At 54.1% G+C, this 526010-nt stretch overlaps 29 protein-coding genes and 1 long non-coding RNA gene across 81 annotated transcripts; 21 read left to right on the forward strand and 9 right to left on the reverse strand.

Moving 5' to 3' along the window:
• Positions 1-3010: 3010 nt before the first annotated feature.
• Positions 3011-20861, reverse strand: SBK1 (SH3 domain binding kinase 1). Of its 6 annotated transcripts, none has more exons than XM_030001418.2 (5): positions 14114-14223; positions 12184-12607; positions 6785-6987; positions 6466-6668; positions 3011-5763 (listed from the first exon to the last, which is right to left on the reverse strand). In XM_030001418.2, the coding sequence occupies exons 3-5, from the start codon at positions 6978-6980 to the stop codon at positions 4981-4983; spliced, it is 1182 nt and encodes a 393-aa protein (XP_029857278.1). In that variant the 5' UTR covers positions 6981-6987; positions 12184-12607; positions 14114-14223; the 3' UTR covers positions 3011-4980. The 6 variants fall into 6 exon arrangements, with proteins under 6 accessions (XP_029857278.1, XP_029857277.1, XP_029857274.1 ...); XM_030001417.2 differs by lacking the exon at positions 14114-14223 and adding an exon at positions 13141-13285; XM_030001414.2 differs by lacking the exons at positions 12184-12607; positions 14114-14223 and adding an exon at positions 20148-20861.
• A 7348-nt stretch (positions 20862-28209) lies between these two features.
• XPO6 (exportin 6) lies at positions 28210-84094 on the forward strand. 7 transcript variants are annotated; one of them, XM_030001730.2, is made up of 26 exons: positions 28210-28645; positions 44937-45027; positions 46411-46523; positions 49657-49854; positions 52493-52652; positions 53065-53142; positions 58630-59083; positions 59194-59223; positions 62555-62681; positions 63503-63612; positions 65957-66065; positions 66864-66956; positions 69214-69283; positions 71024-71183; positions 71879-71971; positions 73412-73556; positions 74030-74176; positions 74976-75165; positions 75332-75428; positions 76342-76457; positions 77845-77959; positions 78459-78630; positions 79079-79240; positions 81381-81479; positions 82147-82377; positions 83372-84094. In XM_030001730.2, exons 1-26 carry the CDS (start codon positions 28643-28645, stop codon positions 83471-83473), a joined length of 3465 nt encoding a protein of 1154 aa, XP_029857590.1. In that variant the 5' UTR covers positions 28210-28642; the 3' UTR covers positions 83474-84094. The 7 variants fall into 7 exon arrangements, with proteins under 7 accessions (XP_029857590.1, XP_040976101.1, XP_040976102.1 ...); XM_041120167.1 differs by lacking the exon at positions 28210-28645 and adding an exon at positions 36852-37071; XM_041120168.1 differs by lacking the exon at positions 28210-28645 and adding an exon at positions 36852-37071 and having other exon boundaries at positions 66867-66956.
• A 3726-nt stretch (positions 84095-87820) lies between these two features.
• Positions 87821-90296, forward strand: LOC115335732 (nucleoside diphosphate kinase, mitochondrial). Of its 2 annotated transcripts, none has more exons than XM_030001847.2 (5): positions 87821-87959; positions 89468-89598; positions 89738-89839; positions 89916-90028; positions 90103-90296. In XM_030001847.2, the coding sequence occupies exons 1-5, from the start codon at positions 87869-87871 to the stop codon at positions 90221-90223; spliced, it is 558 nt and encodes a 185-aa protein (XP_029857707.1). In that variant the 5' UTR covers positions 87821-87868; the 3' UTR covers positions 90224-90296. The 2 variants fall into 2 exon arrangements, with proteins under 2 accessions (XP_029857707.1, XP_040976264.1); XM_041120330.1 differs by lacking the exon at positions 87821-87959 and adding an exon at positions 89163-89293.
• A 516-nt stretch (positions 90297-90812) lies between these two features.
• DECR2 (2,4-dienoyl-CoA reductase 2) lies at positions 90813-98544 on the forward strand. Of its 4 annotated transcripts, none has more exons than XR_003921515.2 (9): positions 90813-91191; positions 91350-91418; positions 93511-93646; positions 94047-94171; positions 95344-95437; positions 95718-95822; positions 96432-96620; positions 97450-97667; positions 98290-98544. XR_003921515.2 is itself a non-coding variant. In XM_030001837.2 (9 exons), exons 1-8 carry the CDS (start codon positions 91094-91096, stop codon positions 96647-96649), a joined length of 897 nt encoding a protein of 298 aa, XP_029857697.1. In that variant the 5' UTR covers positions 91047-91093; the 3' UTR covers positions 97450-98544. The 4 variants fall into 4 exon arrangements, 3 of the variants coding, with proteins under 3 accessions (XP_029857695.2, XP_029857697.1, XP_029857696.1); XM_030001837.2 differs by adding an exon at positions 91859-91910 and having other exon boundaries at positions 91047-91191; positions 96432-96649; positions 97450-98544; XM_030001836.2 differs by adding an exon at positions 91859-91910 and having other exon boundaries at positions 91047-91191; positions 97450-98544.
• A 2581-nt stretch (positions 98545-101125) lies between these two features.
• RAB11FIP3 (RAB11 family interacting protein 3) lies at positions 101126-182104 on the forward strand. Of its 5 annotated transcripts, XM_030001807.2 has the most exons (15): positions 101126-101606; positions 123137-123230; positions 141392-141483; positions 155620-155807; positions 159001-159174; positions 163288-163422; positions 166733-166768; positions 169556-169649; positions 171429-171532; positions 173578-173718; positions 174741-174822; positions 176850-176987; positions 177874-178029; positions 178459-178599; positions 179418-182104. In XM_030001807.2, exons 1-15 carry the CDS (start codon positions 101289-101291, stop codon positions 179529-179531), a joined length of 2007 nt encoding a protein of 668 aa, XP_029857667.1. In that variant the 5' UTR covers positions 101126-101288; the 3' UTR covers positions 179532-182104. The 5 variants fall into 5 exon arrangements, with proteins under 5 accessions (XP_029857667.1, XP_029857668.1, XP_029857669.1 ...); XM_030001808.2 differs by lacking the exon at positions 163288-163422; XM_030001809.2 differs by lacking the exons at positions 101126-101606; positions 123137-123230 and adding an exon at positions 140940-141279.
• A 3544-nt stretch (positions 182105-185648) lies between these two features.
• Positions 185649-196464, forward strand: LOC115335713 (septin-9-like). The gene is given in 12 exon segments (XM_030001801.2): positions 185649-185814; positions 188399-188757; positions 188759-189494; positions 193954-194148; positions 194518-194646; positions 194768-194849; positions 194945-195082; positions 195192-195309; positions 195389-195484; positions 195603-195699; positions 195953-196004; positions 196097-196464. Coding segments are annotated over 12 exon segments (2202 nt in total). The 5' UTR covers positions 185649-185759; the 3' UTR covers positions 196242-196464.
• An 813-nt stretch (positions 196465-197277) lies between these two features.
• Positions 197278-198558, forward strand: LOC115335730 (myeloid-associated differentiation marker-like). The gene has a single exon (XM_030001845.1). It carries the CDS (start codon positions 197408-197410, stop codon positions 198272-198274), a length of 867 nt encoding a protein of 288 aa, XP_029857705.1. The 5' UTR covers positions 197278-197407; the 3' UTR covers positions 198275-198558.
• Positions 198559-200513: 1955 nt separating this feature from the next.
• LOC115335726 (cytoplasmic phosphatidylinositol transfer protein 1-like) lies at positions 200514-208067 on the forward strand. Of its 3 annotated transcripts, none has more exons than XM_030001838.1 (10): positions 200514-200595; positions 201978-202099; positions 203390-203538; positions 204912-205000; positions 205197-205204; positions 205495-205566; positions 205668-205763; positions 205873-206028; positions 206115-206178; positions 207142-208067. In XM_030001838.1, the coding sequence occupies exons 2-10, from the start codon at positions 202052-202054 to the stop codon at positions 207405-207407; spliced, it is 948 nt and encodes a 315-aa protein (XP_029857698.1). In that variant the 5' UTR covers positions 200514-200595; positions 201978-202051; the 3' UTR covers positions 207408-208067. The 3 variants fall into 3 exon arrangements, with proteins under 3 accessions (XP_029857698.1, XP_029857699.1, XP_029857702.1); XM_030001839.2 differs by lacking the exon at positions 200514-200595 and adding an exon at positions 200975-201399; XM_030001842.2 differs by lacking the exons at positions 200514-200595; positions 207142-208067 and adding an exon at positions 206643-207138 and having other exon boundaries at positions 201429-202099.
• On the reverse strand, positions 208068-211433 carry MSS51 (MSS51 mitochondrial translational activator). The gene is made up of 6 exons (XM_030001821.2): positions 210860-211433; positions 210360-210515; positions 210002-210126; positions 209215-209778; positions 208619-208712; positions 208068-208540 (listed from the first exon to the last, which is right to left on the reverse strand). The coding sequence occupies exons 1-6, from the start codon at positions 211150-211152 to the stop codon at positions 208264-208266; spliced, it is 1509 nt and encodes a 502-aa protein (XP_029857681.1). The 5' UTR covers positions 211153-211433; the 3' UTR covers positions 208068-208263.
• Positions 211434-211903: 470 nt separating this feature from the next.
• CFAP70 (cilia and flagella associated protein 70) lies at positions 211904-235808 on the forward strand. The gene is given in 29 exon segments (XM_030001797.2): positions 211904-211934; positions 212668-212803; positions 214849-215035; positions 215359-215454; positions 215697-215776; positions 216825-217001; positions 217392-217574; positions 218043-218134; positions 219229-219328; positions 220289-220423; positions 222031-222198; positions 222436-222516; positions 223006-223097; positions 225296-225356; positions 226419-226610; positions 227260-227391; positions 228022-228147; positions 228715-228765; positions 228767-228849; positions 228948-229063; positions 229218-229409; positions 230381-230488; positions 231231-231319; positions 232034-232186; positions 232887-233048; positions 233509-233598; positions 234667-234768; positions 235059-235106; positions 235470-235808. Coding segments are annotated over 28 exon segments (3384 nt in total). The 5' UTR covers positions 211904-211934; positions 212668-212671; the 3' UTR covers positions 235626-235808.
• Positions 235809-235883: 75 nt separating this feature from the next.
• WDR90 (WD repeat domain 90) lies at positions 235884-267942 on the forward strand. Its single transcript, XM_030002395.2, has 43 exons — positions 235884-236082; positions 236359-236546; positions 236653-236829; positions 237112-237250; positions 237749-237919; positions 238894-239017; positions 239793-239860; positions 239955-240064; positions 241816-242046; positions 242294-242356; positions 242667-242735; positions 243382-243492; positions 243603-243748; positions 244055-244112; positions 245689-245807; positions 246030-246191; positions 246977-247107; positions 248251-248367; positions 248903-249138; positions 249603-249742; positions 250310-250440; positions 251672-251802; positions 252295-252456; positions 252741-252869; positions 253424-253557; positions 253655-253692; positions 254168-254287; positions 255302-255481; positions 256343-256443; positions 257373-257475; positions 257890-258011; positions 258384-258543; positions 260015-260205; positions 260480-260648; positions 261003-261114; positions 261682-261853; positions 262617-262739; positions 262938-263118; positions 263585-263715; positions 264737-264880; positions 266049-266168; positions 266699-266783; positions 267546-267942. The coding sequence occupies exons 1-43, from the start codon at positions 235884-235886 to the stop codon at positions 267776-267778; spliced, it is 5931 nt and encodes a 1976-aa protein (XP_029858255.1). The 3' UTR covers positions 267779-267942.
• A 126-nt stretch (positions 267943-268068) lies between these two features.
• Positions 268069-281791, forward strand: RHOT2 (ras homolog family member T2). Of its 4 annotated transcripts, none has more exons than XM_030001804.2 (19): positions 268069-268135; positions 268636-268694; positions 269864-269945; positions 270070-270113; positions 271419-271472; positions 271907-271959; positions 272513-272621; positions 273098-273199; positions 273653-273751; positions 274204-274312; positions 274596-274716; positions 275587-275671; positions 276793-276938; positions 277027-277127; positions 277200-277330; positions 277792-277872; positions 278081-278203; positions 278309-278511; positions 279901-281791. In XM_030001804.2, exons 1-19 carry the CDS (start codon positions 268099-268101, stop codon positions 280016-280018), a joined length of 1857 nt encoding a protein of 618 aa, XP_029857664.1. In that variant the 5' UTR covers positions 268069-268098; the 3' UTR covers positions 280019-281791. The 4 variants fall into 4 exon arrangements, with proteins under 4 accessions (XP_029857664.1, XP_029857662.1, XP_029857665.1 ...); XM_030001802.2 differs by having other exon boundaries at positions 268084-268135; positions 269846-269945; XM_030001805.2 differs by having other exon boundaries at positions 268089-268135; positions 268641-268694.
• A 2208-nt stretch (positions 281792-283999) lies between these two features.
• On the forward strand, positions 284000-289462 carry RHBDL1 (rhomboid like 1). 2 transcript variants are annotated; one of them, XM_030001827.2, is made up of 8 exons: positions 284000-284230; positions 286469-286627; positions 286874-287098; positions 287468-287616; positions 287710-287822; positions 288073-288173; positions 288537-288597; positions 288700-289462. In XM_030001827.2, exons 1-8 carry the CDS (start codon positions 284192-284194, stop codon positions 288969-288971), a joined length of 1119 nt encoding a protein of 372 aa, XP_029857687.1. In that variant the 5' UTR covers positions 284000-284191; the 3' UTR covers positions 288972-289462. The 2 variants fall into 2 exon arrangements, with proteins under 2 accessions (XP_029857687.1, XP_029857688.1); XM_030001828.2 differs by having other exon boundaries at positions 286469-286600.
• A 1136-nt stretch (positions 289463-290598) lies between these two features.
• STUB1 (STIP1 homology and U-box containing protein 1) lies at positions 290599-294600 on the forward strand. The gene is made up of 7 exons (XM_030001843.2): positions 290599-290799; positions 291578-291776; positions 291885-292050; positions 292242-292332; positions 292953-293009; positions 293205-293321; positions 293765-294600. The coding sequence occupies exons 1-7, from the start codon at positions 290614-290616 to the stop codon at positions 293888-293890; spliced, it is 942 nt and encodes a 313-aa protein (XP_029857703.1). The 5' UTR covers positions 290599-290613; the 3' UTR covers positions 293891-294600.
• Positions 294563-297113, reverse strand: JMJD8 (jumonji domain containing 8). 2 transcript variants are annotated; one of them, XM_030001825.2, is made up of 9 exons: positions 296950-297113; positions 296783-296866; positions 296473-296521; positions 296269-296365; positions 296086-296154; positions 295878-295997; positions 295704-295771; positions 295408-295558; positions 294563-295316 (listed from the first exon to the last, which is right to left on the reverse strand). In XM_030001825.2, exons 1-9 carry the CDS (start codon positions 297042-297044, stop codon positions 294883-294885), a joined length of 1167 nt encoding a protein of 388 aa, XP_029857685.1. In that variant the 5' UTR covers positions 297045-297113; the 3' UTR covers positions 294563-294882. The 2 variants fall into 2 exon arrangements, with proteins under 2 accessions (XP_029857685.1, XP_029857686.1); XM_030001826.2 differs by having other exon boundaries at positions 294945-295249; positions 295424-295558; positions 296950-297106.
• A 443-nt stretch (positions 297114-297556) lies between these two features.
• Positions 297557-307277, reverse strand: WDR24 (WD repeat domain 24). Of its 2 annotated transcripts, none has more exons than XM_030001800.2 (10): positions 306051-307277; positions 303073-304052; positions 302576-302753; positions 301059-301734; positions 300651-300766; positions 299408-299529; positions 298965-299069; positions 298527-298864; positions 297902-298086; positions 297557-297731 (listed from the first exon to the last, which is right to left on the reverse strand). In XM_030001800.2, exons 2-10 carry the CDS (start codon positions 303551-303553, stop codon positions 297563-297565), a joined length of 2370 nt encoding a protein of 789 aa, XP_029857660.1. In that variant the 5' UTR covers positions 303554-304052; positions 306051-307277; the 3' UTR covers positions 297557-297562. The 2 variants fall into 2 exon arrangements, with proteins under 2 accessions (XP_029857660.1, XP_029857659.1); XM_030001799.1 differs by lacking the exon at positions 306051-307277 and adding an exon at positions 304608-304706.
• FBXL16 (F-box and leucine rich repeat protein 16) lies at positions 306005-320046 on the reverse strand. Of its 2 annotated transcripts, none has more exons than XM_030001820.1 (6): positions 319926-320046; positions 310085-310795; positions 308732-309240; positions 308340-308424; positions 307905-307968; positions 306005-307439 (listed from the first exon to the last, which is right to left on the reverse strand). In XM_030001820.1, the coding sequence occupies exons 2-6, from the start codon at positions 310778-310780 to the stop codon at positions 307291-307293; spliced, it is 1503 nt and encodes a 500-aa protein (XP_029857680.1). In that variant the 5' UTR covers positions 310781-310795; positions 319926-320046; the 3' UTR covers positions 306005-307290. The 2 variants fall into 2 exon arrangements, with proteins under 2 accessions (XP_029857680.1, XP_029857679.1); XM_030001819.1 differs by lacking the exon at positions 319926-320046 and adding an exon at positions 312599-312737.
• A 7288-nt stretch (positions 320047-327334) lies between these two features.
• Positions 327335-330828, forward strand: METRN (meteorin, glial cell differentiation regulator). The gene is given in 5 exon segments (XM_030001844.2): positions 327335-327480; positions 328557-328673; positions 328675-328979; positions 329171-329230; positions 329548-330828. Coding segments are annotated over 5 exon segments (885 nt in total). The 5' UTR covers positions 327335-327394; the 3' UTR covers positions 329865-330828.
• A 6522-nt stretch (positions 330829-337350) lies between these two features.
• Positions 337351-340086, forward strand: ANTKMT (adenine nucleotide translocase lysine methyltransferase; the record flags this gene model as incomplete). The annotated part of the gene is made up of 5 exons (XM_030002399.1): positions 337351-337617; positions 337707-337811; positions 338209-338349; positions 338907-338957; positions 339580-340086. Coding segments are annotated over 5 exons (753 nt in total), but the record flags the coding sequence as incomplete, so codon positions are not given.
• A 389-nt stretch (positions 340087-340475) lies between these two features.
• CCDC78 (coiled-coil domain containing 78) lies at positions 340476-365337 on the reverse strand. Of its 5 annotated transcripts, none has more exons than XM_030001816.1 (16): positions 364454-365337; positions 354398-354629; positions 353992-354120; positions 353696-353782; positions 353257-353436; positions 349936-350103; positions 349802-349852; positions 349036-349124; positions 348354-348432; positions 347736-347861; positions 346451-346662; positions 345646-345817; positions 344902-344945; positions 343158-343224; positions 341643-341743; positions 340476-340909 (listed from the first exon to the last, which is right to left on the reverse strand). In XM_030001816.1, the coding sequence occupies exons 2-16, from the start codon at positions 354428-354430 to the stop codon at positions 340783-340785; spliced, it is 1665 nt and encodes a 554-aa protein (XP_029857676.1). In that variant the 5' UTR covers positions 354431-354629; positions 364454-365337; the 3' UTR covers positions 340476-340782. The 5 variants fall into 5 exon arrangements, 4 of the variants coding, with proteins under 4 accessions (XP_029857676.1, XP_029857675.1, XP_029857677.1 ...); XM_030001815.2 differs by lacking the exon at positions 364454-365337 and adding an exon at positions 355576-359574; XR_003921514.2 differs by lacking the exons at positions 343158-343224; positions 364454-365337 and adding an exon at positions 355576-359574.
• On the forward strand, positions 361378-364497 carry IGFALS (insulin like growth factor binding protein acid labile subunit). Of its 2 annotated transcripts, none has more exons than XM_030001814.1 (2): positions 361378-361459; positions 362076-364497. In XM_030001814.1, the coding sequence occupies exons 1-2, from the start codon at positions 361444-361446 to the stop codon at positions 363884-363886; spliced, it is 1827 nt and encodes a 608-aa protein (XP_029857674.1). In that variant the 5' UTR covers positions 361378-361443; the 3' UTR covers positions 363887-364497. The 2 variants fall into 2 exon arrangements, with proteins under 2 accessions (XP_029857674.1, XP_029857672.1); XM_030001812.1 differs by having other exon boundaries at positions 361399-361459; positions 362073-364497.
• Positions 365338-365441: 104 nt separating the features above from the next.
• Positions 365442-370585, reverse strand: NUBP2 (nucleotide binding protein 2). Of its 2 annotated transcripts, XM_030001846.2 has the most exons (7): positions 370486-370584; positions 369139-369257; positions 368223-368421; positions 367733-367887; positions 367407-367517; positions 367022-367091; positions 366042-366409 (listed from the first exon to the last, which is right to left on the reverse strand). In XM_030001846.2, exons 1-7 carry the CDS (start codon positions 370502-370504, stop codon positions 366264-366266), a joined length of 819 nt encoding a protein of 272 aa, XP_029857706.1. In that variant the 5' UTR covers positions 370505-370584; the 3' UTR covers positions 366042-366263. The 2 variants fall into 2 exon arrangements, with proteins under 2 accessions (XP_040976262.1, XP_029857706.1); XM_041120328.1 differs by lacking the exon at positions 367022-367091 and having other exon boundaries at positions 365442-366409; positions 370486-370585.
• Positions 370586-370738: 153 nt separating this feature from the next.
• On the forward strand, positions 370739-380102 carry SPSB3 (splA/ryanodine receptor domain and SOCS box containing 3). Of its 6 annotated transcripts, none has more exons than XM_041120329.1 (7): positions 370739-370912; positions 372945-373093; positions 375033-375210; positions 375987-376174; positions 378079-378181; positions 378643-378768; positions 379079-380102. In XM_041120329.1, exons 1-7 carry the CDS (start codon positions 370891-370893, stop codon positions 379420-379422), a joined length of 1110 nt encoding a protein of 369 aa, XP_040976263.1. In that variant the 5' UTR covers positions 370739-370890; the 3' UTR covers positions 379423-380102. The 6 variants fall into 6 exon arrangements, with proteins under 6 accessions (XP_040976263.1, XP_029857692.1, XP_029857694.1 ...); XM_030001832.2 differs by having other exon boundaries at positions 370774-370908; XM_030001834.2 differs by having other exon boundaries at positions 370893-370944.
• A 1659-nt stretch (positions 380103-381761) lies between these two features.
• Positions 381762-391182, reverse strand: EME2 (essential meiotic structure-specific endonuclease subunit 2). Its single transcript, XM_030001824.2, is given in 10 exon segments — positions 381762-382100; positions 383253-383442; positions 383881-383996; positions 384821-384926; positions 385846-385970; positions 386753-386845; positions 387825-387961; positions 390843-390914; positions 390917-391000; positions 391003-391182. Coding segments are annotated over 10 exon segments (1239 nt in total). The 5' UTR covers positions 391148-391182; the 3' UTR covers positions 381762-381929.
• Positions 391183-391262: 80 nt separating this feature from the next.
• Positions 391263-395417, forward strand: NME3 (NME/NM23 nucleoside diphosphate kinase 3). Of its 2 annotated transcripts, none has more exons than XM_030001849.2 (5): positions 391263-391392; positions 391499-391629; positions 392166-392267; positions 392595-392707; positions 393656-395417. In XM_030001849.2, the coding sequence occupies exons 1-5, from the start codon at positions 391347-391349 to the stop codon at positions 393771-393773; spliced, it is 510 nt and encodes a 169-aa protein (XP_029857709.1). In that variant the 5' UTR covers positions 391263-391346; the 3' UTR covers positions 393774-395417. The 2 variants fall into 2 exon arrangements, with proteins under 2 accessions (XP_029857709.1, XP_029857710.1); XM_030001850.1 differs by lacking the exon at positions 393656-395417 and adding an exon at positions 392999-393649.
• A 4194-nt stretch (positions 395418-399611) lies between these two features.
• On the forward strand, positions 399612-405920 carry LOC115335720 (ubinuclein-1-like). The gene is made up of 8 exons (XM_041120331.1): positions 399612-399632; positions 400246-400355; positions 402758-402887; positions 403113-403231; positions 403726-403854; positions 404780-404923; positions 405371-405562; positions 405818-405920. The coding sequence occupies exons 1-7, from the start codon at positions 399627-399629 to the stop codon at positions 405375-405377; spliced, it is 645 nt and encodes a 214-aa protein (XP_040976265.1). The 5' UTR covers positions 399612-399626; the 3' UTR covers positions 405378-405562; positions 405818-405920.
• Positions 405921-411368: 5448 nt separating this feature from the next.
• Positions 411369-436226, forward strand: LOC115335710 (ubinuclein-1-like). 6 transcript variants are annotated; one of them, XM_030001792.2, is made up of 17 exons: positions 411369-411677; positions 413507-413593; positions 414555-414650; positions 414935-415069; positions 415744-415847; positions 416561-416999; positions 419775-419845; positions 421119-421248; positions 421474-421592; positions 422087-422215; positions 423140-423283; positions 426328-426378; positions 427554-427596; positions 427927-429153; positions 430550-430802; positions 431126-431215; positions 433803-436226. In XM_030001792.2, the coding sequence occupies exons 1-17, from the start codon at positions 411438-411440 to the stop codon at positions 433853-433855; spliced, it is 3411 nt and encodes a 1136-aa protein (XP_029857652.1). In that variant the 5' UTR covers positions 411369-411437; the 3' UTR covers positions 433856-436226. The 6 variants fall into 6 exon arrangements, with proteins under 6 accessions (XP_029857652.1, XP_029857655.1, XP_029857654.1 ...); XM_030001795.2 differs by lacking the exon at positions 431126-431215; XM_030001794.2 differs by lacking the exon at positions 426328-426378.
• Positions 436227-436880: 654 nt separating this feature from the next.
• Positions 436881-464920, reverse strand: PPL (periplakin). Its single transcript, XM_030001791.2, has 22 exons — positions 464733-464920; positions 454697-454796; positions 453984-454138; positions 453345-453465; positions 452285-452410; positions 451954-451995; positions 451681-451842; positions 451112-451219; positions 450479-450574; positions 449317-449439; positions 448251-448397; positions 447238-447389; positions 446569-446666; positions 446120-446277; positions 445001-445179; positions 444771-444909; positions 443760-443953; positions 443239-443389; positions 442855-442938; positions 441771-441887; positions 440987-441079; positions 436881-440485 (listed from the first exon to the last, which is right to left on the reverse strand). Exons 1-22 carry the CDS (start codon positions 464792-464794, stop codon positions 437801-437803), a joined length of 5292 nt encoding a protein of 1763 aa, XP_029857651.1. The 5' UTR covers positions 464795-464920; the 3' UTR covers positions 436881-437800.
• Positions 441798-442916, forward strand: LOC121232625. Its single transcript, XR_005931456.1, has 3 exons — positions 441798-441914; positions 441997-442063; positions 442840-442916. It is a non-coding gene; the product is annotated as an uncharacterized LOC121232625 (long non-coding RNA).
• An 892-nt stretch (positions 464921-465812) lies between the features above and the next one.
• On the forward strand, positions 465813-520062 carry LOC115335787 (syntaxin-binding protein 4-like). Of its 7 annotated transcripts, none has more exons than XM_030001992.2 (22): positions 465813-465907; positions 484545-484618; positions 490174-490269; positions 491074-491143; positions 492179-492253; positions 499340-499425; positions 500227-500347; positions 503545-503686; positions 503882-503988; positions 504422-504575; positions 506040-506112; positions 508940-509037; positions 511459-511555; positions 512737-512864; positions 513426-513518; positions 514070-514135; positions 514232-514420; positions 514716-514832; positions 516042-516091; positions 516956-517086; positions 518345-518402; positions 519193-520062. In XM_030001992.2, exons 2-22 carry the CDS (start codon positions 484552-484554, stop codon positions 519287-519289), a joined length of 2115 nt encoding a protein of 704 aa, XP_029857852.1. In that variant the 5' UTR covers positions 465813-465907; positions 484545-484551; the 3' UTR covers positions 519290-520062. The 7 variants fall into 7 exon arrangements, 6 of the variants coding, with proteins under 6 accessions (XP_029857852.1, XP_029857849.1, XP_029857851.1 ...); XM_030001989.2 differs by lacking the exon at positions 465813-465907 and adding an exon at positions 472439-472652; XM_030001991.2 differs by lacking the exon at positions 465813-465907 and adding an exon at positions 473240-473441.
• Positions 520063-526010: the final 5948 nt, after the last annotated feature.

Below are 526010 nucleotides of genomic sequence, written 5' to 3' on the forward strand. Positions count from 1 at the left end.
AGCTGGGATGCTGCAGTTGTCATGGCAACGTGGGAGGCCTGACGAGCCGGAGCCGTAACCCAACCATATGGGTGGCGGGGGGGTTGTGCAGGGCTGGGTGTGCTCCCCGGCACCTCCTCGCACCCCAAAATTGTGGCCAACCCCTCCCCCCAAAGCTGACAAACCCACCCGTTTTCCAGCAAAAAGACCCTGCTGAAAACCACTGGGTTTTCCAGGGGAAGAAACGCCTTTGGGTGAAAAAAACGTGTCCAAACCCGTTGCGGGGGGCACGCAGCCAAGTCGGAGACGCCGGCAGCCTCCTGCCTTCCTCTAGCCCGTGCCGAAATCCTCCCAGCCGGCTGAGGGTGGAGTAAAGGCAGCGGGCACCTGGCAGAGTTTGGCCCAGAGCCGTTCCCTACGGGATGCTCACAGGGCTGTTTCCACTGAGCATGGACCTGCCTGGGAGATGGGCTATGAGGGGATGGGGATGGAGGTGCAGCCAGTTCTGCTCTCCCTTGATCCAAAGGTGGCTGGATCTGTCACACAAGGTCACCTTTCCCTTCTCCCACCAGCTGTGGCCCTGCTGAACCATCCCATGTGGCACGGGGCTGGATTCTTCCCCACCTCAGGACAGCTTTTGCTGCCTGGCTCCGGCAGCTTGTCCTCGGCAGCCACCAGGTTTTGACTGACAGCTGTCCGTCATCTCCCCAGCAGCTGGAAACGCAGACAGCGGAGGGACCCTGCGGAAAGGACAGGTGGGGGACGAGCCCAAGCCGCATCCCCTCCGTAGACAGCTCTGCAGCCACCAGAAAGGGCATCGGGATGCCCTCGTGCGTCCTCCTGCAGACCCCGTTCTCGGCAGCGTCCCTGAGCAGCGGCTCTCGCTCAGGTGGCTCATTTTGTGTGGTGGCCTCGAGCTCCTCCGATTTTGCTTGGGCGCTGGGTAGCACATGAGTCACATTTCCTTCCAACGCCCATCTCGGCTCGGTGCTGTCACTATTTTTGGAAACTCTTGAAAGCGGATCAGCCCTAAGAAGCACATTTAATGAAAACTCTTGCCACGCCGGGCTCGCATCCCCCCCGACGTCTCCATGCGGCGGCTGGGGAAGCTACCGGCAGCCCAGACCCTGCGCTCCCCTCCCGGCTCGGGATGCGTGGGAAGACCTGCCGTGGGCCTCATCCTGCAGCCCCTCCTGAATCATCGGGGAACTGAAGCAGCGTCTTGGTGGCAAAATATTACCTTTTAAAGGGCTTGTTTGGGGTTGGTTGGGGGTTTTTTTGTTGGGTTTTTTGTTTTTTTTGTTTTTTTTTTTTTTGCAATGCTGGCTTGGCATTGATCATTTGCACTCCAAACGAGCGGAGCATTCACAGTTATTTTTACTCTCAACCTCCAGTATTTTAGCTGGGGCTGCAGTGGCTCACTTAACATCTCTAAGCAAAAACGGGCAAAATTCAGCTCCAGAAATCAAGGGCTGGATGAAATTAGAGGTGGGCAGGCTTTGCTGAGTATCACAGCCAGGAGGACCTCCTGGCCTTGCCAGCTTAGGAAGGATCTGATTTTACGGGACGCTGGTGGGGCTGGATCTGCCGCACCTGTCCCGCATCCAGCCCCACTGCCGCTTTCACGCCTGGCACCCTGTGCCTCTTCCCTCTGGCCGGCTCAAGGGTCTGTACAAATCTATTAGTTATTTTCTTTTGGAGCAGCGCCTGCACTGCTCGTCCATCGCTCGGGGACTGCCCAAGGTCAGTGGCCGCGGCACTGGGGCGGCCGCCTTCCCGGCCGAACCCGGGAGCAAACTCAGAGCGGGGACGGGCAGGCGATGGCTTTGCCAGGCAGGCAGCAGCTTTGCCGGGCAAGCCATGGCTTTGCCGAAGCGCCGCTTTCACCACTGGTTTTGGGTCTGAAGGTTTCACCTGGAGACGAGCAGCCCCCGCCCTCCCAGCACTGACGGGCTCTCAGCATCCCCGACCTTGCTGGGATAAAATTAGCCATTTCACTTTGAATTAAAGACAGTTCAGCTGAAAGCAACCCGAGTGGTTCATTTCAAAGACGTCAAATGGCAGCGTTTCCTTTTTTGTCTGCGATCGGGGAGGGTCCTTCCAGCCAGCGCCTGGTGACAATGACACTGATTTCCTAGACCTTTTGGCGTGGCCAAATCTGTATTTTTAGCTGGGGAAGAGAAAAAAATAAATCACGTGTCAAAGAAACGGGAAGGGAAAGGAGATGAAAGCCTTCGCTGCTGAAGTCGGCGGGTGACCAGGGCTCGCTGCCCGCTGCCCTCGTCGCCGGAGCGGGGCTGGAGATGCACCTGAGAAGCCGCAGCCGCATCTTCCCGGGGTCCATCCCGGGCGCTGCCCCCCCCCCCCCCCAGCCCCCTCGCCTCCGGGCTGGGGACCCTGAGCCCCCCCGCGATGGGGGTCCCGTGGCAGGGAGCGGGCAGGGCCCCCGCTCCCAAGGGATCCCATCCCATCCCCTCGGTATCCCCTGCAGCCATTTATCTTCCGGGGTGGGCGCTGCCTTCATCTTTCCTTCCCTACCTCCTCCTCCTCTCTCTCCCCCACCCTGTTCTCATTTCCCCAAGAAGACTTTAATGAAATCTGCCCTTAATTAAATCCACATTCATTTGCATAATTACCAGGAAATTGAAATTAGCCTGCGGACGTGGCTGGAATACATTTGGCGTCAGGCAGCCCTGCCTGTTTGGAGGGGGCTGCACCGAGGGTGGCTGGGTTCCCCCCCCCACCCACGGGTGCCACCACCCTGCCCCACGGCCCCGCTGTGCTGCTCCCCGGTCCCCTTCCCTCCCGCCCTGGGGTGCCCACGGCAGCCGGGCATGGGGGGAGACAGGGTGAAAGTGGGGGGACGGTGAGCCCCGAGGCCACGGCGGGGCGAAGGCGGGCAGCGCTCCCCGACCGCCTGCAGCTGCACAAGCAGCGTCACGTTGGTTTTACTTAAAAAAAAAAGTCTTCACCGCCATTGAGAATTTTTTTTTTGCTTTTATAACTATGTATTTTGTCATTTTTTATGGTTTTAGTTGTTTTTTTTGTTTGTTTTTTTTTTTTTAATCCTTTTCAACAGTGACAAACTGAGGTAACGTCTGTGACACTACAGCCTCTCCTACGGGAAGAAGGTCCGAAACCCGACAGCCGAGGGAATTGGAAATAAAAACCCGACAACCTACCGACACAGCGACCTCGACGGGAACAGAAATCACACCCGGGCCCCCCGCCGTGGGACAGACCGCCCGGGGAGGTACAACCGAGCCCTCCCAGGGACGGCCGGGATCCCTTATCTACATTATTGCACGAAAGATCGAGGACATCGAGGGACCTAAGGCAAAAAGGAGAAAAAACCGCGCCTAGCGTCTCTACATCGGGGCAATGCTACTTCTAAAACCGGCCCTCGGCCCTGGCACCGCGGGCGGGCGGCGGGCAGGGGTGGGTGCTGCGGGGACGGGGAGGGGGGGGGGCAGCGGCGGTGGCGGGGGGGGCCGGCCGGGCACCCGCCTGCTGTGTAAACTGCTGCTGCTGCTGAATAGCGTTATAGCCCTTTGTGCGGGAATTGGGGGGCCGGAGGGGCCGGGGGACTGGGGGTCCCCACGGCGCCCACCCGATGGGAGGGAAGCCCGAAATGTGCCAGGGCTTGGGTGCAGCCACCTTAGGGTGCCCCCCCAGCCTCCCCACCCCAGCAGCGGGGTGAGCCCCCCGCCGCCCTGGGTGCCCAAAACCAGGAGGGGAGTTGTGACCCCCCCCACACACCCCCCCCCCCCCGTGACATTGTCACTAAGGGGCCACCAGCGGCTCCTGCCACCGCCACCCTGCCTCGCCGCAGCCGGCCCCGGGTGGGATTTACCCCGCTGCCTCCTCCCTGCCAGCCTCAGGGGAGGGGAACCGGGGTTTGGGGAAGGGGTGACAGCAAGGAGGGGTGACGGGGACAGCACAGGGAACCACGCGGAGCTTCGGGAGGCCGCTCGAAGCCCCCATCCCCTGCTCCCCAGGTTGCGCAGACCAGCCTGGAGATGCACCGCCGCCACCTTTTCCAGTCCCTGGGTACAAAAAGTCTGCAGAGGGGACAAGGGGACAACGCCACGGCAGAGCCAGCCCGGCCCCGAGCATCCGACCTGCCGGATAGCCGGCACCGCGGCCACCGGCCGAAGCCCGGAGCGCAGCTCCCGCCTGCGAGGGGACCGTGGCCGCCCGGCGGGACAGGGCAGGGGGGACAGGGGCTGCCAGCGGCTGCGGCTGGGACGCACGACGACACACAGACAGGGACGCTTTGCTACATCGATGGCTGCCAGCACCTCCCGTGGCAGGGAGGCAGCCGGGGCTGCCGGGGGTCCCGGGCTGCCGGTGACCCCCCCCCCCCCCAGCCCCAGCTGCCCATCACCGGCCACGGCGCCCACCTCCCCATCCCCTCCTGGTCCCCACCGGTGGGGCAGGGACCCGTGGAAGGGGGCAAATCACCACCCACCCAAACCTCCCCAGAGGCCTCCTCCACCGTGCGGGGGTCATCGGCCTTCCCTCGCCCCGGCCGGGGGCCGAGCACGGGGTGAGGGAGAGCCGGGGGGGTGCTGGCTGCCCCGCAGCCCCCAGCCCTGGGTGGTGGCCCCCACCCACGCAACCCCCCCCCCCCCCGAGCTCTTCCTCCCCGTATTGGGAGACTCCTCCTCGTGCCACCCTGGGGGGGACCCTTGGAGGGGGCGGCACGGCCACGGCAGGAGCCAGGGGCACCGACGTCCTCCCCGGTAGCGAGCGGTGCCCTCGGCTGGGCTCCCGCTGCCGGCATCACCCAGGCAGGGCGGGGGGGATCAGCATCCTCGGCGCTACAGAGCGCAACCGGTTTTGTCCTTTTCCTCTTCGTTTTTGTTTCTTTTCTTTTTTTTGCTTTGGGAGATCCGGAGCCCGGTCCCGGCTCGTGCCACCACCACGAGCAACACCCCCCATCCCCGAGGCCGGGGGACGGGACGGGACGGGCGGCCGCCGCGTGCCGCCCCGGCGCCGTCAGACGCAGATCTCTATTGCTGTGGCCAGGACCATCTGCCCTTTGCCTTTGTCCTGCCGTCCGTCTGTCCTGCTCGCCGTCCCCGGGGGGGCCGCGCTCGGCTCGGAGCCGCGCGGTCCGCTCCCTTCGGTCAGGACGGTCCTCTTGAGCGGAGCCGGGGTGCAGGAGCCGGCCGCCTCGTGGCGATGGGGACCGGCGGGGAGCTTGTCCCCGGCGTGCTTGCGGGAGCGGTAGGAGGGTCGGCGCCGCACCTCGGCCATCAGGTCGCACTTGATGAAGTAGAAGACCTCCTTGACGGGACAGCGCTTCTCGGGGTCGAGGGCCAGCAGGCGCTGGAACATGCGCAGGGCGCTGTCTGTGAAGCGTCGCCACTGCGAGGGCAGCCCCCCCAGCCGCCCCTTCTGCCACCGCACAAACTCCTCGAAGAAGGCGTCGGAAGCCGCCGCCGCCTCCCAGGGGAAGTTACCGGTGAGGACGCAGAAGATGAGCACCCCGAAAGCCCAGACGTCGATGCTGGTGTCCACGGCGAAGCCCTCCGCCCGCCCGGCTTGGCAAACCTCGGGCGCCGTGTAGGGGATGGTGCCGCTGATGCGCTTGACCCGGCAGCCCACCTTGCGGGTCATGCCGAAGTCGGCCAGTTTGATGCGGCGGCAGTCGCGGTCGAAGAGCAGGACGTTCTCCGGTTTGATGTCCCGGTGCACCAGGCTCTTGCTGTGCATGTAGTCGAGGGCCAGGCCCAGCTGCTGCACGCAGCGCTTCACCAGCTCCTCGGGGAGCCCCACCTGCGGGCGCGGGGACACGGCGTCAGCCACCCGCCACCGAACCCTGTGGTGATCCCACCCAGCTCGGGGACCGCCGCATCTGTATGTCGTTACACATCTGACACGGTCGCGGCTGCTTTTATCTGGGGTGCTCTCTGCGGCGGGGAGACGGGTGGTGGGTCCCGGGCCACCCTACGGATGGGGGATGGGTGTCAGAACCTCCAGGGGATGGGTGATGGGTCCGAGGCCACCCAAAGCATGGGTGTTGGGTCCCAGCCCACCCTAGGGATGGGTGATGAATCCCAGACCACTCTAGGGACAGGCAATGGGTCCCAGGCCACCCTACGGATGGGTGATGGGTGTCAGGACCTCCAGGAGATGGGTGATGGGTCCCAGGCTCCCCAGGGGAAGGGTGATGGGTCCCAGGCTCCCCAGGGGAAGGGTGATGGGTCTCAGGCCACCCTAGGGATGCGTGATGAGTCCCAGACCACGCTAGGGACAGGCAGTGGGTCCCAGGCGATGGGTGATGGGTCCCAGCTCACCCTAGGGATGGATGATGGATCTCTGGCCACCCAGGGCACAGGTGACGGGTCCCAGACTCGCTCGTAGGTGCTTGTGGTTGGGGCTGACCCACACAGGGATGCCCGGTCCCCGCGCATGGGGCCCCCTCCCAGATGGCCACCGCCCCAAAAAGGCTCCCACGGGAGGGGCGGGGGCTCCCACCTGTGGTGGGATGATGTCGAAGAGGTCCCCGCCGGGGGCGTACTCCTGAGCGAAGACGTAGCAGTCCTCGGTCTCGAAGACCACATCGAAGACCTTGATGATGAAGGGGCTGGAGGAGAGCGTGTTGGTGATGCTGAACTCCCGCAGGAAGTTCTTCAGCTTCGTCTTGCTCTTGTTGACGAACTTCAGGGCCATCTTGGTGCCTGCAGTGGGCAGGGGATGGGGATGAGCCCGGGGCACGGTCGGGACGTGCTGGACACCCTGCTCCCAACGTGGCCACGTCCCCCGCGCCCCCCCCCCCCCCCCCCGCTCCCCTCACCTGTGCTTTTGTGGGACACCAGGTCCACCTTGCCGTAGGTGCCCTTGCCGAGCTCGCGGATGAGGTCGTAGTGCTTGCTGATGTCGGTGCCCGAGAGGGTGCGGATGGCCAGGGACTGCATGTCCTCGGTGATGAGGGGCACCCCGCAGCAGGCCAGCTTGCGCGACGGCTCTTGCTCAATCGAACCCGCGCTCATGGCTGCGCTGCAAGGCAGAGGCGCGTCACCGCTTTCGGTGGGCGCTGCAAAGCCACCGCGCCCCGTCCCGTCCCCGGGGCTGGGAGCCACGGCACCTTGCAAAGGGACGCCGGGCTGCTCGGGCCGGTGCTGAGCAGCACCCGCTGGGTGCCACCCCTCTGTCCCCAGCGGACACCAACCCAATGGCTCTGGAGAGGATGCTCCAGCCTCCGCAGGGGCTGCAGCCGTGCGGGGCAGGGCCGGGGCGTGCAGTGGCCCCTGCGCCTCCAACTCGGGGGGGATGTCTGGGGGCAAAGTGAGGGCTCGGGGCATGGCAGAGCCAGGAGGGCAGGGGCACGGACAGACGGACAGACACACACACACACATTTCCTCGGCCCTGGTGAGTTCACAGCCACCGCGCGGGATGGGAGCTGAGGCCCTTTGGGGCTCCCCACTGCTGCCGCAGTCCCCAGTGGGGACCCCAGGAGCCAGCCCTGTCCCCTCCACCCTCCCACCTTCGCAAAGCACCAGAGCCCCCTCCAGAGCCAAGCCCGCCTGCGAGCCAGCGACGCTCCGGAGCAGGGCCAGGGCCACGCCGCAGGCATCGAGCGGCGACACGATGGCTCTGCAGCAAATCACTCCGCCATGTACCTCTGACCATCCCTCAGCACCGACTCTCGGCTTTCCCCAACCAAGGTGCTGGACGCTCTTGGTGCAGAGCCCGGTCAGCGGCGCGCGGACAACAGCACCGACGTTCCTCACTCCCGACAAACCGGCAGCAGTTTTTCCTCACTCTGGCCATCCCCGCAACGAGACCCGAGCTTGGACTCACCCGCCACGCCGCCACCGCGGCAAAACCACCCCGGGATCTCCTCTGTCTTCGGGGCGCTGCATCGCCCTCCATCATCCCCAAGAGCACAAACCCAATGCCCTGCCAAGCCACCCCACGCTGGAAGCACGCACGAGAGCGCAGCACGACCGCCCTGCGCGGAGCGAGTCCTGAGCAGAGACACGGGCCCCCCCGGGGCCGGTGGGTACCACAGCAGATAAATCCGGCTACTTTTGATTTTGTAGCAGATTGACAAAAATCATGGGACAGCAGCCGAGCGGGCGCCGGTTTATATTTAGATTTTTAATGCGGCGTCTCACCGGGGGGAAAAAATCCCACTCTTAAAATGAATCCTGCTTGCTGCCGGGAATAACGGCATCCGGGGGTCCGATCGGCGGGCAGCCGGGGATGCGGCATGGGTGCTCGGCGGCTACAGCCGTGGGCTTGCCGCCCGCGAAACACCCATACGGTGTTTTGCGGGTGGTGAGCCCACGGCCGCGAAAGATGGAGGCTAAGAGCAGCCATGCCGGAGGGCGCGCACAAGCCGCCCCACCACAGGAGGGGGCCCAGGCAATGCCCGCGGGCCAAGCCCCACGCCACGGCCATGACGGGGCTGGGACAGCCACCCCAAACAGTGCTGGATGCCCCACGGGCACCCACGAAGCACCCGCAGCACCCCGGGGTCAGGGTCCTGCCCGATGCATGAGGATCCTCCCAGCCTTTTCCCAGCAAGGCTGAGCCTGATGTCCAACCTCTCCTTTCTTTCCACCACGGTGCTGCCTCTTATCCCAAAGCAGAGCTCAGCTTCTTAATTTTTTTTTTTATTTTTTTTCCTGGGAAGTTGGGCGAAAAATAGAAAAGGAACTTCAACATCATGATGTTCCAAAAATGTAACGGCTTGACTCATAAGATCTCCAAAGCAGCTCATCTCCATAGTGTTTTATTGGCCTCCTGGAAGAGGAGCACCATTTCAGCGTCTGGGTGCTGGAGGTGGAGGTGGATCAGCACAGCAGCTCGATGGATGCATGACTAAAAACAGCTCCCAGCATCCTGCAAGAAGAATTCTGTCTACACTTGAATTTACAATCATCAGGCTCGTCAATGTCTCTTAATTAACCGGTGTTGAAATGCGATTATTCAAGTCGGCAAAGTTGGGGTTTGAGAAAAAAAACCTGCTGGTGGGATGGGAGAGAGGAGGTGAAGGACTGACGGCTGCTTAGAAGAGCTCTCCAAGACAATGGCTATTTGCTTTTTCCCTTGGCTAAACCTGTTGGGTTTTCCAGGTGGCTCCTTCCCAACCGGCGACCGAGAAACGCCCATCAGAAACTGGTGTCCCACCACGCCAAGTCCCCTGCCTGCTGCCTGCCAGGCTATCGCAGCCACCCAAGGGCTGCGGCTGCTGTGTTTGCGGTGCTTTAGGGAGCAGGCAAACCTGCTGTGGTGCGGGTCGCAGGGCAGGCACGGGGCCGTGCTGCCAGGGACGCTGCCAGGGACGCAGGCGCTGCCGGGATCCTGCCACGGTGCCTCCGTCACGGCCGGCTCGGTGCAACGCACCCCGCTTTGTCAAGGCTAACAGGAACGCAGAGCCAACACCAATCCCGGGGAAAACCAAACAGCGATGGTGGGCAAAATACCAATGCACTGAGGCCAAAAAAAGTGTAAGCGCAGAAGTTTTCATTAAAAATTGAAATACTTTTGAAAACATGTTGGGTTTGACGTAAGCAGCAAAGTGGGGCAGCAGCGGGGAGAGGGAGCGAGGGCTCATTTCCAGCCGGTTCTGCACGCTCACGGGGATGGCAGGGAACGGGGCGCCGGTGCCAACGTGGTGAGAGATGCTGCCAGCCTGGCACGGCTGGGGTTGAGGTCCTGCATCCTCAGCCTACACCAGTCATGCCAACGCAACCGCCCATGCGGCCACGTGCCAAATCGGGTCAAATCAGAGCAGAAATGGGGCCTTTTCCTGGCACACCAGCTCCTCTCCCGCCTCCACGGCACAGCCCCGAAGCACCGGGGGAGAGAAGCCAGCGCCGCACCCGAAGGAAGCCAAAACCACCCTCCCGGCGCGTGGTCCCCCAGCTCAGTTGTTTCAGGTGTTCTTGAAGAATGAGCTTTTAAAAGCAGAGAGGAACGATGTGCATCCCAGCTGAGTCCTGGAGAAGGCCCCCCCAGCACGGGACCCCGGGGAACGGCAAAGGGGCAGCGAAGATGCTGCCAAGCAGCACCAGGACCCCGCCGCTCATCGCAGGCGGTTTGTGCCGTCATCTCCGCGTCCTGAACCATTTCTCCTACTATTCAGACTAAAATTGTTCTGTGTTTAAGCTTCAGAACCATTTATCTCATTGAGTGAGGAGGATAATCCACCCACCTCTTCCTCGCTCCCTGGCAGGTATTTATAGGCAGCCACTTGTCTCCCGTCAGCAGCTGCCGCTGCTCTCCCCAAACCTCCCCGGCTCCATCCCCAACACCACGGAGCACCTCCCAGGAGGATGGCATCCCGTATCCGGAGCCCGGCATCCCAGCAGGTACCAGGGTCAGAGCTGCCAACCCGCTCCCACCCCGATGCCACTCCCTGCGAGAGGATGCTTTCCCCTGCTCCGCATCCCGCTCCGCTGCACGCCCAGCCCTGGGCTCATCGGCTCTGCCAATAAGTAATTGCAAACTCATTAAGAGCTCATTGAGAGGAGCAGAGGCCGCCCGGGAGAGCTGCCCCAGGCACCCGGCAGAGGAGGCTGCTGGAGCAGCGGCTGCTTGGAAATTAAGAGGGGAAGGGGGAAAAAAATACCCTGTGGCCACATCAGACACCGACAGGTCAGAAAAACAACCCGGTTACTGAGCGGGGTCAAAGGAAAAAGGTTTTGGGCTGAGCCTGATACAGGGGTCTCTACGGCGAGAAGGCATACTGGAAGCCCGGCAAGGGGCCAGGACTCGCGCCTTGGGCTGCTCTGGGGCAAGAATTGGGAAGACAAAGGGAAAAAAACCACGCAGGGCCAGGTTAGAGTCTCTACAAGACCCAGATTTCTCTTTAGAGAGGGGAGAAATGAGAAATACCCGGCAGCGGAGCAGGCGTAGGCACACGCTGCTCTGCCCCTGCGGGTGCCCCGGCCGCACCACGTGTATTTTGCAGAGCTTTGATTTCTCCCCATCCCCAAACCCTCCCGCTGCCGTGACGCTCACTACGACAGCAGCGTGCTCATTAATTATGGTGTAATTGGTATTAGTTATTAGTGGGTAACACTGACCCCCCCGCCCCCCAGCCCGGCAGGCTGGAGGCCGGGTGCTGCCGGGGCGAGGGGCGCAGGCGGTGCCGTGGCCGTGCCGTGCGCCGAGCCGTTGCCTCCCAGCACCCTGCTCCATTTCCAGCCTCCGCCGCCTCCGTTCCTGCCTGACCCCGTTCCGGGGACATCCTCTCATCTCCTCTGCGCCGCTGGGACCAGCGTGCCGGCATGAGGCGTTATTAGCCGCGCTTTCCGGGGGCAGCGGCAGGCCGGCACCCAGGGAGGGCTCGCAAAGGCACCTTCGCCTAACGAGGCCGTCTCCACGGGCATGGGGAGGGGAGTGGAACAGGCATCTCATGGGGGCTCGGAGCCACGGGTACCCGCCACGTCCGAACAATCGGGGCTGCCTGCAGGCAGCGCTGCCCACTGCCCAGAACGGCTGCTGCCTCCCACCCCACCAAAAGCAGCAAAACACACATGGGGAGAGGGTCCCTCCACCCGCACGCCGCCCCGGCGCCGTCCAAAGCTGCTTAAGACAAGCCGAGCGTGTCCGGGAAGCGGCTGGTCACAACACGGCACAGGGAAATTGGCCAGCGGCTGCAGGCGGGCAGCATTTTGGGAAGAGCCCCTCTGCCCGCATCCCATGACGCAGGAGGAGCAGCCACCCCCTGCAAAGAGGCGATGGATGGGGCACGTCTCCACGTCCTCTCGCCGGCTCCATGGTGGTGGGAAGGCGCCGGGAAACACTCGAGTGCCGCTCGCACCACGAGCCTGAACCAGCACCAAACCTCCGCCGAAGCACCCGCGGCAACGGTGACTTCCCAGCGCTCCCAGTTTGGGACACTTCTCCACGCAATGGTGCTGAATTCCCAGTTATCTGGAGTTTCTCATACTAGCTCCTTGCCCGGACCAGAGCAGAAAGCCCGGCGCCAGGATCGGCTTCGGCAAAGCCGACGAACACCCAGAAACGCGCGGGATCCCAGGCGGAGGGAGCTGCTCTCCCAGTGGGGATGTCTCAGCTGTGGGGCAGGGTCAGGCCCCGTCACACCCATCCGTAGCATCCCCCGTAGCACGAACCGTCTCCCATCCCGGCCATGAGCCTGTGACAAGCTTCTTCAGCCTTTGGTCCCAGGATTCAGGTTTCGCCGGTGAATTTGGGAAGAGCAGATAAAGCAGTACCCGGGCCCTCTCCTCCGATGGCTCTCGTCATCCTGCCAAGGGACGGGTGGCAGCCGCTCCGCGGGGAGCCACTGCTCTCCCCTCCCGCCACCATCCTCCGTGCCCTCCACACTGCTCTCCTGGAGCTGCCAGCAGGATTTTCCCTGCCCTCATCTGCACCGTGCCATCTCCGTCCATCGGCCCCCGACGGCAGGACCTCGGCCGCCTTTCAGCGCTTGGGCCTCCCAGGATTTTTCCTGACGAGCGGGATGGCTTCATTAGGACCTCAGCTACTCCAGCCTCCGGCTCCTCCCGCCTTTGCCGCGCCTCGCCGCCAGCACCGGGGATTTATGATTACTTCATTGTTTGATTGGTTTCATCAGCCTGTCATCATCTCCCTCCCAAAACTCTTCCACCAGCGCCGGCAGCGTCGCACGTTTGGGATCTGCAAAGACAAACGCCCCGAGCGGCACCTGCCCATCGCCCGCCCGGTCCCCGCGGACAGGGCCAGCCGGCCCCTCGGCCCCTCTCGCTCTCGGGGGCGACGGGGCACGTCACGCTGCCGCGAAAACCAGCCCCACCTCCGCTCCAAGGGGCTTCACGGCCTTTACACGCGGCGGGGTCGCGTCCCGCCCCGCGCGGGACCCTCGTGGCCGGAGCTGCTGTAACCCCGCAGCCCGGGCATCGCCCCGGCGGCCCCCGCCTCGGCCCCGGCTCCCACTGAGGGGGGTGCTCCCACCTCTCCCCTTCCTCGCCTTCGCTCCCCAGGCAACGTCCTCCCGCAGCATCCCGGGCGGGGGACGGTAACACCCCGCTCGCGGCCACGCCGCGGCGACGCCGCGAGCCAGGCGGGTCGGGGTTTGGCACGCGGGGCGCCCAGCTCCGAGGTTTCGCCTCCCGCCAGGCGACACCCCGACGCCAGATCCGGCGCGGTGGGGGTGCCGAAACCGAACCGCCGCGCTCCCCCGTGCCGCTCACCCGTCTCTCCGAGCTGCGGCAGGACTCCCGGCCGGCGTCGCCCGCCCGCGGCCACAGCGCCAGCGAGGCCGGACCTGGAGGAAAGTGGGTCACGCTCCCCCTGCCCGAGCCGCAGCCGGCGAGAGGCTGGTGCGGGCTGGAGGCCGGCTTCCGCACCCACACCGCGAGGGGAGACGACGAGGGGAGGTGACAAGGGGACATGACAAGGGGAGACGAGGGGACATGATGATGAGGGGAGATGATGACGAGGGGAGATGGCCTCAGCTGCCCCCCAGGCCACCTCTCGCCCGCTCTGCCCTCCCCGCTCCCTTTCCCCAACCTCCGGCCGCTTTCCATCGCGGTGCATCCTTCCAGAGCCCCCCCCAATTCACCGGGACCCCTCGGAAACCGGCCCCGCGGCCAGCGCAGGGCTGCGAGGGCACAGCCCCCCCCCTCCCCGCCGCCGCCCCCCCCCCCGGCTCCATCCCCGCTCCGCCACAAACTCCTTTCAAGTGTGACTCACGCCGCTTCCGTCTCCGGCCCCGACTTTGTCCCCGCGGCCGCAGGGCCCGGGGCCGGCCCGGGGCGCAGGTGGCACCGGCCGGAGGAGGGACCGGGTCCGTCCCCCCCACCCCGGGAGGCGGCCGCCGGCGGGACCCCGCGCTCCCGCCGGGGAGGCGGCCGAGCCCCCCCGGGGGCAGCAGCCGCATCGCCCGGTGCCTCAACCCCCCCCCCCCCCCCCCCGCCTTCCCCGGGCTCTGCGGGGAGCGGCGGGAGGCAACCCCCCCGTTCATCCCGGAGCCCCGGTTATGCCGTGATGGTTTTTTTTTTTTTTTTTTTTTTGCCTGGCGGGGCCCCACCGCGGTCCCACGCCCGCCCTCCTCCCAGACAAAGGGCGGCCCCGCCGCGCCCGCCACAAAGGCGCGGGCCGGTACCGGAGCGGGCGGTGTCCCCCGGTGCCCCCTCCCCACCGCCGCCGCCGCCGCCGCCTTACCGGTGGGGCGAGCCGCCGCGCCCCGTCCTCGGCGGGAGAGGAGCCGCCGCCGCCGCCGCCGCCGCCCGCCCCCCGCGCGGGGCCGCGCCGCGCCGCTCGCCTCCCGCACCGCCGGGCTCATGCCGCGGCCCCGCCGCCGCCGCCGCCGCCGCCACCGGAGGAGCGGAGGGAGCGGAGCGCGGAGAGCGGCGCCCCCCGCCCGCCGCCCCCCCGCGCCGCCCCGCCCCGCGCTCCGCCCGGCACCGGCGCCGCCCCGCAGCCCCCGGGGAGTTGCCGGGGGGCGGGGGGGGGGGGGGGGGGGGCTCCGCCGCCGCGTCCCCGGGCGCCGGTGGGGATGCGGGGCGCTCCCCATCCGCGCCCCTCGGCCACCACCACCACCACCACCACCCCCCCCCCCCCCCCCGAGCACCGGCAGCCCTCCGGCCCGTGGGCTCAGGCCCACGCGGGGGTTGCGGGTGGGTTTAGCCCCCGGGGGTGCTCGGTGCGGGGAGCAGCGGTGCGTCCCGGGGTGGGAGCCGGGGGGGGCCGCAGCTGAGCCGGCCTTCGGAGCCCCGAGCGGCACGGGGTTCAGCCCCGAGGAACCACCCCACCGGCGGGACGTGCTGGTGAGCGGGGGCTGGGACAGGTACCTCCGCAGTTACCCACGCGGGGATCGGGCCCCTCACCCCTTCCCCACCCCGCTCGTCATTGCACTCGGCGAAAAAAAGACTCCGATAGTCCAAGCCTGGAGCATCTGGCGTTCACCGCCATCAGCACCGTGCGTCGGAAATGTCCTTACCCAGGACCACATCCCGCTGTCGGCAGGTTCCCCGTCCCCTGCTCTCCCTGCGCCTTCCAAGACTTTGGATTTCTTCTCCTTCAGCGTGGGTGATGCCCACCGTGGCATGGGCAGCGCCCGGCTCGCCCCTCCAAAGTGTCACTCCTGAACACGTGCACGACACGTGGCTTTCCCCCCATGCACTCAGGAATGGCGGGACCATTCGGACCGAGCCAGGGAAAGCCGGCCGAGGCAGACGCGCCACGCGGGCTTCTCTTCAGCCTCGTTAAAGTTTGGCAACACGTTCAGCAAGAGATGCCAGTGGCGGGCACCGGGAGCTCCCGGGCACCTCCAGCCTGGGGGACAGCGGCAGGAAGGCAAAGGGTAGGCACCGCGCTCCTCCTCGGAGCATCCCTGGGCACATCCAGTCTTTGCAGATTTCGGATTTTGCCAGGGCTGAGCAGGGACGTTTTAACGCAGGCCACGATTCGCTTTGCAGCTTCCTTGGCTCTTAGATGGGCACCAGGTCCCTTCACTCCCACGCAGCCGCTTTGAGCCAACCCACAGCCGTGGGGCTGCCCCACACTCCCAAGGGGTGTCGGTGGGTTGTTCCCACAGCGCGGTGGGCCGTACGAGCTGGTTGTGCCCGCTCCGCCGGGACCGGAGCTGTCCTGCTGCCACCCGAGCCCCCCCGCCACCGGGGAGGGCAGGGGAGCCATTGCCACTGACTCACTGGCGGCTCTAATCCACTTCCAGTTTAGCACACAGAGCAATTAGTCTTTTTATGAATGACTCTAAGGCAAGAGGCTGAATTACATTCTGACACTTCTCTTTAATTCGGTGCCAGGCGCTGCTGTGACATTGCCACCCTTCTCCCGTCCGGCAGCCACCCGGGGCACGGCCGGCCTCAGGTCTGGGCAAGCGGGAGAGGCGGCTGTGGCTCACGAGTGCTTGCCGGTCTCCTCGATCCCCCCGCTCCGCTCGCCGGTCCCTGCCACAGCTCCCGGCACCCGTGGCTCAGATGCTCCGAGCATGCACGATCCCCACCAGGATGGGGGCATCTGCGTGGCATGAGGGCAGAAATGCCGTCCCCTGCGTCACCGGAGCCCAGCGACCCAGCAAGCCAGAGGCAGGCTGGATGGGTGCTCAGGCCAGCCGCTGTGGGGCTGGGAAAGGGGTGGCACAGGGCAGGACAGCCTCTTAGGGCGCCGGGAACGGGCACGGCACGGGAGATGGGGCAGAGTTGGGATGCTCCCTGTGCTGCCGCCTAAGCAGGACACGGGCTGGTAAAAGCCACCAGAGCCTTCCTCGCACACCCCCTCCATCGCTGCTGGGGATGGAGTGGGTCCAGCCTCGTCCCTTCCCATAGCACCCGCACGAGGCACCCGTCCCCCCGTGTCCCCTGCCTGTCCTTGTCACACCGTCCCCCGGCTGCCACTCCCCGGCTCCCGCAGCCTCCTGCTCACGGCGTTTCAAGCTGCGCCTCTGAGCTCTCCTTTGGCTCGCCCTATTTATAGCTCGGGGCTGTTTCTAGGTCAGGCTTGAGGCACCGGTGCCCGGGGAGCCTGCGTGGGGACCGCGGGGGGCTGCAGGGACAGCATCGCATACCCCGCATGCGGCTCGGGTCCCGGTGTCACCGCCCCGGTGTTGGAAGACGGAACTGTGCCGTGCCCCAGGTACACGGAGGCTGAGCTGTTGGTGAAGGACCAGCCGGGCTGCGGCAGGGCTCCGTGGGGCTCGGCAGGGCTCTGTGGGGCTCCGTGGGGCTCAGTGGCTCATTTTGCGGCTGTCAGGCTGCAGACCGGCATGTCGCCAGCACGTGGGTCACACACAGATTGAATAATAGTAACACCAATAGCTCCAGTTAGTGTTTGCATCGAGCTCATGGTCTTCAAAGCACTTAGAGAATATTAATAACTAATTAAGATTAGCAAGATGAAAGAGAGCTGGATCAAACATGTTTATCACCTAGCTCGATCCCAAACCATGCGATGAGCCCACAGCTCCCCAAGGGACCACAAATGCCCCCGGGGATTTCTGTTCGGAAAGGAAATATCCTGGCTTGTGCCACAGGGGATGTGCTCAGACAGGGTGGGTGGCGGGGAAATGACCTGAAAAGCCCAAAATATTTCTAGCAAGCCCAATCGCCTCCAAATTCAGCGAGAAGGTCGCTCGTCCCTTCGCCATCACTTGCTCCTCCCCGGCAGAGTGGGAGCCAAGGGGCCGTGCCCCGCATAGCATGTGGGTCGGGGTGCCACGGCCACCCGCAGCCTGTCACGCTCCGGTGACATGAGCTAAAACCTGCCTTAAGATGCTGGCAGGGATGCTGGGAAGGAGCAGGCGGGGAGGGAAGGAGGGAGGGCGACGCGGGAGCGGAGCACGCCGGGAGCCGCAGCGCCAGCTTGGGGAGTTGCCGGCAGCGTCTCCCAGATGCTTTTGGATGTTTCCCCCCCGCCCTCCACCCCGTAGCATCCACCGAGCCCCGAAACCTCCTGCCCTGCCCCTGCGGTTAGGCCAGCCTCCCCACGCGGTGCAGGCACCGGCGCGACCTTCGCTGCCCGCTGTCCGTCCCGTGCGGCCAGGGCTGCTCGCCCGGCTCCCCTCCGCATTGCCAGCCTGGGGTGCATGACCCATGTTGGGGGGGTGACGGATGCCCCCTCGGTCCCTGGGGACAGCACCCAGCCAAGGGGATTTCAAGGAGAAAGGGGGCTGGTGGGAGCTGGTTCCTGGAGCACTGGGGCGGGGGGCTAAGTGCCCCCCACCTCCGTGGTCCCCCTGAGCGGCGTGCTGCCGTCCTCTGCCGTGGCTGCCGGGATGAGATTCCCAGCGGCTGCTCTCAAGGTCAGGGAGGAGACGCAGCCCAGGCGCCGTGGGGCACAATCTGCAGCTCAGTTGCCTAGTGGGGATGCGCCGGCCGCTGCCAGTGGCCTTCAAGGTGTTGCCTCCCCTCCCGCAGCCCCCCAAGCCCCATCCCGTGCTCCTGGGGGGCATAGGATGGTCCCCAGCCAGCCGGGCAGGGGGCACAGCGTCCTGTGTGCTGTCCCCCCCCCCAGCACTGGCTGGGTCAGGACCTGCAGCACCATCTGCCTGCAGCCACTTGTGGGGAGCTTGGATGAGGTGTTGGCTCTGGAGCATAATGATGACTATTCAACTACTGGGTCGAAAGGAAACAGCATGGTTTTACTTTTGAATGGGTTTCTTCTGAAAAGAAGCAGAACAGGTTTCTTCATGGGGGAGGTGAGGTTTGGGGGTGTAACGGGGTCACGGCACCGTCCCACCCCCCATCTGGGTCTGAAGCCGCAAACGCCGGCCGACTCGCTGCCTGGGGCCACGGCACAGCTGTGCCCACAGCTCCCGCTTACAGCATTTCCCGTCCCATCACCAACCGGGGCCAAAGCAGCAAGAGGGACTGAACTGGGAGCACAGGGAGAGCCACGGGGCCTGCCCCGGCACCCTGGCACCCTGGCCAGCCCGGCACCGTCCGGCACCGCACGCCCGCCGGCCGCCTCCGCTCGCAGCCCGTTCTCCTGGCACCATCTAGCGAGGCTGCGGGGACAGGCACGCTGCCTCCGGCACCCACGTGCGTGGGCCCACGCTCCCCCTCCGGCTCAGGGTGACATGCCCAAGGCCAGGCCGGTGGGTCGGTGGCGGAGCAGGGAGCACCCGGTGGGTCCCGCTGCCGGCACGACCGCCACCACGCACCCCCGCCGCCGGCCCGCGGGGAGCCGATCCCGGTAGCTGCTGTACCGGCGGTGGCAGGCGACGACAGCCCTGTCCTCACAGTCTGGAGGCAGGCCCAAGGAAAGGCTGGTGGGGACAGGCTGGTGACAACTAGGGGAGGGTTTGGGGACGGGGAGCCCCACCCAGCGCAGCCCACCTCGAAGCGGGGCAGGACGGGAGAAGTGGCTGGGAACGAGCCACGGGTGACCATCCCTCGCCATCCCCCCGCGCAGGGAAGGTTGGTCCCCGTAGCCACCACGCAGGACCTCGGGACACCACACTGCCACTCTGGGTGCCCCCCCCGCCCCGGCTGAGAACGCCAAACTCGTGCCGCTTGTGGCCCAGTACAGACAGGCTGGATGCAGCCGATCAGCTCCAATCCCGGGTCAGGCTACGAGATAGGAGCCCCGGGGATGCTCTGCGTCCCTCTCCAGCCAGCAGCACCCACACCCCAAAGGCCCCTCTCCCATCCCTGCTCCCCCAGCTCCCCCTCCCAGCACCTTCCCAGCTAGCACTGAGCTCGTGGGCAGCGACCCGTGGGAATCGAGACTCCAAAAAACGTGATTTACACCAAAACAAACCCTACAGCTTCTTCCATACCAGGAGGAAGGACAAACTGCCTGGACTGGCACGCACCCACGGCCCAGCCAATAGCCCTGCCTGGCCGCCAGCCCAGCACCGCCGTCCTCCCCGGACCTCACCATGGGCAGCCAGTGCTTGTGGGGGGGTCCCGGCTGCGGCGGGGTGGGAGCTTTGCTCTGGGTATTGTGGCATGGGACAGGAGCCGGCAGTGGCTCAGTGCCACAGAGGAGCAGTTGGGCACAACATGTGCCGGCGTTCACACCTCGCATCCCTGCTGGCTGCCTGGCTAATTCCGGCATCGGCACATTCGCCTTGGCTGCTGCTCAGCAGCGCGGATGGGAGAGGAGCTTCTAGGGAGGGGGGGAGGTGAGTGCTGGTGCTGCTGCCGAGAGAGCCAGGCCTTGGGGAGCCTCGTGGCCCTCCTTGGGGACCCCCCAACTGCCCTGGCCCCCCGACCCCCCGGTCAGCCCCTGCCCCAGGGGCAGCAGCAAGGCCCTGGGAGCAGAGTCCGGCCCGGGACCCCCGTTCAGGTGAGCAGGAGTGGGCGGAATGGCTCCGGGATGCTGTGGGTTCGCACACCGCTGCCAACAGCCCCACTCCCATGGGCACACCGGCACTACACGGCATGGCACAGCACAGCGCGGGACACCCACCCCGTGCCCTGGAGAGCTGCTGCCAGGGAAGCACATGCTGGATGCACACACGTGCTGTGCACACAGCCTCTCCCCGGCATGGCGCGGTATGGCGCGGTGCGGCATGGCGTGGCGTGGCACGGCACAGCACTGGGCCATGATCTCCTCCGGCCAGGAGAGGATGCGCCCGCTCCAAGGGAAACTTTGGCACAGCCAAGGCAGGCGGCTCTCATGCCAGGCATCATCCCCCAGCCCGGCTCGGTGCCATGTTCCCATGCCCCTCATGGGCTCGCAGCGTGCCCCGCCAGCGGCATGCCACCTGGCCGGGCACCGCGGCACTGACCTGTGCAGGTGCAGGGGCTGCAGCTCCTCTTTCTGGAAGCAGACAAAGCAGAAGGAATCCATTGCTCCGCTGTGGCGGCCGCCGCGCCCGGGTGAGGGGGACCACAGGCCAGGCAGCGCCGAAGAGGTGTTGGCATCTTCCTCCCCCTCGCCAGTGCCGCCGGCGGACGGAGGCTTACGCTCGCCTGCCCGGGGCCATGGTGTCGGAGAGCCCTTCACGCGGCCACGCTGAGTGCCAGGACTGGCTGCTCACCGCGCATGGAGGTAGCGCCGGGTTGTGCCGTGTTCCGCATCGCCCTTGCTCCGGGGCCGGCGATGCCCAACGCCAGCCCGGCACCCATCGTGCAGCCTGGTCGGAGGCAGCACCGGTCCTCAGGGGGTGTGGACAGGGACCTGGGGTGGCATCGCCCTGGCCGAGGGGTCCGGCCAAGCCCTGTGGTACTTTAGAGGCCGGGGAAAGCGGCTGCCCCTCTCCGGCACCCAGCGCCCATGTGGCACTGGATGGTGGCGGGCGCAGAGGACGGTGCCCGCAGCGCTGCCAGGGAAAGTGTTCCCTGCGCAGGGGCTTGCAGCAGGTGGGGTCTGGCAGGATCCAGCAGGATCTGGCAGGGTCTGGCAGGCAGGCGGCCAGGCCGGGAGCACCGCGCGCTCGCGGAGGAAAGTTGTGTCGTCGGCGAGCTGCGGCTCCGCGGGGCTCGTCTCACCGGCAGAGCAGCCGCTCGCTCTGACAGCTAAACCAGTGTGCGAGTATTAATAGCTCCAGATTCATGCAGCGAGGCTGGGAAGTTAACTCCTCCGCTGCCGCTGCCGGCCCTGCCCTGGCTCCAGCCGCCCTCTCCCGGCTCTGGACTGCTGCCTTGGGGCTCGCCAGCGCCGCAGCTGAGACCTGGCAAACTCAGCCCGCCCGCCAGGTGCACCGGGTGTCACCGAGAAACCCATTGCTCTGTCCCCCTGAGCCCTATCTTACTTCCCCAGGTTCTGCCCTGGCCAGCCCTTGGCGTGGGGGACATGGCACAACCCAGGGGGGATTTCTTTTAGCCTGGGTGCCCTGTGCCCTGCCGATAGTGGAGAAGGTGCCCTGGGAGCCATTCCTGGGGGGCTGCTCCCCGCTGCACGGCCGGGCATGGCGGGGCATAGCACGCCGGTCCCAGCCAGGTACGGCAAGACCATCATGGTGCCATGTGAGTGTCTCTGCCCCACAACATGTGTCCTTGTTCTGCCAGGGGTGTCCCTGCCCCAAAAGTCGCATCTTTGCCCTATGATGGGTGTCCCGGCCCCAAAAAGGGGTGGCTGTGTACCATCAGTGCAAGCCAGGGCAGCCATGCCAGCAATGTCTGGCTACTCCCAGAGGACAAGCTGGGCCACCTCGGGGGCAGCACGCTGGGTCAGGAGCCCCCTCGCCCACGTGGCCTCATGCCCTCGCTGGGCAGCTCTAGTCTCTTGCCATTCCCTGTCTGTTGGGACCAGCTCAGGGACCAGCACATGCCCCCCAGGTCCAAGACCGAGAGCGGTGCCCGTCCCTCACCCCAGCCCGCATCCAACGCCCTGGGGCAGAAGCAAAGGCCACGTCCTTGGGAGGCGGCAGTGGGAGGACATGGAGAGGCTTCCCCAGCGCAGCCATGGGCTTCGTCATCTCTCGCCGTGAATTATTCAGTGCGTGGCTCTGCTTGCAGCGCATCTGCTGCAGCCACACCCCCTCTAATGGCAAAAATCGATGGCTTTTTAATTTCTCATGGCCAGAAAGCTCCCGGCCGTGCTGCTCACGGGTCCTGTCCTCGCTGCACAGCTGCCCCAAGGGAGAGGGGGACCCAACCTGGAGGATGGTTTAGCCCAAACTCATTTCCATTACATTTTTCTATGCATCTAGAAGGGTGCTGGGCTAGATGGTCCCCCACGTGAGGCTGCGAGGTGCCCGCACTTCGCAGCTTTGATGGGGCTCAGCCACCCCACGCTGGTCCCGATCTGGGGTGCGGGGTCGGGGCTCAGCGGAGACCCCAGCCCCATGGCCAAGTCCTCAGAGCTGCCTCCGGCTGCCATGGTGCAGACATGTCCCCTGGGGTTGCGTGGGGAGGAAGCCTGGCTGCCTGTGCTCTCTTTCCACGGCTGTAGGTGTGCTTACGCAGGGGGTAGCCGGAGTCGGCGTGTGTGTGTGTGCACGGCCGGGATCAGCACATGCCTGTGTACACGGCTGCGCTCAGCATATATGCACGTGCACGGCCGAGCTCAGCGTACACGCGTGTGCACAGCCGAGCTGGGCAAGCGCACGTTGCCCAAGGCCAGGAGCAGTGGAAGCTTTGTGATTCAGAGCAGGGCTCGTCCTCAAGCCATCCACTTCCATCAGCTATTTCAAGCCTGAGCATTTCTCCTGCCATTAAGCCAAGTGCGTTACTCCGAGGCGCTTCAAGGACTTGTGTTCTCCTTGGGCCTGCCCATGGCGAGCAGAGCTCACCCTGCAGGGTGGTCGCCGGAGACCCACAGCAAAGAGGGGCTGGGGGACAGTTTGTGCTGCGGAGTGGGGAGAGCAGGTCCCTTTTGCACGCTCCTTGGGGTAGTTTGCACCAAGGGAGCTGTGGGGCAGCAAAAACCCCCTCGAGAGCAGCAGCCGTGGGCTGTGCCTGCAAGCAGAGCTTGCCCTTTACTGGTTTCCTATGTACGCTGGGCGTTTCGCAAGGGCTGGGGGCATTGGCAGGGGCAGGGGGTGAAGCTGGTGGGCGGTCAGCGTCGGAGACCGCTCCCGCAGGGCATGGGGAGTTGCAGGGCTGGGCAACAGGATGGGTGCCCATCTCCCAGAGGTGACGTGTGAGCAGGCAGGGCTGCAGGCAGCGTTGCCTGTGGGCTGGCCGTGCTGCAGGCGCTGGCCTGGCTGCCCTTGCTGGCTGGGCTGATGGGGGGGTTGGTGCCGCCTTGTCACCCCCTGCCAATGTGGGGAGCTGGCAGGGACATCTGTCCAGGACAACAGGGCTGTGCAGTGGGTTTGCAGCAATGCTGCTGCTGCCATACTGGTCCTTGGGAGCTGGGAGGAGCAGCAGCATCCCGCAGGTGTCCGGCACCGGGGGAGCCCCTCTCCTGCCCGTGGGTTGCAGGCGGGTACCCACAGCCACAGCCAGACTCCCACGGTCCCCCAGGCCCCCTGGGTATGGCGCCAGGGCCCTGGCACCCACCCAGGCACCCACTCACCAGGAATGCTCTGCAAGGAGCAACAAAAAATGTTAAAATTTAATGCCTCGGCTAATGGGCCGAGCGGAGAGGAGCAGAAACCCAGAGAAAAAGGGCTGCTCTCCCACGGAATGGAAGAGGCGAGCGTGCCCAGCCCCGGGGAGCCCCTAATGGCTTCTGGCTTCGCAGCCCCCTCCACCCCACGCTTCCTGGAAAAAGGGGAGACCTTGCCGGTCATCGGCGCCCAGCTGATGGGACCCTGCTCCCCCCCTCGCCGCACCCAGCTCAATAAAAACCCATTAGCTGCCTTGCAGCGCCCACCGAAGCGTGGGACCGAGAGGCCGGTCACGAATCCACGTGGCTCCTGGCGGATGCCCCACAGGAGCTCATGGTGGGTGACAGACCCCTCAGGGTGGGACCTTGCCCATGGGAGCCCAAGCTCCACCGTCCTTCTCTGCCGCCACCTGCACCTCTGCTGGTGCCCTCCCAAAGTCATGGGAGGCTGAGAACAGGGAGAGGTGCAGAAGGGCAGGTGGGGACATCTTGTTGCATTGCCTGGGTGGTTTTTTTGAGGTCTAGGAAGAAGGTAGAGACAGAGACTCTGAACTTTGTGTAGGTTTAAAAAAAGCCACAGGCTGAAACGAGTCCTTTCTCCCTTGCTGTAACTTGCTGCCTCTCTCCCACCCTGCTCCTCCGGGTCTGAGGCTGTTGGAAGGGGTGATTTGGACAGCGGGATGAATTTCCAGGCCTCCCTTTCAAATACACACGAAACACTGGACCTGCAAGGCCTGCCTGAAGCATGGTCTTGCCTGCGCTCCCCTGCCATGCCTGCTTATGTGGGGACCTCCTGTCATGTCTCAGTGCCCTGGCCCCATGGGCTTGTTTTGTTCCAGCCTAGAAGCAGCTGCCCTTCAGTGGGAATTGGCAAGGCATGCCCAGCGATACAATCAGTGTGCCGAAAACACAGCACCCGAGAACCCAAATAGTCCCAGATGAATCCCAACGGGGTACGGAGCAGAGCAGGAGCGGAGGCAGGAGAACCTGGCCAGGAGCCGCAGTGGCCACAGAAGACCCTTGCCCACCACAGCCACCCCGGCCAGGACGGACAGTCCCGACCGGGCTGCCCAGCACGGGGATGCGGGACGGTGCGGGATGACAGCCCCGGCTGATCGCCCTCCTCCCCTGGGATGCCAGGCTATGGGTGCTCGCACCCGGCACCGAGTGATGGCAGGCGGAGGAGGAAGGACACCCATCGTGGGGAGAGGCATTTCGGGAGCACCCCTTCCCCAGAGCAGTGGGCTGTGGTCTTTGTTTAAAGTTAATTACGCGTATCTGTACTTTCCACAGGGATTTGTACTCAGGGCCTTTACTTGCTGTATTTTTTATAGCTTGCTAAATAAGCAAACTTATTGCCAAGCCACTTGCGAGACACAGGGGGTGCTTGGGGCTTGCAGCACAAAACTTTCCCTCGCATTTCAAAGTTTCTTTATTGTACTTATAAAATACGGTTTAACCCTTTTCATCAAATTATTTTATGTTATGTGGCAGGGCAGTAAGATGCTCATTTGCACATCGCATTCGGAATGACTTACAGCTCAATTTGTGGTAGGAACAATAAAAGGAGATAGAAACAGATACGCGGCTGGATGTGAAGTGAAGCGTAGCCAGCTGCTGGGTTGGCATTAGGCTCAGACTCACCCTGAAGGCAAAACCCAAACTCTGCAAAACTGGAAGAAAGCAATTAAATGTGGTGAATATTTGAATGTGTGATTAAACGGGCTGGAATCAAGGCTGGAGCTGTGCAGGAGGCTTTGAAAAGAAGGCTTCAAATCACGTTCCAGTGCATTTCTGTGCATGTTTACAATAAAAACTGAGGGATAAACCATGCAGTAACAAATTATTTTCACAAATTCTGTTCCCTTGGTGTCCCAATACAGCCATTTGGCTCCATGGTATTTCCCTTCCTTCTGTTTTTTTAAAACATAAAGTTACAAAAAAAAAAAAAAGGTTGATGGCTTCTCCCATCTTGGGGCTGATTCAGGCACAGTCTGAGCCTTGCTGCCACCCTCTTTAGGAAACAGGTGGAGGAACCCCAAATTAAAACATAAGGGCTGTAGACAGTCAGTGATTAGGGTGACTATTTATTTTCTTTACTAAATGGCCCTTCCAGCAATGGGCAGAGCCCCAAAAAATGGGATAAAGGAGGCCCGGCGTCTGGCACTGCAGCATTCCCGGGACACGCTCCTCATGCTCCAGTAGTGCTGGTGGCGGCCGTGGTCCTCGCACCTGGTTTTCTCCCGGATCAACAACAACACGAGGTCCCAGACGGGACTGTGTGAGACCTGTTACTCCATGTGCGAGGCACAAGGAGACCTTCCTTTGCCTTGGGGCAGATGCTTCTAAAGCAGGGATGAAGGCTTGCAAAGCTCAGAGCTCACTGTCAGCCCCAAATCCCATGCTAAAAAGTGTTCCACCGCCTTGGGTTTTGCAGGGGAAATGGGAATAGAGGAGAAAAGCTCCCTGTAAGGATCCAGCAGTTTGGTGGAAGGTTTCTCTTCTTTCTTCTGGTCTCCACCAGCTTGCTCTGTGCCTGCAGCACGCTAGACCCCTCCCAGCCCAGGGAGCTGGAGCTGCTTCTGTTTTGGAGAGCCAAAAAAAAATCAAAACCCACCCCAAAACACAAAGCGGTGGAAGAAATGCTTCTCCATGGCTTCGGAGGCAAGGCGTGCATGGCTCAGCAGGTCTGTGTCCAGCAGCTGGTTTTCCCCGGCCGGCAATGCGCACCTCAGAGCACGTGTCAACAAAGAATCCCTTCGGAATAACAAATGGCGATAATAAGATTATCCTTTTAATGGTCACCATGGTAACCTGCCCTCTGCTAGCACAGCTGAAATATCTTGATGTAACCATTGCTGAGGTGGCATCTCAAGGCACTTCCAGCCTCTGTTAAACACACGGGTGGGCACGGCACGTAGCTCGGCTCGGCCTAGAGTTTTGGGGGTGTCGGAGGGGTTTTGGAGGTGTCAGGGAGGTTTTGGAGATGTTGGGGAGATTTTGGAGGTGTTGGATGGGTTTTGGAGATGTTGGAGGAGTTCTGGAGGTGTTGGAAATGTTGGAGAGGTTTTGGAGATGTTGGAGAGGTTTTGGAGATGTTGGAGGGGTTTTGGAGGTGTTGGAGAGGTTCTGGAGAGGCTGGAGAGAGGTTGGAGAGGTTCTGGAGAGGTTGGAGAGGTTTTGGAGATGTTGGAGAGGTTTTGGAGGTGTTGGAGAGGTTCTGGAGAGGCTGGAGAGAGGTTGGAGAGGTTCTGGAGAGGTTGGAGAGGTTTTGGTGGTGTTGGAGAGGTTCTGGAGAGGTTGGAGAGGTGTTGGAGAGGTTTTGGAGATGTTGGAGGGGTTTTGGAGGTGTTGGAGAGGTTCTGGAGAGGCTGGAGAGAGGTTGGAGAGGTTCTGGAGAGGTTGGAGAGGTTTTGGTGGTGGTGGAGAGGTTCTGGAGAGGTTGGAGAGGTGTTGGAGAGGTTTTGGAGGTGTTGGAGAGGTAGGTTTCGGGGACGGTGCTCTGCCTGGGGGTGCATATGGTAATTCATCGACACGTCGCAGCAAATGGACATTATCTCCTGTGTGGCCAGGCGGCGTCTGCTCAGCTGCAAGCTGCACGTCTCCTTCTTGGTGAGTTTTTATCAGCCTGCATGGCTCACGAACAGCGTTTCCACCCAGAGGGAAAGGCTGATCGGGGTGAGCAGGACAGGGGCCCGTGGGGTCAGCACTCTGCTGAAAGCATGGAAGTGAAAGAAAATCTGCCATGGAAAAGACACGGGACTGCTCAACCATAATCTTCTTGTTGAGCCCCGTGGTTAGTTACACCCCCATGGAGGGTTTATTTTCCTCCCTCTCTTGTTTTAATCCTCTAATGTAAGTGCAAGCTTTTGCAATATCCCCATATGTATATTGTCCCCTCTAAAGCCTATTAAGCCGCCAGTTTCAGCAGTCTCTCGTAACTGTTAATGCCACAGGAGAGTTTGGGAACCATAAGAAGTATTTTGATCTGTATTAACTCTATCGGTTTGGGGCTCTGGTTGGTCCTGGCTCCTTGATTTTGGCAGGCAGCAGTTAGGGGCTGAATTTCCATTTTTTAAATTCACCCGCTGTTCTGGATCTCTCCGTTAACGTCTTCTCTCCTGGCCACGTCAGGCATTGGAGAACTGAGGGCCACAAAGAGCCCCAGGTTGAGTCAAAACTGGGGGGGTGGGACTAGGTGTTCACGAAGGGGTTTCTAGGCCATGTAGTTTCTTTATTGTTGCTGACGAGGACTTACAGGGTTGGGGGTTGCCCCCTCCCCGAGTTCATTTTACTTATTTAATTCGTTACGCGGGCACAAAGCCGATGCAGACTGTAACTCTCCGGGGAGGCGGGCAGGAGCCGGGAGGCCGCACAGCCGCCCCCGAGGCTCGGGGTAGGGGCCCAGGCCCGGGCCCACGGCTGCCCCGCCGCGTTGCCAGGCAACGCGTGCCCCTCGCCCGTGGCCGGCGGCTGGCAACTGGGTGCGGCCGAAGCCCCGCCTTCAGGGGGCGTGGTCAAGCATAACCCCGCCCCTCCGGGGGGCGTTTCCCCCCGCTCCTCTGACACGCGCGGGCAAAGGGCGGGCACGCACACCAGCCCCGCCGCTGCTTCCTGCCGGGCGGGAAGGGCCTCTCGCGCATGCGCAGCTGCGCTGGGGCGGGGCGAGGCGCACCTCCGGGCGTGGACCTTCCCTCCCTGCCCCCCCCCGCCCCGCCCCGCCCCGCCCCGCCCCGCGCCCTTGTCCAAGATGGCGGCCGGCGGCGTGCCGCGGAGACGTGCGCATGCGCCGGCACCACCGCCTCGCCCGCGATTGGCCGCAGGGGTCCGGCGACCGCTTCCGGCGGCAGGGCGGGGCGGGGCCGGCAGAGCCGCCTCCCCGGTGCGCGGCAGGATGCGCCTGGCGTAGCCACCGGCCGCACCGACAGCCGCCGCGCCGGGCTGGGCCGCGTTCCCTTCCCTTCCCTTCCCCTCCCCTCCCCTCCCGTCCCTTCCGCCGGCGACCGGCGCGCCCTCCCGGGCCAGCCCTCCGGCGGCCCTTCCCAGCGCCCCGGGGCTCCCCGTCCCCGCCGGCCGGGGGAGGCCCGGGGGCTGGGAGGCGGCGGCGGCGGCGGCGGCTCCTCTCCGGGCGGGGGGGGGGCCCGCCTGCGGTGCCTGGGGCTCTGCGGCCGGCGGGGGCTCGCCGGTGCATGGGCGGGGAGGCCCCGCCACCGGCCGCCGCCGGCCATGACATGAGCGGAGCGCGGTGCCCTGCCTAGAGCCGCCCCGCGGGAGCCGCCGGCAGCCATGGTGAGTGCGGGCGGGGAGCGGGGCCGCCGCGGAGCTCCCCCAGGGCGGGGAGGTGCGGGGGGGAGGTTCTCCGGCTGGGCCTGCGGCCTGTCCCGGGCCCGCCAGTCCTCAGGGCCTGCCCCCCGTACGGGGACCGGGCGGCCCGGGGCCTGCTGCGGGGAGCTGCCCGGGCAGCGTCCCGGCCGGGGGCTGCGGGTGTTAAGGGAGGCCTTCACCCCCGGGGCCGCCGTGGTAACGAATTTAAAAAAGCTGTGAAGGCAGAAGTTCTTCCTGGGAGCGTTTGTGCCAGAGGGCGTTGAGAGTTACAGGTTTTCTGCAGTGCCAGCCGTGGATTTGCCCTGTTCGCCTCCAATTTAGCCTTGGATAAGCTGCAGAAATGACCTGGATTCCTTTCTGCGCAGAGTGTATTTTAATTCTGCTGTAGGTACTGGTGTTCAGCTGCCTTCCAGCAGCAGCAGTCTTAGCTGCAGTCCTACCAAGAGATACAGAGCTGAGATACGGCATGCTTTGATTTGCACAATCTTTTTTTCTCTTGATAAGATGTGAGAGAAGACATCTTTAATCCATTGGGTGCACGCACAGTCAGGCTCGCAGGGCTGGTAGGTGGAAATCTGTCTTCAGGGGATCGCGATGCTGCTCACTATTGCCATACCAAGCACTGGCAGTGATATGCTTAGTAACAACTGCTATTCTTATTTTTCCCTTGTTCTACCTGCAGGGAAACCTTATATCCCAAAATTTATTGCGTTGACAAAGGGAAGCCACAAACGCGTACTTTGCAGTTGATCAGTAAGTAGAGAGATGTGTTCTGCAGCCCTGGATCTGTTCATGGAAACCTGCCTGTAGTCCAACCCAGAGAGTCCCACTGGGCAAAGGCAGTAGTTACTGATCTAGTTTTCAACCACTTTCTAGCTTAAGCTGTCTTAGATAATGTTGGCTCAGGCCTTATACCCCCTTTCTTCAGGAAGATGGGATCTTGGTTTGCAGCTGTGAATTTCTTCAACCAGGAGGCGAAATAATCACATCTGCACATGGTTTGGTGTGCTTCTGGTACACTATTGCTAGTTTATTGAAACCTTGCTCTCTGTAGCCTGTTTCAGTTGAATTTCATTAGTCCCTTTGAGAGGCTTTGCTACCCCATACAGTGTCTGTTGGAGTGGGTTATGGTCCCCTGAATAATTACAAGTAGCAGCCTGCTATTACTTGGTGTGCGTGCATGCTTGATCAGTCGGAGGGATGTACCTGCCTGCTCAGGATGGACTGTCTGCCAAATGTCCAAGTTCTTCCTGAATTTAGCTTTGGCCAAAGCTAGAACAAAGGGCAGTGTTGCTGAGGTGGATTCTTTTTCGTGATTAGCCCAGGTTCAAGAAGATGAATAAATACTGTGGTTGAGTTCGGAGAATATGGTGGACCAGTTGTATGTAACAAATTGTAGCTCTGTTTGTGGAAAGAGGTTATCAAGTTTTGTGCACTAATCATTGCAGGTGGTGAAAGGACTTCTTAGTTCTTCCCTTGCCTTCATACAGATATGCACGTTTAGCCTGCTGAATTACATCTTGTTTTCATTTCTTTTCCTTGAACATCCGTTATTTGGTTCAGCTACAAGCTGAGTACTGGCTTTGGAAGTTGAAAAGCAGTCATTGGGCTATACTGCAGAATTTACTGTTGTAACTCTTCATGTGACTACTGTGCAAGATTTTCCTTATGTTCCCATTTCCTTGGAGCTTACAGATGGGCATGTTCTGCTGGTAGTGTACCCTCCTTCCTGGAAACAGTTGGAAAAGTGTGAAGATGAGATGTTGTAAGGCATACTGGGAACAAATAAAACATAATTAATCTCTGCTGTTAAAAATACAGACTTGTGGAAGCAGATTTTATTAGTTGAAGTTGAATTGAGTGGATCCTGAAGGGTGTAAGCAATAGGAGCAGTAATGAGTTAGAGCTTGATTAGCTGGGAAGGAGTGACAAGAACACACTGTTAAGTTAAAAAGAAGAGGGGGAAACCAGTGATGCGCAATGTGCTCAGAAGCTACGTGTGTCGTAGGACAGGTGCCAGTTCAGTGTGCTTGGATGCCACTAATGGCTCAGAAATCTTACGCCATCATTAAAAAGCTATTTAGTTTCACAGGAAGCTTGAATCATTCTTTTGCTTCTGAGATATTTGTAAAGAGCAGCCCTGCTGTGTCAAGCTTTCTGGTTGTTGTAATAATCGCCACGCACGGTACATGCTGGTGGCATGTCAGACTACTAATGCACATTGCATGTCTGCTAAATAGTTCCTGTACAGCATCCAGTTTGTGGCTTTCTGTGAAAAAGGTGTGTCAGTGTTGATGATGTCATGGTATGTTTGTAGAGAAGATAGAGAATTGTAAAATACAGGCTTCTCAAGTGGATTTCTGTGGAGTCAAGTTAACCTCTAAACACAGAGTAACTAGCTCCAATTGACGCGCTCGGGTGGCACTCTTCAAGCTTTTCTCTTCTTTAATAGACCACAAAGTATTAATATGGTTTCCTAGTCAACTTTTAGGATCCTTCTAGATGATTTTAGCTAACAGCTTTGAAATAAATATTGTTCATGGAACTACTCCTTGAATGCATTCGTGTTTTGCATCCAAATAAGCTATGCGTTTGTCTTCTCACTCATTCTTCCACCTTTCTTCTGCTTCCACTAGCAAAGATGAACCATCTCTGAAACCATCAGGGCTCAGTTATGATCTCCTGAGCATACTAGTCACCTGGCAAGTGTATTCGTAACTCCCATGTGAGGTTGGAAGTCAGGTGATTACCTCCTAGCAAATGTATTCTTCAATTATGCGGGATTTGTATCCTGCCAGCAACTAGATGAACAGCTTAGGAAAAGGGACTTCTTCCAGGAAATGCTACTGTGTTAGGTATCAGATTTAAAGATGTCATATGAAGTCAACCCTTCAGTCAAGAGAACTGCAAACAGGCTTCTCAAACATGTTGGCTTTAGTTACAAAACAAGTCGCGCTTCTTTCAGGTTATCACTAGGCCTCATAAATGTGTAGTGAAGTGGGAAGCAGACAATAGAAGTAGCAGCAGCAGATCCAAAGAAGCTTGTGTCTCTGTTCTGCATGAAGCAAATATAGCTTGCAAAAATGGAAGTAGGCAGTGGGCGTGTGTAGCTTGAATCTTTCTAAATTTTCCCCAGCAGCATCCTAGCTTTTATTTTATAGCCCCTATTATCACCTTCCAATTTTTTTTTTTAGCAGTAAGTGCTGTCATTTTCTTAGACTTAAAGCTTCCTTTGGAGACCTGACGATGGTTTAAGCCTTCCGTTTGCTAAGGAATAAAGTATGTCTGGATTGCAGCATATCTAGCCAGGTAATGCTGGTGAGCCATAGGTTGTTCTGGCACTCTTGGTTGCCAGGGAGCTTGCTGCTGAATTACCAAAATAGCTCACGTTTATTATGTATGTCATTGTAGCTGAGCTGGTGGCCCTAAGGCTGGAACGGGTCTGTGGGCTGTGAACCAGTCCTGTGTTTTTGGGACCACTCCCGATGTCTACTGTGCAGGTGGCTGAGGACATTGTTGTGGCAGGAGCAGCAGCAGCAGCAGCTTCTTGCTTTTGCAAGAACCCTCTGCCTGGCTGTCCCATTGCGCTAGGGATGCTTAAATTGCGTTTGGGCTGCTGCCACCTGGTCCTGAAGCAGGTGAGCTGTAGGGATGTCTTCCCATACCAAGAGATGGAGAAGATGGTAAGGTTGAGCGTGCTGCCTGTGCTGGGGCAGGCAGGAAGCACTTTGCTTGATGGGGAGGTTTTTGAGACCAAGAGGGAGCTGGAGCGTGTTGTCCCCTCCCCCTGGCAGCGCCTGCTCCGACATTGCTGGCTGATGTGCAGCATCAAAACTAGACCGCTGTGGTGTAGTAGTCTGAAGTTCTGTCAGCTTTCTGTATATCCCCTTAAAGTACGCAGTTTAAAAATAAAAGTAAACCCTTTTTGAAACCATTCTGACTCACTCTACTGAGCAGAGAAACAAGAGAATAGGAACTTTGAAGTTCTAGCCTCAGCTCCAACATCTGGCTTCCTTTTTTGGCCTTCAAGTCACGTCATAACTTTCTGTGCCCCGTTATTATCCCCGCTTTATTAAATCTTTAAATGGGAGCTGAGACTTAATGCTGGTGAACTGTTTCACATATTTATTAGTTCTGTAGCAAAGCCACCGGCTGGGTGGGCAGCTCTATCTGCTGTGACGCCCTCGGCGGCAGCATCTGCCTGCGGTGGCCCTGGGTGAAGGCTGAACCTGCGTGTCCCTTTTGGCAGAGTTAGAAGAAAGGGGAATCAGAACTGAGTTTGTAGCAGGAAAGCTGGTCTCAAGCGTGGCTGTGAAGGATGAAAGCTTTTTCTTTGAAGAAAATAGCTAATTTAGTGGAATGGTTATACATAATACCTTTCAGGATCTATAACTACAGTACATACACTGTATTTCAAAGACTTGGGTAGCTAAATGTCGGCTGCACTGTCTCCAGATGGGCTAAAAGGTATTAAGGCAAAATTATTGAGCCTCAAGGTCTACTAAACTAGCTCAAAAAGCCTCTTTCTGCTAGGTGATGATCATGGCAATCCGCTGATAGATGAGTGTTGGTTGTTGGGATTATTTTAGTAGAGAAGCATAAAAACCTGGCCTGTACTACTAAGCTCATGCAGTGGGGTTCAGTGCTGCAAAGAGATCGCTCAGTGTGCAGATGCCTAAAAGCTCCAAGGAATTTGTGTTCTGTTTGGTTATTTTAATGTACACTGTTAGGTGTTGCCATTTAGATCAGGGAGAAGGAGCTGCTATTACTGTTGTTATATTTCTTAATGGGCATTAGTATATGCAAAGTAGAAAAAAATGTAGCTTTTACGTGTATAGGCTGATACCCGTCTGATAGAATGTGTCCTAAGATCCTTCCAAATCAATATCCTTTATCAGTCAGCAGTATTTCCTGTTAGTAACTATAAATGTATTTGGGTCGCTGCTGCCTTGGCCTTCTCTGCATCCCATGTGTTAACATGGCAATCTTCTACTTTTGGAGAAAAAAAATAAGGTGTTTGCCAGCTTTGTTTTCTCAAAATAAGATGCTTAGAATACCATTTATAAAGGTAAAGTGTGTAGCATGTGGTTGTTCTCTTGTGAATGTCTGGTTGCTCCAACAAAAGTGTAAATATTTAAGTTTGGTAGAGGAGAAGTAATTGGCTTTTTCCGCTACTGATTATGATGTTCAAGAAGTTGCTTACTCATCCAGGCAGCCCCTGGGTTTTATTTCTGTGCTCAGAAATGGTGTGGGTCAACTGGTGAGAGCCTCTGTCCTCTGGCAGGTTGGGAATGGTGCAGCTTCTCTGAGCCTGGGTTCAGGAGCACCTACAGTTTATGAAAGGTGTTTCTGTGGTGAAGCAACTTTTTTCCAATCTTACCTTCCTCCCCCCACATGTTTTATTCCTTTCTTTATCCACGTTTGTTTTTTATTTACAATTGGCATAGGAAGCTTTCACTCTACCTGAAGTGTTTCAGGCTCTTCTAGCAACATAACAAATTTCTTAATCCCCCCCCCCCAAATCTTCCCTCATCCCTCTCCTTTGGGGATCGTGCCCAGAATTACATTTCTTTTACCATTTCCCAGTACTTTGCATTCACGTTCCAAATTATCTTTTTTGTTTCAGCATCTCCAAGTTTGTGGCTGGGTTTGCAAGTCTATGTGTATTTTTAGTGGTTTGACTTAGTTAAAGCCGTAATAAAATATCGCAGCGTGAATTTCTTCCTAAGAGGGAGTGTCGTGATTTCTTTTCGTCCCCCCTTTTGAGAAAGGAGCGTACTCATCTGTTTTGTATACTGGCTTGTCAGAATGCCAAAGTCGGCATTAAATCCAGGGGACGCAGTCTTCTAGAAGAAAGAGTGTTTTGGTTTGGTTTTTTTTTTTTTTTCCTTATGAGAGATAATTTTGTCTGAAAAATCTGCATTGTGCTTGGTTGATTCTCTCCTGCCTCCATGGGTAAAACCAACAGATTTCTTCTGCATTGCAATACCACTAGTCCTTTCCTTTGGGATTGAGGGCAGTTTCTTCCACTGAAGTTTGTCTTAGTGGTTGTTTTCCTGGAGTAGTAGCTGGTGTCAAAGAACAGCGTGTTTAAAATCGAGGTCTGGAAGGGATACAGTAGAGAGCAACTCTGTAGTGGTTAGATTTGTTCCTTTGCTTAGGGGGGATAAGACTGAATTTTCTACAATTCCTTGGCTTTCTTTTTGCAAGTATGGAGATAAAAAAAAAAAGAGGAGGATGATGTGATCCATGGCCTATAACCTCTGACATGCAAGTATAAGGTAGGTGCTGAGGAGCAAGGCTATTCCTGCTTCCGTCCATGGCGGAGGGCTGCACCAGCCGCTCCTCTGATCCTGCCAGCAGCACAGGAGAAGCAGTTTTTGTGATGGGGGAAAAGCGAAGGAGGAAAAAGGCTGCTTTGCAGCAGCTTGCAGCAAAGTTTCAGCTGCTTTTTCTTGTTTCCTGCTGGCGCTTGAAGAAGTGGGTTGGGTCATGTTGACCAAAGTCTAGTTGTGTGTCGGTCTGTCGGAGCCCCCCAGTCCCGGGGCAGATAGCTGTGTCGGCCCGGAGCTGCAGGAGATGCAAGGGTGAGAAGCAGACTGCTGTTGTGAAATACCCCAAAGTGCAGAAGCATTACAGATATCAAGATCTTGTTTTTCTTTAAGTGGACTAGATGTTCTTCCTGCATGTGCTGTCCTTTGGAAACGTTTAAAATTAAAAAAAAAAAAAAAGCCTTGCAGAGTTATTCCCATGGTGTTATCCACGATAGTTTCATTATATGCTCTTAAATGCCCAACACAAGTTTTAAAGCTCTTGCCAGGAATTAAACTTGCAATATCACAGGCTTTTTTTCTTCTCTTTGTCAGAGGGCTGAGGGTTTTATAAAATACCGTGCGGTGTAATCATACCTCCTTGGAAATCGGGTCTGGCTGGTGTAATATATTGGGTAAGGTATAATCCTTCTCCCAGGTTTACCATAAACCTTGCACTGATGTCACTTTGCGTAGTCTGGTGTTGGGAGAATTTTTTCCCCAAGGTAATGGGCTTAATCCTGCCAGGCAGAAGTGGATGTTGGAGAACTACGTGGAAAATGAGCAGCTCGGATGTGTCAGTGCAGGTAAAATCTCAGCGGGGGTTTGCCTTTCTGTAGATGGAGCTGCATTTGAATAGAAGGACCACTTTAAGAAATATGCTGAATAATTGTTTTCTTCTTACGTTTGCTTTCTTTTTTGCTTGTCCTAGTGCTTTCCATTTCCAACTCTGCATATGTGCATGGTGTCGGAGACTCCTTAAGTTACGATTGCAATTCAGATTGTTTGTGAGTTGTCTGTAGGTTGAGATAAATAAGGGCTTATTTGTGGCTTTGCAGACAGTAAAGTATTTGAGAAGTGTTTTTAAAAATCTGTTAATGCATCTTGGACGGCTTACTGCTGATATGCAAGCATGCCAGGTTCACAACTCCTATCACTTATGTACCTTTCTTCTAGTCTCCTCTCTGGTCAAAGTTGCTGCCACATTTGAACAAGTGGTGAGGAGCAAGCTTTTTAGCATTTTTAAGTGTCAAATATCCATCTGTAAGAGCAAGAATAGTGTTCTTTGTAGGAAGACTCGCTTAAAACTTGAAGATAGGTGTGTGTTTTAAAACTAACTTCAACTAAAAAGACCATTCTTTATACTTTTTGTAAGTTCATTTTACATGCCGCTGCTCATCTATTGATTGTTGTGGACCATTTGAGTAAGAAGATGCAAGTGTTTTTCTTACCACCTTTTTATTTTTATAAATAATTTTTATAAAGAGTTTTTTATTCCTTCCACAATTACCATCCCCCTGACATACCTGTGTCCAAAATAGTATGGCCTTGGGATCTTTTTCCCACCTGCCTTTTTAAAACTCAGGTTACTTCACCTAAAATGGCAGGGGAAGTGTTATCTCAATGAATTAAGTTGCATGTATTTGTTTGGGCTAGCCCTGTGGTCCTGTTTGTGCAAGCTTAGATTTGCTTATGCAGAGAAAAGGGAAGTGATTTGTACCCTGTGACCGTGGTCCCGCAGCTCCTGCCTGAGCTTCGCCTTACAGGAAAGGATGGGATCTCCCTCCGAGGTGTGGCAGGCTGGTTTGAAGTGTGGCACATCCCGGGGAACCCGGCACAGGGAGAGTGTGAGGTGAAAGGACGGACCCAAATACAGATTGCGGGGTGGGGATGGGGGGGAAATTTCCTTCAGAGATGTGAGTTTCTAGACTTCACTGGAAGAGTTTAAGTTATTTCTGTACTCTGGGAGAGAACCAGAGTCACCTTGCAGTATTTTATCATCCAGAAAGTGGCTTGTGCCCAGCTGACCACTCTTGGCTGATGATCAACCTTGTGCGGTGTCCATCTGAAGAGCATACTGTGAGTTTATGGCTTGTTTTTTCTGATAACGCCCAAACTGAAAATTTGTTGTCAGTGGTGGCGGCTTAAAAAGTGGTGGACAGCAGCTGAGAGCTGTCTGAACCGAGTGTCTTGCTGAGGAAAGTCTAATGACTGTACCTGGATTGTCAAAGTTAAGTCATAAGCCCAAAAAGTGACCCTAGTACCACCTGTACCCACCTGGGACGCCTGTACTATGGTGATAGGCGGTAGTATGATGCCAAATATGGATCTGGAGTAGTCTGCTTTGGATACTTCTGCACTTCTCATCTGTGTATCATTGTTTTAGCAGCTACTTGTTTGGGGAAATAATGTGTTGCTAAGTCTTTTCCAGCAGCTAAACTGCAGTAAATCAATGGGCAAGTCATTGTCTCTTGACCAGGCCCGCCTTCCCCGGGCAGCAGGGGCCCATAAATTGCTCTTGTGCTTGTCCTCAGCAAGAGCATGGCTTGTAATGGTGCTGTGTCTAAATCTTACTTTGCTTATGCCAGCTTGCTATGATTATTTTATTCCTTCGGTGGGTTTCTAAGAGAATTTCTAGGTGTTGAATTTTAATGCTCTATGCTTGCTGCTTTTCCATGTAATGAGCATCTTTTGTAAACAGCAAAGCAAATGTGGAATGCTTGGTGGAGGACACACTGGCTACTGGACTTGATTATGTGGATTAAGAGTTAGCAGTTTAGAAAGAATCAGACTTGGACACTTGAGCCTGTTAGTCAAAGTTCAGCCTTAAAACCTGAAGCCTGGTTAACTGAACCGGCCTGTACAAGAAGATTTAAGAAATAAGATCCCTTAGGTATTCAAAAAGGTGCCTGATTACTTGTGTAGCCGGCAGTGTTTACAGGTAAGATGATCTCTTTATCCTGTTCAAGATATCAGATTATCACTGCTGGCTCTCCATAGCCTGTTCCACGCAGTAGTGTTCAGCCTGTGGTCATTCTTAGTCCTTAGCTGATGGTTAAATAAAACACATTGATTCCTGAATTGCAGTGTGGGATTTCTGAAGTGACGAGTTGTACAGGCAGAAGGGCCTTGAGCAGCTCTGATGCTGGACGTCAGCTTCATCACAGCGGGGAGATTGAGAGTAACGTAGTGCCTTTATTCCTCCGCCAATCACCTTGAGGAAGAGCAGTAATTCATTACTTTTATAGTAGATTTTTTTGCTTGAATTGTGGTATAACAGAAATGAATTTGCAAAATCTACATCTCATTAGTGAGCTGCCGAAGTTGTGGCCCTTGAAACGAATGAACCAGATACGCAGGTTGTATTCTGCAGCCAGGAGATCTCTTGAAATGGCACCAGGAGCCTGAACTGTTCTCAAAGCACAGAGTGAAGCTGAGTCTAGTTTCGGTTCATCAAACCACAAAAACATCTCTGAAATGCAACAAGGAAACTGAGAATAAAGACTGAGCTGTGTCTTGATACCATCAGCAGTGTACTGCCAGGGAGCACGTATGTTGCAGGGTCTGCATTCTGTCTCCTAATTTAAGACCTCTGTGAGTTATACTGATAAGGAGACCTTGGGAATAAGTGTGAAAGCCCAGACTTCTAAAATCGTTAGTTGGAAACAATTAAACGTAGTAAGTAACACTGCCTTTGAGCTGCACAGCTCTGGCTCTTGGTAGTGTGCATTCATCCTTTCTAGAGGATGTGTTGGGTGTCGTACGACTTTTTTTAAAACACCATAATTCTGCTTTTGTTGCTAAAAATAATGCTGTGCTTTTCATGAACTTCACTGCATCGAGTGACCGACCCAAGGCTGTTCCAGAGGTTCACTGAAGTGGTGATAATAATCTGTGCTTTGCTGATAGCTGCAAAAGACGGGCTTTTGTGACCCACACAAGCAGGCTTGAAATGACCCACAATCTTTCTGAGAGTGTAATTACTAATTTACATGTTCATTATCACGTTATGTTAAGGCTCGGGCAGGGAGGGGCTCTGAAAGACATCCTGGTAATTCTTAAATGAGTAAATTACTACCTTGGCACATATGCATGTAAGGTATGTGTATTATTAAATTAGTCTTGACTGAGTTTCCTTAAAAATTATCTACAACAGTAAAAAAAATACAATGGAAGAAAATTCAGCAGCTGAAGTGTAGTGGTTTGTATTCATATGTGTATACCTGTACTATTAAGTAACTGCACAAAATTGGAAGCAGAAGGCTCTGAGGTGGAAGAGGATGGGACAGTGTAATTTAGCAAAGGCAGGGTGATGATGAGTTATTTTATACTAGCAGCTGCCATTGTGGTGTGTGCATGATTTTTCTTTTCTCTTTTCTTAATCCTATGCACTGTCAGTGGCATTATAGTAATTCCTGCTGGGAACGCTTCAAACAACAGGGTTTCGCATTGTGTGCTCTCCTGCAGTCCCTTCTCTCCTGGAAGAGTTGCCCATTACAAGCACAAGCTGGTAGATGTAGCTGATACTCATTTTAGCAGAGCTGGGTAAAATGTGATAAGATCCAAACCTTGATAACCAGGAGGACTGGTGATGGTAAGAGGCATGGTGGGTAGGAAGGTGATGTAGAAGCAGGCTCCAAAAAATTAGGAAGCCAGGGCTGTGCTGGAAAAATATCTTCATTTGCTACCAATATATGGTGTAGGGAGGCTTTATGGGCTGGTGGGTGTTAGATACAGTGTGAAAAGTGCTTCAGCAGTGCAGGTATTGAAGGGAGGGATGGAACAAGAGTGGGCGTCTGAATTAAAAACGTGATGGGGTGCAAAGGGGTAAATAACTCCCTAACAGAAAGAGATCCCGTCCTCTTTTAAATAAAGAGTAGAGGCGTTACAGGGGGGCAGTGAGGGCTTCTGGGGTTCAGTGGTGCAAGTGTTTTTCCTACCTGCCACCGAAGGAGGTGTTTTTAAGGTTCCACTTGTGTGGTGTAAAACCCATTTTTCCATGGCAGAGGAAGGTGTTCTGGTGCTGCCTGAAGGATTGTTGAAGTCACATTGGTAATGTTGCAGCTGCAATTAACATCTTACTGAAAAAAGCTTTGTGGAGGGATTACCTTAATCTTGTCTTGGAGTGAGATCCATTTCCAAACACATTAGAAAAAAAATCAACAGACATAACCCTCCTCTTACAGTTGTCATCAGCCTGAGTTGCCGTATTTAGAGTATCATTTGTATGATCGATATTCTACCGAGCTGTTAATAGCAAACATTAAAAGGTTAACAGCTTGTGTTTTTATGGCAAAGCATTAGAGAAGAGCTTTCCTCTAAAAGAAACAATCGCTGTAGAGAACATAATATGAAGTAAAAAGATAGAAAGTGAACTCTAAATGAAAGCACTTCTGGAGAAAATTGAAATAGCTTTATAAAGCACTTTCATATCTTCCAGAACGATCAGGTATTATGCAAACTAAAATTAGTGTTGTATCTTCTATTAAAGTAAATGTGCAATGTCTAAATTGCAATCCAAAAGTCATTCCTCTGTTATTCGCCAGAGTTGGATGAGTAACTCATCCTACCGGAATGCTTTAGTCATAGGCTACAGGCTAAACTGAACTTGTTATGGTGTCCTGGTTTAAGCAGCAAGGTACAAAGATTTTGCTCCTTTAGAGCCTTACTGAGGTGCAGTGAACTGGAGTTTGAACAGCCTAAAATGCAGTAAGTTAGCAGCTATTAGTATTCTTTTCCTTAATCAACAGAAATCAGTTAATGGCTCATACATCTTAAAATGTAATTGAATGGTAGCCCTGAAATCAGCTGGTAGATCCAGGTTTTATAGATAATTTTTGTTCTTTGGTGAATGGAGAATGTGCAGGTTCTTGGTAGCAAATCTTGTAATTTCTGTCAAAATAGGAAGCTGTAGTCTCAGCTGTGAATCTGTCATTTTGCTGGTTGTATGAGACTGCTATTAAAGGTTGGAGTTCATAGGTAAATGGTATGAGTAAGCAGCTAGTTTGATAACTAGTTCTAGTTTGATAACTGTTAATGAAACACCTTTAGCAAACTTAATGAGGCAAAAATGGGGATGATAAGGACGTAGACTGACAGTGGCTCTCTCCCACCCTGATCCGTATCAAGTCATGCTCAGATCAGACTTGGGACAGACCTGACGCTTGCCCATGCAGCACAGACCCAACGTAGCACAGCAGCAGACGACAGCACCTGTTTTGGGGAGAATCGGCTATGACACATGTCTCCGAGATGCTGTCTTGGAAACAATTTCTAGGTCAAAGTATGGATGTCCTACTGGAACACAGGTATCTGTAGCTGTTGGTGTACCAGCATTTAGACCTGCTTGCTTAGTTTCATGTATCACTAACTTCACCTAACCAAGCTGTGACTGAGGACATCATCTTTGGCTGGAGGGTCTGCTGAATCTGGCAGCTGAGATCCTCCCTGCAAGAGCCTGCAGGTCTGAGCTCAACCATAGCATTTGGGCAATCGGAAGCAGTGGAGCCTGTGTGGATGGTGGCATGTCAAATCTTACCGTGACTGTTTTTAGTGAATTGCAAAGGTTTTTATGGTAAAAAGCTGACATTACCTGCTCTGCAAATGGGATTCATAGACTTGAATATTTTTTTCCTAAATGGATGACAGAAGAGAGCAAACAGCATTTCCTGGCAGTTTGATCCAGCCCTGAGTAGCCTGAGACATTGGGGGTGGAGGGGTCAGATTTTACCACTTGTGAAAATCAGTAAGAAGTATTTCTGGTTTAATAGTTGACTATTCTGTGATGCCTCGTGAAGGTGAGGGAAACTGCCAGCCCTTACCCAGAAAGTCTGCACTAAATTCTGCTAATGATAGTCCAGACTTCATGACTTTCCTTAAAAACCTTTAAACATGAAATTTGCATATGACCCAAATGGCTGAATTTCAGACCAGACAGAAAGTGAAGTGAGTGCTGCTGGTTCTGGCTGCCTGTGGGGTTTGATCTTGTCCTGACTGTGCAGGACTGAGGCAGTCATTAATGTCCATGCATTGCTGCTCAGTATCAGGGTTCATCGGCATGTCTCTTCGCAGACCCTGGTGATACTTTCCTGTTCTTTTCTTCAGTGCAGAGTAAACGCTGAGCCCCAGAAGAAAGCAAACTACATATTAATGTGAGTGATAATACTGAGGTGCAGCTGGAAATATTACAGACAGGTACAGCCACAGGTCCTACAAACAGCTCTACTTTTATTATAGCCTCACTAGATAATCTGCTTTCTGGGGTGTCTGGATATAGGTACAGTAAATTTCCTCTGCAGCTCTCCAACAGCATGTGTCCTCTTTATCTCAATGACCTATTTATCAGAGCCTTTGCTTGAAAGGTGGGTGGTTACCGCATGCTCCAGGAATGGTTAACTTGAGGAATACCCAAAGGCATTAGCAAATACAGAACGCTGCTCCCTACCTTTTTAAGTCCTGCCAATAGCTAGAAGGGGGTGCGCTTGGTGTGGCCATCAGATAGCATCTGGGGAAGACCTGGGAGGCTCTCCTGTTTGCAGAGGGTCCTGGGCTGGGTTTTGATTACTTCAGACAATTTGTGCTACTCCACCTTCCTTTGGCCAAACGTCCGGAACAGCCAGGAGAAGTCAAATAGGAGAATAAAATAATCTTGGAGGTCATTCTGTTTCTTTCTGCCAGGTTGGCCTTGGATTCTGGCCAGCCTGGGCTTTTTACATAAAGTGCTTGCTTTGTGCTCTGTTTTCTTTTTTGATTTTGATGCGTTGAACATTGTGAAGCTGGTGTTTTTATTTATTATTTTATTAAGTGTGTTCCTAGGAGTAGGCTCTGTCATCTTCAAAATCTCAGTTTGAAGCCAGTGGAGGACATGTCAGATGTTCGAGATTTATAAGAACTCTGCAATTTATTTCCAAAAGTAGGAAATAACTCTTGAATCTTGGAAAAAATTGACTTAACTACTCTTTCTAAAGAAGGATTGAATTAACTATCCAAAAACGATTGAGCCCTGCCATTCCTGTGTGAAGAGCTAACACTTCTCTGTGAATTGAAGTGATCTTGATCTTGGCTGGTGGAGGGGTGGAGTGGGAGAGCAGTGCTTCTTACAGAGGAATTTGCATCATATTGATCTGCCTAGCGTTTGGAAACTCCTCTTTGGGGGGGATTGGCATCAGAAACTGCTGGTGAGGCTTACTCCGTGTTGAGCATTAGAGAAGTAAACTACAGGGATTTACAAAAATGTTGGATATGTACGTCTGGATCTAGTTGGGAGGAATTTGCAACAATGTGCAATGTCCCAGAACGAAATGCATAGAAATGGCAGTGCGGCTATATCCTAATGTCATTAAGGACTCCATCAAATATTTTTTTTTTTAAATGAGTCTCTTATCTGCAATGCTGCTGTTACGTGGGAAATGGTGACTGGCAGGAGGAGGAGACTGGTGGCTGAAGGGCTGGCCGGCTTCAAGGGGAAGTTTACAGTGCAAGGGATTGTTTGCAGAGACCATGTATAAATGTGTTAAAGAGGTGATAACGGGTGCTTGATCTTGCTTAAGCTGGCAAAGTGGCTTTGATTTAATTGTAGGTTATTTTAAGCCAATTTCCCACTAGCAATGTTTCTTGCTAAAATAGTCCTTGCTTTCTAGAGCAGGTCTTTAAAAAGAAAAAAAAAAAGCGGGAGGGGGCAGGGAGGAAGAGGAAAGGTAGGATGAAATTCAGTATTCCTTTGTGAAGTAATTGAAAATGCATGGTATCCTACAGAGCATCAATGTTTGGAGAGCAGAGCTGAATTTGTCTTCCCACGCTGTTGTGTTGAGTTGTCAGTTCTCCTGGGGGGTTAATCCAACCCCAGGCTGTTTGAGGAGGGTCTCATGCTGCTTGGCCCTGTGGTGGTCCTTGGGGAAACTGCTGTACGTGGAAATGGGAACCAGCAGAAGCCTGTAGTGTTTCTGCATGTTGTCTCACTTGCTCATCTCTTTGCAGAAGACTGCCGGTCATGGTTTTTGTTTCTGTTTTTATTGTTTTGAGGCAGAACTTTAAGTTTTCTTTAATGGCTTACTTTGGTTCTGTGCAGAGGAAGACTGGGGCTTGAATCTTGATGCATTTATTATTGATAGCATGTGTTGAAAACATTAGAGGAATGACTAATGGCATGGTCTGTACTGTAGCAGTACTGTTGTCTAAGGCTATCCATTATCAGGCTTAGACCATAAGGGAAGTGTGGCACAGCTAGAGAGGCTAAGCTCGGTGGTGAGCTGTTATTAGAATAAAATCATCCCAGCTCCAGAGACTTGCAAAACTATAGTGACCTTGCAATGGCTGTATGCTAATTCTGATAATTTATTTTAGGACTTAAACCCACTGATATATAACCAATGAATTCTATAATAAAAGCTAAATTTGGAGATGGGGTGACGTTTTTCTTGAATCAAATAGCTGAATACTTGTATATTGCTTTTCAAAGTGCTGGAAATTTCTTAATCTTTCAAGCTGCCACTTCCTGAGCACCTTTGGCGCAGGTGGCAGTGTGGCACAGTGCGGCACTGAGGCAAAGACAGGAATAGGTGTCAGGAGTCCTCTCAAAATTCGTGCTTCCTGTGCTATCGCTGTATTTATTATCTGTAAACATCTGAAAGTATCTTCACTTGAACTTGCTGTCTTTGTGAGAATTATTTGACAAGGATGAGCTAACTTGAAATTACTAAATGCCACAAAAAAAACCAAAAAGGAAACTTCTTGTATTTTCATTAGTTAACGCAGCTGAGCAAATGGTCCTTCATGTCCAAAGCTTTCACTTGCAGTGGACAAATCTTGTTGCTACTTGACACCAATGAGTAGTTTAAATTCCAGATTATTTTGCCCTCCACCTGGACTTTGTGCTCTTGTTGGTTTTTGGGTGCATCTGTGACATGAATGATATTTTAACTCTTTCCTTTAAATGTCGTTCCCAGGCATCTGAAGAGGCCTCACTACGGGCTTTGGAGAGTCTAATGACAGAGTTTTTCCACAATTGCACAACGAATGAGCGGAAACGCGAGATAGGTGAGTTCATGCCCCTTCTAAAGGATGGTCCCCTTTGCTTTCTGCTGCCTGCAGACCTTGGCAGATGTGACTTGGTTATGTTAAATATAGCACATGAAAGTGCTCTATCTGATACCAAACTCGCATCTTAGCCTCTCCTGCTTATGTATGAACTTGAAGTAAAGGCTTACGTAGTTTGGGTTTCAGATATACCATGGCAGGTCCTATAGATAATTAATATGTTGGTAACTGTCTACTGCTGTGAGCATGGAGATGTAGTTTTTTATCAAGGGTAGTAAGTTGGTTAGGGTAGGAGAAGGATGTTACCTTTTTTCTGCCTGTACATTGTTGGACTGCATGTCCTGGAAAACCTCTACCTTCTGCCTAGAGATGGGGCATGGACTTCAGATTTCTTCAGCATTAAGAAGGGAAAGCAGAAGACTGTCCTAGTTAATGTGAAATGACAAGTAGGAATAAACAGTGAGGTTTCATTTTGGCTGGTGTTATTAAATATGTCGTTGTGAAAACCAGCAGAGATCTTAGACGTGCTCTAGATTAACTTCTTGAATCAGTGGTTAATGGCTGTAAATAGGCAGTTTGCTTTTATACTCAAACTTCTGCCATCTCTAACTTCAGTGCCAAAAGTATGATCAGCATGAAAGACTTCTCCCAGAAATCTGGTAAAATAAAGAATAAGCAACTAGGCAAGGTGTTTTGTTTGGTTTTTTTTTTCCCCTATTGTGGAGATCTGCTGTGAAAAAGGTGAAAGCCTTCAGCCTCCCCTCTTTTCCTGCTTAAGTTGCAGGAAAGAAACAAATTGATTAAGGCTTAAATTTGATTAGCCTGTAAAACAGCCCTTGTAGCTTTTCCTTTTGCCGCATTTGGTATGTAGTCCCTTGATGTGAGATGACCAAATCCTGTACCTGAGTGTTCAGAGAGGTTTTTGATGTGCTGCACTACAACAAAGTCAATGGCTCTTGGAGCAATTGCATTAAAACAAGGGTGTTTTATAATGCTGTGTGTTATCTGAAGTACTTCTAGTCTTTCACAGTGACCTGGCATCCCGACATTTGGCTTTTATAGATAAAATGGTAATGCTTGTAATATAATTTTTGTGTGACCTGTTTTAATATTCAGCTATTAGTCTGGTGTAGTATTTATGTCAAAATTGTATTCTAAAATGACATACCTATTTTGTTTTCATTAAAGCCTATTGTTAGATTGCTTTTAATACTTTGGAGTGTGGTGGTTTTTTTTTTCCCTCTTCCAGGTGGTTCAAGTCATTCCCTGAACATGGGGTTTCGTCCATGCTCAGTGTGATGTTGTGTGATCAGTATACATTGTTATGGATTTGTTTACAGCTTAAGAATTTTAATGTCATTTTTTAATACTTTATTTTTTCAGAGGAGCTTTTAAATAACTTTGCCCAGCAGATAGGAGCCTGGAGATTCTGCCTCTATTTCCTGTCAAGTACAAGAAATGACTATGTAATGATGTACAGTTTGACTGTGTTTGAGGTAAGATGTGTACTGTTGCCTGCTTAGTGCATTTTCTGTCTGGTGCAGTTTTATATGGCAATCGATTTTATTTGAAAATGTTTGTCTAAAATGGCAGTCCTAATAAGTATGGTGATAAAGGATGCTTTTATTGCTCTCTCCTAGAGAGGTTGCTTAATGGCAGGCTAAGAGTAGGAGAATATGAATCTTTGTACACAAATTGAAGAATTAATTTCCTGGCATCTCTAAGTACAAATTACCTACAGTTTCAGAGGCTGCTTGAGTTGTCTGCACAATGCTTTTAAGAGTTTTATTGCTTTTATACTCTTTTTATGGTCAGAAATATGTGCATGATTACCTGCTACTAGCTACTGCAAACTTAAATGCTAAGAGGGAAGACAAAGTTGCTTTTGTTTTTCTGACATGTTGTGGTTGATGCTCTTGAACTACATCCCACAAGCTTATGTGCTAGTTGTAGAGGCAAGGTCTCTTTTAGGAGACCACATCCCAATCTTCACCTATTTATAAAAGAACAAAGTTATGGTTAAAAGCCTAAATACTGATCTGTATATCTACTGGAAGAAACAAAAGTATTCTGTGAGCAGCTGTGTTTGATCAACCATTTTTCAGTGACCAGTGCAGTGTCTTTCCCTAACGATATTCTGGGGCTTGGTCAATGTCACATCTCACCCTGGTCTGTTTGTGGCCTCTGCATTGTGGTCTTGGCTGCATTGGCAGTCTGAGCTGTGCTCCTAAATCAGAGGGGTTTTATATCCTTTGCAATGGGCCGCTTTTTAGATAGATCAGACAATGCTGTTCTTAAAAGTTGTGTTGTTTTGACGAATTATCTGTGGTGGTGTTGACTTCTTCACTTTAAAATGTTCACTTTATTTATCTGGGGTTGCATTGGGAGTCTGGACTCAATCTGCAAACTGAATCTGGTTTGCCTTCCTCTCAAAAAGGGGTAATCTTGACAAACAGTATGGGAGTGTTTCCCTGCACTGGGGATGGATGTCACACAGCAGCTGCCTGCAATAATTAAATTAATTTTCATGAAGAGGAAAGCAGCTTTGATTCCTGAGCCTCTGCTTCTCGGGGTGGGGTAAGGTGGGAAAGTAGTACTGAAAAAATAGTTGGGACCAGAACTAAGCTGAACAAAGAAATCACTGTCCTAGTGTAAAGCGAGGGACATGAGTCCACAGTTCAGCTGAGAGATTAGGATCTTTCCATTGAGGAGCTTGAATTTCTCAAGTTAACTACTGTAGCACTGTGCATTCCACTGGTCCTCGTAGCTGTAGGCTGTTGTAGTCTGCAACTTCATCAGTCTTCAACTGTGTGAGTACTGAATGTCAGTAAAAGCGTGTATATAAACACAAGGATCGTTCCCAAAACTTCCTGAGAATGCTGCATTTCCTAGAATGTCAAGGAAGTTAACAGTGGATCTGGAATAAAAATTCTCATGGGGCCTCCTTCCAGATGAACCATTTTCTCTTCTTGCTTTTGGAAGAGAGAACATCTTCCCAAAAACATTTCACAGGTGGAGAAAGGTTGCACTTTCAGGTCCAATGAGTAGGATAAAACTCAGTGGGCATTAAAGCATGAATATTAAAGCTGAAAGCATCTTCCAGTTTTATTGGGGCTTCTGAAACTCTCATTCTGGACTTGCATCAAGGAACTCTCCATTTGGTTGGGTCGTTGTTGTTAAGCAATACTTCTGGATCTTCTCTGCAAGAAACCCCAAAAAGCAACCTCTTTGAGGAACTTAATGTATAAATACACCGCTGTACCTCTACACTGAACTGGCACCTCTGTACAGTATGTCTGTACTGTGAATTGGATTTGCTTTGATCATAAATAATCTTCCATTTTCTGCAGCAAACCCCTTTGCAGTATCTCCTGCTTTTGGGTTCTCCAAGCTATATGCCCGCAGATGGGCACAGACATTGCCTCTGTAGCAGGCCTCCTCAGTAAGTTATCCTGAGAGGCTCAGCTAGCTCCTAGTGCTCCAGAGCCCCTAAATGGGATTGTAGCGTGGCAGGAAAGCAATTTGCAACTCTGCCTTCTTATGGATTTTGTCCGGCTTTAAGTGGACTAAAAGCTTTCTGTTAAAGTGGTGCTCTGTCACTGCAAGGCAGTCACTCCGACGGTGACCTTCCAGCTTGGCTTCAGGAGACCCAGGTGGCATCAGAGTCATCTAAAACCAAACTTGCTTCCCCTCTTTTTTTTTCTGCTTCATATGAAGCTGTGCTTCCCCCTTTAAAGGGGAAAATCTAGGTGTCCAGGGTTAAAAGATAGTGGAAATACTTGATATGTAGGCCAACTAGTTCTGCTTGACCCAAAACCAGTTAAAATGGTAATGTGCTGGTTGCTGTCACTTGTCAGTTAATAGAAATGATGGTGTATTCAAAGAGATATTGTTAGCAATTTCTGGGGCACTGAAACCCATCTTTTGTGAAACTTCAGTGTTGGAGGGCTTCTACAAATCTGATACGCTTGGGGGGGTTGGGATTTTTGTTAGAGCTCATCCCTATACATTCTGTGGCTTGTAAGAGATGAGCTCAGTGAGTTTTGTTCCGCAGCTTGAGCCATCACTGTCTTTAGTTGCCTGAGTACCCGTTAGGTAGCAAAGTTTATTCCAAGTTAGTGGTGCAGGGTTTGCCCTTTATTAAGCTGCTCTTGTTCTGCCTGGCTTAGTTTGCACACACTCACCTCTACGTATTGTTAAAGATGTTAGGGTTGGTACAGGACTGCTGAGCAGTTAAAGCATCTTAAATTTCAGCTCTTTGCTCAGCGAGCCTGTGTCAGAGCTCTAACAAAAGAGAAACATCTTTTGTTTAACCTGCTAATACCTGCTTGTTTCCTTATCTACAGGTCTGCCCATGGCAGCAGAGAAGGTTGAACTACGTCAGCTATAGGTGCCTAAGTTTTTAACTGACCAGGCTTGGTCAGTGAGAGGCCTGGATAGATTTGAAAGCTGTAGCCTTTTCCCTGCCTGTGCATTGTGGCAGGCACTGGCGATCCGGGGGCATAAGATGCAGCAGCTCTGCCTGGTGCTCTGTACCTGCATTACACATGTGTCCACATTCTCTTGCTGTTTAACTTCAGTGAAGCATGTCTAAGATGAGCTCATTTGGGAGGTCTATTTCTTTTTCAGAACCTAATCAATAAGATGTGGCTTGGGGTCCCATCTCAAGACAAAATGGAGATCCGCAGCTGCCTGCCCAAGCTCCTTCTAGCTCACCATAAAACTCTGCCTTACTTCATCAGGAACAAACTCTGCAAAGTCATTGTGGATATTGGCCGGCAAGACTGGCCAATGTTCTACCATGACTTTTTTACTAACATCTTGCAGGTAAGAAGTTTCTAAAGGGAAAACTTGGTTTCATTCACAGAGGCACTATTTTGTTTTCTTGAGTAGTGACTTCCCTTCATGAAGATAAAATAATTACGTAAAAACCAAAGTTGCTTCTTAAATTCCTTTTTCTTTTTAATTTTGGAAATAACCCTTAGCTTCCTACATGTTACATTTCTTTCTATTTTTGACAAAGGTACAATCGTATCAACTGTGCTTTGAAGTTTAAATATTTAGGAGTAGTTGTTGAAAATGCAGGGGTTGTGGGTTCTTTAAAGAAAAAAGTCAGTAAAACTATGGATGCATCACTGGATGATTCTCAAAAGTGAAGTTTCTGAATGTGGCTATTGGAGATTTTTCACCTAATAGCCAAAGATACCCTAAAACCTTTGGCACCTTGTCATGTAAAGTCACTAATGGAATGTTGTTGGGGTGTTGAAGAGGGCTCTTGCGGGAAGGCTAGAGTACGTATTTGAGGATCCTGCCTGAGACAATGCCATTGGTTTGAATGTTGGTTGTAATTCAGTATCTCTACGGTGAAGCCTGAGCCAGGCTAACAGCTCGTTGCAGCTGGAGCCGAACTAGGCTAGTGCAAACCTCCTCTTTTGGTTCGAGTACTTTGTTTCCAGTTCTCTTTAAATTGTTCATAATTGGCTTAAAGAAGCTGAGTGTAAACTGAAGTGCTGCACAGTCTTTTTCTGCTGACATAATTACATGATTTGAGTGCAGCTATGCCCACAGATAAGCCACAAGGCAGTCATTTAAAAAAAAAAAAAAAATCCCTGAGGGTCAGGAGTTTATTTGTTAAGACAAATGGATCTAGTATTAATTGTAAAGTTAAAAAAAAAAATGCTAACTTGGCATACAGAGCTTGTTACTAACTGTTGTAATCTCTTTTCAAATAGCTTTCTGTAATCATGTAGTGTGACATGCTGCAATTTTTTCCTGAATTGTCAATTTGACAATAAGTACTCTGAGACGACTATCTACACTTACAGTTTTGGCTTTCGTTTCACCTGGATCTGCAGTTGAGTTTCTGAGCCTCTACTTGCTTTTCGAGCACTTTGGAAGTTATCTTAAGTGATTGCAGAGCCCACTTTGGGTATCTATTTTTCCTTAAGCCTTTTCTGTGAACTCAGCTTCAGAGGGAAATGTTCCCATAAATTAATTTCTATAGCAGACACTTTCTGAAAATGTTCAGAGAAAGTGGAAGAAAAACACTAATACTGAACTTCAAGACCTCAAAATAAAGAAGAGGAGCACAGGAGCAGGATGACTTGCTTCTAGAGTTGCAGATGAGTCCTCTCTCAAGACTTTCTTGTGAGATAATTTGAAGCAACTGTTTGATTCTTTAACTTGTATCCCAGGACTCTAAGTAGTCTCTAAAACTTTTACTGAACCATTGGAGGGGTGGAGGAGAAAAGTAACTTGGACTATTGTATTGTCATTATGCAAAACCAATAATTTTACATAGAAAGTGCTACTTTAGAGGTGTGAAATTTGTTTAACATTACTGAAGTGCCAGTGCATGGTATTGCTAAACTTCCCTGTATTGTCAGAAAATATTCTGAGAGGAGATGTTAAGTCTCTTTGCAGCTTACAAGTTGTGTATTTCATTTAATTTTCTTGTTTAGCTGTCGGCTCCTGTCCCATCGTGCTTCCTTTCTGAAAGCCGACTTACATCTAGACTAAGAGCTTTTAGAATGGCTTTTTCTCCCACGTATTTCACCAAACTGTGTGGCCTTAGCAGTGTTAACTCAGCGTGTCTCCAGTTTGGTGGGTCAAGGAGATTAGGACCAAGGTCAGCCTGTGTTAGAGAATTTATGACTTCAAGCATTACTTGTGGTAATTGTGCTTGGCTTTAGGCTTTTTCTCCCAGAGGGAGTAGAGCATAAATTGCATTGGATGTTCCAGGTCAACAGAGAAGAGTAGCATTGAATTTCAGCTGAAAATAAAACTTTGTCCCACTTGAATGTGTCTTTAATATCCCAGTGGCTAATGAAGGCAAAAATAATTGATTTCTCTGGTTCCTGCACATTCTGTCTGTGGTGGAAGTCACTTTTTTTAGGGTAAATGTGATTTCCAGTTTCAGAGGCAATACAGGTACAAGGAGAGGTCGCATCCCTTAACTGTGTTCCTGTGCCATCCGATGTTGGCTGCAGCTCTTTGTATGGGAAGGGATGGGCTTTTTAATGGGAAACTGCTCAGCTGATGGTGCAGGTTCCCAACCTGAGCGTGGCTGCAGTGGCAGCCCTGTTACGTGGTGAAACCACTGGTGCTGAGGCAATTCTGAGAAGTGATGATGTCAGCAGAAGACAGTAAACAGGAGGAACAAACTGTTACTGGTAAACATGCTGGAACAGAGAACGTGTGCAATGACATTATGAAAGCTCTCTTGAAACCCCAAGGATTCCCATGGTACTTGAACTGTTGCAACATCGTAGATTAATGTCTCAGGAAATCGAATATTTGCAGTTCTCTGCCCTCAACATGCGGAGTTCCAAACTGTGGGAACTGATACTCCCTCAGTCTTGAAGCACTTGTAAACTGCTAACAGTGTTACTAACCCCCTGTTTGTCAGCTGATAGCTTTGCAGAATGTTGTCATCACATGTTGCACTCATGTGTTTTCCTCTCAGTTAATTCAGTCTCCTGTGACCACTCCTCTGGGACTGATCATGTTGAAAACTACTTCAGAAGAACTGGCATGTCCACGGGAAGATCTTAGTGTAGCCCGGAAAGAAGAGCTACGCAAGCTGCTCCTAGACCAGGTGCAAACAGTGCTTGGGCTCCTCACAGGTACGAGTTACTGCACTTGCAGCATTGAAACAAATGTCCTCCTTCACCATCCCTAAGATGCTAGCAAGCTTGCACATTCTGGGTTCAGTGAAGCAACGTGTGGGGGACATAGTGGCTACTCCTGCAGTTTAAACACTCAACTCTACCCTTAGGCATTTGGGTCAGCTTACTATGAAACAAGCTTGTATAGCAGACCAGCTGTACAGCTATGTATGTCCCCCTTTTTATGAAGAAGGATTGAGATTGTGTGTTTAAGGACTTAGTAATTTCTTTGGGCTCACTAAGAGAAGACAATGCTCCTTGTCAAAGCACTGAAGGTGTGTTCTGCTGAAGTTCTCTTGCAGTCTCCAGTATGGTTGTTAGATCAATCTGTGTTTTAGCAGGCTGTTCTGAAAAATATTTCTTTGGCCAGGTATTTTGGAGAGCATCTGGGACAAACACAGTGTTACTGCTGCCACTCCACCACCATCCCCAACTTCAGGAGAAAGTGGTAAGGATGGCTAAAGCTACAAGATGATATTTCCATGTACTTAAGCTTGCAATAACAGACATAGATTCCTTCCTTCTATAGATTACTTCCTTCCTAACCTCTTGTAATAAGCCTTTCCTAGATCTTTTCATAAGCCAACAAATTTCTGGTCAGAAAGATAAACCTTACACGAAGAAGCAAGTTCCACTGCAGGGGATGCCCCACTGAAAATGCCACCTTATTGAAAAGTGCACATATAGCTGCTTGTTGTCCTCAGATGGCAAAAAGCTTTCTGAAATGTCAATGCAAAATGCTCTTAATGTCTGTGAGTTGGCATTGTCCTCTATGAATTTCAGCTGTAAGCACATCAAAAGCCAGAGTGGAGTAGAGCAAAACTGAAGCCCTAACTGAAGAAAAAAAAAAAAAAAAAAAGAAAAGGTGGCTAGGACTTTGTCTATATGTAGTGAAACTTTTTCTACCTATTCCTGTTAGTCTATTGTGGGGGTGTTTATCTGATCTAAACTAATTTACATATCTATTTCTTAGTTACCTTCAAAATAGAGAATATATTTCTATGTCCTTGTACTTGGCACACATTTCACTTACCCTGTTAAGGCTAAATAGGGATAGATGTATAGGGTCACCCCAGACATAACACTGATCTTGATGGCTACCGGTTTTTCTTGTGCCTTGCTGTAACATGGGTTGTTGTTATACTCAGCTCACCCAAGCATTTGTGGTGTCTTTGTTCCTGCTTCTTGGAAAACAAAGCAAGAAGAAATACCATGATGCAGTGAAATCAATATGTTGTCTGATCTTGGCTCTGTCTGCTTTTAACAAGGAAAAAGAAGGGCTTATGGGCTGGAAACCTCTAATACCCAGTTGTGCATAGGGAGAAGATGAAACACTTGTGGATCTGATATTTCTTTCTCCAGGGTCATACTGATAGCGAGTTGTGTTTGGTGCAGTGTGTTCTGTAAGTTAACACAGTTCTATCAGGTACCTTTGTCTCATTTGTCTTTGGGACCTCAAACAGTTAACTGAGTTGCAGATTACTTCCTTGTGGGCAGATTGCACTAGTCAGTTTAAGACAGCTGCCCTTGATAAGCTTTTGTTAATGTTTTGGTTAGTGGTAAAACTTTCACATTTAAGTTTGAGCAGAATTTCAAGTGCTGCTTTCCTGTAGAAGAGCTTAAGACAATTTTATATTTATATACAAAACAAACTTAAATGGGAAGAAATATTGCCTTGGGTTGGGGGGTGTGTGGATTTTGCTGTAGCTAGCAAAAGTTTGGAGAAAAAAAATATTACCAGAAAAGAACAAAACTTGTAGTATCACTTGGCAAGAGTGAACGTGCTGCTTGGAGAGGGCAGGAGTGCCAGCTTCACCCACCGTGGCAGCAAGAGCCTCAGTACTTTGATGTGACATTGAGTAAGACTGGAGTCTTCCATGGTAAAAAGCTTATTTATGTTAGTATCAGCTGTTGGTGGCAAGTGCCTCAGTGGCCAAAAATGATGCTGTATTTGTACAAAACAGCTTGAATTGCTCAGTGAGCCCAGGTGAATGCTAGTAGGTGATGGTTAATGCAGGCACGTCCAAGGCCATGTCTGCAGGAGAGGGTACTGCACTGCGAACAGCAGGTTCCAGAATTATCTTGGGGAAAAACTAACACTGGTTTGTTCTGAGGTGCTAGTAACTTAAATTAATGCAACCCAGAAAATCTGTCTTGTTGTCGAGAGTTGTAATAAAAAAAATAACCAGTGGAACAAATTCTGGGCTGATTGTCAGTGGAAGCCTGTTTGAGATGTCCTCTCAGTTGCTTGGTGAATCACTGGGAGGTGCTTGTGCTGAGGCAGCTTTTCATCCACCTGTGCATTCACCTTGTGACTTGAGATCGTATTTCTCAAAGTGAAAGTACACTGCAATTCTGTTCTGGGTCTTTCCTTTCTCCCCTTTCAGGGAAAACAAACAAACTAACTTCTTACACAGCATATTTTCAAGATAATTGCTTGTAATTAAGACTACACTGACAGTTCTTTCAGAAGTTCAGGCTTAATTTCATTTGGTCCTGCCTGTACAAACTTGTTTATTTGAAACTTTCTCGGTGGTTTTTTTTTCTGTCCTCTGCCTTAACTACTCTCTCCATGTTAAAACTGACTGTGCTTCAAGTTCTTCAAGTCCAAAAGGAAGAGCACCGAGTGCTTCCCTCTTGTCCACTGCTTGCTCACTTTCTGTGTTTTGTGAAGGACTCTTTTCTTTTTCTTCACTTTCTTTATTAGCCAAATGTCCCTTGGGTCCCTATTTGGTGATATGATCAGTCAAAAGATTCACAGAATGGAATAAGAGCACCGATGGGGTTGCGAACACGGAGAACCTATGGGGCTTAAAGCCGGACACACAAGTCAGTAGTAGTGAGTGACAGTTGTGGCATTGCACATCTACTGGTCTTTATTTGCAGGCACTGATCTCTGGGTTTAGTGAAACTCTGCCATTAAATTCTGCACTGGGGATGTTAATTGTTTCTCTGTCCTTAAAGTTTGTGAAATCTGTAAGCTGACCAAATCTTTTTACCCACATATTGTTATATTTGAGTCTCATTCATGCAGCAAAGTATTCCTGTTTACTGGTGGCACTTAAACTTTTTTGTTGCTTAGTTGAGGCCACCACCTTTTTCTCTTTACATTCAAGTGACATTAAAGGTGTTCCAAAAGGCAAAATAAGCTTCAGAGTCCCTATAAATGTTTAATATCTTCCGTCAGAGCCAAAATCTCTTTAGGAACTTGGAAAACCTATGCTTCCTTTTTTGCACAGGGAAGCAGAGTGAAATGGTTACTTGCAAGTCTTGCATAGTTTTTAAATAGCACTTGAAGACAATGTTAAACTCATTTCTCATACCACTTAAGCAAAGGGACTCTGATAATGTCCTCTCTTGGGAAACATTTGAGTTATTGCACCACTATAGAATTTACTCAGCAATAATCTCTCAGCCTCCAAATGTTGTCTTTGCATGATTTATAGCTCTTTACTTGATGAATCCCTTCCTTAGGCATATTCACTCATGTATGGTAAACAAATGAGCAACAGAAATGTTTGCTGTTGCTTACTTCTGCAGAACTAGCCTGATCCCAGCCCCTCCCCGAGAGTTTTCTCCTTGTGCATGAATGCAGCTGGTCCTGTAAATTTATCACCTGTTTGCACAGATGCAAAATCTAACTTCAAATCCCTTAAACTCTGAGCTTCAGTAATTTAACTGGGTGCAAGGCACTCGGACCAAATGCTGTGAGTTATAGGGACCTAATTTACAGTTTCTGGTGTTGATGGATTAAAAGATGAGAATCTTTGATTCTCGTTGATTTTTGTGGAGTTTGTTGGACTGGACATTTGAAAGCAACATGTCCGCTTCTGTAAAAGCGCAACGCAAGCAGCTCTTGCGCTGCAGCATATGTATAGTTGTGAAAGTTAACCATGGGGGCTGCTTTAATGTTAAGAGTAAGTGCAGGGTTATCAAATTCAGGTGAAGTAGCATGATGCCTTAAATTTCTGCAGCTGAGGAGAAAGAAGCAACAATAAGGTATGGCAGGGAGTTATGAATTTTGTGATGTAAGACATGGATCTTGATGAAAAATGGAGTCATAAGAGGAATCTGTTCATCATGCATACTTTTGAGTACTTTGGAAATAGCTCAGTAAATCATACCTGTTATTTTTGTGCTGCTAGTGTGTTGGATCATTTCACTTTCAAAAAAAAAAAAATTACTCAGATTTTCTGGGGAGAACTTTTAAATTCTGTAACGTAGCAAGTGCCTGTGGATTTCTAAAGGTGAAGAGATTATTTGTATTTAGGGGAGAGAAGTGTATTGAATAACCTGGGGAAGGTGAATAGGTTTTCAGCATGTGGTCTGTGGAAGCCTGCGAGTTAGTGGGCAGCTTCTGTGGGAAGGGCAGCCTAGCTGGTAGTGTCTGCTTGGATTTCCATAAAACTTTCAACAAGGCTTCTCACTAAAAGCTTTTGAGAAAGCAAAGGCCATCAGGGATAAGGGAGTCTCTGGATTGTTGATTAATTGGTTAGAAGGTAGGATATAAAAGGTAAGCAGAAATGGTCCCCTCTTGCCATGAGGGGGAAGGTCACCTGTGGAATACTGCTTGGGACTGTGCTCATGGACATACTTGTTAGAGACCTGGGAAAAGGGCTCAGTAAAGAGACAAGGAGGGTTGCTGGCTGCACCAAGACTGTCAGAATGGTGAGAAAGAAGGTATGACTGAAGACCTGCAGGAAGATCTTGCATGCCTCTGGGCAAATGGCAGACGAAACAGTAATGCGGATAAGTAGAACCTGCATTTGGACAGGGAGAGCAGTACTCATCTCATGCCAAATCATGGGCTCCAAACTCACCTTCAGTATGCAGGATTAACTTCTGAGAATTACACCAGATCATTCTACAAAAATTTCAGATTGGTAGGAGTCAAAAATGGATATCTGCTATGGTGCTATATGGAATTTAAGGTTCATCCACACCTTCAACAGTGGCTGCTGTTCTGGTCTTCCTATATCAATAGGTGTAGAGTAGAAATGAAAGCTTTGTAGAAGGGCAGTGAAGATGATTGAGGGTATTGAATGACTTCCATGTAAGTAACAAGAAAAGTAGAACTCTTCATTCTCTCAAAGAAATTGAGAGTGAGGAGCTGCAATAGAAACCTGTTCAGTGACATGTAGAAGGTGAATGGAGAGAGATAATTTCTTTTCCCTGTTTGGGTACAGGAGGTAGGAAATGAAACTAACAGCTGACATGCCCCAAACAAAAACCATCTTTACACAATGTATAGTTAAGCTGTGGAACTCTGTCACAGGATGTTGCAAATATTAAGTTTATGTGGCTTCAGCTGGAGACCGGATGAAGTCATGGAAGATAAAGCCTGAGGTTGTGCAGAATTCTTCAGACCCCACCTGGCTCTGGACACCTTTGTAATGTGAGTGGTTGGAGGCTGGGGAATGTGATCTGTGCCTGCTGTGGGCTTTTGGTCACTGAGAAAAGGTACTGCACTAAGTAGGCTTTTTGGTCTGACTCAGAACATCTGCTCTTAAGTCATCCACAAACTCACGTGCAAGCAGAAGCAACTCTGCCAAGGTTCAGTGTAACGTGGATGTGCCAGAACTTGTGCAAGCTTACATCAAGGATGCTCGACCTTGTGAGGGGAGTGAATTTTATAATAAATTCCTAAAATATACCTCATGGCATTGCTATTTTCCAAAACACTGTGTGAGTGTGCTTCCCAGTAAGGCTAGAAGGGCTGTGTGAAGCTGCTGCTTAAACTTTCGCTTGATCTGACAAAACTTCAGAAAATTCCCGAATACAAAAATTGCTAGTTCATCCTGGACAAATCTTTGTATGCTAACTTGCTGAACGCCAGAGGCTCTGATGGCTTTTCCTTTATAGGTAGGGCTGGCAGTTGTACCATTTGAAGGTAGTTGTCCTGATTTATAATGCAGATGTGTGCTTTGTTTCCTAGGTGACCTGTTAAGTAGCCTGTTGCAGAGTCCCAGTGCAGCCAAATTATTGAACCAGCCAATTCCCATCCTTGATACAGAAAGTGAATATATATGTTCCCTGGCACTGGAGTGCCTGGCACACCTCTTCAGCTGGATCCCTTTGTCTACTAGTATCACCCCATCACTCCTCACCACCATTTTCCACTTTGCTCGCTTTGGCTGCGACACCCGTGTTCGGAAGATGTGTTCTGTCAATGGCAGCAGCCAGAACTCGGTATTGGGACAGGAGCGTGGCCGACTTGGCGTCTTGGCTATGTCTTGCATCAATGAACTGATGTCTAAGAACTGCGTGCCTATGGAGTTCGAAGAGTATTTGCTACGGATGTTCCAGCAGACTTTCTACCTCCTGCAGAAGATTACCAAGGAGAATAACGCCCATACAGTGAAGAGCCGGCTAGAGGAACTGGATGAAAGGTAAGAACAACCAAACAGCTAAGTAGCTGTGCTAGGGCCTCTTGCTTTCTAAAGGACTGTCTGTATTGTTTTGCGGTCATGCATGGTGTGTCTAATCGCCTTTTTTTCAGAGTACTGTGCTGGGGGAGACAGGCAGAAAGGTAGGTGGCCACAGGTAAGGTTCTGATAAGGGGCTGAGTGCTAAGGGACTGTGGTGGCACAGGTTTGTATTCTTTCCTGCCCTCTTCCTCCCCTTTCCCCCGTTCGTTACTGTTTGACTGCAGGTCTGAGGTGGCACAAGAGCTGAACCTGCCCTTCATTCAGTTGTAACAGAAAACAGAAGAGGCTCAGTGAGGTAAAGGCATTGCAGTATTCCCTTTCCTGGTTGGTATCTGCCTTCTCTGCTTAAACTCAAACATACAAAGAGTGGGTAGATATTCTGCAAGTCACGACTTGAAAGAAAATAAAGTAGTTTCCTGCCCTTCATGGAGATGTGATGATTTCTTATTGCTTTTTTTATTTTTACTGTTTTAAACACCACTAAAAGACAGCTTGGGGAACTCCATTCACAGCAGCGGTGAATGGCTCCACCACAGAGGCTCTCTGGCATGCTTGACTGGAGGCAGCAGGGAAGTGGCAGCATCTTGGGAGGCTGCGTATTGTCATTTTCCGGAAAGTTACTACCATCCTTGTTGCCTAAGACAGCTCAATTATTTCATATCGGATATTCCTACTTGTAGGAGAGAAAGCGATACTTGACTTGCTGTTGAATGGTTGAATCCATGTGTTGGCAGGGTGGTGGAAGAGGTGATGACTTGATGCTGCCTCTCGTTGCAGGCCTGCTGCCGTGGGAAGGCTGGCAGACTATGTTGGCAAATAGGTTGCAACTGTGCGAATCTGCTCAGTATCTTGCTACAGATACATGATGGTGGAAATAAATTTCTGGTGCTGCTGTATAAAATTTCTGTTCCCAGGTGCAGCAGCAAGGCTTTTGACCTTTTTGGGGGTGGGGGGGGGGGGGGGGGGGTTGTTTTTTATATCCACTTAAGAGAAAAAAAGAAATTTAGGAAAAAAACTGTGGGTCCATTTGTAGAGATAACTTGCATGTTTCTTCTATAAAATTCCCTTTTTCCATACCTTTAGATACACATATAACTTTGGGATGGTAAATCTAGATTAATCATGACTTCTGTTTAACAGTGAATTCTACTTGCTCATTTTTTTACTAACTTGCTCTGACTTCAGTATCACTCACTTCCTAGAAATAAGACGTGTAGAAATCTGCCACCTTTGCATACAAGATATGGGCACAGAGAGCCAGGAGTTACACTCTGGATTTCAGAAAAGCTCTCCTGGAAACCCACAATCCCTTGTTTAACTTTGTTCGTTCTTTTATGGAAAACATCAGCAAGCAGCCTTCACTGGCAAGGCTGTGGAAGGTCTGTAGCTGTGTTGGCCTTCACAGAGATGGTGTTGCCATATTGTTACGTTCTGCTGCTTACACGTTAGCCACAGAGATTGTTGGTGCCTGTAATTGTGAGACCCCTCTTTATTCATTGCTAAGGTCTGAAATACGGACGTAACTAAGATAGTCTGGAGACTGGAAAAGTCTAGCTGGCTTCTGGAGGAGTGGAGCTTTCTCAGAGCTGACTCTGTCCTCTCTGTGGAAAAGGATGTGAGGATTTTCCTTTTGTCACTTAAGGGCATAGCTATACTTTTATATCCAAAACTAAATGCATGAAAGTGTCATCTTGGCTTGGACTAAAAAAAATCCTGAACAAAATTGGCACTGAAGAAACTAACTTCTGTAGATTGCTGTCTTCACACACTGCCTGCCCTAGGTCTGTTCATTCCCTTCCTCTCGTGGTGCTGGTTAATTTTTTTTCTGTTACAAAATCAGTGTGGTTGTGAACAGTTGGTACTGCCAAATTAGTCCAGAAAAAGAGAAAGCTTGAACTGTCTTTTGCTTTATTTGTGTTTGGCTTTAGCTTGAAGATCCCAAAATATGGGAAATGGCTAGTAAGGTTCTGAGCAATGGCTCAGTGGTTGCAGAAGGGGCTTTGGGGCTGGCAGAGCTAGGGGCCAAGTAAGAATTTGACTGGTCTCGGATCAGAGCCCCTTTTGAAAATAAAAATTAAAAGAATGAAGGAGGTGTTTGGGTCTGGACTCTTTATTTTTTTGCTAGCTTTACTTTTGAAGTGTTTGATCCATGATGAGGTATGTTTAGAGATCTCTTGTCAAGTAGGTGGTGCCAAATAAAAAGGAAATTTAATCTTTTTGCATATTCAAATTATTGTGTGGTTTTGTAGGCTTATAATAACCAACAGTGCTGCAGCTCTTTGTTAGCTGGCAATGCTTCTGGTCTTGAGTGAATTTTCATTAGAAAGAGTGAGGTTCCTCCCCCTCCCCGCCCCCCCCCCCCCAACCCCAAACCGCCAGTTTGCAGAAGAGAAGAGCAAGGCAGTACAGTAAAACCAGACCGTTCATGCATGTCTGAAACTCTGCTAAGCCTAACCTTTTATTTAAAAGAAAAACTTGAAGTGAGCTCTTGCAATGTAGGAAGGATGGACTTCTCTGCACACAGCCTTGCCATTGGATTGCTGGAGCTCTTCCTGTTTGTGTATGATGCTGCAATGCATTGGTCCTGTGACCTGATGGAGTATTTAACTCTTCTGTATAGATAGATATGAAGATGATTTCTAACCTTGATGAAGCTCATGTTGTGCAGGGCATGTTCTTATTCCCCAATAAAAGTTTACCCCACTGTGGTCTTTGTAATTTCTCCCCAGCTGCGTACTCGAGACCCCCAGGGCTTGCACTGAGGTCATGCTCTTGCTGGACTCCCTGAAATTTTGGTAGCAGGCTTCTTCTTGGACCTTCACTTTGTACAGTCCCAAGCATTGAGTAGTCCCATGCTTTGGCGGAAGACTTATCTTTATAGTCTAATTCAGTTGCAAAAGCCTGGGCTCAGTTCAGAAACTTTTGGATAGTTGATCTGCACTGCAGAAGAAACTGTCCTTTCCAGCTCTCAACTCCATGGCTCTCCCACTCTCTCGTGTAAATTTAACACGTGTATTGCTAACTCCTGCATTAACTTCTTGCTTCCAGCTGAATTCCACAGTGGTACAGTTTATTTCACTAATCTTATCTACATCAGTAAGATGACCCTTGCTATTAAATTATTTCTCTAGGGTGGGGGAGGATCGTGCTTATTTACAGGCCTGGTTGAACTCAATTATATTTATCTGAGTATTAAAGTTGCTTTTGACTAGACTGTCTTTTCTGCTGTTTCAGGTATTAATGGAATGAAGGGTTGCCCGTCCTGTAGGTAATTGTTGCAGGGCTTTATATTTTAATTGTTCTACTGGCTGTTAATGTAACTTTCTTTTTAATGAAAGGATTTTGAGTGAATTTTATCACTATTTCGATGAAATTGCTTTCCCTTGTGGCATCTTTCATGTTTTCTCAGTTGTTTTCTCCTTTCCCTTGTAGCTACATTGAGAAGTTTACGGATTTTCTCCGTCTCTTTGTGAGCGTCCACCTACGAAGAATTGAATCCTACTCCCAGTTCCCTGTGGTTGAATTTCTGGCATTGTTGTTCAAATACACTTTTCATCAGGTACAGCCCTGTGACATTGTTTTTCCTCTGTCTGTTCTCTGTTCTGTTGTCTTGTATGGCAGGGCTAGCTTGTTTTCCCCAGCGAAGTTGATACTTAAAGTTAGCCCACAAAAAAGCAGTTAACTTGTCTTACTGGCACTTCCCCAGTAGTGCTGAGGACTTGGAAATGGCTTAATGTGCTCTTGGATTTAGTTGGAGACAGGGGTCACATGTAGTTACCTTGCAAGAAGAACTTGTCTGGTGTTTAACTTTGCTTCTGCTTTTATTTTTTTGCTAGTCCTTGGAATGGACAATGTTATCTGGAAAAATCTCTCTAGCTTGGTTGTTTTGTGTTTGGGGATGCTTTTCTTTCTCCTCAGCCTGCTGCTTTTACTGTATCTGAGGCTTTCCTTGTAACTTTTAGTTTTAGCATTAAAAAAAAAAAACAAAACAAAAAAAAAAACCCAACAAAAAACCAAACCAAAAACCAAAACAAAACCCTGCTGTAGAAGCTGTCACAATGCAACTCAGCCCTATTTACCCCCACATGTGAATAATGACAAGGAAGCAGATCTATAAAATGCTAGAAGGTGATGCAGCAAGCCACATGAGATGGGTTAATGCTGAGACCAGCCTTGTAATTCCTGGCTTCCCGCCCTTGCGCAAAAGCTCTTGCTCATCTTTTGACAGCTATAAATCTCTCCAGTGACCTCCTAGAAATTTTTCAATAAAGCAAGAAGTTCTTCCCATGGATTGAAGTGGATGCTAACTTGTATTTTCATTGTGTGAAATCAGCCTTGCCATAGCTTGCGATATTAATTGTGAATTTTGGTGTATTTCAGCCTACCCATGAAGGTTACTTTTCTTGCTTAGACATCTGGACGCTCTTCTTGGACTATCTGACTAGCAAAATTAAAAGTCGTCTTGCAGACAAAGAAGCAGTACTCAACAGGTAAGCAGTTGGGAAGCTGTCAGGATGTGACAGCTGCAAAGAGACTTCATGGTCACCATGGAAGGACTGTGAGAAATAAGCTATTGCTTACTTCAACTTCACATGTGGTCGAGTCCTTTCTTCTTCTGAAATAGTAAAGTATAAACAGTGTAAACTTCAATGTTTCACAGTCATTCAAAAGAATTCAAACTGAGCAAGTTAAGGTAGAAAAACTGTCGCTTACATATGTTGGTGTGAACTCAGCAGCCAGAGGAAGAAAGCTTTGCAGTCTAAAATAAATTTGCTAAAATGTGTTATGGTTCTTAGAGCACATTTTAGCACATATTAGGGGAGGAGACCACGGAGTAAGTTGCCTAGTAAGTGTTCACACAGCTCATACAACTAATTAATGAATTAAGGAAAAATTTTTTATTTAATTAGGATTTTAAAATTCCTGTGTAAATGGAGGATGTGTTTCTGAGAAATATTGATGAGACTGTGTTTGGAAGTTAAAGTTCCACTTGCTTACCTCTGATGCTAATTGGGTGTATCAATTGCAACAGTTGTTGGCAGCTCTTCCTTTGTAGGTGCTGTATCCTGAAATGGGTGGCCCTCTTTTGATAAAAATCCCTTTGCTGCCACTTTAAAAATCTGGTGAATATACTGGTATCTTGTTCAAGTTTTGGAGGCTTAAAAGTGCCACAGCTTGTGCCATATCATGTTCTATTAAATGCAGAAAGAAGCTTCTTTCCCTTAAGCACACCAAATGTAAGTGGTTGGTTTTTGAAAGACAGCATGGCATCATAACCACAAAGAACAAACATGGAACTAGCTTACACCAGACAGCTGTCTTCCTTTCAGCATGGGAACTGTGGTTTTTTAATTTCTCAAGTAGTAGGTATTTGCATTTGAACTTCGTCATAATTTGTTCCTAATTTGCTGCTCTCTGCCTAATGCTGTTGAACTCTGCCTTGGCATTATGCTCCTCTTCATCTGGCTAACGTGCATGTAATGTGTGTTATCTTCGTGTCAAATAGTTTGTTATGGAGAAAATTGAAACAAACAATAGCTATCTCTAGGAGATATGTCAGACTATAAAATAAAAAAAGCATATAAGTGGCTGAAGCTTGTACTATTTTGTCAGAACTACCTGTCCTTAGTGACAACTTCGACAGCTACAGCTTCCTGCGCACTCTCAGATGTGTGAATGCTGCAGTTTGACAGTCTGGGAGTGGTTACACCACAGGAGCACAAATGAAATTTCCTGTTCTGTGGTTTCTAAACTTTGCATTTTATACACATAACAACTTTTACTAGTGGATAAATTGCTGAATCCAGAGTTATGTCATCTGATTATGGAAAAGATGGTGATTCAGCCACCTTGCAGAGAGAGCTTTCAGCTGCTTAGCTAGTGACACAGCTGACTAGTCTGACACTTAGATTGCATCATGCTCTGAATATCTGTTAGTATATGCTAATGCCTAATTTTCCAACCTGATCTCACCTAGCAAAGAGCATGACTTCTTGCATCAGACCCCAGCTGCTTTGAGAAAGGAGGTTTTTAAAACAATCAAACCAAACCCCCTCGAAATCCCCAAACTTTGGTGTTGTGTCACCAGGAATGATTGCATGCTCAGGTGGCTCTGTGCTAATTTTGCAACTTGGCATTTTTCTTAGGTGATCAGTGAGGAGGGTCTTCTGTGCTCTGTACCAGCTTCATAGCTCTGAGAGGTGAAAAGATACCTTTCAGTCACATGCATTTAGTGTTACAGTACAAGTGGAAAAAGTGCTGGCTTTGTTTCAGAGGACAGGGGCCTGAATTCTTTTGCCAACAGTGTAGGGAAAGAGGATAGCAGCACAAATAGCCTCAGGGGAGGCCCCCTTTTCAGGTAGGCAGCAGTAACTCTGCCCTGTTTCATCTGTTCCTCATTCACTGTCCAAAAAGCAACACCAGACAGGCTGCTGAGGAGCAGCTTAAGCAACTTGGCCCTTGGTGCCTCCTGTTCATGTACATCTGCTATTATTCCTGGCAAGCCACTCCTACCTTTCCTGTTTTGAACTCTTGGGCAGCTTCTGTTGCTAACAGTTCTCCCTTTCCCTTTCAGAGGTAGAGGAATATCAGGTATTACCAAAGTTCTTTCCTTGCAGGTACCTTTTTACCTGAAATTACATTATATTCTTAAGCCCAGGGTCTGCTTGGTGTTTCCTCAACAAACCTGTAAAGCTGTGCTGCAGGCTCTTTGCGGTGGCCCACTTTAAACTGTCATCTGCTTTACATATCTCCTTTGCTGAAAGGGCTGTGGACACAGCAATCTCTGCAGAATTGTTTTATCAAACTCTTGCTCTGTCTTCTTCATGGTCATAGGTACGAAGACGCCTTGGTTCTGTTGCTGACAGAGGTGTTGAATCGAATCCAGTTCAGGTATAACCAGGCACAGCTGGAGGAGCTGGATGATGAGACACTGGATGATGATGTAAGGAGCAGTGTTAAACAAGGACAGCTGCAGGTCCAGATATTAACTCTTGCACTGGTAACACCTGGAATGTCTTTCCAAGAGCTTGTACTTCGGAGTACAAGCTAGACAGCTGCTTCTTCATTCCATTCGGTGTGGGGTTTGAGGTTTAAAGCAGTATGAAATGCTTTTGACAAAAATGTACTTAAAGTCACTGTGAAAAGATATGACTTTTTTTCAGCTTGGTTCTTATGGGGAGGGGGGAATATAGATGCTTATGTTTTGATTATCAGAGGCATTAGGTGTCCATGTGTGGTTGCTTTGGAACGTAAATGCTGAAATATCTCCGAGACAAAAGCTTTAAGCTGTATGTGTTATTGGTGCTTTCGTTTAAGCTTATTTCTCCTAAGTTGGTATTGGTAAACATCATCTCAATACTGATTAATGTAAAAGTGGAGTAAGTGGCCAAAATGGATGAGGCCAGAGCACTGGAAGGGCAGGTTGTTCTGCATAACGGATGCTTGTTATCTGAGCAGTAATTGTGCTTTAGGAGTGAATGTTTGTGCCTTATCACTCCAGGGAAGCATATGCATGCACGCACGCCCAAAGCATGGGTTGGCAGAATTATCCTCCATCAGATGTCTAGCAGCATATGAGAATCATAAGAGCAGTATCTCTTCGGTATCTGGGTGTCTGCAAAAGCCAAGCTCTGGAAAGGAGCTAGCTAGTCCCAAACATCAATTAAGACCTACTAGTCTACAAAAAGCCATCTGTTTCCCTCTGGAAGTGCTGTGCTTACCTTAGTGTTTCTTCCCATAGCAGCAGACCGAGTGGCAGCGGTACTTGCGCCAGAGCTTGGAAGTGGTTGCAAAAGTCATGGAGCTCTTGCCAACTCATGCCTTCTCCACACTAGTAAGTAGTTATCCAGACCAAAAGTGCAATGTGAAATGAGCACCAACTGCTGGAGTTTGTTGCAAGCTGTTTGATAGAGGCCACAGTGCCAAAAAAGTAGGGAGATTTGGTTTTGGATGCAAAACCTTGGCAAGGGGAGACCAGAAATTGAAGGAAAAAAAAGTTGTTTTTTTTGGCTTTGCCAGATTTCGTGGTGTGTTTTGAAGAGAGTACTTCAGTGAGCATCCGAGTCCTACTTGCTGGACACTAAGCTCTTTAGAAATTCCCTTCTCTCAAAGTGTAAATATTTGGCAGCAATCAATCCTTCATTGATGTTTATTTTGGCCTTTATATTAGGAGGCAGTGCTGTGAATTGGGCAGATGAGAGTGTCATTACTGGGGTTTTAAGGAGAGTGAAATCTTTGTTTAAATGAAAGGCTAGATATAAATGCTGAAGAGAGTGCCTCGGACAACTGGGAATTATATCTGATAAACATGGATAAGTGCTTCTCTCCAGCTAGTGCCAGTGCTGTTGCTAGAATCGGTGGTGTAAAAGTTGTCTGGGTTTGTAGCATTATAATGGTTTTTGAGGAGGAGATCTCGAGGCTGTAAGCCAGTGGAGTCCAAAATTCAGAGTAGTTAGTGCCTTTTTGCTGGGTGAGAAGAAAGGCAAGTAATGGTAGTGGGATCTCAAAGCAAGTCTGTTAATTCTGCTGGAGACACTGCAGACCTAGACCTCTGAACCATATTCCCAAGCAGCAGAGAAAATTGAGCTGCTGCAGAGGCAGAAGATGCCTGACCTGAACTGCTTTTTTAATTTATATTTTTATTTAAAAAAGATTCTGGCTGAGCTAAGCACTAGAAGCCTATTACCAGAAACTCTGAAGTAGTGAACAAAATAGTCCTTATACAAAAGTAGAAGTTGCTCTGCAGTGTGGTGGCACAGCATGAGTCAGCAAGAGGCAAACAAATGGAGCAGCTGTTTCAGTGAGCACAGTGAGCATATGGGTCATATGGTGAAGAGCATGTGGCTTCCTTAAGGTAACACATTAACATGAGGAAGACTATCTGGGTTTTTTTTTTAAATAGTTCTCCTGCAGTTATACAAAGACACTCAACTGTTTATTAGGCACAGCATGTTAGCAACTTGATAGTGAGTGCTTTCTTGAGCCCTGCATTAGTTCATTTTTGTTTACTGGATAATCTGGGAGATGCTCAAGGAGTTTCACGTGCTTTTCACAGTAGTCTGCAGTGCTGTTGAACGCAGTGGCTAGTCTATCAGTAGCAAATAATGGTGGACAATGAAAGGCTGCAGTTCCTTCTGCTGATGGATGAGTGAACTTTGATAAAACCAACCACCTCAAATGTGGTGACTTTTGCCAATAGAAATTAAGTAGAACTATGCCAGACTGAAAGGGTTGGAAAATACTCTTTCTGATGGGATGCCTACAAGGAAAAGGTTAGTGTGCAATTTTGTCCTGTATGTGTACAAATGCATTCAGGTGCAGCACAAATAATTTCTTAATACAGATCACTGAAGTACCTTGGCTGGCTGAAAGCTGCTTAGAAGGCTTCCTAGTCTGTGTGCACAATACACTCCCCCATGGTAGTGTAACCTGTTGCTCAGCTGAAGTATCACCAGGATCAGGCATGTTTGCTGTCAGTCCTGAATGATGGAGTTAGGCTAACGCTTTGTTCCCAGACCAGGATGCATGACAACTGTGGTGTTTGCTCCCTTGGCTGTTTTCCCCATGGGGCTTCAGCTCACCAGCAAAGCACTGCAGTACTTCCCTTCTGTACTCTGTTACAGAGGCACTGAACTCAAATTCTTTGAATAATATTTTGGTAGCTGCATTTTGAGACACTGGTAGTTATGGGTGAGGTGGATGCCACGCAGGCTTCCTGTGCTCCAGGCTCTGCCTTTCCTCTGCTCTGTTTGGTCTGGGTTATACATCCATCTGTATATTCAGAGGTGGCATGCTGTGCCATCACTTCTACTTGTCAGCCATTATCTTACTAGGCTGATTGCTGGTATTTGTGGGAAAGGGGAGCTACGACACCAGAGTGGTGATCTTTGTTGTTTTCCTGACAGCTGTCAAGACATGAGAAGCTGTGGCATGCAGGATCAGCCCAGAACAAGCAACTTGCCTTTTCTCCAAATGTCTTTTTGAAGGTGCTAGGGAGAAAGAAGAAAACTGTGCTCTAACAGAGTGATCAGTAGTAGGCTGTTAACTGTCTGCCAAGCCCCAAAATCATGCTTGTTTCTTGTCTCTTCTAGTTTCCAGTTCTGCAGGATAACTTGGAAGTGTATCTGGGACTCCAGCAGTTTGTGGTCACTTCAGGGACAGGTAACAACCACAGCCCAGCACTGCGGTCCTCACTCTTTGAATAGCTGATTGCAAAAACACTCTAGACCTGCTTTGGTGTTGCTGTTTCCGTATTCTCTTGAGGATCTGAATACTTGTGGTGTCTAATGGCTCAGTAGTTAAACTCCAATAGCAGACAAAAATCTAATAATGTGATTTATTTTTTTTATTGGGATGGTTCTTCCCTTGTTCTAGCACTTGAAATGAAGATACTGTATGTGTTAAGAACAGGCATGCAGCATCAAATACTACACTAACATGGATGGATAATGGTTACTTTTTTCCTCCCACTAAAATTTATTTCAAGAAAAGGTTGCACTCCTGTTTGCTTTGGGCTCAAATCTGGTGTGAAGTTGTCCACTATAGGAGCATTTTTATTTAGGCTTGAATTAAAACCATTGTGAATCAATGAGAAGATGAAGTATTTAGGATGTAGTAACAGTTTCTGAAGCCTTATCCAGCTGGCTTTTCAGGAGCCTTCATGTATAAAGTAGTTTACAAAGATACCGGTGCTCTCAACTGAATAAAAAGCATGAGCGTAGCTTTGTTGCTCCTTGCTGAGAAATAAGGAAAGTAGTAGTAGTGAGATCTGTATGGGGGAAGGTTGTGGCTGAGGTTATATTCAAGTTTTTTTGTATGACCAGTACAGGAATCTGTTACATATTCAATACTGCTATACATGGCAGAATGGTGATTGTTGTGTAGACAGTTCAGGAAAAAGTACTTCCAATTTTAGGATCATTTCAGACCTAGGATATGCAATGTGTAAGTTTTTAATGCTGTAGCAACGATCTGTATTAGAAGCTATTATGTGGGCTGGCTGTTTAGCTGACGGGTCAGAAGTAGCTCAGATGCAGCTGGGAATTCAGAACTGGATGATAGTATGCTGGTGCCAGTGGTACAAAATGGCAAGCTTGTTGCTGAAAACTTAATCCGAGATTAAATACAGGCAGTGGAAAGAAAAACAGATTTTCTTTGAAATGTGGTGTTGTAGAACGTGTTTGCTTTTTTAGTAAAAGGTCTGGAGTGCTGGAGACCAGGTATATGCAACCGAGTGGTAGGACGATTACATAGGTGGTAAGACTGGCAGATCTACTTATCGGTATGTTTCTTATAGCTGAGAAATAAGAAAGTGAATAACCATGCTTCACATCAGAAGCAAATACACTCTTGTTCCAAATCAGCAGCAGCATGAATGCTAATTGCACTCTAGCCAGCAGAGGGAGTCCGGGTAGTGACCTTCTCTGCAGAGCTGGGATTGCTTTTTAATGTCAATAGATAACCAAAAAGGCTCCTTTTTACATAGTTATTAGTACCAATTAGAAGAAAAGAAGTGTGTAAAAGGATGAAACAGTTGGTAACATCCATTTCAGCCTTTAAAGAGGAATATGAAGTGTGGCAGCCGGAAGAGTTGAACTTGTCTTACTCAGTTTGAGTATTTCAGTCACTTGGAGATGAACTATGACCCACTGCCGAGCTAATTTAAGAAGAATGCTTGTAATGTAATTAGAATAAACTTTGCATTTCCTGTAGCTTTGTAATTAGGTTTCCCATCCCAAAGAGCTGTATTTATTAGTCACAAGGTTACGTGTGTTTTTCTGGCACAAGGTTTTTAAAGTATGAGTTTTCAGACTGCTAGGCTCGTAGTGGATGTTAGCACAAGTGATTATTTACACTTTGGTCTTTTGGCTTCATTGCTAATGAACCACAATGTCATTTCAGGTCACAGGCTGAACATCACTGCAGAGAATGACTGCCGCCGTTTGCACTGCTCCTTGAGGGACCTGAGCTCCTTGCTGCAGGCCGTTGGTCGTTTAGCAGAATACTTCATTGGTGATGTGTTTGCTGCCAGGTTCAATGATGCTCTTACAGTGGTGGAGAGGTAGGTATGGGAGGGGGAGTTTGCTGTCCCTTCACCAGTACAAGGAGCAATTGTCACCACTGCAGTGAGTGTGAAAACCAAGGTTTCTTTCTGCCTCCCCTTATTCTCATTAAATTGAGATACGAAGAACTCAATGGCCAGTTACATTTAATTCATCAGTGCTAAGTTTCCCAGATGGCTTTCTAAATCCTTAACCAAAGAAATAACTAATAGGAGGGATTGAGTAAAATCAGTCACTTGGAAAGTTTGAGGTACCTGTTTTCCAGCATCTGCATTTGTGATGCAATGAAATGACATGTAGAGTTTGACTACTTCGAAGTTGTATCTCGAAGTTAAATCACCAAAATCTTTGACCTGTGAAAACTGAAAGGCAGATGTCATTAGGTTCTTCCCCTCCAAGAAACTTAATTAGCACATAGTTGCAAATTACAGAATTGCAGGGCTTTACACCGCTGCCTTGGTTCTGTTTTTTCACTCCCAGGCAGGAACATCATACTTGTTCCATCTTATCACAAACAGTGAAATAGGCTCTAAATTATTTTCAACTAAATGGTCTAAATCTTGTCTATGTATTAACTAAATATTGACACAGAGTTGTGAAGAGCTGCATTCAGATGAGATGTTCAAGCGGATTTGTACATGTGTATATCCATGTTACAGTCCCTTTACACTACCACATATGTATTCACTTCCAGGTTGGTAAAAGTAACGCTATATGGATCCCAGATTAAACTGTACAACATCGAAACTGCAGTACCATCTGTATTGAAACCTGACCTTATCGATGTGTGAGTATGAGATAGACACTGCAAATGATTGTATCCAAATTTGGTACCTACATGGGGTGGGTGAGGCATTAGATCTCCTCGGTCTGGTGTTCTAACCGCTTGCTTGGCAAATGTTCTGAAAAGCGCATCTCTCCAGTGATTGCTAGCTAACCAGGAAAGCACCTTCTTTTAACTGATGAAGGTCAAGGCTGCTGCCAGTATTTTGGACCATTGTTTCTTTAAATTGATGTACTCAGGTTATTTAAAGAAAAATATATTCATGATGAGAAGTAAAAATGCCCATTATTATTAGCTCTAAAAGCAAGCTGTTATTCTGGCCTGTACTAATGGCTGTAAAAGCTTAGTTCTTCTGCAGTGTAATTAAATGATGATGTAAGCGTTACAATAGTGGTATTCTAAGAAATGGATTCACTGTCAGTATGTAGTTCCAGTTTATGGATTTTTTTGCTACCAAAGTCAGATCTATGGCTCAGGTAAAAGATGTTTTTCCTAGTATAGGGTTTCAAGTCCTTTGCTTCAAAGACAAACATATGCCTTCCAGCTCTGTGAGCCATTTCTGAAACAAATGAATGACTTCGATCCAGAAGTTGACATTAAGTGTAAAATCTTGATGCTGCTAGTAATAGAACACCACTCTGACAGCCTTTTAGAGACCTTTCATTCCTAAGGCTGTGTAGTACAAACCTGTTTCCTGCCAGCTGGTGTCTTGTGAGCAAAATTTAAGGTTGTTCTTTTGAGCACGTTAAGTACTTGTTCTAGTTTGCAATTGCATGTATAGCAGCTCCTTGAAAACCCCCACTTGACTCCATCATATAGTTCCCTGGATTTCTCCTAATAATCCCAAGTTACTAGCACTGAGTTTTGTGCAGATGATGTTCTTTTAATGGTCTCTTTCCTTTTCTGGTTTAAAATAATTTGGGAGGTTTTTTCCATGATCCGTTAGTGAGCGGTTTTCATCCTTTTCTCTGTCCAATGTCCCTGAAGAAACCTATGATCCATTTTCTAATGCTAGCCTAACAAAGGTACATTGCCAGACACTTGGAGGACACCTGTCTGCGTGGTCCCAAAGAAATGTCCTGACTCAAATATCTTAATATGGTGCTGTGCCAAAAATTGTAAAGTATGGTTGTAGTCAACCTACCAGTTGATTATGATTTGACCCGTATCAATTTATACCTTTGGCTTAATGCTGTTGCTCAGTGGGTGAGTCCAGTTACAGCACACTTTTAAACATGCCTTGAATGTACAGGGTCCAGGACAAAAAAAATTAGTAGTGAACAATTTTTAAAGAAAAAGCTGCCAGCTTTGAGAATACCAATATTCTTTCCCAGTATCTGTCAAAACTACCCACCACGCTGAGGACTTGTGCCCTTCTGCAGCTGTCCTGCTTGTGTACCTTTTATCCCACATATATCTTACCCTTGCTCTGCTCCTCCACAGCCACGCTCAGTCCCTGGCAGCGCTGCAAGCCTATGCACACTGGCTTGCACAGTTCTACAGCGAAGTTCACCGGCAGAACCCGGAGCAGTTCATCTCTCTGGTCTCTACCGCTCTGGAGGCTATCACACCTCTCATCAGCTCTAAGGTACCTTTCTCAGTGCTGGGCTGAGGCTAGGCTTCCACCTAAAGCAGGAGACCCTCACGTGGCAGTGCTGTTGTCTTCAGGTGTTTAACAGTCTGCTCTGGACCACACTGTGGCTCCTGATGTGAAACAGTCTGAGAGCTGGATGTCCATCTTCCAGAGCCACAGCAAATGTCCCATGTAGGGTGAGACCAAGAGCAATTCTAAACAGCACTGTAGGTCAAGCTAATATGAGAGTAAGCAACTTAAAGGCATACAAACTCAGTCTAATGATTTTACAGTTTGAAAGCGGGGAAATCTCTCTTCCACAGTATTAAGGGAACTGACCTGTGCTCTGATGGGCAAATAAATACTATAAACTGTCTTGCTTGCAAAAAACTGGTAATGGCAGCTCACTGTGCTGTCTGATGCCAGTGTTGCATTATATGGTTCTGTGTGGTGGTGTTACTGGGCAGCCTGACCACCCTCTCTTTCAGGTGCAGGAGAAGCTACTGCTGTCTGCATGCCACCTGCTAGTTTCTTTAGCCACCACAGTGCGACCAGTGTTCTTGATCAGCATCCCAGCAGTACAGAAGGTGTTCAACAGGATCACAGACACTTCTGCTCAGCGGCTTCCTGATAAGGTGATTTGTCTCAAACATGAAGAATGTACATTGGGTGTTCTTGGGAAGGTGTACCTCATTTCTTACTGCAGTGAGGTATAACCTCATTAAAAAAAAAAAAAAAAAAGGCGGGGGGCAGGGGCAGCAGTTATCTCTGTACTGTGGATATCCAGGAATCACAGTGATACAGTTTGTCCGTAATGATCTATTTCAGGCAGCAGCATAAGGAAAAAACACAATTGCACCTCTTAGATCTTATTCCTTTCTCACTTGCTGACACAGTCCCTGATTCTGCATCATCTTTACAGTACAGGCATGTTGATTCTAACATACAGGAAGTTTTCTGTGAAACTTATGTTAGCATTCCACATACCTCACTCCAAGTTAGTATTTCTATTGCAGAAGTACTGAAAAGCCACAGTGAAGGCTGGGATATGGTTGTATTGTGTGCTGGCATGGAGGCATAAAGTGCTGTACAAGTGTAAGCGTGCAAACCAGACAAGGAGTAATGAAAGTGGTATCATCTTTGTTTTATGAATATGAAGAACAGGGACTTACCATTGCAGGGAAGGGCTGACAGAGCTGGGAGCTGATTCCAGCTCTTAAGTCATGGAGCTTTGCTTCTCTCTTACCTTGCAGAGCTACTAGTTTTCACTTGGGCTTACCTTCTGCTATTGAACTCTTTCCTCAAACTGTGAGCACTGCTGATGTTTTGGACAGACATAAAATGTCACTTCACTCTAGGGTTGTGCTCTAGCGAAAACCGAACTGCAAACATGGTAAAACTTTGTCTCTTTGCTTAATGTCTTGTTGCTTCTAGGCCCAGGTGTTGGTGTGCAGAGCACTGTCGAATGTATTGTTGCTGCCCTGGCCAAATCTTCCAGAGAGTGAACAGCAGTGGGCGGTTCGCTCCACCAACCATGCCAGCCTAATCTCTGCCCTCACGAGAGAATACCGCCAATTAAAATCCAATGCCATCTTGCCACAGAGGAAAGTGCAGCTGGAGGACAGTAAGTACCGAGTTTCTTGGTGTGTGCTGTCTTCTGACAGCTGCAGTGCAAACTGCTAATAGGTGTCATCAAGCTGATTTTCCAATAATTATTTTGGCTGAGAAACTGTATTTAGTGTATGGGGAGGACAGGAAAGGAGCAATTTGTATTTTCTTTCTTTTTTTAGAAATCCTTCTTCTGTGGGTGTGTAAAGGGCACTTTCACCCCAGGTTGCCTGTAAGCTCTTCCATCAAAGTACTGTCTTCCTCAGTCGTGCAGGGAAGGTGGGATCAAGTTTGTGATAAAACTTTGAATAGCAGTGATTGCATTAGGAATACTTGACAGCCTAATGCTGGGACACTATAGTATTAGAAACATTGGCCTGGAGGCAGCATTAATGAAGATTATGGTTATAAAAACTTAAGGGGGAAAATAAGAATTTTTTCTGGACTTGAGGAGTACTGTAGAGGATTTATATATGTAGGAGAGCCCTGAACTGATGGGGTCCAGGGACCTTTGGAATTTTTTGTGTATGTTTTGGGACTGCTTTTGGCTGGGGGTGGGGGGGGGGGTGGGTGGGTGTGTCTTTTTTTTTTTTTTTGAGCATTGCTTTAAAAAGTAGGCAGTGCCACAGCTTCTGACTAACCTGACAATGATAGTCAGCTGTGCACAGGGAGGGAGCATGGGAGAGGGTGGTTTGCTCCTCATGAGAAGAATATCAGCAGACTGCTCACATGGGTAGAACTGAGCCAGTTAAGTTTTCCCAGCATTTGGGTTAGCTTATATAGGGATTGTGTATTGCTCCAGTTGTTACTTTCAGAAATAGAAATCTGCAGTGTATTTTGCTGTCATAATGTCCTGCTTTTTTCTTGGCTAGTGTTTCTTTAGCATGTTGTGAATAATATTGTTTACAGCTCCCCTCAGCGTTTGCACCTGAGTAGTTGAGCAGTGGGTGCATCTGTAGGGCAGTAAACCTGTATAATTTAAGAAAGTGAGTAGCCACAGTGACCTAATTGAACCTGTTTAGATGTTTAAAATGTGAACACCAACTTGGGAACGTTTTTGACTCCAACCTGGGTTTGGTGTATATGCTGCCTTGTAGGTTGTAGTTACTGTGTGTGAACTTGACTTCTCTTCATTTCTTTCCTCTGAGTAGTTTTGACACATGCAGGAAGTATCATCTCTCTTATTTTGCAGCCAAAGTGATCATCCATCAGACACTCAGCGTTTTAGAAGATATTGTAGAAAGTATCTCTGGAGAATCTACCAAGTCTCGACAGATCTGTTATCAGTCGCTGCAAGAATCCGTGCAGGTCTCACTAGCCCTCTTCCCAGCTTTCATTCATCAGTCAGGTATAACCATAGGACAGGCTTTAATGCTGTGAGTAGCTTTATGACTTACTGGTAATATCCAAAGTCCATCAGCATAGCATCATGGTGGTGTTCATGTGAAGTGTGTGGACTTGCTGTGCCTGAAGTGTAATGTGAGTCTGTACTTCTGGGTGGGCTGGGCTGAATCAGGACAGGAAAGTGAGATCTCCTCTGCTGTCTAGGATACAGGCATGAAGGTTTGTCACACTTCCAGAAGATGGAGATGCCCTGTGCTGTGTTCAGCAGTGAAACAAAATGGAGCTGATTCTAAGCACAAATTAAAAAAAAAAAAAAAAAAAAAAGCTTTAAAATACCCTGTCTGGGTATGTTTGCCATTTACATTCTCTCCAAAAGCTTGAAGGCAAAGAGGAGTAGATCTCATCAGATGAGGTCAAATGATGTGGGGGTTTTTTCCCCTATAAAGGAAAGGCTCCTCAGATGTAACCAGGACTGTTGCTTGGCAATCTTCTGGCTAGCGACTTACATTTTGTATCACATCAGGGTAGCTCAAATGCCTAGGACTACAGCAGCTTCTCTCATGAAGAGCAAGGCATTCCGGGAAAGCTTTTGGAGTTTGGTGGGATTTTTCTTGGCGAAGCAGGCATGGGGGAGGCAAAACAAAGTTGAAGTGTAGAGAGGATCCAAGATGGCAAGCTGATGCTGTGACTGCAATGAACTGTTGTCTTCAGAACAGGCTAGCAGCCTCATACAATTGCTATTTATTGGCTATAAAAGGCTGTATGAAGGAGTTGAGCAGCTTCAGCTTACTGTGGTTATTCAATAAAGCGTGTTGGGACTGATGAAGAATTAGCTGCAGTGCTGATTAGCTAACTGCATAACCACAGGCTGAAGATGACTTCTGAAGTTAGAAGGGTCTTTTCAGTTCCTGCCAAAAAAAAAAAAGTAGTTGGATTCTGTCTCCTAAGCCACCCCAAGCTGTGTAGCTGTTTTGGATTTCCTTGTATTTCCTGTTAACCCTGTACAAGCAGTGAGCAACTGGAGATCGGCCCAGACCATTGCCAGAGCTTTCTCCAAGAACTCTGTGTAGGCCAACCAGACTAAGAGTCTTGCTGATAGTATCGTTTTGTTCTGAGTTGCTTGATGCTGCCTGTACTTGTCATCCCTCGCAGTTTTCAGAAATGGATGAACAGTTTTTAAGCCCTATAGTACTGGCTGTTGGTTTCAGTTTCTAATGGCAACCCTGCTGCTAAATTTCCAAGAGTAAATGAGGTTCCCTGTACAGGAGGAGCAAATCTTATATGTAAGACTTATTGATGCACTTGAATGTTGCCTTAAAGTGTTCTTTTTGCTTTCCTGTTCTTATCTTAGATGTGACAGATGAGATGCTGAGCTTCTTCCTCACTCTGTTTCAAGGACTGAGGGTGCAGATGGGAGTGCCTTTCACTGAGCAGATCATACAGACCTTCCTAAACATGTTCACCAGGTATTGTCCCATGTTCGTCACTTCTTTCTTATCCCTCAGGATGATTTATCTCAGTAAGCTGCTCACACAACAGGTCTCTGCCCCTAAAGAGTATAGTGTTTCCAACCCCTTTGTTTCCAGACTTTTGTCATGTCCCAGGACTAAATCTGAGGAAAATGCTTCCAAGTCTGAAGTGACCCAGCCCATGCACATCAATCGTACATGCCATCATGCAATTTCAGCTCTCCCACGGGCTTTCTGGAAGTGTGTGATATTGAACTGGACTCTCGCATTGCCTGTTGGCTCCTACCCAAGATCTGAGGGTCCCCCAACTATCACTCAAGCTTTTGTTGGGGAGGGGGGGTCTATCAATCCTCAGTCAAAACCCAGCTCCCTTTGGCTTAATGTACTTGGCCTGTATTAATTGAGCAAGTTGAGGCACTACCTGCTTTCCTGTAAATTAAGTAAGCATGCAGATCACTGGGAAGGTTCCTATGCAATGACTCTTTTTTTGTCATAGGGAGCAGTTGGCAGAGAGCATCCTCCATGAGGGCAGCACTGGCTGTCGGGTGGTGGAGAAGTTTCTGAAAATACTGCAAGTGGTGGTACAAGAGCCGGGCCAAGTATTCAAGCCTTTTCTACCCAGCGTCATCTCACTGTGCATGGAGCAGGTCTACCCCATCATTGCAGAGGTAGGGCTGTTCCTACATGAGGTGTAGGAAGGGGGAGATGGGAAGGGAAGGTATTGCTGGGGTTGTGGGAGCAATTAAGCTTTTTGCTTTCCAAGAGCTGTAAATGTCAGTCCCTCTGCAGGGAAAACTGGGTGACTAGTCAGTGGGAATTGGAAGCAGTGCAGGTGGAGGATTTTGTCAGGAATTGTCAGGAGAGGCTAAAATTACGGATGTGCTCAAAGCAGGAGGTAAAACTCAAAACTCGGTGATGTGTTCTTAGCATGATCCAACAGCTGCTGAGTTTGATGCCTTCCTTAGGAGGAAATGCTTTGATGCTCTGGTATCTTGGCTGTGAAGTACTGCCCTGGGTGGCCACCTGACAGGGTGCTGCTAGCAGTGGGATCCAGGGGCTGAGTGGGATTCCAGCACAGGAACCTGCTTTGAGTTGTTTGTTCTCTTCTCCTCCTAGCGCTCATCTCCTGATGTGAAAGCAGAGTTATTTGAGCTGCTTTTCCGGGTCCTCCACCACAATTGGCGGTACTTCTTCAAATCTAGTGTATTGGCTAGTGTCCAAAGAGGAGTAGCAGAAGAGCAGATGGAGAACGAAGCACAGTTCAGTGCCATTATGCAGGTAACTCAAGCTATTCCCACAGTTGTCCAGAACCCTTTCTGCAATGGAGCATATGCTACTTGTGGCAGTGCATTAAACATGTGGGTGATGGGGGCTAGACCATGTCTTGAGTGAGGTCTTGCCTTCAGGAACTGCTGAAAATCAAAGTACTTGCAGAGTGGTCTTGCTGATGTGCTCATAAGGCATGGTGCCTCACTGCGCAGGGAAGCAAGCAGTGAGGAAGGAATGTTAATTTCTTTCCATGCCTCATCCTGCATCTTGACCTAAAAATACATTACTGACGCTGACCCATTTACTTCTTTTACAAGTCTTGTGGTTAGCACTAGGACAAATTGTCAGTGCAGGAAAGTTGTTTTTTGTTTTTTTTCTGGGTTTTTTTTGTTGTTGTTGGTTTTGGTTTGGTTTTTTTTTTTTCTCCTGAGACCAAGATGTCTTTTGGTTTAAATGGACTTGTTCTATGCTGTACCATTGGATCTGGTAGAGAAGGGTCAGTGGGGTAATATCCTATGGGCTTTGGCCTGTGGAATAGAGAAGGCATAGGCAGTGTGCCAGCATGTACACAGAGCCAGCACCTCAGGTTGGGGAATTTGAATTTTTAAGAATAACAGACTGTATTCCACATGTTACTTAGGTCAGAGCTGGCCAAATGAGTTCCTGTGCAGTTCCTAGATGTAAGAACTGTCCCCACAACAGGTAGTGCAACTTAAAGTAAAATCAGGAAAAAATCACCCTCCTAATCTGCTATCAGAGTACCTGGTGTGAGGCCCTTCACCTCCATCCCACGTCAGTGTAAACAGAAGTATGCTTGCACCATGCTCTGCAACCTCAAGAGTAGGGCTTGCTCCTCCGAGAGGAGTGAATGCCAGAGTGGAGGGCCATGTGCTTAGACTTCAGGTGAGAGGACTCTTTGTGGAGCCGCCCCATCATGGAGTGCTTCTGGAGACTGGGTCCCTTCTGATACATGAGTGAAGAAGGAGCTCTTGCACTGATATAAACTGTATTGGTGTTTCTCTCTGGCCTTTGCTTACCTTGGCATCTTTTGATGTGAATGACGCCCAAGCTGGTCCCTATACAGGGCTGTCCAAGCATCTCTCTTTCACCTGTAGCAGTGTAACACTTCCAAACTCACCTGAGTGCCTTGTTTTGGAAGATATTTTCATGGTAATCTCAGTATTAACTTCAGGCTGGTTGACAATACTGAACTACTTGTTTTACTACTTGGCTCCTGTTGTTTTCATACAAAACTCTAATGTTCTGTAAATGTTCTCCACACAGCCAGTGTTTTGTGTTGAGAATATTAATAGTTTCTGTGCTGGCTTTTACCAGAGATCTGAGTCCAGAACTGGCTCAGTCTTGAAGGGACTTGGGCCATTTTTGTCCATTTAACAGTAAATGGCTGGTCTGGAGGAATAAACTCTTCTGTTTGTGATGCCTTGAAGCAGGAACTGGTAAAATTCTGCTTCCTATCTCTGTACAGAGCTTACCTCATCTGCCTATATCACCTGTACAGTGTGTCAGAGGCATTCAGGGTGTAAAAGATGTCTTATCACAGTCTGTGCAGGCCTACCAGACTAGTTCAGCAGGATCCAGCAAATTTTGTTCCTAAGCTCTTTACTGCTTCTGTAATGCCCAGGTCAGCCTCCCAGCTCCCATCTCTCTTCTTTCTAATTTAGTGCAGTAACATGCATCTGCCAGTCACCTTGGTCTTTTGACTTGGATTGAGAACAAAACCTGTGTGTGTGTTCTGGTTTTGTTCATGCTTGCTGCGCTACCTTAGGTAGCATCCATGAGAAACAGCCAAATCCTTCACGAGCAAACTGGCTGCCAAGGGAGCTGTGCTCAGCATCTGTGTTCCTCCTCAGTGCAACCTTGGCCCACCTGTTCCCAACGGACCCAGCTTAGCAACTGTTCTGCAAAGATATGACCGTGTTTCCACTAAAATTTCTTCATTCCCGTTGGTCTGGCAGCAGTACAGTTGACTTAAACAACTGCCTGTCTTGTTACTTTGCTGCACTGAGAAGCAGCAGAGGCTCCCAGGGGTTTGTTCTGGTGTCAGGGTGAAAATGATGTTGTTCCGCCTGACAGGTCTGATATTCATTGTAATGTCAGTCCCCTTCCTTCAATTCTGCTTTGTTCGTAGGCATTTGGCCAGTCCTTCCTGCAACCTGACATTCACCTGTTCAAGCAGAATCTCTTCTACTTGGAGACACTGAACACCAAGCAGAAGCTGTACCACAAGGTGGGTCAGTTGACCAGTGTACACTCTGTGTGTGGTAATAGGCAGGTGCTGTTCTGAGACTTGGTTTAAACCACTCAGAAACTGAAGGTCAGGTTTTGGAGGCTTTTATGCCACAGCCTTTGGTTGGTTGCTGTGATCCCGATGGATATGTTGCTGGTCAGATTGACATGGTGGAGTCCCTCCAGCATTCTCATCTGGGTCAGCAGCGGGGTATCTAGAATTTGCAGTCAAGTCACTGCCAGGTGGTTGTCTCCATTGCTGTCATGAAGGATTAAAGTTGGAATCCAAGGTCTTGCCCTTCTGGTTAGCATGTGAAAGCAGGGCTTTCAGGTTCACATCTGTGGTCACAAGTGAAGGACAGCCCATCATGTTAACAGCTGCCTGTTGCGGACTTCCAGGCAGCTAGCCAGATTCCCTGGCTTTCAGGAGCACTGTGCAGGGTTAAACTGGCTGGAATTTGAATGGGACTCGATGCTGTTTGCTTAAATGCCAATGCTTAAAACTTGGGTCAGATGCATGAGGTAAGTGTGGCCAAATTCCTTGTTGACTTTAAAGCTGATATTAATCTAGCTTTCTGTAGCCATTTGTGATCTTGGCTTGGAAAATTACCTCTGTGCTCGCAAGAGCTTTGGAAGACTTCTAACTGTGTGCTTCTCTCACTGTGCAGAAGATCTTCCGCACAACCATGCTGTTCCAGTTTGTGAATGTGCTACTTCAGGTGCTTGTCCACAAGTCGCATGACCTGTTGCAGGAGGAGATCGGCATTGCCACCTACAATATGGCCTCAGTGGACTTTGATGGCTTCTACTCAGCCTTTCTCCCCGAGTTCCTGGCCAGTTGTGATGGTGTGGACTCGAACCAGAAAAATGTGCTGGGAAGGAATTTCAAAATGGACAGGGTAAGAAGGGGAAACACTGCAGCAGAGTGCCAGTATTCCCAGGATGCGCAGAGTTTTTCTCCCAGAACACACTTGCAGGCAGCTGTGAGCTTCTCAGGGCAGTGTTTTGCGGTAGTACCTTTTGTTCCAAATGCTTCCATACTCAGCAATGCCTAGCCAAGGATTTTTTCGCTGTAGGTAACAGAACTGCCATCTCATCTCTCAGACTGCTGAATGCTGTGAGAGTTAGGGAATATGTTTCCTGGAGGAAGTTTTTTTCATAGGGGTAGACTGACATTTTTTTGAGTGGGACGCTCAGATCCTTGCCAAAATCTCGCTCTAGCTGCTGGCCAGATGTTTGAGGGTTACAACGAAGACAGCAGAGTAGCTGCAATAGCTCACAATTCTTTCAAACCCCTCGTATGCATGTGAAGCAAATGGGGGGTCTGTAACCTCCCTATGGAACGTCATGGCAGTGCAGCAGGCTGTGGCTTCCATCTGCTGAAGGTTGCTTGTCTGTTGAGTGCTTCCTCTCCCGTGGGAGATGATGGGGTTTTGAGACCAAGGGTGAGGGTAGGAAAGGAGCCTTGAGAGAATCACTGGATTCCAGATGGCAATTGCTCTTCAGGAAGGTTAGCCCTTGTTATGGGGTACGTGGCACCCGGGAGCCTCGGCGGGAATGCAGTGAGCAGTTGCTGCTGCAGATGGCCATGTCGTGACCATTCGTGTAGTGCCTGACTGCACACCGAGAAGCCGGTGCCGTGAACAGAGCCCACATCTCTGCAGTCAGCTCTCTGCATGGAGCAGCTCTGGAGCCATCTCTGCTCCCTGTACGTGGGCTGCAGAAACTCGGGTTTCCTGGGCTCAGACTCTGGAGGAAGAAGTCTGTTGTTCTCCTGTGTGAAAATACATGTGGGTGTTTGGCCCTGTCGGTTCATTTCTGTTCTCTGCTGTAAGACAGTGCTTGTAGGTGTCATTCTGTTTGCAGTACAATGTGTTGTTTGATCTTTTCCAGGATCTGCCATCGTTTACCCAGAATGTGCACAGACTGGTGAATGACCTGCGTTACTACAGACTGTGCAATGACAGTTTGCCCCCTGGAACTGTGAAACTATAGTTACTGCACTGGACTCGTGTTTTGATCACTGTAGGGAACGGATCCATGTTTTGTTTTGCCACCACCTTCTCTCCTCCCTGGTTTTGTCAGGACTGCAGGACGCGGTGTCTTGCACATGGGCACATCTTCTTGGATTCACGCACCACGCTTCCTTTTTTCTCTCCCAACCCAAAGGCCCCCAGCTGGAGTCAGCACTGTCTGCAGGATGTGTCTTAACGCCCAACCGCAGGGCATCTCAACTGTACGGAAAGTCCTCTCGCTGGGGTTTTGTCCTACTAACGTAGCACTTTGTTGCGTCCAGAGATTTCTGTGGAGTTGTCTTGAGAGATCATGTACGTATCAAACGTGAGGCAGAAGCGCCAAAGACTACTTCAGACATTCGTACCTTCGTGTCATTCCACCTTCCTGCCCCTGCCCAGCTCTCGGAGGAGGAGTCTCGTGATGTTGGGACTGTTTTGGCACTTCTGTCACTCCCTTTGTTTTTAAATTGCCTTGAAAACCTCCCTGCTGTTTGTGGGGATTAGAGACTTTTTGGTTTTTTTAAAAGTTTTCTCATCATTCCATTGTGATACTAAAACAACATGCTTAATGGAAATAAAGTGCTTACTTTGTTGTTTTAAATAACTCGTAACTTGTTTTAGATTCCTTGTAGGCCTGTCTGTCACCAAGCCATTCTACTAGATGAAAATGCATTTTGCGATGCAGGCAGCAATCTGCAGCCTTTCCCCATGATCAGGCAAGAGGACCGGCAGCAGGTGCCTGCATTGCCCGTACCATGCCGAGTGCAGAAATGCCCCGTGCAGGCTGCCAGCAAGTCCAACAGCTCCTGAAAGGTGCTGTACTGAACTGGTGCGGAGCTGTGTTGCCTTCTTTCTGCACTCTCCCCTCATTGTTTACCACCTGTGTTCCCTGATGTTTTCTGTTACCATTGTGGTGATCTGTTTATTCCCTCCAGCAGACTGTTGTCTGAATTGATCAAGAGCTGCCTGCAGGAAGAAATGTCTTAATGTTCATGGTGTTGCATCATCAGAGACCTGAGCTTGAAGACTCAGAATGACCTGATAGTGGCATCTGAGCACAAGGTTAAAATTCCAGTCCCCAGTCAGACAGGACCAGATTTTGTGGGGCTTGTGGTCATACAGCTGGGAAGGATTTATTTTTTTTCCTCCTGAAGTCTCTAGTCAGGTAGCTATTATAGAGCATTTTATCAGTCTGAATTCTCTGTGGTTACAAGGGCAGCTGCAGTAGGGGCTGCATGGTGGGAACAGCACTTGTCATTGTGAAGTGAGCAAGCCTGGAGGAGCTGTTCTCCCCGAAATGTTTGTAGATGTGGACTTGAGTGAAGTGGCTGCATGTGGACAGCTGGGAGGTATCAAAGGTGAGTTAGAGTGTAGGAGCACTTGCTCCACAATTCCTTTAGTTACAGTTTTGTGAAAAACAGCCTGTGATGTGCATGTTTGCTGTTTGGAGATAATGTACGCTGTTTGGATAACCTGTGTACAGACAGCGCCTTGCATCCAGGCTGTCCAAATTGGGACCAGTTTGAAGTTTGGGCTTCATACCCTGCAATGAGCAGCTTGAGTTGGAAGTTGCACATGAACCAGAGTCATGCCTCACCAGGTACAGTCCTTGCAACTGTGGGCTGTGAACCTGGGTGTCTGAAGACCAGTGTGAAAGTGGGTGATGATCTGCCCCCAGACTGCAGAGCTCTGACCTTCCCTGAGAGTGGAAGGCACTGAGCTCCTTGCCAGCCAGAACCTGAACCAGAGTTAACTGCTGGAGTTAACTCAGTGTCACTGTCTGCACTTAAAGAAACTTTGAGTCCTTGCTTTTCCTGGTGGTAATTAGGTGTATGAAAATGCGATGCAGGGTCCAAACCTGCCCACAGAGCCTCCCCTTCTTCCTGAGCTGCCACCCTGGTCACTCACAGCAGTTCTGCTCTGCTCCAAGCTGCAGTGGAGGATGGTGGTAGCTGTCTGCCACCTCCTTCACCAAGCACCCTGGCTGTGGCTTCCTTCAGAGATGTGCTAAGGCGATTTCATCTGCTACTGGCACAGCTCCCCTCCCAGCATGGCGCTCTGGGCTGGTGGTGCTTCTGTTTCTTGCAAAACTGTTTGGTTGACGGAGGGTGAAAGTACATGTTCTTCCCTCGATCAAGGGCAGCAGCTGGAAGGTGGCCAAAGCCCAGGCTGCAGCCTGCCACCCCTTGCACTAAAAGCTGTTTCTCCTTTGCCAGCCATCACCTGAAGTGCAGGGTTGGCTGCAGCACCCCAGCCCTCTGGGTGAGCAGGGCTGCTTGCTGGATAAATACCGAAGGGCACCTGGCTTCTGTGTATCTGGCTGCGTTAATCTTCCCTGAAGAAACCCCTTCCTCTGTAACTGTCACCCCTGGCTCAGCAGACACTGAAGAGGGGCTTTTTCCCATCCTGAATGCCCTGTTTGGGTGGGCGTCACCAGCTTTCGGCCAGCAAAAAGTCTATTTTGCAAGAGCTGTTGCTTGATCTCTTTGCCTGGATGTTTTTGCAGCTGTGCTGAGCACAGTGGGACCTGGGAGCCCCCATGTCCGTCCGTCCCCCATCCCCTTCCCCAGGCTGTGGCTGGTGCTGGGCCTCCCCCCTCCACTCCCCCCACTTTGGTGAGGCAGGAAGGAAAGAAGAAAGGAGATGGGGATGAGAAGCTAAATGCAGGTTGGAGCCAGGCTTGAGTCCAGCCTCCCCAGGCCCCCCTGCCCTCACGGCCCATTAATTGCTTTGTATGCAATTCCTTGATTCGTTTAAATTATCGCAGGTTTAGGAAACAGGCTCAAAGTGACCAGGATTTTCCATGAATTTGCAGATATTTTAATAGCAATGTTTGCGTCAAGCTGCTTTCCCAAGAGCTGTCTCGGGAGTTTGGGATGTATGGGAAGCTCCCTCAAGAGTGATTTCCCAGCGTGGGCGCTGGGATGAGGCTGTCTGTACAAACCAGATGCTGGAGAACCGAGCCCCCCCCCACACACCTGCCTGCAGGGCTGCCCCTGCCCTTCGGGAGTAGGCAGAGCTCCCTCACCAACTTAATTCAACCCTAAGAAAAACTCGAATCTGAGCTGGAGCGATGCTGCGAAGAGGAGCATCCCCGTCTCCTGCGCGCAGGGCTGTGCCTGTCGCTGCTTCGTAAACTCCCTGTGATATCTCCCTGCCTCCTTCGGCGCAGGCTGGGGCGAAGGAAGGAGCCCTGGTCCCTCTGTCCCTGTCACTGCTGTGTGTGCAGGGCTTGTCCCCCTCCCTGCTTCCCGCAGCCTTCAGTGATGCTTTAAAGCAGAGGGGCTCCCACCCGGGCAGTGCTGCAGGTGAGCAGGGTAAGAGCAGCCTCTGCACCCCTCCCAGGGCCTTGCACCCCTTTTCCAGCACCCACTACATGTCCCAGGGGGAGGGCACCGGCCTGGGTGCTCCCACCGGGGCTGGGGGATCCCCACAACACCAGCCTCCCTTGCACCCCAGCTCAGGCTGGTGTGGGCTAAGCCGGAGCGTCTCCTCGCCTGGACCATCAGGGCCCAAAGCATGAAGTAGGTCTGATTTTTGGCAGGGTCTGGCCCCTCTCCCATGCCCCTGGTTCACCCGCGGGATGGGTGCAGACTGTGCTCCAGCCGCGGCAGGGCTTGGGGCTCAGCCCAGCCGAGGGAAAGGCTCAGCTCCGTGCCGTGCCGGGGGCTGCTCCGGACCGGGGGGTGCTCCGGACCGGCACGTCCCATACTCGGATACTCTGTACCGGGGTGCTCCGGACCGGGGAGATACTCCGGGCTGAGGATGCTCCGTAGCAGGGATGCTCCGGATCGGGATGCTCCAGCCCGGGAGGATGCTCCGTACTAGGGATGCTCCGGATCGGGATGCTCCAGCCCGGGAGGATGCTCCGTACTAGGGATGCTCCGGATCGGGATGCTCCAGCCCGGGGGGATGCTCCGTACTAGGGATGTTCCGGATCGGGATGCTCCAGCCCGGGGGGATGCTCCGTAGCAGGGATGCTCCGGATCGGGATGCTCCAGCCCGGGAGGATGCTCCGTACTAGGGATGCTCCGGATCGGGATGCTCCAGCCCGGGAGGATGTTCCGGATCGGGATGCTCCAGCCCGGGGGGATGCTCCGTACTAGGGATGCTCCGGATCGGGATGCTCCAGCCCGGGGGGATGCTCCGTACTAGGGATGCTCCGGATCGGGATGCTCCAGCCCGGGGGGATGCTCCGTACTAGGGATGCTCCGGCCCGGGATGCTCCGTGCAGGCGCGGCGGCCGCCCGGTCCCGGCGGCTGCTTTAAGGGGAGGGACGGAAGCCTGACCCGTCCCCGGGCTCGGCCGGGCCCTTAAAGGCTCCGCGGGGCGGCCGAGCCCCGCCGCGGCCAGGTCCGACCCTCCGGCCCCGCCATGGGCTCCCTGGGGCGCTGCCTGGCCCGGAGCCTGCTGCGGGGGTACCCGGGCCCGAGCCGCCCCCCCGGGCCCCGCTGCTACGGCTCCGGTGAGACACGGCCCCCGTCCTGCCCCCGGCCCCTTCCTGCCCCGGGACCCTGGCCCCATCCTTGTCCTGCCCCTGGGGACCCTGTTCCCATCCCTGAGCTGTCCTCGGCCCCTTCCCTATCCCGCCCCTGGGGACCCCGTCCCCATCCTCATCCTGCCCTGGGGACCTGGTCCCCAGCCCTGTGCTGCCCTCAGCCGCTTCCCTATCCCGCCCCTGGGGACCCACTCCCCATCCCTGTCCTGCTTCTGGGCACCCTGTCCCCATCCTCGTCCTGGCCCCGAGGACCAAGTCCCCAGCCCCATCCTGTCCCCAGTCCCCTGCCTGTCCTGCCCCTCGGGGCTCCAGTCCCCATCCCACCCCTATGGTGCCCTCTGTCCCATCCCGTCCTGGTGCCCCCAGTCCCCCAGCACCCTGTCCCTCTGTCCCAGGAGCAGCCCCCCAGGCAGGGTGTCCGGCTCATGGGGTCCTTCACTTCTTTGTGGTATGAGTCCTGTGTGCCAGGACGGGGCAGAGGCCAGACTGGTGGCTCCCCCCAGCACCACCCTGAAGGTCCCAAGGGGTTTGGTGTCCCCAGGGCCACAATGGGGACACCCCCATCCTGTCCTGGGGCGACAACGGGGTGGGAGCCTGGCAAAGCTGGACCATGTCCAGCAATGCCCAGAGAAGCGGGTGAACTCGTGCGGTCACTTATCCCGCTCTGTCCCTGCCGGCACCGGGGCCGGCCCACCCTCACAGCCCAGGACAGGACGCCGAAGTCTAGGGCTGGCAGCGAAATGCCCTGGCTTGGCGTCCTCTCTCCCTCTCCCTTCCTCTCCTTCCTGTTCCTTCTGCTCCTCCGGCAGACGGGATGCACTGTCCCTTGGGGAACTTGCGTCCCCTCGTGCCAGCGTGGCTCCGGCAGGGCCAGCGGTGGGGTGAGGGGGGAGGCAGTGATGCAAGACCCTGCCGTCCACGGTGCCATGGATGGCAGCGATGCCAGACCCTGCTATCCCACAGTGCTCCATTTTGCTCTGCACCGGTGGAGGGCTGTGACCTGCTTTGCGCCAGGGCTGGTGTCCGACTGCCTCCGGGCACGGGGAAGGACCCGAGGCCAGGCAGGAGAGATGGCACGCTGTGGGTGGCACCCACAGCCCCAGCAATGGGACACGGCGGGGTAGTGCGCTTGGCTGAAACCAGAGCCAGCCCGTCCCACGCTGGGTTAAAGGGTGTTTCCCAGTCGTGTACCCCAGCACCTGTCAGGCTTTCCAGCTTGTCCCTTGGGTCCCTGCTGGGACCCTACTTGTCTGCAAGGCACAGCCTGGACAGGGAGACGCGGCCCCGGCATGGGGACACAGGTGGGGACAGGGTCACCCCGTGGCAGCTGCTGCCCACTGGGACCGAGCAACAACCCGTGGTGCCCCAGGAGCAGCTTGGGGTCCTGCTGCCGCAACCCGCGCCCGTGTCCCACGTCTGGTGGCGACCTGTGTCCCGTGCCCGGTGGTGACGCTGGCCCCTGCATCCCTGCGCAGCCCCCCCGGAGCTGCAGGAGAAGACGCTGGTGCTGGTGAAGCCGGACGCGGTGCAGCGGCGGCTGGTGGGGAACGTCATCCAGCGCTTCGAGCGGCGCGGCTTCAAGCTGGTGGCCATGAAGTTGCTCCAGGTACCCATCCCCACCGAGCTGCCACCCGTCCCCCCAGGGGACCCTGCTCCCCACAGCCGGCTCACGGGGGTGCCAGGAGGGGGGTGTCAGTGAGGGACACCGTCTGGGTGTCCCCGCCGTCACCCCGCGCTGCCGTCAGGCCGACCAGGGTCTCCTGGACAAGCACTACCAGCAGCTGCGGCAGAAGCCCTTCTACCCCGCGCTCCTCGCCTACATGACCTCGGGGCCGTTGGTGGCCATGGTGAGGGGCCGGGATGGAGGGTTCGGGGGTCCTGGGGGGGGTCCGGTGGGGGGCTCAGGTGTCCCCTGTCCCGCAGGTGTGGGAGGGCTACAACGTGGTGAGGTCCACGCGGGCCATGGTGGGGGACACCGACTCGGCGACGGCGGCGGCGGGCACCATCCGGGGGGACTTCAGCATGCACGTCAGCAGGTAGGGGCGCGGGGCGGGCGGCGGGGCCGGCGGCGGGACCCCACGGCCACGGCACCGGCCCCATCTCTGCGCAGGAACGTGGTCCACGCCAGCGATTCGGTGGAGACGGCCCAGCGGGAGATCGGCTTCTGGTTCCAGCAGGACGAGCTGGTGGCCTGGGAGAGCGGAGACCAGGACTACACCTACGGGCCCTAGGGCGGCCCCGGCCCGAACGGACCCTCGGCCGTGGGGGGAACCCCCGGCCCCACAATAAACCCCACTGCCTCCAGCCGTGGCTCCGGCCTCCTGCCTCGGATGCCACCAGCAAGTGCTGGGGGGGGGGCACTGGGATGTCCCCAGGGGGTCCTGGGAAGCACTGGAGGCACTGGCATGTCCCTGGATGATACTGGGGCGGTACTGGGATGTCACTGTGAAGTGCTGGAATGTCCCTGGGGGACACCAGTGTGGTACTGGGAAGTTCTGGGATGCACCGAGATTTCCCAAGGGGGCGCTGGGGCAGTACTGGGAAGCTCTGGGAGGCACTGGGATGTCCCCAGGGACACTGGGATGGTACTGGGAAGCTCTGGGATATCACTGGGGAGCACTGAGGTTATACAGGGAAGCTCTGGGAAACACCAGCATATCCTTGGGGCGGTACTGGGAAGCTCTGGGAGGCACTGGGCTGTCCCTCGGGGGCACTGGGGCGGTACTGGGAAGCGCTGGGAAGCGCTGGGCTCTCCTTGGGGGTAGCAGGAGTCTCTGCAGGTCCCTGGAAGGGACCGGGGGGGCGGGTCTGGGCTGGTAACGGGGCGGGGGGAGCTCCGGGGGACACCGGGATGCCACTGGGAGGGACGGGGGTGTCGCTGGGATGCCACCGGCACACCAGTATGTCACTGGGGACACTGGGCGGCGCTGTGGGACGCCGCGCCAGCCCCGCGCCGTCGCCAGGCGACAACTGCCGACGCCTGCGCATGCGCGGGGCGGGCGGAGGCCCGGCGAGGACTACATCTCCCGGCAGGCTGTGCGGGGCGCGCCGTCCCGGCGTGCTTTGCGGCGCGGCCCCCGTTGCCGGCGGATCGCGCCGCCATGGCGGAGGCCGCAGCAGCCTCCCGGCCGCCGCCGGACGTGGACACCGACGACTGCCTCCGCGAGTACCGCCACCTCTTCAGCCCCGACATCCTGGCGTGAGTGCCGGGGCGCCGAGGGCTCCGGCCCGCCGGGTGAAGGGCCGCGGCCTGGAGGGCGCGGCCTCCCCCGCCCGCGGCCTGCGCGCTGAGGGGGGGCCGCCTCGGCCGGGGGCTGTGCCTGGCGCTTGGCTCTGACCGTCCCTTTGTCCCCCCAGGGGCCAGGTGGCATTCATCACCGGTGGCGGCTCGGGCATCGGCTTCCGCATCGCCGAGATCTTCATGAGGTGCGGGAGGCCGGCGGGGGTGGCGGCAGCGCCCGGGGAGGGCTCCCCCAGCCCCCTCGGGCGCCGGTGGGGACGGACGGCATAAAAGCTTCCCTTCCCTTGCGGCGGCTGTGGTAACGGGGCCTAGAAGAGGTGGTGTGTGAAGCCGGGGGCAAGGGAGCCTTTGTGAGAGCTGTGGGCAGCCCTGCCTGCTGCAGGCTCTGGTGGTTCGTGGGGGTGTGGGAGGTAGGGGCTGGCCTCGTCACAGGGCTGGGATAGGTCTCTAGTGCGCTGTGACTCTCCCCCGCCTTGAGTCCTGCGGGCTTCGGGGAGCGGCAGTTCCTCCAAGGATGTTGTGTCACGTCCCACCGCTCCCTGACCAAACTCCTGGTAACCCCAGAGGTCCGAGACTGTGAGGAGCTGGCGCTGTGTGGTCCTTCTCACCAGCCCCTTCTTTGTAGGCACGGCTGCCGGACGGTCATTGCAAGCCGGAACCTGCAGCGAGTGTCAGAGGTGAGTCTGTGGGCTCCAGCGGGACAGGCAGGCAGAAGGGAGAGCTGTGAACGCCTGGAAATCCTTCTGCACTCTCCTTTGGGTGGAGCTGGGAGTAGTGCAACAGGAGAAATGGCTTACCAGTGCTGCCCTGTATTCTCTCGGCTCCAAGTGCTTAAGCATCAGCAGGCAGCAGTGATGGGCAGGACAGTCTGGGTTTAGGGTGGGCTGCACCCACCGCACCTCGTGGTGGAGCTCAGTTAATCATGGAACTTGCTACCTTCCCCCACCAGCTTTGGGAGTATCTGTTCCAGATATCACATTGCCTTTTCGTTGAGGAGGCAGAAAGAAACAAACTGTGGTGAAAGTTTGTCAGCAGGGAAGTGGCAGAGACCAAAGTCAAGCTTAAATCTCAGCTTCGAGTAGGACAAGACCCCCTTGTCCAAGGGTTATGTGAGTTGAGGTGGGTACGCTGAGCCCCAAAATCTCAGTTATCTTGTGTTTTGAGATGGAGGGGAGGATTGCGGTCTGGAAAGCAGTGACTGAAAAAGCTCTATTAGACTAGCTACCCTGTGGATGGCTGGGCAGAACAAACACCCACCCCTCTGTGTCTGACCCCAGGCTGGAGTTTGGCTGGTCACAATTTCCGTTCCTCACAGTGGCTTGGTGCTGCGGTCTCGGGCTGAAAGTGGCTGTGAGGGAGCTTTGTGGTAGCTGTGTGTGGACTTCACTGAAATATAACAAAGATCAAAACCAGCACTTGGGAGTGAGCTGGCATGACCCAGCTGCCTCCCGGAGGTGGTTAAGGCTGTCATTTTGCATTCCCTCATGCTCATGTGCCAGAAAACAAGCTGCAAAGCTCAGCAGCTTTTTAGTCCTTAGGGGCTGGAGTCTTCTGAGTACACAGGGACTGCTTGGCCAGGCTCTTGCTTGGCGCTGGGAGTATGTGTGCTAGATGGGGCTCAAAGCTTCTCACAGAAGAGCCCGATGAGCCTAAGCAGGAACATGGAGCGCTGCTGGGTGTTGTGCAGGGTTGCTGCTGAGTTTGTGTGTCCCCTGTGCTTAATTTGCTGGGGGGAGTCATGTTCTTAATGAGCGCCTCAGGGGTGGTTTGTGGCAGACGCTGAGCTGCAGAGCTGGGCCACTCTGCCTCGCAGGTGGAGACCCTGGCAACTGTTGGTCTGCATTTGGCCTTTTGCCTACTGACGTTTTTTGGATCTAAAGGTTAATTATGTCTGGGCTCATGCCAAAAATGCCTTGTTGGGGTTCAACCTTTGTACTTGCCCTGCAGAGATGTTGCTTGGGATGTGCTGTGTCGATGACAGGCCACAGAGATAACTGGGCTTAGCAGGTTGTGGCCTCAGGGCCAGCCTGGCATTTGGTTGGGACATGACATGCAGGAGCTTTCTCTGGTTACCCCAGGGCTTTAGCTGCAGAGTGCTGCCGGGTTGAAGCCGGCCGTGTTTAGGCAGGTCTCCCCTGCCCACAGTGTTCGCTGTGTGCTGGCAGGGACGTGGCTCCTCTCTGACTTCTTGCTTACCTGTTGCGAGGTCTGGGTCTAACCCTTGCTGAAGGAGAGAGTCCCAGAAAGAATTTTTTTTTTTTTTTTTTTTTTTCCCAGGCCTCAAAAAAGCTGGTGGCAGCCACAGGCCAGCAGTGCTTGCCTCTGTCCATAGATGTCAGGCAGCCCCAAACCATTGTGGCAGCGGTGGATGAGGCACTGAAAGAGTTCAAGCAGATTGACATCCTCATCAATGGTGAGCTGCTGAAGTGGACAGAGGGAAGATTTGGCACAGACTCACTGCTAGGAAGGGCATTTTCCTGCATGGGGGTTTTGTTTGCCTAGTTGTCTGGCTTATGCTGCTTTGGCCTGGGAGCATCTGGGCAGCCCCTGGGAGTGCAGAGGGGATGGGCTCAGAGGAAGCAAAGACCTGTTCTTAATACATGGCCATCCGATCATCCCTGCTGTCACTGGACCAGCACCCTCCTGCCCTCAGGCTGGCCGTGCTGCTGGGCACCCAGAGCCACAGGTTGTTTATCCCCTTACCAGGGCTGTTTTCAGTCTACCCAGACAGTATTGCTCACCATTCCTCTCGCAGAAGTGCCCTGAACCTGCCTGATCTCTCCTGACTGTGCCCCCGGCTGCTTGTTCTTCAGGTGCTGCAGGAAACTTCCTGTGCCCAGCCAGCGCCCTGTCCTTCAATGCCTTCAAGACAGTGATAGATATCGACACCATTGGCACCTTCAACACCTCCAAAGTCCTCTTTGAGAAATATTTCCGGGTAAGTGGAACCAGAGCCAGAGGACTTGGTGGAGAGGCTCCTGGTAGGCAGGGGATAGTGTCAAACAAATCACACTTTGCCCCTGAGAAATTCAGGGAAGTGTGGAGGGCAGAAGGTAGCACAGAACCCGTGTACCCGGGGCTGTGCTGCCAGGCCTCTGCCACCCACCCTGCTCAGATCCAGTCTGTTCCCTCCCAGGGAGGGCAGCCCCTGTGCAGGAAGAGGGAATCCTGCCTGTCCCTAGCCCTGGGGCTTTTGACTGTTGTGGCACCTTTCCGCGCTCTGCCACCTGCTGGGGAAGAAGCTGTGATCTGCTGCTCCTCTTCCAGCTCCTCTGCTTTCCCTTGGCCTTTGCTTGTGCCCTGCATCTCCCACCTTGTTGTGGTTTAACCTCAGCTGCCAACCAAGCACCACGCAGCTGCCCACTCACCTCACAGTGGGATGGGGGAGAGAATCAGAAGGGTAAAAATGAGAAAACTCGTGGGCTGGGATAAAGACAGTATAATAGGTAAAGCGAAAGCCGCACACACAAGCAAAGCAAAACAAGGAATTCATTCGCTACTTCCCATGGGCAGGCAGGTGTTCAGTCATCTGCAGGAAAGCAGGGCTCCATCACGCCTAACAGTGACTTGGGAAGACAAATGCCATCACTCCAAGCGCGCCCCCCCCTTCCTTCTTCCCCCAGCTTTATATGCTGAGCATGATGTCCTATGGTCTGGAATATCCCTCGGGTCAGTTGGGGTCAGCTGTCCTGGCTGTGTCCCCTCCCAGCTTCTTGTGCCCCCCCAGCCTACTCGCTGGTGGGGTGGGGTGAGAAGCAGAAAAGGCCTTGACTCTGTGTAAGCACTGTTCAGCAATAATGAAAACATCCCTGTGTTATCAACACTGTTTTCAGCACAAATCCAAAACATAGCCCCTTACCAGCTACTACGAAGAAAATTAACTCTATCCCAGCCAAAACCAGCACATGCCTCTCTGGAAGAGCCCCGCTGGCTGCCCCGGCTCAGTGAGGCCGGGTGGGCAGTGCTGCCCTGGTGATGGGTTAGCAATGCAGAGGTGGCAGTGCTCACGGGTGACTGTCCCTCCTAGCCCAGCTGTCTTGTCCCACCACTCCCTTATGTGACCCCTTGTGCTGCTCCCTCCCTAATGCCATGTCTCCTTTCCTTCCCCAGGACCATGGTGGGGTCATTGTTAACATCACGGCAACCCTGAGCTACCGAGGGCAGGCCCTCCAGGTGCATGCTGGTACTGCTAAGGCTGCCATAGGTACCTAAACGCTTCTTGCTGGGGCTCTGTGAGCTGTGTGAGGCCAGTAAGGAAGCCGGTTCTTCCCGAATACTGGGATGGGAAGATGTCCTTGGGAGAAGTGAATATGAATCGGTGTGGGTACTATGTGCCTGGGTTTGGGATGAGGCTGTTCTCTCCCCCAGGGCTCTTCTAAGGCCCTTTGCTCTTGGCCAGAGTCTCCTGTGGCTTTTTGCGCCCCCCCAAGTTACTGGAACAGCTCTGCTCTCCGTTTCTCATTTATGTTGTAATCCCTTCCCAGATGCCATGACCCGTCACCTTGCTGTGGAGTGGGGACCCAACAACATCCGAGTGAACAGCTTGGCGCCTGGCCCCATTACAGGCACCGAGGGCTACCGGCGGCTGGGTAAGGCAGCCTGGGGCTCCTGTCTCTGCTTCGGTGGTGGCTTGCTGGTGTCTGTCTGGGAGGGGACTGTAATGGACCACCAGCGCCATGCAGCTCGTGGGGCCTGTGATGCAGCCAGGGCCATTGCTGCTGGGCATGGCTGTCCCGTGATTAGGCTGGCCATCTCTTTGGGGGGGCAGCCCTTCCCGCATCCTCAGTACCTCCCAGGGCACTGATTTTTCTCTGTCGAGTGGCAGCTTTTTGTGCTCTCTCATGCCATGATGTAACATGCTCCCCCAAAGCTCAGCCTGGCCACCCACCTTGCCTGATGGTTTAGCTCTTGCAGTCCATCAGCGGAGTGCTGGTTCAGCCCTGGAGGCTGGGAAAGCTCTCTGAGATCCTGTCTTGAGCTCACTGTTGCAGTACAAAACCCACTGCTGGGCTTGAGTTCTCCTCGTTTAACTCAATTCTCAGGCCTTTGTCCCTGGGCTGCCCCGGGTGCCAGGATCTCATCGGTTCCCTGGGGCTCTCGGCAAGCCCCATGCAAGCAGTGCTGCAGTGTCTGGCAGGCAGCAGTGGTGGGCGGGCGGTCCCACGGTCCTAGCTGACTCTTTCTTCTACCACTCTCAGGTGGGAGATTTGCTGAGGAAGGAAGTCAGTTTGATGTGATCCCCCTCCAGCGTGCAGGGAACAAGACGGAGATCGCCCACAGCACGCTGTACCTGGCGAGCCCCCTCTCCTCCTACGTGACGGGCACCACCCTGGTCGTGGATGGCGGGAGCTGGCTGACCTCTGCCAACAACTTTTCTGCCTTGCTGGGTATTGCTTCATCCTCTGCTAAACTCTAGGTGACGTGCATTTCCCCCTCCGTGGGATTAGAGCAGGGCTCGTGTCAGAAACCCAGTTGTCCCGTGGTATAGGGGCATGGCTGCCGTAGCAGTGGGTATTTCTTCAAGTGCCTTGGTCACCTTGTACCAGTACCAGGCTCTGCCCCTCCTGAGGCAGCTGAGGGGCACATACCGTGTTGGGGAAGAGGAGGCAGATGCTGGGTGTCAGCGTCTCCAGGGTGAGGGCAACCAGCCCAGGTCTCGACTTGGCAGCACTTGTTCTCAAACCTTCCTCTGCTTTTGGGAAGGTGGAGCAGGGTCACCTCCATGACGTTGTCAGAGCAGGTGCAAAACAACATGGGGAACATCTCTGAGTCCTTGTGGACCGTCCTAGGGATGACTTGGGAAGGGCAGGAGGACTTGCTGGGTTTTTCCTCTGAGCCTGCAGTTGACATCGTATCTCTTGTCGTTCCTGCTGTGGAGGATCCTTGTCTGGACACCTCTGAGTGTCTCCTGAAGCATCGTGATGCCCCTTTTGTGTGCCATACCAGCAGGATTGGGCACAGAGAGTCCTGACAGCCTCTGCCTCCCCTTTCTTCCTTGCACGAGTTACTGCGGTCTTGTGTTGTGGTTGAATTGCACGCAGGACTCATGTTGTCTGTGTGTGTCTGCAGAGGTGGGAAGGGAGCTGGCACCTGGTGCTTTCTGGGAGAGGGGTCTCCTTTCTTCCCCTCATCCCCTGCCTGGGTCCTGCCTGGCAGTCTCCGTGAGCAGGGCAGGCCCAGGGAGGACTGTGTGCCCATTTCCGTGCTGTCTTGCAGATTTCTGGGCTGCAGGAGCAAACAAAAATCAATGATGGACAGCCTGGGATTGACCAATGGACAGAAACGTGACCGAACACACTGCTGCTCTGGGACATCTCGGGGTGACGTCTCCCAGAGTCGGAGCCGATAGCTGCCGCCTCTGATCAGCGACTGGTGGTGCTGGTGACGCTGCCGATCCTGCGTCCGCCTGGGGGAGGGAGCGCCAGGGGTGCTGGGTAGGGAGCGAGCCCACCCCCGTCCTGTGCCGTTACTTTCTGCTGAGCTGACATGTCTGAGGGCGCAGGGACAGTGCGGGGTGTGCGGGTTGTGATGTTCACTGTCCATTTGTGTCTCCCTCCAAGTTGCTCTCCTGGCCTTTCCCGAGTCCCGGGCAGTGCTGCCCATGGCTAGCTGTCCTCTTCCTCCCCTCTCCCCCATCTCAGCCTGAGAGCTGCCCAAGACCCCCAGCAGCAGCTCCTTTTTGGAAGCGGGGGCGTAGTTCAGCCCATCTGGGGTTGAGATCCGCCTTCATGCTGGGGCCAGCTCTGGCTTGGCAGCAGTAGCTGGCAGCTCTTGAAGAGGAAACAAGGACCAAGCTGGCCCCTGGCAGCGGGAAATGGCCCCATCCCCTCGGGGCGGGGGGATGTTCCTGGATGGGCCAGGAGGCTGACGCAGATGCAGCTGGGATGTCCATCTCCCAGGAGCAGAAGTGGTGTGAGGTTCAGTCCCACCAGAGCTGGCTCTGTACTGCTGTGGACTGTAGCACCGTATCTGTTGGGAGCCTGAGATGTCCAGTTGGCTGTCTGGCACCCATCTGTCTGTCACGCTAGTCTCATGCTATCTCCTTTCTTTGTACAGACACTACAGCTGAGGGTAAATGAAGCTGCAGGGGCCGCACCGGGTCTGGACTGGGCTGCTGGAGCCAAATGCGTCCCCGGTGCCATGCCTCACGCTGCTCGTGTGCAACAGCCTCCTGCTGCTGATGGCAATTTTTAAGTTTATCCTGAATTCTGTGAAGCTTGTTTTCCTACTTGATTGCATTTCCTACTTAATTGTAGACTTGCCAGGTTTTGCTCCTTCCTCCAGGCCATGAATAAAGAACTTTCACCCTGAGCCGCAACGCTTCTCATCTGTTTGTCTGTGCAGGCGGTTGATCCTGCAGCCTCTGACTGCTGGGAGCTCGGGAAGGTTTCCTTGTGCTCCTTGTCCGCTTGTGAGCTGGCAGTGGTAGGAGCTTTAGGGGGCTAAGTCACGTCTTTGGTCAGAGCATCGCTCGCTGCTGCAGGAGCAAAGCCAGCTGCTGTGCTGACCGATCCTGGTGGTCCGAATTGGGCCCTGAGGGAGGATGGAAAACCACTGGTCCCACTAGCAGAGTCCTTGGCGGCTGTTGTGTCCCAGCGCTCCAGGCCAGCGGTGCTTGGGGACCTGCCATCTCCTTGGCCCCAGCTGGCTCTGGGGACATGGTTCCAGCAGCCGTTGGGTCCATCAGCAGAGGTGATGGGGAGGTCCTGAGGGACGCGGTGAGAAACACGCTGACCCCTTCAGAGGGGATGGGGATGTGGTGCCTGGACTGGGGTCTGGGCATTGTCCTTTTCCTGAATCTCTCCTGGGATTTGCCTCCAGCTGCAAAATCCCTCTTCCCAGATAATGGGACAAGTATTTTCTCCTGGAGAAGGTACTTGTGTGATGTTTGTTGGTCCCAGCTGCAGTCTTCTGCTCTCTGACCTGCATCCCTTGTTCTGGGAAGGTCCACATATTTAACTGCTTCTTGTTTAACCACGATGGGGAGCAAGGTGAGGTTTCCACCCTCCCCACAGTGGGAAGAGACGCACAAAGGAGAGGGGAGAGGTGCTGCAGGAGAGGCAGCCCTGGAGCTGCTGCCAAGTCCAGGCTGTGCCACGGGCTCGGTGCTGAGCTGGGCTCCTGGCCCAGCTGGCGTGGGTGCCACCCCACATGATGAGGATGGAGCCAGGCAGAGCTGCCTGCATTGCCTGACCGTGCGTGGAAACCTCCGTGGTGGTCACAGCCTGAGCAGAGCCTGGGGGTGTCAGAAGCAGGGAGAGCTCCCGCACAGGGGCTCGGGGCTCTCCTGGCTCCGTGGCCACCGAGGGAAGGGGGAACACTGCAGGGCGGCAGCCTGGCCGTGCGCCTCCAGCACCAGGGGAAGGAGCTCTGAGCCCGGCCTCCGTCGTGTCCTGGAGCTGCAGAAACCCACGGAGGGGTGCAAAGCCGCAGCTCACAGTGTCAGGCTTGCCCCTCCAGCCCTGCAGGTGCATTATCCCCCGGCCCGTCCCAGGCGGCAGCGGGCACAGGCAGGAAACCTGCTCGCTTGAGCTGTCTGGGAACTGGGGGGATTATAATGCCGAGGGGATTTTGTAGGGGACAGTTCAGGCAGTTGTCCGGGGAGGGGAGGCAGTGCAGCCCTGGGCTTTCCTCCTGTGGGACTGACAAGGGAGCCCCCTCCAGCCCCCGTGAGCTGCTGAACTCCGGCTTTTGGGGCCGAATGTGCTGGGGGTCCCCAGCTTTGGGAAAACCGTGCTGGGGGACACACTGTGCCCCAACCAGGCTCGTCCTGAGATGTCACAGGCAGCTGTCACCTGGGCGGCCTGGCAATGAGGGGCCCTGGGCAGCATCACTGCAGCCAGGGATGCTCTCGCTCGTCAAGTTTGCTGCTAATTATACCTGCACAGGAGATGGAGGTGCAAACGCTGACGGGGCCCCACCAACGTGTGCGTGCAGAAATTGCCGGGGCAAGGAGTCTGCAGGCTGTAAGCCCCTGAACTTGTTAATTCATTCCTTCAAAGGACAGCAGTGAGGCAGCCCCGGCGGGGTGGGGGGGGGGGGGGTGCACCACGGACCCTCGCCGGCGACCGACAACCGAAACCCTCGGCCTGCTCTTTCCTTGTGCCACCGTGCCCGTTTCCACACGGCAGACGCTGGCGGCGGCCGGTCATGCCGCAGCGGCCGGTGGGGGGGGGGGGGGGGGAACACGCGAGGGCCACGAGGGGGTCTGGCGGGGCGCGCAGGGCCTGGTGCACGGTGACCCCCCCCCCCCCCGGTGGGGTGCATGAGGCCCGGTTTACCGTGGTCCCCCGGGGCACGGTTACCCCTCGGTGGGGTGCACGGCCCTGGCGCATGGTTTCCCGCCCCGCCGGAGGGGTGTGCAGACCCCGGTACACGGTGACACCCCCCCCCCCCCCCCCCCCCCAGCCCCGGAGGGGGGCGCGGGCGGCACGTGCTCGCGCGCCGCGTGGCCCTTCCCCGCCCGCCCCGCCCCGCGCCGCGCCGCGCACGAGCCGGGGCGGGGAAAGGGGCGGGGCCTCCGCTCGGCCTCGCGCCGCGTCGAGGTGGGGCCGCACTGGCAGACGAGTGACGTCACCGCCCCAGCTACTGCGGCGGCTACCGGGTTGGATCTGGCGGTTCGCCGCGGGCTGCCCCCGGAGCGGCGGCGCGGGCGGGCGGCGGGCTTGTTTCTCGGCGCCGCCGTCTTCCTTTCCGCCCGCCCCGCCGACCGCGGCGGGTGAACCGCGTCCCCGTCCCGTCCCCCCCCCCCCCGCCCCGGCGCTCGGAGCCGCCGCTGCCGGGCGGGCGGGTCGGGTCGGCGGGGCCGCCCCCGGCGGCGGCGCGGCGGGCGGGCGGGCGGGGCCGGCGCCGCCTCACACAAAGCCGTGTGGCCGGGAGCGGGCGGAGCTACCGCTGGGACCGCACCGGCACCGGCATCTCCGCACCGGTTACCGGCACGGGCACGGCGCCGCCCCGCCGGGCGGCCGCGATGTGAGGGGGGCGATGGCCGCGGGGCATGGCCGCCGGGCAGCGGCGGGGCGGGCGGCGGCGGGCGCTGAGCGCCGCCGGTGAAAATGGAGCCGCATCCGCCGGCGGCCGTGCCCGGGCCCCCGCTCCCCCGGGGGCCGCGGCGGGACGGGACGGGGCCGGAGCCGGAGCCGGAGCCGGGCCTCTGGGCACCTGAGGCCGCCGAGCCAGCCCCGGGGCCGCCGCCGTGGTCCCCGCCGGAGCAGAGGGACTGTCCGGCCCTGGGGGGCCCCGCCGAGCCCCCGGCCCGGCCGGAGGAGGAGCCGCGCCTCCGCCCCGTCTTCGACGCCCTGGACCGCGACGGCGACGGCTTCGTGCGTGTGGAGGAGTTCGTCCAGTTCGCTACGGCCTACGGCGCCGAGCAGGTGAGGCCGGCGGCTCCCCCCCCGAGCACCGGGGGCCTGCCCCGGGCCTGGGCCCTGCCCGGCCCCCCCCCCGGGGTCCTGCCAGGCCGGGGCCTCCCCTCGCACACCTGCCCGCCGCCGGTGTCCGTGGGGCCGGGTGCCGCCTCAGGGAAGGACCCGCCGGGCCCGGGCGTGAGGCGAGGCGACGGCTCAGCGCCGCAGTTGGTGTAACCCGGCGGGGAGCCTCCGTGCCGGGCCTTCGGTGGTCCCCTGTCTGCTGGAGGGGTGACGAGCGAAGGCGGCCGGTGTCGTCGTCGTCCGCAGCCCTCGGAAGAGCCTTTAATGTGAGCGAGGGCAGCGTCTGCATCACCGGCCTCCGGGTCGTCCCGGGTGAAGGGCGTGCGTGGGCTTAAATGGATGCAGGAGGTACGGACGGAGCCCGGTGAGGCTGGAACTCGCCTTTCCCGGGTCCCGATCTGCTGGGAACAGAGCATCTCGGCAGTGCCGCTGGAAGCCCGCATCCCCTCTCTTTGTTCTCCATCAATATAACACGTTGAGGTTTGTCCGAACAGCTCCCGTGCATAAGGGACCAGCAGCGAGATCGTGGGATCTCAAGCTGCTCCTTGCCCCGCTCGCCGCTGAGGGTCCCTGCGTGGGCTTGCTGGCACTGCGCCGAGGATGGAGTACCTCACTCAGCACGGGTTTGACAATCCTGAATGCCCTTTTTTTTTCTCCTTTCCACTGCTTTGTACCATGGTGAGCTTGTGTTTCCTTGCAGCAGATCAGATGCGATGTAATTTGAAGCTGCCTGGTATGACCCAAAATGGAGAGAGCTCTAGCAGGGGATGGAAATTAATTTGTTGACGTTTTGTACATTGGCCTGTGCTGGCGTTGCTACAAGAAAAAAGATTTATTTTTTAAGGCGTGTAGGTATTGTTAGGAAGTTTCTATGTGCTTACCCAGGAGATCTGCTTTAATTCTCTAGCTGTAGCTGCTGTGCGTGTATTAAAGTGGCATGACAAAGCAAATCATCATGTGTGAAGGAGTGTTTTGGTGGAGGAGGGTTTTTTTTTTTAATCTCTGTCCTCATGGTAAAAGCACCTCTTAAAGATAAAATAGAGGCATTTCTTTTAGAAAATACCCCTGTAAAGTGGAGATACGCAACTTCTTTGTCAGATGGTTGCTGGTGAGGGGCACAGTGCATGCAGGCGGCATTGCTTAGTGCCTCATTGAGTGATTAACCAGGTAGCGTCATGGCACCGGGAGGGAGTCACAAGATCATCTCGGCAACATGCTCCTGCACCCACCGGGTGAGAGAAGCTTTATTCAGCATAAAGCCTCAGACTTTCATCTTCCTGCTGTGGTCCGGGTGCTTTGTGCCACTGTGCGTCGTGTGTCCCCCCCCCCCGCCCCGTTGCTGTTGCTGGCAGAGAAAGCAGAAGCAGACGGTCTGTTCGCATCAGCGTGCGAGTCGCTCTGTGGAGGCTCACAGACCCTGTACGCGATGCCCATCGCTTCGGGGCACGGTGGGAGCTTACCAGGGGACTGTTCACCTTAGCATGCCTCTCCCTGCGCATTTGGTATGGAGCAGCCCAAGTACACGGGAAATAAGGGCAGGCAGACCGTGTGTGTGTGGCAGGGGACATGGCAGGCGGGTCCGGCATTTGTTTGTGCCGGCAGCGTGTGCGGCTCAGCCGAGACCTGCTGCTCCAGCCCTGTGCAGCACCTTGTGCCTTGATTCTGACATGGGAATTGTGCCAGAGCTTCAAAGGTGCGACAATAAGCCTGTTGAAGTGCTTTGAGATCTTTGCCTGAGGAGTGGTTGCAAACTGTTAAGGTCTCTCTTAAATTGAAGCAGGACATCCAGGGAGGTTTTGTGCTACTAAAAGCTGTCTGTTTGTATGGACGCAGCTTAGAAGCCTGCAGGTTGTCTGCAGGCTTCTTGCCTTGGCTGTCCCTTTAAAGTCGCTTGTTCCTTCCCACTGAGCACAGCTACCAGTAATGCTGTCCATGCTGAAATTCATTATGCTTTTTAGATACATCTATCTTCAGCAAGATACTTGTATAGCTCGCTCTTGGCGTGCAGAACAGCTGTCACTTGGTGCAGCAAGCGCTGAACACCCTGGTGAGGTTGATGTGACAATGGCTCAGCCAATGGGTAACGGGCACTCCAGGGAATGCACCCTGGTACCTTTTGCAGAGGCAACCCAGAAGAGAATTAGTAATGTTTGTGATGCCTCTGTGTGCAAGAGGACTTATTACGAGCCTGCGGCTTAGAAATGCAAGAGGGCACACTGAGTGTGAAGGAGAAGGGGTTGGTGATGGGGTCTGTAAGCTCCCAGCAGATGTGCAGAGTAATAAAGGGAAGAGTTCTGGGGAAGCTTCTTGACCTGTTTTTTTTTTTTTTAAGCAGATGTAACTTGGGCCAAAAAGGGGTCTTTTGAAAAACAGAAATCCAGCTCAGGTGAAAGTTAAAGGATAGGAACGTCACCGGGTGGGTAAAATGGTGTTAAGATGACTAAAAGGAAACTTCAAGATGTAAACAAAGGTTGTACTACAACTGGAACTGGGAAGCTTGCAAGAGAGATTCCAGGATGTGATGGCTCATGAAGGTATGGGGTAGAAATCGGCAGGGAGTTAACGAGGAGCAAATTCCAGTCCTCTTACTGTCCCTCTTGCCCAGCAAGAGGAGGATGTACTTGCTTCCTTTTCTTCTCCCCCTCCTTCCTCCTGGCTTCTGCCCACATGGGTGGATGCATGGAAGATATGCATGGGGTGGTGGTGGAGCAAACAGCTAAATTTAAGCACAGTAAGTCATTGCAGCCAGCTGATTCATCTGAGGGTTCAGAGAGGGTTGAAGGGTTAAGGAAAGTGTGTGTGTGTGTATAACCACATGTATCGGGGAGCTGGAGAGCAGCAAGTGTTGTCTTTAGCGTTCAGTAAAACACCAGAGGCATTTATGGGCTACTGAGCTCAGTGCTGTCAGATTATTTGGCTGAAATGATTATTAGCTAAATGTCAAAGAAAAGAGACCAACTGGCATTTATTCCATAAAAATGGCATGATTGTGAATGTGTTAGGATTTTTTTTTTTCTCTGCATGATGAAAACCATGGGTAGAAAAATTGGGGGAGGGTTGGTTTGGTTTTTTGCTTAAGTAGCTTTGTTTGTCAAAAGACTGCCTTAAAAAGAGCTTCATGGTTGTAGTATTGGCAGTGAAGTGCTGGTATGAACTAGAAGAGATCAAGGCATGGAAATCTAAAGACAGTTTGTTCTTCTCTGAAATGATAACAGTTGATAGGGATTGAGGCTATTGCCAGTACCTTCATATTAAAAGGTATGGAAAGGATGATGCTGAGGTCCCATCAGCTGGGGATGACACTCCCTAGATAGGGGTAGCCTTGAGCAGAGAAGATACAGCCATGTGACGCTCCTCCAGCAATCTGTAACGGGTGGATGTTTGTCAAACACGGACTATTGTGCCACTTGAAAAGCCTGCTAGGACCCGCTATATGCTCCGTGGACTTGTAAACAAGATGCAGGGCAGAAGGGTCTTGAGGGCGACTTGACTTTTCATGCAAAACCTCTGGACCACTCACTAGTAGCATGTGAGGCGGTTTATAACAGTGGTGTATTTTTATTGTCTGCTTTCTCTCTCCTTTATCACTACGCTTCACCAAGGATCTGATGCTCCCTTGGAGCTTCTGTGCATGCCGTAGCAGCCAAAGGTGTTCCCGCTGGCTGGTACCAAAGACTGGAGTAAGGTTGGTTTAGACAGCGAGTTGGGAGGTAGAGGCACACTTGACAACTTTTATGTCACCCTGTAAAGCGAGAAGGGTTGTGTCTTGCAGTTCTGTGGGTTATACAGAATCTAAGGCCATTGTGCAACATTTTTAAAACGGCAAACACATAATTTGTCTTGCTGCTTGTACAGTTGCACTGTGTCTGTCCGATTGTGGTGACAAAGGCCAAGCCTTTTCTCACTACATTTGTTACTAGCTAGAAGTGCAGGGTCGCGTCGGGGTGGAGGAGAACCGAGTGTTTGTAAGGCATGAGGAGAAGCTATCCTGCTGGCATCTTGGAGGGTTTTTTTTCCTTTTTTTGTTTTGATCTAGAAGACAGTTGGAGGTGGAAGAGCCTCTTGCACCACATGATCTCGCTGCTTCTGCTCAATTAGGAGAAGTCCCAGAGTTTGTCTAACCTGTTTTCAAACGCTCCAAGCTCTGTGGCATCTCTGCCCTCTGTGCTCTGACAGAGATCTTCAGCTTTTTTTTTTTTTTTTGCTCCTGATGATCAGTTCAAGCTTCATTTCAATGTGCTTTGTTTCACTTTCTTTAACATTTACATCCTTCAAGTATCTGTGCTTGACTACCAGCCTTCCTCTGCCCCCACATCAGCTAATCCTCAGCTGAGATCTCCATATTGAGCTTTAAACTTTGCCTTGCATGATGGTTTCTGAAGCTTTTTATCAAGTTTGTTGTGCTTTTCTGACCTCCCACCACCTTTTCAGCTTCTTGTAATGAGGTGCCTAGCCTGAGCTGAGTTCTGCAGAAGAAATCGCATTTTGGGGGTAGCAGATGTCACTCCAGACAGTGGCTGCAGAGAACCGTGGGGTTTATTTTTGTTTTTAAATAGAACAATCCACAAGATTTGGCAATTACTTTCTGGAATGAAGTCTGGATAGTGTCAAACTACAGCTTTTTAGTGCCCCCCCCCTGCCCCGTGAATCCAGGCTTGCTTTTCCTGCTCACCTCTAGATCCCTTGGGAATTGCACACAGACCCTGGATCGAATGCTTCTTACCTCCAGCATAGTCCTCTCTTGGAGTTGCTGACATTGCATCTGATCTTGGACGTCCTCCCTATTCCCCTTAGTCTTTTCCTGCTTCCCTCTGAAATCTAATAGTTTGGATCACTGTTGTGAAGAAACCTCAATTACTTTTTTTTTTTTAAATTTTTTGAGAGTTCTTACACCCTTTGAGCAGAGGAAATACAGGCTTTGCTTATAAAGAGATTTCTAAAATTATTTTGCATGGGTTTGCAGGCCATGTAAATGTGAGTGAAGCTTAAATTGCCCCCGTGTTGCTGCTGCTGTGCCTTTCGGAGGCTTTAATTGCTGTTTAACTTTGGTGTCTGCTATTGAGAGTGGAGCTGGGATGGCAGTGAGGGTGATACTGTGGGTGTATAATAGGTTTGAGCATGCCTGTGGACACGCATGTGTATTTTGGAAGAGGAACGAATCTGAAATATTTTGCTTGCTTTGACCAAGGGCCCAGTTTTTCACCATAAAAATTCATGGCAAAGCTCCCGTTCATTTTGCTGGTTCAGGCGTGAGCCCTTCCTCACCTCAAATAGCAGGCTGGCTTTGCTGGGCGCAGACCACAGGGCTCAGTCTGCCCCTGCCCGCCTCCCTCTTCAAAGGATGTTTTATCATCATTAATAACACATCTGTATTCTGTGGGAGCTTGAAGATGGGAGTTTTTCTTTCTCCCTCTGAGACGAAAACACTTCCAAGCCAACATATTTCATGTAATGTATTTGGGTGAGGTGGTTGCTGGTTAGCTGAAAATGGAATTTGCAAAGAAGTTTATTCATTTTTAAATGTCCCAAAGACTCCAATAAAGAGATTATTTCTGTGCTCCTGAGTTTTTGCTTCTCCTGCTAAGTTTTGGCTTTAAGCTTCTTGAAGGTGTCCATTCTCGGAGTGGCTGGGAAGGGTTATGAAGCGTATCATACCATAAACAGATTTTTTTGATGATATGTTTCATACTTATGTTTGCGGCCGTAATCAGATTGATGGCTTATCCGGGCTGGATCAAGTCTGGCAGGAGCATGAATACTCAAAGGCATGGTTTGTCTGCATGGGCTGTGAGGAGGGTGGCGATGGTAATTTTATCCCAGGTACCAGTTTATTTAAGAAACCTTTTTATTCTTCCTTTCTCCTTCAGACTGAGAATACAGCTATTGCTAAGTGGGGTGTTGATTTATTTTAATTACAGATTTTGATAAAAGTTAGATGTGTTCCTCTGGAATTTGAGATCATTTCTGCAAATAAAGAAACGTTCTCCCCACTGCTTCCCAGAACAAAGAAGCAGCATCAGTTCCACCTTTGTACAGTTGGCAAATGCTGTGGGCAAGGAGGCAAACACAGGATCTCTAGGGAAGTGGGGTGTAGATGCAGCACCCAGTAATCCCCAGCTGTGACGCCAGTTTGTACTGGGTGAGCACTGCCAAGGCTGGGTCAGGAGCCCTAGCAGGAGAAAAGGACCCCATCTAAAGGTTTTCAGTGTTGTGATTTTTTTTTTTTTTTTAATTATTTGTTAAAAATGCTTGAAAGGCTTTTTCTTGGGGTGGTTTGTTTGGGTTTTTTTTTTTTTTTTTATGCAATAAAAATTCTTCCAAAGTTTTGCTTAACGTTTGCCACATGGGGTGGGGCAGGTCTCTCTAAGATAGAGGTGGATTCATGAGATGCTTTCTCCCTTCTCAGGAGCAGGATATTTTCTAAGGCTGTGACTAATAAAAACTGGATTGGGGTCATCATAATTAACTGACTGGAATATGATACTGCACCACAACATTGGCTCTTTCAGAGTCATTTCGACCTGGTATTGCTTATAACTGAACGCTCTCAAAGCATTTCAGAGTTGCTTATATCATTATGTAACTCAATACAGCCAGTAATTGATAGTCATTACAACAATTGCCTACATAATTTCCCTCAATTTTATTCTTGTTTTGACTTTTGTTTGCCGCTTGTTGTCAGATGAGATCTGCTTTGAACTCAGACTTTTTTTTTTTTTCTTTCTGGCTTTTGATTTTGCAAAACAAATGACTTCCCATTAGCTGCAGCCTACAGCTCTGCTTGGGCAGGGTGATCTGCTTCTGCTGGGCCACCCTCAGCTTCCCCTCTGCCCTGGGACCATCGGGTTCCCAGCACTAGAAAGCTGCTGGTATGGTCCCTGTGAGAGCTGGCAACGGCAGGGGGGTGGACCACGGCTTGCTTTTCCCTATTTCTCCTGCCTGGCTCCATCCTTCCAAAATCCTGCTTGGGTTTCTGGTGTAGGGCATAGGACTGGTTCCCCCACGTGAGCCTGGAGTGAGCAACGCCAGCCTTTCCCTCCGCTTGTTTGCTTAAATTCAAACATCCGTGGAAAATGTGGGTACAATGCTGCCAGACTAGTTTTGGTGAGCTGCTTAGAAGCAGCCGTGCTTCTCTGGTGGCACGTTTTACCTGGCGTGCTGCGGTCAGGGGAGCATGGTGCCGATTAGGGGTGCGGCAGAAAGCGAGCTCCAACAACTTGAAGCTTAAAATGCCATCTGACTCATCAGGTTTGAGCCAGTGGTTTGGCAGGAAGGCGCGTTCACGGGGATGAATAGGATTAGGTAGTGATTTGAGATCTTGCTACTGTGTTCACATTGTGAAATGTGCCTGCTGACACAGATAGTGAATTTGTCCTTGGGGAATTCTGCATTTTGTACTTTTAATGACTCTCGTACTCCCACATGCCAAAAGCATTTCCACCTCCTGTCCGACTATAATGCATGTTCTCGGTGCTGCATTAAGCTGCCTGGAGCCGCTCTCCTGACGGTGCTTTTTTGTGACATCTGCAGTACAGCTGTTTGCTGAACTAGTCAAACCAAGTCTGCAAGACAGTCATGCTTCTTTAGCTGTTCAAGTCCGGCAGACCGCTCCCCCCCAGCCCAAAGCCCCTCTCAGCCTTCATTTTCCACTTCAAAAGCATTGCATCTTTCATTCCCCTTTCAAATTGATCTTTAAGAGGATGCTTCTGCCTAGAGGAGGTCCGTGCTGCGCTGTAGCATTGCTGGGGGCAGCAGGGCTGTGATGGCCTGTGCATCGCTGGTGACGCAGGTGGAGGCAGGTCCACGTGTGGCTGGGTTGTGTGACGATGGCAGAGCGCGTGTGGGATGCTGCTGAAGGCTGATGCTTGCCACTGGTGCTGCTGAGCTATAGCTCCAGGTCTGAGGCTTCCCAGCAGAGACAGGACTTTATCTGAACACAGCGGGAGAGAGACGTCACGGATTTCATAAGGCATAAAAATCACTGTTTCTTAATATCCTTGTGTCTTTCTGTTTAGTAGCAGGAAGATACTGGAATACCTAGAGGCCCAAAGGGAGCTCATCCTCCGTATGCATAGTGGAGGGGTCACAGTTCATATCAGTGGTGCCTGGCTTCCCTGGTTTTGGGAACCCAAAGCATCCAAGCCCAAGGAATAGCCCTGAAGATGTAATGGGGCAGCGCAAATGCCAGCTTGGGCTTTCTGCATTGCTCAGAGTTGGACAGAAATTGTCTCTTCTTCCTAAACCTTGATTCGTGATGATATTTCCCCTTGTCTGTAGAGTCTCTGCTGGAGTTGGCACAGGTCAGAGAGTAAGTTATTAACAGCCTTGTGGGTTGGGGGGGAGGAGGGAAGGGAAGAGGAGGAAACATGACTGAAGGCAACCTTAGGGACAGCTTCCTCCCAAACTGCTGCTACCGCCAAGCTCGAGTGGATGGTGTTTGCTCCGCAGGGGAAGAGCAGGCTGAAAGTGAGTTTAAGCAGAACTCAAAGAAAATCAATGCCACGTAAGTGGTGTAGGTGCTTCCGCAGTACGCTGCTGTTGTGGTTTTGGGGCTGGGCTGGGGTTTTTCTCAATGGAGGTGAGGAAGCGAGAGTCCCGGCAGGCAGCCACGCAGCAGGAGCACTGCCAGCCCCTCACCTCCCAGCTGTGGGTCTGGGATGGGGCTCTGCTGCTGCTGGAGTGAGGCTTCCTTGCAGCTGTGAACACCCTAGGGTTGATGCCTGCTTTAGTCCTGGTTTTGGTCAGGGTCTTTCCCCTCTCTAGGGAGAAAACTGCTCTTAAAGCAGAGACGTGCGGAGGCTGCTTGGGAGAAGGGGTTCAGGCTGCCTGGTGCTCGGAATGCTCCGAGCACTGCTTCTCCCTGGCCAGCTCCTCATATTGTAACAGTAAAACCCCCTTTTAATAGAAGGAAATACCAGTGATACCAAGCTGATGAATTTGCTTGCTGAGTCTTGTTGTCTTATTTGAGGTGACTAATTAAGCTGAAGCAAGCAATTGGGTGGCAGTGGTATTTGATGCAAGTTTGAGTGCTTGCTTAAATGACACCAATTCTGGTGTTGCCTGCATGGATCCTGGCTCTGGTATGTCCCCAGCACTGCAGAGGCCACTGGGGTCCTGGCATGGGACAATGACAGCTCTGGGGATGTCCTGTGGTGCTGTACGGGAAGAGCAGTGCTGCCGTCCGTGTTACAAGGGTTGGGTACAGCTGGTGGCCAGGCTTTGTTTGCAGGCTCAATGTCCCTCTGTTAGGTTATGTTGTGAGCAGCCTGGTAGTCTCCTGATTTTTTTATTTTTTTTTTTTTTTTAATAATACATTGTAGCTCTTCAGAAAAAAGAGCTACTGTTCCCTGTGTTATAGTATCCCTTGGTGAAATACCAGTAGAATACACTTGAGTTTGAGTCACTGCTGTTTCTGGAAGGGGTTTTCAGCTTGCAAACTGCTGGGCTGTTCCTGCTTACTCCTGTCCCCCGAGAAGGAGTAAAACCGAAGGGAGAGGACCTGGTCCTGGGAGCTGTGTAATCTGGCAAGACTCAGCGGAGCCGACTGCCGACAGCCCTGTGGAAAAACCATTTGCCAGAGTCCAATAGGAAACTGGGCTCAAGCAAAATGTGCAGGAGGTAAAAGGAGCCCAAACCAACAGTTTTTAGAGAACAGAAGCTGTCAAGGGCAGGAAACAAATGGGGAGCATTTGCTGTGGCGGGGCGCAGGGTACGGCGCAGGACCAGGATCCATGCAGCTGCTCTGTGGTTCTGTGGTCCTGAGCAAATGTGGCATGAAAAGGGGGGCTGCTTGAGGGGCCCTTCTGCTTGGGGAGGGTATAGCTGTGTTGAAAGTGAAACTCTTCTAATGGGAAAATAATGTTCAGTTCCACTTTGGCTTTAAAAGCTGATCAGGACCTTGTGGCTTTTGCTGCTGCCTTTGGCTGCGGAGGGATTAAAAGGCATCTGTTGCCTCCCTTTTGCATGGCCACATTCCTTATTTTTTCCAGGGCTGTGGCACTTCTTCGCCCCGCTCACTGTGTGTGCATGAGGAGACTACAGCTGGGGGAAAAAAAGTAAAATTTGGATATCATTGTGGAATTTTTTTTCCTATGCCTGCTAAATCAACGCAGCAACTAGCTAATCCTCTCCTGACTACTTGGAGCTCTGGGACTACTGTGCTGGCAGGAGCACAGCAGAAGGATGCAAAGAGCAGAAGCAAGGCTTGTGGAAGTCTACTTGCCCTGAAAAGTCCAAGGGAGATGCTGGAGACCTTGGTGTGCGACAGGGAACTCGCTCTTGGGCTTTGTGCTGCATCTCTTCAGGCTTTGTGGAGCATCCATCCCTTGGTGGCATCATGGCTGCAGGCTGACAGCATGGGTGGCGTGGCAGAGATGTAGCGGATGATGGAGGGATGCTGGTGGGAGAAGTAGGACTGAAAGCCCAGAGTGCAGAGGCAGGTCCCTTGTGAAGGGTGGGCGATGGCTGCCAGCCTGGCAGAGACCTGCAAAGCCGTGGTGGAGCATGGGGAGGAGAATCCAGACCTCTTGCTGCTCCTCTGCTTGGAGGAGCTGATAGGTGCTAGGCATGTGGTGGGTGCTGGAGAAGCATTAATGTTGTCATGGTGGGTTTTTTTGTTGTTGTGATGAGGCTTGTATGCCCGGTGCTTACAATCCCACCCTGAAGTCCTGGGCTTCCCAAGCTATGCATGGCACCTCAGCCTCTTTTCCCTTCTTCTGAGAATCTACCTCTGAGCCTAGAAACTGTTCTGGGCTTTTTTTTTCTGCCCTCCGGCACATCTGCTTTGTGTACTTGCCTTTGCACAAACAGTCCTTTCTGAAGGCTGCGTGAAGGGTTGCCAAAAGGAGGGAAATAATTTGAAGCAGTTCTAAAAAAGAAATCAGTCTTTATGCTTTGCTGGTCTCTGAATCACACTTGTTTGTATTGTGATAAACTTAGTTTTGACAGTGTGGCAGGCTCAGTCTGGCTGGGAAAGGCAAGTTAGTTCTCTTGTGCTGGCCTCTCTAATATTTACCTGCCTGGTCGGGGACGGGCTTGTGTCTTGCACTCACCTGGGCTTCACCTCTGCAGCCCGAGAAGCTTCTTGTGCTCACCAGATTCCCAGGGTTTGCAAGTTGAGAGATGCAACTCTGGCTCCTGCTTTCATGGCTTGCTTGTTTGTGTGTTGGCAGTAATGGATTTCTCCTGTTTCTGGTTATTATGATCTTGTTTTAGAGATTATAGCATGTAAATCCTATTTTGGAGAGGGTGAGTCAGTAAAAGCAAGTCCTGAGCTAGCGAGAGGATTTATTCTGGGATATGCCATGGGATTTTTTGCACTGCTTTCTAACCTGGTTGGGAGGAAACAGAAGCAAAAGCTGCAGTCCTGGATTTATAAGCCCAGACAGTCTGTTCTGTAACCAAACAGCCCCGGTCACAGAAATATCTGGGTTTGTTGCAGGGGACTTGACATAAAACGATACCAGGCACTGCAAAATGTGCAGTGTCTTAAAATGCCTAGTCCTCAGTGTGTGACCTCCTGGCATGTTTTATTGAGTTACTTCTTGTCAGTTCAGGTCAGCTCTGAAATCCTGTGTAGGCTTTCTGCCCCAGTTTTGTGCTCCGGCAGGATGCCGTGGTCCCGCCTTGAGCCTGGGGTGACTTCAGTTGTGGCGTTTGGTTCTTCCCCCAAGGGTGGCTCCAGCCTACATTAATGCATCTATTTTATGTAAGAAGTAACCTAGCACTAAACTTTTTATTTTGATCCAGTCTTGTGCCTCTGAGCTGTGTGTTTGGAAGGGTGAGAACAGGTTTCCCATGTCATTAGAGGAACAAAAGCTAAAAACAAAGCCTTCCATGTTTTGGAGGGTGGAGGAAGAAAACTTTTCAAGTTTCATTAAACAAATGAATATGTTTATAGTAGAGTGTCGCTGCTGAAGCCTTTGAGCACTTAGGTAGTGACAGGAAATCTGGAACAGTTGAGACAAACGCAATTAAATTTGGATAAAACCATTTCAGTTAACCTATGTTCCTGTTAGTGTTTTCAAACCATCCTTGAATTTTTTTCTTTAAATATGTTTTTACGGTTCAGTGACGACAATTGATGGACAATTTGGAAATAGTCATACTTTAAGTTTGAGAACACACTTAAAAATAGGACAAAGCAAGGCTCCTGAAGCTGCGGTGAGTATAGAGGTATTAAGGCTGCCTCCAGATAAGCCTTGGAGCTGGTAGGGTTACTCCAAAAAGGTCCTGTACTCATGCCTGTTACGTAGTACAGACCAGAGGAATTTCTACCAGCAGGTGAAAAAACCAAAACTGCTGAATATGGGTAATCTGGGCTGGTGAAGACATCCTGCAGTTCAGCTCTGTGCTATGTGCCAAGGGTCTGGCTGGATGCACTGATTTGTTCTAGTTTCTTGTGAGGGTGGGCAGGAAGGGTCTGGGTCCTCAGGCTTTTTTGGCTGCCAGCTCTTTAAAACATATTCTGGCTTTTCTTCTTCCTGTTGAATTTTGAGCGTTGGAAGGAAAGTCTTTTCCTTTGCATACTCCCAATGCAGATGGCATTCAGTGGCTTTGGGAGGGAAAGGCAGGAGCAAGTCTCCTCTGCATCAACTTTGGGCTTGTTCTTAGTTTATGGTTGACTTGGAGACTTCTTCCTTCCCCTTCCAAAAAGGGAAAGTCATAGTTTGCTGGGGAGGGAATTCTCTCCTGATCATTACGTATTTGCATCTCTCTCCTCCGGTATTTCCTGTGCCTGCAGAAAGAGCCCGCTGACCCTGGGAGAGGCTGGCAAGTCGCATCGTGCCTTGGGGTTCAGGGCCAAAGCTGGCTGGGTGCAAGGTAGGTGTAGAAACTGCCCCGAGGAGGTGACATGCATCAAAAGTCGATGACGTGCTGAGCAACTTTTGTCTTGGATAAATAGGACGAAGGAGGATTTGTTAGGCAAGTGGATGTGCTCAATGGTGAGGATACAGTCTTCCTAGGCAGGTAGGAAAGGAGGGGAGCTTGTTCCCATTGGGCAACTTGCTCAGTTTGTTTCAAGGAAACAGCTGAGCTGCTGGGGCGGTTTCTCTCCCTTGGTTTGTGGGTGATCACTTTCTTGTTCCAGTTCTTTAAATACTTGCAGGCTGATGGAGAACCACTGGAGGCTTATTCCCCTTTTGCCTTAAATAGTAGGTTTGATTATTTCTTCTGTAGCAGGAAGAGATGCGAATAAACCAGGCTGAATCTTTTTCTTTGTCTCCTTCTCAGAAAGATGTCTTGATTCTTGGTTTCAAGTACCAGACTGATTGCAGAGGGCCCTGCAGTTCCTGAAGTCTCTGGGACTGAAGTGACAGCAAGGACAGGTGAACTGATGTGGGAGGGATGTTGCAGAAAGCGTCTTCACTGAGTATTGGTTGTGGTGGACCTTTAAACAGAGACTTGACCAGACACAGTCTGCCTGCTCATCTCCTCTGGAGCTCCTGAAAAGGCTCAGAGAGCAACATGCTCACAGCAGCCCTGGATAAGTGCCTCCACTTGCGAAATAAATAATGCAGCTCTTGCACTGCTTACTGACAATTGACCGTTGCTTCTCCCTGTAATGAGGTCTGCCCCCTTGAGGGTATTTTAAAGGTTAGTTAATTAGGTGTAATTGCAGCAGAATAGAAACCTGCTCTGAGGTTCTGCCTGCTTTCTGTAGTGCCAGATCCTTTAACAAATTACTGAGTCAGTTCCTATAAACATTGCTGGAGCCAGTGTAATGCTGAGTTATCAGCCTTCCACTCAGCCTGCTTGTTTACGTTGATGAAGCCTCAGAAGTGAAGTGCTGGAAAGGGTGTTCCTGGCTTTAGGATCAGTGCGGCCGTGCTTCAGATCACAGCAGCGTTCTGGGAAATATATTGCATGAAGCAACGTTAAGTTATGCTCACGCTGTCGGCATGTCAATGCTTTCTCAGCACCCAGCACAGGGGGATAGATGTGGTCTTAGCCCAGACAAATGCTGCATTAACAGGGATCAATTCATTTCAGCTGATCACGTTGCAACCCATTGATTTAGTGACTGTGTGATCTAAAGAGAACGGCTGTATAGGGACAGCTATGTCTTTGGCAAGTTGCACAGCTGCTCCGGTATTCGGCTGCAGGAGGTTCAGCAGTTCCAGCACGTTTGCACATTTCCCAAACACTGAAAAATACAACTACTCTGACTTCTATAATTAGTATTTAAATTTTTTTTTTTTTTGCTTGAAAGTGTAGGTTTAGCCTTGAGACACAAGGTGGGTTTTTACAAACAAATGAGTATGTTGGCTCATACCCTTCTGTTAAATGCAGAGGGTAGAGATGCTGCAGCCACCTTTGCATAACCATGAGAGATTTTTACATTGCGTGTGCTTGCTCGCTTAAATTCCTCTGTACCACTTCAGGCCAAAGATCTGGCTAAACACAAAGAGGAGAGCATCTGGCGTGAGCCTGCTCCTGCGCTTTAGAGTATTGCTAGCTAAAAATCCCCTCTATTTGACAGTTATGCCAGTGTGGCACTCAGCTTTCTGTCTGCTTGAGTTCAGGGATTGTGTGACTTACAATACTGTTTTTCCCGCAAAGATAAAACATGTTCAGAGCAGATTTGGGCTTCTTGCAGACAGAAGAAGGTAGTCAGAGTTATGTGAGAGATGCCTGGATTTTCATGTCCTGTCTCAGTCGAGCAGGCCTTGTGGGCCTCTGTACACCCAGAATTGGTCTGGACCTGCTTATTCAATTAAATGGGTTTCCTGTGTTTAAAGCTCCGAGATCCACTGGATTTTAGGACATTTTTGGTCCTCTGTTTTGCTTGAAACTCCCCAAGCTGTAAATTGGCAGAGAGTGTGTTGGCACATGCGGTGGCTGCTGGCTGGCAGGGGTCTGCTCCTGCCGTCCCTTTGTTCTCCCTTCTTGAGACCCTTCTTACTGGCAGTATGAAGTAGGCAAACCTGGTACTGCTGGACACAGCAGGCTGTCTGCAAACAGGGCCTTGTAGAACAGACTCTGCTACAGTCCAAAGACTTCAGATGAGGAGAGTTAGTCTGAGCAGCCTTTTTTAAGGCCAAACAGAAGATGAAGTCTGGCTTTGGGCATGTTTAACATAGCGTGGAGCCTTGCACCAAGCTGGGCAGAGATCCAAGCAGCAGAACGTGCGGGCAAAGGGGAGTGCGGTCCAACTGGTGAAAATGGAAAGCAGGGGCTGATAGAAAAAGCTCACATTGGATTAAAAGTGAAGTTTTATTTTCTGTTTGTACTACTTCGGAATCTGTGTTCAAGCTGAATGTACAGATGCATGGGGAACAATGTCTGCATGTGCTGTGCTTGATTGTGCAAAGCTGATTAAACAGCTACATAAATGTTTGGAAACCTTGCTGGCCTGTTAACAGTGATGGTGAAAAGCTGCAGTTACTCGCTTCCCCTCGAGCATACCTGGGGTCCTTGCCCACTGAAGGGGTGGCTGCTTTCTTTCCATAGACTTTCCTCAAAGGCACTGGGTGAAAACTGGCCCTTTGGAAGCTGATGCTGAAGCTGCAGCTTGTCTAGCATGGATCCTGCTTCCTTGCCTGGTCCTGCCTCGCTCTGTGTTTAAATTTGACCATGAAGGCTCCCATTTCTTCTGGAGGGCAAGAGACGAGGGTAAGGTCCTTAAACCTGTTAGTCTCCTGTAATATTCCATTCAGGAGAGAAAAAATTCCCATTGATAGTTTGGGAAGAGGTGGTGGTCAGAAGTGCATGGGACAGTTGTGGGTTTGTAGGAGGGGGCTGTGTAGGTGTCAGGCGCCCAAGGCATTTGTTCTCATTTCATCCCTCTGTAGTGGAGCTCTGCTCCTTTTGAGCCTTGCAGTGGGATGGTCTTTCCCTGCCCCGGTCCCTGCCTTGCAGCCTGCTGACAACTACATGTTCATGTTGAGGGGGCTTCTGTGCGCAGCCCAGCTTGCCGAGCCCAGCAGTCAGCGGCAGAGGGGCCGGGAGCTGGAGCCAGCCAGGATGTACACGTGAAACCACGTATTCTCTCTGCCCACCACAACCTCGTTGTTGGAATGCTTGCCTGAGGTGGGGGTACCCAACCCGCCCTGTGCTGAGCAGTTGCTTTCAAAGCTCTGGTTTGAGTGCCTCAATACTCACTTTTTAGGCTAAACCTTTGCCTTTCTATAGAAATAGTTTTTAATAAGTGAAATGCAAATGTGTTTTGAACTGCTTGCAGGTAGCTGCTGTTCTTTACAACAGTCCCCAGCCAGTGCTGGCTGCTGTCATCAGGTCAAAGTATGGCAACAAGTTCCCTGGTGAAGGTCTTCCTCTGGTGGTTGTGTTAGCAGTTCATCTGATGTTGCAGGCTAAAATCAAGGCCCAGCCAGCAATAAGCACGCTGTGTCACCCAGTCAGAATCTGGACTGGGCTTACTGGTTTGGTGGACTTTTTCCTGGATGGGCTGGTCTGTCCCTGTTGATTGCTCAAGCGGCCAAAACACACCAAGCCAGATGCTCGGTTCAACCAGAGTCTTGGTAAGTCTCTGGCATGTTGTTCCTTATCTGGACAGGTCTCTTGGTGTCTTTCTAACAGCTCTCTGGGTTCTCTAGGTCTCTAACATCTCTCTAGGTTCTTTTTGCACATAATCCACGTGGTTGGTCCCTTTGGGGGCCTGAGCGTAGAAGTCATCTGTTAAGCAGACCAGATCTTGACTCTCGCTCAGTTTCCCATGACTTACCTTGGCGCTTGTCCTATTACTCAGAAGACTGAGACCACACGTTAAATCCTTTCCAAGGAAAGGAGGGAGCAACTTCAAGGCAAAAGCATCTGTCTTCGCTTATTGCGGCATATGCGAGACTGCAGGTGCACAAGTTCTTGGTGGGAACTGCAGCCTGCTTGCTGGCCTGCCTTGAGTATTTGGGGATATTTATCAGGAATATGTCAGCATTGATTCTTCTTTGTCTCCTTTGGATTTGCTTCCAGAGTATGTGTACAGTAAAGCAGGACTGAAATGCTGACTTATCACTCCCACTATGGTATCATCAAATAACTAGCTTGTGGTGTGAAGGGCAAGACGTGGCCCCGGTTGTGGCTAGGCTAGAAGCATCATCTGTGTGAGATACCTTACGACTGTAGGAGCTGAGCTCTGCTGGCTCTTCCTTGTGGGGTGCCTGACTGCTGTGGCCACTAGAAATCTCCCAACCTCATTTCACCCCTCAAAAGAATTTCTTTTTGGAAGCTGATTCACCCTCAGTCTCTGCCAGAATATGAAGGAAAACTTCTGGCAGGCTCAGGGGTTACAAGGAGGGTGTTGCCTGGCCAGCACAGCCCTCGCTTCCTTCGGACATCAATGCTTAACACAAGCACAGTGGATATTTTGTTCTGCTGAATCCATCTGCTATGTGGTGGAGACATGGAGCATCCATAAGGATAAGGAGAAAAGGCCTGGAGCTTCCTTTTCCTCCCACCTGCTTAACAGGTCTACTCACAGCTGGGGAATCCTTCACCTCCTGGAAAACCTCCTGGTGTGGTTGCCAAGCCTTTGTGTTAATTTGAATTTGGAGTTGTCACTGTTGGCTTAGCTGAGGCTCGAAATCACTTACTGAACTGATTTCACTGCATCGAAGCAAGGAAGCTCTTTTTCTGCCCCACACAGTGGGGAAGCTGTTAACAGCTGGTCCAGCAGTGCGGTGTGGTGCTGGCATACGTGCTCAGAAGTGGCTTGGTCGGAGGGGGTTGTTGGAGGTGGGTGTTGGTTGGCAGCAAATCTTGTTGGTTTTGGAAGGTGAAATGCCCTGCCAGTGTGCAGAGCTCTTTAATACAGAAGAAGATGTGGTAGTGTGGTTGGTCAATGAGTAGTTCTTGTTCTGTTGTTGAGTTGCCAGGTGACCTCCCTCCTCCTCCCCAGTCTGCTTCCCTCTCTGGGTCCCTTACCAGGAGAAATCCCTAATGGACTCGTGCCAGGAGCTTGTTCTGCCTTTGGTCTGGGCTGTGCCTCGTCCCCAGCACAGGGGTGAGCAGAGCCCCTTCAGCAGTTCTTGCCATCATCGGTTCTGGTTCTGCAGGCTTGTGTCCGTGTTCGGCTTAAGGTAGATTGATTGCGAGTAGTTTAAACCTCTCGCTTTCCACCAGGATTTAAATCGGCTATTTAACCCACATTGTCCTCTTTGACTCTTTAATGCTTTGTGTTTCTAGCTGCTCTTTCTTCAAGAAGAGTTTGTAACCAGCTACGAACACACACATTAAGTAAAACCTTTATTTTGAATATTTCTTGCTGGCCAAAAAGCAGGAACCTCACTGTGACTGTGGCTTATATCTGCCTGTTTTTAGCTTAACATTGCAGTTTAGTAGTGTTAACTTTTGTGCTAATAGGAGTGCGGTGTTAACTACTCCACTCTTGCAGATTAGTCTTCAGCTAAAAACAACAAATCTGTGACTTCAGAACTGCTAAGATTTGCTTATCTAAAACAGTTTGAGCCATAATGCTTGGAGTTTTTCCCAACTGTCCTAATAAGGTAGGGTTTTTTAGCCTAGTCATCAAAAGACATGACATCTCCATGAAGACATGGAGAAAACAGGCAGTTACAACCCAGGAGCGAGATGCTGGAGCTGGTGTTGGCTATTCTCAATGCGGGTGGCTCAGTGCCATGACAGCTCAGGTGTGAACGAGACAGTGGGCCATGGGAGGGGGGGTATCAGAGTAACGCCAAGGACCTCTGTTTGGCATTGTTCAAGATCTTGATGTACCCTGTCTTGAATAGTGTATGCAGTTCTGGCCTTCATCTTCCGAAAGGATGGGGGGGCTGGAGAGGGAGCAGGAAACATGATTAAAATGGCCGAGGGCCTGCAGCAGCTGCCTTGCAAGGGGAGGGTGGGCAGGCTGGGATCCCTCGGGGAGGAGAATATGGTCCAGGGGGATCACAGTTGCACCTCACCCTGTCTTTTGGTGATAGAACTGGGAGGCAGTTGATGAAATAGTAGAAAATACGTGCAGAAGAGTTAGAAGGTGGCACTCCTGTGAGCAGGTAGTAAGCTTCTGGAGCTTGTGGCCCCAGAGGTGGTGGAGGCAGGTTCAGATGCTCATGGGCAGTAAAGGCCCCCCCCTGCCCCAGCATCCCTGGCTCCATCACTGTGGGTGCTGGGAGATGCTGGGTGCTGGCCTGCAGGACACAGCCTCTGCTCTCCCCAGGCAGCTTCTCGTAGGGGCTGTGGGGACCAGGCAGGCACTGCTGGTGTTCTTTGTTTTCTGCATGTTTTGAGCTCTTCCGAGTGTCAGTCGCCACTCACACTCAGTCTGGCGATGTTGCCTCAATCAGTAATGGTCAGAGTTCTTTTTAAGCTTGGAGAACAAATACAGGCATGTTTGGATCAGCACGGACACACTACCGTGGGCTTGAGCATCATCAGTTGTGTGGCTTTTGTTTGCATCTGTAATGTCAGGGTTGTGAAGTTCTAAGAAGCATTTCCCCCTGCCCACAGCTTTATTTAAATACATAGGTGGCTCTTTTCCATAAACAAAATACTTGCCTGACTGCTCTATCTCTTTTGCACAAGCAGCGGTGTGGGAGAGGTGCCTTGCTGGGGTATTGGCACAAGGGCTTGAAACCCTCCTTAGTCCTGAGAAGCTGCCCGCACTGCAGCAGTGTTGTGAGCAGCCCTGCCTCACGTGTCCCATGTGTCGTCATGGCTGGATCTTTACAGAAACTATACTTTAGAGTGTGTCATGATAATCACTTATAGGCTTATCAAGTCTGATTAAATGTCACTTGCACTTCTGTTATCTATATACACAGATAACAAATTAAGCTACGGTTTCTGAACTCAAGCTGCCAGATGCATTAACTGGAACCAACACATTCCTAAGAGTTGTTTTTATTAGTCTAAAATACCTTTGTTTAACATACAAGAAGCCTGACTCACCCCAAGTCAATGTGTGCCATGTGAGTTCAGCAGTTTTGTTATCTGCCTACCAAAAAAGTTCCCCAGAAAACTGGAAAAGTTGCTTGTGTTGTCTTCTCCCTGTTCATGATGGAGTAAGCCAGCAGGCGGGCAAGCCTGTGCCATGCTGGGGCTTGGGGTTTCTCTCGTGGCAACCCCCTAGAAGCACAGTTGAGTGTTTTTTATGGTCTCAGCCCTGTGGTTTCCTCCGTGCCGGCAGGGTGCTCACCGCTGCTGCGGGGAGGTGGGATGTCTGAAGCAGAGACATCTCCTGCCGCCCCGCAGTGTGTTCGAAACCACGTGGACATGCAGGTGAACAGCTCTGAGTGTGTTGCAGATGTTATTTCTCCTGTATAAACACATACCTGGGTTTAAGAAAAACAAAACAAAAAGAAGGCAAACCCTGCTGATGCGTAATGAGTTAAGCAGCTCTGAGCACCATGGTTGGGCTTAGTTGTCCTCCTCGCCCTTAGACGTTAAGTCTCTTTGATGCAAGGTTTCCTTCCCTGGAAGGAGAGGTTTGGTGATTCACCATCTTTTTCCCCAAACCAAAACGGAGAGATTGCCCGAGTGAGTCAAAAGGCAACTGGTTGTGCTCATGGGAGCTGAACAAATCTAGCACTGCAGATCGCCTGAAGACTTCCTCCTGTGTGTCAGCTCCACAGGAGGAGAGGTCGATGTGTTTGGCAGGGCAAGGGCAGCTATTGAGTATGGAGCTAATTGTGCAATTCCTTTTCTCATGTCTTAGACCCTGCTTCCTCCTGGGCTTGTTTCTCAGCTGAAGAGTGTGGCTCTAAAATAGACAAAGGTGCCTCAATATCTCTTAAAATGATGGTCTGCATTTTTTTTTAAGGCAGGAAAAAATACCTGATTTTCTCAGCTTGACAAGCATCAGTGGTGTAAAGGGTTTTCTGAGGGGCAGGCTTGTGGCAGCCTGGAAGGAAGGAGCCAAATGCACCTTTTCAAAGATTTTGTTTGGACCATGAGGAATGACTGTGGTTTTGCCCTCAAACAGAAGCCTGTTCTGTTTGAAGAGCCCACATCATCCTCACCAGGTGTCACAAGTGTCCCTTGCTCCATGTGTGTGCCTGCTCTGGCACCCACATCCTAATCCTCACTAGCTGACATGATTCCTTCCCCCTTGGGCATTGTGTAATTGTGAAAATGTTTCAGTTATATGGCCTAAATTTGTAACGTGGAGCAGTTCATTATCACTGAATCCTCTTAACTGGGCTCTCCTACTGGGCAGTCTATTATTGAGTTTTCCCAATTAAGATAGGACCTCTTTAAAAAACATAAAAATAAACAAATCCCTGGTGGAGAAGGACCATGTTGCAAGAAATACTGCCCTAACCTACGTTTCAAGACTAAGCAATAGTTCTAGCACCAGCCAAGTACTAATTAACCCTTCTGTACTGATTACTTATGTTCCCTTCAAGGAGAACAGCCACAGTTTGATGTCAGTTTAAGAAATTCACTGCCCAAATCTTTTTCTTGTAAGGAGCTAAAAACAAGGTGCTTCTCTGATGGAAGATACTGTCTTGTCTACCCAAAGGGCTCTATGGGTAACACTGCTTTTGTGGTTACAGGTAAAGGACCTAACGAAGTACCTCGATCCGAGCGGACTTGGAGTCATCAGCTTCGAAGATTTCCATCGGGGGATCAGAGCTATCAAAAATGGAGGTGAGTTTGCTGCTGTTCTTCAAGGGAAGAGAGGGAGACACCAAATTTAACGCCACAGGGGTTAACCGAGCTGAGAAGTCGCTTGATGAAAGCAAACTGTGTTTGGTTTTCTACTCCGTGTTGGGCAGAGAGGAAGGCAGAGAGGTTGGGTGCATTTAATAATAGAATTGAAAAAGGTAGTACAGCATCTGTGGTGGTGGTTGCATGTTTTCCTGTTTATCAGGAAATTACCTTCCTAAATGTATGTTGGAAATGGAAAAGCCATTGAGGGAAAAATCCCTTCTGGTTTGGTGTATGCTCTCACCTATGGTTTTGTGGGGGTTTGCTGCTCTAATGGAGGATCAACTCTTGGCTGACACGCTGCTGGAGATGTCTGTCTGCTGCAAAGCGTAACATCTTCTGGACGCTGGGCACTAATGCATTTGCCTTCACTCCAACTGTTTGGAGGATCAACGTGCTTAGATGATTTCTTGCAAGAAGCACATTAAACAAGAGCTTTGAACTCACTGACTGGTAGATAATCTTTAAACATGCCCCCAAAACAGGCCTGTAACAATCCCCATGTTGCTCTTGATGGGCTTGTTGCAAATACTTCCAGAGTAATAGCTTGGTGAAATGTGAACTATCTTTCTGGCTGGTTGGCATTTGAACTTCTTTGCTGAAGAAGAGATGTTGTTTTTTCAGTTTGGGGTTCATCTCTAATATGAGTGTTAGAGGGTCATTTTGGGGCAAGTGTGTTGTTAAGGGCAGGGTGTGAAAAATATTGGAAGCCTCCTGCTGAGCTGATATAACTTTAAATGTACAAATATGAATTACCATACTAGGACATTAATCAATTCTGTTCACAGCAATGCTTATTTTAAACTTCAGCATTGCTTTCATGCAACAATGAACATGCACTGGGTTGTCAGCCCTACACACTGAGCATGCTTTTGAACGCTGATACAAGCAAAGATGTGAAAAGACTGATTATTCCTACACAAACAATGTTGTTTCATGAGTAGAAAATCCTCAAAGCAGAAGTGATTTCTGTTTTTCTGTTGGTTGTCCATCCCTCCTTCTGCTCCCCCTTCCCACCCCCAGCTTATTTGTGCTCAGGGTTGTAGCGGTTTATGGCAGCTCCCAAATTTTCATGGCTGGTGTAGTTTCACAATGCAGCTGATTCCCAGTTCTTGATGTAGGAGGAAATGCAGCATGCTATTAATTTGTAATAAATTGCTATTGGAGTAGAGTGTGTTTGTGAAAGCTCTGGCTTGTATTTCTCTTCAATAATTCATTGCCCTGGTATTGTATTATATTAATTGAATGGAAAAAGCAGATCCAGACAAAGCTTTTAGGATCTCTATTTATTAAACTTGAAAGCAATTGATATGTTTTTATTACAGTGGCTAAGAAAGGCAGATCTCTCTCTAACACTGCAGGGCATTAAACAGTTATAAAAGAAACCCAGGATAGGGTACTGAGAGAGTTTCTTTGCATCTCACCAGCTGAGCAGTTGCTCACATTGAAGTGGTTTTGAGGATTTGCTGCTGCTATTGAGACAGACAATATTGATCATCCCTTTGTAAAGAAGAAGAGGTTATGCTTGCTGCTGGGTGTCCATTTTAACAAGGTTTTGTTAATTAGCTGGGCCTATTTTTAGCCAGAGATAGTTCTGTTGCATTTCCTGGTACTCTGTAGTTCTTTGGTCAGTCACTGAAGTGAGACCTGATGTAAGCTTGTACCTTGCAGTGTCTGTCTTAATGTAGGTAAGGGTTTATTTCTGAAGATGCTCCACTTTTCTTTCCCTCTACCCCCTCTCTTGGAGACTCTCCGTAGAATAGCTGTGATTTTACTTGAGCTTTTCCGGTCTAGCTTGGCAAACTGAAGGTACAGTTACAAAACTAGCAAAACTTGCACAGTCAGCTGCTGCGCTTATAAGTGCTTTCGTGTTCAGTTGGCCTTTACATCCAGGGAGGATACTAAACTCCTTGGTCCTATTCCTGTGCCAGCTGTTTGAGGTAGGTTCCCACTGGCTGAGGAACATGCTGATCTAGGTCTCCTTGAACTTGCCTCTGCCTTCAGTGTGGAGCAAAGCACCATTTAACTACTTGGACAGCACTGAAAGCCACAATGCCACCTCTCCGCTGCCATGAAACTATTCTTATCTCTTTGCTGGTGTAATCTTTGTCTGGCCAGGTAATGTTGATCATGGAGGGGAAAGAGCAAAGTGACTTGCATGCTACAGAAGCTGGGTTTGAGACTTCAATGATAGTCTTTAGCCTGTTGTGGTTGCCTTATCTTCTACTTTTCCCAAAGAGAAGACTTAATAGGAAAATGTGGTCCTCATATATGTATCAATGCCTGCTGCATGTATATATGATTGTCATTAGAGTGCTTTGGGTGGTGGAGTCTGGAGGGCCCCCAGGGTCTCCCTTCTGCAGGAGGTGGTGAGCCCATGGCTCTCGGGTGGTTGGGCTCAGTTCTTGGGTCCGTTTCTGAGCCGTTTATCAGGAGCAGGCTGGCTTGGGGACCATGGGGGGGCTGCCTGGGCACAGGGAGGCAGGCTCAGAGATGCTGCTAGGACAGATTCATCTCCTTGCAACCTGCTGTGTCCCAGCCCTTCTTGCTCATGGGGTGGTGTGGCTGCTGGGACACCCTTGTCCTCCCTCTGCTCCACAAAGCGTGCAGTTTGCCTGCTTTTAAAGTTTGTGTTAATGGTGCCTGGACGACTGGCCAGTCCTGCAATGTGTAAAGAGCAAAGCAGAGGGGGAAACTGTGGAACAGACGGCAAGTCAGAGATGATAAATAACTCTGAAAAGTGGAATTTTACGGCCTTGTGTTGTAAAACTTGAGAAGCTGATAATGTAGTGGAGGCAGTAATTATATTGATTTGGAGGAGAGTATGTTATAGAGCATGCTTAAAGAAGCCAGATAAGGTGTGTAATGCCTGGGTAATCCGTAGCCAGAGGAAAACCTGGTGCACCTGGCTACTGTCAGTGGGATCCAATGGGACATCTTTCAAGTCTGCAGGGGAAAAGAAATGGGGAGGGAGCCAGCGTGACTGCTGCATTCATCATGCTTAGAAGTTACAGCTCCTGGGGGATCTCTGTGAGAAAGAAGTATGAGGGACTGTATGCAAGCCACTTAGAAAACTTGGACTGGGAGTAAGGTCTCTGTCTATTGGTATGGCAAGGGCTGACCATGGGACAAGGGGCAGTGAGATGGTGTCTGTAATTTGAACCAAGGTGCCTGGACCAAGGAGCAACTCTAGTCTGCTGCATGTTGGATGCAGGAACTGCTGGAGAGGAGTTAGTCAGCAAACACAAAGTATGGGTAGTATCAGCCACAGCTGGATGCAAACAAAAAACAGGGGTTGTGCTCAGAGGCAGATTTCTTTCTTTGTCAGGACATTTAAAAACTTTTTAAGCCTCAGACACCTGTTTTTTCTAGAGAGGCCCCTCAGCATCCAGTAGGACATGTTTCCTGTCTCATCTTTGTAGCAGACCAGTGCTCTTACTCGAACTCAAAAGCACTAATGAACAAGTCGTGTAATTCACGCACATGCTCTGAGCTGAAACATCTGTAACATCTGTCTTCCAAAGAAAAGCCCACTGGGAGTGGGCTCTTTGCAGGTACCCCCCTGGATGTGGGGGGATTGCTGTTGGCATCAGTTCAAATCACTGCTGTGTCAGGCACGGGAAGGTGCATTCCTGGAGCTCGTGGCCTTGTCCATACCTTCTGCATTGGCTTCTGATCCCTGAACAAAGGGGCCCCTGTGCATCGAGAGCAAGACAGTGCATCCACTGAGAAATAGATGTGTTCATGAGCTCAGGGGAGGGCCTGAGGATGGAAATAGTCAAATCTTATTTCAAATGCTTCAACTGAAAGCTCTTTGGATTTGGGAAGATGGAAAATCCAGCTCCAGAGCCAACACCCAAACCTGGAAGCTCTAACAGAGTTCCTGTTTGCAGGGACGGCAGGCTGCTGGCAGGAGCGAGCCGGGGGCAAGACTGGGGGAGACCCCTGGCAGTGCCAACTTCGGGGGGCTGGTTCAGGAGTCGGCCGCCGTGACGAACGAGCTGCAGCTCAGTGGGGTTGAGTAAGAGGTAACTTACTGAATAAGTTTTGTAAGAGGCAACCCCTGTGGGGTTGAATAAGAGGCATTTAGCAGGAAGAGTGTGTTCAGCTAACCAAAGGCATTTGATAGGTTTCCAAATGACAGGCTGAAGGGAAAAGCGTGGAGCTGCGGAGCAAGGCAGGGCTGGGGCGGGTGCAGGGCAGGGTGCTGAACAGCAAATAAAGGGCTGGCCTGTGGTCAGGGCTTTGGCTGGGCTGGCAGGCTTGCTTTGGCAGTACGCGGGCAGGCTGCTGCAAAGAGCCTGTGTAAAAGCGCTGTGCCGTTGCTAATTGGAACTGGCAGCAGCGTGAACTCGAGTTGGTCAGAGTCTTTGTGGGGCTGCATCACTCAGTTCCTGAGAGCAGCCCTGGGAGGATTTCAATGGGTGTATCCTCAGAGCAGAGGCTGCAGTTTCTGCAGCTGGCATTTCATGTCCCAAAATGGTTGGTGTGCTCCTGATAGCTGAACACCAGTTTGGGAATTTCCTGAAAGAAAAGCACATACACAGCCCTCCCCCTGGATGAAGGCTGGGAGCGTTACGTCTTAAAAGCTTACAGCCAAGAGAGGGAACTGCACATCAAGTCTCAAAACCAGATCAGAGTAATTATCCCTGCATTGCTCGCACGATGTGCAGGTTGTGCTCTGTAGCCTTGCTGCAAGGGAGCAGCAATGTTCCCCACTCCTGCAGCTGCACTGCTTACTTGCTGACCTGGCGACTCGGAGACGCCTCTGGATCTGATAGTGCTTAGACAACATCTCTGAGATCACGGCTCTGGGTGCCCGTGAACCACTTAGTGCTTATATGAGTCTGCTAGACAGCACGTGGTGGCTCTGAATTAATTTCTGGAGAGCCAGGCTGGCTGCTGCCCTGGTGACACGGATCTGCTTTGGCTCTGCAGAGCGTTTGAAGGTGTGGAGCGTGTTGGATATCTGGCTCTGTCTGGTAACGTAAACCACTGTTTGGTTTGTGTATGTTTTTTTTTTTCCCTCTGTAGGATCTGCATTGCAGATGGCTTTTGCTATGCAAAATGAAAGCTTTCCTTGCACGGGGATAATTCCAGAAGCCAAATCTTACATTCCCTTACACACTCCCAATCTAGTAATTATTTCTGAGGCTGTGTTTGTGTGCATCTTCAGTGGTCTCTCTTCCAGACTGATGTTGGAAATATGGTAGTGTTTGCAACAGGCTACTGCTGTCATCTAAGCACACTTTCTCAGTGGGGGTACCCAGGCCCAATTTAATATTCAAAGTGTTTGCTTTTTAAAAGGAAAGTCTTCACTGAAGCTTAGCAGATGGAAGGAGAGCTTGTGTGCATGTTTGACTAAACTCGGTGAGTATCTGGCACTGGTATGAGCACTTCCTACGTTCCCATCAGATCTGCTGATCTCTTTATTCATGCAGCATTGCTGCAGTGAAGACTTTCCCGCTGATCTTGCCTGTTCCTAACCCTGGCTAAACCATCACCGATTAGGGAGACAGCTCATTTGATGGCTGAAGGTAGGACAGATGCCTCTTTGTGTACAGCTGTCATTCAGGGAACAGGGGCTGCCATGAATGGGAAATCAAGATTGATTCATGAGCAAGAATAAAATCAAAATTGCTCTGATTATGTCTTCTGCATTTTTTTGCATTGCATCTTGCTCTGCACTGGCATTTGTATATGTATGTACTGGCATATATATATGTATGTACTATATGTATTGCTTGTTGGGATAAGAAGTTTATGAAGATGAGTGTTAATTCTGCTGCTGAAAGGAGTGAAGACTTAAATGTCGTTTTAAAATTTATGTGTGTACTTGGGACAAAAAAAAATTCCCCCCGCTGTTCTTTGTAGTGCTGTTCTTTGTAGATCAGAGTTCTCCTCATCCCTGTGGTGCAGAGGGATGCTTGTAGCACCGTTATTATGCTTGTTAAGTTTGGAGTCCACATGCTTGTCATCTGTGACCCCTTCCACTAGGGACAGAAGCAGCCAAGCCTTTCCTGGAAGTACTGAACTTGTTTTTTTCTTGAAATAGTGGTGCTTAAACACTTATCTTGGAAACTGCTGGGCCTGCCCATGAAAGTGTATGAGGGTTGACTATTGAGTCAGTGTAACTCCCCCTGCTCTCAGAGGATGGGGGAAATTAGGAGTGTATGCGCTAGTCTGTGATGGAGGCAAGCTGCTTTGGTGGTACCCTGTGGTCAAAATGGCCTGAGGTCTCTCTCCATCTCTCGCCTGCAGAGGCATCTCTAACAGGAGCGGGTCAGGTGTATATGGGGGTGCAGAGGCACTCTCCTGTGAAAGGCTGGTGCTCAGGGCATGAGGGGAATAAGGGTGGGATGGAGGTCCTCTGCATGAAGGCACAAACAGATGGAGAACTGAGAACTTTCAGCCCTAGAGGCTGTTCCTAGGTAAAGGGAGGACACAGGAGAAAGAAAGCCTCCGGGCAGGTGGCACTGGGGTGTTTGCTCTCTTCCTCCAGCCCACATTATGCTATGTCTTTGGAGAAGAAAAGTCAGCCTTCTGCTCTCAGGAGCCCCAAAATGCTGCACAGTGTGTGCAGCTGCTAGCCCAGCCTCAAAGACGCTGCCTCCTCAGATGCCTGTTGCCAAATCCTTTGTTATCACACCTCTTGAAAAAAGGGGACAGCTGTACCACTTGGACACCTACCTTTGCAAATGTAGCTTGGTTCTCCACGCTTGTTTTTAATAGCCACTTGTAGCCCCACCGTGGCTCCTGCATTGCTGCTGCTGAGCAAACTACAGGCTGCGTGGCTGGAGGGTGAGGAGCGGAGAGATAGGAGGTCAGTGCATGGCACTCCCGAGGCACACGCCTATCCTCTGTTTTGGAAAACTTTCACACTGGAAAGGATAACTCCAAACTGGCTCAGCTGGAAGGAAGGATATTTACTTCTTAAAAGCAAAACCAGGAACAAAAACACCGCCTGCAAAACTATTTATCTCCAGCCATGCAGCTGCCAGGATTCAGCAAGGTTAACTCTGGCTACAAACTTTCCCTGCCTTAGCGTAAGCAGGGAGATTTGGATGAGCGGCGGTAACCGCTTGCTCCCCTTCAAAGCGGGAGCAGTGGTTGGAGTGGCGGGGAGTGAGGAGATGCTCCTCAGCTGTGAAACCTGTCCTGCTGCCGAGCTTTGGAGCAGCGGTGAGCAGAACTGCACAGCCCACGTCACCCTCAAGCTCTTTCAAGTCCCTATTTATTTCTGCTGTAATATGCTAGGGAAAGGACTTGGATACTGATGGGGGGGGCAATTCTGGCTCATCATGGCTTTTTTTGGTTTGCATTTCTCTTTTAATTTACGTAAACAATTGGGTTTATTCATTTTTGTAACTTTGGCAGCTGGGTGAAGGGTTACATCAGGGACGAGGCTGGCCTGCTCCATGTGCGCCATGCCTGAGCAGGGAGTGCGGCTTCCCAAAAGCAGCCTGGCAGATGACATACTGCATTGACCTACTTTCGGGAGAAGCGCAGAAGTGTTGGAGAAACTGTGTCCGTAGGCCTCCTCGCAGCTCTGGGAATGAGAACAGCGGGGAATTACTCAAATGCGCTGCCGTAAAACTGCTGCTAAGGCTCAGCAGCCCTCAGGGGCATGGGGAATGGGAGATTGGCACAAGCATCTCTCCCATTTTGAGAATTCTTTCTTTATGACTATTTTGAGGTATGTGCCAGAGAAATCTTGCTGCGTCTGGTCACCGTCATGGAGTGTAACAGGCTGCAGGTCCAAAATACACATGCAGTCCGAGGGAAATGTAGTTCATAGCACTGCAAAGCTGCCCCTCGCTTACTGTGGCAAGCAGCTGACCTGTGATTAAATGCCCAGAGTATCACCATTTGTACACAATTCCTTGTGAGGGGAAAGCATTACTGTGTAGCCAGATCTCTTGCAAATCAGAGTGGAAGGACTTCCATGTGTCCTGGTGAAGTAAAGTAAAGGAAACTTGTGGTGGCTGCTTAGACCCTCAGACCATAACCCAAGCCTGATAAAGGCAAGCTGGGGTGAGTTTAAATTGCAAATGAAAGGCCCAAGTTTGATGCCCGAAAGAAAACTAATTTCTCTGGCAAAGGAGAAATAAAAACACTGCAGGGACTACCTGTTTTGTTGGGGACATGGTCAATATAGAGAGCAGTGTTTTATTAGAGCCTTGGAGCAATTCTTCGCACACTCTCTTCTACAGAGATTATGACTAAAAAGAAAACAAAGGCAACGTCTGTTAGAAAATAGGCTTTTCTCATCATCCATCTGCTGCCTCAGTATTTCTCCATCATATGTTTTATTTTCTGTGTTGGGAGTATGCTGTTTTGTTCCACATCTGTTGCTGCTAGGACTTCTGGGAGACTGGGCTAGCCTGTGGTTTGGGGAGTGCGTGGGCGGAGGCTGGGCTGGTGGCTCCAGATGGGTGGTGGTGGAGGTTTCGGTCCTGCCTGTTTTGATTTCTCAGGTTTGGATGTTAGCTCCAGAGTAGGGGATTATTAATGCTCAGCTCAACCCAGGAAGCTGGGGAATGTCTCCTTCATCCTCACCAGAAATGTCTGGCCAGAGATCAGGTAGGCTTGGCTTCCCAAGCTTAGGTAAAGGAAAGCAGCCCATCGTCCTGCCTCTGCACCAGCAGTCAAGCCAGAGCTGTCAGACCATTTCTCGTTAGGAATCCAGTCAATCTGGTGTTATTAATGAAGGGATAATTACTCACCTATGACTTTTGCTTCTCCAAGAGCCCTGCTCAGCTCTGTTGTGGCCTGGAGGCTTGTGACTGCGGTGAGTGTACCCTTGTGACGCCTTGACAGATTGATGTGGCAAAAGCTTGTTTCTTCTGAGTGTTTCCTGGTCTCGCTCTTAGACAGGAGAGGCTGTGTGTGATGTGGCTTTGCTGAGAAATTGGTCCTAATTGCAGAGCCACTGGGTTGGGCTGTGATGGGTAGGGACAGCAGATGGGCTGGCTCTGGTGGACAGCCCCCACATTGAGAGAAACCTTTCCCCAGTGTTCTGTCTAACCACAGCTCACTTCTTCATCTCGATCCTGTTCTGCCTGTACCAAGCCACATCTCCTCCTGGGGTGGTGCATGTGTCCCTCAGATGTCTTTCTCCTTGATGATCATCTTTTCCAAGTGCATCCAGTCTGACTGCTCCTATAAATCTGTCTAGCCACTAGGCAGCTTATTTCTCCTTCTGATAGGAAAGACTCCTGCTAACGAGGTGACCAGTGCAGAATTCACTGATTAGAGAGTCACAGGATGGCACGAAGGACTTCAGTCACCTGTTGCAGCTCAATGCATGCACAGAAGGGTGGCTTTGCTCCCGTGCTGCTCTTGCAACTTTGAGAGCAGAGCTGTACCGAGTCAGCGACTCGCATTCTCCCATTGCTTCTCCACTTGCTTGTTTTTGAAGCCTGTTTTGTTTTGCAGGTAGTTTTATTAATGCAGTCAACAGTTACAAAGAGGTCAGCAGAGGTAATGTGGCAACTTCTAATAAAAATGCTCTTGTTGAGGTGGTAGGAACTGGGCAACATCATGTTTGTAACCTCTCAGCCCCTTGGTTCCCTTCTCAGAGATCTCATGCTCCAGACTGAAGAGGTCTAATGCTTCTGATACAGTCATGTTCCTCGGCTGTCCTCCTACCATCTGCAAGAGAGTGGTCAGGCACTAATAATGGCAGTGGATTCTCTTCTAGCCAATAAAATGTTACCAAAACCTTTGAAAACTGTCCAAGTGAGTTTTATTAAATGTTTGTATTCCTAGTAATTAAGTCAGCTTTGAATGAAGCGCTGATGATCCCTGCTGGTGCCTGCATTGCGTAGTTTGTGGTCTTGGAGTGCTGCATTAAGGCACTCATTTATTTGCGTTGTCTCAATAACGGCAGGAAGGAAGGGCTGTCAACCTGTGTGATGTCTCTGACACTGTCCTCCTCGCTTTGGGGAATCTTATGCTGGAAAAAGGATTAAAACCCAATCTTACGGGATCCTCCTCCATTACTTTGTTTTTCTTCAGGCAATTCTTCTACAGAAGCCAGTTGGAGCAAAAGCACTTTAAAAAGTACAGCTCCCCTCTCGCTTCAGTGATGCGTGGGACACAATTTGGCTCATTTTAGAAGGGATTTTTTGGCAGTGTTGAGAGTTAAGAGGAGAAACAGGGAAGGATATTCAATCATGTGAGCCTTCAGGAGCATTTTCCTGTTAATCTGCATAGCTTTCAAGGGACTTTGGAGGACAGGGACTCCAAAGTGCTCTACTGTGGCCAGCATCAGGAAGGCGAACTGGCTGCTTGACACTCACTGTAACAGACAGGACATTTTTGAGCAACACAACCATCACTTCTAAGAGATGGCTCAGAACTGTGAAATGACACATTGGGAAGAATTCTTCCTGCACGTGTAGTTTAATGTCTCCTCTTGAGTATTTTCTTTTCCCAATTTCCTTCCAAACTCAGGCCGAGTTCTGGTTGGGACCTAGCCTCTGATCTCAGACTTGCCCACTTTATAAATAACTGTATTTAGTTTTTACTAGTGGTTTTGCAACTTACCTTTTGAAGTCAGAGCCTTGGCTGGAGTAGAAGGTGTCTGTACATTTGTTGGCCGGCCTTGCAGTTCACCCATAGATCATGTGGCAGGTAGATCAAAGGCAGGTGGGTGGTTCTGATCCAAATCACTTGCCAGGGCTCAGTGATTGCTTTGAAAAGGCTTTTAGCATCAGCTTTGTATTAGTTGTCCTCAGCTTGTAGTGCGGCTAGCAGGGGGACAGAAATGGCAAGTAAGACCCGCAAATGCTAAATGACAAATACTAATGTCTGCATGTTACGATTTGCAAGTGCTGTATGTGTTGAAAGGGCTTGTTTTAATGCTTGCATCCAGTCCGTGGGTTCTTCTGCAGGCAAGCTGTGCCTAGATTCACACAGGCATTGCATCAATAATGATATTTAGCTATGCTTGAAGGTAAGTACATTGCAAGCATTTCGCAGGCACAGGATTGGAAGCTATGAGCTGGGGAGGATTGAACTGGTTTTAACTGCTATCTTGATTTCTCTGTGTGGGAGCTTTGGGCTGGAGCCGGTGTGGAAAGCTGAAATGCTTTGTGGTGGGATGGTGCCATCCAGGCAGTGCCCCAGCTGATGTGAGTGGCCTGTAATGAGCAGGCTGAGAAGCTGCTTTGTTTCTGCCTGTGTTATCTGGTACGTCAAAAGCTCTGGTGCATCCAGGCTCCTGAGCTAGGGTTCTCGTTAATTTTATTTTGCTTGTGGGGCCATCTTATCTAGGAGGTGCCACTTGTCTTCTGTGTGCTCCTGCCCGAATCAGGCTGATGTGGAGCATCTAGAAGAGTTTCTACTTCAGTGTACTCAAATGCTTGACAAGAGACTGGCCGCTGGATGTCCTGAAGGTTGCATCTACATTGAGTGTGCTCTGGGAAGTTAAGTTAGGATGTTCTGTTGTTTGCACAGTTGCATGCACTTTTTCAAGAGGTCCTGCCTCAGTCTCTTCACAGAACAGGGAATAAAGCTGTTGGCTGCAAAATCCAGCTTTGTTGCCTGAAATACAGAGTTGCTGAAAGTAGAAGCTAGAGTGAAGGAGACGGAGGACATCAGGAGGTCTCCTCACCAGGGCAGCTTGTGCTATTTTGGAGTCTCAGTCTCTCTGCCTTTTCTGCTGGTACGTCACGAAGTAGCTCTGAACCACTTGCTGGTGGCCACAAGCCTGCTCCTCATTTTCCACACCACCAGCAGTGAGCCTTTGTTCCAGGCTGACACAAGTCTGGAGAAATTTGAGCTGCTCTTGATGACTAGCACACACTGAAAAGACAGCTCAAATTGCTGAGAATTAAAAACAAGGGCCCATCTGTTAAACTTGATACCAAATCCCACGTGTGTTAGTGGTGGCTTCCTGTCTCTGGTCCGTCACTGCAGTGGAGGCAGCAATGCTCACCTGGTCTCTGAGACAAGCAAATGCAGCTAGATTTACGCTTCCAAAGTGCTCGGATACCATAAAGTTAATTCTTTTTATTATGTGTTTAGACAGTATGTCTAAACAAAGCTTGAGGGCCTGCACTGTATGAAGAGGATCAAAAGGAATATGTGATAAGTACCAATCCATGAGCAATGATACTCAGGAAATGAAGGACTGCTGAAGCACATTAGCTGAGAGGGACTTGGATGAGGGTTGTGTAAGCAACCTTAATTCTGACACCACCTCCCTGGGAGCCTGAGCTTGCCACTCAGTTATTCTGTTGTGTAATTTTTGGTTGTAAAATTATAGTCTTCAGTAAGTGCTCCTGGCCCGTTGTCTCTGGAGGAGTCAGCAGGTTGAGCTACAGGAAAAGCAGATAGCAGAGAGGTGCTCTTTCCAGCTCTGATCAGTGCTACCACTTTGTGTGTGAATATCAGATTATAAATGTACTCCTGGATCACTTATGGAAAGCAAAAGGGTGGATGGTTGGACTGGTGCTAGCTTTACCCTGCAGGAACTAACAACACATGGGTGCTTGATCTTCAGTGAAAGCACAAGACCCTGAGGTGTTTCTGGAAATACTGGACAGTGGCTTCCTCTCTGTCTCTTTGCTCTGGATGCAAAATCCTTCTAAATGCCCGTAACTCTTTAATACTTGGCTATGTGTCTTTTTTGCCACCTTGTTTCCAAGCAGCGTGCCCAGTAAGGGAGTTCCATTTATATCAGTTGTCCTCTCTTAAGCCAACCATAACTTCGTCTTGCCTTTTGTTGGGGTCTGTTTTGTTTTGTGCCATTCATGCAGGTTCCTAGCCTTATTCCTGCATTGAATAATTCAGGTCTGTTAGCTGCACATAATCCATACTGTTGGAATCAGTTCGAGTTTGTGGCTCTGTGGCTTGCAGCAGTATGTACAGTGTGTGTTGGCAGATGACTTAAATACTTCTGAAAGGCTCTGTTTTTCTAGGTCATTCCTATATGAAGCCGATAAAACTGGCTCTGTTTCTGACCTGTGTGTCACTACTGTACCCACAGCTCTTTGCTCAAGGTGCCTTTTCACTGAAATCCTGTCTTCTGAAAGCAGTTTTTAGAATCTATTTCAGGAGCCTTCTGTACCCCGGGACTTCTGTTTCTGTAGCTCTATGCTCTGTTGCGTTTCTTGAAAAACCCAAGTTACTATTGCATGTCCAAGTCCTTTTGAAGCATAGCGATTCTCCTGTCTGCACAACAGGACGGCGGAAGGTGCATCTCAGAGCTCAGCATGCATTCACCCCCATGAAGAGTCCAGGACCTGTTCTGCTTGTCCTCTAGCTGCATGTATGCTGTACGTCCAGGAGAAATCTCTGTGCAGCTGGCTGGGTCTCTGCTGTTGGCAGTGCTGCTCTTTGGAGTTGGCCAGTGGCTCTAGAGGCTTGATAGATACCAGAGGGAGGTTGCCCTTGGCTTGCAGTCTGCATAAGACAAGAGCAAATACTCTTGAGCACATCTCTGTTTGGACAGAGATGGTCCTTGTCAGAAGCTTTACATAGCAGTGTTTGGACAATGATTTTTTTTTTTTTTTTTTTTTTTTTTTGAAACAATGGGAGGAATCAGGACATCGTAAGAATAGAAGGAGGTGCAGGATTTAGTGCATAGCCATAAGCCAGCGAGAAGCAGGGCAGCACTGGGGAAAGCAGAAAATCAAATGGCGGGGGGGGGGGGGGGGGGGGGGGAGAAGAAAGTGCTGTGGCTGATGGACTTGCAGTAGAGCTTGTATGAAGGCAAATCTCCCATCTCCCAAGTGGTGTGGTCAGTGCAATGAGCTTAGAAGACGGTCTTCTCAGTGGGGTTTGAATGAGCACGTGCTGGGCAACAGGAAGCTTCAAGGCAGGGATAGGAAAAGGTGTCAAAGGGATGTTGCAGGTGTCTCATAGTAGACTTAATCTGCTTTTTATATTTTTTTTCTTTTTTTCCAAAACCACCTTAGCTTCACTGGATGATATAGTACATGTGCCTGGTCTTACTGGTTACAATTACTTGTGTAAATTCTACATCAGCCACATTACCCTGGTAAAACAGTGCTGCTGCAATAATTCAACTGAAGCTTTATCCAGATGCCTGGTACCCAGCCCATGTATTCTGGTCAAATAAATTAGTGCAATTAATTTGGGAAAAAGACCTAGCATATAACTTATAGCCTCTTTGCAGGGAGATTGTTGGGCAGTAAGACTCCCTGTAGGGTCCCTTGGAGCCTGATTTTTAGCTTTGAGATTTTTGGCTGAGTGTGGTTGTAATGGGACTAGCAGTAGGAATGATGGATAGAGCTGAAACCACAGGAGAAGCTGGTTGTGGACACCCAGGTGCAAGGAATGAGTGCAGTCAGGCCTGCCTTGGGAAGGGACAGCAATCCCTAATGACATCTGCACCTCTGGGCAAAAGCTGTGATTTTGAGCAGTGTAGGAAAGAGGTGACTCCCAAGTGTGCTGACCACATCAGCCATCAAAGAGGAGAAGGAAGATGTCAGGTGAAATCAGGGATGGGTGTAAGAGATGAAAGTATGCTTTATGGTGAAAGGAGCTTGGGAAAAGGGATGTGAAGGAGAGTAGGGCGTCAACTGGAATTTGGCTTTGAGGTCCAAGGTGGAGAGCAGAGGCAATTTGAGCATTTGTGCTCACTGTGTGCTGCTGAAGCAGGGTTGTACAGTGCTACTGCTGATGGTGTGCTGTTAATGGTGCGGGGGGGGGGGGGAAAGCTAGCAGAGCCCTCTGGCTCTCACCACTTGTCTCTTTCTGCACCTTGGGGTATGGTGCTCTTCACATGGGGAGTGCCAGTTTGGGCACAAAGGTCTCTTGGGTTTTTTGGCTCTTTTGGACTGGAATTTGAAAGCTTAATGCAGCCTATTGTGCTGGAAGACTTGCAGGCAAGCTCTCCATGGCAACTCTCCCTAAACACAAAGCACCATATGGCTTTTTCAGAGGGGGAGGGAATGAATCGAGCAGAAAAAGTCAACCTTTGTTTGTGGTGGTGTTTGTCTTCACTCTCTGATGTGGAGCATGGGGAGGTGGAAGCATGGAGTGCTGTCTCCTAGGCACGGCTTCTGCTGGCCATGCCACCAGCAAGGGTGCAGGTGACTTCTCAGATGGTCTTTCCTTGCTTTCTACAGAGGAGCTTGCTCTAAAAATAAACCCTGCCTGCACAGAGACCTCCCTCTTTGGGCTGGGTGCTCTGCAGGCAGATGGAACAACCAGTCTCGCGTTCGCCCCTACACCAAGAAACGCCCGAAGGGCTGGGAAGGCTCCAGGAGCACTCGGTTTGGGCATGAGCTGTACAGGAGGCAGCTGATGTTGGGGAGCTGTTTGTGCATTGTCTGCCCGTGCTTTATACCCCTGCTTCCGAAGGGAACTGGAAGCCTTCACTTGACTGTAAATCCTCCCTTTTCAAGTCCCTTTGGAAGAAATGAGTGGAATAAATATCTTTATCTGCGTCTGTAGAAAAGCAGGAAGCCTTTGTGTGTCTCCTTGGAGGGGGAGGAAAAGAAATAAAAAGGGAATAAGCAGAAGGCAGCAGCCTGTGCTTGGCTCCGCTGCCTTCGGGGTGCTCTGCAGTTCCCGGGGCTGCCGTGGGGTGCCACCAGCAGCACTGGAGATGGCCTTGCAGGGCGGGCACCGGTGAGGCTGGCTGAGTTGCCTGGCCTTGCCGGGCAGGGGTGCAAGATCAGGCAGCTGGAAGCACTGGCAGCTGCCCAGCACCCAGCTGTTTGGCTGGAGTCTTGCCGCTGTCGGCTGAGGGATTCAGACGTGCTGCAGATGAAGCATTTACGCTGTGCCCGCGCACGCTCGGAGGCTGCGGAGAGCAGAGCTGTCACCAGACCTCGTGCTGGGTGGAACATGCCGCAGGGCAGAGCCCTGGCCAGGCACAGGACCACGGTACTGTGCCTGCAGCCTGTGTCCCGGTGAGCTGATCTGGCTCTTTGGATGCTCCCATGCCCATCACAGCCCCCTCTCTGGAGGTGGCCATTGCCTGCCTGCTGCGGTCTGTAGTTGGCAAGAGACATGGCTGGCTGTCCCCTCTGTTTCGATGGTGTGACATGGGTTGCCTTTCAGGAGCACTGTTTGATTTTCCCAGAAGTGGGCAGAGGCTCCTCTTGCTGAGACCCGCTCTCAGGTGCTCCCATGGCTTTGCAGCAAGCAGGTTGCTGTCCCCATCCCCTCGGTCCTCCCTGCTGTCAGCAAGAAGGTTCTCAAATCCTGGAGTAGCGACAGGGATAACTAATGGGAAAAATCCTCCTGACTGTAGGCTCAGACCCGTGGGTGGAGCTGTGCAGGTGGGATTAGGGTAACATTTGAGGAGAGGGAGAATACCATCTTAAGACACTTCAGTGCTAAACCCATTAGTTAGAGTAGAAGGTGGCCTGAGGCTGCCTTGCCTTGAGGAACATGCTCGGGCAGCAGTATTTTTGTGTGCATATCGCTGCCTTGCTCGGGGTTACACGCAGGAGCCCCGGCAGCTGGAAGCACAGCTCACAGCAGCACCGCTGCCTGGTGCCACAAGCGGGGAGAGCAGCGGGGATATTGAAGTCATAAATTGTGAACAAGAGAACCTTTCATCCGCTGAAGCCATGACCCTGCTGTGTGCTTACTGTAGAGCACAGCATTGTATGCTGGTTTCTGGAAAAGCAATTTGGCTTATTCCTGGTTTTGATTTACAGTCTAACTCCTGGGAGCCCCAGACCCAGGTTAGGGGAGGTCTCGTTTCTCGGTGCAATGTACTCAGCTTCTCCCACCCCCATGAGCTGCCAGTACCCATTGGGTTGGTGGCTCCAGTATCTTCTGGGGCCCTGACTGTGTTTGAATTTAATGGTCAGCTGAAAGAGCACTGGGGAGGATGTTTGGGTGGGAGGGGTATTGCTGCAAGCCCGACTCCTTACTCTGTCCTGTGTCTTAATCCCTTGACTTTGTATGAGATGTATAGATCCCTTAATGAAGAATGGCCTTTCTTGATATCTGGAGATGGACCCAAAGCAGGAGCCCTGGCTGTGACTGTATAGGGAATATAACCTTTGAGGGAGGCTGCGTACGATCCTGTCTGGGTGGCTGTGCTGCTCGGCTGCAGCAAAACATCATGCGACTTATGTGCCCCTTCGGTTTGGACTCGAGCCTGGGAGCTGTTTGAATTGGCTGCACTGCCAGTCTGCTGGGAAGCCACCAGCCTGAAGGACGCAGAAGGCAGACCCTGCTTTGTAGCTCTGCTCTCGTTGTCTGCCTTGAGCAGCCGTAAAAGGAAAGCCTGTCCCTCCCCAAATCCAGGCGATTGCCGAGCTTTCCTAGGAGCGCTGGCATAATGACTCCTTCTGCCTGGCCAAGTTTATCGACATCAGACAAACCTAGTGCTGCAACGTTTGCAGCTCCAAGGCATGTGGTTTTGAGCCTGCTATTTATTTTGGGACTGCAGCATCTGATCTTGATTTGGTGTTTCCAGCCTGTGATCTAGGTCGTGTGCTGGATCAGGCATTAGCTGTTGCTTGAGGGAGCATGGGCAATTTACACTCCCTTCTTTGGTTGAAGGGCTCAGAGAAATGCTGCTCTGCTGCAGATGGGTGTTTGGGGGTGGGAGGAGTAATTTTTTTTTTTTTTTTTTTTTTTTTAAGAAATCTCCTTGAAAACCTCCCATTTTCCTGTCCTTGTGTGAGGATGGCTCCTGATGTGGCTGGCCACGGGAGGAGCAGTAGATGATAAAAGCTTCGGTGCAGCCTGCTTTCTCTGCGGTTCCCATGGTAGTTGGCTGTCACACATAGATCTAATGTATTCCCTGCCCACAGCAGGATTAAAGCCTTCTGGGAGAAGAATAAGAGGATGCAGGAAACGGAGATAGAGAAGAAACTGGGAAAGGGAATGGAGACCATGGCGGGGTAGGGATGAATCCAGGTGCTATCCCCATCAGAGGCCTTGTAGGACCTCTGCTAGGGAGCAGCTATCCCAGTTGCCTTTCACCTGAGGTGGTGATGGGATGCCTGGAAGCAGAGGTCCTTTCTGAAAGCTGAAGGCACTGGTGCGTGCAAGAGGAAGTTCCTGTTCTTCTGCTGTCGTGTCTCCCAAAGCTGTCCTTCGTTTGAGGGTGCGTGTTTCCTTTTGGTGATTCTCTCTTTTATTTTTCTTTGCAGATCCTGACAGCCAGTTGTATGATATGGGTTATACCCCTGAGGAGGAAGCCCCGGCCTGTCCTGATGAGTTTGATGACTTTGTCACGTTTGAGGCAAGTATGAGCGCTGTTAACTGCCACAAATGTCAGCTGTATACAGTGTGAGATTTGAGTACAGAGGGTTTGGCTGGGGGAGAAGACCATTTGGTGTGATAGGGCTCAGGGATGCTTAACAAGTAGTAAAGGTGAATCCTTTAATCTGTGGGTGACTTGCCCAGAGAATTTGCACCAAGCGTTTGGTGCTGTTTAAGTTAAAATTGGTGTTCAAGCAAAAACCCACAGCTAGTGCCGTCTTAGCGTGCAGAATTGCGAGAGTATGGTGCCCTGGGTGAAAGAGGGAGACCCTTTTTGCGGTGAAACACTAACAGTGCGGGAAGGGTGTCTGCTGCTGTTGTGTTTGTCTTATTGCTGGAGTTTCTGAGGCTGGAGAACCTGAGCCTGATTTTGAGATGTACCGGCCAGGAGCCTACCTGAGATGCACAGCGGAGCAGTCGGACGTTGGCACTTGGTGCTGTTTGGCCAGTAAAAGGCAGAGCAGAAGGCAAAAATGTAGATTTTTCTCTCTAATCTTGGGCTTGATCAAGGATGCTTATCTGACGTGTTTTTTTTCTTTTTGTTAAAGTTACAGCCTCCATCCTGTAGTTCCCTTCTGTATTCCTTAGCACAGGAGCGTATTGCAGTGATGTCCTGTATCTACTCTCCCCAGCTAGAAAGGAGGCTGCTGCTACAGTGACCTGTTGTCTGTGTTTATGGGCTTTGGGGTTTTGCTTGGTAGGCTTCCTCCGTTCCTGCTCCGTGCCTTCCAGCCTGGAGCAGAAGGCGCTGCAGGTGCCTTCAGAGCAAAGGGCTGGCTGGCTCCCTAGTCCCATATGGGGACTGAAAGGAAAAGCTTCTGTCTGCTTTTCCTTTTCCAAACTTTCCTCTTCAGGTTTTTGACTCTTGTGTTTTGGTACCCTGGATGTTTTTATCACACAAATTTTTACTTCCAAAGGGACTTCCAGCCTCCTTTATATCTGCATGCAAATACACGTCTTTGCTTTGTATAGCCTGTAATATGTTATTTTGGCTTTGTGACTTCTTGATAAAAGGCTCAAGCTATTCTTTTGAGTTTCGTAATGATAAACTGGGCGTTGAGCAACTGGTCTTCCCCATGTTAGTGAGAAGCACAGGTCCATCACTTAAGATGGCTAGAAGCTCTCACTTTGATGACTTATGCTTGACAGTCAACCAGGTCATCGTCCCGTTTCCCAGCCAGGTGCGGGTTTTCTCTTGAGTTGGTTTGCTGGCTCCTGTTCTCGATCAAGTGAATGGACTTGCACTGTCACCCTGAGCAAGTCACTTATTCCCTTAGGACTGCTCAGATGAACACAGCCTTAAGAGCACATGATCCTGGGTTCCTCCCCCAGAATACTTTCAAGGACGTGTTGAATATTAGATTATTTTTCCTTTTTGAAAGATAGTTACAAAAGCCAGTGATAGCTGGGTAGAAGTGGGCAGGAAGGGAGATGGGTTTTCATATTCTTTCTCTATCTGGTACAAGGTCACAAATGTGCTTTTCAACCTGTGCGGTTTAGAGGCTGTGATAGTGTGCGTCGCAGTGATCATGGAGGCAAGGGCTTTTGCTTTTTGCTCCTCAGACCTGCGTCACGGGACAGTCTTCTGAGATTCAGAGCAGGGATGTTTTCTAAGGGCTAATTTAACATAGATGAGCTCTGTCAGTGCTGCAAGCTATTCTGAGCAGGAATACCAACAAGCCGGGTGTGTGCCCCGCTGGGATGAAATACTTCTGCTGCTGGGCCATCGTTTCCTTGAAACGACAAGGTGACCCAAAGCAAAAAGGTGATGAGTCCTGAAATCTCCTTTTCAGAAAGATGTAGATGGATTCTTATACTGAATTCAGGGTAATCGTCTAAAGATCAGAGCTCTGTCGGTGTCTACATTTAATATGCTGGGGAAGAGTTACCCTTGTTGTCTTGGATACATGATTCGAAATAATTTCCAGCCTGCAAGGATTTTGTAGAGGTTCAGCAAATGAGAACATGATCGAGAAATACCGCTCAGCATTGCGAGTGTAAAAATAAATTGGTGTCTTGGCGTGCATGGTTTTTTTCTCGTTCTCGTTCAGCTGAGCGGTGAGCTCCCAACGTGCATTTTATTTCACATGTCCTGTAGTGCTGTACCTTGGAAAGCTTGAGCTGTTTCAGGGAGGGGGGGTATGAGAGAAGCCATCGTACAAAGCAACCTGCTGGGAGCAGCAAATGAGTATTTTTTTACCAGAGCACCGTGCTGCCCTGCCTGGCAGAGCTGTCTGCTGCTGGGGAGGCTCCAGCAGGTCCTTCTTCATTAGGTGCAGGAGGCAGCTGACCTGGAAATCGTTAAGACAGAAAACAGAATAAATGGCCTTTCCTTATATATGTATTCCACCTTGCTTGGATTCACCTGGAAGAGAGGAGGGGGAAAAAGCACTCTTCCTAAACTGAAGGTGTTGCCTTTCCTCCAGGTAGACCTCCCACACCACAAAAAAGCAGTTCATATTCTCAAATGTCCCTGTTTCGGACCTGGGAAGGCAGCGCACAGCAAACACACAGGCGTTAAACTTGCTGCTACATGGGACCACCAGGCAGCTAAACACGACAGCTTCTTTCTCAACTCCCAAAATGCAGCTGGCAGACTTCAGACACCAGGTGAGGCCCTCCTGCTTTGGTGGGGCCACGGGGTGAAGGAGCACAGCTAACTTTCCTCCTCTCATGTCACATCAGAGGACATTTGAAAAGTGAGCTGAAGGAGGGGTGCTGCATTTGCTGTGCCATGGTACTGAGAGTAATTGTGGTTACTGGATTTGGACTGTCGGCCGTGGTCCCCCTTCAACAGCACAAAATCGCAGTGGCTTGAGTGCTTGGCTCTTACAAGTGTTGGGGCCTTGACAGAGAGCTTTTCTCCTAAATGTTTGTTCAAACAAGTGCTTTAAGCAGTCTAAATGAAAATGTCTTCTCTTTGTTAATAAGGTTGCTCTTGGTGACTCATCCCTTCTTCTGGTGGCTGTCATCAGAGAGTGAAAAACCCTGAGTACCCAGTATTGGTGTCTTTCAGTGAGTGTTTGCTCTACAGAGAGAAGAACCAACACTGCATCTTCCAGTAAGGGTGTAAAAGCCTCTCAAAGGGGCAAGGTCTGAACTTCGACACTTCACACAGGGACCTTTGTAATGTCAGATACTTCCACAATTCAGCCACTGGTGTGGCTCCTGATGTGGTACGGAGCTTCTGGCTCTTGTTGCAACTTGCCAGGTCTGTTCAGCAGACAGATCTGTCTGTTAAACTGTTTTGAAAGAGGATTTCTGTTGCATGGCTCTGCTGAGACAGTGGCTCGCAGGGGATTGGAAGCGAAGGACCCTTGGGTCCCTGCAGCCGCGTGGCTTCTTGTGCATCCAGCTGTGCTTGCGGGAGGCTCATTGCAATCCCTAGCGCTCCACTGTCACGCATGCAAGAGGAATCTCATCCCCTGTACATCCACTCTGGAGCAGAGAGCATCACCTTGCTGGGGTTACCTGCCTGCAGCCCTAGATAGTGTGTTTCTCCCTGACTGACCTGGAAGTGTGGTGGTTCCAAGGCAGCTGGATGACAAGCTTACTGCTTTCTACCTCTGCAGGGAAATGTTATCAAAAAATAATGACAGCTTTTTTGGCTACCCTGCTTTGTAAAAGCTATGTAAAGGGAGCTTGGAGTCTGTCCGTCCAGACACCCGAGTCCTCAGCTGTTTACCCCCAGGCTGGGCTAGTGCAGCTTTGCTGCTGACTAACTGGAAGGTAGGAGTTATCCTTGCCTCCCTTGCAAGCTACCATGAAGCTCGTGACTCAGTTCTGGGTGCACGGACTCATTTGCAATGCTCTGGAGGGGGGAAAGGTGAATTTAGTGTTACCTTTCTTGATACCCACTGTGCCTTGCCCTGGGACAAGGGCTCTCTGCCCTGACTTCTGGGGGCAGATGAGCTCACTTGAGCAATGCAGAGCGGGAAGGCTGACTGTCCCAAAAGGAAAACAAGCCGCAAAAATTCAGTGTGCTGGCAGAGTTACGCTGGGATTGGGCATGGATATGCGTAACCTTAGGTGGGCTGAAGGAGAGGCAGAGCCAGTGCAAGGCTGTGCTCTGCAAAGGCTGACTGGGAGCACAATAAATAGCACAAATGCTGATTTTAGCCATGGGAACTCATGCTTTGGACCAGCAAGGTCACAGGAAGGCTCTTTTTGAGATCTGTGAAATAAGGCAGCTGAAACTGCTGTGGGTGAGAGGTGTGGGGACAGTGGGGCAGGCGGTGCGGTGCTGTGCGGTGCTGTGCACCTCGCGCGGGGCTGTTGCCATCTGCTGGGCGGCCGCTGTGGATCCTCTCGGTAGCAGCCAGGAAAATGCATCGCACTGAGCCATGCACAGCCGCGAGAGGGGAATTTTGCTTTCCCAGAACAGCAACGCTAACCAGATGTGTAGCAACACTAACTAGGCATGCATGTGGGCACCCTGCAAGCCTTATACCCCCCCAGGCATGTCCCCTCTGGCTAAATCTTCAGTAGCAAGTCCTACAGCACAGTAGGAGTGGATCTGGGGAGTAAAATGGTTGTTGGTGAGGTCTCACAGCTAGTTTTGTGCATTTTGGGAGGAGGGGATACTCCTGGCTCTCTCCAGCCTGCCTCTCCGCAGGCACAGCTGGCGGCTGCTGAAAGAACTGTTGCCTCTGTTAAAGCTGGAATTTCTTTTCATGTGGAGCAATTGCATTTAATGCTTCTTGAAGGGCAAAAATCAGAACGAGGCAATTTAAATCCACGTTGCTGGATTTCTCCAACTGCTCAGAGTTTCTACAAAGGGGACCAAAGACTTGCAGGATTCCAGCTGTGTGCTGGTAACACAGAAGCTGTTGCTGAGAGCGCGCGGTATACCATAACTTGGGTGCGCAGGAGCTGTTCCCCAGAGGCATCAGCTATCATTCCTCGTGGCTTGTGTTTTGCAACGAGCCCACGTGAGGTGGTTGTACGAGTCTGCTCTCTCCTCCTGATAGCCCAGTGGACCTTCTGAGCTCTCCTTTCTTATTACAGACTCCCTGGGAAGATATTTGCCTTTCCCTAAGGCAGAGAGCTGTGCCTGGTGAGCACAGGCTATTTGGAGTATGTGTTTTCTGCCTTGGTGGTGGACCTGCTTTGCAATCCTCAGCAGTTTACGTGAGGTTTTTCCTCCTCTGCCTCTCCATACCACAGTTACCAGCGGATGCACGTCTGGTAGAGGCCAGCCACTCTGAAAAGACAGGATTAAGCTTTGCAGCCTTCAAAGGCAACCTGCCTCCAAGCTGCCCGAGAGGGCTTGCAGCACCAGGGCAGACCTGGGGTTCAGCTTGCCAGCTCTGCCAGGGACTCTGTGGGCTGTTCCCCGACTACCCTAACGCAGGTATGAAGGTCTGTGGTCCTTTGCCACTCCGGCACTGCTGTACCACCATAGCAGTGGTGGGGATGGGAAGATGCAGATGAGATCACAGTGTGTGAAGACTGCAGCTCTTTGCCCCTTGGCTCAGGTTTTCTTTACCAGTGCTGTTCCTGTGTCTGGAAGGAATGACTTCAATGGGCTTCTGGTCACAGGGCTGACCCAAAAGCATCGTTGTGTCTGAGTGAAAGAAAATCACAAATCCCTCTCTAAGTTGGCTGCTGGAATTGGTGTTGATTTTGTCAAAAACAGCTGCTGCACCTGAAGTCTTGTAGGTGGCCGGAACTGCAGGGCTGTGCAATGTGGCAGATGCAGTTTGATGTCTGTTCATCTGCCTGTCTCTTGGAGAAGCATGCACAGCCCTGAGCAATGTCCCCACTGTCCCCAAAGCTTTTCTGTTCCCCTGCACAGAGAGGCAAAGGGAGCTGCCCATTCAGTTCACACGTGCAGAGAACACTTCTGCAGCAAACAAGTGAACAGTCTGTGTTATCTTTGTATTGACTAGGCACAAGAAAATACAGTAATCAGGTTACTAAAACTGCTGGACTGAATGCCAAAATCAGTCCGTGATGATACCTTGGTAACAAAAAGCCTGAAAATACCAAGTAAATTCATATATTCTATAGACTCAGTACTGCTTAGAGGAAAGGATGGGAGCGTAAATTGGGCATGAATGCCCCTGAAGCTCAGGGTTATGGTGAGAAATTGTTTTGCTGATCGGAAAAGATTCTAGTTGGTGTGTTTGCCTTGCACAAAATAGATTGGAAGGAGTTTGGAAAACAAAGACCTTCAAGTCTTATCTTGAACTGTGAGCGCAGTGCGTGGGACTGAGAAATGTGGGAGCTGGGCTGCAGCACACCAGGCAGGCTGGGGCATAGGGAAACGGCAGCATCAGTAGGCTGTGAGCGGGTGTCCTAGTTTAAGCTGGGATAGAGGTAACTGTCTTCCTAGTAGCTGGTACGGTGCTATGTTTTGAGTTCAGTATGTGAAGAATGTTGATAACACCGATGTTTTCAGTTGTTGCTAGTAGCGTTTAGACTAATGTCAAGGATTTTTCAGCTTCTCATGCCCAGCCAGCGAGAAAGCTGGAGGGGCACAAGAAGTTGGCACAGGACACAGCCAGGGCACCTGACCCAAACTGGCCAACGGGGTATTCCATACCATGGGACGTCCCATTTAGTATAGGAACTGGGAAGTGGGGCGGGGAATCACCACTCGGGGACTAGCTGGGTGCCGGTCGGTGAGTGGTGAGCAATTGCACTGCGCATCATTTGTACATTCCAATCCTTTCATTATTGCTGTTGTCATTTTATTAGTGTTATCATTATCCTTATTAGTTTCTTCTTTTCTGTTCTATTAAACTGTTCTTATCTCAACCTGTGGGTTTTGCTTCTTTTTCCCGATTTACTCCCCCATCCCACTGGGTCGGGGGGGGGGAGTGAGTGAGCGGCTGCGTGGTGCTTAGTTGCTGGCTGGGGTTAAACCACGACAGCGGGCCAAGCAATGTTGGAAGCAAAGGTGTCTCAATAAGGGTTTGAAAAGTAAAACTGGCAGTGGTTTGTGTTTCCTAATTCACTTTACTGTAGGGGTGTCTGACTTTGGGCTCCTTGCAGTGGTGCTAGACCTTCCCTGAGGTCTTGCAGCACACACAGAGGAGCTGGGAGAGAGCAATAGGGCTGTGTCCTGCTCGGTTGAGTAGCAGATCCAGACAGAGCAAGGAGGAGAGCTCAGGTTAAAGCATAACTCCCCTGCTGCTGTGCTCGTTACCAGGAGTCTTTGCTTTTTTTGGACTTAGCACAGAAGGTCAACTGGTTATCAAGGTGCAAGATGCTTCCAGTCAGTGTTGCTGAGTAGTAGGTCCTGCTCGGGGCACTGTGCTTCAGGAAGGATGTGGCCCAGAGGAGAGCAAGGATAACCCAAAAAAATGAGAAAAAGTGATTTGTGAAGGTAATGGAAAGAAGTAAGTGTGTTTATGCTAGACAGGCATGTCTAAGGGAGTCCGAGGTTTGAAGTATGTGAGGTTTCTCTAGAGAGGAAACAGAAAAGCAGACAAAACCCTCAAAACTTGTGAGTTTGAGCAGTTCATTGCAAACTGGGCACTGTCGAGGACTTTGTCTCTGTACGCCAACGGCTGCCGTGGGGAAGGGAGGATCCTGTGGGTCAGGTCACCCAGTGGCGCTGGCTCTGACGAGACTCCTGTGTTTGCAGAAAGCAGCTGCTTGGTTGAGAGCAATGCAGAACTAGGGCAGCGGTGGGGTTGGTGTGTTTGTAAACTCAGTTAGCACCCATGACTGAAGCACCAGCCTTTCTTTGTGGTCAATATTGTCATTGCATATCATAGATTGTCATTTGAGTCATCCCAATAGTGATTGTGATTGCTTATCAGTAGCAAAGTGCTCCTGATCTTCCCCTAGTGAGCAAGGCAAGCTTTATTCATTTCTGTGATTGTGGCTATAAGGAAGGAATTTGTCATTTAGTGCTTAAATATTCACCAGAAATATCAGGAAGGATGAGATAAGCCCTGGAAGCCTCTCTACATCTTCTTCAAAATTAACCCTTTTAATTGGTGATGGTTTCATGAGAAAAGAAAGAGTGCGCACCTGGAGCAGGGCTGGCCGTTGCGTGGGGCTTCGAAGGCGTGCTTTTATTTTGGTATTCATGTAACCAGGAGGGCTGCAGTCACACAGCAGGGAAGTGTACATTAGCTCGCCTCTCCTTATCGCGGAGGCCGGGAGGTCGGGAACAAAAGGCACTCTGTTCGGGACCAGTGCTGAGTCGGTAAGCCTTGCGCCCGGCATCTCCTGGACTTTGCTTCCCTCCTGCCTTGCAGAAGCAGCCGGCAGCTCCTGGCGGTGCGCGCTCCTGGAGCTGGATTTGACTTGGGCGAGAAGGCGATGTGTCCACAGGTGGGTTTTGAGTGCTAACACGAAATGAGGAAGGATTGGGTTTCTACAGGGAGGCAGGTCTCTGGCCCCAGGGACCGCTCTCAGCCCTGGAGGTGCTGGGAAGAGGCAGGCTGGGCGTCCACCCAACTCAGCCGCTTGTTGTTTTCTTACCGAGTATGTTCGAGCGTGCAACATTTAGGAATGATCTTTCCTCTCTATAGTCTGTGGGGTGTGTGCATGTGATGGTATCTTCATAGTCCTCTCTGCTTGCGTCTTCTTGGGGGAGTTGGACCGGGAGGGACGGTGGCTGCAGGCTTTCGGGGTGCTGAGGACAGTCTGGAAGATCTGGTGTCTTGCGAGTTGTTTTTCGGTTTGGGGGGTTTTTTGGGGGTGCGTGTTTTCAATTTGGCCTGACAGATGCAGTGCAGTTCTCTTGCCCGGCCTTGAGGGGTGTTATCGAGCGCAGCAGTCTCAAAACCCAACTTCAGGGGCTGTGTTGTAAAAGTTGCCTTCAGCCTAGGCTCAGTGCAGGCTCCCAAGCTTCTCTGAGAAGCGGACACTGCCCAAATACGTGGGAAGAGGCAGATATTGTGGCCAAGAGGTCGGTGCCTTGCTGCCGGTGGCAGCCTCCGATGTGGGATCACTCAGTGGCATGATGAGTTTCTGGCTGCCGGCACTTGGAGACTGAGCTGCCATGGGGTGTTTCAGGGCTTTGGGGGTGGTTGTATTAATGTTAGACTCAGGTGGGATTACAAACATAACTTACTTCCCTTCTCCCTGGCTTTACATTGGTTTAAAGCCAATTTAAGCACAGGTTGCCTGCTGCAAGACTTGGCAGGCGCGTGTCCCCGGCAGGCTGATGCCGCAGCACTGTTAGCTGTGCCGGGCTGCCTCTGCGGTGTAGGATGCTGCACCGAGTAGGTGGGATGCTCTTCAGCTCTTCTCCTTTCAGATGGAGCCTGTCCCGCAGCTGCGGTGTGCTGGTCTCCGGACATTCGCAGGGCTGGCGTTGGCTCGGCTCTGGACAAGGCAGCGTTCCCAGCCTGGTGCTGGCACTGGCGCCCTGGCCACAGTCAGCAGACGATGGTGTCCCTGGAGGGTGGTTTTCCTAGCTGGTCTGTCTCCCCTGTCTGTCCTGTGTGCAGTTAGAGTTGGTGTTCATCAAAAATAGGCTCATGCTTGCTGGGAAAACAGAGTTGTTTTTCCTTTTCTTCTCCCCTCACTTCCTTTACTGAGCTTCTGAGTGTTTGTGGCCAAGGACAGCAGAGCTTCGGGATGCCAGGACGGCTCTGGGCACAAGTGGGGGACCAGCGCTGCAGAAAATGCCTGGGAGGAACCTCCCTGGGAGCCAGACTTTGCTCTTCTCTCCAAGGCAACGCCTTGCTAAAGCTTCTGTCCGTCACAGATCAAAGCTTAACTTGTCCCTGCCTAGACCTTGCAACTGACTCCCAATAGCCTTGTTTCTTCTCCTCATACTCAAGCAGCTTTTTTAAATCAAGGTCATTTTTATAGCACTTTACAACATTTAATCAAATGGTCTTTACACCAATGTGTAATCAAATGCCTGGAATAGATGAACTGCTGCTGGAAAAGTCTCGTAAAGGTGCTTCATCATCTCACCTGCTTTCTCAGGGCACATTAATTACATGACCCTGATGCTGATTTCATCCATTTATGTCCTTTTAGAAGCAGGAGGGCTCACTGCTGGGCTTTCAAATCCCTGGTGTTTTGCCAAACACCTTTGAACAGGCAGAGATGTGCTCAGGTGGCCGATGTTGTGCTCAGCCAGGGTAAACAGGTCTGGCACCGGGGGAGATAGCTCGTGGAGGAGTTGGAGTCAGGGATGGGAACTTCAGTCAAACCATGATCCTGTTTCAGTTCAGGGGGGTGTGTGCATGTGTCCCAGTTTTGAGGTCTGAGGTTTACCTGAAATGTCTAAGGGTGTGTTTTATTTGATAAAAATTTAAAATACACTGATACTGGTGACACCAACCCCATTCTGAACATGGTGGGGATGTTCCTGGCAAGTCCCCTAGGACACTTGTAGCCTAGCCTGGCTGTTCCAAGCCCACGGATGTCTTTAAGTGTATTGTGGGGTTTTTTAATCTGGAAACAGTGTTTACTTTCTGCCTGCTCACAGAAAGGCAAACTTGGCTGAAGGAGAGATGTGGCAGGGGGGTTTAAAGGGTCAGAGCACAAACCAGCTGCTCGTGAGGCCATTAAAAAGAGCTTTCTGTGACCTGCAGCTGCACCTTTGCCCAGGGCACAGGGACTTGGTTTTGCTTTGCTTTATCAGGCATTTGGTAATACCTTACTGAAGTCCCTTGTTTTGCCTATCTCCTCCTTGCATCTTTTCTTGAGGTTTAGTTACTTAATCTGTGATGAAATGTAAAGCAAAGTTCTCCATGCTCGTGCTCAGGACTTTGTTTACAGTTTCAACTGCCTCTTAACTCATTGACCATGTAGGTTTAATTTTAATAGGGCTCTTGCATTTGATTCTTATCTAGGCTAGTTATTACAAGAGAAAAAAATTTCTCCTCTGCTAAACACAAAAAAGTTTGCAACTTGTGTTACAGGTCTTTTTTTTTTTTTTTTTTTTTTTTAATAAATAAATGGCTGCACATCCTTGGTGTTGGCTGAAGGAGGATGGTTAATGTACTGTTCTGGTGGCTACTTCTAGCTCTAAAGGGTTGCTCCCTCGTTCAGCCTGTCCATACTGGTATTTCCCATCAATAAAATGCTTTGTAACAATTTGATAGATAAGTCATCTAACTAAGGGGACTGATGCCCTGAGCTGTTCAGCTCCTGGTTATGCTTCATGTTGAGAGGGTGTTTTTTAATCAAATTACTTGTGGGTTGGAGTGTTTTGGTTTGGGGTTTTTTTGGTTTCTTTGCAATAGTTGTCTTTACTTTGTGCTCATTATAATACTTCAATGTATACTTAAATTTAAGCTTTTCCAGTGGGAAGAGGCTTTTGTATTTAAAAAAACCCAACAGAGCAGCATTTACTTTGGAGTCTGCAAACAAAGTTATTTCCAGCTTGGCATTAAATCTTCTTCAAACAGGCAAAAAGTATCCCTTTGAAGCATGCAGGGAAATCCGCAGATGTGGATGGCTGCTGTCTTCTCTTGGGCCCTCTCTGCTGCATCGGGTCCCCGCTGGTTCCTACCTGGTAGAGCCATGCCAGTCCAGCATGAAGCATCATCGCTGCGCAAGCACTGGGGACATGCAGCGTGGGCTGGAAATGTTTTTTTTTTTCCCAAAGCCAAACATAACCAGTGTTGCAATACAGCATTGTCTGATATGCTGAAGCCTGGCCTCTCCTAAACTTGGTGTGCACTGCAAATAGCTTGGAAAAGCACTTGAATTGCCTGAGCGTGCCTTCCTCTGAAGGCTGGGGAGCTGCCGGTCTCGGCTTGGGGATGGTGCAATGTCCTCGCATGTCCGTGAGCGAGCCGGCAGAACAAGCCTCTGCTTCCAAATCTCCCTCGTCCTCCTTCTGCTCAAGCATTAAGAGCCTGAACGGTGTTTCTAAGAAGTGCAGCATAAATCCAGTAAAGCACTTAAGCAAGTCCCTGGCTTTAGGTGTATAAGTAGTCTTGCTGGATTTATGCTTTTTAAAGTGGGTGGGGGTTTTAGGAGGCTTTGTTTTTATCTCGAAGGCTAGTGAAAGCCACCTTCTCCCATGCTAGGGATGACATTTGCCACAGCAGCCTATCCTCTGTTTGAATCAAGTTCACTTGAACAGCCCTGTCTTCTCATGATGCTTACTTTAGACTCTGGTTCTGTGAAGGTTTATGTCATGTTTAACTTTAGAGTGGTGTCCTAGAGAAATGCTGGTGTCCATAAGTCAGCGTGGGTCCGTGAAAGCTGAGCCAAGTTTCTAAGAGGAGCTCCTGTCTGTCTGTCTCCATCCATCACCCAGCTGAGTGTGCTTAGTTGGCACAGGGGCTGATGAGAGCGCTCAGCAGGGAGCAAAGCCAGGGTGTTCACTAGGTCGCTTTGCTCTGCTCCCCAGTGTCCATGTGGAATAGGAACTGCTGTCGAGCAGTTCCCTCTCCATCCCTTCGAGGTTTTCAAAGCACCTGTACAAGCTCTTGCTATCCCTTTTTGGCCTCACATGTGTTGAGGCAGCCTGGGAATTTGTGGATGAAACAAAATGAGGTGTTGGTTGTGTCTTGAACTGCTTTGCACCAGTGAAAGCTGCAGAAGTTCTTTGGGCTGTGGAGTGTTTACCCAAAAGAGGATAATCAGGCTGGTGAGAGCAGCGTTTGCGAAGTCTAGGCAACAAAGGCAGCAGGAGGTTTGTCTGTCTTGGTGTGGTGCTCTCCTGCCGTACAAATATGGCATGTGCCCTAAAAGCTGCTCTTCTACCAGAGGGCAACGTCTGCAGCAATGAGCAGGGCTCTTCCATCCTGCCATATACATACCCTGCTTTGAATGAACAGCTCTAACGTAATTTTTCACTCTGCTGTTGCAAGGACAGTATGTCTGTGCATTTTCTTTCCAGCTGCTGTAATACAGGGCTTTAAGAAATCTTGTTTTCTTGAAAATCCTTGGAAAAAGCACTGAAAGCTGTTCTGTGCGCTCTCTGGCAGAGGAAGAACGGCTTGCTTCAGTTTGTGCCTGCGTTCAAAATGCTGCTGCTTTGTCCTGCTGCTGTGCTGGAGGGGGTACAGCCAGCAGCTGAGCAAGTTTGATCCCATTGGGTGAATTTCAGGTGGAGCAAATGGCTTTTCATGAGCATCTTTTTCTCTTGAGGTCAGACAGGAGGGCTCCCGTCCCTCGACACCTCCGGTGACAGGGGATCAGCTGGAGCTCAGTGCCAGCACTGACAGATCCCACCACGACTGAGATCCCAGAGCCAAAAATGATTTGATTTGTTCTGAGGTGCTCTGCGGAAATCCCGTAAATGCTGGAGCTGGCACTTTGATGGGTAATAAGAGCTTTTGCTTTAGGAGGGTGTTTCTTCTAGTGTTCCCACGGCTCTCCTCTGAACATGGGGATGGTTCTAGGCTCAGCACCATGTGTCTCCAGGCAGGACCATCCCTGCCCACATGTATGAGCATGTGGGCAGGACCAAAGATGAATACTTGCCTGAGGGGCAGAACTGGGAGGACAACCCAGTTCTCTGTGCTCATAGTGTGGTGTCTTAAAAACCAAATTGTGCTGCTTTCCTAGAGCTTGCTGCAGGTAATGGATGTGGTGAAGTAGTGCAAAATACTTGAGACGCTGTTCCAGCTGAAGTGTAGAGATCTGAGTGTCCTGCTGATGCAGTCCCTGCAAATTAAATGCTGTAATGAAGATTTATAAACCAGCTTATTTTCTGTTGAGGGATGGAAGGTGCCCTCATATTACTAGGCAGGGGGGAAAAAGTGCTTTAAGGGCTAACTGGTAGTTTTGAATGGGGATTTTTGCAGAGAATTCAGATTAATAGTGTGTCCTCTTAAAATGGAGTGGGTGAAAGCAACAGTGATCGGAACTGCTGAGTAAGCAGTGTGTAATCCCTCCTGGACTCGACAAATCCATACTCGCTTACAACAAAATCTCCCTCCAACTCTTATTCAGTGTATATTTCTGTAATCTGCTTTCCAAACACTGCTGTTGCAAAGAATGCATGGCCCAAAGGCAGTGGTGCACCGCGGGGCAGCACTCGGTCTTTGGACCTGGAGGCAGAGCAGCACCTGGACGTGGGGTATGGCTCACGCTGGTTTTAGGAGGTCAGATTTCTGTGCTTAGAAATGCAATACAGCAGTAATTAGCTGCCCCATACGTGTTTTGTTCTGCTCTGCAATGAAGCCGCATAGCTATAGTATCTTATTTTTTCCCCTCTTGTGTTTAACAGGCAAATGAGGTGACTGACAGTGCTTACATGGGCTCAGAGAGCACGTACAGCGAGTGCGAAACCTTCACGGATGAAGACACCAGCACACTAGTACATCACGAGATGCACGACGAAGTAGAAACGGACAGTGCCATCGACTCCACCGTGCACTCAGAGTTCACGGATCCCATTGAGGAGCCGGAGCATGGGTGAGTGGGAAGAGCCAGGAGCAAAACTCACCGTGCGGGGCAGGAAACTGGCAAACTGGGAGCACACGAGGACCGAGGGAGACAGAGCCTGAGGACTTAAAATAAAGTGGGCTGAGTCTGTCTTGCTGAAACTGGTTGGTTTGTTCTTTGTATTTGTAACTTCATGCAAGACCAAAATAGCTCTTCTTTAAGAATCATGATAATAATTAGACTGCACCATGTGTAGGCTGTTTTGGAGCTCGGCCTGGCAGTCTCTTTGAGTTAATCGTTGCTTGCCTTGGGAGAACTTCTGTACCCTCATTAGCATCTTTAACCTCTAAAATAAGTTCTTAGATGATCCAAACACCTGAAATACTTGCAGTTTTTAATCTATCACTTAAGCCAGAAACGCAACATATAATTTTCAAGTCAGGAGGGGAACTCATTGTATTCTTGTTTTAGCTAAACATGCGTGTGCCCTTTGATGTGCAACCACCTCCTGTAATAACTAGTTTTAAACTTGTGCCTGAAGCACAAAAGTGTGAGCTAAGATCATCTTCCCGAGGTCTGAACCGCTGCTGGCGAAACTGCTCCTGGGCCCGCCTCATTTCCTAGATTTTGCAGGAAAAGTGGTTTTTGGGGTGAAACTGGGATGCTGGCAGGCGGGAGGGGTGGGAATAACTCCTTTAATAGTGACCCAAGAGCACCAGTTCTGCACTGAAACCTCTGGAACCATCTTCGCTTAAGGTCTGCTAACGCACAGAATTTTTTTTGGCCAAAAACACATCACCCAGGCTTGGTGCTCTGGTGAGTACTTACAGTTCCCATTGCTTTTAGAAAGCACTGGGCTTCCCTCCCACCCCAGAATCACATCTGGGGATGTCAGAGATGTGGTGAGTGGTCAGTGCTGCTGGGCACTCCGTGCTGGGGCTGAAAGGGTGCTGTGGATTAGGGAAGAAATGAGATTAGCTGGCTAGGCTCTCCTCGCCTGAGCATGTTCAGCTCAGTGACAGTTAAATTGGGATATAATCGGTTGCTGAGCTCGCTGACTACCAAGTGGAGGGTCTCTGGAGGGGCCATGGCAGCCTGCGTACGCTCTCATCTTCTGGGGAAAATGACGTGCCTCAGATTCACCTGCCTGTAGGTACAAAATACTTTGCTTGGGAACTTTTTTAGATTAGGTTGTTCTTGAGGCTTCCCTGCTGCTCCCAGTGTGGGCTTGGGAAGGTCAGGTGTCCTTTGGGTGCTCTGTCCAAACGCAGTGGTACCTGTTGCCAGGTGTGTTAAAAGTGTGCAAATTCCAGGTAGCCAAAAAAAAAAAATCAAGGAAAAAAATTCATTTGGCTTAAAGATGTGGAATGCTTGAAACAGAAACCTCTGGAATTCTATTCCCAGGTTGTTGAGGGCTGGTTTTGGTGCCATCAAACCCCAGGCAGGACAACTGTTTTATACCTCTAGTGCCCGGAGCTCTTCCAGGGGACAGTCAGTAAGTGCAGTCCGGCCAGCACAGCTGGTGGACTGAATCAAAGCTTCAACACTGCTTCTCGGTAGCTGTTAAAGCTCAACATACCTTAGGTGGTTTGAGCTTAAGTGGTTATTTAGGCTGTGCGTAGTAAAGATTAGTTGGATTCTGGATCTTGAAACTGCTAGAGCCCCAATACGTGCATATGAAATAGTTGTACTATTTATTGCCCAAAGCATCCCTGGCTGAGGGTTTCCAGGTGCCTGATCAGATCTACTTCTGTACGGTGCTTGTCAAACCGCAGCCCCGAATTTAGAGATTTGGGGTTGGGTTTTGCTTGTGAGTTAAAAATTCCACCCCCTGCCTTCTATTCCTGGAGAGATTTCCGATGCTTTCGGCAATGGTCTGCTGGGTGCAGCGTCTGACTCACCGCTGGGGAGGATGGGTTTCTGACGGATCCTGCTGCGGGAATAACGGTGCTTCTCAAGTGCACAAGGAGGATGTGCAGATGCCCACAAGCTGGACTGGACTTGTCTGCAGTTAAATAGAGATCTGCTGTGGTTTTGGCTGGAGGGTTGACATGCTTTTATTAGTGGGATAAGGGCAAATCCTTCAGATGGTGCACGTTTTTGTCATAAATGGCTTATCTGTAATCTTTTTTCTTTCTGATTTAGTACAGCAATCTAGTCATACCCCCATTTTCCCTCTCCTAGCAAGTGGATGAAGATGGGGGGCATAGCCTGAAATATCAGCTTTTATAATAATGCAATCTTTTTTTTTAGCATTGAAGTTTGGAGAGGAGAGTGATGCTAGTCCCCCCAAAACACATACCTGTTGTTCGTAGACATGTGGGCGGCTTTCACGGCCTGGTTCTTACAAATCCCCCCTGCCTTTTTCCCCCAGCTTAATTTTAAAACCTCTGCAGTCCTGGGCAGGAAAGTCCTCTGAGAGTGGGTGCATACTGCCATGGTGGCTTGACTTCATACAACACTGCGCACGTGAAAAGACGCTTACAGAAACGATGACTTCTGTGCCGAGCTGTGTCCCCTCCAAAGCAAGGGACGTCCCAGGACCTGTGCTGGGTGTGTTCAGGGTTTAGGCTGAGGCTTAACACACTACAGCCTTCTGGATCCGGTGTTAAAAACACATGAAACAGCATTCTCCCCTCCAAGATTGTCATGAGCGTGTACAGTGTTTTCCCAGCAGGAGCAGGGAAAGGGCTCTTTTGTCTTGCCAGGGGGTCTGTCACTGCTGGGTTTGGCAGCTGCCTGTAAACTGCTGGGATTTGTGTCATGGAGGGGGGGTTACAGTGTTAAACCCCGGTGCTGGGCTCTTGATAGGATTATACAGCAGTAAGCGAGTGTGAGCCCGGCACACAGGCTGACGATGTAACCCAAAACATATTTAGGGTGTGTTTGGGACATGCCGAGCTTTTTCTCTGCCGTGCTTTTGCTTGCGCCTCGTGCTGTACAAGGGCTTGCCACCAAGCCCCGGTACCGTCTTGCAAGTCTGACTACCCCCAAATCCTGTGTTGCAGCTGCCAGGGGAGCTTGTGTGAAAAAGTATTGGTTTGTTGTGAAAAAAATTGCTGCAAACTTCCCAGTGGTGCCTGGGCTGCCCCTCGCACTGTAAGGAAGAGCTAGCCTGGTCTGCTGAAATGGGGGATGTGACTTGGAAAGTGGGTGTATTGGATGCAATTGGAAAGGCTGCTGCAGTGGCCACCCTCTAATGTCTTCCTCTCTGTTCCCACAGATCCCATCCGCACGACCTGCCCCTGGGCTCGGACCTCAGCCACTCCATCGTTACGGTCATTAGCGGAGAGGAACATTTTGAGGATTACGGAGAAGGGAATGAAGCAGATTTGTTCTCGGACAGCTTGTGTAATGGGGAAAGCAGCTTTAATAGCTCCTCGTTCCTCTCTCCCAGGTAACGCTCAGCACAGCGCTGGCAATGTCTTAACCAGTTTCACTTGCTTAGTGTGTTTGCCGATGCTTTGTGTGTGAGAGAGTTGTTTCCTTTGGGTTTGCACACTAATCGGCCTGCAAGAGGGGGTTCCTGGGAAACTTTGGATACAGTGGGATAATCGGCTCAGAAGTGGAAGAGGAGTTGCCTCCCTCAGTCTTCTCTTTGCCTGAACAGTGCCATCCTCCCATCCAGACACACAAATGCCTGGCAGCAGGTGGAAGAGCAGTCTGCATTTCACATGCGTCCAGGACAACATCATGTTCCCACTCCTATTAGGGATGTGGCTCCTCGTAGAACCTTCCGGTAGAGAAAAACACCATGCAGCTTTACCCCTGGTCCTGTTGGATGACATTTTTTTTTTTTCTTTCTCTCTCATGCTTGTGTTTTTGGCTTTGATGTGATGCTTGGTTGGATTTGCAGAAGCTGCGGCAGACTTCCTTCTCTAGGCAGCCGAAGGGTTATGCGGAGCAAGAAGCAGGCTGTAGCGTTTTCCAGCACTCTTTGCATTAGGGTCTGAAACCAGGCAAATGTTGGTTTTCCAGCCTGTGCAGGGTGGACTGAGGAGCTGGTGTGACAGTACAAAACCCGTCAATACTTACTTTCTAAGGAAAAAAAGTAAAATCTGCAACAATCATCATCCACTGCTGCAGCCCACAAAATCTCTGTGACGACAGATAACACCAGGGACACATTCTTCCATTGGGCAGTGCATCTTTGTGCAAGGCAGGAGTGGTCCCTGCCAGCCGCACGGTTGTGTTGAAGACAAGAACGTACTTTTTTCCTTTGGGATGATACACGTTTGTGACTTTCTGCAGCAGTACAAACTTGTCATAACTTTTTTTTTTTGCTGTCTGCCTGTTTTCTACTAGCTTCCTAAAGCTTTGTAGAGTTTGGGCAATTCTGGTTGCACAGGGCTGACAGGGAAGAACTGCTGTCAAATCTCCACACATGTGCTTTGCTGCAGGTCAGGGCTGACTTTCTTTTTTTGCTGGTGCAGCAGGAATTTTGAGGGTGTTAACAAAACCTGCAACAGGAGAGTGTTGCTGTAAAACATGCCTAACCCATTACTTCAGGAAACCAGTGCTCCAGCGCTTGATGTGATGGGATACGCTACAGTGGAACATACGCGTCATTCATCCACGCTTGTCCTTTGATGGCACTGTGCAGAAGTGCCGAGTATGGCTGTCTGTACTGGTGCTGCAGCATACAAAGTGCTCTCGGATAACACCCAGCCTTGGTGTTTGTTTTGAGTTTCTCCTTGAGGTTGGGCATCCAACCTAGTCCAGAAGGCTCCTGGCAAGAAAATACTCAGCTAAAGGAGCTTTGCAATCAGTTAAACTTTTTCTTTATCAGTCTGGAGCTCCCAAGTTGCCTACGCTCCCAGTGTTCAAATCTTGTTCCGTCAGGGCGCCGCCTCCCCACTGCTGCTCTGTCTCTTTGGATCTTATCCACAAGATCATGCTCTGCAGCATCTTTCCTCTGCTGGGAGGGCCTCACTCGGCATGTGGCCACACAGCTCGTGGTGGTTATGCTGGAGACTCACTGCTGGGGCTTGCTAGGGAGGCAGGCTGCAGATAAATCCTGCAAAACCTCTAGAGTTAAGAACAGGCTTCTGTTTGAAACAGAGGATTTCCTCATGCCTTTCAGGTCTAGCCCTTACCTTGGATTATCTTTGCATGCATGAAGGTTCTCTGAGATTGTGCTGTTTTTTCTGAACATAGACCTGCCTCCCCAGAGCGTTTAAATATTAGTGAAACCTTAAAGAACTACAGGATATCTCTGGTTCAGGCTGAACTTTTGGTTTTTTGGCTGAGGTTTGAATATGAGGAGCAGTATCGCTTGTGAACGGTCACATCACCACGCACCCTTTCCATGTTACTAGAGTCTCTAAACAGGAATAACACTGACAAATTTTCCTGCCACAGCTCCAGATCTTCACCAGAGGACTAATACAAAACCCAAGAGCCTTCAGGGAAGACCATGGGGTATTGCGTTTTCCTGCTTAGTCCTTGTGTGTGTGTTGTGATCCTTCCTCTTGGGTTGCTACCTCTTCCCTGGCACGTCCATCCGGTAGGAGAAGTCTCTCTGCAACGCTTGGTGGGAAATGAATGGCAACTGAAAGGAAAAACTCCTTGCACGCACCCATTACGGCTGCCAATGTGCTGTGTCAGTAAGTGCCGATGACCTGTGGAAGACGAACATTACTCCACGAGATGGAGGGAGGAGGCAGGAAGGCTGCATATGGTGCAGAGCGTGGCGGCTTGCCACGAGGGGTAGGTGGGGACACCCCGCGGTGCAGTGCGGTTGAGCTCTCACCCACTCAACGGGCAAACAACCAACACAGCCAGAGGCCAAGTATATCTACACGCACCCGAAGAGTTGCCAGGCTGGCCTGTGGGTTCTCTACGCTTCTTTTCCCATTTTGATTAATGCTTGTTAAGATTCGGGTTCACACCTCACCCAGGGATGCGCCCAGCCGGGTGAGCTGTTTCTGCCTCCCGGCAGGGGCGAGGAAGACTCACTGAACAGGGCTCGTGCAGCCAGGCACGCGGGCAGAGCCCAGCAAAGGGCACATCACTTCTTCCAGGTGCCATAAAGCTTCTGTCAGCTCTTACCCTGCGCAAAGCCTGAGCAGTTGAACTGACTGCTGGTGGATAATGATTATCCTGGGTCCAAACCTGCCCTAGAGGGTAGGGGGAATGTTTTTCAATATTTTTTTTTTTTCCAGGAATGGGAAGAGATGAGCAATTCAGCATTTACTGTTGTCCAGTTGCCTGTTTTAAAGGGGCTCGGAAATACTGTACAGACGGCACAAACTCAGAGGCCTGACCCTGGGGGTGGCTGGGCTGCTGACATCCCACTGCCACCAAAAATGTCAGTGAGGGGTTATGCAGAAGTGCTGAGCCAGGGGACCCCTCCCTGGGTGTCCCACGCACTCAGCATCTCCCGGGCCAGGACTTGCCAGTGTGTGTCTGTATCACGGGGTTGACTAGCCCTTTCAGATGCCTTTTGGTTTTAAGCTTGCTTGTGTTTGCTCACACCTTTACCTGTCTTTCTTATTGAACTACTTTGTTTTTTCACTATTAACCTTTCTTTGATTAAAGTCTGTGGCTTCCAGAAGCACATTTTCCCACAGAAAGGATTTATGGCATTTATTTGGCCTCAGAGTAACACAGAATCCCTTGACCAAACTCTGTCCTGCCCAAGTCGTGTCAGATGGGGGAAACGGCTCCCTGGTTTGCCAAGTGTCGGTGAATGCCTCGGCAGCATGCTTTCCACGTCAGTAGCTGAAAAGGAAAAGCTGATCGGACCCATTAGCTTCCCAAGCTGTTAAAGTCCTGTAGACCCCCATGTCCCCTTGCCAAATGATGTTCCCTACAGTAAGGCAACACTGCTGCTTAGTTTCTCTGTGTTTCACTTTGTAGGAGAGAGCAGTTGAATTGCAACCACCTTTTTAAGCTCAGCTTGAAAGCTCTTTGCAATGAAAGTCTGATTGTTTGCATTACTAACAGAGGGTCCACAGCAGCACAGCTGCTCTATTTTTAAAGCATCCCGTTGAAAAACAGTGTGACCAACCAAAGGATTTGGCTCTCGCTCACGGCACCCAATCCAGTGGTGTGTGAGTTCGGTCTGCATTTACCAAGGCAAACCAGAACCATTGCTAGAGCCTCCTGAGACAGGTTGCTTGGAAAATCATGTTGGAAAATAAACCTTGTAGTTGTGTAGGTTTGTGGAAAGCATGCACCTCACCTTCCCTGGGCACTCAGGGGGTCCTCCACAAGAGCTGGCTGGCACAAGGGTTTGGAAACATGGGCTGAGCTCAGCTGCTAAAAGTCTCTGGGAGGAAGGTGATGGAAGTCCTGCTAATTTATAGCAACTCCATATTGACTGTGATTTGGCTTCTAAAATCGAGAGGGGAGGTGACCCAATCTGCCCTGAAGTTTTTAATTGCAAGTCTTGTATCTCACACCAAAAGTTCCCCTGCCCAAATGTACGCTCAGCTTGTGGAAGCCACAGACAAAAATCAGCCCTGTCTGTTCTGTCCTGTTAAAATGACCCTTGTGATTTCTCTAGCACCAATCCGCTCGCTGCGAAACTGCACAGCATTATCGCAGATGAAGCATTTGAGTTTTACTGTAGCCAGTGCCACAAACAAATCAACCGCCTCGAGGATCTTTCTGCTCGCCTGAATGATCTTGAAATGAATAGGTAATTGAGCTTGTGTGTGGCCATTTCAGTGTTGGGAATGATGTTCTAGAGGGGAAGACTCTCCTTGTCTCGCACAGCTTTCCTTTGCTGGTGCGTTGCTTGATTCATGGTTGTGAAAGGGGATGAATTTCACCAAATGAGGTGAGCCTCTCCAGGTGGTAAAGGTTGTAATAATGTTACGGAGGGTGAGCAGAAGTTTCCTTTAATCTGAGTCACGGAGGCTGGCAGACAATGAGAGTCTTCCTTCTGCTCTGGGCAGCCTCTTTGCATGTCCTGCTGAGTGGTGGGTGCTTCTCCACGCTCCGAGCAATGCAGCCCTTGCATCGGGACTTGAAGCCATAAGCTGATCATGTACAGTATTTCTGTCACCAAGGAAAAGACTGCCAGGTCTTCTGGCCAATAATGCCCAGTGTGGAGGCATGCTCGAGTTGCTGGTTCAACCTGGAAGGGTAGGTACAGCCTGTCCTCCCACTGCAGCAGTAATCTGGAAACATCAGCTTGCTCTCTGTGACTTGGGACCTCTCCTGTAGACGCTCTCGCTTTGCAGCAGTAAAATCTTGTTTCACCCAGCTTCGCCAGCTGCCTGCCCACCTATGTGCCACCACTAGCTGGGTAGACGTGATAGACACCGGGGCCTTTGGGTAGGAACTTCACGAGTTTTTGAATGTAACGTTTGAGGTCTACCAGCCAGCGGCTGGACTTGCTGATTTGACAAGTGGGGAGGGATTCTATTTGTTTATTTTTTCAGACCTGTTTGCAGTCTGTGGAAGGATGGTGGCATTAATGATAATCATTCTTCTCACATCTGGTGTGCTTTTTGGTCATGCTTTTGGTCTCTATCTGTCCTCTACAGGGACAGTGTGACATGGGAACTCTCCTGGGCTATATAGCTATGGGAAGACAACTGGAAAACAAATATGAGCTTGACCTTAAATTTTTTAATGGAAAAAGTATTCCTCTTCCTTTCTCTTTCTTGGGTAAATAGTTGCCTTTGCTGTTGGAGGCCTTGAGGCTCAGTGATGGGTCTCAGGTTATGTAGTTAAGGGGAACGCTCGACTACCCTGGATACACCAGTAGCCCCACTCCATTTCAGGCTTTCTCCACCAAATTTACCTGCAAAGCTGAACTAACACCTCAGAGCCTTCTATGATGGATGGGATTTCCAGAGGAAGCTTCCCCGACCCATGGTGTCATGGTGGGAATTCCGTAGATTTTGATTTAACGCGTGCCCTTTGGGCTCAGGGCGAGTAGGTGTGGTTCCTCCATCTGTGTTCAGGGTTTCCTATGCACAAATTTGCTGGAACTTTGTTCCAAGTGCCCCTGCGCACTGACCCGATGGGGGGGGGGCATTACCCACCCTTTCTGCAGTGAGGACATGAGAGGTGTCCCCATGTAGGATGTGGCAGGACCTGTTTACTCCCAGCATCACCAGCAATGTGAAGCCCTCAGTGCAAGGGGACAAGTCCTAGACTGCAAGCAAAGAGAGCAGCAGAAACTGGACCAAAATCTGGGCCAAGCAGACTCGCACCGTGCCTGGGAGGCAAAGCCTGAAGACACCCACTCCAGAGGATGCTAGCAGCTGGGGTGAAGCCCAAGCCGCCATGTAACAGCCTCAGTCTTAAAGGCTGTGGGCGTATATACAGTGTTTTATACTTGGAATAAGGTGGGGAGCCTGGTCCCAGCATGGGGGCACTGCTGCCCGAGCCCACGGCACAGGAAGGCAGGGAAGAAATCCTCAAGGAGCTTGGGATGAGCCCGTTTTGTGAAAGTATATTTTGTTTTGGTGTCCTTGAAGCAGAGGTTGTGTGTCTCATCCCCTCCAGAGACACCCGCAGGTGCCGGCACTGCTTTCTGATAAGCTGTTTGCAGAGAAAAATATTTTTTCTCTCTCCGGTGCTGGGACATACGTGACTCGTTACAATTGCTGGCAAACACGAGGGCCTGACCTCCTCCCCTCAGGCGGGTGCCGAGCGTCCTTGAAGCCTGGCCAGCAGTGGCTTTTGCACTCCTTGGAAAACTGGGGTTTGAGGATGCACTTTTGACATGAGGGCTGGTAACCCTGACAACAGCCCCTGGTTGGTCACTGGTTTTTTTTTTAAAAGAAAATTGTCCTCAGCTATTTTTAATTCCTCCTTCTAAGAACTAATGTAATTGTTGCAGCTCTAGGCAGGAATGGACTCCCAGATTATTTTTATTTTTATTTTTTCTTTAAACTGAGCTAAGCACCAGGGAATGCAATTGCTGCTTCTCTGCTCGGGCTAGAGCTGTGTTTACTGCCATCGTTCAGTGATGATTTGGTATCAGTGATGTGTCCCAGTGGCATCTGTTTGACAACAGTGTGTGTTTGGGTGGAAGATGAGGAGTGAGATCCAAGCCCCGCTTGCTTCACTAGCGTGCAGCTGTATCAGTCACGACTGAAGGACTGGAAGAAGCATCTTAGCAAGTAGCTGTTTCTGAAAAAGGCTTTTTTTTCTCAGTGGGGAGAGCCTGCAGCCCCATCCCGAGGGGCAGGGGCAGGGGCAGGGTAACGTGGACCTTGGCTGTTAGTACTGTGGGTCACGTTGAGCATTAGCTAAACCCTGACCGCTGTGGTATGGTGGCAGCTGGTTCAGGCATATACGGAGCCGGGGTGTGTGATCTCCGTCAGTTATCTGTGCAAAGGAGAGCTCGTACCCCTCCCCAGCGATTATAACAGTGCCCATGCTTAAAATCCAGAAAGGGAAATGATCAACAGCTTCTAAAATCTCTGAGCTGCAAGTAGGCAGCAATTCTCTGGCGATCCAGAGCCTAATAGTGAGAATAATCTTTGTGAGAAGTGCAAACCAGCATGCAGAAGGATGGAAGTGCCCGTTTGGAGGCAGGAGCTGTGTCCTGTTCCCCAGCTGCTGGGCAGGGAGCTCCTGGGGGGGGGTAGCAGGGGAAAGGAGGGCTGGGATAATGTGGGGTGCAGGAGACGTAGCTTGGTCTGCCGTCGGCACCAGGCTGAAGCCCACCAAACTCACCGCTATTATTAGCACTTTCCTCGGGGATCAGCTTTCAGGACAGGGATCAGCCGGTGAGAGGATACCGTTGCTGGAGGTGGTGAGGTTTTCTGTGGCGTTATTCCATTTGGTTTGTTATCGCTGCATTGTTAAATATGTGAGCGGTTTCCTCGCCTGCCTTTTACTGGGGGTGGCCGGGCTGTGCATGCCGTGTGGGCGCTCCCCTGCCATAGCAAAGGATGTGCCCCAGAGTACTTGCAGTTTCCTGTTTCTCTTGCTCTCCACTGTCAGCTATCCTAACTCTTTCCTGTTTTTTCTTCATTTTGCAGTCCAAATAAAAGGCTCTCAAGCAAGAAGGTGGCAAGGTAAGCTTATACTCCTATTACTTCTTGGTGAGAGGGGTGTCTGTACTAGCTGCCGGGCCTGCAGAAGGAAGACTGTCAAAATAAGCTTGCAGTATTGTACTTCTGGGTGTGTTGCATAGCGCTGGGGAAAAGCGGGTTTAATTCTGGTATAGTTTGCAATAGCTGTTTTTCTGAAATGGGGTTTTCTCACTCATGCATGCAGCTGGAGACTGGTGTCAACCTGATTTCTTCCAGAACAAAAGTAGGGGTGCTTTTCCCCCTCCATCCTGCCAGTGCCCCAGCAGGGGGGGCATGTGGAGTGGGGAAGGAGTCTCTAGAAGGGCATGTCCCTCTGGACTGCTTGGCTGGGCTGTCTCCTCCCCAGTGTCACCATGGTGGGTCTCTAGAAGACCGGACCAGTCAGTACACCCACTTGGAGGGACTTCTGCAGCACCCGAAAAAAGCCAGCCACCTTAGACAAGTCTCTTGGTTCTGTTTTCCTTTGCTCAGTGTAATCCTCAGCACTTGACTTTGCAGGAGCAGCCTTCCCTGCTCGGTCAGGGGCTTTGGGGAGTTCCTGGGGGCTGGCTGCAGGTATCCCCGTCCTGGGGTTTAATGCTGCGCTGCTTCTGTCCTGCGCGACCATCTCGTGTGATGCCAGTCGCCCTTTCTTTGTGGGCATTTTTATCCCTGACTGCACAGGAAAAGCTGCAGAGTTTGCTCTGAATTGCTGGGGCAGAGGGTCCATCCCTTCTCGATGGCACCTGGTGCTCATCTTTCCTTCCCCACCTTTACCATCCCTCCTGTTCCCATGTCATCGTGCTTTTAAGAATATATTAAGGCTCACCTTAGCTGTCCTGCCTGCCTCTGCCCTGCTTGGGGGTGAGGGAGATTGCCCTCTGCATTTGTTGGTTTTCTCTTTGCTTGTTTCTGAGCAGAGCAAGGATGCTGCAAAGGAATAGACAGCTCAATTTGAGTGATGCTCATACCCCCGTGCCCTGGCACACAGTCTGCTCCCTGCGCTGACCCAAGCAGCATCTGTATGCCTCTCCCTCCCGTGTGCTCTCACACCTTTCCCTTCTCCAATTTTCCTGTGGTCAGCAAGTTTCCCCTGGCACGATTTCCAATCCTGGCAAGGAAGCAGGTCCTTAATATTACATTTCCTAGTTCCGGTCATCTTAGTTTCTAGATCTTTGTTAAAAACACTGGCAGGAAAGAAGGTTGAAGGGAGCAGCCTGTCCCCAGGTTTCCTGTTTTAGGACTAGTTTTTGTCCCATGTCTGGCAGAGCAAATTTAGGGAGGATTTGAGTTAAACTTCTGGGAATGGAGATGCCCTGTCTTATGGGGGATTGAGCCTTCCTGGCCCTTTGCATTTGCAAGATGCTTTTCTGACACTGGGAGTTGTGGGCTTAGGTAAATATTGGTTAATTCAAGAGCAGTCGAGTTAGTTTGTGATAACAAGAGAGATAACAAGGGTTTGCTGCAGAGTAGAGCCAGATCCTTAAGATCAGCCCAAAGAAAGCCCTTTGTTGCAAATACTGTAATTACTGAATAATACCAAAACATTTGCTTTTAGGAAATTGATTTTATTGTGGTAAGGGCTCTTTCCTGATTTTCGTTACCGGGTTCTGGTTGTGCCAAGAAATCTCAGCTGCTTAAGCCCTGTTGTGCTTGGCATGATTTAAATGACAAATGTGCCTGAGACTTCAGAATCTAAATATATACTCAGGGTGAGGCTGCAAAATAAGACTGGTACTCAGCTGTGGTCTCTTTGGTAAATGCCAGTTAAGCTTCATGAATACTTGCATGAGCATATTGCGTAGCAGGGTGAATTTGAGAGCCCACATTACAAATCCTTAGGAAAAACTGAGGTTCAAAGAGACCTCTGTGGTTTTCTCATTCACCTCCTGCTCAAAGCAGCGCTGGCTTCAAAGGTAGATCAGGCTGCTCATCGTTTGAGTTACAGTGGAAGGCAGAGTGGTTTTCTCCAGGCAGCATCTGCCTGAGGTTCACAGAGCTGGAATACAACCACCCCTCCCCGTGGCAATAGCGGTTTCTTGTGCCAGGAGATGATGGAGCTGATCTACAGTGATACCACAAGGATTAAGCACAGGTCAGCCCCTCCACGGGATGTCCTTTAGATAGCCACGAAGCTGTGGACACCAATGTCGCAAGGCCTTGCTAATGATTAGCTCACTCTCAGCTGTCGTGGCTGGTGCAGGGAGGTGGGCTGGGGTGTTTCACAACAGGTTTGGAGTTTTTTTTCTCTCCTCCCTCCCCTTACACCCGCTGCCCCCCACTTCTTATTAACCTTATCAGTGGCTAGAGTGGAGTACTCTGTCCTTTGCTGGATAATACACAGCCTTGGTACATTCATAAAGAAAGAAAGTGAAAAGAGTGAGCTCTTATCTCTTCCCATTCCAAAGAGCAAGAACAAATGATCATGGTATGAAGTCCCAGCAGCATGTGTCCACGTCTGCGCTTCCCTGGCAGGGCACGTTCATTGAGCTGGTAAGCAGCCACCCGCTCAGTCCTGTTTTCTGGGCGCACTGGGGCGGTGAGCTTCATTGCCCGTTGGAGCTTGTGGTGGTGAGAAGGACCTGGCCCACGCCATCTTTTGCTGCAAATCCTGCAGCCCAAGAAGGAGCAGTGCTATTAAATCCCCTTGGAAAGGGGGGTGGCAGCTCAGGAGGGGAGAGAGAGGACCGTATCCTGCAAGAGCAGTTGTCATCTGAAATTGCCATGTCCTGCGACATTCGCTCTAATGTTCGTGTTGCTGTGGGTTGGGGTGGTTTGTCTCTGTTATAGACAGTTGCATCAGACGAGCACACTGTCCGTGGGGGTGATGGAGGAGTCTTACCGGGATACGCTGGAGTGTACAGAAGAGGATATCACAGACAAGGTAAGAGTGATGCTGTCTACGCTATCCTGGAGCATGTAGTGGCTTGCAATGCTCCGAGATCCCCAGGCAGGAGTTAGGCTGAAGCTTCTCTTACTGCGCAGCTGGCACTGGGTAGCTCAGTGCAGGTGGGACATACGAAGCCCTCCACATCGAGGGGATGGAGAATGAGAGCGCTCTGAGTTGAGTTGCAGAGGTCCTGTGTTGAGTCAGGAGGTGGCACTGGTGCCTTCTCCTGGGGGGTGGAGGTGTGCTGCCATGCTGACAGCTGTTTGCAGGCTGTATTTTCACTTCTGCTTCATGTAATAAGATGTTCTCAAATTCTGCTTTTCGGAGATGAGCAGTCGCGTGATGTGAAACAAGGACTTCCGTTCCTTGGCACGCTCTTGCTGCTGCTGCTCATGCCGTCAGGATATAAAGCTGATTTTGTGCTGGTCCTGTTGGGTTTTGCTGGGGTGTTACTAGAAAAGGATTATAGGACAAAATGGGAGCTTGGCAGGAGCACAAGAAAGCTTTTGTTTGAGCATCCCCAGCTAAAATAACTAAGGGAAAGAAGGAAAGTTAGACAGGTGAGTTGTGGCTTGTGCAAATGTCTGCTGCAGTCCTGAAACTCCTTGAAAATGACTTTTTAATTCTGGAATCACGAATAGAGAGCTGCATGGAGCAGCATGTGGAAGAGAAATACATATGTGTGTGGCTGCACTCGGATATAATTATAATGCATAGAAGACCTTTAAAAAAAGAATGAAAAATCAACATTTTTCCAAGTCTGAAAGTTGAATAAAACACTTGCATTCCTTAAGGCATCTGGCTTGGGAAACCATGTGTGTACTTCTGGAAAAGGCCTTGTGTCTCTGCATGTTTCTTTTTTTAATACACTTGCATGTCGCTTGCCCTTCTCCCCAGAGCAATGATTCTGGTTTTGCAGACATGCTCCTAATTGCCTAGTCTTTCGTGATTGTTCTTGTATGGGTATAAATGGGATTTTTGGGACCATGAACTCTGTCCTCCTGCGGTTCCCCACCCGCCCACACTCCTACTTGGGTGGGAAGCAGAGGGGCACTCCCGGCCCCCTTTGCTCTTCAGAGTTGTGCACTATTTAGGAAAACTGAATGAAAATGCAAATACAGCTGAAATGAGCCCCTTATAGGTACAGGGAGAAAATACTTATCTCTGATCCTTTCCCACCAGCTAGCATTGTTTCCTCTTATGTGACTTTATTTACATATAGCTGTGAACTCAAGGTCTTTCAGTCCTGTTTCAGGCAGCAGGTGCTTATCCCCAGCCTCAGGTCTGCACTTGGATGCAGCAGAGCTCTGGTGATCCAACTGGGGTCTTTCCCTCTGGACCTCCATGTAGGACATCATCATGAAGGGTATGAGGAAAGGAAAGAGTGAAGCATTTGGCTCCGTATTGGTACATGGGAGACATCAAAACCAGGGTGTAAAAGGATGTTTTAAAAGGATGCTTTAAATCGAGGCATGGCTACCTGATTCCAGTGGCAACCATCTATTTTTAAGTAGCTCACCCAGGAGCAAGCCCTAGTGATGGCTCCTGCAGCTCAGGCTGCCTTGTGCGGTGAAGAGCAGGACACAGGTAATGCCAGGAGCTGCACCAGGGTGACCGGCTCTGAATCAGTGCAACAAACTGAGGCAGCCTCAAAGCGAGCAGGGAGCACCTGCATGGTATGCTGGAGGTGGTGGGAGTTGCTCTGGCACTTGGTGCCACTTTGCCAGCGGGTTTAAGCACGGGCAGCTGATCCTCCCCTCTCGTGTTGCACAGGTGGTCTTTCTGGAGAAGCGGGTGACGGAGCTGGAGAAGGACACAGCTGCTAACGGCGAGCAGCACAGCCGCCTCAAGCAGGAAAACCTGCAGCTCGTGCACAGGTAAGGGAGCCGGGCTTGTGCCATGGCCAAAATGAAGCTTAGCATCGCCTGTGGTGCCTTTTCCCCCTCCATGTACTGCAGCAGCCCGTGCCTTCCCCGCGGCCCAGCTGCCAGAGCATGTGGGGAAAGGAGACAGCAGGAGAGGAGGGAGACAGAAAATAGCAGGAAAGCTTCACAGCTCTGCACTTGACGATCCAATCCCGCCCTGGCAGAGGGCAGCTGTGGTTAAATCTAGCTGGGATTCAGGCTGCCTTCTCTGAATGAGGGCCATGTGTGGGATCACAGCATCCTGCACACACTTTTCTGGGTCTCTGGCAAATTCCCAGGAGTGCAGGAAATGGCTTGCAGCTCAGCCAGGACAAATGGCAAATGCCTCCTTCGCCACGTTCTGCTCAGATATAGCAGAAGTAGCAGAAGTAGCTATAATGCTGCTTTTCAGATCTTTTTTTAATATTTTTTTTTATGTGCTTCCCTGCCCCACGTGTCCATCTTGAAAGGTCTCTGTGGAGCTCTGGAGCTCCAGGGGTTGGCTCAGAGGGCTGCAGGAGGGTCATGCTTCTTGGAAAGCTTCCCATTCAGGGAGGATATATGCTTCATACTTGCTCTGTATGGACTCTTTCTGGCCCTTATTTCACCCATTAGGTCTGGGTGGAAGGTACAGTAGGGTCCCTACTACCCATGTCTACCCTCCCCACAGCCAGCCTTGATCCTGTTGCTTTTGGATCCTGGCTGGGGTGTAGCCCTTTGGATCTCATTTGATGTAATCACTGTCTTTACTAATCTGGCAGGCTTCTCTCTTCCAGCAGTGTATTTACCCTCAGCAGATAAACCCAGCAGGAGTTTATCTATAGGGCTGTAAGACTGTTAAGTAACAATCGTGTCAGGGAACCGAGCGATTCAAACAAAGGTTTCTCTAAGCCCTGATAAACTTTGCAGCGAGGGAAATGTTTTCACTTTAGCGCCTTGGCCCAGAAGTGTCAGTCAGCTTTCAATCAAGTAAAGCCCCGAGTGTACTTGTTGCTGGTTGAAGAATAGGTTCATCTGGCAAAAGCCTTCCCCACCTGCCTATGCAAAGCTATTGCATAAACTCCAGCACACCAGCCTCCTAGCAAACCTCGGCTCTTGGACCGCTGCTGGGGTTGGGTGATTTACTGCAGTGCAGCGACATGGGCTACCTCTGACTGCTCCAGAGGGCAGGTAGGCGTGCTGGCAAATACCTCTGCCCTGCCTGAGCAAACACGGCCACTGCCTGCACTGTCACAGTCTCAGGACCACGTGTAAATTGCTGTTATGCTGGCACACGGAGAAAGTTGACCTGCAGATCCCATTTTTTTTTGCTGGGGACATGAGAGAGTGAAAAGGAGGAGGATTGGGGCTGTTGTCTCATTGCCCAGAGAAGAGAAGACTACTTCAGGGCAGAGTAAAGGAGCCCAAAATGCCAGAAACGGCTGAAGGAGAATTTCTCTGCCATGGCCGCTGCAGGTGAAACCACAACCCTGGGATTTACAGTTGGATTTGATGATCTTAAAGGTCTCATCCAGCCTAAATGATTCGATGATTCTATGAGATTCTGATTAAGTAGCTTGTTCTGAGTGATGTTGTGACTGTGACCCACAGGCCAGGGGTTAGAACATGATTACTGTCCTTTCACCCTCACCTCACCCCCTTGTTGGCCTCCTCCTTAAAAAGGGTTTTGATGCAGCCTGGAGACTTAAAACTAGACAGAGACCATACCAACATGTACCACCTGGCTTATTTTATTTGACTGTCATGTGGGTCAGCAGTAGTGTCGTTGGGGGTTTCAGGGACCGTGTTGCTTTCCCACTGCATCTGCTGGGACGAAGTGAAGCCCTCATACACCTGCTGCTTGAGATGGCGATAAGTGTACTTTCCCGGAAAGCTCGCTCCATTTTACAGTCTGCTTCTCCCAGCTCTCCTGTGGAGTGGGAGGAAGGCTGGGAAGAGGGTCTGATCCATCCCTTGGGATGGCAGCGTGCCGGGGGTGAGCCATCAGGAAGGGTTAATCCTCTCTCTCCTCTCTGCAGAGCAAATGCTCTTGAGGAACAGCTGAAGGAGCAGGAGCTGAGAGCTGACCAAACACTCCTGGAGGAGATCAAGAAGCAGAGGGAGCTGCTGAGCAAAATGGAGAGGGAGAAGAGCATTGAGATTGAGAACCTGCAGGCCAGGTGGGGCTGGGGCAGGGCTGGGTGGTGGCAGGTCTCCTGGACCCACATGTACACACTGGAATATGTGTACAGGTTGCCACTTTGCAACTGCAGCCTTTGGGGAGACAAAGTGCAGTAGACAGCAAGTTTAACTTGGTTGAAGGTGTAACTAAAGTCATTATAAACCCTGAGTTTTGGCTACTTCTCCTGCTGTTGTTCCAAAATCAAGCTCCTCCATAAACGTAGCCTCAGACTCTTTATTTGAATTTCCCTGATGCAGTTTAAATTTAGCTCACATTCTCTATCCATGCGCCTGCCCCACAGTGTGTGAATGAAGAGGTGGTTTGTTCGTGCTTGTTCCCATGAATGACCCATGGAAGTATGTTTGATGCTAAGATGTTTTCCACCTTCAAGGAAACAAGCAAATATGTGGGAAGGAAGAGTTTTCCAAAAGGCGATGTCCCGGATGGGATGCTTCATGCCACCTTGTTGGCTTCCAAAGAAAAAAGTGGTGTGGGAGAAGTTTCATTTATTTGACAGGGGTTTTTCTGCTTTTCCAGAATGCATTTTGCTATTGTTCAACCCTTGCAGCAAATGAAAGATGAAGGCAGTGGGGTTTTTTACCGGGCTTGTGGTAGGACAGTTACCATGACAAATGGATGTTACTTTGCCTGGAGGATGCAAAGCTAAAGCCCTCTCTGAACCCCTGCTCTGACTCTGCCCAGGCAATGTGTCTGCTTTTTGGTGCCTAATGTTGAGGCTTGCCCATGGACTGATGAAGCCCTTGGCCTAAAGAATAGTGTTGGAGCTGGTTGAGAAGGGCATGGCACCGGACAGCAGACTTGCCAGAAATCATGTGGATGCCTCACTTTTTCCCCTGGGAGTAGAAATAATGGAAGTCTCAGGGTTTGCTTTGAAAAGATATATCCCTGCTGGCTTGCCCTCAGCAGGTCCTGGTTTAATATTCCTAGTGATGTTTCAACTAAGTCTCCTACACTTGGGATGCTTGGGTGAGTTTCTTACACATCTCTTTACTTTTGCAGGCTGCAGCAACTGGATGATGAGAACAGCGAGCTGAGATCCTGTGTCCCCTGTTTAAAAGCTAACATTGAAAGACTTGAGGAGGTGAGGACCGTGTGTGCTTGGGGTGCCCAAGCCGGAGTTGTGTTTCTGGGTTCCCATGTGCTGCCTTACATGGCTGAGGCTGAAATTCTCATTTACACGAAAGGTCTATGTAAGATCCGTTTAATGTAACGAACAAATCAGCTGCTTCTGCCTTCCAGTCCCCGCAGACCTCGCCTCGGACCAGAACTATCCCGTACCGCGCTCTGTGCAGGTTCCCAGTGTTTGGCTTGGAAGCTGGGATTAACAAACCCCTAATAAATCTCTCTGTGACAGTGCAGCCTGCGTGGAGCGTGCAGCGGTGGCAGCCCTGTCCTGGCTGCTTAGGAGGGGACTCGTGCCCTCTTGTGGAAGCTTGTCCCCATCCCTGCGGCCGCAGCCCGCAGCGGGACAGTCTGCTGCAAGGGAGGAAGAGGAGCAGGCATGCTTCATCCCTGCATCCTGCCCGGGCAGATACACCCTCGCTGGGATTTGCGAGTTGAGTCTTCACAATGCTGTGTTATCTCCCAGACAGCCCTTCTCGCCCTGCTCAGGATTCAAGGCCGTGCAGTTGCTGACAGGGCCGGGGTGGGAGGCTCGTCGAGGCGCCACAGTCTCCATGGGATGGACAAGATCCTCATTTTTTTGAGAGAATGTGGGTTACAGATGTAATATCTGGTACAAAGGCTGTGTTTTGTTTCTGTTCGAGCTTGTGGCAGATGTAAGATGAAAATTTAAGTGAAATCAAACCTCTCTGCCTAGCTGAAGGCCCTCAACTGTTTCGTCCACTTGCAGTCTTTGGGCCTGCAGGAGAGCACTGCAGCTCTATCTTTTCCTGATGTGGCCACGATGAACTGGTCTTTGTCTGCCAGGACCTTGTAAGCACAGTGCATTGAAGCTGGGGATAGGAAAACCACTGTGGGTCTGAGGATAAATTTCCTGCCTAGGTGTGTTCAGCCACACAAAGTTGGTTTTGATCCTTAATCTCTCTGCAGAGCAGTGCTGCTTTTCTCCACAGTTAACGGGATTAAGGAGGAGTGAGAGGTGCAATTGCTGCCCCTCCCTGCTGAGGAGAGAAGCCCTGCTGATGAACTGCTGTCTCGTCTGTTGTCTGAAATCAGGACTTTGTTGTCAGCATTGCGTTTCCTGCTGGTGTGGTGCTTTTGGTGCTCTGCTCCACAGAGCAGGACACCCCAGACCCAGCAGCTGGAGCTTCCCCTCAGAGCTGCTCCTTACCTCTTCATGGCATGGGCCATCCAGCACCAGCATTGGCTGGGGTCTTGTGGCTTTTTTGGGTTTCTGAAAGCCAAAACCTTCCTCACGGTAAGAGCCAGGCTGGAAGCTCTGAGCCTGGGGAGGAGGTGAAGTGGTCATAGGCAGAAGGGTGCTGCTGTACAGGGAAGTGTCCTGCACAGGGCTGTTGTCACCAAGTGACAAGCTTTACCTGCTATCTCAAATGTTCCGCCAAAGCTTTGAGTACAGGAAGAGGACAAAGCAGGAGAGCTGGGCTGTATGTTTCACATCCTGGCTTGAACTGGTAATATTCCTTCTTGGGTCAGTCCTCAGTTAAATTCTTTCATATCTGAAACCGAGAATGAGCATCCCTAGAGTGGCTTAAGATCTTGGATTCATGGCTTTTCTGAAATTCAGACCTAAGGAGCCTTATGATTTAATGTCTATTCTTGACCTGTAGTCCCTGTGCTGGCCCCAGTCCCACCCAAGCCATGTCCCATGCCAGGATCATGCTGCCCAGAAAGCTGCACAAATGTGGGTATTTGCCTGTGTGCATTTATTCTTGAGTTATCTCTTATTACCTCTCTCTTAGCAGTGCTATTTTGGTGTGTGGCTCTTCTTGCTGCTGCCAAAGCACTCGGGCTCTGAAGCCCTCAGACAGCAATGAAATCCCAGCAGGCAGAGCATCCGAATGCGTCAGCGAGAAGAGCCTTCCCCGCGGTGCTCAGCATGCGCCGTGTCCTTGAGCGAGTGGGAAGAGCCCTGGCAGCACTGAAAGAAGACAGGCCCTGTGACTCTCCCCTTTCGTGTCGTTACAGGAGAAGCAGAAGCTGCTGGATGAGATTGAAGACCTCACTGTGCAGCTCACAGAGGAGCAGGAGAAAAAGAGGAAGATGGGGGACAGGCTGAGTCAGGAGAGGCACCAGTTTCAGAAGGAGAAGGAGTCGACGCAGGAGGTAAGTAGAGCCGGGGCTGCCTGCCACAGCCCTGTCCTGCTAGTCCCCAAAATTAGGGCTATGTGGGGAAGCTGGCCTTGGCAGCCTCTCCAGAAATAGGTATAACTGGAGCATTTGGTCCTGCCTGGGCAGAGAAAGGTAGTACAGCAGCTTAACTATGTAACATCTGTTGCTTTTTGCCTGCATCTGCAAACCCAGGGGGGTTGTGCCACCCTGGCCCATTCCCGTGGGGCCCGTTTCTCTTCCGCATCAAAGGAGCGGTGGCAGAAGCACTGTGACGATGGCACGTGGTGTCAGCAGGCGTTAGCATGCAGGAGGAGAGGGGTGCGAGGCTGCTTGAATGAGAGCTGCCAGCTTCTGCGTGCTTGGGGGCAGAAACACGGTCTCTCTCTGGCCCCTTCCAGGTGTCTGTGGTTGGTAATTCCAGCTGGAGGCTCAAGCTGGGCTTGCTGTTGTGGTAGGAAAGGAGCTTTGGGCCTCAAAGAGGAAATTATTGTCATTGTGGTGATTCTGAGAACACTCGGGTGAGACAGGGGTTCATGGTGCTGTGGCAGGAGGGAGCTGCCCAAGCAGGTGCCTGCATTGCTGCGGGGGGGCTGTTTGCTATTGCAGACCCAGAGCCAGCGTCTTTGGTGCTCCAACAAAGTCCTTCCAGGGCTGCTCTCATGTATTTAAGTAGCTCCCCCTCTCCTGTCTGCTAGAGGCATGGGGGAGGAAGGGGAAGCTGTGTGCCCCCCAAGAAAGGATCTGTTAATCCTGCTGCAGCAATTGATGGGGTTGCTCCCAGGTGGGGGACAGCCCATCTGTCACACCAGCCATGACCAGTGCGAGCTACCGGACTTGCAGGGGATGCGGCGCTCAGTTGCGCTCTTCCCTTGTGCTGTAGCTCATTGAGGACCTCAGGAAACAGCTCGAGCACTTGCAACTCTTCAAACTGGAAGCTGAGCAGCGAAGAGGCAGGAGCAGCAGCATGGGGCTCCAGGAGTACAATAGCAGGACGCGAGAGACGGAGCTGGAGCAAGAGATCAAGCAGCTCAAGCAGGTATGCAGGGCTGGGCAGGGAGGGAAGCGTCTTGGCTGCTCAGTCTGCAAAAGGATGTCGATTCCCTGACACCGTGGAGTGGTCAGTGGAGGCCCGGGGGCTGCCTCCTGAGGAGCTGACCGTGGATCTGGCAGCCCACTGCTTTCTTGCTCTCCTGTCCTGGGATGGGAGAAGTTGGCTCCTTCTTCTGAAGGACGGCATGTGTACACTCAAGAGCCCTCTTCTCTGATGTGTCCCCTGGATCTCCCCAGCATATCCCATGTTTCCAGAGGTTCTCCAGGCTCTGCCGAGACTGAGGCAGGAGACCATGCGCTGTTCCCCGCACTGTGTGAGCCGCTGGTTAGGAAAAAAGCCCCTGCCTTCCCCAGCCGGATCTGCTTTGAGGGCACCATGTGCTTCAGCAGCATCTGGTTTGTCTGTTGTGAACAGGATAACAGGAACCTGAAGGAGCAGAACGATGAACTGAACGGACAGATCATTAACTTGAGCATCCAGGGAGCCAAGAACCTCTTCTCAGCCTCCTTCTCTGAATCCCTGGCAGCGGAGATCAGCTCAGTCTCCAGAGACGAGGTATGTACCACGGGGTACTGCTTACCTCAAACTGCATCTTCCCGGGGTGGCTGGTACGTCTCTCCTCTCAGCCAACCGAGGGCTTGGGAGGAACTGATGTGGCCCTGTCTGTGTGTTTTGGGTTTGTGTGGTAGGGCTTAAACCATGACACTGTGGTACAGCTCGCTCCCAAAACTCACTTGAAAGCTGTTATGAGCAAAGAAATACCCATGCAACTATTTGAAGAGCTTGCAGGACTTACCCTGCCCGCCAGCCCTCCTTCCTGGGAATAGGGGGAGCTGCTCCCTTCCAATTTGCTGATACCGGCAGCTCCGCTTTTCCGGCCCTGTGACAGCCTTCCTCTTCCTGGGACAGACCAGCCAACATGGGGTGTGTCTGTCTGTAGCTGTCTTAAAACCCCAGGGAGCTGGGACACCTATCTACCCTGGAGATCTTGGTTTCTCTGGCACATCTTCTCCCCGCTCCATGGCTGTACCCGAGATACTGGTGTGCAAGCCCACGTAAGCATCAGAATTAAACCTCTCGGACCCAAAGAAGTGGGGAAACACACCTGGATGTTTTGGGGGCCAGAGGGAGATGTGATGCTCCCTGCTTTCTCCAGGGCCCCATCTGGCTGAGAACTTGAGGAAGGACAGGAGTGAGCAGATGCAGCAGCTGAGGGCATTTTCCCTGGCCGCTTACACGTGGCCAGGAATATCCCAGACCAGAGTGAAGAAGGGGGAAACCTCTGTGGGTGCACAGAGCCATGAGAAGCCCTGCTTCTGTCCCTGGGCAGCGGCAGGCAGTGACCGCCCACTCACTTTTTCCCTCCCTTGCAGCTCATGGAAGCAATTCAAAAGCAAGAGGAGATCAACTTCCGCCTGCAGGATTACATCGACAGGATTATTGTGGCCATCATGGAGACGAACCCCTCCATCCTGGAAGTTAAGTAAGGGCGGCCGAGAGCCGCCGGCTGTGCGCTCGTCGATGGGTGTGGATTTGGTGCTCTGAGAGGATAAAGAGGGACCGGAAACGTCTTTGCTCTTGATGAAGGCACAAGGAAGCATCGCGTCAGGTCGGTGGGTGAATTAGCCAGCGGACCAGGGGAAAAGAAAACCAGCAGCGAGGCTTTATTGTCTGACTCCGTTATTTTGAAACCCTTCTGGTTTTGAGGGGTGAAAGGGAACCTGGAAAAGAAACACAGGCAACGGACAGCTGGAGGAAGCTACCCGTGAAGCTGGGAACTGTCCTGACAGCGGCGAACAGGAGCTTGCCACCGCGAGGGCTGTAAGGAGAGGGTTTCTCTGAACTGCGGGATAATGGGATGGAGAAGGAAGCAGTGGCGCTGATGTTTTCCCTTGCTGCCCTGTCCAGCCCAAGTATCTGCTTTGCCAAAGTGTCCCTGACACACTCACTCACTGAGGCAGATCTGGGAAAGAGGGAAACATGTCCCGGACTTGTAGAGGTTGGTTTGGGTTTTGTTTTTGTTTTGTTTTGTTTTTTTTAATTAACTTAATGCAAATGTCCTCATTCAGCTGGCGCAGTTAATCCTTGCCCTGCCGCTTCTGCTCGGGAAGGGGTTGCGTGCAAAGCGCTAGCCGGCTCCTCTCTCGCTCGCCGGTGGCAGAAAAAAGGCAGGGGAGCAGCCGTTTTCGGGACAGGGCGTAAGCGCACTTTGTCACCTGCCTCCTTATTTATTTTTGCTGTCCGTGGCTCACTACCGTCGGCATGCCTTGGCGTTCACGGCTCTGCTGCCCTCCTCCCTGCTCCCAGCTCTTCTGCCGGCTGCCACGGGGTCTGCGGGTACCTGTTGAGCCGGGCTGGCTCTGGGAGGAGAGGTCCCCTTGGCCCCAGCTGCAGACACATGGGTGCTGTCTGTCCAGCCTGCAGGGACTCGGGGAAAAGCTGTGACTCTTCAACTTGCACTGGAGGCTGGTCCTGGCCGCCTCTCCCTGTCCCGGCTTGGCTCGCCTGGCCCGGCGCGGGGACACGCAGCGGCCGAGGGCGGTTGGGGAGCTGCAGCGGAGAGGGCTGAGCTCTCTGCGTTGCCTCCCGAGGTCCCTGGCCTGGGGACAGTGGCCTGTGCCATTCCCACCCGGAGCAGTGCTCTGCTGGTGATAGCTGCAGTCCTGGAGGGAGAGCCTGCTCCAGCCCGCCTTTCCCTGCTGTTTCCCTGCGCTGTGGCAGGGTATGGGGCAGCTGCTCTCATTTCTCAGCCCCTGGCATCAGCCTGGGCTGAAATCTCTATGCCGTTGGTGAGAGGAGACCAGAGAATACAACAGCAGCTCCCTGGGAAACAAAAGCCATGTTTACATCAGACAGCTTTTGGCTTGCTGGCACAAGCGGCCGTGGCGTAGCGTGACCCCAGGGAGCAGCCACTTTAACCGACCTGCTCCTCTCCGGCTCCCGGTAGGAGACAGCCAGTGGACTCCCAAGGATCCGGCTTCATTTAGTACATCGGGCCCCAAAAAGCGGTTCTTTTTCCTGCTTGTCAGGTTTTAGAAATGCCCGAGCGGCCTGAAAACAGAAGCCACAGCGATCACTTGGCCACCGGCGAGGGGGTGCCTGCTCCTCCCAAAACGCTTCCACGCACACGGCACATCTCTCTTCCCACGCTGGTGCGTGGCAGAGCAGCCCGCTCTCCGTTTGTTTGTCCCCGGAGGGTGCTGCTGGCCAGGAGAGGTGGCAGCTGCCGCAGCCTTAGTCCCTGCTGGGGGGTCCCCGGTGGCTTGCGGGTCCCCTGCGCTGCCGGCCCTGGGGCCGATACCCGGAGCCAGCCGAGCTGCCGCTGCCATGACCCTCCCTCTTCCACCCTCTCTTCCACATCGCCTCGGGGTGCTCGACTCCCCCCGCCGTGGCCTTGTGCGAGGCGCAGCGGGGTGGGGGCGAGCCCCAAAAACCTTGGGCGAGGGGGGCACCCAGCGGTCCCGCACCCCCTCCCGTACACCCGGCCCTCCCCGGCATCCACTCCCCTCCCTGCCCCGAGTCCGCGGGAAGAAGCCACGTAATGTACATTTCCAGAGAAGCTTTGGGTGTAAATCAGTGTATACTTGGAGAGGGAAAATTTTTCTATCTTGTAGAGTAGGTATTTTTATAGAATGAAGGTTGATCATTTTTTTAATACTTTAAAGAAGAGAGAAATGTATCTGTGTATACACAAAAGCATATATATATATATGTATAAATATATAAATATCGGAGATCTGCCTTTCTCGACTTGGGATCACGGATCCTCAGTTCAAACAATCGTCTTTTTTCCTGTCGCTCACAAAGAGGTACTGTAACTGTAAATAAGCACCGGGAAAAAGTTTTAAGCAAACAAAGCACTGACTTGCACATTCACCATGCTTTAAAGTCCCTATGGAAAAACAAACAAACAAACAAAAAAAAACAAACAAAAACTGTACTTCCCAAAAATGTTCCTCTTTCCCTACCGGTATGTGAAGGAAGTCCCCAAAACAGAGGCAAAAACAGTATTGTCTTAAATGATGTATCAATTCTTGTCAGATTAAAAGCTGTTACTATTCCTGCCTGGAGACCTTCTTTCCACAGGGGTGGCTCCGAGCATCGGAGCATCCTGAGCATCCGAGAGCTGGCTCCCCAGCGGGGCTGGATGGGAGTGGAAATGCCCCTGCCCCGAAGAGTGCTCTGATTTTGGGGGGAATGAGGATGGGGGAGGCTGGACCCTGCTGGCTCCGGAAGGGCTGAAGTCAGAGGGACCCAAAACTTCCCAGTCAGCTGAGCTGTGCAGGTGGGAACTGGTCGGGCGGGTGGGATTCACCCTTCATTTTCCTGGTGGGGTCCAGGTGGGGTGAGGTACCTTCGGAGCTGGCCCTGTTGTCCCCCCCCCAGGGTGTCCTGCTGCTCTGGAGGGTTTGGGGAGGCTGAGACAGGGCCAGGCTGTAGCTCGGCACCGGCAGGGACTCGCTTGGGTCTGCTCCAGGTGAGGACACAGAGGCTTTCCCTTCCCTTTCTTATGCTGTGCTGAACCCCTCTGAGCACTCGGCTGCTCTGAACCACTCTAAAAATCCCTTAAAGGCTGTAAACCACCCTGCTAAGCTGCTCCACACCCCTCTAAGCTTCCCTCCACCTCCTCCCAGCCCCTGTAAGCTGCCCCAAAGGGCTCTAACGTGCAAAATACCCTCTCAGCTCCTGGAGTGCCTCTGGATGACTCCGGACTGCTGCTCTGAACTCCTCTGAGCAGCCCTGGAGCACCCGGAGCTGTTGCAAAGAGCTCTGAGTGCCTCTGCATGCTGGGAAATGCCTCTAACACACTCTGAGCTCTCTCAAACACCCCAAATTATTTCAAACTGCTTCAAGTGCTCTGATCTGCTCTAAAACATCCCTGAGCTGCTCTAAAATGTCCCTGAGTATCTCTAAAACGCCTCTGTAGCACTCCAAACTGCTCTAGTGTGCACCAAGATGTCTCTAAACACCTCTAAAAAAATCCTTTAAAAATTCCTCTGAAAAGCTCAACCTCCAACAGCTTGAAGCTGCTCTAGAAATCGGGTAAATAAATGGCTCTGAGGGTGCTGGTGTGGTGCTGGGTCACTTCAAGGAGCTGTAAACTGCCTCTGAACATCTTGGAGCTCTGGAAGGACGGACCTCTGGGCAGCGCTGAAGCACTTGAATTGCTCAAATAGCTCTCAGGCTCCTCAAACCAACCCTAAAAAGCACCAAGATGCTAAAACTGCCTGGAGCGGCTCGAAGTAGCTCTTAAAGTCCTCTAAACTCTTCTAAAACTCCTTGAAATAGCTCAAAATGGATCATAAAAAAGGATCTTGTAGCAGCTCTGAAGCACTGTAAGCCTCCTCTGCGTGGCTGTGAAATGCCTCAAGTGCTGTAACACCCTCCTGAAACTCCTCCAGACTTTTCTAATGTACCTCTCAACAGCATTAAAACTTTTCAGTAATGTCTCTAAAACTTCTCCAAACAGTTTGAACTGTTCTCTGAACAGTCTGAAACCACCCTAAACCCCCTCCGAATGACAGCAAAGAGGCATCAGCAACCCTAAAACAGCATGCTGCTCCAAAGCTGCTCTAAAACTCATCAAAAAATACTTGTAGCTGCTCGGAAGCACTCAAGCTCTGCTGCACGCCATCTGAAAAGGTCTCATAAACGTCTTGAAACCTCTCCTGCCTCTTCAAAGCTGCTCCAGAAACGCCCTGAAGATCTCCACGTCCTTCAGAACAGCTCCAGAACTGATGCAAACAACCCAAGCTCCTCTGGAGCTGTTCCAAACCACTCTTCCACCGTGCTGCTGTGTCTTGGCCCCATGCTAGTGAGCCTCTGAGCAGCTGCAGGCAGCTCTGAGTTATTATTGATTATAAAAAATTAAATGCATTTAAATAAATATATTTGCAGTAGGGTTAGAGATTTGTGGAGCTTTCGTAGCTCCAAAACTCCTCGGGGAAGTTGAGCCGCTTCTGAAACGCTGCTTTAAATGCCGCTGAAGAGCTCCGGTTTCTCCCTTCGTTACGGTGGGATGCTCTGGCCGCACACGGGGGAAACCAGCAGGCACCGAGCGAGTGTTGGACCCTGGTTGCGGTGCCAGGGGTTCCAGCCACCCCGTGTCGGGTCCCAGTGCCTCCCCGCTGCTCTCGGCCTCGGCGGCAGGAACGCGGTGCTCGGCGGTCGGAGCCCCAGGGTGGGCACGGGGTGCCCTGCCGGTGCAGGCGGGGGGTGGGAACCAGCCGCCGGCCCCTGCCACCCAGTTCGGCGGGCTTGTCACTGCGCCGGCACGAGCCGCGAAAGGACGAAGCCACCGGGAAAGCAAAGCCGCTGAATCCGGCCCTCACCCAGTGTGACCCCCAGGGCAGCGGCGCTCTCCTGCCCCGGCCCCCCCCTGCACCCAAAAAGCCGCAGGGCAGCTGGTGAGAGCCCATGCAGCCCCTTCCCCAGGGAGCCAGCGGGCACCTCCGCACGCCCTCAAAACCTGGCCGTGACCACGGCCGTCGCGGCCACGGCCCGCATCCCGTGGCGAGGACGCCGCAGCGGGGCCGCATCCGGCAGGACCCCGCGGGGCTGGGGCCCGGCTCGCAGCACCCCCGGCCCGGGCCCAGCGCAGGAATGTGCTCCAGCCGGCGGGTGTTTACTCGTGGCCGGGCGGCTGGAGGGTGAGCGAAGAGCGGAGCTTGCGCTGCGGGACCCCTGTTTGGAGAAGGGATTTCCAGCTCCTTCTCCTTCCACATCTGCTGCCGATCCTGGGATGGGGCTGGGATGGGGTTAACCCTTGGCAGCCGGGGTGGGAGGGAGAGGGATGATGCCCCCCCACCCTGAGCATCCTGTAGGGCTAAGAGGGGGGCAGCCCCGGTGCAAAGCTTCGTCCTGGGGTGCTGCCTGCATCACCCCGGGGGACTTGCCGTGGGCAGGAGCACCCGGGATGCTCCCGGGGAGCGCGGTCCCCTGCAGCTGGTCCCCAGGGATGCTCCGGGCATGGGGGACAACCGCTGGCAGGGACAGCCGCACCAGAGGACAATAACGCCCCGGCAAACACCCCACACACCCAGCCGGGAGGCAACCACAGGCAGCCCTGCCTGCACCAGCGCGTTTTTCTCCTCTCACCCCAAGCTGGAAATCCCTGGGGCCTGCGGTGTACAACCTGGCCAGAGCCCCCCAGCCTCCCTGGGACACCCCCCAGCCAGGCTGGGGGGGGCACAAGCAGCACCCACAGCGAGCAGGATCATAGGCGACTTTGGGGGGGGGGGGGGGGAGAAGCAGGCGAGCCCCTTCCCTTGCCCTGCGCAGGAGCGTGGGGTCCCCAGCTCCGGCCATCGGTGCCAGCCTCCCCCCGGGAGCCCGGGGCGGGAGGGGGGGGGGGCTGGCGGCGGGGCCGGCGGAGCTCCGGGGGCCGGGCCCGGGGGAGCCGGGGCGGGGGGGGGGGGGGGGGGGGGGTCCGGCCGGGGCGGGGGCGCGGGCAGCACCTCCCCCCTTCCATCCCCTTCCCTTCGCTTCCCCTCCCCCCGAGCCGGTCCCCTCCTCCTTCCCCTCCCCGCCGAGGGCAGCCGGCGCCGTCCCGTCCCGGCCCGGGGCTCGGGGGGGTTGAGCCGCGGCTCCGCTCCGCTCCGCTCCCCCCCGCACACACCCCCCCCCCCCCCCCCCCCACCGCCCCGGCGCTGCCGCCGCCTGCCCATGCGGGTGTCCCGGGTGGGCGGCAGCCGCCGGCCCCCCCCCGCCCCGGCATGGCCCGGCTCTCCGTCAAGGAGCACTTGGACGGGATCCTCTCCGACTTCGAAGGTGCGGCCGGGGCTACGAGAAACCCCCCCCCCCCGCCGTGGGTGACCCCCCCCCACACACCCCGGGGACTGCGAGACCCCCACTCGGGGCTGGGTATTTGGGGGGGGGGCGGGATGCCCCCCCGAGGGGCTGGGTATGGGGGTGGGGGGATGGGAGCTGAGCATCGGGGGGGGCTGCCCTCCTCCCCCCCCCCGGGGGCTGGGTAGCGGGGGGGGGGGAGATGCCCCCCCAGGGGCTGCGCGTCGGAGGGAGACGGGATGCCCCCCCCCCCCCCTTCCCCGCGGACTGGGCATCGTGGGGGGCTGAGCTCCCCCCCCCGGGGGGGGGGCTGCGCATGGGGGGGGGGGAGCGCACCCTCGGGGGGAGCCTGGCGGGGGGTGGGGGGCGTGGGTGCTCTCGGGGGGGGGGGGGGATGCGCCCGTGGGGTGGGCACGGGGGGGAGCTGCAGTGTATGCACTGCACCCCCCCCGTGTCCGCGTGTGCATGCATGCAGCCGGCCGGGGGCTGCGGGGGGGGGGGGGGGGGGAGCCGCCTTCAGCCGCGCTCCCCCCGCGCCGGCCGGGCCGCAGGAGGCAGCGGGACGACGGGGTTTGGCTTTCTCCCGCCCGCCGGTATCCGCGGCCGCTTCCCGGGGGCCGCGGCGGGAGGGGCCGGGGCCGGGGGCAGCGGGGGGGGGGGGGCGGCGAAACCCGACCCCGGGGCTGCTGCTGCCCTCGCCGGGGAGGAATGTGTGCACCTACCCCGGGCACCTTAACCCCGCCGCTGCCGGGCCGCCCCCACCCCCTGCACCCCCCCCACCCCGATCCCTGCCATCCCCCCACACCCCATACCCCCACCCCTCCTAAACCCCCCGCCACCTCCCCACCATCCCCCCCAAACCCCCTGCCACCCTCCCACCCCCCAACCCCCTGCCCCCCCCCCCCCCCCTGCCACACCACCCCTCCTAAGCCCCCTCCCCCTCCCCCCCCCCCCCCCTCCCCCCACACCCCCTGCCACCCTCCCGTCTTGCCCTGCATCCCACCCCCCCTTCCACTGCTGCTACCCCCCCTCTGCCCCTCACTTCAGACACGGTCTGGGGTCTGGGTGAGGATGGGTCAAGGGCCAGGAGCAGGTTTGGGGTGAAAGGAGGCATTTTGGCGTGCTCCCGGCGGTGCCGAAGCAGCGGGATGGATGCGGGGAGGGGGACGCCGGCCCCGTGGCCCCCCCCCGGCAGCCTGGCCGGCCGATCAGGACAGGACCGGCCAGAGAAATACCTGCCCCGGGGAGAGCTGTTATTAGCAGCGCCCGCGCCCCAACCCCTGACCCCCGCCCAGCCCCGGGCACAGAGGTGAGCCGGGAAGGGGACAGGGACGGGCCCCCCCCCACCGCCCCGCTGCCCCCGGCACTGCTGGCACCACGGCCAAGCCAGGGCGGCAGCCATAAGGCCACTGAAGAGGAGGGCGAGGGCGGCCTCGTGCCGGCGGGTGCCATGCTGGGGCACGCTGGTGCACATGCTGGCGCGGCAGGGATGAAGGGGTGCAGCGTGGGCCCACCCCCCCCCCCCCCCCAGCCTCCCCGCCGGAGGCAGCCACCCGCCGCTTGGCAGCGGGGGTGAGGAAGGCTGCCCGGTGGGGGCTTGGGCCCCCCCCGCACACTCCGGGGGCCGGGAAATCGGCTGGCGGCACCAAACGGTGCCGCTTCGGCGGAGCTGGCAGGAGCACGGCTTCTGGGGGGGGCCTCGCACCGCGGCGGGAGGGAAGGAGGGGGCGGCTGCATGGCAAAGGCGCTTCCTTCCCGCGGGGGCTTCGCGGGGGTCCCAGCTGCTCAGACCTGCCACGGCGGTGCCCGGCCGGGCCAAGGTACCCAGAGGGAGAGGGCCCCCCACCGCTGCCAAGCGCCCGGCGGCTGCTCCCCCAGGAGGCTTTGCACCGGAGCCAGGCACTGTGATACCCACGGGGTGGCGGGGCGGTCCGTGGGGGGGGCACGTTCACACCACCAGCGGCCCCGGGGCTGCGGCGTGGGCTCCTGGTTGCTGTCACTGCTGCGAAGCCGCATGGGAGGCCTGGCTGCAGCCTCCGGCATGGACTGTAATGTTACTGCTGCGTGTAGAGATAGCTTTGGCCTGCCTCACCATCAGTAGGCTTCAGGGTTAATGTCCTGTTAAGGGGGCAGGAATCCTTCCCAGCATGTCTGTTTGGATGGATGCAGGGGGAGAAGAGGGTCAGGCGGGGATCCGGTTACTCGGGGCCGGATCCCTTACAGGGGGAATAAAGCGGGCAGTGTGCTGCGCAGGGAGCCGGCGGCACCGGCTGGCCGGGCGCAGATAAACCGCGGGGAACAATGATAAAAACCGCAGTGAACAATGCGGCAGGGCGAGGAGGCCGCCAGTGCCGAGCTGGTTTCCCATGTGGGATGGGTTCACAAACGGCTCTTTGCCCCCCTGGCTGTGCGGGGGGCACCTCCGGGTGCTGGCACGGCACGGCTGGGGTCCGTGCGTGGGGCTGGCCACGGGGTCGGCTGGGGAGGGGGCAGAGCCCGGCTGGTGCCCGACCACGGGTGCCATCGGGTGCCACTCTCATGCCACCATTTCTCTCTCTATCCCCAGCGCTCAAGAAGTCGTTTGAGGTGGAGGATGGGGACGAGGCGCCCGGCTCCCCACCGGTGTCCCTGCTGCCCTCGGGCACCGGCGACAGTCACCGGCCACTGCAGCCCAGCCACCCGCCCTGCTCGGGCACCGCCGCCAGCCCCAGCCCGGCTCCCAGCCCCGTGCTGCGCAGCCGGCTCGGCACCAGCCTCTCCGCCGGCCGAGCCAACGGCGCTGCTGGCACCGGCATCGCCCGCGTCGCCTCCTTCCAGACCCGCCAGGGCTTCGCTGCGGGGCCGGGCAGCGACGGCGAGAGCCTCCGCAGCTCATCCTCCAGCCTGGAGAGCCCCGCGCCCACCGGGCCCCCCCAGCCACCGGGCACCCCCCCCGGCCACCGGCCCCGGCCTGAAGAAGGTCCCGTCCCACAGCAGCGTCTTCCCGGCGGAGGTGGAGCATCCCCTCCGTGGGGCCGCCGCCAGCCACGGCTCGCTGCCGGCGCTGGACCTGCACATTGCCGAGGAGCCGGGGATGGGGACCCCCCCGCCGGACCCCTCGCCGTGGGGCCCCCGGAGCCCTGCGACCCAGCCTCGAGCTCGCCAGCCTTCCTCCTTCTCCTCCTCCTCCTCCTCCCCAGCCCCGTACGATGGCACCGAGGCAGCCCCGGGGCTGCCCGCGCTCCCCGAGGGGCCGGGGGGGCGGCTGCCGGGGGGGTGGGACGCTGCCCTCCGCGCGCTGCCCCGGCCGCAGCTGAGGGTCAGCCTCGGTGCCAGCCCTGGCCTGGCCCACCGGCCCCCGCCGCTGCCCCGGGGCCAGGGGGAGGCAGCCCCGGCCCCCGCCGCCCCTTCCCCGGGGAGGGCTGAGGGGCCGCCGCCGCCGGCCCCCCAAGCCGCTCCCTTCAAGCTGGTGTCCCAGCCGCAGACGGTGCAAGTGAGCTCCCAGCCTGCCTTCCTCGGGGGGCTGGTGCTGGTGCCGGCCCTGGGGACCCCGGCACCGACCGGTGGAGTCGGGGCGAACACCCCCAGCGCCGGGCTGGCGGGGCCGCGGGGACCCTGCACGGTGGCAGCGGTTCCTGGCGAGGCTGCAGACGGCGGCTGGGCTGCGGTGACGCCGGAGCACGGTAGGACTCGCTCCTGTCCCCTCTCCTCTCTTCCCACGGGGACCCCCTTGCTGGGTGCGGTGTTGCCAAACCCCCCCGGTGAGCCCCGCTGCCTCCAGCCGCCCCGGCGCTGCCGATGCCGGGGACAGCGTTGATGCAGGGCGATGGTGATGCTGGGGACAGAACGAGCTGCGCCGGCCTGCTACTCCCCACCGGTGCCGGCGGCCACGGGGCGCGTTTTATGCCGCATGGCACGGTGCGGTGCGTGGCGCGTAGCGGAGGGGGGGCCGTACGGCGCGGAGCCGAGCGCGGCGCTGGCAGCGCTCCCGGCCCGCCCGGCCCCAGGGTGCCTGGCGAGCTTCCCACGCCGCCCCGGCGCTAATCTTTTTCCTCGGCGTGGGGAGACAGGTCGGGACACATGTGCCCCATCGGCGGCAGCGCCGAGCGCCGGGGCCCTGCGCGTGCCGGCTATCGCCGCGATCTTGTCCCGCATCCAGCGCTTTCTTCCCCCTCTCATCCCCTCTTGCCTTGGCACGGGGACGGATCCTGTTCCTCCCTTCCCGTGGGGGCGGAGGAGGTGGCGGGGGGCCAAGATGCGCTCGGGCGTGCTCAGCGCGTGCCTCGTGCCGGCGGGAAGGACGCGGGGCTCCCCGGCACAGCCGTGCCTTCGGCTCCCACCGCGCCGGCACGGGCACCGCCGAGCCCGTGCCCGTCCCTAAGCACGGGGCGGGGGACCCCCGGCGTCCCCCTTCCCGGCGGCTGCTCCGAGGAAGGCTGGAGGGCGCCGGGGTGGCCGGGAGACGGCCGCCGCTGCCGGTGCTCCCTGTTTAGTTGCTTGGGGCTCATTGCCCGTCTCGCTGGGGTGTCATGAGAGCCGCCGTCGCCGGGCTCTAAGTACTGACGCCGGCGAAGGCATCCATACATCTGCTGCGGGCTGGGGTGAATCATCCCCCAGCGATGCCTGTGGCCGCGCTGCCCAGCCAGCCCAGCTGCCCGGCCGACCCGTCGCTGCCCGCGGCATCTGGCCGGGGTGGAGGGGACGGTGCTGAAGGCCGAGGCGGGGTGATGGGGACACGGGGGGACGGCGCTGGGCGATGAGCCAGGGTGACGGCGGGGCTAACCGAGCGTGGCGTGCCCAGGCTGCGGAGCAGGGCGCGAGCCGGCGGGCAGCGCGTGGGCACCGGTTGCCCTGCAGATGGGTCGGGACTGGCAGGCGCTGCTCGGGCACAGCGGTTTGTCTGCCAGGAAGGGGTGGGGACGCGCCGTTTCCTTTCCCGGGAGGCCACCGCGGCCCCCAGCCGGTGGCACCCATGGGTGGCCGTGGGGCAGCCATGGCACCCTCGGTCCCACGCCCCGTGGGAGGAAGCGCCGAGCAAGCCGGCGACCGCCGTGTTTCACTTCCATGCCGAGCGAGCACCCCGGGTCGCCCACGCAGGGCCCCGGGCGAAGAGGAGGAGGAGGAGGAGGAGGAGGAGCAGCGGAGGAGGAGCCGTGGGCTGCAGCCGTCCTCCTCGCCTTGCACCCCAGGAGCCATTTGGCCCCGGTGACCAGCTCTCGGCGGCGGGAGCAGTCCCAGCTCCGGCCAGCTCGCCCAGGTAGGGATGGCCGCGGGTAGGGGAGCGTGTGGGCAGGGGGGTGCTGCCGTCGGGGCAGGGTGAGCCCCTCGGTCCCTGGTGCCTGCGGGCAGGCACAGGGTTTCGCCCGCCGGCTCACTTCTGCTTCTGCTCAGCGCCGGCACGCAGTGGCCCCCAGTCCCGTGCCATGGCTCCCGCCCGTGTCACAGCCAGCCAGGCAGGATGGCTCCGGGTCCGGCCACGGATGGGGATTGTCACTGCTGTCCCCCTGGGTCGCGTTCGGTGCCGGGAGAGGTGCCGGCATTTCTGGGTCACGCTCGGCCAGGCAGGTAGAGCTGTGGAGAGCTCCTCGCCAGCATGATGGGCATGTCTCCCTCTGCATCCCCCAAATCCTCCATCCCTTTGCCGGAGGGGTCAGCTCCCTCTTGCCCACCCGATCCGGAGCCACGCTCTCCCCACCCGATGGCCGGTTCGGCGCGACGGCGAGTGGCCAGGCTGGGAGCTCCTGTCCCAGCTCATCCTCTCCCGGCACCCTCCACCCTGGGAGCCTTATTACAGGCTTCCCCAGGGAACTGGCCAATTAGCCCCGCATCAGTAATTAAATCCGTGGAGGAGACCACGGACCCGGGATTACTCGTCCCTGCCTGGAAAATAAGAGCATCTTTAATGAGTCCTCGAACAGGTCTGGCTGCAGGAGCCATTAGCCCGGGAGCTGTGTGGTGATGCCGAAGAGCTTCCACGTGGCCGCCCGGCTGCCGGCCATCGCCAAAGGGTCTTTTCGGCAGCGAGGGCAGGGACGTGGGGGGGGCTCCGGCCCCACAGTGGATGTGGTTGTGGGTGCAGCACCCAGTGCAGCCGCGCGCGCCCCACGGCCCCGTCCGCTGCTCTCTCCGGCTCTTTGTGTGTGCTCGGTGCTGCACGAGGTGGTGGGTGACAGCCGAGCCCCTGTGTGGGTGCTGCGCCCCAGGAGCACCCCGGGGAGCTGGGGGGGGGGGGGAGCGGTGCAAGCACCACATCCTTCCTGCACCCGGCCTGCGGTGACCGGCCACCCTGGGTGGCTCCAGGCAGCTGCTGCATCACTTGGTTCTGGATCTGTCCCACTGCCGGGGGCCGGCAGGGACCGGGGTGGGGGTGCAGGGGGGCCAGTGTCCCCCCGGGGAGCGGTGGCGTGCCCAGGTGAGCATCGGGGGGGGGGGGGTCCCACCTCCCTGCCTGCATGTGGAGCACCCCGGTGGGGGGGGTCCCGGCAGGAGCAGGCACCCTGCGTCCCCTCGGCCCCCCCGGCTGGGTGTCACTGCTGTCACCAGGAAATCCCCAGCTGTTTCGCCACTTCCGAGGAACACCCCGACCCGCGGGAGCAGTTTGCACCCACCAGTGGGCACAGGGTGCTGGGTGCTCCCCCCCCCCCCCCGCACCAGGATGCTGTTGCCGTGGCAACGGGTTTGTTCGGCTCCATCACCTCCTGGTACCCCCAGGCTGGCTCAGGCCAAATCCTGCCTGCGTGTCCCTCGTCCCCAGGCTGCGTGGCACACGGCCGCGGCCTCGGCGGGGTGGCCCGGCAGCCTCGGCCGTCGGCAAGCTGCCGCTCGAGCGTCACCGACGCCAAGAACTGGCTGGCACGTATGTGGCAGGTGGGGAGGCTGCGGTGCGGGGGGGACGCAGGCGCCGTGGGGCACTGCGGCAGCGGGGTGGGCGGCAGGGCCGCCACCCTTCACCTCGCCGTGGCGTGCCCGTGCTGCGGCTGGGCACGGGTGCTGCTCGGGATGGGGGGGGCACGGTGCAGGGTGGTCCCCGGTGCCACAGAGCCGGTGGGTGCCAGCGGGGATGATGCCCACAGCCGAACGCTCCCGCTCCCCTTTGGTACCACCGCAGCTCCCCATGGGGGTGATGGGTGCCATGGTGGAGGGGGGGGGGGGGCATCCCTGTGCTGGGGTCCCCGTCTGCGCCGGCCTGGCTGGAGGCCGAGCGGTGCCGGGTGGGCACAGCCGGGTGGGCGCCTTCCCCACCCCACCGGGCAACCGGCAAACTTGGCGCAGGGGCTTGGCTGTGGCGGGGAGGGGGTTGATGGGGGAAGGGGGGAGGGATATTGCCATGCTGGTCATGTGTGGGAGCAGCAGCCTCGCCGGCGCTGGGTTCGGTGCCAGCCGGGGGCTGGCGGAGGAGAGGGGGCCGGGCTGCGGCGCTGATGGGGACGGGGATGTCGATGGCGCCCAGGGGACCCCCCCCCGACTGTAGCGGGGTGCTGAGCGAGGCCACCGCGCCGCTGAGGTAGGACCTGAACAATGGCCGTGCCGGGCGGCAGCAGGAGGAGGAGGAGGAGGAGGAAGAAGAAAGGGCTCGGGGCCCCCCCCCCAGGCTGCCGCACAAAGGGTTGGGGTGGGTGTGGGGCTCCGGTGGCCCCCAAGCTGGGGCACGCTCCGGGCACCGTCCCCCGGCCAAACCCTGCGCGTCCCCGGGGCCGGGGGGTCGTGCCGGTGCTCGGGCTGCCCCTCCGCGGCACCCCCCCCCCGCCCAGGGCCGCAGGCGGGTGCCCCTCGCCCCGGCAGGGTACGAGGTGGGGTGCGCCGGTGCCGGAGCGGGCGCTGCGGGAGGTGGCCTTGGCGTGGGCTGGCGGTGGCCGGTGCGACCATCTCGCAGAGCAGCCGGTGGCATCGCAGGGGACGGGCAGGGCTGCCCGGTGGCACGGCCGCCCCGAGGATGCCGCTCTGGCACGTTCTCCTCCGCCCGCGGGGTGCCGGGGGTGGGGGGGGGGCGGCGTGCCCCGTTGCCACGCCGAGCTTCGCCGGCTGCCAGGAATGTGCCGGGGCTGCGTGGCCGCCGGGGTGGCTGCTGCTGGGGCAACGGTGCCGGCGGAGGGGTGGGCACCGTGGGGGTCCGGGCTCACCCGCCTTTGCCCATCCGTGCAGGGAGCAGCCTGGAGCCTGAGGAGCACAGCATGGAGCCATCGGCCGTGCCGGAGGAGGAGGAGGAGATGCCCCTCACCGCGGCGTCCGGCCCGGCGGGTTGCCAGCTCTTCGGTTACGTGGGAATCGAAGCTGTGCTCGATCAGATGAAAATCAAAACCATGAAGACGGGCTTCGAGTTCAACATCATGGTTGTGGGTGAGCACCGGGCGCGGGGTTTGGTCCTGGTTGGGGCAGGAATCCCGTCTGCGATGCTGCCGTGCCGGGGGAAATCGTGCTTTGAAGGGATTTGAAGGGATTTAAGCAGCAATAAATTGGAGAGGAGCAACATCCTGTACCCATAACATAGCGATGCTGATGGGTGAGCTCATCTCAACCTCCGGGATGCTCCCAAGTGGGTACCGAGGGGTTATCGCCTTGGGGGAATAAATTTATTGGGGGGATAAACTGGAGCTATCCCAGCCTCTGGGATGCTCCCAAATGGATACCGAGTTGTTATCGCCCTGGGGGAATTAGTCTATCCGGGGGGGGGGGGGACACAAACTGGAGCTGCTGGCGTCCCCGCAGGGCAGAGTGGGCTGGGGAAGTCGACGATGGTGAACACCCTCTTCAAGTCCAAGGTGAGCCGCAAAGCCTCACAGCCCGGCCAGGAGGAACGCATCCCCAAGACGGTGCAGGTGCAGTCCATCACCCACGGTAAGGTCACCACCATGGGGTTGTGTCCCACCAGCCCTACGGATGCGGCCTCAGACCCCTCCCCGGTCCCCTGCTTCTCCCCGATGCTTGGTCCCCGCTGACCCACATCTCTGCCCCGTAGTCATCGAGGAGAAGGGCGTGAAGATGAAGCTGACGGTGACGGACACGCCAGGGTTTGGGGACCAGATCAACAATGAGAACTGGTAGGACACAACGGGGTGCAGCATCCCAGCTTGGTGGGTGGCAATTTGGGGTGGGGATTGAGCTCAGATGCTGTCCCCCAACTCCTCATCCTCAGCTGGGACCCCATCATCAAATACATCAACGAGCAGTACGAGAGGTACCTGCGCGAGGAGGTCCTCATCACCCGCAAGAGGAAGATCCCGGACACCCGGGTCCACGGATGTGTCTACTTTGTCCCCCCCACGGGTCACTGGTGAGTCCCCACTCACAGCACCCGTGGGTGCTCCCTGCTTGGTGGTGGGGTCACCCTGGGGGGATGATGGTGGTGCGGGTCACCCCGGGATGATGGTGGTCCCTGGCAGGCTGCGCCCACTGGACCTGGAGTTCATGCAGCGGCTCAGTAAGATCGTCAACGTGGTGCCGGTGATCGCCAAAGCCGACACGCTCACCCTGGAGGAACGGGCAGAGTTCAAGCAACGGGTGAGGGCAGGTGCCCGAGGGGCTCCCGGGGTGCCCCGTGTCCCCCCCGCAACCCCAGCTCAAGCCCCGTATCCCACAGATCCAGGAGGACCTGAAGACCCACGCCATCAGCGTGTACCCACAGGAGGACTTCGACCAGGACCCAGATGACCGGCTGCTGAACGACAGGATTCGGGTGAGTGTCGGGATGCCGGGATTGGGAATGCCGGCCCCTGGGGACCACGGTTGGGGAGAGGCGGCCCTTGGGGGAGCCCGGCAGCACCCCGGGTGAGCACGCTCCTCTGTGCCGGCAGGAGAAGATCCCCTTCGCCGTGGTGGGGGCCGACCAGGAGCACCAGGTGAACGGCAAGCGGGTGCTGGGCCGCAAGACCAAGTGGGGCATCATTGAAGGTGAGCGGAGCCCCTTGCACCCCCAGCCCTCCCCAGCTATGGAGGGGGCCGACAGGGGTGTGGGGAGCAGCACCCATGGGCACATCCCTGCCTGAGTGGGTGCTGGGGGGGTGCAGATGGTGGCATGGAGCCGTGCCAGCGCTCCGGTGGTACCCGGAGCCTGCCGGGATGCGCTTCCCAGGCATCCCTCCGCCGCCCTGCCCTCCTGCCTGCACCCTGCCAGCCCCGCTGCCCGCTCTGCCTTGCTTTGCAGTGGAGAATCCGGCACACTGTGAGTTCCCCCTCCTGCGGGACCTGCTGATCCGGTGAGAGGGAGATGGGGTGGGGGGTGCTGGCAGGGGGGGACGGATGGCAGGGTCTGGGGGGCAGCGATATGACACCCTTCCTCCCCGGGCAGGTCTCACCTGCAGGACCTGAAGGACATCACCCACAACGTCCATTACGAGAGCTACCGCGTGCGGCGGCTGAACGAGAGCAACCGGCCAGCGCTGAGCCCCCTCAACGGGCTGCCCGGCAAGGGCGAGGGCAGCAGCAACCTCTGAGCCACCGTGTCCCCGTGTCCCCCCCTCCCCAGAGTCACCGCTGGACCCCTGTGGCAGTGCCTGTCCCCTGCCCACCAGTGGCTGTGCCTGGAGCCTGCCTGGGGTGAGGAGCCTCCTGAGAGTGCCAGGCTGCCCCAGGTTGAGTTCCCCGAGCCCTCGTCCCCAAGCTCCGCCATGGGCACAGACCCCCTGGACTCTGCACAGCATTAAAGATCGACCCAGAGCCTTCAGCCTTCGCCATCATCATCCTTCTGCTGGACCCCCCGCTTCTGACATGCCACCAGCCTCCTGTGCTGCTCCAGCCGCTGGGGCCGTGGGGTGAGATCACCCCCCCCCCCCCCAGTGCTGCCAGGATGCCCGGTGCCAGCACCGGCCGGGCACCCCGGGGAAGTGGCGGTGGTGCCGGCAGGGTGCTGGTGGTGCCATGGGTGGCCGGGGCAGGAAGGGTGCGGGTCCGCTCCCCACGGTCCGTCCCGTCCCCCCCCCCACGCCCCGCCTGGTGACGGCAGCTGGTACAGCTGGACTTTGAGCTGCTTATCAGGTGGCGGAGGTGCCGGGAGGGGTGCGGATGTGCCGCCCGCAAGGGTGTGGGGGGGGGGCTACACCTGACCGCTCCCTGCTGTGGCACCCCCCTGTCAGGGGCACCCAGCACTGGGTGCAGTCCCCCAAACCCCTTGGGCAGACCCCACGGGTGCTGGCTGCTGGCCCCGGCACGGTGTGGGGATGGAGGTGCTGGGGCAGCCCCCCCAGTGCTCCGGGGGTGCATGAAAGGCCCCTTTGTGCCTCCTGCCGCAGGCAGGGCTGGGGTGCAGTGGCCAGGATGGTGGCACACGGTGCCTCCCTGCCCCCCCCCCGCCACCTCGCCCCGGCCCTGCCGCAGGGCTCGGCGTCACCGCGAGCGCCGGCACCCTTCGCCCGGCCCCACGTTAATGATCCACCTCCCCGCGCCACTGCCGCCTCGAGCCCCCAGCAGCCGCCCCGGCGAGCCGTGCCCGGCAGTGGTGGCGGTGGCGGCAGAGCCGGGGGTCCTCGGCACGGGCGGCTCGGGGGGGCCGGCAGCTCCCTGCCCCGCGCCCCACCCCTCCGTCTCAGCACCCAGATAAGAGCGGCTGCCGGCAGCACCCATTTCCCGGTGCGCGGCGTGGGTGGGAGAGCTGGCCGGGACCATGGCCGTGGCGACGGTGAACCTCCGCGCCGTGACCTCCTGGGTGGGCATCGCCCGGCTCTTTGCCATCGTGCTGTCCTGCATCGCCTTCAGCTTGGTGGCCTCCACCAGGGACTTCATGGGTCCCTACGGGACGTGGTGCATGTTCACCTGGTGCTTCTGCTTCGCCGTGACGCTGCTGGTGCTGGTGCTGGAGCTGCTGGAGCTCTACCCCAAGCTGCCGCTCTCCTGGGACGACTTCACCTCGGCTTTCTCCATGCTGGCAGCGTTGATGGTCTTCACCACCTCGGTGGTCTTCCCCTCAACCTTCATCAGCAGCCCCTGCAGCAGCAGCAAGTGTGCCCGGCAGGCCGTGGCCACCACCGCCTCCTGCCTCTGCTTCCTTGCCTACGCCCTCGAGGTGGGGCTCACCCGCGCCAAGCCAGGGGACATCAGCAGCTTCCTCTCCACCGTGCCGGGGCTCCTCAAGGTCTTTGAGGCGTACGTGGCTTGTCTCATCTTCTCCCTGCTGGATACCTACAGTTCGGAAGCCGGCCTGCAGTGGTGCGTGGCCGTCTACTCCCTCTGCTTCATCGTCACCCTCCTCATCATCATCTTCACCATCGGCCGGTGCCTCACCTACATGCCTTGCCCGCTGGAGAAGATGCTGGTGGGCTACAATGCCGTGGCCCTGGTGATGTACATCACCGCCACCGTCCTCTGGCCCCTCTACAGCTTCAGGGGGAGGAACCGCCCTGACCCCTGCGGCAGGAACTGCTGGTGGGACAAGCACCTGGGGGTCACCTTCCTCACCATCTTCAACCTCATCGCCTACTTGGTGGACCTGATCTACTCTACCAGGATGGTCTTCGTCAGGGCACCTCCCTAAGGGCTCCGGGTGACCCCGGTGGGGCGAGCGGTGGTGGGACGCGGTTGGGTGCTGGCGCGGGGCTGCCGGCGGAGCTGAGGAAGAGGCCAGACGCCTCGGAAAGCTCCTTCTCCCCACGCTGGAGCAGAGAGCCGTGGGGTGCTCCTGGGGGTGTGCTCAGCCTGGTGCCCCACGGGCTGCCTGGCTGGGGGGACCAGGGGGCCCGGGAGGAGCACACCAGCGTGCTCCTGAAACCCTGGAGCTGGGGGGGCTTTGGGATATTAAATTGGGTCATTTTTCACTTGCTTCTGCCTCCTTTCTTTCCCTTCCCGGCTTTCCGTGGGATCCTCCCCGGTGGCACGGGGGGCTTGGGGGTGAGAAACCGGGGGGGACACCGGCATTGGCGAGGGGGCACTGGCAGCCGCATGGGGACGCTGGCAGTGGCACGGGGTGGGGTATCGGGCTTCAGCAAATCCTCTTTTCTCCTCCTTGTTGACTCGGCACCGGAGTGAAGCAGGGCATGACCAGGAAAAACCCAACCCGGATGCCTTTGCCTTGGCAGCGGCACAGGACCCTGCCGAACGGGTTCAGGAGGAATGTGGCTGCTGGCGGGGCAGGGGGGCGGCGCTGAGAACCCACCAGGTCCTCGTCACCACCACTGTGACCCCAGCAAGAGCCCAGCTGGGTTTGGTCCGAGCCATGCTGGCAGGAGCCCTGTGCCTGCTGCTTTATCCTTTGGGGGCTGCCAGGGAGTCCCCTGCCTGGGGGGGACACAGGGCGGGGGGGTGGCTGTCACCCAGTGCCACCAGAGTTGGGGGTGCTGAGGCACGTCGTCGGGAGAACGGTGGCACCGCAGGCTGGTATGCCAGGAAGAAGGCAGCAGAGCGGTACAGGCAGACAGGGACCGGTGCAGGCAGGGGAAGGTGTGCCCAGCAGGCAGAGCTCCTGGCACGGTGCTCCCAGATGTGGGATGGGTGCCCCGCAGGGCACGCCGGCGGGTTTTGGGGGCCACTGTCCCCAGCCCGCGCTGCTCCCTCCACCGCTGCTTGCCCTGGCCCTAGCTACAGCCTGGGGCCATCCCTGCTGCCTCGGGGCTCCCTGGGGGCTACGGAGCGGGGTCCCCGGCACCACAAGATGGCACAGACTGGCTGCCATGGCGGCTGCAATGGGGGAAGGCGGTGAAAGAGCCCGGACCCATCCTTGGACACTGCACGGCACCCATGGGTGCCATGGTGCCCGGGTGAGTGCAACCTCCGTGCCCTGTGCCAGGGCCACTGCAGTGGGGGGGGGGTCCCAGCACCGCCGGTGATGGCGGTGCCACAGGCTGCAGGGTGGCTTGGTGGGTGTCCCCTTCGTCCAGTCCGTGTCCCCGCGGTGGCCATCACCCCGGGACCATGGCACCCTGGCACCGGATGGGCTGCTCCCCAGCACCCCGGGCAGCGAGGCCGGAGCGTGCCGTGGTGCCACAATCACATCAAGCGGCACGGCTCGGCCTTTGCGCTCCCGGCAGTGCCGTGGGAGGCACTCACAGCCTCCAAGGCAGAATTTTTTGGAGCAAATAAAGAGAAAACCACACCGGCCGGGTGCAGCCCTGCCCAGCGCCCAAGCGTGGCTATTTTTAGTGTCCGGGTTGATTGAAATTCACGGAGGAAAGAGGCAGGGGAAGCGCAGTGACGGCGGCGGCTGTCGCCGGTTATGAGTTGTGGCGCTGCGTGCTGGTAACGTGTTTGGCTCTGGATGGCATGCGGGCGGTGCTGGCACATGGAGTACGGTGAGGCTGGGGTGCAGGGGCCTGGGCGGGCAGTGGGGTGCAGGTGAGTGGGTGGAGGAGTAGGGGTGCAGGAGGAAGTTTGGGGGGTTTCAGCCGGGGGGGAACAGCCCAGCCCGGGAGAGCCCAGCCTGGGAGCCCCGCCGGGGCTCTGATCCTGGGGGTAACCCCGGGGCATCCCCCAGCCGGGGCACACGGTGGCTGCTGAGGGTCTCCGGGAGCAGCCGGGACCCCGGTGCCGTGCCGTGCCGTGCCGTGCAGAGGGACTCCCAGTGCCATGCCGTGCTGGGGAGCACCGGTGCCGGTGCGGTGCACCGATGGCAGTGCCGGTGCGGAGCCGGTGCCGGTGCCGGTGCTAAGTGCGGTGCCGCTGTCGGTGCAGTGCGATGCCGGTGCCGGTCCCGGTGCGGTGCAATGCCGGTGCCGGTGCGGTCCCGGTGCCGGTGCATTCCTCCCCCTAGGGGTCGGTGTGCCGCGGCGCGGGAGGCGGTGCGGGAGGCGGTGCGCTCCTGCGCACGGCCCGGGGCGGCCGGGGCACGGCGGCGGCGGGGAACGGGCACCGCCGCGGCTCCGGGTGAGTGCGGCCGGGGCGGGGGGCGGCGGGAGCCCCGGCCCCGCGGGGGGATGCGGCGGAGCTGGGCCGGGCGGGAGGGGAGCGGTGGGGAGGGGGGCGGCGGAGCCCGGGCCGGGCCGGGCCGGGCCGGGCGCCGGGGGGGGAGCGGTGCCGGTGCCGCCGGTGCCGGCCCCGCCGTGCCCGGAGTCCGCCGCCGCCCGGGCATCGCCCGCTCGTCCCGGCAGCACGGCCGGCCGGAGTCCCCGGGCAGCCCCCGAGCCCACCCCCGCCCCGGACGGGACGTCCGCCACCCGCCCCGGGACAGCCCCGGACCCCCCCGGGCCGGTCTGAGCTCCCCCCCGTGCCGGGCTGGGGCAGAGGACCCGGTGGCCCTGGAGTGCCCCGCGCTCCCCGGTCCCGGGGTCCCCGGGGTGTCCCCTCCCTCACCACGCCCTGCCGTATGCCGGGGCCGCCTCTGCCCCCCGGCCCGGGACAGCGGGGTCCCGGGGCTGGGCGAGGAGCACCCCGGGGGGGCTTATGGCTTCCCGCAGCCCGGCACCGGCACCCAGTCCTCTCCCTTGTCAGTAGGGTGCCCCTGTGCCCCCCAGGGACGCCCCCGTGTCCCCAGCTGGACAAGCTGCCCCCCAGACAAGACCCCCTGCGACCCCCCATCTGCCCCCTCCAAGGCCTGATCCCTCATTCAGGGTGACTGCCTGGGGGGGTCACATCCCCTCCCTGCCCTGCGGCGCTGGGGGCCACGGCCAGGAGCCCCCTGAGCTGCTCCGTTACCCATCCTGAGCATCCCCAGCCCCGGCCGGAGCGAGGGTGAGTGGGGCAGCCTGGCAGTGCCGCTGGCTGGGACGGGTGCTGGGGTCAGCCCCGGGGTGGGGGCTCCAGCTCCTGCCGGGGGAAGGGATGTCCCACACCAGGGACATGACCTGGGTGCTCCCCAGAAGCAGGTCCCCGGGGCAGGCCAGAGCGTGGGAGCCCACGGGGGGGTCCCTGCGAGCATCGGCAGGTCTGATCCCATCCCGGCGTCCCTGCAACCCTCTCGCTGCGCCGGCTACCTCGGTCGGGTGTGGATGTGGCATCTCGAAAGGATGGCACCGTATTTTGCGGGGACACACGTGCTCCAAGGCGGCTGCCTAAGGGGAGTGGGTGACTGCCTGGCAGGGAAGAGGTTAACGCCAGGGGGGTTTCAGGGTGCTGGGGAGTCCCCAGCCGGGTACACCCAGGCTGCTTCTCACACCGGTGACCTCACGCCACTGCCATGGCAACGGCTCATGAAGTCACCGGTGCCGAGAGCAGGGCGGCCGCCTCGAGCGTGGGGTGATGGGATGGGAGCGTGGGAGGCTGCCGAGCGCCGTCCCCCCGCTCTCACCGCACCCTCCGGGTCCCCCCAGAATGAGCTGTGCCCCCGCCAACGCCTCCGCCTGACCCCCACCCTGCCTGCCCTGCCCGCCCTGCCCGTGCCACCATGCTCATCAAGGAGTACCGCATCTGCATGCCGCTCACCACCGAGGAGGTGAGTGGGGGGCAGTGGGGGGGCCAGGGCTGCCTGTACCCCCGGGGCCAGGCAGGAAAGGGGGGTGTCGGTTGGGAAGAGGGGTGCAGAGGCGGGGGGAGCACTGAGCCCCCAGCCATGGGTGCCAGGGACAACTCGGCTGCAGGGACCCACCGATGGAGGGGGCTGCGGGTGGGGGTCCTGTACCCACAGCAGTGGGGTGCCAGGGGATTGGGTCCCTGCCCGGCAAGGGGCTGGGGGACACGGCGGCCCCCTTTGCCATCCACTCGTGACACTGTTTGTGGCAGGGAACATCTGCCTTGGCTGAGCTGCCAAGGTGTGCTTTGGCCACGGCCATTGGGCTCGGGATGCTTTGTGCCGGGTGCTGAGATGTGTTTTGGGGTGCAGACAGGGGGGATGTCCCATCCCTGGGCAGGGTGACCTTGGGGCATGGAGCCCAATGGCAGCACTGGGGGCTGCTCGGGGGCAGCCCAGTCGCAGGACCATGGGATGAGCTGGCAGGCGAACGGCACCAGGGGTTTGAGTGCCCCTGGCACCGCAGCACTCGGGGCGGCTACTCTGATGGGGAGCGCAGGCTCAATCCCAGCTCCAGCAGGGAGCCTGAATCCCTGTCGGCAAACAGCGGCGATAGCCGGCAGCCGGTGGCATCCCCGGCCAAAGGTCGCTCCTGAGCGCCTGGTGCCGACGGGGCCGTTTCAGGGAGCGGGGAGCCGCGGTGGTGGTGCCCACGCTGGGCAGCACCAGCACTCCCCAGGCACCGGTTTTGTGTTCACACCTGGGGAAGGTTTTCAATTAGGCAGAGAGGGGCAATAAGATCCCGCTGGCAGTTAGGGTGATGGATGGGATCTTCAGCGGAACAATAAAACACTTATTGCGTGGCTGCGTCATCAAATACACATGCACACACATATATATTCATATACATATCTCTCTCTCTCTATATATATAGTTTTCTCTGGCTCCTAGGTAACTTGCTGAGCAGAAAGCCTCCAGGCACTCTGCAAGGCACTCAGACACTGGGGAAGAGCCAGGAGGGCAGCATCTGGCCCTCGCCCAGGTGCTGGAGCAGCCCAGGGGCAGGGGGGTTCAAACAGGGTGCCCTGGGAGACCCCTGCCCACTGCACAGCTGGGGGTCTGTCACCCCTTTGCTCCGTGCCTCAGTTTCCCCTCTCAGTGGTGCAGCTGGAAACCCGTTAGCCCGGCAAAGAGGAGCCCATCCCGGCACCGGCTCTGCCGGGAGGGTGCCGGGGCAGGGGATGGCAGCGCTGAGGCCGGGCGCTGTGGTTGCAGTACCGCGTAGGGCAGCTCTACACCATCAGCAAGCACAGTCACCAGGAGAGCGAGAAGGGCGAGGGCGTGGAGGTGGTGAAGAACGAGCCCCACGAGGACCCCATCCACGGCCCCGGCCAGTTCACCGAGAAGCGCGTCCACCTCTCCAGGTGAGGCTGCAGCTCCAGCAAGGGGTGCTGGGTGGGGAGGGGGCCCCGGTGCGCCGGCTCTGTGCGGCAGCACCGCGGTGGGGAGCATAGGGAGGCATCGGGGTGGCTCCATCCCTCCCTCCAAAATTCCCGGGGAACATCCTTTCTGGGTCCGTGACACCCTGCAGTGTGGCTGCACCCGTCTCCCAGGGTTGCATCCATCTTCAGGGACTGCCCCTGTCTCCCAGGGGTGTACCCAAATCCTGGAGTGCACCCGTCTTTGGGGGCTGCGCCCAACTTTGGGGGCTGCACCTATCTCTCAGGGTGTACCCATCTCCTGGGGTGCGCTTATCTTGAGGAGCTGTACCCATCTTCAGGGGCTGCACCCATCTGTGGGGGCTATCTCCCAGGGTGCACCCATCTTCCATGGGGTGCAACCCTCTCTGGGGGCCACACTGATCTCCTGGGGTGCACCCATCTTCAGGGCATGCACCCATCTTGCATCTCCCGGTGGGCACCCATCTCCGGGTATCAGAGCTGCGGCGTGGGGCTCGGAGGGGATGCCCAGGCTGCTGCTCAGCCCGTCCCTGGGGGTGTCCCCATGCGCAGCCCTGGGTGCCCGTTGGGCAGCCGCTGGCACCCAGTGCTGCTGTCCCCGTGTCCCCGCCACCGGCTGCGGCACACCGCGGTGCGGGCATCGGCTGCTCCCCCGCCCAGGGAGTCGCTGGCGTGAGACGGGCTATTTTTAGCCATAGCACTCACGATTCCCCTCTCGGGGACGGTATTTATAACGCCTGCAAATTAATCAAAACTCACCTCCCGGCTCCCCTGGGGGCCTGATCCTGCCCTGGGAGCGTGGGCAGCCGTGGGGTGCTGGGCAGGGTGGACAGGGGTGCCTGGGGGCAATGGGGGCATCCTGGGGTCCTGGTCCTGGGAAGGTGGAAGCGGTCCTGGGGAAGGGGTGGGGGTGCCTGGGGAGGTGGTAAGGGTGCCTGGCGAGGGGGTGGGGGTCCTGGGGAGAGGATGGGGGCACTGGTGTAGAGGTAAGGGTCCTGGAGAGGTGGCAGGGGTCCCTGGCAGGGGGGGTGCTGGGGTGCAGATGAGGGTCCTGGGGAGGCAGCAGGTGTCCCTGGGGAGTGATGGGGTGCAGGTGAGGGTCCCTGGGGGGATCCTGGATGTGGAGGTGAGGGTGCAGAGGGGTGCTGGGGTGGAGGTGAGGGTCCTGGGGAGCAGGTGGGGTCCCTGGGGAGAATATGGGGGTCCCAGAGCTGGGGCCGTGCTGTGGGGGCTGCATTCAGCGGAGCGGGGCCGGGTGGCACTGGGCAGGGCTGTGCCCGCCAGCCGTATCCTGCCCTGAGCGGAGTCCCCCCCCCGCCGCTCTGGTCCCCCCGCAGTAAACTGCCGAGCTGGGCACGGGCGGTGACCCCCCGCATCTTCTACATCACGGAGAAGGCCTGGAACTACTACCCCTACACCATCACTGGTGAGCCCCGGGCAGGGCGTGGGGGACGGGCACCCGGGCACCACCGGGCACCCTGCCCCTCTCCGGCGGTGACGGCGGTGGGCTGCCGGGAGAGCCCGGCCGTGGCCGCTTCCCGGTCTCACCGCTCCCTCTCTCCCCTGTGACGCCACCCGGCGATGCCACCCCACGGTGCTGCTGTGCCACGGTGTCCCTGCAGAGTACACGGTAAGGAGATGGTATGGGGGGACCCGGCCCCTTCCCCAGCACCTGGCATGGCTGGGGAGGGGGCACTGGGGTGGGTGTCCCTTGGGGCTTGGTGTCCCTCGGGGTGGGCGTCCCTCGGGGTGGGCATCCCTGGGGGTGGGCATCCCTCAGAGTGGGTGTCCTTGGGGACGGACGTCCCTTGGGGATCAGCATCCTTGGGGCTGGGTGTCCTTTGGGGGTGGGCACCCCTGGGGCGGGCATCCCTCGGGACAGGCATCCCTCAGGGGCCAGCTGACGGTCGCTCCCTGCAGTGCTCCTTCCTGCCCAAGTTCTCCATCTACATCGAGACCAAGTACGAGGACAACTGCGGCGACAGCGAGAACGTGAGTCGGTGCCGCAGCTGAGACCTGGCAAACTCATTGCAGGGTGGGGGGACACACACGTACGCGTGGCCAGCGCCTCTCACCCTCCCTCCCCTCCCCAGATCTTCCGCAGCGATAAAATCCTGGGCGACCACGAGGTCTCCTTCCTGGACATCGCCTTCGACGAGATCCCCGAGCGTTACTACCGCAGCTTGGAGGTAGCACGCGTGGGGACGGAGGGGAGTTCCCCGGGGCCATCCCCTTGTCCCCCCCATCTCCGGGTGGGGGCTTCACAGCCCCATTCTGCCCCCCCCCCCCTCCCCGCAGGACCCCCGTTTCTTTAGCTCGGCCAAGACGGGCCGGGGGCCGCTGCGGGAGGGCTGGCGTCAGCACACCAAGCCCATCATGTGCTCCTACAAGCTGGTGAGCGTCAAGTTCGAGGTGTGGGGGCTGCAGACGCGGGTGGAGCAGTTTGTGCACAAGGTGAGGGGGCTGGGGGGCCGAGGCCGGGGTAGGGGGGACATCGGGGGGGACGGTGACAGGATCCTGACCCCCGTGGTGCGTCACAGGTGATCCGGGACATCCTGCTGATCGGACACCGGCAGGCTTTCGCCTGGGTGGACGAGTGGTGCGGTGAGTCCGCGGGGCTGCCCCGGCGCTGCGGGTGAGGGTGGGGGACACGGTCCCCGGGGTGACCCCGAACCCCCAGGGTGGGAGGGGGCTGCGGGTTTAACCGCCGATGCCACTAACCCCACGGGCAGCTCCCGCTCTTCCTCCCCGGCAAACCTGCTGCCTGCCATCGCTTGCTCTGCTCCGCTCCCGCTGCCCTCGCGCCTGCCTGCACCCTCGCACGCTGCCTGCTCCGCCGCACGCCTGGGGAAGGCTTGGCTGAAGCAGGGGGTGGGGAGAGGAGCCCCAGCATCGCTGCCTGCGCTGCCTGCACCCCCGGTCTGGCAGGGAGACACGCTGCAGGCAGCTGCCACGTGCGGACACGGGGACGGGAGCCCCGGGTTTGGCGATGGCCGGCAGCGGGTGCTGGCAGCAGGGGCCGGCAGCGGGCGCGGGGTCGTCCCGGCGAGCGGCTCTCTGCCTTCCAGACATGTCCCTGGAAGAGGTCCGGGCCTTCGAGACTCAGATGCAAGTGGCCACAAACCAAAAGCTGGGGAGTCAGCACCCCTAAACCCCGCCGCGCGGGCAGCCCTGCCGCACGCTGCCTGCAGGGGACGGAGACCCCAGACCCTGCTGCGCTGCCCGCAGGCGGGTGCAGGCAGGGGGGCTTGTGCACGGTGCACACCGAGCCCCCCCTGCACCCCGTGGCGGAGGGTTCCCCCCCGCCTGGCTGTCCTCCCCACGCATCCCCTGCCTGCGCCGTCTGTCCATCCCTTCCCCGCTGCTGGCTGGGCTGGTGCCGGAGCCGGGGGCTGGCTGCACTGCCCAGCGTCCCCCTCCCTGCCCGTCTGCCTCTCCCCAGCCCTTGCCCCTTTGCCGGCACCCAGCTTCGGGGGGAGCCGGTGCGTGGGGTGCAGGCCGCCCCAGGATGACGGGGTGCAGGATGCGGCCGTGCTGAGCGGCCCCAAGCCCGGCTGTGCTCGGCAGGGATGACAATGGAGGAGGTGCGGCGCTACGAGCGGGAGACGCAGGAGGCCACCAACGAGCTCATCGGCCTGGTGGCACCCGCCATCTCGGTCAGCGAGGTGGGGCAGCCCACGGCCACGCACTCGGCCCCCGCCAGCGCCCCCTCCACCCCCCTCAGCGACGAGGCCCCCGATTTCCTCGCTCCCCCCAAGACTCGCCCGCGCAAGAAGTCGGCGCCGGAGACCCTGACGTTGCCTGCGCTGCGGGAACGCGCCAGTGCCGAGTGATGCTGGCGGTGCCGCGCCGTGCCACCTCCCTGGCCAGACTGCCACGGCCCCTCCGACGGGCGCCGACCCCAGAGAGGGACCCGCTGTCGGGGCGTGGGGAGCCCCAGGGGGATACCAGCCTCCCCGAGCCATCGTGGGTGCCCGTGTGGGACATTGCCACCACCGCTGGGCCGGGCCCGCTGGCTGCACAGGGAGGGGACGCCAGGCCAGCGTGGGTCCCCGGCAGCGTCAGGCGATGCTGCAGGGACTGGTTCGCTCAGCGCCGCCCGCCCTGGTTTCCTCAGGGGCCACCGAGGCTGACGAGCAGCAGGGCTGCGGCAGCCGGTACCCGTGTGCCGTGGCCGGGCTGGGTGCTGGTGCCAGGCTGAGCAGCTGCGGGGCTTGGCGAGCGATGCTGGAGCACCACCCTGCAGGATAGGCACCGGCACAGGGGCACAGCACGTGTGACAGTGATGGTGACAGCCGGGTGCTGGGCTGGGGCTCCCTGCGGGACCCCGGGGGTTGCACAGCCCCGTGGATGGCAGGTCCCACAGTCGGGGTCCCCTTTGTTATCCCTCCAGAGGCCGTGGCCACCCGAGTGGGGGGGCTGGGACAGGCTCAGCCCTCTGTTTTCTTTGGGAAAACAAAGGCCTTTTTGGAAATAAAGCTCAAGACACGGCAGCCGGCTGCCGGTGGTGGTTTATTCAGTGCCACGGAGGGGTGCCATGCCTGTGCCAGCATGCTGCGTCCCCCGGGACTGGACGTGTGCAGTGAAGGATGGCTGGATCGCTGATCCGTGTATGGGGAGACGGTTTCCTGGGATGGGGCCACGAGGGGCTGGGGGTCGGGTAGGCAGGGCAACACTGGCTGCATGGGGTCAGCCCAGCCCTGGGGCGATGCTCCCAGCTGCACCGGCAGCACTGGGCTCCCCTCCCTGCCAGCCATCACCGTCCTCCAGCTCCTCAGCACCCGGCACAGCCGATGCCACCGGCCCCAGCAGGGTGATGTAGTAGGAGCTGCAGTAGACGGGTGCCTTGTTGGGACTGGAGTAGACCTGCTCTGGCCGGAGTGAGGCGAAGGGGTTGGTGGCATAGCCCATGATGTGCGTCTCGAGCTCCACCAGGATCTGCAGGGAGGACTTCAGCTCCTGCTCGCTGCCGGGAGAGGGGGAGGATGGGCCCCGTTACTGGCCAGCTGTGCCAGTATGCTGGGAGCAGCGGGGCCATGCTCACCTGTAAACGGTGAAGAGGACGGGCAGGCGGTAGTCCCGCAGCAGCAGCAGGGTGGGCAGCCAGCCCGCCAGCAAGTCTGGACAGGCATGGAAACCTGTGGGGGACACAGCAGTGAGGGTCCCACCTCTCTCCTGACCCACCCTGGCCCTGGGGAAAGGCAGCTCTAACAGCACCCGCTCCGTCCTGGAGACCCCCGGGGTGAGTGGGTGATGCTGGCAATAGGGTTTGGCAGCAAGGTGGGTCCCATCTCCCCACCACCATGGGGGCATTCCCGACTCTGGGTCCTGGGCTGAGCCACCACACCAAGACCTGAAGGCAGAGACCCCTTTGAGTGCTGCTTGTACCTGCTGACTGGCAGGTGGGTGACGCAGGCAGGACGCTGAGTGCGTGGTGGGACGAGGCAGCCAAGCCCCATGGGGGTCACCCTGGCTGCTCCGGCTGCCTGTTGCGGCTTGGTGCAAAGCCCTGGCATGACCCAAGCCACCAGCAGGCTCAGCCCCAGGTGCTGCCAGGGTGCTCAGGGACTACCCTGCCAGGGACGTTCTGCTCTAGGCAGTGGGGTGGCGAGGGGCTGGGTGGCCAGCTTGGTCACTCACCCGGGTGAAAGCCCACCACCAAATCAGGGCGGGCGGCCAGCTTGGTCTCCACGTGGCTCTCCCAGAAGTCGTGGTAGAGTCCCTTGTAGCTGCTGAGATAGACCCTTCCCTGGGGCGCCGGCGTGGCCAGGGGTGGCCTCATGATGGGTCCATCGACCACGTCCACCCCCACCATCACCACCTCCATGCCCCGGTGCCCCGGGAACATGCGCGTCAGCTCGTCATAGTCTGTCAGCCGGGCGTTGAGGGTCTCGACGTGGGATGCCCCCACCACATGCACAGTGAGGGCCTTGGCGAGGGGGTCGATGCCGAAAAGCCGCAGCCCCAATCCGATGGTGAGCGGTCGTGAGTGGAAGTCAGTGACCAGCCGCCGGACAGATTCGCGCAGCTCCCCATCCTCTGGCCGGGGCTTCCCAGCGTTGGCCCAGAGGAGGGTCATGTACCGCCCGGCCAGGATGGCGCCCAGCTTCTCCTCCAGCTGCCCCTGCATGGAGAACCAGTCCTCCCAGCCCTCCACGTCCTGGGCAGGTTTTGTCCAGGTCTCCGTGGGGAAGGGGATGTCTCCTGGGGGGGATAGGGAGAAGTGTTGGAGGTCGCAGTGGTGGCCCCACAGCCCAGGCTGCCTGTCCCACGTGGGCTGTGAGGGTGCTGGACCCAGCCACAGGGGCTGGAGCCAGGAGGAGGGACCCCACCTCCCTTCACGGGACCTATGCAGCCTGGGGCAGGGCAGGGATCAGGCAAGTTGGAGGGAGGACACAGAGCGTGGGAGCAGCATCCCCTGCCCTACCTGTGAAGACGAGCCACTCCACCAGCCGATCTAGGGCCACCAGCTTCAGCTTCTTGCAGAACTTCTTGTGCAGCGGCCAGTTGGCACGCTGGCATGCCACGCCGCAGTAGTACACGTTTTGGCACCTGGGGAGAGAGGCAGCGTGCCCAGCTCGGGGAGGGGGGGGGCCAGGATCCGGCCTGCTGAGCCTGGCTCCCTGCCACCCCCTCCCAGGGCTGCGTTGCTGTTTTGGGGGTGCTCTGTGGCTGGAGGTTGGGCATCGGGGCCAGACACCCCCAGTTTCACCCTGGCCACTGGGCTGGAAGCGAGGGGATGGATGCAGCCCCATGCCATCAGACCACCTCCCCCTGCCCCATACCTCTTGCATCGTCGGAGGCTTTTGGGGTCAGGGAGGGCATTGGGGAGCTTCTTGCACTCGGCGCAAAACTTGAAGGTGTCCTCCATCTTCTGGAACATGTCGAAGTAAGTCCGGATGCCGAAATCGCTGCCACTCTTCCTCCCATCCATGGCAGACCTGCAGATGTCATGGGGGCTGATGAGCAGGATCCAGCCCACACTGCTCTGTCATCATGGCGGGGCTGATGTCCTCCCTCCAAGGCTGCCAGGATTTTTAGCTCCAGCCAAGAGCATCCTGGCCCGGACTGGGTGGGGATGGGGAGCTGGGCTCCCTGAAGGGAGCTGGGGAATGGGCTGGCGGAGGGGTGCACCCAGGAGCTCTGTCAGAGCACCCTGCATGCGGGCTGAGCTGGGAGACTGGGATGAGCCAGGGGAGATGCTCCAGCTATGGCGGGGGGACACATGGGATGCTTGGGGGGGGGGAGGGGAGGAACACGCACCCATGGGTGCTCACTCACTCACTTGTAGTCCTCGTAGCTCTTCATGTTGAGCTTCTGGAGGATGACGTGGGACAGCCCTGGCACGTTGCGGTCCATGGCCTGGAAGCCCAGTGAGTCCACATCGGGTGCCCTCGCCACCGGCTCCTCCACGGGCTTCTTGGGGCGGCCGGTTTTGGGGGCAGTGCCTCCGTTTTGCTGGGCCATGGTGGCTGCGGGAGAGAGGGATGCGGGCGAGGGGGTCGGTTCTTGGTTCTCCGGGTGCTGCCGGGGTCCCCCCCGCCGCCCGCCGCCCCCGCGCCGCCTCCCGCCCGCCATCCCGCTGCTCGTCCCCGGCTGTGGCGGCGGGGAGGACGGAGGAGCCGGTTGATGCCGGGCAGCTCTGGTGCACGTCCCACTGCCAACGAGGGAGGGCTGGGCTCAAATGTCAGCCCCAAAAAGATAGCAGTGGAGGAGAGCGGCCGCGGCCCCTCTGGCAGGAATCGGATAGCGGAGCTATTCTGGTCATCCCCTCCCAGGGAACGGGCCAACCCGCTCCGGGGGTCCGGCACCCGCCCCGAAAGCCGCCGGTGGCGGCGGTGGGGTCCCCCGAAACCCCTTCTTCCCTGGAGCTACACCTTCACTGCACCCCTGGGGGGAGCTGGGGTGGCTGCCCCAGCCCCTGGGACCATTCCCCTCTGTCCCCATGGGGCCTGCCAGCCCCCCGCCGTGAGGCCCCTACCCCATCCCGGCCTGTGGGGACCCCCCCCCCTCTCCCTCAGGGCCCTCAGTGGGGCGTGAGCGAGCGGCTGGGTGGGCACTGCGGCCTCTGCCAGGAGTGGGGCTGGGGCACCAGCTGGGCTCCCCAGGGGCACGCCAGGCCGCAGGGAGGGCACGGTGCCCCTGCAGCACCCCCCCTACCCAGCCGCTACGGGTGGGGTCGGGGGGACCCCGGCCCCACGGGGAGCCCCACAGGTAAGGGCTGCCCACACCCATCATGGCGGCGGCAGGGGCTTCACGGACACGCCCCCCCCAGGGGCTGGGGTCTCGCGAGGCTTCGAGGCCTCGCGGGAGCAGCCGCGTCGCCATGGTTACGCGACGCGGGCCCTCCCCTCAGGCAGGTAGGTGGCGGGTTCGCGCCCCGCCGCCGCCGCCCCGCGTCCCCGGCGGCTTCCTGGGGCCGGTGCGGGGCTGCAGGCCGCACCCCGAGGCGTGAGGGCCCCCGGGGCCGTCGGTCGCGGCGGAGAGGCAGCGCCGAGGGGGCTGCCAGCCTCAGGGCAGAGCACCGATACCCCACGCCCCGGCTGGGGTAGCTGGAGCTGAGGGAGCGCGAGGCAACCGGGGTGTCCTCGGCCCAGCCGTGTCCCCGGAGGAATTTCACGCCCGCCGGGGCGGAGGGTCCGCAGAGAAACCTGTGGTGAGGGATGGAGCCAGGTCCCCTGGGCGTGCATGGGAGCCGCTTGGGGATGGGCTGGCAGCCACAGGCCTTCGACCCCGCAGGCCCTCGTTTAAGTTAAACAAGAAGCAAAAGAGAGCCCAGGGCCATACCCTGTGGTGGGGAGAGCCCTGCTGAGAGCAGCCTGTCACACCGAACCCTTCCCATGCGCACGGAGGAGCCGAGAGCTGCAGCTGGGTTAAATTTACAGAGCCGGATAATTTTCACATTATGTTTCTCCCTGTCCTCCCCCTGCTCCTCGTGAGAGATTCGTCACTGACAAAGCCGTGTGCTTTCAACGGTGTTTTGACAGCCAAGCCCTGAATAATGCTAGCAACCACGGCTGCTGTGTCCTGCAGATGTTTCTGGGAGATGAATAGAGCAGTTTCAGGTTTCTTTCCCTGTTCTTTTTCCTGCAGAGCCATGGAGGTCCCGGCAGGGTTGTCTGCTGGAAAGGAGTCCTCTGCCTTGCCTGCTGCTGCAGCTCTTCCCAACGAGTCACAACCAACACCAGCAACACCAGTACAGATCACAGTACTGAAAGCGCAGGACCTGGTAAACTTCTTCTGAAAATGTCTCTACTGGTTTAATAAACAAGGCCAGAACGATTCTGTGTGCTGTGATCCCATTCGAGACCAGGTGTGAGGTGATAAGGCTGTAGGAAGGAGTGGTGAGAATATTGGAAATTCAGTGATGCCACGCTGTGGCTTCTTCCTCCCCGCTGAGGGCTTGTTTGCACAGAGTAAAGGCTTGTCATTCAGGTAGATTGGGGAATGCACCTCCTCAGCAGCAGTCCAGAGATGCTGTGTTGAAATGTATCTCTCTGCCTTCTCTGCCTAACTATGTAAATGGCAGCTTTTTAAAGCAAAACACAGTGAAAACATGTATCAGTGAGACAAATACTTCTAAAAAAGATCTCACCTCAGATAAAAAGTCAGATTTTCATCCTGGCTACAGTGGTTTAAATTGTATTGAAACCAATAGGGTGGCTCTAGTTTTTTAAAAAGGCAATGGCTCCAGTGCAGTCACAGCGCAAGACTATGAGCTGGTTCCAATCAAACCATGACTACTGTGATTTCCACGTGCTGCGTGATACACCCAGCTGTCCTTAAAGTCTTCTAGAGGAACTGGCATTTAGGAGGGAATGCGGAGGAGAAGCTCAGCTACTGCTGCAGGCAGAAAAATGTAAATCCCTGCTTCTGCTCTAGCAGCAGACAAAAAAAAGCAAAACAAAAGCACCTGCCTGTTTTTTTCAGGTTTTTACATTGTAGTATTTGAATACCTCTCACACCGATAGATTCAGCAAACAGCGTCATCTTAGGCGAGAAGTAGAAGGTAAGAGAAGGGAAAACAGTGCTGAAAATAATAGACCAGTGGACTGATTGCATCCGGAATGTTGCTTTGTGGTTCTGATTGCTCCATCTTAGAAAAGGCTATGGCAAAAGGAGAGAGGGTTACAAAAGTGCAATAATGAGAACAACAATATGAAAAAAATTCCAGCTATAAGAGTGTGGAATCTGCTTAATTAGAGGTAATGTAGAGAAGGATGAGAGAAGAGTCTAGGATAATTAATGGTACAGAGAAAGGTTAATTGGATTCTTCTGTTTAGCCATTCATAGAATATATGCTCAAGGAGACGGAAGGACTGAAAATTAAAACCAAGTGAATGAAATCTCTTTTTGTGTAAGAGCCAATATGGAACTAATTACCCCCGTGACATGGAGAGAGGGAGCTGAGGGAGGGGCCTGTGGAGGTTAGGCATCCCTGTGGCTCAGGACTAAAGCCAAGCTGGGTTTGGGTGCAACGGTCCCTGTGGTCAGGGCGGCAGCCGCTCTTCCCTGGATAAAGTAAACCGTGTTTCTCCTGCAGGGAGGCTCTTCGGTAACTGTCTCAGCACTTCTTGTGCTGCTGTGGAGGTGTCTGGTGCTGCCCGCTTGGCCAGGGCTGCCCGGGTGTGCGGATCCCCGCTGCCATGTGCCGTGCTCTCACCATCCCTGGTCACCCATGTTTAAGCCGCTCTGCAGAGACATTTTAAAATTCGAACCTCCTCATCTCTGCTTAAAGCAAGTGATATGAAGGTGGTGTAACAACAAATTGCAGAGCTCCCCAAATAGCTTGCTGGAGCCCTTCTTTGATTTCAGGGCATTCTGCAGCCACACGATATACACAAGTGTCCTGTGAGCTCAGCTATGTAGCTCAGGAGCTACTTTCTTAGGAGGCGACAAAAGTCTCAAGCTTCCTGGAAGCACAAAAATATCATTGGAGTATTTTTGGATTAGCTTTAGATGTGTCTTTAGTTGCCTTTCCTGGGGTGAAGCCTGGACCTCTCCATCTCCCCTGCCCTGCCAGCAGCTGGTCTTGATAATCACTGGGGCATCACAGCATAGCGGAGCAGGAAATTTCCCTCCTAAAGACAGGAAAGGGTGAGGTCTCAGCACAGCCAAGCTCTGCTCCTCTTCCCCATTCCTGTGGTAAAACAGCTAAAGACCTGACCAGTGAACCCTGTCCTGGGCGCTGAACTGAGCTGCCTGCCAGAGGCAACTTTGATCCTGGGCCTGTTGCTGCAGAGCCAACTGCATAATGCGCTGTTTGTTTGACAGAAAACTATCAAAAGCGATGTGTCAGTTACTTTGGTGCGTGCAGAGTACAATGGAGTGATCTTGGGAGACTCCTCCAAGACTGATGTCTTGCCAGATGGGACAGCGAACTATAATTTCATGACCAGCTTTGAGTGTAGCCCTGATGGGCCCAACTCCTTGGATGACATTGCGCAAAAACCTGTGCTCTGTAAGTACCTGACGCTGAATCTCTCTCCTTGGAGGTGGGTGCTGTCAGCTGCTCCGCTCTGCCTGCCTGCCGCAGGAGTCACTTGTTCAAGAATAGCACTTCAGCAGCAGCAGTGGGGGGGTCTCAGCACTTCTGTTCCATCTCTGCCCGCTGGAAGAATCCCCTTTCATGTTGGCCTGTGCTCCTCGGCTTGGCTGCTCTTGTCAGCCTTGTGAGATGAAGTAGGAGCATGTGCCAGAGCTGACACAGACCCTTTGCAGCCCCTGAACTGCTGGTCTGAAGCTGTCTGAGAAACTCTGCCAGCTCTCTTTTTATCTCTCTAGTGACAGTGATAGAAGTGTTGCAAAGGGAGCAGAGACAGAAGGAGAAGACTGTGCCTCTTGGCCAAGCTGTGGTGGACCTTCTACCTCTGCTGCAAGGTACAACATTGACTTCCACAGCCTCCATAACCACTTCTTACTCCCTGGCACTTTTTGATCTTTGCTTATGGACCCCCATTATAACTTAACCTGCTTTTGACAAAATGCACTTCATAGCATCTGTAGAAAGCTGGGTCCAGGGGAAGAGGGGGTGACATCAGTAGCTCAGCGTTAGGAGTTAGACCATGATTTCTCTATAGAGGGTCTCACCTTATGCTGTTCTCATTCCTGTTTCTTCCCAGGACAGTGTTCATTTAAGGTCTCGGCTCCTTTGTATGCAGTGCCTACCTCTCCATTAGAGAGCCTTCACCCAGAGGCCAAGGTATGTGGAATTTGGAACTGTTCCTTCGCTCATTCTGCTCTCTGCTGCTTTTTAATGGGAAGGCGAGCATGACTCAGCCACATAGCTCATCACGGATATGTTATGGCCCTATATGTTACAAGCTTGGAGGCCTTTCCTACTATTGACGTCTGTCCCTAGTCGCCTATGATAGGTGAGATCATGCTAGGAAATGTTAATGTGTGCAGGTACCAAATTGCTCTGGAAAAAATATTCAAGATGGAAAGCATAGTGCTGAAAAACCAGAAAAAGACAAAGGCAGGATTACCTGCCCAACTTTATTAGTCTTCCTTTCTGTGCATAAAATGTCCGAGGCCATTATTGTAGAAGCTTTGACTGCCTTTCCTGCAAGGTCCTTATTAATTCAGCCGGTTGAGAAGTACCCAGTGAATAAAGCAGGGAATGAAGTATGAGACTGGGAAAATGTGTCTCATTTTGCTCCTGAGTCTGCCTGCAGTTAGCACTGGGAGTGAATTGGAGGGGCGGATATTGCATTAACTTTTCTGTGTTTAAGAGGTGTTACATAGTAAGCAAGGCAGGGGGGCACTCATTAGGGAGGAGATTTAATAAATGCTGACCAGCTTGTTTTTCATTGCACACCATCCATCCAGGGTTGGGACAGGTAATTAAAGGCTGCACACAGAGCATGGAGATAGGGCAGAGTCAAAGTGTGGCCCTAGCTTGGCATGCTCTGAATCACCAGAGGAAAAGAATTATTTTCCATCCCCGATGTACTTTCTCCATGGCTCGTTTTATGAGACCCTGACTCTTTCTCCCTGGCTTGTTTTATGAGACCCTTGGGGCATATGCCATGCCCCGAGCAGGCTTTGATTTAAACAAACAAGTATCACAATTCAGACAAATTGATCATGAAATTCCTTTCCTATGCTGGTCTGTTTTCTTTTACGTCTGAGGTGAGGAATAAGATAACATTATACATTCTGGCCTAGCGTTTCTGCTTGCTTCTCCCTCAAGTGCAGGAGAGTTAGAATTGTCTAGTTACTGGCTCTATTTTATCCTTTTCTCACAGGGTGGCCTTGAGGTGACAGTGTGCACCAAAGAGCCCCTGCTTTCTGCAGCGCAGCTTTCAAATGGTAACCTCCTGAGTGTCACGCTGGAGGCAGCTTATTCTGTCCCTGAAGCGTTTGCTGCCACTGGACCCCTGCAAAACTACATGGCTTGCTTGCAAGTACCAGCAGCTGGGGAGGTGAGGATTGGTCCAGGCATGGTGAGATGGGTTTTGGCTGCTACAAAATGGATTGTTCTCCCGCACTATGCACCGTGGAACAAATGTCCAGGCCTGTGGGGTGTACAGCTCCTGTGCTTGTGTAACAGCAGCCTTTGTTGCGAGTGCTCAGGGTCTCTGTGGCATGACATATTTCTTTAACACAAATGAAGGTCTGGATTGAAACTGGCAGGGGTTTTTGCACATGGCTATTTATTTTTTCTCCATTCTTTGTATGCTTGTGGTGAAGTGCGTTTTCCAAGCCAGGCCCCTGCACTGATGCTTTGCTTTGTTAGACCCAGCTCGGAGAAGCTGGCACTTGCTCCTGCTCATGTTGGAAATGCAAGTCCTTTCATTCCCATGTCTGTCCAGAAGGAATTCCCCTTGCTCTTCAAGAATGGCATCCTGAAGCTTGCTGGTGAAAAAGAGCCATTACCCCGGCCCAAAAAATGGCCCCTTGCTAACATCATGGCCCCTGGCGCTCTGAGCATACCCAACTCCTTCATTGTTGGTGGTCCCTATGAGGATGAGGATGGAGAGCTCAACAAAAGAGAGGTGAGGAAGGACTGACAGTGTCATGGCCGGAAGAGAACCAGCAGGTCTCACTGAAGGGACTGAGAAAGACTTGCAGAGACTTGTTACAGGAGGAAGGCGGGTGGTCAGTCCTCTGCGCAGTGTCCAGACACAGAGATGGTTCCCCTGGGACAGTGGGGGTGCTAACTCACCGCAGGAGAGTTCCCTAGGGTGCATGTGGCAGGTCCCGACCCCAGAAAGCTACCCACTCCTGAGCTGCTGGGCTGGGAGTTGTATTATCTCCTTGTGAGCCAGGCTCAATACTAATGGGCTCTGGTGTCTGCAGGGAGGGCTGCTAACTTACTCTGCTGGGATGGCCTGGGTATGGTGAGTTGGACACCTCTGTCTGACTCCCATTCTCTTCCAGGGAACATTTTGGGGGATGATTTGGGCATGATGCAGGCTGTGGAGATTGCTGTCCTGGCTCTGACCATGCGCTATTTCTCACAGGACAGGGAATTTAGGATCCAAGCAGAAAGCACGAAGAGAATTGTATGGGACATGGAAAGGCGTTGTTACCTGGATCCTGCTGCAGTAGTCATGTAAGGGACCTGAGAACCTCCCTTCCAGCACAGAGTAGTGGGAAGAAACCACCCCAGAATGCACTCAGCTGAGTGACCTAAGGCAGGGAGCAGCAACATGCAGGTGCTCTCAGACCTCTTACGTGGTCAAACTGTGGCTCTGCCTCACCTCCCTGGCTCCTATGGCTGGCTGTTGGCCAAAGGTGTTCACATAAGCAAGGGAGCAGCTAACTGCCTTTAATTGCTGGCAGCAGCTTAGTTCTGCTGTGGTGGGAGAAGGTGAATTGGCTGTAGCTGCTGTCTCCAGGCCATAAATGCTCGCTCATGCTGCCAGCAACTGGAGCTGGTGGCTGTTGCCTCCACAGTTTGAAGGAAGGGGCAGCAGAGTTATGGTGAGCAGACATGGAGTGGAGTGGCCCACACAGCTCTCCTCTGAGCTGCTAATTAAGTTTTGCTGAATTCCCAATACATTAAAATCCTTTCACTCCATGTGGGCACTCTTCATTTGCTTTTTTATTGGATAAACATTACCTTTAATGCCTCCAGATATGCTCAAGATCTGGATGAGTATCCCATTTCTCTTCAAATCCTGCTACGTTCTTGGCCTCAGCTGCGTCATGGCTGTGAGTTTCACAGCCAAATTGCTCTGTGTGTGGAAATACTCCCTTCTATCTGGTTTGATTTTGAAATTTCCCACACACACACACTTTCATCAGCCTGCCTGCTGTTTTCAGAGTTACCAGGCACATTGAATGGGAGCTCAGGGTCCACTCGCTCTGTGCAATTCAGGATTTATACCAAAGTTAATAATGTTCCTTCTTATTCATTTCATTTCTGAAGTAACCAGGAAAGAGAGAAAACCTAGTGTGTTGCTCTCACAATTGTTTTATAGCTGGTTGTGCCATAAATGCACACAGAGGAAGATGGAGAAAATGTACCAAGCCTGCCCCAAAGCACACGTGTTCCAGTGGCCTGAGGGTGCTTGCTGTGTCTCACGGGAGTGGATCAGAGCAAACCCAAGGGGGGATGTTTTGGGGCTGCTGGAGCAGAAAGGAGGGCGGTGTGGCTCTCCAGCTTGGTTTCTGCATCTTCTCAGTGCTCTCCTTTTTGTTCAGCCTGCAGAAGCGCATTGCGGAGTGCCGGTACTGGCCCGTGGAGGTCTGTGGGATGTCTGTGGCCTCATCCAGCAAAGGGAAAACTAGCAAAGCCGACAAGGTAAAAGTGGGGAGGGATATGTTGTTCTGGCTTGTGGAGCAGCATTGCGTTATCGAGCATTTTCCTTTCAATGCCTTTGTAATACCGAACCCAGCCTTGAACCAGCCAAAGCGAGTCAGAGAGCTAGAAGCTTTGTAAAGGGATTAATCAGTCTTATAGAGCTGTTAAATAGACAAAGGAAAATATTTTTTCCTTCTGGCATACAGAGCTCTCGCTGACAGTCTGTGGTAGCTTGGTGGAAAGGGGTGAGGGAGAGGGTGTTTTTTGAGAATTAAGGTAATTCACTGAGCTTATCTTCGGCTAGTGGGGTTTTGGAACATCTTGAAGAAATTCATGCCTTCTTTCTCAGAGTGTAAATAAGTTATGCTTTTGCACATAAACTGGGGTGGTTTAACAAAGAAACAGCTCCATAGCTAATGGTTCTGTTCCTGGCAGCTGGTCGTGTAAGAGCTCCTAATCTGTTCCAGGGCAAAGTCATATAAGTTGGTATAAATTCCTTTCAGCACTCACTGGTGCCAGGATTTTGCAGCTCTGATGGAGATCCTTATCCCTTACTCTCACCAGTCTGCTGCTAGCCCAGACTCTCAGACCTCCTTAGCTACCTGATTTCTGTCAAACCCGAGATGCACAGCTCTGATAGGGTCACTTGGATTTCTAACCACACAGTTGATAATTTTGCAACTGTATCTCAAAAAGACCATCCTGAGGAATGGCACAATGTGGGCATTAGAGAGAAAAGCTGCCCTGCAGGGATTGGGATAAAATTGATATTCTACGTATCGAATGACTCCAGTGTATTCGTCCAGGTTGTCTTGGCTGTGTGCCAGTGACAGAGAGCCCCTGGCTCATCAAGTGCATCAGTTTTCTGTGTGGCCTCTTCTTAATGGGATCGGTGACCTTGTTTCCTTAAAGAGAATAACAGTCCGTTCAGTATCTCAGTCCCTTGGTCTGTGTTTCCAGGGAGATGAGGACAAGCAGATTTTCTTCCATGGCGTGGCATATGTCAACATGGTGCCTTTGCTGTGTCCTGGTGTGAAGCAGATCCGAGGCGCTTTTCGTGTCTTTACTTACCAAGACAGCGAGGTATTCGAGAAGGTGAGAGCAGACCAGACAGCCAGGCTCCGCTCCAGTTCTGCAGCTGTGTTTGCACAGAGCGGGGTTGGGAGCAGGCAGCATGGGCAGCGTGGTATTTGGGAGCAGGCAGCATGGGCAGTGTGGTGTTTGGGAGCAGGCAGCATGGGCAGTGTAGTACTCGGAGGCTGGCTCTGAAACTTCAGCGCCCTTCTGGTGATGGAGAAAAATAATGAGACAAGCTTTTAGATGCAGTCTTCTCAAAGGCAGGGGATTTTTGAGCATGCGGGAGCAGGTTTGGGGGCTGAGAGAGGCTCTGAATCTCACTCCACTCCCTTCTCTGCCAGCAGCTGAGCAGGGAGAGCTGTGAGAACGCTCCTCTCTCCCCAGTCTGGAACATGGGCAAATGAACTGCATTGCTGGGAAGAGCAAACAGTAGCTCTAAAAGGATAGCGTTACCCCAGGCAACAACCAAAAAAGCTGTCACTGGAGCTCTTTCAGCTGTAGCTCATGGAGGTTTATTTGTCTTTGAGTTTCTCCCCCCTCTGTTACTAAGAGTGACAGTTACATCTCCATTTTCCCACAGTACTCCCAGAACAGACCTGAGCTTGTTTCAGGAGGGCAGATGCACAGCCTGGTTTTTCTGCCCACGGCCCCCATAGTGCTGCTGTCCAGGCCGCAGGAGCCAGGTGAATTACAGCCCTTCTCCTTGCCTCCATGCTCCTGCTGGCTGTTGCAAAGCAGGGCTAGGCACACAGCTGTTTGCTGGTCTCTGCTTCGTCACCATGATTAACGGCCTCTTGGCTGCATGGTACTTCTTGTCCTGTAGCATTTATCTGTTGCAAGTGAAGTGACACATGCTCTCTCTGTTGTTCTCATTCTCTGATTTTGTAGATGCTTTGGGCTGCTCCTTGGCCTTGGTCTAGACAGTCTCAGTAGAGCTGCTCCATCCTCTCCCCAGGATCCCTTCAGTTCTTGCTAGTCCAACTTGTATAACAGTGATGGCTGGGAGGGAACCACCTGTCTAGGTGGTCAAATGGTGTCTAAACAGACAATGTGAAAAACCTGTTCCTTGCAATTCACTGATGTGTGCCAGAGAAGCTGCTCCACACCAGAAGGTGAGCCAGGAGCTGCAAGTCATTGCAGGACAGGAGGGGGCACCCAAGAAATTGCAGAGCAGACCTGGTGAGGGTAGCCAGATTCACCTAATGGTCCACATCACCGGGCAAGTCCATAGCCGGGAGGCAGGTCCAGGATCAAGCCAGGAATTCAGGCCAGCAGGTCAGGATCAGCACGGGGCTGGGTTCCAGCATATCTACCACATAGCTCAGGCAAGAATCAAGGGCCAGTCCCTCAGTAAAAATGCAGCTCTTGAGAGGAGACAGGGAGACCCTACTGAGGCTTTCTCAGGCAGCTCTTTTCATAGTCTAACCTGAGACTTCACAGCTATACAGTACCACAGCTGGCCTTGAGCACTGGCAGCTAAACTCCTAGGAGGGGAGGATGAGCTTGCATAGCTTCTTAATGCATTTAGGACCCTGACAATGTGTTTTGCGATGTGGGAAGTTAAGGCAAACGGGTGGGGAAGCCTAGTTTGTCCCTTCATTCCCTCTGTTACCTCTTTTTTTCAGACCAAATGTCAGCACAGTGTTTTCCGGGATCTCAGGACGCAGCTCAGTCTGACTAAGGAAGGGTCATGGACCCCAGGAATCAGTACTCCCCTTTCCAGAGCTGTTCCCAGCAAGACGCGGAAGGAAGACAAAGAGAAAATCACCAAAGATAAGGATTCCAACAGAAGGGTAAGGTCTAGAGAGGCATATTGCAACACGGTTGCTCCATTTCTACATCAGAGGTAGTTGGGGCATGCAGAAACCGGGGACTGATGCTGTGTTGCCTCAGCCAACTGAGAGATACTAATTATCTTGACATTTTAGTACAAGCTGCCTGAAAAAATGTACAACTCACATCCTGAACTTGCGAAGGTGTGAGGTTTATTGAATCTGAAACAAGAGACGTCTTTCCTTTTTCTTCAATAGATGTCCAACGCACCCAAAATCCAGTTGTCAGATGCCACTGTAGAAGCTGAAAATGTCACATATCTCAGCCTTGATGGACAGGTAATTATGTATCTCCAAAGAGAAGGAAAGACTGCTAGACCATCACTGCGCCACTGTCTCACACCTTTCACGCAATTAAATTCTTCAAGAGTGATTTGGACAAGGGATGTTTTACGTAGGTGCTGTCCTGGAGTTCTTCCAGTGACGTCCAGCTGGAGGGCAGTCTAGCGTTGAGCTAGAAGGTCTCTGTGAATAATCAGGCATTTATTTAAAAGGGTTCCTTCATACTTGGCTTCTTCCTTAAAACGTCCAGAATGCATATTCATTCTGCAAGCAGATTGATTATCTGGGCTTTCTCCTTTTTCCTAGACTGGTTTCTTGAGCTGAATTTTGCTGCTGTAAATCATTCTGAGGGCAGGTTATAAACAAGCTGTATCTGCAGTTTGAAGCGGATTTGCTGATGATCTATAGCTATATGCTCAGTCTTTCATCATGCCAGTAAGGGCTCTAGACAGCACAACACTGAGAGAGCAATGTTTATCTTCACAGCAATACATTGAAGCAGGAACATTCCTGGTGATGGATATAAAGCTGGACAAGGCCTTGGTACCAAAGCGATTGCAAGAGGAGCTCACCAGACGGTGCGTAAAGACGTGCTGTAATTCTGGAGCTGACGGCTCATTTCTGCAGGATAGAAACAGGGCTGTACAGCGAGCCACCCCTTTGGAGTGCTCTGTAAGGACCAGCTGAGGGCCTGAGCCGAAGCCCACTGGAATCAGGAGGAGGATTTGGCCAGACTGCTTAAGAGCTAGCATCTGGTGTGTTGGGAAAACACTTGCATTCATCCGAGCTGGCATCTCCCTGCCATTCCTCTCAAAAAGAGAGACACTGGAGCAGCACAACAGTGTCTGCGTTCCCGTCCAGGCTTTGTTTCCCATTAATCCCCCTGGGCTTGCCTCTTGCATGTGATGTTCAGTTGCTTGGTCAGGACTGGCCACCAGTGTGGACTGCCCTGGGTAGCACTGCTGTAACTTCACCATAGCATTCTGTCACTTTTTTCCTTTTCGGAAGTTTTCTCACTATCTTCTACCTATTCCTCAGCTCTTACATTAGTTTTCACATCTTTCCACTGTAGAGCTGCTCTCTCATCTCTGCTGCTTCGAGTCTTCCACTGTCTGTTTGACTTGAGGCAGTTTCTTCTTGTCCAGTGGTAGCCCTGCTGTGTCACAGTCTAAGAAAGGCCTAGCATGTATAATTTATTGAATAAAAAAGAGAAAATGCAGCAAACGAATAAAGTATAACAAGTGCAGGTGGTATGTCTCTCTCAAACAGAAATATAAGCAGCAGCCATTCTTTGAAGGGAAAGTATGTGTGTTATCTTCTGTGCTGCCTGCTGTATTCTAGGAAGAACAGGTTGAGGAAGGTGAACTCCCCTTTAGAATGGACCTTCTCCTGGCCCTTTTTATACCATTTCTACTCGACTGCAACTTGCGTGAATTCGGTGTAAATCCTCCTTGTTCACCTGCCATGCATACCTGCAGATATCAGACCTGAAAAATCAGCCCTCCTGAGTCATGAGAAAGGCTCTGTTTTGGGGAGCTCCAGCTGATGACACGTGTCCTGGCAGATGAGATCAACAGTGAGGTTCTTTTTCTGGAAGGATGTTTAAATACGTATTTTAGTAGCAAACCATAGCTCTCTTTCTTGGGTTCCATCCAAAATCCTCTGTCAGCCTCTGCTTGGCCCCCTTCGCTCGCTCACTTTCCCCAGGTTCTTGATGGTTTTCTTTTTCTCATCTGAAAGTGAAGCAGTTTGGTTTTCATCTGTACCACTGGCGGAGGTAACACGTCAGTGACGGGTGCTGTTCTGAGGCTGGGTGAGGGTAGGACTGTGAGCGTGGGAGCTGTGCTGCCCACTTGTTCAGGTTTTTTGGCTTCCCAAGCAGCAGTGACGGGTCTCTGCAGAGCAAGGGGACCACTCAGAGCCAATGACACTAGACCACACAGCAGAGAGTGCAAGAGGGCTTTGTGTGGGAGAAGCAGCCAGGGCTTGGGACCTGGAGAAGGTAGCTGGTCAGGGGCTCTGTAAGCTGGCAGAACAGCTACAGGAGTGGTTTACATGTGGTGGGGAATAAGCAATTTGCTAATTGGGTAGGAGCCATCACAGGGATGTGACACATTTGCTTGGTGGGCCGGATTGTGTTCTAAGGACTGAAGGTGTTTTGGTACCAGCAAGCAGGAAATCTTGATAAAAATCTCAATGAATTAAGGCTGTTTTGACACCAAGGATTTTAATAAAATCTTAGAAAAAATTACGGTAATCCTAAGGGCTTTTGATCCATATTTGAAAGGTCATTGTAACCCTAGTAGTGGTACAAACAGGGTTGGTATGGTGTCTAGCGGTCAATGCATGGCCGAGAGATGAGGTGCCACAGCTGCACTGTGCGATGTTGGGAACTGATGGATCACGTGGCCTGGGGTTTACAGTGATAAAATTCTTCAGAGCTTTCCTCAGGTTTGTTCCTTTCTTACAGCTCTTCTGGCAGACCCAGGAGGCTGTGAGTTAAAGGAGATCTGCTTCTCTAGGAGAGTGTTTTTGATTGCTAGCAATATCATATGTTAACCCTATTATGATGAGCTACAAGCATTGAATGTAGGTGCCTGGTCTTTACAGTTCATCCTTGGTCTGCAACTTCATTTTTCCCTGCCGGGTCCCTGTGAGGTGTCTCAGGGATACGATGACAGGCTGGAGCCCTCGCGTTACAGGCTGCCTGCACCCAAGACAAGCCAACGTTGCTGGCAGTGTATCTGGGTGATCTCTTCTGTCCTCTTGTTGACAGGGTCAAGCAGATGATTCCTCCTCGCCCTCCATTGCCTCCCCGGACTGCAGGAGCCAAGAAGGTACGTGCAACAGCCTGCGGCCTTCCACCACTCTGCCACCTCACCCTGCCCTCATCCCTCTCACACGAGAATTTCATTCTCAATCTCAGCCACGCAGCAACACGTAGATGAGGTTTGAAGCAGAAATACACAGAAAAGAAAACTTCTGGATGTGTTATCTTCGCAGTAGTATGCCTTGGGAAATCATTCCTGGGCAGCGTCACTCATGTTCGCAGCCCGTACGAAGGGGAGAGATGTAGCAAAGGCGGGGAAGGCAGCAGTGTGGGGGTGTTTGGAGGGAAATGGAGCGCTGGGGAAGGAGGTTGACAGAACCTTATGTTTACTCTGGGCAGTCCCAACAGTTTCTTGTCTCAGACTAGCCCATGTGCCTCATCAGACCCAGACAAACGTGGACAGAATCAGCCCTGACCACTCTCAGGTCACCCAGAATTTTTGAGGACTTTTGTGTGTGTGACGTCCTCATAAAATGGTCTGAGAGTGCTGGCTCGTCTTCTGTGGGTACAGAGCAGCCGTCAAAGAAGAATGTCCTCAGATGGCCCCTGGCTAATGGTAAATTCAAAGCAACAGTGGGGAAGAAGCAGCACTTCAATAACTGACCCCAGTGTTGCTGCAGAATTGATTTGTGCTGGACTGTCTGGAGTGCACAAAGTGATACATTTTGATTATCACAGTGCATGGAAGCTTCTGCCACTGAGATTATGGAGATTACAGACTCTGCTGAAGAGGGCTGGCCCATGGGTTTAAAGGGTCCCAGCAAATGAGTTATATTTTAGTCACAGCCAATTATACTGCTGTAGAAAAGACAATGATGACTGAAATTTTGGGTTCTGATTGAAAAATATAGCAGGAGCAATATCTAATTATGAAGGAACTCTTTTGTATTTACTTGTCAATATTTTTGTAGCCCTTGGGTGTGGTCAGGAAAGGATGCCTGACAGACTAATTGAGACTTGAGTCAGGTGGAGTTTATGGGAGGTGTGGGCTCTGGCAAATAAAATACGTTTCAAGGTTGATGGCATAAGTGACTTGTGAAGTTTCAGTATTTATTTATTTATTTCCTAGGCCGTAGAAGATTATCACAACCATGTCACGAGCATTGCCGTTGCCATCCTAAGTGAATACCATGAGCTCTTTGGGAAGCAGCTGCCTGACCAGGGAGCAATAGACCACCAAACCCTGGAGGAACAGAAGCGTCAGCTCAACTTTGAGCTCAATAGCTCTGGGAAATATTTTGCTTTTAAGGAACAGCTAAAGGTAAAGAGACCATTTGTGCTTTTCATTTCCCTACTTGTTTTGTCTTGGCAATTTCTCAGTGAGGAACTGCTGCTCCATGGTGGTAACTTAGGATCATGTTACTCCAGAATCCCTTCCTGCAACCCAGGGCTGTCACAGCGGGCATGTGGGGGGACAGGTTTTCCCTCTTAATGGACCAGACACCAAGCTGCTTTCATTACACACCAGGAGAACTTTTCCTGTCAATTGGGGAGAAACTCCAAAGCTGGTCACATCCATTTGCCCCATGCTTATAGCCTGAGGAGGGCACAGCCAACCGCTCTTGCACACTCACAGTCCACCCTGGCAGAAAAAGGGGGTTCCCCTCTCTCAGCTGGTTGGCCTTGGCCATGCTCTGCCCGGAGACCCCCTCTCTGTGCCGAGGGGATGAGCCTTCCCACATGTTGACCCTAAAGGGGCACCAGTGTCAGGGAGAGCCAGAGCTGGGAGGTGGGAAAGGAATTCACCCCTGCTTACTTTTTTTACTTTTATCAGTGCTGGGCTGGATTTCTTCCTCACAACCAAGTTGGAGCTTCAGGCAAAATCAGTGTGTTCTGGCTCTGTGTGATTACGGAGCTGGTGGGGGGTGCAGGGGGGACCTGCCTTGTCCAACAGTCGCATGTCTCCACAGTATGCTGTAGTGAAGATTGTGAGGGAGAAATACCTGAAGACCACGGCATTTGAGACCCAAGAGCAGTTCCAGTCATTTCTCAGTGAGCTGTACGTGTACCTCATGGACGAGATGCACATTGCCCTGAACCAGGTAGGGAGAAACCTCGGTGACTTGGGACATGACTTCACTGTGGATCCAGGGCTAGACACAGCACCTAGTGAAGGCAGGGGGACTTTTGCCTTCAAGACAGAAGGAGGCTTATGCTTTCATTTGCTGCAGTTATCACATGTGGGCCCCAAGCCACACTCAGAGGCAGAGTCCAGCGCATCTGTATCCTGCTGCTACAAAATCCTGATGGTGGGATATGTGCGAGATGCCACTAGTAAAAGCTGCTGTAACTGGTTCGTGGTGTGAAGGTGACTGGGTCTGTGCCATCTGCCCGTCACCCGGGCAGAGCACAGACCTTCCAGAATGAGCTGGGGTCCCCAGTAAGTGACACCAAAGAAGTTTGACGTGGTCTTGATCTAGGGGATGCTTTTACTTGTCACAACTGCAAATAATGGATATTGCCCTGTCCCTGTTTGGCAGAGGTATCTGGGATGACAGGAATGTGTCCCACCACAAACAGGAGTGGAACAGCTTGCCTTTCCAACCCACACAGCCCCAGCCATACCAGGCTGTACTTGGCCCAGTGCTGGACTGGGGACTGCTGCTGTACTGGGATCGTGTGAACCGTTCTTACCCTCCCCAGGGCTAACACTCTGTCTCACTCCCTACCAGCTACTGTCTGAGGAAGCTGCTTCTCCTGCCCCTCCGTCCCGCACGACTGAAGAGCAACTCTGGCTCTTTGCTCGCGAAGCTGAAGTCAACAAGGACTACAAGCTGGCATCTCTCTACCACCAGCAGGTAAAAGAGCCCCTGTTCTTTCCTGCCCGTCTCCCGTGTGTCTGGGCTGGCAGCCAGCACGCCATCGCGGCGGCATGGGGCCTGTCTTGCTGACAGCTCAGCCAGCCCTGACTGTTGTGTAGGGAGGAAGGAGATGAACGTGACCAGGATACTCAGGCTGAATGTATGAGGGATTTTCTAGGGAGATGCTGCTCTCTGGAGGATGTGAGACAGAGCCTGGCCAGGTCACTGAGGACTTCAGCCTCAAGGCCAGGGGAAATGGGATGAGCTGGTCCAAAAGGCGTGCTGGGTCAGCACTGGGGACACTGGGCCCTCTAACAGGAGGCTAGGAGGAGGTCAGCTGAAGCTGGAGGACGTGTGTTAGGTGACGGAGGCTTAGAGGAAGCCCAGCACGATCCCAGTTAAGGGAAACCTTAACAAGGTTAGACAAGGGCTTGATTGTTGCTAAACTGGGCTGGGGTGGCCAGAAGAAAACTGTGGTTATTCCAGAGTTGTCTTCCCAGTCTGTTGTATGTGCTGAGCATGATTGCAGCAGTCCTCACTCCAGCGATGATCTCTTTTGTCTAGAGGGTAGCTCAGGACCAGCGCAACATCCAGCACTGGCTGGACTATGGGGCGTTTCTGCCTCCTGCTCGAGGAAACAACCAAAGCCCAGGAGTGCTTCCAGCAGGCTCTTTCTCTGGACCCCCATCACACCCAAAGGTGCTGTGTGCTCCTGCTGGGTGGGTGGGAGGGTAGGGGGTGTCCCCCACACCGCTGCCTGGGGCCTGCAAGGCTAACTTGTCCAACACTGTCCCCAGCTTGCTGCTGTGCGGGATTGTGGCTGTCATGCTGGAGCACTATGAAGAGGCAGAGATTTTCTTTGAGGACGCCTGCTGCTTGGAGCCATCCAGCATTGTAGCCTGGACGCTTTCAGGTACAAAAGCAAGCCAGCCTGTGTGCTCAAGGAGTTCCTGACAAGCATTGCTTCTGCCCCTGATCCTCTTCTCCCTGCTCTAATCTGAGGGCTAAGGGAAGGACTTTGCTAAGGGTCGGATGTCTGCTTATGCTGCTCTTTCTGTCTCCCATAGGTTTGTTTTATGAGCTGCAGAATAATAATATTCAGGCAGAAATGGCCTTCCGTGAGGCTAAGAAGCTACTGCAAGCACAGCTCGCCAAGGAGAGGAGCATCCCTGAGGCTGCTGAGGGAGAAGAAGGGAAAAAGCACATTTCTGCTGGATGTGTGAGGTCTCCCAGCCCAGGCCCAGGAGAGCGCTTGCCAGGTAACACAGGCAAAACCAGGAGGTGCCCTAGCACCAGCAAGGAGGGGGCACGGAGCAGTGTGGGAGATGGTGAACAGTGGAAGGAGAGGAGAAATTTCTGAGTATTTCTAAGAGGAGAAATACAAAGGGTAAAGGAAGGACATGTGGACTGTGAGCTAGAATAGACTGACCACAAACTACACCAGTGAGACACAACAGCAGCAAGTGTGCTGCTTTAAATGATGAAGCTTTCTGAAAGCAGCACAGCCGATGCCTCGTCTTACCCGCAGCCTAGCGATGGACCAGTCTTTGCATTTATTTTTCTGCCCCAGGCCAGTGCCGCTGATATGCCGATGTGTGGGCAGTGGCCAGGGTGGCTGGAGGAAGCGAGCATGCTTTTTGAGGCTTTGGGAGGGCAGAGCTGCCCCTGTGACAGTCACACATTAGGGTCATCCAGGTTTAGCTTTCATAAAAGCTGTTGCTGTGACTTCCCAACACAGCTTGGAAAGCACTGCCTCACCAATTCAAAGGGCAAAACAGCTGCTCGGTGGTGACCCTGAACTGAAGGCTTCCTTTGGAGCCTCACTGATACCAGCCTCACCCTGAGCCAAGACTTTCTGTCCTGACTCCCAAATATTTGGCCAAGCTGTGGGAAATGTTGGCTGGCTTTATTTTTAACGTTATCACCACTCCATGCAAAGTGCCTCAGGCAGTCAGGCCTCGTGTCAGGAGCCTTTTTTTGCTCCTTCTGATTATAAGGGAAGGGATATTGCCTCATTTATACCTGTTTCTAGCTTCACATGGTAATCTTGTACTCAAAACAGCAGACCCAGGTATTGCCTCCTGCAAAGAAATTTCTTGCCAGTTCTGAAAATCTGATAGATATTTTATATTTTCTCTCTTCCCCATTTCTGTGGAATCATGCTCCGAACTGGACAGTTTATGGCAAACTCTTTGTTTGCACCTAATGGTTCTTGGGGTTTTCATTCCAGAGAGGGTTCCAGATGGCTCAGCTGACAAACTGTCAGAGGTGGTGGAGCCTGCCCTGGTCTGTGTGGCACCCGAGGAAGAGGTTACTGCACTGGAGGCAGCCCTGAAAGGTTAGGGGATGGAGGCCTGGTGTGTAAGGGAGAGCCCAGTGCTGGGAGATGGCCTCCTGTGATCAGTGGGGAGGGGAGTAACTTGGGAGCACTGAGCCGTGGCCACCCTGATGCCAAGGCAAGGCATCAAGGCTTGTTCTCTCTCCCTAGCTGGGGAATCTCCAGGCAAAGCAGGTTCATCCCGATTCTCAGAGCAGCACATCTCAGGATGGACAGCAGGCGGGTGAATGCAGCTCTCTCCCTATGTGTCACTGCACCCAGCAGCCTTCGTCCGGCTGCTCGGATGTCTCTCTCCTGAGATGCCAGCTCTTAAACTGTCCCTACGGATCTCCTCTGGTCATGTGTTGTGTGATCTGCCTCCTCTACAGCTCCACTCTCCAATGGGTGGCAGAGATGGCAGTGCTGGGTGCTTCAGGCCCTGCTGGGTTGATTTTGGGAGGCAGGGGCCTCACTGTAGTTAACGCTGACAAGCGTCAATCATAAATTCCTACCTTTTCTTCCTCTGAGTTTGGACTGGAAAATTTGTGGGTCAAGAGCATCATTTCTTTTTACATCTCTTACAAAACTTAAGCCCTTCAGAAAGAAATGTTGAGTTAATCTCTACTTCAGCCTCCCCTGCCACCTCCTGGGTTTTACACCGTGTTGCTGGGATTCCTCTGTCCCTGCCAGGGTCTCAGTCCCTGCTCTTGCTTCAGGAATAAAAAGCTCACTTTGGGACTGATGGAGACACATTTTCTTGCAGCACCATCCCCTGTTTCAGGACTTAGCCAACCTCCCTGCACAATCTTCATGAAGGCAGTGGAATTCCTGATGAAAGTCAATGCCGTCCAGGTCAGCTCAATGTGGAGTGGAGGTGTGGGAAGGGAGGTTTGGTCTCCTTCCCTGGGTTATTACCAGAGAGCTGGTGGCAAGCTTCAGCAAGCCCCCTTCTTGGGCTCAAAGAACAAGCTGTGGCTACCCCAGATGCCGAGCGCAAGAGGGAGCAAAACCACCACTGCCCAGAAATACAAAACTGTGGCCAGGCAGAGTATTCAGACCAAAATGCTGGTTGGGGACACAGTCATCTCAGGCAGGCGAGGTTCTCGGGGTGCCTCAGCTCAGTACTGCCTGCTGTGGAGGGAACAGCCAAGTCAGAAATGGTGCAGATGTGCTCTTCTCTGTATGTTCGGAGATGAGATGCATTATTGTGATGCTTCCACGGCACCAGTACTCCTTTCTTGTTTCAGACACTTGTGTATGTCAGAGTAATTTTTGTGTTACCTGTGAAATGTCCCTGTCCCACACAGTCGTCTCTGAGGAATCTCTCTGACTGCCACATTATGCTGCCTGCCTTAATTTTACATGGCAGAAAGAGTTGCTTAAAGCAAAACAGAACTAGAAGTAATGGAGGTAAACATTCAAAGGAGGGGAAAAAAAAAAATCTTCTGTCTGTTTTCTGTTCATGGAAGTCAAATAGGTGCGAGTCAGTCCTCCTGCCTTGTCCTTCTGGCGCTGCCCATGGTTTGCCTGCTCTCCTAACTGCGCTGGTGTGCCGTTCCTCCACAGTTTGTTCACAGGGCGCTTGCCCATGAGCTGCTGAGCCTTCAGGGAGGTCCCTCCTGTGCATACTACCTGGCGCTGGCCCAGACTTACTTGCTGAAGGAAGATCTCTCCAAATGCGAAGAATGTCTCTGCGAGGCCATTAGGATTGACTACATGGTAATTCTGTGTGTGTTCCTGGGGTGTAGCATGGTGCCTTCAAGCAGGACAAACGCCACAGCAGACCCTGCCTGTGTTGTTGCTGTGTGTGAACCTAGAGCCCATGCTTTGTTTCCACTTGAGCAATTCTAACGCGAGGACAGTCATAGCTGATGAACCACATCAGGCTGTGGCTGCAGCACTGCCCTCCTCATTACCCCACTTATTACTTGCCTTCTGTCATCTCCTGCACAGACAGGCAGCATTTGTGAGTGAGGACTCTCTGCAGCGTCTGCCTTTCTTTTCCCTCTGAACGTGTATATCCTGATCCTCTTTCCCTCTGTTGGTGAGTCAGGCTCGGTTTCATGAGAAACAAGCTTGCTATTCAGCAGAGAGGGAAGGCGGCTTTGGAGAGTCAGGTTGAATGGAAGGCAGAGAGGGCAGTGAAGCTGACATCTCAAAATGCTGTTTGCATACTCACCTGGGGAGCCTTGCATGAGCCAGGACACCATGCAGCGAAAGGCTGGAGGGGCCTCCCATTGCTGGTGTTATGCAGGCAGCCCTTGACTTGATTTTAATTCTGTACATAAAATCTGCCCTGCTATAATCAAACACTGGCCAGCTCTTCCTTTCTGCTGACTACAGGGGTCCCTGCCTCTCTCCCAGGTCTCTCTCCCTCCCATCTCCCAGCCATGTCTCACTCCTGGTTTTGTGTGCACAGAATCCAAATGTCTGGGCTCAGAAAGGGCACCTTTGCTACCTGAAGAGGGACTTTGGTGAGGCAAAGGAGTGCTACGAGCGAACCATCAGTTTTGTGGAGGATGCTGCAGATATGCACTTCGTCTATCTGCGCCTGGGCTCCATCTACCTGGAAGAGAAAGAGGTGAGGAGCCAGCAGGAGTGGTGGAAGGGAATTTGCCACAAAGCAAATAGCAGGAGATTCTAGACCCCAGGTACAAGACGTGATTTTCTCTAGCTATAGCCAAGACCTCACAACACAGCAAACCCTTCTGGAGTGCTCAACTCCTCGGAGCATGGATCTGCCCTGTTCCTTTGTGTCAGTCCCAAGTCCCAGTTGCAATGTCTCAGGGTGCTGCTGAGCCATTTCTCATCACTCTAGCAATGAGGGTGACTTTTACATCACTGCATTAGTACCTGCCAGCACAGAGCCACCGTGTCGGGGGCAGTGGGCAGGCTCTCAGCCCCTGCAGCAGTGGTGGGCATGGTGGGTGTCTGAGCCCTACTGGAGATGGAGTGTTTGGCAAATTCCTGAGGAGGGGGGGACCATCTGTGGAGCGATGCGTTTGATGCAGAGAGAAACATGATCGTCTCTCTCCTGGCAGTATGGCCGGGCAAAGCAGACCTACCTGCTCGCCTGCAAGAACTCTGCATCCTGTCTCACCTGGCTGGGGGTGGGAATCGCCTGCTACAGGGTAAGTGCAATTACCTTCAAGTCATCTGTGCTTTAATTGGCTCTGTGGCATGGGATGCAGGACTTGCTTTTGCATGATCCCCTTTAATAAAGTAAAGCTTGGCTGCCTGTGAAAGCAATGCTCCTGAAGGCTATCATGTGCCATGTGCTGTCACAGTCCCAGCGTGCCACCCTGGGCTGCTCGTACGGGAGATGTCAGAGGCCGGTCACCCTCAGCAGCTGCTCTGGGAGCAGCAATCCTTCCCCCCCTCATCCCACTGCCAGGGCCTGCCAGCACCTCCTTCCCCAGGCTGTCATGGCAAGCACGTAATCTCGGTCCGGGCTTTGCTCCGAGTGCCTGCCTGCACATGACCTGCATGTCACCACGAAGGAATTGAGCAGAATGTCAGCAGAGAGGAATCTCGGTGCTTTCCCTGCCCAAAGGAATCCAGCATCTCTGAAGGGCTGCCAAGGACACCCAGCCACCAGCAGCGCGGTATCTCCCAGAGGTACACCTCACGAGGTTCCTCCAAGGGAGTTTGGCTGAGGGATGCAGACAGGGAAGGAACTTGAACTCCTGTTTCCCCCTTGGCCAAACATACACCTCCTGGCAGGCTGCGGACTCGAGCCGGGGAGGTGAATGGTGGCCTGGGAGCTGGCTGCAGCCCACCGGGCACCAGCCAGCCCTCCTGCCTCCCGGGAGCCACTGTGCAGCGGGAATAGGGATCAGGACCGGAGTCATGTTTCCTCGTTGAGCTGGACCACTCGGTTCCCAGAGGCGGAGGTGAAGGCATTTGTGCTGCTTTCCTTACAGCTGGGGACTGATTTGTAAATAAAGTGTGTGCTCCCATAGGGGTCAGGAGGCAGCGGTGAGAGGCTGCCCTCCAGACCAGAGAGCTGGGTGCTGGCACTGAGGATAACTGGTTGTCTCTGCCCTAAATCCTGTCCCTGCATCCCTATCAGGGAAACCCTGCTAGACACTTTTGTTGCGCTGATTTCTTTGGCTGTTAGAGCAGATGCCCGTTTGGTTCTGAAGACCTTTCTGCCTGCTATTTGCCTTTTGTCCACACCTCTCCTCCTCTCTCTCAAGCTGGAAGAGATGGTGGAAGCCGAGGATGCTCTCTCTGAAGCAAATGCCCTAAGTAACACCAACGCTGAAGTGTGGGGATATCTTGCCCTCATCTGCCTGCAAGTGAGTGCCCAGCCAGCAACTCCTGCTGCCAGCCTGATAGAGCAGGGGGGTTTGCTTTATTGGCATCTGTTTGCGAGCCTGAAGAACATGGTGTAGATCTCGGTGGTAAAAATAGTTTGGGGGCTGTGCTCAGATGGCAAAAGCAGCGCCCTTCCTCGCTGCCTGTCATTGCCTGATGCGCATATTCCCCTGGGGCACATCCTTCGTGCTGAGCTTTCTTATGATACATTATTTCGCTGAGAACCTGCGGGATGATTTCCTCACCGGTTGCTCGTGTGTCCTTTCTCCAGGGAGGACGGCAGCTGGAGGCAGAGCAGTGCTACAAATACACCGTCAAGGTTTGTGTCTCTGCACTGCTGTGGGGCAGGCAGGGCAGGCAGCGCGTGGGCTGCCGGTGAGCGGGAAGGAAGCCGGCCCGGAGCGTTCCCTTTCAACCTGCAAGTTTAGTTTGACGACGTGGGGTAGCAGATCTGACATCAGAAGACGTGGCACTGGAAAAGCTGCCCTTTAGGAGCTCTTGCCCTCCGCTGCTCCCCTCCGCATGGTGTCCCGGCTCACGGCCGATACCGGCAGAGTGCGGAATGGCCCTTTCTGTTTCCCGGGGAGCCCCGGGGGGGGGGATCGGTGGGGTGCAGCCCCCAGGGGTGTGTGGGCGCCCTTGGACTTGCCTGACACCCCCTCCCCCCTCCTTTTTCCTCCAGCTGGGCCTGAGGAACGACGCGTTGCTGCGGGAGATCCGCGCCGCCCAGCAGCGGCTCGGCTTCGGCAACCCGGGCCCCCTGAGCACCCCCTCCGGGAAGGGGCCGCCCCGCCGCTCCCGGCCCACCCCCGCCCGCCGGGACCCCCGTTCTACATAAACTCCCCGCGACCCGAGGGCTCCTTTCCGCCTCTACCGCGATCGCCCCGCGGTCCGGGAGCGGGGGCACCGCCGTCCGTCCGTCCGCCCGCCCGCCCGCCCCAGCGGCCGCGGAGGGGACGGGGACGGAGACGGAGGACGGACGCCATTTCCCGCGCGTCCGAGGGGGCGGGGCCACGTGACGCGCCTCCGGCGCTGCCCTCCGCGGGGCGGGGCGGCGGGCGGCGCGCGCGGGACGGTTGAGCCGGCGGCGCGCGCCATGGCGGCAGGTAGCGGCGGGGCGGGGGCGGCGTTCTCGGGGCACGGAGGTACCGGGGCCGTCACCGGGGGCGGCGGGGCTCGGGACACGGAGATAACGGAGGCGTCGCCGGGCTCGGGGGCGATACTGGATCTGGGGGGAGTCGGAGCACGGCGATACCGGAGGCGTCACGGGGGCTGGGGGGACTCGGAGCATGGGGGTAAGGGGGGCGTCACCGGGGCGGGAGGACTCGGAGCACGGGGTTACCGGGGCCGTCACCGGGCCGGGGGCGTAGGGGCGACACCGGGGCTGGCGGGACTCGGGGTGCGGAGGTAACGGGGGCGTCACCGAGGCTGGGGGAGGGCTCGGGTCACGGAGGTAATGGGCCCGTCACCGGGGCTGGTGGGGGGGCTCGGAGCACGGATGTACCGGCGGCATCACCAGGCTTGGGGCACGAGGGCGATACCGGGGCTGGGGGGACTCGGGACACGGAGATAACGGGGCGTCAACAGGGCAGGGGTCCCCGGTACAGGGGGTAACAGGAGGCGTCCGGGCGGGGGTACCGTTCCCCCGCCGATCTCGGTACCGGCAGCCTGGCAGCGTCCCTACCTGAACATCTTCAAGCATTTCCGCGTGGAGGAGTGGAAGCGCTCCGCCAGGGAGGGGGACGTGGCCGCCCTCACGGTAACGGGGGCACCGGCACCGCGGGATAGGGGGGGGACCGGTTGCAGGTGGGCAGCGCTGACACCCCCCCCCCCCCCCCAATCACCCCTTTCCGCGGTTTCGGAAGGATGCGAGGCTGAAGGGAACCGTCTACCGGATCCGGGGCTCCGTCCCCACCAGCAGCTACCTGCAGCTGCCCCGGACGGGGACGCAGTCGCTGGGGCTGGCAGGGCGCTACCTCTACCTGCTCTTCAAGCCCATGCCCCGCAAGCACTTCGTCGTCCACCTGGACGTCGCCACCGAGGTACGTGACGCGTGGCGGCCTCGTTAAATCACCGTCGTTAGCGTGGTGGCCCGATTGGAGGACCAGGGTGGGTGGCAGCGGTGGTCTTCTGTGCTTGGGGAGTGCAGAACTCGGTTGGTCTTTGTTGCTGCTGGTGGGTTACCCCAGGCTGGAGATGGTTTCCATCCTCATGGCATCTCTAGTGGGGACAGGGGACGTGGCCAGGCGCCTTCTCCTCTGCAGCATTTCCCTGCCGAAGCCACCAGGGTGACTAAAGCTCTGCGTGTGTGTCTGTCTTCTCAGGAAAACCAGGTGGTTCGCATCTCTTTCTCCAACCTCTTTAAGGAGTTCAAATCCACAGCCACCTGGCTGCAGTTCCCCTTCATCTGTGGAGCAGCCAAGGGCTCGGTGTACGACTGCACGGCCAGGGCGTCCAGGCGGGGTGAGGAGCGTGCGTGGCGCGGGCGCTGCTGCTTGCGGCACAGTTGGGACCAGGCTGGCACGTCACTACCGAAATAAATTGTTAGGAAATAAATTGAGTTCAGAAGTTGACTTGATGCGTTTGAGGAAGGTGAAGAGCGGTGGTCCTGAGCAGGAGAACCTCAGCAGCTGGAAGGTCGGAGCGGTAGCTCCCAGGAGGGATGTCCCCCATCCCCATTCTCCCAAGCAGTGGGGTGCACTGTCAGGCCGGGCGCAGGTCCACGGAGGCGGTGGGGCTGCTTGCCTGTCCTTCCCCACCCCTGCGCCACAGTAGCGAGCTATGAGGCGTGTTTTCCCATCTTGGCACAGACAAGCCAACCCTGCTGGGAGTCTTGCCTGGTAAATACTTTTTACTTAACCATGTTAAATCTTGCGTCTCCCGTTCCGCAAGGTCCGCGGTCCAAGGTCTGTAGCATCTTTTGCCATCTTCCCTTTTGCCACCTGCCGCTCTCCTCCCCAGATCTCGTGGGATCAGCCCCTGCTGATGTGCGCTGGACCTGCCTGGTGCTTGACCTCCACTCCATCCTCTCCCTCTACCTCAACCGCCGTTACAGCCACCTGAAGAGCATCAAGCTCTGCTCCAACCTGCTGGTGAAAAACCTCTGCACGAGCGACTTGGTGTTCGATCCAGGTGAGGAGCTGAGACCTCAGGGTGGCCTCCAGTTTCTCCTGTGACTCCAGCCCAGCCTGGATGGAACCCGTGGGGGTTTAAAGCTGTTTTTGCAGGTGTGGTGCCAGCAGGGGCGTTAGCCCTGGCAGAGCGCTAGGCTGCCGTTACTGGAGCAGTACGATATGAAGCAGAAAGGGCAAAATACTTGGTATGATGTTAAGTTTCCATGTGCGCTGGTGAATACAATCTCCCGACCTCTAGAGGAAAGCGTCCTCTCATTTTCCAGCTGTAAAAGTGAATGAGAAAAGCAAAGTTAAATATCTTACCAAGGTTAGAATTTTTTTTCAGGGGAAAAAATTAAAGGTGTTACCAACCCTCGCTTTTCCAAGGCCTGTGCTTTTATCTGCAGGAAGGGCCTGTGGCTTTTTCTGTCTCAGAAATCTTCCAACCTACTTTTTTTATCCACCTGCTCAGTGTGGCAGAGGCGCTTCAGTCAAAACCTTTGTTTCTGCCTTTCTTTTTTTGTGCTGGAAATCTGCCCAAACCAACTGGCCTGCTGGAAAGCATCGAGGCCTGCTGGAGGAGGAAGTTATAGATGCTGCTTTCTGATTCCTGAAGTTTCTTATATCTTGAAGACTTCCATGAAGTTACAAACACATGAAGGAAATAAGACAGGAAAATGAGAACAGAGCCTTACACAAACCACATGAAACTGCTGAATCACTGAATAGAAAACTAAGTGGATCTTGGGCCTGGGGGGTTTATAACTCGATACCAAGGGTTTACGCTCTGGAGTCTTCTTTGGAGGTTGATATTTTCAGGAATACTCCTGTGCAAAGGTGTGTTAGTTTATAATAGACCTCAGGGTTGTAATTTTTGTTTTTCAGGTGTTCTCAACGAGGGAAGTGGTTTGTGCCCATGTCCCACAGGAAACATGATTTCAGTTAGCTCCACGGGCCTTGGAGAATTCACTCTCTTTATCTCTGTACTGCCAGGTGTGACCTTCTCCGAGGCCCGGCAAGCCGACCTGGCCTGCCGCGGGGTCGCTCCCATGCCGCGGGAAATGGCTTTCCCTGTCCCGAAGGGAGAGAAGTGGCATGACCTCTACGACTACATCAGGTATGGCTGCTCCCAGCTGCACTTGAACCCACTGCGGCTCTGAGACCTCCCTGTTCCCCGGGAGAAGGCAGGACAGGTAACGCCGCTTAAGGAATGACAGGTCCAGACAAACCTGGGGCTCGAGTGGAAACATTTTGGTCACCACAACTCCAGCATTTAGTTGTCGTTAACACATCTACCCTCGTCAGCTTATTTGCCGATCGGTGATGTTTTGGGGCAGGAAAAAGGCTGTAGAGCACTCCCGTGCCTGGCGTTAACACCAGTCCTCTCTCTCAACGGTCTCTTGTTGGGATTGCTCCTGTAGCTAACTTAGCATAATGCAAGCATTTCTTCTGTGTGTTCTGTTCCTAGGGAGCACTTCAGCCTCTTGCTAAGTTAAAGGGTAGTCTGACAGGGGCTGCTGAGCTGTCATCGGCTGTAATGCCTCTTCAGGGGGCAGTTGTAAGTGTACTTTCCTCAGCTTCGGTGCTGGGCTCCCATCCGTGTTGAGGTTTTTGCCAGAGAACCATGTCGGTCATAAATTGCAGCTCATTGCGGTCATCGGTGTAGCGGAGTTGCCTGAAGTGTGCAGTGCCAAGTTAACCTCTGGAAAGTAATGGTGTAGATCAGACCTGGGAGAGGCTTTAGTATCCCTGTATTTGGGGGAGGATGGGGCAAAAGGGGGAATCTTACAGGAGACAGTGAAGAGGCTTGATAACAGTGAGTTATCAAGTGGGATTCCTAGGTGCCAGTGCAATATCCCCATTACACAGCGCTTTCCTCTGATTTTGCTCAGGTTCCCATCCGAAGGGTCCAAGCTGCCGTACGACTCCATCCAGAAGAGCTGTGCTGGTCATGTGGCAGGTGGGAAGGCTGGGGACAGCAGCCCAGGCTGTGCCGCCCTGGGTGGATGCCTTGGGTTTCCAAAAGAGCCCAACCCACTCCTCATGTTACCCAGGTGGCCAAGTCTCAGGGGACCCTCTCTGCCAGCTGCCCCAGCCGGTGACACTCACCAAAGCAGTCCGTGACCGACTGTCCCTCATCCATCAGATAACCAGTCCCAAAGCTGTAAGTGCACTGTGGAAGAGCCTGCAACTTCTTCCTTTCTGCCTCCCATGGAGTTTTCCCCACATCTTGTCTTTGAGTTCCTTTATTTAAGACATAGAAGCTGCTTGTTGTCATTTGCAGCTGATCTGGGTATGGTCTGTTGACTGCAGTCCTGCAGTTAATGACTGGGTGGTTCAGTCTGGCGTAGCACAGAGCAGAGACAAGATAAATGCCGAGTACCTCATAATCTCCAGACATCTATCCTCCCTGTCTCAGCTGAGGCAGCGAATAGTTATGTCTTCAAATTATAGATAGGAAATGAGGACTGGAGACTAAAGAACTTGATCAGGTGCCCTCAGGGAGCAGAGCAGTGTGGAGTCTGGATTGCAGGCAGCTGCCCTCACCGCTGATTTCTCCTTCCCTTCTGGTGGTGATGTGGGAGCTGGTGCTCGGACTGGCTTACCAGACAGCGTGGTGATGGGCTTTTGGAGAGGGACTGGGGGATGCCATCCTTCTCACACTGTGGAGGGGGAGAAAACGAGGAGTGCGACCACTTTGCTGTTCTGAACTGGGATGTGCTGAGCCAGCTGGCCAGGTGCTTTTAGGCTCCTCTGCTCACTGGAGAGAGGGCAGCTCTTGTAGAGACTGTTCAAGGCTGGATCTTTCCTGGGGCTCTGGTTTGCTGTCTGGAGGAGGTGAACTGTGCACGGACAACACTGGGAGTGTAGGGAGGGACGACACCAAGTTGGGAGGCAGGGTCGATCTGCTTGAGTGTAGGGAGGCTCTACAGAGAGATGTGAACAAGCTGGATCGATGGGCCGAGGCTAACTGTATGAGGTTCAACAAGGCCGAGTGCCGGGTCCTGCACGTCGGTCACGGCAACCCCGTGCAGCGCTACAGGCTTGGGGAAGAGTGGCTGGAAAGCTGCCCGGCAGAGAAAGACCTGGGGGTGCTGGTCGACAGCCGGCTGAGTATGAGCCAGCAGTGTGCCCAGGTGGCCAAGGCAGCCAACAGCACCCTGGCCTGTATCAGAAATCGTGTGGCCAGCAGGAGCAGGGAGGTGATCGTCCCCTGTACTCGGCCCTGGTGAGGCCGCACCTCGAGTCCTGTGTTCAGTTTTGGGCCCCTCGCTACAGGAAAGACATGGAGGTGCTAGAGCGTGTCCAGAGAAGGGCAACAAAGCTGGTGAGGGGCCTGGAGCACAAGTCCTATGAGGAGCGGCTGAGGGAACTGGGGTTGTTTAGCCTGGAGAAAAGGAGGCTGAGGGGAGACCTCATCGCTCTCTACAGCTACCTAAAGGGGGGTTGTAATGAGGTGGGTGCTGGTCTCTTCTGTCAGGTGGCTGGAGATAGGACAAGAGGAAATGGCCTCAAGTTGCGGCAAGGGAGATTTAGGTTAGATATTAGGAAAAATTTTTTTACTGAGAGGGTTGTCAGACATTGGAATAGGCTGCCCAGGGAAGTGGTTGAGTCACCATCCCTGGAGGTATTCAAAAAGCACGTAGACGGAGTACTTCAGGACATGGTTTAGTGGGCATGGTTGATGGTTGGACTCGATGATCTTGAAGGTCTTTTCCAACCTAAATGATTCTATGAGAGTGGCTGATTAACATACCTGGCCACAGACTCACCCTCCATGTTGCTCCATCCTTGTTTGTATCGCTGTGAAGAGTCACTCGGGAGAGACGCGGGTGTCTCCCTGCCTCTGCCTTTGCGGTTGGTGGAAAGTGCTGGGAGGAGGGCTGATCTGTCTGAGGCTTTGCTCTTTCTCAGATGCCGCGCCGGTGTCCTGTAATTACAAAAAGCATCCCTGAGGTTAACTTGACAGCCCCGGGGCTTCCAAGAGCCGTGCCTGCTGCAGACCAGGAACTAGAGAAGAACCAGAGACCTCACAGTGCGGGGGACACTGGGCAGTCACCGGTAGTCAGTGATGGTGGCATCCATGTGTACGCTCACCACAGGAGCAAACAAACCATCCGAGCTGTCCACACCAGCTCAGAGGAGGTGGGTGAAGCGCTGAGGAGTCACAGCAGCGCAAGGGTGGCTTTGGGACGCTTACAGCTGATGCTTGTGAACCCAGCAATGCAAGCTTCAGGCTGGAGTTTCAGTTAATCCTATGGAGTCCTTTTGCTGGCATTTTTCTGACTAGCAGTTCTCCTTTCCACTAGTATCTTACTTGTCTTGAAAGAGGGACCCTGTGTTCAAATGAACTGACCTTAAGCCAATAATATATGTTTACTAATTTGCCCAGAGCGTGTACAGGAAGGGCCCTGGACCAGGCGTGCCGTCCGGCAGGAGAGCCTCTGCCTACAGGGTAAGAGGACAGCCTTTCCCACAGCAGCCGTTGGCTCTCTGGGCATCCCCAGGGCACTGGGAAGGGCTGGTTGTAACCTCCCAGCCTGGGTGGGAGAGCTGCTTAACACTGGGAAATCCCAGCTCCTCCTTCCCGCCAGATTTGACTTCTGCCAGGTTAAATACTTTAAAGCCATTCCCTCTACCGCGAGAGAACCCAAAGCTGCCTCTGTGCTTTAGGGAGAAACTAGCAATGGGGACAGAGGGGCCCCATGGGTGGAGGACTTCAGTCCAGCTCTTAAGTGTGACAGTGCTGTCTGTTTTTTTTCCAGAGGCTCTTACCAGATCCCATCCTGAAGCTGAGAATGATTATTGGCTTTGGAGGCTACAGCACCAAATGGGTCAGTAGCTTAAACAGTTTCAGGAGTTGATCTGTAATCATGTGGCCAGGGTATTGATTTTTTGGAGGCATGAAAGGCAGCTGAGTGCCACCCTTCCTGCACTTCTTGATGGGGAAAATGACCCCAAAGCAGATGGGCATGAGCTTATGTTTGTGCATGGGTCTTCCATTGTTACAATGATGAATTAGAAATTATGGGGGCCTTTTAGATCTCACGGTTACTGTGTTTTAACATGTTAAAATTAGAGCTGCTCTGTAGGAGTCTGGAAAGGAAGGGCTGTGTTTTGGATTGTTTCCATGAGGCACTGTGCCTTGCAGGAGCCCAGCTTGCGGTCTGTGTTAGGGTAAAGAAAGGGTCGTTTTGGTTCAGCCAGTTCAAGGTTCTGCCAACAACATCATTTTCCTTGTATCTGCTGTTCATGTAGTAGACCTGATTGGTATGAGAATCCACTGAATTAAGTAGGATGTTGACTGGGCTCGTAGTTTTCCTTTGTGAGTTAGAAGAGTACTTGTTGTATGGGAGAGCAGGCTCTCACCTGCACACGTGCAGCAGATCTCCTGTTGCAGAAATCTCTGTGGGCCCAGCCTAGGACCTGAGGCACCTCTGGAGGATCTGCAGCCCTCTCATTCCTGTCTCGGTGCTGCAGGCGCTGTGGACTCAGAACAACGCTGCAGTGGTCTACCCCTGCCATGCTGTTATAGTGACCCTGCAGATCCAGACCGGAGAGCAGAGGTTCTTCACTGGACACACGGATAAGGTGAGCGTAACTCTCCTTACCAAGCCCTACGGCAGCGCTATCCTTGTTACCCCAGATGTACCCCTGATCCCAGCTCTCCTTGAGAGCTTCTAAACTGGTGCTTCCCACAGGTGTCGGCGCTGGCCTTCAATGGGAACAGCACCTTGCTGGCTTCCGCGCAGGCGGGTTCCCTGAGTGTGGTGCGCCTCTGGGACTTCCCGACAGGCAGCTGCCTCTCAGTGTTTAAAACCCACGTCCACTCCCTCTCGTCCCTGAGGTGGGTTTCAGCCTGGGCACAGGGATGTGTTCAGGTGGGTTAAGCGTTGCTGCATGGCAGCTTTTCTGTGCTATTTGTGTGTGATAAACCAGGGGTGAATTATAGCTCTCCTTCAGCTGCCTCTGTTTATCACTGAGACCTGCTGGCAGCTGGCCCGGAACAGCTGATACCCTGCCAGTTGCCTCCTGAGCTTATCCCTCAGGTCTTGCTGTCTCCCCATACCCTGAACTTGTCCCTTTTTATTCCTCACTGAGATGCACTCGGGGTACAAGGAGCTCCATTTCAGCAGGTGGCCTCTTCTTGCAGCTTTTCCTACAGCGGAGCTGTTCTGTGTGGCGTCGGAAAGGATGGGCACGGCAAAACGGTGAGAACTGAAACTTGGTTTTGGAGGTTTCCCTGTCCTGTGAACAAGTGACGTGAGATGGCTATTCTCCCAGATTATGTACTTATTTTGCAGACAGACCTCTGCTCTGGGCTTTCCTAGACATGTTCTTCATTGTAGTCAGAGAGAGATCCCTTTCTCATTAGCTGCTTAGAAAATACTTTCCTTCTACCTGATGCTTATTAGTGTTTGTATGCACGTTCCTCAGCTGCAAGCAAACAAATCCTTTCGGAAGCAGCCCGAGAGACCTGCTCGGGTTGAGCTTTGGGGCTGTTTCTGTCCCTGGTGTGGTCCCAGCTCTAAGCCCAGGCGGGGTGATGAAGGTGGCTGTGTGATTCTGCCTGCACCCTACGGGGATCGCTGCAGGCTCGGGAGCAGCAGTGCTGCCTGCCTGCCTCCGCAGCCGTTCTGGCCCACCGGGCTGAGGGTGACGCGTCTTTGTGTGGCATTTCAAGCTGGAAGGCTTGCAAGCACGTAGTGAAGGAATGGGATTTGAAATGGGAGGTTCAGCACTGACTGGAGCCCCAACCCCCCCCTTTTTTTATAGCATTTAGGGCAAGATGCAAGGTTTAATCTTTCAGTTCTGAGCATTGCAGGCATCGCTGCTGGAAGGGATGCTGGGCACTGAAGCTACCGCCCACCAGTGTAGCTAGGGGATGACGCAGATCCCATGTGTAGCAGTCAAAAATAAAATTGTTTCATGGGACTGGGGGTTTTGCTTTATCCGTGGAACTGTTTTCATCCACTGATTCCTTATTGACGACCACCAGCAATTAGCTGTGCCATCGCTAACTGCGTACTGCCTGCAGGAAAAAACAAACAGTGCTCTGTTTTTTTCCCAGCACGCAGCAGCAGTCTGTGATCCGGGTGGGAGCTAGGGAGCTGAAACTGGGAAGGGGGGATCAATAGGGCGAAAGCAGAATGGGAGAACGGGGCAGGCTGGGGGGCTGGCCAGGAGCACCTCTCTCTGGGTGATGCCTCAGCCCATCCCAGCCTCTGAGGTGATTCTGTGTCTGTTTTTAATACTGTTCTGAAATGCAGAGCATCAAATCACCTGCATTTCTTCACCCATCTCCCCCTTTCCTTTGGGGAAAGCGTTTGACTCTCTTGCCCCTCGTGATGGCCACTGCCAGCACTCAAACCTGCATTGGAGCAAAGTGCTGCGAGAGCCAGTGCAGCCGGACGCGTGCTACCTCCAGCTCTTGCAGACCAGCTCAGCCCTGGTACGGCTCTTATATCTCAGCAGGCAGGGTTCCCACTCCTCTGTGGATTTTCTTTCCAAGTCTGAGCCCCGTTGCCAGGCAGCCCTGGGGTTTAGAACCTATAATTATGGATGCCAGACAAGTATATTGCCATGAAGCTTTGCAAGGCTGTTGGACTGTCCTAAACACTCTGTGCGAGAGGGTTTTTTTCCCCTGCTTCGACTGTTATCGATACTTTGTGCCCAGCTCCAAAGCACGCTCCCATATGTGCAGCTGGTCAGCTGCTGTGATGAAAAGCTCTTGCTGCCAAGGTTTCCATGTTTGAGGAGCTCTGCCATCACGTTTTCTTGCTTCAGATGGTGGTGGTGTGGAACACTGCTCAGGTGACCCGTGGCAGAGAGGTGGCTGTGCTGGCCAAAGCGCACACTGATGTGGACATCCAGGCCTTGAAGATTGCTTTTTTTGATGATACCAGGTAGCATGCAAAGAAAATAAATCAAAAGCATTGGTTCTGGCATGGCTGCGGGGGGAATTGTGCTGCTGCAGCCGTCCAGGCTTGCAGGAGTAGGGTGCTGTGGTTACCATTCCTGTTCTCAGTCCTTGCTGTCAGGTGGTGGACCTTGGGGCACTGACCTTTCACCAGGGGCTTGGAGAGTAGAGTCCTGCCCTGGTCCTCACACAGTCTCTCCCGGGACAGGATGGTATCGTGTGGCCGGGACAACGTCAGGCTGTGGCGAGTGCGGAGCGGAGCGTTGCGCTCGTGTCCCATCAATCTGGGCGAGTACCATTCCCTGGAGTTCACAGACCTGGCCTTCGAGGAGGGGCACACGGCGGAGCGGGAGCCGGAGGACCGCACACTGTAAGGGGCTGCTGGGCTCCACTGTCATCCATCCGCAGGGCAGCCTGCCAGGAGGGAGCTCTACGGCTCTCGGCTGCCTTTAGCACCCTCCTTCCCCCTCCTCTGCAGGAGCATGGCATTTTGTTTGGGTTTTCCCTGCAAAATACAGGTGCTTCCTGGAGCTGGGAGAGCCTCTCCCATCCTCAGCATGCTTCACTTCCCAAAAGAGGTTCAGCTGCTTGCAGAACAGCCCAAGAAATGGGTCTTTCCTCTTACTGTACTGGTGTTTTGCTGTATTTAGTGAATCTCTCCCCAACCTGAGCCTTGTGGTTAGCTTGCTTTTGGCAGCGGGAGGAGTGTGGTGCATATCCTCTCACATATAGATAGATACACACTTTTATTTGTTGTTTTATTTTAATTGTCAAAGCCAGACCTTTGTTGCTACCGCATACTGTTCCATAAAGGCAGAGCTGTCGGCTCAGCTGGCCCTGCATTCCCCCGGGCTGTGTCCTGTGGCAGAGAGGTTCCTTTCTGAAGTCTATGCCAAGCTTTTAGCTCTTTTGCTAATTAATGTTTCAAAGGGACAAGACATAAAATAAGAAGCTCTGACTTGGTTGTAGATTTGTAGGGTAGTGCATGGAAAGGTGCTTTTGGACACCTTGTTGACCTGTTAGGTTACTGTGAACCAGAATTGCTTTCCATCAGGCAAACAGTTTAATGTGTAAACCAAGGGTTTTTACTAAATCACACCAGCACAGCCCCTCTTAACCCTGGCGTGCCAGAGCAAGGCTCTCTTTCCTTTACAGCTTTGTCTGCAGCAAGAGCGGCCACGTCCTGGAGGTGGACTACAAGAATGTCTGCATGAAGAGCGTACGGCGGCTCCTGCCCGCACAGCCCCAGGGCTGCCAGTGGCAGGACAAGGCAAGCAGCGGCACAGGTAGGAGTATCTGCAGGCAGGGAGGAGGGGGCTGGCAGGGGAGTACCTCAGCCTTTGTCAGGGGCAGAAATGAACTCAAACAAATCTCTGGTAAAATAAACCAGCTATTTACCTACTGCTAAGGATTATTTTGGGTTGATTAGATCATTGCTAGCTATTTGCCTCAAGTACTGCAAATAATCTTAGTACAGCAAAGTATCATTTTAAGAAAGAATTTTAGCATTTTAAATGCTGATTGCACTTTCAGAGAAACACTACTTTTAGAAACATGAAAAAAGGTCTTAATTTGCTGATGGGAGTCTTAATGTAGAGATGGAAAGAGAGCTAAGCAGACCAACGAAAAAGATGAATTCGGGGCTTTTGTCATTATTCAGCCTGTGCAGAGTGTTTGGGAAATCTTTGTTGCTGTATACTAAGTAGTACAGCTTTCAGCTCTTCCATTAATTTTAACAGTGGGAAGAATTCACTTTCAAGTGTGATTGCTCTGATATCTTAAAACTTAGTGCATAGTTTACTTTGGCAAATTGAGCTAATTAATCTAGAGCATGCCCCTTTGAGAGGTATGTAACTCTGGTTCTCGCTTCACGGGCGAGAAAATACCCAAGAGGAGATGAAACGATGTCCTTGGGTGTCCTCCTGGTAGCAGTGCTGGCTCTCAGGATGGACTTTATATCTGAATCAAAATGGACTTTACACCTGAATCAAAAAATCCCAGTTTCCGTAGATCTGTATGCTCTCTCCCTTCTCACTACACTGCAGAGAGGATGTGAGACATGGAAATGAAAGGGGTTTGTATCTCAGGCAGTTATCTAGGACATCCCTTGCTACAAGATCCTGTTCAAGGCAAAAATATGGCAGGGTTTAATGAGTGATAAGAATTTTCTGTGCCTGGCGAGAGTTGCACAGTGGTAAAGAGGAGTGCTGGAAAGGGACAGGGACTGAACATGTTTTGAGTCCTGAGAAGGGCTAGCTGAGACTCTTCAGCCTATACTGTCAGTCACCGTGGGATTCCTGGCTGCTGCTTCTGAGACTTCAGCCACTGGTGTGGGTGGACCACTGGACTCGGCTCTTGGATGAGGGAACCCTCAGTTTGAGTTTTCTTGTTTCAACTGTACAAGGTAGTGTCATTTTTTGGTTTTTCAGGCCCTGGGATCGCTATAAACAGTATTAGCATCTCCTCAACCTTCTGTGCCACGGGTTCAGAAGATGGCTACCTGCGGCTGTGGCCACTGGACTTCTCAGCTGTTGTCTTAGAGGCAGGTGAGTAGAGCTGGGAGCGGCCCTTCTGAGCGCCACATCTCCATCAGCCTCTTGCTGTGAAGCCAGAGCTCCACTGCCACGTCTCCTAAAGCAGTTCTCATGAACAAGGGCATCTTTTATGCTTGCTGTCTCTAGGGATGACTGACTTGGAAGTCTTCTACTTCAACGACAATTATTCATGTTCATTCTTGTAGGAGAAAAGCAGGATCTCCTGGGTGAGAGCAGGCACTCCATCTTGATTTCTGTGCCCTTGTATCCATGGCTGATCTGTCCATGAAAAATTAGGGGAGAAGCTGAGCAGTTTTTCACTCTTTTTGAAACAATCACCATAACAGCAGAGCCTGGGGACTTCTAGAAAGGGCAGAGACTAATTTGTCACTAAACTCAAACCTGCAAGCGTTCAATCTTCAGGTCGTGGGATGCTCTTTCCTTATGTGCATTACTTTCCTAAATGTGAATCTGGTTCGGTAGCTGTGTTCCAGCTGCTGCTGCTCCTTTTCCGGGGGAGTTTGCTGATTCCTGTGTCTTCCCCCAGAGCACGAGGCTCCAGTGAGTTCTGTCTGCATCAGCCCGGACAGCCACAAAGTCCTGTGCACAACCGCTGCTGGGAATCTGGGCTACCTGGATATCCAGTCCCGGGACTATAACACCCTCATGCGCTCTCACGAGGACTCTGTTTTGGCATTCTCAGTGGAGGGCATTTGGAAGCAGATGGCAACGGTGTCTCAGGACAATACCATCCGAGTCTGGGACCTTGTCTCCATGCAGCAGGTAGGTGAGACGAGAGTCAGTAGGTGTCTCGCATTTATTAATAGTCTGCCTAGTCTCTGTTCGGACTGGTTGTCAAAGCTCCACAGTTCAAGGGCCATTAAATATCCTCCCTGAAGCATAGGGGGGTACCATGGGCAAGAAATTCTTTGGAAGTATGGAGGTCTGAGCATTTTAGCCTAATGCATAATTTGGCCTTAGCTTCTAAAGGTATTGTTAAACAGAAATATTTTCTTTTCCTCCATCTTTTGAATATTGCTTTTTAACACAAAACATAATATCCAAGGGCTTTATCTAAACGCCCAAAGACCCAGGATTTCACTGGGCTTTAGATCCATTGAGGCAAGATCAGATTTCTGTTGGGGGCCACGCTCGCGGTGGAGGTCTGAGGCTGTTTTGTTGTTAGGTATGGCTGCCAGGTAGAGCTTTATCCAGCTTTGTGCCTGAAGTGTGTCTCTTCCCCGCAGCTGTATGACTTCACAGCTGCAGACGAAATGCCGTGTGCTGTGGCCTTTCACCCTACCCAGCAGATCCTGGCCTGTGGCTTTGACAGCGGGATGGTGCGGACCTTCAGCCTGGCCGCCTCCGATCTCCTGGTAGAGCACAAGTAAGCACTTGGACCAGGGCAGGTATGGGTCTAACTGGGTGTTCTGGCAAGTGCCACAGTGATAAACATGGAGGTGAGAAAAGTGCTTTTCTTGAGCTCAACAATCCTCATGTCCCAGCTGAGTGGTTTGCAGGCAGAGAAAGCCTGCTGTGCCAAGGCTCTGGGTAGGAAAAGTCCAAAGTGCGAAGGCTGTGAGGGCTTTCTGTATGACTTCCCGGTGCACAGTTGACCAACAGTAGGAAAGAGCTTGTCCTAGAGAGCAGCTGAACAGGGAGCCCTTGTGAGCCTCGGCATGGGAAGCAGAAGATGCTCCAAAAGGAGAGGGAGCATGTCCCATCCAGGGACAGCTGGAGTGCTGCGCTTGCTGCTCAGTTTTCCAAAAAGTTGGAGTGTCGATTGTCCTGGGCTGCTGCAGGTGTGAGCATGGTGGGGTCCTCCGCCTGTCCCTGATTATTTTGTTTTCCTGGGTTCTTCACTGTGTTGCACTCAATGTTGCTACTGCTTTCTGGAGGTTTGTTTGTTTGGGTTTTTTTTCTCCTCTTTTTCATGTCTTCTGCGTTCTTTCAGGCAGCACCGCACTGCGATAACTGGACTGACCTTCTCACCAGATGGCAATTTCATGTTCAGCTCCTGTTTGCAGGGAACTCTGGCTCTTTACAGCTGTATGGTGCAGAAAAGCCATGTCCTGAGAGTCCTGGGTAAGACTCTGGGGTTCTGGGTTGCCTTTTTTCTTTTTTTATTAGCACAGACATCCTAGCACCAAAGCCAAACCAGACTCAGCCTACTCAGAGATATTTTCTGACGAACCTTCTGAGCTGTGTCATTTGTGTTTATACGGTATGTGTGAGCAAACCCTAGTGACTGCCAACCCTTCCCTACCCATCCTGGTTCAAATGCTCTCACCTTGCTTGGTGTTATGATTTCATGAATGGGCTGGAATTGCAGAGACTTATTTATGCCCAAGCCCCGACTCTTTCTATTCTGTGGATGTGGAGTTTAATTTGTTTAAACTGGATCGTTTCCCTAATCCTGCCTGCAGCACAGCTGCGCAAAGAGCTGTGCTGGTGAATGGAGAAGGTGGAGAGCCGCAGGCAGGGGAAGCAGTGCAGGGGCAAGGCAGCTTGAAAACGTCGGTGTCGCATTTAATGTATGCTTTTGAAATGAGCTGTGGCAGCACAAGCTTGGGCAGGGAAAGGGAGCTCCGTTATGCAATACAGTACAAAGAGGAGGATCTTGCCCCAAGAAATGTGCAGTTGAAGTAGGTGGAGAAAGAATAGGGACTCAGAGAGATCAGGGAATTTGTCCAAAATCACCCAAGTTTGGTGTCAGTGCTGCAGCTGGACCTTCCCATTTTGACTCTGCTCTGAACCTGTGTTCATTGCCTGGCCATGCTCCACGGGCAGAACAGTGGAATTTTGGTAGTGGAATAAATACAAAGAATTGCTGTGATTTCTGTGATTTTTAGACCTTTGGGTCTATCTGCCTACCAGACTGACATCAGTGTGGTGGCGTTCGGCACTGACTTCATTCTGTGCAGGGTTCTGACACCCAGGCTGCAGCTGAGATCTCACATTCGTAGCTCCTTGTCACAGCTTCTCATAATGTTAAAAAATAAACACTAAGATCAATTTTATTCCCTTGACTTTGTTCTGCTCTCCTTGAAAACACCGCACGTTCAGTCAGGCCATGAGCCATGTATGTAGACCTTGTCTTTGAGGTGGTTCCCTGCATGCTTTAGGTGTTGCAGATAAAATTTGTAGCATCTTCTATGACAGAGGTTGCTTCTTTCTCAGGCCAGAATGTTAGCCCAAGGCTGATTCGAAGGCAGGAGAAGCTGCAGCTACCAGTCAGCAGCACCATCACAGAGTGAGCTGGCTGCAGCGTGGACTTTTCTCCTCTCTTCACTCTCTCTCTTGCTGTGGCCCTCAGGCAACGTGGTGGCCCGGGATGCCGGGAGTGGCCCGGATGCTTTGGTGGTCAGTGGGGACAGCTGTCTCTTGGCCTTCGTGGGTCCCTCCAAGTACATTGTGACTGTGATGGAGGCCTGCTCTCTAGATGAGGTACCCAGCAGGCTCCCCTTGTTCCTGGGGGAGGGTGGGGAGGGGAGGGATCATGGGCTGCAGGGTGCCGTGGGCTGGAGGGGAAACTCCCGTAGGCTGCATCAGATGTGAGAGATCAAGGGCGTTGAGCACCAGCAGTGTTGGAGAGGGCCCTTCCCTGCACAGCAGACGCTTGCTCAGGGTGCTTACAATGAGGTTCGTTTTCCATTCTGTGAGATAGGAACAACAAAGTCAAGGTTTCTTCTTCTTCAGCTTCATTCCCCTCTAGAAAGATAATTTGGAGAAGTGTAGACTGTCAGCTCTGACGTCTCTTTGTGAGCTGCTCTCCTAGGCGGTAGGGAACATTGCCTGGACCCTGCAGCCCCTCATTAGTTGGGAAGGGAAGAGTCTGGGGGGCTCCGTAGCCTTGTGTTAGGAGAACCACAAGAGCAATCCTGAGGCTTCTGCAGTATTTGTTCCAGGACGTTTGTTCAGTAGCTCCTTGTTTCACAGCTGCTGAGGGTGGACATCAGCATCCTCGATTTGAACAGCACGGCCTTGGACTCTGCAGTGAAAGTCTGCTTTGCTCCTGTGCCTCAAGGCGAGCTCCTGGTATCTACTTCTTCCAATAAAATCCTTGTGCTTGCTGCAAAAACAGGACGACTGGTGCGAGAGGTAGGACACTATGAAATTCATGCACTGACGTCTTGTGTCATGTGGGGCTTGGGCACCTCATGTCACTGTAGGAGGCTAAATGAGAGAAGAGCTCATCCTGGAGTTCACAGCCTTCAAAGAAACACAAGCGGCAAGCCTGTAGCTATCCTGGTGTGGTCGTGCTCAGGGTGAGCCTGAGCTCGTCTCTGTTTTCCGTGCTGTCACACTCGTGTCCTCTTGCTGAAGCATAAGTAAGGATGTGAACTAGCTCGGTTAATGCTGCTGGTGCCATTTCTTGTCCTCAGGTGTCTCCCGTGCACAAGCTGTCCTGTTCTTCCTTGGCGCTGAGCAAGGATGGCAGGTACCTGCTCACTGCTGGCGACAAAGTTATCAAAGTGTGGGACTATCAGATGCGCTTTGAGATCAACTTCCAGGTACTGCCCACAAAGGGAGGGAAGGAGGTTGGTGTTGCCCTGATCAAGCATTTCTGAATCCCTGTAGAAGAGAGCAGCAAATGCCCTCTGTGTGACTTGGCGCAGGGTCCCCAGTCCCAGTCTGCCCAGCAGCTGAGAAATGCAGCCCTATTCCCACATTGTAATAATGCCATGCGCTGAGCATGGGCTGAGGCTGCCAAAGCACCACGCATAGTGAGACCCTCTGTGAAGGACAGAGGTAGGTATTGCCTCTGTGCTAGGGACAGAGCCACCCAGAGAAGAAAATGGCTCGCCCAGAGTTTCAGAGGTGTTGAGAGCTAGGATAATACCTTGGGGGTTTTCAGCTTCTGCTTTCTTCTCCAGATCAGTGTGGTGAAGGTCAACCCTAGGTTGATCAACCCTAGGTCTGAGCATTGTAGGTGTGGTGCTGGCCTCCGAGAGGATCTTCTGCTGAGGCGTGTAGACACTGGCTATGCTGGGCAGGGAGTGGAGTAACCACCGTCCTGATCGGACAGGCATGGTGGTGGAGAAGTTCAAGGCATGCTTTCTCCCAGGTGTACATCGGCCACTCGGAGCCAGTGCGCCAGGTGGCCTTCACCCCAGACCAACGGCACGTCATCAGCGTGGGAGATGCCATCTTCCTCTGGGATTTCCTGGCTCTGCCTGCAGAGAGGTCACTCCCAGCTGGGTAAGTGCACGGTGCTGGGCAGTGCCTTCCCCTGCTTCCCCTTACCTTCCCTGCCCCATCCCCTCCTGGTGTAACGCTGGTCTCCTTGCCTTTCCAGGGCTCATTCCTCTGAGTCTGCTCTGCTGCTGGGAGCAGGTGGGTTTGCCTCTCCTGTGAGTTGCGCTGGCCAGCAGGCTGGCAGCTTTTCCACCTCTGCTCTTCAGGGCAGGGGTTGGGGGTTTTTGGTTCCTTCCCTGAGGGAGTCGCATAGCGAGGGGCTAACCAGCTAATTAGCCCCAAAGGACAGTCTCCAATTAACTAGCACCTCTCAGTGGGAGTCTGCCAGGGAGGGGATGTTCTGAGCAGATCCACTCTGGGTTTTCTGGTAGGTCTTTCAGCTTTTGCCTTCTGTCTTTCCCTGCTTCCATCTCTTCTGTCTTCTTTTTCCCTGCCTGCACTGTCCCTCTCTCCATCTGTCCTTCCTTGTCTTGAAGGACAGAAGAGAAGTGGCTTCTCCTGTGTAGGAGGAAGCTGGAGAAATGAGCTTGGAGGTATTACCATCAATCGACCCAGGAGGATGAGAGGATTTTAAGGGATGAAGGAAGTTACACAAACCATTTTCTTTTCACAGAAGGGAGCTCTGAGAAGCTAAAGGATGCCTCTGAGACACCTCGGCAGACAGTGCCTCTTCCATTGTTGTCCTCGCCACCATGTTTGGATGTCAGCTCTGTCCACCAAGCGGGATGTCAAAGTAAGAGGAACTGCTTGTAGGAAAGGGGAAAATGAATCTTGTTTTAGGGAAAACTCCTTGCCTACTTCAGCGGCATCCTTGGAGCCGTCCCTGCCTGTAATCCCCTTCCCGCAGACTGATAGACCAGTCTGCACTTTCCTTCCCCTAACCTGGACAAAGCCAGCCAGAGGTGTTGGGGTTCAGCACCACTTTATCCTCTGCCCTCCTGTGTAGACTAAGCTGCTGGCACAGCTGCTCTGAGGGATATGGTAAATACCTTGCTGGACATACCCAGGTGTTGTGGTTTAACCCCAGCCAGCAACTAAGCCCCACACAGCTGCTCGCTCACTCCTCCCCAGTGGGATGGGGGAGAGAATCAGAAGGGTAAAAGTGAGAAAACTCGTGGGCTGAGATAAAGACAGTTTAATAGGTAAAGCAAAAGCTGCGCACGCAAGCAAAGCAAAACAAGGAATTCATTCAACAATTCCCATGGGCGGGCAGGTGTTCAGCCATCTCCAGGAAAGCAGGGCTCCATCATGCATAACAGTTACTTGGGAAGACAAATGCCACCACTCTGAATGTACCCCCCTTCTTTCTTCTTCCCCCAGCTTTATATGCTGAGTATGATGTCAGATGGTCTGGAATATCCCCTGGGTCAGCTGGGGTCAGTTGTGTCCCCTCCCAACTTCTTGTGCTCCCCCAGCCTACTCGCTGGTGGGGTGGGGTGAGAAGCAGAAAAGGCCTTGACTCTGAGTGAGCCCTGCTCAGCAATAATGAAAACATCCTTGTGTTATCAACACTGTTTTCAGCACAAATCCAAAACATAGCCCCTTACCAGCTACTACGAAGAAAATTAACTCTATCCCAGCCAAAACCAGCACACCAGGAGGAAATACCTGCTTTGCCCTCCACCTAACAGATGGGGTGTTACACAGAGGAGGAGAATGACACTGCCAGAATCAAAGGGTTGGTCACACATGAAGCAGTCCTGAAGGACACGGATGGCTCTGTCCTCCCACTAATTTTTCTCTTCAGGTATTTTCTCCGAGTCGGACAAAGAGGAGGAAGCAGGCCTGCCAGGCAGTGGCAGGATGGTGGCGAACGGAGACGAAGATGCCTCGGTCCTTGTGGTGGAGTCAGTCAGAAACGAAGAGCTTGTTGTGAGGCCCAAAGTAAGGCAGGAGAGCTCAAGGTCTTCTGGAGAATCAGCAAATGGTAAATCAGGAGTATTCCCTTCTTGTACAGAGCTTGGCTCCTTTGGAGCATGATGTGTGCAGGCCTGCATGGCAGCTTGGTCTACCCCTGAAAAATAAAGATCATTATTAATATGGTACAGATAGATGTGGACATGTGCTCTGAGTTGCAAGACGAAGGGCAGCAATGTGTTCCTTGGGGCTCTTCCCTTGGTTGTGATTTACCAAGGGAAGTCAGTATTGAGGTAAACTCACGTTGGTCCCCAAGACTGCTTGTTTTTCTGGCTCTTTCCCTGCTGCTGCTTTTAGGCACACCAGAAGCCCCTCTTCAGCTTGGAGCCAATATCATCTCCAAGTGGCACGTTCTATTAAACCCGGCTGAAATTAAAGCTCCCAATGTCTCTATTAATAGATGCACAGCCTCAAAGCTGCAGCAGTTTGTGGCGAGCTGCCAGAAGCAGGCAGCTGCCAGCACTCAGCCCCAGGCAGGACTTGTTGGAAAGCTTCAACATAAAACTGTGCCTCCGCCGCTCTCGTTAAAGACCTCTTTCTAGCTGTGTGGCTTATGCTTTCGCAGGGATGCCCAGGGCACGCAGCATGGATGCCCTTAGGCTGTTTGCGGTGTGGTGTGGCTGAGCGGGATGATGGGAGGAGGTGGATGTTCCTCCTTTGCTCCTGAGAAGCTGATGGTTTTCCTATGGCCAGTTGTGTAGGAGCACATGTGATGCTGCAGTCTGATTTTTGCCGTGTGTGTGTGTGCGTGTGTATGCATGCACATATGTGGCATCTGAAGAGACAGCAAGCCACAGCCTAGCTGCTGCCGCTCCCAAACTGTTCCCAGGAGCAGCATCCCATAGGTACTCTTTTCTTCTTTGTATGGCAGAACCCAGAAAGGAGACCCAAAGTCCCAAGTCCCAATACTCCGTCCGCCCAGATTCCTACCGCCATTTCACTCCTCGCTTTAAGGCATCGGTGCTCCCCCAGGTGAGAGTTGTGCCAGGGCTGATTACCTGGGCAGGTGGCAAACGGGCATTTTGGGGCTGGGGTAGGTGGATTTTCCAAATTGTTTCCATTTTGTTCTCTGTTTGAAAGCAATTTGTGAAATATAGCCCTGGGCCTGATGTTCATTTAGAAACTCCTAACATTAGTTCCCCTTTCTCCTCTACATGCAGCTCTTTCCAGACTAGTAAAAAGTGAGTTGTGATCAACTCTTTTTCTGTTCAGCAAATCTGCATACATTTTTATTCAAAAGAAATGGAAATGGCATGTGCTGTTGAAAGTGAAAGACGAGTGAGCAATGGAGTGATTCATTGTGCACCCATATTTGTGAGCAGATGCGTTGGCAGAGCAGCTGGGGAAGGCAATCCATCGAGCATAGTGAAGATAGTCAAGGCACAGCCTTCGCTCTGTTAACAAACAGAGCAATAATAAAACAGAAACTTAACTCAACATTTTCCTAAGCTCTGCTGTTCGCGGTGCTGGGAGAAAAGCTACATTCAGCTTGCATCCTCAATTCTCTCCTCTGTCCCTCCACCTGGTAGAATTTTCCCCCCACAGTGTCTTTCCTATTGAAACATCTACAAAGTCAGCAAAACCCATTGAACTCTCTCCCAGCAGGATTAGCAGCTGCTCATCGGCTGGGCAGTTGCTGCCAGCCTGTTTTGTGCCCCATCTGAAAGCATCTGTGCCTGGTTTTGCTGGTGCAGTTTCTCTTCTGTGTGTATAAGTGTGTGCTTTGGTATTCATCTGTTGATGTGTTGAACTGGAATTGTGTGAGTATTGGCATGTATTTGTGTGTTGTGTGTGTGAGGATGTGCGTGTGCTTGCACGCACGCTTCTTACGTGGGCATTGAATGTACCTGACTGGGCCATCCTTCTAGGGCTTATTTTAAGCCAGTGTCTATTTCTTGCAGAGTTTCTTATGTCCTCCAGCTGGCAGTGAGGTCTTGAAGCTGAAAGCAGTGATCGGCTACAATGGGAATGGCAGAGGGAATATGGTGTGGAACCCAGACACAGGTACACCGGGAAGGCTCTGGAGGGGCGGGAGGTGTGCGTACGGAGCGGGTTCTTTGCATTGGTAAAATCCAGTGACGGTTCTTTGCTATTGGCAAACATTACCTGATATGGGCGGACTCGGGCTTCAGCTGAGTGGATAGAGCAGAAGGGAAAGCTCTCACAAAGGCCATCTTGCCTCCTTTTTCCAGGCTGGAGTGGTGCCCAACAGCTTTGCTTTGCTCAGGTTAAGGGAAGCGAGATTTTACTCCACTCTCAACCTGATGGGAAGGATGCTGACAAGCTGTGTAGAAGAGTCCGTTTTTACATATTACTGAAAAAAAGAACTTTCCTGAATTGTAGGAGTTGTAGGTAGGTAGGGGGTGCAGTATGTGAAGCCTTTACATGAAAACATCCCGTCTCCTCCTTTTCTGCTAGGCTTCTTTGCCTACACCTGTGGCTGCGTCATTGTGGTTGAAGACCTGCACTCGGGATCACAGAATCACTGGCTTGGCCATGCAGAGGAGATCTCTACACTTGCTGTCAGCTATGATGCCCAGGTGGGAGAGACTTCTGCTGCTCCGGGCTGGGTTTTGTCTGTGTCACTTTGGGCTAAAGGAATATCACAGACTAAAATCCCAATTGTCTGTTCCTTCTTCTGCCTGCTGCATGGAGACCTGGGGTTAGGGAAATACGATAAATGGTTTTGGAGCCTAGCTATCCGTTGTGCTGGTTCAGTGTGACAGTAAAGGCTGCTCCCTTCCTCTGGGTGGTGCTACCATTCCCTCCTGCTGTCAGCTGATGGTTCTCTCAGAATTTTCCATTTGCCAACCACATCACTTTAATTTGAGACTAATAGTTGCTAAGACTAACTAACTAGTGAAATGTTCTCTACTTACCAAGGTATCAGTGACAACACATTGTTCTGTTAGGTTCTTGCCTCTGCCTCGGGAAAGAAGAATGGAGACTCCTGTTGTCAGATCTGCATCTGGAACGTCCAGGATGGGGTTTGCACAGCAAGTCTCTTCCATCACAAGACACAAGTACAAGCCATGGCATTCTCTCGGGATGATAGATTCCTTGTTACCCTAGGTGAGTACACCCGTAACACCAGGTGTGGGTGCAGGAGTACACCCTAGAGTAGGCAGCTCATGGGAAGAAGATGTGTAATACCTGTGAGATACGTACCAGGCTTGTGGGTATGAAGCTGTTGCTTGGTAGCTTTGGGACAATGGATAATGCAGCGTGTAAAACTGCAAGTGATCTCGGGTCCTCCTGGGAGTGACCGCCTGCAGAGGTACCCTTTGCAGCTAAGCATACTTCTAGGGCGCTGTTGGCAGCATTTCGAGGGGAAGCACGCACCCTATACAGCTGAGCATGTTTCCAGGGCGCTGTTGGCAGGGTTTCGAGGGGAAGCATGCACCCTGTGCATCTCAGGCACAGGCATGAACGCTGGGCTCCCCCCAGCTCCCTTTCAGTTCTTTCTCATTGCCCCAGCTAGCTTGTTTATCTTGAAGTTACAGCTTGCTTCTCCTGGCTCACTAGTGCTTGTTAAGCCCATCTAAATAGTTTGCAGTTACTATATATAGTGTCCAAAGGGAAAAGCCTTCTTCTGGACTTCTTATTGCTGCTTAGGTGGAATTGCATAGAAGTAGCCAGGCTTCAAACTGTGAGCCTCCTGCCAGGCAGCGATGCCAGCACAAGACGGATGCTCAAGCTGTCTGTTTTGTTTAGGCAGGGGACATTTAAAGGACAAATATGCAATTAGTAAGTTCTTGTTTTGCATGAGAGAGGACCTGTGGAGCAGGCGATACACTCTCTCTGGGCTGGTGAGTCTGCCCTTGGAAAAAAGCAAGCTTTGCTGGAGAGAAAGAGAGCTTTGTGCTCTCCATCGAGCAGCGTGGGAGAGAAGCCCTCCTCCTTCAGCTCCGGTCTGGGCTGCAGAGAAGAGAGAAGCTGAAAGTCTCCACTGAGCTTTTGGAGCCTAGGAAAGGCAGCAGGACAGCACTGTCCTCCGGAGCCGTCTGGGAGCTGGGGATGTTTGCCATCACCAAGGCCAGTGCCTTCTGCTGCCACCCAGATATGGTGGCTTCCATTAATGTCAGCTCCCATCTCAGCTTTGACCTCAACAGAGGTAACATCCCTTCCTTATTCGAGTGCACAGTATCACTGGAGGGCTTGTGTGGGGCATGAGTTGAGGTGTGCAGTAGCACCTAAGGATGTAGAAACAGCAGAAAACCTGCTCTGCCTGCGGAAATCCCTACCGTGCCAGCCATTGGCTGGTCCAAACACTGGCTGCAGACCCCGCTGTAGGGCCAGATTTGCTACAACCTCTAGCATGAAGCTTTGGGCCACTTATATCAACTCAGATGAGGACCCATCGTGTGCAGCTTTTGCTGAGCATGCAAGGAGCCATGTCCGTGCCTGGGATGGTGTTCACCGCAGTTGTCTCCAAACAACTGGACAAGGGAGTGATACAGTTGATGTATGTGTGCAGTGTGTATGCTTGCAAGCATCCTGAGGCTGCAGGATTTCCTCCTGCTGTCTTTCATGTTCTACCTAGGGGACTACAGCGATCAAACCATTGCTCTGTGGAATACCTACACTTACGAACTCATGTCATCGACTTGTATCTCGGAGCCAGTCCATGACGTGGCTTTTAGTCCTCTTTCTCACAGAGAACTGGCCTGTGTGGGGAAGGGAGCCACGATGTTTTGGCTGTTGGAGCAGCAGGGATCTGATGTCAACCTCAAGGTAAACCTCAGTTTTACCTTCTTTTAAAATTTCTGTTCAGCATCTCTGACTTCTTTTCCAAGCCCCTGGTGAGTGCGATGGAGGCTCTGCCCCTGCAGGTCTGTAAGAGCTGATGATTTCTGTTGGTGAGATGATGTTGGCTGGCTGTGAGTGGCTTTCAGTTGTATTTGAGGCATTAACTGCATGAATTGAGGGTAGGAGGAGGGTTTTTTTTTTTCCAAGGTAGGTAAGCACCGTATTCTCTTTGACAATTCTGTTTTATGTGCTCCAGCAGGTTCATCGGGCCCCTGCCCCGGACATGTTAGGGCCGGTGGAGCTGACCTCTCTCTGTTATGGTGCCGACACTCTTCTTTATAGTGGCACCAACTCAGGCCAGATCTGTGTGTGGGACACCGAGACTAATTGCTGCTTCATGACGTGGGAGGCTGACGAGGGCGAGATTGGTAGGTGCAGATGCCCTGAGTGTTTGTCAGGGCTGTAACAGGGAACTTATTAGGAAAGACGAGCAATGAGCTTGCAGACCTCTGATTTCAGCTGTGCTCAGAAAACCAGTTTGCTATGTCAGATGCAAGATGCATGGGGTGGCAATGGATCTGTGACCTGGGTTTCCTTGGTGTCCTAGGTTTCCTGGGGCATTTACCTCTAGTCTGTAAAAATGCTGGGTACGGGGCTGTAGAAGAACCCGACTGCCCTGCCCAAATGAATCAGTGGCCTGGCTGTCAGGAGCACGCCTTGGGTGATGGCTGAGAGCGGTGGATATTCATGGGTGCCCTTCGTGTTCCCCTGTGGCCTCCCAGGTGTGCTGGTGTGTCGGCGCAACAGGCTGGTGAGCGGCAGCAACACGAAACGCATCCGCCTGTGGGCGGTGGCCGCCGTGCAGGAGCTGAGGCTGAAAGGTCCTGATGCCAGGTAGGAGGTCGTGGCCCCAGTGTCCCCGCTGTGCTCGCGCCCATCTCACCATGCTCTTGAGATGCTCTTCCCCTCATCTGGCAGCTCCCAGGACCTGTTGAGAGGTGGCTTTTCATGGACAGACATCGGCTGTGCCTGCAACCACGCTGCTCCTGTTGCTCTTCACCCTTAGCTTTCCTCTCCATCCTGTGACTACTGATTCTTTCTGTCTGGATCTTTTTACTGAATTTTTGCCACAGGTAGCTGAACCCTCTTAATACTGGAAATGAGTGGAGTTTATCATGCCTGAAGCTTGCGTCAGTGATTTGTAGGAACTCCTTTAAGAGAATTGGGGAAAATACATTGCTTTTGTTTCTTGCGCTATTGCATCCCGTTTTCTTTCTTTCCTATAAAAAGATGGTTTCAGTGCAAATGCAATGGTAGTCACTGTTCAATGTACAGGAGCCCCTCGTTGTACCATTTAGCTGCAAATACATGACTGGGTTCATTAGAAAATTACATTTAAAGGAGACGGAGTGGCTGTTCCAACAGTTGAGCCAGTCCTTCTCACATCCTCCTTTCCTCCAGGTCTAGCTCAGTCCTGCTAGAATATGAGATCACCCTTGACGGGACAATAGTCAGTGCAGCCTTCGATGACTCTCTAGAAATGGGAATTGTGGGCACCACGGCAGGAACCCTGTGGTACATCAACTGGACAGAGAGCACAAGCATCCGACTAATCAGCGGCCACAAGAACAAGGTTAGAGGGGCTGGGCTGGAGTGGTTTGTCCCACAGAGCAGCGAGCACTGTGTGTGCTGTCCATGCCCTGGGAAACGTGTGGCTGCAGAAGCATTCCCTGGTCTGGCCATGGGAGAGGTCAGGGAGCTGCAGGCCTCGCTAGTGCTGACGGGACGACATGGAGGAGTGTAGAGAGAAACATGCACACTGAGGAGTCCAACATCAAGAAGTCTGAGCTCATCCACCCTAGCATTAGGTGTTTAAGAGCCTCAGTTTGGGAGCAGCTGTGGGCCTTTCTGCTGGAGCAGAAGAATGTAGTTTGCAATCGCTAAGGCTTCATTCCTGAGTGCTGCGACTTCTGCCTGCCTTCCATTTGCTAGCTGGGCATTCATATTAGATAATGTTTTCTTTGCCTAAAAAAAAAACAAACAAACAGGTGAAGAATGACTGTTTCGAATTTTGCTGTTGCTTTGGGGTATCTTTATGCTACAGAAAAAAGATTTCAAATGGTACAAGAGAAGGTATTTTACTTACACCTACATTGCGTAGTGCCGGGTTCCTAGCTTTGGGGTGAGGTTTACTGGTTTCCATTACAAACAAGCCTAGTTGTCAGCCCAAGATTTAAGGACAAAACCAAAGCACCCCACCTTCCTTTACATCTGGGGCTTCTTGTCTGGTGTCTCCCATAAGAGGGGTCCTGTGGGATGAGAAGGCAGAGGAGCTGATATCCTCTAGGCTGTGGCATTTGTAGGGCCCCTGTTCCCCATCTCCGTTCTTGGTGCAGGTGACCGAAGTGTGCTTCAGTCCTGACGAGACTCACTGCGCAACATGCGGGGAAGATGGCAGTGTGAGGATTTGGTCTCTGGGCAGCATGGAGCTGGTGGTACAGTTCCAGGTGCTCAACCAGGTAATTGTTTGTAGTACGTCAATCTCTTCCTCTTGGCAGAGGGCACAGTCCGCTGCTTGGGATTGCAAGGACTGCTGTGTCCTCGCAGAGTAGACTAAAGCTGGAGAAATACTTGCAGGTGGAACTTTTAGTGCACTCGATTGCACAATCCTGCTCTCTTCACTGTGTCATTTGGTCTCTGCCCTGGTTCCTTCGCAGAGCTGCCAGTGCCTGGCCTGGAAGCCTTGTCCCATCGTTGTGTGGGGAGCTGAGAGCCAGCATGTAGTGGCAGGGTACAGCGATGGCACCATCCGCGTGTTCAGCATTTCCAGGACAGAGATGGAGCTGAAAATGCACCCCCATGCCGTTGCACTGACGGCAATTGCCTACTCCACAGACGGTGAGGCTGCCTGTTATAACAGTGTGGAGGCATTTCCTCAGGGAGCATGGCTTGGTTGTGCCTGGGTTACCCTGACCTCCAGCCACACTCCGTATTGGCGACCTGCCCGAAAACCTGGGGCCAGGGAGAGCCAGAGAACTCGTATTGATGAGCTTTGGTAGCTCTGCCAGCTGAGCATGTGGTAAATGGGACACGGGAAGTATATTGGCAATGGTATAGCAAAAGGGTTCAGGTACAAGCATCATTCCTTTGTGTCCTCCTGCTTACAATCTGCAGTGCCTGTTCTTCAGTGTGGTGTTTTAGTGGGTGTCTAAGATGTCTCATCTCACCCAGCCCTTGACTGAGATGGTCCCAGCCTTTCAGGGTGTTTTGGGACACTGGTATCCCATGATCTTGGACCTTTCTTTTATGGGCTTTTTCTTCTCCTAGAAGAAGTGTCCCATTCTTTTCTCTACTCTGCCCACAGGAGAAATGATCTTATCGGGAGGCAAGGATGGGCTCGTTGCTGTCAGCAGCCCTCGAACTGGAATGACTATCCGCATCCTCACTGACCACAAAGGCTCCCCCATCACTGTTCTCCAGTGCACCAGGAAGCAGGTGAGGTCTCACCCTCTGTCCTGGTGCTGTGCAGGAGCGAGTCCCCCATGTGTCACTGCACAGCTGTGGGAAGCAGCATGCCTGGGTCACTCAGTGAGTTTGCTTCCATGTCCCTTGCTTTTCCTCTTCGGGCCCCCATCCCCTCCAGTAACTTCTGTTCAGTTTTTCTAGGGATGTCTTTAGTGGGGTAAAGCCGCAGGCATTGCAGGTGCAACCCTGAGCAAGGCTGTGCCTGCAGGCGGCGGGACCTTTGGTGGCTGTTGTAGACACACTGCACACAGATGTGATGTATGCCTGTGCTGCAGGCTCTCGGAGAGCAGCATCCCTTGAGAGCAGCCCAGGCTTTGAGCTTTCAGTCCCTGTGACCCTGAGAAAGGGCTCAGTGTGCTTTCCCCGCTTTGGTCCTTGGCGACCTGGCCTCCTGTGTATCTGGCTCTTTGTACAGTTCCTCTGTGGAGCTAGGAAGACTTGGTTGTGCAGCAGTGTGATGGTTTTAGCATCTCCTTTGTCCTTCTCTTCATGGAGAGTCTTTTTCCTTTGCGCAGCAGAAATAAGAATAATTTTGCCAAAGTTCTCGGGCTTTGAAATCATCCACGCTGCAAGGCTATGTTCCCTGGTAATTCTAGAATTAGGAGATTCTCCTTGGTTTTAGGTGAAGGACATCGTTAGGGGACACATGGTATCTGCAAGCACTCCCCTAGGAGATGTACAGATCCAGAGGGCGGCCGGGGAAGAGATCTGTGTCACTCAGGCTAGGCACTCACCCCTCCCCCAGCAGCCTCTTCCACCGAGGCTTTCAGCCTGGAGCGTGCCACTGGTTCCGGTACCACGGCTTCCTTGTCCTATTTTGTTGTGATAAGTGACTTTAAGCACTGTCCAAATGGAGGTTAATCCTGGCGTCGATCCCCTATGGCATAAGGCCTGTGTTCCCATGAGCTCCTGCCCCACGCTAGCTCTAGTGGCAGCTTTCTCTAAAGCTTTTGTACTGCCAGAGTCACAGCGTTGCATTTATCTTCCATAGTACCGCGACTTTGGGGTGGAAGGAGGCGAGCTCTGGCTGGCCACCAGCTCGGACCGGCGGGTCAGCGTCTGGGCCTCCGACTGGCTGAAGGACAAGTGCGAACTCCTCGACTGGCTCAGCTTCCCGGCTCCCGCTGGCCCCAAGGTGAGCATGGTACCTGCCAGCCCCTGCCTGCTCGTGGCATGGGTCTCTGCACTAGCTGAGCTGGAGGAGGATGCCTCAAGGCTCTGAGTGGGACGGGGCCAAAGACAAAGTCTGTGCTTAGGAAAGTCATCGTCGTTAGTTCTGCTGTGTGTAGAGTATCTTGTTAATGCACCTTCTTGCATGTTGAAAGGCAGCGGGAATCATAGCGATGCCTTACTGCCGGGAAGCACTGACTTTGTAAGTGTGAGGAGTCAAAAACTGCATCTGCAAAGAGCTGACACCCCTGTGCTATGCAAAACAGAGCACAGGCAGCAGTGAGCACAGTACACGGAAGAGAGGCCTAATTATGAGCATGCTGCTAACTTTGACACTCCCAAAGAGCATGAATATTCAGAGCCAGGAGCCCAGTGACGGGTTCATAGAGCCAAGTACTCTAGCCCTGTGTGTCTGTGATGCTTTGCAAAACTCTTTGGCTCCAACCCAGGTGTGAAATTTGGGCAGCAGGACATCTGCTAGAAAGGGAGGAGGGTCTGTATCGGAGAGGACATGGAGATGGTCCCCAGTACACATGACAATGGCATGCAGAAGGGAGCTGGGTCTTTTGGGGGGGCAAGCGGTGGTGCCTCAGCCTGCCACCCTCAGGGCCAAGCACCATCCAGGCCCATACAGCAGCTGGGTTCTGTCAGCGGTTCTTCTGTTTGTTTCCAAAATGATGGATTTCCTCTCCATGAAGAAAACTCACTACAGGTCTCCCCACAGTGAAGAGGGGAAGGACTGATCTTGCATTCACTACTAAAGATCTATCTTCTGGGCCCTATTTTCTTGTGTTAAGCCAGTCCATAACCCAATCCCACCTTCAGGCCCACGTAGCAATAATGCCTCCATGGAAATTCAGCCTGTTGAACCCTCGTGTGTTGTGCTCCTATGACAGCAAACAATTTGCTTCAGGTTTCCATGGCAGTGTGTGGTTGCTCCTTCCTCTTCCATGAGCATGTCTGAGATGGCAATGCAAGAGGGAGGAAACAGCCTCCATCATACTAATTTGCCACTGCTCTGACACCTGCAGCCTAAGGGCTGGTGTCCCTCCATGCTGTCCTTTTGTCCCTCACTGTTGGGTCGAGCTGGAGAAGCTAGCCTCAATTTTGTCCCCTTTGGTTTCCCTCACCAGGGTCTCGGCAGCCTCCCGCCCAGCCTGGCTGCCTTCTGCCCTTGGGAACACGGTACCCTCGTCTACATTGGCTTTGGGATGCAGAAAGAAGCCTTGTTTTACAGTCTGCGCAAGAAACAGGTATCCACCTGTGCCCTGCCAGGGCAGCGCGAACCCTCCTCTGCCTCTGCAGGGCTGTGGCCACATCCAAGAAGGTGCAGTGGAGGGGAGGCAGTGCTGCCCTGTGTGTAAAGCCAAGTCTGAAGGTTTGGGGTGGGCTTAGGCAAGCAGCTGCTCAGGGCAACAGCTTTTCATCTCAGAAACTCCAGAGTCTGGCCCAGGTAACTGGTAAGCGGCAGGGCCCTGCCCCTGCCTCTGGCTGTGTCTGGGCAGGCTGCCAGTCCCTTCTGCTGCCCTGCTGCCTTTCCATCCGACTGGAAGGGAAGGCGTTTGCTTTCAGGAGCACTAACGGTCTCTAAATCATTGAGTCGAGTCTCCTCTGGAAACTCAATGCCTTTGGCAGGTTTCCGAGCTCTGAGAGGCGTGCTGTGCATGTTAGCCTCCCCTTTGAGAGGAGCCCTTTAGCCTCCTAACAACTGTCACTGCAGCAGCTCTGGTCTTCCACCTTCTCATTTCTGAGGTGTTGGTGTGTATCTCTTGCTGGAGCATAGGTAGTTGAGAAGATCTCCTTGCCGTACTTTGCCACATCGCTCAGCCTGTCTCCGGCAGCGCGCTTCATGGCTGTCGGCTTCGGCGGTGAGTACTGAAGGGTGCTGTGGGCTCTGTTGCCCAGGCTTCCTTGTCTCCAGGTCACCTTTGGTTGGGAGGGATCTCCCCTTCTTCCTGCTAGTGGGGGGGGGAAACCAAGTGTACTTTTTCCTTTAATGTGCACACACACCAGCCCCTATCCTCGGACCCTGGGAGCTGTGGTTCTGGGACTGCGGGCAGGTTATGTGTCAGGCAAGGAGAAAGCTCCAGGAGACTCATAGGTCAGAAATGAGATGCATGAGCTCAATCCTGTTTGTCAATGAGCAGGATTTGTCACTCGAATGACTTCCTGGGGTTATGGGCTGTCTTCATCTCTGTGGCTGTGTGAGCTACAGCCTGAGAGGCAGAAGGGACCTTCCCACAGCAGGGGGACAATCAGCGCCCTTCTCCGGTCAAGGGCACCTTGCTCCTGTAGCTGTTTGTGTCTGCCTGGGGAGGCAGCACTTATGTCCATCCCGCTCTGACAGCGGCTCTCGAGAGCGGGGTGAGCTCCACACCTGCCCCAGAGCTGTGGGGCACCTGCTGAGCCCAGGACCAGGTGCTTTGGGTGGGTGTGAGACAGCAGAGCTGCTGTTAATTGCCCGCTTGCTTTGGCAAGAAGCTGTCCGCTGTTGCTCAGCTCGTTGACTCGCAGCTCAGCAGGAGTGAGAGGGCCCAGGGGCGCAACTGGGAATTGGTGCTCCTGGCAGGGACAAGCCCCATGGCCGTGGAGCCTCCTTTCCCTGGCACTGAGCTGCCTCCTTTCCACAGAACGGCTCCTCAGGCTGCTGCGCTGCCCCGCCAGCGATGCACAGGACTACGCTGGCCATGACGACACAGTCCACCTCTGCCGCTTCTCCCCCTCCGGCCACCGACTCCTCACGGCCTCCCACAGCGCCGTCCTCGTCTGGGAGCTCGCAGGCCCCCATGGACCAGCAGCACTTCTCCAGCGCGGGAGGAAGGCTGGGGCCAGGCCCCAGCTCCTAGGCGAGGCCCCGGCTTAGGCCTCAACCAGGCCCCAGCCGCGGGTTGCTGGGGTGGGATGCGGCGGCGGGCCCGCAGGCCAGGCCCGGGCGGTCGCGGGATGCGTTTGGTTTTTTTTTTTTTTTTCCTTTGGTTTGTTTTTTTTTTGTTTATGTTTCTTGTTAATAAAACATCGAAAGCGGAAGGCAGGAGGTGTGGGAGTGCTGCGCGCCGCCCCCGCTCGGCAGGGGGCGCTACTCTGCCCGCGCCGCTCTGCGCCGCCGCTCGCTGGTGTGGCCGGAAGTGGTGGGGGGGCGGCGGTGGCGGCGGCGGCCCCGGGAGCGGCGGCGGCGGCGCCGCCATGAAGCGGGACGTTCGCATCCTCTTGCTGGGGGAGGGTAAGGCGGGCGGGGGGGTGGGCTCCCGGGGCCCTCCGGGCGGCCCGGAGCCCGTAGGGTGCCACCCGGCACCGGGAGGGCTTCGCCTGCGGGGGAGGCCGGGGGGGAACGGCCGGGCCTGCCCGTGGCCCCGGCCCCCGGGGTGGGGGGGAGCTGGCGGCGCGGGAGACGCGTCCCCCACTGTGGACGGTGGCAGTGCCTTCCGGCCGCCGTTGCCAGCCCCGCGGGCTCCCGTTTCTGGCGGCTCCTGCGGGCGAGGCTCTTGCCGTGGGCTCCCTCCAGCAGCCCCGGGCTCCTCGCCGTGGGCGAGTCGGGCTGAAGCGCCGCACCGCTTTACCGGCCTCCGCCCCGAGGTCTCCCGCAGGGCAAGGACACCGACGTCCCCTTCACCGTCGGACCGAGCCGCCCCGGGTCCCGCAGGTGTGATTGAGGCCGGCCACTGCCCGCGGCCCACTCAGGCTCTGCCGAGCCGGTGCCAACGTCTTCCCTTACTTTCCTAGCCCAGGTGGGGAAGACATCTCTGATCATGGCTCTGGTGGGCGAGGAATTTCCTGAAGAGGTGAGTGTGAGGGGGACGATGATACCCCTGGGCCCCCTCTCTGGGTGCCCAGCCAGGCATCTGTGGGACGGCTCTGTCCCGAGTGGCATTACCCGGAGGCGAGGTGTCTGGGAGGTGCACACAGCTCCCTGGGTGCTGGTGACAGCCACGGGGCTGGTTTGTGTGATTTTAAGCCTGTGAGGACCATGTGGAACTTCTGCTGAAATGGTGTTTTCTCCAGTTTGGGCTTTGATCCCTGAGTTGGGGCCCTATCTGCCCTGGCAAGGGGTGTAGGTACCTCCCAGGGCCCTGCTCTCTGCAGCCGCAGCCAGCACGCTGCAGTTGGGGGTCTCTGTGTCCACCAGGATAGTGGGCCTTGGGGCCCAGCCTTGCCTCGTGCGGCAAGGCCGTTTGCTCTCCAGCTCTGGCCTCACTACGGTGGCATTGGCACAGAGCCCTTGGAAGGGGTTGAGCCAAGTTCCCTGCCCTTCTGTGCCCATCTGGAGATGGGCTTGGTGCTTTGAGCTGGGCTATCTGTGAGGAGCAGCATCCAGCCTGCCTGCCCGTGCCCTTTGGAGCTTCCATCTCAGTGGCTCGCAGTCCCATCATAGTTTGGATAGGGAAACGGGATCGGTCTGGCTGGGCATGTTTGCCCTGTGCTGTCAGGTGGCTTCTCCCGCTGCCCATGAGCAGATGGTGCCCTCTGTGACGTTTGCACTGGGAAGCATCAGCTCTGGGCGCCTGGGGGAGGATCGGCTCCGCACACCTTCCCGTGCTCTCACAGCAAAGCCCGGACAATCAGCTTAGTGCTTCTCCCAGCTGCCAAGAGGTCAGGCCAGAGAGCTGGGGGAGTGCTGAGGGCTTATCTCCAGAGCTGTAGCAGGGCCAGCAGCGCTGACTTGTCTGAAAGATGGCTACCCCGGCAGGACTCGGTGCCATCAAGAGCTGTGTCTCGAGGAGGGGCTTGGGGCTGGGAGGTGGCTGGAGGTTTCACCACGGGGACGCTGTGGTGAGCCACAGCAGCGGCTGCAGCCCAGTGGGCCAAGAGCGATCTGTGGTCTGGAGCTCATCCCACCCTGGCAGGGGAGGGCGCCGGGTAGTGGTCATGCTGGGATCTGAAGTCCCTTGTCACCCAGCCTCTCGGTTGCGTTTGGCACGGCTGGCTGGACCAGAGTCTGCTGGCTTTGCAGGTGCCCCCTCGAGCGGAGGAGATCACGATCCCGGCTGACGTCACCCCTGAGAAGGTCCCCACACACATAGTGGACTACTCAGGTAGGGCCCTGTCCCTCCTCGCTCCCTGCCGGCCTCGTTTTTCCCCTTCTCTCCCCAGCTGAGGGGAGTGGGAAGGGGTCCCCGCTGCCGGGGACGGTTGGTGACGGCTGTCTTCTCCATCCAGAGTCAGAGCAGACGGAGGATGAGCTGCAGGAGGAGATCGCTAAGGTGAGTGGGGCTGGACGGGGGTGTTGCGGGACAGGAGGCTATGGTGCCTGTAGCCCTGCAGCTGGTGAGTGACGCGTGGCTTGTTGCACTCCCTGTTAGCTGCCTGGAGATGTGCAGGCAGTTGGTTATCTGTGGATTAGTGGTATCGGTTTGTTTAGAGGTTTGTTTAATCCTTCTCTGTCTTGTAAGCTGTTGTATGTGGCTTGTCCTGGCCCTCCGGGGAGCCTCCAGAAGGAGAGCAGTGGGGGGCAGCTCGCTGCCCACCAGGAGGTGGAGTAGGCTGCTGAGCAGATGATATGCTGTTAGCCTCGGGATGTTCCCAACAAGCTCAGAAGAGGGGAGAAGCAGTTGCTGAGCTTGGGCAAGACCCCCCTGCTCCCTACATTAGGTCCCTGTGGCTGCCTGATGAAGCAGTGGCACAGAGGAGTTGGTTTGGAAGCTGGAGTGCTGGGCAGGGAGGGATGAGGGCTCCCACGTCCCTCGGAGCAGCCATGGAGGAATAATCCAGCTGTCCGGCTGTGGTGGGCCCAGCTGCTCTTCTCTGCCGTGGGATTAACCTCGGCTCTGCGCAGAGGAGGACCTCTTGATAGTGGATAATAAAACTGTCTCTTCTCTGTGCATCTCATGGGAGCAAAGCTATTCAATCTCTCCACCTCGGTGGCTAAGGGCCAAGGAGGTGGGCTGGTGGGCACAGGGGTCCTGCTCCCTCCACCCAGACAGTAAGAGTATACAGAAGCTTAAAATGGCTCCAGGAAATCCTGCCTAAACCCTTGTGTGTCGTCAGGATTAGCACTAAACTCTCTCCTGAAAGGGCCAGTGATCCCTCCTGTCTGCTTCAAATAAAGCATTGGTGTCAGCGCTGTCTGCACGGGGTCAGGGAGGGGAGGAGGGCAGCGGCCGCCGGCCCAGCACAGGGCACGGGCAGAGCCATCGCGAGGGGGACAGTGAGGTGTGGGAGCAGGGAACCGGGGAGTCAGGCATGGAGGCAGATGTGCTCGTGGCAGCTCCCGAAGCAGAGGAGCCAGTCTTTGCTTCAAGCAGCCCGTTGTAGAGCTCGTGTTGAGAGCAGGCGAGTCGTTGCTGTCGGAGGGCTGTGTGTACGTGTGCACGCTCACGCGCGCTCAACCGCTACTGACGGCATTCAGTGCAAGCATGACAGCGGCACGTGGGGCTGGAGCTGCCTGGCCGCGGGGCCGGCCTGATGGCTGTGGCAGGGCTGTGCCTCAGGCTCAGGCTGCCTCCCCGCTGCGGTGGGTGCACCACAGGGACCCTCGCTCACCAACCTCTGCCGCTTCTCTCTTGCAGGCTAATGTGGTCTGCGTGGTTTACGATGTCACCAAGGAGGCCACGATCGAGAAGGTAATGGGTCCCTCACCGGAGCACTGAGCAGCTCCGCTCCGGCAGAGCAGCACCAGAGGGGAAGGGGTTCCCAGCGCTGGGTCCTAACCGGCTGCCTGGGCTTTTTGGCGTGGGCAAGTACTGATGCCCCCCAACCCTGCAGAGGATTTGAGGTTCCAGACCCCTGCAAGCAGAGGCAGGCTGAGCGCAGTCCAAGCTTGCTGCCACGTCGGCTGTTGTCGTCACGTGCTGGGGGGCAGCAGGCTTGTCACATCTTTCTGCTGGCATCCAGCATCCCTGGGTCTGCTCTGCCTGCTGGTGCGGGGGAATGCCGGGGAGCAGATGGCTGCAGGGCCCTGCTGACTGCTGCGGCGCCTGCGCTGGGAGCTGTGCTGGGAGCTGCCTCTCCCTCCCCAGGCTGCGCTGACAGGCCTTTTCCTGTGCTTGCCTTTCAGATTCGCACAAAGTGGATCCCCATGGTGAACGGGGGAGTTGAAAAGGGCTCCAGGTACCGTGTGCGGCGTGGTCCGTGGATGCAGAATTGGGGGATTTGGGAGGCTGCAGGGTGCCCACCACCCGTGCCTCCTCCTGAGGTTACTGAGATCAAACCAACTTTGTGGCTTGTGCCTAGACCACTTGTAGCAGAAGAACATGGGGACTTTTCTCCCTCGCAGATCTAGCCGAGGCAGAGGGCCACGGGAGAGGGTTCATTCCTCCCTTGTACACTTCTCAGCCAGGCAGGGAGAGGAAGCTGCCCAGGGAATACGGGAGCACAGAAGCCATAATCTGTGTGTGCATCACTTAGGCAGAAGGCTGCTGTGCTGGATTAAAGGCTCGTGAACGTACTGTTGCTGGGTGAAAGCGTAAGCGGGATCAGGCAGTCTGTTTCTCCAGATGGATGCTCCCAGCCGTGGGAGGCAGGAAAGCTGCTGTGGACCTTGTGGAGGAGGGTGGGGAGGCTCCCCGGCCTGCTGCCTCGGAGCATGTGTGGCTGGGGCAGTGCTGAGCTCGAGAGAGGGGTGGCTTCACTTGTGCTCTCTGACACTGTCTTTCTTCCCCAGGATCCCCATTATTTTAGTGGGAAACAAGTCTGACCTGCAGGTGGGCAGCTCCATGGATGTCATCCTGCCCATCATGAACCAGTTCTCAGAGATCGAGACCTGTGTGGAGGTGAGGGGACTGGAGGGTTTCTGCAAAGCCTTCCTGAGGGGTAGGAGTGCTTGTCTGGTGTAAGCCAGGGAGCCTTCGTGCTTGTGGAGAGCTGCCCTGCTAATGGCATTCTGCAGAAGAACCCCTGTCTGGGTCTTGAAGGCCTGTGCTTTAGGCTTTCTGTCCTTTGCGTTCCTTGCAGGGAGTGGGTTTCAGTGTCTGCCCACTCCGGCTCTCTAGCTGTAACTGGTCTTGGAGCTACGTGCAGCCATTGTTGGGTCAGGGGCTATGGAACAGGCACAGCAAAGCCAGAGCATGAGCAGGAGGTTTCCGTTTTGTTTTTTCCTAATGGTGGACAGACATTGCTCTGTGCTTTGATGAGCAACTTGTCTGACTCAGGGAGCTCATATCGTCTTCCTTCTGCCCCTTGTCACAAGACCATTGCCTGTCCCCGCTCACAGGGCTTTGATCCCAGGTCTCTTCCTTTAAATTCCTAGTGCTCTGCCAAGAACCTCAAGAACATCTCTGAGCTCTTCTACTATGCCCAGAAAGCTGTGCTGCACCCCACCGCTCCCCTCTACGACCCAGAGGAGAAGCAGGTAGGAAGCACTGCTCACAGCCCCTGGAGGAGTCTCCTTCCCCTCACAGCGCTCTGGTCTCTTGCTGTGCTTTTGCCCCTGGGTAGGAGGGTGGAGAGTTTGGGCCGATGCAGCCAGAACAAGGGGAAAGCACACATCTCCTGTGCTCAGAGCAGCCAGCGAGCGTATCCAGGCCAGAGAGATCTGCAAGGACTGGGGCGTGTTGGGGCAGAAGCCCTCATGCTCCAGACCATGTGTTAGCCATGGTGGGAAGGGTCCAGGAGAAAACTTCTCTGTGGGCTGTCCTGCTTCTGACGCCCACCTCCAAGGTGGCTGTGGTACTGGCCTAGCTGGACCGTGTTCCCAGCCAGTGCAGGAAGGGAACCCCTCTGCGCATGGGGTTTCAGGAGGCAGGAGGAAGAGCCAGGCTGAAGGTGATGCCCTGTTTTTGTCACCGTGGTTGGTCCCTTGCAGCTGAAACCTGCGTGTGCACGAGCGCTGACCCGGATTTTCAACCTCTCGGACCAGGATAACAACCAGATCCTTAGTGATGATGAACTCAACTACTTCCAGGTAGGGCTGGCTGCGGAGCTAAGTATCCCCAGTCCCTTGTGGAAAGCCCCTGGGGTCCCTTTTCCTTCCAGTACCAGGCAGAAAGGCTGCCCTGTCCTGACACAGCTGTCCTGTTTGCATTCAGTACATCTGCTGTTGCACAGCTGAAGCACCATAGAGTGCATCTCTGAGCATGTGGGGATCCACAGGTCTTCCATTTTCACTAAGCTTGGGCCGAGTTTGCTCTGCTGTAGGAAGAGGAGGAGGCTCTGGAGATGTTGAGAGTCATACTTCATTGGGATGCTGAGGAACATGAGTTTGGTCAGGGTCTAAGGAAGTGATCCCTGAGCTGGGTGGATTTTCTCTCCTAGAAACGCTGTCTCCTTGCCAGGGGAGAGGGATGCTGGCAGAGACAGAGGGTTGTGCTGTCTGTATGCTTTGCTGACAATGACATTCTTTCTCTTGGGAGGTAGAAGTCCTGCTTTGGAAACCCACTGGCTCCCCAAGCCCTGGAGGACGTAAAGATGGTTGTGTGGAAGAACACCACAGACGGGGTGCAGGACAACGGCCTGACATTGAATGGTAATGGTACAAGGGCTCCATGCTCCATCCCAGCAAGGGATGGAGGGACCCATCTCCTTCAGCACATTGTGAGGGGCCCTGTCCTTGGGCAGAGGCTTTCGGCTCTCGTTCGAAGCCTAATTAGTCCCTCTTGTCAAAGCAAGCCTGAGCCTGCTGTGGCTACTAGAGCTCCCTGTCCAAGCAGCCTGTTTTCCCAGGGAAAGCGTGGTCCCGAGGAGTGGATCCCTGAGGCTGAGTGCTTGGTTGGCCCCACTGTGTCTGAGCCGCCTGATCTCTCCTGCAGGCTTCCTCTTCCTCAACACACTCTTCATCCAGAGGGGCCGGCACGAGACCACCTGGACCATCCTTCGCCGTTTCGGCTACGATGATGAGCTGGCACTGACAGATGACTATCTCTACCCACAGTGCGTAGCCTGCCATGGAGTGGGGCGGGCAAGGTGTGATATCCCTGTGGTGTGCAGCTTGGGCTCCCCAGCACCTTTGCTGGCTCCTTTCTGCACCCTGGGGTCTACTGCGTTCCTCAGCTGAGGCTGAATCCTCACCCTTAGCTCATGGTCAGGTTTGTGCTCCTCATCTTCGCCTGTGGGCAGGAGCTAACATGTGGGGTTGGCGATGAATACAATGGGCCTTGGAGCTGCTGTCTGTGCTGCTGGCTCTGATGTAGGCAGGCAAAGAGGTGGGGAATGAAGGACTGTCCCTGATTTCCCTTGACATCAGCAAGGGGTTTTTGAAGGCTGTTCTGTCTCTGCCTGAGCTGAGGCAGAATGACTCTGTTGGGAGCAACGAGCTGTCAGCATAGCCCTCCCGGCTGATTCTGCAGCTGCTGTCTCTTCTCTCCTCCCTGCCACCCCGGAGGTGGTGATCTGGCAGTAATGAAAGGGTTTGGCTTGTGAGCTGCCTCGTCCTCTCCCCAGGCAGCAAGCAGGCTGCGCGGGGAGGCGACAGGACCCGTGCTGGTGGAAAGCACCCCGGGGGTAGCGCTGTGCCCTACTGAAGCCCTGGGCACGAGACAGAGCAAGGGCTACATCATCTCCCTGGCTGCTTGGGCAGTGTGGATGTACCGAGGAGAGGCCACTGTGCATCCTTGAGGGCTTCTCCCCAAAACAAGGGGGCTGTGTCAAGGAATAGCCAGGCCTGCAGACAACCGCTGGCCTTGAGCAGGGAGGGAGTGGGGAGCTGTGTCCTCTGGGCGAGATCTGGGTTGGCCAAAGACCCACTCACACACTGCCCTTTGTTCGGGGCTTCAGGAGGCTCACTTGGGTCTCTTCCGACAGGTTCCGCCTTCCCCCTGGCTGCTCCACAGAGCTCAACCACTTGGGCTACCAGTTCCTGCAGCGGCTGTTTGAGAAGCATGACAAGGTGGGCAGTGCGTGGTGGAGCTGCCTGGGGAGGGGACGCTTTCTGCTAGGCCTGCATGCTTGGGCGTAGCTGCTCTCCTGTCCACCCCTCTGTTCCAGGGAGCGCTCCTTTTGCAGCTTCTTGCCGAGGCTTTGGGAGCAGGAGGTGGTCACAGCGAGCTGTAGGTGGTCTGATGGCAACAGGGTGTCGAGGGCATGGGGTTGTGGTCACTACCCTTAACCAAAGGGCAGCCAATAAGTTTGGGCCTTCAGGGGATGGGTCTGAGTTAACATCAAACCGGCATAGCCCCTCGTAGTGCCTGGCTGCAGCATGCAGGATGGCAGGGAAAGCGGGCACAGCTGCTGGCCTGGAGCCACGACCAAGCACAAGCATCCGCACGGCTGCCAGCCCTGTGGAGGGGGTGCCAGGCTGGAGAGAGGGAGAGAAAGCAACTGATTAGTGCCGTACTCTGGCTCTTTGGAGAGTGGGAGAAGAGAATGTATTGGATCAGCATGCACCTGCTCGGACTAGTTATTCAGATGTTGGTGTGCACATGGGATACGGCAGCTCTGTGGCCACAGGGAATGACAGCACAGAGTCGATGCCCATCCCTGTGTGTCTGGGTGCTGGCAGATCCTTTGTGGCATGGCCCTGCGGCACACTAGCCTGAAGATGCTGCCTTGGCATGTTGCTAGCTGGCGGCCAGTGGCCCAGCGGCCGCACACAGACCTTGGGTTAGTTACCCTGCAGTGTGGAAGGCCAGGCTGGATCGATGCAGGCTGGTGCGGGGTGGCTGGCCCCAGGGAACCTCAGGGCTGCAGGGCGAGTGTGGACAGGACCTGCCTGGTAGCAGGGCTGGCACTGGTTCCAGCTGCAATTGTAGAGCAGGATTGGCCTGTCTCTTGTGCAGTGATGGGAGTCCCTGGGGCACAGGCTCTCTGCACGCTCATGCAGCTCTGGGCTTGCTCGCAATTGATTTCTGCCATTGAAAGCATCCCTGTGTCATTCTGCAGCAGCAAGCAGGGTGGCTTGTGTGCCGGGGACCGTCTCTGGACCCCGACGCTTGGTATGACTGCAGAGAGCTACTGCTGCATCACGGGCTGTGTCCTGCCTCATCTTCTGACTCCCCTTTGTTTTGGCAGGACCAGGACGGAGCCCTGTCACCCATAGAGCTGCAGAACTTCTTCAGTGTCTTCCCCTGTGTGCCCTGGGGCCCCGAGCTCTACAACACGGTATGCACCACTGATAAAGGCCTGCTTTCCCTGCATGGATTCCTCTGCCAGTGGACGTAAGCTCAGTCCCTCTCCCTCGCCTTTAGTCACATTGCTTAGCCCTTGCTGACCTTTTCGGCTTCCCGGTGCGCTCTGTCTCTCCAGGCTCGTGGCTTACCTGGATGTGCGGCACTGCCTGGAGTGCCTGGGCTACCTGGGCTACCCCATTCTCTCGGAGCAGGACTCCCAGACACAAGCCCTCACAGGTACGGCCATGCCCTCCCCTCCTGTCACGGCTCAGGTCCCTCCTCTCGCTCACCCAGCCTCTCTCCTGCCAGTGACCCGGGAGAAGAGGATCGACCTGGAGAAAGGCCAGACCCAGAGAAACGTCTTCCTCTGCAAGGTGCTGGGAGCCAGGGGCGCAGGCAAGTCTGCCTTCCTGCAGGCCTTCCTCGGCAGGAGCCTCGCGGTGAGTCGCTGCTCCCCTCTCCGGCCACGCTGCAGCAGGGTGTCCTGGCGGAGCAGGAGGCAGAGCCGTGAGGCCGTTGAGTGATCTGCCGTGTGATGGCACCTCCCTGCCCACGGCCAGGCCCCAGTGTCCCGGCAAAGGGCTTCACACCCCACTCCATGCCAGTGGTGCCGGTTGCTGTGGCACTTGCATCCTTAATTTTGCCTAAGGCAGCGTGCCCACTCCCTCTGCTTGTCCCGAGGATCTGGAGGGGCTATGCCTTTCCTGGGCAGCTGTATCTCCCCGAGGTGATGCTGGCTTTCCCTGCTTGTTACGAACAGCCCCGCATCTCATGGCAGGCGCCAGCTGGCCTTCAGGTGGCTGTTACGCCACAGGGCCTCGGGGCAGTGTGACATGCTCTCCCTCCCCCAAGCACTGCTCTCACTCCCTGCTGTCTGAGACGGTGTTTTCTTCGGTGGCAGGCCCAGAGGGAGAACCCAGGAGAGCCATCCCTCTACGTGATCAACACGGTGCAGGTCAACGGCCAGGAAAAGTACCTTATAGTAAGTCAGGGAGAGGAGGGAATCACTGCTGTGTCTGGCTGGCAGCAGGGCAGGGCTGCGTCCCCCCATATTGCTGCAGTGCCATCCCGTCACCCCTGGGCTGGGCTGTGGCTCCAGTCACGCCGGCACAGTCTGTGTGCTAGTGTGAGAAACAGCCGATCTCCTTGAGACAGTGCTGTGCCACGCATCCTTTCCCCTCCCGCCCCAGCTGTATGAGGTCAGCGCTGACACGAAGTTCGTGAAGCCGTCGGACACAGCCTGCGATGTCGCCTGCTTCATCTATGACCTGAGCGACCCCAGATCCTTCAGCTACTGTGCCGGTATTTATAAGGTAGCTGGCAGGGGCCCTATGGGACTTCAGCCTTTGCGTGGCAGCCCCGCATCTCCCAGCGGCTGGTTGCTTACCCCTTGCTGGGACTTCTCCCTGTCTCTGCAGCAACACTATATGGACAGCCAGATCCCCTGCGTCTTCGTGGCCTCCAAGACAGACCTGCCAGAAGCAAGTCAGCAGCCTGGGCTCTCCCCTGCTGAGTTCTGCTACAAGCACTGCCTCCCGCCGCCCTTCCTCTTCTCCTGCCACAGCCAGGGTCCACCCAGCACCACCGTCTACACCAAGCTGGCCACCGCTGCCACCTTCCCGTTAGTATCCTTCCCGCGGAGGGGGCTCTTGGCTGGGAGCAGAGCTTGGGGAGGGGGGCTGTGTCCGAGCTGTGCCTCTGCCACATTGCTTTTGGTTTGGTTTCTCTCTAGCTCTTGGTGTCATCTGTTCATGCAAGTAATTGAAACAAAAAGGCCACTTCTTCCCCTGCTTGGAGAGGGTGGAGGCTCTCTTCTGCCTTGTGTGTGTCTCTGGCAGATTTATTAGATCTTGCCACAGGAGTTTTTATTTTTGAAGCCTAAGATAAAAAAATGCTGAAGGGGAGTAGCCAGCCTAGTTTGCCGAGGCCTGCAGAGACGGGGTGGCAGCTATTTTCTCCTGATGAGATGGATCAGACTGAAAAAGAGGTCAGTGAAGCAAGACCTCTGTTCGCACAGCCTCCCTTTGGGAAGGAACCGCACCTGAAAGGGGCTGGGTAACAGGGCAGAGAGGCAGCCAGGCTGGTCATGGGCAGTGAGGGGACATCTGGGAAGGAGAACATGTCTGCGTGTGGCATCGCTCTGCTTGAGGGGCGGAGGGGGCTGAAAGCTGAGGGTTGGTGCAACGCTGGGGGCAGAGCCCTCCCGGGGAGAACGTGTGGGTGCGCTGGAAGACAGGATGGGATTACTAGTGAGTGGTTTTCCCTCTAGCTTCTTTTCAATAAACAACTTTATTTTTAGAGCTGACACTTTTTTTTTTTTCTCTTCTGCAGTATTAAAATTTAAATATTCTTAATATATCTTAGGGTATGTGGTATAAATAAATAACAGCGTAATGGAGGGCCAGGGATTGGCTGTTCTCCCCTGATTTAGTGGAGAATGAATAATGGATATGTCTTTCTTCCTCAGAGAGGAGCACGTTGATGCAGGACAGCGTGTGTTTAGGAAGGGAATGTGTACGCTCGGGCAGCACTGGTCCCCTTCCCTTGCTGCCCTTAGGTCGGTGTCCCTGGCTGTGCCAGCGTCTCCACCCACATCCGCTTCTGGGTCTCAGTGCACTTTGAGTTGTAAAAGCAGCTTGACCTAGAAAGGAAGATACATACCTCCTTGCTCGTACTAATTATTTAGGTGTTGGTGTGCTATTTCCAGACCATAGGAGGGTAGAGCCACATCCGTCCCACCAGCAGGGCAGGGAGCCTTCGTTTGGCTTGATGATGATGCTGGGCAGCGGGTGCTCTGGCTTGCAGGGCCAGGGAGCCTCTTGGGGCTCTCTGCCTTCAGCTGGGCTGTATCCCCCAGCCTGGAGCTGTGCTGTGGACACCATCCATCCCCCCAGGGACACCCCAACCTCCCTGCTTGGGGTGGAATCGCTCTGGGCTGTGGGGGAGCTTGACGTTTGTACAGCCATCTCTGTGCACCTCACTCACTGGCCTCTTCTCTCTTTCCTTGCAGCCACTTGAACGCCGTGGAGCTGGGAGCCGCGTCCTTCTGGCTCCGGGTGGCTCTGGGGGCCACGGTGACTGCTCTGGTAGGGTTCACGCTGTACCGCGTGCTAGCCAAGAACAAATGAGAGTCGCTCTCCTCCCCGTCCTCCCTGTGACACCAGCCTCCCCGTCCCGAATGACGACCGGTGGGGGGCCCTGCCTCAAGCTGGTCCCTGGTGGGAAATCCTCCTTTCCCCCCAGCCTGGATTGCAGGACCAGTGAAACCAGACTTCCCAGCACCAGCAGGATAGATCCCCCGGCACCGGCCAGCCTAACCCTGCCGGCCTCTACAGCCTCCTCACCCACATGGCTCCTGCCCAGCCGTGGCAGCAGGGGCCAGGCAGCTCTGCCTGGGGGCTCCGCCTCACCGGCAGCTGGAGGATCACCCTCATCTTTTATTCTGTTAAATTTTTTTAACGTTTGTTTTTAAGCTCAAACATTGAGTGTTTCAGTATCTGTTGGGCCGGGCACATCCCTTCCCCGGAGGGCTGTGCTGGTGCCCTCAATTCTGGGGGGCAGCACTCCCACAGCCCCTTGTGCCTCCAGCAGCAGCAGAGCTGTCGAATGGGCTCGTGGCTTCACCCCCTGGGGCACACCTCCATCCCCTGTCCCTATTTCCCTCAGCCAGAGCTGGGAAAGGCAGCTGTGGAGGGCCAGGCGCTTAGACCCCCCAAAGCCCCTGTGTTTTTGGAGTCACTCCTGGCCCCTCCTGCTGGGACACTGTGGCTGCAGCCCCCAGTCCCGGGCTGCAAGGGGAGGGAGTGATACCAGGGTCTTGTCCCAGGCTCCTTCTCTCTCTTGTTTCTGCATAAAAATACTCGGAGTCCTGCAGTGTGCTAGGCTCTCGGCCCATCTGCCCTCCTCCCCTGCCTGGCTGTGTGGCCTGTCCCCTCCCTGTGCCACCAGTATTCATGGCCGCCAGTATTCTCAGGGCCCCAGGAGCCCTGGTAAGCTGGAGAGGGCTGCGAGGGTGTCAGGCTGCAGTCCTTTCCTGGCAGTGCCATCCCTGAGCTGGTGCCACGCTGTGCCATGCGCCGGCATAAGCCCCTTGTCCTGCTGTCCCCTCCACAGCACCCTGGCCGTGCTGAGGCTCTCCCAGAGTGCGAGGCTCTGGGTGTTGCATCTCCTGGTACGACTGGAAGCTCTTTCCTCCCCTGTCCCCTGCCCCGAGCCGGCATTAGCTGCCGGGCAGCTGCTGTGACTTCAGCTCAGCACAAATCTGGGGCCAGAGTCCCACCACGTCCCTGTCTCCGAGTCCCAAAGAGCAAGGCCAGCCTGTGCTGGCCCCCACACAGCTCACACCCATCCCTGGGCTCCCATCCTTCCAGGGGGGAGCCCGGGTCAGGTCCTGGCTCAGTAACACTAGCTCTTAGGCTTTTTGAGCACACTCAGGGTAGGTTTCTTTGCAGGCAGCTGGTGGGGCAGCACTGAGGTAACAGCTGGAGCTGCTTTTCTGTATGTTTTGTCTATTTAAACTTTTTATCGTGGCCTGGAGCCAGTGAGGGGGTTGAGAAGTTGCTGGGCAGCAGCCAGCATCTTACGGGGGCAGTCCCAGGGTGGTGCCCTTATCCTGCCGGTGCCTGGTCCCCAGCACTGGCTGGATGGGGGGGGAGGGGGGTCCCTGCCTGTGCTGGAGCCGCTCTGCCACCCGCTGCTGGCCCGTGGTTTATGGCACTGCCAGGGCCACATCTCTGGTGTTCCCGTATCCCTTCTCTGTGCCCAAGCCCACCACGCGTGGCTCTGCTAGCCAGGCCCGTGTCTGGTGGTCTTACCCCGCTCCCGACACCAGTCCATGTCTGGCAAAGCCATACCGTTTTAGGAGGTTTGTTCTCTACATCAAAATAAATTTTTACACACCTTCTGCTTGCACACCGTCTCCTGCGTCTCCTGGGGAGCGGGACCCCTTGCCCCTGCCGGGGCTGTGCAAAGCCTGGGGCCTCCCTTGGCTGCGTTGTGAGCGAGGAGAACCCAAGGGCCCGGGCTGCCCATCCCGTTTGTGGGCAGTTACAGGGATTTTGGACAGGAGCTGAAGCCTGGTCCTGGGGGCCAAGGCTCAGGACTGGCCCAGGGCTCCTTGGTGCTTGGGGACACGGATGCCTCTGCAACAAGTGCCAGCCAGCGGGGAGAGGCAGGGAAGGAGGTGGTGGGTCCCTGTGTCGCTCTGGCAGGATCTCACAGGCAGTTGGAAGTGGAAGATTTGGCTGCCTCTGTGCCCCTGGGGAGCTGTGGCTCTGCGTACCCATCCCCATGCGGGGCTAGGGGGTCCCCGCTTCCCTGCAGCTGCCTTCCCCCTGCTGTACGCCTGCAGCTCCCGGGGCTGTGCCGCCTCCCCTGCCTGCTCCTGTTTACCCATGGCAGCTTTTCCCTCGGCTATTTCTGTCTCTGCAGGCTCAGCCGCGGGCACTGGGCACTGGGAACACAGGCGCAGCTGGGGAAAAGGCTTTTCCCAGCACCTCTCCAGGGCCTCTGCTTTGAGGCTGGATGGGACCAGACTGCTCCCCTGTGTGTGAGGGGGTCCCTCCGGGGTGGGAGAAGAGATCTTTCCCACTATGGCAAACCGGGGCATTCAGGGGTGCTGGGGCAGGGACCGGGAGGGAGCACGGCCGGTGCCGCCGTGCAGGGTGGAGGAGGTGATGCCAAGGTGGGACGGGATGCAGGGTGCTCCCTGGTGAGTTCAAGCCAGGTGCCGTGGTGCATATTAATGGTGCCGGAGCTGTACCAGGGCAGGTGTGGGGCAGGCGATGCACATGGCAGGGCTGTGGGAGGTCACCCACGGCCGCAAGCAATCCCTGAGGAAGGAGCCCGGGCATTACCCCGCTGCCGGGCATCTCTGCCTGCCCCGTGCCAGCTGGCATCACCGCGGCATCGCCGGCCTGCACAGCGCCCTGCCTGCTGCCTCCCAGCTCCTCTGCCCCGGTTTGGGGACAGCCCCATGCCACGGCAGGGCGAAGCCCAGAGCTCCCCTGGCCCTCAGAGTGGGGCTGAGCTGTGGCCCAGGGGAGTGGGGACCGTGGCAGGGCTGGGCCCTGGGGACACCCCACGCTGTGGGACAGAGCGCCTGGCCCGAGTGCCGCTGTGCACGTCACGTAAAGGGTGCCAGTTCAAGGTAAGCGGTGCCAGTGCAAGGTAAGCATGTGCTCTGTGCTGGGGCAGGTGCCAGTGCTGGAGGGACTGGGGACCCGTGGGGGATGCGCCCAGAGCTGTGCTGGCCTGTGGGTGCCAGGGTTGGGATGGAGGTAAAGTTTGCCATCGCCAGTGCCAGATTCAGCAGGTACCTGGTGCTGGTATGCTGCTATCCATACTGGGATGCAGGTACCATACCAGGATACAGATTCCTGTAGCAGGAGGCAGGTACCATGCTGTGATGCAGAAACATGTACCGGGATGCAGGTACTGTACTGGGATGTGGGTACCAGTACTGGGATGAAAGTACCCGTGCTGGGATGCAGGTACTGTAAACTGAATGTGAGTTCCAGTACTGGGATGCAGTTACTGTACTGAGATGTGGGTACCAGTACTGGGATGTAGGTACTATACTGGGATGCAGGTATCCATACTGGGATGCCCATACCGTACCAGGATGCAGGTATTGTACCAGGATGTGGTTACCCTATTGGGATGTGGGTACCAGTACTGGGATGCTCGTACCATACTGGGATGCAGATACCCATACTGGGATGCAAGTACCGTACCAGGATGTACGTACCAGTACTGGGATGCAGGTACCATACTGGGATGTGGGTACCAGTACCGGGATGCGTGTACGATACTAGGATATGAGTACCAGTACCGGGATGCAGCTTCCCATACCGGGATGCAGGTAGCTGTACTGGGATGCAGGTCCCGTCCCGGGCTGCCGGTGCCCGGTACCGGTTCCCTTCCCGTGCCGCGTCTCGGGGCCGGGGCTGCCGGTGGGGCGGAGCGGGGCGGATCCCGGTTCCCCGTGCGGCGGCGGGAGCGGGGAAGGAGGCGGGGGGGGGGGACGGGAGGGGGGGGAAGCGCTGCGCCGTGCGCTGCGGCGGGGGCGGCTCCGCTCGGCTCCGCTCCCGCCCCCGCCGCCGCCGCCGCCGCCGCCGCCGCCCCGCTGCCATCGGCGGCTCCCGGCGCCGCCGCTCGCAGCTCGCTCCCGGGCCCGCCGCAACGCGGGGCTGGAGGGGAGAGCCGCCCCCCCCGCCGCCCCCGCCGCCCGCGCCGCTCCCCTGCCCGGTTCGCCGGCCCCGGGCGCGGGGGAGCGGCGGAGCCCGCCGCCCGCCGGGTGCATGGACAGGAGCTCCCTGCTCCAGCTCATCCAGGAGCAGGTGAGAACCCGGGGGGGGGGGGGGGGCGGAGGTGGGGGGCGAACGGGGGACACCGCCGGGCACCGGGCAGCGCTACCGGAGGTGGGGGGGGGGGGGGGGGGGGGAGATGCTCGCACGCACCGGGCACGGCTGCCGCGCAGCGGGCAGGGCTGCCCGCGGGTCTGGCAGGCACCGGGCAGCGCTGCCTTGCCCAGGGCGGCTACCGCCCCCGCTGCCCCCGCGCTTGAGCATCCCCCAGTACCCCCCATCACTGCCCCGGGGGACCCGGGCCCCCCTTGCGCCGCTGAGACCCCGCAACTCAGCTCACTTGTGGCCTCCTCCTCGTCCCAGCGCTCTCCGCCCCGTCCGCCCCGGGTTGGATCCTGCCGGGTGCGCCCTCAAGGACGAGGGGTGCTGGGCAGCCGAACCCCAATGCCTGGGGTGGTGCCGAGCCCCAGCGCTGGGTGCAGGATGGGGACCCGGGGCTGTCGTGGGGTTCGGCCACCCCGGCGAGGCTCTCACCTTCATTGGGGGGCTGCATCCAGCCTCGTGACCCGATTGCAGGATCAGGCCGTGGAGCATTAACGCTGCGTAGCGTTGGGCTCCGCTCCGTTGGCAGGATCAGGCCCCGATGCGTTAGCACCCGCTGCACCCCGGCCCTGCCCGGTGCCCGGCCCCAGGCAGCTCCCCTTGCGCTCGGCCGCCTCGTCCCTCCATCCCCACCCGCCCTGGGCCCAGCTGGCGGCTCTCCCCTGGGGATGGGGAGGGAATTTATTGGGGGTCAGGAATATTAACGGTCCCCCCTCGCCCCCCGGGTGGCTCTGTGACCTTGGCCGAGTCCCCCAGCCTCCCCTGCCCGGGAGCTGCGGTGCCGTCCCCCATGTCACCCCACCCTCGGGCGCGGGGGCTCCGTGCGCCTCCGAGCCCTTCGGGGACGAGCAGCATCTTCTCCGGGAGAGAGCGGGACTTGTGAGAGTCCAGCAGGGCTGAGGGGCTGGGGGTGCTGGCATTGGGCCCCCCCGGGGGGCTGTAGGGGGCCAGTGGGGTTGGGGTGCGGGGAGATGCACCCCAAAAGCAGAGAAGGGCTTGCCGCCTGCTGCCGCGGCTCTCTGGGGGCCGGTGAGCTCGGCGTGCGCCAGCGCGTGGGGACGGCGTGTGCCAGGTCCCGGCGTGGCACACGCACGTGGGGCAGCGTGTGGGGGGCATGGGGGACGGATAGCGCCGGATGGCTGGGGCTGCTCCCATGGGCTGGTGGCTGCTGTGAGGATGGAAGGACTGCCTGCACCCCGCATCAGCACCCTGCACCCCACACCCTGCATCCCACCCTGCAGCCCACCCTGCTCCCCAACCTGCACCCATGCCTGCCTCAGGCAGAGGCTCCGGGCAGCCAGACCCCCCCTTGGAAAAGCAGCTCTAGCTGTTCCCTGCCAGGGCTGGAGGGACCGGGTGCACGCCGGAGTTGAGGTACGATCCCATGCCCCCAGTACTCCCTCTCCTGCCCGGCCCATGAGGACGAGTTTCCTCTCCTGCATTTCATTCCCTGCCCAAGAAAGGAACAAACCCAACACCATTTGCAGGGTGATTCTCCGGGGTGCAGGGTCCTGGCCACCCGCAGCAGGGCTCGAGCTGTGCTCCAGCCATCGGTCCCCTCTCCCCATCTCCATCCTCCTTGTGCCACCCCAGGCTCCTCGTCTCCGCAAGCAGGACCATGTCGGGAACCCCATGGTGCTGGGTGCCCGATGGTGCTGGGTGCTCCATGGTGTACGGTGCCTGGAGGGCTCAGGGTGCCTGGTCAGTGCTGGGAGCCCCGGGGATGGCGCAGGGTGCCCAGCGTGGTGGAGCTCAGCACCCGACGGCGAGGGTGTGCGGGAGGAGTGGGAGGAGGAGGAGGAGGAAGAGGAGGAGGAGGAGGAGGAGGCTGGTGCCAGGGCTGCGCGTGTGTTTAGCTTCGTGGCTTCCTGGCTGGCAGGCTGCTGGCGGCAAGAAATAACTGAGTGGGAGAGTGTTGGCTGCGCCGCAGGGAGACGGGGACGCCGGCACGGCACGGGGCACCCGCACGGCACAGGGCACCCACACAGTGCAGGGTACTGGGTGGCTGTGGGTTGTCGCCTCCGCCACAGAGGCAGAGGCTCTTGTCATGGAGCAGCACATGATACCGCCAGGCTTGAGGCCACGGTGAGGGGCATCGGAAGGTCTCCCCGGGCCATCAGGGAGCCACAGCCCCGGCATCCAGGTGACGTTCCGTGCCGTGCCCTGCAGCTCGACCCCGAAAACACCGGCTTCATCGGGGTGGAGACGTTCGCCAGCCTTGTGCACAGTCATGAGCTGCCCCTGGACCCCGCCAAGCTGGACATGCTGGTGGCCCTGGCGCAGGGCAACGACGAGGGGCAGGTCTGCTATCAGGAGCTGGTAGACCTGGTCAGTGCCGGGGGGGCCGCGGGGACGGGGGCGAGCGGCCGGGTGCCAGCCCGGGGCGGGCACTGGGCACCTCCCTGTGACCCTGGGGAGGGGGGCAGACACTGGTGGTCCCCTTGGGGTGGCTTGTCCAGCCCGTCCCAGCCCATGGGCTGCGGCACGGGGTGACGGCGATGGGCAGGGGGTGGCCGCAAGCCCACCGGCCCGAGCTGCCCCTGCGGCCCCCGTGGGCACGGCCTCTCTCCGCAGATCAGCAGCAAGCGCTCGAGCAGCTTCAAGCGCGCCATCGCCAACGGGCAGCGAGCCCTGCCCCGAGACGTGCTGCTGGACGAGACCGGCCTGGGCTTCTACAAGCGCTTCGTCCGCTACGTGGCCTACGAGATCCTGCCCTGTGAGATGGACCGGCGCTGGTACTTCTACCAGCACCGCACGTGTCCGCCTCCTGTCTTCATGGCAGCCGTCACCCTCACCCAGGTACGGGGCAGGGGCATGCGGCTGGCCGCTGCCCAGGCTGATCCTGGCTGAAGCGTCTCGGTGCCCCTGGGGGGGCTCAGCCCTGGGGTGGACAGGGTGGGTGACCCTGGTTGTGATGTCCTGGCGCCCACAGCGGGGCTCAGATCTGTGGTGGAGGGATGGGTGACCCCAGTTGTGATGTCCCAGTGCCCATGGGGAGGGCTCAGACCCAGGGCAGAGGGGACGGATGGCTCCAGCTGTGATGTGCTGGTGGCCACGGGGGGCTCAGACCTGGGGTGGAGGGGCCGGGTGACCCTGCCCCTGGACAGAAGGACGCAGGGGGGGCGGTCTCGGCGGTGCCGGGGATGTCGGCCATGGATTTTGGCGCAGATCATCGTGTTCCTCTGCTACGGGGCCCGGCTGAACAAGTGGGTGCTGCAGACCTACCACCCCGAGTACATGAAGAGCCCGCTGGTCTACCACCCCGGGCACCGGGCACGCGCCTGGCGCTTCCTCACCTACATGTTCATGCACGTGGGGTAGGTCCCTGCTGGGGAGGGGGGGATGCCACAAAGGGGGGGGGCTGCCCCGGCCTGAGCCACCGCATGTCCCCCTCCTGTTTCCCCGGGCAGGTTGGAGCAGCTGGGGTTCAATGCCCTCCTGCAGCTGATGATCGGGGTGCCCCTGGAGATGGTGCACGGCATCCTGCGCATCAGCTTCCTCTACCTGGCCGGTGTCCTGGCAGGTGGGTGCGTGCCCGGGGTGGTGGGGGGGTCCCCGTCGGTCCCCATCACCAGCCCCGGGGAGGGCACGGGGAGATGCATTCTGAGTTTGATGGGGATGTGGGGCTTCGCTCACTGCCCGCTGGGTACCACCCTGCACTGCCAGCATCACTTGCCCTGGGGGGCAATGCAGCCTGTAATTAATTAATGTGGACAGTAATTAATTAATGGGGGGGGGCGAGGCCCCACACTGAGCCCTGCCTGTGCCCGCAGGCTCCCTCACCGTCTCCATCACGGACATGCGAGCCCCCCTGGTCGGGGGCTCGGGGGGGGTCTACGCGCTCTGCTCGGCACACCTCGCCAACGTCGTCATGGTCAGCGGCGCCGGCATCGGGGGGGGGGGGGGGGGGGCGCTGGGGGGGTGGGCAGCATGGTGTGACATCGGGTGGGGGATGCCATGGGGTGGGTGGCGTTGTAGGGTGGGCAGCATGGCGTGATATTGGGGGGGGGGGAATGTTGTGGGGTGGCATCATGGGGTGGGCACCTTGGGTGGCATCATGGGGTGGGCACTGTCGGGGAGGGGGGAGCACCTTGGGTGGCATCATGGGGTGGAGCAGGGACCTGGTGGGGCTCCACGGGGCCAGGGCACAGCTCCGCTGGGGCACGCTGGGGGCCCTGGCACCAGCCCCCTCCCCGGTGCCGGCGCATCGTCCATCCGTCCGTCCGTCCGCCCGCAGAACTGGGCCGGGATGCGCTGTCCCTACAAGCTGCTGCGGATGGTGCTGGCGCTGGTGTGCAGTGAGTACCCGGCCGTGCCCCCCCACCCCGGGGGTGCCTCTTTTGGGGGTGGCCAAGGGGAAGGTGGGGGCCAGCTGAGCACCTCCCGACGCTCTCTTACAGTGAGCTCGGAGGTGGGTCGCGCCGTCTGGCTCCGCTTCTCCCCTCCATTACCGGCTTCGGGCCCCCAGCCCAGTTTCATGGCCCACCTGGCAGGGGCCATCGTGGGCATCAGCATGGGGCTGACCATCCTGCGCAGCTACGAGGAGAGCCTGCAGGACCAGTGCGGCTGGTGGGTCCTGCTCCTCTCCTACGGCACCTTCCTCCTCTTCGCCGTCTTCTGGAACATCTTTGCCTACGACCTGCTGGGGGCACAGGTCCCCCCCCCGCCATAACCTACCCCCTCCACCTCACCAACACCCCCCCAGCCTTTTTTTTTTTTTTTTTTTTTTTTCTATCGCTGGCCAAGCCCGGTGGAGGGGGGGGGGGGGGGGTCCCCGCGCGTGACATAGGGACAGGCAACCCCCCCTGCCCCCTTGGTGCTAGCGAGCGCGCCGCCCCCCCCCCCATGGGCTGTTCCCCCCCCCCCGAATGTACCCTGGCAACCCCCCCCGTGCTGTGCCCCCCCCCCAAAGGATGCTTCAGCCCTGCCCCGGCATCGCCAACCCCCCCGGGGTATCCACAGGGCTCGGGATGTGCCCCCTGGGAAGGAGCCATGGAGGGGGGGACGACCCCCCCCCCCCCCGCTTGCTTCTGTACCCCCTTTCCGGGGTGGGGGCCGACTGGTTGCCCCCCCAGGACCTGCACTTTCACACGAAGGACTAGTGCCAAAATAGGAGCGATTTATTTTTCTATGCCAAAATAAATATAAATAAAAGAAAGAGAGAAAAAAGAATAGTATGGGGAGAGCCCAGCAGGAAAGCGAATCAGCTGAGACCGGCACAACTCGTTTCAGCAGTGCCCTCGGTGGCGTAGCCCCCCCCCCCCAGCCCCCCCCCCCCCCCGCGCCCCGGCCCCCCGCTTTGCTGCCAGCCGCCCTCCCCGCGGCGGGGGGGCTCACCCCGGGATGGGGGCGAGGGGGGGGGAACCCCGCTCTGACCCCCCCCCCCCCACCCTCCCCGACCTTTTTGGAGTATAAATAAATATTTTGCACACTGCCGGGGCCTGCGTCTGTGTGGAAGGGGTGGGGGGGGATTTTTGGGGGTGCCCCCCCCCCCCCAAACCGTCCCTGCTGATTGAATGGGGGCGCCGGGGCTGGCTGGCCCCCGAGCGAGGGGGAGGGGGGGGGGGCACAGCCGGGGACGGGACTTACTGGAGCAGAAAACTCTGGGACGAGTGAAACGGCACCCGGCTCAGCCCCGGGGTGCTGGCTGCCCGGGGGGGGGCGCGGGGGGCAAGGGGGGGCGATGGGTGTGCGAGGCTGTGGGTTCTGAAGCCCCCTCCTCTCCGTTCACCAACCCCCCCCCCCGCCAATCCAGCCCCATATGCTCCAGTGCACCCACTTCTCGCCCCACGCATCCCAACACCCCTCCCAGCACCCCCTTCTTTCTGCACCCCGCCCCCATCCAGCCCCCCCACCCCTCTGCACCCCCTTTCCCCATCCCCCCCCCCCCCGTACCCCCCCTTCAGGCCCACCCCCCCCATACCCCTCCATCCAGCCCACATGCAGCCTTACAAACCTCACCCACGCCCCGCCCACCCACCCCTAGCTCCGCCCACCCACCCCTAGCTCCGCCCACCCTTCCCTAGCTCCGCCCACCCTTCCCCGGCTCCGCCCACCTCCTCGGCCCCCACCCCTCTCCCCCGACCCCGCCCACCTCTTCCCCGGCCCCGCCTCTCCTCTCGCCGGTCCCGCCCCCCGCTCCCCCGCCCCCGCCCCGCCCCTGGCCCCGCCCCCGCGGCGGTCCGGCCCCGGAAGCGGCGGCGGCGGCGGCGGGGGGCGGCGGTGGCGGCTGTCGCAGTGCGCGGCCGGAGCCAGCGGAGCCGCCGGCCCCAGCGGGCCGGGCCGGGCCGGGCCGGGCGGTGCCGGGCGGCGCCATGAAGGGGAAGGAGGAGCGGGAGGGCGGCGCGGGGGGGCCCGGGGCGGCGGGGCCGGGTACGGGGGGCGCGGGGGGCGGCAGCCCCGAGAAGAGCCACAGCGCGCAGGAGCACAAGGAACAGGGAAACCGGCTCTTCGGCGGCCGCAAGTACCCCGAGGCCGCCGCCTGCTACGGCCGCGCCATCGTGAGTCCCAACGGCACCCCCACCCCGGGCTGGGAAGGACCCCCGGGACGGCACCCCCACCCCGGGCCTGGCCTGGACACCTCCGGAACGGGACCCCCCTGGCCTGGACACCCCCCCCCCCCCACCCCTGCCCCGGCCCGGACACCTGCCTCTGGGTCTGGCCTGGCCACCCCCGAGACAGGACCCCCCTGGCCTCGACCACCACCCGCGGGCCTGGCCCCCCCCCCCCCCCCGGGCCTGGACCCCTCTCTGGGCCCGGATCCCCACCCTGGGCCTGCCCCCCCCCCCCCTCCTTTGGCCTGGACTACTCCCCCCAGGCCTGGCCTAGCGCACCCCCCCACCCCCGGCTCTGGACACCCCCCCAGCCAGGCCTGTCCCACCACCAGGCTCTGAGCTGGACCCTCCTGTGTCCACCCCCACCAGGGTGCCCCCCCGTCTGGGCCTGTCCTCCCTCCACCCCACCACATCCCCCGGCTGGGTTTGGTAGGGCAGACCCACCCTGGGGTGGAGGGCTCCAGCCAGCACCTGGTGCCGGGGGGACTGTCCCCTGTCCCCCCCCCCAGGCGTGGGACACAGGCTGCCCCACGGAAACCGGCCCCAGCTTGTCCCCCATCCATCCCAGTGACTCCCCCCAGGGTACAAGCCCAAGCCGACACTCACGGCTCTCACCAGGGTGACGGCGTTGCGCAGCCGGCTCACCAAGTCACCCTGCTGTCACTGCGTCTCGCCCCTGCCAGCGCTTGCCGTCACCCGCCATAACGTGGGTCTCGCCTTGCAGAACCGCAACCCCTTGGTGGCCGTCTACTACACCAACCGAGCCCTCTGCTACCTGAAGATGCAGCAGCACGACAAGGCACTGGCGGACTGCAAGCGAGCCCTGGAGCTGGACGGTCAGTCGGTGAAGGCTCACTTCTTCCTGGGCCAGTGCCAGATGGAGATGGAGAATTACGACGAGGCTATCGCCAACCTACAGAGAGGTGAGCGGGCACAGTGCCGGTGTTCCCCCCCGCCGTCAACCAGAAAAGGGCCAGGGATGGCGAGAGGGAAGCCCATGCCGGCTCTGAGATGCTCTTTTCCCTCCCCAGCCTACAACCTCGCCAAGGAACAGCGGCTGAATTTCGGGGACGACATCCCCAGCGCGCTGCGCATTGCCAAGAAGAAACGCTGGAACAGCATCGAGGAGAAGCGGATCAACCAGGAGAACGAGCTGCACTCCTACCTGACCAAGCTGATCATGGCGGAGAAGGAGAGGTAACGTGGCACGGGGCAGCGGTGGCACCAGTAAAACCTTTTTTAGTGCCACAAAGCTGTCACAGCTCTGTGCGCGGTGCCTCTGCCTTCCTGGAGGTGCAGGCAGAGCCCCGCAGCTAGGGCGGCGGCAGCAGCAGGAAAGGGAGCGATAGGGTCCCTCCATCGCTTCTGATCTCCCTGCTCTGTCCTAGGGAGCTGGCTGAGTGCCGAAAGACTCAGCAGGAAGAAAATGCGGACGAGAGCCGGAGCCGGGTTCAGCTGGCCAGCATCGAGGCCAAACACGTGAGCCAGGGGGGTCGGGGCTGCTCACGGAGGCTGGGAGTCAAGCCAGGCCTTCCTCGTCCCATCCTCATCCCCATGCTCTGCTGTGGCCAAGGAAGCCGCAGGGCTGCAGCTGTGCAGGCAAAAGCCAGGAGACCCCAGGGCAGAGCACGGCTTCTCAGCCTTCATTTTGTGGCTCGAGCTGCTGTTGCAGGGCTTTCGTGTCCCCTCATGATGGCTGCCCATGCTCTGTCACTCTCTTGTCCCAGCCCGGGGCAGGCTGGCAGCAGTGATGCCTGTTTGTGCTCCCCCAGCTGCTGTACCTGTTGTTCTCCGAGGGCCGTGCAACGCGAGCAGCTCTCGGCCGCGTGTGGGTCTGGGTGCTGGCCCAGCGCGGGGGACTAATCCCGAGATAAAAATAGCCCCACAAAGGAAGGTTATTTTTAAGCTGGATCACTCCTGCCTGGAGTCGTGCGAACACCAGCCGGGGGCTGTGAAGGCACGGGGGCCACCGAGGACCTGGCACCTTTTCTCTGCCTGCCACAGCACCCATGGGGTGGGAGCCTTCGGGGCTCTCTTCCTGGAGACCCGTAGACCCCGTACACCGGGGTTTCCTCATCCTCAAGGCCCTCTTCTTTCAGGACAAATACCTGGCGGACATGGACGAGCTCTTCTCTCAAGTGGATGAGAGGAGGAAGGTGAGTGTGCCCCAGCGTGCACTCCTGCCTCTCCCCATCTGGAGCTGCTTGCCGTAAACCTGTTTTAGTCCATGCTATCACCACTGCTGTCTTCCCTGCTTCCCACTCAGAGCTGGTACCACCTCCCAGCCCTCTTTTTTTTGCTGCTGGGCTCACCTAGCCCCTCCTGACCCAGCTCTGCTTCTCTCGAGCCAGAAGCGGGACATCCCTGACTATCTGTGTGGGAAGATCAGTTTTGAGCTGATGAGAGAGCCCTGCATCACTCCCAGCGGGATCACCTACGACAGGAAGGACATTGAGGAACATCTCCAGGTACCGCCGGGCCGGGGGCAGTGGGGGCTTCCCAGGATCTTGCCTGCAGTCCTCTGCCCATCTCCTGCCTGGGTATGAAGGCAGCTGCCTGCCCAACTAAGGGCTCAAAAGCCTCCTTGGGTTTGGTCCCAGGTACCTGCCTGGGCAGCTCCCTGTGGAGGTGCCGGGGCAGGCAGGAAGGCAGCGGGCGCTGCCAGGCCCTGCCCAAAGCGGAGGCGGCTCTTGGCAGGCGTCTTGTGCCTTGACCCGCTCTCAGCCTGCTGGGAGGCACTTTCAGAGGGGGGCTCTCCCTCTGCCCCGCTCTTTCTTCCCCCTGGCAGGCGTATGGATGCCTGGGTGTTGTACCGGATCCCGGCACAGCGCTGGCCTCGGGACTACCTGTGCCCCAGGGCCGAGGCTAGGCGCGTGGAGTAACCGGTTCGCGGCCGTCTCCTCCCTTGCAGCGCGTGGGTCATTTTGATCCAGTGACGCGGAGTCCCCTGACCCAGGACCAGCTGATCCCCAACCTCGCCATGAAGGAGGTGATAGATGCGTTCATCTCGGAGAACGGCTGGGTGGAGGATTACTGAGAGGCCGAGGGGCCAGCACTGGCCCCCCTGGGCCCCCCCTGGCCTCGGCAGCACAGATGGCTCTCGCTGGGCTGGCACCGGCACCATGCCTTACTCGCTCTCTGGCTATTCCCCCTCTGCTCCGGGTGCCCAGAGACCCAGCGACAGCGCTGGGTGAGGGCACGTTGCCATCTCCCCTTCCTGAGGAGCCGCAGGGGCTGGGCGTGCACGAAGGCTCCCCGGGCTCCCCTCTCCACCAGCTCCTTGCGGACCACAGCACTTGGAGGAAGACCTGCCCAGCGGTTTAAGATGGGCTTGTTGCAGTGACCTGGAAGGTCTCGCCAGCGTCTTCATTGCCCAGAGAGCAGCTGACAATCCCCAAAGATCATGTCCTGCTCTGGGGAGGTGCCGTGAGGAGCTTGCCGGGATGAGCGCCTGGTGCTGGTCTGGCCTGGTCCCCTCCCCGTGTACATAGTTGGTTCCTCCTCCTTCCACCTCCTGCCTGGCCAGGGTCGTGTCCTCCTCTTCCCTGTAAATAGCCACTTGTTGGGGTGGGAGACCAAGGATCCTGCTGCGGACACCAACTTGTCCTCTGGCTTTTCCTGGGAAACAACTACCCCGGGGCTGGAAGGGGCTGGCTCGCGTGTCCCCTCGCCTGCTGGAACTGTGGTTCCCTGCGAACAACCTCCCAGGTTGAAGTTGTTCTTCCTTTTATTGAAATCCCTTTAAAAGAAAAAAACCACACCAAAACCAACAAATCTGCGTTCGACTGAGACTCCAGCGTTTTGGTCGGCTGACAGCCTGCCTGGCTTTTGAGCGCCCTCTGGAAGTTTGCCAATGTCAATTAAAAAAAAAAAAATATATTAAAAAAAAAAAAAAATTCAGCAATAAATGTGGAAAAAAGAGCTGGAGTGGTTGACGGTGGCAATCTCTGCACCGGGCAGGCACTGTCCTGGCTTGGGAACCAGTGCCACCCACGAGGAGTGGGTTTGCCTGCCCCTGTGGGCTGGGGCTCACTGCTGCCTGTCCTGCCTGCACTCTGGTAGCAGTGGGGAAGTAGCAATACGCAATGAGCTATGGCAAAAAAAAACTTTAATCCAAGGGGGAGGGAAAAGACCAGTAAAAACCAGAATTTCTTCAGGCACTTGGTCCCAACACCAGTAGTTGAGTGGGTGGCTGCTAGCTCTGCCCTTCCCTGGTGGTGGCAGGAGCCGGAGCTGCCGCCCCGGCACGCTCTCACCGCAGCCAGGACAGCGGCGCAGCCAGGACGACGGTGGCACATCCTCGGCCTTGCCGGCTCTACCCCAGGAAGGTGGAGATGAAGACGCTGGTGTCCAGGTTGAGCGTGGCGTGCCACCAGCGGTCAGGAAAGTACAGGACCTACCGGGAGAGAGCGGCGGGGGATCCCACGGGCTCCTGGGTCTACTCCCTGCCTCCTCCCACAGCCCTGGGGGTGCTGGCTGGGCTGCGTGGGTGTCATCCCTTCCCTGCTCCCCACAGGAGTGGGGACCTGGGGTGACGCGCGGGCTGGCCGGGGCCAGGGGTCGGACTCACCTCCCCGGGGCGGAGGGTGCACTCCAGCGGCCGCTCAGCTAGCGGCAGCGCAGGGTACGTGCGGTGGAGCCAGGCCAGCGTCGTCTCGTTGGGGTGGAAGTGGGGTGTTTTATCCGGCGGGTACAGAAACCAGCGCTGGAAGACACCGGCGAGGGGACACCCCCCCCTCCCATTTCCCCTCCAGCACCTTGGGCTCAGCCCCAGGGGGGTTTCCCCATGTTTGGGGGATATCCATTGGGGTCTTTTTTCTCTCCCCACCACCCCAGGGCTCAATTCTCACCTTCCTGCCAAAGATCACCTCGGAGTAACCGGGGCCATGCCAGTGAAAGGGAACACCGGAGCCGGAGCCTACAGCAGGAGGTGTGTGTGGGGGGGGGGGGGGGGGGGGGAATTGGTGCTGGGGAGACACCCCCCCACCCCAGTCGTGCCCGTGCCCACCTCTGCCAGCACCCACCTGCAATCCCAAAGCTGTAGGCAGGGCTGGTGCCCGGGATGCCGAAGGCGGGGGGCACGTACTGCTGGAAGAGGGGGCCCCACTCGGTGAAGTTGTTGTCCCCAAAGAAGTAGAGGGTGTCTGGGGGTGGGGGAGGAAAGACAGGGAGGATGAAGCCGGTAAGAAGCGGGGGGCTGCTGGCTGCAGAGAGGGGAACGGAGCTACCCACCGCTGCCCAGCCTGGCCGGATCCTGCGGCTTCAGCAGCTGCTCCACGTACTCCTGGAAGGGCACATCCACTGCGGGCAGGGGAGAGCTGGGGGGGGGGGGGGCAATGCGGGCACCCCCCCGGGAAGGCCCTGCCCGCCGGTGGGGGGGCGGGGGGCGCTGTGGGGGGCAGCCCCTGCTCTCACCTTTGCGGTAGGAGTAGGTGTTGGCCGTGCTGAGCCGCACCGGGCGGGCCCCGAAGGCCGCCAGCAGCTTCTCCCGGGTGCAGAGGGCACGGAAGGCCTGGGGGGGGGGGGGGGAACGGAGGGACACAGCGGGGCCGGGATGATGCTGCTGCCGCCACTGCTCCCGGGGCACCGGTGTGTGCTCCCCCCCCTTCCCGCACTCACCGAGTTGTCCGTGACCCCACGGAGGATAACCGGCCGGGAAAAGGCGAACCTGGGGGAGAGCACGGCAGCGGGGCTTCCGCACGGGCGACCGCACCGGCGCCGGTCCCAACCCACCCCCGGGGCACCGGAGCCGGCCCCAGCCATCTTCCTCGGGGCCCACCCCTCCCTAATCCCCCAGGGCCATTCCCCGGTAGTCCGCCTCGGTCACCGGGGGCTGTCCCCGGCCCTCCCTACCGGCTCTGCCCCTACCCCCGCCCCAGGACCCCCTCTCGGGTCGGCGGCCGCCCGGGCCCGGTCGGGTCGCCCGTACCGCTGCAGGAAGAGGGAGTAGGTGAGGGAAGCGTCGGCCCGCTCCACGGTACACCGTTCCTCCTCCGGCACCGTGCCCGCCAGCCTGCAACGGGATGCTCCGCTCAGCACCGGGCCCGGCGCCGGGCCAGCCAGCCCCCCCCACCCCGCCCCAGCCCCAGCCCTTACCAGCCGCCGCCCGGCGGGTCGGTGCAGCCCGCGGGCCGGGTCCAAGCCAGCGGCAGCAGCAGCAGCGAGAGCAGCCGCCGCGCTGCCGCCGCCATTCGGGAGCGGGACCGGCGCCGGCACCGGGGTCGCCGGCGGACTACGCTTCCCGGCAGGCACCGCGGCCAGCGGTGACGCCGCGCACCGCCATTGGCTGGCCGCGTCGCTACGATTCCCGGCAGGGGCCATGGCTTAAAGGGGCCACGCCTTAAAGGGGCAACAGGAGACGTGGGGCCCACAGCCTCCCGGGGCACCGCGGCGCACGGACCCCCGGCCGGGGAGCGGGACCGGGGCCGAGCTCCCCCCGCCCCCGGGGCTGCCCCGGCGGCCGCCGCAGGCAGGTTAAGCAAAGACAAGAGGCATGGCTCAGTTCAGCTGCTCTGTTTGGTTTTAATCCAGTACAAAAGGGCCGGGCAGGGGGCTGGGGGGGGGGGGCCACACGCAGCCCCTATTTACACAAAAATAAATACAGGGAGGGAGGCGCGGGGAGGGCAGGCAGGCAGGCAGGAGGCCCTGCCTGCCCTGCCCACGGCTGCCTGCCCCACCTGGCTGCCTTCTCCCCCCACCGGCGAGGGGCTCAGGTGTACTCGCAGAGGTGGCCGCAGCCTGCGGGGCAGTGGGAGCTGGTCTCCAGCCACTTCATGATGTGCTGGAGATGGCCGCCGTGGCTGCAGCCCTGGCACCAGACGAAGAGCCCCTTCACCACGTGGTGACAGACGGCACACATGCTGGCACACTGTCGACACCTGCGCCGGAGAGAAGGGGGCGAGCGTGGGCAAAGAGAACCCTCGGGGAGGGCAACGAGGGGGAAAGAGGGGGTACCAACCCCATCCTCCTGCCCCTGCAGCCCCTCTGGGACTCCCCTTGGTGACCAGAGAGCGGTCCCCCACCTCCCTGCCCGCAGCGCTGCCCTCACCTGTCGCAGATCCAGCCCCTGTTGCTCATGGGCCGTTTGCAGTTGCTGCAGTTGACGTGCAGGGTGGTGGAAGCCTGATTGAGGCAGTTGATGGCGCGGCACGTGCTCAGCTTGATCACCTCGTTGGAGATGTTCCAGAGCTGGAAGCGCTGCAGCAGGTCGATGTAGGATGTGTACCAGTGCTCCTGGGGACAGCCGCAGACAGCTGAGCCTCGATGCCCCCCAAAACCCCCTCGGGATCCCAGTCCTGCGTCCCAAAGGCAAGATTCCTGCAGCGGGGGAACTGCTCTGCAGGGCTGGGGAAGACGCATCCTTCCCTAAATCAACAGGCCAAGGCCACTTCCCCACCCTGGCCCTGTGGACACCACCTCGGTTCCCTGCCAGGACTGGTGGTAGGGTGGCCAACTGGGTCCCGGGGGTCCTGGAGCTGCCCACCCCGGGTTAGAGCGGGCCTGGCTGGAGGAGAAGGGAAGTGCCCAGAGCCCAGGCAGGATCCCATGGCATTGGGATACACCACCTCTGGGTCCCACCAAGTTGTCCTACTCCATCTCGTGGGGTTGCTGCACCAGCCCTGAAGGGAGGGTTCAGTTCCTACGCAGCCAGGAAGGGGCTTCCTGGGGTCTACCTGGGTCTGCTCATCAATCTCCTTGCGGATGCGGTCTCCCAGCACGATGAGGACGGACACGGCCGTCTGCACGTCTCCCTGCTCAGCATAGAAGAGGAGCGTGTCCCGCACAATGGGATTGAAGAAGTCGGAGGGCAGGCGGTTCTCGTAGAGCGAGTGGGAGATGGAGATGAGGGAGAAGGACTCCACGGGTGTCAGTGACACCGTCTCAGCCTCGTTGCCGCTGACGTGAGGAGAGTCAGCCTTGTCTTGCAGGTGGTCCAAGGCTGACGGGTTGTCCACGATTTCGTGGCGCAGGGGGAAGGCTTCTTGGGGAAGGCTGTATTCCTGCTCTTCAGCTGCGAGGAGAGAGATCTGATCAGGAATGAGGAGGGAAGGCCAGGAGAAAAATCAAGCTGTGTGTCTGGCACAGGCAACACCAGCTGAGCGAGCACTCACCATGTGGGTTCTCATGGTCCATCATGTACAGGTCATCCTCATCTGCTTCCACATCTCCCAGCAGATAGTCTGCAGGGACATCACTACCCTCCGTCTCCTCGTTGTCTGCGAGCCCAGGGAGAGAGAAATCAGCTCAACCCCCTGAGGAACATGGTTGGATCCACATCCCCCATGTCCTGCCCCAGTGTGCCAGGCTGTGTCCGAGCCAGATGGCTCAGCTCCCCACTGCAGTCGTGCTCCTGGCACCCAGAGCCACCACTGTGGGGGTCACTCACGGGGGTAAATTGTCCTTCTGCAACACCCTGGGGCTCGGCATGCTTCACCTGGGGGCTGCAGCAGGTCCAATCACCCCAATTTACAGGATAAATTTACCAGTTTGTTCCATATCAGGGCTATCTACAGCTGAGGAGGGAAAAGCCGCAGGACCACCCCAGAAATGTTACCCTCATTGTTGATCAGGGTGGAGGAGGAATCCATGAGGATGTTTTCCGTGCGGCTTTCTCCTTTGCTGCGGTCCAGTCTCGACTCGCTGCCCAGCCCAGAGGGGATGTCCTTCAGGTTAAAGCTGGGAGAGAAGCCAAATTTAATAGTCACAGAAGTTTACAGCTTCCGTTCTAGGCAGCAAACAGCCTGGAAATAGGTCTCCAGTTGAGACTTGAATGGTGAAACACAAGATATGATGATTTCCCTGAGAGCACAGAAGTCAGCTGTCCCCACTTGGTAACTTAAAAGATACACTGCAATTGTTAACACAGCCCTTTCTCCAAGCCTGGCATCTCTGCACCTGCACTGCAAAGGTGCCTGCAGAGGTCTTCCTAAAGGATTTCTGAACTGAGCACAGGCTCTCGACTCCATCTCTTAAATATTTATCTTCACCTCAGAGGTAGGTAAACAGGAGCTGCCTTGCTACAAGGTGCTTGGCTGTTTGTTATGCATCACCACTCTCAGGCTTCACCGAGACGGAAAGCGAAGGGAATGGGGTTGAAGCAGAGCCAAGCTCTTCAGCTTGCTGCCTGCGGTTTAAGTCAGTGACAGACAGTGACCCGTCTGGATGCAGAGCTTGGTCAAGGAGAGTGTTTTCTTTGATGTTATTCGAGGATTTGCCACTCACCCTGGGAACCCAGCCCTGCAAGGTCTGACAGCTAATTTGGAGTCCTCACGCCTCACTTTTATATGTCATTGAGAAGAGGAAAAACAAGTTTTCCTGCTTCATCAGCCCACGATGGCGCTTTCCACACCAGCCAGTGAGTTACTTGCAGAGCTGGACTATCCTCTCCCTTTGAAAGGCAGAAGAGAACCTCTCCACACCAGTAGCTCTAGCTCCAGCGGCGAGACAGAGGTTCTCCAACCCCCACCCTCAGTCACAGTCACTAATTAAGTAACTGCAAAGTTGGTACCAGCCCCATGCCCCACCACAGCTTCAATCTTTGATTCAAAGAGGGAAGGGAGTAGCGTACGAGGCTGCATGGCTCGAGGCCAGGCTGGCCACTCACTTCTCACACCCACACAGAAAATGGCAGTGTTCAGACAACGCCAACCTGCAAACCAGCGTGGCCTGAGGCTGGGGGAGAGCTGTCCCTGCTCCCACCCCGCAACTCCAGCCCAGCTGAGGAGCTGTCTCCGCTCTCCCGCTCACAGAGCTGCCCCAGCCATCACGTCATTTGCTGCAGCTCCAGCACCCCTTACCTGTTCATGAGCGGAAGGGCGGTGCTGCCTTTCCCCATGCTGTGGTTGAGGTTGGTGGATGACACGGTGCCAAGGCTGGAATAAATAATTCGCAGCATCGTCCACGTTTGAGCCACCTGCGCGAGAGACAGCTGCGGTCAGACCTTGCCAGGCTAAAAACCAGGCCCCGTGCAGCCATGTGCTTGACTGCAAATTCCCATCATCAGCTGATCTAGAGAGCTGGGCAGGCTCTCAGGGGAGTCAAGTTTCTGGGTAGTGATCTGTGCTTGTTGTAGGCAACAGCAGTACGGGTTTGGTGCCAGGCAGAGGTACACCTTCTGGGGACAGCCAGAGGCCACAACCAGATGGAAAGCTGCCATCCAGCAAAGGTGGCGGGCCTCATCCTGACAGCACCAGCCTAGGTCTCACCTGGTTGCGGTCCAAGCCCTTGGCCACCTTGGCGTTGTGGTCACAGAGCTCGGCCAGGGGCCTGCCAGCCAGCGCATACTGCTTGGCAGTATGCACGAACCAGTCCATGCTGCCACTCTCCACATCCGTCTCGAAGACGCTGAGGGCACTGGAGGAGGAGATGTACTCAAATTGCTCCGTGGGGTCCAGCTTGCGCTTGAAGAAGATGGGGTGACGCCGGTCCCCGATGTAGGGCTTGCGGTTGGAGTCGGAGGAGATGAGGCTCTCTTTGGCGGCGAAGGCCAGGTCTCCGTAGAGGCTGTAGCACAGTCCCTCAGGGTTAGCCCGGTCGATGGGCTGGCTGGCGTCCTTGAAGATGTGCTGGTAGAGGGTGCTGTCCTTAGAGCCCGACAGGAGGAAATAGGGGTCATGGAGATGACGCCACACGATGCCCGTGGTGACATCCTTGTGCTCCTCAAACATGGCAGAGGGGATGAAGGGACGCCGCACATCCCAGACATAGATGTTGTGGTCCACCATCATGGAGCATGTGGCGATGTGGTGTTTGCACTCTGGGCGCCACTTCACCCGGGCCACAGAGGCGATGGTCTGCACGCAGTAGATCTCCTTTGCCCGCGTGGTGTTCATGTCCCATACCTTCACCATCTTATCCCGGCCGCCTGTTGCCAGCCAGCCCCTGGAAGAAGGATGGAGAAAGACGGTGAGATGCCAGCTTGGGCCAGGATCTGTGCCCATGCACCTCTCCTTTCCTGCCCCTGCACAGAAATGCTCACAACACACTTGTGACCACATCCGCACCAAGGGGAGGCAGCCAGGCTGCAATCACATTCTCCCACATGCTACCCTAATGCCTCCGCTCTCCAATAACCAGGTCAGGCAACACCCCTCCTTCCTGCTCCCATTTAAGGCCCTGAGCCACACTCATCTGAAGGGCTCCCAGCCAGACCAGTTTCCCCCAACTCTGGTTTCCACTTGCCCAGGACAGCAGAGAGGAAAACAGCCAGTTTGAACATATTTCAGTGCCTCTCTAAGCTTGTGAGGAGTCGCAGTGCTGCCTGGCAGGGAGCGAGGAGGGACCCGCACACCACAACAGCTGTTTCCAGATGCACCCCAACTGCCCCCGGGGAAAGGCAAGAGGGAAATGTGATCAAACACAAGCTAGCCATGTCCCAGAGCAGCCATGCAGCACCCTCTCTGAGCTGAGCACTGGAGCGAGAGGCTGCCCTGACATGGGGGGCCAAGACAGCAGCTTGCTATACTTGACCATTAGCAATCCAGTGCCTCAGAAAGCCCCAATTTCTCAAAAAACAAAACAAAAACACCCTAACACACCCCCAAATCCTCAAAGCAATAATTGCTCCCATCTTCCAGCAATGGCTCAGCCCCTGACACAAGGGGCCACAGTATCAGAGACCCTGCTTTCCCCCCCCTATTCTGAAACGTCCCAACTCTGTTTTTAGGGCCTCCCTCATCTCTGCCGAGGCCGGGCGGCTGGCAGGGTCTGGCCCCACACACACCTGTCCTCCGGGTGCCAGTCGCAGCAGAAGACAGGCCCGTTGTGGGCCGTGAACATCCTCTCGTAGCGGTCCGGCCGGCGGATGTCCCACAGCTGCACGTTCCCGTTCTCAAAAGTGGCAGCGAAGGTGAAGTAGTCCCGGATGCTGAACTGGACATCACGCACGCTCTCTGACTGGCCTGAGTGGGGACAGAAGTTGAGATCCAGTGAGACAGAGCTCCAGCAAAGCTAAAAACCCCACCGGAAGAGCCATTGGGGTTCCCAGCCCAGAGAGAAGGGGAAGCAGGGAGCAATGCAGCCACCTTCCACCTCCCGTGCAGGCCCAGCCCACTGCCAAGTGGCAAAAAAAAAGCACCAAAATGCCTCTCAGCTCTCTCCCTGCCTGCTCCAGACATCATGCCCTGAGCAAACCCTCCTCCCGAGCATGGGGAAAGGGCAAAGCCCCCAACTTCTACCTCTCACCACCATAAGGGGGCAAGCGACAGCCCGCATTCGTACCCGAGAAGGTGCTGACAGAGTCCTTCTTGCGCAGGTCGAAGCATTTCATGTAGCCATCCTGGGAGCCGCTGAGGAGCATGTAGACCTCGGTGGGGTGGAAGCAGACCTTGTTGACGGTGCGCTTGTGCTCGGTGAAGAGCTGGTCCTGCTTGTTGCGGGATGGCTTGCCCAGGTTCCAGGTGACAACCACACCATTGGTGGCAGCGGTGGCCAGCAGGTTTTCGTCCATCTGGTGCCATACTACATCCGCGCAGCTGAAGTTCAAGGAGGGTTTACGGCCAACGCGGAGGTTCAGCTTCTCTACAAACTGGTCCTCCTCAATGGAGTAGATCTTGAAGATGTTGCGGCCGGCCACCACCACCTGGGCAGCATCGCGGCACACACTGATGGCATTGGCAGGGGCATCCAGGTGGCAGAACATGGTCCGTCCCGTGAGGGCGTTGCCCCCCAGGGCGGTGGTGACCCTGGCCATTTTCTCCATGGCCGTCCTCGGGGCGCACTCCCCTCTCCAGGAGCAGGCTCGGAGGCTTGCGTCCCCACAGGCTGCATTCACGCTCACGCGGCCGCCCTGCTCCACTTCAGCCAGAGCTGGGAAGGAACAGGCTCAGCTCCCGCAGCTCCTGGCAGGCCCAGGTGGCTTCAACCGCAGCTTTTTGTGGCCACATCAACAGGCTGCAGAGGTGAGAGGCTACAGCCCGGTTGCCACTTGCGGGGAGAGAGATACAGCCCCAGGCCGGGCTTCTCCTCCTGCTGCCTTCTGTAAATCCTTCTCAGGGAGTTCTTGAAAAACCTTTTCTGGGTTCCTTGTTCCCTCCTCAGTTCAACCCCCCGAGATGCTCCGCTGATGAGAGTGGCTGTTGCTGGCGCTACGGGAGGTCAACTACAGCAACGTGGACTGAGGCGAGCAGCTTCTCCAGCAAGAGGTTGGGCGAAACGAGGCCGCAGTCATCTCCGCGGGGCGCTCCCTGCACCCCAAACCCCTGCAAGCACCACAAGCTGGGGTTTACCCTGCTTGTCTAGCAGAGGGGGACCTGCAGCTCCCCCCACCAGGCACAGGAGCAGGCCAGGGTGCCAGGGGCTGCCAGCTACTCTGGGGCTGCCCTGGGGCCAGCAAGGCTGCTTGGGGACCATAGGGTCTCTGCTGCAACCCACAGGCCATCGCCCCCAGAGCCAGGCCGAGCTCCTACCCCAGCACTGCCCCCCCGCCAGCCCCTAGGCCCTTCCCTCGCCAGGCCCCCCAGCCTCCTCATACCCCACATCCCCCCTCCTCAGGGCCCGCTCCCGACCCACAGCCCCTCAGAGCCTCCTCAGTGCCCGCTCCCACTCCTCAGGGCCCCGAGAACCCCCTCCCGCCCCTCAGGGCCCCCTCCTGGCCTAAGGCCTCCTCAGGGCCCCCTCCTGCCCTTCAGAGCCCCTTCAGGGCCCCCTCAGACCCCAAGGCCTCCTCAGGGCCCCCTCCCGCCCCTCAGAGCCTCCTCAGGGCCCGCTGCCGGCCAGGCCCTCCCTCTCCGCAGACCGCGGTGCCGGTGCCGTACCCGGTGCCGGTGCAGCTCCGCCGGCAGCTCGGGCCGAGCAGGCCCCGCGGCCACCACGGAAACGACCGTCAAGACCCGCCCCTCTTCCGCCCCGCCCCGCCCCCTTCCGCCGTCGATGCCCGTCCGCCCCGCCCACGCCCCTCCCCACCTCAGATTACGGCCCGCCCCCCGCCCCGGGATTAAGCCCCGCCCCCGAGTCAGACCCCGCCCCCGGACGGAGCGGGAAGGCGGGGGCGTGGGGGTCGGGGGGGGGAAATGGGGGTGTCGGGGGGGGGGATATGGGGTGAATTAGGGTGACAATGCCAGGGGGACGTGGGGTGCAGCGTGGGGGGGTGCGATGGGGAAAATAGGGGTGTCAGGGGGATACGGGGTGCATTGGGGGTGAGGGTGTGGGGGGGAAATGGGGGTGTCGGGGGAATATGGGGCGCATCGGGGGTGTAGGGGTGCACTGGGGGGATATGGGGGTGCGCCGGGGTGTAGGGATGCACTGGGGGGATATAGGGGTGCACTGGGGGGATATGGGGGTGTGCTGGGGTGTAGGGGTGCACTGGGGGGATATGGGGGTGCACTGGGGGGATATGGGGGTGTGCTGGGGTGTAGGGGTGCACTGGGGGGATATAGGGGTGCACTGGGGGGATATGGGGTTGTACTGGGGGGATATGGGGGTGTGCTGGGGTGTAGGGGTGCACTGGGGGGATATGGGGGTGTACTGGGGGGATATGGGGGTGTGCTGGGGTGTAGGGGTGCACTGGGGGGATATGGGGGTGCACTGGGGGGGTGGGGCTGCTTGGGGGGTTTGGAGGTGCCCTGGAGCGTGGGGCTACCCTGGGGTTTAGGGGTACAAGGGGGGGTGGCTGTACAGGGAGATACAGGGCTACACTGGGGGATGGGTGTACAGGGGGTGGGGGTCTATGGGCAAGTGGGGGTGCACCGGGGGGTATGGGGTTGCCCTGGGGACTATGGGGGTGCACTGCCATGGGGGGGTGCAGAGGGGAGTATGGGGACACCCCAGTCCCGGGCCTGTGGCTGTGCTGGGGCTGCCCGTGTGACATGGGACCGGGGGGGTGCGCAGGGCTGATGGGACCCCCCCAACTGCTGCTGCCACCTGCAGGGGTGGGGGGACCCTCCATGTGCCGCTGCCCCGCTTGTCCCCAGACCCTGGCACCCCTGTCCTGGCCCTCATGTCCCACGGGCACCGGTGGGTTTGGGGGTGCAGGCAGCCCCCCACCCTGGCTGCCGCCATGCTGGGGTGCTCCGTGCCCCGGCAGTGCCACCCTGTCCCACGGCCCCGGTGGCTCCCGGCGCACCTCAAACCCCCTTCCAGGGCCACGAGGGTCCTTGCGCCATTTTGAGGCCAGAAAGGGGTGTTTTGGACAAAGGAGGGAGCGGAGGCAGCAGGTGGTGCAGCAGTTCCTTCCCGCCCGGTACAAAGGCAAAACAAACCGAAAGCGTGTCCGTGTCCGTGTCCGTGCCCGTGTCCGTGTCCGTGCCCACGCTCCTCCGGGGGCCGTGCAGGCAGCCAGGGTGGCAGTGGGCGATGCCCCGGGGATGGCCACCGAGCCCCCTCCTACGCCGGGTCCCCGCGGGCACCCCAGCCCCATGCCCGGCTCGGCTCAGGCCAGGGGTCCCCCCAGCCCCCCGCTTGCTGCTGGCATCGGGATGATGGCTTTCCAGCTGGAAAAGTGGTGGCAGTGGCAGCGTGTCCTAGGTACCACCTCCCGCCTTCGCTCTCTGCCGCCGGTGTCCCCGCGACGGCTCAGACCTGGCCCCGGTCCCCCGGGACACCCCATCCCAGCCGGACGGGTCGCTCCTCGACGTCGGCATCCCGCGGGGAGCAGCATCGCCCCACCGAGCCCATGTAAACCGGGGTGCAGCGGGGTCCCCAGGGCGAGGGGGGATGCTTGCTGGGAGAGTCCGGCTCCCGGGGCACAATCCAGCCGGGGCGAAGGCTTATGGAGGGGCCAAGTGGGGGCTGTCACTTGTCACCGTCCCCCCCCGGGTACCCCGGAGCCTGCCGTACCACGAGACTGAAGCAAGCGAGCATGCGAGGGTGGTGGGTGGGTGGGCGGAGAAAAACATCCTATTCACCAGGAGAAAGCGCCGGGCACCCCAAGGGCAGGGCCGGGGGCTTGGGGGTACACGCAGCACGGGGGGGGGTGGCTCGGTGACCCACTCCGGGGGTGCGAGAGGACCCATCCAGCCTCTGCTGCCACCCACGAGTGCCAAAAATAAGCATCCTCCTCTCGCCCATCCCCAGGAGCATCCTTTGGTCCCCAGGAGCACCCTTGGCAGTGGGGCCACATGCCGTCTTGGCACCGGGGTGGGGGCAGGATGTGGCCGGGAGGGGTCACACCGCCGTCGCCTTCCCACTTTGGGTTTCCATGATGTCCGTTCGTCCGTCTGGAAGGGATTGGCAGGACACCGGGAGGAGGACGGGCAATGGCAGCGGCGTGGGGGGAATTTACAGGGTACCCAGGGGGGCTCCGGTGAGGGGTGATGCCGTCCCCCATCTCCCTCCGGAGTCCCGTGTCCCTCGGGGGCGTCGATGCGGGGGGGTGTCCGGGGTTGGTTGTAATCAACTGGTGTCTTTTGCATCCCCCAGCAGACGGAAAGAAATAGGATGGGCGATGTCAGACCAGGCGGTGGCGGGGTGGGCGCGGGAGCGGGGCGGCCGGATCCGGTGCTACTCGATCACCATGCAGCACGGGAGGTGCTGGGAGAAGTACTTGAAGAGCTCTGGGGTGGCCCCGGGGCAGTTGGTGAGCTCCAGCTCCTCCAGCTCCTGCAGCTGCACCAGCCCCGATAGCCCCGTGGTGGTCAGCAAGGGGCAGCCTGCAAGAGGACAAGGCACACCATCACCCCAAAATACCAGCACCCCAAAATACCAGCACCCAAAAAAACCCCCAGTGCCCCAAAACCCAGCACCACAAAAACACCAGCACCTCAAAACCCCAGCACTCCCCCAAAAAGCAGCCCAAAACAACAGCACCCCCAAAACCACTACCCCAAACACACTAGCACCCCAAAAAATCAGCATCCAAAAAACCAGCACCCCAAAAACCCCAGCACTACAAGAGCGCAGCCATGGACCCCATCCCCGGAGAGCTGGGCTGGGTGCGGGTACCCTGGCAGTTTGAGGGGATGCAGGAGCCGTGCCATGCTGGGGAGTGGGGATGCTGGCTGTCCCCCGGGCTGTCCCCAGGACTGTCCCCAGGACTGTCCCCAGGACTGTCCCTGTCCCCACACCCCGTGGGGACCCAGCCACCCCATCCCGGGGGAGCAAGGCGGGCGTCTCACCGGCCAGCGAGAGGAGGCGCAGGCTGCCCATGCTCAGGAGATGCTTCAGGCCAAAATCCTGCACCTGGAAAAGAAAATGGAGTGGGAGCGGGGCGGGGGACAAGGGGGGGTTCCGTGCGGGGCAGCCACCATGGCACCAGGGGCTCGGGATCGCTGGGGCAGGGTGCCAGGGCAGGGAGCTGGGTGCAGGGGTAGGGAGCTGGATGCTAGGGCAGGGTGCTGGGGCAGGGTGCTGGGGCAGGGTGCAGTGGCTGAGTCCTGCTGAGCTCACAAGAGGACCCCATCCCTTCCCTGCTTCGCAGCACAAGTCGTGGGGGCTCCAGCCAGCCTGGGGTGCCCACCCTGAGCTCGAGGCCCGTCCCCAGGGCGGTGCCAGGCACTCTGCCCTCCCCGCCGTGCCAGCCGGGGTGGGCACGGCTGTGTCCCCCCACCTACCTGGCAGCACCAGCGCAGGTAGAGGCTCCGCAGAGATGACATGGTGGACAGGTAGCTGAGGCCAGTGTCGGTGATCCGCACGCACCTGCCGGGGACACAGGGTGTCAGGGCCGGCTGGGAGTGGGGCACCCACGGGTGTCCCCAGACTGTGGCCCCCATGCGGCACCCACTGCTTCCAGCACGGCTCAGCATGGCATGGCATGGTGCGGCATGGCTCGGCATGGCATGGCATGGCATGGCTCAACTTGGCATGGCACGGCATGGCATGGCATGGCTCGGCATGATGCAGCATGGCTCGGCATGGCATGGCATGGCTCGGCATGATGCAGCATGGCTCGGCGCGGTTTGGCATGGCACAGCGTGGCTCAGCACAGCTCGGCACGGCCCCGTACCTGTCGAGCACCAGCTCCTCCAGCTTGTGCAGGTCACAGGCGATGTACTCCAGGGCCATGTCGGTGATGCGAGGGCACCAGGAGAGGTCAAGGCTGCGCAGCTTCCGCAGGTTCTCAGCCACCAGCTCCACACCGTCATCCGTCACCTTGGAGCAGCCCGAGAGGCTGAGGACGCTCAGGTTGGGCAGGCTGTGGACCATGTTGACCACGCCGTGGTTGGTGATCTCCCAGCAGGAGTTGAGGCGGAGGGTGTGGGTGGTGTAGCCTTGCTTGGCGGTGAAGTAGGCGAGCGCCGTGTCCGTCACGTGGTAGGCTTGCAGGTTGAGCTCGGTGAGGTTGGGCAGGAGCTGCGAGATGGCGGCGATGGCGTCGTCGGCCACGTTGATGCAGTCGCTGACGCTCAGCGCCGTGATGCGGGCGTTGAGGCTGGACCACAGCCCGGCCTCCGTGAAGTCGTTGCAGCCCGACAGCTCCAGCCGCACCACGCCCTGCATCTGCTCCAACATCACCTGCCGAGGGGCAGGGGGTTAGGGCATGGTGGGCACCACCACCCGCCCTGCGCAGCCCCGTGCCCCGGCCTCAGCCCCCTCTGAGCCCCCTGGGACTCTTCCTGCTGCCCCCAGCCCTGCGTGGGTCCAGCCTTCTCCCTGCCCCCCATCCCGGTGTTGGAGCAGCACCCTGCTCTAGGACATGCCAGCATCCACAGGGACAGGAAGGGACAGGCAGGGACCCCTGGTTGCAGCCCCAGCTCTGTATCTGGTGCTCTTGGCAAGGGCAGGATTAATGCCCACTCCCAGCCTGGGCACTGCTCGGGTAGCGTGTGGCCACGGAGCAGCTGGTGCTGTGTTTGGCCGTGGCGTGGGGCAGGGGACCTCGGTGGGGACCTTGCCTGGCACCGTGCAGGACCATGAGTTGCTCCATCTCCATCTGACCCGCAGCCCCCTGCCCAGGCAAGCCCCCTTGCTGGGGAGCAGCCAGCCAACCAGGGATGTCCCCGTCCCCTGAGCCCTGCTCATCACCCACCACTGCATCTACCACCCAGCGGCACGACCACCTCCCCTGGCTTTGCCTTCCCGGCAGCATCTGCAGGCAGCATCCGCAGGCAGCAGGGATGAACCCCCCCCCCAACAGCATCCTCACCCCCTGCCTGGGAGGGCGGCTCAGGCTGCAGCCCATCCCACTGCCCGGACCACAGGCAGGGGCTCCTGATGCTGCCTGCACTCGTGGGATGGCCATGCCGCTTGCCTGCGGCCGGTGAAAACTCTGCCCACGCGTGTGTCCCCACGGCCACTGGGAAGGACCTGCCGTTGCCACATTGTCAGCTACCCCAGTCACCTCGCTGGGGTCACCTACCTCCAACCCTGCGTCCGTGATGGTCGACCTCTTAAGGCTCATGGACTTGACCCCCTTCTTGGAGAGGGGGTAGTTGTCAATGAACTCACAAATGTCCAGGTCGGAGACGCCCACGAGGCAGAAGCCGTCGAAGCCACGGACGGCAAAGCCCTGCAGGCTGACGAACTCCTTCTCGCCACCAGGCAGGATGTTGTAGAGCTCTTTGGTGTGCAGGACGGGCGTCAAGCCTACCCAGAACTTGGGTTGGTAGAGCACCCGCCGCCACGCCTTGCACACCTGCGCCAGCACGCACTTCTCGCATGCCGAAAAGTACCAGAACAAGCGGTTGAGGATCTTCTCGTCCACCGCCAGCTGCCTTTCTGAGGGCGAGCCGGGCAGCCGCTCTGGTGAGGGCTGCTCCGAGCCTTCGCTCGTGTTCAGTCCCACCAAGGAAGCGCCAGGAGGGGAGGAGACGCCGGCCAGCGCGGCCAAGGAGAGAGGGGAGGCCAGGCTGGGGATGGGCAGGTCGCTGCGATGGGCTAAGGCTGGGCTGAGGATGGCAGGCACGGAGGAAGGCTGGCACAGGCGGTTTTTCACGGCGGGGGTGCCTTTGGTGATGCTGGCGGAGCCAAGGCCGTTGGGTTGTGTGGGGATCTTCACCAGTCCATTGCGGGGCAAACATGGGGGCTTGGTGTCGCCGTTTCTCGGGTTCGACATCTTCCACGGGTCTCTCTGCAACATAGGGATGTTGGCTGAGGGGCTGCTGGTCCAACGGGGAGAGCAGGCAGGGATAGTGGGCAGGGAAGGCAGGCAGGGTTGGAGGATGTTGTGGCACCGGCAGGGAGGGAGATCCTGGGGGTCCCTGTGCAGGGAGCAGGATGGCACAGGGGAGCGGGCGCTGCAGGGCTGCTGGGCACAGCAGAAGAGCGGTCATGCCCGGGGCACAGAGTGGGGTCCTCCGAGGGGCTGTGTGGCCCTGGCATCCCCTGTGATGGGGAATGAATGGGGATTTGTCCCCGGACATTCACATCCTTCTCTCCGCCCAGGATCCAGCCACCAATGGGAGATGGAGCAGGTTCATAGAATCATAGGCTGGTTTGGGTGGGAAGAGACCTTTAAGGTCATCTAGTCCAACCCCCTGCAATGAGCAGGGACATCTTCAACTAGATCAGGTTGCTCAGAGCCCCGTCCAACCTGATCTTGAATGTTCCCAGGGATGGGGCATTGACCACCTCTCTGGGTAACCTGTGCCAGTGTTTCACCACCCTCAGCGTAAAAAATTTCTTCCTTATATCTAGTCTGAATCTGCTCTCTTTCAGTTTAAAACCATTACCCCTTGTCCTGTCACTACAGGCCCTGCTAAAAAGTTTGTCCCCATCTCTCTAATAAGCCCCCTTGAAGTGTTGAAAGGCTGCAATAAGGTCTCCCCAGAGCCTTCTCTTCTCCAGGCTGAATAACACCAACTCTCCTAGCCTGTCCTCATAGGAGAGGGGTTCCAGCCCCCCGATCATTCTTGTAGAGGGGAGAAGAGGCAGCAGTGGCAGAGCAGAGCTGCCCGCACTCTCTGTGCCAGCGAGGTGCTCGGCAGCGAGCCTGTGCCGGCCAGGAGCCTCGCCGAGCCTTGCTGAGCCTCACAGCAGCCGGGCAGCACCCCAGCAAACCAGGCCAATAAATATTTCAGCAGCAGCGAGGCCGGCTTTCCAACGGCCCCGCCGCACCCAGCCATCCATTATTCAACACGTTTCCCTCTATAAATACGGAGGTGAATAATTGATGGGGGCTCGGCCCCCCCCCCCCCCCGCCCCAGCCGGTGCCTGGCGCAGGGCCCTGCCGGTGCGCTGCCTGTCCTGCCCACACCCTGTTTGCTGGTGCCGTGCCAAACCCTGCCAAAGAGCCGGGTCTGAGGCTGGAGGGTGCTGGGTTCCTGGCAGCCCCTGGGGACACGGTGAGGAGCTGGGGCCCAGGGGAGCGGGGGACAGGGACATGGTCCCTGAGCCCCGAGGGATGGCTGGCATGTCCATCTGGCAGTGGTTGATGGGACCTGAGGACTCTCTCCATCACCAGCTCCCCCCAGACCCAAGATAAAAGTGAGGCAAATATTTTAGCTGCCTGATTTGGGATGGAGATGGCCAGGCCCTGACAGAGGGGCACCGAGGGAGCAGCATCCTGGCCGGTGATGCTCATGGCCCAGGTCTGCGGGCTCTGAGGATGCTCCATGCAGCCTGGGGGGGATGGCTGCCAAGCAGGGTGCAGCCTAGATCCCCCGCTGCCCCCAGCCCATCATTTTCACCCTCACAGCATCCCTGGGCCTCATCCAGCCCTCCTGGAGCAGCCAGGGAGGGGAGCAGCCACCCAAAATGCACCATGGAAGAGCCCAGGAACGCAGACAGCTGCCTGCGGCACAGCTGGCAAACCCCATGGGGTGCACGGCGTCTCCTGGGGACACCCTGCCCGGCACAGCAGGGCGGCAGGACGGGGCTGGTGGGAGCTGCTGAAGCCTCTCCCACGGTGCAAGTGGCAGCGGTGTGGAGGTGCCTGCAGCCAGCCAGGCCCGGTGGCAGCGGCAGCACGCGAGCCCAGCCTCCGGGGACGAGCCCAGCCCTGTGCAGACAGTCTGGCGCCGTTCCCCACTCGGATGCAGCTTCTGCTGCCTCTGTTCATGCTGCCCAACAGAGGAGCTGGGCCTCTGATGCTTGGACATGTGTTAAATTCACTTGAAAGCAGGAGAAGAGGAGGGGAAAGAAGGAAGAAACTTAAAACCAGCAGCTTGGTGTTTGGCAGCAATTAGGGAAGCAAACAGAACATGCACCAGGGTGTCTAACAGCCATACAGCACAAATCCAAACAGATAACTACCAGGCGGCATGGAAAGGCTGTCACTCCAGCATGGACCCCACAGCCAGAGCTGTGCAGCATGCTGGATGCCCCCAGGGAGAGGGCAGGTGGTGGCAGAGGGGCAGCCTGGGGCCTCAGTAGCCCAAGGGGACAGTCACAGGAGGAGACAGATGCTGACAAGTCGCCGGACTGAAATGCAGCCAGCGGGAGGTGTTGGCAATGGTTACAACCAGCTCAGACCTCGGCTGGTCCCCGAGGCCGGGCTCGGGGGGGCTGAGTGGATTCAGCAGCTTTCCCAGTCCTGCCTTGGAAAGCTGAGCCAGGTCCCCCCTGCCCCAGGCGCTGAGGCTGCCTGGCTGGCTCACAGAAATCCCAAACTGTGAATGAGCTGGGAAGTCACTTCAAATAGAAAGACAGCCAGAGATTCAGGCCTTCTGGGCACAGGCAGGCTCCAGGCAGCGGCAGCGGGGAGGCCGGGCAGGCAGACTGGCTGTACCCAGCTGCATCTCTCCAGGGAAATGGGCAGACAAGAATCTGGGGATTCCTACCACCCCAAAAGGAGCAGGACTGCTTGGGGGGAGGATGCCAGCCTGGAGAGGGTGATCTGGGGGCACAGACTGGAGAGGGGAGTGGGTCCAATAGCTCTTTTCTCCTCTGTCTCTGGCACCACGGAGCAGCGCTGGGATATGCCCTGCACTGCTGCGGGAAAGCCGCTGCCTGCAGCCAAGCAGCCCCCCACGTTCCTGCACCCCAGGGTTGAGGCTACATTGCTCCGATGTACAAAGTGCAAGTACCGCATCCTGCAGAGATCAGAGCTGCTGTGTGCTGGGATGCCCAGCACACATCCTGCCCTGTCCCAGGCCCTCCCTCCAACCCACTGAGACAGCGGAGGGACAGAGAGATACAAAGCCATCAGCCTTGGAGGTGTCAGTACAGAGCCCCTCTGATGTTGCAGCAGCTCCATGAGCACCTCCATATGCTTTTTGGTCACCCCAAAGCAGCAGGAGAGCAGAGATTTGGCCTTTCCTCCTCTCCCATCATCTCACTCTTTGCAGATTGCATGACTGGGCCAACCACAACATCATCATCAGGAGAGTTCAGCACTTGATACAACCATCCTTACTCTGGGATCCCACAGGAAAGGCCCAGCTTCACAACCCCCCTATAGCACTCCCGCTCCGCTCTTCCAGGCCACAGCTCATGGGGGAAGCATCTGCCAGCAGTGGAGTGCCAGCTCCCAATCCACAGTGGGAGGAAACCTGACAAAAGCAAAGGGCAAAGTCTTTTAGTCTCCCAAATTCACTCCAGGGTGCACATTTCACAGGAAACATCATTGCCAGAGAAGTCACTCCATTCATGAGGGTTTTGTCATACACAGTGAGCGATGATGCAGTGGTGGGGGGTGGATTTGACGCAGGAAGAGAGAAGGAAGAAGGGGGTCTAAGAGCCTGTCACTACAAACATTACACAGATGATGAAGATGCTGGGAAGAATAGGACAAAAGCTGCCAGGAAGACAGAGCTTGTCCAAGCCATTGGGAGAGTTTACCATCTCCATGTGGTAGTGAAGAGGGACGAGGGCCTCAAGAGATGGGCAGGATGATCCGTCCCCCTGTTAGGGCCACCCCTGCGTGGGTGTTTGCTGGAAGACCTCAGGCTGTGGCAGATGAGACCCGCTGGATCAGGCAGTCATCCTACCGCAGCCAGGCTTGAGGGTGAGCTCTGGACCGGCCGGGCTTGAAGCCTACCGAGGGCTCTGGGTCAGCCGGGCTCGGAGGCCACTGGAGACCCGGGTCTGGCCAGGCGTGGGAGCCAGCGGGCCCCGTTCCTGCTGGCCGGGCGGGCCCCGTTCAGCACCGCGGACAGCGGCCCCGTTCAGCACCGCGGACAGCGGCCCGGCCCCGCGTTCTCCTTGCGTCACCCTACAAGGGCACCCCGCAGACGTGCCCCTGCGGGACCCCCCGCCTCAGCGGCCCCCTGCCAGGATCCACTATCGCCCTGCCAGGTCCCTGCGAGGATCCACTATTGCCCCGCCAGGTCCTTGTAAGAGATCCTACTATTGCCCTGCCAGCTCCTTGTAAGAAGTCCTACTATTGCCCCGCCAGGTCCGTGTGAGGATCCACTATGGCCCCACCAGGTCCTTGTAAGAGATCCTACTATTGCCCCACCAGGTCCCTGCGAGGATCCACTATTGCCCCACGAGGTCCTAGTATTGCCCTGCCAGGTCCCTGCCAGGATCCACTATTGCCCTGCCAGGTCCTTGTAAGAGATCTTGCTATTGCCCCACCAGGTCCATGTGAGGATCCACTATTGCCCCACCAGGTCCCTGCAGTCTCCCCTCCTGCCCTGCCAGCTCGCCGTGAAGCCCTGTTATTGCCCTACCAGAATCCAAGGCTGCTGCAAAATTATTTCTGTGGAGCCACTGCTTCAGTGACAGGGCTGCTCGGCAGCTAGCAGCCATCACTCACGGCTTCCTGCACACACACACGCAGATATATATATATAGATATATATATATATGCATACACAGACACACAGGGGCACACACACAACCACCCCGACAGAGCCCCAGGAGCTGGTGGATGCACCTTACACGAGTCTTGGCATTCAGCTGCACATATACATGCACACATACACACACAAACAGAGATAAGCGCATGCACGCGCACACACACACACACACAGAGAGTTGCATCAGCTGAATTCATTAGCCCATCTATTTTTACTAATGCAGCAAATCAAGTTGCTCTACAGGCGGAGAAAACACACCCGAGACATAGTGCTGTGGCAGAGCACAGAGCCAAGGCTTTTGTCCAGCACTCCTGAGGGTAACGGCTCCCTGGGACTGCCTCAACTCTACACAACATCCCCAACCAGCAGCGATGCCAGGCAGGCTTTGGGGGGGCTGAACCTGCCAACCAAAGCACATGGTAGTAATAAAGACATCCCACTACAAAGATCGCCTTCCCTGGCAGCGCTTAGTGGTGTGTGAACTGCCTCCTGCTCTGATCCTATCAGGTCAGACAGCTGCCCGTGCCGTGAGTAGAGGGTGTACAACCATCGGCCTCCGAGGCTGGGTCCCCTTGGAGGGCTTGGATGACCCCGGCAATGCAGAGGAGCCGCAGAAGGCCCTGAAGGAGTCACTGGCTCCCCCGGAGATGGAGGGACAGTGGGTGTGTTTGAGTGGGGAGAAGCTGTACTTGTGCACACGTGTGTGTGTACAGGCAGATCTGCACTCCTGGGCTCAGCACTCACACAAGTCAGCTGGGAGAGAGGCTCAGAGCACAGCTCCAAACTCAGCACTACCTAGTCCCCCGCTGCACAAGCGAGGAATTCGTGGTGGGGAAGGGCCTTGCCGCTCTGCCTGACCCCGGAGACCTGCCATTTGTGTGATGGGAGCCGGGAAACTCCTTCCTGAGATTACCCTGAGAGCCCCTTGGGAGACCGGAGGGCTGAGAACAGCTCTCCTGCTCCCTTGTTGGCTCCCAACGATGCCAAAGAGCTCGTCCCACCTTGCAGCGGACAAAGAGGCTCAGGAGGGGCTGGGAATACAACTGGTACGAGTCCCATTCCTGCCGGCTGCTGCTCTCAGTGCTGGGCTGGCTGGTGAATCTGTCGCTGGGTCTCAGGCAGCTCATGGCCAGGCAGCGGAGCCATCATGATAGGTACTCCCCAGGACCGCTATCCCCCAGGTCCCACAGCCTTTCTGAATGGCAAGACCTGGGGCCAGGCTCTGTGGGGCCAGCCCCATGCCCAGGGAGCTGGGGAAATTCTGGCTAAGGTGCCAAAGCCAAGCTCTGCTCACGTCCCCACCACTTTCTGCTTAGCTGAGAGAACAGCTCATGTCCAGCAGCACTGGGAGGTGCAACTCCTGTCCTCCCCAGCCCTCAGCATGGGGGAATTGTAGGGAGGAGGCAAAGCTCCAGCCCCCCAGGCCTAGCCAGGTAAAACTTCCTCGCAACAGGCAGCGGGGTCCCCTCCAGCTGCCGCAAGCCCTTCCTACAGGAGCATTTGTCCTCTCTGTTAAGACCCATATCTCCCAAAGACATCAAGCCCTGACCTCCCTCCCTACCCCAGGCAGCCCCATGTCCCCTGGAGGGGACCCCACACCCAAGAGGAACATGGGATGCACAGACCAGAGCAGAGCTGGACCTCAATGTGCTGCCCTGGGCCCATCTCCCTCAGCCTCCTCCAGAGGTCCTGGCCCTCACTGCCATGGGAGGATGCTCATGCTTCAGCCAAGCTTTGCCCTGCTCCCCACTGACTGAGGCGAGGGGAAGAAGGAACAGCTCCTCTTGTGCTGGCTCCTGTCTGGCCTGGCCTCTCCTCAGTGCAAGCCCAGCCAGAGCCAGAGCATCCAGCATGTTACAGTCCTTCTCTTTGCCCCTCCTGGGCCCCAGAAGGGGTGAATAAAATGCAAGAGTCCACGAGAAGAGAGGAGCCAGGGGACCATGGCCCATGGCTGTCCCCCAGCCCCTTGTCCCCAGGACACGGATGTGCTCCTCAGGTACCGCTGAGACTTGAGCTTCTTCTTCAAACCCCTTCATCCCTCCAGACATGGCAATGGCCAAGCAAACAGCGATGACCCTTTGCCCCTGGGCTCAGGGGTCTGGCCTGGACTGGGATCAGGGTGAGATGGCTGAATGCCTGTCCAACATGGGAGCCATCGGCACGAGGCTTGTAGGATGCCAGGGCAGGCAGGCAGCATTCAGCCACGGGACTCCTCGCTGCAGGGGGTTAGGGCGGACTAAATGCCGACACAGGCTCCAAAAAGCCATTAGATGCATCCTGGAAGCAAAGGTGCTGGCCTGATCCTGATCCTGATCCTAGGGCAGCCCCGCAGCCTCCCGCTTCCCCCAGGCAGGAGCTGGGCACGGGTCACACCTGCAGCAGAGAAACCCTGGAGAAACAGCTTCTCCTGACCTGCCCTCTCCCCAAACACTCTCCTCTTCAGCCCCGGCCCCCTTCTCTGCACTGCTGGCCCTGGAGCACCCAGCAAACATGGCAGGTCCCTATAGCAGGTGGGCAGAGGTTGGGCGGGGGTGGGATGCTGCCAAAGGAGCCCGGCTCACCCACGCACCCTATCCTGCTCCCTCCCACGCCGTCAGCACCCACTCGCCTCCCTAATCCCCTTTCCCCTCTCTGGGTGCTGTTCCATCCACACAGGCACTGGTGAGGAGCAATGGGCCATGGTTTGGAGATGGGGAAACTGAGGTACAGACAGAGCGATGTGGCTTTGCCACGGAGCTGCCAGAGTCCGAGCCAGGCACAGCTTAAATCTGCAGAGTGTGAAGGCAGGATCCGGCCCCCAAACTCAAAGTGCTCCTGCTCCAGCCACCCTTCCCCTGGCTGAAGCATGGCCATGTCCCCATGGGATGGTCAACATGGAGGTCACCCCTCCGGAGGGGACAAGGGGACCCTTTCCCCCTCCCACCTTCCTGCATGTGCTGTTCCGGCTCAAGCAAGGGTCCCTCCGTCCCCAGGAGCAGGATCTGGGGAGGTGCGAGGTTGCCAGTGCTGGGGATGCTCGTCCCGCTGCTCCCTGCCACCGTGGAGCTGCTGGCATGGGGAGAAGAGCAGGCCTGGCGGATGGCAAAGAGATCGATGTGGGGGAAGCCAGCTCGGGGAAAAATAGATATCTAGCTCATTAAAAATGGATGCTCGAGCGAGTCCTCCCCACTCCAAAGCCACCTCCCTCCCTCTTCCTGGTAGCCAGAGTGAAATCAGCACCCAGCTTTCAGAGGAGGGGAGATGCCAGCATGGCACAGCGCTCGCTCTGCACCTGCTGCTCCCACCCTGCTGCGTGCTGAGACCCCCTGGGTGCTATGGAGGGGGCCCGAGACCCCCTGTACCCCAGATGAGGGTGGTCGTGGAGCAGGATCTCTGCCAGGAGCATCCCCACTGCAGGGACTGCCACGCTCCGGCCTTCGCTGCCCAGGCACTGCCACGTCCCACCAGTGCCGGCGGATGCCCAAGAGCCAGAGCCGCCCTGGCCCGGTGCCCTGTGGCACCCCTGGACCCCCACCCAGCCGAGGTCATGGCGGTCTCTGCCTGGATGCTGCCACAACCCCGTGCCTCAGTTTCCCCTATCCTGCCCCAGCCCTTCCATGGGGCTCAGCCTGCCCGCCCAGCCCCCGGTGCCAGTCAGCCTCATACAGGGACCCCTCCACCCGTCCCCATTCCCCGCCCTGCTGAAACAACCTGACCCTGGCCCCTCGCCCCCCCTTCCTGGGCTGCTTGGGGTCCCCGGCCCCATGCTGGGCTCTGCAGGACCCCACTGTGGGTCTCAGCCCCCTCGGCCCCATCCCAGCTGGGGCCTTCCCCTTCCTCCATCCCCTGGACCCCAGGATGGGGGGTGGCTGCCCCTGTGTGTTCCCCCCAGCCTGTGTCACCCTGCACCCAAGGAAAGCCTCACTGAGGTGATGGGGTGTCAGGGTGCTGGGGTGTCAGGGGGTTGGGGTGCAGAACCGGGGGTGCCAACGGTCCCAGTGGTGCCACCGAGGAGGACGAGGGGCAGTTTGAGGGCCGACAGCAGAACCGGGGTGGGGGGAGCAAGCAGCAGCCCTACACCCCGGTGACCCTGTCCCCACCGTGATGTTGTCCTACACCCCCATCCCAAAGCATCTCCCCGTACCCACCCGACACCCCCCACCCCCGTTACCCACCCGGTGATGCCTGGCCATGCTGGGGGGGGGGGGCCACCACCTTCCCCCCCCTGCCCCGGTCGCCAAACCGGGGATGGGGAGCCAGCATCACTTGGCGACGGGGGGGGGGGGGGGGGAGAGTCACACCGACCACCATCCTCTGTTCAGCTACCGGGCGAGGGGAAACGGGGGGGGGGGGGGGGGGCGGGCGCCACCGGACCGGGAGCCCCGGGGCCGGGCAGGCTCCGCCGCCGTTATATAACGCGGCTCCATGATGCGGGATGCGGCGGGGGGCGGTTGCGGTGCCGGTGCCGGAGCCGGTGAAACCGACACCGGCACCGGCACCGGCTTTGTGTTGTAAAGGGTTTTCCCGAGCGGCTCTTACCTCCAGCACCGTCTCCCGAAGCTCATGCCATGCCTTGTGCCCGTCCTCTTTTGGTTGCAGGAAAAAAAAAAAAAACAAACCACACCGGGAAGATAAACCGGGACCCCCCCCCCCCCCCAGCCCCTCCAAAAAATAAAAATAAAATAAAATTAAAAAATCCCCGTTGGAAAAGGGGCCGGATCCTGCCCGGCCCCCGCCCCAACCCCGCTAAACAACAGGAAAAATAAGCGGGGAGTAAGGGGAGGGGGGGGGGAAATAGGGCCGGATCCGGATCCGGGGTGGGGGGGATGGAGAAGGGGGGTCTCTCCTGCCAGCCAGCCCAGGGAGCCGGGAGCTGCTCCCACACGCACACGCGCGTTTGCACACCCGCACACGCGTGTCAGCAGCAGAGGCTGTTAAAGAGACACGGTCGCCGGTAGCGATAATGGATGGTGGCGGGATGGTACCGGCACAGGGACCGGCACCGGGAGGGAGCGGTGAGGTGAGGCTGCGGGACACGGAGGGAGAGATGCGGGTGGGGGGGGGTGTGTGGGGGGGTGCGGGCAGGGTTGGGCTGGCAGCTGGGTGTGCAGGCAGGGGGAGAGAGGGGTGGGTGGGTGGGTGAATGCAGGGGTGGAAGGATGGGGGGATGGAGGGAGGGAGGGATGGAGGGATAGAGGGAGAGATGGAGGGATGGAGGGATGAATGGAGGGGTGGAGGCATGGAGGGAGAGATGGAGGGATGGAGAAATGGAGGAAGAATGGAGAAATGGAAGGATGGAAGGATGGAGGGTGAGATGGAGGGATGGAGGGATGGAGGGAAGGCTGGACGGACAGATGGATGCTTGCTCTGGCTTTCTCCCCACCAGGGTGCTGGCAGGCCGGACATCCCTGTGCAGACCCCTCTCACCCCGGTAGCTGGCTCAGGCCCTGCTGACAGCCCCTGGGGTGCAGCGGGGATGGTCGCTCCAGCTCCAGCACCCCGGGGTGCTGCACGTGCCCAGGGAAGGCTGCGGCCCCCAGGTGCCGGGGGGGTTCACCTGCCCAGGCCATGGCTGGCGGCGGGACCTGCAGCTGGGGGATGCCCCATTGCTGCCCCCCCCATTTCCCATCGCCCCCAGCTCAGCATCCACCCAGCACACCCAGTCTGGTGCCCAGATTCACCACTGCTCCCCAAAATGGAGGGAACTGGTTAGGTGCCACATTCAACCCCGTTCCCTCTGCCTTCCCCTCGCACAGCCCCATGTGAGCAGTGGCACCAGCTCGGCCGGTTGCCCCCAGCTGGGCCCTGGGGAGGCTGATGGAGCTGCCTGGATCCGGCCGCCTGGCTCCAGCCTCCATTATTTATAAGGCAGGTCGGGTTTCGCACTGGCAGCCGGGAGGGAGTTTGGGGGAGGAGACTGTGCACACACTCACACTTGCACTCGCACTCACACTCACCCCCTCATCCCACCCTGCTCAGTGGGTGACAAATGCAGGAAAAGTGGCCGGAGGGGCCGGTGACTGCAGAGACATGCGGGTCAGTGGCCTCATCCAGGTGACACATCTTTTCCCCATCGCCTGAGGAACTGGGGGTCCTTCCCCCCATGATCCTTTGTCCCCCCAGCAATGGCCGGTCCCCTTGTGATACCTCATTCCCATGGGGGTGTCCCAGGGGAATTCTCACCCAGCAGCAGCCTGGGAGCAGCGGGTGGTGGTCCAGCCCTCCAGGGACACGCTCTGCTCCCAGAGCAAGCCCAGTGCCAGCAGGACTGGCAAGCACAGGGAGGCAGTCGGGCCCCGGATGGTCCCTGTTGTCCCCTTGATCCTGGCACAGCCCCATTGTCACTAACCCCTGCCAGCTCCGGGCCCCAGAGGGGACACTTTGGGGCGGCCCCGTGTCCTGGAGACATTTTCATGCCAAGAAGGATCACAACTCCTCCACATGCTGGAGGAGTCCCTGGGCAGGGGATGTCTCCGTGCACATGTCCCCAGTGGAGGGAACACAGCTGGGGTGGACCCCCAGGGCTGGGTACCCACACCCTGAGGTGCCCGGCTGCCCCAGCTCACACCACAGCCGCGGGCAACCCCGGCTTGTCAACCTGTGCTTTGGCAGGCCAGGGTCCCTGAACTTCCCTGGTCCACGGGGACCGTCCCTCCCGGGTGCCAGGAGAGTGGTGGCCACCGTCCCCACGCTCAGACCAGGGCAGCAACCAAGAGCCAAGCGACACCGCTCCTTCACGCCTCATCTTTATGCGAACTGCCAGAACCCCATTGGCCTCCGTTGCCCTCCCATCCCCACCGCCCTGGGGATGCTGAAGGGTCTCACCCCACGCACCCAGCCCACCCCATGCCGATGGCACCCCGGGGCCAAGCATCACCTGTCCAGCCGGACCACCGGTGCCAAAGCTGGACCGCAGTGCGCCGGGTGCCGTCGCCGCGGCAACCGCCGTCGCCTAGCGCCGGCTGTCTCCCGGTAACCCGTCGCCTAGCAATGGGGGATTTTTCACAGCTCGGGATGAAGAGTTGAAAGTTATTTTTAGCCCGGGCTGCGAATCAATAGGCAGCTCCATTCGCCGCCCCGCAGGATGCACGCGCGGGGCCTTGCTGCGGTGGCGGAGTTGGGGCGGGGTGGGGGGGCTGCCCAGGGGAGTGGGGTGGCCTGGCCGGCCTGGGGTCATCACCCCGGCACAGCCCCCAGGGACATCCCCCCCCTGCCCCCAGGGCTCAGCCCCCTTTGTGCTGACCCCAGGGCTCAGCCCCTCTGGCCCCCCTCAGTGCCCTCCATAGGGCTCAGACCCTCCGGCCCCCCCCCCCCCCCCCGAGGCTCAGACACCCCCCAGGGCTCCCTCCCCCCCTCCAGGCCACACACAGGTGGGGGTGGGTGAGGGCACGGCCCAGCCATGGGGGTCTCTCGGGCTTCTGCGGGGACCCTCACATGGCCATGGGGATGATCACGCCACTGCGGGGACCACTAGCTTTCTGTGGGGACCCTCATCTCACTGTGGGGACCCTCATCCAGCTGCTGGGAGCCTCATCCAGCTGCTGGGAGCCTCATCCTGCCATGCGGACTGTCTTCCACTAGTGTGGACCCCCACCTTACCATGGGAACCCTTGCTCTGCCATGGGGACGCCCACCTTGCCATGGGGACCCCCACCTTGTGTTGAGGCCCCCCACCTTGCTATGGAGAACCCCCCTTTGCCATGGGGAACCCCACCTTGCCATGGGGGCCCTTGCCTTGCCATGGAGACCTCTGCCCTGCCATGGAGACCTCTGCCCTGCCATGGAACACCCCTGCCTTGAGATAGGGACCACCACCTTGCCATGGCAACCCTTGCCTTGTCATGGGGACCCTCGCCCTGTGGTTCCTCTCCTGAGAGCCTCCCTGAGCTCCTCCAGCCTCTCTAGGGCTCGTGCCTGCCCTCAGGGGCACCAGACTGGGGGCCCAGATGCTCAGGGGCACCGGGAGGGGACGGAGCCTGTTTGGCACCCAGATTCCATGGGGAAGGGCTGGGGGTATCCCCGCATGGCCCTGGGGCTGGGCCAGGAGTTGAGGCGAGGCTCCTCAGCTATTTTTTAAAGATTAGGTGGGTGCCTACCACAGCCGCATCTCCTGCGGGTGCTCGGGTGGGTGGGAGAGCTCCCCACACAGCCCTGGGGGGCGGAGCAGCGGGATGGAGAGAGACTGGGGACCCCCAGCCTCTGAGCAGCCCTCCAAGGTTCCAGACCCCCCGAGTTCCCCTTTTCCCTTTCCAGGAGGGTTTCTGCCTCCGGGCACAGCCCAGTCTGGAGCATCTGTGCCCTTGCCATCACTCACCCACGGCGCAGGGTGGAGAGTGCTCAGATCCACCCCACGGAGACCCTTTTGTGGGCATGGGGGATGCCCCAGCTCCGTGGGGAAGCCCAAAGACCTGCTTGGTGGAGGCGACTGCCCAGGAAAGGAGAAAGCTCTGCTGAAGCTGGGGGATCTGGAAGGGATATGGAAGATCATCAAAAAGCACGAAGGAAAGAACCAGGGTCCCTCCTGCTGTGGGGGGGGACATGGAGCCCCAAAGCCCTGGGTGCCCCATAGGTGGCAGATGGGTTGAGGGCGCCTCAGCCACCTGCGCTGGCACAGCTTGAGACCCCCCCGGAGCACACATCCACCTCGGGTCCCAGCACAAGGCAGAGCTGGACCTGTTCAGAGGGGGTCCAGAGGGGACCACGGAAATGGCCAGGGGGCTAGAAGAACCTCTCCTGTGGAGAAAGGCCGGGAGAGGTGGGGTTGTTCAGCCTGGAGAAGACCTTCCTGCAGCCCGTCAACGCCTAAGGGGGCTCAGAAGAGCGACGGAGAGAGGCTTTTCACCAGGACCTGTAGTGACAGGAGAAGGGGTGATGGGTTTAAACTGGCAGAGGGTGGATTTAGCTTGGCTCTGAGGAAGAAATGTGTTGCGATGAGGGCGGTGAGAGGCTGGAGGACGTTACCCAGAGGAGCTGCGGATGCCCCATCCCTGGGGGGCCTCAAGGCCCTGGACGGGGCTGGAGCAGGCTGACCCCGGGGGGGGGGTGTCCCTGACCCCGCGGGGAATGTCCCTGCCCAGGGCAGGGGTCGGACCGGGTGATCTTTGAAGGTCCCATTCCATGAGTCGATGCTGTGCTCCGCTGCAGGACGTGGCTTCCCCCCACCCACCCCCTCCCCGTAGACCCTCGGGGTCCCCCAGCCCCGGGACGGTGGCGGGGGGGGGGGGGGGGGGGGAGCGGGCGGAGCAGCCGCCGTGCCCGCGGTCACAAGAGGGCACTGCGAGCCCGAGCATCCCGGGGCCCCGCTGACCGGAGCGGGGCGGGGGGGGGAAAGCCCGGGGCCAAGCCGGGAACCCGGAGCGACCCGGGACCCTCTTGCAGGGCCCGGCGGTTTCCCCTGCCCCCCTGGTCGGGCAGCTCCCGGGCGGCTACCGGCCCCCAGCCCCATGGGGTGCCACCCTCCCTGCGGCAACCGGGAACAACGGGGACAAGGCCAGGGGACACAGCGGGGATGCCGGGTAGGGCCAGGGAACGCGACCACCGCGCAGAGCCCCCGGGCACGGCCGGCAGCCCCGGGGACGCGGCGTTTCGGCCGGTGGCAGCTCCGACGATAAAGCCCAGAGCTGCTTTGCCCCACCGGCTGGTCCAGAAGGTTGAGCGAACTGGTGGGTGCTTGGGGTGGGTGGGCTTTGCCCGGTCCTGGGTCAGTCCCAGCTCCGGTGGCCGCTCCGAAGGGGCTGATGCCCCCCCCTCGATGGCCGTGCCCCGAAAGCAGGGGTGCCCCCGGCCCGGTGGCGCGGGGGAGGAAAGCCAGGGCTGGCCACGGTGGGTTTGTCCGGCTGGTGCTGAGGTTTCTGCCCGAGCACCCGGTTAAGGTGGCTCAGGGCGCTGCACACCCGGGCTGTGGCAGGGGGCCGGGGGTGCCAGCTCACCCCGGGGTGCTGGGGTGGGGTTAGGGCAGACTCACCGCCATGTACCCACGGGGATGGTGACACCGGGCTCCAGCCTGCAAAGAGCCACGTCCCACCAACCCACACCCTGGGGTGTCCCAAGGGAAAGTCCCCTGAGGGTGCTGAGCACCCCACCAGGAGGGGAATCGGTGGGGTGAGGTCCCTGCCTGGGGACAACAGCACCCGGTGGCACCAGTGCCACCCCACCTCTGGTGCCACCTCGCCTCTGGTGTCACCTCACCTCTGGGGACCTGGCAGAGGCTGTTTGTGGGCTCCCTGGCTGGCCCTCCCCACCCTGAGCTCTGATCCCAACTGGCCCCGCTTCCCCATGGTGGCACAGGGTCCGGTCCCCAGACCATGGCCCCCATGTCACTGTGATCCGGCTTCACCGTAGCAGCCAGGCCCTTGAGCCCAGCCACCCTCCGACAAACCCCATGCGGCGGCTGGTGGTCTCTGCACGAAGGCCAGCAGGCACAGAGGCCCCCACCCTGACACCCGCACCCTGACACCCCAACACCCTGACCCCACCCCCCAACCGGCTCCACCGTAACCCGCAGCCCCTCCGGCCCCTCATTTTTCCACGGATTCCAGCAGCTTGACTTCTTTCAGCATCATTTCATGGCCAGAGAGCTGCGAATTCCCCTCTCCCCCTCCTGCCCCCCCCCCCCCGCCCCCAGCCCCCTCCCCTTTCCCCCTTCCCCTCTTTCTTTCCACCATCCAAATTTACAATCCCTCATTTCCATTCCGCTCCACCCTCTCTCCGGGGACTTTGTTCCCGGCCTGTATCATCCCATCCCAATTGTTCGGTGTTTATTTCAAACATTTTGGCGGGCTGTCACTGGATGGAAACTTAATTAATTGTGGGGTTTGTGGTGCCGGCACAATAGCGGCTGAAAAGGGGGGAGAGGCGGGGGTGTTAAAATCCCGAGGGGCAGGTTTGGAGGGGGGGGGAAAGTGGGGGTTCGGGTGTGCGTGACCCCCGTGCCAGGCCCTCTGCCACGCGCCTCTGCTTAGCCCTGGTGAAGAAAATGTCCCCGTGGGGAGGGGGGTGCTGCTGGCGGGGGGGGTAGTTTATATGGAGGGTGGGGTGTGCGTAACTCTTGGGGTACACAGTGGGGGGGGCTGTAAACCAGGGGGGCTATAGCCTGGGATCTGCATAGACTGGGGTGTGTATAGCTTGGGGTGTGCATGGCCTGGGGTGGGCATAGTTTGGGGTGTCTGTAGCCTGGGGTGTGCTTAACTTGGGGTGTGCACAGCCTGGGGTGCCGATAGCCTGGGGTGGGCATAGTTTGGGGAGTCTGTAGCCTGGGGTGGGCATAACTCGGGGTGTCCATAGCCTGGGGTGTCTATAGCTTGGGCTGTGCATAACTTGGGGTGTAGGTAGCCCGGGGTGTGCGTAACTCGGGGTGTCCATAGCCTGGGGTGTCTATAGCTTGGGCTGTGCATAACTTGGGGTGTAGGTAGCCCGGGGTGGGCATAACTCGGGGTGTCCATAGCCTGGGGTGTCTATAGCTTGGGCTGTGCATAACTTGGGGTGTAGGTAGCCCGGGGTGTGCGTAACTGGGGCGCGCGTAGCCTTGCCTGTGCACAGTTGGGGTGTACCCAGCCTGGGGTGCCTGTAGCCCGGGCTGTGCGCAGCCACGGCTGTACGGAACTCGGGATGCACACAACCGGGGGTGTCTGTAGCCTGGGGTGCACCGGCCGTGCCCCACCCCCGGTATCCGTCCCCCCCCCCTCACCCCGGGCCGCTGGCAGCCGGCCCGGCCTGTATCCCCCCCACCCCGGGGAGCCCCGGCGCTGCGGCCCCCGGTCTTTGGGGGGGGGGGGGGGGGTGGTCCCGGGGACGCTCCCCGGGGATGCCCGGGGCGGGCGCTGCCGGTGCCGGAGAAGGGGGGGGTGCCGGGGGGCGGCCCCGCCCCGCCGCCGCCATTGGCGGAAAGTTTGGGGCGCGGCGCGGGGTGGCGGCCCCGCTCCCCCCCCCCCCCGCCGGTGCGGGCAGCGGTGCGGGCAGGGCCGGGCAGGGCCGGGCCGGGCCGCCCCGGGGCCGCCGCGGGCGCGGCCATGTGGGCGCTGCGGGCGCTGTGCCTGGCCGGGCTGGGCGCGGCGCTCGGCGGTGCCTCGGCGGACCAGTGCAGCTGGAGGGGAAGGTAGGCACCGGTACCGGTACCGGCACCGGGGGCGGGGGGCACACACGCGGGTGTCCCCCCCCCCCCCCCGGGGAGTTCCCGCCGCTCGGGCAGGGCAGGCTCGGGGCGGGGGGGGGGGTGTGTGGGGAGGGTGGCTGTCGTGTGTGTCGTCCCCCCCCCGCCGGACAGGCAGCGGGGAAGGGCTGCCACCAGCTCCTGCATCCGCGGGGCAGGGTCACGCGGGGGGGGGATGCTGGGACCTGCGCCTGCCTCAGTTTCCCCACTCGTGGGTGCGGCTGCCCCCCCCCTCCGCCCCCGGAGGGATGCTGGTCCCCGGGGTGCAGGGGCCACAGGGCTCCCCGCCTCTCCGGGAACCCCTTCCCGAGCTCCCCCCCCCGTGAAACGCAGCTCTGCGGCCGGCGGGGCCCCCCAGCCCCTCGCCAGGGCCCGACACGCCGCTGCCCGCGGTGGGGAAGGCGCCGAGCTCCGGAACAAAGAGCCGGGGCTCGCCAGGAGGGGCTGCCGCCAGCCCCACGCGGGGGGCGTGGGGGGCCACGGGGACCACGAGCAGCGTGGCCGGGACAAAGCAGCCCCACGGCTGCCTCCGCTCCCCCCAGCCTGGCTTTCCCGCTTGTCCTCCCCCTCCGCCCCCCCGCTAAAAACGTGGCTCCGGGCACCATTTACATGCGAGTCCGAATTCTGCGGGGGGGGGGGGTGTGTGTGTGTGTAACCCTCCCAGCACCCACTGGGGATCCCCCAAAGCAAGGGAATACACAACCCCAAGGCCACGGGCAGCCTGGCAGTGTGGCCTACCCTGGGTGTGAGTGGAGGGCCTGTGCTGCCGCGGCCCCCCCCCCCCTCAGCTCCCCTGGGAAGGTGCTGGGAAACACGAGCACCCCCCAAATGATGCACTTGCACCCCGAGTCTGAGGCATGGAGGGTTTGGTGCTATTCCTCCCCGTGTTCATCCCGCACGCCTCCGCAGAGGTGCTGCTCGAGAGCGGTTGGGTGCTGCCACACCGGGGGGGGATATGGGCTGGGGGGGGGGTCCCCGTCTCCTGGAGGGTCCCAGCTGATGGGAGCCACTGTGCCTCGCAGCGGGCTGTCGCAGGAGGCAGGCAGCGTGGAGCAGCTCTCCCTGCACTGCGCCGAGGGCTCGCTGGAATGGCTGTACCCCACGGGGGCCCTTCGCCTCCGCCTGGCCCCCCGCCTGCCCCCCCCCTACCGCCGCCGTCAAGGGCAGGAGCCCCCAGCATGTCACCGCCTGCGTCAAACCCTCCGGCACCTTCCGGGGGGCTCAGCTCTACCTGGAGAGGGAGGGAGTGCTGGAGCTGCTGCTGCCGGAGGCCCCCCGCCCTCGCGTCCGCTGCTTCAGCTGGCTGCCCCGGGAGAAGGTGGCTCTTTTCCTGCAGGCCACCCCGCACCGCGACATCAGCCGCCGCATCGCCGCCTTCCGCTACGAGCTGCGGGGGGACTGGCTGGCCCGCCCGGCGCTGCCCGCCGCCAGCTTCACCGGAGAAGGTGAGCGCCGAGCGTCCCGGGTCAGCCTGCCTCAGTTTCCCCGGGGCTGCCTCCGCCTCCCTTGCCGGGGTGTCCCTGGTCTGCGCGGAGGCGAGGGGATGGAGGGGCCGGATCCGGGGTGGTCCCCCCGAGGCCGGTCACCAGCAGCCACCGCGTGATGGGTGGTGACGGCCTGTGCTTGGCCATTGCAGGGGCGTGCCGGCCGTGCAACGACACCGAGATCCTGATGGCCATTTGCACTAGTGACTTTGGTAAGTGCAGCCCCCATGGGTGCTGGGAGGGTCCTGGGACCCCAGGGGAGGGAAGGAAACTCAAACTGGGGGGGCAACAGCTCCGCAGGCAGCCCTAGTCTCCCCCTCCTGGGCTGGCCTGGCTTGGGCTGTGGCCATCAGTGTCACAGAAGATGCTGCGGGATGGGGATGGGGACGGGGATGGGGACAGAGATGGGAATGGAGATGGGGATGGGGACAAGGATGGGAAAGGAGATGGGGATGGGAATGGGGATGGGGAGAGGGATGGGGCCAGGGCCAGGGACACACTGATACCCCTCCCTGCATTCCCCCTGCAGTGATCCGTGGCAGCATCCGGAGCGTCTCCAATGACGTGGAGCTGCAGGAATCCGTCATCGGGGTGAGCGCCGCCCGCATCCACCGCCAAAAGTTCCCCCTTTTCCAGGCGGGGGGACGGCCGGGGCGGCCGGCGGGCAGCATCCGCACCCCGCTGCGCTGCGGCGTCAAGCCAGGCCCTGGCACCTTCCTTTTCACGGGGTGGCTGCATTTTGGCGAAGCCTGGCTGAGCTGCGCACCCCGCTATAGGGACTTCCAGCGCATCTACGAGGGGGCACGGCGCACGCGCCAGAACCCCTGTGAGTTCCCCGTGGACTGAGGGGCTCGGGGAGGGCAGCCCGGCCCTGCGGGTGCTGGGGGCCTGGGGTCCCACAGGCAGCGAGAGCATCCCCGGGGGGATGCAGGGGCAGCGTGCCAGCAGGGATGGTGCCCAGAGGGAGCGCGGCACTTCGGTCCTCGCTGGGTAGTCAGGCCCCAGCAGCACCCGCCACTGGGCTGGGGGGGGGGTCCCGGGAAAATCCTGCCGGAAGGGAAGGGATTTTCCCAGGGCGCACTTGCCAGTGGTCCCCAAGGGACCTGCCCGGGTATGGGGTGCAGCGGCATGGGGCAATGGGTTAGGGGCTCCCAGGGGACTGGGGTGCTGCAGGCTCGGGGTGCTGCATGCTCAGGGGATGCTGCGGGCTCGGGGATGCTCTGGGGCACAGTGGGTCCAGCACGATGGGGGCAGCTGTCCCCCCCCCGGGGAGGGCTCGGTGGCGGGTGGCCATGGCAGTGGGTGGCCGTGGTGATAGGACTGGGGACACGGTGTGGATGCGGAAGGGCCAGGAGGTGGATCTGCAATGTCGGGGGTGGAAAGGAGAGCAGGATGGCGGTGAGCCTTGCCCTGGCCCTGCCTGCAATGTGGGGCTCGGGCAGGAGCCGTGGGGTGGATGCCGAGGAAGAGGAGCGAGGCCGAAGGGAGCGAGGGGGATGGCAAGGTGGGAGGAAGGCTGGCGCGGGGACCAGAGGTGTGCCTGGCACAGCCGGGGCAGGACCAAAGCGCCGATGCAGGAAGGTGCCAGAGGAGCCGGGAGAGGTCGGGCAGTGCCACCCATCACCGCCAGCCCGGGGCCGTGGCCTCGCGGCGGCTGCCAGGTCCCCCTGTGCCGGGTCGCCAGTGGCAGGGCACGCCGTGCCAGCCGGGGGGAATTTTTGACCGTGGGGGTGGGGGGCATCGTATGTGCACTAAAGTTATAATGATACCAAATTTGTGACTTTTTTTTATAAACTAAGCTGTATTTGTAGCGTGCGCGTTGTGCGTCTCGTTTTTTAAAAAAGCTGAGCGGGATGTTCACCAACAGGCGCCGCGGGTGAGTGCCGGTGCCGGTGCGTGCCAGGGTGCGAAGCCCTGCCTCCCCTGTGCCAGCTCCAACCACTGACCCTACCTCCTGGGGGGCTGGAAAGAGCCCTACTCTTTATGTATCTGTATGTAGAGAGAGATATATTGCTATTTCTAAATGCTGCCTCCCTGGTGTCCTCTGGAGTGGGTCGCTTTAGGGTTTCTCGCCCTGGGTATCACCGAGCGAGTGGGGCCGGGGCTGGGGGCGGGTGGCCCCGTGCCGGGTGGGTGACCCCGCCGGCGGAGCCGCTGTCAGGGCCGATTCTCGTCAGAGCCACCGGCCACAAGGCCTCATTGTGCCGGGCTGCGCAGTGCCGGCTTCCCAGCCCTGCTCGCTCCCGCCCCGCCGCTGTCCCCCTCCACGGGGGCTCCAGTCCCCGGCCTCGGGGTCCCACTCCTCCGGGCTGTGCAGGCATCCCCGGACAGTGGTGAGGGGGATGGCACCCTGGCTGGGGACGGGGCACGGGACCCCCAGACGGGGATGGGACATGGAACCCCCAGCCAGAGATGGGGCACGAGACCCCCGGACAGAGATGGGGCAGGGGACCTCCCAGCCATTGATGGGACACAGGACCCCCAGCCAGGGACATTGCCCCCCTTTGATGATGCTCGCAGGGGCTCAGTGCTGGAAAAGCTCAGCCCCTGAGCCCCCCTCCAAGTCCTCCAAATCACCCAAGCTGGGGTCATGGCACAGGTCAGCTTGTGCTTTAATACCTTTTCAATATTATTTCAGTAACACCTTTTCAAATACCACTAGCCAGGCTGAACCGCCAGGTATTTGGTGCCCCGCTGACCATAATGTGCTTTTCCTTGCCAAGAAACCATTTCCAAATGGTGCTGCAGGCTTCAGAGTTTAATTAAATATATATATCTCTCTGTATGTGTGTATAAAATGATCTGGTTGTGATAAGATCCTGCCTGTGAGCTCACGGCTGCAAGTCTGCCCGGTGGGTTTGATACGCAACACATGTTTTCCCTTGAGAAGAGTTTGATGCTTATTTTATGCTTTACTGCCAAAGGGCTGGTGCTCATTTTGGCGCTGGGCTGGGCCCGAGAGCAGGATCCGGCCCTGGAGGACACCGATGCTCCACACGGGGCTCTCGAGGATGCCAACAACCCCCTGGGATTTTGGCAGTGGGCAGGACCCGAACGAGGCAGGGGGAAGGGGGAAGGAGTGGGAAACCCAGCGGAGGAGGAAAAATGAAGCTGGAAAAGCAATAAATGAGGTGCAAAGGGAATTGCACTGCCCACGGCATCCTCCGTACGCCCCGGGGATAGAGCACGGCTGCTCCAACCCCGCAGCGATCCAGCACATTCCTCTCGGATAAATTACAGCATTTAACGTGCCGAACATCCGGTGGCTTTCTGTCCAGCAGCAGAATCTCTTGTTTTTCTTCAAATCTGTTTATTTGGCCAAACCAGCTCATTCTGCTGCGGCGGAAAGGGCTGTTATTCTGCTTGTTCTCCGCAGCAGAGTTTTTTGTGCTGTTTTCGGTGCCCTCTGCCCTGTGTCAGGTTGGGTCGGCCGCCCTCGCTTCCCGCGGCTGCTGGCTCCTGCGGCGGCTGGGCCCCAGCCAGGGTGCAAATTCTTCCTACGGGAGCACCCCACGGGGGGGACCAGGCAGCCGGTGCCTCAGTTTCCCCATCCTACCTGTAGGATGGGAATAACAGACTTTCTCTGCTGCTCGGGGCTGCTGTGGCACCAGGTAGCATCCCGCATCCCCACCTCCCTGGGGCCGGTCACCCGAGCATTTCCCCAAAAGCAGAATCTGGCCTCGGCCAAGGCAAATTCCTGCCTGGCCTCTTGGCACAGATTATGGCCACAGAGGGTAAAAACACAATGAGACAAACTCCATCCTGGTTAATATTTCCTTCGCGGGACGGAAAATGTGGTGGGAGGCAGTGTGGCGGCGGCAGGGGGAGAGAGCAGGCTGGGGGCCACAGTGTGCCGGGAGTTGCTTTGGGCAGACCAGATGGGAGCTGGGGGGTCTCTGGAGGAGCAGTCGGAGCCCAGCTGGGCTCAGAGAGAAGGGTGCAGCGGCACCCTGCGAGCCCAGGGAAGGGTGTGTGTCCCCCCCACAGGCACCGCGATGCCCACCCGGCACGGCTGTCTGCAGCAAACCTGGGGATGGTCCAGCCAGACCCGCTCCAAAAGCCCCCTCACCCATCCATCCCCCTGCCCCCCCCACCCGCTGTGAAGGTGGGTTTGGGGACACGATGGAGAACAGCGCCCCAAAACCAGCTCCCTCGGTAGAAATGTTCCCAGGGAGGTGCCCGGGGCTCCTCGTCCTGTGGGATCAGCCCCACCGTGGACTCAGGCGTCTGGGCAGGGGGGGGACACACACATCCCAGCCCAGGGAACCCTCCGGGAACCGCGGAGCCCTTTGGTCACGCTGCCGATGGGTGTCCACACTGGGACGGCAAAACGCAGAGCAGTGGCACTTGCGGGGTGTCCCCCGGTCCCTGTCCCCATCCCTGTCACACAAAGGGAGCCGTCGTTTCCCGCCATTTCCCCCCGCCCCGGCCCTTCTCCCCCCCCTCTCCTGTCCCCTTCGCCCTCCTCCTTCCCGGCTGCCGGATAAAAGCCCAAACATGTGAATCGCGGGGCACAAAGGGGAGGCACAAAGGCAGCCGGTCCCCCTCAGCCCTCCCTGCGGCCTCCGGCCCCAAGCGGGGACCTGCAGGCCTCACGGCCGCCTCGGGGATGTCCAGGCAGCCTGCCCTGCCCTGCCCACAGCACCCTAGAGCCCAGGAGCTGCGGTGGGGCAGGGGGATGCCCCTAGGACCAGGGGGTCCCCCATAGGGTGAGGATGAGGCTTCTGGGGCTAGGGGATGCCCCATAGAGTCAGGATGATGTCCCTGGGGTTAGGGGATACCCCATAAGGTCAGGATGATGCCCTTGGGGTTCACAGATACCCCGTAGGGTTGGATGATGTCCCTGGGACCGGGGGGTGCCCCATAGAGTCAGGATGATGCCCCTGGGGCCAGGGGATGCCCGGCAGCAGGTAGGATGGGGCAGTTTGCACGTCCGCATTGGGCAGCAGAGAAGGGACCGGGGGGCACAGCCCAAGCCCCGGGCATGACAGAGCGAGCTCTGCCCCACAGCCCTCGCTGAGATGAGAAGTGAGAGACTGGTAACCGCTGAGGACAACGACACCCCCCCCCCAACTCTGCCATCCCTTCGGGAGCTGCACCCCAAAGCCTGGCACGAGGGTCTGCTTCGAGCCCCCTGCTTTGGCCAAGCCAAAGCCAAGCCAGCATCATCCCTGTGCCGGGGAGGGATGCTCAGGGCCGGGGCAGGACCCTGGCCCGCAGCGGGGCCCCCACGGCCCCTCACCCCAGCTCTCCCCCATCCAAGGGGCCTGCGCCCGGCAGGCCGGGCTGCCGACAGCTGGTGGGAAGGAGCTTTCCCAGCGCATAGTGACAAATTCCTGGCGGTCAGGGCTGCTTTGCAACCGCCGCGGCCCCGGCGGGGGGAAGCTGCCCTGGAAAGAGGCGGATTAAAAGCTCTTTGGCTCCGGCGGCGCATCCCAACTGGTCCCCTCGCACGGCCACCTGCTTGGCCCCGGCACCGTGAGATGTTGCCCAGCACCCCCGGGGTTGGGGCAGAAGGGGATGCTGCCACTCCCTCCGCCAAGTCCCAGGGGCCCAGCAAGGAAGGCTCAGCCCCGCCTGGGAATTGCTTCATTAATTAATTTGCTCTGCAGCATCACAGGGGACCTTGGGCTGTCCCAGGGGCCAGCTTGTCCCCAGGGACCATCCTCCTCCTCTGCAGCAGCAGCCCCCCGGCCCCACTCTTCCCCCAGCTCCTATTTCCCCTGATTTTCTGCTCACTCTCAGCCTTAACTGGCTCCACCTGCCAGCGAACACCAGAAAATCGGAGCAATCCCCGTGGCCCCTGATTTGGCTGCAGCCACGCTGGACCCTTTGGCAGGGTAGGGAGGGGAAACGGCACTGGGCAATATTTCTGGGCTCTACGCAGTGCGTAGGGACGGCTTTTCCTCCCCAGTGGAGTCCCATCGCTGCTTAGGGGCACGTGTTAAACGGGGTCTGGATGTCATTAAGCACCCCGAGCCGCACGCCTTGGTTTGAGGGTAGAGCACGCGTGTGGGTGCGTGTGCATCCTCATTCCAAGGGCGGAATATTTGGTTCCCACAAATAAGGGGGAGACTGGATCAGAAACATGAGCTCGCCTTTGGCAGCTCCTCCCTTGGCTGCTGCCTGCGTTGGATCATCGGCAAAGGGGGTCCCCAATCCTGCTCCCCTGCACCCTGAAGCCGTTCCCAGGCTGGGGCTGCCCACAGGGTTTCCTCCTCGTCACACCCGCCATCACATGTAGGTGACATCCCCTGGGAGCCCCAGGCACGCGAGGAGGCCCGTCGCCCCATGGCAAGGGCACGGGGTGCCGCTGGGTGTTCCACGGACCCCCAGGGCTGTCTCTGAGCTCTTGGGGGTCACCCCGATATGGTGCTGGAGGGGGAGCCCCGGGAAGCCCTGCAAATATTGACCCAAAGTCCAAGGGGGGAGCAGGGGAGGAAGGCGACGGCCGTGAAATCCCCAGCGAGATGATGATGTGGCAGCAAGCGCCAGCGCGGGCAGGGAAGCTGCCTGCCCTTTGTGCGCCCGCTCCCCTAATTGAGCCATTGTTGTTCCCGGGTTTGGTTTGGTTTGTGGGGTTTTTTATTAATTGTGGGTGGGCAGAGGCTGCGGGAGCCTGGCTGCCCCCCCCGCGCCCCCGGCCCCAGCAGTTCCCCCCTCCCCGCTTCCCACACACTGGAATTTTCCCACAGTCGTCACTCCCTCGCAGCAGGAAACCCACCGCCCGCGCGTCTGCTGCACGCACAGCCGCGAACAACTGTGCACAGCCGCGCACAAGCGTGAACAACTGTGCACGGCCACACACAACTGTACAGCTGCACAAAACGGTGCACAACCATACACGGCCATGCACAGCTACACACAAGCATGCACAGGTGTGCCCAGCTGTTCACAACTACACACAACCATACACAGCTACGCAGAACCACACACAACCGCGTACAACTGCACATGACCGTGCACAGCCACGCACAGCCCTGCACAGCCACACACACAACTGTCCACAACTGCACACAACTTCACACAGCCGTGCTCCTCCGTGCACAACTGTACACAGCCGCGCACAGCTGCGCAAAGCCATGCACAGCTGCATACAGCCATGCACAACCACACACAACCGTGCACCGCCACACACAGCCGTCCACAACTGCGAACGACCACACACAACCGTGCACGGCCACACACAGCCGTCCACAACTGCAAACGACCACACACAACCGTGCACCGCCACACACAGCCGTCCACAACTGCGAACGACCACGCACAACCGTGCACGGCCACACACAACCGTGCACAACCACACACAGCCGTGCACAACTGCGAACGACCATGCACAACCACACACAACTGTGCACGGCCACACACAGCCGTCCACAACTGCAAACAACCATGCACAGCCACACACAACCGTGCACAACCACACACAGCCGTGCACGGCCACACACAGCCGTCCACAACTGCGAACAACCATGCACAACCGTGCACGGCCACACACAGCCGTCCACAACTGCAAACGACCATACACAACCGTGCACAGCCACACACAGCCGTGCACAACCACACACAGCCGTGCACAACTGCGAACGACCATGCACAACCGTGCACAGCCATGCACAGCCGTCCACAACTGCAAACGACCACGCACAACCGTGCACAGCCACACACAACCGTGCACGGCCACACACAGCCGTCCACAACTGCAAACGACCACGCACAACCGTGCACAGCCACGCACAGCCGTCCACAACTGCAAACGACCATGCACAACCGTGCACAGCCACACACAACCGTGCACGGCCACACACAACCGTCCACAACTGCAAATGACCATGCACAACCGTGCACAGCCACACACAACCGTGCACAACCGCAAACGACCATGCACAACCACACACAACCGTGCACAACTGCGAACGACCATGCACAACCGTGCACGGCCACACACAACCGTCCACAACTGCAAACGACCATGCACAACCACGCACAACCACACACAACCGTGCACAACTGCGAACGACCATGCACAACCGTGCACGGCCACACACAGCCGTGCAAAACTGCGAACGACCATACACAACCGTGCACGGCCACACACAACCGTGCACAACCACACACAGCCGTGCACAACTGCGAACGACCATGCACAACCACACACAGCCGTGCACAACTGCGAACGACCATGCACAACCGTGCACAGCCGTGCACAACTGCGAACGACCACGCCGAGCCGTGCACAAGGGCAGCAGGCGGTGCCGCTCCCTCCAGCCCCGCACACAAAGCCCCGCTGGAGGCGGGGGGGGGGGGAGCAGCCCCAGCCCCGCCCCCCGGTGCAGGCAGCCCCCGGGGCCGGTCCCCGGCCGGTGGCGGGGCGGGGAGCGGCGGCGGCGGAAGGCGGGCGGTGGGGCCACCCCTTCCGGCGGCCATGGAGCCGGAGGAACCGGAGGAACCGGGGGAGGCGGCGTGGGGGCGGCGAGATGGGGGGGAGCTGGGCGGGCGGGGGCTGCTGGAGCTGGCGGTGGCCAGCGGGGTGGTCGCCTGGGCCACCTGGGCCGTCCTGTTGATGCCCGGCTTCCGCCGGGTCCCCCTGCGGCTCCAGGTACCGCCGCTGCCCCCCCCCCCCCCCGCCCCGTGCCCCCTCCCCGGCCCGCTGGGACCCCCGGCCCTGACGGCCCCCCTCTCCCCCAGGTACCCTACCAGCCCTCCGGCCCCCAGCAAGTGGCGAACGCCTTGGAGCTGCTGCGAGGGCGCACGGGGAAGACGGTGGATCTGGGATCGGGAGATGGACGGCTTGTAAGGGGGGGGGGAAAGGGGGAGCAGAGGGGTGCTGGGGGGGGGGGCTTGGGGCTGCCCTGCAATGGGTGAAGGGCAGGGAGGGGGCCTGCGCTTACCAGGAGGGTGGATGGGAGCCCCCCCACCCGGCTGCTGCCCTGCTCCTGGCTGCGGTCCTGGACCATCCTAGGTGGTCCTAGATGGTCCTAGAAGACATCACACGCAGTGAGCAGGGTGGGAATGACCATTCCAGGAGGAAAGAGCCTTTGCACCTAGAAGGTGCCGAGGACCGAGGTCACCCTGCCCGCGAGCCAGCAGGAGGGAGCGAGTGGAGCTGGGCAACAGCCCCTGCCCCCAAATTGTCCCCCAAAATCATCACCAAGGTTTGTTTTAGTTGCAACTCTCTCTCTCTCTCCAGGTGGTAGAGGCTTATAAGCAAGGTCTCAGACCAGCTGTTGGCTATGAACTCAATCCCTGGCTGCTGTGTCTCTCCAACTACCGGGCCTGGAAGGCTGGGTACCGCGGGAAGGTTTCCTTCCTGAAGAAAGATCTGTGGAAGGTAACAGCGTCCCAAGGGTCTGGCCATGCTCCGTGCTGGCCGTAGCTAGGGCAGGGCCAGGCCTTGGTCTGCATCTCCAGACAGGCTTTGCTGATGGTTGCTTGCTCCCTCCCCAGCGCACGCTGCTCCCAGGAGGCAGAAGAACCATCCTTCTTTTCAGGGGAACGCCAGCCTGGGCAGCCCAGCTGGCTGCTGGTTTTGCAGGCAGCAGTGCTCCTTCTTACAGCAGCTCTGAGAAGAGGTCTTGGGTGCTGCTGACACATGGTGGCCTTCAGAGACATGCTGCTAAAGCTGGCATCAGGTAGCCTGACCAGAGAAAACCCAGCAGGGAACGTGGTTCTGGGATGATGCTGGAGGCAGGTGTTTTGCAAGAGATGCTGCTTTCACACCCAGCTCCCAGTCACGCCAACACATCCCCGTCACTCACGTTGTGGGGTATCTTTGCTTCCTCTGAGGTTCAGAAGATCGCCCGTAAGGCATTCGGCCACTTGAACGGTTCCCCTCTGTTCCCTCTCTGCTTGTTGCTTCTTTCATTCCCCTTTTCCTTCTCTTTTAAGGTGAATCTTTCTGATTGCTACAACGTGATCGTGTTCCTGGCCCCCAGTGTGGTAAGTCAGTCCCTTGCACCCTGACTTGTTCTGAGTGAGCTCAAGAGAGTTTTCTTAGAAAAGAGAGATAATCTGGGACAGTGGCAAAGACTCTTAAAAAAATAAGGCCAAGCGGGCATTGCTGCAAGTGAGCGGTTTGGTGCTCAGCACCACTTGAATTTATAGAATCATAGAATCATTGAGGTTGCAAAAGACCCTTAGATCATCAAGTCCAACTGTTAACCTAGCACTGCCAAGTCCACCACTAGACCATGTCCGTAAGCACCATGTCTACACGTCTTTTAAATCCCTGCAGGGATGGTGACTCAACCACTTCCCTGGGCAGCCTGTTCTAATGCTTTACAACCCTTTCAGTGAAGAAATTTTTCTTAATATCCAATCTAAACCCTCTCTGGCACAACTTGAGGCTGTTTCCTCTTGTCCTATCACTTGTTACTTGGTCCTAGTCCCAACCATACACAGGGGTAGTACCAGCCCTACATTTTGGAAGGGTCTTTGGTTGATGCTGCCTGCTTGGGACCCATCAGCCATGCCGAGAAGCTGCCCTGCGGTCCTTGGTGGCACTGCCACTACATGACTGTTTCCTAAGGCCACCTGGCCGTGGCTGTCTCTCTCTCCCCAGAAACCTCCCCTAGCCACCAAGCTCCTTGCAGAACTCCCTGACGAAGCCCGGGTGGTGGCTGGACGCTTCCCCTTCCCCTCCTGGACCCCCACCAGCACCCTTGGGCAGGGGCTGGAGCAAGTCTGGGCCTATGACATGAAGGAGGTGCGGCGAGCAGCGCAGAGCCACGCAGAGGGAAGCCCGGTCTAACAGCAGCCTCATTAAGCCTGGCATTAAGGGTCAGCAGCGGTAGGGGTCAGAGCCTCTCCAGCCCTTGGGCTCAGCTCAGGACAGCAGCGAGAGGGCTGCTTGGCCAGGCTTCTTCCCAGAGACTTGCAGGGTGGCAGTCCCTCTGTTTTCCAAAGAGTGGGCAGTCTGGGGGAAGCAAGGGAGGGGAAAATCAGACCTAGAAATCCTGGAATTACCACAGGATTTAAGGGCTAAACCTCCAGTGCCTCTTTCTGTACGTTTGCTACTTTATTTCTAGTTAATTTTTCAAAATAAACATTTGGTCCATTCTTCCCTTGAGAATACTGCTTTGCCTTTGAGCTGCAGGGTGTTCCTGGAGCCAGAGCAGCTGCTGCTCCCAGCCTCAGGCTTTGCTCTGCCATCCCTTTGAAGGCAGCTCACGAGGGAGTTTGTCCAGCTCACCTCCTGCTGAAAGATCAGTTTGGTCCTGCTCACCTTATATAACATTCCCTTTCCCACTCAAACACAGAGAAAAAAAAGGTTTTCCCACCATAAAAGAGCAGCTCATCCTCTTTGACTAACTTCTTAGACCAAAGTCTAGCTTGAACCAGCCCTGGCCCTATCTCTTAGAAGCTGAGAGGGGCGCAAAGGCAGGAGCAGAGTTAGCCCTTGGACTCCGGTCTAGGTCTGACACAGGAGAAATTTTATCGCAGGAACGGGAACCTGTCCCTGCAGCCTCACAGTAAAAAGCTGCCTGGGAACCTGACCCCATGTCCCGAGGCGTGATGTGCTCAGGGAACAGCAGAATTCCTACAGCTGAGGGGTCAGAAGATAGACGAGACGCAGTTGTCTTGTCTCATTTTAGTACTGTGAATTTGAGACCGAGAACACCCATGTGGTTTCCCTTGCTGTGCCTCCCAGCTCTCAGCCAGGGAAGGATACTTGCTCCAGCCAGTCCACACAACAGAAAGCTCCTTGCTTTTACATCCTGCTCTTTCCTACAATCGCACTGCTCCTCAGAGCCGTGGTGGAGAGCTACGGTTTGTGGCTGACAGTCCTTCTGGCTCTGGGCAGCGAGTGAGTATCGGCCGCCCCAGCGCTGAGCGTGCGTGGTACCTCGCTGCCAGCAAGCTTCGTCAGCCGGAGGATCTCCTGCTTGTACCTGCAATGGGGAAGCAGCGCTGTCATTGCCTCTGTAGTCACAATCCTGAGCGATCCATTTAAACGTACACTGTGCCTTGTGTTTGCTGTGTGCTAAGGACACGCAGTGTCAGTTAATGCAGAGCAGCCAGCCCAGGCACCGAGCCATGCTGGGAACTGAGCTCCGGTAGGTAGAAAACCACAGCCTTTTCCCAAGCAAGAGGTGTTTGTCGGCTCTGCCAGGTAATGGTACCAGCAACAAGCCTGCGAGTCTGACCCGAGTTCACAGCCGAGCTCACTGGGGAGTTATGGCAGGCGCAGTTGGACCATTGCTCTGACAGACGTGCCCTGCTTGTTCTCACCCTTCCTTGTCTGAGCAGCTGTTCTCCCTGCTTTGGGGCGTGATGAATCAGGGAGAGAGGACCGTAGATCAGGGGCTGCTGGAAGGCTTTAGATTTTAGGCAACCACTTTCTTAGCTTCCTCCAAAGGATGGGTGAGCACACAGGGAAGGAGATGTGCGGCTGGACAGGCCAGACACTGTCCCCCTGCCCTGCAGAATAAGGGATGGTGGCAGCTGCCCGCACAGCTGGACGTGCTGCAGGACATCAGCCATGCTGGCAGCACTGTGGGAAGGCAGGGGCGAGGTCAGGCGCTGACAGCGTGGCGGGCATGGCGATGTCGCCGGCAATTAGCCTGGGAGATAAACTTGGAGCACAAAGCAGAGAACACGTCGAGGGGCATCCTACCATCTCACCTTGCAAGATGCTTATCTATGTATTCCTGCAGCTCCGACACCTGCTCTTCTGCCACAATTGCCCGAGTCAGCAGCTGGCTTCTCTCATGCTCCAAATCCTCCTGGGGGGGCAAAGAAACATGGAGAAAACAGTGAGCTCTGCGAGATGGGAGTGAAGTTGCTCAGTCCCTCTCTGCCAGGCAAGACTGACCACTTCCCCATCACTCAGCTCCAGCGCCACTTGGCATTAGGCTACAGAAGCAACTGAAAACTGATGCGCTCGGGGAAAGGAGCCTGGTGATGATAGTGCAGCTTTCTGCAGGCACCACCGCTCCAGGGCATCGGCTGGATGGATCAGGCAGCCTTCCCTGACCAGAGCACAGGCATGGCGGCCAGGGCCACCCCAGGACAGGTAGTAACCCCTGCCTGCCAAGCCATGATTTACTCCCCCAGAAGCTTCAGAGACAACCGGCAGAGCGGTTGCTAGATTTGACACTCGGACACAGCTCTCACACCTTTCTACCAGTAGTTTTTTGCAAAGGGAAGTGACCTTCCCTTTTAGATAAAAAAACATTTGTTTTTTGCACAGTGTCTCTGGACAGTAGATCACCAGCTTACCCAAGTTAACTGCACAGTCCCTGTGTCGCCAGGAGGATCTGAGGTGCTTGACTGAGCTCACCCGAGATGCACAGCAGAGCCAGGAGCAGGACCTGCTCCCAGTGCAGTGCTCCAGCCTCTAAGCCACGGCATCTCCCTTCTTTTGGCCATAAAGATACACACAATTTAGGTGTTTGGCTTTACGTGACCAGAGAACAGTGAAGCACTTCTTAGGTCGCTGTGGACAGAGGAAGGCACGACATGGCAGCAGGCTGGTAGCACATCTATAGCCTTGTCTACCACAGAAAACCCAACCTCTGCTTGGTTTCCAAAACCCTTTTCCCTGCGTGTGACAGTCAGCATGGCAGGGATCCCAGCACCAGCCGTTCTTCTCACTGCTGCCATCACTGCTGGACAGCAAACCCCACCTCAGCCAAGCCTGTTCTCAGCAAGCATCACCACAGTTTCGTGGGTGCTGTAGGGCAGCATTGCAAATGGAGAGAGATCTCTTTCCTGCTCTGGGCCACCCCATTGCCAAGTGCAGTGCAAATATCCTTGCACCCAGACCAGGATGCTGATTCAGATTCAGACTAGACTTGAACCAGGTCAAATACAGACCCAATTTGTTATACAGATGCCTAGATGCTTGTGCTGAAACATGGGAGGGAGCAATATAGTCCAGCAATGAGCAGCCATAAGGGCTGCTCTCCTCCTTTTGGTAGTAGGGACAGTACAGCCTTGATACATCACCAGCCGGGGACCTGCTAGTGTCACTTGGCGGGCTGAGGCCAAAGCCACAGCAAGGCTGCATGGAAAGCTTCCCTGCTCTAGCCTGGAGCAGCACACTGACGCCAGGGCAGCAGCCGGCTGGGGCAGCACATCTTTGACATGTGGGTAAGGGATAAGCTTTTATTCAGATGGGCTGTTCCAGACCTTTACCTGGGTGGTGTGTGCAAACTCCTGGAGCTGCTTCCTGACCTCTGCCCAGCCCTCCTCATCCAGCTGCCTTGGAGAGAAAAGCAGATTCTGATCGTGCTCAAATGTTCAAATCCAGCCCATCCACAGGTCACCCAGCTCTGTTCAGGGGCTGCACACAACTCGTGCCCATCCAACCATAAACGTCAGCGCTCTGAACCTTTTCTCTCCCGATGCCCCAAACTTTTTCAGGGCATGGGGCACCATCCCTGTGCCCAGGCATGAGAGTCACAGCCCTTTTGCCAACCTGGGATTCCCCACTGCGATGGCTGGGTTTGTGCCAAGTTCACATCAACACTTATACATCAGAGGACTCCGTGCAGAAAGAGTCCTTAACCTGACACTGCAGGACTGAATGTGGTGGAAATAGAGAGTGATCAATGCCAAATGCTGGTGCTTTTCATGTTTCGGAGCACAAACCCGCCCATTCTGGTCACCGAGTGCGATAGGTGAGCTGTCTGTGCAGCCCAGCCGTGGGAAAGTTCTTCCTATTCTGTCCCAGTCTGAATAAGCAAAATACAGGTCACATCTGATGCTCGGGGAATTTGGGTTGTATGAAGGGAGGAATGCATTGTGCTCAAGAGCGGCTCTGCTGCGACTGCCAGAGTTCCCTCTGGTGGCTGCAGCCTCCCAGACCAGGCACACGGGAAATCATGGCTAAGATTTCATGGGAGCAGAAGCAAAGGGAACAATAAACAGTGAAGCCACACAGTTGATAAAGATGAGAAGCAGCAGGAATTATAGCTGAAGTGCTGTGGTAACACTGGGCTTCATGTCTCTAGTGAGAGGAACAAGGTAACAGCATGGATAAATCCATCAGCACACAGAAAACAAGTATTTGAAGTGTGTAGATTCTCTTGGCAGCTAAAAAAAACCAAACCATAACAACAACATGCATCACTAAAATTCAGGTTGTTTTTTCCATGTCTTGCTCCTCTGGTGAGTCTGCCAAAATTAATGCATCTGTTCAAGGACTAGTACTACTTTTCAGTGTAGAAAACATGGTAGAGCCTGGTTAAGGCTCAAGCTTTTCTCTGAGACACTCCTCCAGAGCCCAGTAGCTCAGGCACTGGCCAACTCCTCAGTGCTGGCATCCAGTTAATGAAATGCCTGACATGTTTTCTAGGCTACCACATAAATATAAAAGGCTGAAAAATCCCAGCTCAGATTTCTCCTACACTTTGTTCCACCTCTCCACAGCTATAGTTGATAGAGTTTCAATGAAATAACGAAGCAGGAGGAAGAGACCCATCAAAAATGAGCAAATAAAGGGCATATCAAGAAGCCAGGGAGGTGTCAGTACAGGGTCACCTGAGGGTTCCAGCCCAGCTTCTGCATTGGGAGGGAGGAGAAAAAAGACCATCCCAAACTGGTGGTGTTTCACTTGCCTTTCTCAGGTTGTGATCTACCAGAGCACTCAGGCGTATGCTTAACTTCGTCTTCTAAAGAGATCAGTGGGACTAAAAACATAATTAAATCAAACATGTGCTTAAGAGCTTTCTTGGATCAAGGCCCAAATGACCAACTCATTTCACCGCAGGAAACGCTGCACTGAGATGACAGCTGGCTTTTCTTCTCGGATGAGTCCCTATCAGCTCACTGTCTCCCTATTTATTACTGTCTCCAAGTAAAGCAGAAAAGACTCCTCAATCCATACAGCAAGGAAAATTCAGAATTACAAACATCCCGAGAAACAAACAGCACTTACTGCTCAGGAGACAGCAGAAAGGCAGAGGTTTCTTTCAGTCTTTTCTGAAGGCAAAGGAAGAACAGTATGCCTGTTAAGCATTAAACCATTGCAATCTCACCATAGACGCTGCCACTTTGAAGTGGCACAACATATCCTAGCACTCTAACAACCACCAGTGCCCTGGCAAGGAAGTGATGTCCAGTACAATCTTAAGGTTTAGGTCTCCTATCCTCTGAATTTTTAAATAAATGCATCTCACGCAAATCAAGAGACACGTCTCTGCCCAGGCAGAACCAGTGGGAAGACATGGAGCTGACTGGCGTGTTTCTGACTGCGATCTCCTGCTCAGTTAGCTGTTCACACTGAGGCAAAGGCATTCAAGAACGGAAAGCCCCATTCTATCCTCCCTTACTCACCTCTTCTTTTAGCAGTGAGTGAGTCTGCTGGCCTGGCAGTTCTCCCATAACATCTGCTACTCCTCAGCCCTCCCAGAGCTCAGCGACCCCAATCTATGGGGCTGCCCAGCCCCCTGGATCTAACTGTAACTCACCCCTATGCAGCAGGGTTGAAGCAACGAGGGGACTGCTTGGACAACCCACCTCTTCCCAAAATGAGAAAGCAAGCAAGCACTACCCCTGCCTGTGCCACAGGCACAGCAAACTCTCAGGGAATGCCCAAGGAAGGGGCTGAATCTATCGCTTGTGGGACTCTCCCCACCACCTCCATTTCACCGCCGCAGAAAGCCAGCAGCCCAGCCACCACCTTCTGCAGTTCATGTAGCTGCATCTCCAGTTTTGCTTTATCTTCCCGCAGCCGGTTTAGCTCCCGGGTTGTGTTTGTCAGCAGCTCTGGATCTGTGATGGAAAAGTGGAGCTCGGCAGGGCCACAATCCATAGCGCTGCTGCCCAAGGACCGGATCTGTTCTCGCTGGAGCCTGTAACATGTCAGAGGGGTTAGTCCCTGGTAGTTTTGGTTAGGTAACAACACTGAGCATTTCTGCTGCTGGTGGAGGTACCATTCGCTCGGGACCTGCTGGCTTCTGGCCACCGAGAGCTAGCCCACCTGCAAAGGATAAGTGGGAGAGCCCAGCAGTATGCACAATATTCCTGGGAGTGTTTCTGAGGGGAGCTTGTCCTAGAGCTATTTGTGGCTTTTATACCACAAGAATTTCTGCTGCTTCCCACAGCCCAAGCTGCTGAGAGAGCTGTGGAGCAGAGCTGAGAGCGCTGCAGGGACAGGCTGGGAGGCAGGAGTTATTTGTGGTACCTCTGCATTTCCACACCATCCAACGTTGAATCAATCTCTCACCCTAAATTTTACACAGGAGAAACTTAAGTGCAAAGCAGCTCCAGGGTGTCAGGAGCACCCTGAGGTGCAACTGGAGACATGTTGCTCCTGGCTTGTCAAGAGCAGGGAGATAAACATGCACTCCAGATCCTCTGCTCCACCTAGGAGCCCTGTTTGGCTCCCTTTCGGCCAGGGGTCTGGGTGCTACGGGGCACTTCCACTCAGTCCCTAGCAATAAGCTGAAGAGACAGAGGTAGCCCAGACCCTGGCTTAGCCCTACCCGTAAGCAATCAGCAGGTTCTCATGCTTCTTGACCAAGTTTTTCATGCGTTTCTTGTAGCCACGTGCTGCTCTAGCTAGCTGCTCTTCCCGAGACTTGTAGGAAGCCCTGATGTCCTTCAGCATGCTGTCCACAAAGCGTTTCATAGGAGCACGATCAGCTGGGGCTTTGCTAGGCCCCATTACGTTGCTGGATTTGCTGTCCATGTAGTCCTTTAAATATACAGAGAAAGAAATCGAGGTGGTCAAGTTGTTCCCTAAGGCTTGTAGCCCATTTCCCATAGAGAAGGGCCAGGCATATTTGTGCTAACAGCACAGAGAGTAATGCGTATCTTCCATTTTCGAAGAGCAGGAAAGACTAATTAATTTCCACCATGGCCCTTCAAGACAGAGAAGGCATCTGTACTGTATCAGTGACCCAACTAGGGAAACACGAGTTGGCATCAGGAGTTGCCATTTCTAGTCCTGTATTCTTTCCACTGTGTCCTGCTCTCTCTGCTAGCTAGGAGATGCTTCAACATTGCTCTGTTAGAAATTAGACTATTCTTAACAGTAAAAATTCCTTTGCTTAGTCTCCTGATCCATCACCACACCGTGTTCTTTGGTACCAGCCTTCTCCCAGCACAGAAGCTCTTGCTTACTGCTACCTAGGGGGGCAGAAAGAAATTTCTTCCCAGTCTCACTGCTCAATATAATCAGATATCCATGCCTGAACCTGCCTGAAACACCTGCCTTGTGCTGAGTCCTCACCATGCTCTCTGAGCCCTACTTTACATCAAAGGTGCTTGTTCTCAGAGCGGGTCCCAGGCACTGGCATTACACAGCTCTGTAGCCAACCACGGAGGCTTGCAGAGCTCCCTGTGGGGACAGCAGCAGAGTCACCATGGACACAGCGACAAAGCCAGAAGTGGCATCGCCTGGCCTGCCCAGGGAAGTCGTCAGGGCAATGGAAATTAGAAGCCAACTGGAAGGCAGGCATAGTAAATAGGAGGATCTTTCAATCCAAGTAATTTGACCAAGAAAACTCCCAGCAGGAACTCACAGACCATTTTGTGTGGCCATACAGGAAATCTGGGTGAGGAGGGGGGGCTGGCATCTCCTCCCCCAGGCCAAGCCAAGGGCACAGAGCCCCCTTCCAGCTGCAAGCATGGTTCCCCAAGCCCCACTGCCTGCTCTGCTCCACAGCCCAGCGAGGAAGGGAAACAGCAGCAGCCTGCAAAAAGTAGGCAGCCAGCATGGAGAGACCTCCCCAGGCCTGGAAAGCCCCTGGGGCTGGGGGTACCCACCGCCACATCCTTGATGTACTGTGTGAGCCGCGAGCGGTATTCCTCGTTCAGCTCCTTCAGCCGGAGCTGCAGCAGGGAGTTCTCTGCCTCCACCTCTTGGAGCTGGCTCTGGGAGGTGAGCAGCACCTAGGCACAGCAAACACGCTCATTGCTGCCCTTGTCCTCCAGCCAAGCAAGGGGCACTAAGAAGCTCCAGAAGAGATGGGGGGCTTAATTTCCAGATATTCAGCTTCACTAGAGCTGGGAAGGTCCTGGGTTTTCACAGGAGCCCAGTAGAAATGTTTATAGTCTCTATTCCCCTGCTACCTTCTGTCATTTGCAATCCCCCCCGCCGGTGATTTCACCAACTCTTTCTAAATATCAGTGAACAAAATTCCTCCCACCACCTGTGGCAAGCAGCACCTTCCACCACGTGCATCCCTAGAGAAGGAAACTGTGCAGGGAGGAGCACCTTGGTATGACAAACTCCCTGGAGAGGGAGACGTGTCAGAGTACCTCAATACAAGACATCCACCCCCTGCTAGCTCCAGGAGAAGCACATGGCACCCAGGAGGAGTGGATGAGCAGGGGCAGTCCCGGAGCCTGGGTGCTGAGGGCTGGAAGGAAGCCTGCCCTTACCGCTGACTGCTCCGCCAGCTTGTGCTGGGTGTCTCCAATTGCTCCCTTTGCCTCCTGCAGCTCCTTCCCCATCGCGATCCTGGGCACACAGGAAGAAGTTGTGTTTATTTTAAACCCCCAAACTTCTCTGTAGGTCCAATACAGCCACCTTTGAGAAGGAAATCACTACCAGATGACAGAAATCTCTCTGCAGCTGCTAGTCCCCAGTTGCATGCCAACCAGCGGCCACAGAGCTCTCACAACCAAAAGTGAATGTCCTCCCCAGTCAGAGGGTCTAGTTCTGCAGCGTCCTTGCTGTGGCAGCCTTTGCCAGGACACCGAGCCCATCCCAGCTTGTCGGTGGAAGAACCACTGTGGGGTTAAGGGCTAGGGCTGGATTCATCTCTGGGCTGTCACACATTTGCTGTGTGTGTCACAGAAGGTGGATTTTCAAAGGTGCATAGGCCAGTTGGGTGCCTAAACACCACCGACTTTTAAGCAGACAGTTAATCCTCTTAAGAGCCTTGAAAACATCAGGTTTTGCTTCCAGGCCTCACTTCTTCCAAGGGTGAATCATCATTTCCCCCCCCTGTACCCCACCAAAGGCAGGCTGCCTCCTCTCCTGCTCCCAAGGATCAAATTCAGCTGCAATGAGCTGCATAAATGCCCAGCCAAACAGAAGCACGTGCCCTCAAACACTTACACTCTCTCTTCCAGCTTCTGCTGCTGCAAATCATAGGTTTTCTTCAGTTTTTCAAGCTCCACTTTTATGTGAGCCTGGTTTCCAGGCAACTGAGGGACAAACGAAGAGGAAGATGAGATAGGGGCTCAGCTAAGAGAGGGATTTGTGAACAGGGAAGAAGTGAGGAGAGCCTCCAGCTGAGCACAAGTCCAGCTGAGCAGTGACATACTGGGGAAAGGACAGGTTTAACTGGGAGTGACCAGTGCTCTGTGGAACACCAGAAGCAGTGTCTGATCTGGAGACAGGGCACATGGAGGTGCACACGTGTCACTCTCCCAAGGGAAATTCTCATACTCGAATTCCCAGCAGGAGCTGGTGGTGGAGCCCAAGCTGGTTTTGCATGGGCTGCAGATGGGAAGGAGGCAGGAAGCATTTCTGTGCTCTCAGTTTTGGGTGCTTTGTCACCCCATCTTTCTCAAGTATCATCAAGAAGAAAATAAGTAAGTATCCTCTGCACTTCTTGGCTTTTAAACTCCTGCCTCTGTTCACTCAGGGGTACTGACCAAGGGAATCACAGCTGTCCTCTCTCAGCTTTTGCCTGCACAAGATCTGCAGTTATTCTAGTCTCATTTTTCAACTGCACAGCTTAAAAAAAATTTTAAAAATAAATCAAGGGATCAGCTCATCCACAAAATGCAAGTTAGCACCAGGGGGTGCCAGCCAAGGTTGGAATAAATTCCCCCTCTGCTTCCCCAAGGATCCAGCAGCAGACCCCCACCACACTCACGTTTCTCTCTAGCTTTTGCTGCTCACATTCAGAGGCAACTGCATCTTCTGGCTGTTTTTTGTAAGAGACAGAAGAAGGTGCCTGTTAGATCCCTGTTCTTCAAGGAGCTGGCAAGAGGGCAGAGAGGTCCTTACCTTCACCTTCCGAGCAGAGAGACGATGCACCATTGCTCTCACTTTTTCCAGCTCAGCAGAGGATTCATTGGCCACGGCGGGGGAGCGGTTGCTCTCTGTGTGGGGAAGGGTGCTCCTGGCATTGGCCAGGTTGAGCAGCTCTTGGCTGAGCTCTTCATTCTTCATGACCTGCCAGGTCAAACAAGAAGGAAGGAGCTTCTGAAATCCTGCCTCTCCAGCTCCACATGCTGTCTATTCAGCACATACCCACTGCTCTTGGTGCATACACAAGGCAGGCACTCACATCCCCTCCTGAAAGCAAGTTTTAGTTTTAGTTCTCTCTCATATGTCCAAAGATATCAGTGATTTGCTAATTCTCATGGAAATGCAGGGTATCATCACCAGGCATCAGGATTATTCACATGTAACCTTACTCCCTCTGCCCATCTCGGTCTCGCATTCAGATACAGATCCTGGTGCCAGCCCAGCCCTGGGCACAGCTCTGCTACCACCTCTCCATCCTGATCTCCAGCCTCCCTCCTCACTCTAACCCTGTACCCTCCACACTACTTCCCAACACTTCAGGCATGTCTTTCCCCATACAAGGGCTCTGAACAGTGCTGGACTCCATAATATAAGAGAAGGGCCAAATCTCCATCCATCTAGGCTGACGCCACCCAGCTAATTCCAGTTTTGTTTGAATGCATCCCTCCAACAGCAGCCAGCCCACAGCACCGTGTAGGCAGTGAGATTCAAAGCGATGCTGGTGTGAAGTGACACATTTCCAAAAGATAAAGAGGATCTGAATGAGAAAGGCTCTGTTACAGGTGATCTGGAAGGAACACTGGGGGAATTCATGTCTCACGGGAGGGTTTCTATGTAGATAACAAAGCTTTGATGGGGTTTATGACTGGGGACAAGCTTGAGTAATTGTTACCATGGCAGTGAATTGGGAGGATGGGAGGCAGAGGTCATCTGAGTCATCCGTGGAGAGAATAGCTTATCAAAAGATAGCACAGGGTGGGCTGAGGGAGAGAGGAGAGGAGAAAAGAGGCTGACAAAGAGGTGAGATATACAGCTGTGAAAACTGACAGCTACGCAGAGACAGGCTGCTTGTTCCCCAACCGAAAACGATCCATCTGCAGCTGTCAGCCCTGACAATTTGATCAGAGGGGGTCACACAAGCGCAGAAGTACCAGCTTAGTGAAAGAAAGAGGCAGTCCCAGGTTTGCGATGGGCTTCGCTGCCTCCCCTATGCTCCCAGGCCTGGCCTGGCTCCAGGGAAAACCCCGGCATGGAACCAGTTCACAGCCATTTGGGTTCCCTCTGACAGCCTCACTTTGTGCCGCCGCTGCAGACGGCGTAAGCCGGCCGAACAAAAGAGGAGGAGGAAATGGAGAGTCGAGAAAAGGTCAGAGTCTTGAAAAGGAAGAATTTACAGTGAGTTAGAAAACAGGCACAAAGTGCCTAACTGGCATCTTCTGGAAGGCACTTCCCCAGGGACAGTCAAGGCCAGCTCCGCCGCGCTCCTTTGCCTGGGACAGACACAGGGCGATGTGTGAATCGAGCCGTACAATGGGAGCCGCGACAATTCAGAGGCTGTAACTGTTCCCGTACAAGGGACTGTGAATGAGCTCGCCGAGCTGCTTCTGCGCCAAGCAGCCATGACAACATATTGGCAAGGTCACAAGTAGCACTTGTAATTGGGAATGTGTAAATGGTTCATTGTCTCCTCAGAAGAGCGCCAGAGAAGGGGAGGGGGCAGAACCGCAGGCTGCTTTTCCCATTTCCTTTGGGAAAGTCCACACTGGGAAAATAATGAGCAAGAGGCCCATGCCACGACAAGTCCCAGCCTGCCAAGTTGGAGCCTCTTTCGCTTCAGGCAGGGACATTTGGTAGTCGGAGCCAAGAAACTGGGGTAAAACCCTCAGCCTACCAATTACAACCAAGGAGTTCATCTTTGGCTTCTGGACCCTGCTCCACCACTTCCTCAGGATACTATCCGGACACATAACTGAATCCATGTCCTTTGACTCTCTGAAACATTCCAGGATCCATGTGAAAACAGTGTGTTATTACTGCTAACCTGCTAAACCCATCATTTAGAGATGTCAGCCACCTGAAAATCCAATTTTTGACAAACATATTGCACCCCCTTGGGGACAAGAAGCAACCAAGATTGCTGAACGTTGAGCAATCCTCTGCAAGCCTGGCAGTACTGTGTCTCAGCAGCGTGCTGCCTTGCTGGCAGTCAGCTGCATGTGCTCTGCCTTGTGCTCCGGCAGGACGACAGGGCAGGTTCACACCCCTGCAAGCAGCTGAGCTTGCCTCCTCGTAAGAAATTTCCATTTCTCAGCTTACGGGAGACAAATGATAGCTTCACAAGGGTCACTAACTTACTTATTTGCAATGGGATGATCATGATCTCGTATCCTTGTCTACCAGAGCTCTGCAGACCAATGCTCACCACAAAGACAGACTGGGCACTGCCAAAACCAGCATGCCTGGTCCCAGCCCCACATCTTCCCATCACAGCTCTGCACAGGGCCAGCACGGTAAACCAGGTCATTTGGCTGAACCAGCTAAACTATCTGCTGGGGGAGGGAGGCAGGAGGGTGTCAGTCATTCAACCCAATTCAAAAAGGAGAAGCAGGAGGGGGAGAGGGTGGGAAGAGGGGAAGGTCTATTGAAGTAGCTATTCTTGCCAAAGAAATACACAAATCTGGGTCCAAAATACTTTAGTTAATAATTGCTAAGCTAACAGTCACCAGGAAATCTACTATATTTTAGGGAACAATCAGAAACTTGCTTACATTCAGCGTTTTTATAAACTTGCCAACCTCAAAAACTTCCAGGCCCCTTCCTGCCGTCATACGAAATGAGAGCGACTACAATCAGTTCACGTGCAGCCTGCGCAAGCCATGCAGAAAAAAGGGAAACAAAGCATGCTGGCAGTCAGAGGGACCTGCGACGTGCACTCAGACCAGCCCCGCAGTGACCTCCTCGTTACTGCAAGTGACGGGGATCTGGGATGGCGTGAAAAGAGAAAGACTCTGACAGCAGGGTGCCCAGAAGAGCACATGGGTCAGCGTGGGCTCAGCACTGTCCCTGCTGAGCAGGACAGGTTCTGCAAGCCCTGCTAGAAGGTGACCATGTTACATGAAATCCCTGGGTCCTGAAAACAAAATCATGCCCAAGCTATGCTGTCTCACAGCTGACAAACCTTACTGGATTTGAGCTGTGACATGGATACGCAACCCAAAGCCTACCAAGCTGTCTGTAGATCAGGTAATTGTGAGATGGAGTCGAGAACACCAGAATGAACACTGCAGCCTGTCTCACCTCCTGGTCCAGTTCTTTGCCTAGGGCCAGGTAATTGCTTTTCAAAATGATGTACTCATCCGCCAGCTCCTTCCGACTGGTCTCCAGAGCATGCAGGTGTTCCCGTAAGGCATCTCGCTCCCCAGTGACTTTCTCACTGCAGAGCTCCAGCTCCAGCACACGGTTCTCCAGGGCCAGGATCTGCAGGGAGGAGACAGCAGAATTAGACTGTGGCAGAGACCAGCAGTGATCACAGGGCATTTATCTGGCATGCTATGACTTAAAGAGAGATGAGCTTCATGTGAGTTTCATGGTATCTGGGGTGTCGAGGGGGAATCCATTGCTCTAGCTAAAGCCAGGAGAATATGCCAGGCAAAGTAAAGATGGATGTGTAATGAACTGCAGGTCTGGATAAAGGTATTGTCAGAGCTGAAACCAGCTACTTCAAACTTTTGGATACCATATTTTTCAGTTCAAAGTTCTCTGTCTCATACTGCTCCTTCATTTTGTTTGTCTCAATCTGGAGATCAACGAGGTCTTTGGAAATCTAGGAGAGAGAAAGGACATTATAAAGGCCATGGACTGGTTCTGAGGCCAACATACTGTTTCAACAGGTTGAGCTGGGGGATTTGAGCACAACACACCCCCCCTAGAAAGAGGCCCCAACAATTCCCACCAGATTTTCCACTCCCCATCAGCTGGCCTCATATGGCTTCACAGCTCAGTTCTCTCCAATTCCCAAAGTATTTGTTTTACCTTCAGTTTTTCCTCCTCACTGAAGACCATTCTGGCTGACAAATCTGTTTTGGAGCCAGCCAGCTTCCCCATTCTCTCCTGCAGGTCTCCGAGCCGGTACGACCTCTCATTCCTACCCTGCAGCTGCACCTAGAGACACACAACAGCTTTGACAGCTGGTGCCAGCCAGCAGAGCCCACCTCTCCCCCATGCTATTCTCCCACTGCAGTGCTGGTGGAAGAGCACAGCACATCCAGCTTTTCAGAGCTTGAACAGATTGCAGATGGGATTTTCAGCTGCCATTTTCCTCCTGCAATTATCATTTCCTTTGTACAGTGCTGGTTCCATGACCCAGGAAGGGGCTGCAGACCTTCATACTTTTATTTTCCTTAGCAAGATGCAGCATGTGCTCTGTCAGACTACTTACATTCTCGTTCTCTGCAACACTTCCAGAATCCATGTGCTTGGAGGCCAGGATCTTTGCAAGGTATCAGGCAGGCAGTGACTGAAGAGCAAAGGAAGGATCTAAGGATCTCTACAGCAGCAACTCTTCCCTTGAGGTCCAGCACAAGCGATGTTGCTATCAACTTTGGTTACTAGAGGGTGCGGCATCCACCTTGATTTTAAGGTGGAGCCAATTCTTACAGCCACCCCAGGAGCTGTCAGAGGAAAAGAAATAATGCTTGTCAGGAGGTTTCCATATTCCCAAGACAGCACACAGCAGATACTGAAACAAGCTTAGCAGACACCACAGTGAAGCAATATTGCCAGCTAGAAAGTACCACTGCGTTTCTATTATGGACTGTTCCCAAAACCCAGCTGTAGGGATGGCCTCCATCTCTATTGCAGGGATATTTAGAGAATTTAAGATCTGATTAAACCATTCATTAATCCATTAATCCAACCATCTGCTCCAAGACCATCCAGTAGCATCTAACAACATCTTGCTTCCAGGAAATTTTCTCTTGATCTCTACAGTCCTGGTATCTCCTGTGTCAATGAGCCATCCAAAGGGTACCAGGATCTTTGAGCTCTGACCAAGCTACAGCTGGTGACAGGAAAGACCTTCCTCAATTTATCACTTGGCATTAGAGACTTTATGTGGAAAAATAGAAGTTTCAAAGGAAAGCATGCACTGAAGCAAACTCTGATTAGCCCAGACAGTGCTAAATCTGGATTGTGCTGGTCTACACACTGCCACTGACTCCAAACTGCGACCACCCAGGCCCAAAGAGGACAACTCCCAAGTGTGTGCAAAGCTAAAAGTACTTAAACAGAGTCTCTGACGTAAAAGCAAGGGTAATAGAGAGTGTAAGACATGGTGGATAATGCTGGAAGCCCTTGGTGAACAGCAGCCATGGGGTAAAACGAATCCCGGTTCTTAATCTCCTCATTTGGGGCTTATTATCACTGCTATTTCTGTAGAGTGGGCGAGTTTAGGTAAGAACTTGTCTCTTACAGAAGAAAAGCTTTAACAATATAACGTTCAAAAAGACCATAGCTCTGAAAAACTCCTTAGTATCTGTCAAAGCTAAGAGGATGAAAGAAGGAGAGGGACCATCCTATTAGAAGCTCCATGCTAAGCAGAGTTTACCAGCTCCTCACCTGGTCCTGGCTCCTGGAGAAGATCCCTTAGCTTCTTGATGTGGATTTCACAAATGGCCATGGAAGTGAGACCCAGGGGATGAGCTCTTTTGGGGCTCAGGGGAAGGAGAAGCTAATGCAACATGCAATTATGTCTTATTTTTCTGCAAAAGAACTTAACAGACCTGAAATGATTTTATTAAGATAACGAAAGTGCTGATGAGAATTCACAGTCTCTTCACACCCACTGCTGAGCAGAAAGCCAAATTCACACACCGCCCACAGCGCTGGGGTGGGGTGGGGGGGCTTGGAAGTCTACGGCGGGTGCTCCAGCACGCAAAGAAGCTGAGCTGCAGGTCTGCTCCCCAGGCGCATGCTGTCTCCCGCTGGCCCTCAGCCCCGCATGGGCCCCCCAGGGACAGGCACTCCCAGCCCATGCCGGTCCAGGGATGGCTCATGCCGCTGCCCCAGACAGCTACGGCCCCGGCAGTGGCGCGCCCAGACCCCGAGATGCCCGATTCAGGAGGGCAAACAGCCCATCCCATCATGCTGGCAAAGCCGGCTGCTCCCTGAGCCATGGGGGTGCCCGTTTACCTGACAGATGGCAATATAAGAGTAATTAACACGCACATACACAGTATCGTTTATGCTCCTGCAGCGCCTGGGAGACCCAGGCAAAACCACCTTTGTGGCAGGTGCTGTACGAGCACCAGAAACGACAGTGACCTCTTTTCCTGTGGTTTGGAAATATGAAGCAAATATTGTCCTGGCTGACACCACAAATAGCAAAATTGGGCAGAGGAATGAAGTTTTAGTGTGTCATTGTAGTCCAAAATCTCCATCACCGCTCCAGAGCAAAACCAAACAAAAAGTATATGTTCTGTTAACGCCACTAAGAGCTGAAATGCCAACTCTGTGCTGAGTTTTTCTTTCACTCTTCTTGTCAAGGACACTTTTAACACGGCTGACGTGGTGGCTGGACCGCCAGCGAGCTCTGACGTACAAAACTCTCACCCGGGATGCAGGTCTAAGATGTGAAAACCCTCCCCAAATCCACAGCAGCTCAAGAGGAAACTGGTTGAAGATTTCGAGCACAAAGCCCACCAGACCGATGCCTGCTGTTTATTTTCACCTCTCCTCCAGCACCAGCCAGACTTGCCAGCCCTTGGCAGAGACGCCCACCTCACGCTGCCAGGGCCCTGGCCCTCAAGGTGAGCCCGGAGCGGAGGGAACAGCCGCCCGCCCTCACGCCTTCTGGGGAGGCTTCGGCAGGGCTCAGCCCAGCGTTAACACAGCGACTGGCTCCATCTGGCTTCCAGCACCTGCAAAGCGACTTTGCATCCGCTCCTGGATCTAGCGGACACCCCCTGGGCGGCCAGCGGAGCACCCCGGTGGGCCCACACGCCCGGGGACTCGGTGCGGAGGCCGCAGCGGGTGCGGGGACCTGTCACGGGCCGAGGCCTGCGCGGCCCCTCCTGGGGCGGCGCCTCTGCGGTAAAGCCCGGCCGCCGGGGGAGCGAAGGGGCCGGGGAGCGGAGCCGGGACGGCGAGGCTTTCCCCCGCACCGCTGCGAAGAAGGCGGCCGGTGCCCCGGGCCGGGCCTAGTCAAAGTACCGCCATGTCCCGTTTCCAGGGCAACGGGCTCGGGAGCTTCCGGGGGAGAGCGGTGGGGCGGCGGCGCCCCCTGGCGGCGGGAGGCCGCGCCGTGCCCGGTGGTGGGTTCCCGGGGGTGAGTCGGGCTGCTCCGGCCCCGGCCCCGGCCTTGAGCCCCCCGGGGACCGGGCAGCCGCAGCTCCTCCGGGCAACCTCCTCCGGGCTCTCACCGCAACACATTTCGTCCTCAGAGCCGGGCTAAATCCGCCCTCTGCCGGTTTAAACCTATCACCCCTTCTCCTGTCACTACAGGTCCTGGTGAAAAGCCTCTCTCCGTCGCTCTTCTGAGCCCCCTTAGGCGTTGACGGGCTGCAGGAAGGTCTTCTCCAGGCTGAACAACCCCACCTCTCCCGGCCTTTCTCCACAGGAGAGGTTCTTCCAGCCCCCTGGCCATTTCCGTGGTCCCCTCTGGACCCTCTCTGAACAGGTCCAGCTCTGCCTTGTGCTGGGACCCCGGAGCTGGATGTGTGCTCCGGGGGGGGTCTCACAAGAGTCGAGGGGGACAATCACCTCCCTTGACCTGCCAGCCATGCTGCTTGTGATGCAGCCCAGGGGACGATGGGTTTGCTGGGCTGCGAGCGGCCGCTGCCGCTCATGCCAGCTCATGTCACCCATTTGTCACCCTCCGGCATCTCCAGGTGCTTCCCTGCAGGGCTGAGAAGGAGGGCTGGGACGGGGCAGGCGGGGAGAGCCTGGCAGCAGGCAGTGGGGGCGGTCATGGCCGTGCAGCCTCAGGCAGGGGGAAGGCATGCGGCTCCTCGGCCATGCTCCTGCCCCATCCCACCGGCCGGGTACCCCGAGGACCGGGCTGCAACCTCCATTGCCCATCACTGGGACATGCTCTCCCGCCTTTCCCTGTCCCTGTGCGCCTCTGACCCCCCGCTCCCAGGGACTCCCCTTTCCCCCCAAAACTCAGGGTTTGGGAAATTTCCCGTCTGTGCCTCCAGCAATGGCCCTGGCCACCCTGAGTCATGGCTCAGGGACGTCCTCACTTCCCCCAGTCCAACCAGCCCAGCCAGTCTGGTGCTGGTGACACAGTTTCACGGGGCCACATGGGCCACCAGCATGATAATTAGCATCCCCAAGGGCCACCAGCGCATCAGCCGCATTTCCCAACTCCCTGCACGAGCCTGCTGCAGATGTGGCAGGGCATGACCTGACACTCAGAAATGCCAATGGAGACCTTTGCCAGCAGCTGCCAAAACCTTTTGCCACCACTACCAGGTCCCCATCTCCAGTAACGTGGGACTTTTTGAGTGAAAAAATGATGCAGCACAATAGGTGGGGACTAGGAGGACCAGAAACGTGGGCAGCCAGTGAGCACCAGGCAAAGCCTGACTCTGCTGGGAGGGTGTCTCCAGGAGGGAGCTTGGTCCCTGCAGGTGTCCCCAAGAGAGTGACACAAGCTCTGTGATGCTGGTGTCCCATGTCCTGGCTCTCTTGGGCAGCAGCATCAGGGCTCACACATTTTTGGTTCGGGATGAGGAGCAGCAGCACCGGTTGCCCTGGCAACGCGAGATGCTCTTCTCCAGATGGGGACAATATTTGGCAAGATTTGCTAAAAATACTTCCTAACTCAGCTGTGACAACACCACCCATGTTGCATCCTTGCTGTCCCCAGGGCTCAAGCCGGGTTGGTGCTGTCCCTGCTGGTACCCAGAGCTGGCCCTGGACCACTCGCCCGGGGTGGGTGGGCATGGACCAGGGAGCTCCCCATGTCCCACCAGCCTCCCCAGCTCCGGCTGACCTGGCAGGGCCACCAGTACCAGTCCCTCCTGGGCTCAGCCAGCCCATGCGGTTGGGGACAGAACAGGGAGCCAGGGACAGCTGGTGGCATTTACCCCCAGGAACGGATGGGGGGAGCTCCCTGAGGAGGGACCTGCAGGCATGGGAGGGCTGCCGGGGAAGGTAATGATTCCTTAGAGTTTAAATAGGTTTAAAAGCTATTTTTTTTTATGATTTTGCTGCTTGTCCTAATACCATTACAGCCTTCTCCATGGCAACCAGGTGGGGCAGCTCAGACTTTGGTCCCGGCCAGGGAGATTAGCTGCCAGAGCTGAAATGATGGGGGGGTCAGCTGGGGAGGTTCACACTGGCTGGGGCTGCGGTGGGAGGAGGACATCCATAGTGAGGACCCAAAATGAGGTCCCCACAGCCAGCCACGGTACACCGGGCAGGCGCAAGGTCCCAGTGAGCAGGGCAGGCTCATGGTGATGCTGGAGGGACCAACTGTGCCGCAGGGTTGAGCATCCCCTGCTGCAGGCAGTGGGACATGTCTAGAGGAGATGCCCTCAAGGAGCTTTAAAGGTGGAGCTGGGTCTAGCTCCTCCCTGCACTACGACCGTGTTGGGAAGGGATTTGCTTGTTTACCCTATTTATTTTCCCTTCCCTTCACAGCTCATTTGATATTTTCCCTGAAAGAAGGCTGTTGGAGGCAGGGATAAACCCACTCCCAGCCACAGGTAGGGCTCATTTAAACTTCCCAAAGAGGTTTTGTGGGTTTTGGCTGCCTGGCCTGTGCTGGTTCAGCTCTTTTTAGCTTCCAGATTGATTACACGTTGTGTCAATATGTGCTTAGTGCCTATTAGTGGGTGCATGTATCTCCATCTCTCATTTCTCCCTTCTGATCTATAATTTCCCAGAAGAGAGTATTAAAATAGAGGGGGAGGAGAGAGCTGCTTGGGGCCAAAAAGAAAGGGACAAAACAGTGCTTGTGGGAAAGTTCGTTGCAAGGCTGGAGCCTGGCTGTCTCTCTCCAACACCTTTTCCCATGGGCACAGTCCTGCTTTGGCCAGTGAGAAGGTTGCTTAAAAATGCCTGAGTTAAGTGGTGAAGAACTGAGATGTGCCCTGTGGAACTGGAGGAGATGTCAGGCTCCCATGGGGATGGGTGAGGTGGGAGCATGGTGGGGACACACATGGCACGGAACTGGTGGTGGAGAGCATCCCTGCACCATCTCTACCTTGGGGACTGGCACAGGGGGAACCAGGGCTGGGAAGAGCTTCAGCACCGGTGGGAGAGGCCTGTTCCCAGAGGCATGGATGTGAATGGTGCCAGCCCCATCCTGGTGCATCTTCAAGGAGGAACAGGGCTACCAGGAGGTCAGGAAGGATTGGCCGTGGCTTTTCCAGCTGGCAGCCACTGGCCCACAGGGCTACTCTCACTGGGGCAGAAGTGGCTTTTTATTTATTTTTTTTTTTCTCTTTCCTGGAAACTGGTAAAAGATTCTGTAGAAGCTGTGTTGGACACCAGTGGGGAAATGACCTGGGACACAGAACGAGGTCACCAGCCTCCCCAGGGTGGTTTTGATGAGCTGCCAGGCAGAGAGCACGATATGCCAGCCCCGGAGCATCATCCACCATCATCCCACCGCACACAGGGCTGGCAAAGGAGCTGAGAGACCCTCACAGCTGTCGCCTTGCAAGTGGGACCCGGGCTTTGCTCTCTGCTTCCCCGTGGCACAAAAGTGCTGAGCCAAGTGGCACGCAGTGCTCCCAGCACTGTCTCCACCCACAAGGCAAGATATACCTGCAGGAGCAGTCTGTGGGTTCAGCCCTGAGGCTTTTACTGTCACACAGAGAAGAGCTTTGTCCCATTTTTCAACTCATCTCCCACACATATCACCATAAAACCTCAGGCATTTCAGCCCATCTCCCTATAAGGATAATCCCCACATCTCTAAGACCCTGTGCTATGTGGATGCTGCAAGCCCCAGCATGTGTTTTTGGGGTCCCGATGCAGCGTGAGAACCTGCTGCCAGGGCTCAGCCCAGGGCAGCCCTGGCAGGGCAGGGCAGGCACCCAGGGAAGGGTCAGTGCTGCTGCTCAGGGATCTCCAGGAGCCCAGGGCAGAGCCGTGGGGCATCCTGCAAGGCTGCTCCATCCAGCCCTCCATGCTCACTGCCCACACAAATCCCATCTCCAGCAGGACCGCCCTCCCCCAGGACCACCCTCCCTGCCACAGCCTGTCCTCCTGGGCATCCCCTTTCATCTCCCCCTCCCCAAGCTGCCATAAAAGCAGTTACAGACCAGGGGAGAGAAGCAAGAAGCCTGTCCCAGGTGACGCTCACCCCGGCCACACTGTCCCTGGGGCTCAGCCCACCTCCGGTCCCAGCAGCGGTGGGGTTAAGCCTGGCCGGGCAGGCGGCTGGACAGGCGTCAAGGTGGTTGCTCCATCCATCCCTGCGCAGTTAGTGGGGCCGGACAGCGGAGAGGGAGCACTGCCCTGCCCGCCACCATGAGCGCAGGCAAAGGTAAGGCAGGGTAACCTGCCCGCTCACCCAGCTCGGGAGGGACAGGCAGGGCAGGGGGTTGGAAGGGGAGACGCTAAAACTCTGCTGGGGCTTTGCACTCAAGTCACCCTTAGCTTTTCTCCCCCCTCCACTGCTAACGAGACATTTTGGGAGCCCCTGTGCTGCCTGGGGTGCTTGCAGGCACCGTTGGGCAGAGCCCAAACCTGGATGGGGGCTGCAGGGATGGGCAGGGGCCGCAGCACCGAGACCCCTCAGCTGCAAGGAAGAGCAAGTTAATGTGGGGAGGGCTCGGGAGGAAGGAGGAGAGGGGACTGGGGGCCTTTCCCCATGAAAGGGAAAAGCTGCTGCTGCAAAGGCAAGAGAAATTTTGGGGGTCCATGCACCTGAGGGGTCTGAGCTGTGGCAGGATCGGGGGGGGGCGATCCTGCACCCTCTCCCAAGGGCAGATCCAGCCTCCAAAACCTCCTGCAGCTGCCCAGTGTGCGCAATGGGCTGGGACTGACCCCTCTACTCCCCGCCCCCGGCAGTGCAGGCACCCAGCTAGGGGGTCCCAGGGGGGTCCCCTAGAGCAGCCATGGCCCCACACTGACAGTGTCCCCTTTCCACCGCACAGCAGGCGTCACTCTCCTGCTCCCCCTGGCCCTGCTGCTGGCCACCGCCTCCCAGCCACCGGGGGGGGACGCCCCAAAGGACCAGGGGGACACAGACCCCCCACGCTGCCCCAGCCCTTGTGCCTGCAGCTTGGACGACTACAGTGAGGAGCTCAACGTCTTCTGCAGCACCCGCAACCTGACGCGCCTGCCCGAGGACGTGCCCCCCAACGTTAAAGCCCTTTGGCTGGACGGCAATAATTTCACCCTGCTGCCGGCTGCTGCCTTCAGGAACCTCTCGGCCCTGGACTTTCTGGACCTGCAGAGCAGTCAGCTGGCCACCGTGGAGCAGCACGCCTTCCACGGGCTGCGGAGCCTCTACCATCTCCACCTCGAACGCAACCGCCTGAAGCACTTGGCTCCCCACACCTTCCTGCACACCCAGAACCTCGTCTCCCTCAGCCTCAACAACAACTACTTCAGTAAGGTGGAGGAAGGGTTGTTTGCCGGGCTCTCCAACCTCTGGTATCTGAACCTGGGCTGGAACTCGCTTGTGGTCCTGCCTGACAAGGTCTTCCATGACTTGCCCAACTTGAGGGAGCTGATCTTGGCTGGGAACAAGCTCCCCTACCTCCAGCACCAGCTCTTCTGCAGCCTTACTGAGCTGAAGGAGCTGGACCTGAGCGGGAACGCACTCAAAGGCATCAAGATCAACATCTTTGTCAAGCTGCAGAAGCTACAGAAGCTGTACCTGAATCACAACCAGATCAATGCCATTGCACCCCGTGCTTTCATGGGCATGAAGTCCCTGCGGTGGCTGGATCTCTCCCACAACCGGCTTGTCTCACTGTTCGAGGACACATTTCTGGGCCTCCTGAGCCTGCACGTCCTACGTTTGTCCACCAACTCCATCACCAGCCTGAGGCCCAGGACTTTCAAAGACCTCCAGTTCCTTGAGGAGCTGCAGCTGGGGCACAACAGGATCCGGAGCCTGGCGGAAAGGACCTTTGACGGGCTGGGCCAGCTGGAGGTCCTCAGCCTCAACAACAACCAGCTACAAGACATCAGGGTTGGGGCATTTCTGGGGCTGTACAATGTGGCAGTGATGCACTTGTCTGCGAACTGCATCAAGGTCCTCCCCGACTATGTCTTCAAGGGGGTCACCAAGTTGCACAGCCTCCACCTGGAGCACAGCTGCCTTGGCAGGATCCGGGCAAACACCTTCTCCAGCCTCTCCAGCCTGCGGCGGCTCTTCTTGCAGCACAACGCCATCTCCATCATCGAAGACCAAAGCTTCAGCGAACTGCACGAGCTCCTGGAGCTCGACCTGAAGCACAACAGGCTGAGCCACCTCTCACCCCAGCTCTTTGTGGGTCTGAGCAACCTGGAGTACCTCTTCCTCTCCTCCAACCAGCTCCTGGAGATCTCCCAGGACACCTTCAGCCCCCTCCAGAGACTCTTCTGGCTCGACCTCTCCCATAACCAGCTGGAAACATTGGACAACACCATCATCTCCCCCCTGGCCAACCTGCGGTACCTCAGCCTGAGGAATAACTCACTGGAGACCTTCTCGGTGGGCTTCCTGTGCACTTCCTTTGCCCTGGAGCAGCTGTGGCTGGGGGGCAACAACTGGCACTGCAACTGCTCCCTGAAGGGCTTGCGGGACTTCTCCCTGCAGCACCCCGTGGTGGTCCCGCGCTTTGTGCAGTCTGTGGCCGAAGGGGACGATGCCCACGTCCCCATCTACACCTACAACAACCTCACCTGCCTCCATCCCCCAGCTGTGGCAGGCCTGGACCTCCGTGACACCACCGAGGACAGCTTTGCTCACTGCTGAGGTGCGCTGGCCCCTCCCAGGGGACACACGGCTTCCCAGTCGTGGACCCTCACTTGCCACCTCCCTGGCCCTGTCCCAGGCTCCCCGGGGCAGCAGCAGGAGCTCTGGCTCTGCGGCCACCCCAGATTAGTCCAGCTTTGCCACCACCTCCAGCTGCCCATCCTGGTGCTGCCGCAGCAAGGAGAGCCGTGCCTGGGCGATGCTGGATGGGCACTGGCTCCCCAGGCTTCAAACTGAAATATTTCAGTCCTCTAATATTTAAATAGCAGCCCCCGAGTCAGCACGGTCACTCCCAGCTCCCATCGGCAGCATGAACATCTCTCAGCCTCTGGGATGGGGAAAAGCTGCACCCCCAGCCTGGAGCCCTCCCCACAGCAAGGGGCATCCCTGCCAGGGCCAGGACTCATCAGTGGGACAAAAAGCATCTTCCTGCCACGGAGTAGTCAAGAAATCCTAAAAGCCCCCAGAGCTCCCCAGTAAGTTTAGGGAAGGGGGCAGATGACTTGCTTTAATCATTCCTTGCACTAGCAAGTGTAGGCAGGGTACAGAAAGCCACACGTCACTTACCTGATAAATCATAGCAGACAAATAAACCTTTGGAGCTATCGCAACCCATCTTGTAAGTATGTTTTTTCCAAAGCACGTGCTGCACCTGGCCAGGGTTTCTTATCAGAGCCCCTCGGCTTGCAGACACAGGGCAAGGAGTGCAGGCTCCCCAGGGTGCTGGAGGAGTTCACAGCAAGTTTTCTGCAAGCCCCCCGGGTGGGTGGCATGTGCCCACGGAGGGAGCAAGAGGTGCCCGGCCATCCTGCAGAAGCCAACAGTCCGGTCAGACTCCAGCGCCACTGCCTGGCTCTCCAAATCCCAGATAAGTGACCAAAGGTCAGACAAAATTTTCCTGGAAAGTTGCACATGGGGGAAACCTGGTCAGGTGCGAATCCTTGCTGCAGGCGCAGCAGGAGCAGGGACAGATGTTCCTCCTGCTCTCCTCCAAACAATGGCTGCTGGCTATCATCCAGTTTGGTTAGTGGAAATCCGAGATTTCCCCATCTCCCTGAAACAGCACTGCAAGGGTGAGTCCCAAGCATGGAGAGGGCATACAGGCAGGAGGGGCTCAGAGTCCAGGAGGAAAGGAGATAAGATGCAAGGACACCACCTTCATTTGCTTCCCCAGCTTAAGTCAAGTCTGCAAGAACAGGGCAGGTCCCACGGAAGCAGCAGCTCTGGGGCCATGGAAGGAGGTCCAAGGGAACAGGACACTCAGAGCAATGAGGCAGGAACCACCCGTGGACACGGGGGAGCCCCACGTGTGGCAGGGGTGTGGAGAACAGCTGTGGCAAAGCATCCCACAAAGGACTGCCAGGGCCAGCTTTCAGCAAGATAAGGGACTGGCTGGATCTTGAAGCTGGTATGGAAGGAGGAAAGATTTAGCCAAACCCCAGCAAGGAAACAAGGGAAAAGCAGGAAATACCTAGATGTACATGAAGTGCTCGTAATACCAAGACTCACAGCTACAATGAGGCCTGAAGCCATGGAAAAGCAGAAGTCACAGACCTGGATTTTAAGAAAAGTGTTTACTGCTTGGAACCTTTAAAAATATTCCTGAGTCACAATAACCCCCAGCAGACCAAAAAGGTCTTGTTTCCAGCACAGCGGGATGCAGACCTCAGACAGGTGGTAGATCTCCTGAAGACATTTTCTGATGCGAAGCACATGCCGTGCCCTCATTGGCCCATCAGGAACCGGTGATCTGAGATTTCAGAGCAAGGTGGCCTGGCTTGAGTCCACATCAGAGCATCCAGCCACTCAAACTCACCAGCCACTGAACCAAGTGCCATACAATCCATGATGCAAGGAAAGCAGCAGGAGAAGGCAGCAGCGCATGGATCCAGATGATCGGTGCTGTTTGGATTCATTGAGGGAAGAACAGTCGATGGCGTTTGCCACTGTAGCTGCACCAGGTGATCACCAGAAGCACCGCAGCGTACAAGACACCATGGACACAAGCTAGAGCTCCCCAAGCACCCACACAATGGCTGGCTGCAGAGGAAAGGGCTGCATGGGTAGGGCTAGGAACAACTGTACCGTCTGGGCAGAGCACTGCCACATTGAGAAGGCTAGAAGCAGGCTGTGCTGTGCAGGCAGGAACGAACACCCGTGCAGGGTTTCTTCGGATCGGGGGGGGTGGAGCAGTACTTCCCTTTTTGGATCACTGTGAGTGGCACCGATGCTGTGCTCCCCCCTCCCTCCCTCACCTCCCACTGAGACAGTTTTATAGTTAAACAGCTTCTGCATCCTCCTTCCCCACCGGCATGGGCGGCTGGTGGTGCTGCTAGGCCAGGGGCTCAGCCGGCAAGAGTCCAGCTCCACACCCTCCTCAGGAGCTCCGCTGCAACGTACCATCCAAGATCTGCTGGGTGATGTGAGCCAAGGCAGGGAAGGCAGAGCTCTTGGGAAACTCTTGGATGAAGTCTCTGCCTTCTTCCAAGCTCTGGCTGAGTTGGGGGTCCAGGGGAACACAGCCTGTGGGATAGGAGAAATGGGGAGAGTGACTGCTTGCTCATTGTAAGGCAAAGGCTGGAGTCAGGATTAAAAAAATACCCTGCCAGAGTCATCTCCAGGAGACGCAGTAGGAAAGGCGGCAACCACTACCCTCACTGAGCTCTCCAGGAGCTACTTCTCACTTGCAACCACTTCCTCTGGGTCCAAGACCCCACCCCACCACAGCGCTTTGGGAGAGACGCTCTTCCCTCCCGATCCCCCAGCCCTGTCCGGAGGGCAGGGTTCAGCCCTCAGCCCCCCATTTCTCAGGGAGGCTCCAGGGCATTTCAGGTTGGTTCTTGTGCAGCTTCAGGCTTGCTCACTCTGTCACCACAATGTCAGCAGCCAGACCGGGCTGCTGACCATCACCACCTCTGCCCCAGCAGGGGCCAGATGTCCACTCTGAGCAGTTTGGATGGCAAAGAAGCAAAACAAGAACGACACCTCACCTCTGACCAGGTAACGGGGGCTCACAGGGACTGGAATCCAGCCTGCCTGCCCCTGTGACTCTGCATCTCTCCACTCAAGCACTCCCACAGTACCATGCAGACATCACCTCTAACCACACAGAGCTCTGCTCAAGAGGCCACTCACCTAGGAAGGGGACCCCCGCATGCTTGGCCAGCTCCTCACCTCCCCCTTTGGAAAAGATGTTTGTGCACTCCTGAAGGAGGAAGAGCAAAAGCAGCAAGTCATAAACCCGAGCCCTGTGTGACAGGGCAGGCGCTGCCTGCACATGAGTAGAGCCAGCTCCCCTCCACCTTCCTAGCCTCAGGGCACTGCCTTTGCCCCTGCCCTCCCCCAGCTCTCTTCAGGAAAGCAGAGCCAGTGCCTTCTTCCAAAGCTGACACACAGCAACTGGCAGCTTCTAGTCTCCCTGGCTCACAGAATCACCCTCGTGGCACTTGCTGATTTTCCACCCGAGGCACCGCATCACAAACAAGAACCTGCAATAGCCGAGAAGTGACAATAAACTCACCGAGCAGTGCGGACAGATGAAGCCGCTCATGTTCTCCACGATACCGAGAACTCGTAAGCCCGTCTTCTTACAGAATGTCAGCTCTCTCCTCACATCTCCCACAGACACAGCCTGCAGGGGAGAACAGCAGAGGTTAGGGATGTCTATCCAGACTGACCATGGGTCCGCAGCAGGCATGCATCAAATGAGGCGGATGTGTAGAACAAGCAGCCACAGACAGGCCTGTGCAAACACCCACCTGGGGTGCATATTTCCGCCCCCCAACCCATGTTCAGAGGCAGAAGCCTGCCCAGGAGCTCCAGTTCAGCCCCAGCCAGCTGCCCTACCTGGGGTGTTGTGACCAGGATTGCTCCAAGCGGCTTGTAGGGCCGCAGGGCCTCCACCGTGGAGATGTGCTCGTCGGATGTGCCCGGCGGCGTGTCCACGATGAGGAAGTCCAAGTCCCCCCAGGCCACATCAGCAACAAATTGTTTGATCAAAGCTACAGAAATAAAAGGGGCATTAAAAAAAAAAAGGCAACAGGTTTCACCAGGTGCCCTGGGAGCTGTAGGCCAGGCAGGGCAGGGGTCAGGAGGCACCCTGGGTGACGAGGGCCCAGGGAGAGACAGCAGGGCTATCTGTCAGCACAACACATGCTGCACTCTCCCCATCTGAGTGATCTGAACCTACTCCTGCAGAACAGGAGCCTTGTTCCTCTAAGGAATGACCTGCCCAGAAAAACCTGGCCCCCAGCAGGAGCCAGCACCACCTCCAGGAGGGTTCACAGAAGGTTCCCAGCACTGGAAGGTGGCCACCAACAGCAAAACCCAACCGTACCATTTTTCTTGGGTCCTCTCCATACCACGGCATCATCTGGCTTCTCCAGCAGGAAGCCGATGGACATGAGCGAGATGCTTTTATCTTGGTCCACAAAGACAGGGACCCAGCCGCTGTCACACTGGTGCACGTCGTTGTCCTGCGCCCTGAACATGCGGGGTATGCTGGGGCCACACAGGTCCACATCCAGGATCCCCACCTGCAGGCGATGAGGCAGAGCCCTTCAGGCAGGGCTGAGCACAGTTGCAGCACCCAGCTACGCTCCTTCCCTGGGTGAGGGGAGGCAGAATCCAAATTTCAGCTGCTTGCAGCACTTTACAGAATGGACTCTGTAGCTCAGCAGCCAGATTTGAAACACAGTTTCAAAGAACTGCTTTAAAGTCTGACTGCCCTCCTGGCCTCCTTCCCTCTGAGGAGGATCTCCTGGGTATTTCCAGGCACTTTGGGGAGATCTTTATGCCAGACAGCTGTCAGGATCCAAGTGGCATTGGCTGCACAGAGCCTTTAAAAAAAATCCTCAGGGAATTCAGCCTGTCTCATGCCCACACAGTTCCCCTTTGTCCCCATTGGGACGCTGTCCTTCAGCTCACCCACTTCACTCCACAAAGGGAGTGTGTGTTACACCACAAACCAGCAAAGTCATTTCTCAGTGCCTCAGTATCAAAACCAGCAACAAGTCTGGGTTGATTTTAGTCTCTTGGATGAAGGGGAAAAGAGTGGCAGTTACCCACACTGGATCACACAAACACAGAAAAAAAAATCCCTTGAACTGCTATCACAAACAGCATTTTCACACAGAGAATCCACACGCTGCCCACACAGGACACACACATACATAAAGGATGAGCAAAACCCAGCCCAACTGCAGGTCAGGAAGGAGAAGACAGAGCTCAGCATCCCACAGACCCTCCCTCACCTTCTTCCCGGAGTGCCGCAGTGACAGAGCCAGCTCGGTGGCGATTGTGCTCTTCCCCACACCGCCCTTCCCGGAGAGCACCAGCAGGATGTGCCGCACCCCAGCCAGGTTGCTTCTCTCTGGAAGGAATGATAACAAGGCATCAGAGTCTCTTCTGATGCAAGACAGCAGCACCTGACAGGTCAGCACAGAGACACGGGGCTCTGCTGAGAGCGATGGTGGTTGTCACTGCTCCAACAAGTCTGGTTTAAGCATAAGGGAGAGTGAAAGAAGAGGTGGATGCGCCACAGCCCTTTTGCCATCAGAAAAGGAACAATAAGAGCAATGGCACTAAAGAGTCTGTGGGGAGTAAAGGCTTTGTCCTGATGACCTAAGCGGCAATTGGGCAGCAAAGCAATAAACACCCACAGGGCCTTGTAATGCTGGGCCTACGCCAGGTTCAGCCTGAGCCCTCTCGGGGAATGGCTGGGAGGCTGTCAGTGAGGTCAGGCCCTTGGCGTTTCCTTCCTCCACGCCACATCAGTCACCTCCCCGCCGTCCCAGGCTCCTCTCCAGCCTCCATGCTGTCTCTTGCTGTGTTGTCAGTGCCGCTCGGGTCTCTGCTCCGGGTTCAGCCGCTGCATCCCATCAACGCAGAGCCGAGAGCGGGGAATGCTCGGGGCCGGTTTCCCCGGCCTGCGGCTGCACGGGCAGCAGAGGGTCAGACCTGGCACTTGGGCAGCAGCCGAGCAAACGCCACCCACCCACCCGGGCCCGCGTTCCCGGGCACGCCGTCACCACCGGCCACTGACTCACCGCGCCTGGCCTGGCCCGCCCCCGCGTCCCTCCCGCATCACAGCGGCACCGGGACCGGCACCGGCGGCATGGAGCCCGCACGCACCATGGCAGACCTCATCCGCACTTCCACCGACGGTAACGGCGCTCGGCCCCAATAACGGAGAAGGGGAGAAGAAGGGGGGGCGGGGAGAGGGGGACGGAGCCCCGCTGTGAGATGCTCCCGGGATACCGGCCCGGTGACACCGGCAGCCCCGCACCAGGCCCGGTTACTCGGCGCTCCCCCCCGCAGCGGGAGCCAGAGCCGGGTCTCCGGCAAGGCCCAGCGCCGCTCCCCGGTAACCGGGCCCCGGCCCGGCCCGAGGACTGCGGAGCTCCCCTCACCAGCAGCCAGGCCCCATCACCACGGCACCCGGCCAGGCCCCGTCACTCCGGGGGGGACGTCCCCCGCGAGGTGCGCTGGGGCCCCCGCCAGGCCCCGTCACCCCAGGATCCCCCATCCCCACGGAAGGCCGGCTCCAGCCCGGCAGCCCCGGGAGAAACTGTCCGGCCGCGGACCCCACCACCGCTCACCCCCTGCCGCCTCCTCCATGCTGATACCGGGGACCACCCGCTTCCGCCTTCCGCCGGGTTAAAGCCCCGCCTCCGCGGACTGACAGGCGCCGTCCCCAATCGCGAGCCGCACGCTCATCGGGAACCCGGCCCCCCCAGGCTCTGCAACCAATCCAATCCTCTGGTCCCCTTCGGCCAGCCAATAGCCTTAGTGCTTTTCGTCCGCGACGCGCGCTCGCCCTTCGAATGGCGCGGCTTGCCGAGGATTGACGCACGGCGCAGCCAGTGGCGCCGTGCTCCCTTCAGCCACCTCCCACTCCCTCCTCCTTCAGCTGTGAGCGACGGGGAGCTCAGCCAACGGCGAAGGGGCGCGGCGCAGACGCAGCCAATGGGCGCCTGAGGGGCGGTGTCGAGAGAGGATTGTTTATGTCCCGGGAGGGGAAAGTAGGTCAGACCGCGGCGGCGGGGCCGGGCCGCGGGGTAACGCCGGGCCGGGACCGGGACCGGGACCGGGACGCGGTTGGGATCCGGGATCTGGGGGCCGAGGCCGAGGCCGAGGCCTGGGCCGGGCCGGGCTGGGCTGGGCTAGGTTGTGCGGCCCAAGCGCGGCGGCCTGGCCTGGTCCGGCCGCGCCTCAGCTGCGCGGGACAGCCGGGGCTCCGGTGCCCGCCCTCCGGCGGAGCCGCCTGCCGCTGAGGTCAGGCCGGGGGCTGTCAGGGAGAGGGGACCGGGCCGCGGCTGCCCGCGGTGCGGAGCCCCTTGGATGGCCGGTCGCCCCCGGCCCCGCCACCGTCTGCGCTGCTGGGTGCCTGGGGAAGCGCTGCCCCGGCGAGTGGGGCTGGGGGGGTTCCGTCCAGGGCGCGGCCTCCGGGCCCGGAGGGCTGTCACCGCGGAGGGAAGCCCTGCAGCGGCTCCCCGGACTGCCCGTCGGGCTCAGCCCTTGGGCCAAAGCGTGGAGGAGCAGCCAGGACCCGGCTGGCAGGGAGCTGCAGCCAGGGCGGTGGGCACCGTGCGGTTCAGGGCCTGCAGCCATCTGTCTCCTCGGACCCACGAAAAGGCCTCAACAGCCCTAGGTTCCCCTCTGGGGTGAGAGACTGGCTTTGCCCTTGGTGCTGGATCACATACTGGGGCAAATGCCGTGCTATGCCAGCTCTACCCCCTCAGCCCTGGCCTTAGCGAGGTGCTGGGAGAGCAGAGCTGTTGCGTTTGGCTGCTGTGGGTTCTCTTCAAAGCCGGAGAAGGGGAACTCTGGTGTGGTTTTAGGTGCTTTCCCAGCATGACTGTGTTTGGCAGAGGTGAGAGCCCACTGGTTTCAGCGGGTGGGATGCCCAGAGGCCATCAGAGCATCTGTGGGCACCTGCACAACCGGCCGTGGCTCGGCCTGTCCTGCTTTTCCAGGACCTGCTGGCCCATTGGGGACTGAGGTGCAGGAGGAACAGGGATGGGTGCCGTATAGCAGGCACAGGATTCGCGTGCACTCAGGGCCCACCTGCTGCACATCAGGGAAGGACTGGAGCAGGTGTGGGCATGCAGAGCGGCTGTCTGTGGCAGGGAGGCCGCCACAGAGGCTGAGCAGAGGGAGCAGGTTCAAGGGATGGGAAAGGGGGTTACAGCCCTGCAGGTGCCTCTTGGTGGGGAGTTATTTTCTGCAAAGATAAACTTCAGGGAAAATGAGATTGGGCATTGAGGTTCCCTTGTTGCATCCAGTGCAATGCTCCCGTGCGGTGGCTGGGAGCTGGTGTTGTCTGTCAGGCTGTACGCAGGGAAGGAGCCTGTGGAAATCTGTCTCTGAATAACACCCCTGCTTGAGTCAGGAGACAGGCAACTGCTTCGCTTCTGTCTGTTGCCCTTGAGGCAAGTCGGGACAGGTCCGTGAAAAGGCCGGTTTCCCATCAGCGAGCAAGAAAGTGGTCTCTCCCCCACCCCAAACGCTGAGAGCAAAGTCTTCTCTCAGTGGGCAGTGGCTCAGAGGTGAACAGTCTTCCCCGCAGTCAGACACATGCAGCTCAGCTGCGCAGGGGCCAGGGTGGTGCAGGTGGCCAAGCAGCACGGCTGGAGCCCAGGCAGCTGCCGGAGGGTGACCAGGCACCCGTGAGGCCGTGCCTTGGTGGCTGATGATCCTGATGCTCCCCAGGCCAGCGGTGAGAGGTGGACGCTGGATCTGCGTGCTGTGGAGGGGGCAGCTGCTGCTGGGTCTTTGGGAGCATTTCTGGGGGCCAGTTCAACACGTGGGCTCGGGGAGAAGTTGACCCTGGGTGGTGAAAGAGGTTGAAGTTTGCAGAGGCTCGTGATGTGGGAGGAACTTACTTTGCGTCAGTTTATCCATTGATGCGGCCTGTGCAGATGTGGTTCGTGCTGATCTGTTCCCAGCGGGGCTATGGTGACCTGGGAAAGGTTGCTTCAGAGGGCAGAGCCCGGTGGGTGGCAGGTGGAAGCAGAACATGGCTGCTGTGTGTAACCTCCTCTCCCTTGCCCCCCAGCTTACCTCTCTCAGAACACCATGGCACGACGCACGCGGAGCAGCAGGGCCTGGCACTTCGTCCTGAGTGGCGTGCGGCGCGAAGCAGACACCCGGGCGGTTGCCTTGGCCACCGGTGCACGTGGCTGGGGCTACGACTCTGATGGGCAGGTAGGCTGGCGCTCGCGTGGCTCTGAAGCGACACGAAGGAAAGCTTTCCTCTCCCCCGACAGCAGGCACTTACTCAGGGTCTGTGTAACTGAGCAGCTAGTACTTCAGCAGGCAGAACTGGCCAAAGTCAGAAAAGACTTAACATACAGGCTGTCTGATGAGCCTCCTCCAAGCTCTAATGTGGGGTGTGGGGCTCCCAGCACATCTTCTCAAGGCAGGGAAGGCTAAGCTGCCCATAGTCTGCTCCCCAGTTGTGCACCACAGCTCTGTCGTTAGCTGAGCCAGGGAGCTGATCGCTACTAAGCCAAATGCTTTTTTAAGCATATAATGTGTGTGTGTCTTGTATAAAGTACATACAGTATTTTTTAAATATTCTTTTTTAAGTAGTGATCTAAATATGTGTTTAAACTGGATCAGTTCTTGAATCTGGCTTGCTATACGGCTGTACTAACTTCTGGTCTTTGTGTGGCTGGTAGGTGGTCGTGGAGGGAGTGGGGCTGCTTCAGTCTGTGAAGTTACATTCTCAGATATCTTCAAACTGAAATTCTCTCACGTTTCCTGCTCTGTAACGTGCACATCACTTCTGAACCTGGCCCGGGCATGCAGGTGTGCTGGAAGATGGCAACACAGCAGGAAAAGCAGTCAGTAAAACAGTGCAAGGAGTGACTTAGATTCACCTCTGCCATACCTCACTCTTTTCCCCAGTTCTTGAGCATGTGAGTTCAGTTCCCTGTGCAGTGGTGGGGACGCAAGGAACTGCTCCTGGAGCTTCAAAGCTAGGCTAAAGCCTTACGAGGCCACTCTCAGAGCGTGGTGTCCAAACCCAGGCACTGTGCTCCCAGAAAATGAGCCTTTTCTCTGCAGTTGGAGTTGCTTTGTGTTTCTGCAGTAATGGGAATGCCTGGATTTCTAGATAGCTGTAGTTAGGAAGGGCCAATGAATGACAGAAATCAAGCTTTTTAATGTGCACGCTGGAGAAGGAGGGGTGGGCAGTACATAAGTAAGCCCGAGTCATTTCACACAGCTACAAGAACATGAGTTTAAAGGATTTTTGTCTTTAAGTACTGCTTACAAAGTCTGCCATGGGGGTGAATACGAGCAGGTACACCTGACCAGCATGTAAACCCAGAGTAACTCGCTGTAGTCTGTGGTAAGAGACTCCATTAGGTGATGCCAAGCCTCCCATAACATAGGGAGCGAGACGGGGCTTTGACTCTTACAGCGTCCAGTGCAGGGGCACTTTGGTCTCTTGGCACTGGGGAACAGTAAATCAAGTTTTTGTGTTCATGCATGAAAGTAAACAAAAGCCTTTTAATCCTTCCGTAGGTTCCCTGTGGGCCTGTCTGCAGTGCTGGCGTGAGGAGCTGCAGCCGTACTGCTGAACTGGTTCCCCTTTGTTCTGCCCTCTCCTCTGCCTAGCCTCCTGTCCCTTTTCCTCCTCATCTTGTTTGCCTCTCTCTCTCTCCCCTCCATCAGCTCCCAGGCTTTCTAGAGCAGTGGTTGTCAGCTGTGTGCTCTGCTTTTGTGGTGCCTTGGCTGGGGTCTCCAAATGGCTGTAACCTGCCCATTGAAAACCATAGCTTTAGCACAAGAGTTTTCTTAAAAAATGCATGTTAAAGACTTGGACTGTCACATTGCTTGCCTGCTGTGACAGCTCCTTGCCCCTGGAAGGCACAAAGAACATACCCGCATTGTAGAATGCCCGGTGCCGAGAGGTCTCTGCAGCTCAGACAGATGCTAGCCAGGTCCCAAAGCAGGGCAATTCAACTGGCACAGCCCCTTGCCTCCCTGGATGCTGGGCCAGGCTGGGGCATGATGCAGCCATGCCGCCACCAGCGCTGGATAACCTCCCCGCACCAGACCTCGCAGGCCTCTGCCAGCCCAGCTCCCTGAGCCTGAGGGTGTTCAGTAGTGACCATTCCTCTGCTCTCCCTGGCAGCACAGCGACTCGGATTCGGAGCCGGAGTTTTCCTCCCTCTCGCCTTCCATCCCAAGCGCCATCCCTGTGACTGGGGAGTCCTACTGCAACTGCGAGAACCAGAGCGAAGCGCCCTACTGCTCCAGCCTGCACGCCCTCCACCGCGTCAAGGACTGCCAGTGTGGCGAGGAGGATGAGTGTAAGGAAGGGGCTCCCCAACAGCCCGCCGTAGTCCTTTGGGGTTTGAGGTGGGTGCAGTCCTGGCCTGGCGGCATGGACTGCACCCCTGCACGGATCCTTTGCTTTCCACGGGGGCCTTTATCTCTGTCCCAGTGTGCGGTGCTCCCTTGTTTACATCTCAAGGCTGCATAGACTGTAGGAAGATTACAAGCACGTGCCTCCTGTGAAGTTTCAAGGGCTAAGTGCTGAACTTGTTAACGCATCACAGTTCACCTCTGGGGACCTGCTTTCAAATCCAGCTTAGGCCACCAGTGAAACTGGCCCTTGTGGTTACAGCCCTCTTGCAGCTGATCCCTGGTATCGCTGGCAGGGTGCCTGGCTGCATGACAGGGCATGCTCAGAGCAGAGGAGAGAGGTAGGCAGAGGGTGGGCTTGGGCTGGCCGAGAAAGCCTGTGGTGTAGCGGAGCTACCTCTTGAGCCTATGAGAAGTGTAGGAAGAAAGGAGGCTCTGCCTGGATCTGCGGAGCCTTGTGTTAACCAAAATGAGAACTGGTGAATGCTGACAGCTTTAGGATCAGAGCACTGAACAGTCCCTGGTGAGACACTGCAGAATAGTTCAGGCCTCACACGACTCTCCAGTGTGCACAGCTTAGGATTTACCCTCTTAAATGGTAAAAAAAATGAAATAAAAACCCTGACAGGCCTTCAAAACAAATGTCCGCTTGTGCTTTGGATTGGGGATTGCTCCCTGAGGGCCTTTGCCCATCCTTGTCTCCTCTGTGCTTCCTGAACAGATTTTGACTGGGTGTGGGATGACCTGAATAAGTCGACAGCCACCCTGCTGACCTGCGACAACCGCAAGGTGAACTTCCACATGGAGTACAGCTGTGGCACTGCCGCTATCCGGGGGAACAAAGAGCTGGCAGATGGGCAGCACTTCTGGGAGATCAAGATGACGTCCCCAGTCTATGGCACAGACATGGTACGTGGGGCAGAGTCACTTACAGGCACACAGAAATGTCCAGTATTCTTTGAACAGGGACTGGGAGAATGAAGAACCACCCACCGTAGCAGAAGATCAGGTTTGAGGCCATCTAAGGAACCTGAATGTGCACAAGTCCATGGGACCTGATTAGATGCATCTGTGGGGCCTGAGGGAACTGGCAGATGAAGTGCCTAAGCCACTATCCATCATATTTGAGAAGTTGTGGCAGTCCAGGGAGGTTCCCACTGGAAAAGGGGAAACATAATCCCCATTTTTAAAAAGGGGAAAAAAGGAAGACCCAGGGAACTATAGGCCAGCCAGTCTCACCTCTGTGCCTGGCAAGATCATGGAGTAGATCCTCCTGGAAAGTATGCTAGGGCATATGGAAAATAAGGAGGTGATTGGTGACAGTCAGCATGGCTTCACTAAGGGCAAACTGTGCCTGACAAATTTGGTGGCCTTCTACGATGGTGTTACAGCGTTGGTGGATAAGGGAAGAGCAACTGACATCATCTACCTGGACTTGCACAAAGCATTTGACACTGTCCCACGTGACATCCTTGTCTCTAAAATGGAGAGACATGGATTTGACAGATGGACCACTTGGTCGATGAGGAATTGGCTGGATGGTCACTCAAAGAGTTGCGGTCAACAGCTCAATGTCTGAGTGGAGACCAGTGATGAGTGGTGTTCCTCGGGGGTCAGTATTGGGACCAGTGCTGTTGAACATCTTTGTTGGTAACATGGCCAGTGGGATTGAGTGCACCCTCAGCAAGTTTGCCAATGACACCAAGCTGTGTGGTGCAGTCGATGTGCTGGAGGGAAGGGATGCCATCCAGAGGGACCTTGACAGGCTTGAGAGGTGGGCCCATGCGAAACTCATGAAGTTCAACAAGGCCAAGGGCAAGGTCCTGCACATGGGACGGGGCAATCCCAAGCACAAATACAGCCTGGGTGATGAGTGGATTGAGAGCAGCCCTGCGGAGGACTTGGGGGTGCTGGTGGATGAAAAACTGAATATGAGCCGGCAGTGCGCACTCGCAGCCCAGAAAGCCAACCATATCCTGGGCTGCATCAGAAGCAGTGTGACCAGCAGGTCGAGGGAGGTGATTCTCCCCCTCTGCCCACTCTGGCGAGACCCCCCCCCCGGAGTATTGTGCTCAGCTCTGAGGCCCCCAACATAAGAAGGAGATGGACCTGTTGGAGCGAGTCCAGAGGAGGGTCATGAAGATAATCGGATGGCTGGAGCACCTCTCCTATGAAGACAGGCTGAGAGAGTTGGGGTTGTTCAGCCTGGAGAAGAGAAGGCTCCAGGGAGACCTTATATCAGCCTTCCAGTAATTAAAGGGGGCCTACAGGAAGGGTGGGGAGGAACTCCTCATCAGGGAGTGTAGTGATAGGATGAGGGGTAATGGTTTTAAACTGAAAGAGGGTAGATTTAGATTAGATATGAGGAAGAAATTCCTTACTGTGAGGGTGGTGAGGCACTGGAACAGGTTGCCCAGAGAGGTTGTGGATGCCCCATCCCTGGAAGTATTCAAGGTCAGGTTGGATGGGGCTTTGAGCAACCTATTGTAGTGGGAGGTGTCTCTGCCCATGGCAGGGGGGTTGGAACTAGATGATCTTTAAGGTCCCTTCCAACCCAAACCATTCTATGATTCTATGAACAGGACAGCAACCTTCTCCAGCAGTTCGGCTGGGCTGCCTCACTTAGGTAAGGAAACTGGAGCTGGGAGCCTTCAAGTCCATCCTGAAACCTCTGACGTGGCTTCACCAAAACCTCTGGGTGTTTTGGACTGTGCCAAGAAACGGAGGGGAGAGCCAGAGGTGGAGTCTCGGTTGTGTTTTGTTGCTCGAAAAGACACTAAGCTTGTGTTCTTCTTCCTGGCCTTGCCTCCCAGATGGTGGGAATTGGGACGTCGGATGTGAATCTGGACAAGTACCGCCACACCTTCTGCAGCCTGCTGGGCAAGGACGAGGACAGCTGGGGACTGTCCTACACAGGTAACGCAGGCAGGGCAGTGGCAGAGGGCAGGAGGGCGGGAAGGGCAGCAGCGGGCATAAGCGTTGTCCAGAGGGGTTGAGAAGTAAATGATCTGAATGGGATCGAGGCCAAAAAGGCCACCAGGCCTGCAAGTTAATGACAACAGGAGTGGCTGCCTGCAGCCCTTAGCTCTTGGAGCATCTCACCTCGCCTGCGTTTTGCAGACCCCTTAGGACTGGTGCGTGAACCTCCAGGGCACCTGGACTGCCGGTTGCACGTCACTGGTTGGGGGTTTCAGTGCCGCTGCCTGTGCTCTGGTATTGCAAAACCTCAAGTTTCCCCTTTTCATTGCCTGCTCTGGGGTGGGAGGGCAGGGATCGGGCAACAGAGGGATTTTTTAGGTACTTACGGGAGTTGGGATGAAGTCATGGAGCTCAGGCTTTTCACTGAATGCCATTTTTCTTTTTTTTCTTGTTTTAAGGACTCCTGCATCACAAAGGAGACAAAACCAACTTCTCTTCGAGGTTTGGCCAAGGCTCCATCATTGGTGTGCATTTGGACACGTGGCACGGGACACTCACATTCTTCAAAAACCGCAAGTGCATAGGTAAGAGCAAGGGCAGCCGCAGTGGCTGGCAGGCAGAGGGACTGGGAGCGGGGAGCAGCGCAGCTTTGGCTGAACTCAGAGTCTGGCTCCAGTGGGTCTGCAGGAGAAAACGCTGGCATAGTAGAAGACCAAGGCATGAAGCGAGTGGGAGGAAGGTTACGTTTGCTATTTAACATGTTGGGATTTCAAAAGGCTGTTTTCCAAGTGTTTTCCAACAGCTCTGTAGTTAATAGGTTCGGGGTAGCTGGGGAGGAGTGAGATCACCTCATCAAAACTAATGCGAAGCCTCCCTGATGCTGTCCCCTGGCAGGGGTTGCAGCCACGAAGCTGCAGAACAAGAAGTTTTACCCCATGGTGTGCTCGACGGCAGCCAAGAGCAGCATGAAGGTGATCCGCTCCTGCGCCAGCTGCACGTCCCTCCAGTATCTCTGTTGTTACCGCCTGCGCCAGCTCCTGCCTGACTATGTGGACACGCTGGAGGTGCTGCCATTGCCACCAGGACTCAAGCAAGTGCTACACAACAAACTTGGGTGGGTCTTGAGCATGAACTATAGCACGTTGAAGCCTTCCTCCTCCTCATCGGGAAGCGACTCAGATAGCTCCTGTAGCTCAGATGCAGAGGCCTGCCAAAGGAAGAGATGCAGGAGGACGTAATGTCTCTGCAGACGAACTGCTGTGAGGGAGTCGGGTGGGGTTTTGTTCTGCCATTTATGAGGGCCGGCCAGGCCTGGTGCACCTCTTTCTTCATGGGGACATCCATTTCTAATCATTTGGAAAGATTGCTCTTACGCTGTTGGAAATCTTTAGCCTAAACATCCATCACATGCATTGAAAAGACCTGTTGACTCCAAGAGGTCCCAGCTCTGTGCAGCAGGTAAACTGCAGCTAAAGAGCTGAGCTTCATCTCCTGACTTGCTCTCAAAGCCATTGCCTCTTCCTGAAGGATCCATCCCTCTTCTCACTGTCAGCAGAGACAAGATTTAAGGTGGCCTCCTGGTTTCAGAGCATACTAGACTCTAGTCAAATCATGGACTTGACTCATCAAAAGACAAAATCAAAGACCAGCCCCCTCCTCCTAATTGTCATGTGTTGGTTTGGTATCTGCCATGAACTCCTCACACTCTGGGACACGATCAGGCAGCAGCATGTAGGGAAACGGGCTCCTAGAGATGCATCTGCATCACTGTTGTGAAAGAGCAGTTACTTACACGAGTTGAGCTGTTGGTGATCTTTCTCGAGTCCCCAGTGACTTTAATTGCTTTGCATGTTGGCTCCTGCTGTTTCTCCTGTATCAAAGGCTGTATTAAACTGTAATAATAAAAGTAGAAACTGTCTTTCGTTCCTCTTCTGGCCCTTGAAGGCAGGAATCTGAAGGCACTTGTCAAAAATAGCCACGCTAGCACAGCTACCAGCCTGGAGGGGATGTTTTCAATGCAACACTTGTGTGTCAGATCTAGAGGAGGTAAAGGCAGTGGAGATAGATTACCTTGCCTCTGCCCCAGGAGGGAGGGTTCTTGTGCTTCCTGCTGAAACACCGGTCTGGCTGGGATGGATCTTCAGCAGAGCCAGACTGATGCCACAGCACCACGTGCTTGTGGCAGCCCGGCAGCAGAACCAGGTAGGGTCTGCCACTCCTGCAGGACTGGATGCCAACGCCATTCCAGTCCCTGCAGTTTCTGACTGCTTTCCGCAGGGCCTGCGGTCAGCCTGTGGGGCTTTTCCCCGGCCTTTGACCTCTCCTCCAGTGAGCAGCGCATTTGTGGATGATTAGGTCTGAGCTGGCACCATCAGACAAGTGCAAAAGGTATTGGAAAGTGGAAGAGGGTTGAAATAAATAGGATGGGAAATCGCTTTTACCCTGTCCTCTCCATGGGTTTCCTCCCATCATGGTCACTGGGAACACAAAGCTTCAGCTGCTGCCTTTTCCCCTGCTCTCAGTACAGACCTGCAAAGGCTCCGGTAAAGCTTTTTGCACCACGTACATTTATTCCCTGTCAAGCCACAAGACTCCATGCTTTTCCTTCCCACATCACAAATCTTTAAGCGAAGATGGCTCTCGCTTCTCTGGTGACAGGGTTTGAATGAAAACCTTAATGAAGTAGGACAGGCTCTCTGTCAATCCATCTGTATCAGTGCTGCAGCCAGAAAAAACAGCCTTGCTGGATTGTTCCTCCCCAGGAACTAATTCAAGTATTAGCAGATGGAGGCAGAAGAATCCCTGGCAAGGAGGAATTTTGTTCAGAGGATGCCATCCCACTTCTGCAGCACCAGTTGGCATTGCTTTGAGCCAGCAAGCTGCAGTTCATGGAAAGAAGTTCAGGGGTTTCTGTGTCATTGTGGAAGGCCCCAATTAGCAATACCAAAACCTCAGGCATTGGGGGGCGGTCCCTGACCCCTGCTGTCCTGGCTGCAGCTATTTCTGAGGAAAAAACTGAGTGTTTGCTTTGGGAAAAGAGAATCCTATCCTAACCACCATTCGCATGGAGTTTTCTGGAGCCTATCTGGCATTTCCTCATGTTGGGAGTTAAGCCAACAAACTCCCCTCCCCTGCCCTGAGGTCTATGTTACCTTAAGGATGTTGTTCCTCTCTGGCCAGCTGTTTTTGACAGTTGGCAAACGTTGTCCAAGGTAACTCCAGCAAGACTGGCCTGCCCAAGGAAGCCACAAGCAGGACCTACAGTAACAGGTCCTGTCTCACCAAAGAGCCAGTGGGGGGCAGGACATTAAAAGTCAGGACACGTTGCAGAAAATACATGGCTCATTCAACAACTCACCTGAAAGGTAGTGCAGGACAGACTCCCCAGGCGGCTGTCTCAGCGGAGGAGCTGATCCTGTGCTGCTCAGGGACAGCTTGCTAACATGCTAACACTTTAACATGCAGCCCCTGTTCCAACCATTCCTTAGCTCTCTTAGGAGACAGCCAGCTTTCCAGCCAGGGGGATAGAAAGCTGGGGCAGCTAAAAGAGGAAAGGAGAGCCAAGAGGCTGAAGAAAGCATCTGTAACAAGACATTTATTGATGTGCAAGTCTCTGTTCTGAAACAGAATCACCTGCTTCCCTTGGCCGGGCTCCCAGCAGCACTGCCATGCCAGCAGCAGCTCAGCCACTGCCGAGTCTTGGCAGATAAAACAAGGAGGCTGACCGACACAGCCCACAGTCCCTCTATGTGCTCAGGTCCAGCACAAGGTCGGGGTCAGTGGATACCGTGAAGAGGTAGATGCGGCGGGATAAGTCTGGCCCAACACGGCGGTCTTTGCTGCTGACATCCAATTTCACTGGGATGTCACTCAGCAGGAGTCGTTTTTCATCTTCTGTGCTGCACTCTTCGTAGGCCTTTGAGCACACAGGAGAAGGAAGCAGTTAACACAGATGCTCTAAGAGAAGACTTCAATCTCCCCTGCAAGGCTCAATCCCATCACTACAGTGAGGATCTGTGACTGAGCCTTCATCCAAACATACCAGGATGAGGGGATAAAACTCAGAAGAAACAAGATCTCACTTGCAAACAGACCTCACACACACTCAGAGCTGTGTGTTGCCCCTCCAGCATATAGGAGAGAGCTGTAAAGCCTCTTCTTCTGAAGCAGCTAAGCTAGGGACAGAGATCAAAACTCCAGGGGAAGAAAAAGTAGAGGTGAGTGACTACATGAGACTTTTTTTAAAAAATTCTGTCACAGTTCCTGATCAAATGGAAAGAGTTTATGTGATTAATGCTCACATAAACAAGCACTTGCTGATAAAAATGTGTCTTCATAAATTGGCTAAGCTGCTGTCAGAAGGGTCAGACAGCATCCTAGTCTAATCCTGCTCCCCCAACACCTCGCTGAGCCAGTCTAGCTCAGGAAACAGCAGAAGGCTAAGGGGAGTAGGGAGAGGGAGAATTTAGTGAGCTAAATCAGCTCCCTGAAGGATCAGACAACAGAAAAGCAAGGAAAGCATGGGGTATGCCGCTGGTGACAGCAAGCAGTAGGAGAGCTCGGGTATCCTGTGGAAATCCCTCACAGTCCGCAGGGGCGATACATGTTTTCTGCTTGCGGGTGATGTAGAGCTGTTGGACTGTAACAGCAGCCACCTGAGACATCACCCATTTCAAATAAAGACAAGCAAAGCTGATGGACAGACCATGTTGCACAAGGGCAGTGGGATGCATCCAACAGACCCTCAGCTGCACCAGCTGGGGTAGGCAACCAAACGTTATTGCCAAGCAAAAATGCAAAGATGCTTTGAGCGGGTCCTGTGAGGTGAGATCAAGGCAGGGAGACGCCTGGAAGAGCGAACAGTAAGTAGCTACTGCTGAAACAAAGCTATGGTTTAAGTAAGTCAAACACTCATCTGGAGACAAGCGCCTTTCTTGGAGAACCAATTTCACACTCGAGGCTTGTTTGCTCCATCAACAAAGACCTTTAAGCAAGGAAGCATGTGGCACTCCTTCCTGCCTTCATCCTTCAAGCTTTTAAGAGGACGCAGAGGGGTTTGAGGGCTTACCTGTAACAAGAGGCTTGGGGAGGGATATGCTTCCGCTATAGCTGCTGCTGTTGCAGGGCTGACCCTGTTAAACTGCTGGATTTGTCTCTTCCACACCTGCCAGAGTCCTGTGCCGTCCTTCTCCACTCACACCCTGCTGGCCCAGGCCCCGGCAGTGCAGAAAGGCAGCTCCTTTGACTGCAGCTGCCTCCTGTGGAAAGACAGATTGCTGGGGCTGGTGTGTGCACTGAGCACAGGCCTGCAGACCCCAGACGCTGCAGCCTTCCCGTAACATTAAGCAGTGAGCTTCCTTCTAAAACCTCTTTCTGCCCAGGGCTAATATTCCCCCCGCCCCCAATTTTCTTTCCTTCCCTGGAAAGCTCCACAACACCAGGGTGAAAAGATTTTCCTAAGGCTGTGATTTTCCCTCCTTTCCTAGTGCTGAATCACCACTGCGTTCACCTCAAGAAGAGAGGATTTTCATCAGCACAGAGACTGAAAATGATCTTAAGACACATCTAGTCTGGGCCCTTACACTGACGTCATCCAGGACAGGCTGGCAGCCACAGATATATGTTCCTGTAACTTCCACTGAGGTTTCCCAAAGCTCTGGGCTTGGGATGTGACTGAGTCCAGCAACATGACTCACTTGTACGGGCGTTTTGCTATTGCCTTCGTCAGTGCAGAGACATGCTGGCCGAATTCCTGCCACGTGTCTAGGAACAGCACTTCGATGTTACCCCACAGCTGCAGCACCACCAGCACCTGGAGGAGAAGCGACAGAGATGAAACATGTAACACGCTGACCAACAGGACAAAGAACAGGCTCGGGTGGGCCAGCCGTGAGCCGGGACAGCCCAAGGCCCTCACCCTCCTCGACCCTCAGCCAGTAGTGCTGGTGTCAGCCCTCGCCACCAACAGCACCCAGTGAGAGCAGCAAGGAAAGCACGCAGGTAGGACATGTCCTGTGGCAGGATGAAGCTGGCCTGGGACTGGAAGGGGAGGGAGGCTGGGCTGCCTCCATTAGCTCTGTTTACACAGCGCTGCAGTAAAGCCTGCTCATCCTTCTTAGCTCCCAGTAAGCCAGCGAGTCATGACCCCTTTGGGGCATACTCAGGCAGGGCAGGAATTTAGTTCAAGGGATATCAAGCAAGGGTTTAGATAGTATTTGACCTAGTTTATGACTGTTGCAGCATCACAAGGAGCACTCCTGCTCTGCTGTGGGGGACACGTTCTGCAAGGCAGAGTCCTGAGCAAGGACCAACAGGTCCTTTCAAAGCTAACTGGGCAGTTCTTGGTGGGGTTACAGGAGGAGGAAAATCACACATGTGAGGGGAGGCTAGATCAGCTCTGAACCAGAGTCTTTAAGAACAAGAGGCTCCAAACTGTGCCTCGAAGTCTGCAGTCCCTCTTCAATCCCATTGCTAGCCAGGGTGAAGGAGGGTGCATGCGGATGCAACCTGATCCAAGCCAGCCACCACCTCCCCTGGCAAAGCATTCTTTACACACAAGACCTCACCAGTGAGAGCCTTTTCCATACAGCTCAACCCCAAGTAACATAAAACTTCAAGGACTCTAAGAATTTTTACCTCCAGTATCTCCTCCTGAGTCATACACAGCTCTGGGCCAGGCTGGGAGCTAGGACTCTGTTTTCCAGGGCTCAGTGCCTGCTGCCTGCCGTGCTCCTGGTTACACCTATAAGCAAGATACACCACTCATGCACAAGCTCGACATATTCACACCTCAGGGCTGCTGTCTGATAAAGAAGAAAAGGCCAGACCTAACCCACCCACATCTGCCACCTCCCAGTCTGACTTGGAAGCTGGAGACAAAGGTGTCGAGTTTGGTCCAGGCCACCTGCCCCGCCCCGGGTGATGGCAGCTCCCCTGCAAGGGAGAGGAGACCCAAAACCAGAGTGAGAGCCACTCTTCCTCTGGTGGCAGAACTCAACAGGCCACAGCTGATTTTTTTTATACATAACACTCTTGGTAAAATGTATCCTCACAGGCTTAAGTGAGAAAGAGCCCAGGAGGTGGTGAGACAAGAGCTCTCCCTGGGAAATACTGCAGACAGGACAGGACAGACCAAGCTACTGTAGCTGCATCTATGCGGGGAACTCTGGAAGCGATCACACCATCACCACAGAGGAGACTGCTCTGCTGTGCACATACATACACAGGAAGGACTTAGAGACTGGGAGCAGCACATGAATGAGACATTTAGGGAACAAGAAAAGGGCTCCAGGCATTGAACATCTCTTGCTACTTCGTGAGCTGCACACAGTGCTGGGAACAGAAGGGCAATTCAGCGAGAGCAGTTCCCTCAGCTCCTCTGTGTCACTGAGGCCCTCCGCCTGGGGTGCGGAGAGAAGCCTTATCTGTGAACCCCTTCTGGCTACAAGATCCTCAGAGGCTGCTATAAACGCATGTGCAAAGTACACCCTCAAGACTGCAAAACCCAAGTCCTGGCCCCCATGAGCATGGGCTTTGTGATTTACAGCCACCACACTATCACCAAGCATCAGCAGCTCAGCCCCAAATGTGTCACCCCTGCAGACAGGCTGATCTTCACCCGCCATGAACTTCCCCAGCACTGCCACTTGCCTGGAACGTACCGCCTGTAGGCATCCAGCCCGATGACGGCCAGGCTGTAGGTTTTGGTGGAGGAACCCTCCAGATCGGCCAAAGGCAACACCTGGTTCAGGTCAGGCTGACTCGCTGATGGGGCATTGACAAAACTCTGAAGCAAGACAAATCACACCCACATCTATAGCAGCCTACCCCTCTGAAACATCCCCTCCCCATCTCCAGCAGGACAGCGGGGCCTGCCAAGGTGCCTCTCATCGGTGGGAACAGGCAGGAGCCAGCCTCAGACTGCAGCTGAGAGCATTGCCTTCGGGCACACACCACATGCCACATCTGCCAACATTCCGCTGCTGCTTCTGGCTCACCTTTTTCCCCCAGAGTGTTAGCACTGATCTCCACACAGACACTGCCTATTCTAGCCTGTCATTCTCTAGTCTTGGACGGGGCTGGATGGACTGGGAACTTCTCAGGGCAGAAGCACAGGCTGCCTAGACAGGTATAAATAAAATGTTGTAGGACTGCACACAAATGAGAACTAACACAAATCTCTCTGCTTCAAAATGCAAGTGTTTCCAAGGGCCGTGTACTCTGAACGTTTCTTTCAAGCGAGTCTTTTATGGACTCCATGAGAATGGAAAAGCTAAATGCAAGGAAAGGCAAGTCTGGCCTGCCCAGTTCCCCTCTGAGGAAAGCAGCACCCTGTCCGAGGGTTAAAGACAGGTGCCTGCATATATCCCTAAAGACCTGCTGCTGTACTCAGATATGGCTTCTCCCACAAGTTCTCTCCTTGCAAACCACTGCCCTCTGTAACACAGCTTTGTTTCAGGGTGGAGCAATGGCAGTTTTGAATGAACCCTCCCTCCCCTTTCGTGTTCACTTGGCAAAGTGACTGCTGTAGAGCACTTTGTGTAGGTCTGGCTCCGAGATCTGTATCACCTGGGTTAGGGAAAAGAGGCGCTTAAGAAAATCTTCCGGCTCTACCAACACCAACACCTCTTTCTCCTCTTCAGTCTTCACCATGGGGCCATCCTAAAGAAGACAAAATAATTTCCAACACAAGCAGAGGTCCAGCACGAAAGCAGACAGCAAGTCTCCACCTGTGCAGAGCCCACACTGTAAGAGGCACTAACACTCACTATGTTAATACTATGCTGGTGAAAGACCACAGCTGAACTGAAAGGTAAAAATCCTCCCTGAACAAGCAAGTCACTGAAAGTGCAAAAATAGCCTGGCGAGGAAGGCAGTGACAACTGCAGAAGTTGCTAACCAAGATGAAAGGACGCAAAATGGCTTTGTCTGCACTGCACACACTTAGATGACCACGTTATCTGCACCTACTTTATCTGTAGTCTATTATATGACCACAATATCTGCAATGTTTTATCCAGTAAGAGCAAAAATAGAGTTCTGCCCCCACCTGAAATTCCTGTAGTGGGGGTGAGCACGAGAACAGCCTACCTCAGCCTCCACTGCCATGTGGTTACCATTTGACACAGAACCTTCCAAAACCAAATTGCAATGGGAACCGTATTTGGTACCAGAAGGTACCTGCCCTTTCAGGTTCCCAGTGAGGGGGTTCAAGAAGCAATCATTGGGCTTTCCAAATGAGGGGCCCTGCAGCACATTTGCTCAGCCTCTTCCAGACATGCAGCTGTTGCCCGTGGCAGCGTGCCATGCGCAGCATCTGGACTGGAAATGCTGCTGAGTACCCAAGCAAAACCTCTGTATGAACGACTTGTAGTGGTCTCATTCTTGCTTACTACAGGTTCCCTGGGCTCACCCTAGATGCACACCTGCCTAAAATATGAGATGTAGATCTTTAAAAGACATTGGCTTTGGAATAATCTGCATGAGAATCAGACCCAGCTCCATTCCCCAAGCTAACTGGTCACCAGTAATCAGCATTTCTGAGGCTCCAGTGCCCAGCCTAGAGAGGCAAGTCAAAACTTTCTCCCCACAGCACATCTGTTGCTGGTTTACATATACAGAGAAGACGGGAAGTACTTACTGGAGCGGACAGAGTGTTTGGCATGTGTCTTCTCCAGGTTATGCTGCAGGGAATTGCCTGAGGCTCAAAAGAATATTTACAGTCCAAGGAACTTAAAACCTTCACCCAAGCATCTGAGCCAGGATCTTTGAGGAGACCTGTGGAGAAGGGCAGAACACCCTGATGTGAGGACAAAGAGGTATTTCATCAGCATTACTAAACAACAACAAAAACACAAGTGCAAGACAAGGAATTCTGCAAGCGTAGGAAGTCTGGCTTCCTACAGTGCATGCACTTGCTGGCTGGATTGCTAACTGAATTATTGACTTTGACCATCTCTGCAGGCACCTATAAAATTGTCCTTCTTCAGCCAAGTACCTGGACAGTGACAGGCAATTTGCCACAATGACTGTAAAAATCCGCTCGTGCATTCTAGGTTACTAAAGGCAAACTTTCAAAGCCAGCTCTTCTATTCCCCCAAGAACAGATTTTATTAAATTTGTAGAAACTTAATTATTTTTTTAATCTCTCTCTCTCTCTGTGAAAGAAGACTGAAATTAGCCAACTGGCTGAACAATTAGTCACTAGGAAGCCAGGTTCCACCACCCGTGCGCAGCCCCAACACCTCCCTGGATGCTCACTTCAGCCCTGTTTCCATCCCCTCCATTGCACGCTGCTACTCCAGCAGCCAGGCTGGGCACACATGTGGATGTCACTGGGGAGCCCACGGAGAATGTGCTCTTAATTACTGGCTCTGCAAGTACTGTCAATTGTAGCTAACGTGAGTTGACACCATCCATTAGGCACCTTCCTTACAGCTGTCTGCAGCCTTGTCAAACCACGTGTTTGGACTGTTTTCTTTGACACATACCTGCTCTAGGCTGAATTTGTTTGAGATATTTCAACAAAATAGCACAGCTATTTCTAAGAATGCAAGGGGAGAGTTGAGAACATGCTGTTTGTCCACCCTAAAAATATCAACACCTTGTTTTACGAGGAGCTTTGCCAGCGGGACTGCCCAGCCCAGCCCCAAGCTGCTCCCTGGGGCAGGACGGACCTCAGGGTACAGGGCTGGGTGCTGCAGGCACAGGACAGGCTCCTTCGTGCTGCCTGCGCTCCCTCTGCCGGCACCCGAGCACCTGGGAAGAGGAGGAGAAAAGCTTCTGGCTGGTGCAGTGAGGTAAGGGGTGGAGAGGAGGGTTGGGAAGGCAGGAGCAGGGTTGAGACCTAGGCAGGAATGGGGGCAGAAGAGATAAGCAAGAACTAAACCGATTAGCACCAGGGCAGAGGGGAATGTGAAACCCAGGGACAGAGAGAAACTCTGAGGACTCAGTGGGTGCTGATATAATCACCACGGTGGAGTTTTTAGAGTGAGAAATCACACAGCATTTTCTTTGGCAGGCTGTGCGTTATACCAGCCAGCCTGCCTCACCAGGCTGACCCTGCTCAAATGGGATCCCTCACCTGGAGAAAAGCTGTTCAAACACACTTCTGGAACCTCCACCACCTCCCAAGCACCGGCTGTACCCACAACTTCGCAGCAAATTCCACAACAGAACAGATGACAGTATTTATCCCACAAAGACTTTTCTACTGACAGAATAATAAGCACAACAACAGGCCTGTGTTGGAGCAAACAGGGAGAATCTTCCTCAGGCAAAGCCATGCTATGCACCCCCAGAATATGACATCTAATTATTTTATTGGTGCAAACGTGGTAATAATTTACTCAAAACCGTGTCGGATAAAGCAGCTGATCGCTGCCATCCAGACAACCAACAGAACCTGACCAAGACCTGCATGGAGGAGAGCAAGCAGACCAACAAGTCTCTAAACAGAATGTTTAAGGATACAAAACACATGTCCTTAAAAAACATGTTTAGTTAAACAAATCTTGCTGCTAGTAATTAGCGGAGTGAACGTGTAGCATAAGGATAACGTAACTAGCAAAAAGTGGTGCATGACAGATGCTAACAAACAGAGCAATTCAAGATACAGTTCTTATGGATCTAATTACACATGCACAGGGATGAGCTGCAGCTTGGATTCAAGCCGTTGGGGACCGGCATGCAGTGTCACACCCACCACTCTGCCCCCAGTAGGGAAACCCACCCACCCAGCGACCCCGGGCTGCCCAGGCAAGCTGCAGGGCGAGAAATGGGCCAGCAGCCCTGCTCCCTCAGGGACAGGGGATTAGAAATACGGTCCGGGCAGTCAGATGTGTCAGGGGATCAACAGTGGCACTTGCAAGTGCCACGAAAGGGCCAGGATCTCAGGGACACCCTGGCGGCCAGCACTGTAGAATAAGCCACCTCATTTTCTGCCAGAAAACCTCTGTGCTGTGACCTATGGGGTGCTGATGCCCTGAATGTCCTCCCTGACCAGGCAGGGCAGCTCTGGAGGCAGACTCAGCCCTCTGGCAGGTACCTGGAGAACATATTTCAGGCACTGGTATTTCCAGAGGCTTATCTTGGAGCTGAATGAAGAGGCGAGTTCCAGGTAGCAGGTAACATCGTCCAGCCTGAGCAGGCGGTTGAGCTCTGGACTGCAAGTCTTCTTATCTCTTCCTAATGACCCTTGAGGACATGAGCAAATTAACAGCCAGGAGCTTGCTGCCTCAGAAGTAGATCAGAAACATGTGGTCTATAAAGGCGAGCTCCCAGAGCCCTCTGGGGCTGAAGCGCTACCCTTCTGCTTCTGCAACAAGGCCCGGAGAAGTTAAGAGGTCATTTTCCAGAGGCGCCAGCCTGGCCTGTCAGCCCCAGAGCTGGAGGAACTGGTCATCTCTCCATGTGGCTCAGGAACAAGGCAGGGACCACAGCAGCTGCCCACTGCAATCTAACCACATCTAGTCTGCAGTCACGACAGCGACGACAGAGATAACGAAGCCAAAAGAGCCTAATAAATACCCAGGGGGCTGCGTGGACCCCACGCCAACGGCCCGGGAGCCGTTCAGAGGTGACAGCCAGGAGGCCTCGAGTGTCCCAGCCGCCCCCCCTCCCCTCCAGGCTCGGCCTGCCCGGAGCCCCCGCCGCCCACCCGGGTCGGCGCACACCTCCATCAACCGCAGGCACCGCTCCGGCCGCAGGAGCCGCCACGCCGCCGCCGCCGCCGCTTCTCCAGCGCCTCCTGCTCCTTCCGCCGCTCCCGCCTCCTGGCTGCGGCCTCCCCGGGGACCCTCCGCCGCCTCGGCCGGCCGGGCCCGCCGCGGGAGGGGAGCCGGCCGGGCCCGCCGCACCGGGGTCGCGGGGCTCGGGCTCGCTCTCAGGCTCCGACTCGGAGACCGCCCAGGCGGCCGCTCGCCGGGCCGCACACCCCGGGCCGAGCCGCTCGCTCCCGGCCATAGCCGAGCCGCCGGCAACCGGGAGGCGCTAGGCCCCGCCCGTTGCCACGGGAACGGGGGGCAGCGCACCCCTCTATCGGCCCCGCCGCTCCTCGGCCCCGGCACGATAGTTCCGCCCGAGGCGGGTGTCGGGGCGGGCGCAGGGGCGCTGAGAGCGCGGGGCGGGGCGGGGGCGCGGCCCCTTTAAGAGCGGCGCCGCCATGATCTGCTTGGTGCTGGGGCTCTTCGCCGGCCTCTTCCAGAGCGGTGCGGGCTGGGCCGGGACCCCGCTTCCCCTGTGCCCCCCGCGGCTGAGGAGCCCGGGTCGGTCTCCTTCTCCCTCTCCTCTCACGCCTCCGCCCTCTCCTTGCAGCCTGCGGCGGGGCCAACGAGCGCACCTTCGTGGCCATCAAACCGGACGGGGTCCAGCGGCACCTGGTCGGGGAGATCATCCGGCGGTTCGAGAGGAAGGGCCTGCAGCTGGTGGGGCTGAAGCTCCTGCAGGTGAGCGGCCCGGCCCGGCCCGGCCGGTACCGGCGCCACCAGGGCGGGTTGGGGTCCCTGGTGCCGGGGGGCCCAGGCTGAAGTGAGGCCCGTGAGGCCCCACAGGCCCCGGCTCTGCTGGTAACTGCCGGGGGGGTTCTGCCTGCCTTCCAGCTTGTATAGGCTGCTGTTGTCATTCGGGCACCAAATCCCTCACAGGTCGGGGGGGGGGTTGGCACCCAGGTGCCTAAACTGATTCTGGAGGAGTGATACCAGTTGTGGGGAGCGTGCCTGCCATTTGCTGTGTCCATGCTCCAGGGCTCTCCTACAGGGCTGTTGTAAGCTGGCAGGTGTTGCTCCTCTGACCTAGAAACTTCTCCCCTCTGTGTGTCAGGCTTCAGGAAAGCCAAGCCATTTCACTCCTGGAAGTGAGCATCTGTGCAGGAGCTCAATTGTAACGTGGCACTATCCAGCTTTTCCTGCATCTCTCAGGTGTAGGCCTTGCCCAAATAGCCACCTGCTCAGAGCAGACTAACATTTGTGCTCTTCGTGCTCAGGCCTCAGAGGAGCTGCTGAAAGAGCACTACATCGCCCTTCGTGATCGTCCCTTCTACAGCCGGCTGGTGAAGTACATGAGCTCTGGGCCCGTGGTGGCCATGGTGAGTGCTGGCCAGGTTCTCTAGAACCAAGGAGCAGAAAGTAAGTGCAATGTTTAAGCAGTATTGGCTTGTGGTCCAATGGAAACAAGGTAGCCTCTCTCTTCAGAGGGCCTCTTGAAGCTGTACTGAACTGCAGGGACGTTTTCTGTGGTAAATTAAATCCACAGACAATTCTGATTATTTTCCAAAATCAACTTTTGAAGACTGTTTACAGAGAGACCCTTTCCTGGCTCTCACCCAGGTGGATCAGATGGGGAATTTAGAGGACAGGTGATATGACCTGCTGGGGGAGTTGTGGAAGCTGATTTTTGTTTTGCTGTCATGTAGGTCTGGCAGGGCCTGGATGTGGTCAAGACAGTTCGGACAATGATTGGGGAGACTAACCCAGCCGAATCCAGGCCTGGCACCATCCGAGGAGACTTCTGCGTTGAAGTCAGCAAGTGAGAGCTTTGGCTTTTTGTTCCCTCAGTATTTCGGGGCATCCTTTCCAGGCATTCCTGTGCAAGGCCTGCCCTGCCAGTCTGCATCTGCGGCGCAGAGCTTCTCCCTTCTGTGCTCAGATCAGAGCTGTCTCCCTCTGACAGCTTGCAGAGCAGCCCTGGCAGGACAAGCTGACCTCTGCCTCCTGGGGCTCACTTTCCTACAAGGAGGAGCCTGGGTTTGTGTCTTTCCTGCCTCCTGAGGCCTTCTCTGTTGAAAGCAGGTGGGATTTGCTTGTCTTTTTTCTCCAGGGAATCAGGACTGTCAGGCCATGAAGAGGAAGGGAGGAGGCCTTCTCAGTCCTTTCCTGGGGACCAGGGCACCTGGAGAGCTGCTCTAGCTCCACTGGGCATCTGAGTCTGTAACAAAAGCCAAGCGGGAGCTCTACATGTGCTAGGGCTCTGCACTGGTGAAGATCCACAGGTGGTGACCTTGGGTGCCTGCAGCCTGGCTTGTGGTAGACACTGCTTTTAACAAACCCTCCTGGCTTAGGTTTCTGTTTTGTGGTGTCTGATACCAAACCTGCTTCAATGGACCTACTTTGACAGAAGGAAGGGGGGAAATCTGGAGGCAAAACTTGAATTACTGACATAAAACCAAAGCAAACCCCAGATCAACAGCTACTTGCAGCTTGTCCTGTAGCAAACAAATGGTTCCTTATCATAGGAGGAAGGAGTGCTGGGAACTGGCAGCTCCTGCACATCCATGACCTAAGCCATGTTCAGCATAACCATGAACAGCCCCTGAGCTGGAAGGAAGAGGGCTGTGCGGTGGAAAAGAATATTGTAGGATGTGACTGGCTCAATCAGTTTAATGAAATTGGTCAAGGTGAAATTTTCCAAATTGCACCTTCCTTCTCCCACCTTTCACTGCTTAGTGCTGGCTGATCCCTTTCTTCTTCCCCATAGGAATGTGATCCATGGCAGTGACTCAGTTGAGAGTGCCCGGCAGGAGATCTCCCTCTGGTTCCACCCGGAGGAGCTGACTTGCTGGGAGGACACGGCCGAGCACTGGATCTATGCGTGAGAAGAGCAGCCTGAGGGAAGTACACCTTCCTGACTGGGCACAGGGTGTTTCCATCCATTTCATTGCAGCCGCTTGGGCTGGCTGTGGATCCTGGTGCGGTGTCACGTGCTGTGGGGGTTTCTGTTTTGTGTATGGGTGGAGGGGTCCTGGGTGCTGGTCTGTGTATGTAACTCTGTGGTTCAGCTCCCTGCAAGAGTAGCTGTTTCTTTTTTTTCTTCTCTCTGCTGTAATAAGTAGGTAGTTGGTATTATTGCTTTGTTTGCTGCAGTATCTTAAATACCAAATAGCTCAAGGTGATTTATTGAAGTGAAAACTGGGCTCCGTGCCCGTTCCTGTGTGTTCTCAGACCTGCCTGGCACTGGAAAATGTGTGCTCCTTGCTGCTGGGAGAGGTGCTTTGGTCACTACAAGGTGATGTCATAGATGTCATCTACCTGCATTTCTGTAAGGTTCTTCACCAAAGGCTTTTAAAGAATTAGGGCGCTATGCGGTAAGGGGGAAAGTTTCCCCCTGGGGTAAGAGCTTGTTCCAAGACAAGGAATGAAGGACAGGACAAATAGCTTGCTTTCCCTTGGTGGGATCTTTGCGTGCCAGGGCTGGCACAAGTTCACCTGGCTTCAGATGTGATTAGTGAGTCCATGGAAGGAAGATTCACCCACCAAATGCTGTTAAACGCACAGTTTCTCTGGCTCTGGTTCCTGGCTGCAGGTGCTGGGAGCAGGGAAGCAGGTTCTCCAGGTCTGCTTTGGTTCTCTGCGGGCCTCCAGTGCTGGCTGCATGGCTGCTGGCCTGACCCAGCACGGTCGGTCTCATGCTGTCCCTCCATGGTGACTGACACACGCTAGTGAAGCAGCAGCACTGCACAAACCACAGAAATAGAAGGGGGGGAGTGAGGTGGGGAAGGATCTGTAGATTTGGGGCTCAGGAAGGACTGGGAGGACTATTTAGTCCTCTCTCATGTGCAGTGCAGGCTGTGGAGTCCTGGCACCGACCTCTGGGAGATCCTGAGATCTTCCTTGTCTGATGGAGGAGCTTCCCTGCCAAGAGGGTTTCTGGAAACCCAGTTTGTAATAGGTTGGACACCTTGAACCTGCTGTGAGCTCTCCCTGGAACATCAGTCTCCTCCGAGCTGTGTTGAGTCAGAGCTCCCCACGCAGCCTTGCTGGAGCATAAGGGCAGGGACAGCAACGTGGCACCCTGCCGTGGATCGGGGGGCATGGTTAAACCCAGGGAATGAGGTCCCCCGGGGCTTTCCTGCATGTAGGGTGTGATGTTTTGCCTGTGCCCTAAAAGCCTGTCTCTCTCAATCTCTCTCTCTCTGGATCCCCAGTTTTGTAGCTGCGGGGAAATGAGTGCAGTTTTCTGGGGGCAGAGAGTAAACTCTCCCCCGCTGCGGGCTGGCCCCGAGGGTGGTGGGGCTGAGCAGGGACGAGCCAGCAGTGACACAGGAACGGGCACGGAGGGGATGGAGGGTCTCTCCCTGGTGACCGGGGCTTTCCTCAGCTGCCCGACTGCCACAGCCAAAGCTCCTTCTGCCTACAGGGCCTTCTCCAGGCGACTGGTTACAGCTCTAAATATGGGTCAGATTTTGTTTGTTCCTGTAACTCATCCATTTGCTGTTTTTATAATAAACTCTAAAGTCCCATGGTCTCTCCCACTGCTTATTTTCCTCAGGGACTGGGAGGGCGGAGGGGGCGGTGGCCGACGCCTGGGTGCCTCTCGGTGCGCTGAGCGGGGGGGGGACCCGAGCAAGGACTGTTGACAAAGCGGCTTCGCCGACACCGAGCCGCCGCCGGCCGCCTGGCGGCCGCCATCTTAGCCCTCCCCCTGCCGCAGGTGTGAGGGCCGCACCCGCGATAGGTCCGCCGTCGTCACGTGGGTTTGACCGGCGGCGGTGGTTCGCGCAGCGGTGTGCCCGGCTTCAGCGCGAGAGCAGCGCCCCCTGCAGGCCGGCGGCGGTGCGTGCGGGGAGGCCCTTCTGGTGTGGAATAATTACAGAGGTGGCTTAGAAATTAAACCTGTATTAAAGGTACGGCATTGTTCACATATTAAGGAAAGGTATAACGTCGAAGAAGCTTTCAGGGTGGAACGCAACGGGTGTGAAAGGAATCCATTCCACAGTGGTTCCCTAGACAACGTTGCCTGTAAAACGGCACGGTGGGTGGAGTGGAGTGAAGATCCATGGCCAGGCTCTGTGGATCGCTGCAGAGATGGCAACTTCATGGTACTGTGGTACTGATAAGCTGCATATTTGCCACCCTGGGCCAATAGTTTGTCATATTTTGACAAAATGCTGTCCTTTGTGCAAACTTTGCTCATTATGACATAATAATACCAAAACACACCTCCATTCCAAAGACTACCCGTCTCCAAAGTGTGGCCACCCCTCACTGAACCTGTGCTCTGAATTTTTGTTAATCTATACCTTTAAAAGCAAAGCGAGGGAATTTTATACCAATCATAATAAAGGTACGTGTGACTAGAGTCACTCAAGCTCTACCTTGGAAGAATTGTATAAAAATGGCCTAAGAAAGGGGGGATGTTAGGGAAGGCATCATTGAAAACAAGTCAGGGAAGATACCATCGTGGACTACCTCTGACTCCTGGGATCAGCTGATGGGCTGAGCCTCCCCCCCCCCCCAGGGATGCCTTTGGGTAAGATCTAGACTATACCGAGCGCTTACTCAGAAAACTTAGAAATCTCTCTATATAGAGTCGCTTTTCTTATTTCACGTGCTGTATTATTCATAATCTCAATGTTTGCACGTGCTTTTGCAGACAGTGTATTTATCACCGGCAATCCATAAGAAACTGTATTTCTGTTGCTCTAATAAACTGCACTGTTCGTTAAGCTAGCCGTAAAGGTTTCTTGCTGGGCACCGCCAAACTCTCTAAGTCCAGCCGTGTGAGTCCATGGAGCACGACTAAGCTGAAAGTGCGGTGAACTGTTAGTGCATCCGTAATTGTGAGAGTTCAGTAAGTTGAACGCGACCGGACTAATAGTGCCAAATGGGATATCACTCTGAATCCAAACCTAGCCGCCCCCAGCCCCTCTGATATCGAAGGACAAGGCGGAACACAGGAGGGTTTATTTTCTGCCGTTCCCCTCAGCCCCCCGCGGGTGCCGGGGCCCGGGTCGCTCTCCCCGGGGCTGACGACAGCCGGTGCCGTTGCTGCCTTGTGACGCCGTTGCGGGACCCGTTGTTTTAACGGTGTTTCGGGCGGAGTTCTGAGGAGGCGGGGGTCTAACCCGAGCACTCCGCGCTTCCCGGCCCGGCGGGGAGAGAGGAGGCGGCTCTGCCGGAGGCGGCCGCAGGGCGGTGGAGCCGGGGGCTGCTCGGGGCGGATCGGAGGGCAGCGAGGATGTGCCGGTGCGCGGCCCGGGGCAGGGACGGGGGTGTCCGGGCCTCCGCGCAGCGGGAGAGCTGCCGGCCGGAGCGGAGCTCTGGCCCGGGGCGGTGCAGCCCCAGGCCGGCCCTTTCTGCCCGGGGCTGCCGGGCCGTGTCCCAGCAAGTCTGGTGGGGTCGTTTGGTTTCCTCGAGAGCTGTATTTCCTTCAGCCTTTCGAAATGGAGTGGTGCGGTGTGGAGATGGAGAGCTGGGGATGGACAGAAGTGACAGCGTGGGGGGCTGTCAACGTTGGAGGGAATTCTGGTTCGAAGATTGACTTCTTCCTTTCTTTCTTTCTCTTTAATGTTTCCAGCAAGGGCTAGTAGCATGGGCATTTGTCATTTCCCGAGAAAACTTTGGAATTAAATGACTTGTTCCACTGCCGACGTCCCGACTTATCCTTAACCGGCTGGTGAAATCTGTATCTGTGCAGCTGGGGCACACTGGTAAGATTTGGCCATAGCCATGACAGAGCCACGCAGGGTTTCGTTCACCACTCTTCAACGTCCACTGAGCAGCAGCTTTGTGAACTCTGGGAAAGGCAATGGAGAGCAGTGCCAGAACCCTGAACCAGCTGCAAAAACTGTTCGAATCGCACTTACTCTCTTCGAGCCGGACCACGAACGTTGTCCAGAATTTTTTTACCCAGATCTTCTGAAGAGTTGTTGTGAGAAGGTAGAAGGTGGTTCTTCAGAAGACAAGGTAAGTGTCCTCGTGGCCTGTGGGGAACCTGTGTTGTATCTGGAGATTTCAAAGGCTTTTTCAGTATTGCTGTTTTAGTGGTGTTTTGAGAGTTGGTTGTGTGTTAGCTGTGAGGTGCTGAGAGGTGGAAGGAGGGCGGTCAGGCATCCTGCAGGCAGAAGAACTGGCTTCCAGGCAGGGGTTCTTGTTGTCAGGCCACACTCCCTTGCCTTGGCTGGAATCTCACGTCGGAAAGGTGATGGGTTGGTGGCAGAGTGTGGGACGTAATGCTGGTGTTGTTTGGAATTGCTTGATCTAAAGTGATTTTTGGTACGTGGCTTGCTAGGAGCTATGAGGAGCTCTTTTCCAAAGAGCATCAAAAGGAGAGATGCTTCTCGGATAGGTGGCTGTATCTTTTTTGGGACCCTGCCCTACTGCACGTGAACATTTCCACCTTAGTGGTTGGCATCTCCTCCTGCGTGGTGGACGTGGTGCTTTGAGGCGTTGCTTGACAATTCTGTTTGCCTGTTGAAAGCCATTTCTCAGGACACAATGGCATGCAGACTTCTGTAGCATCTGATCTTTGTCTTATGGGTGTTTTTCTATGAAAAGAAAGTTGATTGGATTCTACTAATTTTTACTGTTGCTCTTCAGAACTGTTTAGCAGTCAGTTGATGCTTCGTGCTTCTTTGGTTGGTTTTTTTGAGAGTCAGGAGAAGTAGAGACAGGTACAGAACTAGCTGAGAGAGCACCCAAAACCTGGAGACATTCTCAGGATACTGTACTAAAGGTTGATTTGTTTGAGCTTCTGCCTGGATGTTCTAGTTGTGATGCATTTAATGCATAGGTTGTTGGTGGCAGTGTGACAGGATTGATTCTGATGGTTTTTTCTCTCTTATTTGTAAAGAAGACAGACTGTGCTGATCCTTTTAATGATGATGAAAAAGAAAAGCATGAAGAGGAGGCTCTTGCTATGAAGTTTGAAGAAAAACATGTTTGTTTATCTTCCTTATATTATGTTATCCCTTAGAATGGGCAATGCTGTTCAGCTCTCAACCGGTTTACGCAGGTTGGGTTCTGCTGCTGCTAGGAGCAAAAAAGATCTCATTCACTTTTCTGTACTGGAGCCAATGTTAGTGTCCTATATCAGGGCTATCCCTGTGGTAACTGAAAAAGAAAGATGAAAACATTGTCAATCTCTTATTGTTTAGGGTGGCAAGAGATGTAGAAAGGACCGTGTTCAGGACTTGATTGATATAGGGTATGGATACGACGAATCTGACTCCTTCGTTGATAATTCTGAAGCAGTGAGTACTGGGGCAGGTGTGAGGGTGGTTAAAGGCAGCTGCCCGGGGGGGGCTGAGCTGGCACCTGGGGAGAACCCAAACTGGGTGCAAGCCAGGAGGGTGCCAGGGCTGGGGAACGAGAGATCCTGGGGCAACCACATGGCAGGAGAATGCTGGTTAGCAGGCATGTCCACAGCCCTGTCTGTTCTTGGGGGAGCACAAATCCCACGCCATTCTCCAAGCAGCTCAGCTACAGAATAAAGTAACAAAGCTTACAGTGCCAATAGATTGTTCTCTGTTATTTCCAGTACGATGAGCTTGTTCCAGCTTCTCTTACTACAAAGTATGGAGGGTTTTACATCAACTCAGGAACACTGGAATTTCGTTCAGCATCTGAATCTGAAGATGACTATGTTAAAGAGAAAAAGAAGAAGTGTCCCAAGGTCAGCAAGCCAGCTTTCTGAATTACTTCTTCTGTTAGTTTGGAGGGTTTGCTGCATGGAAGTGTGTTGACATTCCAAGTAGAGTGAGATTTGTGAATTGATGTGGAGAGAATAGGGATGAGCACTTGAAATCCCATTCTGTCTGCATATTTGATAGTAAAATGAAACATGTCTGCCACGGCTGAGACTCTGGTGGAGTTGCCTGGTTCCTAGAGTAGAGGTGACGACAGCCCCTTGTCACTCTGAAAAGTCGCTTAGATTATGGGGATGCCAAGATATGTGCGAGGGTTCTTTTCTTTCTCATCTGAGGCGTTCCGGAGACTCTGCTGGGAAGCTAGTGCTCCTCTTTGGTGTCAGCGTCTGTTGGCAACAGCCTGCTTTTCACAATGCTGAAGTGAGGCGGCTAAGAGGGGAAACAGCAGGAGCCCCTGGCATCTCTTCGCCTTTATTGATGGGATTGTCTCTGGTGCAAAAGCTAGGTGTGCTGTGAAGTGTTGAAGGCAGTGTGTACCAGCACCGTGGTGATAGATGTCTGGGGTTTGGGTTAATGTGTCCAGTGGGGAAGGAGCTGTTCTCACATTCTTGGGAGAGGGCCCGAAGTGGCTCTGGGGGAGCAGGTCCAATTCCATGAGCAGGAGTCGCTTTGATTTTGACTTGGTTTTAACCCTCTCCAGAAGCGGAAGTTGAAAGATGGAGGTGAAAAAATGAAGAAGAAGAAGAAGAAGAAGAAATATGATTCTTATGCCAAGAAGAAATCAAAAAAGTCCAAGTTTCCAAAAGCTGGGTAAGGAGGAGGAGGAGGAGGAGGAGGAGGAGGAGGGAATGCTTGCTGCTTGACAGCTTGCTTCAGGGTTACAGGTGGCATTTGTTACGCTGCAGTAGTACCTGTTGCAGTGGGGGGTGGCTTGAGTGCATGCTGCATAAACACCAGCAGGTAAACCCCCATTGCTTCCAAAGTGGGAGAAAAAAGGCAGCTGACAATCAAGGAAGGAGCAGAGCTCCGCAGTAAGAGTGTCCCAGCAAAGAGGGTCAGAGCTGCAGTGTTGGTGTTTCTTGGAGCTCTGTTTAGGCGCTAATGGTGGGAGCAGATACTGGAGAGCCTGAACAGAAGGGAAAGGTATTTGCTGTCCTGGCTTTAGTAGGCAAAAAGCGTCGAGCTGCTGTCATGCTAACTCTCTCTTGCTTCAGTTCCTCTGCACTAGTTGTTTGTGCATTTCCCAATCTTCCTTGCTGGAATAATGCATGTAGCTAAATGAGAGCATAATTCAGTGGATGCGGTTTAAGCTCCATCATCTCTCTGCAGTGAGGAAGGACTTGTACATCAATGCGAGACTTGCGCTGTGGTAGCCCTGTCCTTGATGTGAGCATTTGCACAGGTGCTAAACCTGTTGCATGAGTCTTTCTGCTTCCCCTCGGTTTCAGGTTGCACAGCTGTGAAGAGCTTTACATTGGGATCTTTAGAGCAGGGGGCCATGGGTGGAGAGACAGTTGCTCTGTGGAAGACAGCTACACTCTAGACCTTAAAAATGGAAGCCATGGCTTAATTGTGAAGTTGAGTTGAGAGGCAGAGAAGTGTGCAGAACAGTTGTGTTGTGTATTCTCAAGTCTCCCTGATTTATGATAGATGGGTATATTTTCCTCTGCTCCAGTAGAATCTGATTTAGGGTAGTTCCATTAAACAACATCCAACTTTACCGTCATTCCCCACCTGTTGTTTCATGGGCAACAGTTATTGAATCTGACATAGGAGTCGTGGGACAAATGGATTCAGAAAGCATAGAGGCTTACAGAAAAGGAACTGAAACTTAAAATTTAAAGTTGGCTAAGTGAACACCTGATAGATAAGTTATTAAAAAAAGAGAGACATAACTGAATGAAAATGCCTTATGTCGTTTAGGGCATCTGGTTCCAGGTGAAGTGTCAGGACTTCAGTCTTATCCTTAACTCTCAGGTATGACTTTAGGATCATAGAATCATAGAGTATCTCAAGTTGGAAGGGACCCATAAGGATCATCGAGTCCTCGCAGGACAACCTAAAACTGAACCATATGACTAAGAGCAGTGTCCAGACGCTCCTTGAACTCTGACAGGCTTGGTGCCATGACCACTTTCCTGGGGAGCCTGTTCCAGTGACTGACCACCCTCTTGGTGAAGAACCCTTTCCTAAAATCCAGTCTGAACTTCCCCTGATGCAGCTTCATTCCATTTCTTTGTGTCCTATCGCTGGTCACCAAAGAGAGGACATCAGCGCCTCCCCCTCCACTGCCCCCATTTAAGGAAGGTGTAGACTGTGATGAGGTCACCCCTCAGCCTCCTCCAAGCTGAATAAGCAGCGGGACCTTGAGAGGCCATAGAATATTTTTTCTGGTGTAATTGGTTAAGGGGCTAAGCCTTTCCAGGGGATTGGAACATATGGCTGAAGTGAACTGGGATGAAGGTATCCTCGTCTCTTCCCCTTCATCTTGTATTCAGTTCCCTTCCCTCCTCCACACTTTGTTTACAGCTTTACAGTGTTAGATGGAAGTAAGGAGAAGAAGAAATACTCCGGCCCTGTTAGTGTCAAGGAAATGCTGAAGAAGTTTCAGAAGGAGAAGGATGCTCAGAAGAAAAAAGATGAAGAGCAGAAAGTGGCGAGTCCTTCGCTGGCAGAACCTCCAGCCCCAAGGGAGGTGGAGGCGATGCCTGACCCTTTGCTGTCACTCTTCAGCCATGCCAGCGATAACGACCTGCTTCAGGCAGCGACGGCTGTGGACTCGTTAACTGACCTGGACCTGGAGCGGCTCCTCAGTGAATCGCCAGAAGGGAGCCCCTTTCGTGATGTGGAGGATGGGAGCGATCCTATTGGGATGGGCTTGGATCAGGATTTCAAGCAACCGCCATCCCTCCCAGAAGGCCTGCCAGGCCCCTGCACTTCAGCTACCAGGAAGAACTGCAGAATAAATGAGACCGCTGACATCCTTTTGTTCTTATTCCAGATACTCTGAAACTAGATTAAAAGGCATAGCTTGCGATAGAGGGCTTGAGTGTGTTGATTCTAAAATCTAAAGAACCGTCATGTAGTTTGGCTTGTCCTTTGTCCCTCTCTCCCTGCCTCCAGCTCCCCAAGTTGCATAAGAGTTGCATTTATGTTGCTTAGAGAACCCCTGCCAGGTCCCTGGTCAATGCTGTGTTTGTCTTGTTCTTCAGCATAGAGCTGCAGACTCGGGAGCTGAACAGCCAGATCCGGTCAGGGGTGTACGCCCACCTGGCTGCTTTCTTCCCATGCAGTAAGGACACTCTGGTCAAGCGTGCCCGTAAGCTTTATCTCTACGAGCAGGTGAGTGAATTTGGCAGCACAGCCCTGTCTCATGCGCATGTTACCCCTGATCTCCAGAGCACAGTTGTTGTGCTGCCTGAACCATGCTCAGTGGAGGACAGCACCACGTTAGGCAGACGTCTGGTGGTGTGGATTCAGAACTGGCCAGGTCTCGACCTGCCAGAGTTGGGTGTCTTGGCTGGAACACACCAGGCGGAACTTCAGTCTGTTCTGTGACTGCTCTAGGGTGGCCGCTTGAAGGAACCTCTACAGAAGCTAAAGGAAGCCATTGGAAGGGCCATGCCAGAGCAGATGGCCAAGTACCAGGAGGAATGCCAAGCCCATACTCAGGCCAAGTTTGCCAAGTAAGCTCCTTGTTTGCTTGTTACGCATCTGTAGCTCTTCTCAGCAGGCTCCCTGTGACCTGTAGGCTGCTTTCATGGAGTTCGCCACCCATTTTTGTTCTGTAGTTAAAAATTGCTGACGGGCATCAATTGGCCTAATTAAGCTGCGTGCGTTCTTTGTGCTACCTCTGGCAATGCCAACTACAGCAGCATCAATGGGACCAGAACTTGGCTGAAGTGTTTCACTTCTGTGTGGGCATGTCTTTAGGAACATGGCAGTCTCAGAACAGTAAGGCTGGATTAGTCCCGTGGTCTCTATTACACAATACTGGGAGATTTCTTAACCTTGAGCACTTTGCTCAGCTTGCACGCTAAGCAAGAGATTTAGGCCCTCTTCTCATGCGTGTGTTATCACTGACTATTGAAACCTCTGAACAGTGTTGTTCAGAGATCCTTAATCCTGTTCTTGAATCTCCAGGACAATGACTTTCACATTGTTCCTGTCTCCGTTTTAGGATGCTGGAAGAGGAAAAGGACAAAGAGCAGCGAGATCGAGTTTGTTCTGATGATGATGAGGATGAAGAAAAGGGAGGGAAGCGTGTCATGGGACCGCGAAAGAAATTTCAATGGAATGATGAAATCAGGTTTGCGTAATTTAGATATTAAGTGAAGCCGTGACTTCTCTTATTCTATGCAGTTGGAAGTGAAGCATTTTGGTATTTGTATCTTGTTTTCAGAGCAGCACTGGTCATCTGTAGTAACAGTCAGCTTGGAGGTTTGTGGCAGGCGGTGGTGTTTATGGAGCCACTATTGCATTTCTTAAATCTCACCCTTATATGCATTGCAAAATTAAGCTGATTTCAGGCACCGGCCAACTCTGAGAGAATTGCTAAGAAGCTTCTGTGCTGAAGGCCAAAAGAGAGGGACAGATCTTTGGGAAAAGAAGGAACTTGGCTGAATTGCTGAAATCCTGCAGACTAGACTCTCAACAAGACCAGATGCTGGTTGTGAAAGCAGTTAAAGCTAATTGGGGATGGCCGCCCCTGGCACCCAGGTGTCTGACAAAGAACAGAGTGCTGGGTGAAGGGGGAGAGTGACGAAAGATAAAATGAGAATCAATCACGCTGTCTTCTTGATCTTATTCTGTACCAAATTGGGGTGCTGCTCCGTAGATGGCTGATTCATTTAGAACAAAGCAAGCTTCACTTCCTGCCTTCTCATTGCCTCTCAGCACGAAGGTCTGCCGAGAGGTTCAGTTCTGTGGTTGTTAATGACGCCTGTAATTCTGGCGCTGGTTTACTACCTCTGCTGTTTCGAGAGATTAAAATGGGAAGGGGTAACAAGGCTTTTCTCCCCTGGCGCATTGATGTGCGTGCACACGCAGAGCGAGGAACGTGCCTTTCCCTTCCTCTTTCCTGTGGAGGCAGTGCAGGGTCAGTTTTATTAGCGAGGTGCTACACAGAGCCAGGCGTGTCTTGGCGTATTTATCCAGCCCTGGATAAACAGAATGGCCTCCAACTGGGGAAAGTTAATTCGTGTAACTGTATTTGAAATCTTCCTGTTCTTCAGGGAGCTGCTTTGCCACTTGGTGAAGATTAAGTTGGATGGTTATGACCTTGACAAGAATAAGGCTCAGTCCCTAGAGGATTATGTGAAGACCTTCCTAGATGGAGAGGTGAAGCCCCTTTGGCCAAAAGGCTGGATGCAGGCCAGGTGAGCAAGAATCGAGTTGTACTCCAGGGATTCCTTGTCCTAAGGGACCTCGGAAGGTCATTAGTCCTAACCCTGCTCAAAGAATGGCTAGCTTCAAAGTTAGATCAGAGTGCTCAGGGCCTTGTCCTATGGAGTTTTGGACATCTCCAAGGATGGAGGTCACCACAGCATCTCTCTGGCTTTTGTTAGCCAATATGGGAACAGGTTAATGCTGACACCTTTGGGTTCAGAGCACTGAACCATCCCCGGTGGGATACTGCAGGATAGTTCAGGCCTCAAACAACTCTCCAGTGTGCACAGCTTAGGATTTACCCTCTTAAACGGTAAAAAAAAATGAAATAAAAACCCTGACAGGCCTTCAAAACAAATGTCCGCTTGTGCTTTGGATTGGGGATTGCTCCCTGAGGGCCTTTGCCCATCCTTGTCCGTTCTGTGCTCCCTGAACAGATTTTGACTGGGTGTGGGACAACCAGTCAAAATAAGTCGACGGCCACCCTGCTGACCTGCAACAACCGCAAGGTGAACTTCCACATGGAGTACAGCTGTGGCACTGCCGCTATCCGGGGGAACAAAGAGCTGGCAGTTGGGCAGCACTTCTGGGAGTTCAGGATGACTTCCCCAATCTATGGCACAGACATGGTACGTGCAGCAGAGTTGCTTATGAGTACACGAACTGTCCAGTATTCTTTGAACAGGACAGCAACCTTCTCCAGCAGTTCGGCTGGGCTGCCTCACTTAGGTAAGGAAAACCTCTGACGTGGCTTCACCAAAACCTCTGGGTGTTTTGGACTGTGCCAAGAAACGGAGGGGAGAGCCAGAGGTGGAGTCTCGGTTGTGTTTTGTTGCTCGAAAAGACACTAAGCTTGTGTTCTTCTTCCTGGCCTTGCCTCCCAGATGGTGGGAATTGGGACATCGGATGTGAATCTGGACAAGTACCGCCACACCTTCTGCAGCCTGCTGGGCAAGGACGAGGACAGCTGGGGACTGTCCTACACAGGTAACGCAGGCAGGGCAGTGGCAGAGGGCAGGAGGGCGGGAAGGGCAGCAGCGGGCATAAGCGTTGTCCAGAGGGGTTGAGAAGTAAATGATCTGAATGGGATCGAGGCCAAAAAGGCCACCAGGCCTGCAAGTTAATGACAACAGGAGTGGCTGCCTGCAGCCCTTAGCTCTTGGAGCATCTCACCTCGCCTGCGTTTTGCAGACCCCTTAGGACTGGTGCGTGAACCTCCAGGGCACCTGGACTGCCGGTTGCACGTCACTGGTTGGGGGTTTCAGTGCCGCTGCCTGTGCTCTGGTATTGCAAAACCTCAAGTTTCCCCTTTATGTCACCCACTCTGGGGTGGGAGGGCAGGGATCAGGCAATGGAGGGATTTTTTAGGCACTGAGCAAGCCTGTACCAGTGGGAATTAGCAGTGCAGGAGTTGGGATAGATTAATGGAGCACAGGCTTTGCACTGAATGACTTTTTTTTTTTTTTTTTCTTCTTTTGAGGACTACTACATCACAAGGGAGACAAAACCAACTTCTCTTCGAGGTTTGGCCAAGGCTACATCATTGGGGTGCATTTGGACATGTGGCACGGGACACTCACGTTCTTCAAAAAACGCAAGTGCGTAGGTAAGAGCAAGGGCAGCTGCAGCAAACAGCAAACAGAGGGATTGGGAGCGGGGAGCAGTGCAGCTTTGGCTGAACTCCGAGTTTGGCTGCAGCAGGGCTGCAGGACAAAATGCTGGCAAAGTAGATGACCAAGGCGTGAAGCAAGTGGGAGGAAGGTTACATTTGTTGTTTAATAGATGCATTGAAAAGACCTGTTGACTCCAAGAGGTCCCAGCTCTGTGCAGCAGGTAAACTGCAGCCAAAGAGCTGAGCTTCATCTCCCGACTTGCTCTCAAAGCCACTGCCTCTTCCTGAAGGATCCATCCCTCTTTTCACTGTCAGCGGAGACAAGATTTAAGGTCGCCTCCTGGTTTCAGAGCATACTAGATTCTAGTCAAATCATGGACTTGACTCATCAAAAGACAAAATCAAAGACCAGCCCCCTCCTCCTAATTGTCATGTGTTGGTTTGGTATCTGCCATGAACTCCTCACATTCTGGGACACGATCAGGCAGCAGCACGTAGGGAAACGGGCTCCTAGAGATGCATCTGCATCACTGTTGTGAAAGAGCAGTTACTTACACGAGCTGTTAGTGATCTTTCTTGAGTCCCTGGTTGTGGGAGCAGCTCGGAACACCTGGCATTTGTTTTCGAGTGAACGTTTGAATTTGTTGTGCTGCATGTTTGCCAAGCCTTTGAAGAAGTAGTTTTACAAGGTCAGGTCGGAGGATGGCCTGGTGTATGCCTGGGAAGATGTGGCTGAAGACAGTCACGAGTATGTGTGTGGAATGTATTTATCTTTAAGTGTTCTGAGGACTGGCAAACATCCCAGCTGAGCCAGATATGCGCTCCTGTTTTAGTAATATGTAAGTATGCTGTAAGAGATAATAAAGAGGTCTTTTTGCCGTTGCTTCGGAACCATCTCGTCATCCTGAGTGCCTTTTTCACCCGGTGACTTTAATTGCTTTGCATGTTGGCTCCTGCTGCTTCTCCTGTATCAAAGACTGTATTAAACTGTAATAATAAAAGTAGAAACTGTCTTTCATTCCTCTTCCGGCCCTTGGAGGCAGACATCTGAAGGCGCTTGTCAAAAATAGCCACGCTAGCACAGCTACCAGCCTGGAGGGGATGTTTTCAATGCAACACTTGTGTGTCAGATCTAGAGGAGGTAAAGGCAGTGGAGATTACCTTGCCTCTGCCCCGGGAGGGAGGGTTCTTGTGCTTCCTGCTGAAACACCGGTCTGGCTGGGTGTAGTGGTGCATTTCTTCCCCCTCTCTGGGCTGATCTATGAACTCGGGAAGTCTCGCTAGGCCTTAGCGTAAGTGTGTTGAGTTGTGCAGTTAAGCATCCCTTGACTGCACCAGGAACTCTTGCATGGCTAAGACAGGGAGCTGCACTGACCATACCAAGGACTGCTGTTGCCCAGTGGAGGCTGAGGACGGGAGTAGGGATAGTCAGTAATTTCCTGACAACATTGGGACATGTTTCAGTCCTCTCCTGACAGCTTTGGAGCATCCTGTATCTGAATCTTACGTCATTCTCTGACAGCCTTGGAGCCTTCCTTATTGGAATCGTAACTCATGTGAAACAGCAAGGCTACTGGAGTCCCAGTAATTTGCTGATGACTAAAGCCAATCATCTCCCAAACGCATGAACAGCGGTACTAAGTGAGACCCTTTGAGCTCTCCTGCACTGCAGTGGGCTGCAACCAGCATCTCCCTCTGAGTGGGATGCTTCTCGGAGCTCGCAAACTCTTCAGTTTGCCAAGACCAGAGGACTGTCGCTGAAAGCTGACAACACTTGGGCTGGTACTCTCTGCTCCTTGAGGCTCAATCCTTTGCCCATTGAGAAAGATGCTGAAGCACTTGACGTGAGTATTTTCACTGAACTCAAGGGGAATTTTTAAGAGGTATATACCTCTTTTACTTGCTTATGTATATCTCTTAGTGTCTTTGTGCATGTGTGTGTACTAACCTGAATATTTTATAGCAAGTATATTACTGCTTTTCATCTATACATAAGTTACTGTTGTGAACTTTATTCAACTGTGAATGAATCTCTGGCTGCTATTATAATCCCTTTAGATATAAAGCGTTGACCAAGTCTGGGACTAGGAGTGGATCCAGCCACACCTAAGCTCCATGAGGAGTTTAGAGAGCAAGTGGGTCTTCTTTGAACCTTGTGACTCAACAGGAGGGCCTCCCCTACCTTTTTATATTCCTGATCTCTGTAAATCAATTCTAACCCAATTTTCCTTTGTATGTTTCTCTCTTAACCTCTTGCATTGTGGGTTTCGTAGCTTTAGTTTGATTCTAACTTAGTTCTCCTTTGTATGTTTCATCTATGTATTAAGTAATAGAGTGAACCTTGCCATCGAATTCTGTGAAGTTGCGCATTTATATAAATTCCTATTAAATCATTCTTTGCTAGTACCATTGGAGGTGATTCTTTTGGCGGTCCAAACCCCTCCATTTTGCGACACTGGGATGGATCTTCAGCAGAGCCACACTGGCGCCACAGCACCACGCGCTCGTGGCAGCCCGGCAGCAGAACCAGGCGGGCTCTGCCGCTCCTGCAGGACTGGATGCCAACGCCATTCCAGTCCCTGCGGTTCCTGACTGCTTTCCGCAGGGCCTGCGGTCAGCCTGTGGGGCTTTTCCCCAGCCTTTGACCTCTCCTCCAGTGAGCAGCACATTTGTGGATGATTTAGGTCTGAGCTGGCACCATCAGCTGAGGATACTGCGAGAGACAGCACCAAAAGCTTTGCTAAAATCCAAGACCACCACATCTACCAGCTTCCCTTGGTCAACTCAATGGGTGACCTGGTCATAAAAGGAAATTAAGCTGGTTAAGCAGGACTTTCTCCTTGTTAACCTGTCCTGGTTATTGTCGTTGGCTATGGCCAATGACTGCATTGTCTCTCAAGTGTTTTTCAGTAACTCCTGGAACAACCTTCTCCATGATTCTGCCAGGCACTGAAGTGAGACTGACAGGTCTGTAAATACCAGGGTCTTCCTTCTTACTCTCCTTGAAGATTGGGACATTTGCCACCTTCCAGTTGATGGGGACCTCTCCAGACTCCCAAGACCACTGAAAAATAACAGAGAGAAGTCCTGCAATGACATCGGCCAGCTCTGTTGGAACCCTGGGATGGATCCCATCAGGCCCCGCAGCCGTACGTGCATCCAGCTGGAGCAGCTAGTCCTGAACAAGCTCAGGGTCAGCTGGGAGTTTATACAAAAAAAAGTGCTCATGTTACGGTAACGCCTGAAGCGAGGAGGATTGCTGTATTAAGTAGGGGCACTTAATAGTAGGGGCACTTAATACACTTAACAGGGCACCCCCAGTCATGGTCCTCCAGTGCAGGGCTCCGGGGGTCCCAGTGCTTACAGCCTTCCTCACAACTTCCACTACTTTCCTATTCTGTTGCCCCTTATCCTCACCTACGTTCCTTAAGTTGTACTTAATTCTACCAAATACATCTCGGCTTGTTTAAACACTCCTGGGCCCAAGAGGGGCAGGATGAACGCAGCTTCCCGGAGGCAGGAGTGTTCCACGTCATTTATTTCTACCAGGCTCCACCGAGCACTGCTCTGTAAGCGACGGGGCCGCGGGCAGCCGCTCTGAGAGCCCCGAAACAGCCGCCGCTGCCACCCCTCAACCTCCGGTGCCGGCCCGCGGCCCCCACACCCCTCCCGGGTCCTCCCCACAGCGCCCCAAGCGACCGCGGCGCCGGGCACGGAGCCCCAGCGGCCGCTGCGGCGCGCTCCGCCGGGTCACGGCCGCCCCCTTAGCGCCGGCGGAGCCTCAGCCGCTCTCCCGAGGCGCGGCTCGGGCCGCCACTCGCCGCTTCGCGGCCGCCATCTTGCCCCTCCTTCCCGCCGCCGCGCGAGGGGCTGCCGGGACGGGGCGGCACCGGCAGCGAGGATAGGTCGGCCCTCATCACGTGGGTAGGCCGGCCGTCAGGGCGCCGTTCCTCCGAGGCGTGACTGCGGCGGCGGCGTCGATTGGGCGCCGGGCGCGCGGCTTCAGCGCGAGGGCAGCGCCCCCCGCACGTGACGTAGGAGCGGGGCTCGGAGTCGGCCCGGGAGTCAGTCGGCAGCGGCCGCGTCCCGCGGCGGCGGTGAGTGCGGGGCGGCCCTTCCCTTCCCCTTCCCCCGCCCGGCCCCGCCGCCGCCGCCTCCGCCCGGCCGGCGGCGTCCCGCGCTCCTCCCTCAGTACCAGGGCCCCGGTTCCCCTCAGCCCCGCGGCCCGCTCCCCCTCAGCGCGGCCGGCCTCGGTCTCTCCTCAGTACCGGGGCCCGGGTCCCCCCTCAGCTCCGCGGCCCGTTCCCCCCTCAGCGGCCCCTCCGGCGGCACAGCCAGCCCCCGGGCTCCGCTCAGCCCCCCGCGGGTGCCGGGGACGGGGTGGCTCTCCAGGGACGGGGGTGTCCGGGCCTCCGCGCAGCGGGAGAGCTGCCGGCTGGAGCGGAGCTCTGGCCCGGGGCGGTGCAGCCCCAGGCCGGCCCTTTCTGCCCGGGGCTGCCGGGCCGTGTCCCAGCAAGTCTGGTGGGGTCGTTTGGTTTCCTCGAGAGCTGTATTTCCTTCAGCCTTTCGAAATGGAGTGGTGCGGTGTGGAGATGGAGAGCTGGGGATGGACAGAAGTGACAGCGTGGGGCGCTGTCAATGTTGGAGGGAATTCTGGTTCGAAGATTGACTTCTTCCTTTCTTTCTTTCTCTTTAATGTTTGCAGCAAGGGCTAGCAGCATGGGTATTTGTCATTTCCCGAGAAAACTTTGGAATTAAATGACTTGTTCCACTGCCAACGTCCCGACTTATCCTTAACCGGCTGGTGAAATCTGTATCTGTGCAGCTGGGGCAGACCTTTTCTAATGCAATGGGAACTATGCCGTGAGGACTGGTAAGACTTGGCCATAGCCATGACAGAGCCCCACAGGGTTTCGTTCACCACTCTTCACGGTCCACTGAGCAGCAGCTTCTTGAAAAGGTCTCGGAAGGATGATGGAGAGCAGCCCCAGGACTCTGAACCAGCTGCAACAGCCGTTCGCATCACACTTACTCTCTTTGAGCCAGATCACAAACGTTGTCCAGAATTTTTTTACCCAGATCTTCTGAAGAGTTGTCGTGGGAAGGTAAAAGGTGGTTCTTCAGGAGACAAGGTAAGTGTCCTCGTGGCCTGTGGGGAACCTGTGTTGTATCTGGAGCTTTCAAAGGCTTTTTCAGTATTGCTGTTTTAGTGGTGTTTTGAGAGTTGGTTGTGTGTTAGCTGTGAGGTGCTGAGAGGTGGAAGGAGGGCGGTCAGGCATCCTGCAGGCAGAAGAACTGGCTTCCAGGCAGGGGTTCTTGTTGTCAGGCCACACTCCCTTGCCTTGGCTGGAATCTCACGTCGGAAAGGTGATGGGTTGGTGGCAGAGTGTGGGACGTAATGCTGGTGTTGTTTGGAATTGCTTGATCTAAAGTGATTTTTGGTACGTGGCTTGCTAGGAGCTATGAGGAGCTCTTTTCCAAAGATCATCGAAAGGAGAGATGCTTCTAGGATAGGTGGCTGTATCTTTTTTGGGACCCTGCCCTACTGCACGTGAACATTTCCACCTTAGTGGTTGGCATCTCCTCCTGCGTGGTGGACGTGGTGCTTTGAGGCGTTGCTTGACAATTCTGTTTGCCTGTTGAAAGCCATTTCTCAGGACACAATGGCATGCAGACTTCTGTAGCATCTGATCTTTGTCTTATAGGTGTTTTTCTATGAAAAGAAAGTTGATTGGATTCTACTAATTTTTACTGTTGCTCTTCAGAACTGTTTAGCAGTCAGTTGATGCTTCGTGCTTCTTTGGTTGGTTTTTTTGAGAGTCAGGAGAAGTAGAGACAGGTACAGAACTAGCTGAGAGAGCACCCAAAACTTGAAGAAACCCTCAGAATCATAGGCTGGTTTGGGTTGGAAGGGACCTTTAAAGGTCGTCTACTCAACTCCCCTGCAGTGAGCAGGGACATTTTCAACTAGATTCAGGTTGCTCAGAGCCCCGTCCAACCTGACCTTGAGTGTTCCCAGGGTTGGGGCATCAACCACCTCTCTGGGCAACCTGTGCCAGTGTTTCACCACCCTCAGCGTAAAACATTTCTTCCTTATATCTAGTCTGAATCTGCCCTCTTTTAGTTTAAAACCATTACCCCTTGTCCTATCGCAACAGGCCCTGCTAAGAAGTCTGTCCCCATCTTTCTTATAAGCCCCCTTGAAGTATTCAAAGGCTGCAATAAGGTCTCCCCAGAGCCTTCTCTTCTCCAGCCTGAACAACCCCAACTCTCTCAGCCTGTCTTCATAGGAGAGGTGCTTCAGCCCTCTGATGATCTTTGTGACCCTCCTCTGGACCCACTTGAGCAGGTCCTTATCTTCCTTATGTTAGGGGCCCCAGAGCTGAATGCAGTACTCTGGGGGGGTGTCACCAGAGCAGAGTAGAGGGGCAAGCTCCCCTCCCTCAACCTGCTGGCCACGCTGCTTTTGATGCAGCCCAGAATGTGGTTGGCTTTCTGGGCTGCGAGTGCACATTGCCGGGTCATGTCCAGCTTTTCATCCACTAGTACCCCCAAGTCCTTCTCTGCAGGGCTGCTCTCAATCCCTTCATCCCCCAGCCTGTATTGGTATGCCAGGGGTTCTCCCAATCCGGGTGCAGGACCTTGCGCTTGGCCTTGTTGAACCTCATGAGGTTCATATGGGCCCACTTCTCGAGCTTGTCCAGGTCCTTCTGGATGGCATCTCATCCCTCAGGCATGTCAACCGCACCACACGGCTTGGTGTTGTCGGCAAACTTGCTGAGGGTGCGCTGAGTCCCACTGTCCATGTCATTGATGAAGATGTTAAACAGTACTGTACTAAAGGTTGATTTGTCTGAGCTTTTGCCTGGATGTGCTAGCCGTGATTGGGTTTAATGCATGGGCTTTTGGTGGCAGTATGACAGGACTTATTCTGATGTTTTTGTCTCTTTTATTTCTACAGAAGAAAGACCCTGCTGATCCCTTTAACGATGATGAAAAGGAAAGGCATAAAGTGGAGGCTCTTGCTAGGAAGTTTGAAGAAAAATATGTATGTTTTTCTTCTTTCTATTATTTTATGCCTTAGAATGAGTAATGCTGTTCAGGTCTCAACCAGTAGTATTTAATGGTCGTTGGCTCTTATGTTCCTGTTCTCCTGCAGTCCTTTATCTTGGCTGGAAGGTGCTGTTTTCTGTGTTCCTTTCCTGTCTCAGGGCTGTGGTCCACGAAAATGGTTCAGATACGTTCTTAAATCAGATGACAGTCTGATTAAAGTGAATGATGTTCTCACTTGTAGTGGCAAATAACTTATTTTAATTTATAAAATTTAATTTTCTTAAGCAAAAATTAATTTCTAGGCCTTGTAGCTGTGGCATGATGTAATCTATTAAGTCTCTAATTACGGTATGCTGGTGAGTCTGCTGCCCTCAGGATGGTACTGCGCTGGGTAGTTCAAGAGACACTGATCTGTATTACCCATTTCCTTTCTGTTATTCCTCTCACTTTACTTCCATAGATGGCAATAAAACTACATTATGTTTTATAACTGCCACATTTGGATAGCAGGTTGCTGTATTGTCTTGTGATACAAATTTGGCCTATGGGTCACCCTAATGTATGTTTGATGCATGTACTACTGAGTTTGTACCGATTGTATAGCAGTTATGGAAGAACAATCCATCTCTGGATGGGCAGAAATGTTGAAGGGGTGCAGACCCAATTCAACGTAAAGTCTGCTGGCACAAAGTCAGCCTGTCTGGCAGGTCAGCGTTTTGTTTCATTTGGCTGCACCATTTTTGGTTCCATATGACAAGGCCTAAAACTGCATTTACCATATCCTGAGATTACAGCATGGTGGGAGTTAATGCTGGTTGGGTTCTGCTGCTGCTAGGAGCAAAAAAGGTCTCATTTACTTTTCTGTACTGGAGCCAATGTCAGTGTCCTATATCAGGGCTATCCCTGTGGTAACTGGAAAAGAAAGATGAAGACGTTGTCAATCTCTTATTGTTTAGGGTGGCAAGAGACGTAGAAAGGACCGTATTCAGGACTTGATTGATATGGGGTATGGATACGACGAATCTGACTCCTTCATTGATAATTCTGAAGCAGTGAGTACTGGGGCAGGTGTGAGGGTGGTTAAAGGCAGCTGCCCGGGGGGGCTGAGCTGGCACCTGGGGAGAACCCAAACTGGATGCAAGCCAGGAGGGTGCCAGGGCTGGGGAACGAGAGATCCTGGGGCAACCACATGGCAGGAGAATGCTGGTTAGCAGGCATGTCCACAGCCCTGTCTGTTCTTGGGGGAGCACAAATCCCACGCCATTCTCCAAGCAGCTCAGCTACAGAATAAAGTAACAAAGCTTACAGTGCCAATAGATTGTTCTCTTATTTCCAGTACGATGAGCTTGTTCCGGCTTCTCTTACTACGAAGTATGGAGGGTTTTACATCAACTCAGGAACACTGCAGTTTCGGCAAGCATCTGAATCTGAAGATGACTATGTTAAAGAGAAAAAGAAGAAGTGTCCCAAGGTCAGCAAGCCAGCTTTCTGAATTACTTCTTCTGTTAGTTTGGAGGGTTTGCTGCATGGAAGTGTGTTGACATTCCAAGTAGAGTGAGATTTGTGAATTGATGTGGAGAGAATAGGGATGAGCACTTGAAATCCCATTCTGTCTGCATATTTGATAGTAAAATGAAACATGTCTGCCACGGCTGAGACTCTGGTGGAGTTGCCTGGTTCCTAGAGTAGAGGTGACGACAGCCCCTTGTCACTCTGAAAAGTCGCTTAGATTATGGGGATGCCAAGATATGTGCGAGGGTTCTTTTCTTTCTCATCTGAGGCGTTCCGGAGACTCTGCTGGGAAGCTAGTGCTCCTCTTTGGTGTCAGCGTCTGTTGGCAACAGCCTGCTTTTCACAATGCTGAAGTGAGGCGGCTAAGAGGGGAAACAGCAGGAGCCCCTGGCATCTCTTCGCCTTTATTGATGGGATTGTCTCTGGTGCAAAAGCTAGGTGTGCTGTGAAGCGTTGAAGGCAGTGTGTACCAGCACCGTGGTGATAGATGTCTGGGGTTTGGGTTAATGTGTCCAGTGGGGAAGGAGCTGTTCTCACATTCTTGGGAGAGGGCCCAAAGTGGCTCTGGGGGAGCAGGTCCAATTCCACGAGCAGGAGTCGCTTTGATTTTGACTTGGTTTTAACCCTCTCCAGAAGCGGAAGTTGAAAGATGGAGGTGAAAAAATGAAGAAGAAGAAGAAAGATGATTCTTATGACAAGGAGAAGAAATCCAAAAAGTCCAAGTTTCCAAAAGCTGGGTAAGGAGGAGGAGGAGGAGGGAATGCTTGCTGCTTGACAGCTTGCTTCAGGGTTACAGGTGGCATTTGTTACGCTGCAGTAGTACCTGTTGCAGTGGGGGGTGGCTTGAGTGCATGCTGCATAAAAACCAGCAGGTAAACCTCCATTGCTTCCAAAGTGGGAGAAAAAAGGCAGCTGACAATCAGGGAAGGAGCAGAGCTCCACAGCAAGAGTGTCCCAGCAAAGAGGGTCAGAGCTGCAGTGTTGGTGTTTCTTGGAGCTCTGTTTAGGCGCTAATGGTGGGAGCAGATACTGGAGAGCCTGAACAGAAGGGAAAGGTATTTGCTGTCCTGGCTTTAGTAGGCAAAAAGCGTCGAGCTGCTGTCATGCTAACTCTCTCTTGCTTCAGTTCCTCTGCACTAGTTGTTTGTGCATTTCCCAATCTTCCTTGCTGGAATAATGCATGTAGCTAAATGAGAGCATAATTCAGTGGATGCGGTTTAAGCTCCATCATCTCTGCAGTGAGGAAAGACAGCCTTCTCTTCTCCAGGCCGAACAAGCAGCAAGGCCTTAAGAGGCCACAGAATATTTTTCCTGGTGTAATTGGTTAAGGGGCTAAGCCTTTCCAGGGGATTGGAGCATATGGCTGAAGTGAACTGGGATGAAGGTATCCTTGTCTCTTCCCCTTCGTCTTGTATTCAGTTCCCTTCCCTCCTCTGTACTTTGTTTACAGCTTTACAGCATTAAATGCAAGTAAGGAGAAGAAGAAGAAGAAATACTCTGGCGCTCTTAGTGTCAAGGAGATGCTGAAGAAGTTTCAGAAGGAGAAGGATGCTCAGAAGAAAAAAGATGAAGAGCAGAAAGTGGAGACTCCTTCACTGGCAGAACCTCCAGCCCCAAGGGAGGTGGAGGCGATGCCTGACCCTTTGCTCTCACTCTTCGGCCATGCCAGTGATAACGACCTGCTTCAGGCAGCAACGGCTATGGACTCGTTAACTGACCTAGACCTGGAGCGGCTCCTCAGTGAATCGCCAGAAGGGAGCCCCTTTCGTGATGTGGAGGATGGGAGCGATCCTATTGGGATGGGCTTGGATCAGGATTTCAAGCAACCGCCATCCCTCCCAGAAGGCCTGCCAGCCCCTTTGGAGAAACGCATCAAAGAACTGGCTCAGGTATGGCAGTTCTTTGAGGGGCAGTGGGGTTGTGTGGTTGCTGGAGGGGGGACAGCTCTGCAGGGTTTCTGTATCTTCACCCAGAGAGAGAGCGCACTCTGGTGGGGGAGTTTTGCAGTGCCATGTGGGATCACATTTTGTGTCACCCAGTTTTCTCTTATGGCCAAGTCCCTTTCTTGAACGCATGTATGTCAGGTAGTGTCAAAGTCCTTGCCCTTGTGATCTACTGAATGTACCACTCAATATCACACCTGTCAGTATGGCTTCTTTACCTCTGTTGGCAAAGTATGGACCTGATGCAAGAGGTAATTTCCAAAGTCAATTTAACGTGAATGAACTTAAAATGTGAACTAATGAGGCTGGAGGATAAATTCCACTGTAATAGCTTTAATGTGCTGTGATGGTCAGGACAGAGCCTATGAAGTAGCATGCAGTGTTCTGTATGTAAAATAAGTGGGTGCAGCTGGAAAGCATTACCTGTTCTACAGTGTGAGAAGGCATGAAAAGCCCTGTAGGTGGGGCTTGAGGATTTGTTAGAACCATTTCCCGTGTCATACGCAGTGAGATGGCTTCATTGAAGCATGGGTACAATTTGGTATCTCCCACACTGGAGCTGCATCACTGGCAATTTGGGTTCTTCACCCATCTTTAACATCTCAGTGTTGGGGGACCATTTAAGAAGTGGAATATATTAATTTCTAGAAGGGTGATCCCACATCTTTTCACCAGTAGCTCTTCCTGCAGCTGGACTCTTGTAGGACTCGCCCATCTTCTCTAAAACGTTGTGATGTGCTTTGGGAAGCGCTGTTCTGGAGAAGCAGGAAAGCATTGGGTGCTGGTCAGGGATCCCTCTCCTGGCATGTCAAAGAAGTGTGCTTTCAGACTTGCTGTGGGACTTCTCTGGTGTGAGGGCTGTCACCATCTGCCTGTCAATGAGTGCTGAGATGTTTTGTTCCTGTTACTAGTGTTGTTTTTAAACGTTAATTTCAAGTTGTAAACAGTGCTCTTAGACCTCTGTGGTGGTGTGTGTTCTGCCTTCTGGGGCACATCAATTTAGAGCACATGTTACTTAAGTATGTCTTACTTAATAACTCCTGTTACTAAATATAAGCTTCTGTTAAAGATAACTGTTCTGCTAAGAAATTTGAAGTGTGTGTAGTGGTGGTGAGCAGATGGAAGAGGAGGAGGAATTGAAGAAAGTATTCCACAGCTGATAAAAAGAATGGGCTGTTCATGGATGTTTCTGTTTGCTACTCAGGCTGTTAACAGAAAACACTGAAACAGCTGTTTCTGAACTGTGTCTGAGTTAAAGGAGAATATTACAGAGGCTCCCATGATATCAAGTTAATTGTTATGTTGCTGCAAGATAGTGTAATAACAGACTACCCACAGATTTTCCTGCTTAGATTTTCCTGCTGCTGTGTCTCTTGTTGCTGAACTGTGTATGTTAAGAAAAGAAACCAAGGAGGAGAAATACAAGATTTAACAATTTGAAGCCTCTGGGTCAGTTGGGATTTTGAGACATGAACTCTGTTACAGGTTGGAAAGAAGAGGTGCCGTACCTCTGTCTGAGAGCCAGGTCTCTTCCATCAAGCAGGTTGGGAGCATCTCCTGAGTTAAACGGAGCCTCCAGGCATTTCGTCTTCTACTTGAACTGATATGACTTTAACCCCTCCTTCCTAAAAGAATTTTCCTGTTGAGGATTCTCTTCAGCATTGAGCCTTCTCCTTTGATATCATCAGCTGTCTATGACTTGCTGCTGACAGAGAGGAATGTACACCTTCTGGGCATAAATTAATTGTTTACTAGCCTCAACCTTGGAGTGTTAAATCAGGGGATTTCAAAATCGTGCCTTTCTCTTCTGGTCTCCTTTCCCATACAAGGAATCAGTAACTTGATGTGGTGCCTTGTGGTGAATCCCAGTTTTGTTTACATCCCCACTCAGAAGAGATTGAAAGCTCTTGGCAATTTTCTACTGTCTCATTCAACTCTTGGAATTATTTTAGTGCTGGACATATTTTTCATGGGTGTGATTTTTGGGCAGTGCTGTGTGTGCTGCAGTCATAGCTCAGGAAGCTTCCTGAACAGGATTTTTTTTTGTTTTGGTTTGGTTTTTTTTTTTTTTTTTTTTTGTTTCCATGGTGTTGATTGGAAATAACATACCCCTGTGGCTGCTACTCTTTCTGTTGGTTTCTTGGCTTAGTGTCCAGATTGGTCTAGAAAGCCTGATGATAAGTGTCCCTGACCCTCACTAAATGTGACTAGGATGATCTTTCCTGTTCCAGGGACAAGCTCTATGCTCATATTACTCAATCTAACAGCTCTAATGTGAAGTTAAAACCATGCCCTAGAACTGTCCCTTCTCCCAATGGGAAGTATGCCAAAGAAACTAGCTGCCACCAAGCCATCTCCTTTGCCCCATTAAATGGAGGAATCTTCACTCCAGCGTAGTAACTCCAATGCGCTCGGCTCTAGTGCATCTGGACAGGAGAATGCAGAATGAGAAGGTCTGTGGGCAGGACATGGTCTTACCAGTTCAGTTGGCAGGGTTGGACTTGAACTGAGGAGGCGTAAGAGGAGAGGACACAATCTCTTCTGTCTCTTGATTGTGGCAGCTTTTAGCCCATCAACAGCAGGTAGCAGGTGCAGAGTTTGGTGGTATAAAACTGTGCCTTGTTTTACAGTATTTCCGAAGTGGTTTAAAATACACTTGATTGCTTGTGCCTGTCTGTATCTGTGAACTGATGATGACTTGTGCTATTTGCTAATTTCCAGGCTGCCAGAGCTGCAGAGGGAGAAGGCAAACAGAGATTCTTCACTCAGGATATCAACAATATCATACTGGAGTAAGTGCTGACAGGAGAGAAGAGTGGGAAAGAGCATTTTTGATAAATTCAGGAGCAGGTGTAGCAGGAGTTGTGGGGGTGTCCTTATACAGGTCCTCCACGCAGAACATGCCTAGAATAACATGAAAGTCTCCTAGAAATGGCTTTCAGTTGAAATATGATGTATAACTGAGGTAGGAGAATGTTGGAGGGGAGTATCCAGGCCTCCTGTTGTCAAGATGATGCTTGATATCTGTGTGCTTAAATTTGGTCACTTGACCTGTGACTGTAGCTTGATACAAGAACAGTACATCTCTTCCTGTCAGAGATGTCAGGCATGTTCTTTGCAATTTAAGTTATATGCTATATGGAATATTTTGTAACTCGGATAAGGCTGCTGTGTTCAACTGGCTTTCTGTGCAAACGGGAGGAACTCCATTACTGCTCTGTGTTTTCTGAGTCCCCAATTATAGAATGCCAGTGTTGCTTCACGCAGCTGTTGATAATGGCTTCATTGTTCTTCAAGTGCCTGGAGAAGGCTGATGAATGCACACAGCTTTGTGATCATCGCAGTGTAATAATACTTACATAGAGACTTTAATTTCATTAAGGTTTATCAAGGCACTTGAGGGGAATTGCTGAAGGGAAGTTTGGGAGTCTGTTTCCCTCTCGTTTCAAGTGGTGATTACCACCTTTCAGCATTCCAGTGCTGACTGCACAAGTAGTCCTAATGTGTTGTCAAACTGGTAACTTTAACCACATTCAGAAGAGATTTAGATAGATTTGTATAAATTTGCTGTAGAATCAGTTAGGGGTTTTTACACTTATTATTGACACTGAGAGGTGGCTTAAAAAGCTAGTCTCCTAAGTTATGTATAACTGTGTAGATGGATTTGGCACACACTGACATCTCAAACCCAAGAGATAAAGCTTGATTCTATATTATCCTGAGTTAGACTGCCATAGTATCTTACATAAGCAGTGTGTACCTCTCATTTCATTGCGTAATGCTCTTGCGCTTCAGCTGCCAGGAAGAACTGCAGAATAAATGAGACCGCTGACATCCTTTTGTTCTTATTCCAGATACTCTGAAACTAGATTAAAAGGCATAGCTTGCGATAGAGGGCTTGAGTGTGTTGATTCTAAAATCTAAAGAACCGTCATGTAGTTTGGCTTGTCCTTTGTCCCTCTCTCCCTGCCTCCAGCTCCCCAAGTTGCATAAGAGTTGCATTTATGTTGCTTAGAGAACCCCTGCCAGGTCCCTGGTCAATGCTGTGTTTGTCTTGTTCTTCAGCATAGAGCTGCAGACTCGGGAGCTGAACAGCCAGATCCGGTCAGGGGTGTACGCCCACCTGGCTGCTTTCTTCCCATGCAGTAAGGACACTCTGGTCAAGCGTGCCCGTAAGCTTTATCTCTACGAGCAGGTGAGTGAATTTGGCAGCACAGCCCTGTCTCATGCGCATGTTACCCCTGATCTCCAGAGCACAGTTATTGTGCTGCCTGAACCATGCTCAGTGGAGGACAGCACCACGTTAGGCAGACGTCTGGTGGTGTGGATTCAGAACTGGCCAGGTCTCGACCTGCCAGAGTTGGGTGTCTTGGCTGGAACACACCAGGCGGAACTTCAGTCTGTTCTGTGACTGCTCTAGGGTGGCCGCTTGAAGGAACCTCTACAGAAGCTAAAGGAAGCCATTGGAAGGGCCATGCCAGAGCAGATGGCCAAGTACCAGGAGGAATGCCAAGCCCATACTCAGGCCAAGTTTGCCAAGTAAGCTCCTTGTTTGCTTGTTACGCATCTGTAGCTCTTCTCAGCAGGCTCCCTGTGACCTGTAGGCTGCTTTCATGGAGTTCGCCACCCATTTTTGTTCTGTAGTTAAAAATTGCTGACGGGCATCAATTGGCCTAATTAAGCTGCGTGCGTTCTTTGTGCTACCTCTGGCAATGCCAACTACAGCAGCATCAATGGGACCAGAACTTGGCTGAAGTGTTTCACTTCTGTGTGGGCATGTCTTTAGGAACATGGCAGTCTCAGAACAGTAAGGCTGGATTAGTCCCGTGGTCTCTATTACACAATACTGGGAGATTTCTTAACCTTGAGCACTTTGCTCAGCTTGCACGCTAAGCAAGAGATTTAGGCCCTCTTCTCATGCGTGTGTTATCACTGACTATTGAAACCTCTGAACAGTGTTGTTCAGAGATCCTTAATCCTGTTCTTGAATCTCCAGGACAATGACTTTCACATTGTTCCTGTCTCCGTTTTAGGATGCTGGAAGAGGAAAAGGACAAAGAGCAGCGAGATCGAGTTTGTTCTGATGATGATGAGGATGAAGAAAAGGGAGGGAAGCGTGTCATGGGACCGCGAAAGAAATTTCAATGGAATGATGAAATCAGGTTTGCGTAATTTAGATATTAAGTGAAGCCGTGACTTCTCTTATTCTATGCAGTTGGAAGTGAAGCATTTTGGTATTTGTATCTTGTTTTCAGAGCAGCACTGGTCATCTGTAGTAACAGTCAGCTTGGAGGTTTGTGGCAGGCGGTGGTGTTTATGGAGCCACTATTGCATTTCTTAAATCTCACCCTTATATGCATTGCAAAATTAAGCTGATTTCAGGCACCGGCCAACTCTGAGAGAATTGCTAAGAAGCCTCTGTGCTGAAGGCCAAAAGAGAGGGACAGATCTTTGGGAAAAGAAGGAACTTGGCTGAATTGCTGAAATCCTGCAGACTAGACTCTCAACAAGACCAGATGCTGGTTGTGAAAGCAGTTAAAGCTAATTGGGGATGGCCGCCCCTGGCACCCAGGTGTCTGACAAAGAACAGAGTGCTGGGTGAAGGGGAGAGTGACGAAAGATAAAATGAGAATCAATCACGCTGTCTTCTTGATCTTATTCTGTACCAAATTGGGGTGCTGCTCCGTAGATGGCTGATTCATTTAGAACAAAGCAAGCTTCACTTCCTGCCTTCTCATTGCCTCTCAGCACGAAGGTCTGCCGAGAGGTTCAGTTCTGTGGTTGTTAATGACGCCTGTAATTCTGGCGCTGGTTTACTACCTCTGCTGTTTCGAGAGATTAAAATGGGAAGGGGTAACAAGGCTTTTCTCCCCTGGCGCATTGATGTGCGTGCACACGCAGAGCGAGGAACGTGCCTTTCCCTTCCTCTTTCCTGTGGAGGCAGTGCAGGGTCAGTTTTATTAGCGAGGTGCTACACAGAGCCAGGCGTGTCTTGGCGTATTTATCCAGCCCTGGATAAACAGAATGGCCTCCAACTGGGGAAAGTTAATTCGTGTAACTGTATTTGAAATCTTCCTGTTCTTCAGGGAGCTGCTTTGCCACTTGGTGAAGATTAAGTTGGATGGTTATGACCTTGACAAGAATAAGGCTCAGTCCCTAGAGGATTATGTGAAGACCTTCCTAGATGGAGAGGTGAAGCCCCTTTGGCCAAAAGGCTGGATGCAGGCCAGGTGAGCAAGAATCGAGTTGTACTCCAGGGATTCCTTGTCCTAAGGGACCTCGGAAGGTCATTAGTCCTAACCCTGCTCAAAGAATGGCTAGCTTCAAAGTTAGATCAGAGTGCTCAGGGCCTTGTCCTATGGAGTTTTGGACATCTCCAAGGATGGAGATTACCACAGCATCTCTCTGGCTCCCCTGTTCTGGTACTTAATCACTCTTCATTAAATCTTTTCTCCAGTCAGAATTCCCCTCACTGCACTGAACTGAATATTCCCTCTTTTTGCTTTATACTGTGCACCTCTGAGAAAGATCTGGCTCCATCTTCTTCATGGCTCCCCGCCCCCTGCACTCTTTAGGTAGTGGAAGACTGCTGTTAGATCCCTCCTTGGTCTTCTCGTTTTCCAGGCTAAGCAAACCCAGTTCCCTCAACCTCTCCTTGTCTGTTGTGTCCCTGCTCCTCAGTCATCGTAGTGGCTCTGGACTGTCTCCAGTTTGTTGACATCGCTCTTGCATTGTGGGGACCCTGAAACTGGATCTGTATCCAGATGTACCTCACAAGTGCTAAACAGAGAGGAGTAAGCACTTGAACTGCTGCCTCTGCTCTTGCTAATACCTGCCAGTAGATAGTTAGCTGTCAGCAGTACACCCTTGCAGCAGTGGCTTATATTCAGCTTGTCCACCAGGACCCTTAGGTCCTTTTCTGCAAGGGTGCTACATAGCCAGTTGGTGCCCAGCCTGTGTGGCTGTGTGGGGTTATTCTGTCCCAGCTGCAGGACTGTGTTTTCTTTGTTGAACTTCACAAGGTTTGTGTTGGCCTCTCTCTCCAGCCTGTCAAGGTCCCTATGAGTGGCAGCCCCAACCTCCAACATATTATCCCCCTGCTCCCTCTGTTTTCACGTCACCCTCAAACTTATTGAGAATGCAGTCTGTGCTGTCATCCAGGTTGTAAATGACAATGTTGAGTAGTCTTGTCCCCTGTATTGACCTCTGATGGATGCCACTGGCAGTGACAAGTTACAAGGTAGAACTGGGACTGAGGTGAGGCTGACTGGCCTGTAGTTTCTTGAATCTGTATTACAAAGGATCACTTTGTAATCTGCTTCACAAAGGATACATTTTTCAGACACTTTGGGAAGTCTTACCTAGAGTATTCCCAAAAGACAGCAAAGCAGAAAGTTTTAGGGGCTTATGGACTTGCACTAGACACATCGGAGAGTCAGCAGAGTAAGTAGAAATTTGGTGTGGTTTTCTTTACCCTATCTGGTGTCTTCACTGCTGTTTCCTGCTCTTTCATGCCCTCCATCATCCATGCCACTGAGCTGGCAATTGCAGAGAACCATACAAATTGCAGAAAGTCATTCTACTGGGACTGTCATCAGCTTCTGGCCTGCTTTGTTTTGCTCAATAGTTTTAAAGAAAGGACAACTGTATAGTCTTACTGCTGAAATCTCTATCTCTGCATTTAAAGAGCTGGGCAGCGCTGTCTTCTCTGCTGAATTTGCTTTTTGAGTTTCATGGGGGATAAAAGAAGAAGTAGGTACCAGTTCTTAAGAGCAGTAAGTATGAGTAGCACATTGCAGATCCATTTGGAAAAGTCCACGGCCATTTATTGCAGTCGCATGTGCACATGAAGCACAGTAATGTGCATGATTGTAGTGTGTTGCAGTGTACGGGAGCTGAATGATGGCATTAGGAGGGGGGTGCAGATTCCTACTTAGTTAATGAAGATATTACCAGCTTGAGGGTGTTAGCTTGCCAAGTTTTAAAAATTCTTTTCTTTGAATAAAAGGAAATTAAAGTCTTTTCCCCCTAGTTTGTAGGTGAAACTGTTCTTAGGCATACAGATGTTCAGCTAAGACACAGTGTAGGAGGGCCTTCCAGTGAGGTTAACTACAGAATGATTGAATAAAAGCATTTTTCCTGGTTGCTTTCCAATGGCTCAAGGGCAATGGTTTCTCCTGCTGGGACCTGATGGAGTTGGACTTCATGATCTTTATGGGTCCTTTCCAACTTGAGATAGTCTATGATTCTATGACTTTGCTGTTTAAAGACAGAGCGTAGACTGACAGCCACACAGAGGGGGAGGGATTGGCAATAATAGGAGAATTGTAAACAATTTTATGGACGTGTCAGCTTGATTCACTGTCGTAATGATCACAGAAGATCATCTTTAAGAGGAACTTGAAGATGGACAGAGTAGCAACTTTGTGTATGAGTTCAGAGAGGCCCTGCTATGGTACTGTTTTCTCAGTTAGCACTAAAAGGCGATTAACAGAATATAAGGTTAAAATAAGCTTGCTTTTGAAAAGAAAAAGGATAACAAAAGTCTTTGTCAAGCTGTAAATAGCAGACAGGAAGCATATTCCATATGCCAGTACCGAAGGTGTACTTATAAGCTTCTCACCCTGACATCTGAGAAGGCAGCTGAGTGGCAGGTGTTTTAGGTGAAATAGTGTTTGTGTGAGATTCTGGTTCACTTAGCCTCAGTAGTAAAGTGTTTTGGATGAAGCGCTGTTTATGGGTTGTAGTTAGTCAATTGTTACCGAAATGGTTGTGCTGATTTAAGAAGTCATCTCAGCTGTTTGCTGGGGATGTGAAGGCAACAGAGACATGCAGCGTGTGAAGGCTTCTCATCCATATTGCTGTAGTTGAGGCAGGGGAAGATAACCTTTCTCCCTTGAAGTTGGTGAAGAGCTCTTGTATGATCTGCCAGCTCTTGGATGATCTGTGGCGGCAGTAACGCCAGCTTGAATGATTGTACTGCCTCTAGAGCTGGCTATCAGCTTTTTAAGCTGGCAGAGCTTTTTCCTTAGTTATTGTCCAACAACTGCCTTAATGGCCTTTCCAGCGCCTACAAGCATAGCTCCCCAGAGAGGGAATTGTGTGGGGGAGTTCAGGAGGATTTTCCTGGAAAAGGGATGAATATTTGATTGCTCTCTGTGGTTTTAATTTCACTAAGTCCCCTGCTGTACTGTGCAGCTCTGTCTCCAGTGATCCCAGCTGCTCTACTGGGTCTTGCTGGATATCACTTCTCATTGCTCTCTTCCCTTCTTAGGACACTGTTTAAGGAGAGCAGGCGTGTACATGGACACCTCACATCAGTCCTGTGAGTATCGCGCAGCATTCCTTGGAGTGATAACTGGTGAACTCCGTTCCCTGGGGCCTGGGTGGATCATGCAGGAGCACCTGAGCTTGGCTCCCATCAGATAGTTTGGCGCTGCTTCATTTGGGGAGGTCTAGGGACAGTAGTTGTTTGTGTGTGACATCTCCCAACAACAGCCTTCCTGAGGTGCTTTAGCCTTGCAGTAAGCTCAAAGATAAGAACTTTGAAGCCAGGTTGCCTCCTGGCCTTGTTCAACAGACTGGAGTCAGGCCTCTGTGCTAGTCCCTGGGAGGCAGATCAAAGTAAAATGGAGTGTGATGCCAGCACTGTGATTATTGCTACCTGTTCAGTCGGTCCTTACTGGATTCTGGATTCCCTCTTTCTTGTTGCCTGGTTAAGGGAGGGGTACAATGAGTTCAAGCTAGTGAAGATGGGTGCAACAGGCTTGTGGGTGGCAAACCAAGAGAGCCATCGGAATCCAGCTGGGCAGGTGCTTTAATGCCAAAGGGTCTCATGGATCTTGCTGGCAGTCTATAATAGATGATGATATGGACTTAGGCTGATGTCTGTTTGACAGACGGTCCTGTTCTTGGCACTGGATGAGTGAGGGGAAGTGTGAGAAAGAGTATGAAATAGAGTGTAGAGTCATCTTTCCCTCAGCCATACTGTTCCAGCAGTTCAGGGATGTCTTGTACCAGAGATTGCATCTGGCCAGACCAAATGGTCTATTTTCCGTGAATTTGGCAGATGCTTTTGCATCCTTGACTTCTTCTGGGAACGTAAAAGAAATGTGTAACTTTTTCTCCAAAACAGTCTCTGTATCAGTTTCTCTCTGGGTATTGCTATAGTAAGATCAGCAGTGGGTTCCTGTAGTAGGTCCTAGCCCTGCAGCCAGTGCAGGAGTTGTCTGTTGAGTGCTTTCACTGCTCTGCTACCATTTCAAGACTCTGCTCCGCTCCCTAATTCATTCCCCTGTGTGGGAGTTGGAGCTTCCTAGAGCAGCAACCAAATGTCATGCTGTTTTGAATCCTAGCAACCTGAGATGCTGCCTCTGTTCCCTCGGTTCTTTGCAAAAGACTCAGTGGATCATCATTAACAGGGCCCAAGTGTGCTCCCTAATTGGATGCTTCCCTGCAGTCATTCAGTGAGCCATATTTCTTTTGTCTCCCTCAAAACAGGGCGAAGAAGAAAGTTATAGCTCCTACTAAGGTGAAAGTGAAGGTGAGTTCTTTGTTTTCTGGTTCTCGTGGTTGACATATACCAAGAGTCAAGTGACTGCCATCTTAAATCCTATATTTGAGCCTTGTATCTATACATTAGGTACAAGGAAGTTGTACTGTGAAATGGCTCTAGTCTGTATTGGGCTTGAAAAAACACTAGAACAGCAGCTAAAATTGATGGCAGCAGCAGTTGGGAGGGAGGTAGGGGAGCAGCAGACACAGAAGATGCTTATTCTGCCTTTTATCTGCAAATCGGGAACTTTCCCTTCCTTTTTCAGCAGTAAACCCTGCCTCCATTCTGACTCTGTGTTCTTTTGTGATTTTGTTCCAGGAATCTTCCTGCAAGCCTGATAAAAAGATGTCTGTTTCTGTTCCTTCGATGCACTCAAGCAGCACCTTAGCTTTGTCTTCAGAGCCCCAGGGCGGAGCTCTGGGCATCAGTGCCCAAACCAGAGAACTCTTGTCCCTTGGGACTGCCCAAGCAGCCAGCAGCACTGGCACTCCTGCTACCTTCATGGATGACTCCTTGGATGAGGACTTAATTCATAATCCCACTTCCTCCCTTGAAGCAGTCTCTAAGGAACTGGCTGTGCTGAACAGCAGAGCGGGAGGGAGCCCTGACTTTACTCTTCCTGGAGCTCCAAAAGCTCCACCAGAGAAGATCCCAACTCTTGCATCCTCAGAGGAGAAGAGGACATTTCCAAAGTCCAACCCTTCCCCTACATCATCCTCTGGTTCCCTCCAGTCTCCTCTAAATTTCCTGGCTGAGCAGGCCCTGGCATTGGGCCAGTCTTCTCAAGACAAAAAGACAGAGAACTCTAATTACAAAGAGCTCTCCTGCCAAGCCTCCCCCAGCAAAATCCTTCCTGATGCACACCAGACTAAACAGAAACACCACAGCCTGGTCCGGCCAAGCCATGGGCCTCAGACCTCCACCCCAGTGCCGGGTTCTCAGGTGAAGGTCTTTCACTCAGGCAGCCAGCTACAGAAAACTTTCACCTCCCCGGCTCCATTTGTCAAACTGCAGAATCCCAAGTCCTCCTCCCCACTGCCCCAACGCTCCCTCCTCCAGCAGGTCAAGTCATCAACCAAAGCTCAGACCTTCCATTCCTCTGCATCACCAGGCAGCACCCAAAACTCCAGCAGCTCCCACAAGAGCCCAGGCTCATCCTCATCATCTCTCAGCTACACAGGAAAGCACTCAAGTGGCTCTAGCTCTTCAGGACAATCTTACAAATCACCCTTTGTTTCTGGTACCCTCTCCAAGCATGGGGCTTCTTCCAGCAGCTCCTCATCCGGAGCTTCTGCAAACCAGGGCTGCTCCTCTGGGAGCTTGCTGCCCAGTGTGCAGACCCCTTCCTCGGGCCAGGCGTCCAGCCGCCCGTCCTCGAGCTCCTCAGTGAAGAAGACGCCTGTTTCACAGAAGCTGACTCTGGTGGCACCTCCTGGAGGTTCAAATGGAGATTCTAGTGGGGGCACTCAAGGGGTGGCCAAATTGCTGACCTCCTCCCTAAAGCCAGCTGTTGTTAGCAGCACCGCATCTTCTACCTCTGTGCCGGTAAGCAGGGGTGTGCCATCCCAGCCTAAAGCCAGGAGAACGAATGGCGTTGTGTCAGGCCATCTCCTAACTTGTTCAGACCCGCCATAAAGTGATGACTTCAAAAGAATTTCCTGAAATTCTTGAATGACTGTCTGGGTCTTGGCTGCTTAGGCTGGGAAGTCCTAGCCTTTGCCCTGGGCTTGCGCTCCAGAATTCAAACTTTCATTTTCAGCTTAAAGTAACAGCTAAGCTAAATACTGTGGTACCTTCCAGACTGCAATTTTTGCATAGGCTGTGTAATGTTCCTGCCCTGACTTTTTGAGTTATGGGGACATTAGGGCTCCCATTTGGGTCAGGAGGAAGTGCAGTAAGGCATGTTATCATGAGAGCTAAAAATCATGGCATAAATTAAAATTATAATGATCAATTTGTTGTTAATTAGGTCTGCAAACTTGGCCTTCCTTAAATTATCACAAGTAATTTTAGTATTATTGCCACTTTTTTCATGACTGACCTATAGAATAAATAACCCATGATACTGGGCTATAAACTCAAAATGCCTGCCCAGCTTGCTTTGGTGGTTATCTCTGTCCACTTTCTGTTGCTCCCCAGTTACTCCCATAAGCTACTGAAGTGATGTTTGGAATCGAGCTCAGTGGCACACTATGGAATTCAGGGTCTGACAGTTCATTGGGATATAATGTCTCATGAAGGACTTCTGGGTTACCTATACAGACTTGTGTTATTCAGCCCTTGTATATAATGGTATGAGGGCCTTAATTTTCATCTACAGCAAAAAAGTAATCATTCTTAATGCTGTTTTATTAATTTGTTGTTGGCTGCTCATACCTGCTTTCTTTTGTGGCATGTGGAAAGAGCTGGGCAATTAAATGATTATATTTAAATGTACCTGAAAACCACATACAGCTCAACCCGTGTACCTTGTCTGCTACTGAGATAGAGAGCTGGAAAGCATTACCCAGTGGTGTGTCTCTCTATGGGAGAGGTCTCAGATAACATTCTTGGGTGCAGGGGTACACCAAACCTTGGTGCTTTGAGTTGTCAGCAGTGATATGCTGCCAAAAGTGAGTAGGAAGCATCCTCCCTGGAACTCACAGGCAATGTGTAAGCTTTTCCTCTGCCTAATGGAGGCACAGTTCCAGAGTAAGGGAGAAACAGTGAAATCCAGTACAGTCACATTTAGAAGACCATAGCATCCAGCAGCAGGGTTGCCAGTGTCCTGGGCACCTCCAGGTGGCCTCAAGAGTTGGCAGCTCTTGGGCCCTGGCTGGAAGGGTGCTTCTTGCAAGGAGCAATTCTTGATTGCTCCATGTTTTGCAGTTCTTCTTTAAGTATGAATGGTGCCATGCCTTGGTTTTCCCACTGCTGACTGACCTTTTCTGTTGCTTTTCAGAAAGGAACTAGTGGAGCTGTGCTGCTAACAAGTTCTTCCTCCTTAAGTGTACTGGCTCCATCCTACAAGTCCAGCAATCCAAAGCTGCCAGCTGCCCTGAGCTCCACCCCGTTAGGTATTATCTCTCCTATTCATTCCTTCCCTCTTCATGTCATCTCCTTCAGTTCAGACTCCTCCCCAAAAGCAGGAGTATCAAAGGATGCAATAGTTACGGGACCTGCTCCAGGAACTTTCCACCATGGCCTTGGCCACAGTGAGTATCCTCCCGGTCACACATGTGTGTGTTACTTGTGCCTGTGCTGTCAAATAACAAGAACACCAATGCTCTGCTGTGTTAACCCATTGCAGACCAACCCATCTCTCTTGCTGTTGCTTCATGCTGTAGTTCATGCATTTGTATCTCCAGCAGTTGCATTTGGAGAATCTTGGGCACATCCTTATAGCTAGCCCAGAATTCCCAATAGCTGGAAGCTGAGCTATAGGCTAACTGCTGCAGCTCCTCTGCTCGTTTCTGTCTTCGATGTGTATTTGTTCTTTTTTTTTTTTCCCCTCTCCTTTCTTTGTTTTTCTCTCTAGGTCTTCTAGCTGGCTTGCACTCCAGCCCCCACCATGCAGCGCCACTCCCACATTCTGCCCTGTCCACTCATTTACCGCAAAGTTTGCCAGGTAACTTGTCAGACGGTCGTGTTTGTTTTCTGCGTCGTGAGTCATCCTGTATCTCAGCAGATACTTCCTCTAGGGGTGAAAGCAAAGTGGTTGTCCACGTTGTCCGACCGGCACGCTCGTTGCTAAAACCTGCGGCCTCCCTGAGGTACAAAGCGAGGCGTAGCCCTCTGTGTCCTTCACTGTTTAGTTAGCCAGGGCAAATTTGTGCGTTTCTGGAATGATGAGCCCTCAGTGCTTATAGCAAGTGTTGGTTCCTGGAGGTACTCAGCTTCGCTGCCTGCGTCGTGGTGAAGAATTATCCTGCCAGGATTAAAGCTGTGCATGTTTATACACAGTCTGCTAGGACTGCCCAGGAATGAAGATTCTGGCTCTGTGGAGTTTTGTTACTGGTGACCTGTATAAAATGTGTCAGACCAGAATGTCTCGCGTCTGTGCGCTGAGCTAATTGCTTACATCTCCTTCGCGACAAGTTTGTAGTGTAAATGGAGACTGCTTTACTTGGTGTTGACAATGTGATGATTTTGCAGTTAAGCCTGTTCCTGCCCCAATCTGATGCCTGCAAAGCAATGCATAAACCAAGAGATTTCCGAAGAATACCTTCTCTGCTCGTAAATGGAGTCCTGCCTGGTGGGCTGTGAGCGTGTGTAAATATGTAGCACTGTGGAGGAAGGAGAGAAGTAAGGGGGATCCATGCAGCATTCAGAAAGTTGAAATGCAGGGCCGGCAGAACGGGCTTATCTGCTTCAGTGAGTTGCTTATCCCATTGGTAATTGCTATTTCTGCTTTCTTGAACAAGCTTTCTTTAGCACTTCAGTTCAGTGCCACTGTCTTCATACCTGCTCCTGTTGTGATTGTCTTATTGAGCAATATCGGCCTGATTTAGGAGTGGATGTGCTGGCCTAATACTGTGGCACTGAGGCCATTAGATGTGTGGATAACCTGCTGGAGTTCATGTGGCCTCCTGTAGCGGTCATGGGGTAAAATGCCCTTGACTGCCGAGCACAGGCCTTGTTTGCTGAAGAAAGAAGAGTGCTGTGCACTAGTGAAAATTCAAAGAATTTATTGTCTTTGCTTCTTTTGCTGAAGTTTTTCTGAGGCAGGTTGTTACGTCTCTGCAATGTGGTGGAGCAGAAGAAGAAGGTACTAGCAGCGATCACTGGTGTGACAGACCATTCCTTCCTGTTTGTAAATTCACAGTTAGTGGAGAGTGAGATAATTGAATTCAGTTTGAACATGGATGTGAAGTGTATTTTGTGTCACTGAGGAGGAGTTCTCTGTCCTGTTATTTGAGAGAATTTAGAGTGGTTACTTCACTATTGCTTATAGTGCTTATAACAAAAGAATTTTTTGATGAACTGCTGCTCTTAAGCAGGACATAGTGCCAGAAGCTGTGATTAGACAAAAGGTGACTAGGAATAAGTGAGGAAAAACTGACCATTGAGACAGCTTCAGCAGGGACCTGCTTTCTCACTTGGTGTTTTCGCACAGAGATTGGAGATTGAGCCTAGTGCTATCATCTCTGGGAGTATTATCCGTTGTGGTGCTTTGTAGAAGAACACAGTAGATATTTAAGTGACGACCATAATCTTAAAATGTATTATTTTATTTTGTGGCATAAGCTCTGGTTGGCTGTATAAGCAGATGGCCACAGCTGCATTGCTCTGTCTGAAAGCTGCGAGGGTTCTGGTGTGTTGGGAGGTTGCTACAAATGCAAGGAAACATTGATGTCTTAAATGAAAGTGCTTATACCAGCATTCATCAAAAAGCATTTGAGCAAGGAGCATCCAGTGCTTGCTTGTGTGTTGTCACTGCTACATTTGCTGGTGGAGGTGCCTGCGTGCTGGTGCTGTGGCAATGGTTCTGACTGCTCACTTTAGAAATGCAACGTGCTGGGACTGAGCTCTTGCATGGAAAGAACTGTCCTTGTCCTGGAGAAGAAGCTGTTGCTACACTGCTCAGTGCCACTGCTGCTTAACCGCACATCTCAGTACACCCATTTGTTCATCATTGTCTGATGGTAGTTTTAATTGCTCCTGGAAAACTTCTGCTTCCTTAAACTTCCTTCCTTTTTCTCTCTTCAGTGCATTTTCTCTTTTCCCTCCACGTCTGTTCCTTTCTGTTACTTCAGTGGCTAGATTCCTATGATTCCTGTTGCCATCAGTGGGCACCTAAAGCCTTCATTACAATGGCAAAGGTGTACTAACAGTATTATTTCAAACCACCTTAAGATACAAGGCAGCCAGTACCATGTATTTCTAGTTTCCTAGATGGGGAGACATGGTAGGGTGGCTTCTAAAGAAGAGCATAGGCTAGCTAGTCAACCAGCAATCTGAATCTATGCCATGGTGCTTTTGCTGGGAGGCCAGAGGAGACCCTCAGTGCTTCCCATGTCTCTTACTCAGGTGGAGAGGCAGGGCTGCTCTCAGTTGAGAAGTCTCCAAGCCCATCCTCTTCTTACCCCCAATTCCTTGGTGCTGGAAGGGAGAAGTACGTCTTTCTGTGCAGAGAGATCTGGCTGCCTCAGCTGCACGCAGCTCTGTGGAGCTGGTGCCAAACCCCCTTCCCACTTGGTTTTACTTTCTTTCAGATGCTTCTCAGCTTCACGGCAAAGGGTCCAATGCACAGCAGCGCAAGTTGTGACGTCTGCAAGGAGGGGAGCTAGAGCACACATAGGATAAAACCAAGATGAACAGGTCATGAACTTTGGATACCGGCTGTGTCTTTTTTTTTTTTTTTTTTTCTTTTTTCCTCACAACAACTGGAGAGACTGAACCGCAATGAGGAACTCATTGGTGCGTTTGCTCAGAGGCTTTTGGAGCTAAGCCCCACACAAAGGGCCACCTTGAGCCATGCCCTAATGAGAGAAGCATTTTGTAGCACTGTTTTATTGCTGCTGCCCTTCACGCATTCCCTGGCACTGGCAGGAGCTAGAACTTGCAGGGAGACTTGGGTGGATTGGCTTTCTTGCAGTGGATTCCCACCCACCTCTGTCTATATCTGCCAAGTACCTCCAAGTCCAGGTACCTCCTTGGTCTCCCAGGGGAGGGTATGAAAGGTGCTTCTTTCTTCTGCTTTGGATTTACTTGGATAATTCTAGCACTGCCAGTGCTTTCTGAAGATGTTTGACTAACTTTTCAATTGTACTATATAACTGTGCTACAGTTAATTGGAGGACTTAACATTTCCTGTGTGGTGAATCTAACGAACCACCTGATGTTCCCCTCTGGAGGAGAAGGAAGACTCTTTAGAGAGACATTTTAGATGCAGTCATTGACTTTGAGAATTCTACTTCTTTTGGGTTTTGGATTATTTTTTTTTTCCTCCAAAGGGATGCTTTTTTCCTGCTCAGTTTTATCCTTATTACCATCGAATGCATTGGATTGAATGAGACACTTCTCAGCATGTCACATGTATAGGAAGACATAATTCCAGTGCCTTTTATGGTGGAGCAAGAATGGACTAGTGACACACATTTCAGCCCTATTTTGTGTGCTCCTCAACCCTTTTTTAATCATTCTGTATTTAAAATGTATTCTGTTTTATTTAATAGAGCTTTTTATGGTTGCACATCAAAAAAAAAGCTGCACTGTCTGGACTTCAATGGTGTCTTGGTGACTGCGAACACAGTACCAAATCCAGCAAGAGCACCAGTTCTTATCCGAGTTTGTGCAAGCGGGTTCCAGACCCTCCCCTAAAGCCATTCTTTCCTAGGGTCGTCAGTTATGATCTCTTTGGTGGGCAGAGGGAATGATCTAGATTAACCAAGGTCACTACTAGTCAAATGAATTCCAGAGAATAATATTGCTCTCCTCGATGATTTCTGCACTAGGATCATGTGCTTGTCACAGCTGCAGAAATGGGGACCATCTAGAATTGGGGTGTGTCTTTTCTTTTTAATTTTTTAACTCTTAGACATAAATACTTCTCCTGAGCACACCCTTTCAATCTGTGCATAGTTAAGGGCAGGCTGTGGTTCCGACTGAGGTTTATGGGTTTTGATTTTCTGCTCTTCCCCCAGTCTGCCTTTTCTCAGGCCCCCACAGCCACATCTGAATCGTGCAGTAGTAGCGCTGATCCACATAGACTTTACTGGTATTTCAAGCAAAAGCTTGCAGCCTTCCTTCTTGAGCTTTGGGGAAGATGCTGACACTGAGTATACCAGCAAATATCTGCTTTAGTTTTCCCCATTTTTGGTAAGATCCAAGATGGACTGTTTTCAATTTGAGCTGATACATAATTTCCCAAGATCAGTGCATTGTTTGTATTTAAAAAAAAAAAAAAAAAAATGCAGCTCAGATTCAAAATTTGTTTACAGAAAATACCTAGGTTGTAGCAAAAGAGCCAAAGACAGAACTTGTGTTATTAAAACTAAGCACAGCAGTTATTGATGGACTCTGAGCAGTGGACGTCGCATGGTTCCCGTTGAAGGCCTAATCCTGAGAGGTACTTTGCACCTTCAACTTCCCATGGTAGCTGAAAGAGCGTTCAAACACCTGGCAGGATAGGGACTCTCAGCGAGTGACTCGAGGTACTGGTTCTACTCCCTCTCTTTGCTTTCACTTGAATGCTTCTGCTGGGAGGCACCTGTGTGCGTGGCCAGAGCAGAATGCCCTCTTTCTAGGAATTTAGCGAAGCCTCTTGCCTCAGGGAAATGTTTATTTGGTGGAAATTCTGTGGGATATTTTTTCTTTACATGCTATAATGAATGAGTGAATGGTATGGAGCAGAGTCGCAGCAAGGCAGAACCACGCAGAGACCCGACAGCTGATGGGGAGCCAGGAGTCTGGCATCTCTGCCTTGACGAGGCAACTTGCAACGCTTTCGTGACGGTGTGGGGAGGCGAGGCTCCCATGGCACTTACTTAGTATGGCAGTTCCTTTCGGGTGTAAGAGCTGCGGTTTACTATTATATTTTTTTTGTGTGTGTTGGGACTGTCTTGCTGAAGATGGTGGGGGTGGTATGAAAACTGTTAATCTTGTACAGAACAACTGAATAAATTGTTTCAAAGTTTCCAAAATGCTTTTTTTCCATCTCCTTACCTCTAGTTTCATGACTTTGTTTTCAAGAATTTGTGTTTCAGCTTGGATGATCATCTCTTGATCATCCGTTTCTTGAGTGAGCAAAGAATTATTTACTGTTTTAACTAAAGTCTCTTGTGTGCTAAGTAAATTACAGCTCTGTTTCTAGCCATTGTGGTGGAAGAATTGCATATTCTCATTCAATATGCTCCTGCTGATGCTTGAAGTTGACATCTGTGAGAAAGAACACGTGGCATTTGGACCCTGGAGCAACGGTATGATCTTGTGTGATCCTTTCATTCACAAAGGTAAAATAATGGTGTTAATACCCAAAGCCAGGGTGGATATGCAGTGAATGCTTATGGCTGCTTTTGTTGACAACAGTTTACTGGGGTTCGGGTGTTAGCCAAAATTTGGGAAAAGGGAAATGAAAGTGCTGCAGTCCCATTTGTTAGTGCAGTTCACTCCCATCTAATGCTGCTAATTAGTCCCAGCTCTAATGCTGCTCCAGCAATTTCCCTCTTGGAAAAGAGTCAACAGCTAAAGTGAACAGTCTTATTTTTTTAACTTTGACTCTGAAATGGCATCTTCTTGTAAAGCCAAAGATGAAGAGACTGCCATAATTAATAAAGAAAAACCAACTTCTGTTTGGAACCACTGCATTTTTATTTTGTACTATAAATAGAATTCCCCTCTATTTCCCATTCCCTTACACAAGTAAATGAAACGTGTAGCTGCATGTAATTCCATCCAGTAAAATACCAGCACAAATGGCTTTTAACCATGAGGTAAGCTAACTGTGTTTCGAAGGCACTCTGCGTTTGGTTACAGTTGCATGCTTTACACTACCCTCTTGTGTTTGGCAATACTGCCATCTCTTCACGCACTTCTTGGTGACCTCTGTGGTGTATGAATGCTCCTCCTGGATCTACAGCTGATGCCATCAAATTACATCTGCTTCACTCTTCCCCAGCAGCATAGGCACACAGGTGAACAAAATGATGGTGTTTAGGTATTAATGTGGTGATACTGAATTGAGATGTGTAGCACACCTTTGTTTTTACAGAGCTGGTTTTCTCAGAGGACGATCCCATCATTTAGTCAGTTGTCCACGATGAAACTGTCTGGCTTACCAACATGCAGCTGACGTAACCAGCTCCTGCTGGTCACCTCGGAGTCATCTTGACCTTTGGTCTCTCTACTGACTGCTGTATACAGCTTTTTATGCGACTGCGTGAGTATATGTTGAGGAAACTGCAGGTTCTACTGTGTCTTTGGACTTCAGGTACTTCACTGTCCTAAGGCTTTTTGTCTTGTTCTTTGTTACGTTGAGTGATTAGGTAGGGATGAAGAGGGGGAGAAGGTTTTGCTGTAGTCCTGACAAACGTGTTTTCCACTACTGGTGGTGCTTTTCTGCAGTGTATGGCAGCAAGCAGTGTGGCTTCGTAGCATGGCTGGGGCAGAGGCTCTAGCATTTTGGAAGATGCAAAGGAGGGCAAGGATTTGCAGTGATCTGGTAGTCTAACAAGTGGTGCAGCTCTGACTAGCTGCTCTTCCGAAAAAGTTTCTAAAGTGGAGGGAGCGCTGTGTAATTACTTCCAGACACCAAAACTGCCAACTCCTGGATCGACATCTCCTTGTTGAGGTAACAGTTGTACTGAGCCATGGTTAGCCTTCCACTCTTCAAGGCATCCTCAATTGAGAACTCTCTACCAGACTTCCTGTCAAGGATCACAGATGATTCCCCATTGGGACCCTTTATTGAGATTTCCTCCCAGTCACATTCCTGACTCTTCAGTTTGACAAACAGGCTCCATTCGATGAGGCCAAACACATGAGCTTCCTCTGGAGACATTTCTTTTCCTGTATCGGGGTCAATGACCACAATGGAGCGCCTCAGGTGGTTCTCTCTTTGTTCCCTCTTGATAGCCACTGTCTTGAGGCGATTCTGGAGTTGCTCGATCTCTGCGTCTTTTTCTCTGGATAACTGCTTCAGATCATCTAACTCTCTTTCCAGAGCTTGGAATCTGGAGTCCAGGTTTATTCCACTGTCCACGTGGGTGATGTTTCTCAAATCCCGAGCTTCTGTTGCTGTGAGTTCAATCTCTGATTGCAGTCTCCTTGTTTCCATCAGCAGGTTCTGTTTCTCAAGGTGTAGTTTGTGGTTTTCCTCCCTTAGTAAGTCTAGTTCCTTTGATGACTTGGAGTTGTTGAATTCCACCTCGGACAGCCTGGTTTCAAGGCGGTTGATATCGGCATCTAGCTCCCTCTTACGCCTGCTTTCTTCCTCCAGATTGCTCTTCAGCTTTTGAATCTCGTACTCCGTGTCTCCTTTGTCCACTTGGACACTCTCTGAAAAGACCACTTTCTCTTTGACCTCCATCTTCTCCAAAGAAAGGAGCTTCTTTCTCAGGGCTTCTAGTTCAGTTTGCAAGACTTGTCTCCGGTGCTTCTCTTCTTCTAGCTCCAGCTTGAGGAGGGAGTGCTCCTTCTCTTGCTGGGGATCTTGCTGAAGGATCACTTTCTGTTTCACAGTCACTCGTTCTGTTGTCTCCCTCTCCTGTTCTTCCAACTCATTCAACCTAATCTTCAGCCTCTGCACCTCCAGTTCAGCCTCTCTGCGGGCCTGTCTCTCTTTCTCAAGTTCTTCTAGCTGACGCTCTAACTCAGACCTCCTCCTCTGCAGCTTGCGGAGTTCTTCACGGAGGCAATCAATTTGCTTCAGCTCACTCTCAATGCTCTGAGAGAAGGAGTTGACTTCAGCTTTCAAGGCAGGATCTTGCTCATACTTCACTACTTCCTGTTGGACCACTTTCTCCTTCACCTGGGAAAGTTCTTCCTCCTTCTCTCTTACTTTCTCTTCTTGGAGTAGCCGCTCCCTCTCCAGGTCAATGTGCTTCATCTGTTCATCTGCTAGCTGCACTCTCAGAGACTCTACCTCCTCTCTAGTCTTGGGGTCTTCCCGAAACTGCAGAATTTCTTGAACAACTTCCTTCGTATGCACTTGAGGTTTGGTATCTTTCAAAGCTTGTATCTCTTGTTTCAGCTGGTAGATCTCAAGGTCAGCTCTTTCAATTGCTCCTGTCCTCTCTATGATTTCCTCCCGGAGTCGCTGTAGCTCCTTTTCAGTTTCTGGATCATTCTTGTACTTAATGACCTCCTTAATGACTTCTTTGACTTCTACCAGTGGCCCTCTGTTCCTCAGAGCAGCCAACTCATTCTGGCAGCTCTTCAGCTGTTCGTCACCACCTCGGTATCTCCTCTCTTGCTCTACCAGCTCCAAACGAAGGTTGGCAACTTCATTTTCAGCCTTGGGGTCTGGGCGCACAATCTCACGCACTTTCTCCTGGACAACCACCTTGGCATTCTCTTCCTCCAGAAGCTGGATCTTCCTGAGCAGCTCAGCCTTTTCCCGCTCGTTGGAACGACCCTTGGACTTCTCATCTTCGTACTGGCGCCGGAGCTCATTCACCTCTCTTTCAATGGCTAAGTCTTTCTCTACCTTCAGCACCTCCTTGACGGTAATTTTGCCCTCGGCGATGGCCCGTTCCTTCTCAAGACGTTTGAGCTTGTCCTGGAGGAAGCTGAGCTCTTCCTCGTGCTTCTGCCGAAGGGCACTCTCCCTCAGCTTACTCTCTTGCAACATCCGGAATTCCATCTCCAGCTGGGGATCGTTCTGCAGCTTCAGCACCTCCTTCTCCGTTACCTTCTCCTGCTCTTTGTTCTTCTCACTAGACAGCACAGCAATTTGTTGGCGTAAAAGGATGACTTCATTCTCTCTGGTTCCTTCCTGCCTCCTGAGCTCTTCCAATTCTTCTTTGAGCTTCAGGATTTCATCAGCTTGAGCCTTATCTTGTTCAATACGCAGTACCTCTTTCACTATATATTCCTGCCCTCCTTCCCTCTTCTCGTGCTCCAAAACACGCAGCCTGATTTTAAGAGCTTCCAGCTCATCCTGGAGCACCTGGTTCTTGCGCTGCTCTTCTGCTAGGTTTTGCTGCAGCTTGTGGAAGCTCTCCTCCAGCTGCGGGTCAGGCACTTTCTTCAGCAGTTCTTTCTTAATGACAGTTTCTTGGGGCTTCTGGTTTTGCAGGTGGACAATGTTGTTCTGAATGGCTTTGATCTCCGCTTCTAGCTGTTGCCGACGCTGAGTCTCATCCTCAAGCTCTTTCTTCAACTTCCAGACTTCTTCCACGGGCCTTATGGATTTTTTGGTCTGGACAAAGTCTTGTGTCACTTGAACGTCTGGTTGCTGTTGTTGAAAAAAGAATGTGTAGTCAAAAAAACCCAAATAATCATACTTTTGGTGCTTACTTTCAGAGCCTCCTGTGACAAAATGACAGGAAGATGTTGAGCTTGGTTAATGGAGGTTGCCTATTGCGAATGCTGAACAGGGGTTATTTCCAAACAGGCCGCTCGTGAACTGCTCTGTGGTTTTCCAGCCTGAGAAATGCTATCTGTGATGCCTGTTGCTGTCAAAACAAAGCTTTTAGCCATGAGGGATGCTAATTCTGGCATGGGTTTGGCAAAAGAAGTGTTAAAAATTATGTGGAGCTTCCTAGGGTGAAGGAGTGGGACTGGGAAACACAGAGGTGTTGTCTATCTGATTTAAGTGTCTGCTGATTAATGATTTGGGGGCCATGATACACTAGCTGGATTTGTTTCCAGTTCAACTTGTAATAGCAAAGGCACACATGTATATTATTTACGCAACTGTCCTTTCAGTATCACATTGCTCCTGGTGATCGCTTACCTGCCGCAGGAGGCTCTGAGCGAACTCCAGATTCTGGAGCCTCTGTTTGTTCACAGCATTTACTTCGGTGAACTTGGCTGCCAGAACAGCTTCCTATGGAACAAAAATGCGTTGAGAAGAGGTGGTGGAACCAGGGGTGCTTGGTCAAGACTCGCTGAATAGAAACAACAGGCCCTAAAGAAGTAACCCTGGGTGCTCTCCTGAAACCCTTCGACAGCGGTGATCTGCCAGAGCTATGGGGGAGGAAGAGCAATTCTCATGCACACTCTCGTGGTCATACTGTACGTTTCCTACTCAAGATATGCAAAAGGAGATGCAGCCGAGGAAGAACTGGGTGGACACTTCTGGCTGCCTGCCTGCCTTGATAGGCAGGGTGAGTTTGAGGCAGGTAGCAAAGAGATCCTGCATAAATAAGTAGCTTGTGGCCTGCTCTTGCTGCAAGTATTTCTGTCTAGCACGCAGTCTTTGGCAGTGAAATTTCACTCTCTGTTTGAAGGTCTTAGGAGGGGAAAAATGTCAGGGTTTTGGCTTTTCTTCCCCTGTTCCCCTTTCAGAAGGGAAGTGCTAAATCCAGTATTTGCCCTCTCATTCTGGCCAGCCTAGTCCAAAAAAATTGATGGGTTAAGAATGATGAAAAATCCCTTCCTCCCCTGATTCTCTGCCCGCCTGTGCAGTCCCCTCTGGGACCTAGTTTGCTGACAGTAAATATAACTGTTTGCAAAATCCCCATTCGTCCCATAAGCTGTCATCTGCTTTACCTCACTCTAGGCTACCCCTTGTTTACCTCCTCTTTCACTTTCGCGGCTGGAGACTGGAGTCTGGGCTTCTTGCTCATGTACCCATTCCGGCCATTCTCTAGGTCAAGGATGGACCGTAGCTTCTCTGCTTCCAACTCATAGTCCTGTGGGAAGACGTTCCCAGGAGGAAGGTGGGATTACTGGCTCCCCTTCATGCACAGGTCCCTCCTAAATCCTGTCGTTAATGACTTCTTCCCTTGACCTGTGTTTTAGGCAAGTTGCTGAGGTTGGTGGGACCTGGAGCACTGTTGGCAGGATCTCCCAGAAGGTTCTGAGTCAGGTACTGCCCTGTGACCATGACTTTTGGGTTACCTTACCAATGCTGGGCTTGGAGTGGAAACCCTCCTTTCACAGACAATAAATCAGCCAGTTGCCATGCTAATGGCCACATGATGTCGATGTTGGAGTAGGTACAACCTGGCTTTAGCTCATCAGTTGACTGAGCAAGGGCATGAGGCTTTCTTTATGTGGCTTCTTGTAGGATGTAAGTGATTCTGCCCCTCTACTCTGCTCTGGTGAGACCCCACCTGGAGTCCTGCATCCAGCTCTGGGGTCCTCAGTACAAGAAAGACATGGACCTGTTGGAGTGGGTCTAGAGGCGGCCACAAAAATGGTCAGAGGGATGGAACTCCTCTTTTATGAGGACAGGCTTGGGGTTGTTCAGCCTGGAGAAGAGAAGGCTCTGGGGAGACCTTATAGCAGCCTTTCAGTACTTCAAGGGGGCTTGCAAGAAGGATGGGGACAGACTTCTTAGCAGGGCCTGTTGCAATAGGACAAGGGGTAATGGTTTTAAACTAAAAGAGGGCAGATTCAGACTAGATATAAGGAAGAAATTTTTTACGATGAGGGTGGTGAAACACTGGCACAGGTTGCCCAGAGAGGTGGTCGATGCCCCATCCCTGGGAACATTCAAGGTCAGGTTGGACGGAGCTCTGAGCAACCTGATCTAGTTGAAGATGTCCCTGGTCATTGCAGGGGGGTTCGACTAGATGACCTTTAAAGGTCCCTTCCAACCCCAACTATTCTATGTTTTTATGTTAGTTCTCCCACTGGCAGAATTGCAGTCCTTACCTTCACTGCCTGCTGGTATTGCTGAGCTGTGGCGGAGATCTTCTGCACCTCCTGTTCCTTGCTTGCAATGTCATTGAGGAGCGCCTGGCATACACAGAGATACATGTCAAAGGGAACGCAAAATCCAAACACATCATTCAGCCTTTTTGAGGGTTGCCATTAAAACTACAACACAGAATTACAACCTTCCTCAGCTGCCCTGCTATGTGTAAACAAGGCACAGGTAGGACAGTGGGACCTTACACTGTAAAAATAAATAAAGCTAATAAGTATTTATATTTTTCTGTTTTATGTTCAGGAGCTATCTAAGTTCTATTCCTTATCTTTTAGTGTTGTTTCTTCTCCTCTCCCTGTGGAGCCTAGGGCGCTCTCAAAAAGAATTACCGCTTGGTTCTTCAGCTTCATTTCCACTTGCTGGATGTTGTCGGTCTCCTGTGGCTCGTAGTTAGGTATGTTGCACAGGAACTGGTTGACTTTGTCGTAGTTGGTGCGGTAGTTGGAATAGGCACTTTTTGCTTTCTGCAGGGTCTGTGTCCTGTAGGGGAAATCAGCTCAGCTTCAGTACTATCACATCTCTTGTGTCTTCTGCAAACACCTCTTAACCCATCCCCGCTTCCCTTGCTCCCTAAAGACACAGATTTGAGCCAGGGTTGTTCTCTTGCCCAAGTCCCCATCTCTGTTGCAAGAACACTTAATCCTAAAGGCTGCCCAGATCTACCCAGCCAGTGTATGCCAGGAACACCTCTCTCTTCTTCCTTAACCCTCCCTGGAAGCCCTTCTGCAACTTGCTCATTCCCATGATGATGTTAGGCCTCTTCCAGATTCAGTGTGGTTCCAACTCTACTGTAGATATCCCAGATCTCCAGGCTGGTCCAGTTCTAGCTAGATCCTGTCCTCTGTCTTACCTGTGGTCAATTTGCTTGCTGAGGTTGTTGAAGCGCTGGTTGAGTTTGTAGAGCTCGGCTTCCTGCCGTTCAATGTCGGGGCAGTGCTCCTGGAACTTGCTGGCCAGGGTGTTGGAGCATGTCTTCGTCCTTTGCAAATTCTGCTCTGCTTCATTGAGCAGGAACCTTTTGGACTGGAGCTCGGTGCCCATGGCCTGTGGAAAAAAGTAGGATAGAGGGATTCTCTGGGGTTGCACATGTGCCAGGCTTTTGTCACTGTTCTACATCAACTCCAGCTGTTGCACTGGAGCTGCAGAGGATGCTAAGGAACGGCTGAGTTGCAGTAGTGCTACGAGTTGTGGAGAAAAACAAGTTAGAGGTTTGCATTGTAAGCAGAACCATCTGGGAAACCTGATGGGGAGAAAATCTAGCTCTTGCTCCCTTCTCCACCTGTTAACTTTTAAAAGCAAGCATACTCTGCAAAATATTTGATGCTCCTCATGCAAGCCTTAAACCCTGTTCCTACCAGTGCAACAACTCCAGAAGGAGCTGTGAAAGCTTTTGCATGCTAGTCTGAACTTGGAGACTTGATGGAAAAGCTGAAGGACAGAAAATTCTGGCCTAGCCAGTTCTTGGTCTTTCTATAGCAGAAGGATTGCCAATATTCGTTGGTAGCTTGCCCTAGCGATAACTGTTCTCAAACCCTTGCTAGGTCCATCTCTTTCAAGTATCAGGCCTCTGCGTTGCTTTTCCCAGCCCATTTTATCCTTCACTTCTCCATTAGTCTTTTCGTCAAATCACAAGTATTCAACTGGCATTTGATTCCTGGTTTGGGGATGGGAATGGTTTGCATTTAAAGTAGGTGGGGTCACTGCAGTTAATGTGAGATCTCATTTCCATCTGGGGGAGGCCATCCCTTTACCAACTGATTCAGGCTTGTGAGCTGAGCAGCAATTACCCCAGCTTTTGGAAAGTGGTTTTGTATGTGGAGCATGTCAATAGGGTAGAAAACTGGCTGGAGAAAACACTCACCAGCAGCTCTTCTTTCTTACGGTCTACCACCCGCAAATCCTCTGGTACAGTGTCATCTATGACCAGTTTGTTCTCGTAGGTAGACAGCAGGTCTCGGCCTTGTTGGAGACTCCTCTCAAGGTGCATGGCCACCTCAACTCTGTACGGACACAAGAGGAAAGGTGTTTAAGCACGCCTGCAACTATCTCCTGCAGGATCCTATGTTATGCCAGGCTTAAGCCATGACTTACTTCTCTTGGGCAGCACTGAGCAGCTGGACCACACGGTCATACTTCTTGTTGGTGTTCTCCACCTTGTTCTTTACCAAGGTAGCGCTGCCAGTGTTCGGCACGGATTCGATGAAGACCTCGCACTCCTGGATCTTCCTCATTTTCTCAGGTTCAATGCGACGGACCTCATTGGTGATGTTCTACAGTAGGAATAAAGCCTTTATAGCAACTGAACTAGGACCTTGTGGCTACAAAGAAGCTGACCCTTGGCTGTCCACTGTGAGAAGGGCAGTCAGGGCTGAGGGCTTGTGTTTGATGGCAGGTGCCTTTCAGCCCTGTACAGGACAAAAGGATGTTTTCTGTTGACTTTCTGTTGACTTCTATCTCTTCTGGGGCAGGCTAGCTAGGCCTTAGCAAGAAAACTCTGGCTGGGGAGTGGTTCCCACCAGCTCTAGCTCTGCCAGAAATGCGCTGGACTCATCTGAACTGTTGGGCTCTGCAGCCTGACAGATGAATGCTTGCCTGGACATCAAAGCGCTGCAGGCAGTTGGAGCAATTTGCTTTCACTTGTGGTGGCACTTGGATTTCGACACAGCCCTCAGCAGGTGATGTAACCAGGACCTGAACTTCCTCCTAAACCAAGGGAGGTTTGTGGTACAGAGCCTGGCTTAATTAGGGGTCTGAAGGAGAGGAAAGGAGCAGGATGCTACCAGCAACGGAGCCTAGCGGCACAGGCGCACAAGAAGAAACAGTGCCCTAGACCATAAGTGTTTCCCTGCTCCTTTCTGAGCTGGTGGTGGTGGTGGCAAACATCCATGCTGTGTTCAGAATATGAGCAGGATCAAAACTTGAGGGCTCCCCTCTCTTCCTCACAGTCCACACTCTACAGCAATCACCTTTTTCCCATTCAACCTTTCTGTGACTGAGCTGGGCCAGGAGCAGGGCAAAGGCTTCGGAGGCTGCTCAAAGGGCTGCTCCCCACCTACACTAGAAGAAGCAGCCAGCTGTAAGCATCACTCCATCCCCGCATGCTCATGGGCTCAGGGAATGTTTACAGCACCCAGCATACTGAGGTCCTGGAGACCCCCTGGGAGTACGGTCCCTGTACAGCACTGTCTGTCTGCTTCCACAGCCCCGTACCTTCAGGTCCTTGGAGCGCTCAGTGCTGTCCTGCACAGCCCGACTCTGCTCCAGCGGCGGACGGAGGTTTGCCGTTATTGCTTTCTCCTGCTTGTCCAGGTCGCTGTTCACTTTCTCCAGCCCTGCCAGAAGTTGGCGCCCCCGAACTGATGCAGCGTCTGGATAACGAGGGCGGACGAGGTTAAAGCTGGTTGGAAGCTGGGTCTAGGTTCAGTCCCGCTGGGTGCAAAACCCGCATCCCCCTCCACTCCCTGAGCTCTGCCTGCTGTGACCACAGCCTGGCTGCTGTGCCCCTGCATACATCCCAACACTGTTGTCCCCAGGACCCTGAGGAGATGGGAAGCTCTCGGTGACATCCACCCTAAGGGCCACCACCTAAGATGAAGGCTGCAGCAGCCCTTTTGTGCCTGGAAAGGGGCAAGCCCCAAGCTGCCCTTCCAGAGGCGCACCTCCAATGCTGTCTGCCTTCAGCCCCTCGTAGCGCTGCTGGAGGATGTTCTTGCAGTTGGCCGTCTTCTCCTTCACGGTCACGTAGTGATTGGCAATTCTGCAAAATGGGCCAGCATGAGGTCAGAGTCAAGCCCTCGGCCCCTCCATCACCCCGTCACCCATCCCGGTGCTGCTCCAGGAAGGAGGTGCAGCTCTGGAGGGGCTTGTGGGACCTGGCCCCTCGAGGCAGCCATGAAGCAAGTGGGGAAGAGACACTTTCACCCCATGTTGGCAAAGGGGAAGAGCAGTGTCTTCACGAGGCATGAGAGCAGGGACAGCAAAGGCAGGTACCTGCCTGCTGAGGAAGGGATGGGCAGCTCCCCCCGCCGTTACAGCCCCCCAGAAGAGGGGGGACCTGGGTGGCTCTGAGCTGGCCCTGCTTTGCCAGGTGGGATCTTGTGTGCAAGCAGGAGGGTGCAGGGAACCCTCCTGGAGGAAGCCTGAGGCTTCGAGCAGGCACAGCTTTGCTGTAGGAATCTGGGCAGGAGCCCCCCCCGCCATCAGTGCTGCCAGATGGGGAGGGGGGGCGGTGCGCAGCGCTGGTGCCATGGCCTGGGGCTGGTGAAGGCAAGGGCAAAGGCTGCCGGGGCAGCGGGAGGGTCTGGTACGGCGGGCTGGGGGACACATACTGATCCGCCAGTGCTATTGCTTCTGCGTCAGGTGGGGGGATCATGAAGCAGACCCCCGGGGCGCTGATCCTGTCTCCTGAGCTGTCTGCCACTTCCCAAATGTCTCCGCTGTTGTTCTGCAGGGTGTAGTGGGCTCCTCGGCTTATCTGGCCCTGGGGGACAGGAACCGGTCACAGCAGCAGGTCTGGAAACACCGCCCGCCCTGCTCCACGACGGCAGCCCTGGGGAGCCACGCTTGCGGGAAGGCAGGACCAGCATAAAGCCCAGTCCCTTCTCTCGGCACCCTCTCGCTTCTCCAAGTGTCTGCCGCTTGCCAAAAACTCATGTGCCCGCTCCTCCCTCCCCTGAGCCGCCAGGTATGAAGCCATTCCTCCTCTTGCAACAGCCACAGCAAGCAAATTCCCACTAGGGCAGAGATGAGAAGGCGTTTCCAAGGCTGTGCTGTGGCTTTCGTTTTCGGAGAGGCAGGCAGCTGAGACAGCCGGAGCCGCTCGCTCCTCTCTGGGCCCCTGCCGCTCCCGTGGTGTCTGCCGGCTTTGCTGTCCCATCCCTTTGGTCAACTACTCAGTCCTGCAAAGACTGATACCGTGATGGTGGGGATGGGGGGGATGCAGATGTGTCTGCCAGGACTCTGCCTGTGATGGTGGGGCGAGTTTCTTTGATCAGAAACATGCCCAGACATCTTCACCATCCCAGCGCAGGGAGCGTGGGAATGTGACAGAGCTGGGCTGTCGCAGCCTCCTGAAAGGTTTGTGATAGGCAGGCTGTCCGCAGGGCGGATGGAAGCTGCGTTTTCCCCAGACCCCTCCTGCACTGCTCCTCCTGAGCTGCAAAACCGGCTTTCCCACCGGGACAGTACGGCCTTTGCCTTGTCCCCACTGTGGGAGACATCGCCACTTGGACACTGGCAAAAACTTCTCCTTCCCCAGGTGCCTCTTCCATCCCCAGTGCCCCCCAAGGAGACGGTGCCCAGCAGCACCTCAGCATAGCTTATGGGCCGAGGGAGATGTTACCTGCTCGCCTTCGTACTCGCAGAGAGCCTCCACGGGGACGGGCTGGAGCAGCGTCTCGCGGCGGTACCGCAGGGGCAGGATGTGCTGGCTGCGGTCCTGCAGGGACTTCACCACTGCCTCGTATTTGTCCAAGGCCTTCTCCTGGTCCTAGCACAGGGCAATGACAAAAACCAGTAGGGAAACATGGGAAGAACGAGCTCCCGGGCTCTCCCAGCTGGGGAAGGTCTGGGGACAAGCTCATACCAATGCTTCCAGGACAGATTGCGGCTTCTCTTTTGCTTTTGCTAGTGAAAATGGCTCCTGGGTCCTGCTCTTCAGCCATTGTGTTTCTACACCAAGTGCTCCTGCACTCTCCTGCCTACTTTTGCAGCGAGGCTCAGGACTGGGACTGTGTCCATGAATTGCGATGCCTTGGCACTAGCCACCAGGCGGTGACAGGCATTCCTGGGCACGTGGTCCACAACTGTGTGGCTGCATGTTGATGGATAGCCCTGTTCCCAGCTATTAGCTCTAATTAGAGCCCTGTGAAAAGGCTCTCCATCAGTTGCTCTATTTCTAGCTGTGCAGGTGGGTATCATGTAATGTTGAGTGGGATGGAGCACACAGGAGGAGAGGGACAGCTCTCAGGAAGAGTTATCAGCTGTCCCAGGACATGTGCATCATCTGAGCCTGCTGCAGCATGCTTGGGCTTGGGCTGGGCCAGCAGCTCGGATCAGCACAGCCCTTCCCAAGCGGGCGATCTCACAGCCCGGCTCTCGGCAGCACAGCAAGTTCCACAACCTCCTCTGGCAGCAGGTCTAATTATGCTCCCACCCTTAATGAGTGCTAACTCAATGAGAGAACAAATGAAAACCAGCCCAGTGAGTAATTACGTTGCTATGGGAGAGGCAATCTCTAGCTAGAGGGGAAGGAAGAGTCCAGTGAAGGCCAGGCAAAGGGAGGCAGCAGCACGGTCCTGCTGCTTGCCGTGGAGAAAGCTGGGCTAGATGCCTACACTGGCAGGGATGTCCGTTGGTGCCACAGGGACACTGGTTCCTGCTGCGGTCCTGCCTGCACCAGTACTCACATCCAGCTCCCGCAGGAGAGATTCAAGCTGGTATCTGTCTTTGAACTCAGGGCTGAATTTTTGGTCCAGGTCTGTGTCCACCTTCTTCAAGAGCTCCTGGGCATCCTTGGTGTCTTTCTGAAACTGCAGAAAGGCAAAGTCTCTTGTGAGAGAGGGTCCTGCTGAAACATGGAGCAGACCCACCCCAGCACCCTGGTCCTCGCACTGCCTAGAGCAGGGACAGCCACCAGGAGCTATGACGGGCATCCGGACACCCAGAAAGAAATACATGGAGAAAGGTGAGGAATTGTTATTTCCCATGCTCAGGACAGCAGAGCTAGGGGAAAGACAACCAGGGGCAGCTTATTCCATGGTCTTCTCCTGCAGAGTTGTTAAATCCCACCTTTCCCTGCCCTCAATTTTTGTTTCACTTGGACAGCATCATGACAGTGTGTGGCGTCTCCATTGCCAGTGCCGAGGAGAAGGCAGAGCCAAGCCCTTCCACACACAAACCACCCCCCGGGGCAGTTATTCTGGCAAATACCCACAAAAGGCACTGCCTGGGCTGGGCACCATGGTTCAGCTTTGGCAACAGACTCATCACGTCGTCAACACGCCCAGGCTGTGGGAGAGGAATCCAGCGCAACCTGTTCCCCTGCAGAGCCTCCCTGGCTGTCGGATGCAATTTATCCAGCAGACATCTGTCTGCTGAGCTCAGCTGGGGCACTGAGCCCTTGCGCAGGGCTCCCCGGCGGGCCAACTCTGCTTTCTGCAGGTGTAATTTCCCCACTTGGACCTGTTCTTCTGAGCGGAGCATGCAAGGTCTCCCCATGCTTTGTTTTGGGGTTGAGGTACCTCTGCGAGATACCTCTGCTGTCCTGCAGACAAGGATGCCAACACCGGACTGTGGCTTTTGAACCTCAGCATTGGAGCAGATGCTTTCTGCAAGTCATGCTTTGGCCAAAAATTACTGACCTTTGGTGCTTGAGCAATTATGACTTGGGTTATATCAGCTGAAGGTGGTCCTCCTAGTCCTAAAAGCCCTGTAGACTAGAGGACTCAATCTCTTCTACTCTGTTTCTAGAGCAGCAGGAGTTTGTTCGTATTCTGGGATCTCTTGCACCTACTCTCCAGGCTGTGCAGAGCAAACAGCAGTGCCTCGCTGCCCCCAGGGATCTGGTACCTTGTGGAATTCCTCCATGAACTTCAGGTGGCTCTCCTCACAGATCAGCAGGTTGAGATACTCCTTCCAGTCGGCGTGCACTGCCTCAATATGAGCCTGCAAGAGAGGGGTGGAAGGAGGACGTTAGCAGAATGCCCTATGATAGAGATGAGCCTGAGCCACCCGCCAGAAAATACCAGTTTCCATCTTGAGCAAACAACTCCTTGGCGGCTGCCTCTGAAGCCACCCAGGTGCTCTCAGGTCAAAGCTAGGATGGGAATACCAGAGAGCTAGTCCAAAGCTGGGATGCTCCGATGGGAGTGTGGGGCTGGGTGAAAGGAGGTGGCAAATCCTGTGGCCTTATGTCCATCTTCCCATCAAAGGTGGAACTTGCCACCATAATTTATCCTTTGTAGGCAGGCACAGGGTAATCGCCACAGGAATGAGGAAGATGGGAAGAGCTCCTTGGGTTTATCTTGGCTCCTCCAATGGTGTTTACACACTTGCAGGTGAAGGAGACTTTTTCCCACTTGGCATCCCAGGAAGTAAAGTCCAGAGTCACGCTGGCACCAGGTGCCACACTGGAGAAGGGCTGGGTGAGTCCCCCGAGCTCCGGGGTGGGTGGGGAAGCTGGAACCCATCCCTGATGCTCACCTCGATGGCGTTCTTCCCAGGGTGATTCTGGGCAAGCAGCTGATCTCCATCCGCGTGCAGCTTGTTGATGGCTTCCTCCTTCTCCTCCAGCTTCCGGTGGATGAAGTTCTAGATGGAGAGAGGCGAGACACTGATCCCCACGCAAAGAGAGGGGACCCTGGCTGCGTCCTGTGACTGAGCTACTCTGAAGGGGCCTGAACAGCTCCACAAGACAAAGTGTGACGTTCCCCCACTGCAGCTTTCGATTTTTCCTTCCCTTGCAGATGTTGCTAAAGATGCGATTCTTGCCAAGCAAATACTGAGATAAGGGAGAGGAGAATGAGGAAGCTGTCGAGCTTCCTCATTGCATTAACTTTGGCAGGAGGTAAGGATTAACCTTTCTATTTATATGCTATCATCTGTACCTCTCAGGGTGCTTCATGATGGAGTGGGGGAAACTGAGGCATGGGGGAAGGGATGCTTCCTGCCCCGTCCAACCCCCAGCCTGCTCCCCTGGCTCCGTGCCCACCTCCCTTGCCGCAAAGCACCCAGCCAGCACAGGGCCAGGCTGCAGGCGAGTGTGCACGGACCTCGTACTGGCGGCGCCGGCTGGGGTAGTCCAGGTTGTGGTCGCTCCAGTCGTAATGGGTCCTGTCCTTCGCCTGCTGATCCAGCCAGTAGAGCTTGTTGGTGCAGCGCTGCATGTAGTCCTGCAGGGAGTTCAGATCCTGCTGCCGCTGCTGGGAGCCAGCCTGGGAAGGGTCAGAGGGGAGAGCTCAACCCAAAGCTCCTCTCCATGGGTCACCCCTGGCAAGGGACCCCTGCAAAAGGGCTCTGCCCCGGGGATCCCAAAGGTCTCTTACCAGCAGCTTCTGGTATTTGGCTTGGAAGTCACTTGTGTATTCCTGGTAACAGAGGAGAAGCAAGGCAAGAGTTAGGAGCGTGTTTCTGGAGAGTGGTGGTCTGGGTCAGGGCTTGATGGTGGAGAGGGATGTGGGGTTTATGGGATTTGGCTCATTGTAAAGCTAGAGTCGGCGTACGATGCTGAGCTCTGAGGCTAGGCATGGATCTGAGTGCCCACCCAACCTGGTCCGGGCTGTAGCAGCTTGGATAGTGGGATGCCCTAGCCTTCATCAGCGGCTCGGGACAGGGCCGACCCTGCGGGACAGCGGGGAGAGGGGCAGGAGAGCTGACCTTGTTGCCTTCCCTGGAGATGTGTGGGCCGATGGCCATGACCTCGTTGTGGAAGATGTTGTGCTCTTCTACTTGGCTGTTGACTAGCGGCAGGTCGGTCCCAAAGCCCTTGCTGCTTAATGCGTCCTGTGGTGCACAGGAGTTGGGGTTAGCGATGGGTGAACGGGGTGCGGCAGCTAAGACCTAGGAAACTCCTCCTGGAGGTGGCCATGGAGCTGGGCTTGGATGGGCTCTGGTACAGGTGCCTGGGAGCACATGGGTGAAATTGGCTGTGCTGGAAGGTCGCCGTGGGAAAGCCAGTTTGGGTTTTTTAACCCTTTTCTGGCTGGAAGAGTGTAGGGAGTGGGATAAAATAAAAAATAAGGGCCATGGAGTAGAGCCCAAAGCAGGTGGTGACTGGGGATGCCAAGGCAAGGACCCAAGAGGAGAGGCTGAGGCTTGTTCAGCTTGGGGAGGAGAAGGCTTTGGGGGGACCTCACAGCATCCTTCTTATAAGGTTGTTGAGAAAATGGAGCCAGGCTCTGCAAGGTGGTATGTGGTAGAAAGGTAAGAGATGACAGGCATAAATTGAAATGGGGGAAGTGCAGACTGGTTATAAGGAGAAGCGTTTTCACTCTTAGAACAGTGGGGCTTTGGTGCACGTTGTCTGGAGAGGGAGTGCGGTCTCCATCCTCAGATGGAGAAGGGCAGAGGTTTACCCAGGCTCACCCAGGAGGTCAATGGCCAGGCTGAGCCTAGGAGCCCATCCCGTGAGGGCCAGGCTGGTGCACTCCCCTGTGGCCCCCCGATCCTCCAGAGTTTTTCCTTTCTTAGCCCGGCTGCCGCCAGCAGGGCCGCTTCGAGCACTGATTCCTGGTGCCACAGTAGCTGGCCTTGTCCCATTGCCTCTGCACCCTCCCCTGCCACCCAGCACCCCACCTCTTTCCCATGCTGTTTGCTGCTCCCAGTATAAAGCTGCCAAGAAGGTTTCCAAAAGCCTGTTTCTCCATGGGGAGATGCATGAGGTCCTGCCCAGCTGGTGCTACTGGCCAGGCAGTGGCACTGGTGGTCCCCTTGGTACCTGTTTCTCCTCGATCACTGTTGACCAGTTGACCTGGGGCTCAATATGCTGCAGGGGGAAGTTGTAGATCTGCTCGTGTTTCACACGCAAGTTTGCCACTCGTTCCTTCAGCTGCCGGATGCTGTGGGAAGGGAAAGATAAGGGCGGGATGCAGGATGTAGGCATGGCTCGGCGTTAGCATCGGTAGCTGTAGGTGATCCTTTCCCAGGCCCCCATGGAAGGGGGGACTGTCCTTAGGGGACCTGGGAGAGCCCAGGCTGGCTGGCAGCAGCTGCATTGTGCAGTCAGCTGGGGAGGGAGAGGGCAAAGGTTCCTCTGCACCCATCCTCTGCCAAGGGCTGCTCAGCATGCCAGCCAGCTCAGGGCAGGCTGGTACTGGGGGAGAGCATGGTCTGCCCGCACAGCGGGCAGATACCACCTCGCCATGCTTTGTGCGGAGCTGCCATCAGCAGGCGTGCGGCCGTTCTCACTCTACACGTGCCCAAGGATGGCTGCGGGTTATGCACCTTAATGCAAATTGGGATGCAGAGGAGCCTGTGGTGACCCCCCAGCTGCAGGCAGGAGCTGAGCAGAGCCCCTGGAGAAGCGTCCTTCCCCCCTGCAAGGCTCTGGGGACAGGTCTCCCTCCTCAGTACTCACTCTTCTGTGATCATGTCACCCTGAGGGTGCTTCATGTGCCGGGCGATCGCTGCATCCCCGTCCAGCACGTAGAGCAGCTTGTCGGACTCGGTGAGTTTCTGAGCCGTCAGGTCCTTGTACTGCGCTAGCTGGCATGCCTTGATCTTGTGCAAGTCCTGGGCAGGCAGAGAGCAGGGGGGAAGGGTCACGAGGGGAAAATAAACAGTATTCAAGAGGGCTGAGCAAGGTCCTCCCACCGCACTGCCCCTGGGAACCAGCTCTGCCATCTCATGTCCTCCCAGGGATGTCTTTTGCTTTCCCCTCGCCTCTGTTAGCCCCGAGGAAGGGCTGTGGCTGGGGGGGCTGCATTGCCTCAGGATGCACTGTACCCTTTGGGAAGAGGAGGATGGTTCAGGTCCCTTCTCCATCCCAGCTGCCTGCTGGGATGCACATCCAGGGATGCACATTCCTGCTCTGCACAGTGCTACCCAGCCCTGGGTAGGGAAGAATTTCGGGGCCCCGTCGCCTGTTACACCTTCCCACCTTCTTCCCACGAGCCGGGGGAACTCATGCATCCCTCTGTTCCTGGGTACCCGCTGCAGGGCAGCCGTGCACATGTGCCATAGGAGAGGAGAGGAGACCGCAGGGAAGCGGGAAGGGCTACGGCAGGAGGGAGCAGGGGGGGACAGGGCTGCTCGCAGGATCCCCTGTGCATGGGGCCATGGCTTGCTTACGTTTTGCATTCGGGAGTCGGTCTCCACGATGTTTTTCTCCACTTGGTCGGCATTTTTCTGCAGGCGCTCTATGAGCTCAGTCAGCTCTTTGCTGGAGATGCTGGGGAGAAAGAGGGGGAGAAAGAAGGGGACTTGTCACCCCACAAACATGGCCACAGCCCTAAGCTGCTGCTGGGGGCTGCCCTCGGGGTGCTGTGACCCCGGGGGGTGGCCAGGGGCCAGACGAGCCTGCCAGGCAGTGCAGCTGCCTGTGACTCACTGCTGCCTTTCTAACACTTTCCAAAATACTTGGCTGCTCTGCCAGGAGGGGGGGTGGCGGGTGGGGACGTAGTGTCTCCCGCACCGTGGAAATGGGAGCGATGCTGTAGGCAAGCCTGAGCCTCCCTTGGCTTTGGAGCAAGAAAGGAAAGAGCTGTTTGCAGGGGACAGGGGGAGAGGGGAGTCCTGCATGGAGATGGAGGAGCCTGAGCAGCAGAGAGGACCTGGATCCCATGCACGCAGGTGAGATGGCCCGTTTGAGGCTGTTGCCCATGCCCTGGGCATTCCCTGCCTGCAGCCCTGTGTGTACCCCAGGTTGGGGCATAGCCCTGCCTTGGAGCCCCTGCTGTGCCTCTCCATGCCATGGTCAGGGCTTCCTTCCTCTGCAAGGAGTTATTCACAATTTAAACCAAATAAAGGATGGGACAGCACACAATGCATCTTTCCGTACTTTGTCTCTTGCTAGGCACTGGTTTTTGCTTCCAGGGTGATGCTGGTCCAAGCCGCTCCGTTTGCAGCCAGGCTGGCAGAGTGCAGGGCCAGCCCAAATATTCACAGTCCCACTGGAGGGACGGCTGAGCTAGAGCAGAGTCAGAACAACCCGTGACGCAGCTTTTGCATTGCTGGGGTTATTTTAAACATTTTGTCTTCTTGCTTTCACTTTGGCTGCAAGGAGAGGTTGCAGCATGCCAGGGTCAGCTCCAGAGGACCGTGTGCCAGGCGATGCCCGCAGCTTTCCTGCTGCGGCTCTGTAGGCCGGAGGCAGAAAGCAGGGTGTGCTCCCCAACAGTCCCTGCAGCTGGAGGGTTCATAGAGCCGAGGCTGGTGGCAAGGCTGGGGCTTGTGTCCCAGCTGTGCTGCTTTGTCACGTGGGCTTAAGCCAAGGGTTGGCTCACTCCAATCCCAACCACCTATAGAGTGGGGATAATGAGCCTTAATGACCTTGTTATGCGGTGGTAGAATTAATCTTTATATGGTACTTGGAAGTGTTAACTGCTGTTATAGCTGCTAGTAGATGAGTTGCGTGTCTTCTGTAAAGGCTGAAGGGCAGTGGGGCAGGCTGGGGGAGAGCAGAGTTGTCTGGTGGAGCACCAGCATCCCAACCATGCTCGCTTGTGGTGTGGAGGGCTCCTGCGTCCCCGGGTGGACAGCCTCATCCAGCAGCTTCGTCAGCCCAGCTCCAAGGGGTTCTGCAGCACCTAGATCCTTCACAGGGCAGGGGCTGACCATGTGAGCTTCTCCACGACGGCACGAGGCACGTCCCCCTGTCTTCCATGGCATGGTGGGCCACAGCTGAGAGTGGACATAGCTTGTCGACCGAGGCAGTCCTCTTCCAGTGCTTTGCAGTGGCTTCCCTGGACATGTGCTAGCACTCAACTACCAGAAGGTAAAAGCAGCGCGTGGCCTCCTCAGTCCTGTGCACCTCGGGGACTGTGCGCAGTCTCCAGTGGGGACATCTCAGCTTGCTGCCTTTCCAGTGTGGGTACTGGGCGGAAAAAGTTTGGCCGGCCTGGGTCTGGCTAGCCTGGGTCTGGCCAACCTCCCTCCTGGCACTGGTGCTGAGCTTCAGGACACGTTCCTGCTTGCCACGCATGCTATCACTTTCAGTGCAGCAGAACAAAACAAAACCCAGCTCTGGGCTTGTTCCTCCCTACCTTGAACCCTGCCCCAGGCTGCAGGAGCCTCGTAGCATCTGACAGCTCCGCAAAAGTTCACTCTTCCCTGGGAAGTTCTGGCGTGGGCAGGATTTACGCTGATTTTTTTCTTTTTATAGAAGCTGCATCATCAGGATGGTGCTTGGCATGGCTGGTGGTTTGTGTCTGTCACCACTGCTGCTGCCTGCCTGGCACCTCCTGATGAGTGGAGGGATTGCTGTAATTACAGGCCCTCTTGCATCATCAGAAACGAACTGAGTGGGCATTTCCGAGCAGAGGAGCAAACGAGGGGGTCGCTGGGAGTCGTGTGGCTGGTTGCAATAATTGCAAGGATGAGTATAGTTTTCTGCTCAGTAATCACATCTGGAGGGTGCAGGGGTGCACCGGGACGTGAGGCGCAGATGGCTAGATCCTGCTGTAGTGGTAAAAGCAGCTCTTCAAAATCCACTTTGGGGTTTCTTCTAATCTGCATCATTCCATGTAAACCAGGGAAAACATCAGATGAAATCAGTGGAGAGAAAGTGGTTTGAAGCTGGGTGACTAAAATGTGCTGCACATGTTTGTGTGTCTTCAGATGATGGTTGCTCACAGCTGGTATCTCCTGCATTCTGAGAGCTTGCAACCTCCAAGGAGCCTTCCTCATCTCTGTCACTGATGAACTGGAGGCCACCTGAGCTTCGAGGGTGGGAGAGGCTAATTATCCAGGTGGGAGCTTGGGATGCTTCACTGTGATAGCCAGGAGCTGAACTGGCACCGAGTGGGGCTTGGGAAGAGCTGGTAGGGCTTGCCAGCTCATCTCTGCGTTCCCTACCTTGGTCTCAGTGTTCTCTAGCAAGCCCAAGGATGAATCTTCAGGGTTTCAGTGGATCTACAGTATAGGTGGAAAAACCATCCCAAAAAGCAGAAGAGGTCTGGAGCTTTTCTAGTTCTGGTTTTGACTGAAGCTTCTAAATTGTATGGAGGAAATAAAATTAAGCCAGGGATCGTTTGGGATCCATGGCAATGCTGCGTTTCGGCCACGGCTTCCCAAGCTGTTGCTGCTGATCTGGTCTAGCAGAGCTGAGCCTGGAGACTCTGCCCAGCGTCTGTGCTCGCTTTGCATCAGCAAAACTGATCTTGGGTGCCGGGAACCGGTGAGTGCAGCACCCAGGCCCTGACCCTCTTACTCAGGTACCGGCTTTGCAGGGAGCATTCTCTGTGGCCGCGCCGCTGGAACAGCCGGGCTGGTTCGGGATGGGGATGACGTGTCCGGGCGAGGATGCGCCCCTCGACCCTTTCTCCCCACTCTTCCGTCAGGTCTGAGCCACAAGCTTTAATCACCCGCTGCCGAGCTGGGGCTGCCTGCGCCCTGCCAGCCGGTTCCCAAGCTGCCCCCGGCCATCCTTCCCCACCCTCCCCGTGACTCGGGGAACCCGGCAGAGCCACCCTCCACCCCCAGCCCCAGCGGTACCCGGGGGGTGACGGCCCCTTCTCCATCGCTGCAGGGAACAGAAAGTGGGTGTCAGGGCTGGGGGAACAGGGAAGGCAGAGGCTGGCTTTTCCCCGTGTTGGGGAGGACGGTTTGCCTGGTTATCCAGAAACTACTGCTTCAATGTGCAGTATCTGGGTGACCAAGGAAAAGAAAACGCAGAGCTTGCTCAGAGCAAGCAAGGACATGCTTGGTTATAATGTGGGCATGGCTCTGCTGCTCAGCCTCGGCTCTCCTGACACGCGCAAGAAGAGCTGTTTGCTCTCTCCACCTCTGTGGTTTATGTGAGAGTCACAGGCGGATCTGGTGACTGTCACCAGCTGAGGTTTTGGGACAGAGGAATCTAATAAAAACCTCCCATAGGAGCTGGATCTCAAAACACCCACTGCAGCGTCGGGGGAGCTGCTGCTCCCCACCCCATCCTGTGCTGAACACAGCACGGGATCCTGAGCGGGGAGGCTGGTGTGTGCTCCAGCTCACCCCCACTGCTGCTTGAAATGCAGGAATAAGAAGTGTGCAGAAATAAATACAGAAATAAGACAGATCTTATTCTCTCTTACAGGATCTCTTATTTCTGTATTTATTCCTGCATACTCATCACTTCTGTGCCACTTAATCAACTAACTTGGACATTACTGATATGAGAACATCAGCCCTATTAATAATCTGCCTGTCCCCACCATAGCTGGGTCTGTGTTAATAAACCACAAGGACGAGCGCGATCCCTGCATCTGTCTGGATATCAAGCAGGGTGCCGGAGGGATTGGCTGGGAAAGCTGAAGCCTGGCCAAAATCTCCATGCCAGGGGATGGAGGAGGTTGGCTTCCGTGTGCCCTTCATCTGCTGAGAGGAGGAAGATTCAGGAGAAGCACAAGGTGATGGGCAAAGCGGTGAGGAATCCTTAGCTGCCCGGGAAAGGTGTGTGGATGGGATTTGCAGGAGACGGCTCTTTTGGGAAGCTGCTGGGAGGAGCCTCGGGTGCATCTGGGCTTTGGAGTGGAGCTGCTGGCAGGGTAAGGCAAAGGGCTGCCGGGGCCGAAAAAATAGGCAGGAGGGGATGGCCGGAGCATAGAGCAGAGCTGGGGCGGGAGAAGGGCAGGATTTGGCCGTAGCCCAGCTGGGAAGGGCAGGGCATGTGAGACTGAGCGGAGGCAGGAGCAAAGGTGCCCAGGGCACAGCCCTTGCGAGGCTCCAGCGGAGGGAAGGGAAATGCTTTTCTGCTAAAATAGATAAGTCTTTGTTTGAAAGATGAAAAAAAAAAAAAAAAAAAAGCCTGGAAAAACTGGCTTTGCAGTTTCTGGAGAACTTTAACATTTTCTGATCAGGAAGGAAAAAAATTATATCACTCATGAAAAGCTGCACTTGGCACAAGTGTTCTTTTCCATGCTGCTGTGAGCAGCCATAGCATTGCCTGGCTGGCGTGAAGGACCTGAGATTATTCCTGTGAGGAACAGGAGGGTTTTTTTGGGTTCCTCCCAGCTGGGGAGCTGGGAGGAGGCAGCTGGTCTGTGTAGACTTCACTTCGTCCATGTACCACAATTCTGACCTCTGGTGATGCTTTGTTTCAGAGGGGCTTGGGATTTTCTTAGGGTTTTGGTTGTGGTGGTTTGTTTTGTTTTTTTTTTTTTTAAGAGAGGCTCTTAACAGACAAATATCATGATAGTTATTGTGATACAGAAACTTTGCTGCTAAAAACTGGACTTTTTTTTTTCTCTATTCCCGTTTCTTTCTCTCTTCCCATTAGGTTGCACCCTCACTGATAAGAGCACTTTTTGGAGCAAACCTCCCCGAGGCCGGCATCTCCGCGATGTCCGCAGGTTCACACCCTGGCTTTGCGCTTGCTGGCAGGTGGTAGGAAATCCCTTTGATTTCTCAGTTTCCTTTTTTTTCCAAACAAGGAGGCTAGTTCACTAATGTCCCCAAGTGAGGATGTTCAAATAGATCCTCCTGGAGTTTTGACTGCTCCAGCTGACGGCGGTCCCTGGGAAAGGCTCCTGCTGGGAGCTTGTCCCGTGAATCAGGTACTTGCCGGGAGGGTTAATGGGAAGGGCTCTGTCCTGCTCCTTCCCCCAGCCCAGCGATGCTGGCCATGCCCCTGCTCTCCTGCTGGGAAACCTTCCCATGCCAGGAGCTTCTCAACAGGTGGGACCGCTCGGCCAGGGACAAGTGAGTTGGCTGAGGATGGGGTGTGAGCCCAGATCCTGGTCCTGCTTACTGCATCCCACTACTGGGATGCACAGACGGTGCATCAGGCAGTGACCGCCTACTGCTGCTCTCAATTCCATCTCCATTTAATTTCCATTTATACAGATTTCATAAAAATCATACCAATGTGAGCACTGCTGCTGGAGACTCGACTTCAGGAGGGACTTAAACTGCATGAATCCTCCAGAAGGCCACAGCACAGAGCTGTAAATGCCCTTAAAACTCCCCGAGCCGCAGCTACTACTGCACAATATTCCCTTGTGCAGCTTATAATGACACTGGAGCGAAACTGCGGCAGAGCAGAGAACACAAGGGCTGGGTTATGGCTAGTATAGTTCAGATTTGGGAGAGATTAAGATCTGGCTCAAAACTCTGGAGCAGCGTACCGTCAAGCTACCCACGTTAGGGCGTAGCTGGACAGCAGGATTGCTGTGCTTAGTCCAGCTTGTTTCAATTACATTTATCTTCCCTCGTAGTAATGGTGATATATTATTGTAATGTGCATGGAAATTAAAGCACAAATAGGCCAGGCGATGGCCAGGCTTGCTCCACCGTAAATACAGAGCAGCTCCCCTGACTCACCCGCTGTCTGGTCCTTCGTGCTGACTCCAGCCCTACCAAACAGCCTCTAGAAATGGGTGTCAGCCCTCCCGGCTTCTGCCCCAGCTGCCTGCACCCCCTCTTAGATGGGGACTGGGTCTCCTGACACCATTAAGGGTCTCCAGGGCTGGCAGCCCTCCTGGATGGATGCTTTCACCAGGGGACCCCAAAGATGAACATCTTTCCTGCTGGCAGGAGGGTGAGTTTCAGCAGCGACTTCTCAAGGCTGAGCTGTGTTTTCTACCTCCCAAGCCTGGACTTTCTAAGAGAGAAGACAAACTCTTGTTTTCTAAGCATGGCAAGTGTTTGGTGAAGATAACGGGGAGGGAGGGTGACTGTTTTCCCCTATACTACATCCCTATTTGAGGCTTCTGCCTTCCCTTCTAGGGACACACATATACACGCGCGCACACACACACACACACATATATATATATGATGTGCTAATACCACAGTAGTCATGGCCAGGCCCTTACGCTACTGGGATGGGGTGAACAAGAAGAGCATAAAGCAACCAAGTCCATGAGACAAAAGAAATGTCATCATCATCCGTGTTCCCCAGACAAGGTAGGGAGATGCCCACACACCTACTGATGTGCCCAGGGTTGTATGGGGGTGGCTACCGAGCCTGAAGACTACAAGCCCAGGCCAGGACTGCAGCAGGTAGTCCTAAGGAGAGACTTGGGCCCTGGTCCTGCTAATTTGTGCATCAGAAAAACAAAACCACAGGGGAGCTGTTGAGGAGCACCACCTGCACACTGGGAGGAAAGTAACTGCTGGTGCTGTGAGTGGCATTCGGAGGCAGATGGAGGGGGATGCGGTCCATGGTGCTCTGCACAGAGCATTGCTGTGGTTTTCTTCCAGCCAAGCCACAGCACAGCGTGTGGCCAGCACGCTCCAAGACTCAACTGGTGTTGCTGAGGATGGACAAGCTGTGGCAGACCAGAAGACCTGGCACCAAGTCATCTTCAAACTGACGTGGCTTTGCAGAATTTAATGTTGCTCCTGTTCTTTCCCTGCCGTTGCCCTATTAGAGCTTCAAAGCAAGCTGGCTTTCCTCCTTGATAATGCACGTGTGAGGTCGACTGGCCTGGAGACGTGGAGGCGGTTGCCACAACTGGCTCCTTCCTTGTTCAGAGAGGGGTCTGGCTCCTGTGGGGACCTGCATCCGTGGCACGGCAGCAGGGATGGAGTGGGGAAACCTGCCCCTGCCCACCCTGGCCTCTCAACCCCTGGGTCCCGGGCAGGCTGTGGGCAGCTGGGGGATAGGCAGGGGAGCTGCTTGAAGCCCATATACTTTGAGGCGCTTTGGATGGGAGGCTGAAGGGCCAGTTTGGAGTTGGGGAAGGGTGGCTGTCTGCATCCAGGGGAACAAAGAGCGTTCATGGGCAGATTATAGTGCCTGGCTTGAGCTGCACAGACTCACGGAGATCTTGAGGCTGCGGAGCCACTCATTGCAATGTCCCCATCATGGGAAAGGCTCGTCGCAAGGCTGAAGAAGCCACCAAGACTCAGAGCGGCTCCTCGTCAGGCTACGAGCTGCTGTAGGTTGGCACTTCCTGGGCAACCCCTAACTAAATCAGCTGAGCTCATAGCCCCAGCTCCTCATTGCTTGCAGGAAACGTTCCAGTGCCTTCGCACACTTGCCAAACCGGTGCTCGGTTATTGCCCTATCACCGCTGTTCTTTGAAGGCTCGCTCACCAGCAGCACCTTGGCACTAAGCCCTCATCTAAGGTGCAGCCCCTGCGCCCCAGCTGTGCAGCCTTGCTGAAGTGCAGGATGAGGCCGGGCTGTACACGGTGTCGAAATCTCCATCCCTGTTTACGGCGGGGGCGGTTGGTTGATTTTAGCAGCGTTGCTCTGTTTTTCTAGCAGCAAAACTGGGCGGGAGCCGGCTGGGAGCCTGGCAGTGCCTGAAGCAGGGGATGGGGCTGCAGGAGCTCCTCGCTTCTTCGCAATCCTTCTCCAGCAAGTTGTTTAACCGGTCTGGCACCGGCTTCCCCATCTTGATGGTGGGGCTGTTTCCACACGGTGGGAGTGTTCCTTGGATTCATAGATGTTTGTAAACTCCAACGCAGGAATTAACAAATTGGGGCTAATGAGCACAGCCCTCCCCGAGGTGTGCACGGACAGCTGGGGCGCAGGGAGGGAGGGTGGCCCGAGGGCACAGTGCTGCGCTGCTTCCTCAGCCGCCACCAGCCAGCCAGAAAAATAAAGATTTCAGCCTGGCCTGCAGCCTTCAGAGGTGCTGGGGCACCTGCCTAGAGCTGGCTGGGCTCGCGGGCAGGGTGGCGGAGGGAAGAGTGTCTTCCTGAACCCCATCCACCATTGGGTGATGTGAGCACGGGGTACCCGGAGCTGGCAGGGGTTGGAGCGCAGCAGCGGGGACCCCAACTGCAGCCCCAGGGTGGGGACCGCAGGGTGGGTAGCCCGTGCGGAGCAGGTTTGTCTCCTCCTGCCTCCCACCATCCTGATGCTGCTCAGTCCTAAGCTGTCAACCCAGGTGTGGTGTTCCTGATTTACAAGCCTTCCATTAACACCCCCGAAGACTAGAAACGCAACTGGGTATTTACACCATCGTTCAGCCATGGGAACGCTGCGGCTGGGGCTGTCAGGGAGGTGCATGCTGAGCCTCAGAGGGCTCCGTGCCACCTCTGTCTCCTCCTGCCAGCCCTCCCCAGGGCAGGAGCTGGCAGCAGAGCGTGCCCCAGGCTTTGGGAGCAGGAGCCTGGGTGGCCCTGCTGAGCCAGCCAGGCTGCTGGGGGAGCCTGTCCCCAGGGCTGAAGCTGGAGCCTCAGCCCGAACAGAGGGAGCTCGGCAAATACCAAAGCCTGAGCACCCACTGTGCCAGGGCAGCACCCTCCCGTCTCGGGGAACACCCCTCCTACCCGCCACAGCAGGGAGCAGCGTGGGCAGGGAGCAGCGAGGGGCTCCCCAGCTTGGAAGATGCCGGTGCTTTCTGGGCTGAGCGGTCCCTTTCTGGGTCCTCGAAGGCACCTCAGCCCCTGTACCAGCTCCCCAGTTTCCTTCCAAAGGAGGATTTTTGGGAGTCAAGTGGCTGCTCCGAGCCCACCAGCCAGGGCGGGTGCCTCTGGAGAGGGACAAACAAGCTGTGGGCTTGAATGCACACCAGCTGTCCCCTTCCGCGTCCTCCAGAGCCCATGCAGGATGCACTTCTGAATCGATCCAAACACCCACCTCTTTGGACCCATGTCCCCTGTGCCAGCCACCCTGTGCAGGCAGGGGTCGGGGGCTGCCTGCTTTCTGGGCCCCCTCCTGCACCAATGCATTGTGCAACCCACAGAGGGGCTGAGCCTTCTCAGGGGCGGGGGGGGGGGGATTTTTAGATCTTTTCCCTTTTAACAGTGACCTTTCACGGGACGCGTTCAACATGCTGCTCTTTTTTTTACGACCAGTACAACTGAAACGCGTCCCCACCCCATCAGAAAGAGGTGAGGAAAAGACGATCGACTGAATGCTTGGTCCTGATGACCCAAGTGGACGAAAGCTGAGCACAGCCTCACTTTTTTTGCCTAAAATCTATTCCAGCACACGCCTGGGAAGCGAAGGAACCTGCTCCACGGAGCTGCCGCTACTGCGATGCGAGGGGGCCTGGGGAAAAAACCACCTTTGTGCCCCCGCCAGGCACAAGAGATGTGGACCGGCTCGGAGAGGAGCTGACACTTCGGGGGATGCCCACACCTCGGGGGTTGTGCCCACAACCTCGGGGGGTGCCCGGGCTCCGCCAAACCCCGGCGCCGGGAGGGGATGCTGCGGGGTGGGAGTCCCGGGATCGCGCTGCTCCTTGGCTCGGGAAGGAACGGGGCTACCCGGGACGGAGACACTCACCTCTTCTTCTGCACGGAGGGACTGTATTTCCCTTTGTTGCGTTTCCTGAAGAGCGAGTGCATCGCGGTCCCCGGCACGGCTCCCGCCGCGCTCCGCCTGCTCTTCCCCCGCCGCCGCCCGCAGCCTCTGCACCGCCACCGGGGCCGGGCAGCGCCGGGAGGCGGGGACGGGGCTGCACCGCCTCCTGCCTGCCTCATGCCTGCCTCCTGCCTGCCTTCTGCCTGCCTCCTGTCTGCAGCTGCCCGGCTGGGCTGGCCCGGACCGGCCTCCCCCCGTCCCCGCCCCGCAGCATCCCTCCCCGGTGCTTCCCGGCTTCCCGGAGGGTTTTGGTGGAGCCCAGCGCTCCCAGTTCCAGCCCTGCCTGAAAGGGGCTTCGGCAGGGCTGGACACCCCCCCCCCCCCCCTTCCCCCAATGTGTAGGGTCGACTGTGTCATCCCCCCCGGAGTCAGGGCATAGGTGGGGAGCGGCAGAGCAGGGAGCAGCTGGGGTGGTCCCCCAGGCCCGATGCGGCCGGGGGTGATGGGCACAGGGTGCAGGCACGGAGGGGCAGCTAAGGGCGCTTGGCTGCCTCCTCCACCAGCCTCCCTGCACGGCCCGCTTTGCCCCAGCACCTCCCGGGTGTCTTCTGTCTTTAGGAGCGACCGGTGCGCCGAGCATCACGGCTCCTTCCAGCCGCATCCGTCTCCGGGGCGTGCAGCCCCGCTCGGGAAGCTGGTGCCGGGGCAGATCCCCCCGACACAGGGGATCCCCTCCTCCCCGGGGGGCTCAGGCATACAGGCAGTAAGAAGGCAATGAGATGCCTCCCCCCAGGCCTGCTGCAGCCTAAGAGGTTTTGCTCACACATCCACAAGCACGCAGCAGTCAGTAATTAGGACCAGCTCTGGCTTTTTTATCCTGGGATTTTGTGTCCATGTGGGATTAAAGGCCTGATTGTAGCTTCCCCACCAGCCCCAAATCCTCTGCTGATTTTCATTCTGGGGGCAAGTCAGTGCACGCTGTGACCTATTGATCCCGATCCCCTGCGTGTATCAGATCGCCTCTGCTCCGGGGTGGCTTGTCCCAGGCGCCCTTAGAGAGCGCAGAGCCCTCCGGCCGGAGAGACGTTCCTGCACGGGTCCGGCTTCACCTGCCCAGGGTGCCGGGAGGCCACGGGTCCCGGCGACGACACCGCAAGGCAAGTGTATGTGTTTATATAGGAGAGTTTCCTCCATCCCGGTTCGGCGTGGGTTGTCCTCCTGGCTGCTTTTACGGGGTGAGAGGCAGTTTCCTTGCAGGGGCTGAGCACGCCGGTATGCAGCGGGGAGGGTCCGTGGCACTTGGGTGGTCCGACTGTGGTCCCCAGCATTGCCAGCCACTTCTCGGTGGTGAATTAGTCATCAGAAACCAGTGAGTCTGCGAGGCTGAAAGCCACGGCCGATGGCCCCCAGAGCCTTGAACCTGCTCGGAAGCGGGCTATCACCCTGCAAAATAGCAATGCTTTGGGTTTTCATGGCCTCGTCCAGCTGAGCATCTTCAAGCCTTTGGCGAGCAGAGACATATTTAACACGCTTGCAGGTGCCCAAGGCTGTGCCGAAGCCCGATCTGGCGGTGTCCTGGCAGGGGTGGCAGGATCCTGCCAGGATTGAGCTTCCCATGGGGTGAAACCGTGCAATGAGACTCAGACCCCCATCTGCTGCCAGGGGGGTGATGGGGTGAGGCTGGAGCAGCCCGACAGCAGCAGCCATCCCCCACCAGTCCCAAACCAGCCTGAATTGGGGCTGCTGGCCTGACCCCACACTGCCTGGGGTCGAGTTTCTGGGCTTTATCAGTTACCAGCCACGATGACTCCATTTTAAATGTAACTGAGGTTACAGCTTTGTCTTCAGGGTGCTCAGCTTCAATTTTTGCTTCCAGATAGATTCAGTTTGTGAGAATCCCCTTGGCAAGAACTGTTCATCCGATCCCCTGGTACCGGTTAATCCCTGGGGGCTGGCCAGGCTGGCAGTGCTGGGACGCTGGTGTGCTTCCCACCATGGCCACGCATCCATGCCAGGCTCCTGCCAGGGCTGAGGAGCAGACCAGGCTTTCCCTATTTTTTGGGGAAAGGAGGATTTGCCTGGTGCTGCCATTCATTAGGAGGCTGTGAGCATCCCTGTGCTGCAGAGGCAGCCCTGTCCGGCCAGGCAGCACCCGCATCCCCCACCCCGGGCAGCACGCTTTGGCTCCGATCCCAAAACAAGGGCAGGTGAGGAGGGGGAAACCCAACCCACCTACTTTTATTTTACCACGTGAAGTTCTGCACATCTTTATTTGCTCTAGAAACACTTTCTGGTTTTCGTGCTTTTGTATCCCACCCCACTCCCCCCAATATCTAGTGACAACATGTTCCCGGGTGCTCCAGGGACCGATTGCTCCTCTTCCAGCTTCCCCCCCCATGAGCTGTACACATCCCAGAGCCCCCCTTGTTCTTAAACCCTTTGCAAAGGTGAGCAGAGGCTGGGTTTAGGGATGAAATGCCTTTGCCTACCAGAGGGTGCCAGCTCTGCAGCCTTAATTCTCCTAATCTCCCCACATCTCTGGTGTGGCTCATTTTTTGTGTGCGAATGCCCTTGAGAGCTGCAAAATTGCAGCTGCTGGGTGAAACACCGGGCGGAGAGAAACTCTGTCGTAGTGGAAAACTATGTCTTATGTAAACTGCCCAGGTATTTTGCCTTGACGTTAGCTTTGGATCAGAGGCACTGTAGAAAGCCATATTGCACAGCGTGCTTTTGGGGACCTGGGGGCCTGTGGTTTGGGGGTGCTGGCAGCTCTCATGCAAGACCCAGTGCTGGCCCAAAGCACCGCACACCCTGTGCTGAGGTTTCCTCCCCAGCTGGGGTCTGCTGGAGCTGCAGCTCAGATCTGAGATGGGAGGGGAGGTTTTTTGTAGCATTTATTTTGCAAATGAGCCTTTTGGTGGCTTTACTGATGCAGCTGGTCCCCACTGTGCTCCATGCCCCCCCAGCTCCTGCTGCTGCAGGAGCCGGCACACCCCATACTGGTACCCAGACCCGGTGCCACCGGCTCTTTTGAAGTCTCGAGCATGGAGAAGTAGGGGTGTCCCGCCAGCCAGGAGCCCGTGCTGGGGAGAGAGCTTTGGCCCCATCGTGCCCGAGGAGCTGCCAGGCCCCACTGCGGGACAGCCGGGAACTCGTGGGGGGATGCCAAGCCCCAGGGGTGCTGCTCCTGGGGACACCGGGAAGGCACGCTCAGGGCTGGAGCCCACCAGGACCCCCCACAAGCTGTGCTCCCGTGACTCCTCTCCAGCCCTTAAAACACCCATTGAGCTCCTTCCATGAGGGTGAGCACCTCGACAGAGGCAGCGATATGCCAATATTGACTTAACTTGGGTAAGAAGCTCTTGAGCTGCTGCCGCGGGAGGGGAGCAGGAGAGGAGCATGTTTTATGCAACGAGATTGCATTTTCCTGGCAAGCCCTTCCCCGGCGCGGATCCCACACCCTGCTGAGCTCGCCCTGCTCCACCCTGCGCCGTCCCCATCGCCACCGGCCGAGCTGACCCCTCTGCTGAGAGGTGCAGGATGGGCATCAGCTGCTGGGGTCTTGCTCCCTGCTGACACCTCTGTGATGGGCTTGACCATCCCACCGCGTCCCACCGTCCCACCCCACGCAAGCCCATCCTAATTCGGGAAGGCATCGGGGCTTGGTGGGGCAAGCCAGCATCGTGGCAGCAGCATCCCCCTCCCCACGTGCCCCAAAAGTCACCGCGGCCCCGGTGTGTCCTGCGGTGCCGAGGGGTTTTGGGGACCCATCGCAGCAGGGGAGCCGGGTATGGGGATGCTCAGCCCTGGGGGCTTTTCAGCGGCATTTCCCAATGAAGAATTTTAGGATTTAGCTTTGGATGGGGGGATAAAAAAATTTGGAAATTTCTTCCAAAAGCTGAGACGGTGGAACACAAACTAACAGTGGTTTGGCCAAAACCTCATTTATTTTCTGGGTGGGACTTTTTGACAGTCCTTGGATGGGCCAGCTGAACCGCTTGCTCCCATATCAGGGGTTTGCTGGCTATTGGGGTGGGAAGGGAGTTCCCGCTTGCAGCTGGCGCGGTGCAGGAAAGCAGGGCACCAAAACACCTTCACGCTGCCGCTTCCTTCTCGCCAGCTCCCACGTGCGCAGGAATGCAGCCGTGCTCGTTCCTAACTGGTCCTGTGCCGGGCGAAACCTTCCTCAGCTCCGTTTAAGGCTGGTTTTGCTGTGAAATCAGCAGCCAGCCTGGCTGCTCCAGCCCCATTCCGCAGCCCCTGCGAGCCCCGATAGCTTTTTAAATGGGTCTTGTGGGATGTGGTGGCTCAAAGGTCCAAGCCCAGAGCTCCATCAAGCTGCGAGAAATAAATTGAATAAAAGAAGTGCATAGCTCCCAAGTGGAGCTGAAGGACGGGGAAGCTCCTGCCCCAGCAGGGAAGTGGCTTTTTCTGCTGCACTTGCTGGTTTGAGCCCAAGTGCCATCAAGGGAGTTAAATATTGAACAAACACTAAGCAAAAGCTGGTGCTAGCAGCCAAGCAAAACAAAGGCTGAGAGAGGCCAGTGCTCTGACTCATTTGGCATGAAAATGCAGCATAGAATAAATTAAATTTGGCTCTTCCTTATCCTCCCGGTGTGGTACAGAGCAGAGGAGCTGTGTTGTCACCAGCGGTGCAGCCGAGCACACTGGTGTGGTGGCTTTGGGGTGCTGGGGGTGCCAGGCTGGAGGCAGCAAGTGGTGGCAGGCACAGAAGGCATCAAGGAGGGATGGGGGGCATCTGCACCAAACTGGGGGGGGGGGGTTGGACAGAGGGGGACACCCCCACCTTGGCAGGTCCCTAACCTGTGTCGCCAGCCACGGCTTTCAGAAAGGCACTGAGCACGGTATGAAGGGGCTGGTGGCATCAGGATTTTAAGATCATGATGCGCTCGCTGCATCCAGGGTGGTGGCAGCTGCTCTTGGTCCTTGTTGTCCTGCCTCACAAAGGGGTGGAGAGGGTGGGGGGGATCCCAGGTCCCCAGGGGGGACACTCAGGTGTCCCTTCCTCCTCCTGCGTGTCATGGTGCTGCAGACCTGGACACCCGTGCGGGAGCCCTGGTCTTGTGGGAGCTCAGAGGTGAGCCACGTGCCCCTGGAGACCCAAACCATCGCAGTCGTCCCAGTGCTGAAGGGCAGCATCACCCGTGGCCAAGATCCTGGCCGGGGTGTCCCAAGGCAGGGTCTGCCCTGGCACAGGCTCCCCAGGAGCCATGGAAAGGGAGAAAAAGGTCAAGCCTCCACGGCAGGTTTTGGCCCGTGATGTAAAGGCTGAGAATTTCCGGGGTGTAATGTTTGCATCTGTATAAATATGCAGATGGAGCGCACCCATGGGCAGCTGCCTCTGATGGGCGAGGGAGATAATGCTCCGCTTCCGCCAGCACGGAAACTCTCCGAGGAAAGGGCAAGGCAGAGCCTTGCTTCCCCAGCGCTCCTCGCTCCCCAGCACGCCTCCATGATTCACCCCACGAGCCCAGCTCGGGGCAAGCTGTGACCCCCCCCCCGACTGTTGTGGGCAAGTGGGGGGACGCATCCGTGGGCCGTCCCTGTGGGCTGCCAGTGGCTGCAAGGAGGGAGACGGAAACGATGCCCCAGGGCACCGGGTACCTCGTGGGAGCTGGACCTCTGGCAACCAGGGCAGGATTGGGGTGGCCTCGCCATCCCCACGGCCCCTGGGCGCTGTCCTGCCCCGGAGCAGGGTGACGCCGCCTTTGACAATCCCAACCGGTGAGACCGGGAGAGGCCAGCTCAGCCCCGAGCCGGCCGCGGCACCCCGACACCCCTGCTCCTGCCCGCTCCCAGCGGTTTCGGCAAACCCTGCCGCCCGTCCTCTCCCAGCGCCAGAAACCGGTCCCGGGGCTCACGCCCGGCACCGCCCGGCCCCGGGTTGCGACAGCCCCGGGAGCAGGTGGCTCTCCCCGCACCGGCGTGGGGTGCCGGCACCCCTCGGCAGGAGGGTTCGCTGGGCTGGGGAAGGTTCGTGCATCCCAAACGCATCACGGGGTGCCTCTATATGGACAGGGGTCCTGGCCAGGGATGCATGGCAGCGGGCTGGCTCGGGGCAGGGTGTAAAGCAGACCTGCGCCCCGAACGATGCATAGGCACAAAGCCCCAGTGGTGGTGGCTGTCCCGGGGGGAGGACTGTGCCTCCTCGGGGGACTGTCACCGGGCTGGGACGTGGCCGGTGAAAAGGATTTTGGCACCGGCCCATCCTGCACAGTCACTTGGAAAGGATGCTGAGCGGGATCAGCCTTAATTCACCCCCTTCTCCCAGGCAGCTTCGTTCACGCCCGGCGAGAAGTGCCTGCGGGCTGTCACCCCGGGCACGGGCACATCCTTCTGGGTGGCTGCCGTGTCCGCCCGCCAGCCTCCTCCCTCCTCTTCGTCACAGCCAGGGCAGCTGTATTGACCCCAAGGACTGAGGTGTCCTGGCTGGGGCTGGAGATGCCACCGGCCACCACCGAGTCCCCAGACACCCACCGTGCCCAACGCCCGCGGGACGCCTCGGCTCAGGGCTGGGCAGCAGTGGCCAGACAGACAGACAGATTGCCACCATCTCTACCATTTGATGTTTTCCCCAGTCAGTCCCCAAGTGTCCCAGCATTACCTGGAGCTGGGGGGAGTGGCGGGCTCAGGACCTGGCCCTTGGTGGGGCTAGCAGCTTTCCTGGACCATGTGGGACGGGGACAGATAGATGCATTTCGTAATCCCCGGGAGTCACCTAATCCCCAGGTCCCGGCCACCCCAGGCTGGTGCCATGGGACCATGCCTGATGGGGAGAGGGAGAAATAAAATACGCATCATGCAGTGGATTGATGCTTAGTTGTGTTTTTTCCACCACCCCGAATCAGGGACCTGTCTGCCCGTCCTGCTGTCTGTCCATCCCACCCACAACTGGATACAGGGAAGCACAATGGGACCGGCTGTGAACTCACCACTCCGGGATAATTTATATGGATGAGCCCACCCCACTTCAAACAGTTTCCATCTGCTCACCGGCGCTCACTCCCAGGGCTTTCCTAATAGTCTAAAGGATTGTCTGGATGCTGGGGTATGCCCAGGCGACCTTAAACAGGGGGGATAAAAAAAACCCATGCAAGAATTGTGCCCCACATTATATAAATAATCAGAAATGCTGAAGCCTGCTGGCAGCGGCTGGGGAGGAGGGGAGCAGTGCGTGTCACCGCAGCCCGGGCTTAATGCAGGTCGGCAACGCCCGCAATTGGCTTTAAACAGTTTGTGGTGGCAGGTTAACCATCGATTATAACCATCGTTAATGATTATAACCATCATTAACAGCCACTGCAAGTGCAAGGCGAGGAGGGGACCTCAGTGGTAGGGGAGTGAAGGGGTCATCCTGCTGAAATAAATGCTCAGGTTATTGAACTAAGGGGCCGTGCTGGGCAGGGAGAGCGGGACGCATGCTCCGCTGACGGCCGCACACCGGTGATGGGACACCTTTGCTGGGTCCCACGGAGGAGGCGTTCGCCGTGCCGTGACCTGAGCAGCTCCGACCCCGGAGGGAGGCTCAGACCTGCCGGCTGGAATTAGCCGTACGGCAGCATCCCCGGGCAGCGGCACAGCTGCTCCGTGCCCGGTCAGCACCACAGAACTGGAGACATTGGCAGGTTTTAGCCGGGGGGAGCCAGGAGAGGGGCGATCACATGCTTGCCCGCCTGGGATTAGATGTAGCTGGCTGCAGCGGTGAGCCATGCCAGGGAGCCGTGCCGGCCGCTGGCACTCTGAGCCCATGGCCCTGGGCAGCAGGAGCCGGCCGCGGCAGCCCTAAGGGCTCGGCGGGGACGGGTGGCCCCGGATGATGTCCTACCTCCAGCCCCCTGGCCGCGACCTGGAGCGCTTCGATGGGCTTTCTCTCATTTACTGGTAAGCAGGGCAGGATGCTGCCACGCCGGGAATGGGGGCACCGCTCGGCGTTTCGGACCCCATCTTTGGGAACAGCGTTGTGGAGGATATGTTCAGTGACCCCGTGTTTTTTTGGCGGGGTTTAATTCAATTCATTTTGGTAGCCCCTCTCCGGAGGGCAGGATCTTGTGGGAGTCCCACAGCACCCACATCCAAGCTTCCCTGGGAGGGAGAGCACACAGGTGAGGCTGGTATCAGCCAGGGGTGGGGAAGGGGACTTATTTTGCAGGCAGCAGCTGGGAAAGCACCCACAGCCTCTGCAAGCTATTGTGGGTGCTCTTGCTTCTGTTGCAGCCCCGGGGCTGGGCTCTCCCATCTGGCAAAACCAGCCCCCCCGCCAAAGGGACCGTGTTCACCCTGTGCCGGTGCCTGGGGGACAGGCGGGTGCGGAGCGGGGACCCCCATGTGGGTGCGGGGAAGGTGGCGGGCATGGCGGAGGGGATGTGAGGTGAAGGCGGGTGCTGAGCAGCTGCAGATGTCTATGTAGGGCAGAGAGAGCCGGCGGGAGTGCGGCTGCGGCCGGGGCCAGGGTTCAGAGCGTGCGGCTTTAGCCGATTAACTGGGGGTCAGTGGGCCGGATCCAGAGCCGGCAGGGGCCCTGGCAGGCTCTTGGAGCCATCCTGAGACTTGGCAGAGGCTTTCTTGGGCTGGCTGAGACTTGGTGTCCCCCCCGGGGACTGAGAGCCCCGGGCACCCTGCAGTCACCGGGGACCATGGACGCTGCTGGGGCACGATCCGTCTCCTGCTGAAGTAAGTCATTGGAGTGAGGGCTGGGGGGGTTGCGGGGCGGGCAGCACCCCACGCGGGTGCAGGCAGGCTGGGGAGGGCAGAACCCTGGGGCGACAGCTACCTTCATCTGCGAGTTTGGTTTGGGGTCCTATGCCGATGCTTCCCCGCTGCTTTTGGGTGCAGAAAAGGCAGAATCTGTTGCTGCTCAGAAGGAGGTAGCACAGGACAGGCTTGACCTTGTGGGGTGTGTTTTGGGGAGCACTGCCAGGTCGGTGCCACTGATGGGTGCTGACGTTATGGGGCCGTGGTGTGTGTATGGGGGCAGGCAGAGCTACACCCCTGCCCGGCAGCATCAGCAGCCTCACCAGAGTCCCCCGGGCATCCCTGGCCCCACAGGGCTGCTAAGACCCACTTCCCTGCACTCGCAAGGCAAAAATGTTCAGAAACCATTTTCTACCACAGAAATCTGCTTACATGCCGGGGTTTTGGGTTGAAACCTCTCCCAGCTTTGTCGGCTGGGATGTGCTTTGCGTGGATAGAGAGCCTCGGCCGAGGGGCAGCCGGCTTTGTGCCGGGGGACCGGCCCCCGCATGTGACGGGTGCCAGATGTGCCGGCTGGTGTTCGGCTGTCTGGCGGCTCCGCCGGGATGCGGCGGAGGGTGGCGAGCAGATGGCGGGGAGATAACACCTCCCTGGTGCTCCGATAAGTATGGCCCCGCTCTGCCGCTGATTAAAAGATTAATTTCAGAGTTTGAAATAGGAATTTAATAAATAAACATGAGCTGCCAGTGGGACCTCATCAAGAGGGCACGGGGTGGCGATCGCTGCGGTTGGACCAGCGGCTTGTCCCTCAGCACCGGTTTCTCCGGGCAGTGATGCTGGCGTGACCCTACGGGGTTCTCCCGTATGGCTTCGCTCCTCCGAAGAGCGGCTGCTGGAGGCTGTAAGCAGGCTTTGCAATGGCGGCTTTTGTGCAGGAGCTTTGCCAGACCCAGCGGGAAATAAAACAGGCCCAAAGGTGCCCATTGATGCTGGGCAGGTCTGGTGGCTGGTAGCTGGACCACGCTGTGTGTGTGCTGGGTGGGTGCGGACCCGCTGCCGGCTCCTCACCAGGCACGGCTGGGGTGCAGGGCCAGTCCGGCGCTTGCTCCAATCCTCTTTGTGTTATTGTTGCTGTCGTGTTTATGGCTTGTGCCGGGGTCTGGGTTTGAGCACGAGGACGTTCACAGCTTGAGGATGGGTCAAAGCTCTTCCCAAGCCTCTGCTGTGCTCCCAGCTAGGTGGCACATCCTGAAATCTTTCCCAAAAATATGTTGTTTTCCCATGTTTCCATACCCAGCCATTTCCCTCCCCTCCTTCTTTCCATCTTCTTTCTTATGGATTCACTTGGGTGAGTTTCCTGCCATCATTCTCATGCTTTTCCGCAATTAATTTGGGGAGGACAGACCAGTGGCCTGGTCGGCAGAGCAGGGTCCACAGCCCCCACCAGCAACTGTCCCCTGTTAATAAGTTTATAACCAGTCCAATCCCACAGCCCAGGGGATTTAGAAAGGCAGGGAGGTTTATAATCCTGTTAACCCTTCACAGGAACTGATGCCCAAAGTGGGGCCGCAGCACGAGTCCCCAAGCAGAGCAGCAGATCACCTACCTCATGGGAAGGGGAGGAGGAGGAGGGAGGGAGGGAGGAAGGTTTCCCCACCTGCAAGATGCCACTGCGCCTTGGTCCTGCTGGGGCAAAAATGAAGAGAGCTTGTTCGAGCGTTAAATTGCATTAATCCCTATCTTAAGTGGGTACATCCTAGGTCTGGGCTGGAGCAGATGCTGGGGGACACTTACCTTGGCTGAGTACGGGGCTCTGGCATAAACACCTTTCCCCAAAACCTCAGGCAGACCAAGCCTGACCTCACTTCCACATGAAGCAGCCTCTCTTCCTAATTACTGCAGGACAGGCTAATTAAAGAGGCCCTTTTGCCTATTCCTCAACCAAAGCCTTTCAGAGCAGCCTGGGAATAGCTGTATGTCGATGGAGGGGTCTGTCCAAGGGAAAACACTCGTAACCCCTCTCCAAGCTCCAGCGGTCTCTGAGACCAGCTCTGCCAGGCAGACATCTGTGGGCTGAGCTTCTTCTGGGTGAGAAGCATCTCCAGAAAACATTCCACCTCGGTTGACTTGATGCATACCTTTCAGGTGGGCTCAGCTTCCTCCTGGAAGCCCCTGTCCCCACCGGGGTGTAGGTGATGGGCAGCAGAGACCTGACTTTCAGACTGCAAATACTCATTGGGATCAATCCCTCATGTTGAAGAAATCCACTAGCTGAGAAGGACATTGGAACACGGGATGAAGTTTAGAGAAGGGGTTGAAGAATGGAAAAGCTGGGCCAGCAGTGAGGGACGGTATCTCCACCTGCCTGTGGTCTTGGTGGCCGGGTGGTACTGCCTCATGGGGCAGATGCACTGGGAGAAGGGGGTCTGTCTCCTTGAATGGTGAGGAGATGCATCCAGCCTGGGGGGGGGAGATACCTTCCCTCAACAGATGAAGAGAGCAAGCATTGGGAAAACCGCCTCAGCTTTCACACCTCCACACCTCTCCGTCTTTAGACTAACGAGCAGGTTTGGGTTCAGACAGGAGTGAAGGGTGACCCACCACCACAAGCAGTGGGGAGATGAAATGCTCCCCGGGAGCCACCCCCTGACCTCTGCAGCCAGAAGAGACCCGTGCTCAGCTGCAGGGAGTGGAGCTGGGTCGGCGAGAAGGTTGGTAGGATGAGGTAGGGCTGCTACGGTCTCTGGCTTGCCTCGGAGGAAGGGCAGGTCCCTTTTCCTCCTGGTCTGGAGGACTGAGCCCCTTTGCAAGGAAGGGACACTGTGGGCATGAGGTGTGCGACAATGACCAGGGCTGGCCGTCCACCTGGGGGAGGAGGGGATGGGTGTGCAACCACGCAGGTGGTGGTGGTGGGAAGCAGTAGCTGCCCCTGGGCAGCCTCTCTGGTCCCCTGGGATCCCGCTCTGTGCCCCAGAGGAAGGAGCACTGAGATCTGCACGGCTCTCAGGAGGAGGAAGGTGCCCGCGGGGTGTGGAGACGTCGATGTCTGACTGCTGCCAGCCCAGCAGCCATGCTCCTGGGGATGAGGTTTCACCACGAGTGATGTCACTGGGAAGAAGCGGGACCCCGGGCTTGGGGGAGCGGCGTCACCCCGCCAGGACTGGCAGAACCGCTTCATCTGCTACCGCCCCTCTGCCCGCCTGCGGGCGGGTGGCCAGGGAGCTGCTGGTGCCAGGGCTGGGACGGGTGCACGGAGCTGCTGGTCCCTGGGTGCTCCCCATAATACCTGCCTGCTTTCTTCACCAGTAAGTTTGGCAGCATGGTTTTGTTTGGATACAAGTTACTCATGGGGAGATTCCGATTGGGCACAAGAGGAAAATTTCTCACCATGAGAGCAATCAGCCATTGGAATAATCTCCCCAGGGAAGCGGTGAATTCCCCAACACTGGACACTTTTAAGGTCCAGCTGGACAGGGTGCTGGGCCATCTTGCCTAGACTGTGCTTTTGCCAAGAAAGTTTGGACCAGATGATCCTTGACGTCCCTTCCAACCTGCTATTCTATGTTTGTTCCCTCTTCTGTTCAGACTTGTCTGTGAACGGCCCTCATCTTATGAGCTCATCTGAAGCAACTCCACAGGCAATATTTATGAAAACAATGTGGGCTGCACCGTGATTGTAGACAGTGGGCAGTTGCTTCCCAGCTCCATAGCAGCCAATTTATTTTGTTTGATTTATTATCAACGCTTTGTAGCTGATCCTGTAAGCAGCACAGTTGCATTTGTCTGTTTTCTAATCAGATGTAAATGCCTCTTCAGCCTACGCTAATTTTGTTTTGTCATGCAACAAATGTTGAGCCATTATTAAGCAAGTGCCCAACGCTGCCCGGGCAGCCCTTTGCTCCCACTGCAGCTCCCAGTGTTGGTGGGATACAGGCAGAGACCATAACACAGTGCCCTGCTGAGGGCTGCACCCTCCCACCTCAAAACTTCTTACTGCCACTTTCCAGAGCCGAAAGCCCTCAGACAGACCTCACTGTCGCCGCAGGATGTCTTTCCACCTCTAATTCCCACCCACGCAAACCTGCTCAGACCCTGTTCCTCTGCTAAGCTGTGGAGAGAGGCTCCCTGCGGGCTTGGTGACGCGGCTGTCAGCACAACCCCCCCGTCCCCAGGTCTGGCATCCTTGTGCCGCTGTTTTGCCGAGTCCGGGATCCTGCCTGGAGCCACCACCTATTTAGGGTGATTTGGTCCTGGCTGAATCACCTGATTCGGTCAGGGATGCTCGCTGTGGGATCTGGCCAGGCTGGGCATCCCTGTCCGGCCATACCCGGGCTCGGCTGCTCCCTGCACCAAGGGCGGCCAAGCCCGGCTGCCGCGACTGCGTGGCTGGTGTGGGGCAAACCCCTCCCAGTTCACTGGCAGGGCTGAGAGCACCATGTCCTTGTACCTGGTCCTTTCCCTTCACTTTCTCATTTTGCCCTGTGTTTCTGCCAGAGGTGTACCTCTTCGCTTCTCTTCTCATGCTCACCAACACGCCTGTCCCTGTAGTTGGGTCTTCTCTCTTTCTGTAGCTACTTTTCACCATAAATCTCACAATTCCCTATCCTGCAGCCAGCACTGACCGCAGTGAGTGCCTGCCCGCAAGGAGCCAGCCCTGGTTTGTGGGAACAACCACACACGGCTCCTGCAGCTGCAAGTGTGATTCGGTGGCTGCCGTTCACCTCCTTCGGTGCTCATGTCGGGTCTTTCCCGAGAAGCAGGGAAGGAAGGAGACAGAAGGCAGACCAAGGAAGAAATGTAGAAGAGCCTTTTGTCCACAGACAGGCTAAAGGCTGCTTTCCCAGAAGGTCCTTTGACCAACACGTAGAGGAGAGGTGGATAATAACGTAGCAGAGAATTGCATTTGCTCGTGATTTTCTGTTGGATAGAAAAGAAACTTTCATCATTTTTGTTGCATCCCTACCTAAGCCATTACTTTATATTTCTGATCCTAATGGTGCTTTCTAAAGCAAGAAGACTGAAATCTCCTGCCTTGGGTACTGAAGGGGAGGGAGACTTGAGGCAGTTCTCCCCTCAGGCAGCACATGGCTTGGCTGGAGGCAGGGAGGATTGCATAACTGTATTTAGGAGAAAATCCAAATTTAAAATGTGCTGCCAGGAAAACTCAGCAGGGAGAGAAGCAGGAGAGAGCATCCTTCCCATGGAGTCTGCAGACCTTCACAAAGGGATTGAAGACTAACACTTGAAAGTCCAGGAGCTGGTCATTTCAAAAGCCTGGAAGTCCAGAGGTGCTGTGTGTCCTGGGGCAAACAGCCCTGCTCTGGCGCAGCGATATATGCGGACCCTCTTCAGTTGGGGAAGCGGTGGAGTTCTCTTCTTGGCTGTCCCACCAGCAGATAGACATCTCCTTTGACATGCTGGAGATGTTTCTTTAGTTCTTGTTTCAGACGAGGTGGCTTTTCTACTTGCCAACGGAGCTCCACGGGCTGTGGCTTGGGTTGCAAAAGCCTTCCAGATATTTTTGCCATCAGTCAGTGCTGAAGGCTTAGTTGCATGAAAAGATAGGTTCCTGGGTTTTAGCCACAATGTTGGGGCTGGAATAACTGAGAACACCGATGGCTCTACTTCTTTGCCTGTATGGCCTTAACATGACCTAGAGATGACCCTACCTGAGAGGACAAGCTGCAAAGAACTGTTTGGCTGGGGAGAGCACTCACTGAACTCCTCAAATTCATATGAAAGTGTGTTTCACAAGACACGAGCCTTGAGTAATGTCTTCCCACACAATTTTGCATTTTCTGCTGGACATCTCTCTGCCCCCCGTGTTGACCACGTGGTGCCAACACTCCCATTGACATGAAAACCAGGACCTCCACCTATTGTGGACCCAGCGCTGTTTGCTTGTAGTCTGGGTAGGAAGGGCAAGGGGAGACTTGAATGATGAGGAAAAAAATAACTTTACTGTTGATTGTGCTTGTTTCAGCCATCCTCTTCCCCTCTTTTCTTTCTGAAACCCAGACAAATACATTGCCACCATCTTTTCCACCCGCTTCCTCTTGGTGGTGGTCAAAGTTTGGTGGTTTGGAGAAGGTGCAATGCCCTGGAGGAGGCAGGATGGTGTGTAGGGCACAGCCAGCCCCAGTAAGAGCCTGCTTTGCCTCCTTGCTCCTCGTCAGGAAGCAGCAGCTCAGCCGGCTGCTGTGGGATGGGGGAAGAGCACTGGCACAGTCGCCGGTCCGTAACCCGCTCCCTTTCTGTGCCTCCCCCCAGAGCTCCCAGTTTCTCTCTCCCCCAGTTTCCCCTTCATGATCTCTTAGAAAAACGTATTGGAAATGCATCTGACTTGTGCTATGTTTTGCTGTTGGCATTTTTTTACCTTATGATCCTGCTCTAAGACTTATTTTGATTCCACTCGTAGCTTCACCCATCCTTGCTTATACATGCTAGTGTTAAGTAAAGCTGACTGATACACTTTCACTCAACTTTTTGTATTAAAAATATTTTTTTCAAGCAAAAATAACTTTTTACATAGAAAAAAAATACATTTTTTCAATGAGTTTTCAAACTCATTTTTCTAGCAGTCAACGAAAAGGTGGACATGCAAGTTAAGCACATGTTTATACGCTGTCCAGCCCTGTGGTGTTAATTCGTGCTCCTTCCATTCACCCATTTATTTAAAAATGTCAAGTCTTGCCAGCAGTTCCCTGGGGTAAGAAGCCTGGGCTTTCCAGCTGGATTTACTGTAAGTAAGTTGCTCAGCTAGGTCCCCGCTCAGTAAAGAGCTTGAGCATATGGCGTATCTCCTTTGCCAGTGGGATGTTTGCCTTCAACACCGGTTACGCAGAGCAGGACTGGAACTCTCGGGCAGGTTATATGTGGCTATAAATCCTTCCTGAATGTGAGCCTGAGTTTTAAAACACTGAAAAACTTCTGCAATTATTTTCCTGAAACTTTCTCTAAATAAGACAGGTGTTAATTGGCAGGAGCAGCATCAGCATCTGATGCTTTTGCCAGGGTCAGCCTGTGTTTTGGAAGATGGAGTCGAGGCTTTGAGAGTTTGGAGATCAACTTGGCCCTGTTCCTCTTCCCTGAGGGCCTCTTCGATTCGATTTTCATTTACTTTACCACCTTGCAGACAAACGTGTGGTTTATTGCAACATCCCACCCAGCCGGTATGAAGCATCAGCACAGGAGAAGGGCAAGCATCGCTCTGGGCGCCGCTGGCAGCGGTTGGACAGACCATGGTTGGTGGGACCATGGTTGGGCTGCTGAAGGATTTGGTTTTGAAGGTCCTGAGCCCCAAACAAACATGTCCACTTAATGTTGAGTGTGGAAATTGTTCCCTGAGATGCAGAAACCCGTATGGATGAATTACTGAATTGCCAGGCAGGGAAATTCTCCCGTTTGCCTGCACTTTTTGGGTCGGGCTGGCCTGGCTCCAGCGAGCTCTCCTGCAGCCCCTCTGAAGCTGGTCAGAGAGGTCACCTTGTCCTGTTGACATTGCCTCCAGTGCTTGTGCTATCCCTTCCCTTCAGCAGCACTGATTTGTTCCAGCCAAGGCCCGTGACTCAAAGGGGTACTTCTGTGAATTAATTTATTAGTAGAGTCTCAAAGGACCTCAGAAGGTTGTACGCCGAATTTTGGTGGTGGGACAGGAATCGCCAGGTGCTTGGACCCTCCTGCCTTAATGGAGCATGATGTTCAGCTCTCCGTACCCTGAACATTGTCTGCGGGATGACAGGAGAAAGAGCATCTCCCTGCCGTTGAGTTGCTGCGAGGAGTACCTTTGTGAGGCTCTCGGTGCAGAGAAGGCTGCAGCCATGCAGCAGACTGGGAAATGGCCCCACGTACAACTCCTCGTGCTTAGCCTGATTTGGCCAAAGCCTTTATGCAGATGCAGACTAGGTGCTGGGCATGCCTTGCTTTGGTGGGGTGCGCATAATGTATCGCCTGGTGCAGCTACGTTTGATATCTAGTTGGCAGTATTTATCCATATTTTGATCTTGAAGCTAAAAGAATTCAGTTTTTAGAAGCATTTTGGCTACCTAAAGGTCTAGTCTGCTTGGGGTTTTAATATTTCATCTGAATGCCCTCAAATGGAAGTCACTTTAAAAAAAGCAATTAAAATGCAGGAAAACTTTTCAGATTTGTCATTGTTTTAAAGCATCTTGCACTTGTCCAGCAAAGTTTCACATGGCCATTGGGGAAGCTCTGGCTAATAGTTGTTCACACATGGGAAAAGTAATATCCAACAGCATCAGATTCAAGGAAATATTTGGCAAAGAGTTTGCTGTCCCAAGCAAGCATGTCTGTATCTGATCCCCAGCTGAGCTGGACTGATGTACACTGATGCTCAGCTAACGAGGTCTGGTACCACTAATGGGGTCCGTCCAGGAGCTTGCAGAGAGACGCTGTGGGAACAGCACAAGGAAGACACCGTTGATGAAGTCAGGGCCAAGAGCCTACCTGTGACCTTAGCTGTCTCCCAGAGCTGGCAGGGATGCAGGACCCGTGTCATCTCACTGCCTGCAGCTCCAGGGGAGCATGTTCCCTGGGAATTTCTCTTCATTTTATACCGTGCCCACCAAGATCACAGCCCTGCTCCTGCCAAGCCCTGAGGTGGCTTGCTCCAGCTCTGTCCCTGCTCACTGGCCAACCGTGGATAATCTCATTTGATGCCTCCAGCCCCACATCCCACAAAATGGGGGTCACAGTGCTTCTGCAGCAAGATGATGGGTGTCAAGACGGGGGTGGAAGATGTTGTTTCAAGGCAAATCATCTTTCTGACCTCACAACAGATAGTGGAACAGCTGAACTTGCTTTGTATTGAGGAGGAAATGCTGTGGGCTGGAAAAGATGTTAAAAGAGAAAAAAAAAAAAAAACTAAACCCCTAAGTGCTACAGTCTGTTATTGCTTCCAAAGCTTTGCTACGGATTTTAAGTCTTTAGGGATGGTGAGCACACATCTTGCACCGAATGCTGTCCTCCATCCCTGGAGGGGCTGTTCCCAAAGACACACAATAGGATGCATCCAAATAATTACCCTGCTCTGTTCATGATGAGTGCGACAGCCCTGCTGGGGGGCTGGCGGATCTCCCTCCCAGCTTGTTCAGGAAGGCACTTGCGATGGGCCATGTTGGCTTGCGTAAGCTTTAATCTAAAGTTGGAGATGTTTTTAGCTGATCTGTGTTAATGTTGGGTGGAATTAACATGCATACGGGGAGACCACGTGACCCCCTCCGACCTCCCCTTTTTTTCTTTTTTTTTTTTTTTTTCCATCGTTTTAACGGATTCCTGCCAAATCGGAGTGGCTGGCACCCGGCAGGTCTGGGCTGCCGCCACCAGCAAGATGCCTGCCGTCTCTGTCCTTTACAAGGGAGCCATCATCATCAGCAGGTAATCCCCCTGCAGCTGGGGCAGGAATCGGGGAGGGGGAACGGGGCAGCCCTGGGGGTCCCGGTGGCCACCTCACTCTAGAGAGCCAAGGGTGGTCTGCTGTGGCTTCTCCAGGACCGGGGTTCGGTGGCAGGGATGGCTCGCATGCAGCAGAAATAGCCGAGGCCATCGTAACTAGTGTCTGTTGTTGGGTTTCTTGCATCTCTAGCGTTAGCAAAGCTCACTTCTGCTCCGCTGTTCGTGCATTGGATCGGCAATAAAAGTTGATCATATCAAGTAGGCATCTGCTTTACCGAAACCTCTGTCCTTATGTTGTGTTTCAGCCCGGTTTGAGCTATTTCTGTTTACTCGTGGTGGAGTTGCCTCAGCGATTTACTCAAAATACTCTCAAAATCCTGGATGGTAAATTGAAGCAGTCTGGGCCCAGGGCTGCTCTGGCTTCCTGGGACACCTTCAAGCTCTGCTTTCGGACAGCCAGATGTGGCCAGTTGTTTGTCCAGTCTCTTGAATACATGAAACATTGCAAGAATATCAAGGGGGGGTATTTAAAAATACGGGGAGAAAAAGCTTCCAGTCTGAATCTTAGAGGTGGGTGTTACTGACTTTGCAGAATAGCTTGATATTTTGAGAGGTATTTTGGATGCCTGAAAAGAGAAGTCCCTGAGGTTTATTCCTCTCCTGCATCCCGCTGAACTCGGAGGAGCCTGTCATGCCCACGGTATTGTCCTTCCTCAGCTGCGTCCAGATTTGGGATCCGATATTGATTCAGAAACTCCTTTTCTCTTGCAACTTAAATCCTGGGAATTGGCGTGTTTTGGGAGCCCCTCACCCCTGGTTTCCCACCTGGCATGCCTGGCTCTGGGTTTCTCAGATCAAGGTCCACCCATCCTCATGGCCACCCATCCTCACAGGGGTGACCACCACAGACCACCCACAGAGGAGAAGCACCGGTGGTCCCGGGTTTGGAGTCTGGGTCCCAAGCTAGGGCAGAGTGGAGCCGGGCGCTTTTGGTGTCATTTATTTGGGACACCCACCTTGCCAGAGGGTGTTTAGGGGGAGACTGTGGGGTGGCTGGGGGAATTACTTGGCATGGGGCAAACGCAGGTGTACGATGCTCTTGCACCTGCTTTGGCTTGCGATAAGAAGCTCCCACCCTTGACCTCGCAAGGCAGGGACTCGAAGCGGCTCGGCAGATCTTGCATCCCCTTTTTCCAGACCCCCTGTCAGAGGGATGGAGGCTGCCTGCATTATAAAACCTTGGGAGCGGATCGCGCCCAGCTGTCTTCATTACAGGCTGTCTGTATTTGTGAAACTGGTTTATTCCCGGAACCTTGGTCTGAGCTCTGATCTCATTTCCCGGGAGCTAGACAGCTGTCCAACCCCGTTAATCTGGGGTAATGAATCACAGACAGGTCCATCAGATTTGCTGGGTGGGGAGGATGATGTCCAGCCCTGCACATATTCTCTCATTTATCTGTATAAACTTCAGGGGGGTGGAAGGGGGTTGATTTTTGCCAGTGGAGGCTTAATATGCAGGGCCGTGTCCCTCAACCTGTTTGTCTACATTGTTTCACGGGCAACGTCTGGGGTAGTGGGAAGGATGTACTTGTGTGCGTGTTGGCTGGGCACCTGTGCATCTATTTATTTTAGCCCGTGAAACAAAGATGCTTCTCTTCTTTCTCCCAGGACACTCATGGGACCATACGGGATGGATCGAACCGTGCATTGCTTTGATTTCTACGACTGTGCAAATGGGCTGGGTGAGTACTGAACCTCTGCAGGGGACATCAGGGTGGGCTGGGGCAGCTCGAACATCTCCCCAGTCCCTAGCACCTGTGTTGTGGTGTGCCTCCCTATGTGAAGTCTGATATCTCACAGAAATTCTGGTTCTTGTGCCTGCCTGTGTTGAGCATCTGATAGCACCTTTTGCGGCTGGGAAGTTAAAATAAAGTCAAAACCCCAACTAATTCCCGGTTGATGGTGAGCAGCCACAGTGCTGAGAGCTGTGCAGGAGCCCTGGGGCCAGAGCCCCTCCCCTGAGCAGGACAGGGGGAAAAAAAGGCTTTTTAAAATTTTCTGAATTGATTAAATTAAAATTTAAAATTTAAAAAATTAAAAACTTAAAAAGCTACAATAATAAAAAATAAATAAAATCCCAAGCACTTCCCAGCTGCCTGCCCCAGCCAGCTGCCCCTGCCCTGCTGCAGGCAGGGTCCCCCAGGAAGCCACCCCAACGGGCAATGCAGGGTGTTGCAGCTCTCCTGGGAACTGGGCTGTATGAGTTGGTTTTTGGAAAGTTTGGCCCACGGGTAAGGGTATGAGCACTGAGCGAGTCAGGCGTCCTTCCACAGTGCTCTGAACATCAAAGCATGGAAGAGAAGGGAAAGGAGATGGTCATAGCCACCAGAGCGTGAGAAAGAGCCGCAGGTTCATGAAACTTAGCTCAAAAGGATCCAGCATAGCATCTCATCTGACCTCTGTGTATCCAGCAGCATAAATACTGGTTCCCTTCCATGGACTTTATAAAAACCTGTGATCCTGCATCAGGATTTCTTGGGGTCCACCACGTAGTCTCCTCCATAATTTTTAATTGCGAGTGCAGCCCATCATCCTGTAGAGCAGCTATGGGCCCCTTGGTGAGGTCCCTGGGTGACCATTTGGGGACCCCTCCTGAGAAGTCAAACTCACCAGAGAAACAACGTTAGGTTTCCTGAGACCTGAGATTAATTATGGATTCATTATTGGCTGTTTCCAGCTCTTGGGTAACAGGCTTTCTGCCGTGGAGGAACGGCTTTGCTGACTCTTCCCCCGATCTTCTGTTCAGGAAGTTCATGGGAGCTCAGAGAAATGTCTTTGCTTGGTGAATATGATATTTTAATCTCCAGAGGTGGATTTGGTTGAGTTGATGGGATTTTAGCTGTTGGGTTAGATTAGCTCGTTAAAGGAGGAGACCCAGAAAAGCCTGACTGGGCTATCGCTGACCTCTGAAGAAGTGCACAGATGTTGCAGCCCACTCCGAGCCATTTTGTTGGGTCCCAATACTCCTCCTTTCCCCCAGTCTGTGGCCAGAGGGTCTTTGCAGGGTCTTGCAGACCTCTACAGGGTCTTGTGATGTGCTGCAGGAAGGTATAATGATGTGGATTTTCTAATGCTGTCATCAGCTTTCTTCATCCTCTCTTGGGAGGCTTGAAACACCCAAGACAACCGGTCGTCCTCCAGAAATCATCCCTCTCTGCTGAGGACCAAGTGGTGCTTTCAAGAGCCCCGTGTCTGCTATAGGTGTAGCTGCTCGGAGTATTTTTTTGGGGGGAAAAAAAGGTACCTCCATGAGTTTCTTATGTTCAGATGTGGGTGTTATTCCAGCAGAGTTTCTTTAGAGGAACATCAGCCCGCTCAGTGCTGGCGTGGCAGGTCAGCGTTTGGCCCCGGGTCTGTTGCTCTGTGGCTTGAGGTGGAAACCCACATGTGAACCTCAGCAGAAGTTCAAAGGGGTTACCTGGCAGCTCCTAAAACCTGAACTTTGAATTAAAGAATAGCCATCAAAGGGAAGTGCTCATTAAGAAGCATTTCTCAGAAACACCGAGATCCCATTATCTTGACCTTCATCTTCTTAGGACAGGGCAGCGAGTGATTCACCTCCAATCTGTCCCTTCCTCCAGACAGAAAAAGCTGGCCGGGGCTGCAAAATCAACAGAGGGATTAAGGAGAATGTAATTGAACATTGCTAGCTTAGGCGCAAAGCGGGTGGCCTCTCTCCATTTGGACCGCCAGCAGCGCGAACGGCGGCTGGTGGGGTCAGGATACGACGGAGATGATTACAGTTGGGCTAAACAACCAGATTAGCCAGGACACCCCTTGACCCGTGGTACAGAGAGCTGGGAGCAGGTGAAATTACAGCCTGAGAAGTTGAGAACTGTGACACTGGCATTAGTGGGAGCAGGATTAGATGCACCAGAGAAGCTCAAGGGTCTTGAAGAAATTTATAGGATCGCTAAGAATCTAAAGAAAATGCCCTCTTGGTCAGTCTAACCTGTATGCCCACCTGGAATTTCCCCGTAAACATTTATTCTGCAAAAGAGAAAATACTGGGGATGTGGGCATCAGGTCCAGGACCTTTGCCAGAAGGGAAAGATTAAATAGAGGGATCCAAAATAGGCTAGATTATCTGGCCCTAAGTATGACTTAATAAGCATTATACTGGGACTTTGATGCTGTGATAATTAAAGAGCCGTTATTTACCTACACTGGGCCCCAAATATAAATTTGATTGAAGTAATTGTTTATAAAATATGAAGACTCCCAGGAATGCTACCACCACAATCTTTGATAATTTGTGTTTGTTGCTCTGAGTCCTGGGCTGTCCCAAGGCTCGGTCTGAGCCCTGGCAGGGGTAACCCCTTCCTCCTCTTCCTCCTCCTCCCCCCCCCACTGGTGGGGACTCCCCAGTGCATCTCTTGGGGGGCAGGACTGACATCTGCAGTGCCTTCATGGTGAGGTGCTGGGTGAGAGGGCAGCACGGGCAGAGCCTAGCAGCACCCAGCTGGTTTGCCAACAAGGGAGTTAAAAGTCAGGGTTTTTTTCCTCCCCCTTGTCAAAGTTTGAGTGTGCCTGGGAGCAATACTGTGAGTAATCACTGATTTTAATAACAAGATCGGATTTTCTCCTGACATTGTTGGGGATAAAGGAGGATTTGTAGATACTTCAGCTATATTAAGCCATTATTACAATTGATTTGGGGACACAAAAGGGAAATGAGTCATTATTGATGTGATACCTCGGCAGAGAAGCCTGTCACAAGCAGGTCCCGTTGGGTGATGCTACAGTTGTGCCTCTTCTGAGATGTAGATTTTTACATGATTTGTCTAATGCATTTTATCATTCCTAACTACTTCATGCTCTGGTGTGAAGAAAGATGTAGGACAACTTCTTGAGTCATCACCTTGGCTTAAGCTGGACTTCCAGTGTCCTCCCCATCCAAGGGAACTGATGGGGCTTTGCCTTTGCAGGACCCCCCCCATGCCAGGGGTTTCCCAAACCCATCCCAAATGCAAGCCTGCTCCCAAGGGTCTCTCTGCCAGCTGGTGGCAAAGCCCACCAGCAGCCACCCCAGCCTGGTCGGGAGGTGAGAAGCTTTCCAGCTGAGCATCCTCGGTGATGAGCAGGTTTTACCTTCTGTCAACGGTCTTTGGGGCTGCAGCATCTCTTCCTTGCTTTGGTTTACAGGTGCCTGACCTGCCTCCATGCCTTGGTGAGGCTTGTGCCACTCAGAGATACCTCTTTTGGGCAATGTTTCCAATTTTAGGGAATTTCTTTAAAAATGCAATGGACAACATCATTGGTGCCTGTTCCTGAGGTGTTCTGCTGCGAGTTCCCAGTGCCATCGGTAAAATGGCTCCTCACAGACACCCGGGTGTTGTACGGTCAATGCATCAAGCCCAGGGAATAAACTCCAGCACTCAAACAGGGCTGGGGTTTTGTGCTTGGGAGAAGCGGCAATTGGTGCATATAGGAATGAAATGAAAAATTGTAATAATCTGGGTTTAATCACAATTTTAGCGTGAAGGTGACTTGAGAGACAAGGTCTTTCCCTACAGATAGCTGAAAACTGCGAGGGTCCTTAGAGCAGAGCTTGAGTTATAAAAGGAAGGGAACTAGGGATGGAAATAGCACTGTTATCCCAAGTAATCCCAATCCAGGGTCCACTCCTCTTCCCTCCTGCTTGTTTCAGAAAGAGGGTCTTGTGTCTGGGGGAAGAAGCTGTGCTCTGCTCCTCCAGACAGAGGATTTTCTTGCACGGGGTCACTCCGTGCATCCCAGGACCTCTCCAAGGCTCGGACCAGCTCATCACCCCAGGGCAGCAGCCAGACGATGAAGCCGGCTTGACGCTGGCAGTGCCCCTCTCTCTGGTGCCGCCTGTCCTCAGCGTTCCCTCCTGTCCAGAGCAGCAAAATGCCCGACCAGAGGCTCTCAGGAGAGATTTGTTAATTAAAGCTGGGCTTTCTAATCCTTCTGTCCACAGCTTGGATCTTCAAAGCAGGACTTAATGAGCCCTGGACAAATAAGTCTCTTGGGCCTTTTCCTGCCAGCCTGCTTACGCATGCCAGCAGGGACAGGTCCCATGGCTGGAGAGGTGGTCGTCCAGAGCACGAGCCCTTTGCCAAGGTGCTGCAGGGCACCCGACCCACGCTGCCACAACGGGGGGTTTCAGAGCCTCAACAAAGGTCGTCTCTGCACCCTGGTTCCTGCCTCTGGGCTGCTCCTCCCGGTCCAAACGCTGACAAAAAGTGGCTGCTCCTGATGTGCGGCTCTACCATTGGTGGCAGCTTCAAAGGCTGCGGTGGAGATGCTGCTGGAGCCCAGCAGGCAGGCAAGCTTGCAGCGGGGATGTTCTCACCACTGTACGGAACCTGGGGCTTGTCCAGATGTTGCACCTCAAAGGGGGTCTCCTGGGGGAAACGCTTGTCTCCAGTAGTGTTTCCTATGCCAAATCTTATCAGAGACATCAGCACAGGCTGAGGCGTCCACAGCAGAATTAGATCCTTTCCCATCAGTGATGAACTTGGACTTGCTGGAGCAGGACCAGAGGCCACAAAAATGATCAGAGGATTGGAACTCCTTTCCCATGAGGACAGGCTGAGAGAGTTGGGGTTGTTCAGCCTGGGGAGACCTTATTGTGGCCTTTCAGTACTCAAAGGGGGCTTACAAGAAAGATGGGGACAAACTTTTTAGCAGGGCCCATTGTGATAATTTAAAACCATTACCCCTTGTCCTAAAAGACAGTAGATTTAGACTAGATATAAGGTAGAAATTTTTTACGCTGAGGGTGATGAGACACTGGCCCAGGTTGCCCAGAGAGGTGGTCGATGCCCCATCCCTGGGAACATTCAAGGTCAGGTTGGACGGGGCTCTGAGCAACCTGATCTAGTTGAAGATGTCCCTGCTCATTGCAGGGGGGGTTCAACTAGATGACCTTTAAAGGTCCCTTCCAACCCAAACCAGCCTATGATTCTATGAATTTGGGGTTGGATAAGGTGGTCGCTCCTTGCCTATGCCTTTCTGAGGAGCCTTGTCTCCACAGCTGGTACTATCAGATGCCTTTAGCCTTTGTGTTGTGTCAGCAGCTGCATCCTCTTGCTTCTGCTGCTGCTTGTGTAGTGCAGGGAATACGTGGGGCTTTCCACAAATGGCTTTTAACAGGGGTGTCAGGGGGTGCCGGGGTGCCTGGGAGCTGTACCCAAGGCTGCATACCTCCAAGACAGCCTGTGGAAATTGCGATTTTTCTGCCTTTGTGTCATGGGCACCTCTTTTCCTCCAGGTATTAAGGTCATCGGTGGCATCAAGGAACTCACCGGAGAAGAATATGGAGTTTATGTCAAGAGGATCCTTCCGGGGGGTGTTGCTTACGCAGATGGTGAGTTAAATATGGTGCAGAGTACCAAAAAGTCTGCGAAAAGCCAAAATCCAGTGTTCTTATTTTATACGTTGCCTTATTAGACATTTCAGGTGCTTCTTCCCAGATTTTCCAGCAGTCGGGGGTATTTTTTTACTGTGGCAATCATTGTAACACCCAACGGCAGCCTTGTCTTGGCTTCTGCAGCATGTATATGATTGCTTCGTGTCTTTAAAGCAAGATCCATCTCTGCCACACAAAGAACTTCACTTTGCTGCCTGTCCTTTCCCACGTGCCGCTGACTGCCTGTAGTCCCAAAATGACCTGAGATCCTTTTGCAAATTCAGCTCTGCTCTAGGCCACTGATTTCATCCTGAGTATCTTCAAATAAGTAGGTATTAGGCAGGGGTCTACAGAGTTCACCTTTTATAACTTAAGCCAAAAAGATTTTTTTTTTTTCCCAAATATTACAACATCAATTTTCCATCTAATAAAGAAAAATAAATCCAGAACAGGTGGAAGTGCCGCTCGTGGTTTTCTACCTGACCTCAAACTGAATTAAGTAAAAGCTTTATTGCATTTTTTGGTATTTACTTTCGTAACTTCCTACAGCAGAGGAAGTGCTGCGATGTTGGCATCGGTTGTTCAGGGAGGTTGCAGAAACTTCATCTATGGACGTCTTGAAAAACAGGTTGGATGAGCATCTCAGGAACGACCTATGCATATTTCATCCTGTCTCTGGGCAAAGGGAGGAACTGCCCAACCTCTCCCAGTCCCTTCAAGCTGTATTTTCTGCAGTTTCTATCCATTAGTTTTCTTTTCTAGGGCGCCTGCAGCCAGGAGACCAGATCCTGGAGGTCAATGGAGATTCCTTAATTGGGGTTACAAGCGAGAGGTACCATATCCAAACGGAAATTTTGCATTCCTGTTGCTTTTGTATAATTCTGTGAAGTGGTTTAAGTTGCAGGTTGCATAGAGGACACCAGGGCATCGCTCTGTCTGTGCTCTGACGCAGCCAGAGCTGTTCCTGAGAGCCAACCTGGGAACTATCAAAAAAAAATTTTCTATATAAAAATAGACGAGTGAACCCAAACTGTATTTGTGAGATATTCAGACATTTCCCCCAAGTGCTGGCTTTTTAACAGCTCCTGGCACCCCCACTCCATCTGCTGCAGCTTCCCAGCAAGCCCTGCAGCTCCCGGCGCCGGAGATTAGCCAGTGCCTAAGCCCGCCAGCGCTGCTCTGCATGTGGGATTCCCTCTGGAGCTGCAATCCAGCCCCTCAGCTCCCTGCCAAGGAAATAATTAACTGATCCAGAGGAGTACTGCGCTTTTGGGGCACCCCTTTTCCATTAAATGTGGTGCTAGCCCGCTGGCTGCCTTGCATTCCTGCATGGCATGCTTAGGCTGGATGGATCCTTGGGAAGCAGCACAAGGAGCTTCTCCTGCTCCCAAGCCCCCAGGCTGGCTGGGTTTGGTGAAGGAGGTCCCCGAGGACATCTCTGCAGCTGCAGGGAGGCTGCGTCTGGCTCCCAGCATGCTGGCCTGACTCCCACGAGGATGCATGTATTTTGAACTGGAAAGCGGTCGTCCCCAAGATGGAAACTTCCCGAGGGAGGAGATGTGCTGGGAGGTATTTGCTCACCACCTCCTGCATCTTCTGGGTCTGCTTTGTTATCAGGGACTTCTAATTTATTGCAGAAGTGGGAAAATCAGGCTGCGACTTGGCTGCCCTCTGGCCCTGCTGCCGGGGCAGGAAACAGGGGTGTTCCACAGGCATCCAGCCGAAAAAGGTCACTTCGTTGCTGATGGGGTTTGCCCAGGCTATGGGTCTCTGCCCAGTTTGCTGTGAGCTTTGATACATGGCTGGGCAAGCTCGGTGGAGCATCACTGCGAGCTGGCGTTGACGTGTTGCGGTCCTTGTCTCGCAGGGCTGTGGACATCCTGAGGACAGCATCGGCCACCAGCCACATGCACCTTCTTATAGCCCGCGATGACGATGCCAGGTAAGGGGTGTCATCTCGTGCCGGGAAGGGGGATCCCGTCAGCACCGTAGCTGGACTGCCTTTGAGCTAACCAGGCTTAAAGCCCGCGGTGAAGACCGAGGTAGCCAAGGGTCTCTGATAACTGTACGCTGGTGGGAACGTGCTGGAGCTGTAATGGGAAGTAAAGCAAAGCTGGTGGCTCCCAGCTGCAGACCTGGCTCCAGCCTAGCCTGCGCTGGGTCTGTGGGGCATTCTGGCACGAAGCAGATTTCTGCAGGTGCTTCCCCAGTGAGGACCAGGGCAGCTCCAGCCTTGGCTGTAGGGTAGCACGGGCTCCTTCAGCTCTGCCGTGCAGTGCTGAGCTGCCTACGGCTTATCACGTCCTGCAAAGAGCTTTGGATGAAGACATAGAGGGACAGCAAGATCTTCCCTTTCCTTTCCAGTTGGACATGTTGAGTTAAGGTCTTCCTTCCCCAGAGGATTCCTCCTTCTCAGGGAGGATGAGCGGTTTCTCCCTGAAAGCTCTCCCCTCGCCACTCCCTGGAAAACCTTGCTTTCCCTAGAGAGGCTTGGAGGATTCAAAAGGAGAAGGACAGAGCTCGGTTTTGTCTTGGCTGGATTTAAGCTGTGTGGGGCAATGATGGTGTCATGAGAGAGGGCAGAGTTGTGGAAACCGAGGTATGGGATTAGTGGGGTCCTTTGCTCCCATCCCCTGGGAGATCCAGCGCAATGTGCCAGAGCATCCTCTGCCTGTCGAATAGAAACAGGTCTGGAAACTTGAGGTGCACCAGGAACCACCAAAATGAGAGTGGGTTTAGGCAGAGCGCGGTCATGGGCAAGAAGGCTGGTGGCGCCAAGGCTTTGCACTGCGTGTGGGTGGCTGAAGATCAACAGAGTCATTTGCTCAACGTACCCATGTTCCGTTAGCGTCAGAGATGATGGTTTAATTCCTTATCCATCAGCAGCTGGGGAGTGTTACTGCCTTAGCAGAATAGTGAGAGTGCTGTAATGACAGGGATGAGACTAATTTTGACACAGTAATACACTGGTGGAAGAATTATTTGCTATTAATGACGGACTGCTTTTTACCTCCGCTCTTCCGGTGAATATAACATCTCAAATTATTATATTAACTGCAAGTCCTTCAGCGGCTGCTGAGGAAGCCGTGGGTGAAGCGAGCAGGTCAGCAGAACTAGACTCGAGATTTTGACCCTCTTTTGCTCAGAGTAAGGACGCAGTTCCGTGCCGCAGCAGTCCCCTGTGCTTGCCTTAGGGGAGGGGAAGTGGCCGTGGACATCTCGCACTGTCCCCTCTGGGTGGCTGTTGCCGGGGCTGGTTCCCAGCAGGAGGGATGGGTTCCCAGCAGGAGGGATGGGTTCCCAGCAGGAGGGATGGGTTCCCGCAGCTAAGCAGCTCACTGTGCCCATCAAGCAGGTTTTCTGCTTTCACCCATGCTGATCTGTTACAAGCTGTTTGGGCATCTCGATGTGGCTCCTAATATCTTAAATTGCAGCAGATGTTTCTTAAAACATACGCACGCGTGGCTTTGTCGGCAGATCCAGCTCCTTCGTGCATCTGTTGGCAGTCCCCAATCGCCCTGCGAAGGAGCTGCTGGAAAACCAACTGAGGGAGACTGGGAGGGCAATGAAACTTTAAGCGATTTATTTGGCCTCCGTTTGCTCTTGGTTATCTGTTAAATCTGCAAAAGGTTAGCCAGCGGGAGAGTGGGGAAGTAATCAGTTTATTTATTTTTTTTTAAAAGATTTGCAGAGATTTCACTTACATAATCATCTCCCAAACTGTTTAATACAGGAATACACATCTCCAGGATTAAGGGCTGTGGAAACAGAGAAAGGATTTTTCTGCTTTTGACTTTTTTTTTTCCTTAGTTTTGTCTTTATTTTATTGATGCCCTATTATCTTTTAAGTTTGTCCTTAAGCATGGGCGAGCAGACAGCCCTCCGTCTGGGTTGAAACGGGCTCTCTGACTTCCCAGGGACCGCCAGCTCTGGAGGTGATACCCATGGAGATGCTGCGCCGTGAACTCCCCTGAGTCCAGGGCAGCTTTGCACCTTCCCACTGCCCAGCAAAGTGGCTCACGAGACATGAAAGCTGAAGGAAGACACGGGGAGGAGTGTAATTCAGTGTATTTGCAGATACTCGCATGCAGGTCGTCTTCCTAAACCCTGAGCATACAAGGCATGCTGGAGGAGGAAACGTAATGGCTCTGGGTTTGGAAGACAATCCAACCCGCCTGCCAATTTTCCCAATGACTCAGCTGAGTAGCATTTTGTTGTGGTTGCCTTCGGGTGAATTTGACTCATAAACGCTATTATTTGTCCCTGGAGTTAATTATAGGCCCAAATTACCTGTGCTCTTAATAGAACTCAGTCCTGGCGTGTATAAGATGCATGTTTTCAGCCTGTCGCATCAGACGTGCTGCAGAGAGTGGCAGTAATGCTAGGGCTTAAAGCAGAAAATTCAGATTTAGAGCTGGACACGCTGGGTTTGGATGATGGTTGGATCTGATTTTCGTCTGTGCTCATCTTTATCTAATGAGGATAATTTTATTGCATATGTATAATTATTGTTTATTCATCCTCAGCCTGAAAGTTACAATAGTTCCTTGCTTCTAAGCGTTGCACAGATATCATCCTGGTCTTTCAAGTTTATCACTGTGAGAAAGCCAGTTTATGCCGCACCTCCTAGTACTCGCATGATAAAATGCTAAATACATTGCATCTCTGCATGATATGCACAGTCATCTCGGTGAAAATGGGTTATTGTATAAATAGGGCTTGCACAACAAGCAGTGAGGGAAGTAGTCTGCTTTTCTGCAAGTGCACAACCAATAACCAGGAATGAGCAGAGAGACTGTTGCTGGAGTTCGTGCCCAGCCTGGTGCGAATGCAAGGTAATCCCTTTCTTCCTGCAAGCCCTGCGTGTGACAGCGCCGTGTCATCCCACGGGTTTGTTCCTCTGAGCACTTGGTGCTAAACTGGAAGGCAGTGCTGGGGCTGACTCCAGCAAGCCTGGGGTGTCCCACGGCCATTGGCTGCTCTTTGGGGAAAAACACATGTCCTTTAACACAGAAGCGGAGAGGCAGCTGTGCACGTCACCGCTTCCTAGGCATTAATGGAAAAGCGAAGCCCTGCAGCGGCGCGATGTGCTGCCCTGCGCAGCCAGTGCGGGAGGGCTCACAGCTCAGGATATGTGCTGGCTCTGTGCAGCTCTGTCCCCGGCAGGACTCTGCCAGGATGGACTTGGGCTCCGTGCCGGAGCTGCTCCTCCAGAGCATCATCCCGCCTGGAGAGCGGTGGAAATGCTGCAGCTGCTGTGAGCTGGGTGCGAGAAAATCTGCTTTTGTGATGCTTTTGCAGTGCTTCGGGTTCACGGTTCCCACTGACCTGCAGGCTTTGGGGTTTTTTTGAGACAAGCTATTAATTTATCTGCTGTCACAGGCTCCTCCTTCTCCCCCAGCTGTGGTGCAGAGCTGAGGTTTCCAGACGCTGTGCTCTCACATAACCTTTGATGTAGGATTCACCCTTTGTTCTCCTAAGAACAAAAGGGCAGGACAAATAGGTATTATGAGATAAACCAACAATATTCTGCAGGAAGATTGACCCCCAGCTGCTTAATCTGTAGCAAAGTCGGCCTACAGCTGGCTGCTGCTGGCAAACCCCATTATCCCACTCCACGCTGTGGGGCTGGCTGAAGGCTGTGTGGGTCCGAGCTCTGTTACAGGGATCCTCCAGACCTCAGATGTCTGTATCTGAATGAAAAAGAGTTGGAGAAGGGATTGTTAAAATGAACTTTCCACCTAATACAATGCCATGATTTTTTTTTTTTTAAAAAAAGCTGGGCATTTTAGTCCTGCAAGCACCTGACAATTCTGAATGTTTTAGTAAGGGTCAAATTTTAAATATTAAAGACATCTTCTGAAGTCTCTTGGTGTCCAAAAGCACAAAGCAAGACCTGTTGGCATTCCTTCAGCGTATGTGTTCATTAATTGGCAATGTTTGGGCATCTGCCTCCTTGCAAATTCCTTCAAATACAGCACTGAGCACAAAATTAATTCTCGGGAGATTGACACCAGAAAGTGTATTGCTTGCTGCTGGGGTAAGCGTATGCTTCAAGTTAGTCATGTGTTTATGTCCTTGGTGGAACTGGGGCTTGCAGTATTGACCAACAAAGCAGGAGCTGGGACAGTGGCGTGTGACGTAGCATTTAGTCACATCGTCCCTACAGCAAACGGCTGGGCTGGACCCGGGGCTTGCAGAACAACCCTGGGCTCAGAGCTTGTTGTTCAGGCTCCTGAGCAAATAATGATAAATACTCCTTTGTGGATGAACTTAACGACATAAAATTAACAACAACAAAGAATGCTCAAGTCATACCTGCCCTTGCTTATAACAGAGTTTGACAGCATGGATTGGTGATTGGGTTTGCATTGTTTAGCAGGGTTTAAAGAGCGTAAGAGCTGCCAGACTAGTTGCATTTGCATTGACTAAGAGTTTTTTAGCCATTGTTTTAAGTTCATAACCTGTTCTGTGCTCTGATGGATTATTATCTGAGGAAAATGTAACAATAGATGACCACAGAAACACCCAGCCCAAAACAAAAACCCAACTGCTGATGGCTTGGTAACCACTGGAAATAATATGTTAGCTTCCAGCATGGTAGACCTGCCATTGCAATAGGTCAGGGAGGGACAAGGCCATCAGTGCAGGAGTTACCAGTGCAATGGGAGTGTGAATCACCTATAGAAATACAGAGGCTATACTGGGAAGTTGGCAAAATTCTGCTGAGGTAAGATCCATCCAAGGCTTAACCCAGGGTACCAAAGAACAGCAAACCACTGTCCTACTGCTATAGGATCTAAGTTGTCCTTCCACCTTCTCAGTGCTTTTACATATATTTCAGTGTCTCATGCTATGTTAGAACAGTTTTGTGGAAGGGGGTTTCTGAACAAAAAGTAGTTGGTTTTTTTTAAGGTCATGGGTTTAGTTGATAAAGACAATAGTGTTGAGGCAAAGTATTGGGATTCACCAAGGCATTCCACTAAGTATTGTGTGACACTTGGATTTAAAATTAGCATTAAATGGAATGAATAAGGCATACATTTGATGGCAATATTAGATAAGGCAGGCACTGGTCTTTGAAGTTTCTTAATGAGCTGGTTGTTAATGGGAAGATGTAAATTACTGAGAGCATTTCCAGCAGGAACCTAAGGAGCTGATGATTCATTCATCATTTAATATTGTTGACTCTAATCTAGCCAATAATATATAACATCTGTCCCGGTAAAGTATGCAGATGACACAATGTCTGCTTGTGTGTAAGAGCAGTCTCCTCGCTGAGGAAACTTTGCTGTGGCTTGTTTCCTACAGATTTATGTCTTGAGCTTGTCTGACTGTCAAGTCTGAGAGCTAGCCACTCATAACCAGGCTTTTCCTGTGGCTATAGCATCAAAAAGGCACCTTCCCATGGGGATTCCCTCATGCCTTCAAAGTCGACATGTAATGTTGTTACTGTGGCCACAGAAACAATAGTTTCAGGGTCTCTCCCCATTGCCTGGCTGCTTATTTAATGACACATGTAAGAAACTAGTCATCCTTGAGGCTCTTCTCTCTGCCAAAAGGTCGGATTGATCAGGTAGTTTGGGGTTATGAAGGGAGAGGACCACACAGTTGTGGAGGGACAGCATGCTCCTGGGAGCAAAGAGCCAGCGTGGCAGGGATGGGCACAGGAGACTGATGCTTGAACGTGGCATCCCCCTCCTGTGCCTCCTCATCCAAAAGGATGCAAGAGGCTCGTGACAGCTCAAGGAAGGGTTACAGAAATTATGCAGGAGCTGGTAAACATGGTTAATGGTGGTTCTTAATGGGGTTTAAAAACTCAATATGTTAACACTTGGCAAAAGGAAGGTCACGAAGCAGTTCACCTGTTGTGTACAGGTAGTTACAGCTCATCAAGGACTCAACACACTGGGGTAGTTATATGGTGGTCAAACTCAGCCGAGAAGAAAAGCAATAATGAAGGCACTTGGGCACCAAGCCAGCTTTCCAGGGGATGTTTTGGATGAGATTGCCTTGCAGAGAAGTCATACAGGAAGCAGGGGGGTTTACCTCAAGACAAAGGGATCACGCTAAATATTTGTGGGCTGCCATTCCTCCCTGCTCTTGAATTCACCAACAAGCCTTTCTGATCTTGATATCTGTAAATTTAGCATGTGCCTGCTGGTTCAGCATCTTCAGCCATGAACTGCTGGGAAGAGTACAGAAGCCTGTGCTAACCCAGCACGCTTTATGCGTGCAGGTCTTTGTTAAGGTCTTGTGCTCCAGTTTATCCTGTGATGTTCATGGAGGATATCACCATGGATAGATTCAGAGAGTGGGATGCTTCTTTTGCATATGCTCCAGAAGCAATCTCCTGTCTTTACCCCACCAAGAGCTAGCAGGAACTGCCTTCTGTCTAGGAAAGGAGGAGAAAAAACAGAGAATACTCTACATTTAACTATTCTGGAAGTAGTCACAAATAGGCCAAGCATTTTTGTTTTATGTTTGCATAGTTCCAGCTCTTTCTGACAGTCTGTTTAACTTGTGTGGTGTGTTAGCAAAACTTCTGAGCATTATAGTAGGAGGTGAAATTATTCCAGCTGATTCCCAGGAGGGTCCATGCGGCGGGGTGTGCAAGGCAGGGGTGCAAGGCAGGGGTGCAAGGCAGGGCTCCTGTGTTCATCTGCCATCTCTCAGACAGGACAGTCCCCAGCACCAGTGCCTGTCCATACGTCCCTTTCTGGCTCCTCTTGCCCATGTTCACCCTGAACACTTTCCAGGGTGGGGAAGGAGCACACTGAAGCTCCAGCCCATCACAGGAAAGCTGCACTGCCATGAGATTGATTATTGGCCTTAAGCTTTGCACAACCTCTTGAAACCGGGGGGGTTACCCTTATGTATGAGGAAGCTTTGCCTGCTCCCCATTGCTGGAGGGAATCGGCCCTATAGACGTGGTAGTAAGTCACTGCCATCAGAGGCACCGTTGTCATATAATCAGGTGGGGAATAGTTTTGAGCAGCAGCTGACTATACTGTGTTTTTCTTTCCAGGAGAGAGTTCTCTGAGCTTCTGGAGAAGTTCGGCTCCCAGAGCAATACGGGCTCAGCGCGGAGCTCGCCAATCCTGCACGGTGGCAGTGAGTAGCTCAGCATGCCGTTGGAGGCGGGGAGCAAAAGCACCTCTCTCTGCTGAGAGTTTTCTTTATCCCAGCCTTATTTTGGCGGAGTTTTGACTGGATTTGTGTAGGTGTTTGGGTGGAGATTTGAAGGAAGAGTAGTCCTGCTCATCCTTATTGCAAGCGCTCAGTGCGTCCCCGGGTGCAGAGCAGCAGGCACGGCCGGTCCTGCCTGCATGGAGCAAGCACAAAGCGAGGCAGCAAGCCAGCCTCCACAGGTGAACTAGAGAAAATTGAGTTGGGGTCGTAACCGCTTCCCAGATGCCCAGACTTGGCTTAACTGACGTGCTGGGCAGGTAACCCCAGCAATACCCATCTCCGTAGGTGCAGCTTTCTACTATGGAATTCAAAGCATTTCAGCAATCGTTCATTCAATGATCATTATTTTTCATTTGCAAATGGGAAATGTTTAATGAGATGCAACAAGGTTAACCTAAGCGAGGTGCCAGCACATCAAATCACATGTGAGTGGGGAAAGAAGCTGTCCCTCTGGCTTGGCATCCCACCAGAAGGCTGCCAACCCTTCCCCTATGGCAGAGGTATGTAGGGCTGGCAGAGGGGTGACGGTCCCACGCTGGAATTGTGCCAAGGATCCTTGATGTTTCCTCTCCATGAGTGATATACTGATTGATGTCTTTAACTACCATGTGGTTTTCCCCAAAAAGCTAGGAAAACAATGTCAGCTCTCAGCAGTAGAGAAGGGGAGGAGGGTGATGCTGGAGTTTCTGTGTTCCCTGGGCTGACTCTGACTTTGCTGTTCAGGTCGATACCTGGAAAGTACATCCTCGGGCTCCTCCTCGCGCTCCCAGAGCCCGCTGCTGCTGAGCCCCGCCAATTCCCAGGGCCCCTGCATTGGGAACCCGGCACACCCCCCTCACGCACAGTACGTACAGGTCGCGCGGGGCCGTGTCACGTCATGAAGATATCACCGAATGTCTAACACTGTCTTAGGGGTAGATCCAGTAAATAATTCCAGTGATTGAAGAATGGCTTTGTTCATCCTTCTGTTCTCTATACTGTTGTATCACCACAATGGCTAGGAGACCACAGCATCTTCTAGAAGTCCTTGTCACGGTGGCATCTTGACTGTTCCTAGGAAGCCTGTGCCCAAAAGCTGAAAAGCTTCCTTGTTGAGGCAGTCAATATGTCTGCAATATGGTTAACCATGCAACTGCTCCTCTTCCTTCCCTCTGAAACCTGGGGATAAGCCATGGCTTACAGCCTGCACATCACCTTTATAAACCATGTCATGAGCGGAGTGTTTCTGCAAGGCCAGTGGTGCTTTTGGAATGTGTTTCAGGAGCTTGTTTTCTATTGCCCTGCTTCTGGCATGTTGCCATCGTGCAACAAGAGCGCAAGCACTGCCCTCTTGATACAAACACTCTTGACGCCCTTTGCTTTGGTGTCAACAGCGGTTGCCTACAGACACCGCATCCTTTTGTCTCCAGAGCATCTCCTGGAGCGTGTGTTTTCATGTGGTCATCTGTCCCTTTCATATTTCGCAGGGTCAGAGGTTTGGACAGGCAGAGCTTGTTTTTCTGCGGAGTCTCGTCTCCAGGGTGCTCGGGGTTGCCCTTCTCAAGAGGGACAGCTCGAAGGGTGTTAACAGTCATGGAATTGGGACCATTCGTCCCCAGGGCTTGCAGCTTCTCTTCCTTTGCCAGCATAAACAAGCCAAGTTGCTGGTAAAGAGAATCAGCCCTCAATGCAGAACCAGTAAATCCTCTTGCTAAATACCAGCTTATTAGGGATTTGCAGAGGACAAATATTTGGCACCAGAGGTTTAAGCTGCTTGCATGGAGTGAGAGACCCTTACAGAGGAGAGGCCAGCTCATCTACTTGGCAGCTGGTTTGGACAAACTAGACAATCCTTGCTCTGCTGTTAACCCACTCCAGGCTGCGATATCAGCCAGAGGGGACCTGGTTTGGTGGCCTCCTCGCTCAGCGCTGCCATGCTGTGGCATGTTCTTCTTGTCTCTGTGCTGGTGCCAGGCCCCAGTGGTCTTCTCCCAGGAGCAGCATGAGCCATTTGAAATCACGGACCATTGATTGCAGCTGAGCATTGGTGGTCAGCTGCAGAGATGTAATTTGGGCCACGGGTCTTTTCATGCATGTGGCTGCCATCCCTTCTGCTCACCGCAGGTTGTCCCCAGGCTGTGGCCTCTCATCGTGGTGTCATCTGAGGTCCTGCCACCCCATTGAGCAACGGGACTCAGATATGATTGAGTCTCGCCACAGATAGCATCTGATATTTTGACTTGAACAGAGGGTTTTAATGCTACATTTTGTGACATCGTTTTCCTAAAATATTTCTTAGAGCAATGTTTTTTCATAAGACTAAGACGCATGCTTTGTGAATGCAGTCCCTTTCCTCCGCAAAATTCAGCTGGCTCTCCTGGGGGCCCACCGACAGTTTGGGGGATGCTGGCAGCACGCTGCTCTGTCACTGGGACATCTGACCACTGAGGATGGCATCACTGGGGAGCACAGGGTGGTTACGTGCTAGTGTCACTGTGAGGCATGGGATGCACAGCTGTCATTGAGTCTTAAGTTAAGAGATAGAAGGACCAGAAACTGTAGACCGTTTGGGGAGTGGCTGCTCTGGAAACAAACTGAAAAGCAGAAAAGCCAGCTGCACCCAGCCCATTAGGAGGAGAAGGCTTGCTGACCCTTAGATCCCACCAAATCCCTCCTCAAAACCTCCCTGTTGCAATGCTGCCCACCGGCCCGTCGGTGGTCAGTGAGCTCTCTGCCCCCACAAACATTCACTGCAATTGCTAAACCTCCCTCCTGGCATGGAGCTGCCCGCTGTGGCCTGGTCTTGGTGGCCTGTTGGGTCCTGTCTAGCAGGCAGCTCTTTGAGGGTAGGGTCCTGTCTTGGTTTCGGCTGGGATGGAGTTAATTGTCTTTCTAGTAGCCAGTATAGTGTTATGTTTTGGATTCAGTATGAGAAGAATGTTGATAACACACTGATGTTTTCAGTTGTTGCTAAGTAGTTTTTATACTAAGTCAAGGATTTTTCAGCTTCTCATGCCCAGCCAGCAAGAAGGCTGGAGGGGCACAAGAAGTTGGGAGGGGACACAGCCAGGGCAGCTGACCCAAACTGGCCAAAGGGGTATTCCAGACCATGTGACATCATGACCAGTATATAAACTGGGGGGAGTTGGCCTGGGGGGGATCACTGCTCAGGAACTAACTGGGTATCGGTCGGCAAGTGGTGAGCAATTGCATTGTACATCACTTGTTTTGTATATTCCAATCCTTTTATTATTATCATTGTCGGTTTAGTATTATTAATATCATTAGTTTCTTCCTTTCTGTTCTATTAAATTGTTCTCATCTCAATCCACGAGCTTTACCTTTTTCCTTCTGATTCTCTCCCCCATCCCACTGGGTGGGGGGAAGAGAGTGAGCGGCTGTGTGGTGCTTAGTAGCTGGTTGGGGTTAAACCATGACAGGTCCAACCTTGTTACTGCTCCATTTGCAGTACATCCTTGACTGGGCAAGTCATCTGTACCACTGCCCCAGAAGTGAACCACAGTGTGATGGGTATTGCTATAAAGGTACTTAAGGGCTCATTTCTTAGGGCATCTTGCAAGATTTTGAGTCCAAATCTCTGTTAAGACATAGTCAGCTGTGTATCCTGAGCTTTGCTTTGACATTTGCTAGACTGCTTAATAGTTGACCAATCTGTAAATTGCTGTCTGATGATTTAGCTGGATCCAAACATTAACCACATCGATCCTTTGTGTGCTTTTGGCTATAAAAATCAAGAGTGCCAAATACATTCTGGTTAAACCTTTAGTTTCTTCTCTATTTTCTAAATGCAAATGAGTATTCCCCAGCATTTAGGATTATGCAAGCCAGTCAACTTCATAATGCTGAACAATGTCTGCTGAGAAACGGGAGTCCTCACCTCCTCTTTCCAAGGTTGGGTGGAAGAAAAGATACAGAGGCAGAAAAGGTTGGGAGAAGTTAGAAGGATCATGCATGGAAAGAAAACCAGGCAGAGTTTGTTCAGTGACATGGGAAAATAACCCAGATCACCTTGAGTCACCTGCTAACATCTCTCCCTTGCAGCTACTCCACTGAATCAGGAATCCAGAGCATTTCTATAGCAAAATCCTCCGGTTTAGGGCTGACAATCAGTGGTGGAGCCAACAGGCCTGATGGCCCCATGATTTATGTTCAAGAGCTTATGCCAGATGGTGACTGTTACAAGGTAAGTCAGCGTGGAGACCGTCACTGACTTTGCAATGGGGACCTCTCCTAGAGGCTGTAGCTGTTCTGAAGCAGCTTTTCTAAGAACAGATGAATAATGCATTGCATGGACTAATGAGGATTTGTGTTGCAGGAGAAGGCTTTGGGCAGAGAGACATTCCTTTCCAATGCTGTGACTTTCTCCCTCTTTGTTTAGGATGGTCGGCTCCGACCTGGTGACCAACTAATTGCTATCAATAAAGATTCTTTGGTGGGCAGCACACATGAAGAGGCCAGAAAAATAATTGCAAAAGCCAAATTCAGGTAGGCATATAACATATTTCCTGTCATCATCATGGTGCTGTTGAGTCTTAGGCAGAAACCCTTCATGTCGTACCAATGTTTGGCTTCAAGAAGCGTGAGGCTTCTTATTAAATGATGCTTCAAGATGGTCCTGACAGGTTGTCGTATAAGGAAGTCTTAAATGCATGGATCATCCTGAAATGTAGTCCAGACCTTCCTAATGTTCTGGTCCTCATGAATATCCCCTTTCACTGCCCAGCAGAGTTCTGCAACAGAACTGAAGTTCAAACAAGCAGCACAGCTGGTGTAGATTCAGCTACACTTGTGCAGGCTACATGGGCTTAAATGAGATTGTCCTGGAGAAGGAACCACAAGCATGGAAGTTCTGCAAATTTGTGCTTTTTTTTTTGTTGTTGTTGTTAATAAAATGTTCTGTATTTGTGGTTTGTTTAAGACATGAGGGAAACACAGAAGTGGCCTTTATTCCTGGAAGGGGACGGTTGCATCCTGGACTGTCAGTTCATAACAATATCCCATCGCCACCTCCAAAGGCTGTGGGAAATGGTCTGAGTTCCTCCAGACTGAAGGTCCATGTGAGGTCCCCAGAGGTAGGTTGAAGTTCATACCTAAGACCACAGATGTCTGTCTTTGATCAGAAAACTCCTCTTTAGGGACTCCATGGCATTCCTTCTGGATGGTGGAAAGCCTGCAATGCTGATGTATGTAGCCCTGCTTTACAGCCAGGTATTTTAAATCTGAAATATTGTTTCTTCTGTCTTGGGTTTGAGACAGTGAAGGATCTGTGGAGGTAATGAGAGGAGTTTCATCTCCAGGGCCTGCATTCAGACCTGTTTCAGAAGTCTCAGGTTTTAAAAAAACAAAACCCTTCTGTGGATAGCAACCTGCATCTCATTCAATACCAGTCATAGAGCTGGAAGGGATCTCAGGAGTCGGTTTGATCTCGTCTCCTACCCAAAGGCAGGAACAACTCTTTATTCTTAAAGACCTCTGATGAGGATGAATCCACAGCATTCCTAAGCAGCCCATTTCTGTTCTTCACTAGTCTAATGATAAGCCAGGCTCATTCTTCCTGTGAAGCCTTGCTCCATGTTCTGTTTGCAGAGACAAGTGCTCAAGCTGTGCGTGGTGAGACGGGGTTTAACCACACAACCTTCACGGTAATTTAGGTCTGTGGCTGGATTCTGTGCATTTGGCTCTCCTCTCCTGGACTGATGCAATGCTGGGTGTATCTTCTGCCCTCTCCCACATAAACTGCCTTTAGAAAAGGCCGACTGGATGTTCCTTTCATACAAACATCATTCACAAAAGGTCTTTCTTTCCAGACCCTGTGGAGACACGGACTTGCAAGAATGTCATATATAAATTGCCTTTGGGTGTACCAGACTGGAGACGTGCTTATGAAAGTCAGCCTTAGCCCATATACATATAGCTGAGTAGTATAGTTAGATCCTTCATCACCAGCAGAAGGTGTGCTTGTGTAGTGTTGTGCACCTATATAAAATTACATTGCTGGTTGGAATTTAATTCCTCATTTCTTCACTTTGCTGCTAAAATATGGAACTTTTAATGAAGTCTGGGCTTCCACGCTAGGGAAAGCATGCTCAGGCACCTCTGCTGCCTGTCCGTATGCCCTCAGCACCAGTCCTGTGCCCCTCTCTGCGTGTACGTTCCCAGCTATGGAAGCACTGCCTCGGTGGTCAAGACCTCAGTGGCGGGTTAGATGCAGAGCTTTAGGGAGAACTTCTATGGAGAAACCATACAAGGTCAAATTAATCCTCAGCTCTCAATCACAGTTACAGTAATGACAAACTCATTTTTCTGTGCGTGACTAGAGATTTTGAGATGGCTCAGGAACATGCCTGTGTGAAGTGCTCCCAGAGAAATCCTTTGAGTCTCTTTTGGCCCGTCAGCACAAGAGGTGTATGTGGTGCCTTTGCTCTTTATGGGCCAGATGGGTTGCTCTCTCTTGAACACCTCTATCTTCTGCTCTTCATTTACACCAACAGATTCTGCTTAGCAACTGTCTGTGCCGTTTTGTCTTGTTTTTCTAGAATAGACGTGAAAATCATTTTCCTGTGCCTTCTTTGTCACCGGACATTTGCCCACCAGAGCTTACAGTCTCAGGTAAGAGTCCCGCTAAATTGTTCTCTTTGTGTGGGTGACAAACACAGCCTTGGCTCCTCGGTGCTGAGGATGATGAAATTAATTTTGATCAGTGTTTATACTGCTGTAGTGGAATCTAATGGGGTGATAATGAGACTCAGCCTGCTAGGAGAGAGGGAAGGTAGCAGCTTGGCTTACTCAACAGGTAGTAATTATGTCCATGTTTGTCCATAGTAGCAAAATTCTTTACTAAAGCTTTCAGAGAATTCATAAGACATAACTTCTTTCATTCTCAGCCTGTGGTTCATTTGCTGCAGTGTCTTTGCCCACATGCAAAGATCATGTCAGACTTGCATGCAGCAGGTCTCATTGCAGGCATGCAATGGGAACGGGTGGTCCTCAGAGACACAGTATAAAAAAAGGTCAATTAATGATAGCTGTAATGTACGCAGCAACCCTGGGCATTATACAGGCATTTAAGGATGCCCTCAGTTGGTCAAACTGGGAAATTGCTTATAGATGTGATTAAGTCAGATTTCTCTCTACATCCAAGAGAGAATGCTCTCTTCACTTTTTGCTTACTTTTCCAAGCTGTGTTTTCTCTCCATGCTCTGAGTCCACTACTGAGTGCTTACCTTTTGTGCGAGAGACCTACTCTGTTCACCTGATAGGATGGCAGCAATGGGGGGCGAAGTCCAATAGCCGTGCAGCTTCACAGATCCCTTAGGAATTGCAGGAAACCTCAATAATCTCCATGATCCAGTGTCCAGGGAGATGACCTCCAGCAAGATACCCCATGTCCCTATGATATGAAGGTTACTCCTGTCCCGAGGAAAAGATGGGCTTTCCCTAGCGAGTCCCTAGCAAGCGCTGCCCATCATTCTCGCGCCCGCAAGTCCGACGGCACTTCCTTCCCCATGCGCTGCCGAGGCACTGGCCCCACTTGCGAATCCCTGTGCCGTGTTGTAATTTCCATCTGGAAGGCTAAGAGCGAGCATTGCAAGGTAAATAGTGTTTAGTCTATACCTGAGATTAGTGGGAGAGACAGGGAGCAGACAGTGCTGGGCTGGGCGTGCATCAGTACTCTGCTCCCAGGGATGCCTGTCTCATCTTGGGCAAGCTCAGCAGGCTTCAGCCTTCGCCTTCCATGCTCTGCGCTGCGGAGATCCTGGGACAGGGACTGCCCTTGGTCTGTCCTCCCTACCCCGAGCATCCTGCAGCCAGAGCTCCTGGTGACGGGGAGCAAAGCCCTGGGTCATGTAGGCAATCCAGCAAACAGCAATGACCTAATCACTTCCTGACTTAGCTAGGGGATTTTATTACATGCAGTTTTTTTAACGTGAAATGCTGAGAAGGCTTTGTGTCAGTGTTGTCATCCATGAAAACAGACAACTGGCTTTGAAAGAGCAGCAGCCAGGCTTGGAGCCTGGGCCAGTGACTGCGTCTCTCTGGGTGCCTGATGGATGCCCTGGATACCTCCGTGTCCAGAGCTGACAGCAAAGCCACGTGGAGCTAATCCTGATTAGCCATGCGTCGAAGGGTAACAGCTCTGCCCTTGAACTTTGCAGAGTAAAGTGTTGGTGGCCAATCCAGCAAACCCATCTATTACCTCTTGCTGCTTCCCAGCTGCTAGCGTTAGCAGAGCAGATGAATACCCGGATTAGGAGGATTACGCTTGTGCAGCACCTCCACTGCTTCTCGCTGCCTTCTCCTTGCACCTGCTCTCTGCCCCGACGGTCGCTCAGGAGAAGCGGTGTTACTCGTCAAGATGGGGCTTCCCGTGATGTTAATCAGATCACAGGCAGGCGAAAGAAATTGCTTGCTGGGCAAATCCCGTGCCACTGGCATAAGAAGGAATTTTGTCACCAACCCAGGCTGATAGTTTGAGGGCGAGCAGGGGCAGGCAGCTGGGCAGGCAGGCAGGCAGCAGGGCTGCAGGCACAGCAGTCCTGCACCTTTCTGGAGTCTGGCAGAGGAGCTCCAGAGTGGGTAACACCTTCTGCTGCCCTTTTCCCAAGGAATGTCATGGTTTCTTACGGACAAGGGTTAATCATAATGTAAAGGTGGGGTTCCCTGCAGGGATGGAGGAGCCCAAGTGGCTGGGCATGGCAGCAGGGTTTGCGCTCTGTTCCATTTCAGCTCTGGAGGCAGCGGCGGTAAGGATGAGCCAGCTGTCAGCAGCTGGCTCTTCTGATCTCATGACAGCTTTTCACCAGCAAAGCAGCTGCCGTTTCTGCCTCTTCTCCCTCTGTGCATGCCTTGCAATGCAAGTGGCTTCTTCTACTCAAAAAACGCTGCTGCCCAACTGAGGGAAAAGGGTTCAAGGCTTTTTGCAGTCTTGGGGAGGGAAAAAGTCTTGCACCGGTGTTCTTCCACATCTCTTTTAATCTGTTGATTTCTTTTACTATGGGCATTTTGAAAGCCAAGGCTGCATTTTATAAAATGTTGGGTTTCAGTTTTGCTTAATTAATTAGAGAAGACAAGAGCCAGGCAGATATTTCCCCCCCCGCCCAGATCACCATAACTACAGACCCCAAGACTCCACAGAAACTTGTGATTGGAAATTTCCAAAGTGCTATTTTTGCAGTCCTAGGTCCTTGGATGAAACATCCCATTTTAAACCATGCAGAAGCCCAGTTTCAGTAAAGGTTTGCCCCAGTATCAAATCTTTTCAACAGTGGCCTAGTTCAGCCTTCCAGGACCAGATTTAGTAAATCCCAGCCTTTGATTTTTGGCCTGCTGCACCCACATTGTATTTCATGCAACAAGAGTTCTGAATTTTGCTTTGCAGGCACCTCTTTCCTGTACTCAAGTGCTCCTCCATTAACATTTCTTTTTGGTTTTTCAGCACCTGCTTCGGCATCTAATCATAAAGCAGCTTCAGGCACCAAACCAAAAGTAGCACTGGATCCCCATATCCGGCTCAAGGATGGGAAATTGGAACTGGTAAGCAGAAAAGCAGAACAGGTCCCTCTCCCCAAAGCAAGGTCTCATCTCAATCCTCTCTGCGGTGTGCAATGCACACAATAGTCCACTGGTGTGATACCTCCTTGCTTCCACCTGCCACATTATTGGCAAACACGATAAGCTTACCTGACTCCTTGTATTGCTTTTCTGTGAAAGAACTGATCGAGACATTTCAGCTTTGCTTCTTGCACTAATGTCGCACTCAGGCATGGGAGTACCGGGCCAGGTACTAGCATGGGGGTCACTATGTCACTTGTTTTTTGGAAGGATTAAAAAATGCAAACCTGAATAGAGTCAAAGAGAAACAGCCTGCCTGTTTGCACAGAATAAAGCTAAAGCACTGGATCAGTGCTCTAATCTACACATGCAGCATCCTCCGCCAAACAGCCTGCTCCAGCCTAATTCTCCTTCACTTCCCTAGGATACTGACTGGGCTGTGTTGGGAATAGCAATAGCCCAGGCGATATGGAGTGCAGAGCCAGCTGCGGTGCTCAGAACACTGCTTTCCTTACTAGCATCACACCGCTCACATGCTACAATTAATTAATCTGTTTTTTGAGATAGAGGCGTAAGAGTCAGCCACCAAACTGTATTTATTACCAAGAGTCTGGAAAAGAAAAAAGGCATCTCAACTCTTCAGTGGAGTTTGCTGGAGGTTGGGTCCAGCCTTTAAAGGTAAAAAGGGAGAAGAGGGCATAGTGAAACATCCTGAAGGGGCATTTAAACACACCTTGGCTCACCTTGGCTATTTCTCAATGCTCCGGGGAGCTCCAGAAGTCTCCTCCTGGCAGAGGAGATGTAATCTCCTCCCTTGGATGTAATGCATTTGACTCAGGGCTGTAGGTGCAGGCAGCTGCCCTCCAAACTTTCCAGTGCTGCTGTCGCTGCTGGGGTGACCCCAGGCAGCCTGGTGTGGGCGAGGGAAGGCTGAAATACAAGATATCTCACCGAGGATCCAGCCAGAACCGCTGCCCCTTTCATCATTTTATGGAAAATACATTCCACGGGCACCATCAAAAGGCAGGGAGCGGAGCTTCCCATTTGCTCACCAAGACCCCGGTAAAAAGCAGAGGCCATGCTCCTACTCTGGTTTGGGGGTGCATGTCCTCCCCCTGGGTCCTGCTGGCATTAAGGGGGTCGGGGGGTGGGAATGCAGCCCCTTCTGCAGGGCTGGGGGGACACCAATGGGCCCGATGGCACGAGAAGCTGCTGCCACCCGACGGCAGACGCCGCGCTCGCCCTTCTGCTGCTCTCGCCTCCCGGGCGCGCAAGCCACGCAAGCAGGAACTTTTCTTCTAAGCCTGCATAATTCTCCTAAAGCAGGATTTAGGATTGCATTTTCGCAGCGACCTCTGCTCGTCGTGGGTATAAAAGCAGCTCTTCTTTGGTGGGAGGAGTGGGGACGCTTGGCTTTCCCTTTTAAAAGCCAGTGTTATGAGCAGGCAGCTGCAGCAGTGCCAGGGGCAGGAGATGCACGCCGACCGGCACACGTCTCCGACGGTTTTGGGGTGGCCCACGCCAGATGCCGACATCTGGAGATTGAGGGTCAGGGCGTCCCGAAGCCCGGGAGCCAGCAGCACTGCCTTGTGCAGGGCTGGCAGGCAGAGGAGCGGGAGGTGGGACTCGAATGGGCCTCGCAGGCAGCACGTGAGAGCAGACGGGTCCTGTGGGCTTGCTGGTGACAGAAACGTGAGCAAGGACTCGTCTCCAGCCCCTTTCCAGGGGACTATGCGGGAGGTGTTGTACCTGCATGAGCAAGAGCGACGGGTGCAGCCTGGGACAGGGGAGTGTTTAACGTGGGCTCTTTCCCAGAGTCTGCTGAGATTGACTTTTAAAAGCTTTTACTTGCTGCTGCCAGCAGCAAAGTGGGGTTTGCGCAGGTTTATCTGCTTCTGTGTGGCACCCTGGGGTTGAATTGATAAATATCAGTAGAAGACAGGGCATCAGGCGTAATGAGAGAGCAAAAGGTGCAATGAAGAAGCAAAATGTTTGAATGTCTCCTGTTGCCATGAGAAATACTTCTATCTTTTCGGTTCCAAACGCAATTCCTGGGCAGTAAGAGAAAGAGCAGAGGCTGAGCTCTTGGCAACTGGGCCTTGCTACAGCTCCACTGGCTTTCGATAAAGCTCCTGACAGTTTGTCATAGCTGTAAATCTGCTTGCAGTTTGTATAAAATGTTCTTGGAGGGACGTGAACGTGTCCCTGTCTTCAGGAACAGACATTTCGGTACATGTGCAGAAAAGGACAGACTGGAAATCCAGCCCAAGCCCACTGCTTTGGGAGATGCTGCCTGTCTGACTTCCACGAGAAAACCCAGCACCAAGCGTCTTCCCAGCACCTACTTCAAAGAGTTGCTTTTCCAGTATTTTTCTTTTTAAAGGCTCCTTGTTTCTGCTCAAGGTTCTGCAGTATCTTGGTCTGGATGTGAGCGAGGAGAAGAAGAGGCAGTTACGGCAAAGCTTGACCACAGACTCGCAGGGGACAGTGGCCTATGGAGGTGAGCGGGCAGCTCTGCACATGACCGGCTTTTTAATTTTTGTGTAGCTTTGCTGGAGGCTAAGAAAGGAGAGGGGCATCTGCTGAAAGGTGGCAGGTAAGATACCTGGCTGGGTATTGATGTAGCCTAAAACAGCTATGAAAAGTCACAAATACAAAAGAAGGTGTTTGGTAGAAGCATATGTAAAATGAAAATATAAGAAAGTCAGTGCGAGGGCTCACTTTCCTTAACACCCAGCTTGCCAGGCAAGAGCTGGCCAGAGGACACGCAGAAAATAAAAGCCTGCTCCACTTTCTGTGACCTGCCAGAGCATATCTGGCCTGCAGGGTCTGCTCTCCAGAAGTTTTTTCACAAAAATTCAGAGTCATCAGCAATGTCCCCACCAGCAGCAATGTCCCCACCAGACAGAACAACCTTGCAAAGCACAACGCCTCTTGGATGGTCGTTTTTGTGCAAAGCGAGTGATGGGATACAGAACCATGCACCTCTCCTAACAGCGACTGCCTTCGTAGTTGGTGGCAATAGAAATAAGGATGATTAGGGGTATTTGGCAAATGCCCTGGTAGTGAAGATGGCTGCTCTTGCGGTAAAGGCTCCGATTCCTGCTGCAGCCCCGGGCTTAGGACTGGAGGGGCTGGGACCCCGGTGCAGCCTCCCCTCCGCTGCACCAGCTCCCGTCTGTCCCATGCGGCCCCTCGCACCGTGCTTTTCTCCAGGTCTGAAAGCAAAATGAATCTGGCATTTCAGACTTGTCAATTTAACACCTTTTCTAAGTGCTGAAGTCATTCGAGTTGTTTTTTGTTTAAATCAGCAACATGAGAAATGTCAGCAGGCAGGCGGGTGCCTTTTGTCAGAGAAATGTGGTTTTGGCTTAAAATTTTAAAACTCTGAGAAGCACAGTCGTGAAAACTCCACTGTGAAAATATCTGGGGGGTTTTGGTTTTTAGAAGTTTGATTTTTTTCAGCTGGATAAGAAACAAGAGTCTGGTAAAGATTGTCAACAACTTATTTAAGCTTGATAGGATTGCCAAAGAACCCAGGAGTGTTAGAGAAGACTGTTTGGCATCTCTAACCCTGCTCTGCTTGACAGTCAATGGATGTCCCCAAAATCAGGTGGCATTTTCTCCTAACACACAGAGCTTTCCTCTTTTAGCCCAGTAAAAACTGATTCTTTCTCACAGATCTTCTCCAAGCACTCAGGGATGTGATGCAGGAGGAGCTGGATGAGGCTGGTCTGGATTCCAACTCCATACTCTTCACGCAGCACGAAGTAGCCAGTTTGCTGGATACATCAGCTTTTCATTCTCCGGTCAGTCAGTCCAATGCTCCTCTACATTGAATCAATGAATTTTCTACGTTAAATCCATGAAATTCTGAGATGGGAAAAGCTAAATTACCATTTTCTGGTTGTTCTAGAGTTATAAAGAGAAGGCAGAACTATGCATTAATCATTTCAATTATAGGAAATTCTGTAAAAGACCTCAAACTTCTCATTTTTAATAAGGAAATAAGAATACCTATGGGATGATATGAAGGAAGCAGCCTGGCAGTGATGCAGAAGGAAAATTAGCTATAGTTAATCAATTCCAACTAATTTCTCCTGGTTCAAAAAGTGAAAATTCATGGTAGCACAGCTATTCCAGCAATGTCAGGGATCAGAGAGTGAAATCTTGTGGGGTGAAAAACAACCCTGCAGTTGAATTATTTAATGTGCCTTTTGATGTGTTGCATAAAAATGCTGACTCCTTTTCAAAGTGATTTTGATTCATCGTTATTCTGGGTATGGAAAACAATATGCCTGCCGTATAGCTGCATGCTTTTTGGTAAAGCATAAGTAGTGTGTGATGCTGTCTGTCCCTTTGCCTTGCAGATCTTCGACTCTCTCAGCTGTAATGGCAATGAGGAGCTGGAGCAGCTGCAACTGGAAATGATGGATCTGCGGCAAGAAGTCCGAAGGCTAAAGGTGGAGACTCTCCTCTGAGCAGATTTCTTGGCTGGTGCCTTCTGCTATAGCTCGCTGTAGTCGTACGCGAGGGTAATGGTGTTGCCTGTCCCTCTTAAGAAGTCACCAGTTTGCATTCTGCACGTTCCTCGTTACAAAGGAGACTCACCCTCAGCTCTCCTTAATTGTTTCTTTCTCAGTCTCAACCTCAAATGAAAGCTTATTTGTACTGAAAGTATGCAGTCACTTTTTAGCAGTGAGTAAATATATTTAAAAATACAAAAACATGTCTCACAAATCATTCAAGTCCATGAATAACAGAAGCATCGCCTGTCCCCCCCTTCCTGACCTAGCTGCAGATTCCCAGCATGGCTGTCAGCACCATGGCAGTATCCAGGTGGATTTCTGCAGGCACGCAGGTTGCAGCCCAAAAAGCACTGTGGTAGGGGAGAGTGCACATGACTGCTTCCGTAAAATATTCTTCTGGTGGGTAGGGGCTACAAGACCAGGGTGTCTTTTGGAGAGTGTCCTATCGCTTGTTGCTTCTAATCCAGTGAAAATATTTTCCGTAGTCTCTCCTGAAAGAGGTGGAGAACAGCAAGAAGTCAATGGAAGATGAGCTTCAGAGACTGAACCAGGTTAGTGAAGAGATTGCTGGGGACCTTGGGGTAGTTTTGGTGGTTGGTGGCTGACAGGGATGTGGTGCATTCATCAGAACTTTTCGCTGTTTCCAGAAAGCACTGGGGTTCCTCTCCGAGAACCGGACGCTGCACAGCAAGCTGCAGATGGCAGAGGTCGTGCAGAGACAGGCTCACAGTGCAGAGCAGGACTACGAGGAAGTGATCCACTTGCTGGAAGCTGAAATTGCAGAACTGAAGATACAGCTGGCGGGGAAGAAAGCAAAACGTGTCTCTGAAATAGAGGTAATGCAACCCCTCAGCCTGGGAAAAAACACACAACCCTCCTGACCCTTCTTCTGTGGGTTCTCCTCCTTCTATTTCTAAAGGAGAAAATGAACGTAGCACATAAATCATTTGTTGTGTGGCCTCAAGGCCAGCACGGTCTCTGGGTCTGTGTTATAATCTGTGTAATTTCCACTGTCCATTTCAAAAGGATAGCGGTTTTCTATTTGTAGCTAATGTCATAAAGTGGTGTTTCCAAAAGCCAAGGCTGGAGCACTGTCATCACCATTCTCTTCTTCCTCTGGCCTTGTCTCAGGAGGACATCCTGGAACTGAAAAGACAGTTGTCCCTGGCTGACGGCCAGTTACGAAAATCAGAAGTCTCACGGAAGCGCCTGGAGATCTGCAATAGGAAACTGCTCCTGTTTGTGCAGGTGAAGTGCTGAACCGCCCCCGGAGCTGGTGGCATCACTGTGGCCTCTTACCTTAACAGTGATTTTGCAAGTCCAAATAACTTCCTGCTCCATAAGCAAGAGAGGCGGTTTTTTAATTCTATCTTATCCTAAAAAGGAACTGTCTGTTGGTTAGGAGAAACTAGGGAATGAACTCATACACACTCATGTACCTGAGAACTATGTAAACATGAGGGTGCAGGTTTTGCCTGGTGGCTCTGCTGTCCCTGGCTCAGTGGTCCCCCCATGATGGTTTAGGCTGCTCCAGGAACTCTGTTGGGCATGATGGTCAAAATCATGTTTTAACCTTCCCTTTGTATAGCTGACAGGTGCTTTTCTACACAAGAAATGTGAACTCGAAGAGTGGGTTTGCTCTTCCAGTGCTTTTTTCCCCCAGACTTCCTGCAAAATCTCACACATAATTGCTTTAGTCTTTTAATTGACTATTCTTCCACTTCACCACCTGTATTGGGTATACAAGCTTGTGTAATTAGTAAACTGGCCAGCATGGGAAGCACTAGTATTCACTATATCTGCTACAGCTACTAGTAGCCTGTCCCAAGAGCTCTCAAAATCAATAGGAAACAGTGGAGTGCAAGGAAGCGTAGATGCTCTGTCCTCTGCTTCAGAGAAGGAAGAATTAAAATGTCTCTAGACCTGCAGCACTACATGCTGGTGCCTGTGCAGTTTGGGGCCGGACTTTGGAAATGAATTTGACTTGGCCCCAGGGTCAAACATCACAGGATTTTGACCACTGGAACAAAATATCTTCCTTTTTTATAGACCCCTCAGTAGCATTTGAGAATTCACTAACCATGCACGGTAATGAGAGCTTACGCGTGCAGGTACAATCCAGAAGCCAGGGATTGCTAGTAGCAATGATCAAGGCTCGCTGAAACGTAGCCTGCAAAATTATTCTTTGGAAGAGTATTTTTATGTTGCATTTCGTATATTTTAGTGTTGGTATTAAAATGCATAATTTAGATGTGTCTGTATATTTGCATAGGCTGTGAATGTCGCTTGAGATGCAAAAGGCCTTGAGATATTCGCTTCAAGGGCAATGAATAAGCAGAAGCTGATTACTGTCATATTAAATCTGATCACTAGGAAAAACCCATGGGGTTTGTTCTCAGGAATTATTCATTCCTACAAGTTTGAAACCTTTTTTTTTTTTTTCTTGTTGCATGGCAGAACGTCCACAAGGTCCTGAGCACACCCAGTCATTTACCAGATGAGAAGAGGTAGGAGATGGCTTCTGGGAATCTTGAACAGGAACGTGAAATGTCCTTTTCTAACCTTTCCCAGGGGAAGATGATTCACATGTAACCTACCCTGAGTTTCTAAACATACTGCCGCTTAGGAAGTGAAACCATTGGGGAAAGATGATCTGGAGGCTGCTGGTGGATTGGTACTGGGGGGGGGCTGGCCTCCGTTCAGGCTTTTTTTTTGGAGTGAGTAAGTGAAACACTCCTCTGGTTAAGTTGCTCTTGTTAGCAGAGACCCTAAGCAGGTTGTTTCAAAGAAACAGAGTTTTGACCCACCTGGTTTTCCTAACACAAATCAGTTTTTGGCTTTAAGACCATGTCCTTTTATATTAGCAGTTACAGTAACTGGTAGAGTGTAAGCAAAGAGCTAGCATGACTCTCAACTGCATGAATAGTTGCAGAAATATTGCTCAGGCTTCTGGACTTCCCTTCAACCTGAACCTATCTCCCATCACTTGAAAAAAATGTATCACAACTCTATGTGTGCTTTTAATTGATTAAATCATTGAAAAGTCACTGTCCCATTGATAATGACCAGCCCGTTTAAAAAAGCCAGTTTTTAAGAATGATTGAAAATGATTTTTAAGTTTCCAAGGTGGTTACTTCCAATATAATGAAGGAAAAATATTTTTGAGAAATTCTAAAAAATACTTTGATATCTGTCTGTAACACAATGATGCAAGTATGTCTAAAAGAGAGTCTCCTGCGCTGCTGAGCGATCGAGACGCAATCCCCCCAAATACACAGATTTACATAGAATATCATTCACAAGAGGCTGGCCAGGATTTTCAATGACCATTCTGTGATAGAAGTATTGATGGCACTTTCCATATTTGTAAGAGTCAACAGTGAAACAGAAGAGGATAAAACAGACGCAGTCTCAGATACATCTCTTCCATCTTCAGATCTTGTTGACCTTTTGCTATCAGAAGCTAAAGAACTGTTAGCACCAATCCTCTCCAGCAAGGACGGTAAGCACTAAATTAACCGGAGAAACCTGAATCCAAACAAGTCTCAAAGATGTCTGTTAGTGTTATTTACAGTTTCCACCACCTTCCATATTTTTTGCCATACTAGTTAAGCCTTCCATACATGTACTTGATTCTCTCATGCTAACTGGGATGTAATTGCCCTCCATGTATCCATGTGACTCATCTTTGAATCTGAAATGCAGACTTGCAGTGTAAGGAGTTAAAGGGTGTGACTTGTGCCCAGGGCCAGAGGAAAGGCATTTATCCAGGGGAAAAAACTGAACAGGCAGGACGATGGTGACATAGAATCATAGAAATGCTGGTTGAAAGGGACTGCTGGAGATCAGGAGTCAAATCTTCTGCTCCAGTTAGGACCATCACACTAGACCAGATCTGCAGTGGGTTTAGCCAGCTGTGCTTTCAGCCTCCAAGGACGGAGATCCACAGCCTTTCTGGATAATGTGTTCCCGCGCTGCATTATGCTCTGTGAAAAAGATTTTCCCAGCATCTAACCTGAACTCCCCCAGGTGCAATATGTGGCCACTGCCCCCAGTTATATCGTCTGCCACTGCCAAGAAGAGCTTGGCTCCAACATCTTTCTAATTGCCCTTGAAGTAGGAGTGGGTGCTGCAAAATTGCCTCTCAGCCTCCTCTTTGCCAAGCTAAACAAGCTCAGCTCCCTCAGCCCTCCCCAGCCTCTCCTTGCAGGTTATGAGCCCTAGGGCTTCCTTTGCTGGACGCTGTCCAGTTTCTCAATAGCTTTGAGCCAGGGATCCAAACTTTCATTACACCATCCAGGTATGACTACAGCAATCCTGAGCAGAGGGGAATAGTAATCTCCCTGTTTCCTTGGCGTACAAATCAGGCTAGACTCCCTTCCCCTCAAGAGCCATAAACATTTCTTGGCAGAAGTTATTTGACCCCTGCTTGTCTCCTTCCGTGCAAAAGGAGAGTTTCTGATCTCCTCTGTGTCATGATCAGGTGAGCGTACAGTCCCAAACAGGTGCCCAGTCTTTACTCTTTGATGCTATTCACCAGCTAAACATGGCCATGGTCCAGCATTGTCTTTGTCTCAAAGCACAAGACACAAGGAAAATAATTGTAGCCTTTAAGGAGCACCTCGGATATATGAGCATGTCAGCATTTTCAGAGTTCCTGCATCATTTAAATGTGCATTATCATAATGTAGCAGTGCTACTTGCATTGGGCATGTTTTCTAACCCTTCACTTATACTTGGCTGTGTGCTTACATTTGCAGCTTTGCCATGTGACAGGGACCAGTGCCTGCCTGCTGAAGGAATCCCAAATTACAAGGAGTAGGTGTCAAAACTGCCGTGGTCTGTAATTTTGACAATACACATAGTAAAAATTCCTGTTTGTTTTGTTGGTTTTTTTAATCAAAACTTTTGCTTGACAACTTTTAACCAGATAATCTTGTAGAGGCCTCCAGATGGCCATGTCAGAGAAATACGTCTCTTCCCAGACAGCAAGAGACTTCCTGCCCTGCACAGTGAAGTACGGTGTGAATTCCTGAATCTCTCTTTTGTTTTCTAAAATGTTCTTTTTCCTTCAGGCCAGATGGAAATTGATGGTTCTATGGCTTGTCTAGCTTGCATTTTTATAGACCACTGTGAGTTCTGAGTAAGGGAAAAAAGCATCACTGAATGTGTTAATCCTTCATGTTGTGGTATCAAGATGCTGTGAAGTCCCAGCCAAAGAGAGCAGGACAACGTGGCTTTGGACCTTCAGTATCTTATGAATTTCCCTAAAACCTCTTAAATGGCTTATATTTAACAGACCCATGTCCTAAAGATATCTGCTGAAAGAGCACTTTGCAACCTAAATGTCTACTACCACTGTCGTAGCTGATCACCTTAACTTAACGTGAACATCTGCCAGCACATTTTTTTAGTTAGGTACAAAGTAGGCATTTGCAAACCATAATTCCAGTGTTATGAAAAGCATTTTCAGACAAAACAGATGGCCAGTACAATCCACTAGCCATGCAAGATCCTCGTGTTCTCTTTCCCAAATAACGAGTGTTGTCTTCATGTTATCCTCTGCGTCCTTCTCCCAAACTATGTAAAACGTATTTCTCATTTTCAGCCATCTTCATCAGAAGACCACGTGGCCCCCTCCTGCAAGCCAGACCAAGAGCGATCAACCGCAGCCACCAAGTCCAGCCAACGAACTGCCTAAGTAGCCTACATAAATCTCCCATGGCTTGCTCGTGCTCCAGCTGCGACTGTCCATAACACAGCTGCTGCTGTGCTGGGAGATGGGAAGGACACACCATGGGTGCTTCAGCTTCCAGGCAAACCAGACTGAGAAACAAGCTTTCTAACACAAGACTAATTCTTCCTAACTACCCAAGACTTTTTCAGCAACCTCCCCTGTGTGTCTACCTCTGAGTTATCATACAAGGCTATTTGCTCACGGTTTTGCAGCTTTATAGGAAAAAAATTCTCAAGAGGCTACAAGGGCCTGGATTTCACTGGCAGCCTTTTAGAGCTTGTATCCTGGGTAGTAAGAGGAGCATGAACTTACCCAAGGGACTCAGGGGTCTCCAACAGATTCCTTTTGGTATTTCATATGAAAAACCAAAGTATATTTAGTGACTGTAATCAAAGCAGCTTAATCTGTAGCATCCTAGCTGTCTTGGGATAGGTACTTCTCTTTTTATTCTTTTTGTATAGCTTATCCCAGCTGCAATGTTTGAAATGGAAAGCACCATCTCAGCTAGTTGGAGAAAGAGTGCAGAGATAGCCAGCTGTATGTTACTGGTCACAATATATTGCTGAACACCAAGCACTCCCTGGAACGCAAGAGAGGACATAGTGAACATATTTCAATAAAGGCCCGCAGTGTCACTTGGAAGTTAGATACACATGATGCAAGATTGGATGTGGTTAGCAATGAACAGGGTAGAGATCAGAGGTGAACACAAGATCTGGAAAATAAAATGGAAACACTGCTCACAAGGCGTTTGCTTTCTGGGTTATGATTGCAGTTGCTGTGTGCATTATCTCTGAGACAAATACCCTGCCTGGGTCCATTATTTTCCTCCCTCTTATTTTGGCAGCTGGTAGCAAGATGCATTGAGAAGTTGCAGGAAAATGGGGTGCATTCTGGCTTTTACACACATTGTTATGATTGCTTCTAATTTCCTTTGTGAGGGTTCAAAGTATGTGGATCCTTTATAGCCTAAAATAAAGGCTTAGGAAAAATCACGACTCTCACCAGTATGTACTGTACTCGAAGATATCACTGCACTGTTAAAACAGTAACTCTGTGGTGGAACTTCACAGTCACATAAATAACCAGTCTGAAATTTTGGTTAAACTTAATTTCATAGCTCAGGGTAAATTAAATCTTTTGAATGTGTGCCTCAGAATATAAATTAAAGGACTTCTTTTAAAAAAAACATAATTCTTCAGACCACTCACAAGGAATGTTCTGGGAAGGAGATACTTTCAAAAAATATTAATCTTGGGATACCCTGTGGTTAATAGCTTGTTCCCCAGTGCTCTCTGTTTTGATGGAATGATAGTAAATCCTGGTGTTACTTGTGGGTTTAGCCCTATGGCTTTGTTCTCATCTCGTGTGTTATATAGACAGGGCAAAGCTGCAAGAAGACAGGTAAGAAGTGCACAGAGCAAAATCCAGTCTCACCAGTTTGGTCTGCCCTGTCTCTGGAAAAACATCTCCAGTCCCCCTGGGGTTAGTATGGCAGATACCAATCTGCTCCTAGCAGTGTGTCTTCAAAAGCATTTGGCCAGAGGTTGCATCCTAGAGAGATGTCTCCAGCCACTGCTTGCCACACTTGCCAGAGAACAGTACAAACAAGACTTTGGGAAGTAGCAGGTCTTCAGCTGTACTATATCATTACATATACCCAACAGCACTTGAGAAACCTAATAGAAAAGGGACAAGTTATGGGGAAAACAGAACTATTTAGGCCAAACTTTAATCTTGCAGAAGTCAATGGGAGTTTTGCTACGAACACTGAGAATCATGGAATTTTCTCAAAATACCAGTATTGAACTCCAGCTCCCTGAGTGCTGGAAGGGCACAGCCCAGTCCTGTCCCAGCAGTGATCTGAAAGAGAATATGCTTGCTGCAGCTTTCATAGTCAAGTGATTTGTATGTTAATGTCCCAAGAAAGAAGATTTTGTATGGAAGTATCACAGTGAGTGAAGGCTCGGATGAGACAAGCCTGACAAAGCATAAACATTGTGCAGTTGATGCTAACACATGGCAAAGGGTGGAAACAGCAAGATGATGACCCAGGGCTGCTGTATTTTGTGTATCCTGAGCTGTCTGCTAGCAAAAGAGCTGTGAAGTTATTAACCTTTTAAAAAGCCCAGACAGTTCTGTGCTCTCAGCTTACTGCCAACCTCTTTGGAAAAGAAATCTTCCGGGTTCCTATCAGCCACTGGAGATCCTTGCCTGATGCAAGCATTGTGTGCTTTCCAAAGCGGTCGTATTTCTTAGCTGGTTTCCATTATTTTCTTTGAATTTATCATGTTCCTTTTGCATTTGCTTCAAGCACAGAAAACTTTCCATTTTCTATTAATAGCATTGTTACTAACTGCTACCTTTTCAGAGCAATGTTGAAAGCTAAGATACGACAAGAGTTGTGCTCCTGGAGGTGATGTTGATTTCAGTGACCCAGAATAACAAACCTGTGTCATGCTTTACTCCCAGGCAAGTGGAATTAAGCAGAACTCAGCAAGTCATGGGGTGAACGTCTCCTCACAGAGCCACCAAGAGGCAAAAAGGGAAATGTGTAAAGGAACAAACAATACAGACAGAGAAGTCACAGAATATGTCATTTAAACAGAATGCATTTTATTTACACAGGGCCTGTCTAGCACTCTTGCAAAAAGCTGAATTCTATTGTAATTTGCAGTATTATAGCTTACTTGTAAGGTTGTGGAGATGTGCTGCTGTCGCAATGTGCTGTATCTCTCTAAGAGAGTCCCAGTACAACTGAACAGAAATGAGGAGGAGTATTTCTGATAAAAATGAGTCCTGCGTGGTATCAGATCTTTCTAAGTGGATAAGATGGAAAATGGCAGGTATTTTATGAGCCACTGGTAAAAACGCACAGTCCCCGTAAGTGGACATAATAGACCATGTTCAACACATTGCATGTGTATAAACTCATAAAGATGCATTTGAAGAGCATCAGCGTGGTCAGCTGTTGACCTGGAACCTTTAGAGGTTAAATATCACTGATGTGATGGTTTTATTTTGTATTTTTCTTATGCAAAGCAGAAATTCAGTTCATAACTGTTGGTGGGTCAGAGGCTGGGAGACCTCTTTCCCTAACGAAATAAAACAATGTATGACTACCTAACTATTTTAACAGCTGCAGAATAAGGGAGTGTTGGGCAGGTAGCCACCTAGGCATTATCTTGAAAGGTGAATGTAGCAGAGAGCCATTAGCACACTGTTTATCTGAAGTCTGATGGGTAAGGTAACCGAATCTGCTGTAAATGTGCTGCACTAGAGCTCATTAGATCTTCAGTTTCATCTCTGCCAGTGATCTCTGCCTTCTCACTGTGTGACCTTGGGCAGCATGTTTCATGTCAGTTTTGCACCAGAAAAAATGGGACTGACAGTATCAGCTTCCCTGAGTGGCATGAGGAAGGCAAAGCCCTAGGGACCCCTAGGATATGGGGCACAACCTTCTGGCACAAAAGGATCTGGCAAATGGTGTGGCACGATGTACTGCTGATCTGTGTTTTCCGTGAAAAAAGCCTCAATATTTTAACTTTTGCTGGCTCTCAAAACAACAGACCCAACTTTTGCTTAGCTTTCATGAAACAGAGCTAGGTTAAGTGCTAAAAGGTTTCTCTACAGAGATGTAGAGGTAGCAGAGGTGAAAGCTAGCCCTGAACGCTGCTGTGGAGTAGACTGGCATGTCTGTTCACAGTGCTGGAGGCTGCAGAGCCTCCTCTTTCTCCCGGCTCCACTCAGTGACATGGGCTGGACTGAAGCCCAGTTCTAGAGACTGGAAATACACTTCCATGCCACTTTAAATATGGCTCGAAAAACCAGGTGAACTTTGCTGCTGAATTTTTAAAGAGATTCTTTAATGTTTAAACAATGCTGATTTTCTAAGAGATGTTGAACACGTGTGAAAGAGGGCTGGAAAGCACCTTAGTGTGACAATGCAGAAAGGGCTGGGCTGGCTGCAGGATGCTGCCTTTCCACTACACCGTGATCTTTCTCCTGCACAGGGCTGAGTCTACCCCAGCACCTCCAAGGCAGACCACAGAATTTTCTGGCCTCACTGACTACAGCTTTGCCACAAACATCCTTTGCAGCTTCTTTAGAGGTCAGCTGCTTTCATAATAAGGTGAATAGGAGTAACAACACCATGAACAATCCCTACAAGTTTTTTTCCTGCACGTGATGCACCAGCTCACTTGAATTTCTGTTGAGTTTTTCAAATTTATGCCCACAGATGAGGCATGAAAGTTGAGAGGAAGAGAGAGTTTGCAGTGAAAAGCCACCAGTAATGAGGGAAGTGGAGGCTGAATGGTATCTCCAGAGCAGATGTCCTTCCTGGCAGGCATTCTACTTTCTAACTGCAGACTGGCAGCAGTTCCCGGGTTGGGCGGCTATAGGGTGAGAACTTCTCTCTGAGCAGCTCCCACAAGAAATACTGAGGGCTGAATGCCAGCCCTTGAGGCAAACACCGAGGCCTTGTAGGTGGAAGGATAGCAAGAGACTTCACAGCCCTTGGGAACGCCAGGGGAGAGTTGGCTCTGTGTCAGGGGAAAAGGTAGCCTACCGACACTGGAAAATGCCAAGGTGACCTTTTGGCAGCAGGAGAAAATATATGTTGGAAAACGGGAATTATAGTCAGGGCTGCTCAGGAGAGGAAAGGATGGGATGTTACTCACCAAAATCTCAAGCAGCTTTTATGACTAGAACAAAAAGAAAACTATGGCAATTAGGTCACAAAGTAGTAATGGGCTGGTGTAAGCTTTGTAGCAAGAGGGTGGAAATAGTATTTTATTTTTTCTTCTGTTTTCTCTGAGGAAATTTAATGGTGATTGAGGAGTGGGTGAGAAAGACCATTTCTCTGAAAAAAAGGTTTGCATTCTGAATGGGAAAAGACAGCATTTATTTATACAGTGAATGTAGATGTTACAGGCCTTGGATAACTTTGTGGCTTTTGATGCCTGGCTGTTCTGCGAAGGCCTCTAGGAAAAGCTGCCTGCTTTGACTCCACAGGCTGCAGCCTTGAGTGCTTTGACGTTTGACTGCTCTGTGGTTTTGTTGTTTACAGAGCAGTATCAGGCTGGTCTCCTTGGTCTGAGATAGCAGAACATTTCAGGAAATATTGCTGATCAGAAATAGGACCGCAGCTTCCTGAAATGCCTGCCCAGATAAGGGGACACGCTACAGATAAAAGTGATATGGAGACAGGAAAAGAAAAAGCACCAGTAAACGTGAGTGCGATGTTTTTCAATAACATCACGCAAAATGGCAGCTGGTCCCTAGGGAGTTCTTGAAAGGAGGCTTTGAAGGTGCAAAACATTCCCAGGCTGGTATCCCACATCCCTCTCCTCCACCACTTCTTGGCGCCACATGGTCCTCCTGCCCCAGGACCATGCGCCTGCTTGGTAGCTTGCTCTGCCACCCTGAAGCAACTGCAGCATGGGCATCTTTTCCTCCAGTAGAGCCATGTCCTCAAGGACCCTCGCCAGACGGTGGCAACTATCTGCTATGGCCTCTTTCCCCAGCACATGGCTTGACGAACAGGGTCCACTCTCACCACGCACTCCGAAGCACAGGGCAAGTGCAATCTCCCCAGGGTTCACTGTGCTGGTTTTGGCTGGGATAGAGTTAATTTTCTTCGTAGTAGCTAGTATGGGGCTCTGTTTTGGATTTGTGCTGGAAACAGTGTTGATAACACAGGGATGATTTCATTACTGCTGAGCAGGGCTCACACAGAGCCAAGGCCTTTTCTGCTTCTCACCCCACCCCACCAGCGAGTAGGCTGGGGGAGCACAAGAAGTTGGGAGGGGACACAGCTGGGACAGCTGACCCCAACTGACCCAAGGGATATTCCAGACCATAGGACATCATGCTCAGCATATAAAGCTGGGGGAAGAAGGAAGAGGGGATGTTCGGAGTGATGGCATTTGTCTTCCCAAGTGATGGAGGCCTGCTTTCCTGGAGATGGGCAGTGGTGAATGAATTCTTTGTTTTGCCTTGCTTGCGTGCACGGCTTTTGCATTACCTATTAAACTGTCTTTATCTCAGCCCATGAGTTTTCTCACTTTTACCCCTCAGATTCTCTCCCCCATCCCACTGTGAGGGAGGTGAGTGAGCGGCTGCGGGGTGCTTGGCTGGGGTTAAACCACAACATTCACGAAACAACATATAGATTTGCAAAGATGATGGGAGAAAAAAAGGCTGAGAGGTAAGAATGTACTCTGGCGTCCTCCTGGACACCGCTTAGCTGGATGATTGCCTTTTACCTTGTCGGGAGAATTCAGTTCTGGGAACGTTTGCTCAAAGTGTGAGTTTGTAGCTGTATAGTAAGTCACGTAATAAATTGAATCTCCATACAACGCAATGGTAAGAGTTTAAGGACTGAGGAGATTAGGCATCTCAGCAGAGCAGCTCGTGAAGGCCTGATCCACCTCGTGACGAGTGGGGTTGGGTCTTGTTTGGAAGCTGTGGCTCTGCCTCCGCCAGCCCAGACCCTGAGCGGGTTCCTCCTCCTCGAGGGCAGGTGCCAGCCTCGGACGCTCAGCCTGCGGGCCGGGATGAGCTCATTGCCACGCACTTCCCCCTCTTTTAAGTCAGATAACAGTCTTAAGTTAAAGCCTTCTACACCTGATGAGTTACCGCCGTTCGGCCTGCTGGGCCTGGCCCGCAGCAGCAGCCTAACGGAC

The sequence above is a fragment of the Aquila chrysaetos genome, chromosome 25 (genome assembly GCF_900496995.4).
Source record: "Aquila chrysaetos chrysaetos chromosome 25, bAquChr1.4, whole genome shotgun sequence".
NCBI lineage: Eukaryota > Metazoa > Chordata > Aves > Accipitriformes > Accipitridae > Aquila > Aquila chrysaetos.

Bases quoted from the DNA above. Each gene is read 5' to 3' on its own strand.
- SBK1 (XM_030001414.2), bottom strand. From the start codon at position 20,209: ATGGATTCCTTCTGCTTTGTCTGCTTCCAGAAAGAGGAGCTGCAGCCC. The intron at 6,669-6,784 runs GTGAGGGGAGCG...TGCCCACTGCAG, and splicing joins GGTGTCCCACAAAAGCACAG to GCACCAAGATGGCCCTGAAG. The intron at 5,764-6,465 runs GTGGGAGCCCCC...CCGCGCCCGCAG, and splicing joins TCGACATCATCCCACCACAG to GTGGGGCTCCCCGAGGAGCT.
- XPO6 (XM_041120167.1), top strand. From the start codon at position 37,033: ATGATCAACCTTGTGCGGTGTCCATCTGAAGAGCATACT. The intron at 69,284-71,023 runs GTAACAACCACA...ATGTCATTTCAG, and splicing joins TGTGGTCACTTCAGGGACAG to GTCACAGGCTGAACATCACT. The intron at 71,972-73,411 runs GTGAGTATGAGA...GCTCCTCCACAG, and splicing joins AAACCTGACCTTATCGATGT to CCACGCTCAGTCCCTGGCAG.
- LOC115335732 (XM_030001847.2), top strand. From the start codon at position 87,869: ATGGGCTCCCTGGGGCGCTGCCTGGCCCGGAGCCTGCTGCGGGGGTAC. The intron at 89,599-89,737 runs GTACCCATCCCC...CGCTGCCGTCAG, and splicing joins TGGCCATGAAGTTGCTCCAG to GCCGACCAGGGTCTCCTGGA. The intron at 90,029-90,102 runs GTAGGGGCGCGG...ATCTCTGCGCAG, and splicing joins TTCAGCATGCACGTCAGCAG to GAACGTGGTCCACGCCAGCG.
- DECR2 (XM_030001835.2), top strand. From the start codon at position 90,844: ATGCCACTGGGAGGGACGGGGGTGTCGCTGGGATGCCACCGGCACACC. The intron at 91,419-93,510 runs GTGCGGGAGGCC...TTTTTTTCCCAG, and splicing joins ATCGCCGAGATCTTCATGAG to GCCTCAAAAAAGCTGGTGGC. The intron at 94,172-95,343 runs GTAAGTGGAACC...TTCCTTCCCCAG, and splicing joins TCTTTGAGAAATATTTCCGG to GACCATGGTGGGGTCATTGT.
- RAB11FIP3 (XM_030001807.2), top strand. From the start codon at position 101,289: ATGGAGCCGCATCCGCCGGCGGCCGTGCCCGGGCCCCCGCTCCCCCGG. The intron at 101,607-123,136 runs GTGAGGCCGGCG...TTGTGGTTACAG, and splicing joins CGGCCTACGGCGCCGAGCAG to GTAAAGGACCTAACGAAGTA. The intron at 174,823-176,849 runs GTGAGGACCGTG...GTGTCGTTACAG, and splicing joins ACATTGAAAGACTTGAGGAG to GAGAAGCAGAAGCTGCTGGA.
- LOC115335730 (XM_030001845.1), top strand. From the start codon at position 197,408: ATGGCCGTGGCGACGGTGAACCTCCGCGCCGTGACCTCCTGGGTGGGC.
- LOC115335726 (XM_030001838.1), top strand. From the start codon at position 202,052: ATGCTCATCAAGGAGTACCGCATCTGCATGCCGCTCACCACCGAGGAG. The intron at 205,764-205,872 runs GTAGCACGCGTG...CCCTCCCCGCAG, and splicing joins GTTACTACCGCAGCTTGGAG to GACCCCCGTTTCTTTAGCTC. The intron at 206,029-206,114 runs GTGAGGGGGCTG...GGTGCGTCACAG, and splicing joins TGGAGCAGTTTGTGCACAAG to GTGATCCGGGACATCCTGCT.
- MSS51 (XM_030001821.2), bottom strand. From the start codon at position 211,152: ATGGCGGGCGGGAGGCGGCGCGGGGGCGGCGGGCGGCGGGGGGGACCC. The intron at 208,713-209,214 runs GTGAGTGACCAA...TGTCCCCCACAG, and splicing joins GGTGGTGGGCTTTCACCCGG to GTTTCCATGCCTGTCCAGAC. The intron at 208,541-208,618 runs GTGAGCATGGCC...CTCTCCCGGCAG, and splicing joins GTCCTCTTCACCGTTTACAG to CGAGCAGGAGCTGAAGTCCT.
- WDR90 (XM_030002395.2), top strand. From the start codon at position 235,884: ATGGCGGCAGGTAGCGGCGGGGCGGGGGCGGCGTTCTCGGGGCACGGA. The intron at 249,743-250,309 runs GTAAGCACTTGG...GCGTTCTTTCAG, and splicing joins GATCTCCTGGTAGAGCACAA to GCAGCACCGCACTGCGATAA. The intron at 260,649-261,002 runs GTAGGTGCAGAT...GTGGCCTCCCAG, and splicing joins GGCTGACGAGGGCGAGATTG to GTGTGCTGGTGTGTCGGCGC.
- RHOT2 (XM_030001802.2), top strand. From the start codon at position 268,099: ATGAAGCGGGACGTTCGCATCCTCTTGCTGGGGGAGG. The intron at 271,960-272,512 runs GTACCGTGTGCG...TTTCTTCCCCAG, and splicing joins GGAGTTGAAAAGGGCTCCAG to GATCCCCATTATTTTAGTGG. The intron at 278,512-279,900 runs GTTAGTATCCTT...CTTTCCTTGCAG, and splicing joins GCCACCGCTGCCACCTTCCC to CCACTTGAACGCCGTGGAGC.
- RHBDL1 (XM_030001827.2), top strand. From the start codon at position 284,192: ATGGACAGGAGCTCCCTGCTCCAGCTCATCCAGGAGCAG. The intron at 287,823-288,072 runs GTGGGTGCGTGC...CTGTGCCCGCAG, and splicing joins CCTGGCCGGTGTCCTGGCAG to GCTCCCTCACCGTCTCCATC. The intron at 288,598-288,699 runs GTGAGTACCCGG...GCTCTCTTACAG, and splicing joins GGTGCTGGCGCTGGTGTGCA to TGAGCTCGGAGGTGGGTCGC.
- STUB1 (XM_030001843.2), top strand. From the start codon at position 290,614: ATGAAGGGGAAGGAGGAGCGGGAGGGCGGCGCGGGGGGGCCCGGGGCG. The intron at 291,777-291,884 runs GTGAGCGGGCAC...TTCCCTCCCCAG, and splicing joins TATCGCCAACCTACAGAGAG to CCTACAACCTCGCCAAGGAA. The intron at 293,322-293,764 runs GTACCGCCGGGC...CCTCCCTTGCAG, and splicing joins ACATTGAGGAACATCTCCAG to CGCGTGGGTCATTTTGATCC.
- JMJD8 (XM_030001825.2), bottom strand. From the start codon at position 297,044: ATGGCGGCGGCAGCGCGGCGGCTGCTCTCGCTGCTGCTGCTGCCGCTG. The intron at 295,998-296,085 runs GTGGGTAGCTCC...CCCCACCCCCAG, and splicing joins TCCGGCCAGGCTGGGCAGCG to ACACCCTCTACTTCTTTGGG. The intron at 295,317-295,407 runs GCCCCGGCCAGC...CAGCACCCCCAG, and splicing joins GGAGGTGAGTCCGACCCCTG to GGCTGTGGGAGGAGGCAGGG.
- WDR24 (XM_030001800.2), bottom strand. From the start codon at position 303,553: ATGGAGAAAATGGCCAGGGTCACCACCGCCCTGGGGGGCAACGCCCTC. The intron at 299,530-300,650 runs GTAAGGGGTGCT...CTTCTCTCCCAG, and splicing joins GCCCTTCCGCTCATGAACAG to CTTTAACCTGAAGGACATCC. The intron at 297,732-297,901 runs GTGAGGGCAGCG...TCTCCGGCGCAG, and splicing joins AGGGGCTGGATCTGCGACAG to GTGTCGACAGTGTGCCAGCA.
- FBXL16 (XM_030001819.1), bottom strand. From the start codon at position 312,724: ATGAACAGAGGCAGCAGAAGCTGCATCCGAGTGGGGAACGGCGCCAGA. The intron at 307,969-308,339 runs GTAGGTGGGGGG...TTTCTTTTCCAG, and splicing joins ACCTGCGCTGGTGCTGCCAG to GTGCAGGATTTTGGCCTGAA. The intron at 307,440-307,904 runs GTGAGACGCCCG...GTCCTCTTGCAG, and splicing joins GCGCCTCCTCTCGCTGGCCG to GCTGCCCCTTGCTGACCACC.
- CCDC78 (XM_030001816.1), bottom strand. From the start codon at position 354,430: ATGGATTCTGGAAGTGTTGCAGAGAACGAGAAT. The intron at 349,853-349,935 runs GTAAGGACCTCT...TACAAAAAACAG, and splicing joins TCTCTGCTCGGAAGGTGAAG to CCAGAAGATGCAGTTGCCTC. The intron at 347,862-348,353 runs GTAAGGGCAGGC...TGCTGTGCCTAG, and splicing joins AGCTGGCGGAGCAGTCAGCG to GTGCTGCTCACCTCCCAGAG.
- NUBP2 (XM_041120328.1), bottom strand. The intron at 367,518-367,732 runs GTAGGGCAGCTG...TCTCCCCTGCAG, and splicing joins TCCTGGTCACAACACCCCAG to GCTGTGTCTGTGGGAGATGT. The intron at 366,410-367,406 runs GTGAGTTTATTG...CCTATCCCACAG, and splicing joins TCATCTGTCCGCACTGCTCG to GCTGTGTTCCCCTGGACCCC.
- SPSB3 (XM_041120329.1), top strand. From the start codon at position 370,891: ATGTCCCGGGAGGGGAAAGTAG. The intron at 370,913-372,944 runs GTCAGACCGCGG...CTTGCCCCCCAG, and splicing joins GTCCCGGGAGGGGAAAGTAG to CTTACCTCTCTCAGAACACC. The intron at 378,769-379,078 runs GTAAGAGCAAGG...GTCCCCTGGCAG, and splicing joins CAAAAACCGCAAGTGCATAG to GGGTTGCAGCCACGAAGCTG.
- NME3 (XM_030001849.2), top strand. From the start codon at position 391,347: ATGATCTGCTTGGTGCTGGGGCTCTTCGCCGGCCTCTTCCAGAGCG. The intron at 391,393-391,498 runs GTGCGGGCTGGG...CTCTCCTTGCAG, and splicing joins CGCCGGCCTCTTCCAGAGCG to CCTGCGGCGGGGCCAACGAG. The intron at 391,630-392,165 runs GTGAGCGGCCCG...CTTCGTGCTCAG, and splicing joins TGGGGCTGAAGCTCCTGCAG to GCCTCAGAGGAGCTGCTGAA.
- LOC115335720 (XM_041120331.1), top strand. The intron at 400,356-402,757 runs GTAAGGAGGAGG...CTTGTTCTTCAG, and splicing joins TCCAAGTTTCCAAAAGCTGG to CATAGAGCTGCAGACTCGGG. The intron at 403,855-404,779 runs GTTTGCGTAATT...CCTGTTCTTCAG, and splicing joins CAATGGAATGATGAAATCAG to GGAGCTGCTTTGCCACTTGG.
- LOC115335710 (XM_030001792.2), top strand. From the start codon at position 411,438: ATGACAGAGCCCCACAGGGTTTCGTTCACCACTCTTCACGGTCCACTG. The intron at 415,848-416,560 runs GTAAGGAGGAGG...CTTTGTTTACAG, and splicing joins TCCAAGTTTCCAAAAGCTGG to CTTTACAGCATTAAATGCAA. The intron at 421,249-421,473 runs GTGAGTGAATTT...TGACTGCTCTAG, and splicing joins AGCTTTATCTCTACGAGCAG to GGTGGCCGCTTGAAGGAACC.
- PPL (XM_030001791.2), bottom strand. From the start codon at position 464,794: ATGCACTCGCTCTTCAGGAAACGCAACAAAGGGAAATACAGTCCCTCC. The intron at 451,843-451,953 runs GTAAGAGACCTT...GACCCTTCCCAG, and splicing joins CCAAATACCAGAAGCTGCTG to GCTGGCTCCCAGCAGCGGCA. The intron at 440,486-440,986 runs GTAAGCGATCAC...TTTCAACAACAG, and splicing joins CTCAGAGCCTCCTGCGGCAG to CAACCAGACGTTCAAGTGAC.
- LOC115335787 (XM_030001989.2), top strand. From the start codon at position 472,585: ATGATGTCCTACCTCCAGCCCCCTGGCCGCGACCTGGAGCGCTTCGAT. The intron at 500,348-503,544 runs GTACGTACAGGT...TCTCCCTTGCAG, and splicing joins GCACACCCCCCTCACGCACA to CTACTCCACTGAATCAGGAA. The intron at 509,038-511,458 runs GTAAGCAGAAAA...TTTCTGCTCAAG, and splicing joins AGGATGGGAAATTGGAACTG to GTTCTGCAGTATCTTGGTCT.